Below are 544,347 nucleotides of genomic sequence, written 5' to 3'. Positions count from 1 at the left end.
TTATACCTATTAATTGCAGATAATAAAAGTTTCATGTCGTAATTAATGTTCTAAGCACGCACACACACACATACACACTATGGACTGTATAATATACTACTTATACTACTATTATACAATTAGTAATTACATTTGTTTACCAGGAAACACGGGATCGTCTATAGTAATATCACATACACTGATACACCGATTTGATTTCATAGAAATATTTTTACCGTAGATATCTTTTGTAGTTAATATTTTATTGATAACACCAATAGCCGATGTTCCAATGTCAACAAGTTGACAATTTGATTGACATTGAAAATACGAGGATGTGCTATACAGTATACATATTAATAATGTACCTATATGATTGTTGCAATAATTTTAATATAAATTCTATTATTTCTATTATTATTTTAAGTATTATCTATCTATCAACGTTGTGAATTTATATTGACGATGATTCTGACCGACTGAAAGTTCATAAATATACGCGTAAACTACAAAAACATAAACTTGTTTTGTGATGTGAGACTAACAGCTCGGACGTTCATATATTTAAAAAACAGTTAATATAATATTATAGGTTCGTTGTTAAATAATAATAAATACGTATGGTCAATGTCATTTATCATTATAATTGAACATTATTAATAGTGATTAATATAAATCACGTTAACGCATTTTTAACGTATCAACACATTTTAATAAAAATATTTAAAAATAAATAGTATTATTTAGAAAAATTATGTTTTTCTCAGTTGTCTATACAATTTTCACAATGTTTATTTAATACATAATAATAAAAGTAACATAGTTGTAAAGTTGCTAATGTATAATTTTCTAAAATCGGCTTGTGATGATTTCAATGTAACCATCGAATTTATTATAACTAAGTCTCGAATTTTAAAGTAAAATAAGCAACTAAAAATCATATAATTGTTTTAAAAAAGCAAAAAAAGTATATTTATTTTAAAAAAAGCACGACTAAAAATTAACACGAACTAGTTCTAGAAATAAATAAAAAATTTGAAAAATTAATTTAAATCGAAAAAATATAATTAATTACCATATATTTCTTTAGATTTGCAGTAGTGAAACTAAATTTGTTGTTCGACAGAATTTTAAAATTTAGCATAGAAAACGAACTCTCTACATCCACTGAAGTGATAGGTTCATACAAAAGGTTTCAAATTTGAAATTACAACACTAAATCTTAAATTTTAAAATTGTCGATATCGATGTTATTGGCATACTGGCCGTATAGAATATAGATACTGCAGGCTATAATAATATGTAGATCGACAATCTATACGTTTAATACATTTAATAATCAAGCAGATAACAAAAACAATAATAATCAAATACAAGCATTTAGTCCGCATTCTGGGTTTTTACGTTTCTCATTAATTCAATTTTTTATTATTACTTTAATAGTAGCATAACAAATATATAATAATTCTACGGTTATTTTAACTGAAAAAAAGAAATAAAAAGCATTTACATAATAAAAAAGTCAAAATAAATTGGTTTATTATTGGAATCAGAATGACGTGAAACGAATTTATGTATGAAATTTAGATTCCTGTTTCATATATAAAAAAAGAAGCATATGCTTTGAAAACCGAGCCTATAAGTTATCACTATTACTTATAAAATAGGTATTTAATAATTATTATAAAATTATAAAGTATATAAAAAATCAACAAAATAAATAAATTGTTGTTATTTAGTTAACTTACTTATAACATTGAATTTAAAAAGTCCTTACTAAAATATAACATGTTTACATACTCCATTTATGATTAAGTATATAAATACCTATATATTATGTAAAACATATAGTATAAAATCAAAAACCTTGATATACCTAGTTTTAAATGTGAAATGGAGAAAGAAAACAAATTTATAACAGTCCATTCCAATATCGGAAATTTAAATTAAATTTGTTTAATAAAAATGATCTATAGAAATAAAATATAAGACTGAATCATTTTTAGTTGTTCAAATGTACATTGATACATTTTTGCATTAGTTAGTTTTTGTCAGGGGATACCAGTCTATTTTTGGATTGTGGAATTATTTGTGCTAAATAAAATAAAATAAAAAATAGAGATTAATATATAAATAGACCATTTTTTATCATTTTAAACTATACGACAGGTATTAGGTACATTTATTTCTTAGGTTCAGATTAATAATAATGCTTTATTATACGGTAAATTTATTTTTAAACAGAATTAAATAAATAATAATACTATTAAGTTTAAAATGGTATTTCGAATGTCAACTTTATTATTTTTATTTATTTTTTGTAAGTTATTTATATTACTAGTCATAAAAGTAATTTATATTTTATAATTTTATTAGTAGATAATGCAATGCTATATTAAGCTAATTTATGATAAAAACATCGCATATTGATATTAATATTGTTTTAATACGTATTAACATATTAATTGATCTATAGTAAATAGATTCAAATTAATCTATGTTTGAAACTGCATTGTGAAAAAAATTATGCCCATCTATTTTCGATATTTTTTTATTGCTTTAAGTAAAACTAATTAGAACCCTTGTGTTTCATTTTCAAGCTTCTTAACGGGAAAAACTTTTTTCATTGAAAAAAGACTAACTTTTAAATGTTTATATAAATAGCATAAAATGTGTCTAAATATTTTAGTAATTTATTAGACTATAAGTAAAAAAAAATATTAATTTTAGTAATTGTGTAATGTTTCATGTTTTATGAAATTTTTTGGATTTGTTTGAGGAAAACTTTATATTTTACGTTTTAATAACCAATTTCGTCACAATTTAAACTAAGAAATACGATAACAAAATAAATATTCATAAAATATTAATGTTGCTTTACGCTAAATTTTTTTTTAATCATTGGAAAAACAAATTATGAAGAATCTTGCCTGAAATTTGCATGTTTTATTTATAAAAATTAATAATTTTTAGGACTGAAATAGTTTACGATTGTTGATGGCTGACAAAAAATTTAAAATTTAAACTTAAATATCTTATAAAAAAATACATTTTTTTTTATTTTTAAGTGCTGTTAAAACAACGTAACCTATTGCATTGCATTTCCAAATATTTTAACATATTAAAAAGTGTTTTAATAATGTATAGGTATGGTAAAAAATCTAAAATTTTTATCATCTATAATAATTCAAAAATATTCAGTATAATTTAAAAACTGTATTATTATGTCTAAAAAGTATAAACATAAAGTATTGGTGATGAGTTTTACGCGGATCTATAAATATTCATTTTTCAATTCTCTAGTTTCATAAATATGTCTGTTCTTCCACAATATTATTTTTATACTTCCATGATTATTTTAAAGAAGCACTAAAAAATTAGTAAAAAAAAAAAAAAAATACACTATTATCTACATAATCTCCCAACTAAAAAAAAATAAAAACAGATCCAATTTGTTACCAGAAAATTGAAGCCTTTATCAAGTACTACTGTAAAAATACACATCATTGCAAAATAGTTAATAACATAAATATCAAACTGCTTAAAATTGAATTAAACACAATATTTTTATTAAATACCTAATTAATAATTCTTTCTTTTTTCAATTTTACATTTATTAAAAGAGCAGATTTAGTGTTTTTACCATCTATTTAATTTAATTTAGTATATATAACAGAGGTCGTAGTTCGATAATAACAATTAAATATAATAATATAATAAAATAATAATTGCCAAGCATTTACTCTCTAAAATATTATGACATTTTGTAAAGTTTATTTACTTACTACTTATAATAATAATGCGAGGTTAAATGACTACTGATTTGAGTCAAACAAATGGTTTTATTATTTTAAAATAAACTTAATGAGAAATTAAATAAATTGTGTATTGTATTTTGTATAGTTATATACCATTATTAGTTTGAAAATATAAAGTGTCAGCAGTGTAAATTAATGGTTTATCATTTATTTTCATAAAATTAAGAGAGTGTTAACACTTAACACACCATATTACACTAATAATTGGTTGTGTTATAATGCACGTGGATCAAAACTCTAGCTGTATTTGAAACAAGTTACTTAAAAATGATTAATAACTTAATTTAATGCATATGAAATATTATACTTAATACTAGCAATTATAGTTGAAGTTTGGTATTTTTAAATAACTATTTTTTATAAATAGTTTGAGTATCAAATAATTAACTTATATCCACAGTACCCTATTTAAAAAATTAATAAAATTTTTGTGATTTTTAGTAGGTTTTAATAGATAAATTATGGATCCACAAGGATGTGCAATTTACAATTTAGAATGACAGCGTTATTTGTCATTAAAATGGAGAAAAAAACAATTGTATAGCAGTGACTAAAACCAGTTCCGGGGAGGTCAACGCGAACAAACGCGTGAGTATAAAAGGTATCGGAACACAGGGTTGCGGTATCACACTTTCGACGGTTTCAGTTTCAGAAGTAACTTCGGGAATTAAAATTTTCCTTAGTTTTTTCAAAACTTATACAAATAACCAAAAACATAATTATACTTTAACGATCTGATATCGATTTCCTTTGGAATTTTTTATTTTTTATTTTACAATCTAAATATTTCCAATTAAAAAAATGGCAAAATCGTTGCTGATCGTTTGTGCTTTGTTTTTGGCCGTCGTTGCTTCTGTAACCGCTGCACCCACACCGAAAAAACGTAAGTTCATATTTTTATACTTCATATTGTTTAAATTAGTCTTTTTTAGGTGTAGTTTAATTTTAAACAATTTGAACTATTTAAATGTTTAATATTATATGTTAAAATCTATAAAAACATTATTTGGTAAGAATTAAAATTAAAAAATTAGAAAACACTTATATTTTTTTAACACGAGATTAAAATGTCTATTTTCTTGAGTTGTCATTTCATACCTTGTAATTTAACTTCAAAGACAGATTTAAAATAAGCTATTTTAACCTAACAGCAGTATAGTTACGAATATATGTATTCGTCTTTGCAATAAAAAAATTATTAAAGATATTTAGTTGATCGTATTAGTTGTCTGCTAATCGGCTTTGAGATTTATTAATATATATTTTATTTATGTTAAATATTAATTGGTATAACCTTTTGAAACATACTCGTAAATATTATAAAACTTAAAAATTAAATATCTTATGAAGAATTGTGTTTATTACTTTTTAGGGTTAAAATTTTGTTCTATAATACTATTCAATTTATATTTTTCATAATCTTACTTTTTTTTTTTAACTACTGATTTTGATAGAAGTTCAAAATTTATATTTTACAATTAGAAACGCTTTATGATAATTTATTAACAGTATAGGTAGCAATATTTTATAAAATATTATTGTTTATTAAATTATTTGAACGCGGAATTTAATATTTAATATTTATTAATTAATTATTAATATTTTTATTTTCAATCTCATCCATTCGATATATTATGCATATTTGTATTGTGATTATCATATTAATTGTTTGTGTCAATAATAATAAGTTCTACTGAAGTCCATCATTAGTATATACATGGATAAGCAATTATTGATTATAGGTACATTTAGTACATTTATATGTATTTTAAAGGGAAGTAAGAAAATTATTTAACACGACCAGTCTTAATTATCACCTTCGGCACCACTACCAATATTAGTGATTTATCCCGGAAGGTATAAACATAAACATGGTATAAATGGTCAAGGTTAAAACAGTTTAAGTATTCTGTGCAAATTCTGTTAAATAACAGTCTTAGAATCGTTACAAGAAACGTTGATCTTTTTTTATTTTATTATTCATTTGTGCAGACGGAATTGGTTTAAAAAAAAAAATTGACCACTGATTAAATGTTTTGCACAATATCACTTAGGCATCAGAAAATATAATATATAATATAAATCGATTATAAATAAACCCCAAAGAACCATAAATTGGGCAATAAATACATATCAATACTTATTTATAATTTATCGATGTAAAAAGGTTTACTAAAGCAACTCGTTATCAAATATATAATAAGTAGAATGATATTCCATATCAAAATAGAACGTGATTTCAATTGTTTTTATTATTTTAATATAATTGTTTCTTTACAGAATTGTCTTTCAATTTATGCAAGAAAAGTGATCCAAACCTTGACAAATGTTTGAAGACCTCAATCCAATCAATCATTCCAGATTTGGCCGAAGGATACCCAAAACTGAGGATTCCGGCTATCGAACCGTTCGAGCTTCCGTCATTGGAAATCGACCAAGGCAAAGGCTCCAGCAAATCAGTCAGCATTGACTTGAAGCTTAAGGACGTCAAGATCATGGGTTTGACCAGCACAGTGATCGATTCCTTGAAAGTCGACGTTGACAATTACAAACTGAACGGCAAGATTGGTTTCACAAAGCCACTCGAGATCACTGGACAATACACGGTTAACGGCAAGGTGCTCGTTTTACCGATCACCGGAAACGGACCGTGTACCTTAGTCTTGCGTAAGTTTTGAACATATTATAATTATTAGTTACCTATACAATTTTCTAAATGTTACTTATTATACAATTTCGTGTACATTCCTATTTTTTAAAATTGTAATATTTTCTATAGACGATCCCGTATTGGAATTGAAAGAAGTTTCCGGAACTCCAAACCAGAAGAACGGTAAAACTTTCGTCCAAATCAAGAAATTCGAACTTAGATTGGTGAGTGTCAAGAAACTGAATGTCAAGTTGGAAAACCTTTTCAACGGAAACAAACAATTAGGTAAGTTAATCATATTTAAAAAGTTATATTATTTTGTGATTCACTCTAGTCGTTATTGAAACACATTATATAAAACCGATACATTTTTATTTCTTGAATTAACTAACTTGTTTGTTATTGATTTTAACAGGTGATAGCATGAACTCCATCCTTAACGAAAACTGGGAAGTTCTTCTCGAAGAATTGAAACCAGCTTTCGAAGAAGCAGTTGGTGCTATTGCACAAGACATTGTTAATAAAGCATTGCAAAAGACCGCGTACTCAGACATATTCCCTTTGTAGTTCGTTGGATTGTTGTATTTGTTTTAGTTTCCTAACCAAAAATGTTGTTATTTTTAATTTATTTCACGTCACAGTCAGGACGCGCTAGAGTAGCTCGACAAAAATGTCAAATGTGATCGACGCTAACGAGATGCTCACATATAGCGCCCACTTTCTGGGGACTTGTTATTATTATTTATAAAACTACGACTATATTATGCGCTTGTCTCAATAACAAATTGATGACTAGCAAATTATTTATTTGAAAAACCTAGTGTTTTATTAACTTATTGAATGTTATTTATATGAAAAATATAAATTAAATTATTAAATTATTATCTACTCAAGTAATTATTGCGTTGAATTTATTTCCTATAAGTATACTTGTATATTTCCGTCCTGAAAGTCACCTTTTTAATACCTAGTACTATACTGTACGATTTTGTCCAATGTTAAGGTCATCACTATTATCACAATATAATATCTTTAAATTGTTTATTATTATTTTATTTTATTACATGTTTACGAAAACATAATATACTAAAATAATCGTCCATCATAAAAATAAAGCTAAATAAAATTTCAAATATCTGTATAATATTTATATAACCATTTAATAATTTTATCTTATTTTTTTATATAAATTTTAAATTCTGTAATTGCTTAAAATCAACGTTAAAATGTTTTGTATTACTTAACAATTTTTAAAAGTAATTTAATTAATCTTGTCAAATATACCATTGACTGCTGTTGAAATAATAAACTTATATAAGTATCAATAATTCATTCTATCTCTTATATAGTAATCACCTAAGAACTTATATGACAAACTATTTAAATCAGTCACCAAAAATATGTCGAATATGTGGAGACTGGAGAATCTTACATCCATCAATAATATATTTATGAAATGTAGAGATATTATACAAGATCCTGGTATGCTTTATATAGTTAATAAACTACAAAAGTGATATTTATTTTATAATCAAAATTAATCATTTTTACAAATAATTTAAAATTTATTTTATATGAATAATAAATTATAAATAAAAATAATTAGAAAAAAATGGAAGTTAAAATACGTACACAAGTTAATGGTTTAACTACAGAAAGTTTATAATACTTAATCAAAACTATATATTATACTATTATAGTTTTATTTGTAATTGGATGATCGTTGGTGAGATCTAAGTTGGCTGTTAAGAAAATTAAATTAATGACTGAGCCATTTTTTTTAAAAAAAATGAAGAACAAATTTGATGCTCAATAATGAGGTTCAGATTTAAAAGCCTAAAACAGATATTGATTATTGGTTGATTGTTATGTTTATCATAATATTAAATATTTAATCGATTGAAAATGTATGCAGTATGCATAAACAGTATATATTAAAAGTGCTTGTTGTATTTATTTGATTATTCACATATGATATAAGTCATAAATACAATACTTATCTATGGAAATAAAAGTAGAATTTTGCGGTATTTTATTGACGTTCAACAAAAAATAAAATTAATTAGCAACTCATGATTGCTATATTGCTATATTAAATAATTATTTAGAGACCAATTTATTAAACATAAGAAAAAAGTAACTATTGTATACCTATCTAATTATGAAGTAATATTCAACAAATTTTAACTAAATTAATTTTAGATGTTATTGTTTTATTATTATAATAATAAATTTAGAAAAATAAATGAGACAAAAATATCAAATTTTGGTGGTACTGCGGTTGTAAATTCGTGGGCGAATATAAGTTCCTACATGGCGAGATCTATAGCATGTAAAAATATATATATATAATGATATATGAAAGTTCTTATATGACAGAAAAAATACAAATGATACTTACGAGTTTCTACACAGAAAATTAAAACACAAGAAATTACTTCTGTTTGTAGTACCTATACTAATTACTAGACCTCGGATTTTAAAGTATAATAACTAATAAGCAACTAAAAAGCACTTGATTGCTTTAAAAAAGCAAAAAGAAGCATATTTATTTTAAAAAAAATCAAAAAAAAAGCATGACCAAAAATTATCATGAACTAGTTATAAAAATAAATAAAAAAAATAAAAAAAAATTTGAAATATTAATTTATACTAAAAAAAGAATTAATTGCCATGCATTTCCAAATATTTACAGTAGTGAAACTGACTCTATTATCCGACAAAATATTTTTATACATAGAAAACAAACTCTCTACATTTGCTGAAGTAATCGGTGCATACTCCACACAAGAGGTTTCAAATTACAACACTAAATCTTAAATTTTGGAATGGTCGATATCGATGTTATAAGCACACTGTCCGTATAAGTACTGCAGACTATATGTAGATCGACAATCTAAAGGTATGTTTAATACAATTTATAATCAAGCCGATAACGAAAACAATAATGATCAAATATAAACATTTATTCCGCATTCTGGGTTTTTACATTTCTTAATGATTATTTTTTTTATTAAAATAGCATTATAAACATATAAAAAATTAAAAGCTAGCATAATTGTAAAAAGTAAAAAAGCAAAAATATATTTGTTTATTTAGAATCAGAATGTCATGAAACGAATTTATATATAAAAATTAGATTTCTATCTCATATATAAAAAAGAAGCATATGCTTTAAAATCCGAGCCGTACTAATTACTAAGAATTTATTTTAATATGATAATATGTATTATAATCTATAGATATTTATATTTATTATATTATGTTTTTATACTTACAAATGTTAAATAACTATATATGGTATATGATAATAAAATAATTATTTAAACGATTATTTTTATAATAATATTTTATAACCTAAAATATAGCAAAAAAATTATTAATAATATCCTTAAAAAAAAAAAAATAATAATAATAATAAACAAAATTTATCGATATGGTTAGTGTAGAAATTTACATATTATTATATAATTGTTTATAGCTATGTAGAAACTCAAATACGTATTTTTTTTACGTATAAGAACTCAAATATGTAATTTATAGAAATTATTGTATGCCATTTTTAACTGCTAATCTTGTGTTGGAACTTATTATTTACCAAAAAAAGGAGAATTTATAACTACGTGTTATTAGGCTTATTGGTATAAAATTGGCTGCAACTAAAAAGCTCAAAATGACCAAGGACAACATTTTATTTTAAAAAATTTGTCAAATTTATGCTAGGTAATGTATCTATCCTTCACGAGTTAATAAAAATTCACAACATCCATAAACAGGAAGTCTAATAAATAATGAGCAATAGCGTTTATGAATAGGTATATCTATCTATAATGGTAGTAATGTTAAAAAAAAATAATCGGTTTGTAAAGCTAATAATTTGGTTTTATGAATAAATGTTTTACTCATATAATTTACGACCAGTGTTAGGGAATAAAACTTAATAATTAGGTAACTAAGATTAAATAGTTATAAGTAATAGCTACATGTTCATCTAAAATTAAGAATTTATTAATTTCACAAAATATATGTTCTATATTATAATACATTATTTTACGTAAATAACAATTATTACATATTATTGTATTTTTCAGTTTTAAAGGCTGTACCTTTAATATTAAAATAAATACAATTTGACTTTGAAAAAAACTGGATAATGACTCATACTACAAGTTTGATCGCTTATGGTTATATTTTTGATTATCATAAAATATATTTTAAACTTTAATCTTATTAAATTAGCCAGTTTAATAGATATTGAACCAATATTAGATTTTTCAAAGAACGAATAATTTATTTATTATATTATGATGTTTATTTATTTATTTTTGTGTTTGAAACTATTTTTTCTAATTGAAATAATGCTCCAATTATAAAATTTGTGGGAAATTACTATAGTAGTCTATACTACCTATAATATATTAAATCTATTATGTACATTTAGATAACAATTTCTCATTACTTTTTAGAATAATTGGGGGGAAAACAAACATTTAATAAAATTATTGTTTCATCTAAATAAAAAAATTAACCGTGCTCATTCAGAATCGTTTTTCATAGTACCTATTAGTTTATAATAAATTATACTAATATTATAAAAAGTTCCTCATAAATTATTATTAGTGAATAGTGGAATTGAAAATAACATTGATACTTGATAGTAAATCTTTAGTACTTTTTTTTAGCGTTAAATATTAGAATCTTGACGAATTTCATTAAAATTCCAATTGTAAATTATTTTGTAATATTTTTACATTCATGCATACGATTTCAAAGTTTAATAGGTGCCATGTTTCTCATAACTAACTCATTCTGAAATCAATTCAATTTAAAATGCCGAGGAAGTATAAAAAACAAAGAATAACAATAATGTTGGTTATTTTTCTATAATTTTAAAATATTATTTGTGATGACTTGAAAATTTAACGTATATTAATATATATCATTATATTCAATAAATTAAACAATCTGATAAACCAAAATTTTATTTATACCGTACAACCCCAACCTTATTTCCTACTAATTGTAAAATAAATTGATAATCTATTAAATTAATTTAAAATTTAAATATAAATATCATAAAATATGTTTAGAAATAGCCAACAGGTCGTACATATTTAGTACTATTCGCTCAGATGTTTATTTTGTTTGTAACTATTTATTATTGTATTTAAATTATATAAGTACAATGTTGTAACGTAACGGTTAATTTGTAACGAACCCCAATGTAGAATTAGGTCGGATAAAAGAGATAGAACGATTTGTGTGCAATTTGTTTGTACATTTTTAGTATTAATTGCATGAGTGATTTATTTAATAACAAATATCCTTTAATTTAATTTAACTTTTATCACAATACAATGTAACAGCGACATGTGAGTTTTGGCTTGTAACCTATGGCGTCACGAACATTTTCTTTACAGGGGCAACCCACCCACCCATAAAAACCCTGCCGATATACCTATATATTAAATATTAAAAATAATACATTAGGTATATAATATTTATAACATTTATTTATATATAAAATATATATTTATACATTATAATGATAGTTAAATATAAAAATTATTGTTACGATTTAACAAAATTACCCACCCACCTAAAATTGTTCGGAGCAATTCCCAATTTACCCCAAAAAATAAGCTCATGACGCCACTGCTGGTAGCACCGTAAGGTGTCTGACAACTGACAAGTTCCAGTCGGAGTGTGGAATAGCGTTGCCGGACCAGAGTGCGTTATCTCTTTTTATAGTTTCAAGTTTGTCTAGGATGACCCTGCAGATAGAGGATGCTGCCTACACTATCCTGTGATATAACGGATGCCCTTTCATGGACATCTCATAGATACAATTTCATATTTTATAAATGATATAATAGTATTATATAATATAAGCTTGTATTTTGAATATTTAAATATATTCCTAGGCCTGTCCGGGTAAATATGTTTATTGTTTATGCTTAAATATTATTATTTAATATTATATTTACAATATATATATATATATATATATATATATATATATACATATATATTACATTTACACACACACATATATATACATGACTACATGTCTACATGAATGGATACTTACAGATCGTTAGAACTTGAACTTGACGAATTTTTTTTATATTTATTTAAATTTATCAATTTTAAACATTAAATATAATCTTTAAAAAAGAATATCCTTCTCTTGTTGACTGCGTAGAATAAATTACTTACTGTTTGTGATAAATTTTTAGTTTAAAAATCAAATTTTAATCTAGACCACTATAAAGAGAACAAATATTTGGATATGTTTATCTTTAAAATAACATACCATATCACTACTCGGAAGTTAAAATGGCACCATCGGCTGTAAATTATTTGTCGATTATCTTCTTCTAATCATATTAATCAGTAATCACACTTTCGTAATTATAAAGTAGCTTCTTTCTACTTCCTTAGACTTTTTATAGTGCATTAGTGCAGAAATATATTTAGTAGTTATAGTGCATTAAAAGTGGGTTATGCATGGTTTATTTTAATTATATTATATAATACGGTGGTTTGAATTTAATAAGATTCTGAATTTAAATATATATAAATAGCTCTTTAAAAAAACTAAGTGTTATTGACAGTTGATACTTGATGGTAAATAAAAATGAAATAACTGTTGATTTGTTATTCAGTGACCTACGTGTTAGGTATATGTAGTATTGGATATAGTAATTTAGATAAAATAAATAGACGTTTTTGTATGTCTTAATAATTTGCAGGGAGAGGACAATATAGAATGGTCTTGATGAGGCCAATGTACGTTTAAAATTCAGAAATTATGAGCTATCGTAATTATTATTAATTATATACATTTATTTATGTACATTGGAACCACAGTGTTGTTGTATAATTTGGTTTACGAGAATGATTAGATCTCGTAAATATTATTTTCAAGGTTAAACATTGTGAAAATAATGATTTAGAATTCTAAAATATCGTTTATAAAATCATATTGTCGTTGCTCATGTTAATTGGATAAGTGAATACTATAAAGGGAAAAAGGGATTATTTTTACATAGTGTTACTTTTAAAATACTAATTGTAGCTTGTAGGTAAATAATAGGAAAATAGTAAGATAACTACGTATACTTGTTGTGTGTGACAATTCAAGAGGAAAAATATTTGTTGTTATAAAAACGTTTTGAATTTAGTGTATGTATAATATTATACAAAACAAATTATATTTTTCTATTATACAAAAAGGTTTTAAAATCGTAGGTACTCAATGTTTTATTATTGATTTAATTCACAATAAATATAACCAACATGAGAAAAACATTTTTTCAAGTAAATGACAGTTATGAAATTATGTACTCCAAATATCACAAATTCAAAACAGATTAGTATGATAAATATATGGTAAGCTATTAAATAGAAAATAAATTAGACATAACTTACTATTTTACATACTATAATTCAGAATAAACTTAAGCTAATGCTTACTTCTAATTTTCATCGTCATATTTTTAAATAAATGATTTAAACACTGAAAAACGAGAAATAAAAGCCGGGGAAGTCATTTTGCTATTTGGTAAATTTTGAATGTACTTCGTCATTGAGTAGGTCACTGTAAAATGTATGTGTTTAATTTAATTTTAATAATAAATCATTGTATACGAAAAATTAAGTAAATACTCGTAATATAATGTATGTCACTATCACACCGATTATATTTTATTTATATTTATACTATACTAATATACTATAATATGGTAGGTAGAATTAATTTTTCCTTAAAGTATCACATTAATTAATAAATAATTGAATAAAAAAGAATATATAGGTACATACACTTAGATGAAAATATTAGTAAATATAAACAAATAATATATTATATAGGTTATATAAGTTACCTTTCAATGTATAAAAAAAATTGAGTTTGTATTTCGGTACTTTTAAATTGCTATTTGAACATTTTATGAGGAATTTTGTTTTACTTTTTTTAGCCACATGTATTAAGATATTAAAATTTAATTTTAATTGTTCACTATAAAATAATAATTTGTATTTATATATGTATTTCGGAGTTTCTGACTACCTAATGTAAAAATAACTTTTTCATTTCATTTTTTTTCAATTTATACAAAAAAAATTTATATAAATAAATTAAAAAGACCATCAGTTATGTCTATAATATGCGCTTATAAGTATTTAGTAAAATTATGTATATATTTAAATTTTTAAACTTTTACAGTTATTTATTATTCAATATATAAAATATAGTATTAATAATAAATTAATTTTGTCAAAAAAATTTTTGGGAATTTTGAGTTCTTTTGACTTATATTTACTCTTAAATAAGGTAACGTCAAATACCAAAACACATATGATTGTAAAATCAATACATTCACCGTTTCGCTTGATACAATTTATACATGTGATATGAATATAGTTGTATATATGCCTACGAATAATGAATACATGATATATATACCAACTATGTTTCATGAAAGAAGTCAAAAACTTATAGAATAAACTGTTCAAATATATACGGTTTTTATATTTGAATAAATTATCAAATAATATTATTATAATTTAAAATCAAAAAAAAATTAATACAACTTATTAATTATGTTACAGTGTAATAGTGGATATTAAGTTATATTGATAAGTTATATTTATATATTATATTATATTGATATTATAATATACGAAATTAATACTGTTGTATATTAACATAATAATAAAATAAAATAAAATTTATTTCGTGTGTAAAAATATTAAATTTTAAATTTGATAAGTAAGGATGAATTATAATTGCTATTCATAATTTTTAAATATAATATACAAATAACATAACATAACATTGGTCATTACACATAAGAAACAATTATATATAGGCGTCCATGGGTGTGTCTTTAACTAGTTCCGGGGAGGTCAACGTGAATTGCGAGTTGCGAGAGGTATAAAAGGTACTCGAACACAGGGTTGCGGTATCACACTTTCGACGGTTTCAGTACCAGAAGTAACTTCGGGAATAATTAAGATTTTTCTTAGTTTTTTCAAAACTTACAAATAACCCAAAACATAATTTGCACTATTTCGATCCGATATCGATTTCATTTGAAATATTTTTATTTTTTATTTTACAAGTTAAATATTTCCAATCTAAAAATGGCAAAATCGTTGCTGATCGTATGTGCTTTATTTTTGGCCGTCGTTGCTTCTGTAACCGCTGCACCCACACCGAAAAAACGTAAGTAATTTTTGTTTTTGTATACACTACAATATTTATGTAAGTAGTAATCAGGATGATTTCATGTAATTTTATTTGATAAATGATATTTTTCCAATACAATTCGCTGAAAATTAATATTAGAGTATTGCAAGATATTTAATAATATATACATTTTATTAAATTCGTATACTTTAAAAATACATCAACAGTTATTTTAAGCTTTAAAGTAACAATATAATAAAATATTAATTTTCTCATTTTAAAAATAAAAAGTTTATTTAGTTGTCTATATGATTCGCCTAGCTTTGTTTAAAACTTCTTAACAGATATATTTTTAATTGTTTGAGTTAAAACATTTTCTTTTTTCAAAATGATTATAAAAATCCTTAATAATAACAAAAATGTAATTTTTAAATTATCTTTTATTACATGTTGAATTAGAACAGTTTAATTCACGTTTAAAATGTTGTAAACTAGATAAAAAATCAACCAGATGTATTATAAACGTAAATACAAGCTATTATAGGCTATTAAAATTATATAAATTCATAAAGTTAGTTAGTATACCTTTACGATGAGTTAATGTTTTAATATATTATATAAATTGTATTATACATTATATAAAATGTAATACATTTTATAATTTTTGTTGTTTTCATAATATTCATATTTTATTTAATTATTTATTTACAGAATTATCTTTCAATTTATGCAAGAAAAGTGATCCAAACCTTGAAAAATGTTTGAAGACCTCCATCCAATCAGTCATTCCAGATTTGGCCGAAGGATACCCGAAACTCAGGATTCCGGCTATCGAACCGTTCGAGCTACCGTCTTTGGAAATCGAACACGGAAAAGGCTCTAGCAAAGCTGTAAGCATTGACTTGAAGTTAAAGGATGTCAAGATCATGGGTTTGACCAGCACAGTGATTGATTCCTTGAAAGTCGATGTGGACAACTACAAGATGAGCGGCAAGATAAGCTTCACTAAGCCTCTCGAGATCACTGGACAATACACGGTTAACGGCAAGGTGCTCGTTTTACCGATCACCGGCAACGGACCGTGTACCTTAGTCTTGCGTAAGTTTTAAACATATAATTACCTATTCAATTTTATAAATGGTACTTATTTTAAAATGTCATATATATTCCTGATTTTTAAAACTGTAATATTTTATATAGACGATCCCGTATTGGATGTTAAAGAAGTGTCGGGCACTCCATTTGAGAAGAATGGTAAGACCTTCGTTCAAATTAAGAAAGTCGATCTGAAGGTAGCGAGTGTCAAAAAACTGAATGTCAAGTTGGAGAACCTTTTCAACGGAAACAAACAATTAGGTGTGTTCTCTATTCAATAATTTTTGTTATATTATTGTATTTATAAAGTATGATTAGTACTATCATACATTTTTATTTTTATTTTCCATACTAAATTTTTTGTTTACGCAATAGGTGATAGCATGAACTCCATCCTGAACGAAAACTGGGAAGTTCTTCTTGATGAACTGAAACCTGCATTCGAAGAAGCTATTGGAGCTATCGCACAGGATATTATCAACAAGGTATTTCAGAAGACCGCATACTCAGACATATTCCTTTTGTAATCGGTTCGGTCTGTTCCTCTGATGGTTGATGTTTCCTAACAAAAAATTATGTTTTTTTAAATTTAATACTTGTTTCCGTCAGTAAGCGCTAGAGTAGCTCGACAAAAATGTCTTAAGTGATCGACGCTAACGAGATGCTCACAAAAGCGCCCACTTTCTGGGGACTTGTTATTATTTTTTATAAAACGATGACTGTTACTTGTACGTCTCAGTACCTAATTGATGACGTGCTATTATTTATTTGAAAAACCTAGTGTTTTTATTAAATTATTGAATATTATTTATATTAAACAAAATATATAAATTTATTAAATTATTATTCAAATTATCATTGAGTTATTTATTTCTGACAAAATATTATCCGTTCAAAGACCTAAAATGCTACCTTTATCCTATAGGTACTGTTTATAATAGATTACATAGTGGTGCAAGTTTAACGTTAACATCATGATAGTATAATATCTTTTAAATTACAAATTAATATTAAAACACTTATTATCAACTAAAATTAGGAATTTTATACAATGTGGGAACATTCGACACTGTTTCAATCTATTTTTTAAACACTGTGAATTTTATCCTGATAGCATTGCTGTCGGTTAAAAGTATTTTACATAGTTTATCCATTATCCATATACGTATAAGCAGGTCTATGTTTATATCCTTCAAAAATAAATAAATAAAGCAATTATTTTGATTTAAACATAATGAACGTAAATGTTTTTATAGGTATTATGTGCCTATTGATTTATTTCTCAAGTGTTTGAAACGTTTCATAAATTGATATAATATATTCTAGAACCTAAACATAAATTTATTATATATTAAATCTATACATATATCATTGATATAATATACTAACATAAGTTAATAGTTAAGTTTATTATCTTAATATTTAGCAAAGTTTTTTATAGCTATAGGAGATACAGCCATACAGGTGTAATTTATAAGCTACAACTTAAAAATTGATTTCAAACTAAATAGGTATTTAAATTTATATTGTAATTTATAAAACTCACAAGGTTGGGTTTTAGTCTTGACACATTTTCGTTGGTACTAAGTAGGTTGATTTAGAAATAAAGTTCATGAAATAATGTCATAACTCATGAGCAGTTAAACCTTAAATATAATATAGGTAATATATTCTATTCAGTCTAAGAATCCAAAATAAATTGGGCATTAAAATCATGGCCGTATATCTCTACAGAACTCTAGTCACTCTAAAATTATTCAAGTATTTATCTATAAAAGTATAACTTACTAGTACCTACATCAAGTGCAGTATATAAAGTATGTGAAAAATATTATATTATTATACATTATTATTTATTTGAGTATTTGATTAGTTACTAGAAAATAATTCAGTTAGTTAGGTACTCGATAAGTCAAAACAAAAACTATACTTTTGCAATCACAAAAATCAATACAATTAGGCATTGTAGAACCGAAGTATTAAAATAATATTAAATAATAAAATAATGTTTCGTTTGATTTGTTTTTATACTTACGAGTATAAAAAAATAAAAATTTATGATTAATGAATGTATTTTACTTATTGATCAAATAACAGATTCATATTCATTATAATTTATTATATAACATTTCAAATTTTCAATAAATTACTTTTAACATTTAGTATTTTTAATCGAAGGTGAACACCTTGTATTCATATTAAATCTTAAATCATAATAATATGTAACAAGGGCGCTAAGGGAGTAAACAGGTTTATTTTAATTCCATAGGGAATACGGATATCTTACAAACTAAAAACACAATTTAACATCACGAAAGCAAAATAATCGTTTTCTAGGCAATCAACTTTTTGGTGGATATATACATAGACGATGTGTGCGCGCATACAAATATTCAATTGGTATATAGTACAGTTTAGTTAATTTGACCAAGTAATGTTGTAGTAGTACCTATTTTAAATAAACGTATATAAGATTACTGTAATTAAAAATACAATTTAGAAATTAATTATATTATTGTGTCTACAAAATCGATAAGTTATTTATAATTATATCAATTATATTCAAGTGTATATTTGTTGTTAAATGATATAATATTTCTTTAATATTAAAAGCTATTATTTTAAAATTGATAAATAAATAAACTCATAATATATAATAGTTACGGCATTTATATTAACTAATACTAATACATAATATAGTAGATATAGCTCTCAATAATCTATATGACTATATAATAGATAATTTTGATTAATAGGTCATCTACTCATAATTTAACCATTGTGCATTATAATGTTGATAACTGTATATAAATAAGTAAGTATCTACGTGTTCTATATAGGTATGCCTAACATTATTTTATTAAGGCTATAAGATGTTTATTACTTTTACATATTATTTTTCTTATAGCTCTATTCGATCTTCAACTTTGGGAGAAGTTTCTGTTAAAAATTTGGGCTTATAGTTTGTATTTTTGGAAATAATACATTTGTATCTACTACTTGATAACATATTTATATTATACTATATACAATGGACGTCACTCATTTATTATAAAAATAAAGTGTAAACGAGAACGAAATTCATATTTTTAGAGAACTTGAAAATTTTACAGGCCGCTCAAATTAAATTAATTTTTAATTTTTTTAATCTAGTAAATTATACTTTTGTAGCATGTTATTTTTTATAACATTTGTTATAGTCCCTAGATTAGATTATTAGATTATTTCATAAAAATTTCTTTATTTAGGTTTATAAATATATAATTAATGATTAATTAATTATAGGGTACAATTTACATGTATAGTATACATACACAAAAAGACATATACCACTGTAAAATTTAATAACTAAAAGTCACATAATAATAATTTTGTTTTAAATATTTATTTAACAAAATATAACAACTCAACCGATAGGTATATGTGGCTATTGTAATATATACTACAATGATAAGTTGTAATTACATGCAACAGATAAAAACGATACTATTATCGCGAGATAATTACACAAAAGATATGAAAACTCATTGTATTAGGTACAAGTGGTACAACTAATATATTTGTGTAGATAACTTTCACATATATAGCGCCTACATTATATTTATCGTAAGAAATATCGTCAGGTACTTAGGTCTACTGAAATAAGTAGCCAAGTAGGTAAATAATATATAATAAAGGACAACGACACAACGTTTTATATTCCGTAGTTTTGGGAATGAAATAGGTACCACAAAAAAAAACATAAAATATATAAAATCAATATAATACCTATAAAGTAGGTATACGCGCACTAACCGTACTAAAAAATAGGTAGTTGCGTTATTCGAAACTTCTTTGTCACTTTAGTAATTGTAGGTAAACCGAAAGATTGTTTTCACGATTTTTTAGCAACAATTTATAACAGTATAGATATAATAATACGAATTATGATAAGTACCTATTGCTTTGAAATTTGGATATCACCATTATTAATATTCCTAGTATATAAACATAATACATATATTATAATCAATGACGTTATGGTATATTCATCATTATACAAAATACATTATATTGTGTCGTGGAATATCATAAACAAGACTGGGCAGACAGTTAACTATATATTATACGTAAAAACGAGTGACCTCTGCGACCTGCAGACGGGAAAGGGAAAAATACAAAAAAGCGTTATTATATCCTTAACCTATATATATCGTGAAATGATCACATAACACTTCTGTGAGAGTAATGAGTATACGACCTATACTTATAATCTTCAGTCGTTGCACCTAAGCTATGTCGTAGTTCACCACTTTTGATTGGTCAATTTTTTCCTTGTTATATTATTATATATTTTGTTTATTCACCTGTGTAATGATGGCCAATAATATATTAACGATACGATATAGTTAGCTAGTCGCAGTGTAGAAATATTTGAGCGAAGTGTGCTTATTAAACGAGTTGAGTGATTTAATTTGTCATGATTCATTATACTGAGAGTTCGGAGCAATTAAACCACAGTTAAAACATGATTTGTATTAGATACGACAGTAGCCAGTAGGCACAGAATATTATAATATTATGAAACTGTCATATTAAGTTGAATTTTGACGGACTGTGCTTTAACTTTTTTCTAATTTTCTAATGTATCTATGTATTATATACACGGGTGCATTGGACTTAAATATATTAAATTGTCAAAAAAATTGTGATCATATACCAAATGAAATAAAAAATAAAATTGTCGTAACGAGTCGTTTGACCAGAAAAATAATTAGTTGTATAATAATCAATAATTTTTTACGTTTATAGTTCATGGTAACGACCGCCGATAATGGCGCGTTTCACAATAACAATGATAACAAAATAAAATAATGATTAATAACATGGAAATATCATAATTCGTGACAAAATATTTCTGTTTTCTAAGTATAATGTATAAATTATAAGCCACAAACTATAATACATTATACTAGTTAATAGTTTGTACTTTACAGCTTATATATCACAATGAATAATAATATTGATAATATGTTTTTGGCTTATCGATTACATACGTCTTGACGTCACGAACGCAGTGCGCGTTTGTTCGTTATCAATATTTTATCAACAACTCGACAGAACGATTAAACATATGTTCATTGTTCAATGTTCAAGCTTTTCACTTTACTTACTGTGTTGTAACTCCGATCGGATTAGTTAGATTCTTTCTAGTTAATTATTATTTATTTCACTGGTGTTATGTGCAATTGCTAATAATTACTGTTTACCTTCGTAAAATGTGGAAAACAATACGTATCCTATCGAATTCTGTACGAATCGTTTTGTAGCTGAGATTTCGCTGTACAATAACTATATTGAATAACTGGAGCACTCCAAATTGTTGTTCGATTAGAGTTTAACGATCCGATTGCGTCTAGCTCTTAAATGTTGAAGTAACTGTACGACAGATTCCAATATTTGACATATTTTGTACTACAAAAATGAGTCGACAACCAGAAAACCATATCATGGTTAGTATTATTATATAAACTTGAATATTATCATTTCATACTGATATTTACTATCGTAAACTTTATGGAAATTATAAATGAAAATACTTAATCATTTGTCAACTAAGGTTACCAAATCCAAATTATCATTTTTTAATTTTTATTAACAAACTATATTTCCATGCCATAATATAGTTATTGAAAATGTACTTGTCATGTAAAGGCATCATAATGGTTAGTAGATAATTTGGTTTAGTAGTTTTATGCAATTACATTATCTATTCTATACTTTAATAAGCAGAAAATAAATAAGGAAAACACACTCTTGAGGTTTAAAGTCTGTGTCTTAAAAATTTATCTTATTACTGCCTAAGTACTTGAGACTTGTAAAAACTTATTGTTTAGAATATTTATTTTGAAAGGATAAGACTTAAACAATATTGGGGAATTGATAACTTTTCTACAATCATTTGATTAATGAACATTACAATAATATGTTACATGTTACATTTTTAATTATTATACTATTTAAATGATTTAAAGTATGTATCATGTAATATCATATACTAAACATCTACTTATGCCTATTTATTTTTTTGAATTTAAATTATGTAAGTTAGTGCAATTTTGATTTAATGTTAACTTTTAAGTTATTATTTTTGGATTAAAGCTTGATAATTACATCATCAAAATATACAAATTATAATCACAGAACATTAATTGTTTGATGCAAAATATCCATAAAACGACATGCTATAGAAATATTCTATTGAAAAAAGATATAACCTAGGATTCATGAATGGTTTATAGGTAATGGTAATCTTGTTTTAATTAATGGCAAAGTCCATGTTGAAAATTGTTTATTCTAAGAGTAGGCAAACAAAATATTTAGTATCCAGATTAATTTTTATATTTTTGTTTTTATGCATTTGTTTATTAAATCACATAATTATTGAATTATAAAAGTACATTAATTATTGTACAGTTATTGCTTTGCTAATTACTTTATCGTATTGATAATGAAACAAAACGTATAATATTGATTCTTTCAACCAAAAAAAAAAAAAAATGTTTATCTTAAGGCATATTACCTTTTAATGCGTCCATAAAACTCAGAATTGTACTTGAGAGCTTGAAGTATTAAATATTTAATGTGATTTATGTAGGATATTCCTCCTCCTGTATATACAAATGTGGCAAATAATACTCAAACAGGAGAATCAGAAAATGGAAATGTTGATACAATTCAGCAAAATCCAGTTCATGCACCGACATCACCACAGGTATTTAATTAAATTATATTAATATTAAATGAATAAAATATTTAATTATTATCATTTCTTAGCATTATGATGCACAGCCTCCAAGATTAGACTTTTCAGCTCCTCCGCCATATGAAGACTGTAACCCAGATTTTGTAAAGCTACCAACTTATGAAGAAGTGCAAATGGAAAAGCGATTAGAAGGAGAAACATCTCCAAGATTACCTGTTAGTTTCACTATTTATTTTGATTAAAAATAATATAATTAATATTTCCTCAATAACACAGTTAACATTTTTCAGGGAAGAGTTATTGGAGGACCTCCTAGCATCGGGCCATTGCCACAAGAAGTAATTATAAAATATTTTGATTTATTGTTAAAATACATTAAAAATGATAATTTTAAGTTTGAATTATCTATACTGTAATCAAAACATAGGTAAAAATAAATCAACTGTTTTACATTCTCTTTTTTACTTTCTAAGCGACATGCTACTTTTTTGGGGGGGATTGGTCCCATTTCTCATGTCAAGGTGTTAAAGATGGTTCTTGGTTAACTAGACAAGTCTAGTTACCCAATGGGAAAGAGGGGGGTGGTATTTACTGGCCGACATGCTTCAGAGTCCTGATGTCACCAAGTGCAAAAATGCCCTGTGGCTATCTTGGAGTCGAATCCGGGACCGCATGTGCCAGAACATTAGTTCAGATTCATTTGGCCATTGGTGACCCTGACTATCGAAACATTGGTACTTTTTCATTTAATTTTCTATCAAAAAATATGTATCTTGTTAGGTTTGGTTATATTTTATAATAGTAATTAATAGTTTAAGTAATACACTAATATTTATACCATTGATTTTAATTACTAGTATTTATAATCAATGTTAATACCTCTAAATCTAAAGCATATATTATTTACTTTAGTGAATAGTTATTTATTTTACACAATGCACATGGTTTTTATATTATTGTTTAAATTTTAACTCTTGATTATCAACTATGAGCTTATCATTTTGATATTTTGAAAACAACAGAATATTTTTGTTTTTATTCTGTCAGCGTTATTTTTCTGTCTGGACTATATAATTCCTGATAATTTTAATATTTTAGTAAAAAATGTGCATGGATATTCATTACTTAATTAATAAAATAATATCAGTAAAAGAATAATGTAATTTGTAAAAAGAGTTATTGTGAGTGAAACGACCCCTCATTTTATTTTCTGGACCACTACTTAAATTTGCCAATAGAGTAATGTCTTGTCCAGTCTGTTGCTGTACTATAAAATATTTAATTTGTTTTTCAGATACCTGCACAAACATTGACTGTTCTTACGATTGATGCTGCACCGAATCCATGTGAAATTGATACAAATTTATTAGGCACAGACTATATGTTTTTAACTGCTTTTTTGGGTAAAAATACATTTTTTTTTAACATATTAATTTTTTCATTAATTTTTGTTTTGTTTTTTATAGTGGCTTTGCTATTCAATTGGGTGGGTTTCTTGGTGTTAATGTGTTTATGTCAAACTGTAGCAGCTCGTTATGGAGCACTTGCTGGATTTGGATTATCATTAGCAAAATGGACAATGATAGTTAAACGAAATACTGAGATGTCTGATTTATCACCAGAAAGTCGTTCAAATACATGGCTTTGGTGGTTAGTTATGGCATTTGGATTTTTGATTTGTATTCGAGCTGTCATACAATATATGAATATTAAACGTGGTTGGAGGCTGCTTAGTGTTCCTGCACAAGAACGAGTGTTATATTTTTATTAAAATGTTTGATCTGATGGTAATGTAAAGCAAGTATGTGAAATATTTATTTTTGTTCATGTTTTATTTTATGTTTAAAGTCATAAGAATGTTATTAGAAAATTGTTAGAAAAAATAATAACTTATATAAATTCAAGTATTTAACCTTTGACAACACACCTAAACACCAATTTTATTGCAAAAATATAAAAATTTGGTGGGGATAAAAAATACTAAAATATATATAATTCACCAAATCTTATATATTATAAAACAACAAAATAATTTAGATTTTAATCATAAATTTATTAAAAATAAGTTTGAAGGGAAATCTAATTTATATTATAATAATATGATGAGAAGATGCTTGGCTTGGTTTAAATTTTTTAACCAATATTGTGGCTGTATTAATTTTTTTTCAAGACATGTGCGGTTGTCATTCATGAAATCATTAACAACAACAACTCAAGTAAAAACTATGCAAATGAGCATAATGGAAGTAGAAATTTACATGAGAAGTGAAAGACAATACAGTTTTAAAATGACAAAGAAACTAAAAATAGTTAAAAAAAGACCATTCAAATTTCAATGAGGCTAGTATGAGAAAACATTTTTTGGTGAGTTACGATAACAAAGTGGATATAAACCAGAAATCATTAAACATTCCGATTTATATATGTCACGAAATAACAAAATCAAAACAAGACATATTTTGGTTTTGCATACTCATTTATATCTTGAACATGAAGACATTTACTACAAGTCAATATTATTGATTAATGGATAAAACAAACAGTGGCATAACCAATATCTTAATAATACCATAGACATAATTTGGAAGGATTATGCTGGTGTAAGAATTGTAATAATAATCACATGGTACTATTTGAGGAGAAAAATGGTACTTTTTTTGTCCCTCCCAAAATCAAAAATAAGGTATGATGTTGCAAATAAAAGAAATCAATGGTTTATGAGTGTACTTATATTCTAATTCTATTTTATTTTATCGGTATAAGTTTTTCAATTTGCATTCCTATTTTTAAAATATTTAATTTTTGCACCTCCTAGTATGTTTGCCAAGTGTTACCTTATAAGTAAAATAAACTTTTATACCTCATGATATATTTAATAATTCATACATATTTATTATTTTTTAAATTATATTCCTAGTTTTTTTTTTTGGGGGGGGGGGGGGGTCAATATAGGTACTAAAATATTTATCACATTGAATTTATAGCTATAATAGATAATCTGTGATCTCAAATTCACTGGACATGTGACAATTTGTACCCTAAAATTATAAATATTATAAACTAAAAACAAGTTAACACAATTAAAAAGGTTCTGAAAGTGATATATCATCAGATCACCTCTCTCTCTCTCTCTCTGCATAGTTGCATCGCTGGCAAAAAAGTTAAGGAAAATTGACTGGTATACAAAAAATATATATTCTACAATAAAATATAATAATTGAAATATTAATGATGAAGGTATAAAAATGTACAAATGTTTAGATTTATTTTTATTAATGATATAAATTATAAAAAATTAAATATGGGGTAAATATTTTTTATCTGAAGTGTGTTATCATGGGTTAAAAAAACCAATCCTCATTGTAGGTATTTATGTATATTAAATAGTAGCTGTTCTGTATGCAAATGTATTTTTATCAAATTAAATATAGGCAGTTTAGATTATTTATCAGTTTTATTATTGAATAATTTAAAAATTAAATATGAATGTACAGACATTATTTTTGAATGGTTTTAGTGGTTGTCTTATTTATACTAGATATATCTTAATACAACTTTTATTTATGTACAATCAAATACTTATAATTAGGAAACATTTAAAATATTTTTAAATGTGATTAAATATGATAAAACCATTTTAAATTTGAGTGCAATTTTTATTTTTGAACTGATCTTTTGTAGTTTTTTTCAATTTGTAAATTAACTTTGATAAATGAAAAAGTATAATTTTTTCGTGAAATTTAATTTTATTCTTATTTAACACATTATGTATTGATCTTTCTTTTTGTTATAGTTTTTATTGCTTACGTGGTTGTTAAAAACTGAATTTGGAAAATAATAAATTCCATCCATTAATATCTGTGATTACTAGCATTTTCTTTATGTAATTAATTATTCTTATTTTTCTGTAAAATTAATTTTCTTTTTATTGTATTATTTGTAATTATATTTTGAAATGCGTACATTTTTTCAATTTATACTTTCTTTGAAGTTAAATTTTCTATTTAATATTTAATAATAAAAGTATAAAGTAATTAAAAAGGTATTTATCCAACTATTCTGTTGGTTATACATATTTAATGTATTTATACTTAATAAGTATTTTATGTAATATTACTATAAAATAATATTTAGATCTTGATTATATTCATTTAATTTAAAAAAAATAAAATATGTATATATAAATACATAAATTTCTTTATGTATTTAGTAATACATTTAAATATTTATAAAAAAAATGCTTTTAATTATTAATTATTTTAGATGTTTAAATGTATCTTGCTTAAGTTTGAAATAAATATACAGAATTCAATTATTTTGGCTTTTAATGAATACTAAATATTTATTTAAAATTTAACTTTATGTATTATAATACACAACATAATATGAGTAATAAATTAATAAAATGATATGTTTTCTTTAAACACACAATATTATATAAAGTTATTACTTATTAGTTTGATAAAAAAAATGATCTGAAATAAAATCATCGATGTATAAGGAGATAGTCTCAAAACCATAAAATATGTTATGAATTCAGTTTGACAATTTAAGTGATTTATATATATTATATTATTGTACGAAACATATTATATACACCTACTCTATTATATTTTATTTATTTTCATGATAATATTATATTATTTTTGTTTTTATTATTATTAAGATAATTGTTTATTCACTTTATTATAAAGTATTAGTGTAAATTCTTGTAATTGATAGTTATAATGACTAAGCTGTATGTACCTTCTAAATACATGTATTGTGTATGTATGTGTTAATATATATTTTTAATTTTCCCTTTTTAAATTATTGAAGTGTGATCAACTTTTTAAACACATTTTATTGTAAACACATTCATGGATTATTAAATGTATTTATGAACATCTACATCTATTATTGTATATCTTAATATTTATACTTGTATTATTCTCACATTCAATATACTATGGGAGATATTTGTCGCATTTCTAATAATAGTATTGAACACTATAATAATATAATATTATGGTATGTATTATTTTTTTGTTAAATGGTTTGTAAAATTTATTTTGTGTGTTAGTTTGTTTATCGTGTGTTAACAATTAAAGATTATAGAACATTGCTAAATATCCATACAATAGATTATTTATTTATTATGATATGTTTTACAAAGTTGCATATCATTGAATTATAATAATCATACACAAAGTATGTGTTTAAGATTTAAATCTTTTAATATCCTCTGCAAGTTTTTGTTTTAAAAATCAGGGAAATTGCTTTTTTGTATGATACATTTCATATGTAAAGTGCCATTGAATAGTTAATTGTTATGTAATATGGTAGCTTCAATTAACTATTGACAAAACAAATCATATATATATATATATAAATATATAAAGTATGTAATAATTATAATATTATTTCATTTATTTAAATCAGCATTGACTTAGACTTGATACCAATTACCAACAAACAGTAAAAGTAAAAAGGATTTGTCCCATATTTTATACGATGTTTGTGATTTATTAATTTATATTTTCAATATCTTAATTTGATAATTAACTTAAATGAAATTTTTATGTAAAACACATTTGATGTGTTTTACTGTGTCGTTTTTTACTTGAAATTTTTTTATATAGGTTCATAATGCTTTTATCTATAGACTATAAGTACACGATAGTGAATACTGATAGTTGATACATATAATATATAAACATACAATAATATTATGCTATTGTATACAAAAATTTAAATCGCTGGTAAGTAACTACTTACAAACTACAGTGATAATTTTCCATAAACTATTCTACAATAAACAAAAGACTTTATTTAAAACGATCACGTTACAAATAAAAACAAAACATAGGTAGGTATAGCGAGTCGTGAGGTAGGCACCTATCAAGATTGCGATTAGGTAGGTACCTACTTACAGTATAGTAAACTCTTTTAAATCTATGGTTCAATAAATATATTATGTTTTCAGATTTTATAATACTTAAAAAAATTTTCCGTTTGGAGGTAAGTCGTCAATTACACATTTATAGTTATATAGGTACTATATAACTATATAGTTAGCCATATAGCTGGTAATAAAATCTAAGTTTATCAGTAACCTACTCTTTGTTAAAAACCTAACTACCAATTACTTATACAATAAATATTTCATTGTTTCTAATCGATAAAAGATATAATATCGTATGTATATTGTATTGTTATATTCCCATGAAAAAGCAAAGAACTCATTAAAATGTACTTATAGGTATCTACCTTGAAATGTATATTAATCCTTTATGTAGATATTTGAATATACCAGTAATATATTTTATTAAAATTGATTATAGCATATAGAACAACTAGGTACCTGTATAAGAACTTAAATGGTTAAGATACATTTTTTTATTTTATACCTACAATCTGTATGTACCTAAATTCATTTGTCAATTCTACGCTTGTTCAGCGAATTGATTACAACTTAGGAATTCTAAATGTTTTTGATATTTATAAATCATAAAATAGATACTTTTGATACCTAGGTTGGTACTGATAAAATGTTTATACATTCAGTAAAAATAATTTTTTTTCAAGTCTTCCACTGTCATTTAGGTATATTTCGATTTTTGACCAAATTTACTTGTTGTACCTACCTAATTCTTCGTTTAAACTGTAAATATTCAATAAACGTTTTTTTTTTATATAAATAATAAAAGAAAATATAATTAATAATTGTATTTAAATGGATAACAATAATCTAAATAAATTCCTATTGAGTTTGCATGTATGTTTTACATAATAATTTTTTGTTTTAACAGCCTGTAAAAAGTTTTGTGTAAATTTTATATAAAATAATTATGGATAGAAAATGTACTAAGAATATTTGTTTTCTTCAATATTTTCTTGCAAGACTGTAGTTACATAATAATTAATCTAACTTAAAAAATTTAACTGTTTGCTATTACAAAATTATATTTTCCGTGTGAAATATATAATGTCTAGATAATATCAGGAAAATGCATGACGAAAAAACTGGGTAAAATAATCTCACGGATGAAGGGAAGTTGAGTATAGTAAGTTTTGTGGTTTTAAGTTTCGTTTCGCTAGAATCAATTAATAAATTTGTACTCTCATTTGAGAAAATAATGACAGTTCATAATAACATCGTATAATATTATAAACTCATAAAACTATAATATTTATTATGTTTTTGAACCAGGCAGGTACCTATGTTTTGAATGCTTAATAAAAAAAAAAAATTGAATTAATAATGGTTTGTTAAGTATCGTCTTTTGTGTGGACTAAGGAAAACATTTTTAAATAGCAATGCCAAACACGTTCGGTTTGTTGTATAATAAATAATTTTTTTAAGCAGTTATTTGTGTTTAAAATAAAATTTGAATATGAATTTTAAAATTAGTTTGAGTAAATAGGTATTCAAAAACAGTATGAAAAATGTATACTTAACTATTATTTGTTTTAGTAAAAAAATATGTAACTTATAATTTTAAGTTACTATAGTACATTATATACTAATTAGTAATTAATTGTAACTAATAAGGTAGATATTACTAATGTACTAACTTGTATTATGAATTACATCTATACTATAGCTACTATTAACATTGTCTTATATTTTAAAATAGTCACATTTTAAATTTCACAGAAATATTTATAAAGAATACAAATATATTTTTTGTTGGTGGTAAATTATAGATAATAATGTAATGAAACTATAAGAATAAAGAACGATTCGTTAAAATAAAATTAAACTTGTTTAATGTACTGAATACTGATATTGATATTACTGATATTAGTGAATGTAGGGACAACATTATTTTTACTTATTTCCATAGTGTTATTACCGTCCTAGGTTTTGAATCACATAAGTAAGTTATAAAAGAAAATATAAAATTTTTAATAGGTACTATTGTACTAAAATATTAAAGAACATAATTTGAAAATCATACGATTATAAACGTAATATTATAAATAATTAGGGCTCGGATTTTAAAGCATAATAAGCAACTAAAAAAGCATACGATTGTTTTAAAGAAGCAAAAAAAAGCATGACCAAAAATTATCATGAACTAGTTATAAAAATAAATAAAAAACTTTGAAAAATTATTTAAATTGAAAAAAGAATTAATTACCATGTATTTCCTAAGATTTGCAATAATAAAACTGACTTTATTGTCCGACAGAATATTTTTATGCATAGAAAAAGTACTCTCTACATCCACTGAATTGATAAGTGCTTTTTCATACAAAAGGTTTCAAATTACAACACTAAATCTTAAATTTTGAAATGATCGTAATCGATGTTATAGGTATACTGACCGTATAGGTACTACAGGCTATATGTAGATCGATAATCTATACGTTTAATGCATTTAATAATCAAGCCGATAACGAAAACAATAATAATCCAATATAACCATTAGTGCGCATTTTGGGTTTTTACATTTCTTATTAGTTATTTTTTTTATTACTATAACATAATAAACATAAAAAAAATCCACAGCTGGAATAATTGAAAAAAAGTATTTACATAAAAAAACAAAAAAAAAATTGGTTTATTTGGAATCAGAATGACGTGAAACGGAATTTATGTATAAAAAAGTAGGTCAGCGCATTTCGGTGGTGGATGTTTATCCATCGTCCTTTCGGTACTCGGACAGAATAGTGTAATTTTACTGTAGGTATTTGATTTGAATGCAATATGATTGCATTCAATAAAAAACGATTTTGAGCGGACGAGGGGATCTTTTTTATTTAATTTTATTCGTTTGTGATAAACAAAGCCGTAATTATTTTATACTACATAATCGTAAAGTTGACAGTTGTACATTTTTTTCTCCTTTAACCGCTTTTATTTCGAGTAGGTATCATTTCGAAAATAGAAAAATGACTTCTCTAAAGTACCAGCTCAAGAACATTATCTTTCAGAAAATATGATACACTTGTATTTTTGAGCAAGTTTAGGGGGAGAAAAAGTGTTTACAGAATAAAAAAGAAATAAACATCATTGTAAAACCAATACATTCCTCAGAATCTAAAATTAGTTTTCTATCTCATATATAAAAAAAGAAGCATATGCTTTAAAATATTATTAAAATATTATTCTTAATTATATTATATCTTTTTGAAAACTATAGTATATGTAACTAGTTTTTTTTTTTTTTTTTAATAAACTTTTAGAGACACTGTATAGGTAGAGAATATCGGGAAATTTGTATTCCCGTCTTCATAACTTAATTGAAAAAAATATATGGATTTTACACTTATGTATTTTGAAATACATATCATTTAATATATATATTATATATATAATTTGTTGAATCTTTCTAAACACTTTCATATAAAAATAAAAATATATTTTTTAAGGCTAATAATTTATATTTAAATATAAAATTATATCCACTTATCAAAATTGACGATCTGTATCAAATAAAACAATTATTTTTATTGTTCGACTTCTTTGTTCTAAGAAGTAAATTTAAATAGGTACAAAACTACCAGAAAATAAATAAAACTAGTTTTTAAAGTAAGTATGTTATTATTATATATATTTTTTTTTAAGGAAATTAGATATTTTTTTAAAATTACTTATTATTCGTTTAGTTATAAATTTAAAATTAGAAAAGTATTTAATATTAAACGTAAACATGGCATATTGCATATAGGTACCTACTTGTTCAAATAATAGATTCAATGATTTGAACATTTTTTTTTTTATGTATAAATATGGACTTAAAAATATATATTTATCATGTATATAGTTACCGTTAAATTATGTATTTATGTATAGTGCATAGTAGCATAGTAGGTATACATGTAATATACATAAACACTTACTCTATATTTTTTAATAAATAATAATTGTATAATGTCTAGCCGTGTCTACTGTCTTGGTAACTATAGGCTATAATACAATAGAAAATATTTAAATATTCATCATAATATTTTGTTATCATTGAACATAAATAATATAATGGATATAATAAATAACCATTCCATGTTTATTTACATAATAATCTTATAAAATATTAAAATTATATTGATAAACTTAAATAAATAGCGTTTGTAATATTAATAGCTACCTACCTATATCGCTTTTGATTCGATAACATATTATTATTATATTAGATAGTACGAGCATCTACCTATGAAATGATTATGTGTTAAAAAATGTCTGCTTTGTACCTGACTATAGTGGGGACCAAGTTTAAATTACATACACCTATTCTCTATTCGTCAATGAGTACCTATAAAAGGAATACCAATCTTAGCTGTCTCAATTGACGGTTGTACATTTTTACTCTCAACTATACTGAAAAATAATTGCAATATACAGAGATGGCAGCTTTAAATATTTTAACTACATGCATAACATTGTTTGTAGTCGCAACACTAGCTACCGTACAAGTAAGTAGTATAAATCATTACTTACTACTCCAATACAAACACTTTCAATATTTTAACCACTCGATACGAAAAACTAGCTTTGCACTCCATAGTTCATACCTAAACCAAAACTTTATTGAATATTGCACTCGATCCAATAATTCTATATAACATATAAATATTAATTTTCATCGATAATTGCATAAGATTACTTATCTACTTTAAATTTTCATTTTTATTTTGCTGAAAAATTGATATGGTTCAATGAAATAATGTATTTAAGTTGGTAGGAGTTGACTGTTAAAATACTTAATTCCTTATAATTTATTATTTAATAAATATTACTTATACGTGTGTTTAGGGTAATAGCATACCGATTAAAGTTGATGAAAATCAATGGATAGTTGATGCTCAAAATTCTATAAATGATTCTTTATCAAAGATAGAATCATATTATGGCGTAGAAAATGAAAAAATTAAGACGATTGCCAACGAAGCATTTGATACTTTTACAAAGTTTGTGGAAAATGACCTGTCTAAAATTATTGAACAGGTATATTGTATAAATTGAATTAAGTAAGGTAATCATTTTTATTTGTTTAATTGTTATAATATTATCATAAAAATAAATTAAATGTATTCAAATCCAAATAATATGCCAAATGCCAATAGTTAATAACTGAATTACATAAATTAAGGATTTATAATTTATGAAAGTCGGGAGATACCAAGAGATATATATTTTACAGCCACGGATTAAAATAAAATTATAATAAATTTATACATTCAATACCCATACCCATAACATTTTTAGCAATTGCTTACAATCATTTACCGAGTTAATATATTTTGACTATGTATAAAAATAAACAAAAGTATTATTTAGTACATATTTAAAAGAACGCAAATTTGCTACCTATAATTAAGCTTATAAGACAAAGACAAGATATACGAATGTGACATGTTTAATGTCATTGTCTGTTAGTTTTTAAAAGTTCGATGTTTATTCTATTTATTTCACAAAATATACCTACGAATTTCCTCCTACTTTTATAGTAAATAAAAAAATTAATATACCTTATAGTTTCCTCCTAAAAATGTCCATACTATGTAATTGTTTCCATATGAAATTAAGTGGTGATTTAATCATAAGCTTCACTACAATATAGATATACCACGTCAATAGATAAATTTATGTATACATAATATATTGTGTTAGGTACATTGTATTTATATAATAATGATAATTTTATTTAGTCTTATTCTTATCTTATAGGCATAAACTATACATAGATATTTTTAAATTTTATTGAAGTAAGTATAATTTAGGAACAACTTTATGTATAAAATATTGAGGTAATTGTCAATGTTAAACACTTTTTTTCAGTTATTTAGAATTAGATACAAATATACAATTATTAAATTACGCCATTCTAATACGTAGGTATTTACGTCATAAATATTCTAAGGTGTTATTTATGTTGTATTTTTTATGTAGGCAGATGATATAGAAATAAAGTCGGAAGAGATAAGGGTATTAAAAACTCAAATGACTAAATGGTTGGATGGTTTGGAAAGATTAAATAAAATGTCTGACGCCGTGACTGAGAAAACGCCCGATAAAGCAATAGGAAAATTTTACGTCACTATCGATTATATATCAAAAGAAGTTATTGGATTTGATAAAAATTTCAAATTTAGTTATGATTCAATTGAAATTAATAAAATTGTTAATGACCTCAAATCATTACTCAAAAAATCTGTTACCAAGTTGGTAGAATATGCAAGTTCCGTGAAGGTAATAATCTGATAGTATTTGGGGGTAACATTAAATATCTACCTGTATTATACTATTGTTTTATTTTATTTTCAGGATCAAGTTTCTGGAATTTCTAAAATGGAATAAAGCATGAAAATAAAATATGTATTTATTTATTATTCTCGTTCATGATAAAATTAATGTTCATTCATAGCACAATATAGAAATAATTTTTTAACACAATACGTATTATAATAATTTTATGATATTTATTTTGTCACTTACGTGCAGACTTTCCAAGTATATATTTTTATAGTTAAATATACAATTAAACCTACCTGCCTCTTGAGCTAGTTCTGTAAAGGCTTGTATGTTTTACAATATTTTATCAATATGGAATTAAAATTTTCGATTTTTGTTTATTTTTAATTTAAAATAGTTATCTTAATATAACTTAAATCTTCTTCTGGTCTTATAGTACTATAGTCTATAATTTATGTATTATTGTATTTTTGTTTTGTCAAACAGATAAAATATATTGAATATTCTATAGATTCTTTAATAAAGTAAAATTAATAATGGTTGAAAATGTTGCGCGACTAGTTATAAAATAACATTCATACCTGCATATTATATGCGTGTGTACTGATACTATTTAAAATAACTAATAAGTTTGTAGTTATTAAATATTTTAAGTGATTTAATACGAGTATCTATAAATAAAAATTCACAATATTTTAATTTTTGTTAATACTTCATGAATCAGGTGATTACAATATGAACCTGATGTGAAAATATTCATTAGGAATTATTACGTCCTTCAAAAATTAATGAAATAATATTCCCCTTATTATGTTATATTATTAATGATAATTATATAATTATATTGTGTTTAGTGTATTAAACGTGGGATTATCTAATTTCAATGTAATTATTTTATAATTATTTTATACTACACTGTTTAGGTGTATCATGAGTGTATATTATTTTACTTATAGGAATAATTAATATTTTAAAATAAAATTCATTGATACCTGATAAAAGAAGTGTATTACAAATAAAACGATTTAGTCTCGACTAAAAGCGCAATATCAATATTTTCAAAGCAGGAAATTTCGTTTTTTTGGTATGTAACATATTTTGTATATTTATCTAAAAAAATATTGGTTTATAATGATTATTCTGAACCTAATAAATACTCCATAATTAAATTTAAGTTAAATATCTCGATTTTATATCTTATAAGTTAACTCTAGTGTAGGTAAGTAGGTACCTACATAATATTGTGTGATTCGAGTGTATTTTTGATCCGAAATAAATTATATTAACTTCAATGAATATCACTTGACGTGAATTACTTTTCTCGTGATAATTTAATTCGAAAAAAAAATTATCCGTTCGAGAAAATGTAGTTTAAATCCATTATAATGTTTTGCCCGACCGAGTATTTGAATTGACGTCATAGCAGTTGTAGTCCCGATCACGCTGGAAGCAATCATCTCACTGAGAGAAATGAAAAAGGTTTATCCAATTTTCCGGTTGTTGGGGCTCGTGATGACACGCTGCAGCGCCACCGTATACCTACGTAATTATATGACTAATTCAAACTGGTTCGTAAAGCAGAAGAGAGGTGGGTGTCTAAGTGTCTTGCACGAATACCGTTATATATGTACGCGCGGTTCTGTAGGTATACTCATCTCAATGTCAGTGCGTAAGGTCGTTGATCTGGACGTGTAGAGGAGGTAGGTAGTCCGTTGTTCGTAACCTATACCCAGGAACGCGTATATTTTATATTATATTGTACGTACGATTAACCGATACTGAATAGTATCTTATTGGTATCGTCATCGTTAAATTAATTATTTCATTTCTGAAGTGACAATAACGCGACCGCGTGAGTCTATTGTGTTCACTTTGATTCGCGAATCACTCTAATGTTCCCGCGTTATTGATGTAGTGTAATATAATTATGAATATGTATATTATAATCATCGCATGAGCCGTCAATCGCCGTTGCATTTTTGTTGACATATTATCAAGTGAGTTATGGCTTGAAATCGCAAAAGAAACGTTTCATTGCATACAACGAAACTCTAACTGGAAAACATTTTGGTAGGTGATTTAAAATATCTATTGTACAAAGATATATTTTGTAATTACGTAGGTAGCTGATCATTTTAAGTATTGTGTTATGTCCGTAAAGGATAAATTTGTGTTTATAGTATTCAAAACATATTTTTGAGCCTACCCATATAAATTAACGAATTTTAAAACTAATAACGATAATGACGTCATGTATAAATGTAATTCAAGAAATTCAACCCGCTGTGTTCAGTAATAAAAATACATCGTAGGAAATCATAGGTAGGTATAATGAACAATCTCTACGTGCTATTATTAATCTGATCTACTTTATAACGTGAACCAATTTAACTGAAATATAGTTTTCGTAAAAAAAAACCTCACATTTTTGCCATCCTAGTTTTTATATCCTGCCCGTCCGACTTTGCACATTTGAAAATTAGGTTAGAGCGACATGTTTATTATAACATACGTCTACGTGCTCGTTGTCACGTCGGGCGCCGTTCCTTTCTTCTTCGCCACATCCGCCGTACATGGTATAAAATATAATACTGGCAATTGGTATCGGTTAGTTTCACCACCGATAGTGATAGTGACCTCAAACATCAACGGCTACCCATCTTGTGTCTTGTTTATGTTTTTAGATTAGTTGTTGTGATACTATGCGGTACTTATGAGTGGCGTGGAAGCTATACCCATCGGAGCGCTTGCAGGGGCCGCGTCGCAAGTGGCATGGTTCCTGCCCGTTTTGGTCGCGACTATTGCTTATTTCCATTACGAGGTAAATGATCCTGAGTCAAGGATTATAGACCAGCCCGGAAATTTATTACTCGACCAATATGATTTTATAATAGTCGGCGCCGGATCGGCAGGTGAAAATAATATTTTATATATTTTTTATAATATTATAATACCTATACGCTGTGTACTATCGTAATACTTCGTATTGCGGTATCGTGACGGTAACTTTTCAAAATTATATATTTATAATATGTATGTATAAAAAAAATGTTAATTACTCAGGTGCGGTGCTGGCGAATAGGTTGACCGAAGTTGAAGATTGGAGTGTATTATTAATAGAAGCTGGTGGAGATGAAACTGAAATATCCGATGTACCTTTGTTGGCTGCCTATTTGCAACTCACTCAGCTCGATTGGCAATATAAAGCCGAACCTCAGAATACAGCATGTTTGGGTGAGTAATAAATTAATATTTATGGATATTTGTAGACTGTTAAATTTATTCTGATCGTAATTTATCAATTTACCAAGGTTTTATTTTACTATGATATGGTATTATTTAAATGTTAGATAGTACATACTCTTTTGAAGAATAGTGATCTTAAAGTTTCATAAAAGTTTTTTTTATAGTCAACACGAATGTGTTAAGTTGGGTGTTTTTAAGTTTTCAATACATAAGGTTTTTAAAAATGAAATGCAATAATGTGCAGACAATTTTATTTTAAACTTTATGAAATAATTTACATTGGTTATTTAATTTTGATTATAAAAAAAATGGTCCTAAAACTTTTAGCTTTACATTCAAATTATTTCTGTATAGTTTGTAACTAAAAATATTAAAACAAATATGTAAACACTTTAATAAATAAGTAGTAGGTACATGGCCCATGCATGCGTATGTAATATGTATAATATAAAGGTTTTAGTAAAATTATTATAAAAACCATAATACGCGTAATAAATTGACGATATAATGTATACGTATTACAGCTATGAAAGACCAACGTTGCAATTGGCCTCGGGGCAAAGTCTTAGGTGGGTCCAGCGTGTTGAACTATATGATGTATGTGCGCGGAAATCATATGGACTACGACAACTGGCTGAAACAAGGCAATCCGGGTTGGGGGTACGACGACGTACTGTACTATTTTAAAAAGTCAGAAGACAACAGAAATCCGTATCTAGCACGCACCCCTTACCACTCGATGGGCGGTTATCTGACGGTGTCCGAAGCGCCGTACAAAACGCCTTTGGCCGACGCATTCGTGAGGGCCGGCCAAGAGATGGGCTACGACATCCGCGACATAAACGGCGAACAGCAGACTGGTTTCATGATACCTCAAGGGACCATCAGGAGGGGAGCCAGATGTAGTACGTCAAAGGCTTTCCTGAGACCGGCCAGGTTGCGGAAGAATCTCCACGTGTCCATCAACAGCCACGCGACGCGCGTGGCAATCGATCCTGAAACGAAAGTCGCGTACGGCGTCGAAATGATCAAAGGCAACGAGCGGCATTTCATCCGGGCCAACAAAGAGGTGTTGCTGTCGGCGGGTTCCATCAGTTCTGCACAGCTGCTCATGCTCTCGGGCGTAGGACCTAAGAACCATCTGACGGAAATGGGCATACCTGTACTAGCCGATTTGGACGTCGGCAAAAATCTTCAAGACCACGTCGGACTTGGCGGCCTCGCGTTTCTCATCAACAAAGAGGTGATATTATTATGCACAATGAACATCAATAAATATTAATATAATAACAAAAAAGTTATTTAATTTAATTTTATTCAACTGGTTAAGAATTAATGACATGGGTATAGGCACACCTGTAGTGCAGTGTCGTAACCGGCAGCACGTGTTCCGAAAAATCTATTTATTTATTTTTTTTTTTTTTTCATTAATTTATTATTATAATTTATATTTATGGTAAAATACGATTTATTAATTATCACGGTTATGAATACAATTTTCACGTCAGATACTGACATACTGCCTTAAAAAAATAAGAAATGAAATTCAGTTTAAGTCAATTTCTGATTATGCCATAGTAAAATTTTAGAAAAGGTTTCTTACAGTTTCTAGAATAATGGTAACTCATAACTACAGTGTTGATCATAATATATTATTAATTATGGTTGTTGCACTTACAACAGCAATGGATTCCATTTTTTTTATCTACAGTTAGATTACTCGATTTTTTTACTATGTAATAAATTAATTTTTATTGTTATTTTACTATCAAAAATGAATTTTTATTAATTAAACTTTTGTTGTTTTACGTTCCTAAATTAATTATGTAATGATAAAATTAGTGGCCCCCCCTTTAATACATTTTTAATTATAGTACTTTTGAATTGAACTAAAATAATATAGCCGCGTCCTCTTTGTTCATTGTACAGGTGTCGCTAACGCAAGAGAGAGTAGAAAACGTTCAAACAGTATTAAACTATGCTACAATGGGTGACGGGCCGTTGACGGTCATGGGCGGTGTCGAGGGATTGGCGTTCATCAACACAAAGTATGCTAATCATTCAGTCGACACACCAGACATCGAATTACACTTCGTGTCTGGTTCCACCAACTCTGATGGCGGTGTACAACTGTGGAAAGCACACGGGTTGAAAGAAGAGTTTTACAAATCTGTTTATGAACCGATTAACAACAAAGACGTATGGTCTGCCATACCTGTAAGTGAAATGTCTTGAATGAATACGAAAAACAAATATTATATCAGATTTTATTATCACGGAGTGTAGGTAGGACTGTAGGAGGATCGACAAATACATAAGAAATTAATTGTTTAAATATACCATAAACGTGCTTTTTGATACTAAAATATTTTAGATATCAATATTATAATATTTAATAGTATTCCAGTATTATTTATGAATTTGTTAAACAAAATCATTTTAGATTATTTCTTTATTATTAATTATTTCAAATAAAATGATTTCATAGACCTAACTGAAAAAATTATAATACTAGGTATGTTCATTAGTTTTATAACAGTTTTAAATCGAATGTTCTTCAATATACTATATCTTTATTCGTTTATTAGACGCAAACTAACCTATTAAATCACGGATACCTCCTCTTTCCGTCGGGCACGAGCCCTGCTACTTGATAAAATCGTATAATTAACGTTTTGTCCATATCTGTAGATGTTGCTAAGGCCCAAGAGTCGGGGTGAAATACTGTTACGAAGCACCGATCCGTCCATGTATCCTAGGATTCTACCCAACTATCTGACGGTTCAGGAGGACGTGGACACGCTGGTGGAGGGTGTTAAGTTCGTGGTGGCCATGTCCCAGACCACGCCGTTCCGCCGGTACGACAGCCGTCTGCATGACATACCGTTCCCTGGCTGTGCCACGATACCGCGGTATACGGACGCCTACTGGGAATGTATGGTTCGCCATTACACGGTGACCATATACCATCCAGTGGGTACCGCCAAGATGGGGCCCGAATGGGATAAGACCGCAGTGGTGGACCCGCGGCTCCGGGTTTACGGTATCCACGGGCTCCGGGTGGTGGATGCGTCCATCATGCCCACGCTGGTCAGTGCTAACACCAACGCTCCGGTCATAATGATTGCCGAGAAGGCCGCAGACATGATCAAAGAGAAATGGCTAGGCAGGAAACGGTGACAAGCGACGACTGAGAGACTGTGATTGCGACTTGAGCGTGAAAGTCTACTGCAATATTGTTTTTTTCCAGGTCTTATAATAATTTATTATTATCGCGATGGTTTCTTTCTTTCTTCTGTATTTTTTTTTCGTTATACTATTGGCGGTGTAGTTTAAAGACATTATTGTCATCCTGACCTGTGAAAAATACGTTATTTATTTATTTATTCTATATACCTATGTTATAATAATAGACATATGAATTTATGTAAAAAAATATTATTTTAACATTTTGACATTTCGAAATTATTTGTGTTCATGATATTATTTTTAAATTATATATAAATATAATTATAATGTCTGCAAATGTAGAATTGTTCTGAATACTGTATTATCTTTATTTATTTAAACACTATTGCGGATGTTTTTATTTATTTTTGACTCTGATTGAATAAAAAAACATTCTGAAATTGATTATACAGAGATGATATTTTATGTAATTTGTCATAACTCATAAACAATTTAGATACTTTATATTATTTATTAGGTGATTTGCCCTATTTATTTTTAAATAAGAAATTATGGTTTTAATTTAAAATCATCGAAAAGGATGCCTTATGGCTGATACAGTGTACTCTCGATTATTTGCAGAATAGGGTAGCTTGGTATCTATAACGGATAAGCAATTTTCGTGGATAATTCGCAAACTTAAAATTTAAACGAAAATGTTATAATTACATATATGTATTATAAAAAAAATAATTAAATCATACAATTTCAAATAATAGTTTTAGGAAAATTAAATGAAAGCATGTTTTATTTTTATTTAAAAATTCATATAATATTACGAAAATATTTAAAATTGTATAATTCATTTTATAATCTTTGTGTACATGTAACGTATGAAGACGATTCTGTGGAAAATTACGAATAATCCACCCATTGATAATCGAGAGTACACTGTATTAATTTTATTAAAATATCAAGTGCATGATATAATTGATGTAAAATAAACGATAATGCAAAGACATTTTATAAAATATTTTGAAGCAGTATTTAATACGAATATAATTATGAAGTTAAACACATATACTAGAGGTATGTGTTTTGATTTTATTGTCAGAATGTTATAATTATGTTATGTTTTATTTTCTAATTTCTGGAGTCTTCTAAGTTATTCAAATATTTATATGTTGACTCAGAAGTTGGAAATAAAAAAAAAAATTAAAAATTAAAATCTTATAAGTACGGCAACATCAGATTAAACAACGAAGATGGGATTGGTACTCGCTGACAGTTCTACTTACGGTTGTTGAGAAGACTGGTTCAAAATGACGGCGATAGATGGTATTGCTGTTATCGTTCGAATGCGTCAACAATAATATACAATACCTAATAAATAAATTATGATGGAAACAATTTTTTTTTAATCTTCGAGATCTTACTGTAACAATTTATTTAGTAGGTTCTTTAAAATTGTATTATTTTAGATTCTTAGCAGAGCGATGAATGAATTAGGTAGTTTTTTAAAAATGTGTTTCTATTGCTTTTCATTCTGTTATAGTGTTATGAATTTATGACAAATTGGAGAAAAAATTGCTTTTTGATGACAAATTGGATACAGCTGGTACTAGGGAAGGAGAGGGATAAAAATATATCCTAATACTATACAAAATAATAGAAAATATAATATCATCAGTTTTCAACGATGTCAATTTTGTTATTCCTTATTTTATTGTATTTAATTTAAAAATTTTTAACATTTATTTTGTAGGTGTTTAAATGGATTTTTCACTATTTATATATATTTACATTTTCTATACGATATGATATAATTTTCATACATTTTTAGCTATTTATAAATACTTGTCATCTTTTGAATTTTTTGATTTTAATCAACTTTAATCAATTTTTTATGTATTTTTTTGAACATTATTAAACAATTTTTGCTTGAAATTGACTTTTAGTTATTATAATGTAATTTAAAAAACATTAATTGTAGGAACTTGACAATTTTTTTATTACATTTATTATTATTTTTTATATACAATGAAATTTTTAAAACATTTATATTGATTTAACGCTATTTACAGCATTCTAAATAAGTAAGTCCCAAGTATTGACTTGTAAATTCATTACAATAAGTAAATGACATAATATTTATTATATAATATAAGCGATGTTTTCTACAAAAATTAGTTCAATATTACGTATTACTGAAATGTGAATTAATTAACATTATTATAATTATTATTTATTATTAATATTAGCTTAAATAAATTATAAAATATCTTTAGAAATAACATAGAGGATGGCAAATCGTTTTCTCTCAGAATTTTGTTTCGTATGTTTTATTCATATACCATTAAATTCAAACTTAACTCATCGATTACAGTGACCCAATACAATAATGATACAATATGAGATAAACTTACAATAAGGAAAACGACTTACACATTTTTATTAATATTAAATTTATTATTAACAGAAGAATTTATTTTAGGTTACTTGTATAGTTGTATAGTATTAATCTTGTTGTTACTTTTTAGTTTTTTAAATACTATAGGTTACTTTTATTATTCGAACGGTTCTTAATAGTAAGAAATTTATGTGTTGATATTAAATAATTAAGTACAATCGCATAGATATATACCTATAATAAGCATATATATATATATAAATAATATAAAAGACAATTTTTAGATAATCGAATTTATATATAATAGGCACATTAATATACTTATTAATTGTAATTTGTATAATATATTGTGATCAAAAAGAAAACGTTTGAAATCATAATTATTTAATAAGTGGTTCAAAATATTTATTATTTTCTAGGTGATAATGACCTATTTACGTAAAGTATATATGTTAACAAAGCATTTATTTTTTTTTTTTATGGTATCATTTACAGTTACATAATTATTTAAATTTTCAAATGTTGTTAAAATAATTTCTTAAAACTATATTATGTGTACCTTTAAAAATCAGGACAAATAAATTTTATAAAATGTTTGTATTTATTTGAATCATGCATGTACCTAGGTACTATGTTTAGGTACTGCTGGCTAAGCAATTTTTCTGACTGGAGAAGATAATGGATTTTTCTTAGTAATATTTTAGGTTGATATGTCAATTTAATTAGGTACCTTGAAAACAAATCGAAAAGACTTTCATTTAATTTAATTGAGATACAATCACAAACAAAGTTTTTATTGTAATTTACTTTTTAAATTGGTAAGGTATACAGTATAGTGCGAATGCAGTGGAATGAATAGCTAGAAGAATGCACACTAGACAAAAATATATTATGCAATAATAAATCGATAGTATAAAGTAAAAATACTTGATAATCATTTTTAATTTTTTTTTATGAATATGTAAACATAGGTACATGTAAATATACTAGTATGATTTATCACTTTTCTAATATTATAGTACCTACTACCTATAATTATTTTATATTATATAAAATTAACGATATTTTTATAATTTAATTATTAGATATTAAGTTTGAGATGATTTAATTTGAACGTGATTTGCTTTCAATAAAATATCACTCCGGTTCGAACTTATTAATTTATAATAAAAACCATAAGATGTTTAATAGGTACCTAGGTATATAATAAATTGAAATTGAATAAAAAAAAGTAAATAATGTGTAGATTTAAACACGAGCAAACACTTATCTTCTTTGTAAATTATCTGATATAATATAGATTCACATTTCACTACAATGTCATAAATCTTTATTTTCGGGAACAAATTTGATTTTAGCTGAAAACATGGTTTTCAATTGTAAACTATACAGGGCTTTAAATAATAGTTGATTTTATTAAATTATAGTATGTAATGTATAATAAAATACTGTATTTATAAATGATACGTTATACTTTATTTTATGCATTTCAGTTACCTATATAAATTGAGTGAATTTTTTTTATGTTTTTGTTTATACAGTATAACGGTTCGAATTGCATAAAGTGTTTATGTGTTTATTATATTCATAGTTTATATGGAAAATATTCGAATATAGCTTTGGTTATGATTACGCAATAAAATCACACAGGAATTTGTAGGAATTTTTTATTTTGTGTAATATTATTATTTATTTTTTTTTTATTCGTTTTTGTTTTATTACAATTTGTGCTATCACATTTTTAATAACATGTCAACGGTCAACGTGTCTAATATTATAGTATATAATATTATATGTGTTCGGCATAGGTATAGTCACTGTGATAAGTAATCTAATATTATAGGAACATATATTATTAAGTTATAAATGATAAATTGTTACCAATAAAACTTGACGCACGGTAATGGTTGATTTTATGCGACAAATAACATTTTATATGATTCGTGTTGTTGAACCTATTTATTTAATAATACACAGATAGATATATGGTTATTAAATTTGTTCTATTTGACCGTGCTCAGCGTACAACTGCAAAATATATCATCAAAGCATCAAAGTATCGATTTTAACGTCATTTTTTTCACGATCTGACGTATACTATATTCTATACCTACTCACGTAAATTAAAAGAGCATCATTTGAAAAAATGTCCATTATAAACTATAATAATGTTAAGTTTCTAAAAACTTTTAGCACATAATCAAATACAATTACGGTAGGTACTTTTACAGGATAGTCGGATCCAATATTGTAGTACAAACTCGGGATATCGACTTTCAAAATTAAAATAAATTTAGTTTTTATTTTCGGAGCTCATTAATTATAGCCTCGCGATGATTATTGCAGCCCGCATCAAACTATGCGTACAGACATAAAACAATGACAATCGCGTTAGGTATCGAAGTATTGAGTTCAAATCACGAGGGTCCTTTATGTAAAAATTTTGAATACGAGATATTAAAAAAAAAACACATCACATGTCATTTTATTATCGTTACACGAGTATTTCGTATAATATAATATCATATGAGTGGATATTGCGAAAAAAAAACAATGAACCGCCGCCGGATCGAGTTAAAAAAAAAAAAAATAACATTTCGTTGACAAGTGTACACATTATTATTATTATTGTCACATGACTTGAAACGACGCGAAGTAGACTTACGAAAAAAAAAAAAATAACAAAAATAATAAATGTGTATATTTTAATATCGCGTCTTTCCGGAAGGTATCTACTGAGTATTAAGCAATATTACATACTCGGCCGACGACGGTCATAATATGCGATAATGTCATTATCGCCTCGTCGGTCGTCTGTACATCGCCAGCCTAATCGCAAAATTTCGTTCGTCATCCGAATTTCGTGCGCGCTTACGTGTGCTTGACGTGCGCGGTGTGTGCCGCCGATTCCTGTGCCGGGGCACGCGCGAGGTCCGGCGTGTTTGCCGCCGGCAGTGTCCATTTACCGGTCGCCGCCGTCGCGCATGGAGCCCAACCCGTTCACGGCACGGCTGGCCGCCCGAATCGCCATGTCGTACGGGCCCAGCGTCAGCTACATAATGCTCCTCCGTGTGGCCATACTCTTCTTCCGGCCGGAAATCGAGGACATCCATCACCGGCTGACGGACCGCCGGATCGCCGAGATCAGGGACAAGTACGATTTCGTGGTGATTGGCGGCGGTTCCGCGGGTTCTGTCATGGCCAACCGTCTGTCCGAGAACTCCAACTGGACGGTAACGATAAAAAAAAATATTTACCTAACCACTCCTCCTCGTATAGTAGCAATAATGCTGTCGTGACCATCGAGTATTCGAGTGAGTACAACACTAAATATAAATTTAATTGACAATCACTGCAGATTTTGTGTGAAAATCCGTCATGTTAAGTGACCAAACGAAAACAATTTGAAAAATTAAATGATATATGAAATATTTTATTGTCAAAAACCGGTATAAAATTATAGTTTGAAACGGATCAATCTGTAAATTTAAAAATATTAAAAAAAATTGAATACAAAAAAACTGGATCACGTGATGAGAGTGGACAGAGAATAAAGACGTTTTATAAAGGAAAGTCCAACATAAATGTAAAGTTATTAGATAGTAATGATTTTAAAAAATTTACTGATACGGTGTTAGAAATTATACAATAATGGAGAATATCAAAATAGTGTAATAAATACTAAAATGTCCATGTTATAACCTGTCCTGTCATTTAGATTATAATTGTATGATAAAACTTGTAAACCGTCTTTTTCACATTTTTGGATTTTTATCAGTAATCATTACGATTTATAGCTTGAAGATACTGGCGAGGTGAAATTTTTTTTGCATATTTTTACAAAATTTGAAATGAATTGCTTATATTAAACCGAAAATTTAAAAAAAAAATATTTTCATGATTTTTACTACATATTATATAGAATATTTCGATAATTTTTAGTGTATAAAAATTTTAGCTCTACATATATCACATACGTAAGTTTATATTTACGACTAGATTACCTAGAACGAATAAAATATTTTTTAGTGATTCAATGGTCGAACGAAACACGTCATTCGAAAAATGGAACCCGAGTCGTTTTGTTCATACTATCCCTAGTGTTTGTTATGTAGTGTCAAATGTCTATGTGTATGGTGCGATTATTTAATGCTTTTTTCATATTGTTATTTTTTAAAGTATTTTCTTTGAGATAATAAAAATATTGTATAAAAATGTGTATTTCTAGCCTATCAAAAATGTTACCGTTACATACACGATTATATATTTTTTTTATATATATTACAATATTAAATTAAATATATTAATTTTTATCTAGCGATATGATTTTTTTTATTGTAAAACTGTAAAATTATAATAAGAATAAAAAGGTTAGGTTAGCAATATGTTGCACTTTAATGTTACTGCAGTTTTGACGTTCGATATTTGGTTGTTTTGAATTGTTTAAAAATTTGAAGTATAAACGTATGTTCTACAATTAATAACATTATAGTAGGGAAAATATTTTTATTCCATTTATTCTGTTCATTAATAGTCACATTATGTCATTTTGTATTTGTTGATAGAACAAATAATAACTAGTTATAATGAATTTATTCGATTCATACATTAACTTACTACCTATATTATATTATAGTAAGGTAATGTATGTATAATGTATATATAATATATAGTATATAATGCTATATTATATTATCATACTAAGTAATGATAACAATAAAATTAGTGATTTAAATGTATGAGGTAAGAAGTTTGATTTTACATTATCAGTCATTACAGTAATTTAATATGTATAAATAAAAGTTATACTAATCGATATAAGATAGTGAACATTTGTATATTAATTTTTATCTAATAAATATTTTTTTACATAAATATTATTTATTAAAAGTTTGATAATTATAAATTATAATTTTAAATGATATACCTATTTGGAAGAGGGAGTACTTGAAATTAAATAATCTAAGTTGTAAATTAATTAATTCTTTAAACGTTATTTTATTAAACAATAAAATATGTGATTTAAAATATTGTAGAGATTGAGTATCTTATTTTTATTTATTTTCAATAATATGTTGTCATAAATTTAAAGGATAAAATATTGTACTCTTGTAAAATAAATTTATTGCAATAATCAATAATTAACTAAATTAGACCTATATCTAAATTAAATTTATAAATTATATCACAGTTTTAATTTAATAGTGAAATCGAACTTTGTAATATATTTGAATTGACTTACTATAAAATGTATTATCATCATAACACCAACATAATAGTATATTATGTATAATTTGATTCAATAGTAGTTAAAATTATAAATCGCACAGATACTGTGGAATAGAAAAATTCTAAAATCGCAACTATTGTTGTTTATTTACCAACGCTTTAAATTATTACTAAAACAATAATCGTATTCAATTTGTAATTGATAAAAATGTAATTTAAAATACAATTAAACACTATCTATAGTTGTTAATATAGGTTTGCGATATATGAATCGATTGTAGGTAATGGGAAAAAATATGTATCTAGAAAGTAAATGAATAATATAACAATTAACAAATAATAACAATCGTTCTCGTTTTTTAGGTTCTATTAATAGAGGCCGGAATTGACGAACCGGCATTGTCAGACATACCGTTGCTGTATCCTTCCCTCCAGCGTACGTCTGTTGACTGGCAGTATAAAACAGAACCCAGTAATTCGTCATGCTTGGGCTTCAACGGGAATCAATCTAGCTGGCCTCGGGGCAAAGTCATCGGGGGCAGCAGTGTTCTTAACGCTATGTTCTATGTCAGGGGCAACCGGAAGGACTACGACGCATGGCAAGACGCTGGAAATGAGGGCTGGGGTTACGAGGATGTATTGCCATACTTCATGAAGTCCCAGGACATGAGAATACCTGAGCTCATGGATTCGGAGTATCACGGAACAGGAGGATACCTGAGCGTAGAGCACTTCCGTTCGCACTCGCCGATCGTGGACAGTTTTTTGGAGGCCGTCAAGGAAGTCGGTTACGACGAAGTCGATATTAATGGTCAAAGTCAGACAGGATTTACGCGATCTCAAGGTACTAATTATATAACTCATAAAATTCTGTAGGTTTAGTAGGTACTAGACGAAACGTTTGTCGTGTATTTCTGATATTTATTATTATCTACCTCGGTGTTTAAATTTCGCATTAAGGATATAAATTGACGGTTTATTGAATTGTGCGACAAATATGATTTTAGGAACTCTAAGAGACGGGTTGAGATGTAGTACGGCGAAAGCGTTTTTAAGACCAATCAAAGATCGTCCAAATCTTCATATCAGCTTACACACTCATGTTTTAAAAATTGAGATCGAAAACGGCCGTGCAACGGGTGTACTGATATCGAAACTGGGAGCAATACCGACGTTGGTGAGAGCCGAGAAAGAAGTGGTGCTTTCGGCGGGCGCAATAAATTCGCCCCACCTGTTGATGTTGTCCGGGATAGGACCTGCTGATAAAATACGTAAAGCCGGCGTCAAAATCACCAAACACATACCGGGCGTGGGGCAGAACCTGCAAGACCACATTGCGATGGGTGGAGTAACATATTTGTTCGATTCACCTGACGAATCCAACCCTCTTGGTCTGGGCATAGTGTTACCGAGGGTGTTGACACTTAACTCGTTCATTCAATTCTTTCGTGACAAAATGGGACCACTCTATAGGATACCGCTCGGCGAGGTCATGGGTTTTGTAAATACGCGGTGAGAGAGCTTTTGATTTCAGAATTAAAATAGATTAATTAATACATAAAACAAGCCATCATGGTTTTATAGGTTTTGTTTTGGTTTTGTCATTTTATCATATATGGTTTTACCGTTACAGTTACAACGATGATTTCGATTGGCCGGACGTTCAACTGTTTATGGCAACTGCTGGGGACAACGACGACGGGGGTCTATTGAACAAACGGGATGTGGGTATTTCTGACGAGTACTACGAGCAAGTTTTCGAACCCATACTATACCAAGACGCTTTTACGATAGCACCGTTGTTACTGAGGCCGTACAGTCGAGGTCACATAGAGATTACAAGTTCCAACCCTTATACTGCACCAAAAATCGTACCAAATTACTTCAGTGACCCACGGGACATCAAAACCATGGTGGAGGGTGCTAAAATTGGATATGCTATCAGCCAGACAGTGGCCATGAGCAAGATCAACACTACTATACACAACATCCCTACGCCAGGGTGTGAGGATTACGCTTTTTTGTCCGACGAATACTGGGAATGCCAGGCTCGTCATTACACTATGACTATTTACCACCCGGTTGGCACGTGCAAGATGGGTCCAGTGGAAGACGAGTATGCTGTAGTGGACGAACGGTTGAGGGTGAGGGGCATCAAGGGTTTGAGGGTGGTAGACGCTTCCATAATGCCTACGATTGTTAATGGCAACACCAACGCGCCAACGATTATGATCGCGGAAAAGGCATCTGACATGATCAAGCAAGATTGGGCTGGACACACTCAAATACTTAAGTCGCGACATGTCAAGAAGACATTTAGGAGGTGGTGGTAAGTCGTTGTTTAAACACTCCTAAATATCGAAATAATTTGATTGATGTATATATATATATATATATATAAATGAAATTAATTAAAGGACAAAATTATTATTGATATTTATATTGTTCGTAAACCTAATCACTAACCAGTAACCGTAGTGTACTTTGTCATATGGATGAAATTTGTTTTATTCAGTCATAATATTAATTGTTGCGAAAATACATTTTTACTAATTTTTCAAGTTTGATTAATTATTATCTTTAAGACGTATATCATACATTATAATTATAAGACGTAGGAAAACTGTAAATCAAATGTAATTTTTAATTGTTTACACTTTTAATAAAATATATCGTTATTTATTTTGGAACTGACAATTAAGTATGGATTATTTAAGTAAATAATTATTTTATATTTTAAATACTATAATATCTTATAAGTATTATTATGTAATGTTAATTGTTTGGTTTTAAGTGTGTTACATATTTGTTATTTATTTGTAATAATAATCGAAGTATTATAAATTTATTAAAAAAGTCAAATTATTATGGAGACTAAGTAAGGTAATATGTAAAGGTACTGAAAGTAATATTATGTTGTGTATAAAATATACGAGTGTATCATGTGCTATGGTATTATATTAATATGTAGGTACATTCTGCACGTATATGTTAATTATAAAGCGGTATCCAACAATGTACTAACGAGTGAACTTGACCAGTGGAACCACGATGATTTCAAATTAAATTTTTCGAGAAGACTCGTGATCACGGATTATGCATTTTTTAAAAGCCTATTTTTAATTTATATGCACAAAACTGGTTTTGGATAACTCGTTAGTTGTTCGACGAGGATATCCGAAAGTGAAAAAAAAATTCTCCTTAGTTTTTACTTTCTTATATACCCACTCTGCGGATTATAATGATTATAACACCACACTACTGGGCTTGAAACAATAGAGAAAGTTGATTGGCCACGGGACATCTAAGCGCCAAGTCGACATATTATATTTTCAATCGATATTCGTTAATGTTTTTCAAGAACAGAATATATCGAGTTCAGTGTAGTATACATCTCCGGAGCCTTCGGTTACGGATGAAATGACTGCGTCAGATAATAATTACACTCGGATCATCGTCGCAGCTCGACTCGTTTCACTACTATATACAGCATTGGCATCTAAATCACGACACACGTCCGGTGATCGCGACCGAGTGCTAAAATTCGAATCCGCGTTCGTGCGCGCGTTCTCTCGATTCGTCGACATTCAAATCGACGTCACGCGCACACGATATACGTCTGTGGCCGTTATAACAATATAACTGCTGGTCTTCTGCACTCGAAGTAACGAGCACCACATCACCGATCGTTATGACTTCTTCCGGCGGAAGTTGCGAGTGCTCGTGGTCCGATTCGTCGTTCCTGTCCGGCTCGTGCGGCAACACCGGTGGCCTGGCGTTTTTCATGTCGTTAGTGGACCTGGTGATCCGGTCACAGTGCTCGGTGACGGATCCATGCCGTCGGGCCACAGGTCGTCGGCCTTTCCCGGCCGGTCCGGTGTACCCGGAGGAACTCGATTTCGTGGTGGTTGGAGGCGGCGTGGCAGGTTCCGTGGTGGCGTCCCGGCTGAGCGAAGTGTCTGGCTGGACGGTGGGACTGCTGGAGGCCGGACCCGAAGAGCCGTCGGCCACGTCGGTGCCGGCGTTCGCTTCGGCCGCGATGGGCACCGAGCTCGACTGGCGGTACCTGACCGAGCCGCAGAGCAACGCGTGCCTGGCCACGGGCGGAATATGTGCGTGGCCGCGGGGTAAAATGTTGGGTGGCACCGGGGCTATGACGGGCATGATGTACTCGAGGGGCCACCGGCGCTTATACGACTCATGGCGCGATTCGGGGGTGGTGGGCTGGGGCTACGACGACGTGCTTCCGTACTTCAAGAAGTCCGAGAGGAACATGGACACCGATTTGGTGGAGCCCGAGTACCACGGATTCGACGGTCCTGTGGCCGTGCAGAGGTTCGCTCATCGTCCTGAGATGGCAGAGTCCATCGTGCAGGCCGGTGTCGAGTTGGGTTACAGAACTGGCGACCTTAACGGACACAATCAAACAGGTACGCGTACGATATTGTTGCTGTATACAGCATATTATTTAACAACAACTATGTGACTGTAAGGTGTGTTATATTATCGTCACAAATAATTTTGGAAGAATTTAGAGTTTTTTAATCACTGCGTTGCTGTGTATAGTGGTTCGGGAGGAGGGGTGTTCTTTATAGGTACTATTATTATAATTAGTAAAGTCCAAATAGTGTTTATGGTTATTATAGTTATTTTGTGTACGTGTTTGAAATGCAGTTCTTCGTCGTAGTCTAAATCATGTAAAACCTGATTTCCTCAAATACGATCTCATGGTTTTTATAAAGTTATGATTAATACCAAAGTATAAGGTTGGAATTAATACTCCGCATCCAACTGCTAATTGATTTTGTGTGTTGTCGTCAAATGATCAATTTTGTGGTATAATTATATAAATATTTTTGGAAATCGTACTTTAATATTCATACAAAACTAAAATAATATAGATTATATATAGAACATAATATTACTTATACATATTTTAGGAGAAAATATTTTGTTTACTAATATTTAAAACGTATAGCGCTACAAATAAAATAAACACTATATATTATATATTCTAATCTTTAGATTAAATATTATAATATTTAGAATAAAAGCAACTTATGAAAGTTTTATTAAAAGTAGTTTGTCGATTATTTATTATAGGTATACGAGTTATGCACTATGCGAATCAAAAATAACTGTACGTCAGGACAGGAAAACACGTGTAGGACGTAGGTATATAAAGTTTTGTGATTGTGGCCATAAACGATAGTATTAAATACCTAACGATATATTTAAAACTGGTTTAAGATTTTTGTTTTTGCTATTTTCATAGCATATGCATACTAAATTTAAATATTAATTTGATATGATCAATTGAAAATTTGGTGATACCAGTGTTTTTTAACCTAATGAAAAAAAAAAATAAAATAAGTTCATATTATGTAAATTTAAATTTTACAAAATTCTAATATTGATTAATACATTATGCTGCAGCATTGTATGTATTAGAAAAATCAACATATTTGAATCATACGAATGGATTTAAAATATAATTTCGTACTTAATTATTATTTCAATTATTGTAAATATACCTTATAAAAAAATTAAAAATAAATTTATAATACCTACCTATCTATTTCAAAATATAAATGTGCAGTCAATTTGATTTCGTAGCAATTGTAGCATATTATTCAAATTCAAAGTACGTACAAGAAAAAATAATGCAATTATTAATTTCCAAGCCTTACTATGAATCGATGTTTAATATGTGTCAAATGTCCTAAAGCGCCAATTTCACTTGTACCAAAAATTATAATAATGCCTGGATTTTGAATCTATTTCTTTTATTAGACTACATAAATATGTGAACGTGATTATTAGATTTTTTCAGTTGCAAATGGTGACATGAATGATGAATAAGAATTTGTTCTGATTTTTTGTTCTTGTTGTATAAGATAAATCATCATTAAGACTCATGTAGAAAGATGGTAGGAAGAAAGGTTCTAGCAATTTTATATTTGAAATATACTATGTTTAACAACATATTATGTAAAATCGATAATTTAATATTATCAACACATCAGTTATAGTTATGGTTAACTTTATGTTTTACTTATTTTACTATTTAATTATTTGAGTATGTTTTATAGTAGAAAAAAGAGGGTTGATATATTTTTTTGTGAATACTTAACCTCAAAACAAAAGCCACTTTCTAAAAAACATTGGGGGTTTTCCTCCTTTTAGTACGATGCCTGTTGGATGAACATAATTGATTTTCTTAATTTAACTCCTAACACTAATAATACTATAACTCGGCTATAACAAAATTATCTTAGTCTGTTAAAAACCAGAATAAAAAAAAAATATTATCTCCATTTATTATTTATTTAATGTTGATATTGTTGTAGTATTTTTTAAGTTGGTATAATATTTTTTTATGAGTTTATTAGAGTATTATTGCTAAAATTTAGATGGAAATCGTTTTTGTAAAATATGCTGTACAAACCAAACATGCATACCCAATAATTATCATTATATGTGGGTTAACGTGTAATCGGAACACAGCCTAACGATACACACACAAATCGGGAAATTACTGTAGTTATATGCATTTAGAGTCGAGGTTATATTATAAAAGAGGAACAACCGACCGGCCTGGAAATAAAAACACGTTTTTGATTAATTTTAATTAATTTACATTTGGTAATATTTTCACACAAATAATGGAATACAAAATAGTGGTTATAAAGTATAATATACGTAGCGACGAATGCGTATTAGAAGTAGATTTCACAAACGTACGTGTAGCTATAGTTTCGCAGAAAATAACGTAAAATAGGTGTTTGTCAAATAATACGTCTTTGTGCTTATATCCCGTTTATTATATTTTCCTTTCTTCCGGCAGGAATTAATATATTTATGTGTATTACGTTATCTGTATTTACTATACCTACTACTAATAGTTACTAATAGCTTTGACCATACATTTAGACGTTTAAGTAACACCTACGATACACATTCGTGTATATGATGTATTATTATAAACAGCTTATTGGTCGATTTCATAACAGTATTTCACACTGTAGCTATTTTCGATAAAAATATATTTGTTTGGCCGGCGGTGGTGCATTGAATAATAAGCGCGTTGTGTAGTTGAACATTGGGTTTATTTTTTTTTTATACATTTTAAAATAAATCCGACACGGTAATATTCACTCGCATTTCATATAGTCGTACTTATACAATACGGTATTGTGTGTAATGCGTATTGTGCTGGGAGAATGTAAAATTCCGTGATTCGTGATTATAAATCGTGTTATTGTATAATATACAACCCTATTTTGAAAAATCATTATGGTTAGATTGAACATTTTAAATACTGAGAATTTTTTTGGGAAAAAATGTTAACATTAATGTTAAATCATGTGGTATAATATTTAAGTATCTGACTATAAATACCTATATAAAAAAATCATATATTATAATAATTTTTTTCACAGGATTTTCCATAGCCCAGGTGATGGTGGATGAAGGTCTGCGGATGAGCACTTCGCGAGCATATTTGCGACCCGCTCACAACAGGCCTAACCTGTTCGTGAAGATCAACAGTCGTGTGACCGGATTGGTGTTGAATAAGCTGAACAACCGCGTGCAGGGTGTCAAGTACGTGGACCAGTACGGCGAGCACATGGTGCGCGCCCGAAAGGAAGTGATCCTGTCGGCGGGCGTCGTTGGTTCCGCTCACTTGCTCTTGGTGTCTGGCATTGGACCGGCCGAGGAACTGCTTCGGGCTGGTGTCACTGTTTTCCAGGATCTTCCGGTCGGTCGGAACCTGCAGCACCACGTGTCCGTCAGCATCGCGGCCACGGTAAACGCATCCGAAGAGGCCCATTACCTGACCATGGACGCGGTGTCCGAGTTCCTGGCCACGCGCACTGGCCCGCTGGCAAGCACGGGACTCACGCAGACTACAGGATTTTTAACTACCTCGTACTCGGTTGACGGGGTGAGTAGTATTTTCTTAGCTATTTGGTTAGGTGATTGTGTATGAGTGACAACTCGCGGTGATCGACTGTATCGACATTCGAACGGCGTGAACTATATGATGTAACTACAACAGAAAACTAATTCGACAATCGACACTATACAGTTATTGATGCAGTTAAGACAAGTGTCGCCAAATTATCAATATAATACAATATATACGTTTACGTTTGTTGTTCCGATAGGTACCCGACGCACAGGTGTACTTCGATGGTCTGGCGCCCAACTGTGACAAGATCCCGGTGGATCCGGACGGCCCGGCGTACCGGAAGTATGACGGTGCGAGGGCGTACGTGTGGGCCAGACCGACTTACCTGTTGACAAGGAGCAAAGGCTACATCGCGTTGAGGACTGGCAATCCGCTGGACGACCCGATCATTCAGCCTAATTACTTCCAGGACCCGCGGGACGTGCTGGCCATGGTGGACAGCATCCGGATAGTGTTGGCTTTGATGAGCACGCGAGCGCTGAGCAGATGGGACATGCAGCCTGACACTACGCCGTACCCTGAATGCGCGCAGCACGAGTATAATTCGAACGCGTATTGGGCGTGCGTGGTGGTCACCGACACGAAGCCCGAAAATCATCATTCGGGAACTTGCAAGATGGGACCTGCCGACGATCCCGAGACGGTGGTCGACCCCGAGCTCAGGGTACTCGGTGTGGCCAACCTGAGGGTGATGGACGCGTCCGTGTTCCCCACCGGACCCAACTGCAATCCAATAGCGCCGATAATGATGGTGGCCGAGAAGGGATCGGATATGATCAAGCAGACGTGGAGGGCATATGTGCACGAGAACAACGTGCCGCCGTACACAAAGTCAAGGACTTCACGATAATGATAATAATATAATTATTATATTGCCAAATTACATTTGCAATCGCCGTGAACTTGATCCATAATCTGGATCATAATATGTATTATATATACGTTATATAGGACCAAATTTCTATTATTTATTTTTTCCACGTTTTTTTGACGATATGTAGATAAACTCACATATTTTGAATGTATCTTTTTGAGTCAAAATGTATCGATTTGAATCGATGTAAATATAGTTCTAATGAGTATATTCAATAAGTAGGAGGTGTATACTATTAGAATTTATTAACGTGTTTAACTTATTTAGTGATAAAAACATAAAATTCATGATCAAAATCTTTGTTGTTATTTTTTACAGTCAGCGCTATACGCATAAAAAAGTTAATAGTTTTAATTTATTAAAAACTTATACTGTACTCTGGATTTTTTTTTTGAACTTTAATAACTTTAACTTTAAATTTAATAACACAAAATGAAATAAGAATCAATAGCATAATTTAGTATACTTGTACAAAAATTAATAATCTAACCGAAGTATATACTTTTTTGAATACCAAACAATTTATTAATAATTGTGAAAATATAATATTTAAAAATATGTAAAACACACACTTCATAATCATCAGATTCTAGAAATGAAGCATAACAGTTTTACTAAAAACTATAGAGAATATGTATATTATAGTAATGATATTTTATAATTTTTTGTTATTGTTTATATTAGTATTGATATAATACGTAAAAACATATTATTCTAAATTTGTTTAATGTCCCTTGAGTTTTGATTTATTACAATTATTATCAACTATTATTACTATAAAACCAATGTCAGTCGTTGTCTCATCTCTATACATTTTGTGTACAATATTGATATTATGTATTTTCGTCGTTTAAGTTCTTCAATTCATACATTTTTTTTATCAAAGCTAGATCCGGATGCAATGTTGGCTGTTGCACATTAAATAACTATTTTACAAATAATTATATTAAAAATACAACTATATTATTATAGTTTCTCGTGTACATTTTGAAGAGATTTGGTTGTTTCTCAACACGCGTGAGGTTCGGAGAAAACTGTATCACGTTGTGCGCATTCGCATAAATAATAAATAATGATTAAAAACGATTTGGGTCCAAGACGATCATCGAACCGAAACAAATGAGTTCAGTGTAATACGTCCTAGATTTTTGATTTTCAAATAAATTTCATCATATTAATAATAAAACGGTACCTATAGACTATGGGTATGCCATGATGAAACGTTAATTTTTGGTAATCATTCTAACATTGTATTTAAATTGTGATTTGTAAGTTTTGATTAACTTACAGTTTAATTTGTGATATCCAACGAAAACAAGTACGGCATATTACTTAATGTTCATTTAAAATTTTGTTTGAATAAACATACGAAGGTCATTTTTCTATAATTATATGATATAAGCACTAAGTAGTAGTTTATGCATGCGTGAAACGTTATTAAAACACTTTTACACTTAAAGTATTATGTATACGAAAGTAAAAATGTATAATAAAATGTTTACTGTATGATGCTTAGTCAAAACAAAAAAACAATAATAAAAGTACGCGTACATAATAATAATAATAAATATTTATTGACATAAAAATCTATCAAGTAAATAATTATTTATTTTGTAAGTGAATAATATGGAGTAGATTAGGTTAGGTTGATTAATTATAATCAAAGTATAATGAATTATAAATAAGAAGATTTTAGACTACTAACGATTTAAATGTTTGTAGGTATTTATTGTTAAATTTAAAAAGGTAAATGAATAATTAGTTGTTGATAATTACAGTGAACTTGGTAAGTGTTATTTGAATTTAGAATATTATTTAAAAAATTTAAGTATTTAATTTTGATTATAATTTTATGAGAAACATGTTTTTTAAATTTGAAATGGTTATAAAATAATTTATTAAGATTATATTCAAATGTTTAATACTAAGCAAGCACAAATTCAAATTATATTGAAATAATTTAAATAATTGTATTTTATTTAGCTATTTATTTAGTAAACTAGGTAGACATCGTAATTCAAATTAAAATGATACTTTGCTTGTAAATATTATATGTTATTAAAATGAAAAAACAGTGATGAAAATCTAAATAAACCATCGTCAGATGCTATATTATAAAAAATTAAAATCTCCACAACAAAAATAGTTGATAGTATTTTTTACAAGTTTTAAGAAATATGGTAAGAATTTCAAAAAATTTACTTGTTCAGTTGAATGTTGATCTATTTATTCGGTACTATCTATTCCTATTATTTGTTTTTAGTTTTTACTTTATAAAAATGAATTAGAATTTATAAGTATTAACTATGAAACATTAAGAAACATGTTTACCATATAAAAAAATACAATAAATTATTGTTATTTTAATTAATTTCTGGTTGGCTCATTTTGGAATTTAACACTAACAGTTAACAATATTAGTAAAATAACAAAATCCATATTAATGAACAATAAATCGGAGTTTTTTTCCATTATTCCTGCTTGATACCTTATAATTTTCTACTGTCGATGAAGAATCAAATTTTTATTATGCATATCTACCTATTATAATTGTTGGAATTTCAGAAATACGAAACAACTAAGATTATCATTGCAATTATTTTTATAAATGATACAAGCCCAAATAGATTTTTTTTTAAATATTTATAAAAGAGAATGTTTGGGCATATTGTATTTGAAGATGTATATTTATAATTTATATAAGCTATGAATAATAATATTATATTTAGATCGGTAATAGTAAGAAAGTAGGTACAAGTTGTTATTTTGGTCAACGTTCATACAGCGATTTCTGTTAAAATTTCTTCTGAAGGTCGCAAATTATAATATAGTATTAGACTTATTCTTCAAGGGATTTTTGTCTTTCTACCAAGGCTGTCTACCACCTACGTAACTTACTTGTCAGCAGTCTGAGTGTGGCTCACCACAATAACCGTTCGACTATATCGACACTTACTATCGATAATTACTGAAGCAAAACTCCTAGGTCAAGTCTGAGTTAAGTACAAATATTTGTTTTTATTGATCTAGATGAGTGTGGTTAGTAGACACACACACACACACACACACACACACACACATATATATAATTATAATATATATATATTATATAAGTATAATTCATTTATATAAGTAAAAGAAAATAATTTCTAAATATATATTTTTTATTGAAATCTTTTAATTTTATTGAATGGTGTATAAATGAGTTATTAGTTTAAAACAAAACTCAAACATTCAATTGAATTGTTTTTAAAACAGATCTTTATAAATTATTACTTGGTACTAGTACATATAATACAACTGACTAAAATTATTATAAAATAAATGTTTCTAATATTTTTGAAAACTGGTATTAATATTTTAATACTAATTAACATTTTAATATTTTAAACTTAATTTATTATAAAATGAAAAAACAAATTTAAAATGTATTGCTAAATATTTTTTGGTGAAATAGAAAATATTATTATGCAATATTGTTTTTTGTATTGCTATTTGTGATATTTACCAAATATTTTACAGACAATAGTTTGGTTTATTTTTTATCCATTTAGTAATACACTTTAAAAAAGAATGAAAAAAAAACCCAAAAATACCTCAATGACTCGTGACTGTTAAATATACAATATAATCTAAAGAATTGTAGTATAAAATAAATAAGGGCAAAATTAAATAAATATTATAAGAATTTTTATTATTTATACAATTCATACAATAAAAATTCATAAAATATTTAGGGAGAAATAAAAAGTATAATTATACATTTAAATATATCGTAAACAATATTTTAGCTTATTTTTACGCAAATACATACATAATATACATAATCATATTGTTATTAAGATGCCATAATTTGTATCAATAATCAACAAAACATATATATATATATATATATAATTGTATTTAATAAAATCTTAAAAATTTTGTTATCATAATGCTACAATAAATATATAATGTTTCACTGCCAACATTATTTTATGGTTTTTAATTTATATAATTATTTTTTAATTTATTCATTAGCTACTAGCATAAAACAAATTATATAGGTAGTTATAAATGTATTCTGTGAGTGTAAAAGTGTTGATACATCGTCATTATTAGTAGAATAAATTGTACTTATACTTGAATATTACAGTTAATAAACTATATATTTAATGTACATTAAACAAAATTTATCAAATTGTTTTCCAATATATTAATACTTTCAAATTAATGATAAGTATGATAAGAAACAATTATGCCTACTTAATATATTAATATTATAAGTTGTATCTATCGTAAAATATACATTAAATAATAAATTAAAAAAAATAAATTTTATTTACAAATTTAAATTTTAGAAACTCTGTATTTATATAAAACCAAAAAAATATATGTTTTTTTAAGTAAGAAATTGAGAGTTTTTAGTTTTATCTCTATAAATGATAGTTTAATGTTAGTTAAGTAATACTATAATGTACAATTTACTTTTGGTTCAATGTTAGAGCACGTAACTATGTGGCTATGAATCATAGCCTATGATATGAGCCAATTATTGTTTGTTGGTTTTATCGTGAATGTTTTTGACACTTGGAGGGAAAAAACATCACGCTTGGCTCAGCAATGCTAAAATGATCAATCTATATCGAGCGGATCATGAGGAATGTTTAATATTTGATTTTGTAGTTTTTTGTTTGTTACATTTTTAAAAAGAATTTATTTTGCTTAGTTTTCATAAGTGTAAAAATTAAATAATTCTAACTATCTAGTGAAACATAACAATACTATCGACAATAAAAATCTAATTATTAAGGTAATAATTAATTTAATCAAAACATTTATTTCAGTTAAGTTCAAAACAATTTAATGTTTAGGTCAAAATTACAAATAATATGCTTATAAAATGTATATTATTTAAATAGAACAATCATACTTAGGTAAATAATTTTTTTGAAAATAAACAAAAATTTTTAAAAAATTTTCTTTAGAATCATAGGTAGGTATTTGGAAATTTGAACACAAGTTTTTAGATTAGGAAAATTAGAGAGATTAAACACAATGTATGTCTTTAAACGGGAGTGATAATATATTGATTTTACGATATGTTATTTTAAATAAAATTTATTTTTTGTTTCTTATCACATTCAGGGAATAAAAAAATGCTTCAAATGTCATGATTGTTTTATGATAGGAAATTGGATCTATTATTTTCTATTTGGAAAGAAACAACTGGAAAAAATCAGTATTTTTTAAATAATTGGAAAAACCTAATACAAATAGTGGAAAATATTTACAGAAATAATATTTACAACCGTTTTTGACATTATTTATTTATAATATATAATATTATATTTAAATTTTTCATCAAATATTTTATGGACGTAGTGTAATTTTCAATATATTTTGACTTTTTATTAACTAACTGTTTATGTGTATCTGTTAGTTTTTTGATAAATGTTGATAAAAAATTTAATTTCCCTCGTTAAAAAAGTTATAAATTTAATAGACAAAAGTTTTTTTTTTAAATTTGCATGTATGCATGTATTATGAATTATGTTTGATATGTATTTGATATTACAACTTTGGTGAAATTGAATGCTAAAAGAGAAATAAAATTTTCACTAACGATTTCAGTTATTTTGTGGTTGAACAAAAAATTTTTATTGTGGTGACTAAACTGTTTCAATTTCATTTATTAATATTTTATATCCACAATGAAATTTTCAAAAAATGTCGTTTAATTTTAAACTATTTAAACCATGAACTTATTGGTATCGTTCTCTAATACGATACTATATTATATATTAATTAGTAATATAGATATACGTGTTTAGATACCTAACGATTAGAAGTTCAATCTATTGCTTTTTTAATGAAAAAATAAAATAAATATATTTATAATTATCTATATACAAATGTCATAAAATATCCTTTAGCTTTTAAAACTAAAAGCTAATATACTATTTTTTTTTTTTCAATAATCATTCATTATTGAATTTAAATATAACGCATTCATTACACTGTGTTTATTTTATTTGATATAAACTTTTCTTTAAAAATTTTGAAATTCTCTTATGAGATAGGTATATTTTAAAAAGCTTTATAAAATATTAATAACATTTTATTTTATAGACACTTTTACCTATTTATATTTGTTTATGGATTTTCATTATATATTAGGTATCTATATTTTTTAATTTTTCATATGTGCCAATGATTATTATAAATTTAGGGAATAAATTAAAAAAAATGATATACTTTAAATGATTAACTATTTATTGGTGTTTACTTGTACATAATCTTTTAAATTTAATGTAGGTTAATTAGGGCTAATGTGCTAATATATTCATGGAGATCAATTGAATGTAGGCCATAAATACTTACATGTTAAAACCGATAATCGTTGTAGAAAATAGTCAATGTTTACTATTGATTATATTCAAGTTGCAAATGTGAATAAAAAAATTTCCAAACATAACATTTTTTTAAATTTGATGATTATGTCTAATTAGTTTTTTAAAACTCATTTTCATAATATTTATTAAAATAACTATTATAAAATTATCAAATAACGAAATAATTATATGTTGTGTCTAATATATATAATAAAAAACTCAATTGTAAATATTTATTTGGAAAAAAATATATGCATCTATTATTTAAAAAGTAGGCTACGAAGAAATCAAACTGCTGTAAAATGTGCAATTGAACGTAAAAACGTTGCAGAAATACTGTTAAACGTTGTAATCTGTGTAAATTCTAAGTATTTATGTATAGATATAAATAATTGTGCAATGAGAATTATATGTAGAAATATAATTTGACACGGGTGGCCATTAGATGAATATTGGTCTAAAAGAATACGATCACAGTTCAATGGTTTTTGATGATACGTTGTTTAGAGTATAGACAATGAATTGTAATTGATTGACTTGATATAAAAATGTGTTAATGTAAAAACATTAATGGATAGGTATAAATATATATTATATATTGAAGTACTCTAATATTTTACAACAAATGAGATAGCCCATTTTAACCAGTCGTAATTCATAAACTTTTAAAATAAAGTAATATGTATCTGTGTAGAATGTACGAGTTATAAATATATTTAGGTACTTATACATGTTTATTAAATTTTAATTTTATTATTATTGTTTTAACTATTTTACATTTTCAACTAAGCATTAAATGTATTGGTTTTACAATGATCTTTTTTTTTTGTCGATCGTCTCTTTTCGAATCAATAATCACTATAAGCATTTATAGTTCAATTTTTGTTGGAATTAAACATAAAACTTAATTTTAGTTATTTTGTTAATAATTAAAAAATATTATTTGTGAGGACTTGAAACTTTTACGTATGTTATTATACTTTTATATACTGTAATGGAAATAAAAATCTATCTATCTATGTATACAGATGAAATGATGAATTTTTGTTTCTTTAACCTCTGTATACTAGAAATTACTAGACAATTTTTAATAAAAGTTAGATTCTTTAATACTAGGGTGGTGTTTATAGCTTATGTTTTGAACATTAATATAAAGGATAATAAATTGTGCTGTATAAAAATTATTAATGGAAAAAATAAAGATTTTAACGAAGTATAATTTTAGAAACAAAGCATATAATATTTTAAAATGTAATAAAAAAATTATGTGCAATTTATGAATTCCATGTATACTAAGTAATGGTTTGTAAACCCAATTAAATATTATGTAAATAATTAATAAAATAAAATAGTTGTAAAAATTTATTTCAAAATTGTACACGGGCGAAAATGAATAATTTAGCTAGTATATCATCAAACATACTTAGTAATATTGGTTGACAGATCGTCTTCAACCAGAATCGTTTTTCGCATGCAATTATTTATCATTGAGTTCAAATCTGTCTCATAAATTACCAGTGACTTACTCGACGGGGTACAATCAACACCTTTACTATACTGAAAAGGGATCACCTAATTCACTCCTTTTTGTTTTTGCTTTATGAGTAACTTGATTGCGCAATTCTATGTATAGTTAAACGCAACCAAAGTGTTAAAATATAATACCGAAATTAGTATACGTCTGTAGTATTTGTATTTGTTTCATACAGTGAATTCGTTGGAATCGTTTTCTCATCATTCATCCGTTATCGTTGACAGACTCGACAAAACTACTAAAACTATGACGAAGCATTATCCTACATCGTTTACACCCAAAGATTCCACAGAAATGTGCATGCAGGCCAAAAAGCCACTTTCGGCTTGCCATACAGAGAACTTCGTGTTTCTAAGGTTTCTTATGCATCTCTTTGGATACACCGTTGACGGACCACCGAAGCAGAATGATAAACATGTACTACTTGAATCCGCCACGACGGAAACACAGACCGAGTTGAATTTCTTGGATGGTTATCAACATCTGTTCGATGAAATGTTTATGTCCGTGTTCCAGAAAAAGAGGCGAAAAAGAGCCGTGAACGACCAGTATGATTTCGTGATTGTCGGTGCTGGGTCAGCGGGCTGCGTCGTTGCCAACAGGTTGTCGGAGATTGAAGACTGGAAGGTATCTTATTTTAAGTTATGCTATACATTAAGTTAACTAACCCACAATAGTTTTAAAACGCCGTCTATTTTATGCTTTAATTAAATCTTACTTTTTTCATTAATTTTGATACCAAAATATAATATTATGTAATATGTGCCTAATATATTGGTCTTATAGAACTTTACTGGAACAAAAAAGATAGTAATGCCCCTAAAATGTTTAATAAGACTGTAGAGTGTAGATGCTTCATAATTTTTCCTAAAAAGTGACCCATGGAGGCGTTTCCTTCTCGTTTATTGCCTATTATTATAATACAATTATAAAATACTTTTTTTTTTTTTAATTTTCAGAGTTGATATCTATTACAATAAACTTGTAAATCACTTTTATATTTGTTATCATAGGTGATTTTACTATCAGTTTAAAATTTAAATAAAACATTAAAAACAACAGGATACGATATGTTTCTTAATAATAATAGTAATAACTTAATTTTAGAAATATTTAATATACCTACCTATAAATAATAATATTATAGATTTCTATAACAAGTGTATATCACAATCAAAATTATACCATTAATTTATTTAATTTATAATATGTCATTCATTAATAATTAGTATAATTGTTTTTACATTTTGATAGGTATTACTTCTCGAAGCCGGTATTGAGGAACCAGAATTTTCTTCTGTGCCAGGTCTTGCACCTTTACAACTGGGAAGTAAGATCGATTGGAATTACACAACACAGCCTGATGAACATATATGTAGATCTAGACCAGGAGGTATGTGTGATTGGGCTAGGGGTAAAGTAATGGGTGGGTCAAGCACGATCAACTATATGATTTATACTCGAGGAAATATGGAAGATTATAATGAATGGGAACGTATGGGCAATGATGGTACGTACATTATTATTATCAGATAAATATATGTAGATGTACATTTCACATGTACAATTTCTCCGATTTGAAATTAATACATAACACTTTATCTTATTTTTTCTTTACTATTATTATTTACTATAAATATTAAATATGTGGTATCAGTTTAAATACATATTATAAACTTACATAAGTATATTATACATAGTCACATCATATACGTAGATAATATTATTGTAATAGTAGGTATTACGAAATATTGATTCTGATTAGTTATTATGTAGTTATGTTTTACCAAGTTGTATTTCCCATAGCGTATGGTAAATAATAGAATATAAATATTTAACTATTCTAAGACACCTATCTTAAGATAAATAGTTAAAAATCACTTTTTGATGGTAGTAATATCTGAAATTTAGAATATCATTTTTCAGTAAATCGTATTATTTTAAGTAAGGTGAATGATAATAATATGTTATTTATAAAGTGTAATTTATGTTTATATGTTTTTTACATAAGTATGACCTTTAAATTAATTATGATGGAATAAATCATCAGGGTATAATGGTAATTATTAATGATGATGCACAGTCACGTTACTACTTACTACCATTATGTTTATATATTTAGGTAAGAATAATTATAGACAATAGTAAATAGTATAATGTTTGCGTTCTTGATTTATATGGTTTATCGTAATTTTTTATAATTTTTATTTTGTGGTCTGTGTTTAACCGACCTGCATGAGAATAATAATAATAATAATAAATATATCATATTCATACAATTTTTTGATAGTTCAATATTATGTACGTATATTAAAATCCGTTAGGTCGACGTATCTCAGGACGTGACAAAAGAAAGTATCAACAAAATTACGTTATTCTTATGGGAATAAGATGTTTTGTGTAAATTTATTTTTTACCTGTATTGATGGCCTTAAATAGTTGGTTGCTTCTTTTAACTTTTTTTTCAAATGGCTATGTTATATGGTGGAAACTTAAATATTTTGAGGATTTATTTTTTCTCTTAGGTAAGTTATTGATAATATACAAATTATTTATAATTAGTAATTACTATTTAATATACAGACACTACATTATATAAATATAAAATTAATTTTTACTAACGACTGACCTTAGAAACTAGGTACTGGAACAATTTAAATAAAAGTTAGGTATATCAATAGATTTCGAGATTAAGAGTTTGTTATAAGCTTATTTTTTCATTCCCTATACTCTACAGGGTGGCTTAAACATTACTTTCATTTTTGTTTACGAAAATCGAATAATTTTACTGTTATGTTAGGGTTGTCATTGACTACAAATAATAAAAATAATATCAATAATAAGCAAATAAAAAATTTATTTGTGAGTCACCCTAAAGTTCTTTATATAGGTTGAAAAAAATGAAGCTGAAAATCTTTCTCAAGTCTCAAATAATCTATTATTAAAGCTTTTTTTAAACAAATGTTCTAGATGTTTTTGATTCATAGGGGTCAAAGAAAAATTTAAAAATTGAAACATTTATTTTTATATGTATGCAGATATTGTAGATATTATTAGAAATTACTAAAATAAATAATGTTAAAAAAATTATAAAGTTAATTTTAGTTGGTTAAAAAATACAAATCATTAGGAACATTAGAAAAAATAAAATATTTATGTTAATAATTATATTATTGGTGACAAATTTTCTTTGAGTGTAGTAAGAAATTAATTAATATGTTTTTAATTTTTTTTGTGACCTAACTTAACAAGCAATACATATTTTTAGGGTGGGGATATGATGAAGTTCTACACTATTTTAAAAAATCCGAGGATAATGAAGATCCAGAAGTTTATAAGAAAAACCCAAAGTTTCATGGTAAAGGTGGATATCTTACAGTGGAATGGTTTCCATATGTAGACCATACAGCAGTATCTTTAATTAAGGTATTAACACTTTAAATAATAGTTATAAGGTGGGAACTAGGTAATTGCTCTACTGTACAATAGGTTTCGAGTGTAAATTGTCATCGAGCCAGTTATTTCAATGTTTTAAATTTGAATTCAATTTTCTAATATATTTTATTATTAGGAATTTATTTTACTATTTAATATGGTAGATAGTTTGAATTGATGTTTGAACTTTGCATAAAACATTGCATTTATTAGGTATTTAATTATTATAATAGTATCTACATATGTATATTATAACATAATTGTTATTAATTTTTGAGTCAATATGGACTTTCCGTAAATCAGTGTGAATACCTAGTATAGCATTAGTAATATAAATAGGCAATATCATATAGTAAAATAAAATATTTTGAAAATATCACTGTGTATTAATTTAATACCTAATTAATAATTTACGTAAACATTTTAATGCTTCACAAATAAAATGTTTGAGTTAAAACAAAGTAACTATTTTTTTTTTTTAGTAACAATTTTCAAAATGTCAATAATATTAGCACAAAAAAAATCTAAAAAATCGAATTAAAATTGTTAAAGAATTATTAATAACTAAAAATCAGTCAAAATATTTTCTTGATTTGATATATAAAACATTTGGAGTACATTTTAAATATCTACGGTTATTCATTTTTAAATTACTACTAAAATTGAACATAATTGTAAAATCAATACATTAATTACTCCACTTAGAATCTAATTAGGTATATGTTTAATTTATTTTATTTTATTTTTATAGAATATATTATATATTTTTAAAAATTTATAATATCCATTAAATAACAAATTAAATAAATGATCAGTGATTATTTTAGGTGGTTGTTTATTTTGATTTTATTAAGTAATTAATTTTACAAGTAATATTATAAGAATAAAATATGACTTCAATGTTTAAATTAATTATTCTTTGTAATTTATATCATCGTTTTAGGCGTGGCAAGAGAAAGGTTTGCCTTATGTAGATGTAAATGCCGAAAATCAAATAGGTGTAACTCATCTACAATCGACGGCTAGGCACGGCGAACGAATGAGCACTAATAAAGCATTCATTAGACCAATAAGAAAAAAACGGAAAAACCTAACAGTTCTGACAGACGCACACGTCACTAGAGTATTGATCGAAAAGAAACGTGCTATTGGAGTGGAGTTCTTGTATAAGAATAAAATCAGAACGGTATTCGCAAAAAAAGAAGTGATTCTGAGTGCCGGTAGTCTAAATTCACCAAAAATATTAATGCTCTCCGGTATCGGGCCCAAAAGACACTTGGAGAAGATGAATATTAAAGTGGTGAAAAGCTTAGCTGTCGGAAAGAATCTACAAGATCACGTCACGTCTGACGGTATTGTAATACGTGTAAAAAAAACCGCCACTGACAAATCACTCAAAGAGAAAAAGGAAGACGCTGTATTATACAAAAAAAAAAGAAAAGGTCCTCTGGCGGCCACTGGCCCATTACAATGTGGCGTGTTTCTTCAGACCAAGTACGATGGTTATAGTAAACTATAATATAAAAATACTTTTTTATACCGTCGTTATACGGCGTACACGAATGCAACACATTATTCGTTTGTGGTTGACATAATATTTTATTGTATACATATATTATTTTTGATTTTTTTTTATAATCACTTTAAAGTAATCTATCTAAGTACTAACATAAATTTGACAAAATAATGTTTATAGATATGAAGTTTCACACGATCTACCAGACATAAATTATGCATTTGATAATGGTAACGAAAAAGATTGGATTCTTGACCCTGCAAATGCCACAAAATTCGGCATGTCTCCTGTTTCTTATTACGAAGCGATTAATGTAAGACCGATTTTATTGAAGCCAAAAAGTAGAGGATATATATTACTCAACCAAACTCATCCAATTTGGGGTCAACCACTGATTTATCCACGTTTCTTTACCAAAGGAAACGATCTTGAAGTACTTGTTGAAGGTAATATAAATATAAAACATCTATTATATATGTGGGTATAATATAAATTAAAATCCAAATACAACCATTAGAAATTTAAATATTGAACATTATTAAAAATTATTTACAAATACATTTTAAAAATAAAAGCATAAGTCATATGATAATATTATATAATTTAACACGTTCTTGTTAAGTACTCGTATTCATATGGTACAACAGTATCAAACAATAAACGAAAATTAAATATTTATTAATGATAATATAATAGTTAACGGGAATGTAAAAATTATATAAATCCACTTTATACTTTATAGTAATATAGGTCTATTAGATAAATGTCTTGACTGGTTAAGGCACTTAGGTTATATTGATTATTAATGACTTTCAGTATAGAATATGTTTTACACTCAGTCGTAATACTATTAAATTATTACTGGTTAGTAAAAATAGTTTCATGATATAATAATATATTAACTATGATATTTTTTATTTACACTATAAGATCTAGTTATTGTTTAATTAATAATATTAATATAATTCACATTCAATATTAATTGATAAATGATACAGTAATAGTTTCAATATATAATATTTATTGAGTAGTTTGAACTATGTTTCAAAATATACCCATTGCTAAAATTTATGACCATCTCGATTTATTTAATACACAAAGAGAGGTATGTCGATACCGATTTGTCGTGAATTAAGGTAAATTAAGATCAATATAATATATTATAGCGTCGTATTATATGTTTTAACTTTTTTTTTCTTGGCAAAGTCAAATTTTAAAATATTATTTTGATACAATAGAAATAAAACTAAGTTTGTCAAAAATTACATAAAAAAAAAATAACTTCACTATGAACTCATAACGAAGCACGCTACTCGATATTTTTTCATTCAAGAAAAATAAAATAATCATATTTAAGTTTTTGGGTTTATAATAATTAATTATTTATAATATATCATTGTTTATTAAAATATAATATAATATTAATTGTATCTGAAATAATAATGGTTGAAGTAACATAATAAGTAGGGCTCAGATTTTAAAGCATAATAAGCAACTAAAAAAACACACAATTATTTAAAAAAAGCATGGCCAAAGTACACATGAACTAGTTATAAAAATGAATAAAAAAATTTGATTTATTAATTTAAATTAAAAAAATAATTAACTACCGTGTATTCCCTTAGATGTTCAGTAATAGTGAAACTGACTATTGTCCGACAGATTATTTGCATACGTAGAAAACGAACTCTCTACATGCACTGAATTTATCAGTGCATACTTCTTACAAGAGGTTTCAAATTAAATCACTAAATCTTAAATTTTGAAATGGTTGATATTAATGTTATAGGTATATTGACCGTAAAAGTACTGAAGGCTATAATATGTAGATTAATAATCTTTACGTTTAATACATTTAATAAAGAAGCCGATAACGAAAACAATATGCAATAATCCAATATCCACATTCTGGGTTTTTACATTTTTTATTAATTATTTTTTTTTTATTAAAATAGCATAATAATCATATAAAAAATTCACAGGTGGAATGATTAAAAAAAAGTAATAAAAAAGCAAATAAAGCATTTACATAAAAAAAGCAAGAATAAATTGGTTTATTTGAAATCAGAATAACGTGAAATTTGTACAAAAATTAAATTTCTATCTCAAATACAAAAAAGAAGCATATGCTTTAAAATCCGAGCCCTAATAATAAGTAGGTAATGGTATACATTACTAAAAATCGGCTAGTCAGAAAATCAAAATATCTGTACCCAGCTCAAAAACATAAAAATATGATAATAAAAAATAAAAATTAAATTATTAATAATTGTTATCGTAATAAATTTTAAGCATTTATATTATTATGGATACCTTAAAATGTGTTAACCAAGATTAAAACAATATTTAATTCAAGTTAAGATTGCATCTCTTAATCTAGATTTCCAAAATATAAATTTTATACCTTTAACTATTTAACGATGTCATTGACGTAAATGTAAATTTTCAAATTTAACACTGTTATTTATTTACGTATATAGTACAATATTATCGTAGACGATGTTTAATCAAATCATTTGCAAAACCGAACATTCACCGAAATAATTACTCATTAATAATTACGTAACGTTTTAGGTCACGCGTTATAGTGTTTTTATACTATGTAATAGTAAATATTTCGGCAAGCAATGTTCATCCTCTTAAACGGTGATTCTTACTAACTTAATGACTGGTTTTCTAGCGCTAAAATCAGGTTAATAGTATCCAGTTGACTATTTTACAATGTACATATCCACACGTGAGTATGTGTGTAATATTATGATAAAGTTCTTTAATTTAAAAAAGGCATTGTCATCTCCCATCAAAACATTATGAATTATAATAAATTACCACAGTCTATAATGTTATTATATATTAACAAATAATTTCTCGTTACACAATATATTTCATCTAAGTAATGAGTAAAAGAGTAGAATGAAGAACGATTTTTCAAAAATAATTTTTATTGTAGTTAAAAACTAAGCGATAATATCATATTATACTGACACTTATAAAAAAAAAAAAATTTTAATTTTAATTTAAAATATTACTACATAGTAACGATGACTAAATCTCACATAAGGCGTGAATATTAGAGTTTTAAATTATTATAATATAATATACGGAAATGACTAAAATTAATATTATTTATGTTATTTTTAATATTATCGTTATAATTAAATAGTATTACTTGTATGATCTAGAAATTACTTTGCCAATAAAAAAAATTCATTTAAATAGTTAAATTATATCGATGTATGTTATAAAACATAGGATAACTATGGATAATATCCACCCTCTATTTTTTTTTTTTATATAAAACTTTATATTTTGGGCTTCAAAACACTTTCTCCATAACATGTATTTTAGATATTTTAAATATTAAATCTTGTATGATATTGCAGAGTACCTAAAACATTTTTGGTGACTGTTTTTTGATATATGATAGGTTATTTTTGGTTTTATATAACATACCTCTCGGAGAGAGAGTTGAAAGTTTGAGAGTTTCTTTGTTTTTAGATATATCATTATAAATTTTTTTTTTCTATTTTGATTAATTTAATGTTCGCACTTTCAACACCCTAGCACAATTTTTAAATTAAATGTAAGGTAAAATAAACGGTAAAAACTATTTGAATAATAAATTTCTACAAATAACTATTGAACACTTTTTTATATTTTTGTTTTACATATCTGTATTTTAACCGGATATTTTAATGGATTAATTTACCCATCGATAAAACTTAATTTTAAAATCGGAATTATCAAATATTACTTATATACCTATACATAATATATCATGAACAAAGAGTGAAATGTAGATAGGAATCAGGTTTTTTTTGTCACTAGCACACCTTGGTCTCTGATGTATAGGTATTTCAATAGTATCAAGACAATGACACAGTTACAATTTGTATAAAAATAAATATTATTAAATTCAACAAATAAAAATTCAGTAATATAAAATGTCCAAAATATTCTATCATAGTTCTCATTTGTAAAGTAGTAATATATTATATTATATCATACTATGCATGGCATTAGATAATATCATATCCATGAGAATAATTATAATTTAAGCGTTACAAAGGCTAGAGTTTTGCGCTATATAAAAACTAATAATAATAAAATATTTATATACCAATTGTGACTTATTACAGCATTATTTAATAAAAATGGTAAATTTTTTAAAGTTTTAATAGGAGATAAGATTTTATTAAGAAAGGCATTATAAGTATACCGCTTGAAGGTTTTATCAATATTTCCAATGGCCTAAAAATAATTTTACCAATGATATGTTAGGTTAGGTTAGGTTATAATATTTATATATCCTATATTTATATATCGTTTGGTTTATTATATTATTTTATAATATTATGTGTAGGTATGAAAATCGGAGCAAACCTGGTGAACACGGAGTCAATGCGTAAGGTAGGTGCCACACTAGTCGACGTACCGGCAAAAGCTTGCAAAAAATATAAGTTCGGCACGGACGAGTACTGGGCGTGTATAGCCACTGAATACACGGCTACTATATACCATCCGGTTGGCACGTGCAAGATGGGACCGGAACAAGACGAGGAAGCAGTTGTCGACCCGCAACTGCGCGTATATGGAGTAGAAGGTCTCAGGGTGGTAGACGCTTCCATCATGCCCACCATCGTCCGGGGAAACACGAACGCACCGACCATAATGATTGCAGAAAAGGCATCGGACATGATCAAGGATCAATGGCATCAGAATCACGACAATGAAGCTGTAATCGACGAATAACGATCATCAAAATGTGTGATATCTTATTATTATATTAAATTATATGGCATTATTGTCTCCGCGTCCAGTAATGGTGAAACGATGAAAGCAGGTTCAAAAAAATAGTCATTTTCTTTTTTTGATTACTTTTACATCCATGCATGTATTGTGTCCAGTTTACAAATATTTGTGAAATAGCAAATTTATGTTCGTCAGAATCAGTTATTTGTTATTACCTAGTTTAAAATATCGAAAAAATCTGATTTTTAACTTTGATAATAGGACTGATGGGTCATTCACTTTTTTTTTAAAACTAAACATTTTGATGAACAAAATTTTCTTATGCTACACGTTTTTAAGACGGAGACAACACATGCATGAGTATGGCGTCCTTTTAAGAGGATTTCACCCATTTAAAGGGTTTAATGTAGGAAGTGTTAATACAATTTTGAAAAAACTAAAATGTTATGTTTAATCTTAAATAATTATTTAGATACATACAGTGAAACTTCTATTTAACGAGTTTCATGGGGAACAAAAAAAAAATTCGTATTAAATATATAGGAATTTGTTAAATAGGAATAAAACATAATTTATTGCAATAATTATTACAATAGTAGCATAATAAACATATAATAATTTTACAGCTGAAATAACTGAAAAAAGCATTTATATAAAAAAAAAAAAACCGAAAAAACAAAAATAAATTGGTTTATTTGGAATTAGAATGATATGAAACGAATTTATGTACAACAATTAGATTTCTATCTCATGTATAAAAAAAGAAGCATATACTATAAAATCCGAGCTCTAGTAATAACTAATCAGTATCTAATCATTCCGCAAAACTTATCAATCAATAAGTGCAGTAAAACAAAAGAATATCAACAGGGTCTTTTGTTTGAAAAAAAATCATAAATAAGAGGACAAATAAAATAAAACAAAGTATAAAACCAATGTATCTATATTTTATATTGTTGTCATTTTTCTATAATTGTATAGTATATTATAAATATAATATATAGTTTTGGAATTTATGTTTTTCAGTGTAGTGGATTTGAACATAGCAATTTAAATTAAGTAATCCGTGTTCTTTATATCGTCATATTTTTATGTTTAAATTATTCTATTATACAGGCATAAAGCAAATTTATTACTGAATACAATTTAAAACAAACAATATAAAGTTTTCGTATAAGATTTATAGATAAAAAAAAATATGTATTTTATCAACATATCGTTGTACGTTGAATAATAGGGCATAGTCATTAGGTACACAAAACACGTAGTTTTTCTTTTTAATTTCGTCGTGACAGCAATAATGAGTATGGGCATTGCAATATACTATATATGATTCGCGATGAACCAGAAATCGCTTAATTCAATGTAAACTGTAAAACAACAGAAACAGGTCAAAGCGACATGCTTATATTTGTACTTTACCGATTAATTAGTTTTAAATTTAAAAAAAATTATATAAATAAAGTAGAAACATAGAAAAGTTTAAAGTCTTAGTAAATTGTACGAAAATAAGTATCAAGTATATGAGTGTTGGGTTGATTATGAAATGAAAAAAACAAATCACAATTATTGGTAAAATAATTTGGCTGTAATATTTTTTATAGTTAATGCACCTAGATTAGACTCAATTTACCAACCCCGCTAGATTAAACCATGATACGTAGGTATATTAATATCAACCTGATATTATAATTACATCCTGAAAATTTATAACATATCCTAAGTTATCAAAATTTAAAGAAATAAAATCAGGTATCTATACAAACTTTAGCTTTGGAACTAGTTTGCAGATTCGATAGACGTTCCTAATGTATCCAAATAAACAAATAACAGCATTTATTATGTTATACATTAGTAATGTAACATTACCTTAGTATAGCTATATTATATATTTTAAATCAATAAATTAAAATTAATTAATCGTCAATCTCATTCATCATTCATGTACTACTATTCATTCTTAAAATTGAATACCAATCCGTCATACTCAAGGTAAAATTATCTTTATTCGTCCTATATCTTCTAAAGTAGGTACTATCTAGTCATTTTAATATTCAACAAACGTATGTTTAAGATAATAAAATTATATTTTAATACCAATAAAAATCTTACACAATACAAGTTCTTTATTCATAGCCATTTCACATAGTTTTTTCCCCTAATTTAATTTTTCTATTATATATATATAATACATTTAATTAAATAGATAACGATGAGTACCTACTTTTAGAAGTGCATTTGATGTTTTACAATATATTTTCAATATATTATACTATATTTTATAAGGTATGCTAACATTATATGATTATGGTCACGAATCTGGGATAACAGTATATAAAAAATAAATTGAATGTTATGCAAAATATTAAAATGGCTAAAATTATAATTTTAATTTAGAAGGACGTTTTATCTATTACCTTCTCATTATTTGCACATCAATATAAATTGAACCTGAGAATTTGAAATTTTTTACTTTTACATTATACAATATTTTGTACTTATAAATCAGCTAAAACAGGATTCTCATAATAATTAGATATCTAAATATATTATACATTTTATATAATAATATGTGTACAAGTTATTAGATACCTATTTAATTATTCTAAATTTTAATCTTTCATCATCAATTTTTTTTCTATTCGTTTTAACGTATTCAGTAACCATAATACTATGATTATTTAAATTAATATTAACACATAGGTATAATATATATATATATCAATTTTAAGTTTATTATTTTGAAATTGAATTATATGCAAGGCTACCTCAGAAAACAATCATAAATTAGAGTAATTTGTTTTATTAGTACCTACATATTATATCTAAAATAGTAAATAGAGAATTAATTTGGTGATAATAATATGAAACTAGAAAGAAATAACTAATTTAATAATATAAATAAAATAAAATCTAAGCGTTTTAAAATAAGTGGAATACATTTTTAATAGTATTAAATGTATATTTTTTGCCAAATTAAATTATTTTACAAATGTTAATGTAACATATAATGTAGAAATATTACAAATGTAATGTACCTATTACTAAGGGAAGAACTTGATTATTTACATAGTTTTGTTTAATATGATATCGATAGTTGTGTAACATATTATGCATGATGCAAATATGTTATATTAATAAGTAATTTATAATAATATTCGTATAAATATTTACAATTAAAAAAAAAAAATGAATGCACAAGTAAGAACTATTGACTATAAAATATTATATTATAGTTATTCTTTGTATGTACTTAACTAATTTTGTAATATAGTTTTATATTTTACTATTTATATTTTAGTACAATAGTTAATAATTATTTTAATTAATGAAAATAACATTTGTTGCTCAATATATAGTACAATGAAAATTACTTATTATTTATATTAATATTCTATATTCTTTATTGTATCTATACTATTTTAAATTAAAATCAATAATTATCGACTAATAGGTAGTGTTAATGACTATTGTTAGTAAATCACTGGTTGTGTAGTAAAATAATAAAAGCACCAATGTAATATGTAAATTCTTAAATTATAAGCTCATTATTATAATAAGATTAATTAATTTGTTGATGAAAGTTTCTAAGTATGAAATATTTTTGAAAATTATTTATATATACAACAATAATTTAAAAAATATTTAGCTGAAACCATAGATATAATTGTTATTTATATTTATTCTGTTTAGTATATAAGTATTATGTATACATAGTACATACTATAAGTTATAGGTACCTATAAAAAAAATATATTTATAGTTTTTATTAATTGTGATAAATTCGCAGTATTTTTTTTCTATTAATCGATTAATATTGATCAAATGTATCTTTACCTACTACAGATCAATGAATTTTAAGTTTGGTGATAGTGGATTCATACTCTCATCGTGTCCATATTACGAGTAATGGGAGGTTTTGTTCATTTATTGGTTATGGTATTTAAATGATAGATTTTATTTTTCCTAAGAAGTTACATGTTTTGTTTTTTTAGCCTTGATTGCTTACATACTTTATAGGTAGGTACGTAACATTTAAGTATATAAAGAGTTTTTTCTGTATTTACCAAAATTTTAAAAATAATAATAACTCATAAACAGTTACAAATTATATCAATTTTCTATGCAAGTGATAATATAGTTATAAACAGACTTCACATCGGCCACACCCGTCTTACACATGGATACCTCATGGAAAAAGGAGAAAATCCTAGGTACATTTCTTGTGAAACCAAACTCACAGTCAATCATTTAATCATCGAATTCCTCCAATACATAGATGAACACAGAAACAAAGATATTTTTAAAAATTTACGTAATATGTATTATACAATTTGATTAGATAAAATAAACGGAAGATGATTAAACTCTTATCATTGTATATTTTAAACATGCTCTAGTAAGTTCAATCGATATGATTGAATACCTTAAAAAAGCTATCAAAAACATATTCTTCAACAATAAACTAGAATAACAATTTTGAATTTTTAAAATTATGTTATTGTAATTATTTTGTAATTTTTGTTTTTAGTTTTTTTTTATCTATTGTTATTAAATATAAGTATCTTATAATTTTTGTACCACTAAAATAAACCAAATTATTATAATCGAACTGGATGCTACCCACAAATCTAGTAAAATCAGTTTTTGAAATATTTTTAAAAATTCTTCATACTTCCTATAAATATAAAATTATTGGATTGAAGAATCAAATTAATAAATATTAAATTTTGTAAATAATATAAAATAAAAATAACACTTACTTCATAACTTGTTGGGGGTTTATTATAGTTGTTTTTAAATCATTGTAAACAATTAAATGATATTCATTTGTATATAATTTCTTGACCGTGTTATAAATGCAATCTGCAAGAAAACATCATCGATATTCTCTAAGAGATTTAAGATATAAAATAAATTTAACCACTGTAGAAATTATTTATAACGACATTCAGGACAAGTAAAAATTAATCATAATAACTAATTTTTACTATAACCAAAATGATAAAATAAAGTTTAGAAACTTGATTATATATTTATTTTATATGAACATAAATTTATATTTTATATTTCAATCACTAAATTATGACTTCAATAAACACATAAAAAAATAAAAAAGATTTGTATTATATTATTTTAAAACTCAACGTTCATTGTATTAAATACATTTTGCCTAAAATTTAATCAAAATTATACGCTTACCTATTCAAATTTAAAATATGTCTGAGCTGGCGTTCGTGTTTCCTGAAGTTGAAACTTGAAATGCATGATCGATAAGTTATTCCATATATCTTTCAAGTAGCGAATGATGCTATCATCTTGAAGTTACTGAAGAATAAATTATCATGATTGTGAAATTGAACAGGGCTTCGACTGTGTTGTTTGTCCAAAAATAAAAGCTACTTATGCACATTATAACTGATATGAGACATTGGTATAATACTAAAAATATAAAGATACTGTTGTAAACGGTGAAGTGATCTTTTACATTTTCGAGGTCAAAGTTCTGAAAGAACCGATGAGAAATTACCAGAAATTTGTTGAGAATTAATTTCTCTCTATTATCACTATTAACCATAATTGTTGACGATTAAGTACCTATATCTATTGCTTATCTACAAACATACCAACATCGAATAAATTGAATATTTTTTAATTTGATACATTTAATAACATAATAAACATACCTTTTCATAGAATTAAGTTATTATAATATGATGTTATATTGTGTAGATATAAACACAATTTTCAAAAATCGATTTATATTTTTCACTGTTGACTCGTTTTCGTAATGAAAATTATATTACAGTTTGTAAATTATATACTAATATTTAATTTTTATCATACAAACAACTCCTTATAAAAAGAACGAAATTGGATTAAGAAATTGAATTTTTCACCTTTACGATTGCGACTATAAGAACGTGAGACCTAATGTATGTACACCTTTTACTGAAATTTAAGAAAAAAATTATGTATAATTTATTGGTATGCAATAATAATGGTTTTTGAATAATTATTATTTTCATTATTTATTTAGTTTTGTAGGTATATCCGAATCGATGAATCAAATATATAAGTTGCAAGTACCTATGTAATTCTGATGCAACTAATAACTACTTAATACTATTTATTTGTTTATTATTTATCGATGAAAAACTATATTAACTATACTTTTATACATAGTTTACTAGAGAAATTTAACTTATTTTTTTGAAAAAAGTAGAATATAAAGTATATTTTTGAAGGATTTTTAACATACAATTATAAATAATTCAGTAAGCAACAATTGACATAGATATTTAAATTTTTTATTTATACTCAGTACCTAGACTTGCTGCAGTATTTTTCTTGGAATCTAAAGTATACTATGCAATTATTGAATTTATGTAGGTATACACGAAACACGAATAATAATTTATACTCTATTTATACAGTTACTTGGGACGAACTAATATTTCAAGGTACGTGACACAGAGGAATGTACAAAATATTTAGGTATTTACCTAGTATAATATGGATTATTATGAGTAATATACTATAATGGTCAAAAAAAAAAAATACTGTAAAATATAAAATAATATTGTCTATTATATAAATGATAGCTATAAACAAAAACTTTAAAATGAATAGGATGAAAATATTTTAAAGTTTAACTACCATTACCATTATGATATTAAAGAGTACATATTGTTATAATTTGTTTTTTTATTTTCTAAAAGAATGTAATGAAATGAATATATTTTTTATTTAAATTGAACCTATTTTTAGTATTAAATATTTTCAACATTTTTTTAAATGTTATATTTTTACTAAGCACGTTGAGATATATTATGAGGAATTTTATGGTAACAAATAATGAATAGTGATATTATATACCTATATAATTTTTATTATAGGTACAGAATTATTACCCATTACATTTATTTTTAACAAGTTTCGTAGCAGAAGAATATATTGAAAAAATAAATAATTTTTTCTACCCATACAAGTTGTCGATTATAATTTTGAATAGAGTTAAAATTAATGTATATAGGTAGCAGATACCATATAATATATTATATGAAGTAAACATAGTAGAATATTACAATTCTATCATGTTAATTATCTTGGTTTTTTCTAGAGTTAGTGTAGTTATAGTAATTCCAAAAAAATATTTTCTTATTCATCGTACTTTAAAATGGTTAATAAGAATTAGTCAAATAATATCAATACTAATCAGTTATCTTCTAAAAACCAAAATAACCTTAATGTAAAATTTTATTAATTAGATACAAAACAAAGCAGATTCATTGATCATTTGTATAAACTGCAGGAGTTCTAAATTTACTAAAGATAATTATTGACTCTAACACTATTGGTCACGCAATTATAGCAGTACCTACATACTTATAAGGATATTTTTTTTCAACATCTTTTGTTTTAAAAATAATAACTCGTTATTATTCTTATAACTATTTATGTTTTGTAACATATTATGTTTTATTATGATTTACTAAAAATTACATAATAAAATATATGGTAGACAATAGTGCGTAATAATAAATTAGGAAAATTGTGTATTTTAGACTAAGCTTAATAAAGTTTCAAAATTAAAATTAAAAACAGCGGTTGTATAAATTAAATATGTTATTCCATAATTTATTTTATTTAATATAATATGTTTCTTTAACTATATTTGGTTCTTAATAGAAATGAAAGTTATTATTAATATCTTATACTATCTTATACTCACTTGGTCCATAATCTATACATTCTTTCAAGGATTTAGGTTAACATATCTTTTGGAAATAATAAAGTGTAAGCACAGAATAAATTAATTGTATTGTGAATAAGTAGGTAGATTTAAATATTATGGCGTGTTGATCAATAAATAAATACAATTAAAAAAAATATTTACGTAACTTGATTACTTTTTTTCATTTAAGTTTACTGTGTATTCTAATGTTGTATTTTTGTCTAAGTCGGTTCTTATATGTGTCAAATTATATATTATACTTTATATCATAAAAAAGTGCAAATTAGTGTCTATTATTCAAAGTATATTTATAAATTTAATCAAAAGGTAATTTATTTTATGCAAATAAAAATCTATGAAATTTTCATTTTTTAGTTTTTACCAATAAGTCATAATCGAATTATAATATTCACATTATATATTATTAATTTATACTATGTATATAATGAGTAGGACTCGGAAGTTATAAGAGTTGCCAATTGTTCTTTATGCTCTCAATTTATAACAGATTAAGTTAGAAATCCATTGTATACAATAATGAGTTCATATTCAAAAATAAAAAATGCATTTTTTTGCATATTTTATCAGTTTTAAAAAAAAAAGTGCATATTTCTTAACTTTCATATATTTTTTATGCATATTTCTTAATTTCTATGGGATTTCTATACTTGTTAAATATTTTCAAAAAAATGTATATTTTCTTCTAATAAAATGATTAGCGGTGAACACACTGTCGGGATCTAGGAGGCTGGAACGAACGGTTTGACAATCAGTGCAATACCAGAATACTCCGACTATTGCTCATTATTAATGAGTATGATATTTTTAAAAATATAAGAAGTATTAACAAAAATACGCAAGTTTAAAAAAAATCTTAAATATTAAAATATGCAAGATAAATATTTAGTAACGATAGTATACGAAAAATGGACATATTTAATCTGTAATATAGGTGAAATAATGTTTGTAAAATTCAGAGATTGTAACCTGTTCTGTATAATTATTATGTATAAATGTAATACTTTATGCCTGTCATGTGTCAGTATATATCAACCCAGACTACTGTAACGTCCATTCAATTCTTGATTTCTTCCATAAGATCAAACCTACTAAAGAAAATATGAATCACTTACTAATTTTAAGATATAATCTGATGTACTGTAAATGAATAATTCATATTCTGTAACAAATGTAAACCATAAACATTGTAATATTTTTAATACTTTATAATTTTAATATTGTGTCACTGTCGTCCAATAACTTTTGACACCGTCAACTTTACTTTAATAATACAATAATAATAATAATCATGATACACTTAGTTATATACGTAGTCCTCTAAGATTATTAAAATTATCATTTATTTTAAATGTATATGTTTTATACTATAACTACAATGTAACTGCTACATATAACAACATTCTCAATGCTACATGCAGCTATATTATTAGCTATTATAACCTTTAATAATATAATATATAATCTGACTTACAATCATTTATTTCAAAATCTTTTTGACAGGCACGTACACAAAAAAAAATTTCAGGGGGGGATTTCATAAAAAATTTTACAATAATCAGTATTTATCGATGAATGATGATATAAATAAACTACACAACTATTAATTTTCTGGGGGGGGGGTTGAACCCCAAAAAACCCTCCTTGTATACATGGCTGCTTTTGGGCTTATAAAGTTATAACGGTTTGAATTAAGAAGTGATAGCTACACTAATACTTCATTAATTTATATTTTGCAGTGAAATTTCAGCTGAAATTTCAGCATTTATTGATTATACCTAATTATTAATATTTTAAGAAGTATAATAAGTATATAATATTATAAATATTCAAATTTAAACATATGTTTGAAAAGTATTGCAAAATATTGCGCATAATATCATGATGATATAACTCATATACATAATACTTGTATATATAATTATAAATTGTATAAGTAATAAATACTATTGATACAATAAATAAAATTTAATTTGGATGGTAGAGTATAGTTTTATTTTTCTTGAAAGTTTCTGGACACGTGAGAAAAATGAAAAAAATTTTGTAATTTCGATTTGATCGTTTAACCATTTTTATATTATACATCTGCATAAAAGTGACCAATTATAATGCTATGTGTATATTATTGCACTTTCTAATGTAATTCTATCAGTTTGGTTTTTAAATATTAATGATATAATATAATCATACCACTATAGAGTAAAGACAAATTTTTATAATAGTTACATGATCAAATACAATTATACGACATAACATAATAATATATAATATATCTAATAACGATGAATTTACGGTTAGAGAAGTATATTGTATTAACAATTTTAAACATATAGCGTACCTAACTATTTGAGTGATGGTCAATTATTGTAGAAAATGAATTCGTGGTTATTAAAATTGGGCATCTTCTCTGAAAGGTAAACAATAAATTATTTTTATTCGATCGTTTTTATGACGTTGAATTGTGGCATAGGTAATAAATAATAATAATTATATGATGTACGTAAGCGATGTCGATTAAAATTGCACCATCGATCGTCACGAAGGACCGGGAATTCGACGCTTACAGTGGTTTAGGTTTTTGAAACATCGTTGTAGCAGTGTAGTTCTCTATGTGTATTTTTTATATATGACATATATTAGGTGTAATCGTATATGGAATATTTGGAACGTGTCGTGCTCAGTCGTGTTATCGAAGAGAATTGACGTATTTCAGCCCTCGCCTCACAAAGACAAGTTAATTACTCATTGTTTTACAGTATTAAATATCGAACCATTATACCGTATTATGCATGAGGCCAGAGGCTTAATGATTTTTGTTTTTTGTTTATGTGTCGTTTCGATTATTCCTGTCGTATAATAGTATTTGTAAAATCATACGAACCATATTGTCTTGTAATATTTTGTCCAATGTTCACATTACATAATACCAGTATTGTTATCGCCCATTTGTATATAGGGTCTAGATTGGTTGTTTTGCAAGTAGAGTTAATGAAATGTCTGTTAGAAGCTTGGGCGTTGAGTTAGATTAAATGATAATTAAATAAAAAACAACTAAAATTTTTAAGAAAAACAATTTAATAAGCAATTTTATGAATGTGTTGTATTATTATAATTATTTAAGCGTATTAACTATTTCAATTTTCAATACTAGTATCAATTTAAATATAACAAACAAAAATCGATAAAATTAGAAATATAAATAGAAAATTGCTTTCTATAGTGAAATTTGCATATTAAGTGTAGTTTTTCTCCTTGATTGTTTTTAAAATATGCTTATTAAATAAATACGAGACGTATTGGCTATTATAAATTAAAAACGACAGAATTTTTATCAATATATATAAATAACACGTTGTTTAAAACTTGTATGTACACCGCAAATTATTTTGAGCATGTTTTTTCGGTATAGGAAAAAAATATTTTCATATAATTATAGGTCTAAAGCGTTTACATTTTGTTTTTAACGATTAGTTTTTTCAAAATATTTCTTCACCATTAGTTATTACAGCACACTTTGTGTAACCGAAATGTTCGAACCCATATTTTGAGTGCTGCATAACATGAAATATTCAATATCCATGTGATTAAATGACTAAAAATCTTGTTCCTCAATATCTTAACGCGCCCGCGGCAATTAACCCTCCTGCTGTACGCCCATAAAATCTATACCATCGCGGCCGCATTATCAAACAACGTCGAACGTATATCATGTGCCTAATTAATTTACAGACAATGTTTAGTATTTCGATTTGCCATCGATTCGTCGCGCTCAGTTAAAAAGATGCATTATAATAGTGTTAGTGCACTTTGTCACAGTCGTCTGTTTACAATTACAAACGGTCTTGTTGGATAACACACGAGCGCAAATTAATAACGCTATGGGTATAGTAATATTACGGGAATTGTGTAGAGGCACCGTCGAATCTATTGTCTGCGAAATGCAATTATTTGCAACACATCTACACACGATATTATTATAATTTAAGTAATAGCGACGATTTATTAAGATTATTAAGTACCTACCTATATAACATAATGTTCCATCTCAATTTGCAGTAATGACTAGTGTGATATACATAATACCTAATAATCACGGGAGTCCAATTAAGGTTTACTTTCGGTTTTTTTTTTCTTTCAATTCTGTAATAATATTATTATAATGTTATATTCTGCGATTAAACCCAAACACACATCTATTATGTAGTCGCACATAATAATAAATACATCATCGATGCGTAATGTGCGTACGCACCTATAACAATATTATGACGACGTGGTCGTTGGTCGCGCGCGGTGGTTACTTTCACTACACGTACTCGACCGGGGCCCCGGGAGTGGGGAGGGGGATCTACGGCGCTGCGACAGCCAAAGGGAAGAGGAAATGATCGCGGACGGACACCGCATCGCCACAGCCGACCCGATAAACGCACGTTCAAACGTCGGCGTGCGTCCACTCAAAAACGGTCAGCCGATTCTTGTGCCGCGGATCTGTAATTTGCGTACGTCTCAGATCTTCGTTTTTTAAAAAAATTTAAATTTTCGGTTTGTCCCGTTTTCGATCTCGGACGAATGTAGCGGTGAAGTGGACCGAAATCTGTATCGTTGGTTTTTAGCGGTTTTGCAAAATATTTTTTTCTCGTCCGGTTACTCTACTGCAGTGCGTTTCATCGGCCGGTATAAATAGTATAACATCGTCGTAACATAATAATAAACGGATCGTCGCAACATAATACGAAGTGCATGACAATATACCTATACATACTAGGTAGCTGTTGGCCACCACCGCAACAGGACGTCCGTAGCAGGTAAATCATCAATAAAACATATGTTATAATTTTTTATATGTACGTCTCAATTCATACATACACTTCACTCGTTACATATATATTATGTGTGTGTGCGTGAGATATATGTATATACGTGTATAGATATCGAGTGTTTCTATTGTACATCGGTACGCCTATGTGAATTTTATTTACGACCGATTGGACATCGTACGTGTACGTCGGCCCGTGTGAGAGATCTATCGATCGATTTATCATACCCATCTCGTGCGTTTCGAATGCGACGATTTGATTTACCACGCCGGGATGATGGTCGTTGAGAAAAATAATGTAACGTGCCGACCACCGGCACTGCCACCACCACCAAGTCCACATACGTAGGTATAGCCTATAGGCTATATAATATTATAACATAATAATATTGTGATACTGTATATATAATAACTATATACCTTCCGGTCGTGGTGTTACTATACACACTACGGGTTTAATGTAACGTTATGGGCGATATAAGATACATATAATATTATAGGTGTATAGTATTGAAATGTAAGAACGAAAGTGGAATATTAACGACCGCAACCGGTTTACATGGTGCTGCACGTGTTCGTGCGATATCACAGTAATTTCAAAAACTCAGGTTTTGGCGTCATCGGAATTACTGACTTCCGGTAACCATCGCAGTTTTCTTCTTTTTAGATAAGGCGTTTTCGATAGTTCTGCTAAAACGAGTATTAAAGTTGCGTAATCCTGGTGCATTGAATATAAAATATTTGCGAATACGCATTCGGTCGTCTCGCAATGACGGCGAAGTGCTGTGTTGGCACGTCATTATGTTTGATCCGGTAAAACAAGAATTATTATAAAATACATATTTTCGTTCCGATAACTAATTTTATTATTATCATTGTTTAAAACAATATCGCGTGTGTGTCACCGAGACAACGTAACGAGACGGCCGCAAAAACATCGTGGTGTAGCAATAGCTACAGTTATGTCGTCAGTTTGTACATATGTGTCTAAACGCTGTGCCCAGTAAAGACTAAATACCAAGTTGTATAAGGCTTTCACCAATAATAATCGGGTTATCATTAAATATTTGCCGTTCGTACGTAACTCCAGTCATGTCGTATCGTCACGTACGCCAATAAATTGAGTTTAATGGAGCCGATCATTTGAACTTGTGACCATGAAATGTATACAACATCACCGTAAAAACTTCAATTTTATACATCGCCCATCTAGTTCAAAATTATTCGAGAGCTTTTATCAAACGTATAAAACATGTTCAGCTGTTTTCACTTTTTCCAATATATATTCAATGTACACTTATTTAAGTACATTGTGCAATATTTTTACATTAGTAATTAATATACTTAATAATAGTAGAAAAAAAATACTTATCTTTCCACTAAAAAAAATTGTCAGGTAGGTAATTATTATACCTTGTGATAATGACGACGATAAATTAATGAGATTATTATGTCACATTTTTTTAGTTAATTGAAAAGTGTTATGTATGCTTTGTGCTTTGGGGAAATGAGAGAGTGGCCTTGGCCTTACTTAAGGAGAGGGGACGTTTATGTCATGAAATGACACCATTTTGTGTCCACGCTCATTGCAAAATAGTATAAAAATAAAATAGTCACGTGCATGTGGTTAATTATTTTTTTCGTTATTATTTAACAAAAAATAACGTTTTTTAAGTGTACTAAAAAATATTCCAGTTGTTTGTTGGACTTGTTTTCATATGTACTTACAATTAAAAATAATAGATTCCAGCATATAATTAATTGTTGTGAAATAAATCTGAATGACATAGAAAATAATTTATTACAAAAACTTAAATTTAAACAAAATAGTATTCGTGTTTTTTTATAGCACACAAGCTTTCTAACGAATAAATTAAAATATAATAGTTTACGTAAAATTATTATTGATAAAATAAAAAAATAGGTACTTAAATAAATATAACCGCCTATTTCGGTTTAGAATATATGATTACGCGTAGGTACACATCAAACAAAACACATTATAAATGACTGGTTATAGCTCATTATAATTACAAACTGATAGGTGGATACTGGATACCTATGGCAATATTGTAAACGGTTGTATAAGTTACACCATTATTAAACACGTCAAACATAAAGAAAACGCGATGATTTTCGTTGAATAAATACATCTGTCATTCATAAACAACGAGCACGCATGTAATATATTATTATATATTTAAAAAAAAATAAAATAAAAAAATTCCATTTGATAGTGCGTTGCCGATTGATTTCGTGACTGTCACTGTTCGTATCATTACATAGGTACATATATATAATATACATATGTATGTGTGTGTGAGTTCAAGCTCAATTGTAAAATATTATTAAATGTAGTAAATATTACTAAAAAGTAAAAACTGAAAGTATTGACCATGAACTCTAAATGAGCTACCACTTTAAGTAAATATTGTTACACAAATCGTGTCATTCAGTAAATTTCTCTTTCACTGGGTATAATATTATAATGCGTCTATATAAAAGTGTTAATAATTAATTACTTATTGTTACAGAGCTTTTCAATAGCCAATTTGATTTATCTTTGGGCGCAGTCATAACATCCAAATATTATGAAAATGTAGTCGTGTTTAGATAGTTATAATCGTTATTTATAATATTCACTTGCCGAGAGGTATGCTTCCGATAGTAGAATAATCAAAAAATCCGAATAATCAACCTGTTATTTTTTTTAATACTACCAAAACGTATTGTATAAAACCAGACTCCGCTTAAAATTATTCCGATCGCACCATGCACCGGAACTACACTATAGAATCTTCTTGTTGGATTCCTACATTCCAACACTTAAATTTTTTTTTATAATCTAGTCCCTCATATCGTTACATCAATGATGTAGAAATATTTCCTTGTATAATATGTATATGTGTATAATACATGACGTGTAGTAAAGAAAATACCGCATTTGCGTACCACTACTATAAGTGAATTTTCAATCCTGATTCTTTCGTCGACAACTGTAGTTCACATACATGTCACAACTAGACAAGGCTAAGAATATCACAATATGTTTAAATACCTCCAAGTTTTTACTGAATATATTGTTCGTACATGAAACGAATACATAATGTTTTAAATTTTATTGATATTGTGAGACGAAGAATACAAATTTAATTTTTAAAATTAGTTTTATAAAAATAAGAATAACGATAGTGACGCAATAAATATTTTGTTTTATAATTTCTACTCTTAAAAAATATAATATAGAAATTCTATTAAATTATTCTTTATTTCTGTTCACTTAAGTTATATAATTTAGCTTAAAACACAATTAATTTATTACAAATAACAAATATTTCATAATACAACAGGTTAAAAAAAATATAACAACTAAGTTTAAGACAAGCCACATAAATTGTTCACTCTGCTTTCCGAACCGGAACATAATTTACGCACTATAAAGTTAAATATAAAAAGAAGATTTAGATTAAATCTCACTTTAGTTTATTATGCAACCAAAAAGAAGAACATTTTCTGGGATCTAAAAACATTCTTATTTCTCTGTAGATATTTTTATTTAAATATACCAACTGAATTTTAAAAATGTTTTCCTGCAACTGAATAATTAATTATAAATCACAGAATTAATTTAATTAGCTTCATAATTAGTGTTCCGTTAGAATGTTTTTATGAAGTGATTATATTTAAGTATACTTTAATAATTATCTATTCAAAAATAAAGTCAATAAATGTAGTCATATGATGAATTAGGTAAATAAATTTAATATAATTTATTAGCAATTAAGTACATATAATCGTTAAAACGGTTACATTCCTCAATGAGAATATGAGTTTTAATTGTTAAAAATATAAAGCTAATTTTATTTTTCACCTAGTATCAGATATACCGCCCTACCCCAGTACTACGATATTAAAATAATAATGTATGATTGGAGGTGATTATTGTTCTCAAAGTATAAATGTAGGTACATTGTATATACCTAATCTATACAAGACTATTTTCAAGTAGTCTAGGATATACTTGTAAATTTTAGATAGACAGTATTATTTAAAATTTAAGATCCACATGATTTTTTGTTCGCAGGTTTATTTAATATATTGGTTACGGATAGAATGTGACGTCTAGTCTCAAAATGGTGCACGCAGGCACAGTGCTCATTAGTGCCATAAAGTTTGCAACCAAGGTGGCCGGAGGTGGAAAGCTACTATTTTTGCCTACTTTCTTGGCCGCTTTAGCCTACTACAATTATGACCTGTACGACCCGGAGAACCGTTTGGTGAACGAGAAAAACCTGAGAGCTGAATATGATTTCATAGTGGTGGGCGGTGGGTCGGCGGGCGCTGTGGTCGCCAACCGTCTGTCCGCGAACCCAGAATGGAACGTACTATTACTGGAAGCCGGAGGACACGAGTCCGAGATAACAGACGTACCAGCCATATCGTTGTACTTACATGGAAGCAAGTACGATTGGAAGTATAAGACGCAGCCGGATAGCTCGGCATGTCAGGCGATGAAGGGTAATCGGTGCTGTTGGACCCGTGGCAAGGTGATCGGCGGCTCCAGCGTGTTAAACACCATGTTGTACGTGCGGGGCAACAAACGAGATTACGACAACTGGGAGAGGATGGGAAACCCTGGTTGGGGGTTCGAGGACGTGCTTCCGTATTTTAAAAAATCGCAAGACCAACGGAATCCGTACTTGGCCAAAAACACGAGATACCACGCAACCGGGGGTTATCTTACCGTTCAAGACTCACCTTGGAATACACCTTTAGGTAAATACAAATTTCAGATTTGACATAGTAACTGTATATATATTTATATAAAATATACCATTGTTACGTGAGTGTTGAATCGTACACGCCAGTTACTTGATGAAAAAAGTTGGTATTCGTCTGGTAGGCAGGCAGATGAGTAGATGGCAATTTGTTATTTACGTGAACATTGAGAAATTCGAAAAGTAGGCGGGACTTTTCCTTCGTGATAATATTCCATACCACAATACTCGTCCTTGGGTATGATGCATCGCCTTATTCAACGAGACGCTTTTATTACCGAGTACAGAGTAAATATTATGTCACATTATTGTATCAGCAATATTGGGTACACGGCCAATGACAAATCTAATATAGTGCAATGACTCGTTTAAAGCATTAGTGATTAATTTTTGTATTGTGTTAACTACAATTAATTAATTAAACACGATAATTTATTAGAGCTAGTAAAATTAAGCTTGTTGGTATTAAGAAAAATAATGACATAATAAAGTAATAATCCAACAATGCAACACTATGCTAATTGTATAGTCTAGATTATACAACTAACTCTTTTTAAACAAAAAAACTAACTGTTAGAAATTATTATTTAATGATTATGTCGAAGTATAAAGTCTTCTGTAATAATAAATTAACTCAATGAGTTTCCTTTTTTCTATATCTAAAAATTATTCAGTTTTACATTTATTTTTATCGAAATCTTTGAAATTATGACTAAATCGCCTACGGTCTTTTCTACTTCAACATTATTTTTATTTTAATAATAAATTACACTATCACAATTTTACAAAATAGATAAAAATTATCTATATAAAATAAATACATTTTTAAAACATGCTATTAATAGAATTTAATTTAATTGATCGAAATATGTAAAATATAAGTTATAGTATATGTACATATAAAAATCTAATTATTAATAAGAATATAATATTTCATATGTAATACCGTTGTTGGCCAATGTATATAAAAAATTAAAAATACAGAAATTGAAATATAATCACCTGGAGTGATTTAATAAAATGACTTGCAGCTCAAACCCGTTTATTGTACCTAGTTGTCTGATACAATTATTATGTATTGGGTTCATTTTGAACGTCGTTTCTTATGGAGCCGCGAGACTATTATCTGCAATCCGAAAATGGCGTAAGTGACTTGCATGCACTTCTGCAGAATAACATGCGTGTTGCAATACAGACGAATTTTTATGAGTTAAAATGGTAGGGATTGAGGTTCCAGAATACTTATAAACGAGTTTTCTATGTTGGCTTTGGTGGAAAAGCTTAAACGTAGGTACTCGTATTATTTTTAATGTTTTAGGTTCCGTATAAATCTAATGTTAAATAGTTATCTATGCAGTTGAATAGAGTTGCCAATTATATCATTTTACTGTTACGATAATAATATCACTATGGAGTTTAACCGTTGGTTTTTGTATTTTGATGTAGGTATTGCTTTCTTGCAAGCCGGCGAAGAAATGGGTTACGAGATACGGGACACAAACAGCGAAATTCAGACTGGATACGGGTTGTATCAGTTCACGATGCGTCGGGGTTACAGGTGCAGTTCATCGAAGGCATTTTTGCAACCAATAAGGTTGCGAAGAAATCTTCACGTGGCTTTGTGGTCGCACGTAACGAAAGTGCTCATCGACCCGGACAGTAAACGAGCTTACGGCGTGGAGTTCGAACGGGACGGTCGAAGACGAGTTGCGCTGGCCAAAAGAGAGGTTATATTATCCGCGGGAGCCATCAACAGTCCTCAATTACTTATGCTCTCAGGTGAGAATTTACGGTTATATCATAACTATTATTATATTATAGTCTGCCAATTGGTAAACATAACGTTATATTATACTTTCGAAAATCTATTGAAATTTTAAGTGTAACTAAAACGCTAAATAAATAACTGACAATTTAGAGTATATTTAAAAAAATAAATATATCATATAGAGATATTTGACTATCTGTTATAAAATAAATTAAATCTAAAACATATTTTAATTTATTACAAACTATTACGTATACTTTTACTTAAGACACGCATTCGTAAAATAATATTTTCTACTTATTTTTATATTAAGAATAATGAATAAAAAGGAATACGGAATTCCGTTTATGATAATGTAATATAAAATACTATTGATTTTATATTCTAAATATAACTTATAACTTAAAAATAAATTATTGTATTAAACGCAAAATATAAATTTCATTTCATTTTTTATCATTATTAAAATTAAATCTTTTTATTCTTTTTTTTTAACCGAATCCTGACTTTACGCATATTTGAAGTTGCGCAACTTTGCGTGTGCGTCCGTGAGTGGTGTAAGATGCATATAATAATATTACACGATAATATGTGGTCGGTTTGTTTTCTGTGTCTACGTGAGGAGATACGCGCACGCAAGGGGATCCGCGTAGACTTTACCGTGCGGTGAAAGCAACCGTTTTGTAATCCGGCTTCTGATGACGATTTGCTCGCAGACCGTATAGGTACATACAATTAAAATGATTATGCCACTAGATTTTTTTTTACATTCCAGGCGTTGGACCGGAAGAACACCTAAGAAGTATCAATATACCAGTAATCCATCATTTACCTGGCGTTGGTGAAAACCTTATGGATCATGTGGCTGTTGGCGGTCTAGTCTTCCCCATTGACTATCCAGTTAGCTTGGTCATGAACCGTGTAGTCAATATACCGGCAGCCTTAAGGTAAAATTTAAATGTTTTTTGAATCTAGGAGGAAAGCGTTTGATCGTGGGACACTGACGTTGAGCACGCCGTCCCCCTAAAGTCTCGTTTTACCATTTTTGATTACTAATCTCATCACTTTAAAAAACTATTTTATAGTCTATACTTAATAGTGAAATAACGTTAAGTCGTGAATGATAGACACATCTAATTATGATGCAAGTAATAATTATTATTATATTATATAATATAAATATATTCGTAAGATAGAATGATAAAAATAGGCACCTATCTAATAAAAAACAGAGGTAATCGAAGTCGGGTGGGTGTCGGAATAATCGTTCACTAGCATCATTGCCTAATAAATGATTTATCGTAGGTATCTATAAAATTATGATTTTAGTTCTTACAAGTAAATCTGATATTGCAAAACTATTATAAACCGAAAACATTGCAATGTTTCTAAATTCAAAAAGTGTTAGAGCCTTATTATAATAAAATATTTTTAAATATTGAAACGAACAATATTATACAGTCACTTAACGTACAAAATATAAGTGTAGACAAATGATTAAAATCAACGAAATTACGTATAAAATTGATTAAAGACCCCTGGAATGCATTTGTTGCTTTCTCAAAGCTACTGTTTAGCTTATTTTCGTCTTTCCGTAATTACCTATAGAAAAATTTAAAAATAATCACCAAAGGTTTTACCTGTAATTTAACTAAATACTATAAACTGATTTTTTTAATCTATAATCCACGAGCCGGTCTGTGCGTATGTTGTCGCGTATATTAATATTTCAATAAATTCACTGGTGCGGATGCTGCAGGTATGCCGTGCTGGGCGAAGGACCACTGACGTCGTCCATCGGACTGGAGACGGTAGCATTTATTACAACCAAATACGGTAACCAGTCGGACGACTGGCCGGACATCGAATTCATGCTGACATCCACGTCGACCAACTCGGACGGCGGAACTGCTGCCCGGAAGGCTCACTGTCTGCGGGACGATTTCTACAACGAGCTGTTGGGAGACCTCAACAACAAGGACGTGTTCGGCGTGTTTCCGATGTTGTTGCGGCCCAAAAGCAGAGGACGAGTACTGCTCCGGAGCAACAACCCGCACCAGTACCCACTGATGTACCACAATTATTTCTCGCACCCAGACGATCTGCGGGTGCTGCGGGAGGGTGTCAAGGCGGCTGTGGCGGTGGGCGAGACGACCGCCATGAAACGATTCGGCGCCCGATTCCACGCCAAGCCGGTGCCCGGTTGCAAGACCCTCGAGCTATTCACCGACGAGTACTGGGAGTGTGTGATTCGTCAGTATACCATGACCATATACCACATGTCGGGTGAGTAATACCCGGTGTCCCGGTTACAGCTATACATTTTTGGTTCCGATCGGTAGTGCCATGAAATATTATATTTTTACGGCGATAAATGCAGTCCGGCGGCGGTGTGTTTTTTTTTCAAACGATATTATATTATGTACACGTAACATCGATTTATAAGTTGCAGTGTTACATAACTATACGAGCGATTATGCACAATGAATGAAGTTTATAAAGTCCTATAGATAAAATCATACATAATATTTAAAACGTATACGTACGACACATATTGATTGCATTTGACCATAATCCTATAAGGATAAATGATTAGAAAACGATTTTTATTAATTATAAATTATATTAAATATATATATATTTATATTTTTATTATATTATATTAATTATAAAATATATTTTAAATCATTATTATATTGTACTGGTTTTCAATCCATAGACCATAGTTATATCATATAAGTACTATATTAAACACCTAGCAAAGTCAATTAATTTATTTTGGTTTACATATTTTACGAAGGACGCATTATAGATATAATTCGTACTATATAAATTTTAATCGTCAGTTAACCTAGAGGTTTCCAAATTTTTTTAACACGTGTAATTCTAAAAATTTAATTGAAAACCTTATTAAAGACAAGTATTCAATTTTACCGAGACAGAGTCGTGTGGTGATTTAAAGCACATATATTGTGATGGGTTATGGTCCAGGAAATAATAATACTGAACCAGTGTCAATTATTAATAATAAAATAGATTGAATGATAGATTTGTTTACAAATACACATGCTATATCTTTCATTTATACATATAATATGTATATATATTTTTTTATTGTTGAAGATAATAATTATTGTTACGTACTTACGATAACTGTTTATATTTTAAGTAATTTACCAGCACCCTCAATTCAAGTACTCGATACTCTAGTTTGAAACTTTTGGATTAATCCTTATTTTTTTGCCTAACATTGAATTCATAGAGTTTAATTAATCTAAAATATCATAAAAAATATCATATTATATATTTTTGTTTTTAACATAATATATGCGTTTTCAGGCACATGTAAAATGGGACCACCTACCGATCCTTTTGCCGTAGTCGATCCCAAACTCAGAGTATATGGGATTCAGGGTTTGAGAGTGATTGACGCCAGCATTATGCCTCAGATCACAAATGGTAACATCAACGCCCCGACAATAATGATTGGTGAGAAAGGTTCCGACATGATAATCAATTATTGGAATGGTATTGACGCGAAAAGGAGAAGACGAAGGAGTGCCAATATTACCATTAGTTAGGACTAATTCGTCTCTTTTGAATTTTTAGCCTATTTAGGTTAAGTTCTCGATCATCTCAATACGTATGTCAAGTTGTATTGCTCAATTTTTATAAAAATGTATTATAGGTAGATAATTATAAGATCAAACGACTATTATGGTTATACTATTTTTATGGATATCTTCTTCTTTACACCTTTAAAGTTACAATTATGGTTTAAAACTTTTTAAAACATTTTGTAACTTAATGTTAAATAATTACTTGAAAAACTTATCAAAACTAATTGTATGTTATTATTCACTCTAGTCTAGTTATAAATATTAGTATTATTATTATTACTATATCTTATTATTTTACTACGTGTTCACCATAATTGTGAACCACTTTGATATTTCTGTTTGTATACTTGTGCATTGTGTTAATATGTATTGAATCATTTATACTTTTTTTTCTTTGTATATGTTGTATGTATAACTAGTAATATTTGTAATCTAACACTGTAAATCAAAATATTATGACCATGACTTTTGAGTAAATTACATTATAAGACCATTATAACATGTATCTACTTTTAATAGAAACGTGTATTTATATAATTATTCGAAATGTATTGGGTATTATGAATTACTTTGATTAAACTTACAAAGATCCGACATAATTTTTACGTTAAATTTGTATCACAAACACCTATTTATAACAAATTTTAAAATTTAGTATTATTTTGTTAAAATAATTCATAATACATGATATTCCATCGTTAACTTTATTTTTAAATATCATATTTGACTATGACAGTTGAATAATAAAATGCTGAAAAAACATTTAATTTAATTCCGAAACTTAAATTTTAATTTAAGAAATATTTATTCCACATTTAGTTGATAATACATGAGCTTACTTATGAAAACATAAAAACATATTATTATAGAACTTATTTTATACCTTTTAAGAATAATTTATAAGCATGCAATATACATGTTAAACAAAACATTTCATATAAAATGATAGTAAAACTACTATAATTACGGCTAAGATTTCGATACAAAAGCATATTTTTTTCATTGAATCTTTGGCTTATAAGTATAAAATGTGTTTTGAGTAATACTGATAATTTTAAAGTATTTTTTTTGCATTTTTTTGTATTTTTCAACAATTAACTTTAAATGTATTTTTAGTGCATTTTTAGACTATTTTAGTGCTTTTCATAATTTTTTAAGCATTTCCCTCATTTTTTTTTAATAAAATCAACGAACATTGTTAAGATTAGCAAGAAACTTTCGAAACTGCTGACGGTATAAGTAATAAACTATATAGCACGACAAGTTATTGTTATTAAAATTTTTATCTTAGCTCGGCTTTTCCGCTCAAATTATCGCCTACATTTATCTACAATTATTTATCATTCAATTAAACAAGTAACAACGTACAATTATAGGTACTATCAACAAAAAAAGTACAGTACTGTAGTATCATTTTTAAATTTTTTTTTTCTTCATTTTTACCTATAATAATTTATTTTAAATGTATTTTTTTAAAGGCAGTTTTTAAGATTTGTAGGGCATTAAAACCCCAGCCTTAATTATAATAGTTAAAAATTAATAATTAATACTGAATATCTCTAATGGTATCTACCAGTAACCAGTGACTAAAATGAATCAAATTATCAGTTCAGTTATAAATATAAATAAAAATAATATACTTAATACTTATGCTAAATAAAATTTAACTATTTATACTTTTTTAAATAACTAATAAATATTAAAACTTATATTTCTATTTTAGTTAGTATAAAAATAAACTTGTATTGGACCGTGGATGATTCTTTTTCAAGGCGTTACAAATAGGCAATTTGTATCCCTATTACTGTTTATTTCGTACTATTTTTAATTTCAAACTACTGTATCAAATTAATACTTTAATAATAAATTGCCATGGTATTATTAACTTAATTGTTTATTTTAACCATATCATTTTTTGACCAAAATAGTATAGTATAATACAATTATGATTTTTTAACTTCAGATTTGGTTTTACATCCTTGTAAACCTTATAAGGTTCATATGATAGAATTTTTATTCGAACTCATTATACGCCTTCGTTGGAAGTACACTACTAATTATATGTATAATAAAATATGTATGTATAAGTATATTATAGTATACACCTGGTACAAACGAATAATTTCGATATGCAGGTATATTTTTTTATATACATGGAGGGAGTGCCACTGCCTTTAAGGGAAAATTGTTAAAATTCAAATAAACAAAATTAGTTTCTATGTATTTTACTCAATATGTTTGAAAATCAAAGTATAATATGTTCGAATAATAAACAAAAACTATTACGCATATTCAAGTTAATAATAATATAAATCTGAATACTCTCATCGTTGTAACTGTCGTCCAGCCGAATGTCCGTACTCAGTAGCGATATTTCACAATAATAATAATGTGTAAAAAAAATTCAATTAAAATAAAATAATACACGTGTATTTAGTTATTAAGAGTTATATTCATTTTCAGCATTTAATATTCTAATAACTTTGAGAATTATAAATTGTTTGTATATTTGTGTACTGTCAACCATAAGTCTTACAGATAATTTACAATTTTACATATTATTATTGTTTAAAAAAATTTTTTCAGGCTAAATTATTGGTATTATATATTTTAGACTTAAATAGATTTTTTTGGATTTAATCTAGTGTAAATTAAGACCGTGGACTCAACTACCTATTCAAATATAATACGTAGATATATCTTTACTTTAAAACAAATAAGTATTACATGTATTGTTTTAAAACACATTATTGTAAAGTTCTCCGTAAAAGGCATAACTGATTTATGAATGTCTCAAGTGCTTTAAGTTTTTATTTTATTTTCATAGCCAGAGTGCATTATAAATATTCAACCATAATTTTTAAGAGATATAATTGACCATGACTATAATTGATTACGTACTAACGTACTACAAATGTACAATTATATACGTAACTTTTACAACGATTGAGTCAATGGCGAGGAAACCATTATTTTTTAATTTCGATAATAATATTAAGTATGAGTACTGTAATTTACTGTCAATAAGTGTAAGTCTGTACTGATGCGCGACTTAGTGCCATAATAGACAAATAGCAAACGTTTTTTTGATTTCAAAATTTTCAAAAAATAAGTAACTGAGTTATAGGTACTAATATGTATAATGTATATATATTATAAAAATTATTAGTACACTCACCCTAACTTAAAATATATACAAAATATTATAGGTACCTAAACAAAAAATAATAATAACCAAATATTTTTGGATCTAAGCTAGTTTACTCCCGATGCACCTATAGAGTAACTTAATTGAATTGTAACGCATTCGAACTATTTCAAAAATATAATTTTTTTCCTCGAAAAAGGTACTTATAGGTGATACTTTATTTCCGATTGCCTGTTAATTTCGAGACATTTTTGGGAAACTCCCATTAACTCAAAGTAATTAATTTAAAATACCAGTACATCACCAACAATATAGAGTGTGTACAAAAAAATAATACATTTTGTATCTATCAATAATTTTAAGTTACATAAACCTGAAATTACAATGATGTGACCACTAAAATACAGACAAAGTTATGTAAAAATGTTAAATCTGAGAATACGCTAATACATAATATTAATTATGTATTGAAACTTTTACAAATAAAACATCATTTACATTAACAAATTCGATTTCCGGAAATCATCTATATTACGAACATATTGACATTTAACATATTTTGAAAGTATGGCTTAGCTTCGACGACTCGGAGAAGATAAAAATCATGGTCAGAGATGCATTGGTAAATATTTTTTTGAGTATTAGATTAATTTTTAAAGACGTATCTAAATCTAAATTTTAAGTTAGGATAAACATCATAATATCTATATTCATTGCCCACCATTTATTGTGTACTTAAAATTAATTTTTTTTTTCGTATACGCATTTCGTTAAAAATATAGTAATGAGTAGGATACGGTATACGTATTTGCTATATAATCGCTTATACGCTCCAATACACCCTTGGACTCGTAAATACCAATAATAAATAATTAGTACGTATTTTTCGTTTAAGACGCATACGTTTTAATAAACACGTTGTTGATAAAATTTGCGAGAGGAGATTGCGATTACGTGCACAGTTTTCAAGGACCGTTATAAAGTGAAACCAAAAGTGTATTAAACTTGTATATGAGTATGTATAATAATATTATACGTAGGTATAATATGTATGTATACCTATATATATATATATATATATATATATACTCGTAGGTATACATACACGAAACCCGAACCCGCCGGGTCGTGACCACTTTCACGTAGGTATACGCGTATATTTATTTACTCGCGGCCGCCGGGAAGTGAAGTATAAAAAAAAAAAATTTGAACGCACAAATCTTACGGTAATACGCGACGGGAACGTTAATATCGTACGCGGCGGCGGTGGCGGTCTACGTTCAATTCCGCGCGTATAATATAATATAATGTATAATTTATATATATATAAAAATAAATATCACACCATTATAGAAATGCATTCCTGGTGGTGGGACTCGGGGCCCGGCGAAACTGCCGCAGTCGTCTAGTCTCGTCTCGGAAGAACTCTCACTCGTCCTCGAGCTCGTCGCGTCCCCATATAGTCGTCGCGCTATTATTATTGTTATTAGTAGTAGTAGTAGTAGTATTATCGTTATTATTTTATTATTTTTAGTTGGCGTTTACGGTTTTAGAAAGCAATAGTCGTAGTTGTCGTTGATGGTGGACTCCGAGCACCAGGAAAAGTGCAAGTACGGTCATCGGCTTTTGTACCTATCGTGGACCGGAAAATCGTCGTAAAGACATGAAGATCGCCCGAGTCGTTGGACAGTGTTCCCCGAACGGATATTGCCCACGACAAGACGGAACGACCAGGACCGCGTTACCGTTCCGATAACTCGCGAGTTTTATACTATATTTTATGTGAGATTAATATTAGTGTTTATATCGTTGTTCAGTGCGTAGATCACGTCGGTGCAGAAGATTAATAAACAAATTTATCAAAAAAAAAAAAAAAACCGAAAACAGCAGTAATGGCGTCGTTGATATCTGGTGCCATGAACAGCGCCGCTTTGACTGGAGCCGGAATGATACCCGTGTTCGTCATCGGTTTGGCGTACCTCCGATATTCAATGTATGATCCTGAATCGCGGGTGATAGATGTTCAAGAGGTAAATATCATAATTAATTTATAAACTTACGTTCTGACTCCGTGAATTTTTGATATTTTAAGTATTCGACGTTTATAAGATTTCGCATTCTCTAGATCTGTAGGTAGCGAAAACGTCTGCACGTGATTTTTTGTAATTAATATTGTATACCCTTCTCCACCCCAATTACTTAGGAAGTATTTCTATATCGGGCACAGGAATTGCATTGCCCTTTGAGCGTAACTAATATATTTTTGACCCACGTGTTCGATGTACGGGAGAATTTAACGATAGTTTATTTTCACTTGACCACTGATAAATTAAGTATTGAATTATAGGTTAAGTGGTTCGATTGAATCAGCTGTCACCTTCAATTTCACTGTCCTTTTTCTTTAAGGTAATTTGTCATAATGATCTGTATTTATTTCTTACTTTGGTCATTGTCTAGTTTTCACAATAATATACTAATTCGTGTAAATCCAAGACAAATTGACCGCAAATGGATAGGTCCTACGTCCAAAAATTAAATAATTTTTCACAATGATGGGCGATTTGAGGGCACCTCATTCAGATAATATACGATAACACGCTAGAATATTGACTACAATAGATTATACCTATAGTATCGCTGTTGTTGCTCGTTGTTTTCTCATACCTAGTTTTTCGGATTACAATATATTTTTTCTATTCTTATTGCACACAAAAATAATAATTTTTTTTTATTTAAGAGTCTTTATTTTGATATATGGGAATGAGGTTGACGTTACTATTATTGTTATCATCATCCTTTTTTACGATATCATAATAACATATTATACGGTTAACAATATGACTGAATCAGATTCCTTTCACTGCCGTTAACCCTTTCAATTTGCAGGTTACTTGTTTAATGTATTGTTTAACAATAGTATTTATGTGTTTGATAGCGATAGTATTTAATGTCTATCATTATCAATAACTGTATGATTACTGATTAATCAATACTCAATACGTTGAACGTTCACAAACTTCTCTTATACTATATTATAATACTTATCAATTGTTTATAATTACCTATTTAAAATTTTAATCCTGAAAGAAAATATTATGTCATTATTTTGATAACAATTAAAACCATTCAAATTCATTCATGAGTGATAATGTTTTCGGAACATTTTATTTTTGGTTAATATATCAATTACTACTTAATTAATTTTCTTTCAATAATCCCCATAATCAATCGTCTAGAAATAATTTTAAACTTGTTCCTACACTAAACACGAAAGTTGTTATTATTACATAATTATTACTTATTTTATTATGTATTTATGTAGGTACTATAGCTAATATAGCCAAGATTCTTTAATATTTTCCATTTTAATAAAAACCGCCAACCGGTTACCCATCATAACTTTATGTTACTTCAATATAAACCTTGGTTATATAAGAGGATATATTTTTATTTCAAAAAGTATACGAAAATAATAAACCATGAAATGTGATAAATAAAACAATGTATATAACAATAAAAAAAAAATTTTTTTACGAGAATCATTTCAGTAATTTAAAACGTAGATAGCTTCAAGCAACTTTTATTTTAATTTAACTATATATTGTAATTATTATTATTTGTTTATTATACATTTAATTAAGTTATTGTGATCTACAAAACTACATAGCTTATTACTATTGAATCTTACACGATAATAATATTAAATATAGTATTAAAAGCCAACAGGTGAATGAAGTTACCAACGGTATTTTGCTTATAAGGTACTCCAGTGTTAATATTATTATCTATTCTTTAAATTTAATTATGGTACAAACCTAATACTTTAGAAACTCTATTTACGAGTATATTTAATATTATTACAATAATATAAAAACACTCAACAATATTTTCGGTACCTGCTGCAGGGACATTATAGAGCCATATTATATATTTGAATATTCAGAATAATATTCATTGTGAATATATTATAGTTTATAACTATAAATATTCTTTATTGTAAAATCGACCTCAATTATACATTTAATTAATTTTTTTATTTTACTTTTATTAAATAAATGTTTTTAAATAAAAATAAATCTTCATAAATTAAACCAATAATAGTTTTCACCTCAATTATAAAATGAAAAATTTAATTTTAAATAAAAAAAAAAGTCATATATTACGGAAAATTATTTTCATTATATCATAAATAAATTAAATATACAAATATTTAATGAAAAAAAAATATTTATCTTTAAATCTATAATTAATGTGTTACTTTTTTTGTTATTTCTTGGACAATAAGTATTATTGGTAAATAAATAATATATTCTAATTTCTAGAGCTATATACTTATAACTTAATTTAAGTTATATAAATGTTAAGGTATAAGTTATTTGTTAAGAATCAATATATTTAACTAAAATTATAATATTGCATAATAAATATCAGGTTTTTAAGTCATTTAGTCTTTGTGCTCTTAAGAAGATAATATATTGATGTAAGCGTCATTTTATTCTGGATTTGGTGTTTTTTTCACTGATTTAGTTGTGAGTATTTTTTTTTTGGTTTTAGTTCGGTCATGGAAGTTTTTAATTGATTTTTCATGAATGATTAATGATTATGGGTAAGGTAATTCTGTCTTGTTGTGAAACTGTTTATTATAATATATAAACTAAGAGAATTATTTTTTCATTATATGATACTATATGTGTTATGAATTGTACAACTTTCAATATTTTTAAATAATAATCAAGTATTTTGTTAAAAATATATCTCATAACATTCCTTTTTATTTCACACTAGTTGTATGAAAGTGATAATATAATCGTTTAGGAAATTAAATGATTATGTTCAGAATATGATTACTAAATCAATGAATATTTATTTGTTTATTTGTATATAAATCATTGTATTTTATCAAACAAACGAAATAATGAATAAATTGATCAGTATAGTATTACTATAGGTTATATTAACTCTGTTTTAATATTTTAACTATTTAATTTCAATCTCAGTAACTATTTAGTCACCAACACAACACATTATTCTTAACATTGTTATAATTTATAATATTATAATATACTAAGTACCATTAGAAAATAGATATGGTCCATAGTCTAGTCATTGTTGTTGATATACCATTCATAAAATCGTTAATGAATATAATATTTGTACAAATTTACTAGTAACTTTCATTTTCATTCAAACCGTTCATTTTTTAAATATTTAATTAACACTTCAATATAAGTTGTTTTATTAAATCAACATTTTTAATTTAATGAAAATTATGAGATATTATGTAGTATGCTAATAATAAAATTGTTTAGTTTAAATATTTAAAAAAAAACATAGAATCTGTAACATAGAAAAACTAAAATTATTTACTGTTTAAAATTTAAGTGGAAAACCATAATATTATACTGATTTTATATGTGTTCACGCCATAAAGTTTTAAAGTTAACACATCAAATAAAATCGAAATTACATCATTATTCATTATAGTGACTACAATATCTTATAGCAATATACACTATATTATCAAACTGTATTATATGATAGGAATTGAATCAATATAACATTCAGGTAATAAAATACTGGTTATTGAGCTAAACACGTACTTGATGATGTATGTAAATCTTTTCACGACTCTGTAAGGCTTAATAAATTATGTTTATACTACCTACATAATATGTATTTCTCTGCATTAAGTATATTATGGCGCATAGGGTAATAAACTAATAACTAATAATACCGACGTACTGTAAACTAAAATATTGTTTACTTTCACACAAAGATCAGTTTATAATTTATAGTCTATTCGAATAGCTGTGTAATGTGTATAAGCAAATAAACTCGTAAAATACGACTATATGTGATGAGCGATACTCAGTGAAGACTATACCTTAATACGTTAAATAAAACAATTTCACATATTAATAATTTATATTATGTTAAATTACGATTAACAGCGCAATTAGCTTCTTGGTAGAAAAAAAAATAGTGAAATTAAAAATGTGAGAACGTTTTTTTAACCTAACAAACTCAAGTATTTAAATGTTTAATTGTTATAAATACAGTGCAGTATTATTATACACATAGGTACTTCTTATAATATGTGAGAAAACTGTATTTATATTATATTTAAATACTATTTTAATATCAAGATTTATAATGTTATAGTTTTTTAATCAGCTTATGAAAATGAGAATTATATTATTAAAAGTCTATCATTCAAATCTATTCAAATAAGTAATTTGTTCACGAATCTCATTTTTATGATAGAATATTTACATATAAATTAAATAACAGTAGGTATTATGTTATTAGTAAATAAATAGTTTGTATATGATAACACATGACTCTTTGAATAATAATGCTCTATTGGCAGATGTTATTGAAAATTCCATTATTTATTATTCATTATGATTATACATAATATTATAATACTGTTACGACAAATGTTGTATTGGCAAACATGTAATACAACAACATTATAAATTCATTTGTTTAAGTAACTATTTAGAAAGTTTAAACCTTATAAAAATTGTTTAAGGAATTTAGCATTATAATATTACATTTTAATAATTTAATTTCTAATTATTACAAGAAATCTAAAAATAATATTTTGTTAAATAATGAATAAATGCGTTCAAAAATCAATACAATATTGTTATTATCGTCATAATTTACTTTAAATATAAATAAAAATAATAAAAACGAACATTGTGTTTAAATGTTATGCAATCGATGTTTGAACGTCTTTAATATTATTTTCAAATATATACTTTCTTTGTAATTTGATTTTAGTTGTTTTTAATGTATGGTGTATTTCGATTGTACCAAGTGACTCTTCAAGTTTCAGATGCCCTTGTCTGTCAAACTTAAACTCTCTACGAATAGACTGCTATTGCAGCTATGTTGTATACACAAAAATACAATTCGCCCCCAGGTGGTATAGGTTAATAGTTAACGTTTTAAACGACGAGTGTAAAATCTAGGACATTCATTTTGTGATTATCCGGTTATTCGATCATTGTTCCGGTTACATTGATATTTAACTAAATGATTATCAATACGATTACTGACTGTAAAACATAACAATTGATAAACAAAAATAATACATAAGACAAAAGTACGTCATATAGTACATTATTACTATTTATTGATACTTCATACAACTCATACATATTGCAAAAATAACTCTGTATAAATTATCTTCATTTAAACTACTTTTAATACTAATTTATAATTACATTATAATGAAATTGCATTTTAAGTATCTGTGACATTTCAAAATGTGGATAGCTGTTCAAAAAAATGGTTTTAAACCACAATACAGCGATTGCTCAAAACGCGACACAAAACAATTTTCAATAAAGACCTCGATAGTGGTTACTGAATCATTGATGATATAGTGCATCCTATTTAAACGCTGATCGAGGCTATCGTAAAACTTATCGGGCGTGCTGACCAACGCTTATGGTTTATTTTGTGTAACAATAATAAGTCAGAAAAAAATGAACACTGAACAGTTGGTTCATTTTAACAGATTATATTGGATTTACAACTACCCTTAATATGAATACCAAAGGTGTTTTATACGTTAGTTAAACGTTAAACAATGTTTCATTGAGATAAATCAATTAATGAAAGCTTCAATGGTTTTATAATCCTTACCTAACTAATAAAAAAACAATAATTATGTGTGTGCAAAAAATCTGTACATTGAAAAAAACAGTAGGTTATAGTTCTCTCTGCTCAATTTATTAACTGATACGACGGCTTAAAAAATATAAATGTATTAATTATTGTCATAATTTATAATTCAAACAAAAACTTAAATGATACATTAAAATATGTTAATTAAAATTTTGATTTTAATCAAACTATTATGTTCCGTTACAGGTACTAGACGAATACGATTTCATAGTGGTTGGCGCGGGCTCAGCAGGGGCCGTAATAGCCAACAGGCTGTCGGAGATGCAGAACTGGACGGTGTTGTTGCTGGAGGCCGGCGGCGACGAGACGGAGATATCGGACGTGCCGTCGTTCGTCGGCTACCTGCAACTGTCCGACATGGACTGGCAATACAAGACGGCACCTCCGTCCAGCGACAACCCTTATTGCCTGGCCATGGTGCACGACCGGTGCAACTGGCCCCGAGGCAAAGTGCTTGGTGGCTCGAGCGTGCTCAACGCCATGGTGTACGTGCGGGGCAATCGAAGAGACTACGACCAGTGGGCTGCAGCCGGAAATCCGGGCTGGTCGTACAAGGACGTGTTGCCATACTTCATCAAGTCCGAAGACAACCGAAATCCGTACCTGGCCCGGACAAAGTACCACAGGCGTGGCGGCTACCTGACCGTGTCGGAGGCGCCGTGGAGGACACCTCTCGCCACCGCGTTCGTATCCGCCGGCGAGGAGTTAGGATACGCGAACCGTGACATCAACGGTGAGTTCCAGAACGGGTTCATGCTCACGCAGACCACCACTCGTCGAGGTAGCCGTTGCAGCACAGCCAAAGCGTTCCTCCGGCCGATCCGGCTGCGCCCCAACATTCACGTGTCGCTGCGCAGTCAGGTGACCCGCGTTCATTTTTCCAGCGGTATAAAGCCCCGGGCAACCGGCGTCACGTACTTGCGGGACGGCAAGCGGCGCACGGTTACCGCCCGGAAAGAGGTGATCCTGTCGGCGGGAGCCATCGGGTCGCCGCAGCTGCTCATGGTGTCGGGCGTCGGGCCGGCCGATCACTTGAATGAACTGGGCATCAAACCGCTCGCTGACCTGAAGGTGGGTCACAACCTACAGGACCATGTGGGTCTGGGTGGGTTGACGTTTCTCATCGACGACCCGATCACGTTCAAAAAGTCCAGGTTTACTACCGCGTCCGTGGCCTTAGATTACATAATGAACGAGCGCGGACCTCTGACGTCCAGCGGAGTCGAGGGCCTAGCCTTTGTCAACACTAAGTACGCGGACCCGTCGGGCGAGTTTCCGGACATACAATTCCATTTCGCCCCGAGTTCTGTCAATTCGGACGGTGATCAGATCCGGAAGATCACCGGGCTCCGGGACGCCGTGTACAACACGGTGTACAAGCCGCTGGTGAACGCCGAGACTTGGACGCTGTTGCCGCTGCTTTTACGTCCAAAGAGCTCCGGATGGGTGCGACTCAAGACCAAGAACCCACTGGCCCATCCGATCATCGAACCAAACTATTTCGCACACCGGGAAGATGTCCAGGTGCTGGTGGACGGTATCCGGATCGCGTTCAACGTGTCGAATACAGCTGCGTTCCGGAAATACAACTCCAGGCCGCTGTTGACGCCTATGCCGGGTTGCAAGAAGTTCGAACTGTTCAGTGACGAGTACTGGGAATGCGCTCTCCGGCACTTCACGTTCACCATTTACCATCCGGCCGGAACTTGCAAGATGGGCCCGGACACGGATCCGGACGCGGTGGTCGATCACCGGTTGCGCGTGCGCGGCATCGACGGGCTCCGGGTGGTTGACGCTTCCATTATGCCGAACATAATCAGTGGCAACCCCAATGCGCCGGTCATCATGATCGGCGAAAAAGGCGCGGACATGATCAAAGAAGATTGGTCGTAGTCTTTTCCTCGGATTCTTCCGATTTTGAATTGTGATTTCGATATATTTTATTACTATTATTATTATTTGTGTTGTTATTGTTATTGTTATTGTTGTTATTGATGTTGCTCAATCGTTTTTTTTTATTTATAATTTGTATTAAATATTTGGACTATCCGTTTGAATGGTTCAAATGTATGTTTATGTTATTTTGTATGCAAATACTTATTATATAATACATATACAATATACATAATTGTATCAAATAACCAGCGTTTAGAGAACAATTTCGTTACGTCAGAAGATTCTAACCGACAAATTAGTTCATTATAGTTTTTTTTTGTCACGTTCTATTTAACAAAAATGCACTATTACTGTGCATTATTATTGTATGGTAAAATGATTTACGAATAATATTTTGAAGATGATTTATATGCAGAAACCTTATACGGAAAAAAATATTTGCATTAAATAATTTCAAACTTTATAGTGAGATAATAATATACATATATATTTATTTATTATAAAATGTGAATTGTGGTAGAAAATGATTTTTTTCTGTAGAATATTATTATAAAATGTGTAATATAATAACTATAATACAATATGTAACTATCTGATTAATGTTATATAGTAATTTTAAAGTGTTAGAATTAATAGCAATAGTAATTTATTATGTAGAGGAGTATAAGAAGTTAAAGGACTAATGGAAATAATACTATTGAGTGCTTATAATAAACTATTTTTTGTATAAAATTGTGTAATATATTATTTTTATATTATATTGTAGTTAAACTTTATTAAGACTAAGTGTACATTTTAATTTGATTAACTTTAGAACAAAGATTTGTTTTTAATGGCTGTTAAATACTTAACCTGAAATTGTTTTACTTAATGTTTTATAAATAAGTGAAAATAATTTTGTTTTGAATAGTAATTTATTTTTGTATTTAATATCATGAAAAATAAATGCATTCCATACTCAGTTACAAATGTTTTAAGCATATTGAATAGGCAATTTATTTTATTATTATTTTTATTTTATTAAAAAAAAACTATTCACGGCTGCTATGGCTATTGAACGTGATATTACTTACACTGTAAAGGTATTAAAAATACAGAATAGTTAAATACATTTTGTGCGTGTGTGTTAGCTTACATTGAATAAGTGAGATAAAACAAAATAAAATACATATAAGATAAACAGTAATATATAAATATATAAATTAATTTTTGTAGTGTGATGATTTTTAAATACTCATTACAGTAGGTTTATGAGCTATATTATCGATAGAAATTCGCTGAGCTTTATGATATTAGTTGGTCTTGTAATGATTATATTTTAAGCGTTGTCGATTGTTAGAAATATTTTTGGAGATTGAACTGATTAATCGAACCTATTAATTTATGGTGGACTATGGTAATTTTCAGTAAAATATTCCTAGTCTATAGGTAGTAAATAATTTGTAAAAATATTTGATTTTCTTAGTTTAATACTTTAATATAATGCTGTATAATAATATATTATTTAAAAAAAATATATTTTTACTAGTATTTATATAAAATGTTTATAATTAATAAAATATAAATTTTCCTTTCAACAATTATAACCGAGTTGTTTCATAGTATATTATGTTATTATGTAAAAAAAACTATATGGTGAATACGAGATGAGATGAGATAGTAGATACCTATAAGTTATAAACTATAACTATTAACCGTGAATAAATATTTCAGAACAGCGGTGTATTAAAATTGTACATTAACTATCACATCCAGTGTGTTCGTAACTTATATTATTATAGCTTTAAAACAATAAACGAATCACATGTTTTATTGTACGCTAAGTGAATGAGTGAACCAATATAATAATATTGTACAATTAATTATTGATTTCTAAATGGATTGCGGACTGCGGTGTTTTTACAGAAATTGGACGAATATGAATTCATCGTTATTGATATGTTCGGTAGCGGTCAAAATCTTGTACTCGATCAATAAGAAGGTGTTGGTACTAAAGGACAAGTCGTAATGCAGCCGTCCATTTTATGGTTTATAGTCTAATGTTACTGTACCCACGACAAACTGTTAAACGTAAGAGCAAACACATTGTTTTTTTTTTCAAGTGCAAGAACAACTGGAACCCAGACTATGCGTGAAGTTCGTGGTGGTTTCTTGACCATGTCGGAGGACGTTTTTAATGGAAACCAATGGAAAGAACGAGTCATGATCACAGAAACCATCACGCGCTACTACACAGCACGCCAAAGGTTATGAGATATTCACGTGTCGCATCACAGCCTATGTTGACCTGAATACATTTTTTCCAGTCACTACAGCTTCTGATGGTATCTGGCATTGGACCTGCCGATCCCACTGACCGAGCCGGGTAACCAGGTTGAATGCTGGAGAATAATATGACCCATTACTAGTCGATGATCGGATGATCACTGAACTGTACTAGTTATGTGTGCTCATGTACTTCAGATTCAACATTATCTGCCGGAACGTTTGGCTTCGGACATATGAACCGACGACTGTCGAATGTTTCAAGTGTGTGGTATTGACAGACTTCCACCATTATCATCGAAGCTGTCATGGTGAGTGAGAAACTGAGGAATGTTCATCGTTTTAGTCATATGGTGCAACATGGATATGTCTGTCCGCTCGTGTTTTATTCTAATTCTTTAGATTTGGAAATGTGACGACCTGGTCTACAATAAGTTTTGTTATGTTTTTATTATTTTTAATTGTGTTAAATTTTAATATTTAATTATAAATCAAAAGGTACATAACAAAAACGATTCTGAGTGAAGAAGACCAAGTTCTATATTATTAATTATATTTCATGATTTATTTATACTGCTATTTGTCACTATAAATAATACTGTGAGTTTTTAGTTTTTTACTAAAAATATCGTTTTGATTATATTGTTAAATATTAAAATAAGTCACTATAAAGACTTACGCCATAGTACGGTGCAAATAATTGCGTTGTATAAATAGCTAGGTAATATCTACCTCAAAACTAATATAAAATATAAATGTTTTGAAAATGTCATCGTGTTTACAATATACTTAATACCTATTAAATATTATTTTAAATATTAAAACTACGGATATACGCAAGAGCATCAAATCACCACAAATTATATTTTTGATGAATTACATTATTAAAAAAAAACATGTTAACTCGTTATTGGAAGTATTATTTGTAATTTCTAAATTAAACTCGATATGAATTTATTCTTATAACCTTTTTATCGAACCGAAAAATATTCAGTTGTTTTATTGTAATAGCTAATTGTAAAAAATAATATAAATACTTACTTGAAAAAAATAGGTTTTTAAATTGTTGGAAATTTGTTACGGTACACAGACCCTGATGTATTTTCATCTGTCTATACAAATCATTAATTATTATAATGAATGTCGTGTGTTTAAAACCTGTATCGTTAAAAATTTAAATAATTGTATTATTGAGAACACAAGTGCCAAAACAAACGACGACCTTGCACATTCTAACAATACTCAAAAAGCGAATCCATGCACAATGCACATAATACAAAAAATATATAGTGCATCACGTATTATATAGAGAGGGCAATGAGTGCATTGTTGTTATGTGACTGACTACCAAACTATAATAATAAGTATACATAACACGTAAATGCAGTATTGCATTGTGCATTTTATAAATAACTCTCGTAGTCTTAATAATAATTTAATCGAATTATATACATACACGCATTTTGTAGTAATTCATACACCCTAATGTTTTGTACTCAAGTTTAAGTATTGTTACCGTCGTCGTTGTTGTTATTATATCCCTCCTTACTGTATATTAAAATTAGGAGGTTTTTACTTGCAGACCGACATGCGCGAGGTACATCGTCCGTCATCGACTTTCTAAAGAAAAAAGTAACTGCTACCGCCTTCGCCTTACTCACTTTGCACACCGCGTGGCGTCGACATTATGTTACACTTCAGCGACGAGCCGACAGTAAAATAATAATAAAAGGTGACAATAATAATAATTGTTCCATTACTACAAAAAGGTACTATAATAGTACATGCAAGGACACCCACAATGAGAGATTTTTAAAACTACCTGTTTTTAATAAGAAAAATATAAAAAATTAATTAAACTAAAATGTAAAGGAAAATTAATGAATACATATTAGGTTGAAAATTATTTAGCATCTACTCGACATATTTTTTTATGGTTGAATGACCGACATCACTATTCAGTATTCATAGGTATAATATATTATGTACAACCGTACTGATGGTATACCTATTAATCTTTTGTCTTCGGGATATCTCGATGCGATATTCCTAAGAGGCGCACTCATAAAATTAAGCGATGTAGGTACCTACTCGTAATATATGTGCTATAGTAATGTTCGCGCATAATCCGTGACGTAATAACTATCATAATAAATTATAATTACGAGCGAACCATCCAAGATTTGGTCATTAACGAGTTTGTAAATCAAAATTAAATCAATTTTAACTTTCTAACTCAGTAATTTACTCTTGGTTTTTATTTACTTATTTTTTTTTTATTATGTACAACTTGTACGAGTATAAATAACATTTACATTTTATAATTAATCTCTAGTGAGTTTAACTGTAAAGTTATCGTAATATTATTATTTTAAATATTTTGTGAGCATACTGATATACTTATATATATTTTTTTTAAGTTATAATTATTTAATACCTTTTTAAAAAATTCAAGTTATTTATTTGCATTAAAATACTAATACAAGTAACCATTTAAAATTAGATAAACAAGTTCAATCAGATATCTAATAAACTTTATCTATATATTACAACCAAAATATTTTATGTAGTCATATATACCTACCAAATTACAATTTAAAAAAAATATAACTCACTTTTAATAATTTTTAAATTTTTAATTATTTCTATTTACTAAGTTTTAAGATATTTCTCTTACTTTTGTATAGTAAGCCAATTATTATTTTAAAAGTACATAATACAGGGCACGAACATTGGCTTGTTTGATTACTCACATACCTACGTGACCGGGATCAGTATTGTGACGTATATCTACGTGGCCCACGCCCGACACCATATAATACATTTATGCGTAGTACAATATATTACGTTATATTACCAAATGAAACGGCCGCGTATCGTTAAATTATTATTCTCATTATGATATTATTTTGCCATCCGGTTTTAGAAAGTCGGAAAGTTCGTCACATGGCAGACGCTTTTGCAACGTTTACCACTGCTAAATACTAGTACATCATCACTTATGCGGTAATATGTCAAGTACCTACAGTGGTAAACTGGTAAATGGTCGATTATCTGGTCGATATTTGTCAGCCTTCGTGTGATATATTATAATTGATATGATAAATTGTAGTTTATGACAGTGTTCATTCGACTTAATAACACGACCGCGCCTCCGCATTGCTGAATGTCAATTCGTAAGAAAATTGCAACAACCTACCCGTCAAACTCGTGGAGGAGAGAGATTCATTTATGCTAACAAATATCAATCGCAATTCCCTCGATATAGTCGAACTTGTGATTTGCATGCAAACAATGAAGTAAATACCAGAAAAACGAAATCATCAAAACAATAAAACGGTTGTAATATACGTAAATTTAAAAATATATAGTGATAATAAATTGTATGTGCGTCATAAATTTCTTTAGTTTTTCCCAAAAATTATCTTTAAAGAATTTACTTGCTCAAAGTTGCCTTCGATATATTTATTTTGAACACGTAAATGAGAATAAATTATAAATAATTTAGCATTAAAACTCATAACTTACAACATATTTGTATGGAAATGACTATAGTTATTATTGTTGTTTATATAACCTATAAGAAACTTTAATTTTTTTTTTTTAATCAGACATGGTATTAAATTATTAAAATTTATAAAGAAAAAACTATTATCAAATCTTTCAGGCATTATTCCTAATTAAATAACGGTCTAAGATTTTATTACACCTATCTTTTGTAGCTGCGGCTGTGACTGATAAATCAGGTGAATACTTCATTATAGTAATTTACTATTATGGTTGATTATATTATTTCTTTTTAATTGGTTAAAACCTCGATAATTATTAATTTAAGTTTATCTCCAAATACAATATTTTAGAAGTAATGTTACAATAAGTTTGAATTATGTAAAAAAATCGCTATCTAATGCTTCTACTATTAAAAATTATTTAAAAAAGTAATGTCAGCTATACAATATAATATTAAATTAATTTGAACTTAAATATATCAAATAATAAAATTAAGTTACATTTAAAATTTATACGACTTAAAATACACGTTTGATAGTGTGTATATCTACGCTCGACCCCTTCGACTGGTTGGGTACGTTGTTAAATATTAATTCTACAATCATAATAGTTTTTTGTAAACTACTTATTTAATTCTATTCGATCAATGAATTCTCTAATTAGGTTTATTATGATATAATAATATGTGAATTAATTACAAAGTATCTAAAGACAATATTATGATTATACATAATAATAATTCACACAATGTCATGATCAATTATTGGGTTAACGAAAAAGAGTTAATGATAGTCAGATTAAACGGTTAGCGCCGTTGTGATTTAAGCAAATCAAAACAATAATAATACAATTAATATGTATATATTATATTTATATGACTGGCAGCGATATCAAACATGATCACAACAATTAAATTTTAGTGAATAACATTTTATTGTATGCGCTTAATAAGCACATATTATGTTGGACATTTTTAATTGGAGAATATGAGTTATGATCGTGACTGAAATTTCGTCATACTTGAGCCATAGTATACATAGGTACAATAGGTATACATAGGTACATAGGTACAAACTCGTGAACGTGGAAATCACGAAAACGTCAAACATATCATAAAATATTATACTAGTTTAAATAACTAGATCATTAAAATGCATCGTGCATCACGATATATTATAGTATATAATTATTATTATTTCTTTATTTAGGTATATTTAGATTTGTTAATATTTATGTATATAAAAATGAACGCCTATCTGTCCTTTATACATTCCTAAACCGTTCAACCGATCACGATTAAATTTGATAGCGAGATAGATTAGACTTTTGGGAAGAAGATAGGCTAATTTAAATATAGAGACGTCTAACCCCGGAAGGTGCTCAAATAGGGATTTTGAGATTTACGATGGAAATTTTTGTTTATAAGTTTATTGGTTTATAATAATAATAACTAGTTGTAATAAAAATTAGTGTGGAAGATAGTATTACTATTATTATTTAATAAGCATCGTTTTTTAACGTCTTTGATAGTTGTGTATTTTTATTTAATTGTTGTTCAGCTGTTATAAAATAAAAGATATTATTCATATAGAGTTGAAATTTATTAATTTTTTAATGGGCAACGAAATACACGAAGGATAGCTAGTATCTAGTAAAATTTTTAAACTTATTTGTTATTTATCTTTTGTGAATAAATAAATTAGTCCACTCAAAACTAAGCTGTCCATTCCATAAATAGGAATATAACAAATGTTCATCTTATTTTATTGTCAATATGTATTTTACGACGAATACCTATAATATTTAAATGAATGTAATACTTAATCTATTATTATTTATTACAAAATATAACTAAATTTCTCTAAAAATAATTTTAAATTACTATTTACTGTATAATATTATTGCAGAAAAAATAAATTTAAAAAACCGATGATTAATTTACTGAATTGCTAGTCATTGTTTTAAGACTAAAACTGACTACTTATGTGGTTATGTTTAAAAACGCCACTTGGTTAATATCATTATTAGATAAAACAATTAATGTGCAAATTATACGCACGATCTTTTTTACATGAACTATTTTTCAATTATTTCAATCACTGCATATTATAACTAGGTATCATGTGTGTATGACTTATGACAGTTAACTGACACCTATAAAAACAAAACAAAAATATTATAACTCAAGTTGTAATTAATTTCATCATATTATAATTAGAATCGGAGAAATTCATAACAGTAAAGAATGAATCATGAGTAGCACTGTAGCAGGTAACTGAATATCAAACTACAACATTCCATTTCGATCTTATAGTCTGTATAATTATATGAGCTATCAACTATTATTTGACTTGAATTTCGCTCGACTAGTCTACGTGACAGAAGTCACGAGAGCCATCGCTGGTCTACATCGGCTACTACATGCAGTATTCATATCGTGTTGTTGGGTATTTTTTTTATATAAAATCGTTGTATCTCATTAAACTATAACATAAATATTCATGCTTGTGCTCTTGTTAGACAATAAACTAATACTCTATTGATTTATTCTGTGATTTAGATGATGGATTACATAATATTATTATGATTAGTTTCACAAAAACGTCTGATGAACGTGATGATGTTTCCTATAATACGAGAACGGACGTTAAATCTTATACGTATTATAAAAATATACGAACTAATCAGTACTTGGGTTCGGTATCGTGAAATACAGGGCCTTGGGCTGCCCACCAATGTGCAACGTACGCTCATTTTTAGACTCAACTATGGTATAATAAGGATTAGGTAAATATCAATTATTACCACGTTTTCTCTTTAAATAATACTGCGGCGTTTCAATAAATATTTACCAAGAAATGACGTTACGTATTTAAAAATCATAATAGTGGTCCATCGTAGTTGCTTGTAGGCTTGTACATTTAAATAGATACCTTATAACTTTAGGTTTATTATAACTATAGTCTGAAGTCTGCTCATCTAGCCAGTTATATTTCTGTATTTGTAGTTTGTATTTTGTAAAACCGTATGTTTATTGTAATCAAGTTATGAAGTTTCTGTTCTTGTAATTTTGTCAACTGTATTAGATAAATCATATATTCAAAGGACTCAATCCCTTTAAATTTCTCTTAAATAAATAAATAAATAAATAAATAAATAAATAATAACTATAATACATCTGACATCGGTATCTACATCAATGACATTGACATTGTTTTAACTTTACACATTAATTAAAAAAATGAAATTGGAATATAATTTACCAGCCATTTACCAAAATCTTATCTAATATAAGTACCCACAAAAGATTAAATAATATAATAAGTAGGTATAAAAATAGTTATACTCCTGTACTATACAGATCTATAAAAAACTTTTTTAAAAAAAGGCCAGTGAAACATTTTTCTTCTTTATTATATCAAGTTATGGAGTATGCTAAAAATGGTTTATATGCAAGTATCTATATTAGTACATTTCACTGCCAAAGAACTTAATATTACATAAAGCAAATTCACAGTTTAGTCTACCAGGATTGGTGTCTTCTATAATAGTACTAAAATTAAAAGAACCTAAAATAAAAGGCTTAAGTGGCGTCTAAGTATGTCCCAACTGATAACCTTTAATTCTAGAATAATCTCGAATCTAACGATTTACCAAATGAAGACGATGACACACATCTAGCAGTAACACATAATGTACAATTTTTAAGATCATGATATTATGTAGAGATAGGTAATGCGTATTAATGTAGTATTCATAATTAGTAGTAAAATATACATAATATTATGAGTTATAATAGTCTGATATTTTAGTGTATTATGATTTATGATCAGGTAATGAATTTTCTAGAAATAATTGCATTAATTTGTATAAAATGTTCAATAGTAGGTATGTAACACAATAGCAAGGTGAGTATAATATTATGTGTCTTAAGATAAAACAAAATGGAAATTAAAAGTATAATTTTTATTTATTTACATGACTATGCGTAAATATTACCTATATTTTATTTTCTATCAATAGATGTATAGGTCATAATTTATGAATGATTATTTTAAAATAATTGTAGGAAAAATAAGAAAAATAGGAAATTATACCTACGCAAAAACAGATTTTGTCATATTATTTTTATTTAATTTTATAATTCAAAAATTATTAACTGTCTCATTATATATTTGTATTTTTCACTTCTCAGCAAATATTTTATATTAATTAAATTAATATTTTTTAGAAATAACATATTTTCCAAATAATTAAGCTCTTTTTTTTGTATTTATAGACTTTATATTTTATAATGTTAAGGTATTTTTTTAGATTTTTGTAAGTATGATAATTTAAAAACTAAAAATTTCTGACATTTTTTTTATAGAAATTTCAAATAATATTATTGAAAAATTATATTTAAAATAAAAAATATTGATTTTACATGTATAAGGCTAAATAAATGAGCATATAAAGTCTTTGGGTTTATTTTAACTTACAACAATTGATGTCACAACCAGAAAAATCACGTCAAGTACCTAGTTGAGAAGCAAGAAGCATATCAACATAAACAAATTTCGGGCAAAATTGATAGCCGGCGGAATCAATAAATAAAAAAGCTCGGCGGAATCGATAAAACCCCCCTTCACATTGTCACTAAAAACTTAATGTGGCTAAGATAACCATGAAATTATACTTCCTACGAAAAGATTAGATTAGGTTTATTATTTTATTTATTTGTATTTCGGTCATTATTTGCAGTGATCAGTAACCATATAAATATATAATAGGTATGATCTCCGCTGACCATACGGATTCCAAAATGAATGGTGCGGCAATTACAGCTAAGGTGCATGACTTAGATAGTATACCTACTAGCCGCATGACCACAAATATTTTGAAGGTGAACAATAATGGATCATCATTCTACAAGAGACTTAGATGACCGACTTTGAAGATGAACAATTTTTTTGTTAAGCTGACGTCATTATTGTCGTAATTAGATCGAAATACAACATTATTCTGAAATATGACTAAGCAATAAAATACACGGTTTTATGAAAAAAATATTACAAAATAATTATTGCTGTACTGTAATCGATGTGATTTTGATTAATCAAGTATTATGATTTACAATGGCTAAGTTAAGACGTAAAAAAAATAAGTGTTTTCAAATATTATCGCCGCGTTTATTAACTAAAAAACTGCCAGTTGAATGAGTACAATAAATCATTTTCAATCAGTGTTTAATATTTTATACTCATAAGTATAAACAAAAATACCCAATATGTATGATAAAAATTTATTTTTGTTTTATAATATTGTACTAGATTCATTGTCATCGTATTGTTTGTTGGAATTGTTGAAAAAGTCATTTCAACCTGTCTGTATCGATTTTAACTAACATAATATTAATTATAGTTTATTAAAATAAGTACCTACTTTAAAAAAAAAATTAAATATTACATGAAAAAATATTTGAAATTAGTTAATGTTTTTTACTTCTTGACACTTACAAATTTATAAAAAACAAAAGTACAAAACTAAAAAAATGGTAAATTTCAATTATCGATAAAATGCTTAAAAATAGTCAACATATTTTGAACACTATATACTTTAATTGATATATAGGAAATACTATTATAAATATTTTATGAAAATATTAAGTACTTGCGGTATTTATTTATTTTTTTTAAGTAAGGTAGGTACACTAAAAAAGCAAAATCGATTATAATAAATATTAGATTTGAGTAAAAATTTGTAAAACAGTTTAATTTTTCTCGATAATTTTAAATAGAACTGAGAATTTTTCATTTCAATCTCTGTAAATTACAAACTAAATTCAATTTACTATTTGAAACCTACCTTTTAAGTTGAAAATCGAAGTATTTTTTAAACTATTTTTCACGAATACGAAAAACACACACACACAAACACCATTGTAAGATCAATACATTTATCATTCTGCACAAAATCTAATATTTAAATAAAATAAGCCAAATATTAATTATACTCCGAACCTATTCACACTGTTCTGTGGTACATCGGTACAAAGTATAAACTTAAAAGCTAATATAATATTATTATCAAGCACGTCAATATTGTTATTTTGTATACAATACTAATATAAAAATTCTGTTTCTTGAACAAACGCCGTACAATCTGCAATTTAAACTACATATAAATAAAAAACATAGCAAGTATCACGCCTGAAAAATAAATAAATACAATAATAATTTATAAAAACATGATATTATAGACAAAATCGAAAAGTAAATTCATTCAAACGAATGAACTACATGTAATTATTAATGGTTTCACGCGTATTAAAATAATTAAAGTGATGTTATATAGTACTTTTAATGACAGCATGAAATAAAATTGTCTATATTACTCACTGCATCAATAGTGTGAGTGATTATAGGTATAAGATATATCAGAATTGTTTAATATGTTATAATATAGGTGGTAATAGATAGGTTTCTAATTTGATGATATCATAAAATAGTCATCATAGTATATAATTTCTATTTGAATAAATAATATAAATATATATCCGTATGCATATATCGGCTATTATAATATACTAATATATTATGTTAAAACAATTAACTATACGCAAGTGTTATAGTTTTATTATTTTGATAATACACTAATAGCAGTACATAATAATATAATAGTTGTCCATTAGAAATATATTTGTTATTTATGTTTTACTAGAAATTACAATAATTTTTCTGTTTATTATAGATACCTACCTACTTCAAAAATTATTAAAACTTACTATAGTAAATTTAGTTTTAACAATTTTTGTTACACTTTTGCATAATAAATCAAATTATATCTAAAATATAAATTTTAAAATTATACTTTAATTTTTTTTTTTATTATAATATACTTTTTGCTAATATATTATGAATACTTTAACTCTCTTAAGAAATATTTGATTTAAATTAACACTATATATATTATATATAATTATATACTATATTTTTTGTTAAAAACGAATTAGAATACTGTTAATAGGTATAGTGTTTATCTTAAAATGGTTTTCTAAATAATTGTCCTTGGTCTATTTAAAAATATTATATGAAAAATAATTTGTTATTGAAATATATTTTTTGGATGAATTAAAATAATAATCTAAACAAATAAAGTTATTACCGAGACAAAAATAAACCTTGAATTAATCAAATATTGAATACAAAATAATATTATGTTCCCGTTTTAAGTTATGTAAAATAACATAGGTACCGAATAGGCCTAATGTAATTACACGTATATTAAATTTATAATACATTTATATTTTAGATATATTGTTCAACAATAAAAAAAAGCATGCAATTACATCATCAAATTATAACAACATAGACGCCTACTATATAATACAATTATAGATTGTGAATGGGCAACAAGTGTTTTAATTATAAATTAAATGTAGGTGCAATCTATTGTATAGATTTTTAATGATCTGAGATTTTTCAAATTAGATTAATATAATTATTCTAAAAAACTTTGATAAATATATAATATTTAAATAAAATTATATTTGTTTTAAAATGAACATAGGTTCAGAGGGACAACCAAATATGTTTTTATTTGTTACTTGTAACATTAATTACATTAATTAATTTAATTACTCTCATAATTTATTTATTGTTCAATAACCATCAGATAATCAGTAGAAGTTTTTAAAATCAATAAATGTATTGACTAAATTGTCGAATACATATTTTAGATGATTGAATTATTATTATTATTTTAATATTTAAAATAATTACAACCAATGTAGATTATAGATACGTTTTATAAGAAAAAAATACTATATATTTTCAGGCTTTTATTCGATTTTTACATTGTTTTAATAATATAATATTAATCAAAAAGCGAATATTTTTTATACCAAAAAATTTAAAATACGATATGAATAGTGAAGACGAATCAGTTGTATATTTTTATTGAATATTTTGCATGAAATACGAGAATACGAAAAATTGTAAACGTTGATTAAAACAGAAAAAATGTATTGACTTTCCATTCATAATCCATAAGTTAAATAAGTTTGTTGGTTATTATAGTTTTTAAATAATTTTTTTTTAACAGTTCTATTTACTTTTATAAATTAGCATTTGTTCATATTTTATTTTAGTGAGCTTTGAGTCCTTTCGTTCAGAATACATACATTTAAATGATGGATTGGCAATAAATGTAATCAGGGTTCATACAAACTAGTCGCAGTTATAAACAGCAGATTAAGTAAGTTAGGTTTGACGTACATTTATGATGTGATATATTTTTTTATAGATTTAAATTTTGATAAGACAGCAAAAGACCACCAGACCCATACACAGATTCCAGCGTATTTACTATCTTACACTATGACAACTATAAAAACGTGACACGCATAAAAATTTACAATATAAGAAAATATGATAAAAATTACCTACAACGCATGATCACCTTTGTATTATAGGTACACGATCTTGTCAGTCGCAAGATACGTCTACAGCTGGATAATAGTGGTATATTCATATATTATTTTGTGACCTCCTACGGTTAATTTAGTTATCGATAATAATATTATAATTTATCTTATTTCGACTTGTAAAAATAAATACAATACACTATTTAAATTTCATATTTTTAGTTAACCCTGACGAGTTTTGATTATTAAACATTATAACGCACGAAGGCTAGGCAAAATTACAATATACATCATATTAATAACTTATGTGACTACGTGACACATACCGTGATATTCCTTTGGTCAGTGTACAAACTTTTATTACACAAAATATATAAAAATCAATCGCATAGTTATTCCAAAAGAAGTATTAGCAATAATATTTGTATTTAAATTTTAAATACTTATTTACTGTTCTCTCTGTGTAGTATATAATTGAAACTCATTGTTAAATTGATATTTTTATTTATTGCACGTCCTCTTATGTTAAATGTTAAGCACTAGTTTAAAATAAATATAATTTATAAGAAACGTATATTTAAACTTTAAAATATATAATCATAAAACCACTAAGTAAAAGTAATGTGTAATAAATCCGAAGTATAATGTAAGAAAATAATAATAATATTAACTTAAAAAGATAACTATTTTATTTGTGCCACGTTCCACATGATATATAATACTCTTTATAAATCGAATATATTTAAGTTATTTATTTACTTTATACTGTATCTAATAATAATACTAAATTTCACCATTAAATCATATAAAAATTAATAAGTTATACCTATTGCTTTCGTACAAGAACATAATATTTAATTTATTGTGGTGAAGATTAGGTGATTTTTTTTTTTATTCAGGAAATTAATTTTTATGACTTTTAAAAAATCTCCCGTAGATTACTGGAGGTTACTAGGTCTCCATACTAGAACTTAAGAAAATCTCCTTCAAAAATGCACTTTTCATTTGTATCCAAAACTTAACTGAAAATTTTTCCAAAATACTATTTTTTATTCTGAGAGTTAATTTTTCATGATCAATTAGTTTTTTCTTTACTTACAATTTCTATTATTTCTATTATTGTTGATTCAAATAATAAAAAAAAATTATAAAATCGTACTTATTAACTATTATGTGAACCTAGCAGGGTTCCTCCTAATTGTTTATTAGTGTAAATACAGTTTTATTCTTATTTTTAATGTTAGTGAATGAAATTGTTGTTTATCATCCCTTAAAAAAAAACGCTGTATGCACCACTGGCCTCACGTATCATTAGGACAATAATATTGAATATATAATCCTGTATATATCCTGTACTATTAAGTAATATTATAGTCATAGGTAATTTTTTATAATTTATTATTAATATATTATGTTATGGATATTGAACAATTAATCATTGGATAGGTTATAATATACTATAAAGTAAATAATGGTTGTACACCCGTGACGCGTTGAGCAAAAGACAAAAAAGTAAGCACACTGTCGGTACATATTAGTATTATATATTATAAGCGTGCAATACCGATTGCGATTTACTAATATATATAACCGAAACGTTAGGCTATAAAATATTATATCGGAAACAGACATTATTATTATTTATCAGCACGTATAAAGTAATATATTGGTGCACCGAACCGTGGCTACGGATTGCCAGAGTTCTAACGTTTTTGACACGGAAACGTTATCCGAGTGTAACAAAATTTAATAATTATAATAATAAAAATATAATATACAAACATTTTCTTCTAACCGCGATTTTCGATACCGACTGCGTGACGCTGCTACTGTTTATACATTTTATATGTACACGCAGACCAAGGACGCTACCGATCGTCGACATCGCGTTTATAATATATTGATAAATTGATATTAATATTATATTTTACTTAAACAGTTGTACTATCTATACCAATTGTAGACTACAATGTTTAAAATGTAATGAACCTTTGGCAAAGGCATAACTCTGACTAAAGTTATGGAATAGAAGATTACAGTAAATATTTTCTACCTGTCATTGGTCGTAACTAAAAATCTAATGTGAAATTCTTCCTATAACCCCCCTTGGCTCTTCAGCTTTTTAAATAATTCACCAATCGTATAGTATAACATTTATACATAAATGCAAGTATCTACTACAATACTATATTATAACAGTGTTCGGGGTTTTGTAAAATTATTACATTTATAAACGTATAATATAATATCAAATTCGAAATAACTATATTATAATGTGTATCTTATATGTATCTATTTTAATAAATAATTAATAAGTGCATAAGATAAAAATGGAAAAATAATACTGAAGTATAATCCTAAAAAAAAAATAAGAGAACTTCAGTATATAGTTCAGAACGATATTATTTATTTACACTATGAAATCTCAAGGGGAAAATTCTACTCTTGTGCTCATCCCCTACTTCCAAAAAGTATACCTGTGACTGAAAGGATAATAATAAAAATTACTTGTTGATTTACTGTTTTACAAGTGTTGTACTTAATTTAATTGTTTATTTTTCTACTTTTATAAAGATTGAAATATTTTGTATAGTTTTGGCAATTAAAATAATATCTACCTGTATTATAACATAAGCGTGTAATATTTTTGTCTATAATATATATAATATAATATTTATATTGACTATTATTAAATATATTGTATATTATTATTATTTTATTAATACTTATTAAGATTTTTTGACTTTTCATTTGTATGACTAGTGTATATTATAGTATAACGTAAATAATTTATTTCTCTCATTACAGCAATATCGAACGGGCTATATACATTTACGACCACGCTCGTGTGTGTATGTTACAATGTAGTATTATAATAGGCTATCTGTCATTATCTCATATAATATAAATGCATATTATGAATGTGTTTATGAAAGACCTCATACGGCGCGATTTTTGTCACGTCGGTACGTCACGTTTTGATGTGTTACAGAATCAAACGAATGTGTGGGTGGGGGATGCGTTGGATAACCGAATCTGGAATTTTAATTTGAATGATATTATTATTATTATTTTATCAAGAGCTTACAGCTATGTTTATTAGCTGCACGAATATGACCGATGGTTGTACTACGACTTACTATACACACGGAAAAAGGATTTAATTTCACGAAAAACGTGTTGTGAATTTAAACTTAAGATGTCGACAGTTATTATTTTCTCACGCAGTAACATCAATAAATAAATAAGTGAACATTGAATCATAACGACGATTTAAATAAATTTCAAATTTTACCATACATATTAATCAATTAATTATGCGTCCATAAGTTTTTTATGAAACGATAAATTTAACTAAAAAATTATACAATATAAGTGATTCCATTTAAGTAAGATTTGATCAAAAATTTTTAAAATACGAATATAAATAGCTGATGAAAAAAAACATATACCTATTACATATCATAAATTAATAGTGATTAAAATACGATTTGTTAATCTTAAAATAATAAATTCCTAATATTTATTTAGTTATTGAAATTATTTAATTTATATTTATATATATATATATATATATATTATATATATATTACATAGGTAATGTAGGTAATAGGTACCAATATAATTATTTTTCATAGATCATACAAACAATTTTTTCAATTTTCTTAAATTGTCAACTTAATAAAATATGTATATTTTAAATCTGGTTATAACTAGATTTATTTTAATAAAAAGTTTTATTACACCTGAGTGTTATTCCGGTTATAGTAACCGGAAACTTAGTAAAACGTTTATAACCTTTTAATGTCTTTAATAAAACATCAAAATATGTTTTATTTGACATATAATAGTTTTCCATTAAATTAAATTATTATCTAGTAAATGGTTATTTCATATAATAGCATAATGTTATTTAAAATATATTCTATCACCAATCATATTTTCAATATCTAACTCTGTATATAGTACAAATCTGTTATTATATACTATTTCATTAGTATTGACACTGATTCAATTCACTATTTTCCAACTAAAATACATTATTAATTACCATTATTATCTAACTCTATATAAATAGTCTACTAAATAGTGTAGACTAAAATAAACATTAAAAGTAATGTGTTCAATCAAATTAATTTTATTCAATAGTTTTTTTATATTTAATAGATTTGCTATAAAATAATATGCATAGAAAATTAAATATCATTTTATTATTACTATTATTATTATTATTATTATTATTAGCTCCATACATAATACATTGAAGATTAATAATTTAAAATCCAAAACGTATTTTAAAGTTACAAAAATATTAGAAATTGTAAAATTATTTAATTAAACTACTTTTATAATGGTGTGTATAATATTATTTCTGCGAATACATGTAATGAAAAAAATTTATCATGAAGTTTACAGTCATTAAACAGTGAACACACTGAACATCTTAATAAATTTTTAAGTATAAACATACACTATATTAAACCCAATGTCTAGTTTGATATTCAAATCATATTTGTCATTAAATATTCCATTGTGAAAACATACTTTCAAGATATCCAAGTACAGGAATAGTATTTAAAATATTTTACTGCTATTTTCAACTATTAAACAAGTATAAGATTAAATTGACTAAATGTTATTATTATGAATTATATGATCATATTTTTACACACTCGTGACTGAGTTTAACAAACGGTTTTCTTTAAATAAATGAAACGTTCGCATTTATTATATCTCTTATATCTAGAAAACGTACAACTACCTACGTTTATTCCACGAGACGGAAAAAAATGTATAACGAATAAACTATAAGTGATTACGTGACGTCTGATCTATTGCTAAAAATTAGCATTTCGTGTCCGGAAACTTAATTTAATTTTTTTGTTACTACTTTAAAATATTGTTTTGGTACATTTAAAGTACGGTCGATGCAATCGTTTATAAAAATGATCCAAAATACAATGAATTAATCTTAATTTTGAACGCCCACAATTATTCATTAGTGCTATAATTTCACTGTTATTATCGCAACTCAAAAAACGAAATAGCATACTACTTCAAATTAACTATTGTATAATAATTTTAATATTGTTCCTGTAGCCTTTAGTAGATACTAGGAAGTTACTCATAATAAATGGATATAATAATATATAACGCACGAATGTTATTCTTGTTGTATGATATAATATAAAAAGGCATTTAAAAAAATGTATTTCTATAGGTATAAAAATATACAGTACAAATTTAATATAATAACACAAAAATAATTACATATTATATAAATTGCTCTCAAGTTTTAAGCTTTCGATAACAATATATTTATTGTAATGCACTAGGTGTCTAAATATTGTACAAGAATATTGTTTTATCAAAAATGAAAACGTTAATTCATTTCCGTTATTATATTGTCAAGATATTATACTATTTATACCACCTACTCGGTCGAAAGATATGATAGGAATCGCGAAAGTGCCGATATATATTATAGTTGTATGTGACTACATACGATATGTTTGAAAGTTAAAGACAGATTTTTTTTACCTGTACATACAATCTTTTTGACTAATCGATTATTGTCCGAAAGCTAATTACAATACTATAGATTATTATTTTTTTTTTTACATTGCATAAAAAAAGAAACTGATATAAATTATAATTAAACACGAAATTTTAGATGATATAAAATATTAAGATTATAGTTTTTAAATAAATACAAATAATACAATAAAATGTACATGAAAGGCCAGTTAAGAAAATATATTTTATTTTATTATTAACTTATATGCATTATTGTTGTTGAATATTTTAATTTATGTTGTACATATACATTTTCCATAATATACCTTATTGATATTTCTAAAACAAACTTTATAGACTTATACACTGTAGTCTTTAAAAAAGTTTTATTTTTTATTCAAAAGACGTATCAAATAAGTGGATAAAACCATAATAAATTAAAATAAGTATTGAAATAGTTTTCAAATATTATATTTAGTATTCGTTTTTGAATACTTAAAAATTATTTGTACCTATACTTTTCAATTATTCAATTTTTTAAATTGCTTAAAATTATTATTCCTGCATTTTACAAATAACATTTTTTTCGCATAACGTTGATAAATTATAACGTATAACTCAAAATCAATTGTAATGTATCATATCATTTATCTTCAACAGCTTTTTTAAACAAAAAACAAAACATTGGCAATAATGAATAATATTAAAATGCCTAAAAATATTTAAAAGAGATATTTAGCTTATACTTAATAATTAAATCTAAATTAATTAATTTTATTAACCACTGATCAGTAAGTTTTTTCAAGTAAATTATAAACCTAAATTATAAATACATTTTTTTTTTCTGAAACAAGTAATTAATTTAAAAAATATTTGATCTACATTTTATTTTTGGTAACTAGAATATTATTTTAATGCAAAAAAGTATTTAAGTATCTAAATACTTATATATTATACTTCTATTTGAATAGTTAACAATACCAGTACTTTATCATAATATTGATAGGTAGTCTCACTAGCATGTCACTTTATGTAAGTCGCGTCCTAACTCCCATTACATAAACTATTAGAAGGTATACCTGATTACATAAACTCACATCGACGAGTAGGCAATACTTTTAATGGCTATAAATTTTAATTTATAGAACGTGACCTATACAATATTTTTAAAAGAGCATAACACACGACTAATCGTAACATTAGTATAGATACAATATAATTGATGTTTCTATATAAATAGAATATTTTGTTTATTTTAATTGTTGTGTATAGAATTACAGGTATACCTACATACTTAAACTCCTATTTTTAACAACAAATATTGTTTTATTAGATACATTTATTACAGATTATCATTATGTACTGAATTCTATCGAATATATCACAATTACCACCTTAAAATAATAGTTAACATGTTTCTGGTTGTAAAACATTACTTTAAAATCATATTTTTAAAAAATTGGAATTATTATTTAATTTTATAATTATTATTATTACATGGAAAAAATATTATTACAGCATAAACTTAACCTAGGTACTCAGTACCTATACTTTAAGTTCAAAGAATATAAAATGTTAATTATTTAATTTTTTTTACCTATTTTAGTACTAAAATAATTGATTTTATTTTTACTTAGCGATTTGTGTGATTAATAACTTTAATATTATATTGACTTTCACTCGTTTAACCTCAATAATCAAATCATTTCAGCTAATTTCAATTTACCCATTATGTCATTACATACGTTTATATCGAGTAAATTATGTGGGAAGAACATAATATACAAAATTGCAATAAATTATTTTAATAAAAAATAAATTGAAACATTATTAAATATATTTATGATATCATCTATAATAATAAACTTGAAGCTGCTTGCGATAAAACTAAGATATAACAACCATAAGCATGATTTCTTTATTTTGTTGTGTTTTTCTTTTCATTTGTTTTATGTTATTTGTGATCGTTGGGGAACGAGAGCTGCACAAGTTTTATATAATATTGCCTTTCTATCGGTTAGAAATTAAACAGATATGGTATTGTACGAATAGAAGTCAAATAAACCAAGACGAGTTGGTAATATACAGTTTCTACATCCTTACTGAAGCTCATTTAAAACAAATGACTATATAGATAGATACCTACATGAAAAAAATGTGCCCTTATTTTTTGTTTTAAGTTTTGTTATTGTAACATAGGTAAGTGTATATATAATAATATGTAATACTCAAGAGAAATTTATTTATGACACAAGGTAAACAACAAAATAGTCTTCCTACAACTATGCACATTAGAAGAATCTACTAACATACATTCGCCGACCGGTTGCAAATTGAAATGTGAACCATTGTAAGCAGGTTGGGCTTATAGTTACGAGCTTATAAGTATATATGATGTAATTTGGATAATAACATAATATTTCAAAAGTAATCGTTTTATTTATTCAAAATGTTATGTTAATGATAAATCAGACACAATACATACCTACATAAATATTATCCCACGCTTTATCTGAAGAAAACCCTTTATATCTTAGCAGAAAAAGGAGTCTAAAATTGAATAAAAATGTATTTAATTTATACCTTATTTGTTAGAAATATATGATTTTAATAAAGTGTTCATTATTTATTTATTGGTATAAAATATAAATTTCAGTACGTATAATAATTTTTAATCAGTAGCAAATTTAACTTCTGGAATGTATTTTCTTTCACAGTTATTTTTGTATATAAAAATAATAATAAAATAAAAAAGACATGGCATAGGTTAGGTTAAATACATTAAAGCATATAAAAATATTATGCATAATTTTATAATTAATAATTTAGTTTTTTTATGGATTTTGATAGATCGAATATAAAATAAATAATATTTTATAATACATTTAATAGCAGTAGACGTTGTATAGTGTATATAATAGATGTGCAATATTAATAAACAATCGTACATTCATACTGATGTAAGAAATATGACATTTATTGTGTCATTTATAAAAATAAACAGAATAAAAAAATTTCACACCGGATTGACACGACACTTGTGAAAATCGTCGCGATTTATATTTTCTATATCCGTATATAATAATATATTCTGTCATTTTCTCTCGGTTCACGTATGTCTGCATAATGTACAAATTGCTGCACCGTAGTGTTGGATTGGTTTCCGCTTGGTCCATTGGTATTATGACTAGTGAATAATTGAGCTCTCACTCAAAAAACTATTAGACAATGCTTTCATGTAAAAAAAAAAAACGTGTTTTTTTATAGTGGATTCCATAAACATTATGACTATTTTTTCTGTGATTTTGGTGTAGCTTAATTGCTGATTATCTTTTTTTACAACGCCGATTTAATTTTGAATATTATTTAGTGCCATATCATATCATATCATCATATTGTTTATGTAAAATAGGAAATAATTTTAATTCAGATAGATAATTAGTCTTGTGTCAATTAATAATGCCATTTATTCGGTTTCCGGTCCAATAACTATAGTTAAAATGTTTATTGTTTATATATTATATATATATATATATATATATATTAATAAACTGTTAACCAGACTATTGTTTTTTTTTTACTACCCATACTAATTCGGAAATACTACACCTATTGTTTAAATTATATTTTTATAGTTATTTTATAAACTATTATTCATATCAATTAAAATTTGAAACTAAAAAGATCCAACTTTTTATTAATAAATAAATTGTATAAAATAATTTGTATTAACTACATTTTATTATATATATATATATATATATATATATATAAAACAATTTTATTAAATATACTTTATCATAAAATAAAATTGTTTTATTATTTTTCAATAACCTAATATATTTTTTAATATTATAATTGTCTTTAAAAATGAATTTATTAGTCAACACTCGTTTATTAGGAAGATAATAAAGATCTATTTAGATTATATTATACGTAGTGTTTAGTACTTATTACAGGGAAAACTATAATTTGCATATAAATCGCATAATATCTAATGAACAATGGGAAAACAAAAGCGAAAATAAACTATTATATATAAATATTAAAATAGGTAATATTTTATTCTATGAGATTCTCATATAGTTTTCACTTAAAGTCTAGTGTATTGTTCACTATAGTATATATTTAGTACTGTGATTATATATTTTCTGGGTTTTAAACATAAGAATAAAAAATAATTATTTTAAGCCATGAGAAAACTAAAATATTTTACTCATCCTGTAGAATTATGATTTCCAAAAAATACATTAACACAAATATATTTTAAATGTAAATATTTTATAGTTACATAACACCCTTTCGTCTACCAACTAACTTATGAATTACTTTGTACGTACTTACGTATATTGTGTATGCATATCAAATAGTTTGTCTTATCTTCGATACACATTCAAGAGTAATTTGTATAGAAAAAATACTTAACTTATCAGTAACTAAGTGATTTTTTAAATAAAAAAAAAATCAATTTATGAAATTATCAGAAATTTAAAACAATATAATTATACATTTTTATATTTTATTGTATAATCTGTATGTTGATAGATTATAAAGGATAACGTCAATATCGAAAATATCCGCATGCATGGCATGTTGGTTAACACAATCATACACAACATATTATTTTAACGAATATTATCATAACTTAAACATCTTTTCAACCGCAAAATATTAACTGAATACCACAAATAAAAACATTTTAGAACCAAATTCACGTATACCATGGTGTATGTATGTGCACATATATGTAATGTACAGTTAAGTTTGAGATTACACATATAATAATACGAATTGTGATTTTAATAATATCTATTATAGTTTGTTATATTTTTATAACATTTTCATGGAAAAACATAAAAAATATATTGTATTTTATTTTATATCCAACTGTTAACAAACTACATTTAAATATATACCAGATATACCTACATAATATTATTTTAATTCCACACTATACAATTGTATTTCCTTAAGTGACCAAGTAAGTATTTAAGTTTGTCAACTAATTATTTCAGTATGTATGTGTAAAACATACAAAAATATACGTTTGTTTAGGCTGAGTTAACACAATTTTCAATAAAACATTTTACAAGACTATTAAATTTCCGGAAAAATTAAACAATTGTATTAGATAAATTATTTATCCTCGATCTCCTACCTATAATTATTAATTTTTAATCATGTTAGATATCTCAAGAGTCAATAAAAACGATATCTATAATATAGAATATATTAATATTAATACACATATATTTTTATATTAAATATTATCATGTATTCATATGTAAGGTTAAAGTTTGCTCAGCCATGTATCTAATATAGAGAAACTAATTACATTTTAAACTTTACTATCTATAATATTATGATCTATCATAGACATTATTATGATGATGCAATTTCATTGTTAATCTTAAATTAAAGCATTGTGTCTTTAATTATTATCAGCTCTCGTATTTCAGATCACGCATTGTAAAATATTAATTCTTAAAAGTCTTGAAATTATCTATATATTTGATACAACTTAGAATTAAAATGAAAACTATAGTTTTATCAATACAATTTTTATGATTAAAAAAAAAATTAATATTTTTTAATTAACAAATCATAATCGGTAAAAACATTTAGGCGTGTTGAAGTCGATGGATTAACAGCGGTTTTTGTTCATTTCCTACGCGTTACGAAGGAAGTTTACGAAGCAATTAATTAACGATTTAAGCGAAATCGAAATAATTATTCAAAATCATACTGACTGTAATATATAAATATATGTATGTACTATATATATATGTGTGTACACGCACAACGTGTATTACTTAAGTGAGCCAAATATATATAATATATATAGTTACCTAGTAGGTATAGGTAATCGAATGTATTGCACATATTAGGTGTACCTATCATATGCAGTACGTATGGCTAAAAATGTGAGTAAAGTGAAATCTTTTTTTCTTCAAATCGTTACCTACTAATAAAATATGACAATTTCGATATTACTTATTGCGTTTTTTTTTTTTTTTTTTTTAATGCGAGAAAGTATAAATTATTTAAGCTAAGTTAGTGCGTCTAAGGTGGAAATAATTTTACTGTTGGAAAAAGTTCAATTAATTGCAAATGCATCAACGACTGATAATGGATTTTGTACAAGGCGTTTAATACCTAACCCAATAAAGAGAAAACAATGAATAAGTAATCCTCCGCAATAATTAGTACTTCTTATACGAAATCGTTTTGATGGTACTGACGCGCGACGGAAACTCTAGTGATGGTTTTTTTGTAAACAGATCAATTATAATACATTATTTAGGTAAGTAAATATACGTTTGATCGGATAAAAACGTTTTTTTGTATTGTGCATAATAATATTATTATTGTTTTTGTCGTGTCATTATTGTTTGTTCTATTAATATTCATACAATGGTTCGCGGCGTACAGCCATTATAGTAAAACACTAAACGCGGCCGCGTGCATGTTATTTTAGCATTATATACATAACAATAGATGGTATAAACCGCGGACAAACCACCGTGTAACCGTTCCGAGCTTGAGGTCACGATTACGCAGGAGACGATGAGTGTGTTGTGTGTACATGTATGCGTATGATATTTTCACTTCGAGCCATCTTTGTATATTATATACGTGAATATTATGTTTATTGTATGTGCACAAAACTACATACTCTCATGCGGAAATTCGTCTTGGCGCTATTCACTTTTATAGTGTACATATAATATTATATTCACATAGGCGCCCGGGAGGGGGCAAGCTGGGACATTTGCACCCCTGGCTTTTCAAAAATATGTTTTTAATTGAACGTTTTAAGATAAATTACTATTTATTATAGAACAAAATCATAACATTGCCCCCTTTTAGAAAAAGTTCTGCAGGCGTCTATGTATATTCAGCGTTATGCAAAAAGGGCGTATTATCCCTTACACGCCTATGAGATTGAGATCGTTCATTTTTTATTTTTTTTTATTAATTTTATTTTGTTCAGACCGGTATTTTATATTTACAAATAATTATTACTAATTACTAATTTAATTTGTATTATTATTTTTTGTTTTTAATAAAATTAGTATAAAACCATTAATTTCGATAGTTATTACGATTTGAAATAAATTATTATAACTCAATAATTTTAATATTATTTAACAACGTGGTTGAAGATAAAATAATATCACAGTATTAGAAAAATATATAAAAAAGAAATAGTTTTATAACATAAATAATATAAATATTAAATAAAAAAAACAAATAATAATAATAATGGAAATATATATATAAATCTATTACATAATACTTGAGAAATTTATTAAGCTGCTTAATAAAATTAAATACTATTTTAATATGATATTAACGAATATATTTTTGATCGTAGTAATTAATAAGAGTATAATGATAGAGTAGGTATTGCCGTATTGGACAAAAATAAATTAAGGAGAGGTACGGTGTTTAGAGACAAGTTAATTTAGTACGGAAAAAGAAAGGTAATAAGAGGATTAATAAATAATAAGATTAGAGTTGAAATTTGATGTGAAAGAGTAGGTACCAAAAATATGCTTTCTGTAGGCGAATTAAGACTATTGATAGTGTTTGTGTTATTATTTGTTTTCAACAAATGTATTATAAATTTATAATTATGTATTAATACAGTCAATACATAGTGTATATGCACATTTTTAAAACACGGAAAGCATAAGTCAAAGATAGAAACAACAAGTTGTTTTTATTAATGTACATAATAAACGCAATTCGACAAATAACTATCAAGTCACCATCGTACGTCATTGACAGGAACCATATAAATACGGCCAGATCACTTACTACTTAGCAATATTCAAAAGGTAGTCATAGTAGTTCTAGACTGACTATTCACCCTTTGTGTAAGACAAATGTTCGTCGAGGACATTGTCACACCCACATTGCTGCTAGTATATTATTATTTAAAAGTATTAAATTATTATTCGTATTACACAATACAAGTGTTCGGTTTAATCAATTACCTCCAAATATCTCCCTTCTCTAAACCAATTCAATCTCACTGGAGATCTACTATGTCATAAAATAATTAATGTAGTATCGGTTGTATTTTAATGCACAGCGATCACTACAGGAATTCGTTGTCAGGTGTGGGGTCATCTAATGTAATTCATATGAAACAATTATTTTATTTGCACACAGTCGTAAGTTCACCAGAATCTTCGACTGACGCTGATTATCTTCTAAAAACGTTAAGTGCTTTACCCATATTTGTATGAGTTTTATCAATGTCATAATATGTTGGATTAATGGCGTCATATTTTGTACTCTAATTTTATTTCCCTTTATTTTTCATTGAAAAAAAAAATTAATAAAATATAACATATACAATTTATAATAGCACAGCGTTCTAGAAATCATTAAAAAAAATTTAAATATTGAATAGGAAAAGAGTTATTGTATTTGACAAATAGTCCAGTGACACTCTGTATAGTGTATACTACTGAAGATTGTTGACGAAAATTCGTCCTTTCCGGATAGTTCAAAAGATTGAGGAAAACAATTTAATTAAAATTGTTATACATAAAAATGTCCTCGCTGTAGGAAAGGTGTTGGTAGATTCGGTTGCTCACGCGTTCCACGCGGAAGACGACAAAACGTTTATTTATTTTCAATACAAAGTTTTGTTTTCCTTCCTATCACCCCTACTATCTTTCTCCCACACAGTTATTATTGACTTATCGTTGTCTTCGTCGTCCGGTCGTGTTCCGCTTTCTAGCATATATAATTCTGGTGTCTCATAGAGTCATGGGTATACTTTATATAATATATACATACATATTTTATTATATATTTCGTATAATAATTATAATATTATGTACATAGATAATATACCACTGAAACCCGCCGAAAATCATCGACTGCAGACGCAATCATCGTACACGCCTTAGTGCCTATACATATAATAATATTGTATAATGTATATATATATATATATAAATATATATATATATTAATATATAAGTACTACATAGCTATATGCTCATATTTTATGCTATTAAAATGTTTATATGGGTACCGGTGCGAGTACGCAAACCGACGGTCCTATCATCTGCAGACGTTTCCGGGCCGATGATGTCGATATTATATTTCTTCAGAAGTCTTGGTCGGGGACGCGGTTGTTGCGTCATCGCGACGACGATTTGCATTTCGGTTTTCGGCCTGATCGCTATCACGTAGACGCGAAACCAGTAATAACAACAAAAACATAGGTTAGTAAACGAAGACTGTGTACGCACCGAGACCGTCCGTTCTTCCGCAATGACGAGTGTGTCCTGTATAATAAACTGCGGCTTGCACGTGATGTAACAATAGTTCAACATACATAATATGGTGAGATTCACTACCTAAGCATGCTTATCCAATTTTTCCTACAATAATTAATTTATAAAAATTTTGATTTTTGGAATCTTTAAATAAACTTTAAGGCGATATTTTTAAATTCTTGAGATTTTTTGTTACTAATCAAAGCGTTTGTGGTTATATGAACTTCTGTTTTTCAAATGAAAACACTGCTCTTTTTATACAGTAAATTATTTAGCAGATAATAGGTATATACGTCTTAAAATGCTGATGTATTCTAAATGAAAATTCAAAATTTGAAAAGTCGTTTATCAGTTGTTAAAATATTGTATATACTAAGTATAAAACTAAAAAACCACTCTTTTCAACTTTGATTTTAACGCCTCAACATTTCCAGAAAAATTTTCTGCCAAATAATTTATAGAGGAAAATGTAGTTCTCACCTGGAAAACAAAAGTTTGTTCTCTCTCCACGTGACACTAATTAAATAATTTGAAAAATCTCAAGAATTTTAAAACACAGGTTTTGAGTTTATTTTTTAATCCCAAAGACCTAATTTTTAATTATGTACCTACTGCATTATTGGAGAAGTAGAAGGGGGTAAGCGTGCTTGTGAATCATTCTGTATATATAACTTAATACGAGTATAATATTGGTGCGCATATAATACACTCGGTGAATTGTACATAAACAGTATTATTATTATTAACATTATACGATAATCGGTTATTACGGCGCTTTTTAACGTGCTCTCGGGGCATCAACAATTATGGCAAAAACCGCTGATAGCAGGGGAAATGATAATAATAATTGTGACCCTAAATGTGCCGGCAGACACACGTGCGATTATGCACAATAATTTAATGCGTGTGTGTTATTATGTGAGTGTATAATATTATTATTGCAAGAGCGCCATAAACCGGTCCCAAGCGGGCCAAACTCGAGTTATGCAAGCTCGACTGGGTCATTTACAATCGGTAGCAATATTATGTATACATGTGCGTATATATTTATAATATATTATATGTAGTTAAATATTAATGCGTGAAAAAATATTGTTATTACACTAACTGTGAAGTATATAATGTAATATTATGTTAGGTTCTTCCTCATCGTATACCCTTTCATATAACTTCCACGACGCCAGCCATATTATTATCATCATGCGTATTTGCGCCACGCACGTGGTTTGTATGTGTATTGAGTACTTACTACCTTTAACTTTGCGTGATGATAATATATGGGAAATATATTTTTATTTTTACTATTGTTGTCTTTAAAAAAACATAGCTCCACAACATAAACACACGCGACGATTGTAAATATATACGTAATACCTATAGAATGCGTGCCGCGTGCTGGTAGTGTACATTCATGTCGCATTTGGATAAATACTAAAATACGTATACTTATAAATACTTATAATAATATGATGACTGATGATTAGTGGTGCATGTCTATTGCAAATCTAATATACCGTTAGAAATTGTTTATAATATCATCGTTTATACACATAACGTGAAGACATTTTTTTGTTTTTGAAAAACGTATAATATACTCCGTAGAAATATGCGAAAATTGCGCTTCACCTGTCGATATATGCGGAATCAATCCAATAACAAAGATAAACGAGAGAAACTAAGCGACCAACCGTTATGTTCACTAGAACTACACACGATTTTACGCATTTCTCTTAAATGTTTGGAATACTATATAATTTAAAAAAATATAATAAATTGAATTACAATTTAAAATATTCCTGTTGGTATATTGAATTGTTTCAAAAGTGTATTTAATAATAATTATATTATATTAAGTTAGTAATTAATAATTATCATCATAGCATCCATTCTATATAATTTAATTTCCAGACATTGTTCAAATACTTAAACATTGTGTTTGAGCCAGGAACTGGAACCTTCGTAATTTTTTTCGGATACAGTTCAGTTGTTAGATAAACAAAAATGTTTGTTCCAGTTTTTCAGAACAAACATTTTTACTTTAGAATTTTGACTATTTACAATAAAATATAAAGACATAATATTATTTATGTGTAGAAATAAATACAATAAATATAAATAAAACAATCAAATAATTAATATTCAAAAATGTTTTAAACATTCTTAAAAAAAAACCCATAAAAATACTATTGTGGAATAAAAATGAATTGATTAAGAAATATTAATATTTAATTAATAATTTTATTAATTATATAATAATTATTGAATGATGACTATAGATTATAACTTATTACGATAAAACTCCTTAAAACGTGTTATTGTCATTTATGGTACAATACAAATTATAATAGTATACTACCAAAATCAATATATCAAAAGATATTAAATCTTAGCTTTGCATCAAAATATTCATTGGGATTTGTCAATCTGGACAATACATATTTTTACCAATTTTAAATGAGAAACTTCACTTAATACAAATAGTTTGATTGCGACGACACAAATCTAACGATAAAACAGTCAACGACGGTGGTCGATGATGTACGTGGATCACATAACTACGAGTATCGCTGACTCAGGACTCTCACAGTATAATATCACGTAACAAAAAAATGACAAATTGTTCAAAAATGACAAAAACAAATTAATTTTATAAAATTAAATGTTGATTTTTGTCGATAATAAACTTATATTTATATATATAGTTCATTGTTTTTATAATAATAATATGACATTTATTTTGTTATTTGATTTTCAGCCACATACTAATGTGATAACAATTGACTACTATCCTATTTATATAAACCTATTAAGTTTGAGTACTGATTTTTATAGTTTTAAAGTTAAGATTCTAAAAGTGTTAAGCAAAATTACTTTTTTTGAGAAGTTTCCACTATTTATTATGCAATATGATACCTATACATAAATTGTCCCCAACGCTCAAGTAATGCATTTATGAAACCTGTAAAACTGTCCTACTCTCATTCAATTCATAGACAGTATAGATACCTAATTATATCAGTGTTCATCTATTGTACAATGATATCACACGGTGAATATAGGAAGTAGGAAGAGTTTAAAAACCATAATGATCAATGCTGTAGTATTTTTTTGTACCTATTTATTTCATAATATAACAATGATACAACTGGCTGCAATTTTAACACACTTTCAGTTTTCATTCTTTTATTAAAATGGGTTATACCTATCCCCAATGTACAAAAGAATGGTTTAATTTTTTTATTTACTCGTATAATTGAATGTTGCACATTTGATAGTTTTGATCAATACCGTAATAGTTTTTAAAACTTACGTATAATTCAGAAATAACCACATGTGTGTTTTGTTATTTTTTTATTGTTAATATTTGACGTTTAATTGAAAATAAAAAACATCTATTTTGTCATTTTATAGAACAAATTAAAAATTAATTTTGTTTGTACTTAATACTTACTGATGAACTGTTTATGTGGTATTGATATTATTTGAATAAATTAATGTTTGTTGGGAGATAAAAATACACAAAAAATAATCTTATTTTAAATATTTATAAATTATTGTTAGTAAGAGATATCAGAATAACAAAAATATGTTACAGGATATTCACGTAATTACGTAAATATTCTATGTGCTACTTCATTCAAACGCAAAGATTTTAGAGGAGACTGACATATGCTTATCCGAAATGAGCTAATTAATACCCTAAAAAAAAAATACTTTTATTTTAATTTTGAATGGAGTTAAGCCCTATCCCTAATTATCACATATACCGTCAGCACCACATGAACGGTTATTGAATTCCATCCTGTCATACTCACTATAGTCTATAACATATTATCTGGTGTGAAATTAGCTACTAATATTGTAAAGCCATAATGTATTGTGATTAAAACAAAGTAAATTAATAATTAATAATTAAATTATTTATACATTGAGAATTTTGTACTATAATATTTACAATATATCTTAAACGATTTTAAATGTAAGTGTATGCTATATATTATAATAATAATAAAATATTTGTTGAATATTATATAATATATATTTATGGTTTTATTGGTATTCATGTGAATTAAATGGTATTTATAATATTAATAATTATATTGTAAATCAATAAATATAAATCCATAATACTGTTGGTATATATTTGAAAAAAAAATCATTTGCGATATTTTTATGTTGTGAAGTCAACTTTGAATCTCCGGGCATTTTAATCTTCGTGGCTCAGAATATATGATACACCGGAAGTGACTTATACTGTTAGGTCTTCACCGCCAGATTAGTGATCATCAAGTTATGTCATCAAATGTTTAATATAACATAATTTATTATTAAATATCTGAAGTATAGTTTATTATTTTTAAATTTAGATTAATAAAATATGTAATAATAAGATATAACAGAATAAAGTGTAAAAAAAGCTTAAACTTTATTATCTAATTATCAAACGTAAATCATTTAATCATTTACGATTTGCATCTACACTGCAACATATTAATGCTGTTATGACTTTGTCTTTTAAGACATTCATTTCCCTATAAATAATATAATGAAGATTGAACAATTGTACAGCACATGATGCGTTCATTTCGACGCTCTAATAGTTTTATGATATAAGCAGGTATACGTTGTATATCTATGCATAATATGGACTATGGTTATGACTTGGATAATAATAACGTACGTTATAATATTATATATAACGTACGCCCGTCGTCCAAATGAAATCTTTTTTACTGTCTAATTTTCTCTTATAATATTATACGATTTAATTGAATATAACAAATTTATTAATATTTTATACATATTATAATAAATTTAAAATTGTTCAGGAAAAAAAACATACATAGATATTCTTATAGTAATAATAAAAATTATAGTTACATATGAATATTGTAAGTCGATTTAAAAAATATTATATAATGTAGTATGTATATTGAATTTTTTATTTCAACCAACAGTTGTTTGACAGCCTATTATTATAGAGACGGTTTAAGAAGTGTTTTAATGAATCGACAGAAAAATAAAAATATCTAAAATACCTAAAGATTAAAACGTATGTAATACGAGACACGACATTAAAAAAGTAATTGATTTTTACAAACCGTTGGTACATTCTAAATGGTTTACGGATATATACTAACATTGTCAGAATATCTACTTGAGAATAATAATTACATCGCTATATTATTATGATTGTTTCTTCATCCGTGATGTACGATAGAGCTCAATACCGTCGTATAACACATAAATAGACGAGTGTAATAGTGCAGTCTTAATCAGTTTTTATTTGAAGTTTGTAACCAATTACAAAAATTAAATGAACATACATTCTCACACCGATTGTACTAAAGTGGTGGTACGCTGAAAACGGCTACGTTCAAAACTATTATATATCTTAATTATTAAACCGTAATTATAATATAATAACTCATTCGTGTATATAATAATAATATGCTATCATAGTTATCTGATGGATAAGACGGAACCTCTAATATGCCTATAATTTAACGTAAAGTTGACAGACAAGCTCAATCATGAGATCATCGTCCGCTGTCCAAATCTTACTGAGGCCAGAAAGCAGTTCTATATACCTGAAATTCTGTACAAAGTAATTGAACCTTTTATAAATTTAATTAACTAAATGTATTGAATTATCTAATAAAAATAATCAAAATATGTTAATAATTTGATGTACGCTGATAAGTAATATAGTCATCTGTCAATCATATAGCTGATATATTCAAAAAAAAAAAAAATAAAATAATAAAAAATTATGATAATTTATCCATATTAATATTAAACCAAGATTTCGAAAGGTTCAAAAGAGAGAAAGAGTGTATATTAATAATACACTGGGTACAAGTTACCATACTAACATATAGTAAATAATATAATACACTATAATATAAAGTACATTTAATAATTCTATGTGAATATTATTACAACGTTGTGTGAAAAAAAGAAAATCTTATTTTTAAAAAATAAACGTAATAATATTGTAATGTATAATAACTGTTTAAGCAGGTTTTTGTGTGCTCGAAATTCACACAGGTGATACGTAAGTATAATTGGTATTATATACCATGTAAATATATTTAGTATACAATTAGTTCAAAGATTAAAATGTATGTAATTTGACAAACAATTTTATTTTATTATATCACCCTCCCTTTAAAGAATATATTATATAAAAATTAATTTATAATTACCAAGGTAGTATAAATTTGCAATAAGTGCATTTTACATAATATTAATATTTTATTAAATATAAAAAAAACCCAAGTAAATATAGTGTTAAAACACATTTTTTTTTCGATTTTATCGTTGAATAGAAATAATATCATATTATCATATATCAAATATTTAAATCTAATTATATTTTTATAAAATAAATAAACCTAAAATTTTAAAAAATTTAAATTTACACAACCCGAAAATTTAACACAATTTAATGGTTATCATTGCAAAATATGATGTATTATTTACTATCCATAATTAAAAATCGAGTGTATTTAACTTAATAAAATAAATGTTTTTTTTTCACTAAACATAATTTCCGAAAAAATTTTTTTCTAAATTATAGGTAGGTACGTTCTTTTTATTCTAGTTAAATTTAATCATTTTAAAATTTGTATCAACTTAATACAACTATTTTGTAAAATAATTGTAGTTTTTATTTTCAAGTCTTCTAAAATATGATTTAAAAAAATTAATAATCTCGAATTGTCAAAATCTTTACAACACAAAGTTGCTGCATACGACTTACAAATTTCGTATCATACAAGCGCGCATATAATTACATAGTGGGGCGCCTACATATATATTTTTGTGTAGTATACAGATAAATAATAGGCTTTCTCGGTGGACGAATGCCACGTGGTCGGATACATCTTGGGGGGGAGGTTACTTTATCACGACTATTTTATCATATTATGACGTCACAGCGACGTGGACGTTCGAATGAAATTATATACTGAAAATAAAACGCGAAAGATTCGAACGGTTTCTGCGTGGTTATAATATATACCATACGGATAATAATATGACATGTGTGTAAGTACTATCATTATTATCGTCACGATCGCCGCGGGGTTCGCAGTCGGGTTTGACACGCGACGACTGCAAGTATACGGCGGCGCCCCGACGACAACTAGCCCGGGGGGGATGTGATCTGGCAAACGCGAACTTGTGCGATAATATGTGCAGAGGCGATCAGGAGACTGCGATGAAAACAACAACAACAACAACAACAACGAGTTATAATATTTGTGTGTAACAAACGGAAGCTGTACGCGTAACAGCGTGTAATGCATCTAAGTAGATTTATTTTTTTAATTTCTGGACGGCCACGTGCTCAGAATTATATGTGTCTCTATACACACTCCATGACGTATTATATCATAACTGGTGCCTACATAACACCAGTGATGTGGATCGCAAATTTCACGTTCAAAAGTCCTTTGGTAATATTTACGACCAACACTAATTTATCTTTCTCCGTACACCAATATAACTGATTCTAGTAAAACGTTGTTATTTTTCGCTTTAATCGAAACGTTTTCCCTCAAAAGCTTTATAATAGTAATAAAGTATCTATTACTCCGAGTTATACACGTTATTCGCATTAAACGAGAGGTGCAATTATCATAATATATGACAGTGTTTTATTCGCCCACTCAACTCTGTGCGGGGCTCGGTTGAAACTGCTCTCGCTAAAAAATAATTACTGTATAAATAATATAATATATGGTTAATAGATATTGCATTCGATTAAATATTGCATCTAATCGATTCTAAAAAAAACTGACGGATACAATAACAATAAGGCTGCATGACAGACAATATTGCATAGTTATTATTCATTTTATGGCATGTCCTATGTTTGATTTGCACTTTGATTTATTTTCGTTTAAACATCGGTCATTTTAAATTAAATATTCGACGAAAATATCATCGACACCGAATGTGAGACGTATCGCTCAGTTGGTTTTTTTTCATAGTATCGACAAAATATCTTATTAATAGGTAAGCGGGAACTCGATTAAACGATGCGGTAATATACAATATAATATACAAAACCTATACTCGTATTGTAACCAAATCTGTAGTTCATATATATATATACATGTCGTAGCATCTCATCTATAAGACTCCGGTTCCTGATACTATGCTTATATAGGTATAAACACTACGTCGCATAAATACAAAGAGGTAAACGCGTTTTCTCACAACTTAGGTACACGAAACGCATAGGGCGTTGAACGTTTAACGTATTGACATTATGTAATGATGTTAACCGAGATAAAAGAAATATGAAATATTTAGCAACTACGTTGACGGGAGCGAGTTCAGGGGTTAAATGCGAACTCGTTTACCTTTTTGAAAATTCCAACGTTAATTTTAAAAATTTAACCTCATCCCCGGAAATCGGCTTGGCGATTTTCAAAAAACTGTCGCGTTTGCGTTTTAATCATAATATTATGATTATGATCGGTACCGCGCGTGGATTCTGCGCAACAGACCGCGTGCAACGACGTCGGCGGTGGTGTTGCTGGCGGACACCTGATGCAGCACCGGAGAAAGGGAAAGCGTTTGCGGTCTACTCTGCCGAGCGGCTACGGTCGTTTAGCGATGCACTTAAGTACGTTTGTCCGCCGCGCTTCGAGACGCACGTCAACGTCCGCCGCTACACGTTTCCGTACAACAACCGCGACGTCCGCGCAGTGTAATAGTCGTCGTTGTGCGCGCCGCCGCGGTTACCCGACCGCCGTTTTTTTAAATCTCGCAAATTTTTTCCATATTATACACCGTTTGATAAATTCGCCGTCGAGTTCAATATAGTGTTCCTGCAGTTCGATTCGCATCGTTTTCCAGTTCCGAGTGTCTACGTCCCTCGCAGTAGTCGGCGGACGACGATTAAAACACACGCTCCGTGATATTGCTATTCTCGCTCGGTGGGTAAATATTATCATTATGATTTATAACGAAATTTGTAACCTTTGACGGCTATTTGCTGTTGTACTAACTTCTCGTGTTTTTAGTAAGCTCTGATGATAATCGTCCAAATTATACACCATGTTAATACCGGTTAGGTTAGTCGTCGGCATGCAATCCCGAGGGACTGATATTATGTAGGAGATGCTGGGATAACATTTTTTTAAATTTATTATGGTCTAGATTTTGAATTTTTGTTTGAAAATTCGTTGTCATATATTCACTAGTGTTAACATTACTTAATGATTTTGTAATGTTATAATAATTAAAATGTTTTAAATTAATATTTTTACTTAAACGAACATATTAATATTATGAAGACTACTACGAAGACGGAAAACTTCAACAGGACTATGGAATATGGTTTATTTTAGCACTATATTACTTCTAGATATACTACATAGTGACTAGCACTGCTAAGAGCAGACATCTCAACCTCTATTTATACGTGAATATATAGATGGCGTGGAACTTATTTAAATCATCGATGTAAAAAAAGTTCTATAAGAATCCACCACAATAATATAGTGTCATATAATACAAAAATACATACATATATGCATAGATACTACAAATACATATATATTGTATAATATTGATGAGTTGAAACATTTTTTTTCCTTTTAGTTTTTGAAAATGCAAATGCTTAATCCCAACGTTACAGGCACCTATTCACCCAATAATATATTGGGTAGTGAACATATTATGGAATTTGCTACACTTAGAAGTAGGACGGTACTACTGACCTCTACCTTTTTTCTGTTTGCGAGATGATTTTTTTTTAATCAGCCGCAATTCTTACTGTCCCCTTCATTATCAATTGCGTGAGCTTGAATACATTCGGTATAAAAGATTACCATTATTAAATTATTATTGTTATTAAACGATAGTTCTTACATATCTATAACCGTATATAGGTAGGTACGGTACCTACATAGATATGATATAATGGTAACATTTTTATACACAATTATACAATTGTATTACGTATAACATTTTGCTCGTAAACCATAATAGAATAATTTAGATTACTATATTTATATTATTTTATTTCCATTTCACTTTATACCAACCATTATTTAATTCTATTACTATTATTATTTTTTACAAATTATCTTATTTTTCTTTCGCTTTGAAAAATTAACATTTTTAATTAAAGGTTTCTATTCACTTTAGCGTTATAGAATGTTTATAGGGCATTATGCAATATATTTCAGGAAAATGTATTACCACTTTATTTTTTTACCGGCAAAGTAAGCATTTGTTACATTTTTTTAAATTTATTAAAAGTTTTATTTTTTTATAATGCCTTCCATTTGTCTTGAAACTATAGCAAGACTTACATAATATTTGATAAAGAATTAAAAATGTATTCATACGATATAATTTATGTTTGTAAATTATAATTAGTAATCAATACACAAAATGTCTAATGAGTAAAATAAAATACATGTTTAGAATTTAATTGATTACCGTAAATTCTGCACGTAGATGTGAAAATTAGAACCACCTTGGATAAAAATAAAAACTGTTATAGGTAGTGTTACCTTTTAATTTCTATGTTTGTATAAGAACATAATATAATAATACATTTATTATTATTTTCGATGTTCGTTCACATATAAAAATCGTTAACTTCTTAACAATTATTCACTGAAAAGAAATGGGTTGGTCCTATAGCACATCACAATGCAATAAATAAAAAATTTCAAAATGTGTCTTCCATATAGAATGTATTTTCTAATAATATTTCTTCTGTAATCCAAATTTCACGAGTACATGTAAGTATAGAATAAAACATTTCATGAATTTTTTATTCAACTTAAATAAGTAGGTACCTATACATTTTAAATTAATTCATGACTGGTTTAGATTCTTTCACTGTTTTGATATAGGTACAATTCTGTCTTTTTCTATAATGATCTATGATGACGATTCATTATAATATATTATGTTATAATACAAAATCATAAAAATAAAAATAAATTTTTTTGTGAGGAATTTTGGGTTTCATTATGTTCAAAAAATAATAATAAATTATGGTACTCAAAAAACAAATATGAATAAATCTAGAGTAATCAAAAACTGATTAAAAATGTATATGGAGATAGTATTTTCAATACTTTTTTCAGTTTTTTCCTCGTTTTATTTTTGATCACAAAATATTCTTAAAAACCACAATTATTTATATGAAATTTTTAATGACGTGTTAAACTGCGACATAGATTAACAGTTTTGGAGAACTTTTAAGCTGTAAAATAAATCTTTTCTTCCCTCAAAATATGAATTATAAATAAAATAAAAAAATTCTAGTCTCCGTTTAATTGATAGCTTACTTAATCTTTGATTTAATAAGTTTTAAAATATATATACATATGTATTATATCTCATTTTATTTTAACTTATACTTAAAAGTAATTATTCAAGCAACATTTTAATTTTACTATAATTTTTTGTTTTAATAATTCAAATATTTAACTCTATGTTATGCAAAACAAATTATTCTTTTGATATGCATTCAAATCTTTTCATACAATAATTTGAGCAGTAGTATATTCGTATACTCCAAATACAATTGATTTTTAAAACAATTCGTTCGTTAAAACAGTGTACAAAAGATTCTTAATGAATAAAGACTAAAGTACAGTTTCTGAACTTTTTAGTTGTAAAACTTATTTTTTTTAATTACACCATAATTTAGAAAAATCTAGAAAGTTTTTTTTGTTATTTCTTTTGATTTTTTCATAAATATAGTACGGCCAACCTCTAACTTGTATCCAACAAATATCTGAAGAATTAAGAATGAAAAGAAGACTTTTAGTTACGAATTATTAAGAATTTGTTTAGGTTCTTGATTATGCGTTTATATTTAATAAGAATATACTATTGGAAGATACCGCTTCGCTTATTGCCTATTGTATTTTTTTTTTTTTTTTATGTAAACAGTTTCACTGGGCAACCAAGTACACAGAGAATACAAGTGTCTGAAGTGTCTATAGACTCTTGATTTCGTAATAATGAATTTGCCGCATCATTATTATGGCCAGTGTTTTTTTTTCCAATTTACATAATGCTTACAACTCGATACCTAAACATAATATCGAAATGTCACTCGTAGGAGGAACAAATCATATAATAAGTGAACTTAATGTTTTCACTGATATATTATTATAATTTATGCAAATCTAATGCATTATCGTCACAAACTCTCAACATGCCGCACTTCACACACTAAACTGCACTGTCCAGTTCAATTATAGATTTAGCAGCGCATAATAGTATTATATCGCTATTGTATTTACATATTTACGGCTATCATAAGACGGATTCTGTATTTCCGCGCGAACTATTCACGACCAATGAATCTCACTCACGATTCATTTGAAACAAAAATATATTACTATTACTATTAATATCATTATCATAGAGCATACTCTATGATCATTATATGTATATATTACACACACGGTATTTCGTGATGGTCGTGAACTTTAACACCGTGCCGACGACGAAGGAAGCGATGACGTGTGACTTTCGTAAAACAGGAAACTTACTCTCGATTGTAAACATACGATTTGAGAGAATAGCCAATAATAATAAATATAGTTATGTAATAATTGGACACACAACAAACGGTGGCCGGTGGGCAGACGATGAGACTGGTTACCTATACGCGAGTATATCGCCTGTAGGGGTCAGTCGGATTGCCGGTCAGGTGAAAGTGTATCCTTGGATTACATCATTATTATATTATATATTTTGTTTCCCCCTCGAAAAAACTTGCACGTGCATTAAATATATATAGATACATATATGTATATTGTAAAACCAGGTGACCTCGATAGAATCAAATTACAACGTTATCGTTCCAATTGTCATTCGTATGTGACGCAATTTCAAAAAATCGTATTAAGCACATTATACAGGTAGTAAACGGTCGACGACGACTACGACTAATAACCGAATAATGTGGCGTATTACGAAAACCGTCGAAACAATGTAGGTCTAATATCCGTGTGATTTTTGCAGGTGCCGAAGGGAGGTTTGGACATTATGTAAAGGCAAATCGCTGCAGAAAAACACGTACATTAGGTCAGTGTGGACAATGTGTATCGACGGACACGCCAGGGATTCGTTTACTGCTACTTTTACGACGACAACAATCCAAAATTTAGGTATTGCATTTTTATGCGACAGTAACAATTGTTTAAATGGTATAAATATTACAATAATACGACCGATTGGTAAAACAGTGAATATTATTGCATAATATTATATATTATGTTATAGGAAGTAGGTACTTCAAGTACATAGCAAACTGTTTGATTTGTGATCATATTTTATAAATCTTTGTTTTTTTTTCCTACAATTTTTAATAATAATATAAATAAAAAAGAATATATTATTTTTTTAAAAAACCATACTGATATTCTAAACAATTTTACAAAAGATGATATAACAATTTTATAAATGTATTTAAATGTTACTGTTACAACGTTTTTTCTCGAACAAAAGATAAAATATTAATGATAATAGTAAAATGTCAATATAGGTTTATTATAAACTATAATAATTGAGTGTTTTATTTTTACATTTTCATTCGTATAACGCATTTGATCTCAATTTTTGAAATATAAACAGTAAGTTATTTTAAACTTTGAAAAAAATAATTAGAACAGCTAAAACTAAAAGCACTTATACTTTTAATACCGGTGGTAACATGTCTGTCTATTTTAATTTGTTACTTAAAAATGTAAGGTCTAAATCGGAAAAACTTTACTTCGATTACGGTTTGACAATAACATTGAAATAATTGGTTATAGAACCCATATCTGCAAGTAATGGCACTACTGTGACCAAACGTAACGGATATGATATTCGCCTTAATTGCGGCCGGATCAGCTTTAAAGGCTGGCCTGACTATTGTTGGGACCAGCGTATGGATGATACCGGTCTTGATAGCCGCTATGGCCTACTACCGGTATGACATTTATGATCCCGAGTCACGACCGTTCAACCAGAAAACACTCAGGCTGGAATACGACTTCATCGTGATTGGCGGTGGATCAGCAGGAGCTGTCGTTGCCAGTAGGCTGTCGGAGGTATACTATACATTTAAATCACTATAACAATTTAGTTTTATTTCAAACATTAATTTGTGTTTGTGAATCCCACATTAATCATCAGATCGGACATTGGAGTGTATTACTATTAGAAGCCGGTCCAGATGAAAACGAATTGTCCGACGTCCCCTCTTTGGCGGCCTACCTTCAATTATCTCGTCTAGACTGGCAGTATAAGACCGAACCAACGGGTAAGTCTCAATGATCCATATAGTAATATAACAATATTTTCATTTAACAAATAATTTTCACGAATTCAATTTGATAAGATAAAAATATATACACTAAAGTAGGTGTAAAATAATTGAGTGTGTACTAATTATGTTACGATTAGGCAAAGATTGAAGAACTTATTTTACAACGACAAAAACTAACATATTTGGAATCGATAAGAGCATTTGTAAAATGTAAATACATGAAACTGATTTACATTTAATGTTTTGTTCAGTACTCTTCAGCAAGAACTATGATCTAATAGCAATATAATACAAGAATATTTTATTAAAATTAGCTTGTTAATCTGTTTTCTAGGGAAGGCATGTTTGGGCTTAAAAAATGGCCGATGCAACTGGCCCCGTGGTAAAGTATTGGGTGGGTCGAGCGTGCTGAATTATATGTTATATGTCAGAGGCAACCGGTATGATTATGATGGGTGGCGTGACTTGGGCAACGAAGGTTGGGGCTACAGTGAAATACTACAATACTTCACTAAATCGGAGGATAACCGTAATCCATACTTGGCCAGACCTGGATCGCCATATCACCGAGCGGGTGGTTTACTGACTGTGCAAGAGGCACCTTGGAAAAGCCCATTAGTGTTATCGTTTGTTGAAGCCGGCCAAGAAGTGACGGGTTTCCCGAACAGAGACATCAACGGCAAATATCAAACCGGGTTTATGGTGGCACAGGTAACTAATAAATAACATTACTTTTAAACACTTATTTACGGTACTTACAAAGTTAACAATATTAATTTAACCGTAAATATTTAAATTAAAATATTGACCATTTTGATTTTTCAACGACCAACACACATTTAGCAAATTTAAATAGGTATACTGAATAAAAATTGATAAAATCATAAAAGTACATTGACATTTTAAAAGCCTAAAAAAATATATTATAAAACTAAAAATAAATTAGCTTTCATATTTACTTAGATATCATTATTTTCTTTCCTATACAGGGAACGATCCGGAGAGGTACTCGGTGCAGCACCGCCAAAGCTTTTCTCAGGCCGGCTAGGCTCAGGCCCAATTTGCACGTAGCCATGCAAGCTCATGTGACTAAGATCATCATCAATCCAGCCACAAAGCGCGTGACAGGCGTACAAATGTTGCGGGATGGTCGGGTGCATTTAGTGCATGCAAAACGGGAAGTAATCTTATCGGCGGGTAGCATCGGCAGCCCGCAATTGCTGATGCTTTCCGGGATCGGACCCGGTGAACACTTGCAACGACTAGGCATTCCCGTGCTGCAGGACCTGCGGGTCGGTGACAACTTACAGGATCACGTAGGAATGTTCGGATTGACCTTCATCGTGGACAAGCCCGTGGCCATAGTACAAAATCGATTGAGGGTACGTAGCAAACTTCCTGTACTCACGCGTTTTTTATGAACTATTACTATTATAATATGTACACCTAGTAAAATTTCATTCACGATCCATGCTTAAAGGTCACCTATGATATTATCTAATCAGCATTATCTACAACCATGAGTTACTTGGATACAATATAGAATATTTGTAATAGAATAATTATCATATACTCTCAACGGTTTCGTTCGCTTTGATATCAACGTTAATTGCCGAGACTCGAGAGAAAAGTTTTTTTTCTTAATTTTTTTTAGTTATTTAACTTTTTATGTATTCGATTTAATCTCATTCTAAATCATTATTTTTATACATATATTATCGATTTACAAGCATGATGTTATATAATATACTTATTAGAATAATTGATATTATGTGTTCATGTGGTAACTAAAATCCTCTCGAATTATGCAAACTAAAAAAGTTTGCAATCTTAAAATTATCCATTATTTTTATTTAAAAAATAAATATAAATCTATACTATAATATTATTTTTTTGTTATTTTTCTAACTATTTTCCCAGTCTATGGACCAACCACCGTTATTTATTTTTTATTTTTTACCATTTAAAGTATATTTACAACCGGTTTAAAAAAAAATTCTGCAGTTTCTCAATATTATTATTATTTACTATTTTAATAACATACTTTGAACACAAAAATGTTGAATAATATTTTTAAATTGGAACCGAAGTATCTTTTTTTATTATCGATGTTATATAAGCATTACATCTTAAAGATCAAATTTTGTAATGTATTTTTCATTCATTAAAAATACAACAATATAATATTTATAATCAGTGCCAATAAATTAGGTATATTATATAAATGTTCATAAAAGAAAAAAAGAAAAAATGTATCCTATACCATAAAGAACATTAAATATAAAAAATTAATAATAAATATAAAAGAATAAAAAAGTTCTATTTAATTATTTCATATCGTATATTATTTTTTTATAATACCGACTTAATAAATTATATTTTTTTTAAGTATTGGTACTTAAACAATAACAAAAAATTAATACTAAATACAATGTTTAGCCAGTTCCTGTTACTATGGAATATTTAACTCGAGAGAATGGACCGATGACTACGCTCGGTGGAGTTGAAGGACTCGGATTCATCCCTACAATTTATGCTAACAATACAGAATACCCAGACATTCAATTTCATATGGCACCAGCTAGTATATCTTCAGACGACGGCATCAAAGTACGAAAAATCCTGGGCGTTCAAGATTACATATACGACAAAGTTTTTCGTCCAATAGCCAACAACGATGCATGGACCATTATGCCCCTTTTACTCAGACCAAGATCTCGAGGAAGTATTAGACTTAGATCTAGAGATCCGATGGCTTATCCTTATATAGATGCCAATTACTTTGACGACCCTCTAGACATAGCGACTCTGGTGGAGGGCGTCAAATTGGCAGTAAAAGTTAGTGTTTTACTTAATCTATCAAAAATAATATAATATGTATCATCCAATTCTTACTGGGTAACCGATAATTAATTTTTTATTTGATGATTTATTTTACACACAGATTGGTCAGGGAAAAGCTTTCAGACAGTATCGTTCGCGACTCCATCGGACGCCCATACCAGGATGTGCGCGGTTCGAGTTCGGTTCCGATCAATATTGGGAATGTTCCATTCGCCACTTTAGTATGACCATTTATCACCCAGTGGGCACTTGTAAGATGGGACCACCTAGTGATCCAACTGCAGTAGTAGACCAAAGACTTCGTGTGTATGGCATACAAGGTTTGCGGGTGGTAGATGCGTCGATAATGCCTACGATCGTCAGCGGTAATACGAACGCGCCGACAATAATGATTGCCGAAAAAGCATCTGATATGATCAAACAGGATTGGCTTTCCAATAATATTCGTTACCATGGTTGAAGAGACGCAGTTTGACTCGACAACATGCCACTATATAATATTTAAGTTGTGCCATTTTATACTTGCTATGTACTTACCATGTACAAATATTGTTTCAATATTATACTGTACACAAATTTTGTTACCATTTTTACTGTATATAAATATTAAAATGTTAAGTTTTTATATTAGACTATATTATTAATACTCGTCAAAAACTGGGTTAAGTTTTATAATAACTTGATAAAATAATACCTAAATTTGAATAGTACATCAAAATTTTCATAAAATACAATTAATAATTCATATATTTTTAAAACTTAGTTATAATGCATATTATAACATGAACAAGTAAATATTTCATTATTAAAAATAAATTCATCCAGAAATAAACAATAGATAATAAAACCATATAAATTTCCATGTCATTACCATTACATGTCTGATTCTTATAATTCTCTATTTGCATTTGTTTTTGTTTGATCGATTTCTTAATATTTTTAAACTCCCCATTGCTAAAATATCCAGTTGTATTCTATTGTATGTATAAACAAATCTAAGTCCAAAGAACAAGCATAGAATAGATATTTAGATATACTCAATGTGTTCTTTTTTTGTTGTAATGGTCATACAACAAAATAAATAATAATGAATTCGATTTATTATTGAACAATTTTGCAATTATAAAATCAAATCAATCAATTAAGTGTATCTTATACAATTGTCATTTGTTGCTTGCACAATAATTCTAATACTGAAATTGCGGCATTATTTCAATTTAAAATTAATTACAATTTAGTGAAAGTTATTTATACGAATATATAAACATTAATTTAGTACATTTTAAATAATTTTTACTAGCTATTTATGTTTTATTATTGCATCATTGTAATGAAATTGTATTTATTAATTATTATTTAAAAAAAATAAAAATTAATAAGTATCTATAAGTAACAACTATTATGACTGAATATTAATTAATTGTAAATTTAATTTTAATTTTTTTTCCATGATCTCCTATAAATATAATTGTAATATTAAATCTATATTCTATATTATAACATGAATTAGTATGTCTTATACATCACTGGCTACTCTACATATTATGTATGTCTCTGTTTTACTCTATATAGAATTATCCTTAATTGTATAATTGTATTGATCAAAAATACAACACAATCTGAATACATTTTATGGTATAAATATATATGAAGCTATTTACAAACGAATAATATCAATTTTGATATTTTTTTTTAATATAGTATTGTTATATTTTGATACTAATAACGACTCATAATTATATAGTTTAATTAAATGTACACAAAACAAATATAAACAAACAATAGTCGATTATTTTCTAATTACTTTTCCAAACTAATAAGGTTATTAGTATCAGTATTACAATTTTATTGAATGTTGATGTATTATTATACTATAATCAAGTATCAACAATATTGATCTGAATTCAAAATGTAATTTAAAAGTTAAGTTACTTGTTAGTTAGGTATTTCATAAATACCACGATGAAAATAAGTATTAACCGACAAACAGACAACCACTATTAATCCTAAACATTTTAAAGTATTTACATATTATATTTATTTATTATCATAAATAAGAAAAATCGATTAAATGCATTTTGATATTATTGATAAAAATAAATAAAATAATTTGTTAGTTACATCGTACAAATCTTTTCTATATAAAAAATAAATACAATTTTTAAAAAAAAAATTTGTAAAAATATGAACAAATTAAATAAAATGAAGTGTTTATATTATCATAAGCAATAAAAAGTAGTAGAAAATATTTTTACGGAATCGTTTTAAATTTGTGAAATTAAAAATGTATCAGTTATTTAATGGAATAAAAAATTAATTAATGTAAATTCATAATGTCAATGTTATACTTACCTATATTAGCTTATATTGATCATAGATCAATAAGTCATAAATCTTTAGACAAATCTATACTTATATCGTACATAATAAGAGCATCATGCACAATGACATTTTATGATATCATGGAAAATTTTTTGGTCTCTCAAACATATAAACGAACATAAAGTATTTATAATAATTTTTCATTGTTATTAAAATAATCAATAATAATTATTAAATATTTGACAGTTTAAATTTGGAAAATATGATCAAAAATATAGACAATAAATTACATTATGAATAACTGTATCGCAGTCAATTAATGTTTATGATAAAAAATAATATTGGTATAATTCTGATTCATGTAATACATAATATATATATATATATATATGTACGTTGCAACAATTACAAAAATGTTTAGTGTAACTGTTTGTCGCTATACCGACCATTATAAATTATATGTATTAAATTATATTACATACTAAAAAAGTTCGTTGAGTAACCACCTAATTTATTTGTTTTTAACAGTATAATATATTATTATATCAACTGTTCTATTCCTAGTAATATCTTAAATACAAAGTTCTCAACAATGAAACAAGCAACAGATTAAAATATAGCAACTTTTATTTATTTATTGTATAGGCATCTAATACTTATTTATTATGCCAATGTTGAATAAAAATTAAATTAAATTAATTATAATTAGGTGCCATAAAATTATCTTATATTATTTCTATTTTAAAATAATATATGCATAGTATTATGTTTAATTGATTTAGTCTAAGATTTCCTATTTTGCAAATAGTTAGTTGTTAAATTATTATAAATTCAAGGAATTGTTGAAAATGATTCATAATAACACTTGCTTTAGATCATACATTATACTTGTACTCAACTATCAAATTTATTTTTAGACAAATTTATTGACATTAAATAATGAAATAACGACCACATAATAATATATTATAACCTTTTTTATTTATCAAACACAGTAACTATTCGTGTGTTAAGTAATCTTTAATTTTTATACCTGAGTATAAAAATATAACTATATTATATATTTATTATAGCAGCTAATAGATACATTATTATATCAAATTTAATAGATATTATTTACTAATTTTTATTACAATGACTTAGTATTTTTAGTTAGATTTTACTTCATGAAAATATCAAAATTAATTAGTACATTACTTAATAGTTTAATAGTTAAAATTTAATTACCAGAGTAAGTTTATTGAGTAAAAAACACATAAATAAGCGTATACTTGTCTAAAATAATGCGTTAAAAAATTTTGAAATTTGTATTTAAACACATTAAAAATCTAAAACTATACACTAGTAATATGTACAATGTACATTGTACATAATAAAAAAATTTAGAAGTAATCGTTTTTAACTATCCTGCTATACAAATTACAATAGAAGTAACACTCGGGGAAAAAACACTCATCTAATTTATATTTTTTTCTCAAAACCTTCGGTATTAATATAAAAATTTAAAAATAAGACTAAACGCCATGCAAATAACTTTTAAAAAATATTATTGTTGTGTAAACTTCACATAGTAAACTAGTATATTTAATTAAGCTATCAATTATAACTAGTATTAATTAATAATTATTGCTAGTGTAAATTTAAATGAAGGCTAATAATCTAGCTGTTAAAGTCTTATTTTTATTCTCAGTAATTTAAAGGTTTTTTTTATAATAGTATTTCTAACAATAGTTATATTATAATTTATAGTCAATAACTTTGATACGTTTAATGTATGATAGGTAAAACAACTTAATCATCTAGCTGTTAAAGCCTTATTTTTATACTCAGTAATTTAAAAGGTTTTTTATAATAATGTTTCTAATTATAATATTAGGTATATTATAATTTATAGTCAATAACTTTAATTTATTTAACGTATGAAAAAACTTACTTAATTCTAAGTAATTTTCAGATATCATAATAAGTAAATAAAATTAAAAATTATTTCCTGTTTAAAAATCTCACATGCTGACATTATAATAATGTACCTTTACTGAAATGTGGAAACTTAAATAAATGTTTATAATTATAAGTACTTGATGATTGTTATTTATATAAAACAATAATATAAGTATAGAGTTTACATTAAATTGCATTTAAGTTAGAAATTGCAACTATTAACAGTACTACATCTATTTACCATTTTGTTTTTTAATTTACGCATATACATACTGAAAATATGATCTTAATAATTTCTATATTCAAGTAAGTATTTAATGGTCTGATAGTTGGATCGGGTGCTTAAAATAATTTTCACTTGTATTCTGTAATAATTCTAAAATCATCAAAATAATAAAACTATAGTTCGTACATGATATAACACTAATAGATATACAACAAACATATTTATTATACTCAGTTATAACTTTGTTTTAAATTTTAAACAGTCAAATAAATAATAAAACGTTAAATATAATTAAAAAATTGAATTGAATTAAAATATTGAAATTTATTTTGTGGGCATAAAAATAGATTCATATTAATATGTTTCTACTATATTTAAAAATATATATATTATACATATTAGTTTTAAAAATAAATGAACAGATTATATGAAATATGAATGTGTTCAGAATAAAAAAAAATCCAGTTTAAAAAATTTCCCCATTATTTTGAAAGAAAAAACAATTTTATGAGTAAGGTAAAAATCTGTGAGTCAAATAACTATTGACCAAAAAAATATACTGTAAGATCAGTGACCATTATTGTCTTCATTATGAAATCAGCATTAACATAAAAATTAGTCATTTTGAACGAAGGAGACTCAGACTCACCAAGTCACCTAATAATTAACTTTCTTTGACCAGTTTAAACAACAGTCATCGGTATTTCCTTTGATGAGCCATAGAGACAATATGTGCGAGGTCGACGAAGGAACAAAAAATGGAACGTGCATCTGCACTCGTAGACTAGTTAATACAATATTCCTATAGGGTCAAGGATGTGGAATAAAATATGTTTACATTTAATTATGAGCTGAATTTTAACTTTATCATTAACAAAACGTTATAAAAATAAAATGATTTGTTTTTCTTTGTTTGTCAATTTTAAGTGTATTGTTTTTATGATATTTTTTTCAAATTATGAAAACAATTTAAAGTTGTTATTTAGTTATGATATCAGATATATATATTGAATGAAAATTGACACTAGTTTTAAGTAATATTTTCGATAGGCGTAAGTAAGAAAATTACTGACAAATACTAAGTCTCAGTAAGCATGGTGTAAACCGTATACATACAGAATGTCAAATTGTTTTTTGAATGTATTTTTATTATTGTTTTTAAATAATATGTAATAACCATAATAATAATAATTTACTATTTTGACTTTTAAGCATCTAACAATTAAATAAGCAAAACCTTCGGCTCTTATGATTTAATTTATTGTATTAAATTCACAACATCTCACGTACCATAACTCAAGAACATCAGTTATTAGGAAGGTAAGGCATTTACTTACCACATAGTAACTGGTATATAAGAGAATTACCTATTGATTAACAAACAAAACGCAAATAGCAAAATCATGGACATTACACGAATTGCTCATTAATCAAATTCAATATGTTGAGATGTTATACTAGACAAATAGTAATAATCTGTATAAGTATTTTTAAGATCACATTAGTTTTAACAGCCATCGAAATAAATGTTAGATTAAACATGACACACTTAGGTGGATTTATAAAATGCGACAATAAAAATTGTAACAAAGCGTATATTTCAAAACTGAGCTGTATTCGTGGCCCAGTTACAATAAATTTGATGTACGGTATGCACAGACGCACAGTACATAATATATAGGTATGAGGTATACTCTCTATAAATTTCAGAAAACATTATTCTACTTGTTGTAAAAATTCGCATTAAATTGTCTTATTGTAGGTATAAAGTATATTATTACACATCATGCCACACGGTGCAGTAAATTTGTAAAGAAAATCATTGTGGAAAATTCCCCTGATCATCCCTCAGTAACGATATACGATTACTTTATTTAAATATATTACGCCATAATTGAGCTTAACGACGCAACCGCCGGACTCCGGTTTAATTTTACTATACTTCGACAGTACGATGGCCAAAAAAAAATAATCTATTAGTCAGATAATTACATAAATTGATTACATAATGATACATTCTTAGAACTGAACAATGTATTTATAGGTACCTATACGAGTTTGGAACGACTGTATTGGGGGCTAAAATCTAAAATGTTTATAACATAATATATAATATAAAACGTCACGACTCCTATTGATGAATAGAATAATCCATCAAAAGATTACTACGTAATATTCTGTTGGTAAATTGTCATGTCGCCGACTCACTTCATTATTCGCGGATAATTACTCTTATTATCAAACAGCAACCGCAAAGTAAAAAACTTCAACTACTACAAGAAAATATACACACGTTTTTAGAGGAAATAACCAAGGTAATATGGTTACCTAAAATTGTATAGTCTTTAAACCCATTAAAGAATATGTACACAAATGATGATTTTTATTGGTCAAAATTAGAATGATGTTTACACAGCATTATTCGTATACAACTTAGTTAAAACTTGATATATATAATATATTAGTATATGTCATAAAATTTATAAATATATAATTACCTACACATTGAGATTAAAACTAATAAGGTTAAAGGAACAAAACTAAATCGCAAGAAAAAATTAAATAAGTAACAATTTGAAAGTTAGTGTAAGAAGAATGAAGTATAATACCTTAGTTTTTGTTAAAATTATTTTAAGTGCCTATAATCAAAATACTTAAAAAATTTAAATAAATCGTAATGATACGTCTGTTCATTTTTCAACACATCGCACATACCACATTATATTTTAAATGATTTCCAGAAACTATTTTTGAGTTGTATATAACACTTTATAATAAAAAAAACATATGTTATACATATTTTTATATGTTTTGTTTCATCAAAGAGTAAAATTAAAGACACCCATACACTAATATATTATTGAATCGATACTATTATTATGAATTCATTATTATATATAATTGAAATGAAACTTATGACAATTATAATTCTCTCCACCTTAGCTATACACTTGCTATTATTATTATGAAGTATATGATTTATAAACATTACAATATGTGTGGGAACATAAAGCAGTTAAAACAATAATATGTTATCAGTTATCACATATTATCATTAACTTTAATAGTATGTATTTATTCAACATAGTACTTAGTCATATTACACCATTAATTGTGATAATCCATTAATACTACTTAATACTGTCTTCTATATACATGGCCATTGTTCACCGTTAAGTTAAAAAAAACGTACAACATGTACGAATTGTTTCATAAATTGCACAATCCCCATTTATATGCGTAGGTGACTACCAGCAAAAATATGTATCTAGGACATGTTAGTGCGTAGAATACATCATCTAAAGGTTTCTACATTTGATAAAACTAGCGATTATAATATGTTATAGTACCACTATAATATTATTATACCAAATTCTTTTATTTCATTATTGGAATATACAATATTACAATATATTTATAACTTGTAAAATATAATATAATAATAGTTAAAATAAGTAAATTTGAGGAGGAATGTCGGAGTAATCGCTACTGTAGAGTCAAAATCACCTAGTAATGGTACTAGGGGTGTGACCCCATTCTTCAGGTATTATAGTAGTTACACAATAAATATAAGATCACTGAATTGCATGTCTTACGTTAAAATAATTATTGGAAATCATACATTTAAAATATATAATAATATTAGTACTTACAAAAAAAAAATGTTCATTTGAAAAAGTTAAAATTTTCACTTTGATATGAATAATATACCTTAATTTTGAATTTCTTTTCTCAAAATATTATTTATTGTGTAAAATATACATTTTTTATTTGGTAAAGATTTGATATTTAATATAAATATATTATATATATCCGTGTGTGTGTGTGTGCTTATATCATGCAATTAACATTTAAAATTCAATATAAAATACATTTTTAGAGGAGAATACTGATACACTAAATCTAGAAAATCTATAGAAAAAACAAAGATAAGTACTATAAATACAAGAAAATAAATAATAATATTAAGAGCAAATGCTAAGATCAAGACAGTATCAATAAATCGAATTAATAAACTAATTTTAAAATATTTAAGTACTTATATTATATTTTCATGTAATTATTACATAGGTTATACGTAAGATTTATATCTAATGTATTATAATATTAGGTAGTAGGTACACGACTACGATGACATTAATTACTGAATCTAAATTTATTTTAAAATGAAACATAATAACTGCATGTACCTATAGGCCAACTTATCTGACCTCGAACAACATTAGAGTAACAATAATATAATAGAGACTATGTAGTATAATGGATATCTCATTGAAATTCAGAAGTGTGCATCAATTCAGAATGTCATTGAGGAATATAGTCAGCCGCACTGTGCCAAATGGATATGATATAGATACGTATATTGAGATTTGGAAAATGTCCAGAATAGTACGTACTAGAATATAATATTGTTCAACATGTAAAATATAACTGTTCTGCTTGTAGTAATAATTTGATTAAATTCACCTTGTCATTTTAACCGTCAACAGTTAAAGAGTACTAGGTATGTGATATACAATTAATTTTTTTTTTAATCCTCAAAAAAGTATACTAAAAACATTATACAGATATGCAATCTAATTATGTATTTTATGTTTTAAAGTAGTATCTATTTAGATTTTATTTATATTTTACCGCGAATATGCCAACTTCAGAGTATGTAATAAATTATTTTATTTTTCTAAACAAGTTTTTTACTTAGGATAGCTATTAATTTTTACTAATTTAACTTTTCTTATATGTGGTGAAATGAAAATATAACTTTGTTTGAAAATTTATTACATGTAATATTGATTTTTGTACCTACAAATGATTCTTAGAATTTATGAAACTGTTTTAAAGAGTTATAAAAATTATTTGTTTTTATTTCATTGTAGATCACATATTCGTATCTTTTAGGTCCTATTAACCATAAAGACTAATGTCATCGGTGATATTATAAAATATAAAATATAGACCTTTTTAATGTTTTCTGGTAAATATAGTGATTAAATTAATGATATTAAATCAATATAAATATTAAACTATTAAATTCTTAGTTAACATATAACAATTTGGAGCAACTTTAAATGAATCAGGCAATGATATCTGTGAAAATAAATTTTATAATTCATTAAGTAATTATACAGTTGACCCAAATACACTAAAAACAATAACTCGTTAAATACATTTAAAATTTATCAATAAGATGACTTGATAATACCAATTACTAAAATAGATGAGTTAGGTAAAAGTACAATAAATAGGTCAAATGACATTTAAATTTTAAATAAATTTAAAAAATATTAATAATAACAATAACAATAATAAATTGTACTAAATACATATTATATAGAATATAATAGGAGATGAAGTTATCACTAAAAATAATAAAAATAAAAGAGCTTGCATAAAATATTAATACAAATGAACTTATCAATTTGGATATAAATATACTTTTTAAATATACCCAGTAAGTAATTTTTGTACCGTGGATGAAAAGTTGAGCAATATAAATTCAAAACGATAACAGTATTTGCTGAATATATTAAAGCCAATTTCAAAAAAATATTTGTACGTACTTTGTAAGAAATAGGCTGACATACCATCTTCGCTCAGAATCGTATTTTGTACACAATGATAAATCATCGATAATAAATTTAACACATCCATTACAGTGACCCACTTGATACATAGGTACCTACATAGATATCAATATACAACATGCCCACCTTTTTAGTCGTCGACTATTAAAATAACAAGGTGAAACAATTACCTATTTAGCATTAGCGAATAGCGGTTAGACAATAAACATATTTATGAGTTCATAGTAAGTACCAAAAATACCTAATATGATTTATGTTATGTACTTGTATAATTCCATAAAAACTAATTGTTATTGTCAAACTAATTTCAGTGTCAAATAGTAATGTCAAATGAATTATAGGTAGGTATAAGATTAATTTCAAAAGTTTAGTCAACAGGTAATTATCATTTTCTTTAATCTCTAGTCATGTAGTAGGACGTAAGTAAAAAGTAACTGCCAGCTAGTTAATGCGATGATAGCCGATAAAATTATTTGTTTTTTTTATTAATTATTATATTTATATGTTATTGACGTTAATAATCAATTACATTTGTATATTATATAGAATTAACTCGTTATTATAGTATGTTCATAAATATAATCTGAATTACATATTTTATTTTATCATATTTGTGAGTTATTAGTATCGATATGAACAATATGTACTTACAAATTATTAGAAATACTGAATTGATTGACAGCATAAAAAAATATGTATCACCTATATTATTATATTACAGGGGCAGCCAAACGGTCGATCGCAGACGATTTAAAAGTTGATCATGTCAGAATTTATTTTTAGGCCACTTGTACGAAAATTTATAGTGGTGGTAACAAAATTGATTCATGGAAGATGATCCTCAAAGATAAAGTATATTTTTAGTAAATCGTGGTCAGAATAAGTTTAATCACCCCTATTACCTGTTATATTTTATACGTAACTGTTACTAATACAACTTCTCGTAGTTATATTATAATATATTAATTTTATTAATTACCCCGTCAAAATAATTTAAAAATAAATATATATGTTCACTAATCAAGTTAACAATTAAATTAGTTAAATTTATATTTAAAATTATAAATAAGTACCTACATAAAATGTGCTTGTAGTATTAATACACTCTTATGCCACACAGAAAACTCAATTTGATACATATGACTGACAATGATATATCAATGTTATATCTATGTAACAGCGATGAAAGGTCCGCCCAAAAAATAAATAATAAATAACAATGGGTCCTTAAAGAATAATACTATAGCATTTGTCAACCATATAAAGGTAGATGGTAGAAGAATACTGCTGTAAAGGAAGTTTTATGATTATTCTATTAGTGAATTTAGAATTTCAACGATCGTGTTCAAAGTTATTAGCTGTGAGCTTTTGAAACTTAACCATAGTAAATTAAAATGTCTAGAAAGATATTATTAAGTCGAATACTATCATAGAGCATTGGACGTATTATAACAAAATAAATAACCTATAAAATGTATGCATGAAATTAACCTACTGGTGCTTTAATGCATACCTAATGCATTTATGTGTGTTCTTTAATTTTTTTACGTCCAACCTTAAAAAAAAACCATAAGTAAAAATATAATCAATTGTTTTTATTTAATGACTATTCGCAACCTCTTACAAAATATTAATAACCTCTTGAAAAAATATTTACAAACTATAGATTAAAAGAGAAAACAATAAAATATACAAAAAACTTATATTGAAGGTCCTTAAATACACAATATTTTAATATTTTTATTATTTTTAACTTTACTTTTGCATCTAATTTTAAATATTAATATTAAAACTTTATAATAATTTTAAATAGGATAAACTTATTAAAAAAAAGTTTATAGTATAATATTATATTAATTCAAATCAATCAGGGAGGAGAAGTAAAATTCTAGTAGCTTACTTCTTAATGACTTAATATAAGTATGATACATTTTTTTATTAAAAAAAAGTATAATATTTTAATAAAATATTTCTCATAACACTAATTATATTAGTTAAAATTTCAAAACTTTATAAAAAATAAAATATTTGTTAAATTTTTGGAGGCCAATTATTTTTTATAATTCAAATGTCATAAATGTTATCTATTTTCAATTAGTTTTATAACCAAAAATCTCACATTTTATCAAACTAATAAATACCTACATGACTAATATTACTATTTATATATAACTATTATTTATGAATATAGTTAATTATGTTCATATAAAAATGTAAGTTCAGCAAACAATATTTTGAATTTTTTGGTTTTTGTAAGAATTAGCTAGACAATGCAAATTGGATTATAAGTTTTTTCTATTTTTTTTTTAAAATTATTTTTAAAAAAATACTCTGTAAGTTGAGATCGAATCATTTTTTCCACTTTATATTATATCACAAAAACATATTATTACCTATAAAATTAATACATTCATGACTGTTCAGAATTTAAAATTATTATTAACTAACTAAAAAAAGTAAAAATTATTGGTTTTATTATTTCATTAAAATAATATTATTATTTTCGTGTATTTTGATTGCTGTAGTAATACTACTAATACTTAAACTGAACGCTTCAATGAAATTTAATGCCAACAATATTTTTTTCAAAAACTGTAAATTTAAAATTTTTATATCAATACAACTATTAACGCAATGAACATTATTATGAACATGTAGTGTGTAAATATTTAAAACTGTACAACAAATGACAAAAGTAATTTTAAAATTAAGGGTCATCTATCTGATTATTCAATCTAATAATTCAGATGTTAACTTCATACACATAATATAATATAAGCTTTATCGATTTATTTGTATTTTTTTCTTGCTTTCATCAAAATTTTCTTATTTTCATAATAATAATAAAATCATGAATTAGACATTTATAGTTTACATCATTAATTTATTATACTCAATATCGTTAAATATATAATTTACTGCGATAAATTTTGTCCACAATAATATATTACAAAAATAAAATATTTATACGATTCTTGCCCTTTTAAGTCTTTATTATAACTGTTAATTAACACGATTTTATTTTTAATCAATTGTCTTTGTTTTAAATTATATTATGAAGCTCAAGGTTTTAGATATAAAAGTTATTTTTAATTTCTATAGTTATACATCTAGCTTGACTCATCGTCCCATACTCCCATCACAATGTGAATGCAATTTTCTCAAGGTGATATGATATAAATATTGGATTTCAATATATTTCCAATAATAATACTTTATTTCAAATAATAATTGATTAAACAATATCATTATATTTACTTTAGTTGGATACTTGGATCTTCCCTTAAGCTGTAGGCTGTTTTGAAGGTTAGAGTTCTAAGTTGTAAATAGAGATCGTCAGATCGAAGTTTATGACAAATATCTTAGATAAAACAGCATATTTATTTAATTCATTCCATTTTATCATCATAATATAACAATTATTAACAGTTCATTCAAAAAAGTAACAATAATTTCAAATAATAATGAAAACATGTTGTTCCATGTGAATAATCTATATTAATTTATTTTAAACCTGTTTAGTGTTCACCGAAAGATAATTAATGTTTAAACGAGTTATAAAAAATTTCAAAAAATATACTAGTATAATAATTGTATGATGACCACAGTTTTATAAACAATAATTATTACGTGATTAATAATATAAAAATTTTATAAATGTTTACCACAAAATACTTAGTATGTAAATGTTTGTGATTTGATAAATTGTATAAACACTTTAACTTCAAATAATCAAATATATGTAAAAAAAAAAAATTGTGACAATATATTTTTACTGTTATCAATTTACCATTAATTTGTCTGGAGGCAAAAAAAAATTTGTGTAACTAAAAAATATTCAATTTTTTTTGGTTTCCCTAACAACGTATTGTTTAAAACTAACGGAGTAACTTGTTCCAACTGTTCTGAGTACACATTCAAATATTTCCATATTGAATTTATATTGTAAACACAAATTTATTTTTCATACTTTTCCTTTCATAAGTCATTAATTACAATTACTTTTTTATATATTATAATTAAATGCATCTAAAATCAGTAATGTCTCCACGAAGTCGTAAACAAACTAAATAATGGTCTTCAAGATATATATATACTACATAATATACTGGGGTATAGAATTATCTATAAATAATCTTATATACAATTTCAAAACCATGAGTACAATTAACTTGAAACATTGTCTTTTATTAATATAAATACTGGTATATTATGATTAGTTTTTATAACTGATTTATTTTCCTATTGGTAATATGGTTTGATGAACTATTTTTTCTCAAAAACATCACAATATAGTATACTGTGAAATATTGTTGTAATTAACTTATTATTCAGTAATTAGGCACCTACTACATACAGCAGTTTTATTAAATTTCAAGGGTATATGGTAGACAACAAAATTATAGCAATATTCTATTCCTATTTTTATGTAAAAGAGCACGTGCAGAATTGTATTATTCCACGGAAATATTATACAGTATCAACTAATATTTTGTACAGTTTGGTGCATACAAGTATTTATAAGTTTTTATTTATTTCATTTATAAAAGACTTTACATACATTGTTATATTATATATTGTTATTAATTGTTATATTCTTATTATAGTATCAGGTTTTACCTATATTAATTACCAAAATCTACCAAATATGTTTGATCTATTAGAACATTAATATATATTTATAGATAGATTATTTTATGGTTTGAAATATGTTTAGCATATAATAGTTTTGTAAGATTTCCACACAAAACAATAGGTAAATGGTTACATATTATAATATGTAAATTACTACAAGAACATAAAGACGACCACAAGTCCATACACGATCAAATATAAACCTGCAATACCTATTATAGTTCATACAAAACGAAGATACAATTAAATGCATTACTTTTAACACTGTACTCGTATACCTATAACATAGGTAATGAAATATAATATCAACTATCTAAAGTCTAGAAATAAAATATTATAGTGTATAAGTATAATTTGTGCATTTGTATCAATGAGTAATAAAATTCATTCAATCAAAAATTGGACTAAAATGTTTATTCCATAAAATACAAAAACAAACAAATTTTAACCTTACTAACAACTATACACCCAGTTATTTATGTTATAAGTCCTACAAATTATAACAAAAGGTAATGGGAGTTTGTATTTCGTTATAGTTATGGATAGTTTTTTTTTCTAAGAAATCGCGTGTACTTACACATGGGTGATTTTTAACTGCTATTTTTTGTATTTTCTTTTAATATATGTGGTTAACACCATACATATTATCAACATTATCTATCTATGATTATAATCTATATATTGTATTTTATATGAACAGATTATTATCAGGGATTAGAACAGATTCCGAGAGAACCGGTTTGATTCCAGTGGTAGAATCTTAGTTAAATCAAGGAACCAGAACAAAAACAAAAATACATTAATTTGAATAGTTTTTTGTTCTTTATTCTTTAATATGTAAATATGTATTCAAGAGATTATGATTATTTTTTTAAGCAAAACACAATTGAAAACTGTCTTTATCAGCAGTGCCTTTTCGAAATACACGATTGGGAATACTTTGAGTTGTTAATTTACTTATACGTTAATGTCATCATATCGATTTGTTACTGCTTTAATTGTATTGTTTTCGATCGATGTCTTCATTTTCATGATGGTTGCGATTTCTTATTTAACACCGAAATTATTACTACTTACGTGTATAGAAGGATGCATATTATAAAATTACTATTCGTAAGTTTAATAGAAAACTTACAGTAATCTTTTTTCACTTAACACAATAATATGAAAAATTACGGCTGACTCTGTCGCTTGAAAAACCTTTTGTTTGAAACAGTTTTATGAACAAGATAGTATTTATTTTACATATCTACCGATAATTATTCTTAACCATGCTAAAAAAAATGTAAAACTTTCGTAATCGCATAGTATAGGTGTTTTTAATACAATTATTATGGATATTACTAATAACTATAAGTACCTAATACGAATTTAAATAGATATTGCTCAATAAACAAATCAATTAAATTACCAAGATTTTACTTACTCTAAATAAATAATTACAACTTAAAATGGAATAAGAAGTTCAAAAATCAACACTGTAAGTAGGACCCTCATTTTCACATTTTCACATTATGGCCAGTCAATTTCCATCGTCCATCCTGTCTATACAGCTATCACGTTGTTTTATTCAGTAACAACTTAAAGCTTAAAATAATTGATTTTTCTTCTTATTTCAACGTTATACGTTAACATACTACACCGGGTTAAGTACACCGTAAAACAGTTTTAATTCATTTCCTTTTCATATACCAAATTTACGTCTTGATTCTATTTTATCACCTGATCATCAACGCCAACATGGTAAGAAGTAATATTAATATGCGTTAAACATTTTAAGAGTAGTAGGATTGTCATTATTTAAAGATTGAATAGAATACATAGAACAAATAGTAATAATATATAGGCATTAATTATAAACTACAAACGAATAGGTTATAGAACGACGACACTCTCAGCCCCTTCATTTATGTTTATAAATACCTTACATTTTCCATCCAAAGTCAATATATTATTATTAGGTAAAGTTTCATCAATAGCAACGACCAAGCTTATTTTTGATTCATTACACTAATAACATTCATTTAGAATTATTAATGCTTAGATAAAACATTAATTGTTAGTTGTTTATAGTACTTCCTCATTTTAAAACTAGCATTAATTATTTCTGTATAAACGGCTTATAATTAATTATATCAGTAAATAAAATTGAAATTTTATCATTTACTTATATTGACGAAATATTATTTTGCTATTTTCTATAGATTTTTATCTACACTATTAACGAGTTGTGTCAATTATTGACATATTATTAATTATTATTCACAATACGTTATATAAAATGCATGAATATATTATACTAAACATATCATTTATTTGCCACATTAGATTAGCTATAATATTAACACTATAATACGATATTTACATGAATTAAAAATCTGTAAATAATTGTTTGAAAAAAAAAATTAAAATATAATAACATGATAAAACCATATCGCTATACATATTAACATCACCTCATCCAAAAAAACATTCGGCCCCGAATAAGGAAAAAGAATAATAGACTTCATCAAGGTAGCCAAACTCACGGCGAACATATATAATACAACGGACCAACGATACTACACTACCATAATTATGTTTATATTTAACAAAACATATTATAAAGGATTGTAAAATATTGTAGGCTAATGAATTTTGTATTAAAAACTATCATAAAAAAATAATAATTATTTAATTTGGTTTTGACATTTTAATATACATGGTATTATTTTTTGTAAATTTTTTAGATCAAAACGAAACTAACACACCATTTCCATTGACTACTAATTGAAAATTAATACTTCCACTTGTACAGATGATAAATAATAAATTAACTAAAAGTTAGAAGGAATTTTATGTATTTTATTATGTAGGTGATATAACCATTCTAGTTAATTTAAACAAATAGCTTAGGTGACCGTGGACCGAATTTAAACTATTTCTCTCGCTTTCAATATTATAATAAAATAATTTATTTAAATAAATAAAAAATAGTTTTAAGTATCATTTTTTAATAGATATATCAGTATTGTGTTGATCTTTGTATATTTTCCAATTTAATCAACATATTATAGTAATGTATTATCACGATTTTTATGTAATAAAAAACCAAACTATTCAAATATTTATATTATTATTTTTTCCCAAAAACATATATAAAAACTATGAAATATACTAAATAGAATAACAAATGAATGAACAAAAACTGCTACCTAGTCATTAGAGATTTAATACCAAATACTATTGCGATATCAAAAATCGTTTACCTATTTTTATCTTATTTATTACGACGTTTTCTATTACGATTTACGACAGATCATCGAACATATTTCCCACGGAATAATGATTATTGTCAAGTATTGTGAATAGATAAATATAAAATACTAAATATTTAACAAGATACGGAGTTATTGGTAAAATTTTTGAGAAAATGAATTTATTTCAAAATATAAAAAAATATTTATTATTAATGAATTTGTTTTATTTTATTGAGGGTGTTATGGAACGCGTGCCTAATTTTAATCTGAATTTCATAAGATTATATATTTACATACAAATCTGCGTCCTGTAATAAATTGTTATATAAAAATATAAAATTAAGTTATTTTTAAAAATGTTTGTATACAAAAAAAAAAACATATAAGAACGTGAATGTAAAACGCGTGTGCGAATTTAAAACAAATGTTCCAATATTCCGAAGACTGAACATTAAAGTGTTTGCACATAATTATTTAAAATATTTATATTATATAGGTATCAAACAATTATAATATATTAATTAAATATTATTTCCAAGGTTATATAAACAAATCAACAAATTACATAATAAAAATCATTGAACATATTTGTAGGCCTAGAAATAACAATTTTAATCAAAGAATTTAATATATGTTGGAATCAATAAATATTTTCATTAGAAAAACAATTTAGTTTGTTCTTGATAAATCAATTATTTTATTTATACTCCTTTTATAAAGAAGTTCTCTACCACAGGATTAAATAAGTATAATATGTATACAATAAGTACCAGATAATTCGCCAAATATGTCAACACTAATTATTTATGATTCCTTAAATGGGATAAAAATATAAGTATTTGAAAACACTATCTTTATTCTTTAATTTGATTTATTGATTAAAGAAATATGAGTGACCCATTAACGAATTTAATCAATTTCTAATTTTTTTTAATTTTCGAATGTACTTAAAGATAATGTTTTCAAATACTTTTATTTTTATTCTATTTAAGGAATGACCCGGTGATATAAATTTATTTTTTTCTTATACGCTTTGTATATGATGACTTTTTTGAAAATGTTGATGTACCTATATCAAATTTTAAAAGAGTAATTGTTTAGTTATTTAACTTTGTATACTAGGGAAATATATTTGGAAGATATTGAAGGTATAATGATTTGGTAATTAGCATTAAATTATTTAAATTTATAAACTTTTAAAAATTATCTAAACATAATAAATACTAGAAACAATTATTATTTGAATATTTACGTCTAAATATTCAATAGAAAATACAGATAATTTATGAAAGTTGGAAAAAGATTTATTGTGTAAAAATTATATTTCACCATTGATAAGTACCACACTACCCAATCACATAATATTATAAATAACAATACATTAATATCATAATATAATATGTACCTTAGGGAACCTAAATATTTGGGTCTATATATTTTAAAATCACAGCTTGTTTTGCCAAGATACCCGTTTAGATCAAAGCCATTTAAGTCGTTTTAAAATTAAGTTATCGATGGTTTTTAAATAATATAACATATCTTTATTTTTGTTAAAATTTTTGTAAAAAGTCATTACAAAATACAAATTATTATTTTTTTAAATGTCTACACATGCTTCTTAAAAACGCATACCTTGTATTTTCACCATAAAATCTATATAAAAGTAAACGTTTTTTTCTTTTTTTTTTCGTTTTTATATCTTTTTTTTCTTTTCTGTGTGTGTTTGTGGGTGTGTGTGTGTGTAGGGGGGGGGGGGGGGTTAGAAATTCAACGCTATTAATTTTATAGTTGTCAATGCGTATAATATTAGTAATATAAGTTATTATAATTTTACTAAAAAATAAAGATATAATATTATATTATTTAAAATCATTGTTGACTTAATTCTAAAATGACTAGAATGGCTTTGATTTAAACGGGAAAGAATAATTTTGGGAGAAATGGGTCTCACTTTTATTTAATGTGAGCTATGCAAGACGAGTGCATAGTAAAAAAGCATTGACCATCTAGAATATAGCTGTAATAATATTATATACAAATTAATAACGTGTCATAATTCGATTACAAAAATGTTTCCATAAGGAATAACTGAATTGTGGTGGAAGACAACTCAATGTCATAAGGCACGTCGCACATTGTGCGTAACATTCGCGAGTAGTACGCATCGAAGACCCATAGCTTATACCAAAAACAGTATTTTTTTGGGGTTCACACATTAATTATAAGAGATTTTAATTTATTTCGAATATAAAAATGTATTGTTTAAAATAAAGTATAATATCGTGAGTGTGTGTCTATGTATATCTATATATGTGTTCAAATTTTACGAGTGCGCAGTATCTACTCCAATACTGGTGAATACAATTTTGTATCTTAAGACTGTATTTATTTTTATAAGTTATTACTCTAAATAATTATGGTATCATTTATTTGAAACTCGTTCTTGATTGCCCTTTTTATAACATCAAACTTGTATAATATGCGCTATTTTAAGCGTCAAATTAGTATTAACTAGAATAATTTAAAAACATTAATAACAATGATAGTGCCTAATTTAAATTCGTTGTTTTTATTATTAGAAGAAATATATATTTAAACACAAGATGATTCATAAAAACGTAATTACGCGCATTTTTAAAAAATACTGACGTTTAAAGAAATATTATGTTTTTTCATAATTTGAAGTCATTACAAAAGTTTATTTTTGCTTTTTGTATTTTCATCATTATTACTTAATATCGTTTTTTAATTTTTACTATTTTAAATGATAGCATACATTTTTAATTTCATTATATACTAAAATAGAATATTTTTTTGAAAAATTTGACCTTACACAAAAATTTAATTTTGTATAAGATAGTTAACTAAATAAAACATATTATAAGTATTTAAAAATAAAAATAAAGGAAGAAGTGGGCTGATATTTTACGAGATAAGTACTTCTGTAGTCTGTGGTCTAGCTATATCCCTTCACTCTTCAATACTTTAAAAATTTTAAGTCACAACTAACTATTGACTATTTTTACATATCGAAAATCTTTAATACATATTTTGCTTTGGAATAATATAAAATTCTAATTATATGTTGTTATTTTTACCAAAAACGTCGCTTCATAATAACTTCAAGTTACGTAAAAAAATATTTCCAGAAACCTGAATACTTTTTGGAAATGAGTAAATCTAAACAATACGGTAGCTTAATATATTTTATAAAGATAAATTCTAATATTCTAATATTTAATTTTAATAACTAAATAATGTTTAATGTAACAATAAAACGTATATAATATAAGTAGAATATTGTACTTACATATTATTATTTATTATTACTGTTTATTGACAGAAAGATTTTTTTTTTAAATATACCTAAATTATTATTATTGAATCCTAAAAAACACTGAATAGAAAATAAATATTTAAAATATAGTTCGAACACGTTCTATATTATATTGAACAATTAATATATTGCTATAGCACTAAGATTTGGTATTACATAATTATAATGTACATTACATTTCTGAAATAAAAATTTTTCTGATTCTGATTTATGATTCACACTTTTTTTTTAATACATTTTTTTTTTTTTGCCATCAAAATTCCTATTACCTATGATAGTATTTATAATAATGACATTAAAAAATTAATAGGTACGCGTTATAGGAAAAACTTTAATTCACAATAAAATAATAATTTTATCAAAACATCATACAAACACCATACCACATTTTCAACATTTTTAAAATTAAAAAGCATAACAGTATTATGACGACATTACTCTTTGCCGATCTTGACCTAGATGACAACATTGGCACATTTTTACACTCCAGTTAATATTTCCAGGATTTGGTTATATAAAAATAATTATAAATAAACGTACGCAAACCAATACTGCCCTGCTACCAAGAATTGCAGTAACTCCAAAATTTTGAAAAGTGAGGTTATATAATATTCTTATTAATTGAACTATCCCGCGTCTTTTTTCACTAAGGTAAAATGCAGTAAAAATCACTATAAACTCCTTGAAAATCGATTATTATTTCAAAGATATTCTGGAATTCAGGTAAAATACTAAGCAAAAGTGCAGTAACGCCATATACTAAGAACAAAAGCAGTAAGTCCATGGATTTACTGCATAATTTCTTAGGAATCGGATTTCTAGAAGTTTTACATGCTCTTACTGCATATTGCCTTAGTAATATTGTGTGTTTAAATGGCTTCTTTGCCGTAACTCCATAAAATAACTTTTTGACATAACATAGGCTTCAGGATCTTTGAATTTAGATAATTCTAAGTTCTAACCATGGTTATACTTCATAATAATATTGTATTTGATTAGATAAGATTGATTACTCCTAATCTAACAAAAATCAATAGGAATGGATTTACTGCATTTTGTAAATTTAATGTGGGTTATTTCCTAAGTAAAAATGCAGTAACTCCTATAATATGTTTAAAAGTGGTAAAAAACATACAAAAAATGAATAAAGTACAAAAAAAATATATCAACAAATAACTTGAACATCTATTAAAAATGATTTATAGAAAAAATCATTAAAAAATAATAACTTCTGGGTCAAAAATTAAAAAAACCTTTAAACACGATTTCCCAACATTTCACTTTTTGGAGTTACTGCAATTCTTGGTAGCAGGGCAGAATACTAGTTATCAGTGTGATAATCAGATACTACTTTCCAGTAAATATACAAATAAAATTTAGATATTTGCACTAGTATTGAATTTTTTTTTCTTAACTATATAATTTGATTTTAAAGGTATTTTTTCGAAGATGATCGTATGTAGTAAATAATAATTTAATAATTCAGAGTTACCTAATATTTAATTATTATAATTAATATTAGATAACTCTTTGTTCTGATGAAAAAAGTACCTATACAGGTAATAGTGCTTTTCGATTAATTTTAATAACTTATTTATCAATTACTATACTAATAATGTTTTAAATATTCGATTATAATTTTCCCAAAAAATGTATATACTACATTATTGATGTCGAAATATTAAAACACGACGTTTAACAATAATTTTCAAAAGGTTGAAAAATATTTTAATATGAATTAAAGGAGTCATATAAATATATTACTTAATATAACCTAACTTTATATTACCTAACAGTAATCATATCAAAAATTATTATGTACCTGTACATTTCTAAAAAATAACATTAAAATTAATCTCAACTAAAAATGAAAATTAACACACAAAAATCAGTGATTCGAACCTAAATTTAATTATTATTGCATTATTTATAATTATTCTTCCACGAATAAAATTTATATAACTTACTTAACAACGATTGCACGATATTATTCAATAAATACTACGGTTTAGCTATTTTAGTAATCACGTGTTGAATCATATTGTTATCTGCAGTTGGTATTTGGCAGTAGTGCATTATAATATCGAAACTTATACTAACTGTACTATAATACCAAAGGGTATCTACCCGTTTATAATGTATAAATAAAATAAATAATATACTACTAAACTATAGTTTTATTAAGATTTTATATGATTTTTCAGTACTTATGTATTAGATGATATGTACTAGTACCTATGTACTTATATACACGACATGCATATTAAAAAAAGTGAAATATTGGTAGCTTTAAAATTAAAGGCTATAATTTATGAATAATTATAGCAATTGAAATGAGAATTTTAACGAGTTTTACTTCCTATACATGGTCAATACTTAGTATAAAACGTAAGGTAACATTTTTAGAAATTTGTAAATTTCTCTACAAATTTGATCAATTCACAAATATGTTAAATAAACTCAATAGTTTTTACTTTAAAATCTAAAATAATCTTACATGACACTTGTTTAGCTTTTTTAATAATTGGAAAAAATTATTTAAAAAAAAAAAAATGCTCGCTCTAAATTCGATTATAAAACTTTGACTCAGAATGTAAATTATTTTTATCAAAAATATTTTATTTTCATTACAATATGCATAATTTTATGATATTACCAGGCACTAAGCAGGATTCCAATCAATAATTCAATCTCATAATATTGCCTACATTTAATTCTATAATATCATTTTTAGGAATCTTAATTATTTTTTGGTTTTTTCTTTTTCTTTTTTTTTAACTCAAACATCAATCAACATAAATCCTCTTCAAAAATGTATCTTTAGAATAAAATATTTGAAAACCTCAACGTTATTATAGGACACAAATTTAATACACAATAGTAAATGTATTACATAAATTTAAATTGTATAATAGATTATGCCAACTATTAACTATATATATATATATATATATGAATAAGAAAAGTATTCTAATAAATAATATAATAGGTAGTTAAATTCGCTATATTTGTATCTACACCAGACAATTAAAATTTAATTATTCATATAATTGCATCAAATTTTCTTTTAAAGTAAAATGTAGTTTTGTTGTCAAAAATATGTTTAAATAATTCGATTGTTTGTGTACAATATTATACTGTTTTTTCTTGAAAAAGATATTATCTTTTATAGACAAATGCCCTTGCTTGAGGTTCAATGTACACAATGAATATTTCTTTGACAAGTTTATTGTCCTACCAATTTCGCTGATCTTGCTACAAACGCCTTGAATATCATAATACTATATTCATTCAATAGTTTTATAAACTCGAGTCATGTTTTTATAAGAATTTATAGCATGGGAAATTACCTAAATATAATTAAATAACTAATCTCCAGAAACTTTTAGCAGCATATATGGATACTTAAAACGAAATTGGAAAGTATAAATACAATCTGAAGGTCAATAATTGAAAGTTTGACGTGTATCACATGTATAATATACATCACAAGGCAGTCGACTTGCTAAATTTTTGTACATCATGAATTCACGACCATACTTATCATTTAGTCTATGACTGATAGTACATAGTAATGTGTTGTGAATTGTAATATTTAAACTTAGCAACATTAAAATAGTGATATGTGATACTAGGTATCTATAGATCAATTTTACAATTCAGGATGTTTGATTACCTTGAGCAATTATTAATTATAACAGTAAGTAATTGAAATTAAATTATATTATAGGTTTACACTGTAAAAACGCCATTTAAAATATGAACTTGATTTTTATCTCTTTTGTATAATTCCGTAAACGAATGTTGTATCAGTTACAATAATAGTAATTATAACTTTTCATAAAACATTCCTACCTAAAGGTAAATTGTTGAAATTTTCTCCCATATCATTATTTATAATTATAATATATATATATATTCCTATATATCTTTTTTGTTATCATAATTTATTATAAAGCCGTAATAATAGTATAATATTATAATTATCTTTAGCACGTTTTTTTTTCGTTATTGAATAACTAATATACTCATGTGATTATAAATAATAGTTAGATCTTGCATTATATTTGAATAGTATTGATTTCCTTCAACCAAACTATTTAGATATCGACTAACCAATAGTATATGAACTGATAAATTAATAAAAACATAGTAAACATTAATCAATGAGATCTAAAAAAAAATACATTTCAGTAAAAACTTAATTTTCTTTTTATATAAGATAATTCTCAGTAGTAGTAGCCATTAAGACTGCCTAAGTAATAATTTTGTCTTAGTAAATAAATATAATCTAAATTAGAATCTATTTCATATCAATAATTATTCTTAAATTAATTAAAAATTGAACATTTAGTTGTATTGTAAAGAATATACGACGGGGATTAAATTGTATTGTATACTATACAGTAACTTAGTTAACTGTGAGGGTTTTAGTACCTTTACAAGTAAAATTAATTAAATGTTTGTATGACATATACCTACTCATATTAGCTATAAAAATTAAATTACAAAATATAATTTAATGTGCGTGATAAATAGTAAATACTATAATAAGTCAAGACTTGTACAGATACTGCCTTAATGTCAAATAAAAATAAATTTATGAAGCTACAAAGCACGGTTAACAATAATTAATAACTATTTTACTGATACTGTGTAACTCAGAAAAAATAAAAGAACTAAATGGACAAACAAGTCTCAGTTACATAACAGAAACTCCATTAGGCACTTCAAAACATTTCTTATAGTAATATAAAAATTACTCTAAATAAATGTAAAGTATTTCGTATAACTAAAGTAAAAAACTAAACAAAATCGAAGAAGAACGGTATAGATGACAACACTAAAAATAAAACATGAAAAATAAATATTATTAATAATCATTGATTAAAGACTTAACATATATTATATAGATCAAATTAGGATCAACAATTAGTTTCTGATGGTTTAGGAATATACGCCGATATGTCAGTCACCTATATAATGCCGGAATTATTCTCTTAGTAATAGACACATAATGTCATGATACCTAATTAATTATAGTAGAGTGCAATAAATAATAAGCATGTTACAATCTTTGATGGAACTATACATGTCACTTAGGTGCCCAACTTTGATATTCAGTTTGGATCAAATCATCAACAAATTCTAAATTTAACTAAACTTATTGAGTAGAGTACCTATTCTAAAATACTAAATGTAATACAGTTTTAGGGACCTACTTAAATAACTACCAAATACCTATAATGCAAGTCATTTTAATAATACAGATATTATGAAAATAGTAGGTATATAACAATAATGGGCAATAATGGACATAACACTATAACAGCTATGATTATAATGAATAATTACATATTAATTAAAACTCTAATTAGAACTTGAGAGTATTAACTATAAAAAAGGACGGTCAAGTGTGGAGTGAATAATACTTTGTTGTATAGTAGGTCACTATAATGGATATTAGATGTATTAAATTTTAATCCAATAATGGTATCATGTATATGAAAAACGATTCCAAACGGAGATGATTTGTCAGCCTAGGATACACCTAATGTATGAAATGTATTATATTTTAAATTGGTTGGGGAAAAAGGTGGTTTATATTTCAAATTTTTAAGATTAATTATTTTTAACTATAATAAAAATCTAAAATTATTTGATAACTAATAAATCGTTATTTTACGAGTAAATTTGGGATTTCCGATTTCGTAAAAATGTATACTAAGGCTAAAATTTTTTTAATTGTTCAATGTTCAAATTATTTTATAATTATTGTAAGCCAAACTTATGGAAACTTGTATTAAATTTTCAACTCATTGCTACATGTACAAAATTATTTATAAATTTTTAACTACAAAATTATTTGTAGTATTCATGATTTTGTCAAATGTTGTCAATATTTTAAATGTTAAAGTCTACAAGTTTAGCATCTATAGAAATATTGTAGAAATATAATCTAGTTCATAGTTCGTATATTATAATGTATAATTCAAATGTTCTAACCACTCATTAATTATTAGTATCTACCAATAAAATAGTTAAGTACCTATAAATTTCACAATATTAATTAGAATCTATGAATCAAATTATTCCTACTATCATTCAATTTTAAGAGTTATGTAGTTGGACATCAGTTAACTTATAATTTTCTGTATTATACTCATAACACAGACTCCAACTATATGTGTTACGAAAAATGAATCGTTCTGGCTATTTTATATTGTTAAAACAATCATTAATTAACACGACGACTTTATGGTTCAGTCGCTTATTCTATTAATTTATTTTGATGTTAAACTATTTATATTTATATGTAAACAATAAACTATAAACTTTAGTACTCCAACACCGATAAGAGGTTTTCTCAGTAATTAAAACTTGAAATGACTCATAATAATTATTGTATGTAACTTATTAAAAGAAAAAAAAAATGTATAATTTCTCAGGTCAAATAAATTATTGTTATTAGGTATACATTATATAGATTGGTATTTATTTTTTATTGTATTATATTTTGCATGTATGTACCTATGTTACCACACTAAAATCATCACTATAGATAATATTTTAAATGTTGACAAATTGTCTAGTCCTGCAGTAGAATCATATACAAGTCCACATACGATCTTAAGAAATAACAGCTTATATCATTGTGAATTATTTATGATTTGTTATATAGTTTTATAACATTAATTTACATAAACAGTTTTTAGGATGCACAATACAGATTGACAACACACTAAAGTCAAACTATTAGGAATTTTACAGTTTCACAGGGTTAGTGTTGTCAGGCTAACACTAAGTAGGTTATATTTTTTTCACGATTGACACATTTAAAAGTAAGTTTACATTAATTGTTTCAGTATAATATACACACCAACACGATGAGCATGTTATGCACGTCAATACGGTATAATACTTTGGCTTTATTCGTGATAGATCAATTTCACAGATAATTTATTTTTTATTAATATTATTATAAAACAATAAATTTACAGTCAGTATACTATATGAGTACAAGCAAATAAAAATTATATTAGATTTTAGAAGTAAAATAAGTGTCCAGCGACTACTTAAAATCTCAAATCTTATTATTTAAGTTCTTTTTATACTAGGTAGTTTTAAAAATAAAAACAAGCACTGAAACTTGAACATAGTTAAGTTTTAAAATCCTAAATGCTTTTGAGCCGACATACCATACTCATCGTATCCTTCGCTCTTCTAATTGTGTAATAGTGTAATCTGCTTTTACGTTATTCGCGTACCTAGTTAAAATATCATTATGACACACTTATCGCATGCCTAAGTAGGCTACACGTTATATGCGAAGAAAAATTATGTGACAATGGTCTATATGTATTTATACGCCCTTGCATCACGAATCACGATCACATTTGAGAGTAAACATACACGTCTTGCAAATACAAAACATAAATCGTGACTAAAAATTACATATTATATAAAATTTAAAATATAAATGTTTCAAATTTAACATTTATACTTATCAACTAGATTTCCAGCCTTTATAGTCATTTTTGCAATGAGTTGATTAATTTACCGTTAAACTACGATTTTAGAATTGAACTTAAATATTTCGTGCTTAAACCATTAGAGCCTGTATATAAGTAAATAACGATATTTGTTAAAAATCATTTATAATTTAATTCCCTGCTTAATATAAAAGAAGTCGGGTATAAACAAGTATAAATTATTTCAATATTTTGTCTAAAATGTTTTTAAATAAAAAAAAAAAGATAATGATGTCACACTGCTGTATAATAGATTTCTAATATCGCACCCACTTTATAATAATTGAGAATATATCACTGTAATACCTATGTGGAAAATTTAAATTCGATGATAAATAATTATTAAATACATACAAAAAAAATTTAGAGTGGGAACGATATGTTAATCTACTGATATTTTATAATTTATTTTTTCATTACTATAACGTGTTATTTTAAACTAGTTTTTACCAAAACAAGCCGTATAATATTATATAACAATTTGTATAAAATTAGATCATATATAATTATTATTATTAAGTTATAAATTATAAGTCAATAACAATGTACCTTAGAGCAGAGTGAATAGGATCACGGTATAACTAGCGTAAAATGTATTAGTCTAATTATTTTGAAAATGTAATTGTATATGTATATAAAATAATAATATAGGTACGTGATTTCAAAATATGTCAACAAATAAATTTCAAATCTCTCCTAGTTATGTTTTTAAATCACAACAAAATAATCAAAATATGAATTTTTTTTTAGTTTTTTATTTTGACGTCCCAATAAGTACCTACCAGTAATATTGAATTTTCTAAAATATACTATACTCAAAATTATAATTTTGAACATTTGTATTGCTCAAAAGTCCAAATTGATATGATAGACTAAATAAAAAATATCACGATTTTGAGAAATGTAATGACTTTAAAATCAATATTTATTATGCTGGTCAGAATCTGAAAGTGTATAAGTGTTAAAAATATGATATTCATTAGATTATAATGATTATACTCAACATAATTTTAATTGATTTAATAAAATACCGTTTCAACCGTTTAAATATAAGTAGGTGACTTATTTATTTGAATTATTTTAGATGATAATTTTAATGAAGAATGTTTTAATTAAAGAATTATATGTGTTTTTATTTCCATTAAAAACTTTTTTTATAGACCAAAAACATAAAAAAATATTTACCAAAAAAGTGTATCAAACACTGATGATTTTTTAAAATTTACGAGAATATAACATTAATATAAATCAAATCTGAGTGATTTTTAATTCTTGAATAGTGTTTGGGGCTTGTTAAAAAATATTGGGCAATGAGTATGTTAAGGTCATTGTGTAGTATGAGGTTACTTACGAACCATGGGGCAAATATTTGGTTATTGTTCTAAGTAATGTTGATCAGAATAACTGCAAGGTTAATATTTTACTGATAACTAAATTACATCTCAAATTTCGATTCTATAGGTGGTCAATTATAGGAGAGATAATCATAAATATTTGTTTCGAATTACCAACCATTATAATTTACAATGAGTTAATTATATTATTAATGGTTAGACATAGGCAAGTACACATAATCAAAATGACCTAACCTAACCTAGGGAAGTGCTATTAATCATAGGTAATCAATAAAATTTACAAATTAAAAATGATTATATACCTAGCAGATTTTTTTAATAGTAAACACTCAATATTATAAAATATCAAAAAGTATTAACATTTTTGTAGATTTTTTTAAGTCATTATTGAAAACAATAGGTACTTCAAAGAAATAAATATATTTTATCGATATAATTGTTTAAACTTTTTGCCTACTCTTTGGAATAACAAATGACAGCACGTCAGCACACATTGTTAATAGATATCATACTTCCCTAAAAATTTTTGTGTATAAAAAACAAATCTCGAACGAATAGTTAATTGGCCATAAATTTATATGTACCTACCTATCTGCATATCACATTTTTAATTATACTACTAGATGGTTTTAATTATTTTTAATTTGCATATCTCAAACAGTCAAACCTCTACTCCAGAATAGATACAAAACATCTGAAAATATTTATTTTTAAATGTTATTTCGATCCGTTCGCACAATACACGAATCGACTGATAGGTATCTACTCTGATTCAACGGTATGAGAGATTATCAGCTATAATAGTCCTTTTTATATTCTTTTATAATGCAGTGGTTTCCAACCCATGGGCCACAAACAGCATGGTATTGGGCCGTGAACCATGTAATATTAAATATTATATATTACATGCATATAATAGGTGTGTTATTAGTGGGCCTCAAAGATTTTTTTACAAAATTGGTGTTCCGTACAACTAAAAAGATTGGGAACCACTGATATAATATTATATACCTATGTCTGTAAACTATAAAACCTACTGAAGTTCACACCAAACTCTATAAATTTATATTTATTATAAAAAATCTTTAAGACAAATACATATATAAAATATATAGGCAATACAATATAACGACGTTATAAAGATTACTAAATAAAATACTAATTATATATAGTATCTAATTAGTGAAATAATTATGTATCTTAATATAATAATATGTCAGAAAATTATAATTGGTGATTTTTTATGACCTCCAAACAATATCAAAAATGCAAAACATATATATAATATATAATATATCATTATAATACGTGTACCTACATTAGTATAATATTATAAAAAGTTACCTACTACCTATATTCTTAATTAACTATTTTACTTATTTTAATACATAATATGTACGTGCACATAATATAGGTACACTTATCTACTATAATTTATGTATTATAATTTGAAAATTTATATCTTACTGTTTTTGTGTTACAATCAATGTTAGTTAAATGATTTTGGAAATCCTTGAGGCTTGAATTTATTTTTGATTTCAAAAACAAGTATGATTCAAATTATATTCATTACATTTTAAATATCAAATGTTCATTGACATTTTTCAAATCATAAACATAATTTATTGAATTTTAAAAAATCTATCTAATTTTAATAAATTTCTTTAAAAGGATTTTTGTTTCTCTAAAATAATTCATCAATTTTCAATAAAGACTCATTATTATTTTTTTTATTTTTTGTATTATTTTTCTAACATTGTATGGAAATGTGAGAAATGAGTAATCAAATGACACATTTTACTTATACCTACCTAAGTACAATAAATGCATAATATTTATTTATAATCTATGCAAGTGCTGCAATAGAATTAAGGAAAATAACTTTGTATTAAGTAAAAAATATTAAATGATGACTAAGAAAATGGTAAAAATAAAAATGCTGTTTTGTAATTGATTTTAATGATGTAAAATAAATTGTTTCCGAAATCTTTAATACTTTTTGAGATTATGAATTATTTAAAGAAATAAAAAATCACCCTGTGAAAGTAACATAATGGTATAATTTCAACATGACGATGATGACGTCATTATAACTCATAGGGAACAAAATATCCCAATGCATCACAAATGAATGCCTCATTCGGGTCAATATTGAATTATTGATTTAATAGATTTAATTCAAACTTGACGACCTTATTTTAGCCATTTCATTATATTTCCTTATTTACAGTGGTATTTAAAACATACTTAATTAGTTGTTATAATTATATGGAGTGAAATTAAAAATTATTAACCATAGGTATAAAACAAGCGACGAAATCGTGTTTACTAAACTTTTATAAATTATATAATACTTATATCTGCTTAAGGCAAAATGTTCTCAAAGGCATAAAAAATGACAACCTAATACCTAATCACTAAGGCTCGGATTTTAAAGCACAATAAATAAATAACTTAAACTAGGCATTAAATTAAATAAAAAAAAAATTAAAAATCACTTTAAATTAAAAAAAGAATTACAGAAATAATGACTATGTTATAGCTAGATTTTCAATCTCGAAACTGACTTTATTATCAGACAAAATGTTTTTATCCATTAAAAACGAAAACTCTAGGTACATCCACTGAAGTGATCGGTGCTTACTTCATACAAGCTGTTTTGCTTAAATCAGACTCATAAAAGGTTTTGAATTTTAAAGCAAAATAAATCATAAATAAGCATTTAAGTATCAGAAAAAAAGCAAAAACAACATTTGCCAAATTTAAATCTAAAAAATAAATTTTAATTATATTAAAAACAAATTTATGGCCATATATTTGGTTAAGTTATTTTTACTAAAACTCATCTTATTAGGTGCTAATACATATTTATACATAAAAAATTACCGTATCTCATTAACTGAAGTAGGTAATTGGTGCATATTTCATATTATAATCTACTTATAACCTATTTAAATCATACTGTTGAATTTTATAGAATTTCATGAAAAATTTGTGACAATAAGAAAACACAAAATAAAGTTTACTTTATTGAAATCAGAACAATTCAAAACGTATTTATGTATAAGAATTATCTTTCTATCGCATTTCCTTAAAAATTAGAATTTTCTACAAATTCCGAGCCCTATTAATTAGTAATAAGTAATAACCATTGGACTCGTGTATAATGTTGTAGATGTGTATGGATTAAGAATTTACTGATTTTTGGTTTCTGCGAATGACACTCTGCAAACAGATACTCAATGTGGAAGCCAGCTGTCGTCTTTCTGCTGTTCGCAGCGCTTGTCAGTCAACTGGATAGTACAGTAACAGAATATCCACCACTTTTCGAAGACTTATATAATTACCTACTGCAAGGCTTCGACTATGTTAAACGTCAGACTCGAGACGAACGATACGAGTTGAAGGAATATGATTTCATCATTGTCGGCGCTGGTTCCGCCGGAGCAGTAGTGGCCAATCGACTGTCAGAAGTAAGCGAACATAATATTTTCACATGAATACGTGATATGATAGTATTAATCATCTCTTACATTTTATATACATAGGCAGTGTTGTGAAGTACCTATTTCAGCTATTTGGATAATAGTTTTTAAATTCAAATACATTTTTAACTTGAAGTATTGAATTAGGGTACCTACTTTTTAAAATAGATACTTTCAATAGGTACCTATGAAATATTTTCGTTGATATCTTAAATAATTTTTTTTTTTTTAGAAAAATTTAGTTAGAAAAATATGATTGCAAACTCCAATAATGGTTACATATATTTAGCGTAGGTGGAAAAAAACCAACATGACGGATGATGATTTTGAAAAGATGCACGGTACCTACCTACCAAAGTATAATACCTACCTAATCTTACTATCGAATACTTTTAGAAATATTTTGTTAACTTTCGAGCTATACCTATTTGTGTATTTGTTTTGTTGGTATAAGCCAGTAGTTTTCAACCTTTTTTGGTTTATGTCACCTTTAACTACTAGAATCAAAGTTCAAACATTGCATCACCCTAACATCAAAATAATAAACAATTTTAGCTGTATATTTAAAAATTATTCTATTAGGTATTAAAAAAAAAATACAGTACACAGAAAAAAACGTTCAAAACGTTGATATTAATATGAATATAATACTATAATAGTATAATTTTTTTCACAAAAACTTATTATTTTCCTTTTTTCGTTGATTTTTCATGTCACGCCTAAGCTGGATCCATGTCATCTCCGTTGAAAACTACTGGTATAAGCTCATATTAGATATTATAAATTCAAAAAAATGTTAATTTTTAAGTAAATAAACTAAAAATCAGATTTATGGTAGAAAAAATATAAGAGCTGGAACGTCATTGACCGACGTTCAATTAGCACGGCCCAAATTATTTGACCAAAAAATGTTGGCTAATATTTCCTAATCACGGCCGTCGGCACTCTACGCATTTAGATTTGTCGCAATACTTAGGTTAGGCTAATAATGAGCGACGAATACTTATATTGAATAAATTAACATAATAATATCGTGTTGCTATTGTTGAAGTTTTAGAAGAGACGGTTCGGTTTAGCGTCCTAACAAATAATAATGCGAATTAATTAACAAATGGTAAAATGGTACGCCTACTTGTTTCAGGTGTACGCATGGAATGTATTGTTGATCGAAGCCGGCGAAGAAGAACACTTCGTGATGGACATCCCTCTGCTAGCAAACATGTTACAGTTCACCCATGCTAATTGGAAATACAAAACAATGCCCTCCGATAATTACTGTTTAGGTAATACACTAGTATTTATGAATAAATAATGAGTACCTAACTTTTATTCAGTAGATTCATAGGTTACCCTTCACATCTTACGAAATACGAATTTATCAAATTATTAATGTTTATATAATAATATGTGTACGGGTAGGCTTACTCATTATTCATCAACAATATTATATATTCAATCAATTAATATAGATTGTCATAAAAAGCCTAGATACCTGCCTATATTTATTTTTTTTATATCCACAAACTACCCCAAATCAATTAATCATCAATAAAATCATGAACTGAAATAATACGATCCATAGGTGACACATACAAACATTTAATAAAATAAGATATTTTTTTTCTAAAAATGTCATATAAAGTTTTCTACACAAAACTAATGTCCATAAACACATGTGATTTAACCAAATTGTATAAAAACTGTTTTTGTGAAGAAATTAAGGTTCACTGAAGTATTAAATTCTTAATAAACTACATACTTTACGTACACATGTAAATGTTTGTTTTTTCTATTACAAACAAATAATATCAAATAATTTTCAATATTTCTTATACAACTTTTTATGATAGGTAATAAAAAAGGATAAAGTAGTATTATTGAAGATAAATAAATATTATTAGGTATTTAATAAAATCGATCAAAATGTATACAAATTATTTTTTTTAAATATTTTAGCTGTTTTACAACTAATTTTAAAATTGATTGTTTTTTAACTACAGTCTGTTTTAATAACAATATCTAATTGTAAATTAAAATAAATACAATTTATGAAAATAATTGTTTAAAAAATATGTACTATTACAATGAAATATTTTTTAAATTTCATAACTTTTTCTTAGGATATAGTTGTTAATATGCTGTAATATTTTTATTACTATAGTATAAATTTGGAAAACTTTATAAAAAATATGTTTTATTTGACTTGATAATACATTTAAAATTATACTAAGCCAGTGCTGTGTTAATGTAATGGGAAGGGTGAAATTGCTTCATAATAATACAATTTGATAGTAAATTACTTCATTTATACTTTAGGTAATCACGTAGCAGTCGTTACTGTGGCAAAATTTGTGTGATCACGGATGCGTAGTTGTAGAAAATCAGGGCTTTAATGTAAAAAAAAATATACATAATAAATAAATAAAATAAAAGGAAATTGGTAACAAATCACAGCCCCGTGCAACACATTTTAATCAACACGGCACTTAGCTGAGCAAAAAAAAAAAAAAAAACACAATAGTTAGAATTATTCAATAGGATTGTCTATCAATAATGTCTAACTTCAATGTTAATATAAATATACATTCACATACACATATTAAAAATATATAATAAACACATATATAGATAATTTAATTACATATTTTGAAAGTTGAAAAAGTAAAAAGTAAAAAGTTAAGTAAGTGCTAGAGAATAATAATAAATATTTTAAAATGTTAAGTGTACCCAATTAAGCAAAATTAAATTAAAATAAATATAATGGGTAACATATAATGACTAAATAATATGGTATTAGAAGCTTGATGAGCTTAAATAAGTTTTTGATCATATTACAATAAACTTAAGAATTTAATAATTTAGTAAAAATTGTAAACAACAATTCTATGTAAAAATTCTATTTAACACCGGGAATTTTATTTAAGACTTTAGTTAAATCAACACCAGTTAGAGCTTGAACAGCTGGAGGTAATTGTCCAACTAATCTGTTAACTTCTGCTGTTACATTACTATTTCCACTAAGTAAAACAATTTCTTCAGTTTTAGACAATGGAGCAACTATTTCAGCAGCAATTTTTGGTAATGCATCCATAATTAAAGACATAACAGCTGCTTCTTCATATTGTTTAAATACTTGTGCCTTTAACATCATTCCTTGAGCCTCAGCTCTACCAACAGCTTCTATTGCAGAAGCTTCAGCAAGCCCGATTTTCTTAATCCGTTCACCTTCAGCTGTTGCAACTTCTACTGTTTGAGTTCTAAAACAATTTAAAAATATTATACATTATACTTTTTTTTTTTAATTGACAAATATAATTTTTTTTACCTTTTTCCTTCAGCAATTGCTTGAACACGGTAACTCTCAGCTTCAGCAGGTAACCTAACAGTAGAATTCAGTTCTCTTTCTCTACGTTCAACTTCCTGTACTTCAATTTCAATCTGCTTCTTTCGTTCAACTACTTCAATTTGAATTTCTTCATTTCTGATTTTTTGCCTTATTTTGGCTGCTTGCAATTCATATGCTAATTGTGCCTCAGCTTTTGCTGTATTAACTTCCATATCATATTTGGCTTTTTGAAGCTTAAACATTCTTGAGTTATCTTCAATTTTTGTATCAGTTCCATATTTTACATCCATAGCCAACTTTTCACATTCAGCCTCTCTAATACCTGCATCACGATTGGCAAGTGCAACTCCAATATCTGCATCTCTTTTTACTGCAGCAGTTTGTGATTTTCCAAGTGAAGTTAAATATTGAACTTCATCAAAAACATCTTTAATTGTAAACGATAGTATCTCAATCCCCATTCGACCGACATCGGGTGCAGCAACTTCTCTTACAAGAGATGCAAATTGATCTCTATCTTTATACACTTCTTCGACTGTTAAAGTGCCCAATATAGCTCTTAAATGACCTTCTAGGGTTTGAAGAACAGTTTGCTTAATTTCATTAGTAGTTCGACCAAGGAATTGTTCAGATGCTGTTTGTAGGAGTTCATCAGCTTTCATTATTTTACACTGAGCTACCCCTGTTACAGTTAATGGAACTCCATGAACAGTTTCAACAGTATCACACATAGGATTTAAAGTCATAACCTAAAAATTAAAAATACATAACATTTAAATAAAAACAATTTATACTTGTATACCTATTTTTACAATTACCTCAAGAGATAGATATTGAACATCTGTGATAAGCCACCAAGCCCATGCCCAACCACCAACAACTGTTGTTCTCCTGGTTGATCCACAACACCCACCTAAAAATATAATGCAATGTTTTAGGTCATGAAAATGGGCAATGCAATTATCCAAGAGGTAAAGTAATGGGAGGTTCAAGCGTACTTAACTATATGATATATACAAGGGGCCACAAAAAAGATTATGATGGCTGGGCCAATGCAGGAAATGTTGGTAAGTAAAATTAAAAATTATCCAAAAAAAAGTTTATGAATAAAACATATTTTATTAAAAATGTTTTAGGGTGGAATGCAGATGAAGTACAAAAATATTTTCTTAAATCAGAAGATGCAAATAATATCACGCTTCGAGATTATGGTTTCCATAATGAGGGAGGATTCCTTTCAATATCAGAATCACCATACAAAAGTATGTTAGCCAAGTCATTTGTTCAATCCGGATATGAACATGGATATCCTGTAAGAGATTTAAATGGAAAAAGTCAAATAGGTTTTAATTTTCACCAATTGACAATGAAAAACGGATTAAGACATAGTACCAATGTAGCATTTCTTCATCCGATACGCAAACGAAAAAATTTATATATAAAAAAAAAAAGTCACGTAACTCGGATACTGTTTGATACAATTGGCCGTACAGCAATTGGAGTAGAATATCAGAAAGGAAACAAAAAATATAGAGTGTTTGCACGCAAAGAAGTTATTATTTCAGCTGGAGCAATAAATTCTCCACAACTACTTATGTTGTCAGGGATCGGACCAAAAGATCATTTAATATCTAAAGGTATTGATGTTTTACGCGATCTACAAGTAGGTCGTAATCTGATGGATCATGTAGCATTAGGTGGTTTAACATTTATTGTAAACGATACGAGTTCAATAAAAACGAGAAGGGTTTTGGAAAATGCCAACAATTTGCATAATTTCCTAAAATATCACACGGGGCCTATATCAATACCCGGAGGGACCGAAGCACTAGCTTTTTTTGATTTAAATCGTCCTAATGATGTTGATGGTCATCCCGATCTCGAATTATTATTTATAAATGGAGCGGTGAGCTCAGATGAAACACTTAAAAAATCATTTGGCATTAAGGATGACGTATATAATCGTGTTTTTAAAAATACAGAACAAAAAGAATCTTATATGATATTTCCGATGATTATGAGACCAAAAAGCAAAGGATGGCTAGAATTAAAAGACCGTAACCCATTTCGATACCCAGCAATTTACCCAAATTATTTTGCTGATGAAAGAGATCTGAATGTTATAGTGGCAGGTGTAAGAATAAGTGAGCAATTAACACAAATGAATGCCTTGAAACGTATTGATGCAAAATTATGGAAAGAGTCCATACCAGGTTGTGAACATTTACAATTTGACTCAGACGTTTATTGGAAGTGTGCAGCCAGACACCTAACATTTACCATATATCATTTGTCTGGAACATGTAAAATGGGACCAATAGGAGATCCTACAGCTGTGGTTGATCCAAGATTAAGAGTTCATGGGTTTAAAGGATTAAGAGTTATTGATGCCTCAATTATGCCTGAAATTATATCTGCGCATACTAATGCACCTACTATCATGATTGGTGAAAAAGGATCAGATCTAATAAAAGAAGATTGGGGTATTATCATTTAAGTTTGGATGTATAAACAAAATAGAAAAGCCATTGTCTGTGATAAAAAATAAAATAATTGTATTAATAATAATTTATTTTATAATGTGTATTAAATTTTTAATTTAATTGTAAATGTTTTAAGAGACACTTTGTATTATATAATATTTTTATATTTTTTGATACATGTTTTTATTTTTACAATAGAATTATCATAATATATATTTTTAGAAAATTTAAAAAGGCTGGTTGAGTTAATAAAGTAAACCTTCTAAAAAATTGAAAACATATATTTACCATTTCTGCGTTAAATAATGTATACTGTTACTATAAATACTCGTTTAAAAGTGAGTGGTGTACTTTTATCTTACTAAAAAATGTCGATGGTCTTTGATCTGTGATATAATAGAATCATTATATCGACTATCATTTATTTGAGAAATAAAGAGGATGTCACACTCGCATTTGTTGTGTCGTCTTACAAACATACAACATGGCAAATATTTGCTCAGTAAAACCAATTTTGTAGGTTTAGCTTAAATATTAGAGTGGAATGGCTTATTATCGAAAGTTAAAATAAAAACATTATCTGTATTCTCTAGTCAGTTTTTTACGGTAAGTATTTTATTTTTAAACGAGTTAAAAGTATGTAAAATATTAATATTTAAAAATTCACATAATTAAAAGGCATGGTATTTTCAAGTTAAAAATGGACAGCAATAACTGGGTAATTACATCAGGACAGGAAATGGAACGAGTGAATCTCTCTTATTAAAAATGGCACTATAAAAATAATGTGACATATTACTGCAGAAAATCAGAACAAACTATACTCGTGAAAACGTTCAAAAAGAGATTATTCGAACAAAAGATTGTAGGAATAGGAATCTATTGAATACGAAGAAGCCGTGGTTAAATGAAATTGACTCGGACTTTTAAAATTAAAATTAGGGTTTTGTTTGATATTATTTTATTATTAATCTTTTATAATTTATTATAATTTGATTTTAATGAATCACTCTATAAATATAATATAATATGTTTGTTTTATAGACCACACATAATTTTAATAAATATAAAAACAAATGGGTATGATGTTTAAGCGTGCAATAGTAGATTCGCCACTACACACACACATCAACAAAAACCAAAAACAAGTTAAATAATAGTATTTTCAGTTGGATAATACGTAAAAATTAAAAAAGAGCCTTAACGCTTTAAATAATAATAATAAATATAATTATTGAATTGCGTCGAATAATTAAGATAAGGATAATGTATCCCGAATTTTTTTTATAAAATATATACTAATCTTGGTGTATAAATTTATTTTTAAATAGTTAAATAAAATTTAGTAACACTTCAACATTAATACACTCAATTCAACATTCTATGCTATGGTAATTTAATACAAGAAATTGGACCGAGACTGAATAAAAATAAATGTATTAGCAACTAATGTAAAGCTGACAGTTGACACTGATATGTTGCGCGACTACTACTTCAGTCCAGTTAGAAATTTTTTTAATGCCATGTAACTACCTATTTTAATTACTAATAATTTAAAATTTAATAGGGTATACGTATTGCATATTAATATATTATGATTTCTAATAATACAGATCCCATAATCACTATACGGAATCAAGTTACAGTATCATTGGTAACACCTGCTTCCATACACGTATAATAGAAATTCAAACTTTTTTTTCACTTTTTTTTACAAATAGGTTTATTGCGCGCAAATTAGAATAGATAAATAAAATTGAGGAACAAAACACGACAATTTAAAATCAATATAGATACCTAGTAATAATGGATACAATAAGACTTATTTTTTCGTTGTATAAAATCATTAAATCTCGTATAAAATTTTAACTTCTTTAAAAATGCTAATTCAGTTAATCAATTGTAATAAAACTATATACCTAGGTACCAATAATGAAAATAATAATATATAGTTCTATAGTTTTAATTTCAGATCATATTTTTAATTTTTTATACGACTTTATACAAAATAATTTTATTTATATTTATTTTTCAAACAAATAAAATGAAACATATTTCAATTGTTTATTTATTTTATGTAATATAAAAAAACATAATAGTAAACGCATTTTTTTACACACAAATACATTTCTGTTTTTAAATATGTTTCTATATAATTTGTTATTTTATTATACATATATTTAAAATTCCAATTTCCAATGTTCAACATAAAATTATCTATAATGGATTCAAATAAAACATATGAAACCATTCGTTTACTTGGTCATTGTAATTTATAACTTTCAAAAATATTTTTTTTATTATTAATTATCATGTTCTACATATTATTTGTTTATATTAATAGTCCTAAAAAAAAAAAAAAAATTTTAAAATTCCTAAATTAAAAAATTATAACATTATTATTATTGTTATTATTTTATACACATAAAATTAACAATCAAAATAATGTACAAATTAAAATATATATATATTTAGATTATTAGTTTTACACTGTGATTTTGTCAACATATTTTAGAAGAGATAATGTATCGAGTTGTAATCTTCAATAATGAAGATTGTTTCTGGAGGAAATTTTAAGAGGATAAAAATTAGAAATTAGCAATACTTTTATAATGGAGGATCAATAAAATTCTGAGGGACAGTGGGAATGCATAAAAAAACATCAGTTTATTAAGTAAATAAACAATTTGCATTTTTGTAATTCTTAAACTAAAGATTATCAAAAACAAAATAATACCAAGTAAATAACAATAATTTAGATAAAATTTAATACAAGAAAATATCTTTGAAAACTATTGGTTAATAACTGGGAAAAGTTTTTAGTGTATCAATCATACATAAAAATAAACAATTTAAAAACATAATTTCTCTCAATTGGATGGGTTGGGTAATTGTTTAAAGGTGAAAGGAATTGTGAAAAGTTGAAAAAGTGAAATGGTTTGTACTATTTTCTCTAATTTTTTAATTATTCAAATTCAGTCAAATAATAATTTATGCGATACAAATTCAAAAAACAAGTTATTTAATAAAAGAAGTTTTTCACTTTTACATATTGATTAATATATATTGAAAAAAGCAATAAATCTATGGGTATACTTAATTTACTATTATTCAATCATAACTATAATCGGCATTTAAAAAAAATACATAATATTATAATAAAAACTCATTTATTCTGATTTGACAATAAAAAAATCAGTAGGTATTACAAGATAAAGAAATTTTCAAAAAATATAAATATTATTTTTAAGAATCAATTATAAAGTTGTTGAAATTTAATATAAGTAATAAAATAATTAAGTAATTTTATAATTTTATAATTTATTTTTGAAAATAATAAGTTTAAACATCTGAAAATTGGGAAGGTGAATAAAATTTCAAGTTTCAATAATATGAAAAAAATATGACCAATGCCAAATAACCTATATTTTAAGTTCATTAACCTAGCACATGTCTATTTTAAACCAGTAAATTATAAGGAATGATATAAAATAATATTACTTGATCATTTTTAGTAGGAGTAACAGTATATTTACAAACATTCAATAAAAAGTATATATAGTGGGGAGATTGACCTAAAATAACAGTATTGTTTGAAGGATTTGACACTGACATTCGTTGTTCTTCATGGCCAAGTACACTGACTCTTGGTTTATGATGAAAATTATTCTCATAATATTTTTATTTTTTATTTCATCGACATCTTCAATAATAGTGGAATTATTTCAGTCAATTTATGGACAATATCTACAGCAAGGAATACCCTTTAGGGAAAATACTTATTTAGGTAATAAACCAATATTACGTGAGTATGATTTTATTGTCATTGGAGCAGGTCCTGGAGGCAGTGTTGTTGCAAACCGTTTATCAGAACAGCCAAATTGGTCAGTATTATTATTAGAAGCAGGTCAAGATGAATCTGTATACACAGATATACCAGGAGCAATGAGATTATTAGAAGCAACAGACTATAATTGGGGTTATACTGCTGAACCTTCAAAAAATGGTTGTTTTGGTTTTAAAAATAATCGTTGTCCGTGGCCAAAAGGAAAAGGTATGGGAGGGTCATCAATAATAAATGCCATGTTTTACACAAGAGGAAAAAAAGAAGATTACGATACAATTGCAGCACTAGGAAATGATGGTTGGGCTTACAATGATGTATTACCTTATTTTTTGAAATCTGAAAACAGTTCTATACCAGAATATCAAAATTCACCTTTTCATTCACAAAAAGGAAATTTACACGTTGAACGAGTTAGATATCATTCTCCACTTGCTGATAAATTTATAGAAGCTGGCGGAGAATTAGGATTAAAAAAAAATATAGACTATACAATTGATCCGGAGAATGGAGTATCTCGCTTACAAACCACAACACTAAATGGACACAGAGTAAGTATATATACATATATGTATTAACACTATAAACTATGAATAAAAATAACAACAAATCATAATCCTGCTAACCTCACCAGTAAGGGAATTATATATTATGTTTTTTAAACTTACTAGTTCTGAATCAAAAACTAATCAGAAAGAAACAGAAGAGCTGAATCATTTTTTAAGAACATCACTCTAATAGTCTTATCATTAAACTCATCTATTAATTAAAATATGATCCTAACAATAGGTACATCACATATTTTTTTAATTCATTTTATTCATAAATGATGTAATAAAATAACAATAATTACAACTTATAAAACATTCCAAAATATTCTGGAAAAATTAAACATTTAATAACACTTTAAATACCATTGAAATATTCTCAAATATTAAAAAATAAACATTTTCCTGTAAACAATATATTGAACAAATGTGCACATTTTTACAAGTATCAAACATCATACCTATGTTCAGTAATGATATACAGTAGAACCTTGATAACTCGAATCGGTTAGGGGCGAAAAAAAATTTGAGTTATCAAAAACTCGACTTACAGAGAACTTTGATAACTCATCAATGGAAGGCAGTTCTTCGAATTATTAAAGATTCTACTTATAGAGGTTTGAGTTATTGAGTTTCCACTGCACATATAAAAACCTAAGTTTGAATCCTAGTTATTCCTACAAAATAAACATAGCATTGTTTTTTTTTTCAATTAATTAGTTGTAAAATTTAATTACAGTTTTTTAAACAAAGATTTTTGCCCTGGTAAAATTGTTTATTCTTATGTTGCATATATATTTATATAATTCTATACAAACATTTTGACCAGTATCAGATTATTTTACTATTTGTTATGTATTCATGTTTATTGTTCACATAAATTATTTATCTAGGTAGTAATTTTAATTAGGTAATAAACATTAATCTTTATCTTAGATTTAATAAAATATATATATATACATATCATTGCCTACATAAATAATAAAAAATAAACAATTCCGTTATAATTCATAATGGTTTTATACCAAGGCGGACTATAATCAATCTATCTTGTAATAATTTAAAATTTATTAATAATGTCATAAAGTTAATTATTAATATTTTGAGATAAAAATCAGAATGATATTAATTCCTATAAATAAATTATAAATTGTTTAATAGCATAAGTCAAAAACGTAATAATAATTTAAAGAAAAGTATTAAATATTGGTTATTTAGATTAAAGGTTCTGGAACTTAATTTTTCGTGTACTACTAATGTTTATTATTGATTGGTAACATACCAATAATAATTAAAAATAAAACCGTTAAAAATGTCAAAAAATAATAAGGCAATAAACAATTATTAATTATATTGTAGATTTTTAAATTATATACTTTTCGTGTTGGTATAATTTAATTTTCTAAATAACAATTAACAATAATGAATTAATGAACAACAACAATACAAGCGAGAATAAAAGTTTATATAAAATAATTTAATAATATTAGATTCACTAAAACCATCAATAATAAAATTAAAAATAAATTGTTTTTTCTTACTATATTATGGTTTTTACCATACCCAGTGGCAGACTATACCGGTGGAATATTGAGATTTTCCTAATGGGCTGTTTATGTAAATAATAATTAGGTATTATTGTGTACAGTTATAGAAAAAAATGTATTGAATAATGTTAGTTTTGAAGACATTACTGATATTTTTAAAAATAAAAATTTGTATTCATTTTATAATATGAATTATTTTTTTTGGTTATTATTAATTAATAATTTGAGAACAACATGTTCTAGAGAACTTCAAAATAAACAAGTATTTATACTCTAAATCAATCACTAAATATATCTAGAATGAAGGAAAAATGAAGCATACAATCAAATGACTTTATCTACCACAGTTTGAGATATTAGAACTTTTCATTTGAACTCTTATTAGAAATTCAAGATTATTTTCATTTAATTCAACAATTTATAACATGAACTTAATAGTTCCTATTTCTAAGACTTATAAATTATAAACTTATAAGATCAATATAGGTACAATTTTAACTCATAAAAAATATAAGCTCTTATGTATTTATTTGTTTTATATTAATTGTTTTCGGATAAATAATTAGTTTTTGTTGTATAGGTAAGTGCATCTAAAGCTTACATTCACCCAGCTAAAAATCGTCAAAATCTCCATGTGGCTATATTCAGCCAAGTAACAAGAATACTTATTGATCCAAACACTAAACAAACAATTGGAGTAGAATTTATTAAAAAAGGAAAACATAGAACAGTTTATGCTAAAAAAGAAGTTATTTTATCTGCTGGTGCAGTAAACTCTCCACAGTTGCTAATGTTATCAGGAGTTGGACCAAAAGATCACTTAAATAATCTTGGTATACCAGTAATCCAAGATTTACCAGTAGGACAAAATTTACAAGAACACTACGGCACAGTCGGTATATTCAAATTATTATTAATATAATATGCTAGTTTAATTCTTAAATTATTTTATAAATTGCCTATATGAAAATTAGGCAGATATCCTCATTATATTAATGACAAATATAAGATCCATATGCATTCAAACAGTCTTAAAAGAAAGTTGTTTATAATTAAAATGATAAATACCATTTTTTTGATAGCTTAGATATATTTATTAATAATTTAGCTTTTTTTTGAATAGTAAATTATAGCAGGCATAATATTTATTACTATAAATTTCAATAGTTAAAACATCATTAATATAGGTACCTAGATCTTTATTATTTATAATGAAATTACAAATATATTATAGTTTTTTTTAAGAGCCAATTACTAATAGTTAAACATTAATTATTTTTAAAACACTTAATATACTGAGTTGATATATTTAAATTAATATTTGAATTAATACATTTTCCCTAAAACTGCATTTAACTTAATCAAATCAATCTACTTAAAAATGTATTTATGATAACCATTGGCTATTGAAATGTGTATTAAGTTTTTGATATAGATGAAAAATTACTATATTAGTTAATTATCTATCTTAATAGGATAATATAAAAGTTGAATGATAAAAGCTCGGATAAAAGTATTTATGAGCCTGCATGAATTGACATTAATCTATTGATACTTATATAACTAATAAGTGTAATAAGTATGAAATTTGATATTTTGAGTAATTTAATATCTTGCAAAAATTTATAAAATAATTGATTGTGAACATATTGTACTCTCAATAATGAACAAACAAAAATAACGAAGAACCAATATGTTAAAACAAGTTTGAAATTAATCTAGTTTTTTCTATATAAAGGTATCAACATTTTATTTTAAAATATTTTATTGTTTATGGTTTTCAGCATTGGAATTCTTAGTAAATCAAACAGGTCCATCACTCAACAAGCAATCACTATCAAATATTTATTTATTTGAAGAATGGTTTAAATATGGCCGAGGACCACTCACAGCACCAAACGGAGTAGATGGTCTAGGTTATATAAGATCACCATCCGGTAAAGAGGTTGAATTAATATTTGCTCCTTTGTCGGAAAAACCAAACGCGTTCCTCATGGCTACTTTATTATTGCAACCAGATGCTCGTGGAAATGTAACATTGAAAAATAATAACTCATTGCATCCACCTATTATGTCTTACGGTTATTATGATAGTAATACTGATCTAGAAGACAATGTATATGCTCTTAAATATGCAGTAAAATTGGTAGAAGAAACACAAGCATTTAAAGATGTTTCAGCAAAATTGAACCCAGAACCATACCCAAAATGTAGCCACTTAGTATTTAGATCAGATGAATATTGGATATGTTTATCAAAACACTTGACAAATACTTATCATCACCAATGTGGTACATGCAGAATGGGCGATGTTGTCAACAATAATTTACAAGTAATTGGTATTCAAGGATTAAGAGTAGTAGACAGTTCAGTACTTCCGCATATTCCTAGTGCACATCTTTACGCTCCTACTTTAATGGTCGGAGAAAAAGCAGCAGACATGATTCGCAGTTATTGGTTAAACAGTCAATGATGAATTTAATAAACTATTTATTTATTTATTTATTTATTTATTTAATTAAACTACAAACAACATTATACTTAATACCAATGTAGATACAAATACATGCAAATGTCATTACTCACCAGAAACAATTAAAGCTTTGTTAGGTCCAACAGTGTGTATTTGTCCCATTTTTGTATATTATTTAAAAATGTTTTTATATTTCTTTACATGCAACCATAAATATAAGAATTTTATACATAAAAAAATAGAGTTACGAGTTTTTATTTTTTATCTCACAATCAACGTTTGTTCTTTAATTACTATTTGCTACTATTATAGTTGCACACAATAATCACAAATTGTTCAAAAATTTAAAGTATTTAAACACAATCATCAATTGTGTGTTGAAGAGTAAAAAAATAAATAAATAACTTATACGAGTAATTCGTATTATTGACACTAGACAATTTAAATAAGTAGTAAGTAGATAACAATATTAAATTGGTATGTTATTTTATTTATTCAAAACATTGTAGCCGACGCCGAACTATTCAGTGGTACTGCATATGAAATATAATAATACAATAGATTAGATGAAACATTTTTGAGATCTGAATTCATGGTAACACTGTAAATACCGATAAGTGGTACAAAAGATAAAACCACAGATATATAAAAATACTTTTAAAAATACCACTGATATATTTGTAAAAAATACTAAAATATTTTTATTATCTGTTTAATAAGATGAATAATAATAATATATAAGAAATTATTTACTCAATTACATACCTATACGATATTGAATATATTGTTCTACTTGGCAATATTACCTACAGATAGTAGCACTCTTATTGTATAAAACACATTACACATCATTAATTCAATTCATTATAATAAAAATAAAAGAAATCTTGACAAATTATTTATTTATTCAAACATTCGAACGGAAGTCCTATTGGCTATTACAATATTTATAAAATGTGTGAATATAGAAAATACAAACAAATTAATGTACCTACCTACTTACAGAAAGAAAACAATATTACAATACCATACAAATATAAAACTATTCAGAACCTAATTAAATGAATATAATGAGAAATTATAAAATATGCTATAGATAAATACAAATGGTACAATAAAGACGAAAGAAAAGTTATATTAAATCAAAAGCAAATGTGTTACCAGCTACCTCCAAAAGGTTAGCAGGGGGTCTTAAAATATATTTTTTATTCATAAATAGGTAGAGAGTAAAATGGTTTCGAATCTCTGGTATTAAGGCAATTTATTTTTAAATTAATTAATGATAACAATTCAGAACAATTAATAAAGCCTAATAATAATTTATTAAAAATCTAGATAATAAAAACATTCAACGTTCAATTGAGTGGTAAAAAATACAGAAGATTTAACATTTTATAAGAACTGCAGGAAAGTTAGGTTATGAGAGGTCAATTTTTTTTTTTAAATGATAAATGATATAAATATAAATATATATATATGATATATATTATAAATAAATATCTATAGTAAATTCTGTATAACTAATAAAAACTTATAAGCTTATCTTAAGTTCTGGTCTACAATAAATTGTCAATTTTCTTCCCGACTTAAAAAAAAAAATGTTTAGAAAAATAGAAAGTATATATAAGATTATGAGTGTGAGTTGTCATAAGTATTACTAAACGTATGAATATTAATAATTATGAAAGTAGAAATGGAGTTTTTTCTGTTACCTACTTTTAAAAAACTTGATAGGAAAAATATATCAAGCTAGAATTTTATAATTTTAATGAAAATAAACAAATTAAATTATTGTATTATTAAAAAAACAGTATCTACACTTCATATATGAGTAGGTATTAGATGACTTACACCACTGTACCTATCATTGATTATGTATAGAATAAACTGATACGTATGCTGGATAAGGTGAAGGGGTATACGTATTCTTTTCATAACTTGAATACATAATTCATTAAATTTTTTTGTTATTTTAGATTTTAATCATTTTTATTTTATTGAAAATCAATGACTAGGTACTTAAATAAAATAAGAATAAAAACTTTACATGGATACAAATTTAGGTTCACTATTTATTGTTAAAATTTGGTAAATCTATTTAGTAAATTGTCTAGAAAAATTCTATACTGTATAAATTAGTTTTTATTAAATCATAATAATATAACATGTAAATTAAAATGTAAGTTAATTGTTCGTCATTAAATTAATTAGGTACTAGTCTTTGTGGTTGTGTGTACGGCGGCATGACATAATATTATAATTAATTGTATCGATGGCGTGTGAATGGTATGATACTAAGAAAAATTCAATATTTTCACTGTTTCCGTCATTGGCATATGGCGACTGGCCATTGTTAAAAAAAAAAAATAAAAATCGATCAAAGAATCTTAGATATTTATGTTATATATAATTATATTATATAAGTATTAATAATTATAATAATAATTTGAATTTTCCAAAACATTTGGATTAACTTTAAGCTAAATATCATATTTATTCCACGATACACATCTATTCACATCGTCCAATAGTAAGGTGAAATTTACTTGAACGTTAACATTAATGATAAAATATAAATATACACCTACTAAAGTTTATTGTTTATCATAATGAATATTAATTAAATATTTATAATACTACAATGATTTCAGTAAAAATTAAATCAACCTATTAATAGTAAAATAAATTACATTACCTATTACTAATAGGTAGGTTAGTTAAATACTCGATTTATATGCATTTAAAATTTTAAAATATGTATGCAAACATGCACTAAAAAAGTCAAAATATGCAAGAAAAAGATGCAATACTGAAAACATGCAAAATAAAATTTCAATTTTTATCACATTTCATATTTGATTTTAATGTTGCAGTGATACCTAATTATTTATTAGTTTTATTAACATTTTCGTAAAAGATGTATAACATTACAAATATGTAATACAATAATGTAATTTATTAAATTATAATTTAATTTTTAATCATTGATACATTGTAAAAAATATTTTATCAAAATTAAATAGTAGATACATTGGTGATATACTGATATAAATAGGAAAAAAGTACGAAACATTTAATGTAGTGTGTTAATTTTAAAACAATAACCTAACCTATTTTTAACGTCCTAATATTCTTTGAGATGTAAAATAGGTATTTGATATTAATATTATATAAACGAACCTATAATTTGTTTGTTTTTTGCTCAACACCTTTTTGGATCGTCTAGTGTTTATTTGAACGGGTTTTTGTTAAAAATATACAAAAATATATGCAGAACATGCACTAACGTCAGAATATGCAAATATAGTGTAGTTATATACACTATACAATTTTGATATTTTATCAATCAAGTAATGATTTGTGGACACTCATTGACTGCATATACATGATGTTGAAAATAGCAACATGCATTTTATGCAAAATCCGGTCTTTACGGCTATTAGCAATACCAATTAATAACCTTATTATGAAATAAATACAATACAAATCATAATACAAATATATTTTGTAATAGGACTAACATAAACCGCCTTTAATCAGAATCATTCTGTATATACAATGATTTATCATTACAATTCAAATTTAACACACGCCTACAACCAGGGGCGGATCTAGTGGAGGGGGGATACTAGGGTGTTAAAGCACCCTTTTGACTTGTGTTGACCATTTTTTGTTTGATATGAAATCATTTTTAATTTAGATAGATAATAGATAATAAATAAATGGGTGCGTTCGTGTGACGATTATCACCATGACATAATATTAGGTATGTCATGGTTACCTATGTTATTATGTTTTAAAATAAGTAAGTAAATGATTTAATCTGAAATGAAGAAATAAATTGTTTTTCTTATATTGTGATTTGTATTATTTTTAAATATTAAATATCAGATGTTGGCACCATGACAATTGGCAAGTAAAGCAGAAATGTTCCAATTTAACCTGTTTGGTGAATGACGATAAATTCTAATAGAAATTGTAGCACACTAGCACCCCCCATAATAGAATTCTAGATCCGCCGCTACCTACAGCATTATATACAATTATATATATTTCTACTATACGTAGTGACTTATTTAATGAAGTATGGTACACATTGGTACACTCATGGCATCTATTGTACTATTGGAGATAAAGTAGAATAATTTGTTTTTATTCAGTAAAAAATCTTGAGAATTTAATTTTAATGTAATATTGGTTAATATTTTAGCAACTGGAAAATATATTGAAAATATAAAACCATTAGTTTAACAGCTTTGATTAATTTATTCGAATAGCCTACTTTACTTACTGGTTTTTGGTATATTAAAATATACAGCTAACTTCAATTTATAGTAGTAATACTAACCTACATTTATTGTGAAAAGAACCAAGGGTAACTTTTATACATATTTAAAAACATTAAATAAAAAGTATAAATAGTAGGGAGCTAAAGTAAATAAACATAATTTTTTGAGGTTCTGACACGAAGTTCCGATATCAGTTAATCATAGCCCATCTTAATAACCTAACCACTTATATGGTCACGTCATCATGAAAAATATTCTTATAATATTCACAATTTTAATTTTTTTTTCATCATTAACTCTTAGTCAGTTGTTTCACGACTCACCATATGCAGAGTATCAACAACAAGAAATTCCTTTCAGAGAAAACAGTTTTATAGGTAATAGACCTATATTGAGTGAGTATGATTTTATTGTCATTGGAGCAGGTCCAGGGGGCTGTGTTGTCGCAAACCGTTTATCTGAAGAGAAAAATTGGACAGTACTATTATTAGAAGCAGGACAAGATGAATCTATCTACACAGATATACCAGGGGCGGTACTATTTTTAGAAACAACAGAATATAATTGGGGTTATATTGCTGAACCTTCAAAAAATGGTTGTTTTGGTTTTAAAAATAATCGTTGTCCATGGCCAAAAGGAAAAGGCATGGGAGGATCATCAATTATAAATGCCATGATTTATACAAGAGGAAAAAGAGAAGATTACGATACAATTGCAGCACTAGGAAATGATGGTTGGGCTTACGATGATGCAGTGGCGCCGAGTACGTACTTTAGGTGGTGCATTTGAACCACCTAAAATTGTGGGTGGGTGGGTCTCGGTTGGGTACCTTTACCAAAATGGTTAATACTAATACTATTTAGTAAGTATAAAGTAGGTACTAGAGATTTAATCAGTTACCAATAACGTCTTAGAGTATAACCTGGATATTACATTAATACAATACTACACTATTACCATATTACTATTAGTCCGTGTAGCTCAGTTGCTGTATTCCTAAACGAATTTCTATGAAAGTAATAACAATGTAAAAACATCGTTGTAAAATCAATAAATTCATCACTCCGTTCAGAATCTAAGACCCAGTGGCGAGGTGAAGAGGTTTTTGAGAGGCCATGGCCTCTGAATTTTTTTGGGTGGGTAGTTTGGGTGTTGGATTATAAAATATATAATCTATAATAATTATTATTCAGGGGTTTTAAAATGACCAAACGTGTAGTGCTGTACATCAATCTATTATCAAAACATTTAAAACGGTTTAAATGTGCAGTAAAAACTAAAAATAATAAATAGATTAGGTTACTATGAAATATGATTTATGATTGTCGTCGACTAATAAACAACATAAATGCAGGATTACACTAATCAGTAATCACTATTTCCATACTGGTTTCTCTACTTGGGCGTTCTATAAATACATTTTAGGAATATCCGAATATCATACTTAATGCTACATTACCACCACCCGCCAATCAATGAGCCCGATAATAATTGTTTGTTATTAATCATTGTGTATAATATAATAATATTATATTATATTTAGTTCCATTTGACATTTCCATGATGCATTCTGATTTCTGATCGTAGTCTCGTGGAATAATTAGTAATAATACTGTTTCAGTCAATTTATTTTTCTGTGATTTGTAATTTTGTAGTTTTGTTTTTGTACTCAAAGTTTTTAATTGCTCAATTAAATACTAGTATTTTTATTATAAAATGTCAAATGAAATGTGTAGTTTATGTAAAAGAAAACGAGAAACCCTAAACACGACCAATTGGACTCGACATATTATGTCTTGTAAAAAAAAGAGACTTTCATCAAGTCCAAATATAATGTCATTTTTCAAACAGCCTTCTACGTTTACTGATATAGTCATTGGTAAGTTGCGAGGTAAGTTGTAACTATTGTAACTTTTAAGTGTGTGCTGTAGTGTTCAATTCAAAATTTATTTAATTTTAAATTTTGTTATAATTATTATTGATTATTGCCTGTTAGCTATTGGTTATTATATAAGTATATACTATATAATATAATACCTAATTAAAAGGTAATTTGTAAATAAATTTTTATAGTGAAACAAGAAACATTAAGCATAAATTCAAATTCCGTTGTACCACAAAATACAAGTTGCAATGAAGTCATTAAAAATATTGTATACCTACCTATTGTTTAATACTTAAACTATAATTATTATATCAACATAAACATTCAATTAGTTTCTTGTTTCTTGTATATGTTTTATGTAAAATTTTAATTTTACATGTTATGTATATTTAGGATTTAATGACAAAATTCAAACCGAGAACTCAGATGAGTTGGTAATTGAAAATAATGTATTGTCAAGTTCAAATAGTGCTGTACATGTACATGATGTACCTAAAACAGGAGGTATTGTAATATTTTTGTAAGTTATTTCATTATAATTTTTTTAAATTAATTGTTGTATATTTAGGATTTAATGACAAAATTCAAACCGAAAACTCAGATGAGTTGGTAATTGAAAATAATGTATTGTCAAGTTCAAATAGTGCTGTACATGTACATGATGTACCTAAAACAGGAGGTATTGTAATATTTTTGTAAGTTATTTCATTATAATTTTTTTAAATTAATTGTTGTATATTTAGGATTTAATGACAAAATTCAAACCGAGAACTCAGATGAGTTGGTAATTGAAAATAATGTATTGTCAAGTTCAAATAGTGCTGTACATGTACATAATGTACCTAAAACAGGAGGTATTGTAATATTTTCGTAAGTTATTTCATTATAAAAATTTTAAATTAATTGTTGTATATTTTTTTACAAATATTATTATAGTATTTTCAAATGAACCAAGCTCTAGTGCATTTATTGATGAGCCAGTAGAACAGAATATAGCTAAGTCTAGCTCTTTAAATGAAATTGGTAAATACAATTATTTATGTTAAATACTATTTACTATGTATTCATAAAAATATTTAAAATGTAATAAACTAATAAGTAACTAGTTTTTTGAAAAAGATAAAAAGTTATATAATTTAATTAAATATTTTTTAGTATTTTCAAATGAACCAAGCTCTAGTGCATTTATTGATGAGCCAATAGAACAGAATATAGCTAAGTCTAGCTCTTTAAATGAAATTGGTAGGTACAAATTTTTATATTAATATTATTTGAATTGCAACAAAATAATTTTGATTAATCAAATTTTAAATTATTACCTTGTTGTAGATCGGTCAAAAATGTTATCATTTGATCCAAAATTATTTACTTCTGTCAAGAATTTATCATTGGAAGAAAAAATGTCCTTAATTCGTAAACCTTTTCAGCCAGAGAAGCATGAACTTCCTGGTGGCAATTTTCCTCAAGAACACGGACATCGTTTTAACAGTGATCAATATTATAAATCTTTGCCAAATGGTGGTCGTCTTTGGAGAGATTGGTTAAGCTATTCTCTGAGTAGCAAACGATTTTATTGTTTACACTGTATTTTCTTTGGTAAAAATGCTCAAAAATCTTGGACCTATGATGGATTTCATGCATGGCAACGTCTTACAGATATAGGTGGACATGAAAAAACAGAAGTTCATATCAATGCTTCAATCGTTGTAAAAATGAAATATTCATCGATGGCTATTCTTCCACAAATGTATGCACATAAAAGAAATCAAATAGCAGAAAATCGTGAAATAATTCATATTTTAATTGATATAACTCTGTTTCTTGGACAACATTCCTTACCGTTTAGAGGTCATCGAGAAGGCTGGTCTGAGCAAATAAAAGGCAATTTTAAAGACTTAGTAAAACTTGTTTGTAAATTTTCTCCTAGCTTGGCTGTATATATAGAACGTCTTCAAATACAGGGAAGAAATCAAATAAGTTTTATTTCATGGCAGAGACAAAATCAATTAATAAGTTCTGTTTCAAAATGTATAAAAGAATCTATAAAAAAAGAGTTAGGTCATAACAATTTTTTTAGTGTTTCAATTGACACGACATTTGATAGCTCTAGAAGAGAACAGCTAGCATTTATAGTTCGTTATGTTTGTACAAATGAACATTCTCCAGTCATACGAGAACGGTTATTAGGGCTTAGAGAAACATCTATGACTACTGGTCGACAATTATTTTCCGTATTTCAAGAATTATGCATAGAAAATGATTTGAATTGGAAATTACTACTGGTTGGTCAATCTTATGACGGAGCCAGCAATATGCGTGGTGAATATGAAGGACTACAAGCTTTTATCAGAGAAATAAACCCATCAGCAATTTATACTTGGTGCTATGCACATAGACTTAGTTTGGTTGTTGTTCAAATGTCAAGTTGTTCAGCTAATGCAGTTGATACATTTGGGAATCTAGAGCAGTTGTACTCGTTGATTTCAACAAGTAAAAAGCGCGTAGCAATATATGAAAATATGCAAAAAGAAAAAAATCCTAAAGAGAGAGTGCATAGACTTAAAAGAGTAGAAACTACTCGTTGGATGTCATACTCATCAGCTTTGAATACAGTATTATTAACATACGACATAGTCATTAATACATTAGAACAGATCAAAATGATTGAAAATTCAGACTTTAAAGCAAGATCTAAAGCTACGGGCTTAATGGATTTTTTTTTGTCTGAAAGATTTATTTTGACAGCAATCTGTTATAAAAAATTATTTAATATTTTAGACCCAGTGACAAAAATTTTTCAAAGTCAAGATATTGATTTATTAGGTGCAGTAAATAGTCTTCGATCAGTTTCTAGCAGCCTTAAAATCTTAAGATCTGATGATGCATTTAACAATTTGTATAATGAAGCAATTACATATATGAACAAATCGGAATTTACATTTACTCCATTGCCCATGCAGCGCAGTAGAAAGAAAAAGTTATTATCTGGAGAAACAACTGAAGACCATACGTTTATTGACCCAAAATTACAGTTTAAAATTAAAACGTACTTAATCGCAATTGATTCAGCCATTTCTTGTATTGAAGACCGCTTCCATTCAAAGTCTCAAGAATTATTGAAAGATATTTCATTATTTTCTGTTTCTGTGTTGAAAAAAACAAAATCTGACCCTAACACATTACCAGATGATGCATTTAATAAATTTTGTGATCTGTACAACAAATTTATTAATCATAAAGATTTAAAAAAAGAATACATTCAATTTTCAAAATTATTTTCTCATTTTGAATCTGCTATGATAGGCTCTCAATATATTCATCCTAGTTCTAGAGCAAATGATGATGAAGAAAACTCTTCAGATTTTGTAGATAGTGATGATCAAGAAGTAGAAGAAAGTACTGTTGGTTTAAATAAAAAGAATAACCAAAATTTGGGAACACTTCTTCATGTATTTAAGGTTATTTTTTAATATTTATTTAAATTTTTAATTTATACCTAACAATTTTTGCTAGAAAAGAGCAAACAATAACTTATGTAATAGTAACACTAAATTATTGTAATTTATAGGTATGTCATAACTCATTAGTGAATAACTGTATTTATTTATATAATTGATTTCTAACCGATAAATAATAAATAAATATTATATTGTGTAGGTAAGTGCGTCCAAAGCCTTTATTCGTCCAGCCAGAAATCGTCAAAATCTTCATGTAGCTATAAACAGCCAAGTAACAAGAATAATTATTGATCCTAAAACTAAGAAAGCAATTGGAGTGGAGTTCATTAAAAAGGGAAAATATAGAACAGTTTATGCTAAAAAAGAAGTAATTTTATCTGCTGGACCCATCAATTCACCACAATTACTAATGTTGTCTGGTATTGGACCAAAAGAGCACTTAAAGAATCATGGTATACCAGTTATCCAGGATTTACCAGTTGGAAAAACTTTAATTGATCACTATGGCACATTGGGTATGTTAACCTAAAATTTAAAGAGTTAATAATTTTATAACTTATAGAGTTTGAGATTAAAATTTTTTTTTAAATACCTACTTGAAAACTTAATAGAATTTGATTCCACCTATATTTTTAACATTATATATCGATCTAATGCCATTAATTATTGAATGTCTATCTTAAGTAACAGATAAAATCAATAGGAAAATATTATTTGATTTTCTACAAAGTTTTTTACTTAAAAATTACCCTCAATATTTTGAATTTTAATTTTTTACCTTTCAAAATTAGTTTTGACAAAATGTTAATAATATTGAAAAAAAAAATGACACTCTACAATACAGTAGGCGTCGAGAGAATAACTGCAATTCATGTGTTAAATTTAAATTTAATGATTATTTATCATAAATCATTATATAATACGAAAATTATTCTAAATGGAGGTAGCCTGTCAACTTATATTAATACCCACATTTCATGATAAATTATTTTATAGTGCCACTAAAATAATTTATTGTAATATTAGTATTTCGGTAGGTTAATTAATTTTAAGTATTTAATTTAATTATTTTAATATTATACATTATCATATCATATTATGTACTGTTATTAACTTTTGAGTTAATAACAACTTACCGTAAAAAAATTTGAATAAGTTCTAGTATAATGGATAGATAAAAGGTATCTAATGACTTATCTTAAATTTTTCTAAAATATCTATAGGTATTCCTAATGTTTTAAGTCTGTGTAAATAATGTTTTGAAATTATAACATAATAATTTTTATTCATTTTTAAAACATATAGTTTCGTTCAAATTTGAATTCCAACGGTTAGACATAATGCAAAATGATTGGCATTGTATAATTTGTAGACTTATAGTATCAATATGAACAACTTACAAGTTACAAGATACATTGTACTAAATTTCATATTTGAGCTAAAAAATAACTTTTTGTGATTTTGACTAATTTTGTAAAAATTTAAAATTTAAATGCATATAAAAAAAATATTATGCTAAAATAATTTTAATATTATTATACAGATATTAAAGGTAATAAAAATGTATATTGTGTAGTTTTGTATTAAATTTGAACCAGTGAATAAAATCGTATTGTAATTTACAAAAAAAAAAAAAATAAACTGAAAATCTCAAATGTTTATAAATAATATAAAATAACTCAAAAAGATTCAAAATTTTTTGAAAATTAAATTAAGCGTAAGAAATTCAAACATTAATATTTGATGGACATTTAGAGTATTTATGGTTATTCCTAAAACCATATAGCAATTTCTTTCTTTTCCATAAGTTTTAAAATTGAATACAAGGTTACTTGTTTTCAATATTATTTTACTTATAACCAAAATAAAAAATGTACAGGAAAGTCACAATATTATTTTTTATGGCCATACCTACATATCCACTCATATAATAACTTAACGGTTTCTCATCAAAAAGATTTTTGTTGTAATTCGAAAACGAAATACATAGAGATATTTGTTATTGAATTAGGTATAAAAACAAATTACAAAATTGAGCGAAAATCCCCGTTATTCTCTAATTAATTTTTTTTTTTTTCCGGTTAGTTTGAAATATACAAGTAGTTTTTACTTTTAATCCTAAAATAAAACTAAATTCAATTTTATATCAGAAATCATCTTCAAAGTATAAAATTAAAGCATTTTTAATGTTATAAGTCATCAACAATAGACAAAAAAAAAACACATAGCATTGTAATTTTAATACATTTATCGATTTATTCAGAATTTAAAATTAATTAAAAAATGTAAGAAAATCGTTCACTAGTGAACTTCATGAAAATGCAGGCTATCAGAAATGCTTTAAGATACCCAACTGCTTAATACTAAATTATTTAAAAATGGTTTTTATTCAATCACCTTAGCTAATATATAGCTATATTATTTATATAATAAACATTTTTGTAATTTTTTTTATTTATTATAATGATTGAGCCAAAAACCATACTCTCTGTTTTAATATTCCAGATTATTTTTAGTTGTAGGTTCTAATTATTACATATTCATAAGTGGTTAGTGGGCATTTAATTAAAATTAATTAAAATTTAAAAATGTAATGAATAATATTATATTATAATTAATGATATATATTTTAAATACCATATATAGCTTTAAAATTTGAAATAAATCAAACTGGACCAGTACTGACGAAAGAGACATTATCAGACAAGCATTTATTTGAAGAATGGTACAAATATGGTCGAGGACCATTAACAGCACCAGCAGGAGCAGATGGCTTAGGTTTTGTAAGGGCACCATCTGGAAAAGAAATTGAATTGATATTTGGTCCCATATCAGATGAACCAAATGCGTTTTTAATCGCTACTCTGCTATTACAACCAGACGCTCGTGGAAGTGTAACTTTGAAAAGCAATAACCCATTAGATCCACCCCTTATGTCCTATGGTTATTATGATAACAATACTACTGATTTAGAAGACAATGTTTTTGCACTTAAATACGCAGTGAAATTAGTAGAAGAAACACAGGCTTTTAAAGATGTCGCAGGAAAACTAAGCCCAATACCGTATCCAAAATGTGAAAACCTACCATTTAAATCAGATGATTATTGGGCTTGTCTATCAAAACACCAGACAAATACCTGGCATCATCAATGTAGTACCTGCAGGATGGGGGATGTTGTCAATAACAAGTTACAAGTAATTGGAATTCAAGGTTTAAGAGTAGTGGACTCTTCAGTATTTCCGCATATTCCGCATGGACATACTTATGTTCCAACTTTAATGGTTGGTGAAAAGGGGGCAGATATGATTCGAAACTTTTGGTCAAAGTAATTTATTAGTATAAAGTATTTTTTTGCACTAAAAAATGATAATTATTTATTATGTTTAATATTATAATATTTTTTATTTATTCTTATATATATTGTATTCTAATTTTCGAACTAGCTAAATATTTAGGTGTTTGAAAAAGTTATATACCTAATACCTAGTTGTTTTTGAAAAAAAAATAAAATATATTTAGTAATATGTAAATAATAATTTCGTATTTTACACCAAAATTATTTTAAATAATAGTAGAGAAGTAACAAATAAGTAACCACTCTACTTTATTCTAGAAGTCAAGTTTATTTTAGGTGTTTTGTTATGATAGTCATTTTTTTTTACATTATTAGTACCTATTACGGTAGGATATATGATTTTTTTTTTGTCGAAAACATTGTCTTTATTATAATTATTCACATGTAATTATTTTCATTTCTATTATTGTTATATTACTGAATCAAAGTTAACTAATCGTAGAAATATACGCTACGTTTGTTTTTTCACGTTTTAAATAGTACAATGATATCATAAAACTAATTCAAATGTTTTGAAAAAGCCATTGTTTATATTATTATAAAATAATGTACCTAATGTATGTTAATGTTTAAAATATCCATACAAAAATATTTTTAAATTACAACATAATAATTAAAATTATTGATAAATTAACATCTTTACGCGCCACTTCTTAAAAAAAGTGTGTGTTAAAAAATGGGTCTAGCGAGTGAGTTGGTATAAATTCGATGTCACGAAAAACTGTAACGGAAGTTTAATGGTTGCCCATCAATAATTTATAACAATATAATATATTTTTAATACAATTTTATATTATATATCCAGAGAGTGCTACACAGCGGCAAAGAAATCGGCGAGCTCATATTAGATGTTAACACATCAATATTGAGAGTCAAATACAAACTCTGACACACACATTTTTTTTTTTTTTTTATTTTTTTTTGAATATTTAATTTTATTCAAATTTAAATTTTAAATAATTATAATTTATAAAAATAAAAATCATTCCTATGTATATTTAATATTAGAGTGCCTTGATATCAAGGCACTATCTATTTAATATTATATAGGTAATAGCCAATAGGTAAACCCAATTACAACCATGAGAAATCGTAATATATCTATTTGGCTCTGCATACTGTACGTATACCTACCGTACAACTTAAAACTTAACAATTAGATTATAGTGATATCAGTAATCATACCCATTTGTCCGTGCTCTTTTTTCCCTTCAACGTAGATTAATAGTACGTATGAAATATGAGTATATATAGGTATTGTCTTGCCATTCTTGGAAATTAAAAAACAACGTCCCAGAAATTTATGATTTTTGGTAAGCAGTGATCATTGACTTCAGTTTCCGAGGTATTGAACTATGAGTTGTTTATTGCAACAGTATTCTCTACGGAAGCAGATAATTGGCCGAATCAATTAACAGTTTTTGTTCGTTTATACTTTAATACTTTTTTTTTTTATACTTTTAATGAGTAATGACTAAAAATTATTATTTTTTTTATTTATTAATACCAACTAAACATTATTTTTTGGGCCTATAATTAATGCATGATATTTAATACAGAGCTTCAGCACATAGGTACCTAACTTATTTTATTGATTTATGAAATCGTTAATTTCTCAGTTAAAAAATATTTAAAATCTGTAGTAGTAATATTTTTAAGCGTTTAAAATTGGATTTTTTTACAAAATTTCTTAAAAAAAAATGTACAAACTATTTTATAGTTAGAAATTCATAAAAATATTTTTTTATATCTTAGATTTTAAAATTATTATTATTTGAATACAAATGTTTTCATTATAAGGTTTTCAGCCTAGGTATATATAAAAAAGAAATTATCAGCGAAGAACCAAATTATTTAGATCAGCATTTTCTTTAAATGATTTAATTTTCAAAATATTTCGTTTATTTTAAGTTTTATAGATATTTGGAATATTCGTTTTTGTTTAGTTTTTTTTTATAAATATCGGTAAAATTTTTTTGATTTTGTTTTATAGTATTATTTTTATAGCGATTCAAAAATTATAAGAATACATAGGCACAATTTTTTTTTATTAGCGTTTGAAGTTCAAATATTAACAACAGTTCGTTAAAATCATAAATATTTGTAAATTATTTTGTAATTAAAATTTATAAAAATTTTTGTATAATTAGCCAAGAGTTGAAAATTTAATACAAGATTTTCCATGAGTTTGGCTTTTAATAATATTATAAAAGAACTTATATTTTGGGATATTCAGGTCATTAAAACATAAACCACCTTTTTCACCACCCATTGGAAAATAAATCCCAGCCATACCTCCAAACAGAATCGTTTTTCGTACGATGATACCTATCATTGGATTCAAATTTAATACATATATTATAATAGTGATTTTCTATACAGCAGAGTATTACTCACTTAACCACTCTTTACTAGTGTATTTGATTAGTTTTATTTTAACGAAGAAGAATAAATATTGAAATCAATGCACACATACTACTGCCATGGTCAAATTTTCGTTAAATAAAATTACTTATACATAATTCTCACATAAAATACAGTGAAAATTATATAATGTTATATATTATATTAATATCGGGTAAATATCTAGAAAAAATGGTGAAATGATTTTTTATAATAATATTTTTACTAGCATGGGGGATCCTGTGGCATTTTTTTTTGTGAGGTTGTATTATACCTCTTACTTAAAAAAATGGCCTAAAATGTATTAAAAAAATTAAGGTCAATATCTCCTTTTTATTAGTAAATACTTTTAAAAACGAGTTTGTTATGTTCCCACAATTTCAGACACCACCGAAAAATTGAAAAAATAATCTAAAACATACTACTGTAAGACTTAAAAATTAAATGGTAAAATATATATTATTATGTAGGACATTTAGGCCGTTTAACTATAAAATGATAATAAAATAAAATAATAAAATATACAAAATCTTTGAAAACTGGTGTAATATAGATAGATAGTTAAGTCCGTACCGTAACTACCAATCCCGCTACATTGCTTAGTAAAGTAAGTAGCATATGTAACGCATATATGTTACGATATTGTTGTTCATCATTCATTAACAATGATTTACTATTTTGAAAAATTATTGATGATATCTAATTCTTTACCCGAAAGTGTAAGCTGATTTCAGGTTTGAAGAAAACAAGATCACCGTTGGCTGTACACAATTTTATTTCATAAAGTCACTATATTTTCACTTTGATAATTTTCTTCTGATATTAAAGCATAAAATCTACTATGTTATAACGAGTTAAGAATATATTTTTTTTCAAAACTATTGTATTGTAATACATAAAAGCATCAATATTAATCATTGTCTCGATATAAATAATTATTTAATAATTAATAATTAATTGTAAAATTATAATATTTTAGTATTGTGTAATTTTCCTCACCACCTTTAACTGCTAAACGACATACAACTACATCGTCCATGTCGTTTATGAGGTATTACATGAGGCGCGTTTTTTTTACTGTGGTGTCCCCATTAGGCCTAATCCACATCATAAGCGAAAACGAGCGAACGTCGATCGACTATAAATATTGATATTATAGATATTATCAAGATCAGTAACTACACTTTTTCAAGTATTAAATGCGGATCATTTGCCAAATATAAATAATTTATAAGTATTATAAACAAATAAATATCGAATTAAACGTTTAATAAAAAGTTGGTTAAAATAATTTTAGTTTAGTTTTGTCGTAGCACGACATTCGCTCATCACCAGCTTACTTAGTATTGAATTTGAATGCATGTTTTAGTTTAGTTTTTAATGAAATAAATGAGGTTGCAGGTACTGAGAAATTATTGGTCACATCGTATTATAAGTTCAGGAAGTAAAAAGTTGGTCAAAATTGTTTTGGATAATTATCGGATTTTGCATTCAAAATCGGGTAAGAAATGTTATAGGATATGAGTACCGGGTTTAATTATTTGTGGGTTTCACAACCGAATTTGGGTACAATTGTTTACGGGTTATAGGTATGGGATAAAAAAATTGATCAAATTATTTTTGGGTTGTGAATTTTGTGTTCAAACCCTAACAAAATTATTTGTGAGTTGGGTTCTGTGTTCAAAACCGGGAAAAATTGTCTGTGAGTTTCAAGTTTGAAACTGGGTACAATTGTTTATAATAGGCTAGTTGTATAAGATACAAAAGTGGGACAAATAGTTTACAGATTGTGGATTTTGCATTCAAAATCGGGTAAAAAATGTTATAGGATATGAGTACCGGGTTTAATTGTTTGTGGATTTCACAACCGAATTTGGGTACAATTGTTTACGGGTTATAGGTATGGGATAAAAAAATTGATCAAATTATTTTTGGGTTGTGAATTTTGTGTTCAAACCCTAACAAAATTATTTGTGAGTTGGGTTCTGCGTTCAAAACCGGGAAAAATTGTCTGTGAGTTTCAAGTTTGAAACTGGGTACAATTGTTTATAATAGGCTAGTTGTATAAGATACAAAAGTGGGACAAATAGTTTACAGATTGTGGATTTTGCATTCAAAATCGGGTAAAAAATGTTATAGGATATGAGTACCGGGTTTAATTGTTTGTGGATTTCACAACCGAATTTGGGTACAATTGTTTACGGGTTATAGGTATGGGATAAAAAAATTGATAAAATTATTTTTAGGTTATGAATTTTGTGTTCAAACCCTAACAAAATTATTTGTGAGTTGGGTTCTGCGTTCAAAACCGGGTAAAATTGTCTGTGAGTTTCAAGTTTGAAACTGGGTACAATTGTTTAAAATAGGCTAGTTGTATAAGATACAAAAGTGGGACAAATAGTTTACAGATTGTGGAGTTTGCGTTCAAAATCGGATAAAAATATGTTGTAGGATATGGGTACCGGATTTAATTGTTTGTGGGTTTCACATCCGAATTTGGGTACAATTATTTCCGTGTTATGGATATGGGATAGAAAAATTGATAAAATTATTTTTATAGGTTATGAATTTTGTGTTCAAACCCCCGCAAAATTATTTGTGAGTTGGGTTCTGCGTTCAAAACCGGGTAAAATTGCTTGTGAGTTTCATGTCTGAAACTGGGTACCTACAGTTTGCGAGTAGGTAGTGCAGATAAGTAGTCGTGTAAGTGGGTTTCAGGAATGGAATAGGCTGATTTTATTTGTGGATTACACGTTTTTCTTCCCTGAATAAATAATGTGACCAAACTAGAATATAGAAATTATAAATTTACGTATTGAGTTAGTATAATGAAAGCTACTTTAAGTGTTCGTAAAATATAAAAATTCAACACTTTTCTAATTCTAAAAATATACTTAATATATAAAAAATGTATACCATACGAGTACATAATAATAATAATAATATAGGTATATATACTTTATAATATATAAACATATAAAAAATATAACTATGTAGTATGTACTAAAAATATTATATAATAGGTATTATAAATATTTAGATTAGACAGACAGCTATTATTGGAGCTGAACTATTAAAATTACAACATGCTAGGTGTTTTTTAGTCTATAAATGTATACAACAATTGAAATAAATAAATATTAGGTACTCACAAAATGATGTTGAAGTGTACAACGGAACGCTAGCGGCTAGCTGATCAACTGATTCAATAGCTATCTAATATTTAAATTTAAAGAAACTCACACACAAGACAATAGACATAATATTATAAATAATAATTATTATTTTATAAATCCGTAAGTAATAATTGGGCACACCTAATGCCGTTTTGCACACATAATATGTACCTATAAAATAATAAAAATAATATACAAAAACTATAACTATATAAACTAATAATACAATATAATTATTTAACTAATTAATATAGAAACTTAAAAATAAAAATTCAATTTGAACTGTTTTGAGTTTGTAATCATAGGTATACAACTATAGAAAATATAAATTATATCGAAAAGTCGGTTAGAATGTGTATGTTGCCGGCCGGCGATAATTAATGTGTTAGATGGTGAAGACATCATGAGTATAGTAATACATACGGTTACTGCGTGGTATGACAATAAAATAAAATAATATAATATTTTAGGTATACTGTACGAATATTACGGAGATGATGCTCTATAAACAATTTTTTTTATAATCTACTAAATAACCGAAATCCTCTAGTTAGTGAGATACCATCTATATCATAATCACGGTTGATTCTATATCTATAAATTTATTAACTGTAAAGCATTAAAATACTTATTATATAGGTGCTATATACAACTACATACTAAAAATAATTTAAATAAGTCTATATCTCTATACTTACACATACATTTACAAAATACATAAAATTGTCTTACTTGGATGATATACCTAGTGTTCGGTGTATGTTGACCTGCAAGACTTACAAAAAATTATTTCTTACCAATTATCACGTGAACTCGCATGCAATATCTTGTTTTAAGTTAACGTTTAAGGGCCCGTATTACAATTGGTTAAACCAAGGTTAAACCGCCGAATTCGGCCGGTAAAATCAGTAACCTAGGTTTAAACTATGATTGTAAAACAGACACTAACAAGCTGTTGTTTAACACAATTGAAGTAGGTACATAATACACATATAAGAAATAACTATTTCGGATCCATGTTCTGAAGAACCGTCATCAGCCGTTAATTTAAAATTACATTCATTGTTGATGTGTGCATCTATTATTCTATATTTAGCTATCTAGTAAATACATAAAAAAAAACAGAAATTGAAGAAACATAAATAATATACTAATGAAAATAAAAACTAATGTATATTATGAACGAAATAATAACAATAAAAACAATAATTTAGAAATAAACAGTTTATTTGTTTAATTAATAATAAACATTATATTTTAGCCAACATATTTTATTACCATTTATTATTAGTTATACTACTATATTAGTATATTATTAGTCAATCGTAGTAGTATTATTATATCTTTTATGCATATTAATATTTACCTATAGTAAAGATGCATTCATTATATGAATACATAAAATATTAAAATATCTAAATCAAATATGTCATTGCGTATAATAAAATTCACACCAATATAATATACTTAAGTGTTTTAAATCCTTATAAATTGCATAAATAATGTTTTTGATTTTTAACAAAATAATTAATACAGTTGTTTGTTATAAGTCAATGTCAATATGTGTATGTTGCCGGCCGGCGATAATATTAATGTGTTTAGATGGTGAAAACGTTATGAGTGATAAATGATAATGCATAAGGATACGAGTGGTAAGAAAATAAAATAAAATAATAACAATATTAATTATAATAGGTAGGTACACTGTACGTCGTACGAATATTACGGAGAAAGGAGATGATGCTCTACAAACAATTTTTTTTCTAATCCACTAAACTAGGTACCTACCGAAATACTCTAATCACTGAGATCATCTACCATCTACCATAATCACGGTTGATTCTCTATTTATACATAAATACATTAATTAGAGAAATGTAAAACATTAAAAAACTTATTATAATATACTTCACTACACTACAACAAATGCTTAAAATAATTTAATAAGTCTATAATAATATCTATACTTACACATACATTTACAAAATACATACAATTGTCTTACTTGGATGAGGTACCTCTGTTTAAGTTCAGTGTGTTGATCAAGACTTACAAAAAAATCATTTCTTATACCATCACGTAAACTCGCAAGCAATATCTTGTTTTAAGTTACGTATAATAAGCTGTTATTTAACATTGAGATAGGTACATAATACACACAACTATTTCGGATCCGTGTTCTGAAAAACCGTCGTCCGTCGTTAATTTAAAATTACATTCATTGTTGATATGTGCATCTATGATTCTATATATAGGTAAAACAATGTAATGATATTTTGTGTTTAATATATAAAAAAAAAAACAAAAATTTAAGAAACATAAATATTATGATAATAAAACTAAAAGCTAATGTATATTATTCAAGTGCTATGAACGAAATAATAACGATAAAAACAGTAATTTAGAAATAAACATTATATTTTAGCCAACATATTTTATTACCATTTATCATTAATTATATTACTATATTAGTATAGTATAGTATTATACAACGCTACCTATCGGCAGCTTTTATAAATTACATTTTACCAACTGAAAATCTCTTTCTGTGTATTACAATATTATGAATGCTTGCAACTTATTATTTGAAAACAATTTTGTTTTATGGTACACCTGTAATTTAATAATAATATAAATAATATAATATTAAATTTATCCTTAAAACGTTGACGAAGATTTAATTCGATGAGGGCAATTATTATAAATTAATTGCGACAATTGACCACCCAATTTGAATATAGAATTAAAATTTCGAAATAATTTTTTTTGAGGATGCGTGTGATTGTTATTACTTGTAATTTGGAGCATTAAAAATACATAGATAAGCTAATAACCTAACCTAAGGTTTCAACTTGTTTTATTTCTATGTTTTATTTTTGGCTGGAAAGAGTATTTTATTGATACGCTTTTTTTTTTGGGGGGGGGGGGGAAGGGGAGTGGATCAAAAGTAAAAAATGTCCAGAACTTTTCCAAGTACTTATTAGGAAACACAAAATAATAAAAAAAATAGTAAAAATCTGAAATTTTTAAACAAAACCAGTTTTTGATAAAATCGATTTCCTTTTTGTATTATAAATTATAAATTAGAAACGAGTATAGGTAACTGTAGTTTTGTAGATACTTTAGAGTTTAGATACTTGAAAATGTCTACAAATGTTTGTATTGGCCTTTTCTGCTGAAAGTATAATTAAATATAAGGTATTTGTTATAATTATCTTAAATATGTTAATCTGAAACCAAAAATTAAAAAAAAATATTTTAAACTATTTAAACACAATATTTTTTTTTATTTCTTTAGATACCTACCTATTTAAAATTTAAATTTAGTTGAAATAAGATATTCAAATACAGAATTATAATTTTTATTATTTTGCTATAATTAAAAAGTATTATTTTTAGAGACTTAAAAGTTTTTTGTAAGTACCTATAGGTATTATATTTTTTATAGATTACAATTACATTTTCAAAACGTTTAGATTAATTTTAAGTTTAATTTAAATTGCATATATTTATTCCACGATACCTACACATCTATTCACATCGTCCTATAGTAACATGAAATTTACTTGAACGTTAATATTAATGATAAAATATAAATATATAGTATTTACAATAGTATACTATTAATTGTCTATCAAAATGATTATTATTTTGTAAATATTTGTAATATTTTCAATGATTTCAGTAAAAATTAAATCACGTTAGGTTAGTAAAATAAATAACATTATTAGCAGAATCAATTAATAACATTACCTATCGTGAAATAAATGAAATATAAATCATAAAATAAATATATTTTATAATAAGACTACGCAAAGACCGTCTTTGATCAGAATCATTTTGTACATGCAATGATTTATCATTAAATTCAAAATTAACACGTAACTATATAGTATATATTATACATTATAAATATTTATACTATTATACTATAGTGACTTTTATAACGAAGTACGCTCAACATCTAGTACATTATTGTAGATAAAGTAGAATATTATGTTTTTATTCAGTAAAAAATCTTGAAAATTTAATTTCTATATAATAATAATAATAATTTTAATTTTTGCAGCTGGAAATTATATTGAAAATATAAAACCATTAGGTAGTTTAACACCTTTGATTAATTTATTCAAATAGCCTACTTTACTTACTGGTTTTTGTATATTAAAATATATAGCTAACTTCAAGTTATAGTAGTAATACTAACCTACATTTATTGTGAAAAGAACCAAGGGTAACTTTTATATATATTTAAAAAACGTTAAATAAAAAGTATAAATAGTAGGGAGCTAAAGTAAATAAACATAATTGTTTGAGTTTCTGACACGAAGTTCCGACATCAGTTGATCATAGCCCATCTTAATAACCTAACCATTTCTATGGTCACTTCATCATGAAAAATATTCTTATAGTATTCACGATTTTAATTTTTTTTTCATCTTTAACTTTTAGTCAGTTGTTTCACTTACCATATGCACAGTATCAACAACAAGAAATTCCTTTCAGAGAAAACAGTTTTATAGGTAATAGACCTATATTGAGTGAGTATGATTTTATTGTCATTGGAGCAGGTCCAGGGGGCTGTGTTGTCGCAAACCGTTTATCTGAAGAGAAAAATTGGACAGTACTATTATTAGAAGCAGGACAAGATGAATCTATCTACACAGATATACCAGCAGCGGTACCATTTTTAGAAACAACAGACTATAATTGGGGTTATATTGCTCAACCTTCAAAAAATGGTTGTTTTGGTTTTAAAAATAATCGTTGTCCATGGCCAAAAGGAAAAGGCATGGGAGGATCATCAATTATAAATGCCATGATTTATACAAGAGGAAAAAGAGAAGATTACGATACAATTGCAGCACTAGGAAATGATGGTTGGGCTTACGATGATGTATTGCCTTATTTTTTAAAATCTGAAAACAATTCTATACCAGAATACCAAAATTCACCGTTCCATTCACAAAAAGGAAATCTACACGTTGAACGAGTAAGATACCATTCACCACGTGTTGACAAATTTATAGAAGCTGGAGGAGAATTAGGACTAAAAAAAAATATTGACTATACAATTGATCCGGAGCATGGAGTATCTCGCTTTCAACTTACAACACTATTTGGACACAGAGTAAGAATATTTATTATTTATAAAAAAAAATTAATATAGGTACAATAAGAGCATTAGTTGAGAATTAGATAGGTTGTATGAAAATTAATTAATTTAACAGTTCAATAAAACTTAATAGACTAATCCTGAACAATTAAATCATATTTAAAGGAATTACATTATTTTTTCCTTTAATATTTGTAATTATTTTATGTAATCCATTGTATAAATAATAAACATAGTAATGTTTTACATTAATTTATTAAAAACTAGATTAGGTTTTGATGAATTTTGTTTACTCTACAGATAAAACCTGTGAAAAATTACTTTAACACTCAAATCACCGACTTATTTTATATTTAGACATAATTAAAGATATTTTTTAATATAATTTTATTTCAGTTTTTCATTAATTTTATTTTATATTATTAATTTTTTTTAGAAATTTTAGCTACCATTTATCAATAATTTGAAATTGGTGAATAACTGTATTTATTTATATAATTGATTTCTAACCGATAAATAATAAATAAATATTTTATTGTGTAGGTAAGTGCGTCCAAAGCCTTTATTCGTCCAGCCAGAAATCGTCAAAATCTTCATGTGGCTATATACAGTCAAGTAACAAGAATAATTATTGATCCAAAAACTAAGAAAGCAATTGGAGTGGAGTTTATTAAAAAGGGAAAAACTAGAACAGTATATTCTAAAAAAGAAGTAATTTTATCTGCTGGACCCATAAATTCACCACAATTACTAATGTTGTCAGGTATTGGACCAAAAGAGCACTTAAAGCATCATGGTATACCAGTTATCCAAGATTTACCAGTTGGAAAAACTTTACTTGATCATTATGGCACATTGGGTATGTTAACTTTAATTTAAAGAGTTATTCTATAACTTATAGAGTTTGAGATTAAAATTTTTTTTATTAAATACCTACTTAAAATTTAATGAAATTTGATTCTAGCTATTTTTTTACTATAATATATTGATCTTATACCAATTGAACTGACTATCTTAGTGAACAGATAAAATCAATAGAAGAATATTATTTTATTTTCTATAAACGTTTTTACTTTAAAATTACCCTCAATATTTTGAATCGAAATTCTTTACCTTTCAAAAAGAGTTTTTAAAATTTTGATAATATTGCTCTAAAAAAAAGTGACTACCACTTTACGGTACAATAGTTGTTGAGTAGATAACTGTAACTGTTGTGTTAAATTTTTATTTAATGATGTATCATAAATCATTATATTATACGAGAATTATTCTAAACGGAGGTAGCCTGTCAGCCTATATTAATTAATACATTTCATGATAAATTATTGTAATATTAGTATTACAGTATATATATATCGCTAAAATTTTAAATTTAAATACAAGGTTATTTGTTTTCAGTAGTATTTTACTTGTAACGAAAATAAAAATTTACCGAAAGTCACAACGATTTTTATGGCCATATATAAAGTTTAAATTTGTACGTTATAATAGATATCCAATCGTATAATAATTTAACTGTTTTTCATCAAAGAAATTTTTGTTGTAATTCAAAAACGAAATACATAGAGTTATTTCTTATTTAATTACAAAAATAAAAATAAAATTGAGTAAGAATTCCCGTTTTTTTTTAGTTATTTTCTGTTTTTCCAGTTTGTTTGAAATATAAAAACAGTTTTTTACTTTTAATCCCGAAATGAAATTATATCCAATTTTCTATCAGAAATCATATTTAAAGCGTAGAATTAAATCATTTTTAATATTCTAAATGACCAACGTAAGACTGAAAAACACACACAGCATTGTAAAATCAATACATTCATCTTTCATCCGTTCAGAATTAAAAATTAATTTAAAAATATAAGAAAATCGTTTACTAGTGAACTTCATAAAAATTCAGACTATCAGCAATTTTATAAGATACTCAGCTATATAATACTAAATAACTTAAAAATGGTTGATATCCAATCACCTAAGCTAATATAATATTATTTGCATAATTTATCGACTACATTAGCTATATAATAAACATTGTCGTAAGCTTTTTATTTATTATGATTTCAATGATTGAGTTAAAAACTATACTTTCTGCTTTAATATTCTAGATTCTTTTTAGTTGTACTAATTATTACATGGTCATTACTCATTACTCATTAGTGGACACTTAACTAAAATTATTTTAAGTTAAAAAATGTAATGAATAATACCTATTATATTATATAATATAAATATTTTTTAATATCATATATAGCTATAAAATTTGAAATAAATCAAACTGGACCAGTACTGACGAAAGAAACATTATCAGACAAGCATTTATTTGAAGAATGGTACAAATATGGTCGAGGACCATTAACAGCACCAGCAGGAGCGGATGGCTTAGGTTATATAAGGACACCAACTGGCAAAGGGATTGAATTGATATTTATTCCCATATCAGATGAACCAAATGCGTTTTTAATCGCTACTCTGATGTTACAACCAGACGCTCGTGGAAGTGTAACTTTGAAAAGCAAAAACCCATTAGATCCACCCCTTATGTCCTACGGTTATTATGATAACAATACTACTGATTTAGAAGACAATGTTTTTGCACTTAAATACGCAGTGAAATTAGTAGAAGAAACACAGACTTTTAAAGGTATAGCAGGAAAACTAAGCCCAAAACCGTACCCAAAATGTGAAAACCTACCATTTAAATCAGACGATTATTGGGCTTGTCTATCAAAACACCAGACAAATACCTGGCATCATCAATGTAGTACCTGCAGGATGGGGGATGTTGTCAATAACAAGTTACAAGTGATCGGAATTCAAGGTTTAAGAGTAGTGGACTCTTCAGTATTTCCGCATATTCCGCATGGACATACTTATGCTCCAACTTTAATGGTTGGTGAAAAAGGAGCTGATATGATTCGAAACTTTTGGTCAAAATAATTTATTAATTATTTGTATAAAGTATTTATTTGAACTCAAAACAATAATTATTTATTTTATATTCTTTATTTATTCTCATGTATATTTGAAAAGTAATAATAGTGTTTTATGAAAAAAATATAATACAATTTAGTAATATGTAAATAATTGTAATCTAGTTCTGTATTTTACACAGAAATCAATTTAAATAAAAGAGGAGAAGTTATTTAAGTAAGTAACCACTCTACGTTTTCCTAGAAGTCGAGATTACTTCGTCATTGGTCACTATAATATTAAATTTGAATTCAATAATAAATTATTATAAATGAAAAATGATTCTGAGTATTTTTTTATTTTTTTCTTACATTAATACTTAATAGTATTACGGTAGAATATATGATTTTTTTTGTCGGAAATATTGCATTCATTATATTATTCATATTAAATTATTATTTATCTTTATTTATTTTTTTTTTATTAACTCTGTTTTTATTAACTATTGAGTCAAAATCAACTAATCGTAGAAATAAACATTACGTTTGTTCCTTTGTAGTTTAAATAAGCAGTGATATCATAAAACTAATTCAAATTTTTTGAAAAAACAACTGTGTATATTATAAATAAAGTGCTTAATGTACGTTTATATTTCAAATATCGATAAAAAATATTTTTGAATTACCTACATCATAATAACTAAAATTATTGTTTTTAGTTTAAATATCTAAGTTTTTTCAAAATAAAACTTCAAATAATTAGGTATATAAAAAAAATCATTCCTTTATGTATTTAACAGACATTGGCGTATTACATGAACTATAAAAAAATGGTATTAACGCCAATAATGGATAAATTAAATGTTTTCTACATTAATGCATTCTTATTACAATTTGTTACTTGGGAAAACATTAACTCTAAGAAACATTGAAACAATAATACCCACCAGTGCTATTTATAGTGATTTGTTTTTGAGTTACAACCATATAAAAAATCGAATTTTTCAAAAACTGTTGTAAAATTCTTACTTTTGACCTTTATAATTTGCACAAAGAATATTTACTTTGTCATCGGAAACCACCCCGAAGTTTGAATTTGAAGTATTATTATAATAAATTATGCTGTACAAAAACGTCATTATAAAATCAATACGTTCACACTTCGTTCAGAATCTAAAACTAATGGTTGTATACCAAGCTTACTAGAATAAAAAAAATTATTAAAAAATATAATTTTAAAGTAAACTTCTTTTTAGTTTATGTTTTAATGATAAGTTATAACTTAAAAAATGAATGTAATAATAGCGACTAAATGGTTTCAAAAATATTTTTATTTTTAGAATTATAATATAGAAAGAAACAGTTAATAAAGCGTTTTGAATCCATGGTTAGCATAAAAACCGGTCCTATGAAATAAATATGTCTGAGTTGTTTTCCATTCCACTTACATTTATTTTTTTATTCAAAAAAAAAAAAAACGTTACTTTCAACAACATAAGAACTAAGAATATTATAATTGTATTATATTTGAAGTATAATTTACAATTAATCTTATACTTATTTGTATGTTTTTGTTAATATATTTTTATGTAATGAGTTTTAAAGTTGTCAAACTTATTTTTAAATATATACAAAAAACAAAAGTAAAAAAAAAAATTTTTTTGTCATATTAATAAACATAAAACTAATATCAAATTTTAGCGATTACTGATTTTTTAAATAGGTACATAAATATTATATTAAGTCTAATAGCCTACATCAAGAAGTTAAAACACCTACTTGTAGTTTTACATCAATTTATTTTGTGGTCATACTTAGTAGGAGAAATACTATGTATTTTTTAAAACATATAAAACAACATTTGGTAGGTAAGCATATATAAAGGAAAGTTTGACCTACAGAAAACAGTATTCCTTAAGGTTTCAATACTGTCATCGTGCGTATATAATATAGGTATGGTGTTGATCAAGTATTCAAGTAAATTTATTCAACACTCTTCTGTACTTATTTAGTCATGGAAATAATTTTTAAAATATTCGTATATTTTCTACTATTTACGACATCAATATTTGCACAATTATTCCAGTCAATTTATTCGCCGTTTCAGCAACAAGGAATTCCTTTCAGGGAAAACAATCTTTTAGGTAATCGGCTTATATTACGTGAGTATGATTTCATTGTCATTGGAGCTGGTACTGGAGGCTGTGTAGTCGCAAATCGTCTATCCGAAAATCCAAATTGGTTAGTATTAGTACTAGAAGCAGGAAAGGACGAAACTCTGTACACAGATATACCAGCAGTAGCATCATTTTTAGAATCATCGGAGTACAGTTGGGGATACACTGCGGAGCCGGTTAAAAACGGTTGTTTTGGATTTAAAAATAACCGTTGTCCGTGGCCTAAAGGAAAAGGCATGGGTGGATCATCAATAATTAACGATATGTATTACCAGAGAGGGAAAAAAGAAGATTATGATATAATTGAGAAATTTGGAAATGATGGTTGGGCTTACAATGATGTATTGCCTTATTTTTTAAAATCTGAAAACAATTCTATACCAGAATATCAAAACTCACAGTTTCATTCACAAAAAGGAAATCTACATGTGGAACGAGTTAGATATCATTCACCACTTGTTGATAAATTTATAGAAGCTGGCGGAGAATTAGGATTAAAAAGAAATATTGATTATACCATTGACCCAGAGTACGGATCATCTCGTTTACAAGCCACAACAATAAATGGACGCAGAGTAAATATATTTATAATTTTCAATGCATACCTATATCTACATAATTTAATATATATGTAAACATAAATGCCTATTATATTTTGATCCGATCGTTTGAACATAGACACTTAATTTATTTATTTAACCATTCACTGTCCTCACTATTTATAAATACATTTTCAATTTAAATATAGTAAATATTATTATATTTGGAAATGTGGGTAAATATTTTTCATAAATTATAAAAATGAGACATTTTAAATATTTTAAAATTATCTTATGATTTAACGTAGTAGATATTTGTTATTTCAAAATCTTCTTTGACGAATAAAGAATTTATCTTTATGTGCATTTTAAAGTGACAAAACCACTTTCATTAAGGCTATTTACACCACATTTATTTATTAATCATCATTTGCTAAATAAAAGTTTTGTTTTATAGGTAAGCGCATCGAAAGCCTTTATCCGACCAGTCAAAGATCGTCAAAACCTTCATGTGGCAATATTTAGCCAAGTAACAAAAATACTTATCGATCCAAAAACTAAATTAGCATTTGGAGTAGAATTTATAAAAAAAGAAAAAAAAAGAACTGTATATGCTAAAAAAGAAATTATTTTGTCTGCTGGCCCAATAAATTCACCACAATTGCTAATGTTATCAGGAATTGGACCAAAAGACCACTTAAAAAATCATAAAATACCAGTAATTCAAGATTTACAGGTGGGACAACATTTACAAGATCACTATGGAACAGTTGGTATATTTACTTTTAAAAATTAAAAACCAATTTATTAAAGTTTTAGTTTATACCATTTTATTTTCATTCTTCATTAAAACATAAATAATTTTTTTTTTTTGTTTTGTCAACTTTAAATTGCGTACCTATTTAATTCGTTATTTTAAAAAATTAAATTAAAACTATTTATTAAAAAATTATACATCATATTTGTATTTTGTCCAGTATCTTTATTTTTATTATTACCCTAACCTAGATAAACTTAAAAAAGTAAAATTTAAATTATGAGAGTTATTTAGAAATCTATTGCTGGTACTTACATAATTTTATTTTAAAAATTTAAAAATTATACATTTACTAACTTACTGTCTATAGTTACTTAGGTCCCTATACATTTTGTAATATAAATTATATTATGTTTTAGCTTTGGAGTTCATAATTAATCAAACAAGCCCAGTAATCAACCAACAAACCACATCAGATCCGCATTTATTTGAAGAATGGTTTAAGTATGGTCAAGGACCACTTACAGTACCAAGAGGAGTGGATGGCTTAGCTTATATAAGGGCACCATCGGGTAGAGGACTCGAATTAATTTTTGGTCCTCTATCTGATAAACCAAATGTGTTTATCATGGCCACTGTGCTGTTACAACCAGATGCTCGTGGAAGTGTAACTTTGAAAAACAATAATCCACTGGATCCACCTATTATGTCTTATGGTTATTATGACAGCAACACTGATTTAGAAGACAATATATATGCTCTTAAGTATTTAGTCAAGATGGTAGAAGAAACACAGGCGTTTAAAGATGTCACAGCTAAACTGAATCCTGTACCGTATCCGAAATGTAATAGTTTACCATTCCGATCTGATGATTATTGGGCTTGTTTATCAAAACATTTGACACACACTTATCATCACCAATGTGGTACATGCCGTATGGGAGACGTTGTCAATAGTAAATTACAAGTATTAGGTGTGCGAGGACTAAGAGTAGTGGATTCATCAATATTTCCACAAATTCCCCATGCGCATCTTTATGCTCCAACATTAATGGTTGGTGAAAAGGGAGCAGATATGATTCGAAATTATTGGTCAAAGTAATTTTTTGAGCAGTATTTTATTAATCCTAAAATATAATAACTGATATACATATAAAAGTTTAGTTTCTTCTATAATGTATACTTTTAAACATATGGTTTTATTGATTTTATAGGTATTTTAAATTTTTATCCACTTTAAAAATACCTATAAAATCAATAAAACCATATGTTTAAAAGTATCAATGTTACTGAAAATGTAATTCTATGCTATTGTTTTTTTAATATTGTAAATATATTGAACATAGTACATTCATTAAGTATAGAGAATATAATTTACTACATTTTGTAAAAAATGAAAGGCTGTTCATACAATGTCCGGTTAAATGTCGATTGTCTATTCGGTAGAATTCTATTGGTTAACTCATAATAAATTCTGCCAGTTAGCGTTATCAGACACTAACCAAACATATTAAAAACAGCCCTAAGTTACATATAAAAAGTTTCTATACATGTAAATTGTACAATATTGATATTTTTTAGGTGTACTTATAACCTACTGATAAATAATACCTATACCTAATCCAAAATTAAATCATTTAATATTAAATAAAATATAAAAAAATATTAATATTTATTAATATTAAATAGTATTGATTTTTTATAATTCAGTATGTTCTTTTATGAATTTTAAAAATAATATTCTTTGAAATTAAATAATTAAATAATTACTAATTACTATTTAAAATTTAAACTTTTGATTCTCAACCACTGTGTTATTAACAATATTACTTTATTTATATTATTTATTATTAATGATGTAAATTTGTATTTTTAAATGTTTTTAATAAAATGGTAACATGTAAATTTAATAATTTTCTTAAATTTATTTTTGTTTATTATTATTATTATTATTTTATCAAAAATCCATTAATTGATTGCTTTAAGTGTATTATTTATTTAGATTTAAGTTAACAGTCAATGTTATAAAATAAATGTCGAGAATCAATAAATTAATAACAGTAATGTTATATATTTAATGTGGCTTATTAATTTTAAATAATTAAGTCTTATCCATATTTTGAATTGATTCAATTTAACTAAAATGTTTAGGATAAAATTATAAATGATATTATGATAAAATTAGTCAATGTAATAATAGAATAAAAAATATTTTATAATGGTTTTTAGTTGGTAGTTAAATATTATTTTTTAAAGTAAAACAACATGCATGACAATACAGATAAAATACAAAACTATATTATAAAAAATCAAAATTAAACAATAATTAATGAATATTTTCAATATTATTTTACACTCTTGGCATCTGTGTCATCGTCTAAATGTTGATAGAGTTTTGCAAATAAATTACCATTTCTCTTTTGGATAGATTTTGATCTACCGGCAAACTGAGGTCGTGACGAAGGGTTAAGTCTACGATTGTCTTGATCCTGAACTATCTGCAAATACATAACACTGTTTGGATCAGCATCAATGGTTTTTTGTGCTATATTATGTTTTATTCCTGTCTGTTGAGTTAATGGTGGGGACATAGGGGAATCGGTAGTTGCTCGTATTACACTTGGTCTTTCAGCCAAAGATTTTTTGAAACGCATTAAAGTTTTCTCAATGATCTTTTCTTCATCAAGTTTACCACGACATTCAAATAAACATTGTAATACTTTGCAGTGATTCTCAGTGTATAAGTTTGATTTTAAGAATGTCTCTAACTCTGCCCACATAGACTTGTATTGATCATCTTTTTTCATCATTTTTCGTGGATTTGATAGACTAGGTGTAAGGAGGTGTTCATTCTTAGATTCAGCTGCTATCAAAGCATAAATACATTGTTTGCAACTCATTACTTCATGATCATTTAAGTTATCTTTAACCATTAATGATAACATTGGTTCAGTATATTGTCTTATATTATATATTATAGTCGACGACGTAATAAGGGGCCAATATGCAGTTTGTTTTTTCAATTTTTCTTTTGCATCATCAATATTGTTTTTATCATCTGTTTGTTTTCTTTTTGATGGTTGTAGTAAATTTAATCTCATGAAATTACCAAAATCAGATATTCTGTACTGAGTTACTTTCCCTCCTGGGCCTTCACTAATGGCCGGTGGATCTTCAAGTACTGTTCGGCCAGATGATACTGTATGTATGTATATTTCACCATTGTACGATTTTAGAACATGTGACATGCTCTTTCCACCACCTTGCTTAATCATCTCGAGTAAAACTGACCGACCATTCAGTAAAAATGTTATCAAACATGCACTTGGTCTACTATTTATATCAACTGGAGTGATTCTATGTAGTGTTGTACAACTGTGAATATCTGGTAAGTTGTTATTAGCCCTAGGCGTACACCATTTTAATTTAATTGTTTCGTAGTCCGCTCCTTCTTTTTTAGCTACCACTGCTTTAGCATCAGCTACATTTGCATTTAAAATAGTTGTATGTGCAGTAGCTGCATGATATATTTCTACATCATAATTTGCTGATGAACTGGCATTTTGTTCTTCCTTCATGGGAATACCAGTAACTGTTGTACTAGCTAAATTATAGTGTTTTAATAAAAGATTTGATATCTTAATACCAATTTTTGATGCAGGAATTGAATGAACTTCCAAATCTAACATTGGTGATATAGTATGAGATGGACGATCAGTGACTTCACATGTAATAGAATCTGGGTATGTGTTAATTATTACTAAGTGACAATGATGAATAGACATTGAACTAGGTTGAGATGCATATTTATTGCATTTGATCATTTCATTATGAAACATGGACATGAGATTATCTATTGATGGATTATCCCTGGCTGATGTGATAATAATTGTTCTGCACCTGAAATGAGATAAAATAACATTTAATAAAAACATGAGTATAACTTGATTATTATTACTAATTACAATAATTATTCTTAAAAACTTTTTAACAATTTAAAAAACAAATGAAAATGTTCAGCAATTTATTAAAACACCGTTAAGCAATATTCTAATCCACGAATGACTGAAGTTAAATATACCCAAAATCATATTAAAAACTAAAAAAAAAATTAAAGATGGTTTTAATCAATCTAAATACTAATTCCTCTGTATTTATGAACAAGACATAATATTATGTTTTCTAATATTTCACGAATTACCTATTTATTTATTTATTCGTTTATTTATAAAACAGGCTATGCACTTTTTAAATTAGTGAGAGGTATTTCATATATTGAAAACATTTTGACTTAGGTATGAAATTATAATAATGCATTAATGAAAAATAAAATAATAATAAACAGACAATTGTTCTTAGCCTAACTTAACACTTTTCTAGTATTTGAAAATAGTAATTTTTTTTTTAAGAAACTTAACTATTTGAAATGTACTCTACTCTTTCCAACAACTAAAACAGTTTGCTGATATGAGCATTAGAAATTAATTAAGTAAATAAAAGAAAATTTAATAACTCAATTGAGTGTGTTATACGAAATATACCTATGTGCAGAGTTCTATATAATATGTACTTGCTGTCATATGTAGAATTATAATAAAATCAAATTACTTGTTTTGAACTTCGATATTATTTTTCTTAGCTCCCTGATCCATTTGTGCCGTAGTACATTCAATCATTGCTTCGGCTGCAGTACGAAATCCATATACAACACTGTAGTCTCGATTAGGATTCGGTACAAGTTTTGCAGGGGGTCCTAAACACGACAAATGATGCAGCATATAGTTAACATTTTGTTGACTAGATGACCAATTATTCAAATTGCGAGATTGCATGTCGCTACTAATAACACGTATAAGTTTCCCTTCTGGAAACAAATCCCAGACAATGCGACAATACTCGAGTACAGCTTCAATGCTACACGTCCACATTGATTTGAATATGGGTGCAGGTGGTACTCCACCGGATGGCCTTTTGGTGAAGTCCATTTTGATATGTGAGTTACTAGCCAATCCAAAGTATGGAGTGTGGTCCACCACAAATGTGGTTTTATGATTAGCTGGAAATAGTTGATCCATTAAGCTCATATTAATGCACTAAAAATATTATTTTACAAGATAATTAAACGTTTAATTAATTTTTCTAAACTAGAAATCATTTAAGAAACATCACTAAATGATTAATATACATGTTAGGCACTAAACGGGTAGTAAGTACTTTTGTAGTTTTAAGTTTGTTTCCAACTGTTTATGAGAATATGAGAAAAAATTGGGTATTCGTTGTATTCCATTAATTTGTTTATTAGTATTAGTTATCAGTTTATCACGAATCATGCCGGGATAACCACTATGATTATAACCGTATCTATTCTATGGAAATACTATGTTATCATTTGTTTACATAACAATATGTCAATGTATTCTTATTATCTATTGGGTATGCGCAATTTGATTCCACGACGTTTGATCCCCTCCATTTGGTCCCCAGTAATTATCAAATTTAAATGTACAAATATTATTGTTATTTTCCTAATTTTTATACCTACTTTTAAATTTTTAATAAAAGACATTACCATTTCATGAATAGTTATTATTAGCTTAAATTTATAAAAATTATGTTTTATCAACAATATAATATCTGTTGTTAACAATAAAAAAAACTAACTTATTACTACCACGACTTAAAGATACTTAAAGATATATCTTATATCTTATATAAGTACTTATATACTAAGATCCCTATATCTTAAATCGTGGTCCGTGATTACTATATTGGCTACACACTGAGCGGTTTGGCCCCAAACTGTCGTGGTTGGCGGAAAACCGCTTACAATTAAACACGGATTGATCAAATGGCATATTCATACGGCCGAAGCATTGTTGTTTGTATGCACGGACAGGAAAAACGACTATTAAATCATAACATTTATAACAACAATTGCAATACCTTTGAAAATAGCCGATAGATAATGCTGCGAGTTTTTAACGTGTTCCAATATTCCAATATGTAAATATAAGCAAACGAAATTTACTTTTCCAATGCCTACCTATCTATACCTAGTACAAAATAAATGTCTCCTCCTATACCGAAGTCGAAGTACATACCTACATACAATATTTATTTAAATTTAACTATAAAGGTAGTGTTTAATAATAAGGTTTGCCCTAATTTTAATCAACTACGACAGATTTCGTGTCTGTTATTAACATCAGTAATACCTAGGTGGCTAGGTAACTAATTAAGTAGGTAGGTAATAACGAATGTACGTAAAAATTAAACTTGTTAAATTTATAGTAAAAAAGAATACATTTTTTTTTTTTATCAAAATATTTTATTTTATTATAATCTTAATATAATATTTTAGTATTTATTATTTTATTTTTTAATGACAAAAAACATGGATGGCACAATATGGGCAATATGGCACACAATTTGGAAGAAAAAAAAACAATATTTAATTCATGTATGTAATGAGATTGTAGTGATGCTGTTAGATACAATGATTGGATTTTCGTGAACTGATTTCTCTTCAAAATATTCAGAGATAAAAGTGTTGGGAAAAGAAGGTTGATTTACAATGTAAATATTGAATAATGGTCTATACTCTATACGACGAGGGTATATCGGAAGGTTGGCCAGGTTTTGGTATACCTTTGACTATTACCATTGAGAACTTCTACCCGCTCAGAATCTCACATAATATTAATTATTCATATGGTGCACCTAATACGTCATTACGTATACCTACACAATTCACCATATTTATATTTTATATTTATTCTTTTTGACGTATTATAGGTTTTTAAGAATTATTAATGGAATAAAATACAGCTTCTACTCATTCTTGTATTTATTAAAAAATTAAAATAATAATAATTAAATTAAATTAAATTAAACTGTTCCAATGATACCAATATAATTATCTGTTAATTTATTTTTAGTGTTTAATTTTAAATAGAATTTATTTAAGTATCTGAAAAACAAATATATGAGTATAATACTTATATGCCTTATATAGAAAGTAACGAAAATAAATTAATAATTAAATAGAGATACTCTTTGCATTTAAATATAAATTCCTAAAGAGTCAAATACGAGTGAAGTGTGAACTAAAATGTTTTCAAAAGGTTCAAAGGATTTTTTTTATATAAAAAAAACCTAACCTGTATAGATTTCCAGTAATCACTCGAGTAATAATTATTATGTTTTGCTGAAAATCAATTAATTTAATAATTAATTATTATACTAGTGTCTAGTAATTCTTGAAATTCTCGTAAATGGCTTTATATTATTGTTCCTATTTAATTTTAAATATATTTATAAATATTTAATTATTTATTTATATTATCATTTATAGTTTATGATTTTTATATCATTTAATTAATTCTGTATTTTATGATAGAAATAAATTATTAATTAATGACAAACATTTGATTTTTATATTATAATAATATATAGTACAACGTTTGTATGTGTTATTTTGTAAGTTTTATAAAATTAACTATTAAGTAAATATTTTCGCCTAGGTATTCATCTCAAAGCTTATATTTTAAATTATTTTATACCAACAATTTTGTTGTAGGTTTTTATAGTCTTAGTTTCAACAACTGATAATTTATGGTTTTTGAATTTTGAGTTGATGCAAAAAATCAGCAATTATAAATTTACTTTAAATTCTAGCATAAACTTTAATACTTTTTTAGAAGTAGGTTCCTACTTAATAGTTTATATATACAACGGTAAAAGTGATTCAAAATTTGTATTTTAGTTGTTAAGTTCTTATGGGTGACTTTTTGACTCAAGATATCAAGCTTAAAAAACTTAACTTTAATTATGATTATTCTACTAAAAAAACCTTCTTCTATACTCTGCCATTTAAATATTTGTGTATTTGGTTACAAAAAAGTAGTTAAATGAATTCATTTTACAAAGATATGTTTTTTTGTCTGCAGACAGAAATATGTGTACACGATAAGTAGTTGATCAAATGTTTCAATTTTCAATGTGAAAGGTGTTTTTTGATAAATTAAATTAAATGTTGTTTGAACTTACAAAGAGGACAAAATATCTATTACATATTTTTATAATCAGAAAAAACAAACAAAACATTAAGGTTTTCGACTAAATTAATTTCTTTATTTTGTGCAATTAAAAAACAAACAACCGCGAAACTTGAAATTTTCACTAAATATTTAGGTAGGTATATTATTATTTTTTATTAATGGTGAAATTTTCAAAATATTTTGATGGTTTTTGAGCAAAATAGGCAAATAGGCAAATGCTCGATTTATTTTTAGTTTTAAAACTTAAATTTTTACATAAAATAAATAAAAATAAAAAAATGTATGACTGAAAAATGATTGAACATTTAATAAAAGGTTCTTAATAACTAAATCATTTACCAATTAAAAAATATCGAACATTAATTGTGACATTATTAGTTTTAATTAAAATAATAATTTTGAATTTTAACAAAATTCGTTAAAACCTTTCGTAAAATACATAAGTATTATTTTGTAGTTAGAGTAAAAGAAAAAATATTCTATTTATATTAATTATTTTAAAATTTAATACAAGGTTCTTTTTAAGTTTTTCAACCTTTATCGCCAAAAAAATTTCTACCAGAAAATCAAATTAATATTTTATGATCGTTTAATTTAAAATGTTTACAACGGATATTAACTTGAACAACTTATCCCAAACGATTTAGTATACAAAATCCAGGCTTATGCATTTTGGAAAATTTAATACAAAATCCCACTTCATTTTTTCTTATAACTATAAAAATATCAAAAATGCATAAGCCTGGATTTTTTATATGTATTTGAAGTTAAATTTTTTACGAAATTCGTCAAAATCACAAAAACTTGTTAACCATTTTGCAGTTAAAAATTGATAAAAACTTTTCGTTTTATATTTAAGTTTTGAAAATTTAATATGAGATTCTTAACAGGTAGTTTATACTAATATTGAAACCGCAAAATGTAATATATATATATATGTAAACGATTTTTTTTATTGACATTTTAAGTTCAATGTTAATTATTTTATTATAATTTAAAAATTATTCGTGCTATACTTAAAACTTTTACTTATATACTGTACAGCATTATTTATTATGAATTTTATTACATAATTTTTGATTTAAAATATTATATATTTATATTTTATACTATGTACCTATATCTATTTTTAATGTTCTACGATAAGTATTTATAAAAAGATGGTTATATTAAATTTTAAATTACTTATATCAACAAATTGGTATAATATGGTATAAATATGTATTATATTTTAATAATTAAATACTAATAGCATATTTTAGGAAAAAATTTTATTGACACCTTAATAGGTACTAAAATTATTAAAATAAATGATTAATAGTTATTTATATAAATTAAATAATATATTTAATGATATAGGTTGACAGTTGCAGACCCACCAGTCAAACCGGAACCAATTGCTTTTAAAATTAAATTTTTTTTAATTTATACTAATCGCGCCCAAAACGTTTTAAGTTGATAGATCATTTGCGCTTTTTTTAATTCAGACCGATTAGATATAAATATCAGCTACTTATTGGTAATTTAAGATTAGATATCATAATAAATAGAATAAGGAAAATGTATTATTAAAATTGTTTTTGCCTATTACTCTAATTTATACTTGTGTACTCAAAAATGCATGTAAAAACTAATAATAATAACATGTCATAAAATTCTCGATACTATTATAAAAAATATAACCAGTAATCAATTGATCAATAAATAAATTTTTAATTAGATTAAACAACAATATTTTCATACCTGAAGGTAAAACAATTTGAATTTAGTCACAATTGATAAAAAAAAAGCTTCTATAGCGTAGCTAGGTAATAAATTCATATATTGACCGTAAAAGTAAGTGGTGCAATTTATTTGTTCATGCCCAACATTTTCCGTTAAAATTGTATTGTTTTTCTTATACAGTGATAATATCATTTAATCATTGAATTTAATTACCTATTATAAAAATCTTATAACATTGGTTCACTTGTAACATAATATACACAATACTAATGTAATCCACTTGGGTACCATCTTTTTTCATAATAATTTTATTTATAAATCACTTTGTCAAGTTTTATGATTTTCGCTCTAATATTATTGAATGTTTAATTTAGTTCAATATAGAATAATTCAATTTCAGAATAGAAAAGTTCTATTAAGTATAGAAAGATACATGATTTTTGCGACGTTATGCAATATCCCCTCCTCCATCATTATAAAAGACAAATTTTGACAATAAAAATGAATTTTGTACATAATATATAATTAAGTCATTATATGGGAATAAAATACAACAGAGAGGTATAAAAAAATGTATCATCAATTATAAATGATCAGATAATAACTATATTGCCCTTAAAACACTGTAGGAACATAATATGCTTATCATAACTTCGTCGTTATATAATCGGTACATGATAACCAAATCATGGTGATTGCAAACCGTCATTATTTTGTAATCAAGGCTGGATTCATGGGCGCCCATAAGTAATATTTTAGGGGAGGGGGGTCAAAATAAAAAAATTCTAAAATTTAAGGTAATAAAGATAATAATAATATTATAGTAATATTGATTGAGCTACAAGTTTTAAATATTTTTTGTCCAGAGGGGGCAAGTGCCCTATCTTGCCCCTCCCAATGGGCGCCCATGGCTGGATTCAGATATATTTTGCTCTGGTTTAGTTTTATATTTCGTTTTTAAAATTAGGAATACGCATTACAATAAACATAATTTTATAATCCCAGATAATAATTATAAGTAACATTAAAATTATAATAACTTTTTTAAAACTTCTATTAAATGTTGGATCCATTTTTGAATAAATTAGTTAAATCTTTAGGATCAACCAACAAAATATGATAAATTAAATTAAATTTATCAAACACATATGAGTTTTATAATTTAATATAAAAATATATGCTGTATGTATAGGCTATATTAATAAGTATATTATGTGTCTATTATCTTAATCAATATTATAATGGTTAAATACTCAAATTAATACAGCACAAGCATTTATTTAATTACAATAAAACAAACCGTTATCAACGTTATTATAAAACATATCAAAAAATGTTTTTTTTTAACATTACAATTAAAATCACAAAAAAATTCACAATAACTTACTGTGATGGTTGTAATAAACTAATAAGCAAATTAATATATTACATGATTTTACAAATATTCTTGGTAAATTTGAATTAAATAAATATACAAATATTTCTATTATAACATTTAAAAAAATAACTTACAATTAATAATCTCAAATAATTTTTAAAAATTGAATGTATTATGAGCATTTAAAATTAATTATAATATTTATAATACTTTAAACATAATATAGCTATAGTTCACTATTACACGGCTACAGTTTTTATAAAATACTTTTAAATATTGAATATATAATTTATTACAAATAAGTTATTGGGTAGGGTAATTTTTGTTTATTTAGGTATTTTTATTATGAATAAATTTGCCTCCATCCAGAAAATAAAACTCCACTACTAGGTATTAAACATCAGCTGCCACTTATTTCTCTCGTATTTTCGGTATAAAATGATTTAAGTAAATTATAGACTAATTAATTAACATTTAAAAGATAAAAAATAAATGTATTATTATTAAGTAAAATATATTAATAATATAAAGTAATAAACACAATGAATTTATTTAGTATGTTAAAATGTAAATTAAATATATCGTGCAAGTTACCAAAATTCTTATATATATGTTTTAGTATTTTGGTAAACGGATGGCGACCTTTTAGTTTACTTTGCCACATATTAACTCTTTTCTAAATATGAATCAAAGAAGTTTCGCTTAGTCTCTCTTCGTTTCTAGTTGCCTCATTTAGAAGTTTAGTACTTTCCTCCATCCTCTCTACATTCTGTTTGTGAGCTCCACTTATAAGTTATAATTATAGGGTCTACAAAGTTATATTTGTGTTTTACTGTCAAGTGATTAAAACGACCGGTTTATGTTGAGTGAATACTGTTGTTATAGGGTTGCACGGCATCAGTTATCGTTGATCCAACTCGTATACGTTCACAAATATTATTGATAACAATATTAATGACGTGTTTTCTTATCGATCAAGTATACATATGACAAAATGTTAGTTTAATGCCTTTAACATCATATTATATTATGTTATTATTGCTAAAATAAGTGAAGGCTGTGAGTGTGACATTTACTTAACGTGTGTGCACTATGCAGGCCGCTAGGTCGCAGGGTCTCTTTTTAAGCGGTCATCCTATAAACTAGTAATATTAATATTTGAATGATACTATTAAAATTAAATTCAAATATTTGTTTAACATTTTTTATTTATATTAAAGTTCTTAAACTACAATTTTATTGACTTGGATACTGTTATAATAAAGGTATATTGCAGTACACCAGGTACACCAGGTGTAATTAACCTTTTTTAACTTATGGGCTACCTACATTCGAAATTAATTTTTATACTGCGGTGTATATATACTGGTTTGTTTTGATAAAATACAATAGCTGATATATTATTATATCATATAATATGATAACATTAATAATATTAATCGAATTTGTAACTTTTATTCTGTGTGCTTAAAGTACTGAATATTCTACATAGTTGCTAGTTTGTTTTTCATCATTCAAAACTTCAGGTTTGAATTTCTTATTTGCAAAAAAATAATAAATTAAATTTTAATCAATAAAATATCTAATAATAAAACGCGCAATATTGACATTGGATTCCGTGATACTGATTGAGATTGTTTAAAGAAAAACAAGCCTGAAATGCACATTAATTTATTTCTATTAATCATTCTAAAATTTAATATATATATTATCTACTTTTAAATTCTGAACGGAGTGATGAATATATTGATTTTATACAATGATATGTGTTTTGTTTTGTTTTTTTTTGTCTGTATACAGCATTACTAGTCGAAATGATGCTTAAATTTCAAACTTTGAGGGTAGTTTCCGATGGCAAAGTGAATACCCTTGGTGCGTTATATAGGTCAAAAGTAAACATTTCCAACAGTTTTCAAAAAAATCAAGAAAAACAAAAAATAGTGACGGAAAAACGGGAATTTTTACGCAAAACCAGTTTTTGACCAAATCGATTTTTTTAAAAGGTTGTACCTAACTCAAAAACTAATCACTGTAAATACTTGAAATTTTCACCACGTGTTTGTATTATCGATATCAATACATGGCTAAATTTTCAAAATATTTTGACTTTTTTTGAGCTATTTATAGATAACTGAAATTATAGATTTTTCTGAAAAATTTTCTTTGAAGTGTCGATAAAAAAAATTTGGATTGCCAAAAAAACTTGAAAATTTAATACAAGGTTCCTTATGTGTTGTTTTTATTGTAGTTAAAAAAAATCAAAATTTTTATAAGCGTTTATAGTTCAAATTTTTACGAAAAATGTCAAAATCGCGAAAATTCGCAAGTCATTTGTAGTTGAAAAAACATAAAATTTTTTGTGTTTTGTATCTAAGGTTAAAAAATTCAACACTAAGTTTTCAATAAGTTTTCCTTCAAGTAGCTATAGGGAAAACTCGAAGCATCATTACAGGAAAAATTTTAAATACGTTTGAATTTTAAATTTTTACGAAATAGCGTAATGATAACGATTTATCCTCAAACGATTTTAAATATTTGTTATTCTTTAAAAAGTATAAGCCGTAGATAATTGAAAATTTTACCAGTTATTTAGATTCGAATTTTCTTTACATGATTTAATTTTCAAAATATTTCGCTTATTTCAATGGTATTTATAGACATTAATTGAATTATTTGTTTTGGTTTAGTTTTTTTTTATAAATATCGATAAAAATTTTTTGGTTCAGTCAAAATACTTGAAAATCGAATACAAAGTTCCTCATACGTTATAGTCTTATCGTGGTTTAAAAATTATAAGAATTTAGAATATATATGCACAATTTTATTTTTATTAGCTTTTAAAGTTAAAATATAGACAAAAATTCGTCAAAATCATGAATATTTGCAAATTACTTTGTAGGTTTAATTCATACAAATGTTTGGATAAGTAGCTAAGAGTTGAAAATTTAATACAAGATTTTCTATAAGTTTAGCTTACAATAATTAAAAAGAACTTAAATTTTGGTGTATTCAGGCCATTAAAACATAAACCACCTTTTTTTACCAACCATTAGAAATTATATCTTAGGTTGACAAATCATCTTCGTTCAGAATATATTTTTATTTACAATGATACCTATCATTAGATTCAAATTTAACACTCCTATAATTATATAATAGTGATCCACTCGGCAATTATAATGTACAGCAAAGCGGGGTACCCACTTACCCGTTTTTTTTTTCATTAAAATTAAAAATGTAAGATATAATATATTGTAATTATAATTTGTATTTATTTTTATAGAAATTTCTAATTTTATAAAATGGTCCCGAGTGGGTTAAAATACTTTCGCAGGCCGGATTAAGCTCGCAGGCCGTGAATTGGGCACGTTTGTTATATACTTAAAAAATAATTGTAGGTATGCACTTTAAAAAAAAAATTATATAGTCTGTACTGTCTGTACTGTCTGTAGGGACAAGTTCCCCCGCTGTTTTCTTTAATCTGGCCCTATACAGATATAATTAACAATGCAATAATATTTCTGAAAATAAATTTGAATTGGTCAATATTTATGAAGTTTATTTGAGATAATGACTTTCCCACTTTTTTAAATAATAATGTTTATCCTCTTCTGAATTCGATTTAATATTTCATAAAAATATATTTGGGATAAAAATAAATGTAAAAAAAGTGTGGAAATATAGTTCTACATTAATTTGTCTATAAGTTACGGGTTAGGATATAGTTGTATACGTATACAACCATACGGTTGGTTTCAATGGTCCTTGTTATAATCATATTATACCGTTTAAAATAATTTTCATTAATAATAAAAAAAAAAAAAAACAGTTTTTTAAAAAGTATAAACTATAGGTACTTAATACTTATATTTATAAATTATAATAATCTATAATCCGTGATTAGTAAAATGGCAAATGCAAAATATAGGGCTACAGAAAGTGCTCTTCCTTGAAATCTCCCCTTCCCCTATATACAACATTAATTACTTAATATAATAAATAATAATTACACAGAATGATTTTTTAACATATTTAATTCATTTTTTGGCATAAACTATGAATTTTACATGTAGCGTTAATAATACATTATTTTTTAAATTTATGAATGTATTTAAACACTTTTTGACATACGGCGACGATGTGAATACTATTTTTAGGTTTTATTTAGAAATTATTCATATAATATATGCCAAATGTTCTCAAGCCATTTAACATAAACCTCAAGAGAGGTACGTTAAATGTCAAGTTTTGATACCTACGCGACGAAGATAGTGGTACGCGACTGGTCTGCAATTTATTAATACGCGTAATGCGTTCAATAATTAATGTGTTCCGTGAAGAATACTTTTTGTGAAATTCCGCAGGTGCACACTACATTATGTGTACAAGCTCCGTCGTTTCTGAATAAAGGCCGCCGTGGAGCAAGTCGCCTAAATACGAAGAATTGCTAAAGTATTATAATTATTCGAATGCTACATGTAACCATGGAATTCCCTGCGAATAAACGAGTGATTTGATAAAAGGCAAGTGCTCACGATTTTCGGAAGGCAACTCTTCGGGTTTTCACTTTTCTGCGTTGCGCCGGTCTCTGGTGGGGGCATGGGGGGGGGGCGTCCGACGCGGTCGTGTCGCACGTGCAGTTACGCGGTGCGCCGCCGGCCGTTCAACAAGTAGAAAACTAACGCGCAATCCCTCGGCCGCTGCGTCGCGCAGGGTGCACGGAATACCTCCTCGACGAGGGCTCAACACACCGCGATACCGTCGACGGCAGTCGTAGTAGTACGCGCGCCGCGATGTGTATACCGCGGTTGTCGTGCACGTCGTGTCACCGGTCGGTACCACCGGAACCGGCGATGAAACAATATTAATATTGCGATTGTCGTTTTTAAGTGCAGTTTTGCCGATCGTTTAACACACCACAAATATAGAATAATATTATACGTGTATATTACTAGCGCGGGGTGTGTATTTTAGTCGATAATAATTTATTATTATTCGTATTATATTAGGTATATACGTTATATTCGATTTATTGCATTTACCGACCGACCGATACTATAGTATTAAACGCGTCACTCGATCGCGTGTATAGAATAATCAGTCTCGTAAATATCAAATTGTTTTTTTTTCGGTGTTTTTGTTGTTGTTTTTATTCCAATGGCAGCTACCGAATGGATCACGGCGATCGACAAAAGGTTAGTTACTTATCTACCTTATATAATAATATGTACATGGTGTAAGATGATTATGACTCGTATAAGTGTACAAAAACTATATTACCCATGACGTGTACCCGATTTTTTAGTCATTTTATTGGTTTGATTGAAATATTAAATGAACACAATATTCGACACATTTTTATAATTTTTATAATTTAAATTTATATTTTTGGTTTGCTCTTTTATCTATAAGTATCGATGTCGTAAATAAGTAAAATTAAGGTGGTTTCAATTTAATATCGTTATATAATATAGTATAGTAGAACTTGTAAGTTATGAGTACATCTCTCCTTTAAGCAGAATGTCGGGAGAAATTTATTAATAGAATAATTCGATAGAATAATCATAAAATGTGTATGAAAATAACACAAATTATTAATTATTATTTTTATTATAATAGGTAAGAACCTAGATTTAAAATAATAAATATATTTTGAAAATTAAAAATATCAAAGGAAGGTACTTCCTTGTATAATACCTATGTCTTTATTACTAGGTGTATTTTTCAATATAAGATCATAGAATTAATTTAAATAAATAGCCTTCAATAAAGAGAATTGGTGGATTCAATGTAACCAATTTGGGTATCATCTACTAATCTTAATTTTGCTCTTTGGTGTATAAAAATATATATTTTAATATTTAACTGTTTTTCAAAATTGTTAAGATTTTATTATGAGTATTATTATTAATAGCCAATAGTATTTAGTAACATTATCAGAATTAATAATATCGGAACATTTTTCAAACATTCAAATTCGTAGTAACAACTGGTTATCTGATTATATATAGTTATAATTTATATCCAATTAATACTAGATGTCTATTGTCTAGATACGTCTTATTAACTTAATTTAAAATATTAAGAACAACTTTGTTCGGGTTTATACATCATCTACAGAATGAATTATAACCCAACTTTCTTAATATAAATATTTATTGAGATTTGTAAATTATATTAAAATAATGTTTTAATAGTGTTTTATTTTAAACATTTATCAAAGCTTTTTAAAATAATTTTAGTGATGTTTTATTAACGCATTGTATGTTATTATAGGCTTGATTAATGATTATACATGTAATTTACTTATAATATCAAATAATTTATTTAATCCCTATCATCGCTAACCAGTTTTATGCTTTCAAATCGATATATATATATATATTATATTTATTGTTCAATATACCAGTTAAAAGATTATCACTCATTATAATAATGTTTTTAAGTCCTGGATTTAAGAGAATTAATACTATGATATTAACTAAATTTCAAAACGTCTAACAAAAGAGTTTTTCTTGTATTTGTACATATGGAATCTATTGTTACTTATATATAATGGATATAAAACCGTGTTATTATACGACCCAAGTTATAATGGGGATCCTTCAACTTGATGAAAATTGATTTATTTTTGTTTATTTATTTGATTTATAACTGAGTATAGGGCTATTATACGAAGTGGTCAGTTCAAAGTTTGACATATTTTTATCTATAAGATTACATATTGATATTGTAGCCCCGTTTATAACTAAAACACGCAACATGAGTCCGAGAAAAATCAAGTGGGTTGATTTTCCTCGAGTCAAGTTTGTATGTAGGTAGATACAACTTAATAATTATAATAATAAACAAAATTTTATTTTGATGTTCATTACATAGCTATAACTTTCAAGTTTCAACTGATAAATACCACTTTACTTTCGAACTTTATAACAATTTTAAAGATTTAATCCATACTTTCTTTTATAATTATTATACTATATTTATTATTTACTCGTATCAAGAATGTAGCTATATTTTAATGTATAAATGTATAATTAAGTATACAATAGCTGGGAGTGGGGATAATGTTACATTGAAATTATTGAATAAACAATCTTTGTAATTTGTATTTATAAAATAGTAAGTCTTATGAGTTAAACAATTTATTTGTATTCTGTATAAGTGTAGAACAGTATAAAAACCTTATAAATAGGCTTTATATCATTATATTTATTTTTGTAAACTTTTATTTCAAAATCTTATTTCCATAACTATTTTTTGTAGTTATTCAATATAAAAGAGTTTATAATATAATATAGTGTTTTAATGTCCTAGCAATGTTGTTATTTGAAAATAAATTTACAATACATTTTATTGACTAGTTTAATATTTATTTTTGTTTAACTATTTTCAATGAAGTTTATATAACATAAATGTTTAAACGTAAGAAAAAAACCATTGTTGAAATTATAAACATAGGTGTATGTATTTTTTATTTTAATATTTATCAAAACATTTTAATTATATTGTAACAAAATATAATTTACAAATAATAAACCATATAATAATAATATGATATGTGAATTTTATGTTGCACAGTATAATATTATAAAGTACTTAATATATTTTATTGTTTGTAGATCGTTTGTATCTTGTACAGTTACTATCAAAGTGTATACATTAATAAGTGGGTTACTAAATATTTTTGACAAATTAATCAATTGATCTATTTATATGTTCTGTCATTTTTTTTGATTTACTGTAGTTTGCTTACATTTTTCATCAATAACATTTCTTTCAAGTACTCTTTTGTTCTGTATTGCTAGTTATTGTATTAGATTCTGAACGAAGTGATGAATGTATTGATTTTACAATGATGTGTGTTTTTTTTTTTTTTTTTTTTTTTTTTTTTTTTTTTTTGTGTCTGTCACCACGTTTTGGAGCAGTAAAAGTGCTCCGATTTTAAAAAGTGGACCCTGTTTCGGATAGGAAAGTGAATGTAGTTTGTACTTTGGGGGGTCAAAAGTAAAAAATTTCCAATAGTTTTCAAAAGCGCCAGGAAAAACCAAAAAAAAATGACGGAAAAACGGCAATTTTTACGCAAAACCAGTTTTCGACCAAATCGATTTTTTTTATGGTTGTAATTCAAAAACTAATCACTGAAAATACTTGAAATTTTCACCAAATGTTAATGTCAGTGGTATCCGTATATAGTTAAATTTTCAAAAAATTTTGACTTTTTTTGAGTTATTTATAGACCACTGAAATTTTCGATTTTTTTGAGAAATTTTTTTTAAAGTGTCGATAAAAAATTTTTGGATGACCAAAAAGTTTTGAAAATTTAATACAAGGTTCCTTATGAGTTGTTTTTAATGTAGTTAAAAAAAATTAAAAATCGTTAGTCACAATTTTTTTTTATAAGCGTTTATAGTTCAAATTTTTACGAAATCTGTCGAAAACGCGAAAATTTGCAAGTAATTTTGAAGTTGAAAAATCATAAAATTTTTTTCTTTTATAACTAAGTTTTGAAAATCTGGTACAAGGTTCTCCATAAATTTTTCTACAAATATCTGTAAAAAAAACTCTACCGGATTCAGACAAAAAGTTTTTATGAGTGTTTGAAATTTAAATTTTTACAAAACCGCGTTAAATAACGGTTTAGCCTCAAACGATTTTTGATATTTGTTATATTCAAAAAGTATAAGTCGTAGATACTTGAAAATTTTACCAGTTATTTAGATTGGCATTTTATTTACTTGATTTAATTTTCAAAATATTTTGAGTTTTTTTGAGCTATTTATAGACAACTGAAATTTTCAATTTTTCTGAAAAATTTTTTTTGAAGGGTCGATAAAATTTTTTTGGCCCTATCAAAATACTTGAAAATTTTATACAAAGTTCCTCATATATGATTCTTATAGTGATTAAAAAATTATAAGAATACATAGGCACAATTTTTTTTTATTAGCATTTGAAGTTCAAATTTTGACGAAAATTTGTCAAAATTATGAATATTTGCAAATTATTTGAAGTTGAAAAATCATAAAATTTTTTGTGTTTATAACTAAGGATTAAAAATACAACACTAAGTTTTCCATAAGTTTACCTTCAAGTATCTATAGAGAAAACTCGAAGCATCATTATAGGAAAAATTTTAAGTGCGTTTGAATTTTAAATTTTAACGAAATAGCGTAACGATAACGATTTATCCTCAAACGATTTTAAATATTGTTAATATTCAAAAAGTATAAGTCGTAGATACTTGAAAATTTTACCAGTTATTAAGATTCTCGTTTTTTTTACGTGATATAATTTTCAAAGTATTTTGACTTTTTTTGAGCTATTTATAGACAACTGATATTTTCAATTTTTCTGAAAATTGTTTTTTTATGTGTCGATAAAATCTTTTTGGCCCTATCAAAATACTTGAAAATTTAATGCAAAGTTCCTCATAAGTTATTATTATAGTGATTAAAAAATTATAAGAATACATAGGCACAATTTTTTTTTATTAGCATTTGAAGTTCAAATATTTACAAAAATTCGTCAAAAGCATGAATATTGCAAATTATTTGAAGTTGAAAAATCATAAAATTTTTTGTGTTTATAACTAAGGATTAAAAATACAACACTAAGTTTTCCATAAGTTTTCATTCAAGTAGCTATAGAGAAAACTCGAAGCATCATTATAGGAAAAATTTTAAGTGCGTTTGAATTTTAATTTTAACGAAATCGCGTAACGATAACGATTTATCCTCAAACGATTTTAAATATTGTTAATATTCAAAAAGTATAAGTCGTAGATACTTGAAAATTTTACCAGTTATTAAGATTCTCGTTTTTTTTACGTGATATAATTTTCAAAGTATTTTGACTTTTTTTGAGCTATTTATAGACAACTGATATTTTCAATTTTTCTGAAAATTGTTTTTTTATGTGTCGATAAAATCTTTTTGGCCCTATCAAAATACTTGAAAATTTAATGCAAAGTTCCTCATAAGTTATTATTATAGTGATTAAAAAATTATAAGAATACATAGGCACAATTTTTTTTTATTAGCATTTGAAGTTCAAATATTTACAAAAATTCGTCAAAAGCATGAATATTTGCAAATTATTTGAAGTTGAAAAATCATAAAATTTTTTGTGTTTATAACTAAGGATTAAAAATACAACACTAAGTTTTCCATAAGTTTTCATTCAAGTAGCTATAGAGAAAACTCGAAGCATCATTATAGGAAAAATTTTAAGTGCGTTTGAATTTTAATTTTAACGAAATCGCGTAACGATAACGATTTATCCTCAAACGATTTTAAATATTTGTTAATATTCAAAAAGTATAAGTCGTAGATACTTGAAAATTTTACCAGTTATTAAGATTCTCGTTTTTTTTACGTGATATAATTTTCAAAGTATTTTGACTTTTTTTGAGCTATTTATAGACAACTGATATTTTCAATTTTTCTGAAAATTGTTTTTTTATGTGTCGATAAAATCTTTTTGGCCCTATCAAAATACTTGAAAATTTAATGCAAAGTTCCTCATAAGTTATTATTATAGTGATTAAAAAATTATAAGAATACATAGGCACAATTTTTTTTTATTAGCATTTGAAGTTCAAATTTTGACGAAAATTCGTCAAATTTATGAATACTTTCAAATTATTTTGTAGGTATAATTCATAAAAATGTTTGTATTTATATCTAACGTTAAAAAATTCAACACTAAGTTTTCCATAAGTTTTGCTTCAAAAAGCTATACAGAAAATTTTAAGAGTCATTATAGGAAAAATGTTTTGAGCGTTTGAGTTTTAAATTTTTATGAAATCGGAATATTTGTTTCAAAATAGAATATATGACAATATTTAATTATAATATATTATAGACTGACAAATCATCTCCGTTCAGAATCGTTTTTCGTATACAATGATACTTATCATTGCATTCAAATTTAATCTACCCTAGTCCGAGGTCCACCCCACCCCCTAATGTACAGCAGAGCGGTACCCACTTGCCGACTTTTTTTTGTCTGTTTCTCAGTCTGTTTCATTTGATTTCTTATCTAGTTAATGTTAAGCATTTTTCACTTTTTCAATTCTTAGAATATTATTAGAACTACAGTAATCTTTTTTCTTTTTTCATCCGTGTTTGTTCTAACAAAACGTGAGTTTTTCAAATTACAGGGATTTTACATATTGTATCTTCGCCTAAGATTTGTTCAAGTATTTTTTTTTATTGTTGTTTTCTCAAATACAATTAAAAATACAATTTTTAGTAGGTAGAGCTAACAATTTATTGGTTTGTTAGGATAGTATTTTATGAATGTTAATTTATATGTTTTTATATAAAATAAAAATACTTAGGTAACTTAATAAATTACAAAACTATATATTAGATTTACTGATTTATGGTAAAATTCGAGTTTTTGAATTGTAAAGGTTAAAAAACCTGTTTATTAAAGATTTTTCCTAATAATTTTCATGGAGTACCTATCGCTAAAAGTAATTTAATTTAAAAATAAAAGTTAAAAAAAAATGTAGACGTTTGAATTATTGAAGTTATTGTATTTATTTATAAACTTCCCTTAAACGATAGAATTTAAAAAAAATTAAAAATTAAAAATTTGCATGTACAAATATAATTTTAAAAACATTAAACTCATTAGAAGTCGGTAAGGTGTATTGGAAACAACTTAAAAATATAACATATCATATAGGTATTGCATAAGTGTATATGTGTGTATGTATGGCGTGTTGTATTTACTCTTTGTAAAGATTATGAAGGTATTTATAAAGTACGAAAAATTTAAAAAAAATATTAGGTATATTACTTTATTCTTAATTTTTAACAATCTAGTGGTTAAAATTTTGCTCGATAAAAAATAGTTGTGATTTACAAAACTAATAAATAAAATATTTAAAAATGTATGGTTTATACTAATTTAGTGTTCATTGTATATTTTTGGTAAGGTGTGGTATTAAAAATTAATCTTAACCATATTATGCAGAAAAATTATTATTAGCATTATTAATCGATATATTAAAAAGTGTATTAAAATATCCTGAAAGTATTAATTAATAAATTGTTTATCCAAGCATATCAATTTTTAAATTTTAATGAGTACGTTTTTAATTCAATCATGAGAAAACTTTGTTTAGGTACAGATATTATACTTATTAAAATTAACTAAAATTTATTATTTTTAAAAATGAGAAATTTATATTTTTAATTTTAATTACATCAAATTAATTGATTTAACTTATCTAGTAATATATTTTGTGTATTAAAAAAGAAAAAAAAGTACTTAATTTAGTAATTTTTTTTTTTAATTGATGTGTATGTTTAATTTTATAAGACAATTCGTTAAATTGTATCTATAATAATATATTTTGTAGCTGGAAAATTTGTTGTTTTTAAATTTTATTCTGTATAGTTAAACCTTTGTCATAATTTAAAATCGGAACAAAAGAATCTCATTATTTATGAAGAGTTAGAATATATTTTTTGTTTCCTATGGTTGTTTAAAAATTCTCTTAAGTTTCATTTGTCTTTTTTTTAAGAAATATTGAGATAAATTATACATATTTACAAATCTATTGGATATAGGTACTTATATATATAATGTTGTATTTTTAATGTAATACTTTTTAATTTTATATTTTATTGCACCTACATTAATTTTCAAGTACGATTTTTCACTCTTCGGAAAAGTAAATTCTAAATTAATTTAGTATAATAATAATATATATTTGTAATTCTATCTAAAATTATATACTTAATAAAAATAAAATATAAATTGTATTATTATTAGATATTTAACTTTATATCAAGTATTATTAATATTAATAACTTTAAATGTTGCATATTATGTTATTTTTTGTTATTTATTTTGATACACGTATTATGTCTTATGTTTAAATAGACAGTCTGGTTAACCAAATCTACCTACTTTTGTATTAAAAATTATTGGACTGCATATAAAGTAGAAAATGTACAAATGTATAAGTCATAAAACGATTTAAGTCTTATTATTGCACGATTAAATATAGAAATTCAATACGTAAATGTCTAAATAATTTTTATGATTATTTCAAATAGTTAAGCTTTAGAACATCTGTCACTTAGTAGCTTAGCTCCCTATTAAGTAATTTGTTTTTAGTTTTAAATTGTCTAGTAATGACATTATAGAATCTATATTATTCGAAAATGTTTTGTTAGAATTCATAAGCATAAAGTATCCAACTAATCTTCGTTTAGCGAAGGAGTTTTAATAACTTTGAAAAACTACAAATAAAAGAGCGCTCGTTAACCAACTAGTTTTAAAATAAATAATATATTTAAGCAAGTTTTAAACAGTCAAGTAATTGAATACTATATAGTTTAAATATTACCTGATAAAGAAGCGTAAAAATACTCGTATGCACATTATCATTTTTGATATGCATTACTATAAAGCTTAAATATTTTTTATTATTGAACCGTAGGAACATTAAATAGTAGTTTTTTTACTCTGTTATTTCTTTGTGAATTTATTTAAATGTTTTTATTAAAAAAAATGTTTTACGTTTATATCAATACTATATTATTGCATGGTGTTTTCAATGTTAAAATTCATAAATTCATAATTCATAATTAATAGATTTATAAGTTCCTATATTATATGAACCAGGTCATGATTTTTTAAATTTTAATCCAACTTAAACGAATCATAGTAATATATTGTATTTTAAAATTGTATGTTAAGTGAACGTAAAGATAACCAACATTTTTACTAGGTAGTTAGTGTATCATGTACAATAAATTGTTGGGAGTACAAATGTACAATATATATCCGGTAACAGTTTCATAAACACCAAATGGGAAATACTCATAATACTTTAAACTCATACTATTTTAAACATTTTTTTGTTATAAATTACCCATACGGTTTTAACTCTTATCTATTAATAGAGTTAAACAATTAAAATGTCTTGGAATAATATTGACAGAGCATAATGAAATACCTAAAGTTGCGGCTAGAATACAGACAGGTAATAATAAATGTTATTATGTTATTATTATTAGCAATGATATTAAGTTTGCCATAATTTTTTAAAGAACTAAAAAAACAATTAATATACCATGATTCGTATGCTAATTCTATATGGAGTGGAAATATGGCCTATAAAAAAACTAGACGAAAAAAAATGTTTAATATTGGAAAGAAAAATCTTTGGTCCAGTTAAGGAAAATATCAGTAAAAAATGAAAAAGGAGAAAAAAAATTAAGAGATTGAGTTATTATTTCAAAGTATACAAACATAACTGATGCGATAAGAAAGCGAAGACTAGTGGACAGGGTATGCCTGATGAAGTTAAAATGAATCAATAAAAGCAAATGGTGTAACAAAATCCGTGTGAGAAAAGACCTCTTAAAAGACCCAAAACGATGTGAATACTTAGTAAAAAAGGATATGGAATCACTAGGTGGAAACACGAATTAGAAAGAAATAGAAGAATAGAAAGAAAGAACTATGGATAGAGAAGAATGGAGGTTTGATGGGTATTAAATGAGATGGTACCCAAAGACTTTTTAACCAAAAAAAAAAAAAATTATAGATTTATGCCAGCTCTGATATCTTAATATTGTGATTTGAATAGTTAATAATTTTAGTTTTAAATTAGGTACTTACTACTTACGTATAAGAAGTGATACTGACCATGCAGTATTAGCTAGGTACATCGAATCATAACTTATACGCATTTAATGAGGGTTAAGGTGTTAACATCCGTACACTAAATTTAGTGTCTACCAGGTTAATAAATGTCTTCCGTTAAACAACCTGATATGTAGCTATTATTATACTCGTAATTGGGCGTATCCATTTCCGCTAAAAAACTGACATGCGATTATCTTTGTAATGTGTTTCCGGGTAAAAAAAACCACTTGACACAAAATCGATTCTTCACGAATTGATAAAAACTATTTTTGATTTTTAAAATTACAAAAATATTAGAAATATAAGAACCACAAAATTATATTTTATTTTGTAATGAACTGAAGATGTATTCCGATGGGTATAATATATATATTGTATAATTCAATATTCTTATTGTGATTATATACATTCATATTTATCTTTTATATTATTTTAGATTTGAGTACATCATAGGTAAAATATTATCTACAGATATTAAGGAAAACATTAAACATACATTTTAGAACGTAATATATTAGAGATTAAAATATCTATGACTATTTTTGGAAATTAAAGGCTCGTAATAATATTTAAATGAGTATGTGACGTTCACAAAATCATTTTCACAGATGTTAAAAATTACAATTATATAGTTAATACAATGAAACTACGAAATAAATACGAATAAATATAATAAATATATAAATAAAAATAATGGCACTTAATTATTATTACTATAAGAAATTCTTAATTATTCAGCTACCTAACCAGGCAATCTAATTTAAAATTAACCATATTATGCAATAAAACAATCAAAAATTGGTACACTAATATAGTAGATTTTTATATAATACTGAAAAATTGTTACAAATAGATACCTATTCAAATATTTAAAGTTTTTCTTCTATTCAATACTTGTATATTTAATTTTATACTAGTTGACTTTATGCTAAACAAATTAATTATTAGTGATAGTTATTAAATTATAAGTTAAACTCCGATAACTTATTTATTGTTAACAATATGCACACATGTGTTTTTTTTATATCTTATAAATACTTGTATAGAAAAAGTCTACATACTTCTATATCGAATTTTATGACTTGGTCCTTTATTATCCAGGGATTGTTGGCATGGCAAACCGTGAACAGATCAATATTGTAGTACTTGTTTTACTCATAACGACCAACACACCTGTGGGTAAATACGAGCCTGACTAATATTTATATATATTTTCATTTTTAAAAAACTTTATTAATTGAATTTACATAAAATACAGAGTGATTATTTTAATAGCGAATACTTGAAAACAAAATTTTCCAAAGAAATATTTTTAAATACTTGTCAGTATTTATGCCTAACTGTAATTTTTAAAAATTAATTTATGGTGATATTGTGACAAGTTCATACAATTTATAAAAATATTTTTATGTTTTATATTCATACATTTAATGTTTAGATAAGCTAAGTTGTAATGTATCACATATTTCATAGGGTACATTTACCACTTAATTGCTTATACAGTTTAGTACGTATAATTAATTATGAAAAAAATTCTGTATCAGTTAGATATCATACTTATATTATTTTGTTATATTATTATTTACATTTTTTTTTGAAAAAGAAATACTTTGAATATTTTTATTAAATTAAATAATAATGAGTACCTAGGTACATACTTTAAATTTACTTTTATATTTAAAAATAAATTTAGTTTCTACTAATATTTAAATTAGTGAGCAAGGTATGAGTATAATATAATATAACAAATTTAAAATATTCATATATAGCTTAAAAATTAAAATATTGAAAAAAATCAACGTTACGACATTGACAGTGTTCTTAACTTTAACTTTGATAGTATGTAAATTCACTCTTAAATTAAAGCTAACAATACGTAATGTGTTCTACTAAACGTAAATTTGTTATGTTGCGTTTATGTAAGACGGAGATAACACATGTGCAGGGTGTGGTGCTCTTTTAAATAAAATATCTTATGAATTTAAAGGTACTCATTATTAATATATAAAATATTGTTTGATGATGCGTTGAAATAAATAAATGTGGAATATTATATAATATAGATATAATATGTACATTGAGAGAAATATCTAAAAATTATATAGGTAGGTACATACACATACACACACATAAACACATGCATACATACATATAATATATATATTATATATTAATAATGTTAAAATTATATATCTATTACTATTTTGTATAACAAGAAGATAGATATAGGTGTACTAATAGTTTCATGTGTAGTAATAATATATAAAAATAATTTGAGGAAGTAGAACATGTTGAATATACCTACTATTAATGTTAACTTATTCATTAAAAAAGATTAAAGACCAAAAATAAACACTCATTTAAAATAAAACATGTTATTCATTTAATTTTATTTGAAATTATTCCTTATGAAATTATCTAATGCCAATAGTTTAAAATTATGTGATATTTTATCAATTTTTTTTTAAATTTTATTTACAAAATCAATAATATGTAATTAAATATTACAATACGCATGTAGGTGGGTATACATTATGACTTGGACACACATGAAAAATGCGTTTACTCAATGGTGAAACTTTATAAGTATATTTGACTAACCTTGATGATAATTTTGAATAATTGAGAATCAAGAAAATCTTAAGTCTGTACTCATGTCCTCATCAGCCTGTGAGAAAGATTACAAAAAATAGTTTCGGAGCTGAGAGCATATATCTATGTAATTTAATAATTTGTAATTCGAGAACAGAATCGCTTACATAGGATTTTGGCATATGTTATGTTATGTTATTATGGTTTGTTTAATATACTCATAATATTTTATTTATTTATTACCTAGTTAAATGATTTAAAAACCTAGGTCTAATAATGACGATTTAGTTAAGGGTAAATTACTGTTTAGAGATCCAAATCATTAAATTATATCTATATTATTTAAAATTTAAAATTGTTATAATTATATTATAATATAGATAATAGATATATTGTATCTTTTTAATATATTTTTACATACTTCTATTTTATTGGCAAATATCGAGGTAAATACAGTATTCATATTATGAGAAATTAATGATTTTAAATACCTACCTACATTATTTACAAGAATTTTTAATGAGACTACATTTTAAACTAACTTTTGAGTTCATCAACAAATCAGTAATTATATGTGTATTGTACTAAAATCATATTATAAAAAGTATTTATTATTTAATAATTAAATATGAAACATTTATATAAAAATATATGTAAGCGTGTATCGCATAATATTCGCATGACAAATTTACAAAATCAACATTGGTTATACTGTATCATAAAGTATTTATTTCATTTTTATATACTATCCATACATTTTAAACAAATTATAAATAATAAAACAAAATTGTATAAGTAGTTATGTAGTTATATGGTACTGTTTGTATATCAATAACCAGTAGGTATAGCGTTATTCAGAGTATAAATAAAACGATATGAAATGTGCAAGGTTTCTAGTTTGAGATTAGGTTAAAAAAAACAGATTTATATATATTTTTATAAAGTTTGAATTCTGAATTAAAAAACAAAAAAACATTAAGTTCATTTTAAAAACCTTATAATATTCTACAAGTAGGTGTTGTGAATAGTATACGATAGTTTTAACTTATATTAAACAATTGAATAATATGTAATTAAATAATAGTGTCAATGGTAAATCGATAATTAACACAATTTTAATACATAATAATATTCTAATTAACTATACAGAGTGTATTACAATGATTTGATGACTGACACATTCAAATGTAATTTTAATGTAAGATTGTCATATCTCTATGACGTACCATGTGTATTATTACGTTTCTGTCAATTTGAAAAATTAAATTATTGTGATTACATTTCAATATCAACCAATGTAATAATAAAACGTCATAAAATAAATACTAGTACTATTATAGTATTATATAATTTTCAACAATATTTTATGGATAAAGTTTGAATTTAACCATATTCATAATGCATAGTACATTGATCTTATATTACGAGTATATTATGTCATTATGTGTAATATACTAATATATATAATAATACTTATCAAATTTGACACGGTTCGGAGTGCTGACAACTTTTTTTTTCATCCATATTCATTGTAAAAAAATTATTTTATTTAATAACAGAAGTATATGATAAAGTAATAATAAATCAATACATTTATATTAAAAAATTTATATTTAAAACGAATTATTTATCAAAAAATAACATTATTATTTTATAATTCCACTCAGAGATGAACAATCTGATAGTTCAACATACTATAAGCTTTATCGTTAAAAATATGCTCTGTTTTATAATTATTATTATTAAATATTATTGATTTATTTTTATCGGGCTAAATATTTGTTTTCTTAGTTGTTTAGTAATTCTTAGTCATATTTTGCTTCCTATACAGTGGAAGTGTTGAATATACTCATTATCGTGTTATGAGTTTAATTCTGGGATCCGGCTTCGAGGAAGTTATGGTTCAATAATTCCTGCTGATGTAATTGGCTCCCTGATAGTAGTTGTTATTTGTTACGATGGATATAATATCTAAACGAGCGGCCAAGGCCAAAAAAATCCTAGGCTTCTAAACCTAAATTATTGTTTAAATATATGTACTAAGTTGCATAAAAATGCGCCTGTATGAACTACTGCATGTTTTGTGAACGGTTATTATAATAGCTCTATATTGACTATATATTATGTATAATAATTATATACATTTTACTTTAATCATCGATATTTACTGTATTTTTACTATATAATATAAACATTAAACATATTATTAATTTATAATTAATGTATAAAATGTTGTATATACTTATATTACAAACAGATTTTTGAGTTTGAAGTACCTATATACATTTATAAGTTTTTAATGCACTTAAATCGAAGTATTGTTAAACATATTATTATTATTTTGTGCAAATTAATTTTTTTTTTTAATTACCATTTTTGATCCGCGGACCATGGTTAAATATTTCATGTAATAATAATTACCTTTATAAATTAGTCGCATAAAATAGTTGTAAAGGCACCTACATAAAATTTAAACGTAAGATATACATTACCTTTAATAATCGTAATAATGATAATAATATTATTCTACGTAGTTGCGGGTTATATCTAAACATAATTATAAAAAAAAATAAATTATGTTTATTTCAATGAATCTAACAAACCCAAAAGTCCTGGGGTTGGTATTTGTTAAGTTTAATGTTTATCTGTTATAAGTTTATAACACATAATACTTTTTCTGTAATTACTTAAATCTTTTTGAACCTATTTTGAGATAAAATATATGACATGTTGTCATAATGTCACTCGCTATAAAATGTATAATGTAGGTACTGAAGAAATATTTAAAAATTGGTTCATTGACATTATTTAATTACCTATATGTATAATATATATAGATAAATCATAATACTTAGTAAAAAGACTATTTTTTGGTTTCAATCAATATAATTACTTCATATATGTTTTAATTTATAATTAATACAATATTCTAATATACATATCTAGATACACAGTATAAAGCGTCATAGGTATATAGGTTTTTTGATAAATAAATTATCATTTTATCTCGAAATGTCAAATTAATCTTATATAGTGTTTAAATAAAAACAGGCTACAAGAAATGTAACTTAGAAATGAATGAATTTTCTGGTGTTTTAAATATTTTTTTTTATGGTACTTAGTAGAAAAAAATAATAGATAGGTTATAAACAAATGTGTTAAGATCTGATATGAATAAAAATAAATATTGATTATAGAATAGGCTTGAGATGAAATTATTATTGGTTTTAGATTAATAATTGTAAAATCAAGACGATAAACATAATCATCAAGTACTGGAGCACAATGTGTATTACATGCTGAAAAAATTTCATAAATAATTTGAAAATACAACTATGTTAATATCAATATGTTAGTATATATTTTACTATCCAATTTAGGTGATAAATTAGTAGCGTTTGATAGCCACTATGAGTAAAAGTATAAATTATTTTCTAGAAGTGGTTAGTAGTCGTTAGCATAACACCTTGCTGAATAAAAAAGGGTGGTCAAGTGGGTAACGCTCTGATGTATAGTAGGTGCTGAGTGTATTTCAGATATAGAGTAGGTCAATTTTGAATTATTTACTGTATATGATAAACGATTCTGAACAGAGATGATTTTTCAGACAAGGATATATTTTTTACCGAGTGGTGAAAAAGATAGTTTATATCTTAATGACATGAATATCCTAATATTAAACCATATACAGAAATTGCCAATTTTCATAGATACATTTAAATGTATTGCTTTAGCGCCACCAACCTAATCTGTATCTGCATATATTTCACTCGTAATACTACAAACGTATTATTCTTTAACATTACATACTATTGGTTTGAGGTTACATAAATGCTGATAATAGTAACTAGATTAGTCTTTCTTGTTTAAAATATGATGATATTTTATTACATATTTCGTTTTATTATCTTTATGTAATATATATTTTTACTATACTATTGCAAATTGCAATACCTATTTTTATTTTTATAAAAATAGTACACCCTATTTTTGTAGTTTGAAATTAAACAGTGATATGAAGTATTGTAGTGTTCTTGCTACTTCTTTTTGGACCACTTTTCTATCATTATATTGAGAAAAATTGCCTTTAGTTTTTTTATTTACTAAATTTTCATTACGTTTAAGATTATTAGTTAATTTATGATTATTTTAAAACCTAGAAAATATATTTATCAAATATAAAACATTTAACAAATATTCTATTTTATCTAGGATATTTAATTTACAAATGGATTGATCTAAGGCTTGTTTTTTTATTTATTATCTTTATTCTTGTTTGTACTTGATTCCAGAAAAAAACTTACACAAATGCTCTTCTAAAGGCAATCAGTTGAAATGTATTATATCTAATGCAAATGTAATTATGTATACATATTTACATTTATAAACTTTTAAAATTAGTATTATACACTTAAGATTTAAAACTTCACATTTTATTTCAGGCTTTAATAAAAAATAGACTTTAAACCTGAATTGTCCTCTTTGACGAAATGTCGAAATGGCTATTTAAATTTTAATATGTACTCGAGTATATTATGAAAAATATTTATTCAATAATTAATACACATTTACATATATATTATACAAATATTCATTAATAAGAAATACAAAGGATTTCAACATATTGAGAGGCTCTCTACTCAATTACTCACATGATATTCCCTAACTGAGTCAACTCGTGAATCTCCCTAACTTTATGGTTATTAAGGGCTAACATACTTGGGTTTCCGAGAAGTGTATGCGACGTGAAAATATCCTGACAAAAGTTTTCCCGAAAATTATGAGTCTGGCTTGTAAAGGCTTGTTGGATCTTATCACACAAATTAAGTACCAACGGGAAATAAAAAGTTTGATGTTTTAGCCAGAGTTAGAGCGCTTTGTGGCCGATCGAAAACGAAAAATTTACTAGAAAATAAAGCAAAACTGTTTAATTCAAACTCACATATATGTGTGTCAATAAATAAATTTTAATTTATATAGGCACATCAATATAAACACAAATACATTTTACTTTACTTTTTTTTTAATACATCCATATATTTATATATTGCACAATATAATATATGTATGTATAATATGTCTATTGTATAATAAACTATATACTATATACTTCTATAGTCTATGTGGTATATTATATATATGTAATATGTATACACACACTATAGAAAATAACGAGTTGAAAAAAAAAATTAAAAATGTAATAATTAATATTAGCCTTATTATGTTATGTGATAGTGGCGTATAATGATATGCGTCAAATGCATTTACAATTCATTTTTCATTAATTCCAATTAATAAATGTTATAAAATAATTACATTGTACTAACACGTATAAAACCCAGTATTTATTTCTAACTATACGATATCTTTCTTCGTGTTGAGATACGGAAAATAAATTAATTTATTAACTAGGTAGATATTTTCTGAAAGTGTTCAACTGGTTATTTGTATTTCATAACCACAGCTTCAACAAAACGAATATTTAACAATGCTGAAAAGATAATAATTCAATTTGAATAAAGTAATTCACATTTCACAAGTATATAATGTTAGTTTTCGTAGTAAATATTATTAATTATATTCATCTTAAATATCCATCAAGGCAAGTACTTCTAAATAACAATTGCAAATTGAATTTGATTAGATTTATAACTCATAATATGTATACATTTAAACTCATAACCACTTATAGTAGGTATTATGGTATAGGTACCTATTGAATAAATAAGTTCAATTAAATTACTTGACATTTTATGTTTAAAATATCCACAAAATCAAATTATTTAATTTAATTATTTATAATTAACAAATAGTTTTTAATAAATAAATATCATTATTACTATAAACTGTTATAAAATATATCAATCTTTCATGTTTTTAAGTAAGCATCGAAAAATATTTTTGTACTTTATATTTTATACGATTTCATTAATACAAAATACAAGTGGAAAGATATTTAATTTTATATAATACTGTTTGTATATGATATATCACATTCCTGGTATTTTATCAACCCGAAGAATCGTTAAATGAAAATTCAAGTAAATCTTGAGACTTTTGAGTGTCCAGAAATAAAATAAAATTGTGTTGATTAATTTATAATCAAAATAATAGTTATTAGTATAATTGGCTTAAAAATGTTATTCATTAATTTAAAAATATTAAATGTTATGTAATTAAATTCCCCATTCACCTATTTTATATCGTAGTTCATAAAACAGTAAATTTATTATTTTGTCGAAATCCAATATTTTTCAAGTTATTCTAATTTTTATAACATAAAATAATTTGTATTTATTTATATTATTTTCAATAATTACAATTTTATTTTAATGATATTTTATATAATATTCCTATCCGTAAATTTCGATGTTTTAGATTCTGAACGGATCAGTAAATGTATTGGTTTTATAACGAAGTGCGTTTTTTTATTATTATTATTATTTTTATCTTAATACACTTATTATATTCTTGGTTATTAAAATTATAACAGATCTATTGTAGTAACTTATTAAATGATGGGGTACTCTTGAAGTCTATATATAATATACAAGCGGAACAACATCCCCAGGTTTTTATATTAATCATATACAAACAATTATAATTGCTTATTATTGTATACTTATATCAACTTATCTATGATCAAAGTCTAAAAATACTGTAATTACATTTAGTGTAGTGCATAGTGTGTCGGTGTTTTTTTAATAGAAAACTTCAAGTCTCATTGAAAATTATTCTCGCGCTGTACTCAGTTGCTTTTAATCTAACGATAAACACTTACACGCTTTATTGAACACTGTAAAGCTTATAAAAAAAATTGTTAAGACTCCTTGGAATTGGAATTTTCATTAAAAATAATTTAAAATACATTATTATGGTTTATTATTTTACAAAATATATCAGATTAGAGAAAACTCTAGAAAATAAATTCAATTATGATTGAAAACTTGCTCATTTTCCTTGAAATAAGGTTTTACATCTTAATGTAAATATTATTCGTGATTATATAAAATGTGATATAAATATATAACATTCATTCACGATGTATTAGAGTTTTCTATGTGTTGATAAAAGGTCTGAAAATTTCGTTTGAACATTAAAACTGCTTGTTAAGTGTAGGTATGTGGAAGTATTAAAAGTTAACCTAACCATATCTTTATTAAAGCTATGGATCCATATTATTTACTACCAATTATAAACTTTGAACAAAAGTTTAACTATAGAGTTTATGCATTTCAAATAATATTCACAAAACATTAATTAAAAAAATTAAAAATTATTATTAGGTTTTAATTACCTAGTGCTTAATCATAAACTATTCTGACACATAGGTAACTATAAAATTATCAAAAGTTTTAAGATTAATTGATTGGTGATTCTGAGATATCCTTAAATTTAAAATAGTTATACAATAGTTAAGTTAGTACTTGTAACATAATTTAATTACACCAGTACTTTAAAATGCATTAGAATGGATTTGATGTTTTTGCTTTTTAAAAAGGTACTTGTAGTCCCTATAATAATGGTTTTATCATAGTTTACAATATTTAACATATAATCCATGATTATTTATGGTAAATTGTTTTTATTACTACCAAATTCCAAACAATCACACAACAGCTCATCAACGTTTATACGTCATATTTTTTAAAAACAACTTTTATATTGTTAACATGGCTTTTATTTTAAGTCAATTTAATTTTTATTTGATGTCTTTATCATATTACCATACCGTTATTTAGATAAAAATATCGAAAAATAAACGGTATACATGTTTTTGTAACTAGGAAAAATATTCGGTAGCAAACAAAAGAATATAAAAAAAAAAAATACAGGTAATCGGGCCAATTACAGGTTTTAGAATAAAAAATATCAACCATTTTAACGTATGTAAGCGTAATTTTGTTAGGTAGTTTCAGTAAAATAAACTCTTACTTATAAAGTATCGGATGATTTTTTAAAATAAAAATTCGTAAATGACATCTGTTTTAAAATTTTTAAGAACACATTTATTAAATGTATCGTTAATGCAGAAATTAGTGTATTTATAAGAATTAGAATCATGTCTGTTCTCTTACGACTTTTTAAATAAACCATAAAACTATTTCAATAAATTGGATTGAATTTTGAATACAAATGTATTCAAAATCGGGGTTTAGTATTCGTAACAATAAAAAATGTTAAAATATATGGTTATACAGTTATTTATGGTTCAAAAAATATAATTTATTGAACATACTACATAAATATATAAATATTAAAAAAAAAAGTTAAACGTTCTATTAGGATCACAAACAAAACAATAAAACATCAGAGCTTATAATTTATGGCCTACTAAAGTGAAAAAATGTTATTAAATGAATTCAAGATTTTATTTTTCTTAGAAACTGATTCCCACAAAAAACAAATTTATATTTAAGACCTGGTATACCTATTATTATTGAAGTCTATCAATGAAAGTTTGAAGTATTTTATATTCAGCTATTTATTTATAAACAATATGGGCAAATATGAAAATATCATTAAATACACGTCAACGTAGCCGAATTTGTAAAATCATTTTTCATATCCAAATAATGTGTGTTCTATTTCCCCATATAAATATGTAATTGTTAATCTTAATTAGTCTTGAACCTTGTTTAAAATTTATATTCAGTTTTTTCTATAGATTTTTCACTCTAGACTCCATATTATTAGATAAAATTGTTTTCATGGATTGCATTATAGAAATACAGCTTCTCTGGGTGCATTAGTTTTCTACGAGAATGAGTATAGTACGCTTCTTACGTGCTTCGAATAACTCTCGTGTTATATCTACTAGTATAATATAGTATACATACTACACATGGTTAAAATGAAAACGATAATGATAAAAATACTTACTTATATGTTATGTGTAATGAAAAATATATAAAGCAATTTTAAGACGTATTTTTTTTTTATTACTTACGTACCTATATAGTTAGAAATCCGGTGCAAGCTAGTGATATATTACAAAACAATATTATTTACTTTTTTGTGATATTTATTTATGATATGTAATTGGGAAATATTCCATAATACTATATGTTATCAGATATTATGATTTATAGAATAATAAGAGGATACATTTATTTTGTACAAATATCTATAACAATAGAAGTATTCTTATTTTGGTTTTATTTTAATATTTGATGAAGTTTGATATACGAGTTAGAAAAATTATTAGATTCTGATAAGTTATAATAAAAGTTATATAAGTCATATTTATAAACTAAAAAAAATAAAAAACTATTTATTTTAAATAATATTCCTATCAGTCATACAATTCATTGAAATATATTGTCAGTACCTTCTCAATTATTGTTTTTTATTCAGTATAAGTACTTGCGTATTGTTATAAATTATTTTCATTATATTGTAATAATTTATATAATCCGATGCAACCTAACCTATCCTATAATTATAATTTGGAAATTTGATGTATTTAAATACCTATCACCATATTATTATTACAATGTGTTTTTAAACAGTGTTGAGAAAATAATTTAATTTTAGTACTATAATAGATGTCATCATAGTTACTTTCATGGAGATTAGAATAGTCTTCATGGTTAAATTCATTCTACAGATTAGGTAATTTATAAGTTTTAGTAGCTATAAACGAATATTTTATGTTTATTTGTTGTATATATATATATAAAGAAACACCTTAAATTTTCTCCATATGTTTGTATTGTTACTTTTATTGGGTATACGATAAAATTCAAAACATTTTAGCTCTTTTTGAGTATAATAGGCATGAGACTTTTTTCAATTTTTTTTTATAAATGTCAATTAAAAATTATTTGCCGAGTAGAAACATCTGAAAATTGAATACAAGATTCCAAAAAATATTTTTATAACATTATAAAGATATTAAAAAAACATAAACACACATTTTTGTATAAATGAACGTACTAAAAATAATGCATTTGAAATTTTGAATAGTAGGTAATAGGTATACTTTTTTTTTGTTATTCTTGTATTTTTTAAATTTATTATTTATATTAAAGAGATAAAAGAAATAAGAGCTTTTTGATATTTTTTATTTAATTTAATAATAACTACGATTTTATCTATATATTTTTACATATTTTATTCATATTTATACGAAACTGAATTTAAACTATGATTACGAGAAGAGAAGTACAATTTGATTACTTTTTTTTATTGATAAGAGTAGACTGAATGAGAAATGTAATTTTCTGATTGTAGACTAAGATAACTTTAAAAATGTGTAATATTTCGTAGCCCCAAGGAAGGATATAAATAGAATTTGCTGATTTGACGATTGAATATTTTTGGCAATCAATCTTTCTAAAGATATTTTATTTTTATCTTGCTTTAATGTGGGTAAGTAAATACTTTTTAATGATTTTTTAGTAATCGTTAACATTTAAAGTTTTTTAAAACAATGTTTTTATAATTATTCATGTATATAATTTATTGTGTATTATTAATATTTTTATCTAAAGGAAAAATAATAAAGATTTCTTTTAATATGTTGAGTGAGAATAAATAAACTTTTGGTTATACAGGGATTGATCTATCCTTTGAAATAGGGACGTTCCTACTTCAAAAGCTTTGTATTTATATTATTTCCTTTTTAGATTTGTAATTGGACACGGATAGTAAATCTCAGAATTGAAAAATTCTCAGTTGTTTTTAAAATCAAATAACAAAAACTTTATAAAAATAAATTTGTTAAATTGTTAGTAAACTCTTTAAAATGTTGTGTTTATTATACTTTTAAAAAGTAAAGGTTATTTCTTTGTTCTGTTTCTTAGAAGATTTTAGGTTTCTGATACTCCTTTAGTTTTAACCTCACTTTTACTAACTTATGTTTTGATATTTTAAGATCTTACGTAAATTAACTTAATTTTATTATTATATTAACTCGAAGATTTCTCCTACTCTAATATTTAACTTCTATAATTGTTGAATTAATTTTAATCAATATTGAATAAAACTAATGAAATTAAAATTAATTTAACATGTAGCATACTATTATTTTACTATTTGATAAATAACATGTACCAAGCTAAAAAAATGTAAAATATTTTTTTGTTATTGAATATGCATACAATTTATCTAACTTAAAATTTTTTTAAGATGATTACAATTTGTTAGTCAAGCACAATTTTTTTTTAATTTTCAGTTTTTCAATTGATAAAGAAATAATAAAAAAATTTCGCAATATCGTTTTTATACTTCTATAATTATACTATGTGCAGTTGAGTATGATCTATACATAACATGCTACAAAAATATTTTCTATTTGTAAAATTGTTTAACATTTTTTAAAAATATTACAATGAATAACAGATAACCTAATCTAATTTAATAACTTATACCTGCTATTAAATTAAATATTTTTGTTTGAAATCCAGTCGTCATTGTTTCTAAAATTGAATACCTACGGTACGTACAAATATACTAGTTAACTCTGTTCTGTATTGTAGATGTATATGTCCGCTTTTCACCGGAGTCATGCATTTTTCACCGTTACCATTGACAACGACCCGACGAGGTCCCCATTAAAATAGCCCAACATGTTGTACGAGTGTACGACCCACAATAGCCGCAACATCTGCACACTGTATACTCATCTTGACTTGTAGAAACACCTTTTTGTATACTCCCCTTCAATCCTGATACACGTTTAAGCTCAAACTCAATTTGGGGTCTGTAGGATTTAATGAGCCGTAAATCTGGAAGGCATGTTATCGACATCAAATCCTCTTCATCCGTTTAGCCATGATAAAACTTTATGATTTAGTCGTTGAGAATTTCTGAAGCATTATCACGAGACCGCACTGTCAAGTCACACATTTTAAACCATAATCTGTTATAATGTCAAATCTAAAAATAAAATAATGGCTTACAATTGAGATGGGACTTTGAATAAAGTTTAATAATTCAAGTCTCATTTGTAGAAATGCCAAAAATAGTTTTAAAATTCCTTGAACACTTAAAGAATTATTAAATAATTAATATGAAATACACAAAAATTTAAAGAATTTAATTTTAATTAATATACTAGCTATATTACTACGAGTATAGGACTGACCTGTGAAAAATGAATAATTATAAAATTCGGCACTAGGTGTATTTTAAATTTAGTATTCCTCAATTTCACACATATGTCGATATCCAATCTCGCTTTGTGAATAAATCTGACTAAGGTAAGCATAATTCGCTTGCGGTGGATTGAATACTACGCTTATTAGTATACTTTGGTTTTAAGTGTCATAATTTTATGTGGTAATTGGTGTAGGTATACTTTTACTCACGAAAATGAATTATTTACTTGTCTTGTTATTATTGTTAGATATATATATATATATATATATATATATATATATATAATAATAATAATAATATATAGTATATAGTTAATCTACAAAAATATATAAAAAAGTTTGTTCAATGCCATCAATTATATGTTGTTCTAGCTATTCTTTAAAACTTTTTCAGTATCTCAAAGAATAATATCTGAAATTATCTACAAACTCGGTTGAGCTTACAAACTATAATCACACATATATATTATTGCCTTATACATAATATATGTTATATAGACAATTATAAGTAGCTAATACTCAATAATATTACGCCATTTTAATGAATATATTTCAAAAAGAAAATGTATAACAATTTGAGATGATGTGTGCATGTATGTGTATTTGATTCGTGGGGTTATCATTATGAAAAATCAATAAAATTGTAAATTAAATTTTTTTTTTTTTGAAAACTGTAATAATATGATATATTTTTCTTTGTCCGTTCATTTATTGCATTGTACAATTTTAGACCGGTTAGGAAAAGGGTGTTTGATAATAAGTTTTTGTATTAAACACGATTTTGTTTAACAACAATAGAAGTAATAGAAGCATAGGTACTAAAAATTAATGATGCAATTTAAACTTGTATGATTTATAAAGGCTTTTATTATAAAATAACCATACTATGTTAATGATATTGGATAAATAACTTAATATCTTTTACTTACACAGTTTTAAATTCTAAACAGAGTGAGAGTGTTACGATGATGTGTTAATATATTACTGTCGTTATTGATTTTGTGGAGTTTAGGAGCAGGTAATTTAATTTAGTCTTTAACACCTAGGGTGGTTTCCTGTAAACAATTTGATGTAGTTTATACTCAGGAGTCAAAAATAGGAAATTCCCAGTAGTTACGTAATATAAATGACATTGCAATTTGTGCGCGAATTGTCGTGCTATCTCCTGATGTGATCCCAACCCGAATCGGTCATCGTGAACCAAGACACACACGCATATTTACTTTTGCAGTTACTGCAAAACTTCCATTCGTTAATCATATGCCTACGATGTCGTTGTACGAAATAACTTGCACGCTGTTATATCCGTAAAAACTTTATGCGGTACGTGTAATCGTCTAAATACATTATTGTACCCGTAAAGACTTTGCGTGGCAAGTTTGACTTTTGTATGTATGTATGTATGTATGTATTTATCTATGTGTGTATGTGTGTGTGTATAATATATAGGTATGTGTTGTAAATTGTAATGTGTTGTTGATAACATCGGGTCATGAATTCGTGCGTCACTGTCAATAAATCAATGATTTATTTTCCAGGTTACCATCATTCATGTAAATCAGCACACTTAATAAGTCAATACAATAAAAATACGTATATAGTTCTAAATTTACTGTAATAAATTTTTAATTAAAAATTTTAAGTAGGTATTGTGTCATATTTATACAACTTTTTTGATTCAAAATTTTTATGGTGTACTTTATAACTTATCTGCTACTTTTATATAAACATATGAAGTATTTTAAACCCACATTAACAATTTCTGTGTCCTAACGCTTGGGTATAATCACAGAGATTAGTACAATACACTAGAACTTTTCTTAATAGTTATTGATACTCAATGAAGACGTACTATGATGACATGATGTTTTAGTCGGTTTTATATTTTGAGCGGGGAGATAAGAATGTATTGATTTTACAATGTAACTTATACATATTCTTGTACACGTTAATTTTTTTTTTAAATTTAAAATAAATATTTAAGTATTAACTAAAATGATAAGTAAATTTTAACGTGGTAAGAAAAGAAAGGTTCAAATAAATAGCTTGTAGAAGTTACCAGTTTAATAATAGTACGTTAGAATACACGATTTATAATTAAAACTTTATTGATTTTTAACTTGAATACTTTTCTGATACGAATGTTAATCTAATTTATATTTTTGAGAGGTAAAAGTTAAAAGTTTCTAAGTACTTAAAAAAAAATTATAACAAAATTAGGAGAAAACTGCAGGAATTTTCACTCAAAATTAGTTTTCGATGAACTCAATTTTTTATATTATTAATAATATAAAAATTATTCAAATAAATTTAAAGCTATTTTAACAAATAGGTACTTAATAATATAAGGTAATAGACAGTTTTTGGTCAGAATTTATATTTTTTTTTCTGAACTAAAACTATTTTTCATTGAATTTAAATTTAAGAAATCCATCACACTGAATGATAAGGTATACTGGACACTTATTGTATTGCACATACACCTATTTTTTTTCTCTTTTTAAATTTTTTTTTCATGTATTAAAACATAATATAAATAAATAAATAATTTACTTTTGAGTCAATCATTTAAATATATTAGGTAGCTATCATTAATTATATGGTATTTTTGTTGTAATTACAATATAATTCAATGAGCGATCAAAAAAAGAAAAAAGCATAAGGCATTTCCAATATTTCATTAAATATTTCCATATTATATTATTGTGTTTGGTTACAACAAATCAACATATATATTATTTATGTATTATTTTTTGTTTCTAATAATTAAATATAAACCATTTAGTATTTTAGATAGTTCCGGTCATCTAAACTTTTTAACATTTGGAGTAAAGATAAATATAAATAATATCAAATAGATTGAACATTTAATTGTTTTGATGACTTACTTTATATTTATATTTTGAGAAATTTTAAAAATATGATAGTATAGGTAACTATTATATAAAAGAAATTATAAATACAGCCTTGCCAAGTTGTTCAATGATATTTGAGTCTCTTAGATATTAACGGCAACTTTTTCTTATCTCACTTGACATTCTATACTCATTATTAGGAAATCTAAAGTTCAAATATAAAATACCACGGGAAACTAGGTACGTGTTATAAGACCCTAGATTTTCAAATTTATGTTCAAATTTCTTTAGAAAAACAAAAATCACAATAATGTACTTAGTTCTATCATTTTATGTATTGTCTTCTGAAACATAATTTTTTTAGTTTTAAAAGTAAATGTAGTATATTCTTATATTATAATGATTAGAGAATGGTGAATTAATGAACTAATTTAAACTAATTAAAATTATTTTTCCATATTATACATAACAACTCTAATACATCACTTTACCAGAATCAATATTTTTAAATATAAATAATTTATAATTTAAAATTACGACAAATCTAATTGTCTAATATGTATGTTACAAATATATTCGAGCAACTAAGTGAACGTATGTAATTAAATTAAAATAACGTTGAAAAAACAATCATTATCATTATTATTATTATAATTTAAGAGCCATTATTTACAGATGATCAAGAAATTAATATGTGAAAAATTAACTATTTATGAAGTTGAATTAATTGATTCCACTTAAATTCCACTTATTAAATTAAAATATCATACTATTTAACTTTCAAAGTTATGAAAGACAGCATTAAAGAATTAATTTTAAATCGCGGTTTGGTTTTCATATCCTACCATGACAAAATGACATTAGTGTTGAAAGGTACTTCAATGATTTTATTAAATCGTAAGGAACTAAAATATCTTTCAACAGTCATAATATTGTTTTGTTTTAAAATATTATTGAATATAGTTGTTCTTAAAACAATTCAAAAATAAACTATCACAATTTTAATATAGGTACGTTTGTCCTACTTATTAATGATTTTTATAGTTTATTTTTATTACTTGGAGTAATATCTTTTTCTATAAATACTTAGTAGTAATACGTTAAATTGGACTATTGTTTTTCAAAAAACGCATTTATATATTATATCGTATATTTTATTATTTTTGTTAACTCATATAAAAAAATTATAAATATTAAAAATTAGTACGAGGATATCTTATGATTATATTAATTTTTCAAATTGACGATTAAATGCATTTATTAATATAAAACAATCAAAAAACTTTTGCATATTCGATAAAAAAAATATTCAAAATTTAAACTTTTGATACGCGAGTATAAAATAAAAATTAAGTCAAATATATTTTATAAATTATGAAATTTTACAAATTATTTTTTAGTTAAAAATGCATTATATTTTAAATTTCAGCAGATCTTGAAATGCAATACAAGGTTCCTTATTAGTATGTTTTAATAGCAAATTAGTAGTATTAAAAAAAATATTTAACGTTTTTTTTGTTTTGTTTTTTGGACATTAATAATTGAAGTTCATATTATTCTATTTACAGATACATCGGTATTAATGTATAGATAATAGTCAACCAATTAATTAACAATAAATAAATATATATACATTAATTTTGAAAAATTAGTTTAAATTACAATATCACTATATTAATATGTATAATAAAATAATGAAATAGGTGTTCTTTAGAATAGTGACTGATTTACTATTTTCCCTCGTACGCTTTCTTCGTTTCCAATGATTTATCGTGGAATTTAAATTTAACACATCCGTTACAATCACCTACTCGAGGTACTCTCAAAACAGACTCGTATACAATATATTACCTTTCTAGGTTTTTTTTGCTGTTTTTACTTACTTTTATTTTATATAGTGTACCATATATTTGTGTACGAAAAATCTTCTCCAAATTTTGTATTTATTTCTAAATCGTCTATCATTGTTATAAATTACATATTAATCATTATATTATGCAGAAATCATTATTATAATTTACAAAAACATTTTCTTATGGTTCAAGTAATTTAAATTGATGAAGGCTATTTATAATCATTATCTAATATTTAAAGTTATAAGCATTTAGACATCGATTAATTTATTATTATGTAATAATCGTATTGTTTAAGTGTGGAACAAATATAAGTCATTAAAGTTTATTATCTATTTTGAATTAATATGATTTTATAAAGAGATGTACGTACTTAATAACAACGGTTATTTATTTCATTTAAAGTCAAAAATGTTTTTTATATTATAGATTCTTAAAACTCTACTATCACGTCTTATACTGTCATTTTCTATATAAAATATAATTTTTCAAAATACCTATGTACTCTGATTTTAAATTATTTATACAACGAACATGTAGAATACAATGTAAATATTTTAAATTACATTATATGTTATAAACGCTGATATAACCGTATTTTTTATTCAGAATTGTTGTACAATAACATTGTATAACATTAAAAATATTTATTTGCATTGACTTATTTAATCATTATACTTAATTGCATTGAAAATTTTAGAAAAACAATCTGCTTTGGAGTATGCAATTGAAGATGTATATTTAAATAGCAGAAACTTAATAATTTATGACGATTTAAGTTGTAAAACTTATAACTGTTATGTTGTAATGTGACTTCAAAGTGTAATTATGTAAAATATACATATTTTAAAGAACGCATATATTTACGGAGAAAACTAGTACTGGTTAGTGGTAAAAAAATCGCCTCGGCACAGGAAGTGTATAGTAGTGTGTCGAGGTGATGGGTGGTAATAGGTATTACGGTTTCATTACAACGTGGTCCAATGGATTATGTACGAGTAGCTTAGGGCTTTTATCGATTGATATTATGACGTTGTATTGTTCCTAGAGGGCATTTGCCGATGTAAATACGTGCAGGGTGAGAGTAGTCGTTCTACACACAGGTGTGTACTCGCGTATGTCGTTGTATTATAGTTGTTTTAACGGTTTGCGTGCGTGATCATGACTGTGAAACAAACAGACGAATCCTACGTTCAATACAAATTCGAGAGATGCGTGTGTCAACTCCACACGTCCCTGTAGTCATATACATCTAGAAATACTGGGAAGGAGATGAGATTTATAAATGAAACAGTGACCGTGAAGGCCAGTGAAAAAACGATGTAAAATACGTATACGTATTTGTATATCTATGATAGTCGAATAAATATATAAATTAAATACTCGTAGTTTTAAAAAATCGATAAATCATAAAACCATATAAAATATTGTAACTAATGAATGAGAAATATATATCGGAATATTTTAAATAGTTTTAAGCATTTTTTATCTTCATATTTCATCAAGTTGATGTACTTTCATTTGCACGTAAAAAATAATCTAGACAAATATAAAACTATATCTTTTCCCTAAACATTTTCTTCTAATAAAACCATACCTAGCCAATTAGCTTATCGTTCATTATAAATTGGTTTTGAAGCCTATTTTTCTATTATAAATATATCTACCTAAAGATTATTTATTTTGGACCGCTTGCGATCTACATGGTATAATACATTCCCCTATTATATGTATAATATATATGTTTCGGATCAGATATAACCGTTATTGACTTTAAAGTTGACTGAAGACAAGGTCATATTATTTGAGTCCACAAAAATTCAATTACGTACTGCTGCATCGGACTTACAAAATCATTCTGATCTAAATGACTGGTTGGAATATATAATGGAATTTCAAAGTAAATCAACAAGTTTCCTTATATTAAATCAACTCTTACAGAAAGCAGTTTTCTAATTTTTATCTAGATCTACATAGTCCAACTACTCCAACTTATAGATGGTTTCAGAAAATTATTCAAAAAGTATTATCACAAACCTCGAAATTATTTCTTAAATTATTATTTTTTACACACAATGAAATTTTAAAAATATCTAGGTTAATTTTCAACTATTTTAATAATCATTATCATAATTTTTGTCGTTAATCATTTTTTAATTTAGTTAAAATGTACGACTTCAATAATATATTACAAGATTTTTTTTATAAGCGTTTGGTTTTCAATATTCATTATTCACATCAAAATTATAAAAATTTGAAAATTATTTTGTAGGTTGTTAAAAGTTCATATATTTTTTTAAAAAAAATTAAATTTTAACAATTTAACTGTGCTTGATATTTATTATACAGGCATACATTAAAATGAGTTACCTGGTTTATGATATTGTTATTACACGGTTATACCTAACAATAGGTACAAAGGTACATGTTTTTAATGCTTAGAAATATATTTTTTTTCCAGATCATCTTTATCCTTTATTTTTAAATTTTAAATACTCGAGGGTTTTAATCATATAGTATCACAATCATGCTATTTACTTTTCGTTAAATAATTCATATCATTAATGATATACATATTCTGTTTGATACTCGCAAAAATAAACATTTTTTTTTTTTTTTAGAAAATAAAGAAAAACAGAATATATGAGATGGATTATTTAATTTATTGTTTTAAACAGATTCTAGTTACATAGTGTACTTACTTCTTAGTATGGTTTGTTTGGTATAACATTACCGCGTGGCAGTTCTTAATTATAGTTGTTTTCTCTTAAATGACTAATGAGATAGCTACATAAATAATACCGCGACCACAGGTAATGGATATGCATACAAATGCATGTAAAATATATTTGTAAGGGTTATTTATATACACGATAATATGGTAATAAATAAATTTGTTACATCAGATAGGTACTTAATTAAAACAACGCATTATGTTTTGCATAGTTATTAAATTTATATAAATTGTTTATAAAATAAATATAAAGTATACTTTTATAGAATTATAGCTACATATTACATAAACTTTTATAAAGGAAGTATAACATAAGTTATATTATATAAATCATTATCTCAATCGCATGATGTGAATCGTCAACGTCTTCAATTTCCTCTATTAATTGTTTATCTATTAATTTCTCAATATATTTCATTTATTACTATTTTTTTTTCTCTTAGTTATTAATTTAATGCCATGTATAGTATGGGGGTTTTTTATTATTACATTATGCACTTCATAATAAACTTGTTTTAATAATGTGGTTTTGCGTGAAGTGAATAATAAATAAATAAATATATAAATAATATTTTTTCACGTTATTTTTAGCACAAAAATGTGCAATGAAAGAGTTCTCTTCTTTTACCTTTTAATTAATTTCTTATGCTATTATAAAACGTAATTTACCAACATATCATAATATGTAATTATATATTTTATGAACTACGATATTTTTGTATACTTAAATGAAGTTAAGGAACTGTAAAGGTAAAAATAAAATAGAAAGAATAATAATTAAATAAAAATAAAAATGCATAATTTTAGTACATTTAACCACCTTGGCACTCAATAACGAGGTAAACTATTAAAAATGTATGTGTATTTATATAAATATTTAAAATGTGTAAACCTATTATATTTTATTATAATGTTAAAATAATGTGTGATCAACAATGTATTTTATAGCACTAGACAATCACTCCATTCAATGTTTAGAATAAACCATAGGATTATTATTATTTAAAGCTAGACGTTGGTATGAAATTATTATAAAAATAGAAGTATAGGATATAATGAATATATGAATATAAAAATGGGTTCATGGCTAGTTCGTGAGGCATGAACATGACATCATAAATTTGTTTTTCTCGGCTTTATTCAAATGCCGTACTCAACATTTTCGATCGGTAAGGTAGGCATGGTATACACTAAAGGAAATTCGCTTGGTCATACTTCGTCTGTACATTAAATAATTACCTTTTTTTTTATGGTAGAAAATCGCCAGAATAGGAGAGGTACTTCACCCTTGCGGGTCGTCCGTCTCTCTTATCTGACATCATTTATTGTTCGTAATATATATATATAATAATAATAACTAAACAGTCACATAAATTCAATTACAATCTCTGAGGCACCTACTTCTCAGTAATTTTTTGCCTTCGGTTTACATAAAGTTAGCTCAACTAATTACTACACTGTTTGTCTCTTTCGTTGTCTCTCTTCTTCTTCCTTGATACTTAATATTTCATGTACATATTCATTGACTGTTTTCCATTTTTCACAGCTTTGTAGCATGTGAACCATAATACTTTCTGGCTCCAATTCACTGCCCAATTTATCGTCTAATGTCTTTCTTAGTCTCCACTATCTATCGCAACAAAACTGAGAGTGCTCAACGTCGTATATTTGGCAATTGCGATACAGGCACTTTGGGTTATCCAATCTGTTAAATCTATGAAGATATGCTGGGAAACATCCAAGTCCCGTAAGCATATGTGTCATATGAAAATTTACACTTCCGAACTGCCTTGATGCCCAAGCTTAAATATTCCTAATTAGCTACCACGTCCATCGCCTTGAAGTTCCCGCGTCCTATTTCTCTTGCCACTTCTTTAATAGTTCTTTTCTGGCCATCTTTTTGAGTTCATTAAAGTCCCCATCTCTTCTGTTGAGATAGTTTTGTTTCCGCTTACAGGCTAATAGATCAATTGGTGGAACGCTCGCAACAGCAAGAATTGCCTGTGTGGACACCGTTCTATAGGTGCATGACACTCGGAGTGCAATTCTTCGTTGCGGCTTTTCAATAATGTTTAGTTTGGTGTGGCATTCTAACGCCGTTGACCATATTTATGCTGCGTATAATAACTGGTTCATAACCACTGACATCAGTATTTGTCGTTTCTTTTGAGTAGGACCATTCATATTTGGCATTAATCTTGAAAGTGCTGCAACTGTAGCAATTACCTTGTTGCTTGTGGTTACTAGATGTCTTTTGTAGCCTATAGCTTTTCACTCATCGTCATTCCTAAATATTTTGTTACCGTTTTAATCTTCAGTTCTATGCTTAGAGTAATTATTAAATAATTACCTATATACATATTGTATAAGTAAAAATCGATTTGGTCGAAAACGGGTTTTGAGTAAAAATTCCCGTTTTTCCTTAATTGTTTTTTGGTTTTTTCCGGTGCATTTCAAAAAATGACATCCTCAATGCATCAACTAGATTCACTTTCTAACCGGAAAAGTTACTGAAGTTGAAAATCCAAGCATTATTTTGACACGTTCTCGTGTACCCAGACACATAAAAAAAAAAAAAAATAAAATAAAAAAATAAAAACACACAACATTGTAAAATAAATACATTCATCGCTCCGCTCAGAATCTAATGATTATAGATGGAAATATGATAATCAATAATGTAGCATCATAAATACCACGTTGACTATGCAGAGTCTTTTAAATGTTAGCTTCATCTATATAGTATATGCAGAAAAAATGTCTTATACCTTGGAGATTATAAAAAAGAATTCATGCACAAAGTTGCCATCTCTTGCTGTGACTAACTATGCACTTTGAGAAGTATTGATAATACTATCGTCCCATCAAAATTAGAGGGCCAAAAAAAAAAAAAAAACTCTAAAACGAACTATATTATTTAAAAATTCTGAAAAAAATTTAAAATTAAATTTAAGTTTAAAAAAAAATAATAATAATTTAATAATAATCATATATAACTTAATTTTAATTGTTTTAATTTTTATTATTTAAAATCTCAATATTGATACCAAGCAATAGTAAAATGTTACAAAACGAAAATTCTGAAAAAAAGCTTAAGAGGCAATAAATCCTCGGATGCTGTCAATTTAAATATCTTGATTTTATAAGCACAAATTCTAAAATTAAAGTTATTTTTAACAATCTATGGTAACAGCTAACGGTTATATGAATTAAACATAATATGGCTTCTTCCACCGAAAATCTCGAAAAAATATAGAAACTTCCAACAACTAAATACAAATTGATCACACAATAATTGCCCACCAATACCTTATATAGTTGAAGCACTCACTATGTGTAATGTGCCTCAGTTGCGGTAACCTCTACGATAAATATATGATAACCGAATGTTTTATTTACGAGAAACAGAAGTATCCACTATTTTGTCAAAATTTCATAAACCGAACTACACAATACTACTAATTATTTTTCTTATCAATTCAAAATTCATCAAATTATTATAGCACTGTAAAAAATAAGTATAATATTTTTATATCAACAAATTCTATAGATAACAAATTTAAATTGTATGTAAATACAATTATAAACATTATTATATGACAGTCAATAGCTTTAGTAACCAAACAAAAAATACAATTATAATAATAATTAAAAATAAATAGTGTTTATAATATTTTTTGTATTATACATAGCTTAAGTTTAATTGAATAAATCTGAACGTTAATGTATAAATGTTAAAATAAATGTATTATAATTTAAACATCTTGATCTAAAAATAATAATAATAATAATAATAAAAAAATGAATTAGTCAATGAAATAAATTATATTATATCTAATTTAATATATTACAAGATACGAGGTCAAACATAAATATTAATATAACTTAACAAAATAATATAAGATTTAGTCGATTTACCTTATTTGACCTCATCATATAGTTATCTCAACATATATTTGATACCTATAAATATAATTCTATTGGAACTGATTGTTTTCGCGAAGATACTAATTCATTTGTTTGTGTTCAATTGAGAAATTTTAATTGGGTTTTATTATGAGTAGTTAATAATTAAAATATACATTATACACAGTACTTATATACAGACTACGAGTCACTGTCGTCATCTTTTTTATTGTTTTAGAATTTTAGATTCTGAGCGTAGCAAAGTTCGAATATTATTTCACAATGAAGTAACAAAAGTATATTTTGATTTCCAACTTCTATATTAGTCTTCACCAAAGATTATAGAATTCAATACAAGGTTTCATTTTAGTATTTCTTATCAGAACTTTAGGAAAAAGTTGAACTTCATTCCACAAATATTTTTTATGTTGAAATGTTGACGGACATAGTATGTTATTCACGTGTAAAATATCTAACAATTTCTAATCAAATAATCTTAACTTTTTGTTTTAATTCAAAACTTATTATTCATGCTTATTTGAAATATTCTACTTTTATTTAAATTAAAAATATTTAGACCCAATACTCCACAAAAAATTAGCTATCTATAGCTATGCTTATACTTATGCAGATACCACATTGGTATCGGTATGAAATTAATTATTATCAGAACACGTCTTCATATTATAATTTAATACCTCCAGTTTCATCGAAATAACTGATAATTGTTTTTCTACTATACGTATATAATAATATATTATTAGGTATATAGGTATAGGTACTAGGTATCTGTACGAAAACAAAATAATCAATGAAAGCTAATCGACTGAAATGTATCACATTACATTACACGTTATTAGGTTAAAAGTGTTAAAACCATATTTTTCTTGTCTGTTGACTACTAAAGATTATTAATGTACTTATTGAACTTTTGAAAATGATAAAAGCGCAATTAAATTATATGTTTAATTAATATTGTCATAATATTGTTTTTAGTCATGTTTACGTTTACCTAAAACTTACATTATTTTTCATACATATTATTACCAATTAATTTAATATAGGTATAGGTTCCTACAAAGTATCTAGGCATCAAGTACAATTTATAGGTACTAGTATGCCATTCGGTACCTAATTATAATAATATAGATAATAGTATTATTTTATCAATTTAATTTATCCAAATTCTATTTGTATCTTATTCTATTGTTTTAAATGTACTTTTAATGTAATATATTAAAATTTGTTACAATTTTTTAGCACATAGGTAGATCTATTTATAAATTTATAGTGCTCAATTTATTCTATTATTTTTTCGATCATCTAATCAATGTCAAGGTGGCCGAGCGGTCTAAGGCGCTGCGTTCAGGTCGCAGTCCACTCTGTGGGCGTGGGTTCAAATCCCACCCTTGACAATTTTTTTTTTAAAAACCAATTTGTTTTTTGCAAAGAAAATGTTTCTTTACACTATTTAAAGAAATAAGGAAAATACCTATTATATTTACCTGGTAAAAATAACAAAATAGAAAACGCATTTTCAAAATATATAATCGATTCTAAGCCATTCGTTTTTATACCTATTTCCATGTTAGTTTTAACATTTTTTATAATTATATTGATATGATTAATTAATTTACTTAAATGAAAGTTGATAAAATGTACGTTTTTATACTAATAATTAAATATTAATAAATGCTCTTTAAAATCTATATGGATGTGTTTTACACTATATGTTTTGCATATTTTACAATACCTATTATGGTACATTATATAATATGCAATATGCTTATTAATTCTATTTTCCATGTAGGTTTGTATTATTATATTATAATTGAGATGACATTCTATGACCATAATGTCATTGATGTGATTTCAACAGTTTAATTAATTATTGTTATGCGGATAACATGTCTTAGATAGGTAGTTAGATATGAGATATGATAATTATTATGCTAAACAGTCAGTTTAAATAAATGCCTACGTTATGTTTATTATTTTATATGCATAACCTAACCATATCCTAATCGTTGTGTGAAATTAAGAAAAAACATATCTTAATTATTCGACAACCATTCGTCATCATGCTCAAAATAATAACAAAATAAAATTGAGTGTTTAACTGAAAACGGTGAAAACTATTAATTTCTTCGTAGTGCTCACACATTATTTAGTATACTTGAATAATTTAATAATAATAACATAACATCAATAGTTATGCGGTGGTTATGAACTTAAGTATGAATGTCTTGTGTTTGATAATAGTATTGCGTTTTTTTTTCATTTCATATTTTGTGTGTTTCAGGCCGTCCGACAGGAGCGTCAAAGACGTGGAGGCCATTACGTCACGACTCAGACGTGTGGATACGTTAAACCGTCTGCCCAACAACGTATTGCAACAGTTGGCATTTGTAGGCTACTACGAGGACCTGGAACGTGGCGTTATGCGTAAGTCATGTCCAAACACAGGCTTATATTTGTTGTAATGCCATAAATATAATAATAAAATAGCTGATATACTAACTTGCGAGAGGATGAAGCCGACCGTCCTTTTTCGGGTCAAGTGCTTTTGCCTTTTGGCTATGTTAGGTTTTTTTAAAAAAAAAATGTCACGTGCAGTTGATTATAATACATATAACATATGTACAAAATATAATGCAATATACTTTTTTTTTATTCATATACAATATACCATATATACCTATACCCATGTATTTGTATGCTGTTGTATTTTATAATTAAAATTATATTGAGTATAGCCGAATGTTTAACCGATTAGTTTGTAATATTATAGATTAAATGTAAAAACTACGTATTAAAATAAATGTTTAAGTATTTAAAATAAAACCTCACAATTAGGATATTGATAAGTCATAAAACATAATATTTTGGTATAACCTATGTATTATTTTGCACTAGGTAACAATATAAAAATGCAAAGTATGTACAATTTTATCTACCCTAATTATCATATACCTACACTTGAACACTTGTAAAATATTTTACTTATAAACGACTTAAATAAATTTGAAATTATAACAAAATTATTATATACTTATATATCGTATATTATAACTTTATTAATAAAAACCCAACATTAAATGTCATAAATTTTATGTTTCACGTTTTATTTAAACGCAATATGGCTGTTGGCTCGAGTTTGTGGACCACAAAATATATATAATTTCACTATCCCACAACGGTTTTGTAGTATGTACGCGTTTAAGTTTAAATATTCAAACAATCTACCGCAACAAGGAATGCGGCTCAGGTGCGAACCGTGTATGCATTTTTCAAAATCATTTGTTTCATTACATATATATCTGTGTTTTACGTATCTGCATAGATATATTTTGGATGACCGCAAACGATGCGGCTAAGGTGTTGTTGTCTATATACGTACGATTTATCGAATAGGTTAATTATCGAAAATATTTCAAATTTATGTAACTAACTATTTAAAGTGAGGTATCTTTATAAATATATTGAAATAGTGTTCAAATTCTTTGTGATAAAGATTCCCCTAGAATATACTATATCTTTCAAAGATTAACGTGTGCCAATGTGCCATGTATGTTATTATATGAATTATTAAATAAATTATATAATCAGTTGCTATAATCATAATAATAAAAATTTTAAGAAAAAAAAATATTCAAGTATAGGGTGTATAATATATATTATGTCGAGTGTATATTGTCATTGAGTATAGGTTACTGTAATATATGTGTTGATTTTGAATTCATGATACATTATTTTATTGAAAAACGATACTATGAGGAGACTTATTATAGGTCTGTTTGCTTATGATTTGAATACTTGAATTTTAACTTTTCTAACGATATTATATAAATTTGTATTGATATTAGTAATTCAATTTATTTTTCGAAAATAATATAATACGTTGAACTAACTTTTTTACAAAAATAAATTGTGTACATCATATAATATTTATTAGGTATATTATTAATTAATATAACATTATATAAGATTATTATCTTAAGTAATAATTAAATTACTACATTATTATTAACTATTATTTTTGTACCAGATTTTAACGTAAAAGTTAATACCTACGTACAACCGAATACTGACGGTTTAAATTGGTTTGTGGTATAACTTAAGATTAATATAAATATTTTAAAAATGTCCCTGTATTTTTTTTTTTTTTTTTGTTTTTTTTTTTTCGGTTTTAGTGTATTCAAGATGTTGAGTATATAGTATCGAATATATCATATTTGTTACCAGAAACCATCTTCGAAGTGATAAACTGAATTATTTTTACTTTTTTTAAAATTATATGGATTATGGGTGATGACAGATACAAAAAAAACACTCTTGATTGGGAAATCAGTTACCTACATTCATTACTCTGCTCCAAACCTAAATAAGTTTTTATGATAACAATATATTCTAAAATAAATAAATAAAATTAAATCGTTGCTGATACCACCCTTCTCTAAGGCGTTAGTTATTTTTATACACTTGAATTTACTTATGGCTGTATCTATCAATTTAAAACGTCAAAGTAGTATTAAAATCAATGAAAAATTAACTATTAAAACAAATATCAATAGTAAGTTGATTAATTTAGGTCAAGAAAGTGAAGCCTAACGTATTAAAAATTTTATTAATACATTTTAAACAAAACTTTCTCAGTTCTATCTTCTACCTTCAGAATCGCCACTGACCATTGTTCACAAACATAAACATAATATAGGTATTTATGATATGTCAAATTATTATAGCTGATAATTTATAATTATTCTTGTATACGCACCGGTCTAAGAATATTATGCAATTCAATGTTATATCTAACCAGAAACGCAGTATTACCAGGATTTTAAAAAAACAAAAACGTGTATTGCTATAAATAGGGATGATTTGTATATTTTAGATGAATTTGAATCATATAATAACTGCTAATGGCTGTTTTGAAGTTTCGATTATGACTCCTACATCGAAGCGTGCTGTATAATATTCCTTATTTCTTCTATTTAAATATATTTATATTATTCGAACAAAATCGAAATAGATTCTCAAGATACGTTTATTTTAGTTTACTTCCTGAGGGCGTATGTCTAAAGGTTGTACCTGGATAACTGAGAAAGCACTGAAGTTGTTTGTTTATAAATTCCCATTACACACAGTTAAAAGGTTTTATATCTATTTTGTACCCCAAAGATAGATATTATAAAATATGTTTTTGTAAAAAACCGAAGTGTTTACATTTATTTTAAATAGAAAATACTCTTTAGTATTATAATGGTACTATTCATAACTAGGGTAATAAATATTGTAAGTTTCATTTTAAATTCAGAGCGGAGCGATGTATGAATTAATTTTAAAATAATTTATGTTATTTTTGACTTGATCAGATTTTCAATTTTAATATATTTTAGATAGTAAAGAAAACCTAATTAGTACTTTGAGGGTTAAAAATAAGGAAAATCGATTTTTTATTTTGTTCTAATTTAAAACAAACTGTTATTTAACATTTTCAAAATATTTTATCTTTTATAAAGCTATTTTAAACTTGTGAATAATAATAATAAAAAAAATGATTCGTATAAATACAGGTATACATATAGTTTTTTCTGTATCGATTTTAAATGTGTAGTGTAAGATAATATCTTATAAATACATTAAACAAAATGTATAATTAGTAAAGTTTGTTTAAAGAGTTGGAAACCCGGGGAAACACTAAAATGCACTCAACTAATTTACTCAAAGTACATCTTTAGTGAAAATACAAATATTAGTGTTATATGTATTGGACATTGCAAAAAAAAAAAAAATATAAATAAACAGTCGTGTGTTTATATATCATAAATATTAAATATGCATAGGTACATAAGTAAATGTAGTTCGTATAAAAGACAATTTAATCAACGAATTTTATCATAGATTATGGATGCAACGAAGAACGTATTGTTTTTGAATTATGTTTTATACTACATTATTTTTGGAGAACTTTCTATTTAAAAAAAATAAATAAAATTATACATATTATTATATTTATACATATTATTATATTTATACATATATTTATTTTACTTGCTAACATATCTGTTTTAAGATAAAATATACACGGCTATAAACTTTTATTTTATTATAACTTCTAATAAAAATTATCTTTCAAAGTTTCAATTAAATGCATTTTGGTTAATATAAATATGCAATGTGGTTTGAATAATTATCGTGAATATTAGTTTGCAACTTTATTATACAGGACGTGATGTCACTCAGTGTAACACACTAATACAGCTATATACCACGGACATACTGTTTTACCTTTATATGAAACTTACTAGTGAATTAAATATGTTTAACAATTTCATACAAGATTATTAAAGAAATTGAATGATTAAATTAAATTTTAAATACTATTAAAATATAAAAAATAAACCATTTTCTATTATTTTATTTTGGTTTTCTGTTATATTAATTTCATTTAAATAGATTAGAAAAAAGTGAACTGAAAACGAGCATTTCAAAATGCTATAAAATGTTTTAAGTAAAGAGATAATTGAATTTCTATAGTCGAGAAAACACCATGGAACATTTTATAATAATTAATGTTTCAGTATAAATTCAAATTAATTTGAATATTTATATGATACTTGAGCTAAAATAAGCATACCTACATTAAATCGTTTTAAATAATCATAAAATCGTATTATCATATTACTATTATTCGAAATAATATAATAAACTATTTAATACTTTATAACTTTAAATTCAACTTTTAATTGTTGAAAAATATTTATAATATAGAAATTAAATGTTTTTTTTATATAAATAATGTACATGGATATATTAAGTACATTTATAATATACCAAGTTAATTTTAAAACTATATACACGTTAACCTTCAGTAAATTATTATATATTCGTAACTTGTATTTTTTGAAAGAAGAATTCACTCTTGGTAATACTTCTCGTATCATAGCTTTGAGTATATTATTTAGGTTTATAGGAATACAATTTTTATTTATTTTATCAGAGGAATCAAGAAATATACAGTTCATTAAATATAACTATTTTATAAAATTTCGTTAACTATATAATAATAAATACTTATTTCATATTAAAATGAAAATATTTATATGGGTCATATTAAATGAACAAGAAAAATGGTTTTCGTTTGTTAGCTATAAAATAAATAGCTATTAAGACTAAAGTTTGATGTGAAAAATCAAACTAAGTAGTAAGTATTACATTTTTTTTCCTTAAACAAATTGTTATTATTTTCGCATACTTATTTTATTCTAATAAGTTATAATCGAATGCAACCCTTTATATTTTACTTGTAAAACAACAATATATGATATTAAAATTAACTTCCCTATTCATTGTTCCATTAAATCAATAAGTATATTCTTGTTACACAAATATACAGCTCTAGAGATAACCAAAATCAAGTATGTATTGTGTAGAATGAATTGTGAATGGTCTTAAAATTAGAAGTGCATTGTGTCTTGTAAAATAAAGGTAATGGAAGATTTTGAGCGAATTTAATGTGACTTCTGGGGTATTAAATTGTGTAAGTACAAATGGGCCATTGTGTTTTTTTAGTTTTAATATAATTATAAATATTTTATTACACTACTATTATGTATTGCATATAATATGCATAATATATAGTAGTTTAATATACGTAACAAATTGGGACTATTTCAAATGGTCGACATGGAATTTTTATTTGAATATCATACTAACTCTCCAATATTATGTGATATGTGTATAAACTGAATTATAAAATGAATGACACAAACAAAACGTAGATAAATTACCTCCAAAAAGTTTCATAAATAATCGTTTTATTTTTTAATATTTTTGTAGATATGATGACATTTTTTAGTTATTATTACACTAAATTTTTATTGTGTTCTTAGAATACATGGCATATAATTTTTGAACGAATATAAGTATTTTGTATTCACATAGATCTAAGATGTCAATATTGACTCAATGTATTAAGATTATATGTACCTACCATATATTTATATCAAAGCATAAACAATAATTATAATTCCACAAATATCTAGAAACTTATATAACTATTTAATATATAGTATATAGTATTTAAAATCTTTATCATAAATCATCATACACAATTTTATTCATTTAAAATGTAAAAGTCGTTTAATGTAATGTTTGATTATTATTTATTATTAATCGTTTTAATATTATTAAATAGTTACATGCTATGTTGTTAGATAATATGAAAACTTAAGATAAATCAAAGTAGTTGTATATATTTTGAATTTATGATAAATAATATGTATTTTACACTGTTTTCTTCATACATAAATCAAAAAAAATATTACTTACGTATAGGTAGATATTTTTTTTTTAAAAACGAATATAAAATCACAATATGACGTACGAGTAAAATTAAATTAATTAATTAAAAATTATTAATAAAATATTAAAATGAATAGAGGAAATATTACCTCACATAATACAAAAACCTATGTTTTTGTTTTATAAAATAATAATAGGTATACAAATAGTTACAATGTGCATAAATAAAAAATAGATTGAATTCATGATTTATATTTAATGTATATTGGTAGTTGGTACTTATTTTGATATTATTTGTCATTTAGTATTTGCATCTATGTTCAATTTTATTAAGAATATTTATTAAAATATGTTTTTTAGTTTTTAAGAATTTAAAAAGTATACCTATTAAATTGAAAGTTGCGTGATCAGTTTTAAAATTATAATGTATTGTTGTTTAGAATTATTATTTTATTTTATGGATAATTGGCATAATGCATAATAAATATTAGTGTAAACTGTAAATAATTAAATAGATTTTCTATACAATTATCTAAATATTATTTCAATTTGTTTGACTGGTTTCAATTTTCATTCCATTGTACAACAATAGTTCTATAAATTAGCATTTATATAAAATAATCAGCAGTATGTATTATGTACATACATATTGAATAATTGAACCATGTATTATTTTAGCGTTTTGGCTTGTGACACCAACTAATATATGTATTTGTTCAACTTACAAACAATACAAATAAATAACGCGTGCCTGTTTAATATACATAGAATTAATATACATTGAATTAAGAAAAAACGTATAGGTTATTGTTTTCTAAGTATATTATTTTTTTTTAATAAAGTCCAAAGAATGTAATAGGATATAATGATAAACGTTATTATAATGTTTGATGTTTAATATTTTGATTTTTTTATACGAGTAGTTAGTAAAATATATAATATTATACAGTACCTATATACTTTTAAAATATATTATAACACTATTCATTGTTTTTCGGGTCAAAAACGTGATTAGGATATTTTCGAGTACCATTTGTGCTTTTTAGGGTTGTAACGACCCTTCATGACTGTTAGGATACTCAGGCGTGATCTGGAGAGCATTGTTGGAGAATAGGTACCGGTCGCAAAAGTTATTACAGTCCAACGATTTTGTTTGTCTGTAAAAGTAAAAGTTTATATGGTCCAACAAGTTGGTTTTATAGCCTATACCTTTAAAGAATACTATATATTTACGTTACCTAAAAGATGTTTTACTATGTTCATAATATATTATGTTACGTACCTAAATGGAAAATTGGTAACTGTTAGAAATTGCCGGTCAATGTTTACAAATGCCCTTTACAGTTGGTTAAAACCAAAATTGTCTTAAATTATTCACACACTGTGTACAATGTTTGTTTATCTTTGGAGAAAATAGATAAATTATTTGGTTTCACCAAGTTTATAATAATGCTTATAATATACAAACCAGATATATCATATATTATCGAATGAATTGTGTAATAGTTCTATTTCTTATAGCAAACTGATAAATCTATTACAAGTGACAGAGATGTACTATCAATAATTAACTTAACTCGTATAGTACATCGTTGGTAATTGTGTTTTATTATTGGTTATATATATATATATTTTTTTTTTTGAGTTAAATAGACTTTAAGTGTGTAAATTGAAATTACTTTTAATATTAAAAATTTTACATTGAAAATTACTCTCGAAATTAGGGGTCGTCAGTAAGATCAAAACATGGTGTAGATAATTTTCTAAGTACCTATTTGGTTACAAAGTAATAAGAGGTAAAAATTGAGTGAAGTGTTAAAATATGAACAGATGATGAAAAATAGACCACAATATGAATTATGGAAATTATGTGACTCAGTGTTACGAGGGAAATTAATGTTCCAAATTCCAATAAATAAATTAGAATTCCTATTTTTTTAATATATTTTTTAATTATGCATCAATATATGTTTATATTTCCCAAGACCACTTGTGCATCATACTTTATTAAATACCTACGTCACTTTTTATTTTTTAAACATCATGATTCGCTAATAGAACATATTACTTAACGCCATTTAAATAGTTTAATTTTTAGAAGCAAGTGGTAGTGAAATTTGTAGTATGATTACGCATTTCAATTAATTGCTTAGGAAATGTTCAATTGCTTGACTACTTTATATTCTACGTCAATTTAATCTAAAAACAATACACTGCAGCATGACCAGTTCCTAATTTAAGGCCCCGTATTCGTCCAATAAACACTGTTTACACGCGGATAATATTTATTAGTCATGCGTAAATATTTGTGAACAAATAGTATCTCGAGGCGTGTATAGAGATAAACTATGGTTCCGTTTAAGATAACAAATTTTTATTCTGGTAAATCATAAATGTTTTGCACTAGTTAATTTGTGTTTTGTGATTTAAGACGCGAATTATCTACTGATACATCGGTTTAATTCCATTGCTATTTAATGAGTAAGTAAATTAATTAATTAATGAAAGTGTCTTATCGTTTTAATATGCCTAAGGATATATAATCTTATTACAACTTTGAATACGTATTTGTGACTTTAGACTTATTATTTTCAACAACAATAATCACGTTTTTAATGTAATCACTAATAAGTAATACTGAAGTTTCAAGTTATTTTTCGTTAAACTCTTAACTAAATACTACAAATTTAAATAAAATTACATTTTATTATAATATACTGTTTTGTTATGCAATGTTAAATTATTTTTAACTATTTTTGCTTGTATTAACTATAAGGTTATTTATTTATACTAAATCAATTTATAAATTTTGATTTTTTTAACCAGATATTTATTAGCTTGTTAAAGATTTTCAATTTACTATTTAATTATATTGCTAAATAATAATATGAGGCTCAAGACTTTGTAGTTTAAACCCAAACAATTTATTCGAGGTATGGATGTTTAATGTACTAGGGTGCTCAAAACAAAATAAAAAAAACTTGGAGAAATGTTTGGTTGTTAATAATCATTATTATCAATCGTAATGTACGTAAAGTTTAGTTAAAACCGAAAAAAAAAATTAAATAGTAAATCAAACTTGTATTGACGCGACCACACGTGATGTGGTTATAGATTTATGAATCAGGTGCATGAGACATGATACCTGATAGCTAGATACCATAAGAAGTCGCATTTCTCCGATATTAACAAAATAATTTGCCTTCTCCAAAATTTTGATAATATTTTCACATTTTTTATTGTATTTAATTATTAATACCCCTACAAGAAAATTTTTAATTTTTATTTTAACTTATATAAAATAAAAAAAAATTCAGATTTCGGGTTTTGGATTTCGGATTAATTGGAATGTCTTATTAATTAAACCTAAATAAATTCGTAATTAAAGCTTTAAATTTGGGTGAGAATACTTACAGTATACTACCATGTATTATATACATGAGTTATATACGTATTAAAATATCGTTTTTGCGCACTATGTCAAAATATAATGTCGTTAGGTACGAAGGTTTCTTCCCAAGAGCTATGACGACGACGACGATCTCGATGTCATCACTATATATACCCACTTATGGTACCGGTATAGCCTAATTGAACCCGTGGGGACGTCCCACACCTGCCACCAGGTGGAAAGTGTGTGTGCGTGTGTGCGTTATGGTTAGGGATGTTCACTCGAGTACGCGGTAGAGAGGTAAACTGTTCTATGTATTATTATTATTATTATATACACGCAGGCCGATGAGTTATGGCGATCCGTTGACCGTGACCATGGTAGTAGTAACTATAGTATAGTAGTCATATGTGTGTGTGTTTGTGTGTGAAAATATTGGATTAAGTCCGACTATCTTGTCTAAAGCCATCAATCACGTGGTTGCCTCATGTTGGTTCTGCTTACGCGTCAAACTTTTTTTACAAACGAGAAGCGGTTAAACGATAGGTACCACAAGTGCGTCCCGTAGACATCTTCTATTTGTTATATAAACATTTTTGCGTAAGTATATGTATACATATATACAACGCTAGTCGTGCATCGTCGGTGGTAACATGTAGGGTAATACATTGTGTGATCCATCAAGCATGCTTAGCACATTTTTTTTAAATAATACGTTTAAATATTGATTTTTGGAGTTTTTAAGTGTACCTATATTTTAAAATACTTAAGTTTTTCTAAGTCATTTATAAGATGTGTCCGGTAGTGAAACGAATTTTTTGTTTTAAAATGAGCAAACCACTTATTTTTACTGTAAAAAGCATACAATAGGTATGCATTGAACTGATATTCGCTCAGAATCATTTTTTGAGTGTAGTGATTTATCATTTCTTATGAATTAAAAAAAAAAAAGTATATCAAATGGCTTGCAGAATCAATTGCAAAGAAAGACGATTTTTCAACAATTGCCTTGTATATCCTTTTAATGTGTAGTATTTTTTTTTTTTTTTTTGATCCTGATCAAAGCGACTCGGGAAAACTTTTATTCGGTTTCTCTTCACTTTGTTGGGTATACCACTATAGCAAAAAAGCACACGTACAGATTTTTTTCATACTAAAAATTGAACATATTATAATGGTTATAATGCTAAAAAAGCATGTCTTTATACTCTTAGTGCGGTTTTTGACAAAAATAAAAATATATTACAAAATCACCATTAAAAGTTCTACAGTACAATTTTGATTGTTTGATTTAAATTTTGAAATTATATGGAATAACCGAGGTCTGTTCATAATTGATATTACAAAATAAAAAAAAATGAATCGTTATGTTCAATTATTAGTATTAATTATTATATACTGATTCACCAGTGCATACACATCTACTAGATTAATAGTTTTAAAAGTTCCGATTAGAAAACAAATCAATTCAAGAAAAAAAATTGTATAATCGTTTTCCTATAATATGTGCACGATTATTGTTAAGTAAGGTAACCACGTTAGCCTAATCACCCTTTATGTGTGTATACGATGTATGAGTATATAACGTGTAAGTATGTGTATTTATATTAAAATCTGCTATTGTATTCAAACAATGCAATAGGCAGACATTTTGAAAAAGAGTATAAAATATAGTAATGGGAAGTGCCTTAATTTATCTTCATTCAATTTTTTTCTTAAGATTCAATGAACATAAGGGAAATCAAAAAGAAAAGATTATAATAGAATTGAATGATAATAAAATATAGTCTTTTATTTATAGAGTTAATTCGAAGTTAAAAAGTATCGTACTATAAATGAGTACTATGAAAGAAAATTAAGTAAATAATATATTAAAATTTCTTTATACATTTTATATATTTTTTATGTTTAGTACTGAAGAAAGAGAATCAGTTTTACTTACTAAATTATAACATTAACGGTTTGTTTAATTTGTTGAATTTTTAAATGCATTGTACTGCTAATACCATTTTGTTATTTCACTCATAAGCTCGCACTGATTACTATTATAAGAAAATATTAGTTAAAGCATATTGAGTTAGAGTAAACAATAAAATGCATAATATAACAGAATACATTATTTATATCTATATATTAAATGAATTAAAAATGTTAAATTAACATTACAAATGAATCATGTTTTAAATGCATTTATTTATGATCTTCAGAGAATTATTCTATAATAAAATATAAATATATATATGCATATTAAATTCTTTTTTTTTTTTATTTTTTTTTTTTACATATAATATACCATAGGTATTGTATGACTATATTATACATAAATACGATTAGTTGCAGTTTAATAGATTTTATCACTCTGATCATATTTTTGTTGAATAATTTAGTAGGTATATAAAATACGTAAACGTATATGCGTTTATGTTTTAGTAATATTGTAGTGCTATATTTTTTTTCCCCCGGTGAAGCCTTCCATCAAAGGTATATATATATATATAAATATATTGTGATATAAATCCTCAACAGAATATGATATTTCAATTTAGTGATTTTGGTGCATAAATTATATATTATAATATATTATATATACAGTGAACACATAATAGTGAATAGCTTTGAATACCAAGGTGGTTGTCCTTTATATTGGATTGATATGCATGTGACTGCAAATCGAAGATTAAAGGACCGGATGTGATATAATACTTTTTTATATGCCATAATCCAACGTTCGGCAGTACTCTTTCGTACGTTCTATATTTAATAATTATAATTTATAATATATGAATAGAAAAATAAAATATTTTTATTTGACGTAATAAGTTATAACTGTATATACATTATTATACTCATAATATAAAATGATTCATACCTGTTTCCGGTCCGGCCAATAAATTGTTTAACAATTAAAATATTTAAAATTGTTGTGATTTTTGTTTTTAGAACTACCTATAATAAATGGAAAACACCATTTTGTACCTAAATATTTTTAAAATTAAATAAATATTACTAGAATATTATTAAAAGTATTTAAGTAGTTATTTTATCTATGTTCTAAGTTTGTGAAAAAAAATATTTTATTTAATACCTAGTATTTTATTACAAAATAATAATAAATAATATTTATTCATTATTCTTTAAGTTAATAAAAACACGCCAAGATGCTCATTTTCTGTGTATTGTATTTTTTTTGATATGTATTATATACGATTAAAATACTGATATCTCCACTGTCTTCGTTTATCAAATTGGGCTAATAAAATAGTAGGACATAAAAAGTTAATATTTTAAATATCAAACTTTATAGAAGAATTAAAAAGAACCTTTTTTTCTCGATCAATAATAGTTAATAATCAATTGATTATTTCAATTAGGACGTTCTAAAAGTATATTATGGCTATTGTAATATATTGTTTTTAGTTTGCCATAGACTCAAGCAATAACAACATTTTGTCTTTAGTCATTTTTTTCTGAACGTCAAACATATTAAACCTACTTGTATTTCAGTGATCTGTTCTTTATGTATATTTCTTCTAATGCTGAAACTATTATAAGTACTAAATTACCTATATTACTATATATAAATTTTAAAATGTTAAATACTATACTTATTGTACATCAATACTCTAGGTAATAATATGCTATTATAAATTTGATCTAAAGATAATTCATAAAACTAGTTTTAAAACAAAATAACACTATGTACCTAACATTTAAGCCTAATTTTTATCATAAACTCATAAATAACTGCATTCTAACGTGAAAGTTGAAATTTACAGCATTATTTAAAAAAATAAGAGTCATCTAAAAATTAATTTTATAATAATTATAATTCTCAAAGATAAGATACAATTCTTAGTATAAGAGCATTTATTATTCAATGATATCAAAATAGTATTAAGTATAGCATCCATATTTACCATAATATATTATTTTATATTATTATGTTATGCTCTCGTATCGTAGTGCACAAAGTACAAACAATAACATATTCCAATTGTTCATATTTTGCTATGTGTTCTTAAGTTATCGTAAATCGTATACTAAATATAACTCGCTATTCAGAGCATATTAAAGTTATTTATAATTTATTATGATTTTAATTGAAGGCGCACCACTGAAGTTATGCAATAGCAGATGACATTATTAATTAACTGGTGGGCGTATATAGCTTATTGAATTGTATTTGTATCGTAATTAACATTTTCAAAAGGGTAACGAGTGCGGTTTCGTATCAAAATCACATTAAATGCGCAACGTTTTACTTAATAATTTCATTTTGTGTATTATATCATAGGACCATTATATGATTGTAACGTAATAGCATTAAAATAAATCTTAAGCCATATAATATGGGATCATTTACTGTATTAGACTATATAACAATTATATAGTAATTTCGATCGGTAAAACCACGACGAACATTCTTGACTAAACTAGTAATGTAGATAATTTTCTTGTTAGTATCAAAAGTTTAGCTATTTGAAATTAATTAAGTTACAAGACATTTATTAGAAACAGTCAAATACATATAAATACATAATAAATAAAAAAAAATATATGTACGCATAAAAATATCTGTATTTCCACAATATTCAATTTTGAAGATATTATTAGCACATTTAAGTAACCATTTTTGGCTAAAAAGTAACTATTAGATATACTATTTTATTGTATATGATTTAAAGCTATGTATTTGTATTGACGAACATTATATTTGCACAATAAATGTATATTATTTAAACGGTTTCGATTTTTTTTTTTAATTTTTATCACACTGTGATATACGCACTCAAATTGCTATTTCGATAAATTTATACAATCGTTTAGTTTTGGAAGATCTAATTAAATTCAATTAATTAAAGATTGCAATCAATTAATTGGTTTTAAACTCACGAGTATTTTACTATATACTCATACTCTACACTACGAATATTTATATTGAGCTTTTTCCGTTGTACCCATAATGGTTTTTTAATTATAAAAGTTTTGTAGTTAAAAATTAAATTACATTAAGACATTTAAAATTTTAATGCACTCGCTGTTTTTTATTTAAAAATATAAAATAAATTGTTTTTACGTTTTATATGAGGTTTTATTTAAAAGTGTATTGATGACAGTGTATATAAATGTCATAACATGCATTGCAAAAATAACTTAATGAATTACTAAGGAAAAGATTGCTGTATATGTATTTAGTTACTTTAAAATTAAATTTTTACTTTAATATTAATATTTATTTTTATAGATTAACATATTATTTTTTTCAAAAATGCATTTTAATATTTTAAATAAATATCATTATAACTGCTATGTGGAATCAATAATTTATAAGTTTGGAATATAATATTATGGTGAAACAAAACAAGTAGATTTTAAATAAATAAAAATAAATAATATTTCTTGGAATAATTTAAAAAATATATATTGTATATTATATTTTTCTTACCAACACAAATATAATGCGTTTCTAAATATAAATATATGATAAATAGATGATTTAAAAATTCGATAATTATTGATCTACAATTTTTGGTTTTTTTACTTTTTATATTTCTCCAGATGTATATTTTTATTTTCTGTATTTGGTGATGACCACATGGTAAATCACAGTAGATTCAATTGGTTTTATAGTCCTCTGGGAGATCAATGTGTATTATTTCAGTTCACAGAAATATGGCTGCCAATAAAAGATTGGGGCATGAAAGAAAATTACGATTAGGTCAGACGTACGAAAACCGATGCCTCCTAATACACAACGATTTCTTTTTCTTCCGGATGATCTCCTTCATAGTTCAGATTGTCCATATTCCCAATGGGTTTATTTTATTTGTCTGAAGATGCGTCATACGTTTAGGATTTTTGTCATCATATCCACTATGAATCAAAGTTTATTACAGGGGAATTATATGTAATAATCCACCTTTGTGGTCAAAAATACAATCAAAATTTCAAGTTAAACATTTACTATTCATTTACCTAGATTTAAAGAGGAACGAACAATGATTTTACACTAAAGAAAAATACGTTAAATTGTAATATGATTAAATACTATTAATAACATATATTTATATAATCCAGTAGTAATTAAATCTTAAAGATCATTAGTAATGTATTAATTAAATTTATTAACTTCAGCTATTTAATTAACTATTGTTTTAGAAACGAGAATTAAATTAAAATTATGTTTTTATTTCTATCAATTTAAGTAAAAAATTGTATTTTAATTATTGAAAATAAAATTTAATTTTTATAAATAAATAAATACATTATGTGTATTAAGTATATTATACTCAGTGATGGATATGGCTCATAATTATTATGTGTAGGACCTACACACTGTAGGTACTTAAAAAAAAAAGAGGTATCGTTTTCTTGATTATTATTATTATATTGATTATCTACTTATATTCTAATACTCAATATAATTTTATTTTTGAGATTTTATATTATTTGCATGGGTAGTGTATTAATCCTGTTAATAGTTTAAATTTAACGGCATGGCGCTAAAATATAAACCACTTGCAATTTTAAATCATTTAAACCAGTAATTTAAGTTTACAAACCTTATAAATTAAAGATATATAAACACGTAAGACAATTTTTCTCCCCCCCCCCCAAAAAAAAAAAAAAAAAAAATAAATACCTGTAATATTATAACATAGAATGCATCTATTTAAAACTGCAATATCTATCTAGTTTAATATTATAAAATATATTTATCATCGCATCTGTGTACCTTTATTGCCTACATGTTACGCCGTGTAACAATTTTTGTGAATAAATAATAAATATCGTGACTGTTTTCAAGAATCGTAATAATATGCTTCCTAGTATGCTGAAATGTAATAGATCACTCGATAAATCGATAGCTGTTGATTTACACACAAAAAATGTGAAAGTTTTTAATAAAATGAACAATAACAATAATTCCTATTATTACTAATTTATTTATACTGTTGATTATATTATTGCAATTCACCATGAATAATGGTAGGTATCGCTTTAGTTACTAGGTAGGTATTTATTATATTATTTTTGTAATATTTTTAAATTTAATATTTTGTATTAAAAATTATTTCAAATTATATTTATTAAATTATGGTAAATTATGGACGTATCTATAACTACATAATATAACGCTATTGTTTTTGTAGTTATACTCTTCTGCGAGCAATGATTTTATTTTTTTACATGTGAATTATTGTATTCTTATAATCTTTAGTTGGTTTAAAAGCAGTTGCTATATTTTTTTCTATATAAATAATGTCTAGTAAGACAAAATAGTTGATCAATATCTAATTTTATCATGTATATATAGCAATAATATATTCTTAATTGCTAATTAAACTGTAATAATTATTGATTTGTTGTAATTTAAATTCAAAATGGTGATTTTATCAACATACACTAAACATAATTGATAATTATTATTTAATATAGTATTTCCAGATTTTCAATGCATTGATGAATGTCAATAAACATAAGTTTCAGTCATCTCAAAACACATCGGTTATTGTGTTCATAAAGCCATAATATATGTAGTATATATACATAATATAATAATAGTAATAAAAAATTGTTATACTTGATGAATAAAACGTTATTAGTGTCGTAATTAATGAGTATAATAGTAAAATTTGACATAACAAAGTGGAAAAATTCACTTACGTATATTTTACATAAACTGTTTTATTATTACTTGTTAACTATTATCATTATATGTAATATGTATAGGTGTAAAAACGAAAAGATATCATGCAATATTAAATATTGATAATACATTCTAATCATTCTTTGAATATAATTTTTGTCCGTTGAAATGAACTATGCTTTCTATAAAAGCTACCTCTGTTTTGATGCTGTCATAGATAATAATTTCACCTAGTTTTATAATATTTTTTTTTTTGATAAACCCTAGAATTTTTATCCAAAATTACCGAGATGTAAGCGTTTAGTAAATATCGCTTATGCTGAATATACATTAAAATGTCTTTATATTCGCTGAAACAGCTGAAAAATTGTAATAAACTACCGTATGAATTTTGGTACTATAAATCAAATTTTTTCCTTGGCCAAAGCTTCGAAACGTAAAAAAAAATGCGTTCAACATCAAATTGATTATGATGAATATATTATGTTTTATAATAGTTGATATATATAACCATAATAAAAATTGTAATTAATTAAAACACTTTGACACTACAGATTATGGAATATTTAAATGTAAATTTTTATTAATATTCTTCTTTATTATTTTTAAATATTATTGTTTAATATTTTATGTAATGTATTTCATAGTTGAGTATAATGACTATTAGTATAATTATAGGTACATAATTTTATGAAAATCTAATAATAAATTTACATTAACGTGCTTTTGAATGTGTGTTTATTTTAATAGCGAATACATAATGTATGGTCAAAATATAATTGATTTAGGTGATTTAGGTTTTTGTATAATATTATATTTTGAATTATATTATTATTTGAATATTCGTTGACCGTTTTGACTACTGTTCAAACAACTGATAACGGTTTATGTAGGATGGTGAACTGTTTCTACATACCCAAAAACGATCAATTAAAAAATAAAACATTTTTTTTTTTTTTATGTTGATTATTTGTAAAACATCAGTTGGACCTAATAATATATGTAGAAACACTATTATTTCAGTATTGTATAAAAATGAAAGGGGTTATATTATTAATTTTAGTGGTTTTTGGTGACAGAATCTGTCACATTATTATTATTATTTACCAGACATAAATAAAATGTAAAAAAAATTGAATATGTTTTTTCAGTGAATTATGTCAGTGATCATTTTAGTCAATCGGTTAAAGTCAAAATATCTATAATTCACTGATTAATCCATTGAATAAATTTAATGTTACCGATAAATATACATAATTCTACGCACTTAATAAATTTAATAATAACAAGCCTATAATAACAGCTCCTGTGTATTCTGTAATTAACCGGTGATCCATAGTATTCGAATTATAAAATGCAATTTTACAACGTTGCATCTGTATTAGACAGGAATAATTAATCCTGCTGAAACCCCCTCACCTTTTAAAGGATTTTAATAATAATATTATAGTGTATGAAAACTATGCTTGATAAATGTTATATTTATACTTCAAACAATTAACAAACATTTAGGAGTTATATTAGTCGACACATTATGATTTTGTTTTTATAATTAAATTATATTTTTTAACATTATAATATAATTGTGTATTATTATATCCATGATAAAAAAAAAAAAACTCTTTTTAAACTTTCCGTTATTTTTAACCCGATTGAATCAATTAACACCACAAAACATTCTTTGTTGAAGATGTGATTGGAAATACTGCTACGTTTTATTGTACACTATATTTATTATTATCATAATATTATAGGTACATATTTATCAGTATGATTATTTTTTTTATGCATTTTAAAATAATTTTATTCGAACAACGTTAATAGCTTGTTTAATGAATTAAGTTATTATTTTTTAACTAGAAATTTAAAATATATATTATGTTATATTTTATTGTTATGTATTATATAAATGAAAAAAAATTGATATTTATGTCTTCAATACTTTGAAAACTAAATTTTAAAATTATTTATCGACTAATATTATATTAACTTCGTAGAAACTCAATTTTTAATATAAATTGGATAGTTGGGATTTTTAATTTTGGAAAACTGAAGATTTAAAGCAATTTATTGATCAAGTAAAAATAAAATATTCATAACAAAATAAAATAAATACATTTATCGTTATTATACGTAATATATGTAATTAATAATCACCCTAATTTATAAACTACGATTAACTAAGATATATTGCATATTATTATGCAATTTTAGTATAATTAATTGTAGTTATTAATAAAATATTTGTTTTTTTAATATCAATAATATTATTTGTTTGCTTTAACATTATAAAATATTTTCAAACTAGTAGCTAAATTAGATAAGTTTAATAAATTTATTTTTAAATGTTAATAATTATATTTATCTGGTATGTACATTTTATATTTTCATACTTAATTATTTCATAATTTGTATTAGTAATTAGTACCTACATTAAAAGTTTTGAAATTTTTAATATGTATTGAAAAAAAAAACACTCAAACTACGAATATTTATTTTATTTATTTATAATTAAAAAAAAAAAAATTGAAATCCATCAATTATTAAAAATACAATATTGTTGTGAAACATTTACAATTTTTTTTTTTTTCAATATTTATTAATGGTATATGTATCACTTATTTTGAGCGTAGGAGCCATTCGTTAATCAGAAATATACAGTCATTTACATAGTCGGTGGAGCTCAACATTATTTGCCCATGGAAATGCTGTCAAACAAAAGATGCCCTCTTCTCTTTATCTACTCTCCCCTCACGTGTAAATTATGTATATGCTTAAGAGATGGAGAGGGTTGATGCTTCAGTAGGTATAAACGCATGGATGATAAACTGGAAACACTGCAGCGCAATATGTACGCATATCTTGTACAATCTGACTTTTCTCTTGCTTCCGGAATAATAATAAGCGCGTGCTAGCAAAGTATTGCCATGTACACTTTTGTTGTTTGCAATTGAAAAAAAAAAAGCGTGATACATATCATACTGAAGTACTGTCTACACATTTCGTATACTTACAGCATTGTGTTGATGTTTAAATCCTTCGAAACGTTTGTAAGGAATATGTTTACACCTAATAAGCATATTTTGCGGTACCAGATTTTTTTTTCTTGATTATAGTACATTGATGTCCAACCTGTTGACCGCGAAGTCATTCCATGTTTCTCCATACAAATTTATAAAATTAATATCAACTCGCTATCGTGCACTACCCAAAAGTGTATGATGATCAAACTAAATAATTATAATTTGTATAATATTTTTGTCAAACAATTCCCTATGTATAATCTATAATTTTAGTCCTTATAGCTAATAAAATAAGAAAAACGAGTTTAGTATAGTTTTCTGGTATAGAACATTGTGTTTATTCATATTTTTTTTTTATATTTGGTAACGACGCACCCGAAGATAATTAACTTAAGTGTCCCACCTAAGCGAAATGGTTATGCATTACTGAATCTAGATCATATAATTTTAGAATATCAGGTCTTAGAATAATAACGTCTTAGATAATTATGCTTTTGAATACATATCTAAGTTAATATACTAGAACAGTTCATAATAACAATAATAGAAATATACAATACACACAAATTAATAAATTTTTTCGTAAATTAAAAATACATTTTTATAAAAAATGTTTTAGTATAAATCATGTATTTTTTTTATCGGCTATAAAAGTAATAAATACTATGGTTGACAAATTTTATAATTATATATTTTGTTTTATGTACAATTACTACTAAGAAAACATTTTTTTCTTTTTTGGTAAATATTATGTATATTAATTATATTAAGTTAAAAACTCTTTGATTATGAGATGGAAAAAGCACACTAGTTAAACTCCGTTGTCAGATGATAATGAATTAATAATAATGTATAGCGTTTTCTATTTTTTTCAACTTAAAATTAAATTTCTCTTTTATGGTTTTTCAGAAATCACCATTATATCTTCGTGTTTCCGATTTTCAGTCAAATTGTGTTAATAAATGTTAATTATGTTTTTAACGAATTAAATTAACATACTAATTAAATGTTAACTTATATTTTACACTAATAATAAAATAAATATTATAACTTATAATACCTAGAATATCATCAAGTGTATACTACACATACACACGAATGATACATATTTTATGAGGTGGGTCCATTAAAATAAAATAAGTATATTTATCTTTAAAAAATCAAAATTAGTTATACAACTCCTACTTGGAAACCGATACAAATATTATTATATTATATTTTTATAACTTGATAAATATTTAATTAATTTTTCAACATTATTTTTTGAGGTTGTTGCATTAATTTAGATATATATATTATATGGGTAATGTAAGTATATATTGATATTTTGTCCATTTTTTAATAGCATTATATATAAATTAATAAAATAAATATATTTTTATCGGTCTGACAACATGTTGGTATTTTAAACTAACAGTTTAATGAAAACACGTGTTTGGAATGTTATACAGTTTAATATTATACAAGAACGATGAGCATGTTAGCAAATAAACTAAATTTATTCAAATGGGTTCATTACAAACTATGAATTTATTGCAATTCTCATTATAAACAGGACGGAAATGATGAGTCATGGAGTTTTGGTAGTGGATAATAACTTTAGGAATTATGCATATTATATATGCCGTTAACACTCAGTCTACAGTAATCGCTTATGATAACAACATTGTAGTTGTCGTAATCCTTTCAGTTACCAAAAGTTAATTTGTTTATGAATTCGGATGCATTAGTATTTAAAATAAACATATGATATTAGAGTTTTTCTTTAATTTTCCTTTAAAAGCATTTTATGTTATATTTTAGATTCTGAGCGGATCTATGAATGTTTTGGGTTTATAGTGACATGTGTTTTTTAATTTTCTTTTTCTGAAGATAGTTTTTACAGTAGAAGAATTATTTTATCATCAGTTTCAAGAGTGGTTTCTAGTAAAAAAAAATAGATTTAGTAAAGTTGGGTAAAAGTTTCAAAACGGTAAAATGGCAATAATTACAAAAAAACTAGTTGTTGTCGAAAAAAAAAAATGTCATTATTTTATTTTTCACAATTTTTCACATAAGATTTGAATGATAAAATTTTTTAGTTAATACTGGTAAATTTTAAAAATAAATATTTACTTTCGTACTTATGAGCTATTTATAGACATTTAAAATTTTGAATATTATTTTGGTTATTTTTTTTAATGTTAATGATAAAATGGTTTGGATACATTTAAATATTAATAATACCTCTTATTATATTATTATGGGATTTATTATTGGTAAAGATTAGTTTAACCGACCGTATTATTAATAGGAAAATGAAACATTTTTAGTAGTATGAACTATAAATATATATTAAAATACCATTAGTCAATTAGATAAGGTTGATAGACTACAGGTTTTATTTTTTTAACCTGAAATCGTTTTTTGTATACTCCATCATTAAATACGAATTAAACACATCCAATACGCAGAGCTGGATTAAGAACATTATCAATCCTAATGAAGCAAACAACCCACTTTAATTAAAAAAAACATTAACATAATAATTTCAATTTATGAAATATTAACATTAATTTTAATAAAAACATTTATTTATAAATGAATACATTTTGTAATATCTATTTTTTTTTATTTTTTTTTTTTAATAGTTAGTTTAAAATTTGTCATTTTTTAAAAGTTTCTGTCTGGGGCAGATGCTTCTTTTACATCTAGGTCAATTCGGGCTGCCATTACAGTGACTGACTCAATAATGAGGTGTACTCGATAACTCGATACCTACTAGCATAAAACTGAGTGACTTCCATGTTTTTTTTATTACTTAGTTTAACACGAAGAATTGTCTGAGTTAATATAGCTTCTCTTTACGAATATTTTTCTAATATATGAAAACAAATAAGTAAATCTTTTATTCTCTTTTTTTTCTTTTCATTTTTCTGACTTGTTAGAAGAATAGATATTTGAAGAATAACTAAGTTAAATCTATATTGAAAGGTCTGAAAAATAGACAGATAAGTTCAAAACTGAAATTATATACTGACTGTTGGAAGTTTAACTCGATAAATTTGAAAATACATAAAATCGATAAATGTGATTTGATCATTTTGTTCAAAGCGATACTTAAAGGTTGGTTTAACATCAGAAACACAAGGTTTGGCTTAAGTTTTTCTCTTTTGGTTCTACTAATCAGTTAATTTTATATTCCAAGTACCTATCCTATATACACGTTGGAGCAGATAACACTGTATTATCGTTATACATTTTAACCACATTATTTATTAGAATTATTATGTATGTCTGTCTGTATGCATGTATAATGAACGTGCATTGTAATTAAGTATAATAAGTATGAAATTTATGTGATTCACTTTGTGTAAAGTTTTGTTTGTTATGAAATTAAAGTTTTGATAAATCTATTAAAAAATAATCTTATAAAGTATTGTGATATTATATTTATACGACCGTGGTCTAAATTAAATATTCAGACAACGTGTGAAGTGTTTTGTGGACGCATTTCAGAGTTCAATTTATTGTCGAAAACTCGACGAAATAAACATGACGTCCTTTATGCACATAACTCATTAATGAATTCTGTTATATGTATGAAAAAAAAAATGTAAATACAAATAAACCTACATATTAACCTAACACAGGTACACACACGAGCGTTTGTATATTTTTTCAATTTTTATTGTGTAGTCTATGCCGTATTTAAAATATTTTCATGGAACCTTGCCATTAATTTTTTTTTTGTACAAAATTCGCATTTTTATGACGTTAATATTGTTGGTCCTATTAATTTGTATTATTTGAACATCGGCCCACTCCTCTCCAATTAAAAAATACTACCTACAACCAAGTTCACCGCATTGCGTGCTCACCAAAATGTATACTATTGAGCATCAGGGTAAATAATTAGTATTTACAAGACATTCAAGATGATTCAAGTAGTATATACACTCCGACAGGTCATTGACGCAACTCTAGTATACAGTAACCCATGTGTTACAATATGTTAGCACCACGCCGTAATAAAATATGTAAGCGTTATTCGCTCAAAGGCAATTCCTAAAACCCGTGTTGGGATTTTTTTTTCAACTTTTGCTATTATTATTATCATATAACTACATGTTATTATCATTACAATAATTATTTGGTAGATTTTATTTACATACGTATAATATAACATAAGAGATGCATTGACCTAAATTGAAGCGGTTTTAGGGTGAATTCTGCAATTTTTTCGGAAAACACGCCACTGTCTGTTTTATCAGCTATTTGATATGATCATGTTAGATGGTGGTCAGCTCGGCAAGTTAACGAACGAATTAACTCGACTAGATAATGGTACCCAGCACTGAAATCAAAACCTAGGTTCCTATATAATAATATAATACATAGTGTCCTCTATTATTTCGTTTGACGCATATGCCATATATACCTATGGAGTATTAACTATATTATATAATTTAAACTAATGGCTGACAATCTCGTGCCTAATGAGTCACTTGCGTAATTAAGCTTGTGCAGCGTGCAAACCTTATCGTTTCCATCAATCCTAACGTTTGCAAATTCGTTAAAATATACCAACTTCGAAATTTGTGTCTGGCGTAAGAGATAGTTCTCGATCGTTAAACTGCAATCAAATACTTAATTATATGGTAGTTCTTTACGTGTTAACATTATAAATTTTATTAATACCTGTTAACGTGTATCTAAACAATATAACTAATGTCTTTGTGTTTGAGGATTTTAAGCGATTAAATCTTCTTTATGCACCACACGGTGGTCAGTGTTATCGTATAGGTATGCATATATTTCACTAATACTATACTTCAATAATATTACTTGCAAAAATTAATATCGTTGACAATATGTTTTAAATGTATATTTATTTATTTTTGTTATAGAAGTATTCTTTTAGATTCTGAGTGATACTTTGTATTTTTCGTAAGTATTAACTGCTGTGTGTATGTATATTTTTAATGGTTTTAACTTAAATGATGGTTTATGATAGAAAATTTTGATATTTTTAGTATTTTGGAATTTATATGATCAAAAGTTTCTGTTAAATACTTGAACAATCAAGAAAACTAAAAACTAAAAAAAAAACTCGAAAAACGGAAAATATCTGTAATAATAATAAAATAAGTGTAGAAAAATTAATTACTACCTAAGTAATAATAATATAAATTATAAAATATTCTTAGAGATAGAGATACCATTTTTTTTCGGAATCGTTATCAGATGCAACGATTATTCGATGAATTTAAATTTAACTTATCTATTACTGTGATTTAATCAATGGCGAATTTCATTAAAACCTAGTCAAAACCTAATACAGGTGCATAAAAACAATTTCTCCGATTTTTAATTGTATTTAAAAGTAATTTTAAAATGTTATAATACATTAATATGTACATTATTATAAATGTAAATATAGAAATAAAAAAAAACAGCTAGGGCTCTACTCTTAGCTAATTACATATTTGTATACAACTATTAATAGTTAGGGTAGTTGCGTTTCGCTTTTTGTAAAAATCCTGTTTACAATTTAAAACTTATCAAGAAGCAAATAATTAGATTAATTTCTCCGTAAATCTCAATATAAGTTTAATTTCTTTTTCTGTAAATTATCAATAAATTTAACTTCGTGTTTTTCTTCATTCTGAATTACTTATTATGTTGTATATAATGTATAAAGTTTTTTTGAAAATTGTTTAAAATTCACAATTCTTGGTGTAATATACTAAAACTACGCCTCTTGACAATAATAACAATAATAATAATAAATAACAAGTTCTCAACAATCGTGGTTATTTGTATATAATTTAGGACACTACACAATACACTACTTACATTTTTGGTGATATATAGAAAGGAATATTTAAAGCAAAACTTTTAAATTTACCTTCAATGCTACAAAAACGTAACTTCGATTTTTCTAAAACCTAACATATTATGCAAGTAATGTAAATTCAAAGTTTTGTTTGGATGTGTAAAGTTTTTTTTTTTAATTTGTATGAATCTTATTTGCTATAGTTTAGTATAAAATAGAAAGATTAAGAAAGTATAAATATTTTTTTAAAAAAAAAAGAAAAAAATAGCGTTTAAAGTAGTGAATTGGCAATTAAAGTAGTGCTATTCACATTATAGTAGACAATTGTTGAGAAATTCTTGCTAAACAACGAAAATCATTTGAACTCTAATTAGAACGCTTAGTACCTATCGCACTAAATAAAAAAAAGTAGTATTCTTCTATAGCTTCGTTACAAATAGCATTCTACTTTAAACCACTGGGAATTGATTTTCTCTAACCATTTTGTTTATAAACCATTTGTTCATATTCTTGAAAAATGACTTTTTTGTTTTGTTTGTTCGATTGATGGGTTATGATTTTTATTTTTTATAAACTCCGTTACGGTGAGTTACCTTTTGTCCTTTTGCACATTTGAACTTTTGTCAAATCTGTCTGCATGGAAGTATAGATTTGTCTCATATATTAAAAGAAAATGTTATATTTGCTTTATTCGCAATAGTATGGTAGTAGTTTTTTTTCTTATGCGCGAATGATTTTTCGTAATTTTTATGCTTGGTTTTTTTTTTTATGACAATATTGTTTGAAAATTGGTTGTGTTGCAATATCAATTTTGTTTTTGTACTATACATTTTATTATTCATATAAATTTAGTATAATAGTTTTTTTATCTGTGTTTGAACCTATAAAGTCTTGGGTTTTTATTGAAAAAAAATAACTAAAACCAAATTATTAAATGTGAGAATATAATAAACATTTACCTGTGCAAAATCGTATAATATTTTAAAATAAATCAGGAAATGTTTTTTTTTTTTTTTAAACATAATTACTATTACTATTTTGATTAGTACTGGTATATTACAAAAATTGAAAGGACAGGACTATTCAAATATTGTTTTCTAGTAAACATAGTTTTTTATATATTTGAAATGTATTTATCAATTTATTACTTTTAGGTATAAATATACTAGAACAGTAGTATATTATCTTTATTATTTAACTAATAATGTGTCTCTGAAATGAATATTTTATAATTATATGACTATTACATTTATTTCATGAGTGAACTAAACAAGCGAGTTATGTGAAATAAATTATTTCACCTTCAAGTTCCAAGTTCAGTAATCAATTTACATACATTAATTTAACCAAAGGTTGGATTCCCCTAAGAGCACTTTAATCTTACCATCACTTAAAACATGTTCTAATTCTAGTGTTTTACTTTTTAGTTTTAATAAAATATAGATGTTATTTTTTTAGCTTAATCAGTATTATATACAATAAACACAAAAAGTTTTATATTTATAATTTAGATCTTGAATAAGCTCCATTGTAAGACATCATTAGTTTTCAAAACTTTTTTAAAATCCATTTTACAGTACTTAAACTGATAAAATTAAATACAATTTTCACCAAAAATTCAACAATGGGTTTTAAACCATGAACATTGCTCAACTTTTTTATATTATTCAATTATATTTATATATTTTTTAAATATATTTTTATTACAGCCATGGTTTAATCTTGTTAATTATTTAATAAGATAATAACAACATAAATAAATTGGAATGTATGGCTGTTTCTCATACTTGAATATCAAAGAATATTATTATGAAAGTATATTTTATTTTTAAATTAAATTTTATATGTTTTACCGATGCGGAACTCTTTAATAATAATAATCGTTTATCGCTATAGTTGCTTTTAAACCGTACATTTGAAATTAAATTACATCAAGGGAATTCGAGTTTTTTTAATCATCACTAAAATATTATTTGCTTTCGTTCATTTTTAGTTTGTGCTCTTAAGACAAATATTTAAACAACGAAAATAAATTAAAAAGAAATCTGGTAAACCCTGAGTTAGACTTCGTGTGGTAAAAAGTGAATAGCGTGCATGGTGTAAGACTAAATTGTATTACTTAGAGTGGTTGAGTGGTTAGGCTATAATAATATTATTTATTAATTCAAAAAAATCATGTCTTTATATTTTATTTTTAAGTGCGTATACATTAAACGCAAAACAAATAATATATATCACAAATAAATAACTCAACTATCTTTTTAAAAACTTTTTGTTAAAAAAAAAATTAAAAATTACTAGGAACAAATAAATCCATATCGGTTATTACTTATTATAGGTTTTGTAAAATAAAATACTCTGTTATCGTTCAAATATTTGTTAGTTCATAGTTGAGGTTTTAGTTATATTATTACGTTATCGTTAATAAAAGGGATTATACAATAGAACATTCTGTTTTAGAATTAATTTTGTGATAATATATTTAACGCACGAGAACAATTGTTTTGAGCTATCATATTGAAATAACCAAATTGAATTAGTTCCAGTTGAAGTTGTCAATCGATTTAAGTATACTTATACCGAATCTGTAGATAGCCAATAGAATGGCCAAATTAAATTTTATATTTTGTTTTCGTTGTGTGTACGAACAGAATGGTTTTAATATAAATACCTTAATAACATATTGTAAGATATTTATTTAATTGATGTCCGCAGCCTTTGGGTAATTAATTAAAGGTACATTGGTCATTATAACCCATAATTATTATTCATTAAATATCAGTTGTTATTTCGCTTAATATTTATTTCAGGTATAAATTACCTGTTTTTATGATCATTTTTGAAGTTTAAAACAGAGAAAATATATTAAACTGTTTATGTGAAATTTTCGATATTAGATATTGGAACTAAGATAATCTAATTCGGGATTCCATACAACTCCAGTTTGTAATAGCACATTATTTTATAAAATACACGCTTGTGTAAAATATAAGGAATAGTTAAAACAATACTATCATTACTATTATTAACGTTTCTTTTGTTTCTAAGGATTTTAAATCAATTACTTTATTTTACTATTATAAAAAAAAAAAAACGAATTTATGATTATGATCATTTTCATATACTCGTGTATAAATTAAATCGTGTATAGATACTAAAACAATAATATATTTATATTTCGTGTACATTTTGTTCAGTGTTCGTTTACTTCTCCACATATTAATGTTAAACTAATAAAATTGCATTACAATTTACAGCTACATGTTTTTGCGTTTGGTTTTCTTATGGTTAACTCATACAGTATTTTTATATTTCTTTAATTCATGTTTTAGCATAATTTTACTTTTGGATTTGTAATACAGTTCATATATTCAAATAATTAATATAAAAACAAACTTCTAACCATAACACTGTAGGTGTACCGTAAAATGACATTTCCCTCAGGATTTAATAAACTGTACCTATCATAATTTTTGTTATACTCAGTCCTTAAAGGTCTAACAATGCATTTCATGACATAAAAAAATAATGCATTTTAATATTACTACTGAATAAACAATTCTAAAAAGGAATGTTTCACTTAATAAAATCGTTTGTTTTATTTTTATTTTTAATTTTATGTTCTACAAATGTATTTCAAAGTTAAACCATATATTTGTTAGGTTATATTATGTTTGTTATTTGTTATGCAATATGTACACGTTGTACAAAACTCAATATTTTGTCGTTGAATTAAATAATTCTGTTTTGTAGTAAATAAAAAAAATATACATTTTCAGTCGAAAATATGCGTAAGTGACCAATCGTACTTATTTTTTATTTTTAGCTTTTTTTGAAATTGTTAGTCTTTGATGAATAAATAAACAAGGACCAGGATACTAGACAGGTAATGTATCGTTATCCGACTTCGTTCTTTTGGGAGTACATACTTATATTTCTTTTCTTATTTTGCTTAATCTTTATAGATGGTAGGACATTTGTTGTACTTTCCTCTTTGTCTTTTTTATTTTAATTTCCCATTTATTTATGTATAGAAATTGATCCTGGTTAAATCAACTTGGTATATAGATTGGCTTAACATGTCAAATGCGGAGAGAATATCAAATAAATATATATATTTTAAATCCTTCGCCGCAGATAAATCCGTTGTCATTATAGTATTACCTTTTCCACTTATTTTTGTAGCATAAAATATTGCAGATAATATAAAGTTGCATATAGTACTAAAGAGATTGTGATTTAAAAAAATAAAAATGTGAACTTTATTTCAGTATAACCTGAATTAAACTCTATAAATTTAAGTGATTAATAATTATTTGTAAAGAACATTTAATTAGCACATAGCTCATTTATTTATGTCCAAAAATGTACTAAAAATTGGTGTTTGATAAATGTTGATATTTTAGTTTATTGAACTCTATTTATCATGTTATTCATCTATCTATTTTAATTCACTATTTAATATCGATTGATTTAATTGATATCATAATGAAGTGTACTATTAATAATATATACTAATAAAGCTAATTGTTTTTATTATTTATTTACTATAACATTGTAATTTATAATTATTCATATTCTACATGCATTATTGTAACTTAAATTCCACATAACTACCAAGCTCCGTCTTATATTTTTCACAAACTGTTTTTATATGATAATTTGTTACAATATTTTATACACATTACCTAACTGAATAGGTAATTTATTTAAGTGGTTGCTCCCATTTTTTTCAACCCCAAAAAGAGTTCCTACCTTTTGTAATGACCTAACAATTTTTCTCGATAACTTGATGTATAGTCATGCGTATGAAAAATGCAGTAAAGAAACAAGACATGTCTAGGACTAATTATTTAATGTATCTTAATGTACCTTTTTTCATTCCATTTACACAATAATAGTTATGTATCGATTATATCGGTGTCTTAATTTTACCCTACGTAACTGACTGTGGTAATACAGTATAGTGAACAATATCTTAAATTTAGACCGCAGGCTTGCTTTATTGATATAATAGTTGTAAACGCTAAATAGTTTATTATATAATATGTTCAGTCGATATATATTATTTATTTGAATGGTGTAAGTTTTAAGTAAAAACATTTATACACCTAATTTATACATAAAAACAATATAAGATTTTCTTAAAAAACTCAATGAATACAATTTATAAGTATTATATAATAAGTAGTTTCGTGTTATTGTTTAATACTAATACAATAAATAAATGTGTACAGAATAAGATATATGTTATTATTATTCCGTTTAGTTACAAACGATAAACTTATTTAAGTAAACTAGTACACTGTCAAATAACACGTGTAAAGTTTCCTTTTGTTTTTGATGTGAAGATATTTACTACCTAGTATATTACACTATCGTTCTTTGTAAACTAAATATCACGAAATAGTGCATATATTTACTCTAATTTTGATTGAATATTAATTTTATTGAGCTTTAAAATGCTATAATTACATTTAAAAAAAATTTAACATATTAATCTATTTAAGTCTGTAAATCGTTTTAGTTGAGTTTTTATAGAGATCAAAATGTTCTAGATATCATTTTATAATTAAATTATATAAAGTTTTCGATCATTATATAGTTATGTGTTTGTTGTTAATTATTACTTTTTAAATATTCATCTTTGTAGTAGGTTTAGTTCGTTTACGTACGTCAAAACCAATACATCTCTAAAGACAAATGTTGATGTTTAAAAAAAAATAACTCGACCAATAACCGTAAAGATATTAAATATAAATTAATTATGTTTGGTGTTGTTAGATCCACTGGTGTTCATTTAAAAAAAGCTTTATTAAAACAGATACTATCTATTATATTTAAAACTGAAAACTAAAGTAATCGACGTTATTATAATTTAAATAAATAATTAATTAAAAAAGATAAATTGCAATGTATTAATATTTTGTTGATTTATTAAACATTTTTACCAGCATAGTAAAGTATAATAAGAAAACAAAATATGTAATTTATTATTATTAAAAACTAGAAGTACAAAAATAAAAAAAAAATAATATTTCTTATAGTCTATAGATTTAGGTACGTAAAACAAATATATGTTAATTTTTTTTTTTTTAATTGTAAGTTAATTTATATTAATAAAGATATTTTTTTTTAAATATATACATTAAATATATATATATTAAATATACAAATTTTGTATAACTATGAATGCGATTTTTATTATGATAGTATAATACAATATAGTAAATTCTTTTTGTATTTTAAATATTTAAAGAAATGTATATTTCATATTTTAATCATTAAAAAATGTTGTTCAGTTATATGAAAATACACCTTGAAAATTATTTACATATATTTTATTGATTCATATTTAGCAGAATTGTATTTCTTCTGTACGTATATGAGAACAGTGGCTGAATTCTGCTTAAACAAATATTCAACATGACAATAACAAATTTGAAAAAAATAAAATTTTTAATTAAAATATTCATTATTTAAACTCTGCTATTATCATGCAATTGTGAAAACGTTTGTTGTTAACGGCATTTAGTCAATGATGATTGATAAACAGTGTCCATTAAACAGAAGCGCGTGTTGTAAAATACAAAATATTTATGATTGTATACAATAAAATATAACTATAGGTAATTGAAAACAATCAAGAAAAAAAATGTAATAGGGAATGATGCGACGAGGCCAGAGAAAACTGTATTTTAATTTGCATAAGTATTGTGACAGACAATCGTCAACTTTTGTGTGTATTATTTATATATATATATATATATATAAATAAAATATAAGACATCGCAACGGTTAGGCACAAACTTCAAGGGAAACATTTTACATGGTTTACACCATAAATAATAAACTTCATCTTGCTGTGAAATAAAACCAACCTTGGTATTTAATATTATAAAGACTTATAATTTATATTATATTTATCGTGTTGTCGTTATAAATTATTTTAAATGTTACCTAATTGATTAAATCGTTCAATAATATGTAATCATGAAAAGCGAGAAAATATCATCTATGAAACATCCCCCTTAGAAAATCTGGTTAAGCTATAAATCAGGTAAAATGTCTGCGTTTAAAGTATGATAATAATAATTATTATATTTTTATAATAAAACTAATTAGTATCATTATTTTATAAACTAATTTACTAGGGTAAGTGAAATTATTAATATAATTATTATCGCAGGAATATTATCAGTTATTTTGTTTTATTAAATTTACATTAAATACTCTTAACATTAATGCTTACTGAATTCTGTCTTCTTCAAAATTGAACATACTTTATTATGTTATTAATATATGTGTATCGTGTATGTTACATACCTACACATTATTTTTGTCATTGTTGTATTATTATAGTTTGAATAAAAAATAATCGTTTTTATATAAATTTGTAATAAAGTTACAACACATATTTATATTAAGGTTATTATTTATTTTTTATTGTCATATTAATCACAAAAAATAACAGCAATACATGTAGTTATTTTGAGTACATTAGCCATTTAAATGCTAAATATTTTTTTTCTTGATATTGTTAAACTCTTGTATTACAGAAAATTTGTATTTTTTCCAATATGAATACACTTGTTTGACTTTTGAACTCATTCAAAGGGTGTATGTCAAAGTTAAAACTTAAGAAAAATCAATATTATTATTTCACATAATTACATAAATAACGTTTCTAAATAAACATATTAAATCATTTTTTTCCATAAACAAGCTTGAAATGGAAATATTTAACTTTGATTAATCAGATAAGATAACTTGGGATGAATAAATAACATTTTATATATTTATATCTAAAAACAATAACATAGCAATTTACCATACAATAATTAGGTGTAAAACCTCTCCTGTATCTACGATTTTTCCTGCTTTCTACTGTACAGCATTTTTAAGAGTCTTGATCAAAAACTAAAAATAAATAAATAAATAAGGTAATTCAGTATTAATATGTTACCTCATAATATATAGTAATTTGAGGGTTTTTTAAGTTTAAAATAATAAATTTATTTTTATTTATGTTATTAAGATGTAGTTAAAACAACTTAATTATTTTTTTTCTTTTATTTAACATTTAAATTTAAAAAAATAAGTTTACTTAAAAATAAATATATATTTATTTATGATACCTATTCATGTGTAGTATAATGAACGGGCCATGCTTGTAAAGACATACTGGAAGTATATTGTGTAGAGGTTGTATACTATTCAATTTCCTAAATAGTTTTAAAGTTACTGTTTACCTCTACAATACCATTAAACTTTGGGCAAAATATATGGAACTTGTCAATATAAACATAAGAAACTGGCTTCTATACAGTAGTTCTATTTTATATAAATTATACTAAACCATAAATGTATTATTATATAATTAAATTCTTCAACCAAAATAGTATAATTTAATTTAACCTATAATTATATTGCAAATATTTATTTTAAGTTATCGATATAATTTAAAGTTATTTGTAACTAATTTACAACTAAGTAATTAAATAACAATCAATTTGGGTTTTCCAATAATTTTTATGAATTGAAATTAGTTTATATCTCAAAGTATACTAATTTTATATAATATGTTTTAAATGCCTTAGTGTGGTATTTTTAGTATTTGTTATTTTATAAAGTATGTTTCTAGAAAAATAAAATTATTTTTCGTAAATTAATATATTACAATCATGTATTTTAGACCAGAAATTCAGTTTAATTTTCCAATACGAGTAAAATATTAACAGTAAACGAATTATGATAGACCGGTCCATGATAGTAAACAGTAATAATTATGATGGTTAAATTTAATTTTAGTAAACTAAGCTCTTGATATAAAATTAAATTCGGTTAATCGTGAACCGTCTCGAGTAAATACAATTTGTCAGAGTTATATTCCATGAATTTGTATCAGCAAGACTTAGATATATGATCCGAGGGTTTAGATGTTAGATCGCAGCATTAAATTTTGTTATTCAGTATAAAGACTTAATTATAGACTGGATGATACGTAGGTCATGCAGTGTGATATGTGGTAAAATCCAAAAATGTGATTTTTATTTTACGTGCAGTTTTTAATTCTGCTTCTATTTTAATTTTAATACCAAGTAAATTAAATTTAAGTTATGAAATTCCGAGTTTTTATCCAATACCTAACCTAACATTCAAAGACAGAATATATTTTATAAAATACATATAATATCTTCTTTTTTTTTTTGATTTGATTTGTCATTTATAAAGTTTTTTTTACAAATTACAATAATAATAAATTATGATTAAAATATTTTTTTAAATTAAATTTATTTTATACGGTTTAATATTAACATTGATAGTAGTTACAAAATTTTGAAACAACCAATATTCATAAGTTATCAAACCTCGCAATAGATATTTTTTTTATGGTACCTCTGCTAAATATTGTCATATAAAATATATTTGGTAGTTGATAAATAATTTTTTTGAACAATTAATACAATTTCTTATAATGATTCAAACTAATCGTTATGCAAAAATAAAAAAACGTCAACACAATAAACCTAGGTAGTTAAACAATGGTTTTTGTATTCAATATAAATAGGAAGTTCAAATACTGCATAGCTTATATTGTTTATTATTTTTTTGTATGGAATGCTGAAATGGGTATACAATGTAATTACTTTTAAAAACATGTATGTTTTGTAGCATATTATGTACCTACAAATAAATTAAACTGTAGGAAACAGATAAAAATTAATCTATCTAGACATAAATTAATAAGAGATACGAGTAAGAAAATATAGTCAACTGAATAGTACAATGATCTTTAACTTAACTTACTTTCTTCGAGATATATTTACTTTGTTCTACTGTCCTGTACTTCATCCGATCTATCAAATGTTAGTATATTTTCTTAAACTGAACGTTATTTTTTAATACGATTTACGACTAAGCATATCGCAAAATTCATGAAAATGTCTACTCCTAAAGCAAAGAACCAGCATAATATTAACATTGAGTTGAGTTACAAACAACATTTAGCTATTTGTCATTGTAGCAATGAATTCATTTACATCTTAAAAATTATGTCAATCGGTAAACATAATGTTCAAAACCAAAAACTTAATTACCTGTCTAAAAGTAACAAAAATAAAATAAAAAAGTAATAATGTTGGTCAAAATATAACAAGACCTGTGTCTATTTTTGCATTTTAGTAAAATTAAAAAATCCTTAGTAAATAATATTATTTAATTTCTAATATAAATAATAAATACTTATTTATGGATATTAGAATTATATAAACATATTTTTATTCGACAAAACCCTGATGTCCTAATCCCAAGTGAAAATATTAATAATTTATGTATTTTAGTTTAATTAAAATTTTTTTCGGAAAACCGTCAATCGTTTTTAATCATTTTAATTTTTGTTTTTAATTTATGCGCATAGCCATAAAACAACGGCAAAATTAATTACGTTAATGACCGAAAACAAATGTATTCATTACCGCTGTCCTGCATAATATAATTCTCGATTGTAGTTGAATATAGGTGTTAAAAACACTATATAAATTGTATTCTATTAATATATTATAATGTATTTACGATTTTTAATTTTTGAAGGTGTTACGTCTTATATTTTTACATATAGCGAAAATACATTGTCTATTATAAATTTATAACCGCATCATTTTTATATATTCTTATATAGATATAGGCCGTGCTGTGGGGGGCCTGGGGAGCATGTGTTCCGGGCGCATGGTTTAAACTGTTTAAAGGGGGCATAAAAAAAAATTTTTTAGAATATTAGGGGGCTAATATTTATAATTTTGTGTCGGGCGCTAAATCTTAACGGCGTGGATCTGCTGATAGATAAATGGCACTTTATTTTTTTTTTTTGATTTTTCATCAAGTTACGACAATTAAGTAGTAACGTATAACCTGAATTTTACAAAAAGGACTTTAAGTCGGTGGTTAGATTATCCAGGCTGTTTATTAATCGCATATTATCTTATACGTAAAATGAATGTATTACTACAATCATAACATTCAAAACATTACGTTCGTCGTTACCATTTTTTTATTCATATTTTATACTTTAATTTTACTTGTAATATGTGCCTGTTCAAAAAATCTTATCACCTGTAGAATTAAACAAATATTTGTTAATTATTATAGCAATAATAAAATATTAAAAATAAGTTTTTTTTTTGTAATTTTATGAATATGAAAAAATGTATTTTAATTGTATTTGTTACCATCAATCCTCTTCCACCTCCCAATAATAAGCCATACATGAATTTTAAGCAATAATTATAGTCAGACGCATTTTACAGCTTAATACATATAGTGAAACTTCCATGTAATGAACTTTTACTTAACGAACTATTTTTGAGAACCATGACTTTAATTGTTAATAATATTATGCTTTAATTCTATTTAATGAATTCCTCTATAATACGATTTTTTTTTTATTCCTTATTTATCAAATAGAAGTTTCACGGTATATGTGTAATTAATCTATAAAATATCTACCCTCAAACAACTTATAGGAATATCTCTGTAGGTTAGGTCTGCCGTCATAAGCCACTAAGCAGTAACTCCAAAAATTGTAGTTTTCAGGAAACTAGGAAAGGATAAAACAGTTTTCGACACTAAATTAGTCCGTAGGGTAAAAATAATCATTTTTTAAACATTAAAGTGATAGTATGTTATTGTATTTTTTATGAGAAAACTATTGAACATAAAAAAAAAGTTGTTTGATAATTTTTTACGGGTTTAAATGAACTTACTGCATATTGTCTTATATTAGTCAGAAGAAAAAAAAGCTGTAAGTACACTTTTATTTAGAGTTACTGCCTAATGCTCTCTGATCATGGGCATCATGACCTGTTTAAATTGTATGTTGAAATGATTTATCCTTATAGGTACTCAATATAGGTTTTTCTTAGAAACCATTTTTTTCGATCTGTTATTTATTCTTAAGATTTATTTACACAAATTAATAACTTAAACATAGAAAAATGTAGCACTTTGAAAATATAATGACGTATTATTAAGGTTAAATTGGGTTTTTTTTTTTAATTAATAATATAATATTATAACTTATCAAGTTATCTTTAATTAGACCTGTTACATATTAGTTTAAGTATTAATTCCATTTTCGGATTAATATAAATATTAAACCAGAAATTCAAAGTTTATTGGACATACTGCTTTGTGAATACAATAGTAACTAGGGGAAAAAGCAGTAACTCCATATCACTTACTGCTTTTTGTTTTAGTATATGGATATACTGTTTATTTGGTTTTATTTTAATAAATTCATGTACATACTGCCTTTTCTGTTATTTTCTTATCAATTTTTATGAATTTCTAATGAAAAAAAACATAAATTTTTATTACGGAAATCAATAGAGAATTAAAATATCTATCGATAGACACCAAAAACTCGATTTTACAAAAATGAAGTTACTGCATAGTGTCTTATGACGGTAGAGGTTATCCCTGTATATTATATAATAATGTATTGCATAGCAGTGATGTCTGTTTACGACGGTTAAGTATAATCTGTGTTGTTGCGTGTAAGAATTTAAAATTTCATAGAATTTATTATCTTTATATAATGTTATAAATGTTGTTGTTTAAATTAAACTTGATAGATAATTTGATAACTTTGAACATATACATATTTTTTTAAAGATTTTGTGACATTGAATATGAGAAAATAAAAATATAGATAAAACTGTACAACTTCTATTATAAAATTGTACCTAAAACTATTATATATTATACTTAATATATTATATATAATTATATTTTACAATTTATTAAATTGTTTATAAAAATATATTATGTAAATACAATTGAAAAAAAATCATCCTAATCAACATATTCCTGCCTATTTACTTTATTAAAATATATTGTACTTTTAACTACTGTAGAGACAATGTCCATTATTTTGTACTATTACAAAAGATTTTATATGTGTATATAGCATATCTTAATATTTCAAATTATCAACCACAGTCGCGTGTGCAGACTTTTCAGGCAAAAAGTTACCACAACAATGACAAGGCATTACTGCACGACAGCGCTATGACTACACATTACCATTTGTGATTAATTACAAATATATACGGATTTCGTATTCCCCTCGCACTCATAACTGTGACTTGCGTATAGTAGTTATATCAAGGATCACTATAAATCCTGTATTAAAAAAAAAAATTTAAATGTTTCCTTATATGGATTCTACCGCCGAGAGTTTTTTTTTATTATTGTCTCTCTCCCCTCTAACTGTCTCCCACTATTGCAGTCATAGAGATCTGTCGATGAAAAATATTCGAGTATTATATATTATAACGTTTTGCGTAAGTACGACCATCGGACGGTATTTAATAATGTATACGCATCAACCGCACTTGTAAATCGATTATAACTTTCAATGGCTGTACAAGAACATATATATTATATACTATATACAGGGTGTCCCGTGAGGATTTACCCATTGCGATATCTCCTGAAATAATGGACATATCATAATTCTGATTTTTTAATAAGACTCACAGGAATAAGAACTACAAATATTTTATGTTTTAATTTATTTTAATGTTTTGGTAAAAAAGTTAAAAAATATATTTTTTTATTTAATTATTTTCAAAAAAATCGAAGATAGCCATTTTGTAGAGTTAATTTTTCTGAAAATATTGACGTTTCAACATTTTGATTTCATTCATTTCCTGATTTTTAATATTTTTTCTAGTTTCTAGAAAAACAGTGAATTATTTAATACCATAGTGGTAACAAATACAGATAACGAGATATCGCAATGGGTAAATCCTCACGGGACACCCTGTATAGCCGGTTTCGAATATTTATTATACCATATAATGTACTAACAGAACATTTTCCACAATACAAAAAATAAATAAGACGTTGAGCCAGTGAAGTTTTTAAATTACTACGAATTCCGACGACTATTTGTCATTCGAGAATATTACTGAGTTTTGGAAGTTGGTTTTTTATATTATATATATATATATATTTTTATGTGTGTGAGTGAGTATGTGTATACATTTATCTTATTTTCATATATATCAGTGGCGGATTTAGTGGTGAAGCAAGTGAGGTTGTGCTCAATTAAAATTTGAAGTGAATAATAAATTCATGGTTTTTTTTGGAAAAAAGTTAAAGTTTTGTAAATATAATTTAAACGCTCAATATTTGTTCATAAATAATAACTAATATACAAAATCATTACGTTATTACGTCATTAATAATATATAATATGTATACTGTTCTACGTTTGCAGTTAACAGTATCGTCTCAGATTTCCTGTCAAATGTCGCCGATCATTGTGTTTGTAGATATAAACTATATACATACGTGCGCGCGCGCGTACACACAAATACACTATAGTAAAATGCATTGGTTTGTATTTTCTTGACAGTTATCCAAAGGAAACGTTTTTCATCGTCTATGATACTAAAATAACTGAGAATTACAAACAAGAAATGAATCAAAGTAACAAAATAATTACATTTTTAATTCTTGTTATTGACAAATTATCCATTAGCTATAGTGATAAAATTGGTTTGAATGAAAATCATGTTCTACTATCTGTGTTTATGATATATTTGAATAATAACCGTCTTCAATTTTGCCTATGTATAGATAGTTTATTGACTATCACATGTCTGCTGATGTATATAATTAAATATTGCATTATAATTTAATTTCTTAAGCTACCTCAAGAATATCGTAACTAAAAAGTTGTGTTTGAGTAGACTTCATATTAGAAATTTTATTTATTGTGAAAATGTTGTTACTTGATTTAATTTATTTATAACTAACACTTATATTTCATACATTTATAGACACTATATTATGACATGTGAAATTTATATTTATTTTCAGCTGTTGTATTCGTATTATTAATAAACATTTTTGTCTACCTCAATTCACGTTGATATGGTAGTTATGAAAAATGGACGACCGCTGTAGTCAACAACTTCATGAATTCCGCACGTAATATTACGTCTTATTTTAGCATTCCACATTTTTCTATATCCTTTATGAGGACCCTATTTGGTATAATCTTTTTTTTCTCATATTTCATTATTTTTATATTTTATATTTAGATTTCATAAGTTTTAAAACAAAAAAAATTGCCACCTCGCATTTGGTTACGCTGAAAACAAGTATCGTAGATAATGGAAAATAAAACGAAATTCGTATAATTAAAAAATAATGTGTGTTACAAATATTATTTATACATATTTACAAAAAAATATAAAAGTGTTGAATGTCATTATTTCATAAGTTTAAAAATAAAATAAAATTTATTTTGTATTTATATACATACCTAATGCCTATTAATTAGCTATTAAATATGTTCTATATAAATGAATGTATATATTTATTTTTTTATAAATATTATATTGTATTCGATCCTTATTTTTAATTTTTAATACTACTATATAATATGATATTTTCATTCTCAATAAATTTAATTTTTTTTATGATTTTATCTAGAGATAAAATTCTCATTTTTTCATTTTGAAAATATTTAAACTTATTGCACTGCATTTCAGCAGATATTATATATTTATATATTATAATATTAATATTAGTAATATTAGTAACACAATAGATAAAACACATATTTTCCAAATGCAATTTAAATAAATTATTATAAACTAATATAATATAGTATTGCTTATCACCTTAATAATCAAACCCGAAGAGGATAGTGAATAATGAATAGCGTGCATAGTTTCATAATAATAATATTCAGTTTTAATTTTTTTTTTTTTACTTATGCAACTTCAACCATCACTTTAATCAAATAATTTTCTACTAGAAACCATTCTCCTCAAATTTTTAAATTAAAATATATATACTGTTCTAAAAGATAACGAGGGACAATTAATAAAAATACCATTTATCATTGTGAAAAGAATATAATAATTACAGTTACAGCTTATACATTATACATTCATAATTCTATCTAGGAATTGGAGTTAAATTAGTTCTATGTTTTGAAGTAGAGAGCGTATTTATACTTCACACTATAATAAAAATAATTGCATTAAATGTCAAATGCGATAAAATTTGTTATACTTACACATTTAACAAAGCATGAATCAAAACCAGTATTAACCAAAAAAAAAAAAAAAAAAAATTAACTTTTTAAAACCAATTTATTTCTAAATCTTTATAAAAAATGTTTGTTTTCTATACTTTCTTTTTATTTTTACGAAATTTGAGTCTTATAATAATTATAACCTAATTTTAAGTGACTAAACCTAACCTAACCTTATATCCGTAAGTTAAGTTTCAAAAAAAAAAAAAAAAAATAATAAAAAACAAAAGATATTTAAACATTTGTTTGTTACTTTGTACTGAATAACTATTATTTAGTTTAATAAATCTATATTATATATTAATTTGAAAAAAAATGACCAATATAAAAATTAAAAATTAAAATAATTTAACTATAAATTATTATTAATTTAATATACCTGTTTATTTTATTCGGAAAATGTATGTATGAACAAGTTTATGTTTAATAGCTTGAAATTTAATAAAAAGTTTCTTACAAGTTGTTTTTATAGTAATTGGCAAAAATCTTAACTTTTATTTGGTGACGAAAGATTCATCGTGGCCCCGCCAAAACCAATTAAACGTAAATAACACACAAATCTTTGGTTTACTTATTGTTTAACTTTTTTTCCGGAACATTCTTATATTTCAAGTAAATAACTGTGACGCGAATGCACAAAGGATTTACGGTTCGTCGAGCGATCGATATATAATAAAAGTATACAGAATTTACAGACAAAACAGAAATAGTAGTAATATTTTATACGTATAACAGATAAAAAAAAATGTTATTTAATATAAAGCAAGTTGAAACAAAATAAATATAATTTGTCAAAACGGAACAAAAGCTTTTTCAGGCGTACATTTATGTAGGTATATTATATTGTGCATGATATAATATTATAAATGTTCGAAACCCCGAACGACGATTATAAAGAGTTTTAAATTTGGTTGGAAGGCTTTAAGATGAGACGCATTATACAGCTTACTATCACGACAGTTGTATTAGTGTACCCACTCTCGGATAACCGATTTCATAATCCAGTTCGGACAGTACACAGTTCAGAGCTCGTGTGAAATATTAGAGGCACGACTTGTGCAATTGACCTATTTAAACGCAATGTTTTTGAAAAATCGATTGGATTATAAAACAATAAATAGTTTAAAATAATATTCAGTAGCGTGCTGAGCATTTTTCAAACCTGAGGCAAACTACCATAATTTAACCACCCATGTACTCACAGCTTTTAATCGACATTTTTATTTTAACTTAATAGTATAAATATTATTATTAATAACTTTTTATCGCATTAAATCCATTAGCATTTCATCTACCAACCCACCAATTTTGGTATTGACCCCCCCTCCCTAAAAAAACTGATTTCTCAAAAAAGGCTAATTTGATACTGAACTGATAATATCATTCTCGTACATGGTTAATTCTGATAAAACTTTAGATAAAAATTTGAATTTTTTTTTTTTTTCATAATAATCAATTAATGTAACAATTATTACTTGTTGGTGTATTAATAATTAAGTCTACTACTCTATAATCAATGTTTTGATTTAATAATATTATTTTTTGATAAAATAATCCGTTATTAACATAAAACTGTTTTTCGGCGCTGTATATATGGAAATTCCAATAGATTTTCATGTGATAACTTTTGAACGTGATAGATATCACTGTTATCAAAAAACAAAAAATATAAAATATTATACATTTTAATAACGAATCCATTATCCATGTCATATAAGTGCTATATACTCAGCTTATAGATTGTTATAAATTTCGTTACGATGTTAAAATTAACTACGCGTAATACATTAATAAACAATTTAAAGTAAAGTATGATTTTATTCATTAAGAATATTCATTATTTTAGATTCTGAACGAAGTGATGAATGTATTGATTTTACAATGATGTGTGTTTTTTTTTTTTTTTTTGTGTCTGTGTACAGCATAACTAGTCGAAATAATGCTCCAATTTCAAACTATGGGGGTGGTTTCCGATGTAAAAGTGAATATCCTTGGTGAATTATAGAGGTAAAAAGTTAGGTAACATTTTCCAACAGTTTTCAAAAAAATCGAGAAAAACAAAAAAAAAAATGACGGAAAAACGGCAATTTTTACGCAAAACCAGTTTTCGACCAAATCGATTTTTTTATGGTTGTAATTCAAAAACTAATTACTGAAAATACTTGAAATTTTCACCAAATGTTAATGTCAGTAGTATCTGTATATAGTTAAATTTTCAAAAAATGTTGACTTTTTTTGAGTTATTTATAGACCACTGAAATTTTCGATTTTTTTGAGAAATTTTTTTTAAAGTGTCGATAAAAAATTATTGGATGACCAAAAAGTTTTGAAAATTTAATAATAGGTTCCTTATGAGTTGTTTTTATTGTAGCTAAAAAAAATTAAAAATCGTTAATCACAATTTTTTTTTATAAGAGTTTATAATTCAAATTTATACGAAATCTGTGGAAAACGCGAAAATTTGCAAGTAATTTTGAAGTTAAAAAAATCATAAAATTTTTTTCTTTTATAACTAAGTTTTGAAAATTTGATACAAGGTTCTCCATACATTTTTCTTCAAATATCTGTAAAAAAAACTCTACCGGATTCAGACAAAAAATTTTTATGAGTGTTTGAAATTTAAATTTTTACAAAACCGCATTAAATAACGGTTTAGCCTCAAACGATTTTTGATATTTGTTATAATTCAAAAAGTATAAGTCGTAGATACTTGAAAATTTTACCAGTTATTTAGATTGGCATTTTATTTACTTGATTTAATTTTCAAAATATTTTGAGTTTTTTTGAGCTATTTATAGACAACTGAAATTTTCAATTTTTCTGAAAAATTTTTTTTGAAGGGTCGATAAAATTTTTTTGGCCGTATCAAAATACTTGAAAATTTTATACAAAGTTCCTCATATGTTATTCTTATAGTGATTAAAAAATTATAAGAATACATAGTCACAAATTTTTTTTATTAGCATTTAAAGTACAAATTTTGACGAAAATTCGTCAAAATTATGAATATTTGCAAATTATTTTGTAGGTATAATTCATAAAAATGTTTGCATAGGTAGCTAAGAGTAGAACATTTAATACAAGATTTTTCATAAGTTTAGCTTACAATAGTTATAAAAGAACTTAAATTTTGGTGTATTCAGGCCATAAACATAAATCACATTTTTCACCAACCACTGGAAATTATATCCTAGGCTGACAAATCATCTTCGTTTAGAATCGTTTTTCGTATACAATGATACCTATCATTGCATTCAAATTTAACCTACCCTAGTCCGAGGTCAATCCCACCCCCTAATGTACAGCAGAACGGTACCCACTTGCCCGCTTTTTTTTTTTTTGTTATTAATTTTATTGAGAAAAAAATGGACGATAATGATAAATGTTACGTATATTATTTATAGTTTAATTTATATTTTCAAACAAATATAATATATTATAACTTATAATTCATAAGTATAGATTATGTTATTTTATAAGCACTATGCATAAAATTATATTGTGAGTTTATCGATAGTCGTATAATATTATATTTTGTCGAAGTTTATTGTTTATTATAATATTTAAATACGAAAACATAGGTATGCATTTTAAACTTTAGTGTTTTGAGTTTCCGTTTAAGTTTTAAGATGGTTAGGATTGAAACTTATGAATATCATATAAAATCTATTCACATAATATGCGGATTAGACTAGGTTAGGTTAGGTATAGCTAGATAGAACAGTTTGATCAAAAAGTTTTATAATGATTTTTTTCCTGTTATTTTCGGTTTATGATTTTTCACAGTTACGATGCATTTATTATTACTATTGCTAAAGTTTTTTAGTCCAAAAAATAAAAATAAATAAATAAATAAATAAAATCACATACTTAATTATGTGTGCATATTAATGATTTACATAAATTTAATATCATAAATCTTAGAATATCATCTATCTTTTAAATTTAGACTTGGACAGACATTTAACTCTATGTGTATATTTTAAGAATAAGGATAAAATACTAAATTATAGACTTTATTTTTTTTAAAGTCCACTCATCCATTCAAACTTTTTAAATTTAAAAACCATACATTTAAAAAACTGGTTTGATAAAATTTTAAGTATTTGCTTTTCATAAGATTATGATTACATTTTTTTTCCTATGTTAATACTGTATGTAAATATATAATTATACAAATAAATTTTACATAATATATAAATACTGTGGTAATAAACTGATATTCGATATTTTAAAAATATTGTTTCATAATTGATCGCCTTTACAGCTTTAAAAATGTAAGTTTTAATACTACAGAGTACAGGTGTATTATTATAATGTGATTTTTATTACAAATATTGCTGTAGATTAAATAATTTAATTAATTTTACTATCACTACAGCCGATACTTTATAAAACTTCGAGGGTTTCATTTAATTTGTTCCAAAAGGTTAGGTATATCCTTTCGCTATATTGAATCAGAGAGTGTTATTCTAACTGAATAACACTATTAACTGTAGCATATGTTTGGTAAAGATAAATTATTCATCAAAGGATGCATAAAGTAAAAGCGGTCATATTTTGACATAAAGAAACTCTAAGTGAGAAATCAATAAATGTATCTAATATAAATTTTCAAATGAGTTGAATACGGCGAGAAGAGTCACATAATGGATGTTACTGATTCAGTTAAATTATGAGTAATAAATGAAGTAGAGATGACTCTTAACAGTTAACTGATAGGATATTTTTCATTTCTTTAAACATTCGTCATTATCGAGTGTTATAGAGATATTTAGATTTGGTTTAATTGTATTATTGAGTTTATGAATCAATCGTGAAGTTTTTAAAATGGTATAAATATTCTTTTGAATTGTATGAAAAGCTTATTAACTATATTCCGCACATTTGCTTTATCTATTCGCATTGTCATAGATCAGAATAAATATTTATTGATCAATATTGATACGTTTATCATATCTGAGCAGAACGTATATAATTTATATTTTAAGGATGATTTGAAAGGGTTCTATATGTAAAATAGTATAGCACTGTAATATTATTACTAGATCGTGAGATTGTCATGTCATATACTGAGTTGGTTTGAAATTTATGATATATTTATTTACACGAATAGTGTTCCGTATAACTAGTATAGTATAGTGCCTTAATTATACAACATATTTTGATTCCAGTTTAAATTAATTCGATTTGGGTAATTTTAAGCCAGATGACATGGTATTTGACGTATTTTAATGTGAAATAATAGTGTGGTAATGTCAGGAAACCTATATGCCAGATTTTAATTGCAAACCTATAAGGCGCATTCTACTCTACCTCAAATGTATTATTATTCTGTGAATATAATGCTGTATATATTCGGGCTTTAAACTGCATTAATACAAAACCTATAATATTATACGAGAGATATAATACAAACAGACCATAATATAATATATTATTACACCATGCATTGTTTTGTTCGGCCTAATGAGTTTGGTCGAATATGTCGAGCTTCAAGTATTATTTTATATCAAACAATGCCTTTATTAATCTAACACTGTGGTTTAACATGCTACGTTTCGTAGGTAAGTGCCAAATTGAACTTTAGGAAACAGTATTATGTTAGATATGTTACGGGATCGTTTTTATGATTTTTCAACGAATAGATGAATTTTATTAGGATAAATGTTTACGTAGCATTATTTCAGAATTTCGAATTCTATGATTAAAATAACATTAACAGTTTATAAATGTGTTTGAAAACGAAATAAATTCGAAATATTGATCATGGGCCAAGTATGTGAAATTGTTTTCATATAGTTCGAAAACGTTTCGCAATGGTTCCTCAAAAAAAAAAAATCATATATTTCAAATGTTCATTGCTCTGGAAATATACGATTTTCACAAAGCACATCGCATTTTGTAATATATAAACATAATGCAGTTACAGAAAATAAAGCTTAAAATACGTTAAAAATTTTCCGTCATTGTGTTCGCAATGTGTGGTCAGGGGATTAGTGGTAGAAAATATTTATTTTTTCATCTCAAGAATTATGCACACTTATTGTCACAGTACTACTTATCCACTTAACATGTATAGTGTAACTACGACATATTATTATTAAATCTTGGTAACATATGTCATGTAACTTATCCATGGCAATGTAAACACTATATTACGCCGTAAAACTGTTTTTGACGCAAAATGAAAATTTTTTAGTGCGTATAAACGGAGACCACGAAATAGCTTTTATCAGCATGCACATATGTACGTAATGTACACATACTATTATTATACATTGCCAGTATAATATATCGATACAGTGGTAAACAAAAATAAGCCACCCAACGAGCACACGAGCGTAATACTGTGCAGGCCGTTAGGTTAAGATCCGTTACAAAACGGTCGGCGTGCCTCATTTCGTCCAATGGTGCCGACGGTGATTCTTTCAAAAAGGCCGGAAGGGAGGCCATAATTTACGACCCCCATTCTTTTTTTCCTGTCTATCCTGTTTGTTCCTACTCAAGCTCCCGGCTGCGAGGGTGTTTGTTACGTCACGAACTTAAAGAATAAGAAGGCTTTGCATTTTTTTTCTATTCCATCACCGCCCCTCCTATACCATCTGGGTTTTCTTTCCACTATTGCCGCTACCGACAAGTGATTTACGTTCACACGAACGGATATTGTGTGTTATATTATATTATGCGGGACGGTTATATTTTGTAGCAAAACAGACAAATTCTACATAGAAAATCAAGAAATATTTAATCAATTTTATATTAATTAAACCAATCAAATAAAAATGAATAATCATAAAAATTAATAACTTATTCATTCCTTTTAGTTTCTAATATACATATTATGGTCTGATTCACAAAATAAATTACTTAGGTACCTATTGTTTACAATAATATACTATACAGTAAATAAACTATTACAAAAATAACAATCGTCAATTAAACTTCATTCACTGTGAAGATTGTGTAAACACCACATTATTCTGTATACAACTGTTTTAACGCTTACGCCGCTAATCGTAATATTGTAAGATTATATCAACAATTTAATACGATTGATAGTATACGATGTATATCATTGTAAATAATTTAAATTTTATCCTTCAATGATCTAAAAATTCGGTTTAATGAAAAAAAATAAAGACTGCTGTTTTATCAGCTTCAATAATACTACACTGATAATTATTTCGTATTTATTGTACCCGATAATTATATTATATATTATAAACATATATTTATTTGTATACATATATAGTTTATTAAATATATCCTGCTTGGAACTGTTATTTTTGTGATTAATTTATTTATAAATTACCAACAAAATAAAATAATCTTTTATTATTTTATAAATGTTTCACATATCGATTTCAATAGCTGCACATAGTTGTGAAAGTATAGTATAACATAACTTAGAGTGTAGGTTTCGTATACATAATAGTGGTGTTAAATAACGTTACACGCGTATGCTGTATGCATATTATGTTGATAGTGATTTAGGCTTTAGAAATTTTCTGAGATTTAATTTTTTTAATTGGTTCTTTAAATATATTTATAGAATAAACGTTACTAGACTTTTGGAAAAATTAGGGAGATTTTTTACTCGAAAAAACAATAGAAAAATGAATACTGATTAACTAAAATAATAAAAAATATATTATGTCTGAGATCTTAAATGGTAAATTCAATTTTATAGTTTTCAAATATCTTCACCTACGTTTATTGTAGCCATGTTCTAATACTCCGTAAGGTACTTAGAAAGAATGTTCTGCTGTACAATTTGTTGCCTAAAGGAACATATAATATGTCATAACATTACATAAATATGTCCCGAAAACAGCTTAACTTGTGAAAAATGTAGGTACAGTTAAAATTGAACAAATTGATAAAATCACTATCTTTCCAATTTTGTGTATTAACTTTCCGCTTCAGCTTGTCGATTATAAGTTTTATAAAAATCATAAACATTTTTTTCAAAACTTTACAGTCAATACTTAAGAAAACAAATTTGAAATTATAGGGAAGTGGCAGTGCTATGTCTTGTACATTCTTAGGAACTTCCATGCATCCAGAAAACTAATAATTTTCATTAAGGAAGTTCAACTTTATCATCTAATTTAATAATAACATAAATAACTGTAATAATACAATGTGATTTGGTCTAATAAACACGCAATCAATGCATAAATAAATTAAAAAAATTTTATATAAATATATTATTATGTACCTCTATGTTCTATACATTAAAATAGCGACTGATGTTTATTTATTTATTTATAATTATTTTTTTTTACTCCGTCGATTTAATCTGTTTGTTTTTAATTAAATATATTTTGAAATTATGAACTATACAAATTCGTCGTTTTTCAACTAATCACGATCAACTTGAAAACCAACAATGTATTATAAAATGGGATTTACACTTGAATCATTTTTTAGGTGTTGAGTAGTGGGTGTATTCAAATTCAAAGACATAAATTTATAAAGTTATCTATAAATAAACGTACATTTTTGAATATTTACAGTGACTATATTTTATTAAAGAAATATAAATTAAATGTGAATAATCATTTTTTTAACACAAGCGTTATGTTAAAAAAATCCTAGGAACGATAGAACAAACATCTTAAGTATTGTTTGTAAAAAACGTCGTCGAAGTTATTGCACTTAATTTTTTGTTTATTCCTATCTGTTAATGAATATTATATTATTTTGAAAAAGTAATTGTTGCACTCAAAGTAAGATGCAATTTTATTATTTAAAAATATTATTGGAAATTTATATTCTTAGTACATTATCAATGAACCAACATCATATAAAATACTTATATGTAGCAATAAAAACAGTAGAAAAATATTTATATGTTGTTTTAAGAAATTCAAAACATTAATACATTACATTTTGACAAAAGTTAATTCATAGTGCACTTAAGTTATACAATATCTAAAATAAATATAAAAAATATATTATATAATAGTTATTAATACTAATATATTTATTTAATTATGACAAATTCCCATAACTATGATAATTAAATAATTAATAAGTATTCTGCAAAGATACGCATAGAGGAATGATATGAAATACAAGACAAACAAATTATAATTAATTAGTCTTTGGAAAATGAAACATTTTTTATAAATATTTGTTTGTTTTAATTTCGCCTTATGAAATATATTTTAATATGATGTTAAGAGTCAAGCTAAATATAATTTATTTTCATTGTACTTGAAAATTTTAGGTCATATATACGCATAAAGAACATTTTTAAATTAGCATATTTACACAACGACAATTTTTTTGTTATTTACATTCTTTATATATATTCATTCTACAATCATTTGATTAATATTCGCTAGTAATCAGTGAGTTATCCTTGAAATATACAGCAAGTAAAAAAAAAATATATCACCACTCAGCCCATATAACCACTAACCTAACCATTCACACACTTATACCAATAATAATCTGAAACGACATCTCACACTGTTATAGCCATACTACTGCCAATCGATTGTCTTAAATAACCACTATTATCTATAATCTATAGCTAATAATTTGGATAAATGTTTTCAAATGATAATTCAATAAATTTATAATTACATAGTACTCTAAAAGTATTAGTATTGATGAAAGCGTATGAACCGACAATAGACTACTATTTGATAATATCATTGTATAAAGATTAGATCCAGTTAGATTAAAATACTATGCGTGAACTGCATTATTATTCATCACTACACTACTAATACCTAATGATATTATACAACTCTAGGTTGGTTTATGTTTGAATTACAATTTATTTTTATCACAGTGAGCTAGGGGACTGAGTGGCTGAGCGTTCTAAGGCGTCGGTTGCAATGTGCACCGTCGCCGGTTCGAACCTCGGTCACGGGCGTCACTTCTCTTCGGGAAAGTCACGGTGTCCGGAGAGAGAAACCGCCATCCTCCATCTCAGGAATGGCAGATACCTACGGGTGCCCAAATAGAAATACTGGCAATTTAGGCGTCCGAACTGGGCCTTCGGGCCTACTTTCGGACTACATTAGCCATACGAAAAAAAAACAGCTACTCCATAATGAAGTACATTTCAACTTACATATTAATTAATCATATTTTAATAAATTGCAAACAATATAAATATTATATTATGTTAATATACAGATAATTTATAATTAAGCATAGTACTTATATAATCTTATATTGACAATTTCAAAAAGACTAACTGTTGTATGTTTTTTGAACTCACGTTTTGTTTTGTTAGATAAGTTTTCTTGTAATGATGTTCTATAAATACGTATAATTTAAACTTTTCTCTAAGTTTTAAGCACCGAAATAATCTAGGTCAATGGAATTTTAAGAGATAAACGAAAGAGTTATATTCATTTCAAAAGATAACTGTATAAACTGTATAATTTGACAACGAGGCATTTACAAACTTGGTAACTATACCTACTTGAATAAATACTAGTATCGTTATAAAGCTGTTATATTTACGTATGATATTGTATACCTCTATCGTTTAGTTATATGTCATACTATCATAAATATAAAGTGGCGATGAATTTATAACACACATTTTGTATACATACATTTTTGTTCAAATTCACATTGATCTGTGTTTTTTTCTACCATAAATAATTTTTATTCAGATACTGCTAACAATTATTTTTCAAAGAAACAAATTTTTATTTTATAAAAACAACGTAAAACATATTTTATATAGCTTTATTTAAAATTGGATGTTGATCATACTTTAGATTACTTTATCGTAGAGTTGAATAATATCCTATAATTTCTTTGTTTTTATATCTTTAGGTTGTTATGTTTTGTTTTATATCTTGTAATTTATAGCATTTAGAAAGAAATAAAATAAATCGTCTGTCTAAATGTTAAGCTTCCAGATGGTAAGGTGCAATTCATAGTATTTCGAAGCTTTAAAAACTAAAGTGGCGATAATATGAAGCATTATACGAGGTCTATTATTGAAAACAATAGTCTGTGTGATCTTAATGTCCTAGGGCTTTACAATATCTCGTCTTTTGAGTGTTTGGCACTCGTTAGCTAAGTTAAAATGAGCCAGTGACGCTCGTTACACTCTTAAAAAAAAAAAAACCACTTAGAAGGTTTCTAATGCGGAGAATTTCACGTTCGGTGAAATGAGGTAAAACCACAAAAGACTCAGACAATTCTATAGTATAATATAATACATTACCTGTATTCTTCACTATTCTGAGATTTTTTATATAATATTACCTATATATAATATTTATACATAGTATTAAAAAATATTTTGTTACATATTATATAAAATTGTATATAGTTTTTTATTTAAATATATAATTCGAGTATAATTATTAATTATTCTATATATTTTAAGCCTCGTTATTAGATAGTATATTACACTTATTTTTTTTATATAAATATAATTATTATTTAACATTTCTTATCAAGTAGCTGGTTTGGTTAGTATTATATTGTATTTGTGAATATAAGACAACGCGAAAACGTATAATTATGCATTTTATTTTTATTTCATTATTCTTATTTTTTTCAAAAAATTAAAACACTTTATTTAAAATCGGTTAAGAAAAGTGTAAACATATATAATCTATTCTATATTTATGCAATTTATTTATATTTTTATTGTAATATAATCAAGCTATCGTATTAATTATTATATTATCGAGTGATCTTATTAAATTTTATAATATAATATTATTTATAAACATGAATTATATGTGAATAATGATTTTGTCATGTAACAAAGCATTTCGGATAATAAAAACCAATTCGTTGTACTGAAAATAATTAATTTTTCTAAGTTTAATTTTAATTCATTTAATATCCATTTTATAGCCGGATAAACCTACACTCCAATGTATTAAAATTGCCTATACATCACGCCGGCCATTAAAATAATAATATTATCATCCAACTCCCGATAGGTAGTGCTTTCTTAGTTCATTAAGAAAAATAAGAAATCGCATCAGCGTGATATATCCATAATTTTTTTATTTAGTTCGTATTATTTTTTTATTATACGTCATTAGTTCACTACGTGGTGATTCTATTTATTTTAGTTATGCTTTAATATTTCAAACGTAATTTCTAGATTATAATATAGGTAATATTGTACATATAGCTCATTGAGGTTTTTTTTATCGCTCTACCATTGTCAATCTTCCTTAAAATTGACTCAATGTTTATATAGTATAGTAAGATTATAGGTTGTAAATAACATATCAATAGACGTCATTAAAAAAAAAAAAATTGTACTATTGTAAAAAATTATATTAATAATAAAAATTTAAGCTGAATTATGAAAAAATGTATGTAGCGAATCTTATGCATTAAATGATGGTAAATAATCCTAATTTCAGGGTGTCAGTGTATCATTAACGGGCCATTATTTATTCTTTAGATATCTTTGTAATGTTCCAACAATGTGAGATGAGAATTTTAATGCAAATGTCTTCGGTTACTCTGCGGCGGAGTCAATCATTTTGAGAGCTGGTGTCTTATGCAGTCGTAGTGTTATAAGCTTATACGTGCGAGTAATATGGGTAACTGGGTTTTATTGAACGTGATATCTGGTTAAAAAACGCGGAATGTAAATTGGGCTATCACAACGAAATCTTACTACATTGTTCGGTTTAAAAAAAGTAAAAAATATATATTTACGATAAACCCGAACCAAAAATATTAATAACTCAATATATTATAACTATTTGCTCGGTGACAACATTTTTACACTCGATAATTTTTTTTTTTTTTTTTAATTTTATGATGCTAATTTTTTAGTTTCATAATGTCAAGATGATTATTGTTTTACATATTATGATAAAATATTTTCAATTTAAAAATAAATTATAAATGCTTTCTAAACAAAAAACTTACAAACCATAAATTAATTCTTAGACTTAGACTTATATATTCAGTGGACCATTTTAGAAGTATGTTTCTGATTAAATGAAATATTTAATAACCCTTCAAATAAAAATATGCATAAAAAAATCATTCATAATTATTATATAATCATAATAATTATGCAATATGAAATATTATAAACTTTTTCTTTTAAATTTGTTACATAATTTTAAATTTTTACTTTGAGTTCACAATATTAATATTAAAAATAATCAAAACTTTTTTTGCGTTTCAATTATAGTTAACATATTTGTATAATATTATTAATGTATTTAGGTACCTATAACTTTACTGCTATTGATTATTTTTTTTTTCACAAGCACCAAATCATAAATTAAACTAATACTTACACTGGCTTCATAAAATAAGGTTAATTAAAAATACACTTAAGATGGCCACTTACTCTCTTGTATAATTATCTGAATTTATACCTACCTTTGATAGCATTTAATGATTTTTTTCCACCAATTTTGTGTTCAGTAAGATCTACATTTTTTAATTCAAAGGCAATTTGTTGTGATGTTAGATCTAATTCAAGTAGTATAAAATTACTACGTGGTGGGTACTCGTGTTTAATTTTAGTGATCAAATATCTTTGAACCCAACTCAAGTTTTCCCGTAAGATACGATACATTTTTACTGTGATGAACTGTCTCGCAACTAATTGTCTTGTAATTATTTTTTAGCGTGAAATGGTGTGACATCCAATTTTCGATGGCAACTTTTAAGTATATAATTTATAAAGGTAAAAACGATGATATTTCATTATATTCAAAAAACCAAATTTTTCTTAAAATTATAAAGAGTTGTCTTGATGGGCCATATATTTTTTTGCTGTTAATATAGTTAAGTGTCGAAAATCTCTACAGGAATCAAAAATTTACTTTCCACTTATAATTTCATATTCATTTGATATTCTTAATCTTCTTGACAATGGATCTTATAAATGCTGATGAAAGAAAACATAATTGTTGAGTGACCGATATTTTAGTTGTTCATTTCTCAGAATCAAAAAAGTGCGTTTGTGAGATTTTATTCAGGGATAATTAAGTTTGTTGTTTGTATGTAAATTTGTGTTCTTTGTATTAATATGAAAACTATTGTTTTCAGTGTTCATATTGTTAGAATGTTTTTATATTATAATTAATAACTTTCTACAGCTTTATAAATCATAGTCAACCGAGTATTTTATAACCCGATTATATATGTTAATTTAAAAATACGTTGATTACGATTTTAATTTAAATGAATCAATATTTTTTTTTTCATAAATAAAATATAATATGATATAATATAATATAATTTGAATATTCAAAAAATCATTTCGCGTTTCCAAACAATTCAATAACATTATATACTTGGTGCTCACAAATTTTATAGCTAATAAATCTATTTTAAATAAATAAATAGATAAATATTAATTTATCATTTAAATACATTATACAACGCAAAATTATGATAAAATACATTATCGAATTTATCGTAATACTGTTTTATTATTTATGGTGTTATATTTATTTGTATTACCTTAATTTAAATTCCCGTGTGAATTATACTCACGAAATCTTTACTCGAAAAACCTTTAAAATAATATTTTCTTAACACGTTACAGATAAAAACAAATGGTGTAACTTGCAACTAATAAAATATAACGTTCAACCTATGTAGGATGTTTTTTTTAATAAAAAAAATTGTACATTCTAAATTCTCTTGTAGGTGTACAATGCTATAGATATAAAAATGTGTAATGTGTCTTTAAAGTGTTATTATTATGGTAAAAATAAAATTGAACCTAAAACCATTTCCTTGGATAAATCGGGGGTATAAGCTATTACAATATTGGTTTCGAGCAGATAGAAGAAATTATTGATTTTACGATGGTATTTTTTTTTGTGCCTTATTGGTTTTGAAGTAGTAAATGCGTTCCAAATATTTCAAACGGCACACATGCAAGTGATTGAAAATTGGATGCAGTAAATGTACTCGGCGAAGGGTGTCAAAATTTCAAAATACTCTTTGCGTCTGAATTATTTAATACAATATCCTCCTTTTAAAAATAAATAAACAATCTATACAAACACAATTATTACTAAATAGAATGTCTACACAATATTATATTCCAAATAATAAATCCAATTGCTGGTAACCTAAGAGAGAAAAAATCAAAATGAATACTCAATGTACAATACTGAGATGTACCATTAAAAAACTGTAAAACTATGGGAGAAAAATTGTTTTTAAATTTAAATAAACATACGTATGATTTGGATAAAAATATAATACTATTATAATATTATATCCCTTTAATAAAAACAGTTATTACTCATTATAAACACTAATAAATATAATGAAGCATAGAGGATAGTTTTTAGATTTCAAATGTCAACAGTTCATGGATGCTGTCACGCTGACCTCTATTCTATGTGTAAAACACTCTCAGTTAGGTTAAGTGCATCTGGGCGTGTTGTTATATACTATATTATATACGTACGGCAATTACTATCGCAGTTTGTATATATGTATATAATGTATACGGCATTTGCGATTTCAAAGGATTTATACGTCCTTTCCTCGGTTTTCACTTAATATGTATATAGAATATGTACTCAAAAGTATGTATTTAAAATATTCTCTTCTTATATTATACAGGGAATTATACTACCTATTTATATAGTATATTTTATATTATTTATAAACAGGGTGATTATTTAAGTCAGAAATGTATCATCCTAGTCAATTTTGGTTTAATTGTAAAATTTTGAAGTGGTCTATTTTTATATCTAAGGTTGAAATACTTATAGACGATAAGATGCAAGAATTAACAAGAATTATTCTTTTAGCATAATGTATATTGTTTATTATATTTCAATTATTTAATGTTTAAAAAAGCTTTCACAATAACCATCCCAATGAATGATACGATATTAAGTTATTAATTTTCACAATTGAATTAAATTTATATTTCTGTATTGGTATTTATGTTTTAATATCATATTTTATACTTAGGAAATATCTATTATTTACTCAATAATAATGTTAAATTAATAAATGTATTAATAAGATTATGAATGTGATAGGTACCAAACCCACTTTATATTGCTTTTTATCGATTAGAAAAATTGACAAATAACCAATAAATAACACTGTTGAATCCATTTAGAATAGTTAACCCAAAAAGTTGTAATAATTTTTGTTCTATATGTACCTACCTATTATTAAAAATTAACAGTGTTTTTTTATCTTATATTTTTTTTATTTTACCGTTTCAGTGTACAGACAAGGCGAAATTGGGTCAAGTTGGTATGCCGTATTAGGTGGAAGTTTAGAAGCAAGACTTACGCACACCACTCAAACTTCGTCAACTAATACTGACAAGGTTAGTGAAGAACAAAAATGGTTATTTTAGTTGTTTAATAAAAAATGTGTTGTGATAGCTTAAAATTTGTCGAGGAATTGTAATATTTATATACATAAACAAACATTCGTGGACGCTATAAACGACTTAGTTGATAATATAATATAATATTATTATACTCGTATTCACATAATTTTTTCCTGGTAATTAATATAATTTTCAAATAGCTATCGAAAAATGATATACATTTATTTATTTACGGCAAATTATATATTATGATATGGATGAGTTTGATTTCTCTCAAGAAACTGTGAACATGAAAATTCCAAATTTATTATTAGCGAATTAGATGAAAAGTCTGGTTTAATATATTATTAAGTATTATTAAGTATATAAATCATTAGTTATGCAATTATATTTAAGTGATAAATAAAATATGAATGAGTTTAAAAGAATGAAAATTTTTTTTTGGTATTTTAAGGGTTCGTACTATGGTTTGGTATCGGATTTTAAAATTTGTGTTCTGTTATATGATATTTTTACTTACCAATAAAATGTAGGGGTTTAATAATTTTTCATCTAATTTTATTGATACTCTAAGGAACTTCGAGTCTTTATTATGTATCCCTTAATGAATTCATTTGGTTCTGACCACTTATCCTTTTTTTTATTTCTTGCCTATCATTATTAGTTTAGTTATAAATCCAATAATAATTTGTCATAGATGTTAAAATTGTCTATTATTTATTTAGCCCTTTAGTTTTAAAAATGTTCTGGTTTGACTAACTCAATTGTTGTATTAAGGGATTTGTAAATCTACGTGACCATACAGTATGTAAATTTAATTGTTAGCATAATATATCTATTTATTATATTCGAGATGAGTTTTAGGTTTCATACTTCAAGTATTGCTCTTCCAAATTTGTTTTAAGGTCTCTCTACAGTCAGTTACATTCCAAACATTCATGAATAGGTATTATTCTCATCTCTGTGATTTTCCTAAATATATAATAGGGAGTCACATAAATTTTGGATGCACATGTCTTGTAGTACGTCACTTTTGTTATTTGAAAATCCTTCGATATTGTCTTGAAAGTTAGTACTGACTAAGATCGTTTTTGTTTGATTAGCGTACTTAACATATTAGGCAGCTGTTGACTTTGATAAACTTTGGATCCGTCCGGAGTTGATGTCATTGATAGATATAATATATATATATTGTATAATAATCCCTCACATAACTATAAAAAAATGAATACATATTGTTATATTAATAACATCTTATTATTATATATTATAAAACAATCGTGAACACAGACAATAATAATGTACGTTTCTTGCCTATATCATGCAAAATTAAATCGATGTTAAAGTTTAAAAATTATAAATTTAAATATACATTGAATTGTTCATTACAAAAAAATAAAGTAGAAATTTTAATATTAATTTTCAAATTAATACAATTTGAGTTGGAAAAAAAAATATTTAGTGTAATAAAACTTCATCTGTGGTTAAGCAATTAATCCTTATACATGATCATTTTAGATAAGATGTAGGTATTTGTGGCATTTATTAAATATTATTTCAAAATTATGACTGTACTATTATATGATGGATCAACTTACAAGGGACACACTTAATTTCAAAAAACAAACATTACCCTCAATCGTCAGTTTTTATACTAATTTTTCCGTGTTGGTATATTTCTAGATTTTTATCATAATATTTCCGTCTGAAAACTAAATAATGGTTAATCGTATTTCCTGCTAATAAGGACTTAAAGCTGAGTGTTTTATGTAACAATCGCACGAAATACTATATAATTATTATGTCTCTCCCGAAAATAAATACTTTAGACGATAAAAACGAAAATGCCTCGCCCTTATTTCAGGTATAATAGACTAATATTTACTATCAGAGATTAGGTGACAGTTTATGGTAAAGTAAATCCCTCAATAAAACTTATACACAATACATAAACTGGAAAATGTACACTACTCGCATTTATTATATCTTTTTTGTGGGTAATTTTCTTTCAGGGAAAGCTCTATACCCAAATAAGGTATAGACTACTTTAGGAAAAATAAACTAAAATATATAAGTATTCATGATATTATTGTAAATTTAATAAGTACTCACCACATATATACAATAAAGCATTTTAATTTAAATTATTTTTTTTTAAAGCATAAGAATCGATAAAATAAATTGAAATATGACATTTTTTTTAATACGTTCTCGAAGATAATTTCATAATATCATGTTAAATAAGAAAACAATTATAATTTTAAATTTTAACAAGTCTTTCAAATGTCAAAAAAATATCAGAACGTACGACCTAAAATATTTTGACTACCTGGAATAACTAAATGCATTTGTTTATTCTTTATTCAGCAGTCATGATGTCACAAAAATATACATTTTAAGTTTTAACACAATTTCACAATGTAAAACGTTTAAAAAAATGAGAAAACTATAATAATGGATTTCCTGTACATTTTTATTTTGTTTCATAACTTTAAGAATCGCTGCTATTGAATTATGTATCATATAATGGAAAATATTATATGTGAATAAACTATGTCTTACCATATTTGTTTTCATACATTGTTACATTGAAATATATATTATACTAATAATGACTTTTTTTAATTTTATAACATAAATTAACTTTGTGAACTAGCTATCACCTATTATATTATCCCGAAACATTAAAATGACAATATAAATATTTTAACTTTAAATTTTGTAAAATCAAAAAATTATATAAGTCGTAATAATTACCTACATTATTAACTAACTGATGATAATTACTTAAGATAATATATTAAATTATAATAAATAGAAAAACATATTGACAGGTATGAATTCGATATAGATAAATTGTGTTTATATAACATATGAGTATAAATTTATATATTTCATTCGTAGGACGTTCAATTTTATCGCAGATCTAATCTCGGATGCATGACTACACATAGATACAAAATCGTATAGCTATATATATTGTAAACACTATTTATTTAACTACTGCAGTAGGTACTTGCGAGTCATGTCATCGTAACATAAGCCTCATATGCAATTTGACCCGGTGTCAAATATCTCGTATTTATTCTGGATGTATTTTGAGCCTTAGTATTTCCTATTGACCTCCACACTGGTTCATTATTTTACTAAAGAAATCGTCGTTTATTATTCTAAAACTTCATTATACAACTAGCTTTCGTGTATATTATGGCGATCTAATATAAAAAAAAAAAAAATGACATTAACCGATCACCACGATCGGAGTCCAGCCACGTATGAATCATCAATTTTAGTCTATACGACCGTAAGGCCGTAATATGTCAATATCGTACCCGCTAACTTAAAATATTTGTAATAGTGGTCATGTAGTCATGATATGAAATTTTAATCGTCCCTATACCACAATACAGTGAAAACCGTCTAATGCAGAATTGCATGGGACCAACCGATAATTTTGCTTTGATCAGTTTTTCGTTTTATTCAACAAAATGGGATAGTTTCGGATTATCAATTTGTATCAATTTTTAATATTAAAAAATTAGTAAATAGCATAGATGAGTGTTCTTTGTCTAGTATCTAATATTAGAATACGTCATCACTAATAACACTTCGATGATCTATAAAAAATTGAATAAAAAATTTAAAATTTAAAAAATTTGTAGTTTATAATTCGTAATATTAGGTATGATATGAAATGAAAAATAAATAATGTTACAATTTTCTAACATATGACTTAAATTAGTTTATTATCAGGGTATGGTGGCTTCTAAAATATTTGGTTTACTTTTAATAATATGTTATTATATTGTCACTGCAAAAATATTTATTACAAAGTTTGTCCAATGCGAGTGGGAGTGTATATGCTATTAAAAGTTTCCAAGCAGGAACCAATCCATTCGCATTATTTCATCGAATATGACTTACATCTGTTCTGTTTACAATATTTCGTATACTTTTGTTAAATTTGCAATAAAACACTACGAAAAAATATTTAAAATACAATAATACAATAATAATATAATAAAGAAGCTACATTAAACATAGAAATAGGTAGTTTTTAATTTACCACGTATTTTTTTAATGTTTAATTTAATTCAATTTTTACTGACCCAATTATTATTATTATAAACAATGAAAATTAATGTTTCAAGATTATTTTTAAGTATTCATCAAGTACAGGAATTACGTTTTTAAAAAAGAAAATGTTGTACAACAGCTTGTGTAAAGCAGTTGAATTTAATGTACAATTAACATTATTTTCCTTATTTTAACTAATTATTAATTATTTAACTATACTATTTTTACAAAAATTAATTTACCGTTATACAATTTATGAATTTTAAATGAACATCTAAATAATTAAGGTTCTACTTTTTAATCTTAATAGTTTTTAGTAAAAATTAATTGAATTTTGTTAATTTTGTTATTACTTATTACTTTTAAAATTAGGTATAATCAAACTAAAAAATAATATTTCACTTAGAAACTATAATTTAAAAATTATAATGTTCATTTTATATTAAAAAAAAAGATACAGATCCACAGAACTCAATCTGACACATTTCAAAACTTCTAATTAACATTTAATTACAATTTAAATTCTAAATTAAAATAGTGATTGCGTAATACAAATTATTGAAATCTGTAAATTACCAATATTGATGGAATTAAATTCATTTTGTATTATTTACTGAAATATATTTTAGATTGATATGCAAAAGTAAACTATTCATCAAATTAAAATTATAATTGTTCCATTACTACGCTTGGCTCATCTAAATTCTAAACTTAATTAATTACAAAATATAGTAGGTATTATGATATATTATTATATTTATATTAAATAATAGGTATTGATTATAACGATTAATAAGCTGTTATTATTTTGTTTAAAAATTAAAACGTTTCTCAAATGTACCCATTTTCGTATACTAGAACTTAATATAAATAAAATATATTGCTATTTAAAAATTCAATTCCGATTGGTTGCTGCACTTAATCTAATAAAGAGGAACAAATAAATAACGTAACTTTATTGTAAATGTAAATGTGAAAACATTTCAATTTTACTACCAAAAAATAAATCGTTCTAAATCAAGCATAACCCTTTTTATTATCCAATAATATTAACATAATATGAAAGAGTTCATAGAATTATATTTAGTGTAATATTTTTTTTCAATAATTATTATTATAGAACCTGTACCTATTTTTTCATACTTTTAGAAGAAATGCATTTTAAAGTAATAGCTGATATTCTTTTTCACTTCAAATTTTTTATCCTTGGACCATAAGTTTTTGAATATTTTATTGATGAAAAGGATCGTGACAGCTAGTGCAGCGTACTCGGAGAATTATACTCATTATACTTATACTTATACTTATACTGAGGCTGGGAAACTTACACATTTTGTAGTTTGATAAAGAGTTTGGGGGCCCATCTATCAAATATAGAAGCTTTATGATAATTTAATTTACCGTTTATCATCTCAATAAACGTGTGTGTATGTTAGAAACTGTGGTCGTGAGTGGTGTATGATTGTTCACAACAAAACGGATAACTGTGAAACAGGACACAGACATTTTCATGGCATTTATCTTTATACTAACAGGTCAACGTTAGTGTTCTGTTTAGTCAACATAACAGTCTGGCGCGATTGTTTTTGCCAATACAACATATATATGAAATTACTGTAAATAAAACCTTTCATGGCTTAAATTAATAAAATAAATTTATATAATAATAAATTTTCTGAATTTTAATGTAAAAAAAATTTTTCATATTTTTTTTTATCCTATAAGTGAAATAAAATAAAACTAACCTGACAATTATAACAAATATTATGTCTGTATTAACTATGATATAGTTATCAAAATGTACATATAAATGTTTAATGCAAATCATAACATGTAGATTTATAGGTACAGATACCTAGTAAAATTTTAAATTAAGAATTAAAAATTGAATCGATTTAAGATCAATATTCTTATGATATCAAGCACAAGGCATTTTTTTAAAAATTTTATTTTTTTATTATTTTTATCACACAACATTTTTATAAATTCCTTTATATTGAATTTCATAATAATTGTGTATTTTTATTAATATTATAAAAACAATTTTGTATAAATTTGACTTATTGTTCTGTTACAAAATGTGATTGTTAATACTCATTAATTTTCAAACCGGAGTAATATCCTATTTGCATGATGGGGAGGAGACAAAATAGCGTTTTAATTTATAGTGTTTTTGTATCTGATTTATATACGGAAATAATTTCAATAATGACTTTATCGATATTAAAATTAAAAATATGCATTTCAAGAATAAACACTGATGATGGTTGATAATGTCAATACGTCAGTAAAGTATATCTATTTCGAATAAAAATTATAATTTGTTGAGCATGAAATTCAGTGTAGGAAAGATAATTATTTAAAAGTTGTCAACTAAAATCCAATGTGAACTAAGCTTAACATCGGTGAATATAACTATGTAGTATTGTAAATATATGTTATTACCTACGATATTTTTTTATTGGATATTTCTTTAGTGATTTTTCATTATTTATCATATATTTTAATATTTTGCATGATGTTCATTCATTAAAACCCTTATATAAAATATATGTATAATAATATATATAATGGTAATTAATTATTTTGTGACCAAAATAGTTGGTTGTTGGTTATTCTCATATTACAAACAACTATTACGTAAAAAAAAAATAAACATTTTACCTAGTTTTTTGTTTAATATCGATTCCATACATTGGAAAATGTTGTATTTATAACTTTTTGTAACTCAAGATATTTTAGTAGAATTAGTAGATCATGGGATCAAAATTTCAATTTAAAATTATTAAATTAAGTTAATATTTTTTAATGTTTTGGCACTGGAATTTTATCATTCTGGGAATTATTCAAAAAAATTAAGTTTGTTTAATGATAAATAATTTATTTTTTTGTACTTCATAATTATATACACAATAATCTTTTCAATTATTATTTATTATGAAGACTGGTATCCATGTCGAAATGTAAATATTAGTCAGTAAATAAGGTAAATATGAATCATCGTTCCAATATTATATCATTTTATTTTTATTGTTGAATTGAGTTGCTCTCTCACACTTCCATAAACTTAGTTTTTGTGATGGGCATAGAATAATCAAAAAATAAATGTTATTTTATGGCACAATCACTTTAAATGCCGAAGTAAGTATATTATGCGGATGTCAAAATACACCAGTTTTCAATTATAGACTAAGCGTTATTTTTCTTATCTTTCGTTTCAACTTGATATTTAATCTGAAATCATTAAAAAAAATATAAAAATATATTGAGGTTTTATGTAGCTGTTTATAGACAACTGAAATTTTTGGATTTTTCTGAGTATTTATTTTTTTGAAATGTCGATAATCTAAAAGCTAAAAGGTTTACATTTTAAAATATGAAAATAATTCAAACCTAATCTAACCGCTATACGTTTAAATTATTAACGTTTAATGGTGATATAATATTAAATAATTAAGTAATTTTCAAACATTTAAGAAATAGAGTTTTTTTCTTTGATGTACTTTATATCTTCGTTTGATTCTCATTACAAATTTTAAGATTAAACTATTGAAAGCTAATTATAACATATAATTTTGTTTTTATTTATATATAAGTAAATTATTTATTTATATTCAATTTAAAATTTTAACACCAAAATGAGATATGCTATTTCAGATAAAATAATTACTTATTAATAAATATTAATAATTACCATGCATATTTTCGATATTCCTGTGTATTCCTGAGGATTTTTAAGGATTCCGTATAAATGTAACTTTTCTGGCAATTTCCCGACTCAATACAATTATCTTAGTTCAAGTAATATAAATTATCAAAGAAAAAACGTCTTATTAAAGTAGTTTTTATTATATTTATAGTTGGCTTTAAGCAATTTATTTCTAAAATAATATTGAAGTGATACAATATTTGTAATTTTATTGTGTTATTTTTTTTCACTTACTACAACATAATACTTCTTGCTTATGTGAACGATAGAATTTTTTATTTTATCTAAATCAAATATTCATTTTTTTTTCTGTTATTTTAATTAAGAAACTTGTTCGTTTGATAATAATTTTTAATTTGTTTTTTTTTTGTAATTTGTAATCAATTTTTTGGGTTGACAAATGAGTGCATACAATTATTTTTCTATTAAACTGCTTGGCTGATATTTCAATATACTAATATTAATATAAGCCATAGGTCAAAATATTGTTGTAAGCTCTTGGGAGATTAATATGCATTTAAATAGAACGAGAATGGTAAAATTACTATAGTCCAAAGCTCTGAAAATGGCAAAATAACTTCCGCTATGGGGCGCCAAAATCATAATAATATGTATATACCGTTGAATAAATTTAAATTGAAAACATTGGATTATTTCACGTTGAAATATGAATGATTTTATTAATGGACGGGGTTTTAACTATCTAACCAAATTAATTATGATGTATATACAGTAATTTAAAAAGCTGGTTACGATTTGTTATTAAAAATTGCATTTTGACTGAAATCATAAAAATATATAGGTACATATATTATACGAGTATATGTGCATATGACGTTGAGCAAAAACGGCTATGATTAATCAATTATTGAAGATTATAAAATATAAGAATTTGATCCATCATTTAAAATTAGGTTAGGTTAAAATTTAAAAATTTCAATAAAATACATAATACATAAATTGAAAATGCCAATAATGTGGGTATTTTAAATATTTCTTCATCACTATTTTATCAATACACACGTACATATACGTACATGCAAGATGTCTGACAGAATGTCGAGACTTTGCCAAACACTCACAAATGCTTTTCAGTCATGGTTAACAATACTTTACACAGTATATTATACTGACAAACACAATTTCAGTGCACTCAAGTCAACAATTTTGACGTAATTTAATAATTTAATTTTAAAAGCAAACTTTGTCATTCCATATGCGGTTGCGTGGTACGCATGTGTAAAATAAATTATAATATAAATAATATTTATATATGAGACCATGAATACGCATGTTGTACTAAACATTTTTTAATTACTGCTTTAACATTTTATTATTATACATACCTATTAATGTTTGTTTTTATAGAAAATATAGAGACTGCATCTATTTAACTGAATTGTTTTCACATTGTTGCATTAAACAACTTGTTCTGGTTCTAAGTTTTTTACATTTTATGCTCAGTAAATAAAAATTAATTCCTAACCGTTTTAATATGCTTTTACTTTCTTTTACTATTTCTTCTTATTTATTTATTTATTTTTTTTAAATAGAAACATACTATAGGTATAATATATTAAATATATTATTTTAATTCAAACTATGATTTAATGTTGTATAAACTAAAAAATGTGTTTACAATAAACAAAAATATCCTAAAAATTGCATTTCAACGCAATATGACTATAAAATTATCAACATGTTTTATACTAGAAAGTAATAAGGAAATTACAATTTAACTTTTATATTAAATAAATTAATAATAATAGTACAAACACAAAATAGTAAAATTAATAATAACAGCGTACCTATACCTCCTTGAAATAAATACAATCGAGATTTATTTATCTTTAACTAAGTAGTTTAGTAATTTATAGGTTGTTTATTTTTTGTATGAATAAAACTTAACTAAAAGTCTAAAAACTATCCAAGCAAACATTATAATACCCAACAATATATCTTAATATATTATTGTTTATTTATACTAAAATCTTGAACAAAGTATTATTATTTGTATCAAAAATTAATAAAATCACGTTGATACTATATGATTTGGAGAGGTATGAGATAACTAAATACAGAGTTTATAAAAAATGGATAAGTTAAAATCATGAATGCATAGATGGTAATAACTAGTATTGAATATTTTGTCATTGATCACCCACCAAGATCAGATTATAGTAAAATATTTAAATAAAGTTTCAGTCTCGTTGAACATTGTGTAGTGTGCATAAATTAAAATATCGTATGTATACCAACGTATGATCGATCTATTTTTGTATTATAAGCTTTAATATGTTATATTTTATCACAAAGAACACTAGTGAGTCAAACCACTCAAACCATTGAAGTACAATGAATAATTTATGTGATATGGCACGTGTATTGATGATTTTTTAAAAAAAGTAAAGTTAGTCATTCATACATAAAACCATTATTATTTTTATTTATATTGGCAAGGAGACGTAACAATGAATGTATTACTTAAGAAAACTGCCTAGAAAACTTAGCGATAAAAAGTCTCAAAATAATTAATATTTCATATAAAAAAATAACGTAAGTAATAAATAACAGTCATTGAAAGTAAAATGTTAACAAAGTTCACTAACTTTTCTTAATGAATAATAAACAAGAATTAATTTTCACAGCGTTTGATTTATATTTAACAAAAAAAAAAAAATGTATTTTATACGATATACCTATTTATTTGTACTTTAATAATACTAAATATATACCACACAATCCAACAAATACTTCGACACTACCAACTTGAATTCTCACGAACCAAATATAACCTTATTTTCTTTTTATCTGTTAAAATTAATTTACTGTTTACATAAAGTAAAAACCAAAGCATGTTTCTGGTATAAGAGCTTTTATAACTTTTATTAAAAAAAACTGAAACTTTTATTCAAAAGAATATATTTTTTTATATTATCAACTGCAGAAGCACAGACAGATACGATTATGTAAATTAAAATTACAATTCATTCATTGTGATATTTTAAACCCTTGATATAGGAGTGTAACCGAATTTCTTGCAAAATATTATGATTGTACCATTCAATATTAATGGAAACGTTAATGCAATCTTTTAATCTCGCTGAAAAAATATTACATACATAATATATTTAACGTTGTAGAAAATTCTACGTGGAACTACGTAAACGACAACGGAAAAAACTTTGGAAAAGTTATTTTTTAAAGTTTGTATTAAAACAGCTATATTAATGTGTTGTATCTTGTATGATAATTTAATTTTGGAAATTAATCATTAACAGTATTAAGTGGGTACTCTGGAAGGAGACATAGAAAATTTTAGCTTCAATAAAAATATTAAAAGCTATTTTCCCAAAAATAAATTATAATGAAAGATATAAAATGCCTTTTTTAATGTTGGAAGTATTTAAAATTAATTTAAACCACTAAAATGTAATCAAATCTCTGCATATGGAAATCATCTACATACATCACCATATTATGATGTACCTAATTAATGTGAAACGACCGAGAAAATTTAACTTGCCAGATAAGTGTACTAAATTAGAAATTTAGTCACCAACATTGAGAATATGAGATGATATAATATAATAATGTTATTATTTTATGGAACTTAATTTTAGATTCAGAATGGAGTAAGAAAGTATTGATAAATGATTCTACAATGATGTTTTTTTTTTTTTAATTTGGTATATTATATTTTATATATTAAACTTAACGTAAGAGTACCTATATAAAAACAAATATTTAATTACTTTCAATAAAGTTTCTTTTTTATTTAATGTTTCATTATTAATACTATTTTACAGTTGATTTTATAACATTTATACAATTATGCAAATATTTTAGTTTTATAAGTACTTATATAATAAGACTTAAACCAGTTATACCATTATAGTTTTACGATAAAATATGATTGTTATATTAAAATGTATTATACCTAGTTATAACTTTATAAGTTATAATAATATACATTAATTCCACACTCGTAAGTAATAATTCTATAGACAGATACGGCATCAAGCCGTCATCCGTGAAATAGTATACCATTTTATTACAGATATTGCGGTTAAACCGATGCCGTGTTATTATTTTGTGAACATAATATACACAAAAATAATTCAGTGCCAGTAAATTCGCATGTTATATTTTTTTTTGAATCTTTCGTTATAGATTTTTATAAACACCCATTTTACGTGCCAAAATGACAAAATTTCGGTGGAGAACGGAAAGAATTCAAAATATTCTGTTGATTATGCAGTATTGCGTTAAGCATACAGCACACAACTACGACGTGTCGAGTTTTATTTCAAACGTTTTTTTTATTTTTTTTTTTTTTATCAAATTACATTACAACCATATATAGGCTTTTAAACTTAGTCAAAATTTCACTTTCACAGTGTTTTTAATAAATATCGGTTTTTAAGAATTTGGTATTTTACAGTTTAACAAAAACAGTACATTAGAAATAATGGTTTTCATTTAAGTTAACGAATGGTATATCTATGAATTTACCAATCTTTGTGATTTTTAACTCAAAAATGACGACCATATGATTTTTCAATACTTATTATGTAGGTCAAATTGAAATTTTTGTCGAAATAATTATGATTTGTTTAATTTAGTTTTTATTTTGATTAACAAACTTATACTACTGGCATAGTTGGAACTAAAATATGACTAAATAAATAGTAAAAAAAAATAATCTAATAAATAATAAAAACCATAGTAAAAAAAATGAAAAATAAATAAATAAATAAATAAAAAATGAAATTTAATATTGAATGTTCCATGAATGATAAAGTTGAGAAATGTAATTCGGACAATTGTCAATTCTAAAACAAATCGATTTTACTTTTCTCATCTAAACTTTAAAATTGCAATATTATGTACCCTCGGGCTTTAATTTTTGTTTTACAAAATACCCATGTACTTTTAGGATCTCAAAATTATATTAATATAATTATTTATAAAAATACATCTGACAGAAAATGTATATTATTTTATTTCTGAGAATTATCAAAATAAATTGTATTGTATTAAATGTAATCAATACAGAAAAAAATTATTATACTATGTGATAAAATGTATATAACTCTATTCATCTATTGATCTAAGAACGGTTTTTTGAACATGATATTCTTAAATGATATATTAACATACTATTAAAATATGTAAATGTATCTATTATACATGAAAAAGGAAGAGCCCTAGTAGTACTCTATAATTATTATACTATACCTTTGTACATTATAAGGGATTATAGTGAATTTAAAAAAGTAGCTTTTCGTAAATATATGTAAGTAGATAATAACTGATAATTATTTCAGGGAAAATAATATAATTTCTATTATGAATATTTTCTATTTCAAAAGCTCGTATAAACAATTTATCATAAAAAAAAACTATGGTTTTCATCAAATATAAGTATATGCAAGTTGAATACCACTATAAAAATCTGACATACGTTTGAATTCGGAAAACGAACAATTTATATTTATTTATTTTTTGAGTTTCCTAAACATTTATTATTTATGAATAAATTTTCAAACAATTATTTTGAGAAAATATCTTTTTGTAAAAAAAAGAACTTGTTTTAAGTATAAAAGTATAATGCTCGTACTAAAGTGAATATTAAAAAAATATACATTTTTTCTTATCTTTTTTCCTGCAATCCATACATTTAAAACTAAGGCTTAGTTAGGTTCCTATTATTTGATTGTTTTAGAACAAAATACTATTACACTTGAGTTCAAATCAATAGCGAAAAATAAATCTACTAATTTTTTTTTTTTTTTACTTTTACATCTGTCTTTTTTGATTGTAAATTATTATTTATACGGTAAAAAAATAAAATAATAATAAAATAAAAACTAACCAGTGAAGGAAATTATGGTTCAGATTATTTCAATGTAAAAGTGATTTATTTGACCGTCGTGTTTAATTATTTTCACAACCTCCCATGGGGAGTCGCAAAATAAATATGTCTGATAATAATTCAATAGCTTTTAGGGGGGTCTTTGCCATAAATATGTATATTATGTTCAATATTAAACTAAGGTTTCCATGTGCTCTTTTGTATATTTTTATTGAGTTTGAATTGTTATTAATCTATTTTGATAAATTTTCGTGATCGTAAACAATAAAGTTTTCATCGTGATAGCAACTATACATACACACCTGTGTAACATCACTATCAATTTTGAAAATAATTGGGGACAAAAATACAATTTGAATTAAATCTGAAATCAATTTATAATATTGATTTTGATTAATTGAAATAATAAGTAAAAAAAAAAATATTTTTCAGATTGATAAAATTATATAATACGATCGTTTCAATTTTGTATTTGAACACAATTAAATAATAATAATAAATATTAATAATTATAAAAATTTAAAACTTGACTACTAAGTTAATACTTTTCAACAAAAATACACAAATTAAAAAAATAAAATTGTTAAAGAGTTAAGCTTCAAGGAAAATTTAAGTGAAAATTATAGTTGTTTAAAATTGTTAGGTTGAAATAAATATTAATAATACGAATGGTGTTAACTGTTAATAGATTTATTAAAAAAGTTAAATAAATAAAGTTAAATATGGAGTATACAAGTAAATCATAACTAGTAAAAAATAAATAATTAAATTAAGTCTTTATTACTATAATGATTAAAAATATTTCATATCTTGTTTGTCGATTCTTTAAAAATATAGATTTTAAATATAAAATTGAACATAAGATAAGACTACTAAGGTCTTACAATAATTTTTTTATTTTATATAAAAATAAACATTTTACTGCTCATCACTAACTGAAAAATAGAATAAAATTCTGATTTATGATTTATATATTGAATTGGATAACATATATATTTATAATTTTCATAGCCATTTTTCTGTTTTCATGAGTTTAAACTGAACTAAATATCGTGGCTTATTTAATAATATTTACCATGTAAAAGGACCGTTACAATGAATATAATATTAAAATTACCTATGAGTTTTTAATTTTTACTAGTGATTCTGAATTTTTCTCACAACTGTTTTTCTTTTTATTTTTAGATCAGAATTACCAATAAATATATAAACTAAGCTATTAAATATGTGCATAGTTAAGATAATTGTGTACTTTAAAACAAAGTAGGTATATACGTATTTAAATTAATAACGTTGTGTTTCAAATTTTCACAGTATTTTTTTTTTTTTTTTTTAATGTATACCAAGATTTATGTTAATCGTCTTTATTTAATTCTACATTATAAATTGATGGATGCATAATATACATTATTATACCTGTATAGTGTATAGTACATAGATGCGTTCAGCGTTGCTTTTAGAATATTTAAAATTTTATTAATTTAATACAAAATGTATGGTTATTTTTTCAAATGAAACCAAATACTAATATAATAAGCACCTATAAATTTTAAAGATTATAATTATAGTTTTTATTAGTTTGAATTTTACAACATAATTACACAACCAAAATTAGGTAAAATGTTCAAACGCTTCATGGAAATTACACATATTTCATTGAAATGTAATTTATAACATAATTATAATGATACGGCATGTTGAATAAACAATTTAATTAATACATGCACATTACTGACAAGGCTTGGTGATTATTTTTTTTTTCTATCTTAAAATGCTGTTATGATATTTGTTGAATCTTTATAAAAAATAAAATACTATTTTTTATAAATAAGACTTGACCAATTTTTGCACATCATATAATAATAATTAATAACTTAAAATCGATAAAAACATTAAAAAAAATATTATGATGTGTTGTTTAGATCTTAAACTTTAAAATATACTTTTATTTGAAATATTTGATATTTATCATAAACACCTAATTTTTTGCATAAAAAGCACGAGTAATTTGATACTTTTAAAAATATTGTCTATAAGACTGTCAAAACAAACTAAACTTATATGCGTTGTTGCTGCTTAGAATAATGTATCTACTAGCTAAGACGTCATAACAGATATAAAAAATACATCAAAAATATGCATATTATTATAATAAAATACTAACTGATGCCAAAATTATACGAACAACAAGCGATATTCCCGTTTACTTTATTTTAATCAATAAGTTAGACATTAGATAAGCATAACCAATTTATGTACATACATACATACATATACATATTATTTCTTGTTTGTATTCAGGTCATTTGAACGTAGGTAGGTATGTATACAATTCATCAGAATGACAAACAGACAGATTAATCGTTAATATTGTTAATTGTATGAAAGGTGTGTTAATATTTTAGATTATAATACGAGGACACCGAAATGATGTACACTGTTCGTCTGTTATCTGTATTCGGAATTTGACAAAAGCTTAGAAGTTACTATTATATTATATACTGTTTAACTTATTAAAGATCGAATATAGATTGAAGATAGTTATTAATCATTAATCAATAATTACAATAATTCTATTTAGTTGAGTTCAAAATTAATTTTGTAAGCGTATTTCTATAGCCGTTTATGAAAAACTTAATATATAATTTATATATTATATAAATCTTAACGAATAAAAATGTATTTTGAAAAACATAATATAATAGTGATCTAAAAATAAAACATACTTGCATGATGTATACTATAGAATTTTGAAAAGAAGATCACAATATTCTTGTGTATTTTCGTCTGGAAATTTATCTCTATTCTCAACAGTTTAATATGATGTTTCTTAACGCATCTAAACGTGCTATAAATTATAATTTTTTTTATATTTATAATAATTTAAAATGTTATTAAATTGTACAAATAATACAATTTTTAATAAATAATGAAAAATTACAGAAAACAGAAGACAAACTTATTGTATTCCAAAAATATTTAGATTTCTCATAATACATTATTATTAGACAAAGACTTTCTTACTTTGATTACCTAAAAAAATCGTAAAAATGAAAAAAAATAATCATCATAGGCACAAAAAACAATAATACAATTTTAGGTGACACGTATTTCGTTCAAATTATTTATTTTTTTTTTTTTTTATTATTCAATATATAATTATAATTTATTATATTCAATAAGTGGATGTCTAAAAAAACTTTTAATACGAATACAAATAATAAAACAACTTTTTTTAAAAATGTAAATAAGTAGGTATTTTAAAATCTAATATTTAAGAAAAATTAACTATAATGTACAAAAATTACAAAAATTACCCATACTATAAATAATGTCGTGAAATATGAAAAATTGTCAAGAAAATGCATTTATACTATAATTTCAAAAAATTCAAAATAAAATAATTATGCTTCTCCATATAGTATTTTCTTAACTACTGAAACCATGAAACAAATTTGTATCTTGCTTTTTAATTAGCATTGTATAAGACACTGAGCTGTATATAACTCAGTGGTATAAGAATATAGAAGAAGAATTTAGGTCATTCAAGTCTTATATTTAATAATATCTAAATGGTTAGTTCTACAATTAATCAGAGTTATGTGGATAGTATATTTTAATCAATATAATAATACAAACTATTTTTTTTTCAGTTGTAGGTATTATTCAACTAAATATATTATTTAGTTTATAAACACTTATTAATAATTAATAACTACACATTTAAAAATGTACATCCTACATACAACATTTTTATTAAAAACCTAACTTAATGTATTTAAAATAACTGAATTAGTTTTTATTCATGATTATACTTATAAATTAATTATAATTACTATGTGTTTTTTTAAAGTATACATTTTATTCGATAATAAATACAGATAATTATTTATATAAAGCTAAAACTTCTATAAATATGTGCTTAGTAAAACTCTAAAATGTAAGTTTATGTGTATAATAAATATACTAATTTTTAGTATGATGTAACATACTATATATTGGCTTAAAATCATTTTTGTGAACTGTATTTTAATTTTCCGTTATTTAATATATTTTGTTGAGAATAATTCATTTATAAAATGCTTTTTAAATTTAAGTTCACACACATAATCAGATATTTCAAATATATAGTATATACAGATGTTTACACCAACGGTTGATAAATAAACTGATTGTGTTTGACATATTAAAACTATCCTATCTTGATTTAAATATTATTCCACCATTTACATTTATATACAATAGCAAGTCTATAAGAAATGGGCACTACGATTGAAATGTATTCATTTTACCGAGGGAGAATTATTATGCTTGTGTGAACATTTCAAACAGTAGTGTCGTTAACATTCAGCCTCTTATTTGAGCTTAAAAGTGCATAGTATAAGATTAGTGTTAACGTCTTGTTATATTTATTTATTTATTAGAAATCAAAATGTCTATTATGTTCACTAAAATTATTGTATATTGAGATTAACTACGTTAAATTAACACATTCATAAAATTTATTTGAGTTATAATAAATAAAAATATCTAAATAACATATAAGATTTTATACAGTCCAGTCAAATCTACAAAAGGAGTTTGTATGTGGTCACCTGAAAAATCCAACGTAAATCTCACAGAAAAAAATATGTATGAACAATACTTTAAATAGCTACTGAAGCTACTCAAGTCTGCTATTTTCAAAGCAATATAATTCGAACTTACTAGAGAAATATCTTTTAATCCTTAGAAACTCTCTAAGGATATTAACCAGTCTACAAAATCACTCCAATCGCAGAGACATATACATTACAGTAAATAATTCAATGAATAGGTACCCACATGTAATAAAATAATCTATCTTTTATAGGTCCCCAGCTACAATAATATACACGAGATTGAAAAAACACTGCAGACAAGGGTATAAAAAAAAATGGTAAAAACATTTACAGAAAAGATAAAAATTCAAACATAATAATATGCTGACATGAAAAATATCTACTTACCTAGTACAATAGTTCAAATGCTACATATATATATATAAACAATAAAATCAAGAAATAAGTGTACCTGATTAAAATAATTATGTATAAATGATCTATAAATAAAAAAAATAAAAAATAAGGTTGTTTAAAAAGCCGATAACTTGCAAACAAAGCTAATACATAAATACTTTATGGTTAAAATGAACCTTCAACAGGTGACCTGAACAACCTCCATAACTTAACTTAAAATATAAAAAGTTCAATATATCAGCAATATGAGACACATAATTGTAAATAATAATTTATATTAACTTGACAATATATTACATTAAACGAGATAGTTTAATCATACTTCAAACTACCATTATGGTTTTCAATACTTTTAAATATTTTATATAAATTAGCTATTTTCTATAAAAAAAATTTTATTTCAATCAACAGATAGAAAACAATATCTATTAATCTTATGAACCTAGTGACTTACATGTTTTTACTTATTTTATAATTCCACCCATAAATTCATATATTGACGTCATGCATTTTAAATGTTTTTTTATTTAATAATAATGTTACATGTTTGTTTAAAACATATTTTTTTTCTTTTAATTTAAAATTTAAACCTTACTGAAGATAAATAATTTTTCATTAGAAATAAGTATGCTTCATATTATTTTAAACCTTACAAAAAAAAAATGGTGGCAATATTAATAATTAATTATTAAAATATTAATTAATAAATTTAATATTGCAAAAAAAATAATTTTATCAATTAAATATGCAATGAGAGAGGTAAACTGTAGGTGTGCATTTTTCAATTTGAAATAAGTAAAGTATTTTATTTGCTTAATCGTACTGAATGGATAAATTACACTTTAGTTAGAGAAAATTACATTAAAGTGTAACATGACAATAAACATATTGCGATCCTAATGATGTGAAATGATTTGTTTGGTTTTAATTCATTTATGAATTTTAGATTTTGGTTTTTCTTTAAAACTCGTAGTTTTTTTTATCTATATACATTATACAATGCATTTGGTTTTTATTCACTAAAAATAATACATTATTCATTTATTTTATTCTAAAGATTTTATGATTTTCCTAAAGAGTTGATTAAATTAGGTGGATTTACTAGGTAGATAATCACTCGTAAATTCATTTGTTGCTACTAAACACCATCAAAGTAATAGGACCAGTAAGGTTACTCTTATTGAACATTTGCCCATGAATAAAGTTGAAGATGGGGTCCTACTTTTATTGTTACATGATGGATATTTTGCGATCTGGCTAATGAAATTGCTTTAGGTGTAATCGAAATAATTGGTATCAATAATTTCTAGTGTGCTGAAGACTAGTGGCTACCAAGTACAGTTATGTCCGAGTTTAACCGAAAGAGTGAGTTTAAAACCTCAATTACAATAAATTGAACTTGTCACTGCAAGCTCACTTAACCATAACTTTTTATCGTTTAAATTTGAGTTTGAATTGAACACTTTTTTTATTATGCATACATATATGACAATAACGGCCATTGAGGATTCTAGGTAGGACTGGGATTTTGATACAAAGGCATCTTTTTTTTCTGATGTTTTGAAACGTTGCTCCGTTAGTATAAAATGTATTTTGGGTGATGCTGATTATTTTAAAGTAATCTTTTTTTTTGCATTTTTTGACGATTTTCTTAGTTTTTAGAGCATTTTTCACAATTTCGTTTAGAAAATGAACGAAAATTGTTACGATTAATAAGTGACTTTCTGAAAACTGCTAACGGTATGAATAATAAATTATGCAGCACGACAAATTATCGTCGATAAAAATTTTATCACCGGTAGGCCTCGATAAATATTACTGAATTATAGGAACCAATTAGTACGTCCAGAAGTAAACAAGTAACAAATACCGTAGTTACAATACAATAAAAATAAAATATAAACATTTTTTTTCCAATTTCTAAGCCATAATAAATTTATTTAAAAGCATTTTTATAGTGCATTTTTAGAGTTTTTTTAGGGCATTGAAATCCCAGCCCTAGTTATAGGAAATTGAGTGTGATAAAAAAATCAAAATAGTAAATAAATTATTATTTTATATTTTATTTCTTAAAAATTGAAAATTATACATTGTAATTTAATACTAGTGTTATACAATTGATATAAATATTAATACATTTTCTCTGATGATTTATAATCAATAACAAACGTGGATAATAAATTATATTAGTAAAATGTAACGATATATTATATTATATGTTTCTTTTTTTATGTTATTACAAAATATATTATGTTAAATATTCAAAAATTCAAAAAAATATATTGTATATATTTGTTGATGTTAAATATAATATTAAAAAATCGTAATGAGAATGTATAATAACAATCATATAGATACATCCTTAATTTATTACTGTATTGTTGATAACTTGTAGTATCATAACAGAAAAAAACCAAAAATATTATTTGCTAAAAAATTACGGTTTTACATTTTCAATCATTCAATATTTTATTTTTAAGTAAAATTATAAAATTATTGAAATTTATTATGATTAGTAACAACATAACATTATTACGAATTAAAAAATATAAAAGATTATATTGCAATTATAAATATTATCAGTTGGTGGTGTACATGTGAATGTTTTTTTATCGTGAAATATAAGAAAAACGGTACAATATAACATTTAAACAATTTCGTGTTATTTTTCAACATAAAAGATATCAAAATGAAAAGCACTTTTAAATTAATTTCGCTCAGCCCATATGTTATACTACACTATGAATAACTATATATGTACACACAGTTTCAATAACGAGCAGAAAATAACGTTTTGTCACTGCAGCGATTCCGTAAAACACATGTTTTACATCATGGCAATATTGTCTTCAGGCGTACTTTACTATTACGTTCCTAATTGCTTTACGTTTATACATATTATGGAAAGACGCCATCGTATTATAATATTATTGTATTTTCTACTTTTATCCCGGTATAATGTGATTTAGAACTTTTTATAATGTGATACTATATATATATCATACCTTTCGGCGATTTACGTTTTTTACGTAATATATAAATGATGTAAAATAATTATACGTCAATTTATATTGTATAATGATGTAAACATTTCCTATTATTATTATTAATAATAATAGTATTGATATACTAAAATTTGTTTACCGTGAAATTGGTTGTGACTCACTCAAATCCATTGATTGTTTTCGAAAAGACCATTTTTACTTGTTATAACTTATATTTGTTTTTCATTTTTAGATCTATAAAAAATGTTCATATGGGTTCAAACTGTTTTTGAAATATTTTCCAATCATTTGTGACCAAATCCTTGTATTTCATAAATTGTATTGTTTCACGAAGGTATGCATTGGATTTATACAACGTCCACCACAATATAAAAAAAATAAAAAATATTTGTATATAGTCAATCAAACGACGAAAAAATCATTCAGAAAATTAAATAAAGTTATGTATATAAACATATTCACAATAATATAACTAACTTTAAATAAACATTAATTCATCGGGTATTTGATAAAATCATAAAAATATTAAACTATGCCTATTGAAATGTAAAATTTTAATTACCTACATGCCGTTATTGTTGAACGTCAGTATTGATAACGTAAATGCGTTGTTCTAAAATATTATATTGTGATAAAACAATAATTTATGTATAATTCAAACATATTAACAAAGTTCAAAATCAAAGTTTGATCGATTACACAAAATGGTTGTTTTGTCTATTAAATACATCAAGTCATCTATTTTGGGTCATTATTGTTAGATATTCAATATCAATCAACCGTAAAAAATTTCCTTTATCTAACTAAAAACATAATTTATTATGAAATTAGCCCGTGGATAGTATCCAAAAACAATTTCGTTTACATCGCACTTAGATGAACGGCATAAAAATAGAACGATAACAATATTATAATATTCTCCGAATATGTTTTTACCGTAGTAAAATAATGATTACTATGTTTTGTTTTTTTTTTAAATAATTAAATTAATTTTGAATTTTAAATTATGACAAAATGTATATATTTTTGAAAATATTATTTTCTGACTTATTTAAGTATATCAAAACTTGTCAGAATTTTTTTATTATTATTATGACTACCGTTCAAAGTTTAAATTGGTGAAATATAATATATTCAAAAAAGTATATTATTATTATATGAACCAATTTATTTACTTCTTTCCTATTTTTTATAAAATTCTAAATTTTATAAACAAAGAATGAACAATTTAATTTAAGATTACTTTCACGGATAAAAATTGCTCACTATTTAATTTATTTTTATAATAATATTTATTTTTTTCCATATGCATTTTTAGTCATAAATAAACTATTCAAATATTGTAAATATATACCTAACTCCACGTCTATGCTTTAAGTATTTAATGTTTAAAATTTTTTTTAAATACGATGACCATTTATTACATCATTTAAGTGTTTAATAAATATCCAACATTACTGCATTGTTTCATTGTGAGTAGTAAAATTTATATTTTTGTTATCTTAATATTTTGTCATCTCTTTTTTCTTTATTTTTGCAACAAACTAACTATTATTTGTGTATAAAATAAAGTAATATTTTAACTCATTAAAAATTGTACACAGCCCTACTAACTGTAACAATTTTTTTTACATTTCAATTAGATATATATTTTAATGAAAAATTACCAAATTAGAAATAAAGTCCTTACTATATCTTACTATATAGTTTTTATGTCTTAAAAAACATAATATATAACATACATATTGATAATTAAAAAAAATTAAAATAAATATACCTGTTTAAAACGACATTAAATTCAAGTAAATATTATATTAAGTATTTTTCTTTCAATAAATGTAACTACAATTGTATTAAACATACATTTTAAAATTGTGATGAAACGAGTATACCGAGTAATATTATTAAAAAAATGTTATGTTTCCGTTTACCAACTTCAATAGATTTATAATTCTATCTTCGAAAGAAAAACAAATTCATATTAAGCTTTAAATAGTGTGAATTTACTGATAATAAAATTCTAAGTCATGAACATTATCTTTCTTTACGCGTTTAGTTTTTTACGATGTTTTAATTTTTAAGCTATTTATAAGTATTTTTAAACTGAAATATAATTTAATTTACAATATTACTTATTATAACTAACTTACTTAAAAATTAAAATGTTCTAAAAACCAACTCACAAACACAAAAATATTTATATCTTTAAGTCAATCCGTACATTACATTAATAGTATAATATTAAAGTTAACAACTCTCAATTATTTTTTCTGAGCAACAATTTTTTATTTTATACATTTATAAGGTGCAAAAACACGTGAAATTTCCTCTCAAATATGTCTTATATATATTATAAATATAAATTGTAACATTTTAATATTTTAGGTCATACATTTATGTATTAGTATACTAATATACTTAAAGCTGAAAAGTAAAATCGAGACCCAATTTATTTGAAGAAATATGAAAAGAAAAAGAAAACCATGACTTCTTATTTTTATAATAAATTGTTCTGCGATGTGCTCTAAAAGAAATATGTTAAGCTATTTGTGTATTTAAAATTATTTATTTGTTTATCAACTTTTTTTTTTTATCGTTTATCGTAAAGTTTCATGTTAAAGACAAGGTGACGAGTTGTTGATAATTTATTGTTTTATAAGTTTCATTGAATAAATAAGTATTACGGAAATTATGGGAATATCTACTTTTGTCAAAAAACTATAAAATTGTTTATAGAATTAATAAAGTTATTTACTGTGGACTCGATTTTGGTAGTCTTTTATTTTTATCCGATAACGATATTATTAGATTGTAATATTTGAATATATATTTTGTAATAACCATTTTAAATAGACCAAACTAGATGTGTGCATTTTTATGATTTTATAGTTTTCGATCGGAAATATTTTATTGGTTTTAATATATATAATTATCTTCATATTTAGTTTAATTTTTAAGCTATTATATAGCATCATTTTTTTTTAAGCTGTATTATAGATCATGGAAAATTAAACATATTACCTACTATTTGATGAAATGTTAAGAAATTTTTTCGCTCATGAGATGAATATATATTACAACTCAATTATAACAAGTATAATTCTATCACAACGGTTATAGATTAATTTTCTTAAGCCATGATAATTGAAACAAGTAATTATTTTAATAGTATTTTAATTTTAATAAATAAACTGGAACAATATGTTGTCAAATCAGTTCGTTGTCAAATGATACGTTCCGTAATTATTAGTAAAACGTACATCTTATTTTAAATCAATATTTACTCATGGTTATGAAAAATGTTTAACTCGAAAACAATGACAATTACACTACTCATAATTTGTCTCTGTTTTACATAAATACATTACGTTGCTGAATTCATTTATTCCAACTGAAAAAATTTTAAATTAAATTAATTTTATTATAATTTATTATAATACAACGTGATCCATTTAGAGGTTTTTTACCGTCCAACTGAACACGAGAAAAAAAAAATCGCCCTTATTTATAGTAACACTAGGATAGGTAAACATGTTTTCATTCAATACTAATCGGCCATAATTTTACTAACTGATTATTTACGAGTATATTCCCTCTATTGTGTTACATGAAACGACCTTTTTAATTAAATGACCCGCAAAAGAAGGAAGCAGCTGTAACTAAATTAATATATATATATATATATATGCGTGTATGTGTGTTTTTATAGATCAGTATAAAAACGGTCACACAATGGCACTTATGACTCATTGCGGTAGCAAATATATTATTATAATATGACTGTATGCGATCAGTCTTACGTATTTTATACTAATACTTTGGATGTTATTATTTATTAGTTTATCACCCGCGAATTCACTCACAACTACCAAAGTTTCTCAAACTTATATGCTTAGGCCTATAATACTCGTTGGTCATAGTATTCTCTGATGAGTGAAATTGCTTTCTGTGTTATCAAAATGGCTAACAAAATTTCTGGTGTGCAATTGACTGTTATCATTGGTATTTTATACTTCACGTTATTATTTTTTTTTTATAATATAGCATTATTATATTATGGCTATAATACAGGATTATTCATTGATTCACACAGCATTCTCATCCCTTTTCCTTTCTTTAATAGTGTCGTTGTTCAAAATCTGATTTTTGGAATTTTGAAATGTTGGTTTTTTTTTTAATACCGTATTAAATGAAAACCAATTAAACAACTATAAAAACATTCATTTGTAGTAATCAATACGATTTGCCGTACGCATTTCAGTTTTAATTTTAAGTTTTGTTTGTGACATTATAAACTTACATTTTGAAATAATGTACCTACAAGAATGTTTTTTTTTTCTTAAAAGCTGCTGGATTGTTTTCAATAAAATGTATATCAATAGATTGTATGCTAAGCATAAAAGGATTGTAATTTTGTATTTTAACCTTTGTAAAAATTAAATATATTTTTGTTTAAAAATAAGGTGACTGTTGGTTACAGACAATAAAATGGTTATTAATATTGGATATAACATCTGTATTGTATTATACTTTATCACTTAGGTTATTAACTAGTCTATATTATTATTATTTTATTAAACTATCTGTTACAAATAAGTTGAACAGTAAATGAATTTGATGGTAGATGTGATGGAGGGAATAAAATAAAATTACAAGAATGTCCGAGTGAAATGCCTTTCTGTTGAAGGAAATTTTACATGATTTTAGTAATTATTACTTAAAGAGACGAAAAGAACGTGGACGACAGCAAATATAGTTATGGGTACTATTTTGTTAGAAGGTCATGGGCTTTATTTTTATAGTTACCAATTATATTAATATTTGATAGAGTCCTTTAATAAGAGGATTTCTGTTATTTTTTACATTGAGCTTAAATCGTTTTAGCTACTTCATGAACTGCAAATAAAACAAGATCATTGTTTAAGGAGTGGTTTGATATATATTATAGCAGCGTGTTTTGGTGATAGCTCGGAGAATTTTAGATTGAAATTGTTGGATTCAATTTATGTTTGAGATTTTTGCAAAACCTCATAGTTGAACACCATAGGTCCAGATTAGTTTAGTGAAAAGTTTATAGACTATTAGCTTAGTTGGTAGTTTAATGTGATTGAAGGTTGAGAGAGGAAGCAGGAGATGGAAGCGTTCGTTCAGAATTAAAAGTTTGTTGCGTAAATTACTCGACCAGGTAAGACTGTAACTATTCTATAATATAAACGTAATATCGAGAGGTATCAGCTATTATAATATATACTTAAGTATCAAAGTTCATGGTTAAGGTTTATGTACTAAAATAATACTTGGCTGGTTTTGAAAAAAAAAATAGTGAATACTTCTACTAAAGCCTAAAGAAAACTAGAAATAATAGATGAAATTATTAAATAATACATTTAACCAGTTGTCTTAAGGTGGCTAAATCAATAATAATCATAACTACATATTCATTTATTTTTTTATTGACAGTGATTCACATAAGAAAAATAAGTTACTTATTACTATCCACTACAAATTAATTTTCTATATCAGTTTCATTTATCTCCTTGATATAACAGATAATACAGCTAGGTAGTTAATTATATAAGTACATATACTTAATATACTTATTATTCATATTATAGATATTATAATTGTATGTATTTTCTACTTTTTTATATCTATAAAAAGAAACGTTACTTTAATGTGCTTGTGTGTGTGTGTGTGTGTGAAGTCTTTAATATTCATGGTTTTGAAATTTGGTGCATAAGTAATTCTATACTAACAAAATATAAACTTTATGAAGTAAGATACATATCTTAATGTATTATTAAAATGTTATAATATGTTTTGATTTAAGTCACTGTTAGGCCAATAGCCAATGGCAGTTATTTGTTCACTAAAAAAAAATATATATTTTTTTCAAGTATAAAATAGTTGATGATATGATAATTGAATAAAATTGACAATATTATAATATACAAATATAATATTTTATAAAAAAAAAAAATGAAAATTATATTTAATATTAACAACAACCGCAGCGTGGTGGACTCGGCCCCAGACGTCATCACTAATATTCGGCATTGAAGTGGAAAGTTACGTTGGCAGACCATCGCAATAGCTCACTTATCTGATTGTGGTCACTACTAGATTCATGTGGTTAAGTGTTACAGTCAATGACATGAATGTACGTTAATATTTTATAATGTTGGTATAATAGGTATTATTTGTTGTAACAATATACTGAAATAATATAATGAGACAAATATACGCAGTTATTTATGGATATTATATTTCAATATTAACTGATTTTTTCTGCGATGACAGTATTTTTATAGTTTTTGTGTATAGAATACATTTTTATTTAAGTGAAAATAATAATAATAAAAAAATAAAATGTGTCAAGAAAACTGGTCGATTGTATTACGTAGTTATAATATATACCTAGTGTATAAAGTTAATATGTTGTTATTAAACTATTAAAGATTGTTAAAGATTTTAATTATTTCACATTTATTGATGAGAAAAATATAGTCTATCTATTTTACAACGATTCTCATATATTTGTTTATACTAAATTGTATTCCAGACATACAATAATTTCCCTGTAACTATAATTGAAATTTACGACTGCATATTGTTCCGTAAAACAGATAGACATAAGCTACCGGAATAATATTTTTTTATTAACAAGTTTATTATTAGTGTAGACTATGTATTTGTATTGTATCTAAAGATTCCGAGGAACTCGCAGTACATTTATTATTATTAAATGCCGTATATATATGAATAGTTCGTGGAATTTCACAGACAAAATCGGACAATATAAACTTGTGAGTGACTGCTTGCCATTATATTTTACTAGAAAATACATTCGAAGTTAAGTTTTGATATTTAAGAGCTGAAATTATCTACGTTAACGGAATATCTCCTGAAACACGTAAAACCATAGTTATGACCATTTAATATCACTTGTTGTTTGTTTAATATTCAGTACGGCAACTTCAAGCATTTGGCGTGTAAGAGGTTTGAAAAAAGTTTTCACGTTATTTAAACACGAAAGACAATAGGTTATAGTAATTCAAAGGAGATTGTACTATTCTAGAAATCTCTCTATGTTATGTAGATTATTGTTCAAAGTGAGTAGACGAAATGAGTAACAAATAAACGCCATTCTTAGTTGAAATTAAATTCCTACCGTAAAATAACAACGTATATGTATAATATATATACACAACACCAGGACTACAAAGCCAATTTGATTGAAAATTATCATTTCATCGTATAATTATTTATTTAATACTGTAATTGTTGCAGACAAAGAGATAAACAATTGTTGTTAAAATAAATTATTAACTTATAAATGTATACAAAACGTATGTAAAATTTAATTATATATTGTGGTTATTTTATATTTATCTGTATTATAATTATATCTATTTATACCTATTTATTATTTTAAATTATGACATGAAATATTACCAATACAATTTTTTTTGTTCAATCTTACATTAAGTAGATTGAAAATATGAATTAAAACATATATTATATTCACTAGGTTTATATTTTTTTAAGCTATAAAAAATTATTTTTATCGATTATAAACATTTAAAAGTGTGAGCTGTCTGATTTGTGCTAAACTTATATTTGTCACTCATTTGTCATTGCAATCTCTTTATCACAACATCGTAATTATATATTTTCAAGGTTCTTCTATGTAATTGTATATAAATTTAATCATCTACTTATTTTGTTACAATAATGAGATGAGATTAAAGCACCTGAATATAATAATAATAGTATAACAATATTTTAACCCAATTGAAAGGCAAAGTACGTAGGTTGTGAATTCATTCTAATTTTGAAACGGACCTGAGCCATGCAATGGATAAACAGGAAATTATTTGCTGTTTTCTACTAACCTAGTAGAATTTCAAAATTTCCTTAATCAATATGGTGGAATATTCTAAATTACATTCCTATTTTGATTTCATATAATACAGTGTACTGTAATAATAATAAGTCACTTAGAATAGATAACAGTATATAACTTATAATGAATATATTTTCGAGAAATATTAGAATATTTTTTTATTTTTTTTTTTTAAAACAAAATATTCAATAATTTGTTATTTCTCAAACAATTGCAAATATAGTTATTTAATGTTTAAAAAAAAAAAAACGACGTAAATAATACACTTTATATAGATACCTATCCTTATTATTATGAATTATGATCAATAATGTTTACATAAAATAAGTGCTTATAATACGTATAAGTAACTTAGAATTAATTAATCCTTTCGTGTAACATTTTATTTGCATATGTTTTTATTTTTAGTTCACAATTTACTTAAATATACATATTATGGATACGTTTATTCAGAAATCTGTAAATTTTTAACCATATCGTAAACATAATTTAGTAAATAAATAAATTATGATGCGTTACTCCATTGAGATTATTTGCCTTTGGCTATATTAAATTAATATCGGCTGCATAGCTAATTTCAAAACGGTATGTGAAATAATTTACGAGTAATTCTCACTAAAAACTACTTAAAATTATTTTCCCCATAATTTGGTAATCATTGTGGTTTTAGATACTGTTGACTACTGATGCACTATTAATTTATTAAATTATTATACACGTTATATCCAAGTTATTCATTCGGTTTTCGATGAATCAATAGAATAATAAATTATTACTTCATATTGGCAAATATTTCAATTTTAATTTTAAAATGAATATTAACTATAATAATTGGAGTCATACCAGCAGATGCATTAAGGAAATTTACAAATTTTACTGAAAGACAGTAAATAATTGTCTACTTATTTGCTACATGGCAAGTATCTAAATTATTTTAAAATATATGCTACCTAATAAAATATATTACTTAAACAAAATATATTTTATTTTAATGTTTCAGTAGTTTATTTTTCAAAAACATTTAAAATAAATGTACCGTAAAATAATGTTTCAATATATCTTGAATTGTTTATTGTTTACTTATTTTATCAATATTTACTTTAAAGCATTATGAAATTTAAAAAATACATATTTATTCTTTAATACTTAATGAAAAATGTTCGGTTTCAAAACAGTAAAAATTCCAAAATTGTATGCTTTAGAAAACAATTTTGATTTTCAATAAGTACTAATGATGTATGAGATTTTTAAATTATGTTTATAAGAAAATAAAATATTTCTCCTAAAACATAAAAGTAAACAGCTAAAATGAGTGTCTTATAATGAAAAAATATGTTTATACTTTTATAAACTTCACTTTTTAAACTACACTCTTTATAAAAATGTATTTTATTATAATAAGTCTAAGTTTTATATTTATAATATGTACAGTAAGGTTGCTAATCCAAAAGACGCGGTAATCCGAATGGGACTGAGAATTAAAGCATCGCTCATAAATGACATCTTTAAGATTGAAAGATTGATTAATATATGCATATATGCATATCATACTAATAAATAAATAATTATTGAAAAAAACTTATCTTAACGATGTCGTTTTTAACTTCTCTAACTGTAGGTTATCTGTCTTGTCACATCATCTGATTAAAATTTCATGGAAAACCTTAGTCCACACCTGGTTGCTGTGAACGATACCTCTTAAGTTCAAAAGTACAGCATTTCTCCAATTTTAGTCAAGTTGACTCCACACACAGACTTCACTGAGGATGGAATTCAATAGAGGAAGGCTAGTATCTGGGGATTGCAATGAATTAATCAGGAAATTCTAGTTGATAATGAAATCATGCATGTCGTTAACAAAAACGATGTCGATGAGGTAGAAGAAAAATAATTTTTTCCCTCTTAAAAATATCTACTTCAAAAGCATTAAATACGACCATCCATTAAATTGAACTTAACGTTAAAAACTGCAAACAACTAATGTTTCTTTTTAGATATTTGTGGAATGAGATATATAAATCAATAATCTTAAATATTGTATTATATTTTTTAAATTTTTATATGCTCGATACAACGTTTGGCTTAAGGTTTATTTAAAACACTTTAAATACAAAACATCTTACTCTTAGTATAATAAACACTAAAACATAAAATAAACGTAAGACGTTTACGAGCATACTAAACTATAAACATAAAAAAAATAATAAATATTTTTACCTTATTTATTTATTGATACCAATAGTTTATATATTCAACAATGCTATAAACCACACGTGAATAAAAACTATAACGATTCCGTCATAAGTTATAACCATATTTTTAGTTTTTCTGTTTGTTTATGTATGAAATATACACATCTAAATCTTTTTTGAATCCTTTCATTCAAAATAATTTTTATGACAAACTCGTGTATTATATAAAATAAATACTGAACAAAAACAAAAATGCAATACTCAATTGTAGGGTGATAGGTAATATAATAGTTATTTTTATTATTAGGTCACTGTGTCAACTACCTATATAATAATAATTGTGTTTCAGTTTTTTTTTTTTTTTTTAAAAGAATAAAATTTAAAAACTATGTATCATAATAATAAGTAATGACTTTCAATAAATAAAACACAATTTTTATCAATTTAAATAGTATTCTTTTATTGATATTATAATTAAGTATAACCCAGTATAATAATATGTATAATTAATAATTATATAACCTATAATATAATCTATATTAATAAAAAAAAGTAACGTTTGTGGATGTATATAGGTAAGTGATCCACTGCCAAGTTTATTACTCATGTGGTTCTTAAATTCTATACTCGAGAATATGCACCAGCAGTCTAATTTATAAAATTTTGTATTTTAAATAGGGTCTTTCACAGGAATTTATTGGCTTATACATTTTTTTTTATACGGTTGCTATTGATAACAAATAAAAAAATATACTTACTATAATTGAATACAATTTTTAGACCTGTATTTTATAATTAGTCTAAACTATTCAAATAATTGTGTTAAAAATATGTGTAAATTATTGTAATAACAGAGTAAATTCACTGTCGTTATTTCATTATTATTTCATTATTTGTCACAGTCAACGTTTTGTAGGATTAGCTAAATTCATAAATACTATATAAAACTAAGGCCTAAGATGGTCTATAACTAATCCACAGTTTTTAATTGACTTTTATATAATTTTTAGTAATGGATTGAGTAATATCTGTAGTTTTATAACCTACATTTTATCTACTTTTTACTTTTCAACGCACATACATTTTTAATTGACTCATGAAAAACAATAATTTATTATTTAAAGCTACCATAGGTTATATAAAAAAAATAGTTATTACGATCGAATATATTTCAAACCTGTATTTTATACCGGGTCTAAATATTCTAGTATTTTTGATTTGTACAGTTTATATTAAACAAAGTTTAAAAAGATGTAAACCTACAGGCATTTAGTTTTTCACGGTCAACACCATGCAATATTAGTTAATATGCTATGAGATAAATTATTTCTAAGGATGTAAATTATTTTAAAGAAAATAAATATTACCTTTAAAATAATTTTTATTTTAGAACAATAAAATATTATTTTTTTGAATTTGTAGAATATTATTCTTATTTGTTATTTACAATTCTATACTTATAATAAAGATCGATTATTTTGCACCAATAACTACCATTTATGATTTAAATTTGTAAATAAAATATGTATTAAATTTCAAAAACTGAATAATATAAAACCATTGCTTGTTATTATTAGACATTCACTTTAATCAACGCGTACTAGAATCGTGTTTGTATTTACAAGTTTATTGTGTGGTTACATTTCACACAATGCATGTAAAATATTTTCAAAAGAAAATCAGATACGATTTCTTGTCAAGAATTATTATTGTGATCGGATTTATACATCACCAAATAAATGTTTGCAGTGTTAACGTAAAAAAAACATTACTGTTCATTATATTTTTAAATCTATTATTATGTTTTTCTATCGAGTCGTAAAAACAACCCCACGCCCTATAAGTTATTAATTATTGATTTATACGTGTTTTGCCATGTATGTATAATAGCAGTTACTCCTATTTCATCAATGATCTTAACCTCAGTAAAAAAAAAGTTATCCTGTTTAAAAAAAAATATAAATATTTATTTTTTTTAATTTAACGAGACATTGCATTGTATATTATTATATAAATAACTTTTTCAGCACGTTAAGGCGCCTTCTGATAAAAATTATTATACTCATATCAAAATATTCGTTGACGTACCTACCTACACTTTTTATCCTACCCATATTATATATTATAGGCAATATGTCTCACTATTCACTTGACTATTACGCAGGTTATTTATAAAGTACCCATGTATACGAACGTTTGTGTTTGTTTTGCACCCTTTCGATCCCTCTACGCTTTCGGGACGCTAAAAAAAGGCATTTCATCATTTTGTTTTTTCTCTCCGCGATTTTTTTACGATACGACGCCTCCGCACACGCGATCGTCATTCTTATAACTACGATACGCGTGTTGGCGTGTTATAGTGGTTTTGTTTTTTTTTTTGGTTTTGATACCTATATCCAAGCTTATAACATTATAATAATACACAGACAACCCAGGTTAAGTCCTCTAACCTGGAGAGGCTAGGGTGAAATACGTGTTTGGTCACGGACTACTATAAATAAAAAAAAATAAATAAATAAATACAGCAAACCGTTACATTATTAGAAAAGATTACTATATTATAGCATTGGCGTAAACTATTAAAACTGTATAATGTTTGTAAACGACAATATAGAGAATATTATTATCTCGTAATTGAATTAGCTGTGATAAATGTAGGTACCAAGATAAAATACAATACGTATACGTGTATTTATGCTATATAACAAGCTTTAAAGTGTATTGGTAATAAAATAAATTGATCAGAAGCTCTATGCATTTACATTTTAGACGAATGAAGTTGATAGATATAAGTTAACTAACATTCTGTGCCAGTCACAAAATCTTATGCTTTGTCATTCATCTCAGTCACCTAAAAATTAAACGGTTGTAATTGGTGGCGTACTCAAAATTTGTTTACAGAGGGGGTTACCATATATATATATATATATATAATGTAATTATATAATATAACCTGTATTAAATTTAATAATATTCCATAAAATAATAATCATACACGTTTTACTTATGAAGATATGGGTTGTAAACCCCTACCCCCCTCCACTGATGGTACATTATTGTTTATAGCTTCATTATTGTCAATTATTCTTGATCAACTATTTGTTATTAAAATTAAATGTACTAAAATCTTGAAAAAAAAAATATTTATAATATACAACTATACAATATAACAATATATATAACTTGGAGTGATTTAGAAGCAGCTTTTTTTATTTTTTATTTTTTAAGTAAATCAAGTAGATACCACTCTGCCTTTTATTAGGTATCGATAGGTTACTATAATGGACCTATTTAAATTCAATGAAACATCTTTGCAATTCTATATAAAAAACGATGAACATGTGAAGATGGTCAGTCAACCTATATTACTAAGTATATTTCGTGATATATATTTTTAATATAGCTATTAAAGTTATTTATTTTATTTTTATATTACTGTAAGTCGATAAAATATTTTTCAAAAATATTGTATTTATTTCATTATTAGAATTTAATTATTTAATTAATTTATATTTATTTGCAATAACTTATGTATACCTTAAAATGTATTAACATATTTTTGAAAATATCATAAGATACTAAAAAATGCGTATTATAAACAAATAATAATATAATAAATTTTAAAATTTAAAATTTTCACAAATAATGTTTCTAAATTATAACGAAAAAAAATGAACATCCTAATTTATTATTTAACTAAGTAAGTTTGTTCAAATTCAAACTTAGAATATCTTTAAAAAATAATTGTCATAATATCTTTATCAAATTTTAAAAACTTAATTATCTATACAATAAATTACAAGTTTATAAATACAAAACTGTTAAATTTTATTTTGTGATTTTCTAAAATTCTATCTTAATATAGGTATATATAAAAAAAAATGTTAACATATTATAATGCAAATAATAATATTATAAATACTTTTTTAAAAATTATTGAAGAAAAAATAATAATTTTATGGGTGAATATGTAGTAAAAATTTGAATTTCGAATATATAAAAAAGTTTATTTGGTTTTCCGGTAGAATTTTTTTTACATGTAAAAGTTGAAAAGCTTACTAAAAATTTTAAAAAAAATGTTCAAATCATAGGTACCTATAATACGAACATTTTTTATGAATTTATAAATTTAGCATAATAATTTATATATTTTTGATATTTTGACGAATTTTATCAAAATTATAAAATAACTTATAACTTGAACGCTTGTAAAATAATAGAGATTATAGATTTTTGTATTTTTAACTGAAAAATGAAAAAAATGTATGAAGGATTTTGTGTTAATTTTTAATCATTTTTACTCAGTATTTTTTTAAAAAAAAATAGGAAAAAAATTACAATGAAAATTTATCACTACTATAAATTATTCAAAATATTTTGAATATTTTATCGTAAACAAAAAACAACATTGACATTTGGTGAAAATTTCAAGTAGGAGCCTATCTACGGTTATTTGTTTTTGAGTTACAGCAAAAAACAAAATCGATTTGGTTGAAAATTCGATTTGCGTTTTTCCTTAATTTTTTTTTTTTTTTGTTTTTCTTATTATAAATATTTGCTACCAGAAACCACCACCATTTTTAAAAATCGAAGAATTTTCACTAACCCAAATATTGTTTACTGAAAAAAAATAAACATCATTGTAAAATCAATATATTCAGTGCTTTGCTCAGAATCTAAAAGTGATTACGAATCCATATACTTTAAATGGATTAAATTGACGTTTTGTATATAAAAGTTAGATGCTATTTTTTTTTTATAAATCATGAAATTGATTTAGCTGATAAAATCTATGAAATAGGTATACGAATATTATTTATAATTGATGATGAAGCTTACAATAATAATGAATGGGTATATTATAATATTTTGATATTTTACTCGGAACTATAAACATTTACCGCACTACAATCCTCATTCGAAAAATATGATAAATTCAATAATACTTATCCGTGTTGAATTATTCAAAAATGAGTTTTTGAACTAAAATAGAGTAGAATTAAACTGTCGTTGAGTTTTGAAACGATTTTCAAATCATATACCAACATGTATACTCTGTAAAAACTAAAAAAATACCTATATCATTGACTAGATGTTTTTGTTTTCCTAAGGTTAATGTTAATAATTTTTAATCTTCTATAAAATCTCTATTGTATCTACAAACATAAATATATCTATATTCCAACATAGAAATTGAATATAAATGGTGTTTTTTATGTTATTTTGTATAATGTATATAAGTACATCTTGTTATATTATATACAATTATATTTTTATTTTTTTCATAAGAATTGAAGATAAAAACTGTATTTATATAAATGCCATAAAAATGGAACTATAGTTATTCTATAATAATATAGAGTGCTGTTAAGCTACTGTCCCCATAATATTTTTTCAAATTCTATAATGTCACGTTCGAATTAAAAATACGTAATAATTTGCCCCATTAATCTGAGCCAGAATGAAAGTAACAAGTTCCAAACATTGAAAAGCTCTGAACTTTTAGATTGTGAACAATGAAAGGAATGTAATGGTTTTATAATAATATTCTTTTTTATTTTTATGATATTTTATTGCGAACTCATTTTCCGCAGAAAAAGTAATCAATAAATTATATACCTACGTCAACCTTTATAGTATCGAGAATCTTAAATAAATTCTATATTATATTTTTAACATTTTATTTTTCGATTTTCTTAAATATTGTACTAAGGTAAAAAAAATATTACCAATAACCATATTCATGGTAATATTTAGAAATTTTCAGACCGTATTGGTATTAAAAAAAAAAAAACTAACAATTTGGATGACGAAATACAATTAATATTAGAAAAATAATCAATTTAAATTTATTGAATTATAAAAAGAAAAAAACAATCAACATTCAAAAAAATCAGACACCTATCCAGATCAGTTATCTGAGGTAATAGTCTACTATTTATTCCCTCATATCTAAATACATCCATAACCGCTTCGATAACTTACGAAGAAATGTCAAAAAATTACAGTTCATCGTTTTCAAATAAAAAATTAACCATTTCATTATTTGATTGATGTTCACAGTTTTAAAAATAAAATAAATGTATGGTGGACACGTTTGTATATGTAAACCTTTAAACCGTTAAACCGTTAATTTTATAATTTAATAGGTACTCGAATCTGTTAATATAATTTCAGCTAAAATATAATGAATATTAATATAAATGTAAAATATACATATTATAACTCATAATATTGAACATCAAAACAAGTATAGATAACGATACGATAACACAATAACAAACTTAGAACATTTTAAATTAGTTTATATATTTTATCATTGTAATGCATCGGAAAAATCTTACGTTCGAAAGATAAAATCATATTTTAAGAGTTTTGCAAATTAATTATTGTCATGAACACACTACCAAATCACGTGTCATATTACTTTTCAGTTATTTCGAACAATATGTCAACCGATACCTATTTAATTCGCTTTATGGCTGAATTCGGGTATTACGCCTGTCATAACTATGTGTGGTATATAATATATATGAGGAAAAATTTTAAAATTATATATGAGATTGTTAGTAGACTGAATAATTTAATTAAATTGTTTTCAATTTGTCACATCAGATATCATTACAGTTATATTTTATATAACAACGATAATATCATAAAATATTATAATTCTAATTCATATTGTCCAAAATGAACACACTTAAACAAAATTTAATTTAATATGAAAGGGAGTTTTAAAATTATACACATTATTTAAAAGAAAAAAAAATGTGTTAGCAGAATCGTTCTCAGTTTGCGAAATGTTGTCACTTTTGAATCTAATTATGTGGCTGAAACTTCAGTTCATCAGCTTCATTGTCACGTTCAACACGTCATGTCACGCATTGGTCACCCCAATCAATGAAAACTCCAATTAGTTTCACTCGCTATTATACCACTGTATACAACGTCATCTCAACAACACAGCTGTTCTATTGTATTATATTATATAATGTCTGTAGATTTATTATTTATAATTATAATACGTTTCGCAGACGTATACGAATAAAGCAATACGTATGCGAATTATTGAGCACCTATATAAATTGTATGAAAATTCTCATTTCAGTAACTAATTTAAAACTTGTCGAGTTCCTACCTCATAAATCTGTTCACAGAGTTACGTTTTTATTTTTAAAGTTATATTACAGAAAACCGCGGCCATAATGCTTAGAACGCAATTTAACTAATTTAACGCGTGAATAACGATTTTGTGAGTTTTTCGTTTTTGTAATTATAAACTTTATTTGGGTGGTTGGTTTTAGTTTTATATTTGCTAATATTATTATTGTAAAACATAATTGCATAAACATAAATATGTTTTAGTTAAACCACAGTTGTTAAAGTATCTACACATAATAATATTCCTGAACTAAAATCAGCAAAAAAAAAAAATTATAATATATTCATTTTATAGGATTATTATTATAACCTTAAGTGATGTATGATTAATAATAATATTATCATTATTATACATTGTATTTAAACAAACGTTTTATGTTTAAATTATCTTTTGCTGTTTTGACGGCGTTGTACTTACTTACTGATTTAGCTAATCTCACAGCGTTTATTTCAATTTGCTTCTCAATCGCATACATTAATTTTATAATATTAAAAATATTATAAACGAAAATCCGTTTCTACGCAATTTATCATATTTAATTAATAAAACAATTAGAGTTACACATAATATTATAAAATATATTATACTTTTTGAAATTTTGAAATTTTGAAATAACAGTGGAGGCGATGGTTTGAAATCAATCACAAGTTTAGTTTTGTGGTCACTAGATATACTAATAAAATTACTCACTAATTACTCTTTTTTTAAACTTCAATAAGTTGACTATTAAAAATTGAAGATACATTGTTGACCACAATAATAGTTGACTCTTGTAATAACAATTCGAAAAACAATAAAATAAAGAATAAAAATAAATAAAATAATAGGTATTATAAATAAACATATTATTTACCTGTATTACCTGTATATTAAAGTACTGATAAATAAAGAAGGTTAAATAACCTTTATATATCATATGCAATTATTAAATTTCAGTTTTAAAAATTATAAATATTATTAAAATCTTTTTCTTTTTTTTTTTGTGGTTAGAAATATATTTTAATTTTATAATGCATGTAAAAAATACTAATTATTAATATCATAAAACGAATGTAATTAACAATCTAGAAAAACTACTGTTGTATAAATCGTATATATATATTATAGATATATACTATATAGTGATATTTATCACTAAGACTCATATTAAAGTTTTTGGTTTTGATGATCAATTCTTAGCCAAATATTTAGATTAGGTTATGATCTGTATTTTTATTTTTGAAAAACCACTAGGTTTTGAATCAAAAATTATATAACTTTTTTACTAGCACGATTTATTTTATAAATATATTTAACTGGATAATATTACAATTTCAATTTGACAACGAAAAAAATGTAACCAACAAAATGATTTTTAAAAAATCATGATTATATCATATTTAAATAAAACAGTATCAGCTTTTCTTAGGGCTACATAACTCAAACATTAAAAATCTTGCTTTAGAGACCATACAAAATATATAATTATACATAACATTAAATTTTAATTCAAAATTTATACTTAAATTAAAATGTTTGCACTTAAATTAAGCCCATTTTTATATAACTTTTTATTAATTTTATAGAAATATCACAAACTTATAGGTTTACACAAATTACTGACTGAATCACTTTTATATTATAAATTAAATTTTAATTCGATGAGTCTGTAATTAAAAAAAATAATTTATGGTATTATATTTTTATTTTTTATTAATCATTTGTTTTATTTCAAATTAAAATATCTAAATTGTCAATATATATATATATATATATATATATATATATATATATATATATATATTTAAAAAAAGATGAATCTAGTTAAAATAAAAGTTCTTTAAAATAATATAAAGTTTAAAGGCTAATCATTTCAAAATATTGGATAAAAATAATATTTTTATAAAACTATATTTTTGTAGTTTTATTTAGTGTGTTAATAATTAAAGCCTAGTTCTACGTTGATTACATATAAAAATATAAAAGTATGTATATTGTATTAGTACAATATAGTTAACATTATAATGAATATTGAAAAAAATGTAAAATCAATTTTTAACGAATTTTCTAAAAGTTTGCATTTGCAGTTATTGCATTTCTACATTTTATAAAAGTATATAGATACTATATTTCAATGTGATCGATAGTACATTAATTTTATATGAAGTCACAAAAAGTTAGGATTGTATTATTCAAAACTCAAAAAGTTTCGGTCCGGGCAATATTTATAGCAAGCACAGGGGTGCATTGAAATTGAAAAGGGTTCAATTCCGTGTAATAATTTATTATTTCGACGAAAATCGGTTTCAACACGTATAATTGCTAATATAGTAATAACTACGATTCAAATATTTTAAATAACTAAATGACATGTAGTGTAATTTTCTCAATAAAAATATGTATTATGTGTAAATAAATTAATATTATTATTTTTTCTTTAAATATAAAATTCAAAAATATGAAATTCATTTTTATAAGTTAATTTAATTGCAAAATTGATTTGTTTCGATGATGACCACTGCCATTTTATAAAGATAAAAATACTCAAACATAGAAATAATGAAAAAAATGCCTTTAAACAAAGAGATATTAAGATGTACAACAGTGAAAAATAAATTAATCGAATCTCGTTTCTAAAGATGTTTGAATGAATTTCAATTAAAAAAATATATATATTAATAATAATACCTTGTAAATAAGATTAATAAATTATTGTAACAAATTGGATTACATTTTTAAATTTTACAAAGTTATACAATTTTAATTAATATTCATAATTAATATTCAGAGTTATGTTCAAAAATTATTTTAATTTGTGCTTACCTGTGTAATTTATGATTTTTTTAAATTAAATAAAGATAAGGTTATCTACTTGCAGGTATACATTTAGAAAAAATATGGCTCTAATACTCAAAAGAATAAGTTTACTTAGTATCATTTTTTTATATTGTGATTTTAAATATGATTTTAATTTATTAAATTTTAGTTTTGTTTTTATGTAAGAATAATTATAAGTTAAATTAAGTGGATATAAATATAGAATTCATTTCGTGATTTTTATTTTTTAAATTGTTTAACTAATAAAAAATGATTTTCATAATATTATTTTTAATACCTAAACATATAAATAAACATCTTATTAAAATATTTGAAATATATTGATTTTAGATTTTTTTTAATCGGTTTAAAATAATACACAGACAATAATACTATCAAAATATAATAATATACTCTCAATATTACAATGCTACTAATAATAAACTATCAAAGAAACTCATAAAGTTAATTTATCAAGATTTATTTAAATATTTTGAATAAACTTGGTCTTATATTTGTTTTCATTTCAATCAATTAATTATAAAATATAATATAGTAGGTACTGAAATATGAAATTCATTGAAATACTAAAATTTGTATATTTTTCCGAATTAAAAAAAAAATAATAATAATTAAGGCTACAACTCATTTTTATTATATGTAACCTACTATATAATATTTAATAATTAATAAATCAACTCATAAAACTGTTGTATCTATGTGTACAGTAAAATATTACATTAATTTTCACTGGGTACATTAAGTAATGAATAATATCGTTCCGTGTTTCTTCCAGGCCGTTGTCACTCTGGACGTTGGTGCGACTTTCGGCGAATCAATAGTCCATGACTTGCCCAGAGACATGACAGTATGCACAAAAACTACATGTGAGCTGCTTAGGATACACCAGAATGACTTCAAAAAGATTTGGGACGTAAGTGACACATTCAAAATAATAACAACTTATCACCCATATTTTTATTTGTGTAACACGGCGCATCGTATAGGCAATTGTGGTACTGCGTTGCTGTTTTTTAATTATATTGTATCATAATATTAAGCATTTCGACGGATTCGTTGTTTTTTTTTTTTTTTTTTTACTATACATTTTTTACATTATAATAAAATAATATTTTGATCCATAATTTATTATTTATTTTTAAAGTAACAGAAAAAAAAAACTGTTCAGTGAGAAAAAATTGGATCACAGAGAATATATTTTATAACAATTTATTGCGTTTAATAATACATTATTACAGTATTAATTAATGTTTGAGAATTGTATATTTTATAATGATCAATAAAGAGATAGATTATTGATAAACTTATTATTCCCGTTAAAAATGCTTTAATTTTGCACTTGAAAATTGAAATTATTGTCGAACGAAAAAACAATGACTGTGGGTTAGTAAACGATTGTTTTCTATGTAGATAATTATACTACTAATTTAAAATATACGGTGAACTTATTAATAAAACATAATGCAATGTGGTTATTTCAACACGTTGTTTAATAATACATAACTGTAAACAAAATATTTTTATTATTATAATATTTTTATATTCCAAACAAAACAAAAAACAATAGTAAAGGGATTAAATAAATCTGTTGTTTTGGGTTATATAAATATATAATAACCTAGCCCGTAGAAAATACCATAAATATTATTTATTTTTTATTCTTCAACACCATCGTTTATTTTTCACCGCGTATTGTAATTTTACTAGTCGACGGCTGAGAAACACTCCATGAATATAAATGTACTTTTTAAAAGTAATACATATAATCATATATATATATATATTTCTATGATCTCCCTGCGTCTTTAAATAACATGCATATTATATTATTATAGTATACAACAGTGATAAAAATAATAAATAGGTAGTATAAGAAAAAAAACACAGTTTGTAGAAAAATATCATTCACTTTGACAACAAAAACTGCCATTGCAACGCATTGTAGGAACGCCGACTCACCCAGCGGTGCCTATTACGAACTTTGCGCACGTCGTCAATCATCCTTTGCTATTAGTTGTTCGTTGGCGGTCTATATCCTGAGGTACCTGAAACATCGCATTAATTTAGACGTTTTTAAAAATCTTACTCGGCAAAATTCATGATATGCATTCATTTTTAAACATTAACTTGGATATTATTCCATATACGCCTAAGAAGATTTTTGACTTAAATTTTGTAAATAATTTATTGCCAACTTTATCTCAAAATTCAATATTTCTTACATAAATTGTATCTCGTGAATAACATTTGCAATAACGTCCAACGCACGCATGTACTCCGGCTCTCTTTACAAACAATTTGTTCAAGTTTAAGTCTTTACAAATAAATGTATAATAATTTTATATTCAAATTAAAAATATGATTCAACTATGAAAAGTATTTGTATATTTATCTACCATAAAGTATTAATAAACATAATAGTTTATCAGTATACCTATATTCTAATTAGGAAATCATTTTGAAATGTGAATAATATGATTAACTGACACACGAATGGTATACACACACCATTGTTACAGTTTTAAGATTTTATATGCTGTACAAATTATGTGCTTGCTATTGACTGAAAAAATAAGACTATTTCATCGTAGAATAAAACATCATCAGACTCACAAAGAAATGTTTTAGAGTTGTAGATAAAATATGTATTAAACTTAAATTCTGTTAGAACTCCTACATTATAACCACTAATAATAATTGACTTAACAGCATCTCACCGTAAAACGTATTTAACACAAAAGATAAATCGTAATTCAATATGCCATATAAACCAAATTAATCTTTAATCGTATATTTTAATTTAAGTTAATTCTAAATTGTTTTCACTCTTACTCGTCACAACTAGTAACTATACATATAATTTCGTAATATGAGTGTAGGTAAATATATTATAATTTATATATAATATCAGACATTAACAGTTAATTTTCCATGTGATAATACGCGTAGCATTTTAATATTGTATATGTAAATTTATTTATTCTTATATAATAATGTATATTTATAATGGAGAAATTATAAGGATGGATTTAATCAAAGTTTGTTTACTCATTTATGTATTTTCAATTAAAAATAAATTATAATTATATACACTCACCTTTTATTAGTAATTTATACAAAAATTATTTTGTTTAAGAACTTTAAAAGTATCCAATATTTTATTTGGTTTTAAATATCAAAATATTTTCCACGAAGACTAAAGATTTGGATACTAAGCTCATACGTATATATATTTCGTAATATATTGCATACTTTTTTCTCTACTAGTCTGCAGCATAACGGTTGCTCGCAACGCTATACTTTAACCTGTCTAACATTATGATGTTATATTGGTTTTTTTTCAATAAATATGAGTTAATTTAAAATATGAAATATTATATATTTTTTAGATTTAAAAATAACCAGTTCGTACATAATAATTTATATACACATTGAATATTGTTTTATATTATAAAAAATAATATAATATAGGTAATAATATATTTTATGTATAATTTTAAGTTATTACAAAAATATATAAGTTGTTTGTTTTAAATTTACTAAAATAGAAAAATGATGGGTCTTTCTGTCTAATAAATGCAAGTTAATTATCGTATGCCCACACTATGAAGACATGATAAATAATAAAAACAATACAAACGCTAAATTTTTTTAGTACCTAAAAATGTATACTAAATCATATCTATAGAAAAAAAAAACAAGAAAATATTATAATTTTAGACGAATTAATGCATGCGATAATCATGTACATTGTACACATCTGAGTACACATTTGTACAATATTTTACGGAACGTTTATCACATACAATTTTAACTGGTTATCTTTAGTCTTACACACATATTCATGCATATTTAGATCTTTTTTTTTAGTTTTAACATAATTGTATTAACATCAATAAGCCAAATAGACTGTCAATCAATAACAGTCAATAGCATAAAGCTATGGTGTCAATACCCAGACCCTAGTATGTACTAAAATTTAGTAAAAAATTAAGTCACAAAAAGAAATATTGTGGTTACATTTTATTACTGAATACGTCAATTAATTCATGTAAAAGTTTCGAACTAAAGTTCAAAACTGAAGGTTTTAGCCATGACAGAGTTGAATTAGGTGTTTTAAATTTTATATGTGATTTTTGTAAAATATTTTTTTTAATTTAAATTTAAATGCCTATATTGTTTATATAAGTTTTTAGGCTATGTTAATAAATGAATAATTTCTCTAAATAGTATAGTATATATGCATAGTCGGAAGCTCGTGTCTGTGAGAAAGTAAACACATTGAAACACCATGCTTATACACCTACATAAATTCATTCATCCCTTTTTTTTAATTATTATAAAAATACATTTTACATGCATAAAAAAACAATTTTAAAGGTGTTAATGCTTTTATATTATATTAAAACGTTTTCCGATTGTAATTTACAATAATCTACAAAAATCTATAATATTTTTAACAATATTATAAAATATCGTAAGAAATCAAAAATTTTCAAAAGTCTTCAACTAACCGAAAATGTTTAAATGTCACGTACATCAACACTTGTAGTATACTCATTACTCCTTAATCTATGTTACTACTTCTAATAATATTAGTACTATATATATTTTGTATAATTACGTTATCTTACTAATATCTTCCCCATCTGATATTATAGTCGTTAGTAACCCGCATCTATTAAACAATATAAAAGTTTTCTTTTGGACGAAAAATAATTAATATACATATTAATAATAACGCTAAAAATAATTCAGCTGTTTAATAGCAAAGGTGAAAATAAAACATTATTTTAAAGAGATTTTGTTTTGGGCAAAAAAATGTTTTTGTTCTTACTTAAAACATATTTCAATTTATAACTTGATAATTAATAAAATATTAATATTAGTATTGATTATGACTAATTAATATGAATCAAAAACATTGATTTTCATTCTACAAAGATAAAAATTAGTTGTATTTTGGTTTTTATTTTTAAAATGTATTTATTTAATTTTTTTTTTTTATCGTAAAATCAGTTTTTCTATAATTCATATCTACAAATTAAACAATATTATGTATTACCTAGCTTAGTCATTTAATCTTTTGAGGATTTTCTATTTTCAATTACCTACGCATTTTTAATAAAAGCGAATTCATTATTTTTATTAGTTTCGATGTTGAATCTAATAGGATCATCCGGTTCTATTCATCCTCATAGTCTGTTAAATCATGAATCAATTCATTCCCATAACTTACTTTTATAAAAAAATATTATAATGAAAATATTATGATCGTAAGTGTAGTTTAAGTTCATTTTTTTCTCAAGTATTGCCATTGCCATTTTAATTAAATTTATCATATATTATATCTGTAGATTAAAGTACATCTGAATAACCAAATTGTAGTTTTATAGAACCAATAATATCGTAAAAATTAATTTAAGCAATATGACGCAAGTTGTATTTTTTTTATTTTTTTTTTAATCTGTCAAAATTAGTAACATTGTAACATTAAAAAGTTGCAACCGCTATTTTAAATTCTGTATTCACTTTTCTGTAGCTATTTATATGTTTTTACCACGATTTTCTATGCATAGTAAGTTATTCAAAAGCTATGCCAATAAAAAATTAATTTATAAGTTGATGGCAATTATATTATAATACAAGAAACGCTTTTATTGAAAATAAGTTTAATAGGTACATATAGTAGGAATAGAAACTAACATTTCATTTTCACTCAGATTCTTTTTTCGTATTCATTGATTTATGTTTGTATTTAGATTTATTTATTTAATTTATCGAATTCAAAAATTACTTTTATACTCATATGATCAATACCGAAGTACACTTCAAACTTTGTACATCAGAGTAACTTCTCTGTTACCGATGAACAAACATTGCCTTTTATGTTACGGTGACCGAGAATCCACGAATATGAAACGCTGTTTCCGGATAATTGAGCTTTAGCCTTTAAGTGGGCGTTCTGTATTTTCCTAACAATTTCGATAGGGTAGTAAATATTATGGAGACTGGTAAGCGTAGATAAATAATCGCTATGTATAGTTGTATAACGTATAGTTATGATTGATATCTGAAATCATTTATTCGATGATTTTGTGAATACTTAGGACCAAAGAAGTTTTGTCAAAAAGTCTCCATTGGATTTTGTTATCTTCGTGAATGATCATTAACTATCTAGATATAGCCTTCTGTAAGAGATGTGATTATGTGAGTTGTGTTTGGAATTTGTATGAGGGAAGATTTTCTCTAAATAGATTATTAAATGTATTAGAACATGTTGATTTCTTGGAGAGTGTATTCTAGTTGAGATTTATGATCATTGTGAAAAACCAGTGACTGTATAAATGGGTTTCGGCGAGGATTATATTTTCGAGACGATAGTTTGTGTATATATTATTATACGTGTATTTTGGGTGAAGTGTGATTTCTTAGAAAATCTTGACATTCCGGCTGATAATTTGGATGTTTGTTCTTCCCATCGTGCTGCTATAGACGGAATTCCCACTATTGTCATGATGCTTTGATCGGGCTGGTACGGAAGGCGCTGATAGACAGTCGAATTCTCGTATTTTGGATTGGTTATAATATTATTATATCGAACGGTTTAACAGTTGAAAATATTTTTCTGTTGTATGTTTATACAGACCAATGTTATAATATACCTATTATGATAATAGTAATATATTTTCACGATGATAAAACAGTTAAGTATAATAAAGATAATGCATACGTCATACGCGCTATTATCTTCTGCAGAAGAGTAATAAGTCCAGTGACAGTTTATATTCTGTTGTGTCAAAAACAGCTTGAAAATGGTGAATGTTAGCCGAACGTGTGAAGAATGAAAGTGAATATTTTAGTTGATTTATTATTGTATATACCTAACGTATTGAAAAATATAGACCGAACGAAAATCGATTTAAAAATGCATAAACGAATGACATTCTATATATTATTTTTTTTAACGTTAACAATTTCACATCATGGATCCAAAACAGATATAAGAAAGATATTTTTTTGATACTACCTTTATACTCGAAGAAATCTTTAAATGACAGCCAATTTATTATGGACATTGGTTTTTATTTTAACGAGACATTTGAGTATTATTTAATTCGAATAATAATATAAAACCATAGTAAAGACTGAAAATTCAAGGTTTATTTTATATTGTTCAACTATATACAATTTTAATATAATGTTCAAATACCCAGCTTTAATACCCGTGACATTTTAAAAACAATAGTCGTACAAAAATTAAAATAAATAAATGCAATAAAATTGATAGATTGAGACTTTTTATTTTATTTTTTATATATATATATTCACCTATATTTTAAAAATGATTTTTTCTACAATTGCAATCTTATATTTATATCTGACAATACAAAAATGGATAATAAGTTCATGTAATAAAAATAAAAACGAATTATCTGTATAAGAGCAGACCAATATATTTTATAAATATACGTTGAAAATCCAACCAAATGCTAAGCAATATAGGTATAAACCAAAAAAAAAAAAATAGTTTTTTAGGATTATGGAAAACTGAAAATATGAAGATATATATATATATATATATATTATATACAATGCGTCACGATTTAAACATACGAATTCTAACTTGATATATTGATTTTACCACTATCATTTTCAAAATGGTGAATTTTACTCAATTTATAATCCTACTATATTTTGCATTTTATTTGTAAGTCGTATATATAAGTACGTATTTGCAACATATCTATACAATATAAACAAATTATCAAACACACCAATCATTCAAAGTAATAACACAAAAATATCTTAAATGTATTTTATTTTATAGTAATTTCGTCGTTCTTTTCGTTGTCATTTTGTAACTTAATAATGTTACAATAACATAACGTATAATATACGTGTAATCATAGTTATATTGACCGACAGTCTGGTGTCTATTATATTATATTATTGAAGATTTCGGTGTATTTGCCTGACCTAAGCAATTTCACAACAATGCGATATTTATTTATATTAGAATAAAAATAATTATTCAATTATAAGTTATAACTTTTAACTAGTACTCAAACAAATTTTTTTTTGTTTTTTTTTTATTATTATTATTCATAGTATTATATTATTATAAGTACTTCGATAAAAAAATAAATATTTTTATTTGAAATTTTTATAATCATTTAACTCACATTTTTCAAAGCTATAAGAAACTGAATCATACACCATTAATGCTATTATAAATAGTTTAAATGGATATTCGGATATTTTGTTTGGTTTGTTTTAACTTATAAACATAACATTATTATAACATCATTAAAAGTTGTAATCGACTTTTATATGCAAATTAAAATGTTATAATAATACGATTTATAAGTTTTCATATTAAAGTTGTTTACAATTATTTTTATATGCGTTAATCTAATTTTAAAAAAAAAAAAAAAATAAAACAATTTTCAACAACTTAATATTATATAAACACCTAAGTTAAACGTACATTTTACAATAATTATAATTTAATTAAACACTGCACTGTGATACATGTAAATTATCACACAATTGTTCAAATGAATACGATGAAATATATTGTGTTCTTCCATTTTTTATTTTATAAAGATACTTTTATATATATTAATTAATTATTTGTTTATATTGAATTAGTTGCTGGTTGATGGAAATATTATTTCATTGATTTAGTAGGTGTTTAATTTATAAAATATTTATTTATTTTTTTTTTTTTTGTTTGTTTGTATTGTTAATTAAAATAAATCAATATTAAATTTAAAACGTAAGGCCCTAAAAACAGAATACTATTCAATTTTTATTAACCAAAATAATGAAATAATTTTTGTGAAATCACTTAAAAAATATAATTATAATAGCTAGATTTCAATATAAATAGCAAGCGGTAAATTATTTTAAAATCACATATATTAAATTTTCTATATTTAGTACTTTGAAGTAGATACTTTCAGATCAATATCACAAGTAACATCGATAATGAAAGTATTAACAATAGACATTTCTATTATTTTGACAATTATTATTACTGAAAAAAGGTCTCTTTAGTTATAAATGTCTATAAAATTATTTACAAAAACCAACTGACATTTTGAAATAATTCTAACCAAAGTAAATCCAATTATTATAAAATAGAATTGATTTATGAAACTTTAAAATTTCTTTAAAATGGTATAAAAAAAAACTTCCTGGACAATTAATAGGTACTAATATTATTCAAAAATAACTTGAAACGTTAAATAAATATAAATATAATAAATTATAAAAATGATCATAGTTTTAAATAATTTTCTTCTTATGACTGAATAAAGAAATTAATTAAATATCACTGTTTCATAATTACTTTAAAAACAGTAGGTATACCTATATTGTACATAAATATACATAGAGTATAATATGTTCTTGAAAAAATGTGTTTTATCTTAAAATTTATTTAATTTAACAATTATATATTGCATATATTTATTAATACGCATTACCTAATCATAATTAAGAAATAATTAAGTGTAAATAATGGTAAGTAAAAATTACCTATATATAGGCACTTAACTTACACTTTGTTTACTAATTACCATTAAATTATAAATGCTTCAATATCTTATAAGATTTAATTGAATTAAAAAAAAAAAAAAAACAATTTTTTTATTGTACAATTGTTCAATCCAAAATCATCATCGTTTGAACTTGACGACCAATAACCACATCAATTATACAATTAAAACAATAGTAAACCATTCGGTTAATAAAGTTAAAAGTTAATTTTGTAGTCCCGATGAATCTACGTTTTATGTTAAACGTTTAAGGGATGCATCTCAATAAACAATTATATTTTACGTTGCAGACATTACAGCCCACGATGGCAAATATTCGACAAAACTAATAATAAATGCATGGATATTATGAGACAGTGAAGTGCTTGTTAAAAGCTATCACAATGCACAAGTGCATATATTTAACAAAATTATGAATCGTATGAGTGGTATAAAATAGTTCTTTTAGTTAGGTTAGGTCTAAAATTTGAGATTATTTTCGATATTTCAACGGTAAACTTTGAAAGTGATTTTGCGGTAGTTTTGTGTCCTAATATATATTAGGACTTACGTCAAAAATCATATGTACGTGCTTGAACTTAACAACAATAATTCTAAATGGATAATAAAAGAGTTCAATGTATAGGTATTATGATTTATGATTATGTTGGCATATACCCAATTACCTTTGTTTTTGTTTTTTTTTTTAATACATTTTAGATTATTAAGAAATATAATAATATTATACAGATTCATTTATCGTTCACAGTAGATTTAATGAAAAAAATTATTATTATAAATATTTATGACTAATTTAGCTGTGGAATAAAATATGTATTATATTATTAAAAAAGAAAAATATTGAATGAATAATACATCATATTATATTGTTCACTGTTTAGTTATCAGTCATTTTGTACAATTGTAAACCAAAAATGTTATACTTACGCATTTTGTTTAATATTTTACATCGATATACTTATTACAATGGTTTTTACTATTTTAAACCATTGTAATCAGCCAATCAGTTATAGAACAAGTATTTAAATTTTAAAACTAGTTTAATATTGTTTTAAATATGAATGATAATTCTAAATAAAATATGTAATTTATTTAAATTTTTTATTTTCACACTAAATCTTTTTAAATATCAATATTTTATTAAATAAATAAAATCATAAATTTATTTTTATAAAATTATTTTTCTACTGATGGAATATTATATTACCCATACGATTATTAGCTGTTAATGTAATGACATCGTTTTGGAAAACGTAAAATGTTGTCCTGATATTAGTTTATTTCAGATAATACTATGCACTTACCGATTTTGTTTCCCTTTACTCTATTTTTAACCCTAATATAATATCTTTAGATTTGAGAACCACTATTTTTTTTTAATCCGTCATTATGTGAGCACTTCGATTGCGAAATTCTATAATGCGCAACGCGTATATATACGAACTTCATTATATATTGGCTGTCGCTCGGCCGCGGGTAATGGCGCATATGTCCGTAAGTACACCGCACTCGGGTCTTTTATGCACGTCCTATATCAGTGTAGTAGAAAACCGATGTGAAAACAAACGCATGAGCACAGCTCACACGCGTACATAATATATTATGGTCGTCCGACCGGAACTTAATGCCAATTTATTACAAGGAGAGAGACCCGTACGTCGCCGGATAGTACACCTACTTCGCCATCAGGAAAACCGGAAACGACGACATGGACGGGAGCTATAGTGGTTGTGGGTGTCCGTGAACAAATTATGGAAGTGGCTGCGGCAGGCGCGTAAACAATAAATTACTATATACATTTAACGGTACAAAATACAACGGCTCGGCGACACAATCGCATCGCGGCTAATTACTGCGAAACGCCCGTTACTCATATAATAATAATAATAATAATAATAATAATACACACATACCCGTCACTGTTGGTTAATTACCGTGTCCGAGTACGACGGCACTTCGAAGACAAACCCCCACAAACCAGCGCGTGCTGGTGAAGTGCTTTTACCACGTGACGAATTCCGCAATTATTATTACCCGAGTGCTCGCAGATACTGGCAAATTGCATTAAAAACTCTATCTACTTGTTTCCAGAAACTATTACAATATTTTTATCTGCACGTAATGCATTCTTAAACGGAATGATTCGCCAACCATGAACTGACTTCGCTGTGTGCTTTAATGATGATTCGCCCGTTCAGATCCGGATTTTTAGAATTTTTAAGTATACTTAAAGATCGTATTATCAAATATTCAGATTTCAGAGTAACTATGTCATTTAAAATAGTAAGGACTGAGGACCTCATATAGTATTTATTTATTTAACGGTCGAGTTACACCGTTTTACTACTTTTTCTTATGTTATTATTTATTAGACAAAGGATTTTAAAAAGGATAACGTCATTGTCTCTAAATATTATTCTTCTCTTAAAAATTTGGTAGTAATGACTTATATGTATTTAAGCTGTAGCCTTCAATAGTCCCCTAGATGTTCAACTTTGATGTCATATGATAGAATTATTTATATAGGTTGAGGGATAGTGTAAACAAAAACGTGTATCGCATCTCTTAAAGAGTATCCTGTCGATACATTATTTTTCAAATGAGTACCTTCTTTTATAACCGTAGATTGTTAAGTAGATAATTTCTTCATAGAAGTATGGTTTTGAGCGAGATAAAGTTGAAGAATGTGATTATTTTTATTGTATTTGTTGGTTCTAGTTTCAGGATTGAATGAGTTCAAACTTTGAAAGACATGAAACACCAATTATTATAAGTCACTGATGTATTTTTTTCGTACCTACCAAAATCGTATGTGTCACATTCTGTAGCTTTTATTATATTAAACTTCTTTATTGTAGTCGTTAAATTTTGTAAAATCGCACTGTGTAGGTGTATCTATATTGTGATATGGTATTTCGCCTTTCCAAAATTATCGCGCACCACAATGTCAGCTACAATATAATATATTGTATATAGCTATATAAACTATCAGAGTGAAAAACTTCGCATACATAGTTCTTATCGTTGAATCGCGATGACGTCAGATAATTATCTTATGAGTGTTTTTGATATAATGCAATAATAATGCTGCTCATCAACAATATTTTAAGCGCTATTAATTTATATCCATGATTAGTTTAGAAATTATACCTTGATATTTTATCAACATGCATTAAATTTAATAATAATTAATCATTTTGTTCGTTTTATTTCTAACAGGACAAAATACACTGTATAGCACATACAGCTTACTGGATTAATTGTGTGGGTAGTTCACTCACTATAATGGCAATAAAGTATCAATATATAAATTTGTGATATGTATTCTAACTAAAAGCATTTAAATTTTGTTAATAGTACTGTTATAAGCTCAAGGTATAATTTTGATACATTAAATACAGAATAAAAGCAACGTGAGATTGTGTCAATGAAAACTTGAACGTACGTCTGTTTATATGCTATTTAACTTTCTAAATTTAAAATGCGAATGTTTATAGTTTAAATTTATCGACAAATACTATATATTATTTTATTAACACTTAGCATCGTTTTTAATGGTGGCATTCCTCTTTCAAATGTATGTTTTCTACCCATAGTTATATAAAAAAAAAAAAATGAAAAATAATAAATGATAAAAAATATGATCCATTATACTAACTTATTGTTTATTGTTTTTATTACTTTCACCCTTATTTTTTTACCCCTTATCCGAAAAAAAGTGGCCTAAGGCATTTTTATTTTAGAGAATTCTTCTAAAATGACCATTATTTCTTTTTAAATGAAAATAAAATCTTTAAAGAACTATTTTCAACACTGCATTTATTACATTCTTAAACAAAAAAAAATGTGTAGTGAGATATTAATTATTTTATAAAATAAGACAACGGAATAAAATCCATATTTTTTACAACCAAGCAAAAATAATAATAAATGTATTTATATTAGTTGTTAATAAACTCAATTTTGGCTTACAAATACTCTAATAAAATATTGTATTGAATAAACCACATAAATTGATCAACGTTATATTATATTTATATTCATCGCAGACATATAAAACAATGTTTTTTTTTGTTGTTTTTCACTAAGTACTATATACATAATTTGTCATTGTCGTTCCAACAAATTTGCTAATATTAAGCAACTTTTTAATAAGTTTTATCATGTTCAATATTATAATAGTGTCATATTGATGATAAATATTAGTGAAAAAAGTTACTTATAATCGGCAAGGCTATAAAATAAATATTTAAGTACGCGTACTATGTTTGAGTAACAGATTGTAATTTTATTTATCTTCTAAAAATGTTAATGTTCTAAATTTTTCATGAGAAATAAATTATGTTAGGCTACGTTATTTCAATTATAAACAACACATATATATTAATAAATTATAATAATAACTTACACAAATTTAAGTCAACAATATCAATTTAAATTAATTTATTTAGGAATTTTATTGAAAATAAAGTTCAAGTATATTATTATTTTTTACTATCTATAGTATTATTGTTATTGATATACTTAATTATTTGACTTTTAAGTATTACTTTATTTAAATATAATAAAATATATTCTATAACATACACCTTATTGTGTATATTTGTTATTTAGTTTATGGAATATAACATATTGTGTGTTTAGTGAAAACAACATACACATAGTTATACTAACCTAACCTAGTTATAAATTAGTGTTAAACATTTTTAATTTATATACATATAGTAAAAACTATTTTAAGATTTTGTTAATGTTATATTCCAAAATTTTCACAATACAAATAGCTGATCGAATTAAATTCATGTTAACATTGTAAACAATAATAATTAACTCTGTTTGAAAGTCAGTAAATATTACTATATGTATATAATTATGGTTATGATGATGATAATAATAATAATAATAATAATAATAGTAATCATAGTAATAGTAACAATAATAATAATGTACTCTCAAAAGCAATATCCCTAAGAAGAGCTTGAATTATTCATAAAACATGTGCGAGGGTGAAGATAGTTCTTAAACTTTTCTCGAGTTATGTGGTAGACGAAATAAATAAATAAATCGAATATTCGAGTGAAAAATGACTTTGACCGCCCCGGGCGGATACATATTATAAAATACTATTATATACCTACGGAACGAAAGTTGAAAGTTATACGACGACAAGATAACGATACCACAACAGCTATAATAATGTCTTATCGTAGTATCTTATATTCTTTTTCTTCGTTTACTCTTTTAGATTCTGAACGGAGTGAAGAATGTATTGATTTTACAATGATGTATGTTTTAGATTCTGAACGGAGTGAAGAATGTATTGATTTTACAATGATGTATGTTTTTTTTTTTGTTTTTTTTTTTTTTTTTTGTTTTTTTTTTTTTTTTTTTGTGTCTGTGTACAGCATAACTAGTCGAAATAATGCTCCAATTTCAAACAATGGGGGTGGTTTCCGATGTAAAAGTGAATATCCTTGGTGCATTATAGAGGTAAAAAGTTAACATTTTCCAACAGTTTTCAAAAAAATCGAGAAAAACAAAAAAAAAATGACGGAAAAACGGCAATTTTTACGCAAAACCAGTTTTCGACCAAATCGATTTTTTTTTATGGTTGTAATTCAAAAACTAATCACTGAAAATACTTGAAATTTTCACCAAATGTTAATGTCAGTGGTATCTGTATATAGTTAAATTTTCAAAAAATTTTGACTTTTTTTGAGTTATTTATAGACCACTGAAATTTTCGATTTTTTTGAGAAATTTTTTTTAAAGTGTCGATAAAAAATTTTTGGATGACCAAAAAGTTTTGAAAATTTAATACAAGGTTCCTTATGAGTTGTTTTTATTGTAGCTAAAAAAAATTAAAAATCGTTAGTCACAATTTTTTTTTATAAGAGTTTATAGTTCAAATTTTTACGAAATCTGTCGAAAACGCGAAAATTTGCAAGTAATTTTGAAGTTGAAAAATCATAAAATTTTTTTCTTTTATAACTAAGTTTTGAAAATTTGGTACAAGGTTCTCCATACATTTTTCTTCAAATATCTGTAAAAAAAACTCTACCGGATTCAGACAAAAAATTTTTATGAGTGTTTGAAATTTAAATTTTTACAAAACCGCGTTAAATAACGGTTTAGCCTCAAACGATTTTTGATATTTGTTATAATTCAAAAAGTATAAGTCGTAGATACTTGAAAATTTTACCAGTTATTTAGATTGGCATTTTATTTACTTGATTTAATTTTCAAAATATTTTGAGTTTTTTTGAGCTATTTATAGACAACTGAAATTTTCAATTTTTCTGAAAAATTTTTTTTGAAGGGTCGATAAAATTTTTTTGGCCCTATCAAAATACTTGAAAATTTTATACAAAGTTCCTCATATATTATTCTTATAGTGATTAAAAAATTATAAGAATACATAGGCACAATTTTTTTTTATTAGCATTTGAAGTTCAAATTTTGACGAAAATTCGTCAAAATTATGAATATTTGCAAATTATTTGAAGTTGAAAAATCATAAAATTTTTTGTGTTTATAACTAAGGATTAAAAATACAACACTAAGTTTTCCATAAGTTTACCTTCAAGTATCTATAGAGAAAACTCGAAGCATCATTATAGGAAAAATTTTAAGTGCGTTTGAATTTTAAATTTTAACGAAATAGCGTAACGATAACGATTTATCCTCAAACGATTTTAAATATTTGTTATTATTCAAAAAGTATAAGTCGTAGATACTTGAAAATTTTACCAGTTATTAAGATTCGCGTTTTCTTTACGTGATTTAATTTTCAAAATATTTTGACTTTTTTTGAGCTACTTATAGACAACTGAAATTTTCAATTTTTCTGAAAATTGTTTTTTTATGTGTCGATAAAATCTTTTTGGCCCTATCAAAATACTTGAAAATTTAATACAAAAATCCTCATAAGTTATTATTATAGTGATTAAAAAATTATAAGAATACATAGGCACAATTTTTTTTTATTAGCATTTGAAGTTCAAATTTTGACGAAAATTCGTCAAAATCATGAATATTTGCAAATTATTTTGTAGTTCAAAATTCATAAAATTGTTTGTATAGGTAGCTAAGAGTAGAAAATTTAATACAAGATTTTCCATAAGTTTTGCTTCAAAAAGCTATAGAGAAAATTTTAAGAGTCATTATAGGAAAAATGTTTTGAGCGTTTGAGTTTTAAATTTTTATGAAATCGGAATATTTGTTTCAAAATAGAATATATGACAATATTTAATTATAATATATTATAGACTGACAAATCATCTCCGTTCAGAATCGTTTTTCGTATACAATGATACTTATCATTGCATTCAAATTTAATCTACCCTAGTCCGAGGTCTACCCCACCCCCTAATGTACAGCAGAGCGGTACCCACTTGCCGACTTTTTTTTCTTTTACCCTCATCTTTTGATCGCTCTATTCCAATCGATCACTCGAATAATGATAGCTATCCTTTTCAGGATATTCTGACAAATCTTCTATGTTTGCGACGCCCGTCGATTTGTACCGTATTCGTCCTATTATGTTTCGATAACGATTTAACTTCACGCGCACCATGTTAATGACCAAATGTCCAGATACAACACACAGTGTAAGGAACTAGATGTGCGACATCTGTCTGTCACTCCTAACATTTCGTACTTGGACAGTCGATATGACAGGGACTGTTTTATAGTGTTCTTCTTTTAGTTTTGAAAGTTCTTTTTTTACGATTTATTTGTTTTAAAGCCCAAGACTTATACCGACCAAGTAGCTTATTGTGGATACCGAAAACCAAAAAATCAAAAACCATTTGTTTCCGACATAAGTTCGTGAAAACTTGAAGCTTGAGCCTTGTCGAGTGATTGAGACTTACTTAAATATATTTAGTCTAAAAAATATAGTTATAACATTAGTATGATTATTTTTAGTGTAGGACACTTGTGAACACAATGAATATAAAAGCGTGCTACGCACTTTTAATACTTTTTTTTATCATCACTTTCAAAATTTATGTATATTATATAATTATAAAAAAATAAAATTAAAAACAACATAACGTATCGAAGTGGCGTCCATCGGCATTGCATCATCTAGCTATAAGAATTAATAAAATAGTTAAATGATTTTTTTCCTTCTTTTATATTTGGATGGTTTTAAAATTAATTTAATTTTATTTGAATGTATTATGAAAATGAAATATTTAATCAAAAGTAAACTTTTATAATTAATTATTGTACTCGTTCGTGTTTACCAATTTAAATATAAAAATAAAATATTATTCACTGACTAATGAGTTAGAACTGATACGTTTAACAAACAAAATCAATAAATAAAATGATAAATATCATTAAATACATAATTTATCATACTATAATAATACCTGTCTTTTTTTGAAAAACATGTAAATTTATAGTTTTCATTGGCTCATTTCTATATTGTGCAAAAAAAAACTGAAAATGTATAAATATGTTTCAATACGTAATATGATTTATTTTATTGAACGCATTTAACTTTTTATTTTAACAAAATATAATTAACAGTACAACATACAACAGGGAAAACAAAGAATTGTTATTAGTATTTAAATTATTAAAATGCAGTCACAATAAAAACCGATTTACTAGTAATATATTGTTTTACAACATTGTTAAGTTTTTTTCATAACTTATGGTTTATAATCCATCACAATTAAGCAAATTGAATATAACTTTATTGAATTCTGAAAAATAATTATTAAGAAAAATACAAATGAGTTGAATTTTTTAATACAAGAATGCTTATTTCTCAAATATATTTGTATCACTGTTTCTTATTTTTTTTTCCATAATTACTGTCAACTATTACTTATTATAAACTATAAAAGGAGTTTACTATCGATCACACTATAACAGTATTTTATTATGTATTTTACATTTAATTTCGTGTTATTAAGTGAATATAATGTATAAGCAAATAATTGAATCATTATTATGAACATGATCAAAGCATATAATAATATTTACCACCAATCGATCAGTTTATGTAAAATAAAAATAAAAAATACAACAAAGGAGAAAATATTTCATGGTATACCGAGTACTCATTATTTTCAACAATTTTTAATATACCACTAAAGAACTCATCGTTTAACAATATAATTTTTTTTTTTTTTTTGTCATATTTATTTAATTTTGTACAATCTGCATTTACAACAAGTATAATAGATAAAACAAAATAATATCATCATAGCTTTATTATTTTGTAAGCTTATCATATTGGATTAAAAATAATAATTATATATATATTAACTAAAAAAAATCTTAAATAAATTTTAAAGTAAGTATATTGCTTAAAATTTAAATTGACATTAGAAAATGAAAAACGTATAAATTACAACAAAAAGTTTAAGATAGTTATCATAGGATAAATTTATGTCATCCTTATCCTAATAATTATCTTAAACTTATTGTTGTAATTTGTAATTTTTTAATTTATGAATGTTAATTTAAGCAATATAGTATAGCATTTATTTAAGTTTGTGATTCTAGTTATACAATTTAACCTGTTCTGAAGTAGAATTAGAAAAAATGATTAAATTTAAAAATATGGATAACTTTTATTATTATGAACTCGCTGGAAGACAATAATCGATATGCAATAACGTTAAATGACTGAATGCTATCCTATAAATATTATATATTCATAAATAACTGGAATAATTCTACATTTATTGGTGATGACTGATGAATAAGTGCAAAAGCAATCAAAAAAAGTAGAATTCCCATACGCAATGTTTTATCAATGTCAAATTTAGTTACCTATGAGTCAATATCTATTTAAATATTAAAATAACATGGGTACCTAATTATTCTTAAATATGATTTAAATGTGATTTACATTTTTAAGACATATGATGGAATAATCGAATTTTGTACGAAACAATATTTTATTAGATGATGAGGTTTTAAGAATTATATCTAAAACAATTTTAATAACAATATAATATAATACATATTATATTTAACATTAATAACTCTAACTAATTAATATTGTATTATTTATTCTGCCTGACAATACAAAAGTGAATAAAATATAATATACAAATATAAAAAATAGTTCTAGTTATAAATTTTAGATATTATGTTGATAAAATAAAAATATTATAATATCTATAATTGCTAGCAAAAATATAAGCTAATCTAACTTGCAAACAACAACATTTTTTTTAACTGATTTTTACTACAATACATTATACTTTATTTGATATTAAGATTTTAGACCATACAATGATCTAACGATTCTCAGACCTTGTTAGATATATTTTATAATAAATACTGTATGACTATTCACTCTGATCGGAAATAACAACATTTGAAGGATGTAATAACAAGACCATGGCTGATTTATGGACCTCAGACAAAGGAAAAAAGAACTAGTGCAGCCAAATTTAAAAAAACACTCAGCACTGCATATTCAGATGTTACAGATTAGTTGAATTAATTTGTATTAATTAATTAAAAACACTATTTTCAATTGAAATTGATTAAAACAATCATTTCAATTTCACTAATCGAAGGACGAAAAGTAGGCCATACAATTTAGTAAACATACTTTTTTATTTTTTAAAGTAATTTTGTAAGTAGGTAGTTTATGGTCGCTAGTTAGATGGAAAGTCAGTGAATTATTGTATATAGAAGCACTGGAAGTATAAGGTTCAAAATAAAATTGCTGACAGTTAGCATTTAAAAATTGTAATTTCTAAAGTTCAGAAAATATATTTATAATATTTATTACTGTAACGAGATTAATTTTTTATTAAAATTTATTTGTCCCAACTTTTTGATTTATACATACATACAAATTATACCGAGCAAAGTTATAAATTATTGTTATAGTTATTGATTAATATATTTTATTTTGTAATGTTTTAAAATAAACTAAGTTTAATTTTATGATATTTTAAAAAATGTCACAGATAAATTTAAATAATAAATAATTAACGTGATTAATTAATAATCGTTTTACAAAACCTGAAATGTTACAAACCAGATACTAGTTCAATTATTTTATTTTCTATATTAATATTATATCATATTTTTCTTTTTTTAATAATGGAGTATACAAGAGAGATTTAAAAATTACTTTTGGACTTTATTAACGATACATTCAAAAGTTTTTTACTACTGAAAAAAAAATAATAACAATTTATTATTATTAGTCCTTTTGTAGTTTTAACTTTTAAACCATTAATAATACTAAGTATCATAATATGTGATAAATGAATTCAAAATGTTTTTGAATATTTATTTATGTTAAAAACATTTTTATTATTTTTAGAAAAACACTTTTCTAATAAAAGTTTTTATGATTTCTGAAAATCGCATCTTACGTATTTTATACATCATGTTAAAATAAAATATATATTTATACATATTTTTTTTTTCTAAACTTCATTTGTAAAATACTAACATAATTATTAAAAAAAATACATTACTTAAATAGATGACGTACAAAAATTATTACAAGTTTTCATGAGCACCATTTTTAAATTGGTTTAAGTACTTAAACTTAATAATTAATTTTTATTGAAATTTCGAAACTTATAGAACAGTTATTTATATTTTCTAATAATTATTATATGTGAAAGGTATATACACGTTGTTAATTCACCTATTGGTATCTATACATTTTACAAAAAAGATATATATATTATTATAATATAATTTTTAATAATATGATAAACTTATTACACGATATACGTTCCTATTAAGCGCTACCGATCCTTTTTAATACTACATGTAACCGTAACTATAAAACAATTAATAGCAACTAAGCTCGTACTTTGTTTAAGATTTAGAAAAAATCATCGAACTATCATTGACTTCTTTTTAATCCTCTGGATTGCTGAACTGTGTGAATCGGTTAAGTTAGTGATTAAAAAATATATGGCTTACGAGATTTATTTATCACAAATTATTTTCAGTTAAATGATAATCAGTATTTATATAAACACTTGTAATAATTTTGTTTTTTTCGCGCTGGGGATATTACGGAATCAATAATATACAAGCATATATATTTTTTACGCAGGTTGAATTTTATACTCTATATTTATTAGTTATGACTATATAAACTAAAAAAATATTCGATACACACAATACATAATTAATAATGTTATAATATCAATTAATCATTAAAACTTTTAGTAGATAATAGAGATTATCAGGTTTAATGTAGTATATACATATAGTATTATAACATTGTAAAAAGTTGTTGTTTATATATATTATACCAAATAGGTAGTTTAAAAATTACTATTAAATCATCGTTATTTTACATATTTTAACCAAGTTCGATCTTAATTTTTACGATAATAATCGACTATGAAGTACTTTAATTCCATGTTTTACAAACTTAATACAAATAAAAAAAACAATCTTAATAATTATAAATGTATTTTCTGTACATTTATGTATAATATTTTTTATATCAGAAGAAAACTATATATTATTTTCAGGTGTTATTAAATAATGTAAAAACAAGTAACTTTTCAAAAACATTTATGTAGCCTTGTAGATGATATTACTCGATAGATATCGGTATATGCAATTAACAAATTTAATTAATTAACAATTTCTATATTATAAGAGAGCACATTTATTACGTGTACATAATACATAATATATGATATTGTAATTAAAGTACCTAGAATAACATTTACGGTTTTTTTTTTTGTTTTTGATCGTGTAAAATACAAAATTTCTCATAATATTAATGCATCTACCTCCTAATTTTATTATATACCTACATCGCGTTTTCGTTTAACCATCGTATTATTAACCACTCACTAATTTTAATAACATATCTCCAACCCTAAATTATTATTCCCTACCCACCGATATAACTAAAATATTAATCTGCCATAGTTAAATTAACAAATACATACGATATAATATATTGCACAATTTAATTAATTTGAATTGTTTATAATATAGTTTGAGACTGAGATAGATTTTTTATTTTTTATTAAAGACATCTAACCTAACTTAACCCTTAACCTTTGTGTAGCTTTGTAAACAACTTTTTACAGTCTTAGTTGTTAGGTTTTGGTGACGTGTTATTTTGAACTTAATAAATTTAGCTTTCCTTCTGAATTTGATGAAATTAATTTTGTGTCATATGGAAATAAAACAGACTGAGTGAAAAAGAATGGAAAGCTACTAAGTGAAAAGAGTAATTTATATCTATATTATAAATTGGTTAATAACTTTTAAAAATAAAATATTATTTCGAACTATTTATGAATTTAATTTAATTAATATCAATATTAAGATTAATAGAAAATTTATTCATCACAAAATTGAATTGTTTAACTTTTATAATTTTATTTTTGGCGAGAGTAAATGGTAAACATTTATTAACACCTTTAATTCATTTAAATAAATATAATAAATGTTCATTTTGTATAAAAATTTATTTTCAAATTGTTAAAGTTTATTTAGAAGACCTTATACGAAAACCACTACGATGTAAGTCATCCTGTATAAAATAATATTATTATGATTATTTGATTGAGTTGATTTGTTTTATGTTTACATTTTTGGGGATGGGTCGAGATTTTAATTTATTTCTGTCAGTTAATTATACTATTCTATTGTACTAACAATAACTGGCAGCAATAACAAATCAACAACTGTAGGTTTACATACCTAATGATCTATTATTATGGCATAAAAGCCAAAATAGCCAGCTAGTGCGTATTTACACAACACGTACATATTCTCGCCGGAAATTCGGCCAAAGCACAACGTGTCACTAAGTCACGTCTGTTATCATTAAATTATCTTATGATGGAAGTTACGGAAATCGGTTTGAGTGAAACGGAGGTAGCCTTTGCACACGTACAAAATATATAGAATTCCGTTTTCATATTTTAAATGTATACGTTATAATAATATACATTATATACAATTTCCGTGTCAATGCTCCGCTAATTTACCGATGTTAACCACCTGACGTGGTTAAAATTACAAATGGCGTATAACCAACTAGAAACTCGTCACGTGGTTTATTCTTTTGATGTCAATCGTTCATCAGGATTCATAAACAACCGAAGTTATATCACGTAGGCACATTATATCAAACAGATTCATGAGTAAACTTCTTACAATAAATATCGAACTCCTAATTCAACTTATTTATAACCAGGGAAATGGTCGGTCGATATCGGTGCAATAAAATATTAAAATAAATTATAAAACTGAGGTCACTTTGTCAAAACACTTTTAAAGTATTTAATTACTTTTTTGAATTTAAAATAGGTACAGTTATTAAAAATAATTAAAATCCTTATTTGGTGGCTTTATATTTAAAGGGAAAAACTCTAAAATAGTTTCCCTTAAAATACACATTTTCTGAATTTTTTAGATTTGACTATTTATTTTATTTTCACTCAATTTAAAAATATTTTTATACCAAAGTACTAAATATATTTTGAAATGTACCTACTTATATTTAAATTTAAATATAAATATTTTGTATTAACCTACTTGAAATACACCTCAAAAATATTTTTAACAATGTTATTAAACCACATAAGTCATTTTAGTTTAAGTATATAGTAATTGGATGTTTTAAATTTCTATGATCAGTATATATTTTTAATTAAATAAATATCTTTGATGAAATATCATTTATAATTTAAATTAAAATTGGAACTTAAAAAAAAGTTGTATCAATATATAAACAATATTTTTTAACTATCGTAAGAAAAACATACAACTCATATTACACGTTAAATATTTTTTTTCTTTCTATTAATTGATAAAGATTAAACAGTTAGAAAATTTAAAATAAAATAAAAATAAATAATACAAAAAGAACTAATTAAAAAACAATAGCATGATGTATAGGAAATGTTAAAATAAATATTTAGTGAAACAAAAAACAAAATCGATTTTGTCAAAAACTAGTGATGCGTAAATATTACCAATTTTCGGTTGTTGTTAGTAACTTTTTAGTTTTTTTGAATTAATTAATAAACTACTATTAATTTCTTACTTTAGAACACAATCCGAGAACACAACTCCTCTCCCATCAAGTCATAACTCAACCATATTTTAATCAAAATCTTCCCTCAAAGTTTAATATTAATAGAAGTTTTTTCTGTTCCAAAACATGAGAACTACACAAAACAATATCAAATATTTATTTTTTAAAAAGAGCGCAAAAGGGAGTTATCGATTTATTGTTCAATATAATATATTGTATATACTTCTTTAACTAAAAAGAGATCACTGAAATGTATGTGTTGAATTTCAATTTAATGATAATCATTGTATTCGAAAAATAATTTTGAGTGTGACAATCTTTCAACTTAAATTACTAACTATATTTTATGATACATTTGTAGAGCGATTAAAGCAATTTATTTTACTATTAGTAATACAATAAGTTAAACTAAGTTTTGGTCCATACTATTGCATTTTAAAATGTCATTATGTGTATAAAGTAAAATATTGTATAGTAAAAGTTTTAAGTACCCAAGAATAATATTTTTAAATTATAACAAATAACTAAGATAATTTATCTCCATTTAAATATTTAATTTAGTCAAAATATGATTTAAAATATATGAAATAAAGTGTTCATAAAAAACTAATATTACATGTTTTTCTTAGATTTTTTGGATACGGTATAAACTGCTTTTGAAAAACCTTGTGATAAATTTTTAATTCTTAGCTTACTATTACACATTTTATTAATTAACTACTAAATTATTTATAGTTTTATAATTTTTAAGAGTTTTGTTAAAATTCTAACTTGAAATATTTATAAAAAATATTGCAACTACGTATTTTTGTTATTTTGAATTCTGAAATAAAAATCTTACAAAAATGTTCTTTTAAAATTAAATTTTCAAGCTTTATGACTGAACAAAAATTTGATTATTATAATAAGTACATTAAAAAAAAAAAAACTAAAAAAATAATGGAAAATTAAAAATGTTTTCAAATGGCTCAAAAAGAGATGTACCCATTAATTGTATTCTATCTACTTCAAACCTTCAATAATACTTTGAAAAAATTAGGAATCGAATTTTCCGAATTAAGAACTATATATATTTTTTATAAAAAATGTACGAATTTTCAATTTGAAAGAAAATAGTCTATTCAATCCCAACATTTTTTACTTACCAGCCGTTATGCCAGTCTTGCTCATAATAGAATTTTGTCTATCTTTGCACTTTTGAAAATATCAATATATTATGCCAAGCATTAAGACTGATTTGGTAAATTAAGTTATAAATGATTCCAAATAAGTTTCAAAATATTAGTATAAGTTTGAGATAGACAGGATAAAGTGGGAAGCTAACTTCATGCACGTCAAAAAGAGTCAAAATAGGAAAATTGTATCATGCATAGAAATTAATATATAATCGTTATATGAAAATTTTCCAACTAAGAGTATTCGTTGCTAGTTTAATTTACATTAATAAAGCAATATCGATTTTATTCAATAGTAAATTTGCCTAAAATTCAAGTTTTTCCTTAGTTTTTTTTCATTCTTGGTTATTTTAAAAAGTCCTGGGAACTTTTTTAAATTTGAACGTCCAAAATCCTCTAAGTACCAACTAGATCAATTTGTATACCAGAAACCTCCCACAAAGCTTATAACCCAAGAATTTTTACTACCTCAAATTAAAAAATCAATATATTCATCGCTTTTATCATAAAATAAAACACAAAGCATTGTAAATTCCGTTAATTACAAAGTTAACTAGAAAATTGAATGAATTTTGTATAACTGTTGTTAAATACCTACTTATTGTAAATATTGTATAATTAATTTATTATTCAGCTACATGCATTTTTAAAATACCTATTTATTTTTACATTTAGTATGCACTTTGATTGTAATTTCGAGGATTTTAAAATAATAATAATAATAAAAAAAAAAGTCATATTATTTAATAATCATATTATGGTATAATGTAACTTAAAGTAACAGCTTTATCTCTCCGTCAAGTTTCTTCATAAATTCGACCGATTTTTTATTATTCCAAAGTTACTACCACTACAAAGACTATACGTTGTGTATAATATTTAAATAAGTAATATGTTCCTTTATTATATAGTTATTGATGGTGTTATGCGTAATGATTAAAAAAATAGAACCGTTATAATAATACGTAAAAGTAAAACTATATAATATAATATTTTAATGGGTACGTAAACGAGAGAAAACTATATTTTAAAATACTATATAGCAGGTATTATGGGATCTGATGGTCTTTTCTTTTATGGTGTTTCCTCGCTACTTTTAATAATAATATTTTGACGAGATTGGGTGGATCATAAAAATATAATGTATAATAAATTTATAGTCATTCATTCCAGTTAAAATGCGTTACGACTTATTGCTTTGTTTCATTTCCTCGTAAAACGAATTTACTATCTGCAGAGTATTTACTTTGAAAATACCTAAAAAATAATTTTCGTCTAGTTTGTGATTTCAATCACGGCAGTTGAACTTATAATAATTATGATCTCAAAGAAAATTAGTATTAAATATAGCAAAGTTCAAAAAATTCTTTGTATATGTATATTATTTTATTTATTTCCATCCTTAGCAATTCTACTAAATACAGTGAATTTCTTGATAGTTCATGTTTTTAAATACATTAATTTTTTAAAAATATTGTTCCGTGTTATATTTCAGAGTCTTTTCAAACAAATTTTTCTCCTATTTTTCATCAATATAATATTAAACGTTTTATGAGAACACAAACGTTTTATTTCATAGAATAGAGTGTTTATTTAATTATCTGTAACTTATAATTTATTGGAATCATAGATGGTCTACGTATATGTATTGTAAATGATTTACATAGATGTTGCACGAAATGTTGGTCCATTCATCTTAGCTTTAAATATTTATAAATAATGAACTATTTACTCTAATATTTATACATATTAAAGTACTCAGAAAAAATGTCGGAGAATATGAAATTTAAAAATATTTTCTGCAGTTCAAAAATCCAAAATATTGAAAATTATAACGATAAAATAAAGATTGAAATTAAATTTATTTTCAAAAATGTTGTTTTGAAATAACTTCAAATCATGAAAAAATAAATTTTACCAAAAACGATAGGTAATGCTTTTAGAAAAACCTAGTGTCTAACTTAAAAAATAATTCTCTGGATAAGTTTTTAATTGGTATATGTTGCATTGTAATGATCAGTTTACAAATTAAAGTAAATACGTAAAATTTATATTGTCTATTTTGTTATAAAAATTATATATACATACATAATATATTTCTCATATAACTGTTATTGTATTCCATTATTTCTGGTTTAAATGGTATTAATTTTAGAGGAAAACGTTAACATCAATGTAAACAATACAACCAAACTATTAAGAATCAAAAGAAAGGTAAAGCGATTTTTTTTTTTTTTAAGAGCGAGAGCGGTTTTTTTCTGATGTTGTTGCTTTAGTCTGTCGTGTTTTAAAATATCCTATTATTTATTTTTACGAAGTCAAAGAGAAAAAACGCTATGCTAAAAAAAAACAAATAAATAAATAAAAGATTCGGGGCATTAGCGTTAAGGAGAAAAGTATAAAGTAGGTACTAACCTGAGATAACAAAACCTTTTAGTTCCTTCGTTTCTTCGTGTACGCGTTTCTGTTTCCTATTTTCTGTGTTCGTCGTCTTCATATCTCATCCCTTTTTATCACATAAAAATGTGAACAAGAGCTGAATTTATTTACAGGCGTTAAACACCGACTCTTACCTCATAGACGTCGTAAAAATTTCAATGGTGGTGTTGATGATGATGGTAATGACGATGCAGCAACGAGCATACATTCCTCTCATCGGATGTCTTTATTTAGTTGATTAATATATTGAATAGGTTTAAGATCGTAAAAATGTGTGCACATATGATCACTATTTACAAATGCATGCTAGTGTATTATATCCAGTGTATTTCACCAATTCCGATTACATTGAAAGCTTTTCATTTGGAGCTTAATTCATACTCATTCTTATATACGTTTTATCAAATCTTATATTAATAACATAATATATTATAAGCTTATAAGCTTTTATCATGAACAGGGGATGATTTTTTTTTTTAATTTTATAAAATATTAAATTTGAATTTAAAATAGAAATCAAAAATTGTATTTTATTATTTTTCATTTTTGTTCAAATAAAAAAGGAAATTATGAGTTATTTATTAAGTATTTTTATCAACAATCACATCAAATATGCCAACTTTAATTTTTAAATACATGTGTACCCTCCAAAAAAAAATAAAAAATCATAGTTTATGTTATATATATATATATAACTAAAATTGTATAATGTACTCATTAATAATCAGTAAATAAATGTACGGTTTGTAAAACAATGTTATATAAATGTTATTATTATTTTTATAAGAAATAAGTCTTCAACATCATAGATGATAGGTGATTAGCCTAACGTAATTTAAATATAAATAATAAATTAATTGAAAACGAATAACAAATTATAATGCGACTTAGAAACTAAGGAAAAACGATTTTTTTACTGTTAAACTTTGTTTATGACATGAATTTTAGTTAGAAATTTAATTATTTTAGTAGAAATATTTTCGTTGAGAGCTTCTTCCATATTCGGTTGTTTCTTTTGTCCCGGTACTTCGTGCAAACTTGGATGATATGATGGACTGAAAGGTCTGCGTGACATTCATCACAAATGGGTGGAAGAATTTTGCTGATGAGAAATAAATGGATTGCAAAGGAGTGTCCGATCCTACATCTTGTGATAGCGATTTCCTGTCGTATGTTGAGATAGTTAGGGGAGATCCATTTTTTGTATCTTTCTTAATTGTTTTAAGTTTATTGTCATTCAACCATCCAATAAACGTTATTATTCTGTGTTTTAATCTATCTTTAAAATAACACCATACCCACATATGTTTTCTTCGTCTAACATACGTACAACATACATCATTTTGTAATCGAAAAATTAATATACATGATTCATTTTTTAAGTATTCAAAAACCTGAACTAATGTCCAAATATTACAAAAAAATATACATATATCTATTTTAATTTCATGTAATTTACTTTGTTATATTTAATTAAAACAATTTTTTAATTTCTTTAAAATTTTGTTGAATGTCTATTTTTCACCTTAAACATGTGACGTATGATCACAAAATTAAATTTTTTTTTTATCTAAACATTGAAATATTTTAATTAAATTTAAAACTTTTAAAATATTTTTACAAAACCAATTTATTATTAAATTATATTATTTTAATGATAAATATTTTGATTTATATTATCAATAATATAATTATTAGTTTTACAGTACTCATTTGTAATTAACAAATTTTCTTGATGATAATTGATCAATATTTTTGAACAGATTGTGAACAAATTTTAAATATTTTTTTTATAAGGTCATCAAACACACATTTTTAATTTAATATTTCAGGAGCCAAAATTGAAGGACATTATTTGGAGATACCCTCTTCCTTAAATTTTATCATTTTAAGTACAACATCAACAAAAACAGTTAATGAAGGTGTAGCACTAATTTAAATATATTGGACTAGTATTAGTCTGATTACTTATTGTTTTTAGGGTAGGATCTCGTTTTGTATAGCATTATACAGAACTGTCTTACTTGTTAATATTGTAAAATGTAAATTTGTAATATATTGTATTCGAACAATATCTTTGATACAGAAATGAAATTATGTTTGAATATTTTAATTTAATTTTTTAAATTTATATTATATGTACTTTTTTAAGGATTATGAAAAACATACATTGCTATAGTATCTTAATGAATTGTAAAATTTATTTGATTTCAGAAACACTCAAATTTGATGAAAGACTTAATCGCTACCAATAAACTAAGAAACGGTAAGATTTGATTTTATTATATTGTTTTAATATTTGTATACCCAATCGATGATTTAAAACACTTATTTTACCAAAATTAAACTATTTTTAATGAATAATTATTGTTTTCAAAGAATAAATATAATTTTTGTAATATAAATTGTAAGATAATATGGTTATTTGAAATGTATTTTAACAGTTAAACAATAGTAAATTGAACACATCAAAAATTTAGTTTTTACTTACGAAGATTTTGACGTAACCTTTTACTTTCTCTTCCCTATATTTTTGATTTAACAAATATAGAACTGTTATGTGAATTTAAAAAATAAGCTTGAATTTTCATAGGGATAACATACATTATATTTATTTTGTAAAAAAAATTAATATTTTAAAATAACAAAATGTCAGTTATTACATTTATCATATTTTAGCTTAGTAACTCTCTACAGTTGCAAAATGTATTTTATTAGAATATATGAATCATGTATTCGATGGTCCACTGTGATTATTATAACACAATTCAATTATCTATATTTTAAATATTAAAATTGATACAGTTATTATCATCATTTTTACAGTTGGATATTGTAAAATATTTTATATTAAAAAATAAATTAACTATTGTTATTATATAAGCTCTATGTATTAGAATGTTATAAATTATAATTATAATAATCTTATCTTGAAATACCCAAACGCAGGTCGGTAATAATGAACAATGCGTTGAATGTAAAACTGCATCCATTGACAAAATATTTTAATTAAAGGTTATAATAATATAAATTAAGATTCAAAGATTTTTGTATTATAAATTTCTAAAGCATATTACGTGATAGATCATTAGTTTAAATTCGAAATAAATATGCATAAATGATAAATGTATTTGCCAACTCCGCTTCAATCATTTATTTTGAAATTTCAAATTAATTTAATTATTAAAGTTTTATACTCATGTGAAAGTTAACTATTATTTACAAAATATTTGTTGTTATTTAAAAAAATATAATTGTGTGTCATGAATAAGGTTAAGATGATCAGTCAAAATGTATTACAAAACTAATTAAATGTTTTCAAAACTCAATAGTACGCAATAACCTTAATTTTATATTTATACGTTTTATTTGGAATTTAAGGAAATTGTAATAAAAATATTAAAAAAAAAAAAATGAATTATGATCACCCTTCCACTGGATAAATATGAGCACAGCTTATAAACCTATCACAATAAATTATGTTGGTGATGTCTGCATCGCAATATTAAGCTTACAACATAATAAAGTTAAAAGATCATATGAAAACAAAAAACATAGCTTTAATCGAATATGCGTTTAATTCATTTTATGTGTTCTGAGAACAATAAACTATAGCAGATGGTTCCAAATACATTTAAATGTATACTTCACACGTATATTTTCATATAATATACATAACATTATAGTATTATACATGATGATTCTTTTATCGCTATGCGTTTTCCCAGAAAACAACTGCATTTAACGTGGCATAAAATGTATATTTTTTACATAATTAAAAAAATGTATATAATTGTAAGTCATTACAACACACATCAAAATGTTTAAAAAATGTATGATTTATTTTAAAAACCTTACATATTTTCCGAGTAAATTACTTTATGGTGATAAAATAATCGTCCTGTATATATAATCATACGGGTGGTTGGGACTATGTAAGAGTGACTGTTGTGTGTAGAATTTACGTATTTATTATGAACGATGTGCTTAGTGGCACGACCAATGTAACGACGTACCTATACGTTCGTAACCATAAATTATTAACAATCATGGGATCGGATCCCTTTATATTACGAGTTCTCGCTGTGTCCAAACCACAACAACACTACCGTTCACGTCGGATTGAGCTTGACGAATTTCCCGTTCGTATAATCACATGCCGTTAGCTCAAGCCAAATCGGTTAATCCTATTGTTACCACGGCCTTTAATAAAAAAAATAAAACAATGTCATGGCACCCTGGCTACGACGTATATACCTATATATATATATGAATGGGGTGACACGCATTTTTTTTATCTGTGATAAAAACTACCTTTAGAAAAACAAAAAAATAAGAGGCGAAGTTCGTAGTACGCTATATGTTTCGACTTAAGCTTTTAATTATATAGCCGCGGAAGAATTTGATTGCCGTCTATACTCCAGCGGTACTGACGATGGCGGAAGGGAAAAAAATCGTTTTAAATCCATTTTCCGTACAACACTGAAAGAACAACAAAGCCGACAAGATAAGATAGTATTTTTAATTAAAAATTAAAGACGGTGGTAAATAATTGTTAAAATTTGAGATATATGAGCTGCCTAGTGTTATTTATTACACTTATTTTATATATATATATATATATATAATATATATATATATCGGCTTACAATATTGAATACGTTGTAGTGTTGTAAAATATTATAAATATCTAAGTAGGCACATATTTATATTTATTTTTACGTGTGATATCCGTGGATGCATTACAAACGACTATCATCAACATATAAATGAACTCTAGGAACATTTCATAATAATTACAAGTTTAAATTTATATTTTACCACACTTGGCGTTTAGTAGATACCTAATTAATTATGAAACATCCGAAGTTAGAACGGCGCCACAGAATTATTTCTTCGTAAAAATAATTTTCAAATAAGTGAGAATGATAATATTTAATAATAACCAATACCTAATAAATTATGATTATAAGTTTATCATCTCAGCACTTCAATAAAAACGTATATCGAACTTTTTTAATAAGACTTGAAATCTAATTTTTTTGTTCATCATGATGCTTTGTAAAGTTTATATTTTTATAATCATTTTTCTTGTCATTATTTATTTATTATTATTTGCAAACTTTTTGATAATTTAAAATTTTATATTTTTTTCTACAGGTATGGCCACTGGAAATCTAACCAAGTGTCAATCTCCTCCACCTGTAATGAATCAGACTCGCAGAACGGTTACCCCTGATAATCCTGATCCGGCTGAAGTCATTACGGAGGTAAACATAAAAACATACTTAATTTGTCCATTAATAAAGTATAGACATTTATTACTACTATAATAAATGCACCAATAATTTTTGATTTGCAATGTAGAAAAATTTAATTTGTTTAAAGTAGGCAATTAAAATTTTTAATTAAAGGGGTTTTACTATGCATAATTTGTTTTGTAATCGAGTATACGCTTATATTTATCTTAATATTATTATGTTAATTTCATTATGGTTATTTTAACGGATAACAGTCTTAAACATTATGTTTTATTACATATTTAAAAAAATATATATGTTTTAATACACTCTATAAGAGCTTTCGAATAACGACCAATTAGTGTACACAGCAGAAGTTTTGAAACTATTTTAGCTCACGCCTCCCCAAACATTGAATGTTGGTGACTAGCAGGCTGCAACCACCCATACCAGTAATATAAATAAAAATATTGTTTATATTTTATGCTTTTTATGATTTTATTAACATCGTTGTGAGTAACAGTAGCGCGATAATGAATAAATTATTATTATAAACATAAAACACGCAAATAATTATATTAATACAATGTTTTTTTGCTATATTCAGACAATACAGACAATACAATACATATATTATATATTTACCTATTTCTATTTCTTGCAGTCACTTTATTAACATGTTGAAGATCATCTGAGAATTTAAACTGAATTTACAATGTACTCATATACGTACTACTCACTCTAAAAATGTACTAGACTACTCGTAAACCGATATCGAGACATAATAACGTCGTATTAATTTATAATTTTTCGATTATATGATAGGTAACTAAAATTCCGATTGGTCCTCACTTAAATTAATAATATATTTTTTTTCTAATTTTGTCTTAATGATATTTAATGACATGTGGATAAAAAAAAAAACTAATATGAATATTGAGTGAAAACCGAAACTATTAAATCGTAACCACTTAAGTCTACCAGCATATCCTATTGAATTTGTTTCTGGATTATAATGAGTGACTTTGTCCAATCAATACTGTTGTGATAAATATTTTCAATGAGAATTTGAAACGTCTTAGCAAGAGTTGATGGAACCAGTGAATAACATCTATTGGTGACTAAAATGCTTACACTACTTACTCGGGGAATGGACGTTGCGTTTGTCGAACGGAAAAAGCAATGAGGCTGGCAGTTTTATTAATATTATACGTGTACAATAATACTCGCTTCGTAGCGTTGCATATCACCCAAATCGTTTTCCTTAAACTTCCTGATTGCGTCAACAAAACTTATCGCATTTAACCCATTCAAAATGGTATACAGCGTATAATATTTCATTTTTCGTCGACCGTAGTGTTTAAAGGGACGTTGAAAATATGACGGCGCGCGGTTGACGCTGAATAAACGGTTTTATCTTATGATTGACCGACGGAGAATATTGTAGTTACATAGTAACGAATAAGCTGGGACACAGATACATATCGTATGAAATGTCGTATTTACCGTATTTTGATTGTCCGTCGTATAATCGTGATAACATTCACAAACCATGGTCTACCAAGTAGTTTCCGGTTGGCTTGAGCTCAATTTTTCGACACGACACGGCAGATGACAGACGTAAACCTAGCTTAACGTAAAACTGTATATTATGTATGGACAAAGAAAATCGCCACAGTAGTGGTATAAACTCGATTAACTACGAGAAAGTTTGGTAGCGATAAATGTTGGAAACTTTTTATAACGGAGAAATTCAGGTTGTCTGTTTGCAAAACGATAGTGTGATCGCTGTCGAACATCATAAACGATATATCGCATAAATTGCTCTGTTTTGTTTCAATAACCAAAACTGTGGTCGATTTTGTTTATACTCTTGCCGTCATAATCAGTAGATTACTATCACCTTGGGACTAATAGATTAAGGAATAACTCTTTATGTCTTGTGCAACGGTTAGCTAATATATATTCCACAGCTATTGCTTAAAAATTTCAATTTTAGAAACATTTCAATCATTGGCGTTTGTGTTGTAAGACGTTTACTGCTATGGAATTTTTCCTCTGTATTATTACGGTATAGATATTATACTAAACGAGTAACTGCAATATTTTTTGCTTGAAGATCCTGGATCCTGGATCCACTGTTCGATCCTCGATCAAATCGTCTTCGCGTCATTATTCACGATTCCGATATGAATATTTGCGAGCTTCGTCCGTTTACTACTGATTTTATGAACCAAGGGCACCATGTATGAAGTTAAAGCAAAGATGTACACTATGATATTACTCTTATGGTTATCAAAATAGCACTATTTTATAAATTTAAAGTATTTTAATGAATTATAATCTATTGATGACTTTTATCAATACTTGTTATAATGTACCTATCTGGAACAAATAGTGCGTAATACCTTATTGATTTTTATACGTATATCAATTAACCATATTATAAAATAGATTTCAATGAAATATGTATAATCAAAGCGTACAAAGAATTTGTGAATTTCATAAAATCACTCAATATAATATATACTTAGGTATTTAAAAACTAGAAACCTTAAAACCTGTAGTAACTATAATTTAGCATAATATTTAGTTACTATTAAAAGACCACATTAATATATCTGCAATATACTAATGCCAAGTTACATGAATAATCATTAAACATTTAATTAATTAATAAGCTAATGGTGGCTTAAACATGATTTAGTACCCCATGATTCGTCCATTAAATTAATCAATTTTTTTATGTAACCCAGCACGCGGCATTAATATTATAGATATTATAGTAACAGCGTACCTATATAGCTTAGTTTGGCATACGTCAATTTTACCAGTAAATCAGTGCATTATTGTTATTGTTGACACCTGCCACTACAGGTTAACATGTATAATATACTGTAATATAATGTTGTACTTAATGAAATGCTACTCAATTTAAATATAATAGACATAGTGAATGGTACACTCAAACACTATATAATGTAGTACTTATTTAATTTATAGGCTAGATAAAAGCTATTCAAATTCATATACTTATTCATAATTTTCACACTTTAGTAGTATTGTTTTATCGCTCTTTCCTTGAATATGTCCATCTTCGACAACAAAAATGTATTTTATGATCAAATAAAAATACAAATTTAATTGTGAAAAATAAATTGAAATTTGTTATAGGTCAAACTCTGATTTTATAATAAACATATATAGATACTATAGAAGTATATTTTGACGACTGTGTATAATGCATTTTATGTGATAAATATGTTATAAACATGACTTATTTACACATATACCTATAATTATATACTAAAAATAAATGAATAAACTTATTTAATGATTTGAATTTATAATATAATTTTTTAATTTATTTTGTTTATTTTTAAATTAAAAATAAAATAATAAATTACTTTAAGATAAAATAGACGTAGTTATTAATATTTTTAATTTAAACATTTTGTCCTTATAATTTCAAAAAAAAATATTTTATACATTAAACAAAATTTACTTAAACATTTCATTCACTATTATTTTTTCCATTTAACCAGACATTATATTATACATAATACATTTATTTTACTACTGTTTCAAAAATAAAATAACAATAATAATATAACAAAGTACACCCAATTATTTTTGTAAGCATGTAGTAGTTTATTGTATTAACAATGGTTATACATTTATAATTACTTTTTACTACTTCGGGGTTAAAAAACATAATTACAAACATAAGAATTTATAATATGAATAAGGTAATGTTATATATACTGAAAAAATATTTTAAATTAAAAATGTATTATATAAAAAATGTGTTAGTATAAATACTAGAAGGTAGAAGGTACCTACTTTAATAATATATCATGATGTTTTCCATATTATAATATAATCACGATACACCGATGTACATGTTGGAGTTCATTAAAATCGTTTTTTTTTTTTTTAAAAAAAATCTTTTTGCTTATGCACAATCCGTGTACAAGTGTCGAGTACACACCAATATCAAACCAAAAAGTGTTGGTCACCACGGAATCTAGCTGATATTAATAAACACATTGTTTTTGTTTCTCGTATAAATTAATTCCCAGAAATATAAATTTTTTATAATATTTTTATTAATATTTTTTATTGTACCTACTGTATATACAAAACATTATAATAATAGTACCTAAGCATTTTACAACGGCATACACATGCTATAATTATTATTTTTATTACTCTAACGGGTAGCTGCATATTTAAAATAATTAATGAGATCTGTACATTATTTTCAATTTATCATCTCCGTCGTCGTCATCATAATATATCACGTTTGTACATTTTACAGAAGGTATAATAGCTCATTATAATAATTTAGTAGATATGTAAATATTTTTTTGGTAAACATTTTATATCTATAAAAAAAATATTATAATGCCTCTGAAATATTCGAGAGAAATTGTATAGTTCAAATACCTAAACGTTCAACGACTAAACTATTATAATATTATTATGGTTTAGTTTAGAATGTTTATATATATTAGCATATATGTATTTGCATTTTTATTAACAATACTAATTCAATATAATATTTAAAAACTTGGCATAATGATACATAGATAAATAACATACTATATTATTACCATGACGTCAAAATACTTTTTTTCTGATCACTGCACATTAAATGAATTTAAACTACTTTTTTTCGAGCGAAATTCTTACTAAAAACCAAACATCCACCGTATGACTACACCCTCATTTCGACAATTCTCGATACTTTTAACTAGCTTTGAATGTTATTCTAACCATGCATTCATTTCACCACTTCTCAAAATAACACCCTCAACTCTCAAATGTATTAGACTCTGTATTTTCGTCCATGTTTTTTCCAACTTCATGAGAAACTATTTTTAAATTTTCATACCAATCGATCTCACCATTTTAAAATCAAACTTTCCGCATAATGTTACGTCGTCTTAACTCGATACGCTCTATATTTCTATATTATTATTAAATTATTTATTATTACAACTTACAGTGACTTACAAATCGTTAAATTACGATAAAGATCATACTATTCAATAGCTAAGTGTAATTTTATAAAAATTATTATAGAACGACTATTTTTCTTTTTTATATAGTGCTACAATAATAACTATTAAAATAAAGTAATACAACTATAAATATCTTATAGTAATACACGTTCATCAGATTCTATCATATTTTAATGTAGAAACAAGAGAATGTCTTGTGTTATTTTTTAAAGTATGTTCAATTCAAGAAAATAATTAACTGGTGATAATAATATATTATATAATAATACATAGAGTTTATGAACGTGAGTGAATGATAACCCAGCTATTTAAAATTTAAATATTAAATCTGATCTAAAGATCAATCTTCTTATGATTACATTTCGTCATCCTTTTTCAACTACAAATTTTAAAATTAAATATTGACAATCCAATTTCAGCACAGTATGTAATTTTATATATTTGATATAATAGAAAAACTAAACTATTCTATATAATATTATACATGAGTTTGTTTAATATGATACTTATTTTATGCATGTATGAAATATATAATCAATTAATACAAATAAGTGCAGGTTCAAAGGATCAGTTTTGAACTGATGGACTGTAATGGACACTTAATTGCATTAACCCCGTATACAACTTGCACATAACTATTTGATGATAACTAAGTTATTATTAAAATGACATACACCTATTCGCACACATATAATATGATGTTACACAAGTTATAAATAGCGAAATTTTTTAATTATTTTATGCACCGTATTTCTGTGAAAACCCCGTTGAATTTCCTATTTTGTTCATGTGAATACCGAGTGAATATTCAGGTTATAATAAAATTGATTGAAGTATACAATAATGCATTAAATACAGATTATAATAAATTATGTTCTAGTCGATATTTTGAATTAATGCAATGTTTTAGGAAAAATGCAACCCACTGTTATAATAAATTATAGTACAATAATTTTTAATTTAATAGTGATAAAAAAAAAAAAAAAAAAACATGAAATATACTTAGTGAAGTAAGTTAAATTATTTTATTTTAAGGGTTATTTATAATAACACAGTGCATTATTTTTCCGGCAAGAGCATCTATTTGTATTGCATGATATTTTTCATATTTAACATTTAACTGAACTATTAGGTATATATTATAGTATTATAATACGTACATTATTATTATTTTTTTTGTCTATAACTTTGCGAATATTATATTTTGAGTGTCTAATGATCCACGATCTATTTTTTATCAAATAAAATAATTAAAATGGTTGTTAGGTACCATAAATGATTTTAGTTCTTAAAATACCAAACTGCTGTTAGTCTGTATGCAATGAGCCTGAAAACAGCAGGCTGTTTGGAAAAATGATAAGTAGTTTGCAAACTGGCTACCCCATTGCAAAGAGCTTAGTCTTTTCGCAATAAAACTACTTTTCCATATGGCCTACAACATATTATATATATAATATATATGTCAGGTATACTGTTACAACCTTGTAGTCATACTTAAACATTATATAATAGAATATAAAATGTGTCTAGTAAAAATATGTTTTAAGTGTACTCATCAACATTTGAGTAAGTCCCAATAATAAATTTGCTAAAATCAAATTCAATGATAAAACTGCATATGAAAAATGATTCTGAGAAAAGATAGTTTCTTAACTTAAAACATTATTATATTTTACTTATAGTTATGTGGTATGTTGAATTAATTTTTCAATATGTATTGTTATAATTTCAATATTTTTAAATAGTTAAAATAATATTTTTTCTGAAATCTTTCATGAAATTTTCAAGTTTTTTGATTATTAAACAAAAATTAAAATATTGAAAAATGATTATAAGTAGCTTAAAACGTGTCTGCATTTTTTTAAAAGCTCATTGAGTATAAAAAATAATAATTTAAATAAGAGTGAAATATTTTAAGTTTCTATGTTTGATATTGGTTTATATTTTATAATGACAAATTATAAAAACCGTAGATGATAAATCGTTATATTTATACGTTGAAATATCTGATGTCATCAAAACAGTATTTTCAATCGATCATAAAAATTACTGTGACATTCTACAAAACTTTTTTTTTCAATTTAGCAGTAAATAATTTTTTAACATATCTTGTAATAAATGTTAAAACATTAAGTGAAATAATTAAAATGATTAAGAATTTTATACTATGAAATTATTTGCAAATGTTTGCGAATTTGACGACTTTTGTAAAAATCTGTATTTTTGGTATTTTTTATCATGTGTGAAAAAATGTATAAAGAAGTAGTGTGGAATCAACGATTGCATTATACATTAATCAAAAATTAAATTATATAAGTAGCACAAAAAGATCAAAATTGTTTTGAGAATAATGTCATTTCTAGTAAATCAATCATAAAGTCATATTCAATGAAAATTTAAAGTCTCTACGATTATTTATATTTGAATAACAAACACAAAATAACAAAATCGATTTTTCAAAAATTGGTTTTGTGTATAAATGTCCGTTTGTTTTATCCATGCATTTTTTTGTTTGTTTTAACTAGTTAGGTATTTTGAAAAGTATTTGAGAGTTTTCCCTTTTAACCTCCCAAAAGTACTAACTAGATCCATTATTTTACCAGAAACTGGTCTCCAATGATTGAATTATTTTATCCTCTATATGAACGTTTACACACATCATTGTTAAATCAATATTATTATTCGATTCTTCACTAAGGGTCTAAAATCGACATCATAATAATTAACAACACTATTCACCTGAATGAATAATTCCGTTCATAAATTTTATTAGAAATTTCATAGAACTGTATGTGTACGAACGATTTATCATTAGTTGATTGGTTATTATTAAATGTTTTGGAGTCGATTTTAATATTACGCCTTTCACCCGGCAAAAAATTGCTTAACTACTACTGTTAATGGTTATTATTAAGCATACTCGATAATACGATAGTATGCGTTAATGATTGATAGAACTATTTCAGTTATTTAATGTACATAAAGTAGAAGGTCACAGTCACACATATTATAATATGAACCCATTTTCAGCAGCTGTTTTAATGTGGTTGTGCAAAACCGTTATTAACTTTATTGCAATAAAAAAAATAAGAATGAAACTATTCGCCATAAATATTTTTTAATGTACGCGCAATACTATTTGAATTATTAAAATTACAATTTTCAAAAATAAAACCCTTTTTTGCCTTATCATATTATAATACTGTTCGGTATTCGGTGCCAGTGGATAGTTATAATTACTCCATTTTTTTGTGCTTGTAAAAATAACATGAATACTAAATACATCAAAAGTAAATGTAAAAATGAATTTAGTATACCTACGTGAATGCAGGTTTTTTTGTTTGATTTGCGATCGCAATTAACAGTATATTGGCAAGTATTGTCCTATGAATATTGAAAAAATAAATTAATGTTCTTATTCATTGAACTTATGATTTTATATCATTGATACTTGATAGAGATAGATTAAACAATTAAATCCATAAAAGAAAAGAAAATATATTTAAAAAAAAATTATGTGAGCCAAGATAATTTAGGTTGTATTTTTTATTACTAAAAAAAAAAAACTGCAGATACTTAACATATATAATATTAACGTTTAAGAAATTAAGTATACTGTACAGTGTACAGGTTGTACTTTTATTCAGGAAGCATTAAATACTTCCGTCGAACAAAATTATTGTACCTGTAAAATATTACCGTATCAAAACATATTAAATAGTTTTTGCGGGTGAACTTAGAAAAATAGTTGTTCTAAAATCGTTGTAGGTACTTCACGCATTTAATTATTTTAAAAATACGTTTTCACTAAACGCATCGCCGATAAAAATATAAAATACGTGCCAGTGTACTATTAGTTTTTACCTATAATTTTTCTCGCAAGGCCGGAAGGCGCTGCGCACAGTATAATTTGTTCAATGGTATTTTAAATATTGACTGTTACTACAACCACAATTATTTTTCCACCGGATCGATTAATCACATAATTCCGTGAAAAATCCTTTAAGTGACTGTATTGCATAATAGTACGTCACGTCATGATATTACGACGATATTGTTGTTTGTACCTATACTCTAAGAAAATTTTAGAAAATAAAACAGTATTGTAATATTATTTGGTATAGTGTATTATTATGTACCTCCGATTACGCAATGTCAACGAGATTAGATTTCTCACGAGTTCACAACGACGTGTCACGGCGGCGTAAAACAAATACGTCGGTCATAACTCAAATTAACTATAGAACACTGTAGTATTTACATTTTACAGTATATCTACAGTGCGATTCACCAACTACGCTTAACCCCAATTTATTTATTCTGATTTTTGGATTTCTTACTTTAACTTAAAGACTATATTTTAAAATACTTCTATTTATTCTAATTGAACACTGTTTTTATTTTTCAAATTGTTATATTATGTAACATTAATTATTGGTACCTATAGTAATGCCATGCTAATACATTAATAACAAATTAATTGTCTTTCATAGTTATAATTTTTTAAAACATCATAGTATTTGTGTCTTCTAAATCTATCCTTATGGACAATAAATAATTATCCTTTATCTTGTTGTTTAATAACTTGGTTATTTTACACTTGAAATTTGATGTGTACATTTACATTTTAAAAATAAACACATTTTATTTTCAATTTTTCAGTATACAACCCCACCATAGGATTCTTTAAATTCTAAAAAAAAATCAAAATATTTGCAAATATAGTTCTTATTTATTTGTATACTTTAGACTTAAAAAAAACTGCATTTGACCTAGTACTATAGGTATATAAAGAAAAGAACAGGGGTGAATATACTCGATGAATCACTCTGTATATATAATTACTACACAGTTATATCTTTATCAAATACTCGCACTCGATCGCTTGATGCAGACGGCACAACGGGTTATATTCGTATAATTGTATATAGATGCACTTACTCATGCACTCTGAATTTCGTAATGTATCATAATCGTTGCGTTTGCGCAGAACCCTAGTATGCCAATGGCCAGAGCCGGTTGGGTAGTACGCACGCTATTGCTCAGTGATCAAAACACCGTGCTCAGGGACCGGAAGACCGGTGGTGGCCGATCCGTGGTCCGGAGATGCGCTTCCGGCAGCGAGCTGATCGACTGGCTGATGAACCTAGTATCCACCGATCACGATTCGTTCAGCAGACACGACGTCATTGGCATGTGGCAAGCTCTGCTTGAGGAAGGAGTTATATCGCACGGTGAGATAAAAACAATGCTATGTCATCGTAATAACAGTTTGCTTTGTTACTATTATTATAATTGATATCATTTATTCGATTCATTTGTTTATTAAATAAAAATAATAAATAATAAACAGTAAATAGTTATAATAATAATAATAAATAATTGTTGAAACTATTTTTAAAATTATATCAATTCACTTAAAAATTGTATTCAAAAATATTGTGTAAATTCCAGCAATGTTTTTTGTGCTTGTACGTATAGTATAATATAATGTTCAAATATCCTAAATAAAAATACCAGGCAAAATATAATATGTTGAAGTAAAAAAAAAAAAATAATTATTCACAATTAAAGTTTTATTAGAGTTATCTGCCTTATTGCAATAATTGAACAATAAAACTAGTTTTAACATTTGTAATTCTTATTCTTATTTATGACTATTTTTCTTAGTATTTAATGTTGGGAATTAACGAGTTAAAAAGTAAAAGTTGTTAGCAATTAAAAACTTTTTTGTATTTAATTTATATCAACTTAACTTTTAACTTTATTGATTTTTATTGATGTTAACTTAATAAATAACGAGTTAACAACTTTCAATCAAATCTAAATAACGCATTTACTTATTAAAAAATATATATTAAAATAAAAATATTATTGATGATAAGCATAAATAAAGAATATGAATCTTAAATTGTTCTTCTTCTTATCATTAGTCAGAATTGTTAAATAAAAATAAACTATAATTGATACTGTATAAACATTAAACATTAATTTTAAACCACCTCTTGGCTATTTAAATATCAATAAAAATTTTATCATAACATTAAAGTCAGTAACAGTAACAGTATGTTTAGTTAACATAATATAACTCAACTTAACTGAGTTTCAGTTAATTACCCTAGTTAAAATATATCATTAAATTTCCAAGTTTTGATGTATACGTTTTCATAACTTATAAACACATTTTTAACATGTTAATATAGATAAGACACATATAACATTAAAAAAAAATCATCTTTTTAATAATATACAGTAAAAATAGCTGGTTCTCATTTAATAAAATGAATTATAATCACCTCGTGACATTCTGAGTATATTCTCAATATAAATAGTATGTAAACAAAGTATTTTAAAATATAGTTAAATTTAATAAATAAATTATTATTAATAGAACTAATAGAGGTAAAAACTAAAAATACTTGGTGAATCACCCAATCTAATGACGATAAAAATAAATCAGGAAGTTAATTAATTATTACAAGTAATTAAAAAAAAAAAAAAAACATTTAACTTTTACTATTTTTTTAATAACTGTCAAAACACCAGAAAATTACATTTAAGAAAACTAGATGACCATGTATAAAACTTCGAGTACTCTATAGTATATATAACATGATTTTATTATCAACATATTGTAATAATATCGATCAATAGTTAAAATTTATATCACTCCATTTTGTTCATACAGCTACCGGGGAACATCCGTTTAAGGATAAGTGTCTATTTTACAATTTTTGGCAAGACAGAGAAGGTGCTCTAAACACACCTACCATACAAGACGTGGCCGAGGCTGAAGAACACTTAGAAGAAGCATTGCAAGAACTTATCCATAGGGGACCAGATGCGCATTTGCGTCTGATCCTCCGATCACCGTGAGTTACAGTGACAGTTATATAATATATCATATTATAATACGTATATGATGATTATAATATCTCATATTTTCGGTGTTTTTGTTCGATAGGAGTTCGGAAAGGACGCCCGAGGACTTAGAGCTGATATTTGAGGAGTTAAGCGTGCAGAAGGCTCTCGTTCATCTGCCAAATTCGGTGAAACGGGAACTGGCATCTGTTGTGGTGTTTGAAGCACATCCTAGAGCCGGCCATATACGTAAGTGAATTACGCTCAACTACGTAAAGTACAATGATAGATTTTATTAAGGAGAAAAAATGGGGTGGGAATTTGATAGTGATTTATTCCACAAAATACACGATGGTCATTAAATAAATCAAAATAGAATGAATGTTATTCTAAAATATTATGTACGCATTTATTTATATGTTACAAAAAATATTGAAAATAATAGTTAACATTTTCTTAAAAACCATTCAAAAATATAAAAAAATATCGAAAATATGCAAAATAAAACTAATTATTTAAATTATCTATCTATATTTTAAAACGTTTTTGTATATACTATTAAGTGATATTGTACCTATTACATCCAATAAAGGTATTGGATTTGAATTTCTGAATTTTCAAAACAGCTTAAACTATACTAAAATAATATAATAATAATAATTATACTTATATTAAATTATATTAGCAATTATAAGTCGTAGTCGAATGACTTTAATTAAGACTCACCTAATAAATTTTACCATTATAAATTCATATTAATTTAATATTCAATATTAACAAATTTCTACCTATAATGTAAAGAGGACACCCGTTTGCACCATAGCTCATAGGTACAGTGTTTTATTAACATAATAATACTATTATGATTATTCCGAATGCTTCCGGGCGATTATTATTATAATACCGTTCAACTGGAAATACGGTGTGGTCATGATTTCTCCTTCGATTATTCACGAATAATGTAACTCGGAAACCTAGTAAACCGTAAACACGTCGAACACAGCATATAGCTAACACATAATAAACAGCGACTATGCTGTTCGTTCGATGTCAAACATCCAGTGATACAACATCTGTCGGCCACGATCGTAACACCTCGATGGTCTTGTGTATTCTGTCGTAGTGTTTCGACAAGGAGACGAAGGCAAAGCGTGGTACGTGATCATGCAGGGTGCGGTCAGCGTGGAAACGTACTCCAAAGGCGTTGTAGAATCGTTGTACGAAGGTGAAGACTTTGGCGGTTTGGCTTTAATACATAACGTTCCAAGGTATTTTTAGATCATGTGATTTATATTATTGTATCAATCCCAAAAATATTGTTGTATATTAATGTCGATTTTTTTATAATCTAGATCAGCGACCATAACCGTCAAAGAAGACAATACACATCTGCTGCGTGTAGACAAAGACAGCTATAATAAAATCGTAAGGGACATCGAAGCGAATACAGTCAGACTGAAAGAACTCGGTAGTGACGTGTTGGTACTAGAAAAATCTCCACGATTACACAAGTACGACGTTATGATATAAATTATAACATTTATAATTAGTCTTTTATTACGTACAATCGAATATCATAACTTACTAAAGGTTATATTTATTAACTTAGATACATGATTATTGCTGGAACTCCACAAAAAATTTTAGAACATCTACTAGAGCACAGACTAAGTAGCACAAATGTCGCAAGCTCCAGGAACGACCCATGTCTAGACGATTTTTTATTAACGCACATAGTATTTATGCCCACTAGGACATTAGTATCGGAACTCAATAAATAATATCCTTTTATGATTGAAAAAAATATATATAGTTATTAAATTATTTATTATAATATAATGTTAATTATTTGTAATTATTTCCTTAACGTATATGTTTACTTATCATATGGAAAATCCAGCGCAAGACAGAGAGTATACTATCAATTGTAAAAGAAAAGTAGTACAATTTGTATACAGATGGGTAGTAACCATAAGGCATCCGGTGTTTGACGATGTCATCTCGATGTCATTTCTCGAGGTATTTTAAATTTTATGGAGTTAATTGTTATTTGCATATTAATCGACAAAATATTCTTATATTTTCATCAGGAACTGGCCAGTGACGTAGAAGCTGATTGTCAACTGTTAGGTGGCAAAAGTCAAGCTTTGCAAGAGGAAGCTAGCCTAATGCATCATATTATGTCTCGATTGAGAAGGTATCAGGATGAACGATCAGAAATTTCGGGCTTAAAATGGAAGTTACCACCTGGTGGTCAACCCATTTGCCTGTTTTCAGCAATAAGCAATCCGTCAAAAAATAATAGACCAATCATCCGACCAAACGATGACAGTAAGTACATAATATTATAAATTCATGTTATTATTGTTTAAAGTAAACATCAAAACTCATTTATGATTATTATTATTATTGTTTTTCTAGTTATGTACCTATGTGCTTTTAAATTCTATATTATGTATATTTCAGTTATATTCCGAGTGTATTGTGCCGATCATACATTTTGTACGTTACGACTGCCTGTCAATGCCACGGCAGAAACTATCAAAGTGGGAGCCTACGAAAAATGCAGCCTTCGACATCCCGTACAAGATCTAAGGATAGTAGAAGTAAAATCAAACGGGGAAAGGGTACCGTTCAGGGACAGCGAACACTCGATACCCACCACTGTGGCACTAAACAGTTGCATATTTCTAACACCAAAAGATCACATGGATGCATTGGTAATTTAAATAAATTTTTCAGGTTGTCATTTATAGATATTTTCTTACTAAATTCTAGATCAAAGAAATTAAAAATCTTGTTCACTTAAGTTAATCTAAATAATAATGTATATTATACGCAGATTAATATAAAAAATGTAAGTGATGACTGAATGAAAATATGTGTGTTTTTCATAAAATAATGATAATAATCTTTATTATGTAAGTAGTTTTAATACTAGGATAAAATATAATTTAATAATTTAAAAAAATAAAATATAGTAATATTATAATAAAAATATCCATAAAGTTAATGGAAATATATTGCCGACTTTAAATACGAAATATGAAAGAAATCTTAAAAACAACTCATGATATGAATTAATATTTGAAAATGAAAATAGTACTTATATATACATAGTTATAAAGATAATCAGTATCTAAGCAAAATAATAATTTTTTCTAGGTTTAGTGATTAATGTTAGGTTAGGGTAGGTTATTTTAAAATAAAGACGTCGAATTCATCCTAGACAATATAATTTAAATCGTTTTTTTTTTTTTTTAAGCATAGTAGTTTATTTATGAAAAACTGTATTAATAAACCTAACCTAACCACAAATAAAAATAAAAATTGTAATAATACTATACAAGTATTAAACTAGTGTTAATATCTAATATGTATATTGTACGTCTTATATAAATGAAATTTGAAATCAAAACATACCTAGATAAATAGTTTGTTCGATGTAAGATTGGTTTAAATAATTCAATATTTAAGTAATATTTTTGTCTCTCCTCAATTTATAAAAAAAAATTGATTACATTTACAGTTACAATAGTAAAATATTTAAATTGTATACAAATCTTTGGATTTGGCAATTCTGATTATTTTTAAAATATAGTAATTAAAAATCAATCTTACCTTGCTTAATTAATCATTAATAACTTATTATAATAGGGATATATCTTTTACATAGTAATCACAATCTCACACATAACATCATAAAAAAATGACACTAATATGAATAATATAATATGACTTTAGACATGTGTGCCAGAACAAGAAAAATCCGAAGGGGCGGAGATATCGAGTGATTTTGATTCACTGAGTACCAAGGAACTGGCGTATCACATGACACTTTTCGATTGGGAATTGTTTTGGAACGTTCATGAGGTACAAAACAATATTTTAATTTATTTTACAAAAAAAAAAAGTTAATTTAAAATAAATTATTTAATTGTTTTATTTAGTATGAATTGATATACTTAACGTTTGGCAGACATCGATTCCAACAAATCACATCAAATTTAGATATATTTCTCAGGCGGTTCAACGAAATTCAATATTGGGTTATCACCGAGATATGTATGTCACAAAATATATCAAAAAGAACGAATATATTGAAGAAAATGATAAAATTGGCAACGTAGTAAGTGATGTACATTTACTATTGTAATATATTTCCAAGTAAACAAGAAAATCGAAATGTATTAATTTTAACGGTAAAAATTTTACTGTAGTTCAAAAGTTTCACAAAGGTAATTAGTACCGGGTATTAATAAAAAAAAATATGTACTAATAATATTCTCAAAATAATTTAAGTAGAACAATACACCAGCGCAATCTATTGCTTAAATATAAAACTTTTTGAATGAAAGCATAATAATATCTATATATTTAATTTAAATACTAAAAATATGACTTAATCTAAGTGTTACTACATGTCGTTTTATTTATTCTAAATTATTAACAAAGTTAAATCTTAGAAAATTAGTGAATTTAATTTAATTAAGTAGTCAGTTTATAAAACACGATTGATATTGTAAAGCTACTATTTGACTTTCAAACAATTACAGGGGTCAAGTGTAGACTTGCAAATTTTCAAACATGTATTTAAATTACATATAGTTTTTTACTTAATTATCTCAAATATATAAGTTACAATTATTAATTTAATATTTTAAAGGTATAGCATACACAATACTTTTGTAAATTATTTTTATTGTAGATGCAATAAATATGGTACTTAAAACAACAAAAAATAAAAGCTATACAATATTTTCGTAAAAGTCTTTGATAGTCAAAAAGGTTAGGTTTTAGGACACAATCTTCGTTTGAGACATTTGGATAGGTTTTTGATAATGGACTGTAATATTTTGTATTAATAAGTTATTGTTTTATATACATATATAATACTCGTTTAATCTTAAATGATACATTTAAAGACTAGCAATTTGGTGTTAATGTTATTGTGAATATAATTATTAATAAATATTTTGAGTAGGCGTACATGAGAATTTATATTGAGTAGTTTAAATTTGATATACTATACACAAATTAGTCTAAGATTTAGAGTTAATCCCAAATATTTAATTGTTTATAAGATTCAAATTTGATTAATATACTTGGAGACAGGAAGTAAATACATAAGCCTATAATGATGAATACGAATAAATTTAGACTAATAAATATTCTCCATTTTGTGTATCAGTTTTCTAAAAAAAAAAAAAGTGATTTTTAAAGTATTAAAAGAAAATAATTGGATTAAGATTTATAGAATTATCAGCAACTAGCGTGTATGGCATGGTGGGTTTATCAGACGCATAGATAGAATTTCACCTTCAAGAACATCCTCACTTTATAGACTTAAAATTAATAAACTATATATTCTTACCCCCTCTGAAGTCCCAAACACTCAAAAAATATTATTATTATCCATAGTTAATCACTAAATTCACGTAAATAAGGGGTTTATCAACCATGGTTGCCACTACAGGAGGTGCAGGAGGATGTGAGAATCTCACGGGCTGCTGTTAAATAATTATAAAAAAGAATAATTTAATTATATTTTTCCTCTAAAAAGTAATCAATATTAGTAATTATATTACTATTGTAATATAAATTAATAACTATTAAATTATATAATTTAATTATATTTTTCCTCTAAAAAGTAATCAATATTAGTAATTATATTACTATTGTATTAGTAATCAATATAAGTATTCAATATTACGTTTCAATAGGAAAGTAAATATCAAGTTTATTATTATTATTATATTATATAAATTGTTAGTTATAAAACTAAATTATTTATAAATACTAAATGTATCACCTTTCACACTACCGAAATATCGAATAAGGTACATTTATGAGACTAAAATTAAGTCATGTTATCATTTCATCTTATTTTATATTATATTTTCTTATCTGACTTTACCTGGTAAACTTTATAGATAATTTCTGGTAAAAATTAAAGAATTGGATAGCTATAAAATATATTAAAATGTTTTTTTTATTAAATTATTTTAAATGTTATGTAATTCCTAACCAAGTATACATTTTAGGTAATTGAATTGCAAGTACTATTATGTATTCCGTAATAATTTTGATGTTGAATAATATAAAAATAAAATGAGCTTTTCAATATATGAACCATTTAATATTTACTTGTACTTTTACAAAAATTTGAAACTTATATAACATAATAATTAATTATGGTTTTTCAGCTGCAAAGAATACTATAATTTTAACGCATTCTTCGCAATCCTTATGGGACTAAGTGACGTGGCCGTTAGTCGGTTGTCAACTACTTGGGACAAGTTACCGTCTAAGTCACGAAAACAGTTCACTGAATATGAGACGCTCATTGACCCAAGCCGGAACCACAGAGCGTACCGAATCACTGTGGGCAAATTGCCCTCTCCCATGATACCGTTTATGCCCCTGCTCATCAAAGGTAAGAGTATATCTACCGTTGCAAACCTATGAACTTTAACAGTACTAAAACGCTTTAGAACAATAAACACTAAACACTATAATAGTAAAGTAGTGTACTTGGCCTATTTATCACGTTTGTTTATCCTAACTCTTAATACATATAATAAAATTATGAGAGCGTACAAAACATGTTATATTTTTAGTTTTATTATTCATATTATTAAAAATGTTTATTGTTTACGTAATGTGTTTTAAAAACTTATTTTATTTACTGAAATCGTTATCTACTCACATACTTTAGCTGCAATAATAAAATAAAGCCACCAAACGTTTCGAATGTAATAAACCATAAAATAGCGGTACTTACTTATTACAACGACACTATAATTATATAATAGATTAAATATGTTATATGCTTTTCTAGACATGAAATTCACCCATGACGGCAACAAAACGCACGTGGACGGTTTGGTCAACTTTGAAAAAATGCATATGCTGGCCCAAACTATGAGGACGCTCCGGTATTGCCGAGCCAGACATTTGGGTGAGAAGGGTTTTATATGATTTTTTTTGTAGTGTTCTATCAATGATGTCATTCTTGAGATGCATTATTAGCATGGTCATTACTGAAAAAAAATTCTTTTATTTTTAGGGTGGGGGGGCACAATTATGACCATTTTTTTTTTTATTACCAAAATAAAAAAAAATAAGATTTATGTATCAATAATCAGAGATAATCAATTAATAAAATTCATCTTTATGAATATTATTGCTGATAAATTTCTCAGTTTAGAAAATTATTTAAATAGTTATGTAAAGTTAAATACAGTGAAACAAATGGTTATAAGGGGATTGCAAACGGACAATTTCTCAGGAGTTCTATGTAGGCAATAATTTAAGTGCGTGCGTGCAAGCTTAGAAGTGTGTACGTAGTAAATGTGTTAGTGACACCGTCTCGTGAAAAACAACTCTTTTATACAGTATATATATTATAATAAATATAATATACTGAATGAAACATTTAACCTACCTATGACAGTCATACTTCAAAAACTATTAACGTTTTGGAAAGTATTTTTGTTACATTATGTTAAGTCATTTTTCTAAAAAATATATATTTTTTTAATAACAATTAATATGCATTTTATTTCTTATTTCAAAGCTAAATATTTTTAAAAGTACTTTCTATGTATAACAATTATATTTTACGAGTAGTTTACGAGTTATAAGTATTTAATGTTTAGATGCACGGAGTGGAGTACTGGAATGGTACCGTGGTACCTTGCAATAAAATATTATTTCATCATTCCGATCATTTAAACTTTAAAATATTTAATATAGCTAATAAACTTCTTGTTAAAATTGTATTTTTATGTAGATCAAAATACTTCAAATAATAATTGGCTTTAGACTATTAAATCAAAAATGTAGATAAGCTATAGTCCAAAAGAGTAAAGATGTAGTTTTTGAACTATAATTATTATTTCGTAATAGGCAATAGCTTATAAATATTTAAATTATACATTTTCAAAAACAGTAAGTTAGTGTTTTACGTAAAGAATCACAAAGTATATATTATGCGTATATTGTATTGTACCGCTATAATACCGCTAAACCACACTTCATTCATCGAATTACGTTTTTCAGTGTTGGAACCACCGGTGTCGAAAAACGAAACCGACGTCAAGTCGTATGTGAGCTGTTTAAGGTGTGTGAACAACGAACGGACGTTGATGAGCATGTCCCAGAAACTAGAACCCAGGAGAACTTAGACGCTCATCTACAACGGTATCATAGCATATAATAAATACTTAAAACGATTCAACGATACCTTAAGAGTTGTATCATAATATTATAATATTGTACAGAGGACTCTTCTCCGAGTGAATACTGTATACATAATATAATAAAATATATATTACATATATATTACTACATGTACACACATGCATATAAATGATGAGTATTAAGTATTTTATTCGTGTATACGCTGTAGTACATATATCATAATATTGGCGTATATAATATATATATAAATATTATTTTTTTGTTTTAAATCATATAAATTTTGTTTTTTTTTTTTTTTTAATTTTTATTTCGTGTAAATTATATTATGTATACAGGGTGATTTGCCAAGGACGTCCACCACCTTATTTCAATAATACATTTATTAAAAATCTGTTTTTTTAATTTTTAAATACACTCGAAGGCCATATTTTCGAATACTTGTTGTAAAAATGTAGTAAAAAATAATATTCTATATCTATAACCCAATCACTGAATCTCTCGTCAACTTATTTTGTAAACATAAAAAAAACACTAATTGTGAACACTTGGACTATATACACAGACCATTATCCTTTATACCTACTTAAAGTTTCATAACTCGAAAACCAATTATTAGCTAGGTACCTACATTAAAATTTAAAAAAAAATAATACCTGACTAACAATTTACAGGGGAAAATAAGAGTTAACTTATTAAAAAAAATTGTTGGTATCGCCGAAAGATTATTAATTGATACAAAAAAACCTCAATTATTCGAAAATATGTCTACAGTTGAGTTAAAAAATTTCTAAAATCCGATTTTAAATTACATCATTATTTAAGAAAAAATGATAGGCGTCCTCTTTATCACTCTATATAATATGATGAGTACAATTATTGTTATTATTATTGATGCACGAATCTCCACTCAAATAGCAATATTATTATTATTATTTATTATAACATAAGTGTCTTTTTTTCTTGTTTTCCTTTTTTACCCGAATATTAGACGTGTTAATACAGGGTAGAAAGATACGTCACAGTATTTTTTTGTTTTTTCTTAAATGTATTTCTTCATTATTTCTCAACGTTACGTTTAATTTAAATGTATATTATAAAATAATATAAGACAATCAGAGAACGATGATAATCATTCACGGATGAAATTAATTAACAATAAATGATACGAGATGGTTATTATTAGGTTATTATTAGAGAGCCTCTATTATAGGCTCTCTAGTTATTATTATTTATTTATTATTATTATTATTATTATTATAGGTACTATGTACATTTTATTTGAAAAATTCCAATCAGTAAATCTCTTTGATTATAATTGTTACAAATAACTACGATAATAATTTAATAAATTATGCATCACGGAAACACCATAGGTTCTTAGAGCTTGATAAACATAGAAATAATGTATTATTTTAGATTTACGAATAGAGTGTGACAACATTCAGTACGAATTACTACCGTGTCAAGAGTTCTTTACTGTTTGCTAAATAATAACAACAATTATAATTTTTGTAAAAAAAAAAAATTAAAAACGACATTATATTATTTCATAATATAGATAATATAGTATCATTACTATACCTAATGCGTTATTATTATGTCTAATAAATTGTTAGTTTTTATTTTTATTGGCACGCTGTTAAGCTGATTATTTTCACACTCTATGCATCGACTTTATGTACACTTATTCTTATCATTAAGATCTAGTCTATTTTAAATTGTATGTAGTATACTTTTTTTGACTACAGATATTTTTTGTGATAATAATATTATGGGTCCATTTTTCCAACTTACAAATATCTTCCGATCGTATTGTTTGTTTGTTCGATCATTATTATGTGTATCTCAAACGGCGTTTGTATTCTAATAGTTGTTATAGTGATTAATAATATATTGTATGTAATTATATTATATAAGATAAACTCGAAGACATTGTATTGTTTACAAATCTAAAAGCAAGATTGTCTATTACTACTATAGCTACATAGATATACAGTAGTATCATAATTCATAATTCATAGTTGGAAACGATATTACCGAGAATTTGTTTTTATAGATATTTATGTTCGATTTTTTCTATTGGTACATCTTGCTAATATTTTGTATTATTGATTACACTTTGACACTGTATAAAATGCATCCTTGTAACGTTCTTCTTTCTATCCAAATTGATTTGTGGAACTTTTATTGATACAGCTACATTGTTTACATTGTTAGGCTTACCATCACTTTATTGTCTTCGAAATTTCGCATTATATTATAGTATGTATTGGTACAATATATTACTATAATATGTAATTTTTATATTATTATAAATATTTTTTTTTTAGTCATTGTGTTATTTAAACTTAAAATTTGTTCCATATTTCATTATAATTTATACATAATTTGTGTTACATTTTAAACGTTAAATATATGTGTTCTAAAGCAAATACAAAACGATTAAAAAAAAAATTAATGTAGTTGTTTTTATTTAATAATAAATCTATGATATAACATACAAATATGATAATTTTGAATATTTTTGATATTATTATTACTTGAACATATCGAATCATTTTCAAAATGAAAGCAAGAACTGCCCAAGAAAATAAGTTATGTTACATGGAAAATCTTGTCACCTTGTATTGTTACGATTTACCATGTAGTGATAATAAAACAAATGTCAGTCATGACCTTCAATTAAATAGTATAATTTATATCCTACTTTGTGCAAAAATTAGTTTATAATATATTATCTATAAAGAACTCGTTAAAAAAAAAAACAATGTTATAGTTTTAGTAGTTTTTAATTACAAACACAATAACACTTAAAAAAAAAAAAATAACACATTACATTATTCATGAAAACATTGAAAAACATTTTTGTCAAGTAGAATACATTAGTAAAATAAAAAATATTATATGATATTTTATTATTATCACTTTGTAGTTAGGTTATGTGTGTTTTAAACGTATATAATACATTATATTTGAAACTGTTTACTGATAAAATTTAAAAATAAACACGAAAACTTTGTAAGCAAAATATATTTTATAATCACATATTTAAATATTCAAACCACAGAGTAATAATAAAACCATAAATTTTTATTTTTATGTAGCAATTTTTACACACGATTATAAGATTTTGGACTATTTATCAGAAAACTACCTGTATCATGAATAGTTCAACATTTAAATCCATAGTAATTTTAAATTCATAATAAATGTTAAAGCAAGTCGATAATAATATTTTATCTACCTTTTAAGATCAAAGTCGAACAGGTAAATTTTATTTTAAAATTTAAATACCTGTTATAATTCGTGATTAATTAGGCACATAGACATACTAGGATTTGTCGTCACGTCATTGACTACAGTTTTATACGTTATACTAAGACATAACGTATATTTTTACTAAGGTAGGATAATAAAAAAATTAAATAGAGTTAATTAAGTTAATTGATGGTTAAATATACAATATATTTAATACAGAAGTTATAAAGTTAATAAGACATATAGAAAACAATTATTTAATTAAAAAAAATTAATTACTTTTTTAAGTAATAATTAAACATTTTGTTGAAAATATAATCTTAATAATATACACTTCTTTCTATTCTAGCGGGCTAGTTTTAATGATTGATGCGATTGTTACACAGTTGTGTTAACTTAATTTTAAATTTAATATTAATAACTAACGATACTACTTTATTAAAACATATATTATAAGTATAAGAAAATAAGAAAAGGTGGAAAAAAATAAGAAATTTTAACTATGAATAACAATGGCAACTTTTTATTGATCCAATAGAGATAATAAACGTATCTAGTATAAAAACATAAATATATTTTTAATTTAAAAATAAATTTAAAAAACTGAATTAAACCTATAGAACATATTGTGAACTATTTTTTAATGTCTATACTACAGGTTATTTTTATATTTTAGTAATTTATAATTCACTTAGTTTTAAAAAAATATTATAAATAAACTATAATATGCGTGAATGTATAATAATAATAAAAATACATGCATATTCTGTAGTAACTTAACCGTATTGTGTACAAGCAATAACAGTAATGTGTTATAAAAAGACTTTTTGTATGTTTACCTATCTGTCCGATGTATGTAGGTATTGTAGGTATATATTATAGGTATATTACACGAGTTTTCAAAAACTTCCAAAAGTGAAGTATGTCAAAAACACGTTATTATTTTATTGTCATTTATCATCGTATAATACAAAAAATGAATGAAAATTCCAAATGTTTACTCGTTAAATTGCTATAGAAATTATATACGATATTCGAACAGCAGATGTCGCGCCACGTGTAAACTTCTAGTTAAAACCCGTACCGGCTCGTCCTAACATAATAGTTTATGTTCTGTTTGTGATAATATTATAGTACGATAATTCTTAGATAAATATTATATTATACTGGATGCGCCCCACCCCCCCCTCGGTTTTCTAATGGCCCGTTCAAATTTAATTTTTTTTGAATATTTTCGTAAATAAAATATACGGCAGGTACTTATATAAGCCTATATAATACCTATATAGCAATTTTAATTTTTGTTTAATAAAATTCAAAATAAAATTGTTTAGGGTAGAAATCTAACATTTTTACAAAAATTGATTTTTGTGGTGCTAAAGATGACCACAGCTAAAATCATTTAAATATATGAATAATTTGCGACCCAAAACTGACATAGCGTGCAAGACTACGTTTTCATATTTTATTTTATAAAGGAAAAACGAGGCGTGTGGGATAACTAATGATATGTGCTAGAATACAATAATAGTATGTTCTGCTTAGTGTTGCCCACAGTCAGACACTCGAACAGGTAGGACGGGTATGCACGACGACGTCAAATGCGGAGAGACACCGTATGCCCGTTAATATTACATAACGTCATTATCATGGCAGCAGCTGTTGACGCCATACATCGATACGATGTCGCTGTCAGAAGCAAGTGTGAAATGTCAATTAAAATAATGTCATTATAATACATATTTATGTATTTTGACGTCCGTGACAGCGGTTATAAAACTAGATTTAATCACGACTCGTTGCAGCTATCCGTTATTAACAGTGTACCATATCATATCATTTCCGTTATAACATGACGTCGTCGATGCAGTATCGACTCGTATATTATTATAAAAAATGAAGTAATCATTTACTGGAAACAGTGCTGAAAGTCGGATGTACACATTTATATGATACGTTTGTTTATAATTTTATTATTTTTACGTGATAATATGATGTTATTGGTTTACTGCTACTGATGCTTTAACTATAGTAATTATATAAAATAATATTTTTTTAAATATTTTCATACAAGACACGCATTCATTTACTGAGTAATTTGATTTATAAACTTAGATACAACATTATAATTTTCCAAAGTGTTCTAGTGATTTTTTTATGTGTACTTGTATTTTTAATTTTTCCATCATTTTACCGTTATTTTTTAAAATATAATCGTGAAATGTACGATGTACCTATAATATTATATTATTTTATTGCATTACGACATAATTGCATGATTAAACGGCGTAATGAGTAGGCAATTTAGGTACACTACTATAGTGCTTTCTTTTTTCCTGGTATCTAACATATAATATGTATTATCATTATAAAATAATAATTTTATAATATTTTGTTTTAATGCATTTCGATAATATTAAAATATATCTTAATTTAATGAAACGAAGTAGATGATCATTAAATAAGATTCCATGACTATTTCAATAATAATTATTGCCAAATTCTCTACTCAATCATCGATCACTAAATAGTTTTTCAAAAAATTCTATCCTTAGCATATTAAACGACCATATTATTCATCATGCTTGAATCATTTCTTTGTAATTTAGATTAATGCCTAGTAATCTTGATAAATTTTAAGGTCCAAAAAAATAATATTAAAATTTAATTTCTTATACTACGTTCATCTTCAATCAAGGATAAATTAACAACGATTTCTCTACAAAAAAATTCATTATTGAACTTAAAAAAAAAAACAAAACAAAATCAAAAACAAAAATATCCTGGGGAAAAAATAAGTTGACAAGAAACTACGAGGGAGAAGTCTAGTATTATACGAAGAGGGTTTGTTTCTTGCATGACAACCACTACCTCGCGTTCCCCGTGACACAAAAGCTCTCTTAGATAAATTTGGTTGGGACATGATTTTACATCCACCCTTTCCCCACCCGATTACCATCTGTTCTTAAGTTTAAAGACACATTTGAGAGAAAAAAAAATTTAAACGGATAAAAATTTGAAAACAGAATTCACCCAATACCTACAAAAAGAGATGGCGACAAGCCTTTATGTGAAAATATAACTCATATAAAATGTGTATAAACTCATTTATAACAATTTTTTAAATATAAAGTACATATAATAAATATACATTCAATCATAATTATTTTGGAGACCATTTGGGACATTCTTCATATTACACTTTTATACATAAATTTGGAATTATAAAAAACTTCGATATTTCTGTATACATTAAAAATATACATAATATTACAATTAAGAATGTTTAATACATTAGGTAATTAATATAAATACTGCATTGTATTGTACGATAATATAAGCATTAGGGCTAAACAAATGGTAGTCGACTTATAATATTTACTTCAGTGTGGTCTGATTCCCTCTGCACCGTGATAAATTATTCAAAATTATTAAATAAAATTTAAAACTTATCCATAAAAATATAAAATCAACAGTTTATCATTGGAATAGTTTTTCAATTATTAAAGAACTTGGACAATTTTATTGAAAATTTAAGTCAAACTTAAATATTGTCTTGATTATTAAATTGTTTTTATTTTTCTTTACACAAGAGGTTAATATGAGTTTAGAATAAAAGTTTATTCAACTAAGTTTCTTGATAAAATAGAAATTTTATAAAATTAACATGATACATATAATGTATTAATTGCGTATATACATCGTAATAGGGAATTAATCTTGAAAATTGACACAAAATTTGTAGTTTAGTATAAACTAAAATTTTCCATTTCAATCTCAAGTCATCCGGCTGAAATGTATCATATTTAACACATCACTACATAATAATATGTTATATTATAATATTTCCACGTATTAAATAGTATTATAATATACATAACTTACCGGTTTTCACTCGTTTACACTTTTATTATATACATTTATTCTTCAACTCGTAAACATTATTATTGCCGACGGACGTAGACCAAACGGCTTACGATTTTTGATTTACTATATCGCGTGGTGCAGACCTATAGTAAACGCCAATGCGGTTTTACGTGTGCGGTGTAGTGCGCTCGCGCGTGTTACAGCGGTCGTCGTCGCGACCAAAGACGACAGAATAAGAGGAATATACCCACACACATATATAAATATTAAGATAATAATGTTATAGCTGGACGATAATAATTATTATTCCGAACGTGTTTTTTCACGTCCTGTGTCACACACACACACACACAATCTATACATACACGTATATAAGTACTTATACTTGATATTATAATAATATAATACATATATAGTATTGTCGTACTGTATATATCGACGACGTGGTGTGATAACATATTCAGAAAAACGTCACTTTCCACTTCTATTTTTTTTTTCACTGCAGAGGCGGAGACACACATACTTATAATAATATATACGTCTAACAATCGCACACAATTTATCCGAGAATGGATGTATGTGTGTAAATGCAGGAACGTTTACCGTAAACTATTATTCGCCGTGTATCGAGATAAGGCGTATTAATATTTTAATCGTCAGCAAATAATTATTGCCGGTGAGTATAATTTTAGCCACGAAAATAACTCGTAATATTTATCACAAATAGAAATAGAAATCACACTTGAATAAGAAATAAATCTTTAAAAAAATAAAATATATTTGTCGTTTTTTTTTTTCGAGATTTAATGTATATTATAATAGTTTTATTGTACGAGTATATTGTATAATCGCCGTTTGAATTATTTAGAAATAAATAATAAATAAAATATACAAATATAAATAAGTAGGAGCGTTATTGTAGTGTGTTAAAATTTTTACGTTATAAACACTTGACACGTATCCTACCTGCACCATAAATAATAAATAACATTATCGTTACTACGACGGGTTTTTGTGGTGCTATACGAGAAAAGTATATTCGGATCGATTTATAAGTAGGTAGGTTTTCGACTGAAACATATTTTATACGATTATAATGTCAATGTTGCAATAAGACACTGACACTTCATATCAGAAAGAATGTCGTCGAATCGCTATGCAAAGATGTACCTACCTATTCAAAAAAAAAAAAAAGAAAGAAGAATAAATAGTGGTAGATATACTTCGACTACTATTGCACTAATGGCTGTCTAGACATTTAGTATATGCAAGTATAAATAATGTATGCATAAAATTATATGCGTCTCGTATATTATACTAATTGAAATGTAAATATTATAAAGAAAGCGGTGCACTGTGGTTTCTTATTTGCGAATCCATCCGGAAACGCTTCCTATTTCCTTAGACAGATGGCCAACAGATCGTTTATAATTGCGTCACACGTATCCAATACTTAATGGTAACTATCTACCTATCAATAACACACTGCTATATAATTATTATACTGTTTGCTTTCATTTACAATTTTATTACCTATTTATTTTATCCTAATAGGGTATAAAAATAATGTTCTACAAAAGCTTGTAAAAAACGAGTAAGCCGAAACCATATAAAAAAATTAAAAAATCCCATTATGTTATTATTGTGAAACATTATTATATCTATAGGTATGTATCAAATACTAGCAAGTCATAGATATATGAACTGCCACTGCCGATAGTTTGACAGGAAGATTATATGTATGAAATATATGCGAGCGAGACGTCGCTATAATATTAATATTATTATAATAGGAAAGTCGGACACTTGTTAAATAGTCTCTTGATAACTATGATTATTATTGTTATTGTTCCCGATAAGTCCAGTCTGATCGATAAATATGTGTATGTGTGTATTTTATAGACCCCCAGATACTCCGAAAGCCATATTGATTATAATAATGATATGGTGTACTCGGTTAGCGCGCGATAATCTATGATTATAATATGATACGTAATGGACAATTTGACCATCGGCTATTATTATAGGTATAAATAAACACACACACACACACACACACACAAATACACAGGGAAATCGAACGTCAAGTCTTTAAACGTATAGTAGTCCTGGGGTGACTTAATGTGCCGTGGAACGCGATTTCGTCGGTGGATGTATAGTAAATGCGATCAAACACTATTATTATACTATATTTAATTCAAACGATTATAAAAATTATTGTTTTCAACTTTTACCTCTATAAATGATCAGTATAGTTTTAAAATTTGGACGACGCCTAATAGCTAGAAACTAATTGTCTATGACATAGGCACTATTATACACACTATATTATATTTTATGGTATTTAATATCTACTAATTTGATCACTATAATCTGTAAGTCTATAGTAAATATGTCTTTATTGTTATTATTTATTATATCACGAAACAAAATATGTTGAAAAATAAAATAATATGTGAAAGGCATAAGTGTGTGAGTACTTAATATTTTAGAGGACGTTGCACAAAAAGTATAATATTTACATACACACATATATATATATAATATATCAAACAATAAAAAATATTGTGACCGTAAAACCTTTTCACGCGGTATAGAAGATAAAACCATTCCGGCTATAGTCGTATAGTTAAGACACCAAAAGACACCAAATGTATACCCAATATAAAAGGTAATATTTGCTGTATCATAACATTTTTACTATGTTATGGTTTTAAAATCTGTTATTTTTATTATTCAAATTTCAAAATCATTTTTTTGTGAAATAATAATAAAAACACACGATGAGATAAATATTTCTATTTGTATATAAAATAATTGGTGTCTTATGTGTTTTTCTTAGTTTTTTAGAAATAAAATAAATATTTTTAGCTATTTAATATATGAATAATACATTTAAAAGTTTTCTATTCCAACAGTTCTAGTTTTTAAAATTTTATGAAATAATTAAGTTTTTATCATATTATTTTTAAATTCTATTTTCTTTTTCTTTTTCTTAAAATAATCATTTTGAAATAAAATTATCATTCAGTTTGAAATAATAAACCATAATTAAAATAGTGCGTTTAAAGAAAAATTAATAAATTCATATTAAAAAGTATATCGTTAAGTTTTGTACACATAAAACGTTTTATGTTAAGTTAAATCCAAAGAATAAAACAGGATAGGATTTATCAATTGAAATATTTTTCACTATTGAAAAGTTTTAAATGTTTTAAAAAAATATATGGAAAAGCAAACTTTATAGACTATAATATAAGTATACAACAACTTAATCATCATTTGTTTAAGAGAACAACAGATGTTTTATCAATTTAAAATTTTTAACTATTGGATTTCATTGCTTTTTTTATACCTATCGTGTAATAAATTATACGATTCTATAAATAGGTAGACATGTGTGAATATAATTTAGAAAACAATAAATAGTGAACGATAAAAATCAAAAAAAAATATTCAAATTTAAATGTAACAACCAACTGTATAGAATAAAAAATCTAGTTGTTAATAATAAAATCAATGTCCAACCGATCAATAATTCAAAAAACTGCTCAGTGTACAGCAATATAAATTATAATTTAATACTCTACAACACTTTTTAAAACGATACTATCGAACTATTTTTCGAGTGAATATATCAGGTACCTATAAGTGTATAAGTCAGATCTGTATATTATATAAGACCATAACATTAAACCATATAATAAAGTTTGACTTAAATGGAAATAAAAATATTAATTACATTTGCAAAACTTTAATTTTACTGCAATTTATGTGTGTACCACGTACACGTTTCTAAGCTATTAAAATAGTGCTTATAATATACACTATAAAGGTATTTATGTTCTTAAGATTTATAGACGACAGGAATTTATAATACATAGCATACACTTATAATATGGTCGTGTTTAATTAAAAATGTTTAGATATTACTTTAAATGGTACGTTCAAATGTTTTGAAAATTATTTTGATAAAACAAAATACATTTGAAGAGTGCACGTCGCATACATATTATTTAAATGCTTATTGTTGTACTGGCATGTATAAATTATCGATGACTCAAATTTCCTTTCGAATTATTTAAACTTTTAAGTATATAGGTACGAGTACTGTACATCAATATGTTGATATGTCATATTTTGTTTAAAGTCGCAATTTGAAAGTACAATTTTCTTCGAAATTCTCATCTTTCAATGGTTTATAAATTTATAATACGATTATTCATATATATATATATTCTCATCTATCTGTTACAAAATATATTATACATAGGTAATGTAGCCACCTGTCGTATCCTATATACAACTCCAAATGTCTTGCGGCTGTTTATTGTTACTTTTATAAATGGGTGTAATTTTTTTTTTTTTTTTTAACTAAACTACAAAAACGTTTATGGTATTATAGGTAGGTTACCTATACGTTATGCTGCGTTTAGGTAAACTAATTTTATAACGTAGGTGAACGAGTTTTTTCTATTTAAAATATCACGTCGGCGTGTATTTTAAATGAAAGTACTTTTTATCACAAGCGTACAATATAATAATAAGCGTAAAATATAGTGTGTACGTGTATACTTGAGATTATAATGTGACAGTGTGTTTATTTGTTTAGATTTATTTTGAGTGAAGGAGCTGGGTAGACATAATGAACAGCAATAATGATAATAATAATATGTCGGTCATAAATAATGATGTGTGGAATATTTTAATTCAGAATATATAATATTATAATGTATACCTATAATTTTAATTCGACGATTTCTTAAAAAAAAGAATATACGTGGTTGAGTTATATAATACAAACTCTATATTATTATAATTTATAATAATACGCCAAATGACATAATATCTGTTGCGTCCTCTTTAAAGGTGATTTTAAAATGGTCGTATATCCATAAGATGAACTTTCCGTATTTTTTTTTTTTTTTTAATTTAATAGCTACAGATATTTCAGTTGATACATTCTAACCTATTATGTAAATTTAACTTTGCATACAACGTTTTTATGGTAAACATTTTAATAATTTGAACATAGAGAACTTTTCTCGCAATTTATTCTTTTCTATACTACACTTGTCAGTTGTCTGACTACTTATCGAATCGTATAATTTATTATATGGTATTAAAAAAAAGACTATGATATCCAATAGTTGGTAGTTTAAAATTTAAATAAGTCGTTAAACTTAGGTTTACCGCATAGTAATAAATGTATGTATAATAATATACGCATATGAAATTAAATTAAAATTGTTTTTTTTATTTTTAATTGATATTTAATATATTTTAATGAGTTCGATATCGCTTGTATCAGACATATAATTATGCACGTGAAAACTTCGTGCTGTATATATATATGCTTAGGTTAAACACCAGTTAAAACCAGAGTGGAAAATTAATGTTCAAACACAAAACAACAACATATAGACATAAGGTGACTAAACATGTTGTAATGATATTATGGTATATATAAGCTAGGTAACACATATGTATCTATTATTACAATACTTAACGAATCCGATTTAAAACATAAAAGACTCTAAAGTCGACTACACCTATCCACAACAATAATTTTACACACGTCATATATATATTTATTATAATTTATAATTTATAGCATATTAATAATAATGATGACATGTTTTTAACCCGAACAGTTAATTATACGGCTGGGGAACAATATAAATACGCATTAAATTATTATGCGAACTGCAAAATATAATGAATGGTAGACTGGCTGCTCATTATTTATACACATGCATATAATGTTTTAATAAACGAATCGTCTTTAATTGTGGTTTGTATTTATAATAATTTAAATTATAAGTGAATGAAGGAGTATATTTGTGGTACCAGTGGTGTTAGTACGGGGGTGTCCATTGGTCATAGTTTCCCGCTCTCACAGTAATGAAGTGTATTATAATATTTTTTTATATATCATTTAAAATCGGTCAACTAAGTTTTTTATAAAATGTGTCGTATAATATTTTATCTTATGAAAATATGTGTCAAGTACGTTAGGGTAATTCATTAAGAAAGGTACTTGACTATTCTAAGAAATTAATTTTTTAAATATATTATCAATAAAATTAAAAAATATAAAAAACGAATTCTGCTAAGTTTACCCGGGAGAATCAAACAATAAAAAAAAATATTTTTCATTGTCATTTTATTTTAATATTAAGCCAAATAATCTATCGTTTATAAATGAAAATGGCGTATTGCACGGGAAAATGTACGCAAACATTATACACGATCATAAAGAATATATTGATCTGGTGGAGCTTTTTTTTTCTTTTTTTTTTTCAGAAACTATTAATGACAATCTTAATCAAAAGTCATTCATTCGTTAAGATGTTTTTCTTTTATTTATTATTTACAAATCAGTAAGTATTAATGTCGAAAAAATAAAAAACGCTTAAAACTCAAATGAATGGCATCCTCTTGATATTATATTTGCAATTAAATTTCTTCGTCAATTGTAATATAAAATAATATAGCAGAGTATAGCTAACAATGTAATAGACATCAAACAATAAAATATATTTGTTTTATTCTAAAAATTTAGTTTTTTAATAATTAATTAATATTTATATTTTAAATTTGATTTACGATTGTTCACTCATGTTTTTGGTTTATATCGTTCATACTAAAAACGAATTTACATTCCATATATTTTTACCAGAAAATGTTGATTACTAATATCATAATATATGATATAATATTATCGCATATTTATAAAAGTATATTGTTTGATCGTTTAATTCAAAAAACCGAAAAATACATACATGTGCACTTATTTTGGAAACCAATCGTATCTTGCAAAATTGACATCAATATGGATTTTTCTAATCTTCTTTTTTTTTCATTGGTCGTCCAATAATATATATTATAATACATATTTATCATTGAAAATATACATTTACGTTACGTCATGCGCGGGCGGTAATTTTTAAAGGAGAGCTGTGCGAGTTGAAAACCTTCTGTTGCAGAGAGTTATAATAATAACAATAATAATAATATATTATACTTACTCCTGTTACTGCTGCTAGCTGTTAACAAGACCACAGCGGCGGTCTTATCAATTCGGAAATCTCGTCACGAGACAATCAAAACGAAAATAACGGGAATTATAATAAGAAAACGTTATACATAATATAATATTCTTACGCATACATGAATGCATATATGTATACATTACCGTGCGCGTAGGTACACACAATATTGTTATTACTATCACTTGTACGTATTACACATAGTTCGGACAAATCCAATTATTTATATTTTATTAATTATATATTATATTATTATAATACCCTTTCTATATACGGTGCGCATACGTATCATATACGTACTACAGGTGTATTATATTATAATATAATATTATGTAGTATACCTATATCGCGGTATATGATGTAGTTTTATAGGCGGTATATATACCGCTGCAACACGCGGTTACAATTATATACATTGTTGTAATAGTATCTCGGCAGTCGGTTATTACACTTATAAATAATATACTCGTATAGTATTATACTTTTGCGTTTGGCGACACGTGATATTGATATTGCACGATCGCGGATATAACACAATTATTGTGTACTTACCTACATTTTGAATTTATATCACTCACAAAGGTAAATAAATTATTATTATATTATCGTTATCATTACGTGCGAACCGATTGACAAGTTCGTGAGTGATAATATTTTTTAATTTTTTTTCTTACAGTATTTTAATTTGTAACCTTATACGGCTTAAACTGCAGCGTATAACAATAATAATGTTTGAGAATCGCAGTCTAATTTTAGTCGTATTACTCGTATTCACGCGTGAACACCATTTAGGCGCCAAAGTGATCGTTTTATATATATAAAAAAAAAAGATAACTTCCGAATTGCACTGCTGCCCTGGTTATTTTTAATAAGAACAATTTTATTTTCGTAATGTCGACGTATCCAATTTCAACTGAAATACGATAGACTATTGAAAATTAGTGCTTTACGTGAATTATTTAGTTGAAATTTCCATGATAATATATCACTCCCTCTCCCCCCTCTCTCCTCCACAGCACTACCACAGAAAATAAAGCCCAAACAATTTCACTAAAAGTTCATCTATGTCACATATAATTAGTTAATCATCACAACAATACATTAATTATTGGTGTATTATAATTTGTAGATCACGATTCATTCGACGAAATAAACGAATTGTACGCATTTATATGTATTATGCACGGTTTAAAATCGATTTAGGGCACCGCTTCGACTAATTTCGTCCTTGAGAGGTGTTAGTAAAAATACACAATTACACAAATAATATTAGTGAAATACAAACAATACGATGACATATGTGAAAAACAGCGATATCATTTAAGACAATTAAATATATTAAATCGTTACCGTCGTTTTCGAGGGCGCTCCTTAACGTCTTTTTTTTAAACGATTAAATAATATATTAACTTCAATGTCACTAATGGTTTTGATTACTATTAATCAACCCTTTTCTTGTCTATACTTACTCTTAGTATATAAGCCTATTATATATTTGTTGTATAGATTATTTATTTTGAATTCATAACATTAATTATAATATAGATGTATTATTCTTATGTAACTATGTATAATTGCAATGTAATTTATACGAGTATATACGATAGTATAATAGGTATGATGATTTTGTGTAATACCATTTATACTATAACAAAAACCTTTAAATCCATATATTGTCGCTAAAATTATCATCTACTGTTTTTTTAACATATATATGATGATTTCGTCGATTGAAATGTTTAAAAAGACCTTAATTTTAAATTAATAATAAAAATTCAAATTGAAAATAATGACTATGCTTTTTTTATTTAAACCCTGTGATATATGACTAATTTACAATATTATTTTGATAAAATTATATACTCTACTAGTGTGTCTAACGTATCTGCTATATTTATCATCTTTGATGTTGATTATCAATGTTATTCTTATTTTATCATGTTTTCATCGACTTTTGAATTTTCTACGACATCGTCGACAACCTTATAAAGTATTATCATTGATTATAAATAGTTTTTATAATCAATGGTATTATGTATATGCGCATGTCACATAATATATATTATATAAATCAGATGGACTTAGCACGAGCATCTACATACGTTTTCGACCCGATTAGGTAAAAAAAAATAAGTATGATGATTTTACTCTGCAGATCCAAACTAACGTCGTGGTCGTTGTCGTTGTCGTCTCCACCGAACCGTGTAGGAAATCTGATAGTGGTATGCCAATATATCATCGGTCCGATTAATGACAAGGAGACAAACATATAAAAATTTTATAATCTACACGCAGATACACTTAAATGCAGTGCACAAGTACACAAATCTGGGTCAAGATTGCCACAGGCTTGCGGGGTGTGGACGTTCTGAATAAAGCTATCTTTTCAAAATCGATAATATGTATTATTAGTTAATACACCAAACCAGTTAGAAACATGGATTCTAATAGTTTTTTTATTCGTAAAAATATTTTTTATCAACAATTGTATAGCGATATTTATTATTTACTCAGTTATCCATTTAACTGAATACCCTAATTTTTCTAATCATTTTTTTTTTTTTTTTTGAACAAAATATTTTTACATAATTCGATAAGTTTGAAGTGGATTGTATATATATATATATACTAAGTTAAAAATATATCTAATTAAGTGTATTAAATGTAAATTTGTGAAGTAGTAAACCTATAGCTTTTGTAGTGTGCCTGCAGGTTACCTCATTCCGCTCGTCTAAATCATAAAAATGTAATATTCAAAAAATGCACATTATTATTTTTAAAAAAATGTACAGAACATTTGACCTAGATAATAAGGCCCATAGTTAAATGGATCATTCCGTACATCTAATGACCTCCATGTTTACTTACACTACAGTAAACTATTACAGATGTGGTGATGACATGCCTACTATATACGTATATTATAATATATACACAATAATATAATTTATTATATACGTGTTGTATTACCTAACACTGAAATCGCTTAAAATCATTGGAACCTAATGATTTTTACACAGCAATAAATATTTTACAATAACAGAGTTTATCACCAGTGCATGGTTGCACGCTCATACTATATATTGTACAAGAGCTGTAACTATTTATTTTATAGACAGTAAACTGTTTGAACCCCTATCGGTTTAAATATACTTCAAATAAAACCTATAAACTTCGACCACCGTAAATGTATAATGAATCATTCGATAAAGTACGTACATACGAATATATATAAATTACGTTAACGTGAATTTATTGAAACCGAATTGTTGGCTGGTATTTGTATAATGTGAAGTTTAAAAATTATACGAAAAAAACAATGAATATGGGAGGAGCTGTCCGATACGAATGATTGAATGATGTTTTGTATATGAGTATAATATATTATACATTCAACAAATTATTATTCTACATGATTGTTTTTTAGTTATTTATTTATTTTCTTCGACTATTTTAAGACTTATTAACTCTCTATGAAAATTGACATCGCAAACTTACTGACAAAAAAAAATATTTGTTCAACAATAAATAACGTGAAAACAAAAATCCTACGTACAGAATATTATATCAAATGTATCTTAGAGGGACGCCCAATAATGCTTTAACGATTACAAAACCAATCACGCGTTCTGACGGATCATGATTGAATTATCGTCATGTGACTTAAGTGTTTTGAAGTTAATGTTTTAAGGACTACACTAAAAAGCGAATATCGTGAGTAAAGTATTAATGATTACATCGCCCAAATTTTTTTTTGTACAAAATGTGTGGCATATTTAATGAAAACGATTATAGTAGTATTATATTTTGTTACACCTGTGTGATTATATTAAAACTGTCTGTTATTATAACATTTATACCTAACATTTTGAAAGAAATCCCTAACCTACAAAAACATTCTGTCAGTTTAAAAACTATCTAATCTTTGTAAACTAGTATGTATTAATTATTTTTTCATTCAAAATAAATATCATAAATATTATATTTTAAAAATATAGTCTCTATTAATATTTAAAATGAAAAATAAAAAGAATATAAATATGTGCAAACATACAATTATTACATTACATTATATTATATGTACCTACCTACTTATTGAACCTACTACATTGTATTGTGTATAATTCATGAGCTTGTACATAACTCATCGATATTGTTCACGTATTAGTGTATTTTAACATTATTATGTCGCTCAGAGTAATAGAAACGACGAGCGCAACTATGTACAACTTTTTTACTACTTATTTGTCGTACATGCAGTACATGCACATTCCACACATACATAAATATTTAATTTAAATACATTTTAAAAGAAGATTATTGTATTTAATGTATACACAATCCTTGAATTACGATCTATTCGAATATAATATTATACGCATGTTATCAGTGTCAATTAGTTTCGTAAGTAACGTAGCAATGGTAATTTAGTTAGTTATTACTATAATTAAATAACGTAATTTGTATTGAAATGACTTTTTAAAAGACATTTAAAATATTACATAAAACATAAATCATATTAGTTATTTTTAGTATTTTTTTAGCGACACTAGTACGATCCAGGTAGTAGCTCACACCTTTTTTGGAGTGATGCTATCGCGTCATGAACTCATTATTTTTCGTGTTTAGCAAGAGTGACACTACAATTTTCCATTATAAATAGAACAAGTTTTGCTACTTTGAATTCTACGTCTTACAAGTAGATATTAACTTTCTAACTCATAAGATATTTCTATTTTATCGTAAATTAAAATAAATGAGTTTTGTTCTACATTAAAAAAAAAAAAAAAAATACACATCCTAATAAATACTAAAATTGCATCACAACCATCATATTGCATTTATTGTATTCAAAAAATAAATTTAAATCGTTTTTTTTTTAGGGAATGGCAGATTGAAAATTTTACTTTAAGATTCACCTTTCTATCCAATATATATATTATAAACATTAATCATGAAATTAAAAAAATAGAATATTACGGCTTTCTATGAACCAATTTATTTAATTATGTTTTCATTGTGTATAGTTATAACTAACTATATATTAACTATAATTAAAAGTTTATATTGAATTTTCAAAACTATATTGATAGAATTTCATTTAAAAGTACTTAAAATTTATATACAATAATCAAAATAAAAAAGTTAAAAAATTTTTTATGTAACGAGACCTGTTTTTTCGTTATATTAATATACTTTACTAACTATCGTAACAACTGTATGTTATTCTTATTATACATCATAAAATTTGTTGTATGTTTAACTATTTTATTTAATGAAAATTCAAGACTTTAATATAACAAAAACTTGCAAAATTAGGTGCTATACCTATAGTTATATTAACATTAATAAGATATATGTACAGAAAAAAAAAATAAAAGATTTAACAATACCAAAGGAACAAAACTGGACAGACACACAATATGAAAGAATATATCGATACTCGATACGACAACAAAGTCTGTTTACTTAACCTGCAGTGCGGTGGTAAGCAGAATCATTCCAGCACGTACCTTATTGATTCAGGACAGGGGGTGTTGATTTTATTTGCTTCTGCTGCAGGAGCTAAAGAACAACATCCTACAGACCGTTCTGTAATATTATTTTCGAACAGTTGTCGGTCGAAAAGAAAGACCTACGGCTAGCACAAGTTGCACATAAGGATCCAATTTATCGATATCCCTTAATCCTTTCTCAACTTCCTGCTCGTTGACCACTCCATTACCGATGATCATAAACACGTCGACAAAATCCTCTGCGAATGTCGGAGTTTCTGACGGCAATGTCACGTTTGTACATCATACATGCAAATTTGACCATTTACTATACAATTTGTAATATTTCTCTGACCACATTATGCCATGTTTGCTGCTTCCTTTTTAATTTCGGTGTTGATGATTGTACCTAATTTTTAGCTGCATAAAGGATGTTAACTTGTCATTAACTCCACTTCTGGAAAATTCAGTTGCATCCTTTAAAAGAGGTATATATACATGAATTATATTCCACTAAGTATAAGTTGAAGAAGAAATTATTTTTTTCGTTTTAAGGAGTTTTCCCTTCACTGAGATTTAATTATAAAGGATCCTGGCATCGAAAGTTTCTATACTGGTTCTGTACTTACATACGTTATAAGAATAATAAAATTATAATCATTAATCAGGTATATCCAAACTATTATTAATTACGGAAATCAAATTTAATACACAGTAACAGCTGTGATCAAAAGCCTATGCCTCTATAAGGTCAAAGATAAATAATAATGAAACGCAGTATGACTAATATATAGATAGGTATAATCAATATCGGATATAGCAGGGTGCATCGGGGCCTCAAGGTAAAAGTTGTTTTATAGGTCTCGAGCTCATATCCTAGATTTTTGATAACTTAGTAATTAAAAAAAAATAAATTATTAAAAATATTGAATAATGATCAAGAAGTAAATAATTTTAAGAAATTATCGGCACCCGTTTATTCATTATATCTTTGTTCATATTTTTTTTTATCTAGAATAGGTCTTCAATTTAAATAGTTGCATCCTAGCTATTTTAGACTTAGATCTAACACTAGATCTTATCTGATAGTAACATCTTGGTAATTGACAATTTGTACCTACTATTCTCGGAACTGTAGGAACACAATGCTTTTTAAGTGCATTTTAACTTATAAGTAAATAGCGACATACCTATAGTAAAAAGAGATATATATTATATACCTATGTCCAATATACGTACCAGTCACCAGTAATTTTTAATATTTTTTCCATAGAGATAACAAATTAAAGCCAAAATTAAGCCATCACATTCCAATACAATTTCATTAATAATATTGTATTATTAACCAGAATACATCGAAAGCTGTATTTTATAATTTGTAAATTTATTTATGATAGGTATCATTAATTATATTTATACACTTTTATTGACTGTACAAATTACTTTATTTTTATTAATCTTATAATGCTTTCGCCTTGCTCCGGTAAAGTACTAAATACAAATCACAGACTGTATGGTTGTATGAACTTCTATAATATTATTACCTACCTATTATTATTTATTACCTATTTCCATATAGATAGCTTCCAATCAGTTAATTAAGTTACTTATAATAATTTACTCAGGCTTGGCATCCATTCCCTACAAAAGCTTTTAAGATATAGCGTTCGCTACACATATATAACCTACGAGCTGGGCGATACTGATACCTAACAATATATTATACGTGATTTTTTTTTAAAAATATTATTATTTTAATTTTTAACGCCTTTTCATAAATGTATTCCAGCTTGTAAACTGTTTACTATGACGTGTTTAGGTGTATTCATATGTTTTTTCTCTTCGATCTTTATACTTGCAGTCGTCTGTTGGACCATCATATAAGAATCAAAACTATTTGGCATACCACGTCAAAATAATGAATATAAACCATTTTAAATATAACACATCTGCGTTCGGGTCGTTCGGAAGATTAAATGCGAACATTTGCGTGAAAGTTTTCACGATAAAAAAGAACACATCAAACATATATTATATTATAGCTTTATAACAGCTTATATTTTTTTTGTTTTATTTTTTTACATAATCGAACAAAAAAAATCAAACAAAAAAATGCCGTACACGTATGCAATTACTACCTATTTATGATTACATTGTATTGAAATCATCGTAATAATTTACATATGAAAATTGCACTAGATCAGCCCTGATAATCCGAGAAAATTTTGTTTTTCTCAATTACAATGTTTTAATTAATAATATATATATATATATATAAAAAAAAAATAACTAAACAAATTTCAACAGTCCACAAATATTAATTGTATCAAAAAATATTTATACACTATATTAATTTTTTTTCTGTATAATTCATTAGTCACAAAATAAATTTAAATTGGTAAAAAATATTTAATACGATTTATAATTTTCAAAATAAAAACATAAACCAATTTATATTGAATTGGAATTATATAATTCAACTGTTGTACATAAAAAAAATATACATATATAGGTATAAATATAATACAAAACAAATAGGCACTAAGGCACTGTGTAAACTGTACATTGTGTAAACGATTTGAATATTTTTAGAGAACACATTATATTATTATATACTCGGGTATAATCGGATAATATTGAGCATTAAAGTAGAACAATTTATGTAAGGTATTTATTTTAAAACTCAATACTGATTTTCACAACGGTTAACAAAAGTTAATGTTAATTAGCAAGTTCTTAAATTGTTTTAAATTTTTCAAGATATCACCTGAGAAAAACGCTCTATATATTGTGTTCACTTGTTAATCAATATTACCTACTTACGTTATAACTTTAAACCAAATACGACCAATCCGCACTATAATATTAATTTCAAGAAACTTAAAAAGAAAATAATAATAATCAACAGAGAACTATGTAATATTTCATAAAATATACAATATCAATTTTAAACTAAACTAACTACGTACAAATAATATTATAATAAAGACATTAGACGCGTAATAGAATATTTAAGTAAAACAATAGTAAAAATTTTAACAAAAGCTAAAAAAAAAATAGTAATAGTAATAATAATAAAAATTACCATCAGCTGTCAAATCGTATGCGATAAATTATTAAATGTATTAAATTAGTACATACTACCTACGCGTAAAAATACTGATAAATCCAATGCGAGAAAAACAAGTCAGAAAAACGGCTAAATCAATGACTTTTGGAATTTACCATGATTTTAATAATGCATTTTTTGTTTCAACTCGACAGACATGAACACGATTTTTTCCTAAACACATCGTCTTATATTATAAGTTATAACACATAATAATATTATGATTTAATGGACAATATGATAATATTTGTTTTGAAAAGCGAACGTCGAATCGCAGGGACACTGTAGGCGAATGTATATATTATATAATTTAAACGCTTGACGGTAATACTACCGCTCACGCAGGGCTTCAATATATTATATAGTATCCATTTTCAAACATTTTGAACACCCTGTGCGTGTAAAGTGGACGGACTTGGCCACGCCGTCGACACGAACGGTGTTGCTCATCTGTTCAACACTGAGCGGACGACGAACTATTGTTGCCGGGGACGGGGCTGTGCCGCCCAGCACCGTGTGTTTGGGCCCCGTGACAGTGGGCGCAGTGCATGCACACCGCGCAGTTTCCCAATTTCTGAGCGAGCACGGCCCGGAACTTGAGCGCCGGTCCCAGTTTCATGTTCATGGTTCCGGTCAGGTGGTCCTCGCTAAGCAGTGGCAACGCTGTCCCGTCGATCGACTGCTCCCGGAAACACTGGAAAACACAAGCAAAATATACGTAAGTCAAATATACAACGATACCGGTAGGTGGTTTTTATGATTATTGTATTTCTATACTTATATTATAATCGTAAATGATTATAAGATTGCAGTTATTAGAATTCGATATCGACATTTGTTTTATATGAACAACTACTTGTTTAACATCAAATAGGTTTGACATTTCATTAATAAGTTTTTTTTTTTTGATTTTTATTACAGCCTACAGGAGAGTACACTCGAAAATATTTATATTTGATTCCGACGACCTAGATTCGACTAATTACATAGGTACTTCCAATCAAAAAAAAAAAAAAAGATAAAATTCAACACCTTTGTAAGTACTTATAAGAATTGTCAGTGAAACTTGTAAGATTTGGGTATGATGTAATAGTGATATAAATTTTTTACGTCATCGATCTTAAAATCAAGTTTTACAATAATTACAATTATAGCTTTCACCATTCGACCGTTTGTGCATTGAAATACTTCAAAACAAGTTAATGTCGTATGTTACATTATAGAACAAATAAAGATGACCCATACATAATTATACATAAATACAAGTTATGTTATAACAAGTATGCCTTCTCTCGTCGAAATGGATGCCGATTCTTGATATCTCAACGCCTCCAAGTGTTGGTATACGTATATTGTATATATCTATGTACAAATATAATATATAATATTTCTATATACTATGTACGACCTAACGCCTCCGATCATTGGCACATCGTCTGCCACCACTGGTCTTTTACACCCAGTGCAAGGACGAAGTGACGCTAAGACGCGATATTAATAAAATATATTTTATTATTATTATTATTACGCAGAGCACGATCTCATTGAAACGATCAGATTTTTATCAACGGTGTACTTATGTATACGTATATAGACACAAGCGCAGCATTGTATAATATGATAATTTTATACTTCAATTGGAATTACAATATGTATTTAGACTTAAGAGCGGTATACTGAATGCCGCCCCGAACATTTTGTTCATTTTAAACGCACGATAGCTGTATATTCCATATAAGTAGCTGCATCCGAATTCCGTCATGGTATACCTTTATAAATACCAATTCTGTCCCAGAATAATAATAAGTATATTATAATAATAAAACATATACCTATACAAGTATCGATCATATAATTTAAAATCTTTCACATCCGAAATTTTTCTTTTGTACATTTTTTTTTTTTTTTTTTTTTTTTTAATGGCACTATGTATATCTTCAATTTTATAAAGATTTAGGGTAGCATAATAAAATATTGCATTTAATTTTGAATACAATTGTACAATTATTATTGTTTGAGGTACTGAAATAGTACTGTGCACTGTGCAGTGAAAAATTAGCTGACACAATATAAGGTACGTTCAATGTTCATAGGTAAAATACGTAATTAGTAATTCTTCCATTTTATAATACCTTTACGATTTGCAATCAAGAATAATTTTTTATATTTCTTGTATTCGACGATCGTTTTTTTTACGTATTTGTAACTTTCGACAGTTAACAGGAAACGGGTCATACGACTGGTGACATGCTTCTACATATTATTATTATATCATGGTACAAATAACGTGTAAATATTTCACGTAACGATATAATGGCATGTTACATAATACCGAGACTAGTGTGACACTGATGTCCGCCGAATCAAAAAAAGCAAATACTAAAATGAACTTTAACCGCAGTCAATTGCAATTCGATAGACGTATATGCGCATTGTACACGTATAAAAAATTAACCATGATTTGCACACAATACGATTTTTGTTATGTAGCATTTACCATCGATATACAGTCGTCAATGGACCGAAAAAGCTTTTTTTTCATTTTGTTACAATTAAACGTGCTCCGCATAAAATGAGAAAACAATATTTCATTGAAAAACGAGAAAAAAACGAATCATACGCACAGTACCTCTGAACGTAACTCACATCATGTTTACAGAGTGATTCGCCGAGCATGGTCATTTTATTTTTTCATTTCGATAATGTAGTAATTCTAAATCTGATTTTTGGAAGTTTCAAGTATATTAATATATTTAAAAACAACGTTTTCAAATTCTAAAGATTTTAATTTTTAAGTATAAATCTCATCAAGAGGAATAAGATTATTTTGTTTAAAACAATTGTACCAAGTAAAACCCTATTATCACTCATACTAGTGGCGTATTTACGATAGTGTGTTTAATTTATCAACCCGGCCTTATGTGCGGTTAGCACATATAATTCGCATTTTTGATGAACCTACCAAAGTGCATAAAAGTCAGATTTGACGATTTCGATATCAATAAGAACGACAATTTCATGTTTTGTTTTTTTTTTTTGGACTTAACTTTGGATGATTTGTTTAAAATAATGGTCCTGCAGCGTGGTAAACCGAGTAAAAGCGTGGCTTAAATCTACATACGAATTGTGAGTTCTCCGTAACAATGGCATATTTTACTCCCATCACAATGCAAGAACAATTTCAAAAAACGTGGTTTATTTACGAAAACAGAAAATAGGCATATTTAATAATTATATAGGTAGCTTGTATACGGATTTGTCGTCGTATACCTATAAATGAGTTGTAATCATAAATAAACGAAAAAATTTAAATTCGTAGCCACTGACGACGACGTGAGCCGTACGACGATAATATTTTTACTATATTAAAAAATACTATTATGGTATTATTTATGTTCTGCTCGTTTCGTATATACTACCTATGTAATATACGCAACATAATACGAGCGGACAACAATATTATAAGATTATAATACACAACTCTTTACTGACTACATATTAGTATGCCAGTGCACACACACACAAGTCACAACTATATGTCTATATACTACCACTACCATAGTTCTACTACACTACTGTTGTACCGAACGCGGCTTCCTCGTTGGTTATAATACGTACGTGCGACGGCCACACGTCTCTCACGGTGAAACCATCACGTCTGACCTTTAACACTGACCTCACGAGATCAAGGACTGCCGTGGCCGGACGGGTGTGCGTTATACATATCGTGTGTGCGTGCGCATGTATGTGTGAGTGCGTGTATTCTCTCCTCAAAAGTTCGACGTGCAGCGGCGGCGGAGGCAAAAGGTAGAGGTCACATTCTTCGTTCCGCTCGCGGGGCCCCGAGCTACGGTCGATCGTCGTCGTCGTAGTCGTCGCCGTTGTCGTCTCTGCCGCCGCCTTTAAGACCGATCAAAACCAGATCGGATCAACCGGTTCGTAAATGTAGTGTGTGTGAATATATATTATATATATATATATATATATTATACTGACGAAACTCAAAACTAGTCTATACCATATATACCTATTAAGCGCGTATTAAATATATTATATAGCAGCGGCGGCGATTAGATCCACAGCCGTCAGCTGGTTCCTACCGTTGTCCGATCACTTCTTTTTTTTTTTTTTTTTACAACGTTTTTTTACCGTCAAAATCCGTATTCGACCACATGAAACGAAAAATAAACCATCTCTGAGAAAAAACTGGTCCGGTCGCCTTTTAGATATTTTACGTAGCATATACGTACCTACATGTTTTTCTCACATTGTTGTGTAGGCATATATAGTTTGAAAGCAAACTATTTTTTACATTTTCTATTCTTTTTATTTCTTATATTCTTTCTTTTAGTATATTGTCACGTTTTGTCGTAAACATCGTTGTCAATATTGTGATTATTTATTTAGAAAGATAAAAACGATTTCGATTTGGGTCGGTTAACACGTTGAAAATAATATGACTAATGAGTAATGACTATACGCGTATTTGCATTAAAAGATATACTTACATAGTATAACATAATATACCTATAGTTACGTATAGATGATAATTACAATTCTATTACTGGGTGCTTATTTTACCATTAAGCATTCGATATCCTTATTATTCCAAAAATCATCAACGGTTTCGGAAATATAATTATTTCATAATTTTAAGTCATTAACAAACAACATTTCTTTTTATAGAGAGAGAGAAAGACAGAGAGAGGGGGAAAAAAGAATATTGATAGGTATATAAAATCATATTTTGAATAAGTAGTTAATTAGTTTTAACTTTAAGTAGCTAATATGCAATAATGTAACACAGCAGAGGTACTGATAGCCCTGATAATTTTATATAATTCCACCATTTTAGTTTTAAGTATGTATACTTACATGATTAATTATAGTTACTTGTTCAAAATTAAATGCATCATATATGCATACAAATTATCAGAAAAATATTTTCATTCGAAATATATAATAGAAGATGCATTTTTTTTTTTAATTATGCCTATAAAAATGAGAATACTTTTGAGATAATTTTTTAACAGTTTTAGTGTTAACTTTTAAAAAATATCACATTATATAATTACGTGCTAAAATACATACAAAATGTACTTTTCAAATTCACTTCGATTTATAACCATGTCAATTATTGTTTTACAATTTTTAACTATCTACTTGAGTATAATATTCATAATACAAAGTTCAGTTAATATAGGCAATATATTAAGACACTAAGTACGATATCATGATTTGTATGTAATTGATATTTTTCATGAATTCAAAAGATGCTTTATTTTCTTAGCAGGATCTTCCGGGTTAAGTGTTCGTAAAAAAATATATATAATATATATAAATTATAATATGTAATAACTAATAATATCAAACTCGATTATAATTCAAGATTTAAAGCTCATAACTTGAATATTTGATAGAAGGATAATAATAAGACTACGTAATTTTTCAGGGAAAGTATATAAAAAATATACTTACCACAACAATGGTGATAATAATAATAATATAATAACGTGGGTTAGTCACTTCTGTGAAACAGTGGCGGTGAATGTTTTAATGACGACGATATTACGGTATATTAGAGGAGGAGTTCGTTAGCAGCAAAAAATAAAAATGAAACAATAGGACTGTAAATTATTGTCACTGATTCGGAGGAAGCATCAGCAATAAAATGCACTCGGGTTGATTGTGATTTTTTTTTTCCAAATACGATTTCTGTCTGATAGAATAATATTATACTAACGACGACAGTAAAACCTATAACGGCTGGCCACTGTGCTAATGATGTTCAATGGGTACATATATAATATATATAAACGCAGTGGCCACAAATTGTCAAGTCGGAAACGGTAAACCCGAAAAAAACGTAGGTCGGTAAACGGTTTTAATTGTGCATAATATTTTCTTTTAATAATAAAGAGTATAAGTGTAAATTGTTTCCGAATAAAACCATTGTATTATAATATATAGACGCGTCATGGTGCTTAAAATGAAAATAAAGCTATAAAAAAAAAATTCAACTTTACTGTTGTAAATATATTTTCAGTTTTTATATCATTGAGACATCAACAAATTATAATATTACTTGTTGGAAAAACAAAAATCTTAAACATAATCTATTTTGCATTTTTAAGTTAAAAAAAAAAATAAAATTATAGTTTAACTATTTGTATATACAATGTAGATAGTCATTTGTATAGGATGAGTTTTTGTTTAAATTGTTATCGAAAATCGTCCTATCAATATATTATTATATAGATATATTGCTATATATGTTTGCGGGAGTCCATTTATCGTTTGTACTCCTATTTTTTAAAAAACATTTAAATCAAAAACAGATTTTTTGAATTCAAGTTGGTCTACACCCTTTCAACTAAACATCCTCGATATAGAGTTCAACTCTGCGGCGGCGGAGTTCAAAAGCCACGCTCGATTGCCTTGTTCGACCATTCCCTCGACTACTGTTTTTTTTTTTTTTATCATTCAGTGCAGTGGTTGTCGGTTCAATTGTATTGTGCGCGAAATGTAAAAAAGAAAAAAACGAAACAATCTAAATGGATATAAAAAATTAACGTTTTTCACGGTCCGGCGTGTATTATTATTAGTGTACGCACGACCGCCTGTCGCCGTCGTCGTCGGTCGTGGTCACTGGTCAGCGGGCTGAATTTTTTTTAACGATTGTAACTTTGTAGGTATTTGCCCCATCCCTCTCCATAACTTCTAAAAACTGATTTATTTCTGCTCTCATTTCATCGTAGCATAATTAAATATCATACATTATATATTATAAGTTGCAGGAAATGCATTGTGTAAATGTTACGCATAACATTAGTAGTTTTTATTTTATAATAACGATAGAAAAATTAACTTGATTTTCGTTTAAAACAAAAAATCGTTTATCTCGGTTCGAATGTCCTGTCACTGATCTTCTTACAACAGTACGGTATAAACAAAAGAACGCCTAATATGAGTGTTTTAAAATTGGACTCGACGACTGAGAATCATATACCAAAATAATGTATAGTCGTATACATATATGAGTATTTAAATATACGTATAAACGAATGCAGCAGTATATACCTGTTCTATACCTAGGTATCGGTATAACGCTAGTGTATAATATATTATAATATTAGATACCTGCTGGCTACTTGGCGATGTGTGTGTGTGTGTGTATACCGCATGTATAACGTACACCGTGACCCCTGAACGACCCGGTGCATATCTGTCTGAAATAAAAAATAAACCTCCTCCGGACCGGCGTAATAATAATTATCGCCGACTCCCAGCACCACATCGAGACGGGACCGCACCTATACTGAGCGAGCGTTTCAGAGTGTGTGTGAGTGAGAAAGATACAGAGAGAGAGATAGACCTACACTGCATTGCAGCAGCAGCAACAGCAGCAACAACAACGTATATAGTGATAGGCCACAACGATATTAAAATATTATTATTATCATATACGCATCGGCGGTGGAGGAGATCGCGTGGCTGCCTCCGGGGGTCGTCGGGCACGCGCGGACCGTGTAATTTTCGGTGCAGCGATCACGGGGCGCCGCCACCTCCCCCTCAGCTGTGTAAGGTGGAGTAGCGTGTGCGGGAAACACGCGGAGTAGAACGCGATACGCGGCGCTGCTCGCATTGTCTTTCGGGAAACGCGCCCCGGGCAGCCGCGATGTATATATTATTATTACCGTAAATACGCGTCGTATTGTTCTCGTATGTGCGTGAGTTTTGCGGTAAAAAAAAGTAAACTTATTATAATAATTATTATTATCGTACGGCGTGGTCATCGGTTTTCGGCGCCCCCGGCGAAGTATTTTAAACGGCGAAAAATCGGACAAATCGCCCGATATTTTCACCGCGGCCGGTAAAGAATAGGTATTTTAGGTGCACTTTATGCACTTTGTATAATAATGCGTCTGACCGGTTTCGGATAACCCGATAAATACGTACGAAATGAATAAATATAAAGACCGTGATGGTATTTTCCAAGACATCCGTGTGCCAAATTACGCATACTTTTACGAGTATAACTGTCGTAAATTTATTCGAATATGCCATCTGGTTTTTAAGTCATCGGCGGCCGCAGTGGCAATAGGTCGGCTACGCCGGAATTTTCTATAGTAATAAATCTTTATGGAATAATAATAATTGGTAGTTTACGCGCCGCTGAGTTAAGCCCACCCGTCATGATTTACAAAGTTTTATCGAAAAAATTCTCGATTTATTATTATATTAATAACCTATGAAAAAGTATAATCGTCACTAGTTAAAATATTCGATTAGACTTGCATCCCAAATGAAGAAGTATCAAAAAATGAGAATAAATAAATTAAATAAGTTTCAGAAATTAATTTTATCATGCGTAATATTTCTAGTCGTTAAAAATATAATGTGATAATGTAAGGTCATCAGTTAGATTTCATTCTATGTGATATTCTCTTATATATAATCATATTGTGATTATTATTATTATGATCAGGCTAGAATGATTGCAGCAAAATATTTAACAGAAAATTATAATCTCTAGTGTTACTATACATTCTCGAAGTTTACAAAGGAGGATCAATTATGAACAATTATCCAGTTAGTTTGTTTAAAAGACATACATCACTTCGATCGATCACGCCCATTTGTTTTTTAACTAATATTTTTTTAAGCATGCAATTTGTACGATTTCATAAGACCATTTATGAATTATGTACTTAATTATGAGGCTCAGTCAAAATTATAAAAACATTACTCGCACCTATATGGGCGGTACTGCAAGCTGGTAATATCACTCCCGAGTTGAATCTTGAGCTCCGAATTATGATTTTTGAGAATATTGAAATAAAAGTGCATAGTCGTTTATTGGTCGTAAATGTATAAATAATCGTATGAAAACATATATAATTATATGTTTAAACATTGAATGTCAGTTTAACAATTTTCAAAAATGTGTGACGTACCCGGTCTTGTTAAAAAGTTAATTTCATCTTCGATTTATTGAAACCCTTAATGCGTATAATCTGTCGATTATATAATATAAGATCAATCAGGTGTAAAGTTCGCGTCAGTGATGGTATATGACAGTGAGGGTGAAATACCATTATTGCGATCGCGTTAGGGTGGATAAATTAGATAAAGTTCGGAGGCTGTTATTTCAAGTACCTACAACAGTTGCACTAAGTATAAAGATGGCCGCTGACGGTTAACTAAGGAGAGGTGAACGGTTCACAAAATTGTAACCAGAACCCTTAGCTTTGGATCATTTGTACAATAACTTATATTTCTATACGAAATGCGTAGGTATATCTATATTTAATTCGTGTACTATATATATATCACAAGTTGATTGACAATAATAAGTTTTATTTCATGTCTACGGAACTTTTGGTCATGGATTGATTTCATGTTCTTATGTCATTTACTAAAAGGAAAGTCGACCCTTTTTATTTTAACCCACGCTGAAGTGTTATTCGACTTTGTGTAGTAAAGGGATCCACAATCATAATAAATTAAAATCACGAAATAATAATTTTTGATTTTGATTTTCTACGTATAAATTAAAGCTATAATTATTTAAATATGAGGAATGCAACTGTAGCAAATATTGATAAATATTATATTGTGTTATAGATTTAAAATATCTACATTATATAATGTATCATTAAAATATCGGCAGCCATTCATTTGAATTACATTTTGAAAAAGAAAAAATTTCTTTACTGAAATTAGACACTATTCTATATTTTTGTATATAAGACAAGCTCGAGGGTGGTAAAACGATAAATGCTTTAGTATATTATGAGCTTAATATATAATTAAGTTGTACTTTAATTTGATTATATTATGATATTTAAGTGTAGTCAATAGAATATATTAATCGCAAGTTACATAACTCACGAGTATCACTATGAGTCGGTATTAAATACTTTATACCAGATCGAAACGTATTGGACATTCAAGTCGTATAAATGTTTTATAGAATCGCTTATTTTTATAATCTAAACATTTTTTTCTCATAATTTCATTCTTTTCTAATCGTCATTTAATTACGCACATGTTTACTATTATTAACTTATATAGTCACACTAAGGTGTACTACGTATTTGATAAAATTTATTGCATCAACAATAACTGATAATCATAATAATAATGTAACTACTATAAAATAAACATTTTAATAATTCAAAACTAAAATTTAAATCACATAAAGTATACAGAGTATATTATGTAACAATATAAATTAAGTGTTCCATTTTTTGTACTTTATTTCCTATATTCATTGGGTATTTTGTCATTTGATTTTTTTGTAAGCAAGGGTTATTATACTATGCATAAGTCTGTGAGTTGCTACAGGCGTAATTTTGAACTCATCTCGGCTTCGGAAGAAAATGATTTTGTAAGACCGAATTTCAAAACGTGTATATTCTGCCGTTAACAAACTGTTAGTTGCGTTAAAATGGACAACTTTTACATGCTTAATGACAAAAATATATCCAAGATAAACATTTTACACCGCCGGTCGATCGTTTCCCCAGAGAAATAGACAAGCCGACCGACAAGCTCCTATATACATTTTATTGTATAAATAATATTGTATAAAAAACAGTGAACGGATTACAACGGGGTGGAGAGTTCAAGGTTTTCGTATGCACAGTTTTTCACGGTAGGCAACCTTCACGCGAATAGTATAATATTGTTTGTATCTCTTTGTGTGTCAGTCATCTGCTGGACACTCATTGTTCGTCCGCGTTTCCGAAGACGATAGTTTTTTTCACATGTTTTATTTTTTTTTTCAAAACCGCAGCGAACCATGACGAATTCCCATTGGGTTTTGTTCTGCATTTGGTCAGACGTTAAGTTGGTTTCGGTTACATTCACATACTCACACATACACACATAGTACGCCAGTGCGGGTGCGCACACACGTGTATTAAATATTATAATATGTCGATTGAATATTATTATTCGTTATTCGCACAATAATTATATTATGTAGCCCGTATCGGAATTTCATTGCATATAGTCTATAACATCTCAAATTCCACATAAAAAAAAATAAATAAATAAATAACAAAACAAAGTACGTATACGATATAAAAACCTACATCCTTGTCCCGCGGGGGTTACGATTAAATGCGCCGAGGTCAAATCCGAAAACGAAAAAAATAATGTAAAGGCGTGGGCATCATCCCGGTGGGCGTCCGATATACATATTATATTATCTTTACGGTTGTTTTTTTTTTCTTCTGATGACCCGGCTGACCCGAGATCTGGTTCTGCCGACCTCCGGGCACCCATTCCGAACTGCCGCGCCGTCGTCGGCCGGCCCACGGTGTTGTTGCGGTACACTTATCCTCCTCTTAACCAGCTCGTAATCATATACATATATCGTAGTTGTACAATAATATTATGTACACGCGATCGTGTACAAGTACCGCGTATAGCGTGATCGACAAACTGAACGAATAATATTATAATACGCGCTGTATAAAAAATGTCATTGCCAAACGATAGTATTATAATAATAATAACGTGTACCTGTTGTACGGCTGTACGTCGTTTAAACAGCTGTATATGATTATACTAAATAATAATGTTATTGTAATACACGTAGAAGAACAATATTGTTCAAAAATACGATCGCATAATATCCGCACGTTCTTATCAATGTAATACGTTAACGCTTTTTTTATGAACGTTATCTACTGTACAAATATCGAAAACGACACCGATACGACGACGCATACAATTAAAACATTAGATAAACGACGTCGACCGGTGTATAGCGCGAACGCTCGTTTCATCTCGTGGGTGAGTAATAATATATATACTTACTCGAAAAGTGTGAGTCGTAAAACCGTATACATATTGTTTGTTATATATTTATGTAGAGAGGACGTGCCTGTGGAGGTATCTTCTTTTGTATTTTCGTCACCGGATAAGCCGGTTAGTTAGTCGAAATCAAATATTAAACTTTCCGGAAAATGATGTCACCGAGTAAACAATACACTATATTATTATTATTATTGACGATGCTCATATAATAATAGAGGTGTGAACGTGCAATATATAACGTATGTTATTACAGACGACAGTGCAATATAATATGTGCATTGTGTACATTAGTAAATGCTGTGTAGAAATGTAGAATAATATAATATTATAAGTTTCGTGTATATATAATATATGTACTCGTATACGGTCAAAGTAGTGTCCACCGTCGACAGACGTCACGAAAAGAAATAACAAAAATAATAATAATAATAATAATAATAATGAAAAGGCGCAGCGCTCATTATGGTAAAACACCGATGACTTGTGACCCGTAAACGACCTTGCCCGTCGTCGACATGGTAGGCGGTTAATAGCAACCCGTATGTGTATTTGTGCGTGTATTGCTTGCCCTCTCCTCTCCACAGTGCTCGTTCGAGGACGGCGAATACAAATAATGATAAATGAAAATAGCTATTTAATAATAATAAAAAAACAGGTGTGTGCAAGTGTGTACATCTGTTGATCTAGTATTTTTTTATCATTATTATTATTATTAATATTTTATGGTCTATATATGCGACGAATAGAAAACCGGAGAAGCGTTGAAGAAGTCTCCGAGGCTTTGACGGAGGGAATTCGATCTGGATTTATACGGTCGGTCAGAGAGTCGGTACTAATAATAATATCGTTTTGAGGACGATCGTCGCGGTGCGGCGCAGCGCTCGGTTTGGCCACGTCGCAGAAAAGTTGCCGCTCGAGACCGCTTTCGGACGACCGTGCTCGCCGTCGTCACTGTGTATAGTAATAATAATAATATTATGACATAAATATCATTATGTCTGTGGACGACCCAAAACGCGTTTAACATATGAGACGCAATGAGACGGCTCGCGCTACGGCGTACGCATTATTATTTATTAATATGTGCGATTAAGCCAGAGAAATCACACACGTCACGGTTCAACGAAGAGTGCGATACGGTACAGACGATTTTTGCGTGCAGAAAAAATAAATAAATATCGAGTTTGCGCTGTGTGATTTGTGTGAAGGCTGAGCGAAACTGTGGGCTGGGTGAGCGACGAGGAGATATTTTCAAGTAATTCAATTTGAAGAAAAACATTTTTTACAAAGAACGAGTAAGACTGGTTCGTACAGACCAGCATGTGTCGATGTCAATGAAAAAAAAAACGTTTTTTTCGTATGCGACGTATATACGTCATATTAAAATATATTATATTATATACATCATGTATATACGATATACGTATAATGCTTATAAAAAATTAATATCTTTTCAAGTTATCACTATAAACGATATTTTCGTTGGTAAATTTATGTAGATTTTTGTTGAACAAAGTGACACTTTAAGTGTTGACCAACGGCGTTGATCCAACGCCCTATAAAGTATGTATTTTTGCATATAACTATTAAACTCACAAAACTTTAATACTTATAATATTATGCCTAAAATAACAACTGATTCGAAATTCGAAGTATCATTCATCGAAATCATAAAAAATATTTTCTGCTTAAAAGTATTAAGTTAAAATGTATATTATATTTTAAAAAAGTAAATAATAAAGATAAGAAACTTAGAAAACAAATATTTTTCTTTCAAAATTATGTGACATATAATTTTAAAACTAAAAATCATTTTTAAAACACATATTGGAGCATATTTTTTAATTTTTCTATACACATACATATGCATTATGTAGATGATTTCATGGAAGAATATGAATAATCCACCCACGAATAATTAAGAGTACACTGTAAATAAAAGAGATATTTTGAAACTATATTATATAGGTACTGTTCATCGAAAATATATTGTTCTGTATCTACATTTAACGAAGCGGTCAATATCAACATTATAATATATATTATACATATATATATATAAATAAATATAATATGTATGTTATACCAATGTATTACTTTTTATACCAGTTTTAATATTCAACGTATGACTGTCATGGTGTTCGGTTTAAAATGTCCACTGACGATTACAAAAAAAAAAAAAATACGAGACCGTTCGAGAAGCTATTAAAATATCCGACAGCTTCTTCGCTCCACGCTTTCCTAACGAGTCGTTAACCTAATTAACTTAGAAATTACATTACATTACGATGCGAAGAAAATATTTACTTTACCTACTATAAATATATTATAATACATTATTATACACACTAATCAACATTTTTACCTAAGCTCTGAACACTCGTATTTATTTAATTATACATATATCATACTAAATAAGAAATACTGTTTAATTTTTCTTTTATAGTTTTGAGCTGACTAAGCGTATGAACATTAAACATTTATTATAATACGTTTATAGTTAAGTATAAATTCAAAACAGACAATACCATGTAATTATAGACTGAATAATGAACCACAATGTGGAACAGGTAAACATAATCTAACATTGTGGGTAAAAAAGAAAATAGATCGATTCGTGTAATGCAAACGACAAAAATATTTTATGTTGAGTCCACTATTTTCCGACATATATCATCATCAAGTGTACTATAGTACTGACATGATTAAATACTCTTTGTTTTTGAATGTAAGTAAATATTTTATTTACCTACACTTGTTTTCAACATTTGAATTAATAAAATAAAATATGTCAAAATATGTATGCACTAACTGCTTAGCTATTGTCTATTATTATCAAATGTTATTAATATTCTGATGTCTTTGTCGAATGCGTGAAATCACGATTCTTATATAAAAAAAACTATACAGGCATCACGCCGTTAACAATAAACGTATAAAATAATATAATATTTGGCTAAACGCACATAAAAGTACAAAATGGTCGACCTTAACACAGAATTGGATCGTGCCAAAACGTCTGGCTAAGTTTTCAGCCGCCGCCGTTCAAGACTAAAATTAATGTTTTAGGCTATTGCCAAATACCGGCTGACCAGAAGCAGTGCAATGGCACAGGTGATGCGTGAATCATCGTCTGACGAACTGCCATATAGCGACAACTCACCACCACTATCACTACTAATCACGAAAAGTAAACGATTGATATGGTAAGAGGAATCATTAGAAATAGTCAATAGAGGGCGTTCATATAATTAATTGTTAGATCTATTTTTGAAAGAGCGATTTCCAAAAGTAAAAGTGATATTGTACAGCTAACCTTTTCCTTTATTCAGTTTCTTATCGATATCAATTTAGCCCGCTCAGTTCTTTCCCTGACGAAACCGTTTAACGAAAGAGCTAACCGTTTTTACGTATTTTAATTTTAATTTTACTTAAAAATTCATACGAATTACCTAAATTAAACCACTAAAAAGTTGCAAATATGAATCTTCCCATTGAAATATGATATTATTATTACTCATGCTAATTCCGAAATTAACGTATCACCCATTGAAGAAAGTAATGGTGAAAATAGATGAAATATTGAAACAGTTTTAAAACGAAACGTTTTATGAAAGACGAAAAGGATCACGTGCAACGTATAACAAGCGTGTATTATAATTTATAACAATAATATATTATAGCTCATCGGTTGACCCAGTACCCATTGCCTGGATGAGACCATAATGGTATTTATTATAATATAGACGTCCGGATGATAATATTATTAAATTACCACCCGTGGTGAGACTCTGGGACTCACGGCTCACGCATTGGTTTTTTTACACATGTAAAATTGAAAAATCACTTTTTCACCGGACGGCTCGACGGCGGCATCCATCGAGATATACAAACCGCGTGGTTACCGTGGTACATAATATATGCGTAGCACTATATTAATTCATATACATATTATATACCATATACAGCAAACTCGATCGTTTTCTACGACTCAGGCGGACACTATTACGACAATATATGTATTATATATACATATGATGATCACCGGTCGTGACCTGGTGTGTGTATTATATATATATAATGATATGTACACATAATTCGCGCAGTGCTCGGTATGTGTGTGAGTATATCATATATATATATATATATATTATATATACATAATATGTAGACCACATTCGACATTCGTGTCCAAAGTCTCTCTCTTTCTCTCTCTCTCGTATAATATTGTGCACTATATATAGGTTCAGATTTCGCTCGACTTTAAGCCGCTCCCGTCACGCCATGTTCCGTCGACGACGAGGACTTATCCCCCCTCCATCCCAAGGGGTACAGATGACTAGAAGACCACCGCCGCACCAGCCACCGTCCATTAGTGCGTTCTAATCACTGGAAATATCTATGCGCGAGAAAATTGTCGGCGTAACGATTTAATTGAAACGTTTATATTATAGGGGGCGGTGGACGGCACGCGAGACCACCCGGTTACTGTTACTTATACATTACATATTTATATATTGTAGTAATCCTCGGTGCATATCCACATTATATTATTCATTATAATACTGCGCACCGTGTGCATACTTATATGCACTTTCCCAGCACAAGTAGTAATTTTAATTAGAACTCAAACTATTTGTTGCATTAACATTTTTTTCGGGTTACTAGATCTATTTCTAGATTAACTATAGGTATTCATTTAATAACTTTACAAATAAAATGAAATGTAAAAATTTATCATTGCATGTTCACTAATTTTATATAATATTAAAAATGTATATTTTGATAATTAATAGTATTTAAACATTTTAGTATTATATAATACTATAGGTACGTATATATTATACGTATATACGTAAACTAATTTTTATGTGATGATTTAATATTTTACCTTGTATAAAATGTACCAAAATTTAAAACAAATTTATTAAAATTCCAATGTAAAAATAAGCGAATATTAGAATTGGCAAATAAATAATAAGATTATATTCTTTTTTTTTTGTTTATGAAACACATGACTGTATACATGTTCAGTATATTTGTATAGTGCCTTAAAGTTTGAGCCCTAATTATAATATTAATATTATTATGTAGGTACCAGGTTATTCACTTAAGACTCACCCCATTTTTTGTGGTTTTAAATTATACCTAAGAATCATATTTTTAACTATTTAGAACTCTTCTACCACTTAAGGAGTGTTTTATAGTGATATAAACTTTTTTTCAAATGAGAATCAACCTATTTTACTGTGAATTGTAAAAAAAAAATTTTTTTTGAAACTATATCTAAATCAAAATTCTAACGAATAGTTTCTGAGGTACTTAAATATATTAAATGATGATAACAGTCCCTAAGTATTTATTATACTATCAATAATTTTAAATTTATACAAATAATAAATTATTACTAGATTAATATTAATTACTATGATTTTCAAATCATCTTAGCTAGTAGTCACCATATAATTTAAACTTATATTATATTATATAGACCTATTATTCTTAATACACAACGTTAAACAATAAGTTCGGAGTTTAATTTACATTTTATACACATAAACAATTTCATAAATGTCATCTCAATAGGTAATAATTTATACAAAAAAAGGTGAATCTCAGTTGAAAGAAAGAAGTTGGGATCATAATACGATACTTAAAAAGCAGAATAAAAATCTTAAGAATTGAAAAGATGGTAAACTACTTTAAAAACTCCAAAAATCATAATTTGAATAAATTATTTATTAAAAAAAATTTATATTTGGGCGTGCATACAAGGTGAATCACTCAATACACGACGTTTGCTGCAGATGATATTGTATACACCCGGTGTGGCAACTAGCGAGTGAGGGCAACGGTGTTTTAGTATTGAATAAAAATAAATAAATCTGTTATAACTATTATAAATTATAATAATATACATAGATGACGACGAGATCGTGTCGTATCGCCGACAAACTATATTATATTTTACTTATATAGTTATACATACATATGATATTTTTACCCGCATAATTTAATATGTGTGCGTGTCCTGCAGTGTATATTGTATACACATATTTGTATATAGAATATATAATGTTATAGGTCGCGGTGTGAGTCTGCTTTGTATAAATTATAAACACGAGCACCGCCCACGAAAACGTTTACGGTCTGTTTTTATTTCGTTTGTTTGTAGAAACTCCTCTCGCGGGATGCAAAACAATTATAATTTATAATAATATACTATGTGTATAGATAGTGGCGTTATCGAAACACAATGCCAGATACCAAATATTTATTTAATAACAACCAGTCGAAACAATTGCGTTAAAAAGAATATCGTGGATTATATTTAAATTTTACAAAACATTTTTAAAACATTTTTAAAGTGAAATTAATTTGAAGTCATGATTGTCTTCAAACTCTTCTCATATCTCAAAATTGTGTGTACACGATAACAGATGTTTGCTTATTCAATGAAATTATTTAACTATACAAAATTGTTAGAAAAAACCCCGTGCGGTATAGCACAAACCTAACCGAACTGGTTATTTTTTTATTATTATAAAAATATTAATTTATGAATATTTTTAAAATATAGTTTTTAATTTAGCTCATAGAATTTGAATGGAAAATATTAACAACACAATTTCGAGAGAAGGATTATTTATACAGATACAATTTGTTTTTTGTCACAAGCTCACAAATTTAATATTAACTATTATTCGTTTTAATGTATAATGGTATAGTATAACATATACTTTTCATATGAATAAAAATATAATATATTCATAATACGCATTTGAATACTTAATCTCAAATGTATTCAAAATTGTACTTGAATATTTTTCTAAACGGCTTACACCTTTTAACATTTATATATATATAATAAAATATGCGATATAACTAAATAATATTCATATCTATATTATAGTTTAATATACTATATATAGTAGTCCCGGGGTGTTGAAATTACATTTTAAACTGTTCGCCAGACGACCGCACTATTATCGAAAGAAATAACTAGCGGTATGCGATATAATGATATATATAAATAATAATAATATAATCGGTAGTAGGCCGTCATCGGTGACCGCCCGTCGGCCGGTCGGCTTGGAAGGACTTGCCGATGATAATATTTAAAGCGCACCTGTGTCTGATTGAGCCGTGTGTATGGGTAATAATAATATTAAACTCGCGCGATCGAGCCATAATAACATAAAATATAATAATATGATGACCGTTTGAAGTGTTTACAACCGTTAGCGATTAGTAATTGGCAATTAATAATTTTGCACCTGGCCAATCGTAATATGGGATATTGGATTTATGACGCCCGGCAATTATCGTCGATCACGAACCTGGTCTCCCCGGTGTATAAGGCGCATATGAATGGGACACGATGATGAGCGAGCACGGCACACGCGCATTATAATATATATCTACTGCAACTCAAAAATAGCCGACGGAGGCTAATATACATCCATGCTGGTATACCTGGTTATACGTCATGATTTCCGAACGCATAATTTATAACGCGACTCAATGTAATATATTATTATTACCATTACGTTAACTCTCGTCTAAATAGCTCCACCGCGATCCGTCGATATATTATAGTCGTGTCGACAGACTGATACTAACATTTACCGCAGAACGCGATATATTTATAATATCAATATTTAAGTATACCTATATGCAAAGAAAATTTGCACTTAATTAGATCCAGTTTTTATTTCTATTTTAATCTAAAAATAGTGGAAAAGATTTTTTTGCACCGAAATGCTTATAGAATTGGTCATTATTGTATAGGTTATCTCCGACAAAATAAAATATAAGTAACTAACGATGATAACGCAAATTCTAAATACAAATTTACGTATTTGAGTAAAATTTACGTTGTCCCATTTAGTGTTTCGAACAAAAAAAAAAACAATTGAAATTCTTAAATTATACATGGAGATGGTTGTTGTAACGCATTTTCCTGGTAAATATGAATAAAGAATGTACCTATAAATACCATACATTGTGTATTGTACCCAGTGCATCAATTAAACTTACTGTGTATAAGTACAATATTATCACACTATATCTTGGTATAAATATGTTCGGACATTTAAAGTAGCATAAATAGATTGTAAATAAAGTTTAAGAAACTACGTATCAATATTTCATTTTGTAAGTAAAAAGTAGGTACTAAATAATACATTTCAGTCATAAATAATATGATAATGAGTTTTATTACATTCGACGTCGGTTCATTAAATTTTTTATTAGTTTCCTCGTGTAGGTATATTTGTGCCTGGGGTAGGTCATATTTACTACCTATTGAAAGTGTGTTTTAAAATACCATAGTTTTTATAAACGTTTAACACCGATATACTTATTATATATAAGATTTTATATTATCTTGTACAAAATAAATTCTTATGAATATTTTCATTTTGACTATAAATAGTAAGTACGACCGAATGATTTTTTTTATAATCTGGTATACATATGAACATATATATATATATATAATATTTATACCTTTAAATCACAACCAATAGCATTTTCTAGTAAAGAAAAACAATAATCTAATATAATAGAGAAATTATTCAATCATTTATTTAAATAAGAATACTACATATTATATTCAAATAACATATATTAAATGTCATAGGTTAGGTAACAAAATGCCATAAACTTATAAATATTACTTGTTGTATTGGAATTAAATTAGTTTAATAAAATACTTTAAGATAATTTGTACCGAAGTGTACGCATAATATACAAACATAATGTTTAAGTTTTAATTATAAAAAATAATTTGTTTACCTATCGCTTGACGCCTTGACTTCATTATCCACACCCCCATGCAATTACACTATAGCCTATGGGTACATATTACATATTAATATACTATATAAATATAAACATTACGGATATAAGGAAAATATCCTTGTCAAATACGAGTAATTTCTTTTACCTGCTTATTATTTAAAGATATCATTATCACTATAAAAATTTGTATATAATAAATCAGAATTGCACGTACACAAAGATTTTTGCTCACATTCAAATAAAAAGTAAAATATTTGAAATTATGAATGAAAACTATAACGACCGTTAAATCTGAAAAATACATAACTATAAAAAAAATTACACATTACCTATAATTATTCTACTATTATATTTTATATGTTATTTTCCTAAAATCTAAATTTTCTAAAAAAATAAACTCGAGAATAATAAATACGCTCTAATGTTAGTCATCTATTTAAAGTTATATTATACAAACGCCAACTTCATTTTCTTTGTAAAGTTAAATGCTAGTGATCCGTAACTGATGTGTTAGTTACAAAATGCTTAATGAATACAATAATAATGTGTACTATATATTATTGTAATCGCTCATCGGTTAGTTGCACAAGTTTCAATTGTATAGTGTTTAGGTGATTTGAAATGGATGGACACAACGAACAATAATATAAAACTCGGTCGTGGTGTTCTTCTTAAACTCATTCCAAAACGAAAATGCGTTTATTGAAAAGAATTGTAATTATATTGTAACGGTAATTCTGATAACAATAACTCACTGTTCGTGCAGGCCCAAAATCTCCTGTATGCAATTATTTAAGTATAATATGACCTTTAGACAAAATAATAAAAGAAAACTCGCAAGATATACCTAATGAGCGAACACACATCGCAAAATACAATCATAATACCATCATTAATATTCGATATACGACGTTAGGATTTCACTGCGTCCGTATCGAAAGTACAGTGAGATTACCTAAATTACATTATATTTTATGATTTTATACGGAGTGTCGAGTGGATGTATTGAAGCATATTGTTAAAGGTTTTATCAATTCTGGAGTGAATCGAGAAGAGTTGTCGTGATAAACAGATAATAATACTGTTTTGGCCCGGATCCGTAGATTCACCAAACACTAGTAAATAAATACCGTCTGTTTGCACAATTTCAAAAATACACTATACATCATACATGTAGATACACTCTATGGTGGATGCGTGTGCTGTCGTGTGTAAACATTTTCGCCATTTGTATTATAAGACTCGTTAGAAGTGAAATGCTCAATGATCAGTGTCTTGCACGGCTATATATTATAATTTATAGATAATCTATGGGTCAGAAATATGCGTTATTGCCATTTTTTTTCCGTGACTTAGACGTACAACAAAAAAAACGCATACGAGTGCTCCGCTGTGCAGGATCATTAAGATTTGGTTTAAAATATCTAAACTTAATCGAAATAAGAACGTGCAGACATGTTCGACGTTCAATTCTTATTTTATTATTACACGCATTGCTATAATAATATACACACAGATATACTGTATATATGAATTATTGTTATTCACCATACACCAAATTGGTCTTTCTACATATCAAAAATCTTGCGAAACAGGATTTAGTGATTGATGGAGTTTAAATAATGGAAAAAATAATGGAACGAAAACGTATATATTATACTATTGAACTTTTTACGGATTTCTACGTTAGATCGAGTGCAGCACCATGCTATATTATATAAGACATAGATACTCGACAAACATTACTAATGAGAAAAATTGAATCTATACAATCACAAATCAGTTGAAATATTGATAGATTCTATAAGTTCAAAATCCAGATGCATTTGAATATTTGAATATTTATTTGGAAAGCGAAGAAAAGAAATGTGATTTGACACAAATTTGTATCATGTTGTCGAAATTTAACATTTATAAATTTTAACTGTATTTATTTCGGCGACAGCAGGAGTCATTAGCTTAATATATATATAAAAAAAAAATTAGGCTTATACATTTTTTTTAATACTTATATATTATATTGCATTTTATTGATTTGATATTATAAATAGTTTATACTTATTAATTGAGTATTTTTTAAACTTTTTAAGTATATATTATTTTTCAGTTTCTTTCAGTAAGTTCTAAGCCCAAAACTTAAATTACATTTAAAAATATCAGTATCAAAACTTTATTCTCAACGTCCGATTGTCTTAGTATAAACAAACTCTATTCGGAATCTATACGCAGTATGCCAGTATATAAGTAATAATAAATATAGGGAGTACAACGATTAAGTGCGGAAAAACGTCGCTATAAATCAAACATCACATCGCCAAGAGCGTTACACGTATGAAAACGTTGTCGCGTCCTTGTGTCTGAGGGGATGGAGGAAAAAGAAAGATTTTTATTTTTAAAAAAAACTAGTTAATTTCCTCTCTCTATAATATAATATATACATAAATCGACTTATATATAAAATTTATATATATATATATAAGTTGACCTCGCGTTAGTTTTGCGTGTGACCTTTCACTTGTCGTCCACGAGATGTGTATATGTGTATACGACAAAATATGTGTGTGTGTATCTAGAGCAAACGGCGGACCTATCGGGGCACGAAAATCGACCGGCTGTTGTTTCGCAACGTTTACCTCTTAAGATATAAAAATAAAAAAATCGGTCGTGACGGTTTCATAAAGAGGAGAAAACAAAAAGTAAAGCTATGTATACGCCTATAATGTGGATCACGGTAGTTAAATCTTCATTTGCGATATGTCATGTCTTCAGACCACCTGCTGATGTTACTGTTGCAGCGTTGATGGTTTTAGTGGTACATCGTGCTCTGTAACGCCTTTACGAAATTTTAATGTTGCACAACCATTGAATCTTTGGACAAGTCACGGCGCCCATATTAATAATATAATAATAACAACACCGGAGCTTACTATTAGATATCTTCTTTGCAATCCATGGTCACATATACATAAATTACATTCACTGTCCATAGTGTTACAAGTCACTTGAGTATAGCACAATACTGTTGATGATTTCGCCCACGTGCAATTTTTATGTGATCGAACTATATAACATCTGTAGTTTTTCCATACACAAATTATCTAATTATCTATTACGGGTTTCTGCCCTTTTACCGGCGTTTTAAGATAAATGTTTTCGAACCCATTTGGTGTTGGTTGAAATTAATCATATTTTATCAATTTACTTAAATTTTGTTGTTTATAAATTATAATGCTTATTATAATATTAACGATTATACAGAAATTTAGGTTTTATTACTACCTACCTTACACAATTAAAATATAAAGTACCTATTAATATCACTTTTACTATAATTATTGAACTCATTTTAACTCATATATGAATTAGCTAATTTTTTATCATCGCTAGTTGATAAATACGTGTACCCATAAATTTTCTATATTAAAATAAAAACATACCATGCGATGGTTTAATTTAATATGCCTATATCATACGGCTGGCTTATAAATTTAATTTGACCATAAATTTTATTTTTAACTGCATTTTATTGGTGTCCATATAACATTACATTGATAGTAAAATGCACAATTATTGCATGAATAGTTTATACGTCTTAAAATTTTAAATAAACCTATCGCAAGTACTAAATATTACTTAAACTAAAACTATTACCACTATACTTATACATAACTACTACAAATTTATATTATTATATTATTATAACATTACTAACCTGCGAGTACTCAGCGCACAAGTCAATGGTTCCGACAAAATCACACACGTCATCCACGGTCCACGAAGATACAGTTGACTTATCGGCCGCATTGGGGCAGGTGTGTTTATCGGCATTGGCGGAGATAGTTGCTGACGGAGCGGAACAAGCCGAAGCGCAAGGTAACGCCCGGCTGGGAGCGCCCTGATGGCACGGTGACTGTTTCGACTGTGCCTTTGACGGTTTCGGCGACACGCTGCCCAGCCGCTTATTGTTGCCACCAACACCATTGCAAGTCAGCGCGACCTTTTCCCGGGACTTTTGCAGCGCCAGACCAAATGCCGGTATGTTGAGGAACGTTTCGGCAAACGATCCGGCCGCAGCTGCGGCGCTCTCCCATTGGCCTGCTGCAGACGGATGACCTTTGCGTGGTTTTTTGCACGGGCTCGAAGACGACGAAAGGTCGAGTGGGTTCTGTTCGGACGTCGAGGCCGCTGCCGCCGAGCCGACGTTGAGAGGGTGCAGTGGGTTGGACGACGACGAAGAGGTAGAGCAAGGACGTTTGGTGCCGCCGCCGGTCTTTCCGCTCATGAAGGCGTCGAACTGCGAAGACCGGACCATGGACAGTAGCGCCTGCGTGGACGACATGTCCATCATGGGTGGGAACATTGGCACGTTGGTTCCAGGTATGGTGGGTGTCGCGAACGGGAATCCCGGGTTCAGTAGACTTCCGTCGCAGCCGTTGTCTTTGGTCGACGAGGCCGCGGCAGCTGCCGCTGCTGCAGCGGCCGTCGCAGCTGACAGTATACCCAAGTTTAAACCGTTCCGCGAAGGCATGTACCTACATTGAACGAGGGACAGACAAAATTTACATTTAAAACCTCGTCATTAAAACAATATGTATTATAGATAATTATAACCTAATCTAAAAAAGGTGCCTCCTATGTATAATATATTTGATAAAAAACGGTATAAATATGTATAAATTTTCAATCATCAAATTAATCGATTAATAAGATGATTACAGTTAAGATTATTTTGTGCAAAAACCATTAAATTAAATTATTGAAACCAGTATGAATCATAAAAAGTAAAATTGAGGATGTTTAAAGACGAAAAATCAATATTTGATAAATAAATTCTTACAATAGGATGAGAAAACATTTTTCAATTTAGATTTATAAAAATAAACGGTTAAAAGATTAATATAGATAAGTGAAAATGTCTCTTCCACAAGATTGAACCATATTGAAATTATGTCAGGGCAATAAATCATGCCGCAACCGTAGACTAGCTTGACGCTGTTGTACTGTTGTACTTATGTAGATCAACCAATTTATTAAAATAATATCGAAAACATACCACATCATATAATATTATATAGATTCTATGCATATTAATTAAAAAGCTGGATTAATAAAATAAATGTGAAAACATTAATAGAGGTTATTATTATAATTCTGTGACGTTTTAAGAACGATGTATTCACTACAACTATGCAGGTTATTATAATATTCTAGAGAATGATCTAGAGATTTGCGGATATACTGACGAGGAAAATCCTATATGAGTCGTTGACCTAAATAACAATATTATTTAAATCGTATCACTATAGAAGAAAATAGACAAACGACCGGCGTGAAATGTTGTGTTCCAACATTCTCATTCTCTCAAAACTACGATAAAATACATATATAACACATATGTTCTATTAAAATAAGCTCATTTTATTATACTCGCGGTGCCTAATTAGATATGCATTTTGTATTGTAGGGATCTATGACATCTGGTGCATGGGACTGATAAAAAAAAGCAGCATCTCTAACTGTAAACACAGTCTTTTGCACGTTCATTTTCGATTTTCTACTTTAAAATTTATTTTTATAATTCTCACTATGTTTATGATACACTAAAATGGTATATTATTATTGAGAATCCTTGAAAATATTATTGATACTAAAAATGTAAAAAATGTAATAGATATTAAAATATTTTAAAAACCTATTTTCTTGTCCTTCTTTTCAGAGAAATCATTTCATCATAATCATCATTCATCGTAATAATTGATTTGTCGTGCACATAATTTGTTATGTAAAGTTAAGTAATAATACTTAATACCTAATAAGTACTTAGTAGGTACGAGTGTATAAAACGATATTTAACTGACCTGTAACTTAATAATGAATAGATAATGCTATTATTTTTTTCTCTTATAGTTTATTCTAAAACTCCCTTATAAAACGATTCTCATTTCCTCAACCAGTGGATCTAACAGCACTGCGCGTGTTTGCCAGAGTATTATTTTTAATACGATTATCGTTTATACTGTCTCGGTGATTGCTGCTAAGTACCTATATAATAATATTATGGATGCAGTGAGCTCATACACTATTTGGCGCGCGCACATACAATGATTACAAGGCGCTGTGAGTCGGGTCGTGTACGCAATAATAATAATAATAATAATATGGTCCTGTTAACCGTCCCAACGATGAAAAAGCGCTTAGCTTATTTCGTGAGAATTGCCACCGCGCGTTATTGTCGGTCGGTTTTTAAAATGAACGCGTTTTTTTTACTGAAAGAAAGCGTATGCGAGAGACGGTATGATAGTAATTATTCCGTCAATAATAGTTGCTGTGTACAGGCAGATCGTGACAGTAATTTTGATTATTTCACTTTATGCTTTTAATGAAAGTCTGCCAAATCAACACACTCTTACTATTACTATTATCATTATTTTTGCACCTCTCCTACGGCCACGTGACAACTATTTTGGGACTACAATAAAAATAATAAACGTCTAATTAATGACTCAGTATCACGCGTATACCTATAAACTTTTTATGTGTCTATACGCCATACGATAATTGGGAAGAGAGGAGGTTCACACGGAAATTTGGATTTTTTAGAGATGTCCGAGCAAAACTATAAATGGATAGTGTCAGAAACTCAGAAATGACGTCGTTAAAACACAACTCACCTACTATATAATACTATACTAACCACCTCAACTATAGAACGTATATATGTGTTGTGTATTATATATTATTGCAGCCTATAATATACGTGTTTTACACAAGACCCCGAGCTGATTTCCAATAATCGTTATATTTATCCGTACTTTTATAATATTGCAAAAATGTACACTGTATAATTAGGATTTTAAATAAAAATAATAATATTATAATAATCAAACACGATATTAACGTTATGTTTTGGGTTTAGATCGTGTACAGCTCTTTAGAAATATATAGTGTACATATTATGTTAATTGAATTCCTCCGAACAGGTAAATGTACGCATATTATACGATAAAAAACGAAAACGATCTCGTAAAAACTTCACACGATAATATCTTCTGTAATATGATAACGAGTAGTGATATTATTTCGCATTAATTAGTCAATCGCACATTACGCAATTTCTACTAGATCTAATATGTATATATATGTATATGCGCGATATGTAAAAGAAAACAATGAGATCGTAATAAATATAAACGTGGGCTGCAATGTAGGAAAAAATATTACGGACCTTATAAATCGTGTTAAAAGGAAAAATTGTGCAAAATAATAACATGCTTATCCTATATGTTCATCAAACAGTTGTTTGATCGTAAATATTAATTTAATTACCCTGAAGCTCGTGACGTTTTTTTGCTATCATTACGACTTGTTCTACAGGTTAATATAGTTGGACGGTTGTTCCTCGGAGTGAATATCGTCTATTATTTTTAATGTCCGATTGTTTGACTTCGTCGTTTCTATATTGTACCATGTAATTACTATATTATGTCGGTTAAGTGTTTTGTTTTTCTATTACAGTAGTCAAATAATTATTAGAAAACAACAACATCTAATACTGCAAGGTCTTTAATACATATATACGTATATGAATTTCGATCCGAAATAAATCAATCGTTTCGACGTGTCGCTACTGTAGATGCTAAATAGTTGCTACCGATGACTATTATCGACTCGAAACGTCATTATATATCGTTATTGGATCTCGCGAAAAATAATATTATACGATTAATAAAAACCCCGAAAATCTGCTTATACAGACAGTGGAGACGCATATATTTGTACAGCCATGCCGATATAAATGTTTTTTGAAATATTTATATAGATAGGTGTATTTTGATATGAATTCGCAACGATCCAATAGAAAAAACCATAATAAATATATAATATATTATCGTAATACAAGTATACGTAAAATACCACTCACTCGCTGGGATTGGCATTCTGGTACTTGGCGGCCAGACTTCGTATGAGGTCACTACAGTTTCGGTTGGGCGCAGGACTCGACACACGGTCGGCCGTGGCCGAAACGCTGGGCGGCGTGCCGGGGTAGCACGACGAAGACGGCGTGCCACTACGCGACGATGCAGAGTCGCCGCCCGCCGCAACCACTGGGCTCAGGCGTTCCGTTTTCACGTCGGCCGCGGTCGCCACTCTGTTGTTGTTGGCGCTGGTCGTGTTGTTGTTATTCACTGGGTGCTCGATCTGCATACCGACCCCCGAACGTCGGCTCTTCGGCAAACCAAACAAGTCGATGTCTCTTTTGATGTCCACTGCGGGAAACAAATGAAATCGGAAACGTTATTAAAACCGATAAGATATTTTTTTTTATTGTGCTTCGATTTTAATGACTTCTTTACCATACATTTTTAATAAGTTTTGGATAAGTTATCAGTGATTATATAAGAATAAAACAATTCAGACTGTCATTATCGTTATTCGCGATGCCGTCAATTTCAATTATTGTATTAAATCTCTATAATGTACCTATAATTAATTATTATTTAAGGCATTTTGTGAGTTTCTTAGGCATTTTCTTATAGGTTGTTTAAGTCATATTTATATATATCTGAACAGTACTAATAATTATAATATAAACGTTTGTGTCATAACTATAATATTTATGATTCGTGTGCGATTTATACACTCACACGTCCACGCATACTGAACCGCACAAAGATTTATAATATTATCGTTGTACAAGTATTATGCGATTGTGTGGAAAACTAGTTTAAATTATTAAATAGCTATAGTACCACGATTAATCACGGTTATTAACAGTAGATAACCATGGGTTAAGTTAGGTTAGATTCAACCTATCCAAGGTTCATTGATGGCACAGCATCTTGTGACAACTTGCATAAATGCATAAATTAACTCGCTGAATACTTCTGTATCATTCTTTATAATTTGTTTTTCCTTTAAATAATATTATAATGTAATAATATTATGGCATCAAATTAATTTGTATCATCAACATTTTAAATTTAAGAGGAGATAATTTATAACAAAAATATGTGCTGATATCACTAATGAAATTGACATATGACTGCAAGCTACTTTTGTTTTAACTTTCTGCGGTAACGCAAATGTTACTTCTATTATTTCAAGTAAGTAAGTCGTTTTAAAAAAATTAAAATCATCCATTATAGATTCCAATAAAACTTTTTATACTGTTTTAGGATGTATAAATTATTTTTAAAACACGCTCTATATCTTTAAAGCTAAAATAATACGTTTATCAAAATGTATTTTATATAATATACCATTCATCTGAAAATCAATGAACGATGCCTAAAACTACTTTTTTTAACCAGATTATAACTTTTATTTTTAATATATATAAATTGAATAACTGAAGCTACAACAATGCACAATAATACCTACTTTGCATTGTATTTTAATTTTATAAATTATTCTGAAAACTATTATAACAGACTGAATGAATATTTTACCAATGTATGACTTGGATCGAACAAATTGATTTACATGTATACAGCATCTAAACAGTACACACATTATAAAGAAAATTATAATTTTTTGTTAAAGTAACATAATATGTAAGTAATAACATTAAATTCTAATTTTGATTCCAGAAAACTATTAAACTCGAAAATACGCTCCTAAGACTCGTTCCGTTGACATTTTTTATAACTCTACACAAGTACACAACTATATTAATTGTATACCCTTTCGTAGATGACGATGACTTGAAACAGTTGATTGAAAATCGAATCGTATAACTGACGATGTGGAAAATAATACCATTGACGGCAAAGCTTTCTTCAGACTGGCCGACGATAAGAAATGTCGCGGTTACCCACTCGCGGGTAATCATAATATTAATATACAATGGCACAATGCGGTGGACCACAATCCTCAAAATATGTATACGTCCATATTATACAAGTGTGTGTTACTTTTGAGTGAATATAACAAAGATATTATCTATAAATCAGTTTTACAGAAAACGATGGCCGTTGACCGTTTTCTCATTGTTCGATACTCATAATAATTAATTTATGAACAACCAACGAATTATGTTTATGTGTAAGTATTATGTATACGCCATACAGTATACCCGTGTTAATAACTGCGATATTTTCTATCGCCTTGGTAGTATATTTTCTTATGTAGTACGTACATAATACATATCCATAGCTGACAGTCAAAGTTGAAAAAAATTTGATAAATCGTGCAGCAGTTGTGTTCAATAAATAGATCACATAAAAGTGTAATAATTTTATGTGCTCATTTTATTTGAATTACATAATCAGTATTTTCGTTACTTCACATACAAATTTTTTTTTATTCCTTTTTCAATAAATTTATTGTTAAAATGATGTTAGCACTCGACTGGTTTTCTCTATCCGATCCACGCGTACATGACAAGTCATTGTGTATCAGAACAAATCTTGTATTATCGACTTTAATATTAAAACAAATTTACTTATTTTAGATCTTAATGTTAAGAAAATAATCTGTGTATTTACGTTAGCTTTTTCACTGTATTTCAATATTTTTGTAGTATAATACGAGCATCTTTAAATTGTAATATTTAACATACCTACTCATAGCTTATACAACAATTAAAATATAAAACCAACGTAGTAGGTAACATGAATAATATTTTTAACTTTATGTTTAATAATAGGTATATGTATATTCACTCTAATTATTTATTTGCATTAGCTAACAACGCAAGATTGGTTTTGCAGAATATAACTTAACTATGTCACGCGTGGATTAGGGAGAAACAGAAGTGCTTTAGTATCCTTTGAAAAAAAGAAGAAAATAATTAATTTTTATAAGAGGTATACTGAGGGGATTATACTGGATGCAATAACAGTGTATTAAATCCAATTTTCAAAAGGCTTTTAATAGAAACAATAAATAATAATTGATAAGCAGTAACCCACAGATCCCAAATTTTCGAAATTAAAAACAAACTAAATACTGATGGATATTTGTATACGAATATTAAGGACATCTTTATAAAACATTATAATAAACGCGTTAGTTTGATTTGAAGGAATAATAACGATACAAACACTACAGGGATCTTACATCTTAAGCTCTGAATTCAATCGTGTAGTAATACTGAATCTGGGATTGGGAGGTCCAACTTCACATAATAGTTATACATATTATACATACGACAATAATAACGCAATAGATTTTAATTTTAAATAAAGTGTTTGTATAATTTTTTTTCGATCAAAAATCTACGCACGCTACGTGAAAAGAACGTAGTCGTTGTTAATACTTAATACACCTAACATAATAATATATTATATTATATTTTCAACAATGAAAATAGAGTAGCGACGATAGCACCAACTGTAAGTATATATTAATATTTAATATGGACACGCACGTCAAATAACATTTTTCTGCGCGGAGAGGTCTCATTCCATCGTATTGTTATTATTATAATCTTAGACGATTCGTTACACGTGATTATTATCCCACATATTATTATATACGCAGAAGGCGCATACCACAACCGTCTGTATACTTTTTTATGTTTTTTTGGCACCCGTTGACCGTATATAAGCACATATATTATATATATACAAACATATAACTATTAACTATATAAGTAATTCAGGCGCGTGCGTGCGTGAAAAAATAACGCCGCAAAATAATCCACCCACGCCGCTTTATTTTTCCACGCTTATTTCGCAGCTCATGGCCAATTGGACACCGGCCATTATTATATATTTTAGTATTATTTGCCCTCACCGCTTTTCAGAGTTCTGTCGTCGTAGGCCTACACAAATAATGGTACATATTATTATTATCGTTAGAATCTAGATACGTATATATTATTATTATTATTAAAACACGAGAAGCGTGCGGATCCAACAAATTCGTCGCAAGTAGTAAAAACCGGAAAGTTTCACGTTATAATATGTACTAAACTACCAACACTGAACACACTATTCATTATAAAAGCTATAAAAAAAATCTAATATTACTATAACACGAGCTTGTTGATTCTTTATATATATAATATATGGAATATATTAAGTTATATTTTTTCGTTTTACTGCGGTGACGTGATGCGACAAATCAACAACATAACATTTTTAAAAACAATTGAAAATAACAACAAATAATAATATAATGACATAATATTAGTGTAATACGTTCCATCAAGTACCAACTGCAGAATAATACAATAAAATACTATATAAGGTATATGTCTAGGTACTTGCAATCACGTCCGATATGTTATTTTATCCCTGTAGTATTTCAATTTTATAGACTATAAGTAAAACATTAACATAGGTACATGACCAACTAGCCAAATCATGATTTCCGCTATCGTTTCATATTCGAGTACCATTCGCGATTATAATATACCACAAAGATTTATAAATTATTATATTATTATAAGTATTAATCATCGGCTATTGACTTTATCACGGCAAAATATGTTGTTACATAACAACTACATTTTATTTCTTCAAGTAATTACTTGAAAACTACTTGAAACTTAGACGCCGTCGATAATACTGGACATCAATAATATTATCATAACTATACATAATATGGTCTTTGATTTCATTAACAATAGATCAAAGACGCCCTAACGTGCGTGTATAAGTAGAAGAGACGCGTTTTATATCCGGAAATAACACGACCAACATGGAACTCGATTTATCTGCACTTATGTTTATCCGCCCAAGTTATAAAATAAACAGTAGCCGCGTAACGCGTATTATGATGATGTTATTATTATAAAGATCCAGACAATTTCACCGATTGTCATATTATTCTACTGTGGGTAGATAATAATGTTATATGCTTACAGCAATATAGAGATTGAAATATAATATTACAATATGGACTATACGATATGAATAAGTGTACAATCAATTCAATGCATAATAATTCTATATAATGTATATGCTGCAACTCCACAATATTATAATATCACACTCATATCTACTGCAACCCACAATCTATAATCTTATAATGTAGGTATGTAGGTATAATACATATTTTTTCAAAATGGAAATGTTATATTGTACACCATTTACAGCCGTACATAATAATACAACACAATACGAGGATGCCAAGCACGCGATACCTTCCATCTCCATCTATGTGATGATAAATATAACAAAATTCAAATTTTAACGTCTGATTTAATCTAAAAATGTTCACCTATTTCCAAATTTGAAGAGCAGAATACCTACTTATGTAACAATATCATAAGTACTATTTTATTTAAATATTGTAAAACGAAAAAGTTAAAGCATTTACCTATTGTTATATTTTCTTGTATTAGGTACTTATAAAATTATAGTTAGGTATTAAACTATTGTTATTACCTTCTTAACATTTGGTAGGTAAATTTTGAATATGAACTTAGTTCAATAGCATTTTTGTTTTGTCACTACCGACGTATCACGTGTAGCCGTAGACTACATTTTGTATTTATATAAAACACGTTACACAGCCATATATATTTATTGTACGTGATCAAAAATCGTATTTATTATAAAAATAATAATAATAGTTTAATATCTTTCTTAAAATACTCTTATTTTATATAAATATAATAATTTATAATCGACCCATACGCAACAGGTAGGTACCAAGTACGGCATTAAAAAAAAATATTCGTTTTTGTTACACTACAGCACACATAATATTACATAGCAATTGTCATTAATTTTAACGAATAGCTGCCGGATAGTTTCTATATAATTTTGTGCCTGGGAAATTAGCGTCACGAAAAAGACGTGTTGACTGCCACATAAATATCCTACGTGATTACGCTGCGCTTGAACTATGACACGCTAATAAGCGCAATCAATTATTGAACGGACCGCGGTCGACAATGTCAGGAGCGGGGAACGTGTATATATCGTTGCGGCTCGAGAGCTCAAAGAACACACACACTATATTATAATGTGTTCCAAGGAGAACGTTCTAGTATCTAGAGTCTCGGAAGAAAAAGAATACCGCCTTCTATACTTACTGCGAGCGCGTGCATAAAATGTATTTAATAAATAACTAACGGTAAAGACTTGACGAGAAGTTTTTTTCACAGGCGGCCAGGCGGGTCACCAATAGTCGAAATACCGAAATATTAGTTTTATTAATTATTATTCTATTATTGTTTTATTCCAAAAAATGAGACTAACGTCAAATAATATTTTATCGAAACCACATAATATGTATAGCATACATTAACTTATAGTTATCAAACTAGTAAATTAAATGCATTTAATGTATATAACATATTTGAAAATACATAATAATATAATATGTAATATGTATAGTGAGAATTTAGGTTACATAATACATACGACTATATGAGTTATAAACTTATCGCTCTATAAATATTAATAGCATGATACAAATATCACTTTTGGCGTGTTTGTTTTTAGTTTTATTAGTACGAAACAATCGCAAAAATTTGTGTGAATTATTACTATTATTATTATGATTATATGTATATAATTACACCAAACATGTTTGTATGAAATAGTTAGTATTGAATGTTTAAGTATTATATTACTGTTTTAACTTTCTAAATATTGAATTTCCAGAAATCTAACTTTTAAAATGAAAATTGCATATAAATTTATTCTCCTAAGAATTTATATTAATTATAATTACTGGCTTCTATACACTTATATTTATACAACAAATTATAGATCAAACGTTTATTAGTCATCTAATAATAGCAGACGTACAATAATTACAACTACTCAGACTACTCTAGCATAATATAATTAAATAAGGTAATGATTTGGATAAAAAAAAAAAAAGAACGATAATAAATTATTAACCGATAAAATATAAACTAACACAGTTGAGTACTTGTTAAATACGAGTATGTTTACAATTTCAAAAAACAAAAAAATAAATATTAAATAGGTAACAAAAATATTGAGTTAAAACCTCATTAGCAAAACTACGGATAATTCGCAAAGCGGATAATCGAGAGCACACTGTACTTTATTCTACAAAAAAACGTATGTCACGATATAACTGCATATAATTATTTCATATGTAATTATTATATTATATATTTTTTTTAAATAAATTAATAAACAACGTTTGACAATTACTGTAGAAACTGAATATCCTTCAAATAAACACCTCAAATTAATGAAAAGAATAGAAACGCCAGTTATCTGTATTTTGTTGAGTTATCATTTAATAGTTTTGTGTAGTTACATAACAATAAATATGTTGTTCTGTCTTGCCTCATAGGACAGCGCATGTCAAACTATAAAAAGAAGGGGAATTGACACCAAACAGATAGATTGTTCTTGGAAGCGCAAATCCCTTTAATTACATCACCCACAGTACTTAGGTCAGCTAGACGATATCATCCTTTCGTCGGCTCGTGCTCGCTATCTTTAATAACAACCAATCGGTATTCAAATACTAAATAAGCATCTAAATATTTTATAATGAAAGCTTTAATCAGTGAAATTTTATTTTATTTGTATTACCTATATACGTATCACAACATAAATATAAGAGTTTTACATATTATTTAAAAAAATAGTTTAATCATTTCTTAAATAAATGACTTAATAAGAACCCCCGGAACAACTAGAACAGCAAAAAACAAACTATGCCTCCGCTCGCAAAGCTCTATAGCGATCTATGAGAGTAATCTATGGGCTTCGCGATTTGTCCATTAACACAAATTTACATCTGAATTAAATAAAAATTAAATAATATTTAGTTTATAGTTTTTACTTTATTAATAATATTAATAAATTTTTATACTTTGTTTCGTAACCAAAAATGATATTCAAAAATTGATTTTAATTCATAACGTATATTTTTATGTATATAGATGATTGTATACTAAAAAAAAACAAATTAAAATCCAATTCACTCATACTTCATTGTTTATAAGTTATATATATTTAATGAGAATTCCTAATTTTTTTTTACAGCTTCGTTAAAGCAACGGACAAAAAAGTATGAAAATCACTGATCTAAAAGAAGGTAATTACGTAATATTATTATCCGATCACATTCTCCAGCATTTTTAAAATAGAGTAATTTAAAAATATTATAACTTGTACCTATTCTTTTTGTAAATAATTTTTACGTCATTACATTATTATAGTTATATGTAATCTCTAACCAAGAAATGCAAATACATCTATTTTTTATAGATACACAAAGCATAAAAATATATCATAAAAACTATTAACTCCACTTTGCAAATATATGTCCTATATAGGACATAGGTAAATCTACCTAACATTTTTGTATATAGATATAAGTTACACCATTCTATTTACTATTATAATTTTAAGTAAAATATTATTTATATTATTTTGAGTAATTGAATGTTTGATAGTTTTTTACTTGGAAAAACCTGTAGGTAATTTATTAATTAAATATAAAATATTTTCATATAAACAACCTTGCCCTAACCTAACTGTTATTATGATTTAAAGAATTCATTAACCATAAAAAGTAAACTTTTCGTTGCATACACATTAGTTAATTGTGTACAAGAAATTCATATACATGCTATTTTCTAGAGCTTTGAAAATACAAAAATAAATCGACAAATAATATTGAAATATCAAACATTAATACACGAATGAAAATTAAATGAGTTCCACGATAACATAATATAATAATTATAACAACGTTCCGGGTCAGAAAAAGTGTTAAATGTCACACGACCTTCATTCAGCCTCTAAAGTCTAAGAAACATAATATTATATCGTGTTAGGTTACATAACAACATTTATTTATTATTATTTTTGTTAAAATTGACTATTCGACCTCAATGGTCAGCTCGTATCCGTTGACCCCTGGTCAACAATGTGTGCACTAATATGTATAATATGTACGTACTTCGCCCAACCATATTATATTATATTATATTATATTATACCATTGTTTTGGCCCGGCCCCAAACACCTGTGTCCGGAATATAATATCGTCATAATGAAGCAAGAAAAGGTTAGGCTAGAAAAAAATTAATTAAAATTGTAGAAAAAATGCGTATGTAGGTCTCCACACATATACGTACAATATGAATTAGTCACACCTACATATGTATGATCGCGTAATTGGAGATCGTGGCAATAAATCAATAATATATATATATTACCTACAATAAACAAGTACTTCGACTGTATACCAAATGTGGTTCGCATCCAAATAGCTACCACGTTAAGTGGAATGCGATAGTTCGTCATTCACCATGTACACGCTGAAGAGGTTATAGGCGCAGAATGAGAAAAAAACGTTCTGATTTCAAACTCTTATTTTCAAATAGTTTCACGTCTGTTGTCAATAAACCTCTACTAATACACTTTCACAAAATTACCATTACTCTGCGATTAAATAATAAAATATATCATAATTTTTGAAAATTATCAATTAAGAAATACCTATCATTAAAAATTTGACATTTTATTTCTCTAAAATAATAAATTATCGTTTCTAATATATTTCATAAATTTATACGAGGTTTATACCACCTAATATCCGATTTTCAATTGAATATCTTGCATTTTGGTTTTCATCTAATAATTTCATAGAAATATTTATTTAAAATTTCTTAATATAGGTATTCTACTTCTTTTTTTCAACTATTATTAAAGGACTACCACGTACATTGAATTATTATTTTATGACCCTGTAGCTCACAATATAAATGTTAAATACATTACACATAAAATTACGTTCATAAACTAAATAATATAAATAAACATTTTTTTACATCTGTTTTTAATTTTTTTTTTTTTTTTTTTTTTTTTTTTAGTATATAGAATAGCTGTTTATATTTTATTTTATTACTAAATGATGTTTACGTTAAAATTTGAGTATTAATATTAAAATCTAAATATTTAATACGTTTATATTATATCTATTGTACATCATAATAATGAATCTTAAATTTGCCTACCTAATTTTAAAAATAAATAATTACTAACACTAATATAAAACGTGTATATACTTACATCTATTTTTTAATTATTAATAGCTAAAATACTTCGATTACTTTGAATAATTGAATAAATAATAATTAAATTCATAAAATAGTAATCGAGCATTATCTAATTATCATAAATCAAACATTTTTATTATTATTATTCTTTCATTATTTGACGATGACTTGTATTTATTATATTTTTTGTTATGCTTTAAATATAAAAACTACTTGATTACTCCAATGTTACATATTTTATTAATTTTCAGATTTGGAAGAACTTAAAATTATCTAGGCTATCAAGGAATACATCAAATTGTATTTTTAGACTACAGATAAAATATTTTATAAGCCTTTATAATATTTCAGTCTAATTTTTTTATATTGTAAATGTGTAAATTCATAACATTTGAAGAAGTTAAATCTTTTAAGATAATCTGAACTCAATCATGTTAATTAAGCGATGAGCTTATTTTAATAAAAAATGCTGTTATATGAATATATGATATTTCATTATAATATTTCAACAATTACATCCAGGCAATAGGTGTAATTGCGTATTATTGTTAGAAAAAAATATTCTACATGAAAAACAAAGTTAATGTAAAAAAAATTACTATAAATACAAATTTTACAAATAGAAAAGGAGATCTTACGATTATTTTATTAAATTTAATAAATGTAGTGTAATTTAATATGATGACATCGTACAATAAAAACTTTTATATTATACAATAAACTAAAGCATTATCTTCATTGTTAAAATTTACTTTAAATATGAGTATTAATAATTATTAAATAATAATTCACGTACTAAAAATGATCCAACCCAATAGTTGATGTTTTAATATAAAATTGTAAATCACATTAAGGTATCAAACCCTAACGTATCTAATATGTTTTTAAAAGTTCTTGGACAAAATTTTTGAATCAATTGTTCTTGGTGAACAATTCTTATAGAGAGATTTCATAACTATTACAACAACTTTATTAAAAATATCTTTCAAATTTGTTTCATACAACATTAAGATCCTAATTAGACAACATTCGATCATTATATTATTCAATTATTACATTAATCTATATGCTATTCGACCAAATAGAATCTTATTTACACTTCATGATTAACGAGGTAAAGTTAATTTTTCTACTGTAATATTATTATTTGAAAATATATTGCTTTAATTTTGTTACGCTTTTATAATATTAATACCTAAAATATATGGATAAGGCATACATAACGATTGTATTTAGTACATATTTCCAAAACAAAAGAGAGAAATGTACAAACATAGAATTATACAATTATCATTATTTTGATATACTACTAAATTTATGTTGTAAGTGTTAACATTTAACATTATGGATCAATATACAAATTTAAATGGTATACCAATTTATTTGTTAGCAACAAATTTTTTCATTTCAAAATTCAAAAATTTAACAATATAATAAATATTTTTTTTTCATTAGTAGTACCTATATACATAATTCATAGTTTTCAACGTGGGCCAATAAAAATAACTATTAGTTACTAGTATCCAACCAAAATAATAATCGATTATCGATATTCCGCTCTTAGCTAGAATCTTCGTTATTACGGCATATTTATTTATAATAGTGATAATTGTTCATCCAGTACGTAATTAAAAACGACAGTAGCTAACTCGATAAAAAAAAAATGCCATCAGATGAAATATTTATTGCCGTTTATCAGTGGACCAGTTCAGGCACTAGTGTGTCAAGCTGTGTGTGAGTACATTCATGAGTACCTATATGTATAATATATTATGTGTAATCCAGTTTCACCTGTGCTTAAAACAATCCCTACTCTTTCCATCTTCTTTTTTCCTCTACATCATTATATCCATAAGTATTTCTTTTTTTCCATTACAAATCCCCGCTGTGTGCCGGCGCTCTGATTTGCTGACGGGTTTTTTCTTGTAGACCTGTAGTAATGTTGCACTATAATAATGATAGGGTTTCACAAATAGCTTATCTCAGATGACCAACGATATGATTTTATTTTTTTATTTTAACGTAGTTGACCTCTAGCATAAAATTTAAATCGATTTCTCAATTTTTTTTTTTTATTAATTTAAAGAAATGTCCTATTATAGAAAACATCCCAAAAACCGCGTTTCTTATAATAAATATATGAAATCTAGACATTGCCCTCTTCTTAGAAATACAACACTACTTTCACTGAAATAAATTAATGTCCGTATTCAAATTTATTTTACTCGTTCCGCTCGTTTACCCATTCAAAGTTTATAAAAAGAGCAACGGCTGTTTTTTTTTAAACTGCTGATTTATTAGCGGACATTACTTTTTTTAGTACACACATAAGTGTGTATTTATTTTTGACCGTGAACATCTCATTAGATTCCCTCGGGGTTAGGTAGAGATCAAATCATCATACTAAACACAACTAATTAAAGACATTCCGAAGAAATACAGAGTGGTACATAAATTGTCATTTATCATGAGTGATATTAAGGTTGTGATGGTATACACACACAGATAAATGAAAATGTACTTACTTAAATTTTATTTACAGTATGAAAAAAAACGAACTTCGGCTAAAACGAGTTCACAAAATGTGTACACGAACATAATTAGAGACGTACCTACCGATTGGCGGTTACCTTGACTGCAATGAATATGCGGTATTATACGGTTCACGTGACTGTGAAATATTACAACACAGGAACTAATAATATGTAATACTATTATCATTCGAATATATTTTAAATACACATCTCCACAGTAATCGAAAAAAAAACCACCCAATTAATTTCGGCTTTAATAATACATCATTATTAAACCATTTAAACTTATAGGTGACACTAGATCCAAAATGCCCATATGTTACTCATTGACAAGCAATGCCATTCTTAGGTTGATATATCATTGTTTTCAGAAAAGGTCAGACATGAATTAGATTTTGTCACCGATCACGAATCATTATTATTCTACGACACTTCATATTCAACACATTATTGTGTAACAAATTATCTGTTAGAAAATGTTGTCATCGAATACAGACGAATAGTTTTAACCAATGACATACAAAGAATAAAGATATGGATTGAATATAGAGAGAATACTTAAGACAACAATGTTAGAATATTCGGAGGTCTATAAATATTTACCGTCAAAAATATCATACATACACTTACAATTAGTAAAAAATATGCCATTGATTCATCAAATAATACGATACGTTTACTTTTAAATCACACAAATATGTTTTTGTTCATTATTATTATTAATAATAAAAATATAAAATATGTTGTATTCTAACTTAAATGAAAACAAATATACGTAATAAAAAAAGTATACAATTAATATATTATGCATAAGTATAACATACTATTACACAGTTACATATTATGTATTACTTTCTAGATATAGTGCCTACTATTTATAGTTATTTACTTATTGTTATAGTTTATTTATAACAGATAATTGTATATTATATTTATAATAAAGTAATAAAATAGTAAATTGAAAAGAATAAATATATAATATACCCATGTATTAAATTTTTGAATGGCACATCAATCTTATAAATTCATTCGTGTAAACCTCACATTTTTAGGTATGTAGCTTTTTAAAGTCCAATTTAATTTCTTAAACATTTATCATGGTTTATAATATGTATTAATTACTCTAATTCAGAGTTCTGCGTCACATGTAAGGGATATATCGATAAGAACCGGGTCGACTGGGTCATGTGTCACACGGGTGATGGTCTTAAAAGTCTTCGGGTCAAGGATTGCAGAGTGCTCGTGCGTTCGACTATTCGATATAATATATTTTTTCCTATTATTTCATACACACTCCCGGAGACCATAAAGGTCAACATTAAATTATGCAATTCTCTATCGAGGAAACTATTTAAAACAATTTAGTTATCTGTTCACGACCTACTGCCTCTGAGAATTCATAAACCCCAACACGGATATAAGTCATTGTAGTATATTTTGTTTTAGAAACGCAAATACAAAATTATTATATTATAATAAATACAACCTAATTAAAAGAATATTAACACTTAACACGTAGGTATATATAATGTATATAACAACAACAAATATTTTTTTAAATATGTCAATATTATCCGAGTAGAATTTATTTAATATTAATGAAATAGTAATTATTAATCAAATAAATTATTCTTAAGCAGACCCCTCTCCGCACTCAACACCATGGTTCATATCACAATCAGTTAATCGTAATTTTTCCTTTTTTTGGAAAATTACCGTCGATATCAGACCATTGTTTAACGGACACACACATAAATAATAATGTCTAGCTACATTATAGTGTACTCTCCTCGTGTAAAACGATAACCGAATGCACTGGTCAAATAGAAAACATACACATGATATCTAGTTAATGGGATTGAAAGGCCATTGAACTTATGACCCTATCCTATTCATAATAGAACAACCGGGACTTTAGATAACAAATGTCGGTTTTTGAAACGCTCGAGTGCTTTATCAAAGTTTAATTATCCCAAATGAAAAAACCTAATGTAAAATTTAGATTTATATCGTTTACTATAGCTTACAGACTTTCAATGTTTAATTGTCAATTCAATTATACTTTAATTACTGCAACAATCATAATTATTTTTACGATTAACTTCTATATAGGTAAGCGATTTGTTTGTGGCTTTTATTATAAACTTACAACTTAAATTTAAAACACAGCTGTAAAATATTTAATTTTCACCAAGTAAATTTTCCCAGTAGTTAGGTCACACTTTTTGTCAATTAAAGATACTCCATTAAGTGCAGCATAATATTAGTACACAACTGATATTATTGCGAAAACTAAATATGGACAATATTAAACTCGAATACAGCGTTTAATTGAGATTTATAATATTTTAATTATATCACCTTGGCTTTATGACAAACATGCTGTGTATAAAGACAAAACACTAAAGCAAATCAACAAGAACTATTAACGGAAAACGACACGAAGATCATATTATTATTATTAAATTATATATTATTACCTGAATAACACCATGGAGGCCAAACGACTGGGCTGGATGCGTCCAAATCCCGCATCATGTTATCACCGGCATGATAGTCCTCGGTACACTTGATAAAAACGAGAACAAGAACTTTTTTAAAAAAATACAAACTTTTTATATGTTATTTTGAAAACAAAAACGCGCGTTATCTTCTTTAGACGTAGTGAACGTGTTAAGTAATCACTGAATAGAGAGAGAAAAACACCAGAAATATAATTCGAGCAAATCACGATACTAATTATTATCTTATTATGATCAAGATAAACGTCGTTAAAGCGATTATTCCGTTTCAACTTCAACGCACGAAGAGACGATAAGTAATATAATATTATGATAATGATGTTACGAATCGTTGTAATAGCAGTGTAAAAACAATCGTTTTCAGACGATATGAGAAAAGGAAAATTAAAAAATGTTCAACGATGTTTCGTTATATTATTGTTGTGAAAAAAAAAAATCGGAAAAAAAACGACGGAAAAACACAAGCGCGACGAACACACGTATAAGACGGCAGACTGCGCGCGCGTCGTGTCGCGGACGAACTGGAGCGCGGCAAGGACGTTTGACCGTTGACGACGCGCGCCGCGGCAGACACGAGAGCAGAAGCGGCGGCAGTAGCGACACACACACACACACACACAACAAACAAGACGTATATACGGCCGGCGGCGGCACCTGTATGAGAGCAAACAAGTGCGCTTGCGCATCGGCGGCGGCAGCGGTCATCAGGTGGTAATAATCGTCGTCGTCGCGGTCGTCGCTGCCGCCGTATCGCGCAAGTGTCCCTCTCCGCCATGGCCCACCGCCACCCGGTTACCACCAGACAGCCACAGTTCACCAGGTACCGGTTACCGTGCACGGTAACAACAAATGTACGTAATATATATATATATATATATATATCTACCTATATTATTATTAGTATTATTACTAATGTTTATACTTGCCAAGTCGTATTGTAGGCAAATAATTATTATACGACACACCATTCATAAAATACACGATTTCGTTTTTATTTTAGGCACCTACACATAATAATGATAGGTAACTATTTTATAGCATTATAGTATTATATTATTATGGTTAGCGGGAAACACGCCCTAATGCTGTGGCGCGAGTTATCATACAAGCATTCGTTTTTTTTTCCACTCGAGTGCCAGATAAAACAATATAATCGAATTATCGCGCTCTCGAGTACCTCCTATAAACACGTACTACACCTATATATAACATGGCATTATACAGTTTATTCGTTTTAATTTGGTACCTATATCAAATTCTATATGCAATATGCATAATAATAGATCACATAGTTATTAGTTTTTTTAATTTAAGTGTTTTTTCCTAACGTTTCATTGAAATACATTTTAAGAGATTACTTTTTTATAATGTCATACAATGGTCGCAGTGTAACTCACCAAACATTCTCACCCACATGTTTTTTCTTTTAATAATGAATTTATTCGATTCAGATTTTAGGAATTTTTAATATACTTAATTACATATGGACATTATTAAAATAGATATTAAAATCTAAAGGTAATTTGTGATCCTGACTAAAAATATTTTTCAAACACGCAAAATAATTGTATTATTGGATCTAGTATTCATTATAATCAGACTATTTTTAAAAATTATGTGATATTGAAAAATAAATATTAATTACTTTAATTTTATCAAATCTCCAATATATTTCAAACTAATTATCATGAATCTATTATCCAGAGTATACATTAAGTTAAATAAATAACTAAAAATCTACTTGTTCAAATTTTGATTGAGATAAATAAAAATTTTTACATATGAAAAGAAAAGTTCTCAAATGAAAAAAAAAGAAGTTCTTTTCATTACATGCACTCCAAAATAATATAAAATAATCAATTTTTATTCCTTAATTTAAATACTTAAATATTTTAAAAATCAGAATTTAAAAAAAAAGAAATAGAGTTTCTATGCTTGGTGAATCAGCCTATGTATAAGAATATGCATTCTATATAATCCAAATATTATATATATACAACTATAAAGATATTCTATAAAGATAAAAATTAAAAACTTAACAAAAATATTGAATCTACCTATAACATGGTTAATTTCCTTTTATAATCTGTACAAAATGTATTTTCGTCGTAACTATGTTATAATTATTGTTTATTTTATTTAAATAAATTGCAGTATTATATTCAATAGACATATTTTTTAAAAAAAATTATGAAGTTACTAAAATTAAAATAGGTTAAAAAATTATAATAGGTTCTTAAACATACTAGTTATTACATACACACATTATATATTATTATCTTGTTGTTCATTATGTGTACAAATGTACAATATGTAGATATACTCAATAACTAACAGGATGAATCCAGAGTGGCAAGGCAAGTACTCAAGGTTTCCCCAGAGCTCATAGCACTCACTTACATAATTCAAAATTTTTTTAAAGAGATATTTAATTTAATATTTTAATTATAAAGGTAATTAAATACATTCAAAATAAAACCATTAAAAACAATGAAATTTATATTTATGAATTTTGTAGTTGATAGCGCATTGATTTACAAAAAGAAAAAAACATTAAACGAGTACATAATATGTATGTATAATGTATATGAGTATGTGCGATTAGAAATTACTATAAATACCTAATAATATTTTCCAAATTATTTTTATTGGAACATGACAATTTTTAATAAATAAATTATAATAGTATACAAGATAAGATAAATTTCAAACTATGGTATTACTTTTATTTATTATTATTATCTCTCTTTTTTATATTATATTACACCATCTCTAAATAACAATTTAATAATAAACCTAAGTTCTAGATTTGAAAAGTGTACAAGATAAATATTTGTATGACATAAATTCAAATGAATACCTACCCCTCCTCTCAGTTCATCGCTCTGGATCTGTGACTGGTACCTACAACTGCTTGTTACGGTTAAATAGATAAGCACATACAAACGACACACTGCAATTATATACGAGTACTTGTGTATATGTATAATGTAAGCAATTATTTGAATACATATATGGCTATGGTATAAAATATTATAACATAGAACATATAAACTGTAAATAAAATGAAGAAATATGTCATAAATGTATTAAATCAATTTAATCAATATTCGTTTTCTGTAACTTACCGATGTCTATGTGTATAGATATGAAAATTATCTAAAAATATTTTCAATGGTTTAAAATAAGTATGTCAGCTTTATTTTTTAAAACCATAAAAAATCCATTTTATTAACTATATTTTAAGATTTATTTATAATATCTAACCTGCTATCAACACATCAGCATTACACAATTAGCACAATAGTAAAAATCCACTAAACAATATTCACTGATAAACGTTTAATAAATAATTTTCGAGTAAAACTATTTATTACATTTGATTACTTATTAAAAACAATAGCTTTTTACATTGTAGAAGAAGGTAATACATAGCTACTATTTTGTGTAAGCAATACGTATTATTAATGTTTTTTTTCACTCTTGTAATAGAAGAAGACAACACGTTAGACTCGATTTCAAATTATATTTTTATAAAAGAAATACGATATAACAGTTGTCCCCTCCTCCCGAAACAAAGTTTCTATTGCGATATTCCATACAAAAAATATACTTATAAGGTACCTCACCTAAAAACCATTGTTTTTTCATCCTTTTCAAATCGAATATTAGTAACGGTATACGATTGTATGGAATGTCAATGCTCATTATTATTATAAAACGGACCACAATAATAATAAGTGAGTGTTTTCTTTGATAGTCACGCTACCAATATCCTTGTGACCCATAGCAATATATAGGTTTCAGTAAACGCTACCTAATGTCCACTACATGGTGGTAGGTATATAGTATATACTTATACTATGTATAGACTTTCTCGGTTTTAGTTATACAGGTATGCTGCATATATTACACATCCGCTACAATAATATTATAATTTTACAAATCGCACTTGTCCAGTTAATAAATAAATTGGACAAATACATAATATAAATACTGATCGCAATCTGAAACGATCTTATAAAATGTCCAAACGATATATCCTTTAGTTATTGATATAGTGTTTTGTTAGAATATATTAAAAAGTATATAATTTGTGGTAATAAGTATAGTATAACTGGCCCAGTTTATATGTTATTAATGTTAGCTAGATAGCTACTTTACATTCGTCGTAATAAATGATGTTTGTATCAGTTACTTTACTTTTATATAATAACCTATATACATATTATAGTTTACTATACACCTACCTATATTACACATATATCCTATTTAAACAAGTATTTTACTGTATAATTACACATTTACTGTAATTGTACTTATTTATATGTAATTTATAGTGAAATGTAAACTTGAATAGACTAAACTCTTGAGTTCACAATAATAACAATTTACACGTAGTCTATTTTCGATATTATTAAATGGATTTATAATTCATTAATCAAGATCTGATTTCCATATTTTTTACTGCAATACTTAATAGAGTAATCGATAAATCAATATAAATATTTTGTTAAACTATTAACAAACCATTTAAAATTTAAAAAAAAGTACAAAATGATATTTATGTTCATGTATACGTTAATCAGTACCAATTGTAACAGAACAATGACTACCTAATTAGTAATTGATATAACCACTACTAGTTGACCATTTGTAAATTCTTCATTGAATTATAATTTTTTATACTATATGCTAATACTGTGATTTTGATTTATTGAAACTTCTGTGATGATTTGATAACAATATTACTTACACTATTTATTTTATCTAGTTGAAAACTCAATGACTCATATAATAGTTCTGACGACCTTATTTGCATTACCTGGAGTTGCAATATATTATTGCTTCACGTTTTGACAAAGTACATATTATAACAATCGTCAATCTTACTATGGTCAGTTTCTAAAATATTAAAATATGGTGTGGTGACCCATGGACCATGATTATTACGACACACACACAATACATTTATACATTTTCCACACATTACAGGAATATTATACATTTATAAATTCTATATTATGTATTTATATTTTCTTAATTTATTTAATTTTAATAATTATCGTTAATGGTTTTATTTTTTATTATCAACCTATAATATAATGAACGATAGCTGCGATAGATATCGCATTGTGTTAAGTTAGGTCCTTTTATACATAATATTATCCATTTATAATGAAATTCTATGCTACCTCTATTGGCATAAACTTTAAAACTTAGGTACACAACTATATGAAAAAAAAATTGAAATAAGTAGTTCAACTTATTTACCTAAATTAGCTGTACGAATTGGCTACTTCAAATATCTTAATAATATTTATGAATAATTATAGAACAAACATAAAAAAAAATTTTTATTATAATATGTGTACTATGGACTTATAAAATAATATTTTGGTATATGAGTTTATTTATTATTTTATCACAAGTAAATATACTAATATAAAAATATAAAATTGTATTCGTATTTTTCTCTATGTTGGACTTTTGAATAGTTTAATTAACACGCTTATATATATTATATAGTACCTATATATATACAGGTACGGTTTGTGTAATATTATCATTTTTGGTATTAAAAGAGAAATGAATTGATTTCAATGTGTATAATGTTAGCAAGTAAAGGATAAATATTGATAACCAATCAGTACAGTCTTGAGTATTTCACTCAAAACTAGATATTTTGAAAAGTACATTAGTCAGTATACTAAAAATGTTAAAATACTACTTTGAGAAATTTCTGAAAATATTTCTTATAGACTACCTATTATACTACATAATATAAATCGAAATTTCAGAAGAATAACAATTATAAATATCTTGACAATGCCGTATAAGAATCTATTTCGTCACTTCCTTATCTGTTATTAATTTCAAATTCAAATACGTTCAATAAATAGTGCAGTGGGATATACTAAATATTAATTAGTAAAGTGAACTATAGTTAAACTAACTATATAGCTATATTACCTATAACCTATAATGGTCAAATGTGATGTTTTTTTTCTGACTCAATAATATTAAAAACATAAATGTTTATATGTAAAAAAACCTATTGTAAAAAATAAGTTAGCTTATTATGTTTAAATTTAAATATATAAATACATATATATATATTGGTACAATGCACCTATTCATAAATGTATTAATTAATAATTACTTTAAGAATATGTTTATAAATTAATAATCTGTTATAGTTACAACAATCATAATATCAATGTCACAGATGAAATATGGTATTAATTAGTTTTATATGTTAAGATAATATAATTAAATTACGATTATATATTATACATAACTTATTTTAAGGAATATCGATTACCTATTGCAAATATTTATGTATTTTTTTTGTTTTTTACAATCATTAGCGTAACTCGGATATTTAATATTCAATTAATTTAATTTAACTTTAAAAATACTAAAATGAAAAAAATCGTTTTAACATATAAAAAATAAAATATAAATATCATAATATGTATTTTTAGAGTTAATAACGATAATATATACAGTATACACATATATTGTGCAGGTGATTGACCTACAATTATCGATGAGAATTAAGATGTAAAGAGCAAAAACTATTGTAAACAAATATATAGGTACATTTAAGATTCGTTTTTATTCTTATTTAATTAATTTTGTAATAAAGTGTTTAGTGTAGACGTAACAAGGATAGGTAATCCAAAATAAAACTATTCAAGGTTCGTAATTCTAATAAATTATTAAATTTGTTTACTAAATAATCTAGTTTTAATCCAAATCAATCGAATTTCGACTAAATCATGAGCAATAATTATTACTCTCTTAAATGTTAAAATCTATTAGATGAATGACCAAAATAATTTGTCATCATTACGAAAAGGAGCAATAGAAATGATGTTAAATATTCTAATAAATTCAAAATTAAAACAGCTTTAATAATATTCTATAAAACTACATACCTATACATCTTGATTTATTTAAATTACTTTTTTTTTGTTTGTTTTTAATAATTTTCCCAAGTACATACACAGTCCATACAAATTAATGTACAATAATCATATAAGATAAAATGCTAAAAATAACATAAATTACTTGAATAAGAAGCCACCCATTAGTGACACTTAATTAATTTAAATATATTTAATGATAATAAATTTACCATAGTTCATGAAATGGTTTTTACTACATTGGGACAGTGGAATAAGGATGAAATGTCTTGTGGTCAACCACCTATATTTTATACGAGTATATACAATCCGAAATGGCTAAAAAGCAAGATTTCAACTTCAACTACGTAAGCTGTATGATCCAAGGACAATTATATTAATAAATCAATAACAAAAGTTGAAAGATTTATATGGCGGTTGTCACTATGACACTATCAAATATCAAACAATAGAATAAAACTCTACAGTTATTATAAGACATAGATATTATCATACAAACCAATCAAATCACATTGATAATCGTAAGTACATTCGGGTTAGTCAACATTGTATTGCTAAATAAAGTCAAAAAATTATTATTATAATATAATATATAATAACCTTTTTACCTTTTAATCCTTAATGCGTATTATTACATTTATATTAATAGAATATTTTTTTTTTCAGAAACAAGAATACTGGGCACCACAGAGACTTTCGTATGGGGGCGCAGGTTAATTCAGTATTTAAAAATATTGATATATTATTATTTATTAAAGTATGCATATATATATTTTTTTTGTGTAGTTTTTATAACATAGCAAAACAAGGAAAAATAAAAATTTAAAAATTTAGAAACTAATGATAATAATGTTTGAAAAACCTAGAGAATCTTTAAATACTTACACTTATCCGTTTGGTTTATTTAATATGTGAACACAAAATAAAAATATAGGTACAATGCAATAACTCTGGACATTTTTAAAACCAAGATATAATATTAAATTTTTTCATTTTTGGGACAATCAGCCAATTATTACAATAATAACATAAATAATAAACGCATAGTTTAACAAACGATATCATATTTTTAGATAACTATCAGATGAAACACGTGAGCGTCAGATACCATATTGATTTTAGTTATTGAAGTTTTTAATTTTATCATGATCCTTTATAATATTTTTAAAATTACTAAAAATCTCTAAATAATAACTCTTTACGTTTTGGTAAGTACTTCGTTAGTATAACTTAATTGAAAACAAATACTAGATCTCTAAATACAATAACTATTTAGACAAACTTATCATATAAATACACTATTCATATACCTATTACATTCATAAGACGGAATCGTGCGTGATCGCGTTTCATTGCTTGTATAATCAAGTTTTTATTTTAATTTAATTGATTCGATACACGATAGATATACCGCAGGCACAATGGTTATTTTTCGACCCTAACATAATATATCAAGTGAGTGGCACACTACTGATTAAGTTTTCGCATCATTCGCACCGACAGCAGGTTGTCAAGTATAACTGACATTTTTAAAACGTGCTTCGTGTGTGTAACCGGAAAAGGTTCACAGGTCAAATGATTTAAAAGTTACGTTATTATATAGCTTCTTTTTTATACTAACTTTTTTCCTCTCTCTTACTCTCATTCCTCATGTCTTCTAACACTCCCTCTCTCAAACACAATATTGCTCCCTCTCTCTCAATCCTTCTCTCTTTAAATCATTGTAAGCATTCGTAAATTACCATGTTATAGTTATTTGCGCGCAAAAGAAGGTCATGCTGAACAAATAACTTTTCCGATGGCACATTATAGAACACACACAATTTCCAGGTGTAGCGTAATGATAGTGCAAAAAGAAATTATTTGTGAAAAAAACTGTTTACCTATTGGTCGCGCACAATGGCACCGTGAAAATGGTTCATTTATATTAGGATTACAATATTATTAAGGGGGGAAACGTGGAACAAATTTCATTGCACGTTTTATGATTTTTAATTTAATGAGATAGGTACTACGCAGTATCAACAAATTGTTTTTATTGAATATAATAATATTAACAGTAGATAATAAAAAGTAATCGATAGTAATTCCAGCAGATCAGTGAAACGTAATAAATTATAACTGAAGACATCTAAACCGATGGTGGAAATATTTTATTATAAAACTCAATAATATTATTAACAGTTTGGCCAGTATTATATACGTAATAATGTAATATTAATACAAAAATGTCACCATATTATTGTATTACTTATTACTATAATGCACCAGCAATGGCACTACTTATGTTTTAAATACTTTTTACGCCATTATTTTTAGCTTATTATCTCCATCAAGTGTATTTTACTAAGCAGTCAACAATAATTTAATTGTATATCTTTATTTTATCACACACCTCATTCTTCACAGCTTAAACCTTTACTAAAATATAAATAGTATGTTATATCTAATCATTTTTAGTAAAGGTATAATATACTATTAAATTGATTCAAAATAACCTAACCTAACCTGCCTTAAATTATCTATAGTCATGAAAGTAAGCATCAAACTGTCCAATATTACTGCTATATATAAAAAAAACATTGATCATACTTCTAATTAATATCTTAATCTGAATCTTCAAAACTTTAGTTTATTCATTGATAAAATTACTTTCGGAATACTTTTGAAATTACTGCAATAACATTATTTTATTTAACTTAATTCTTGACATCTATGGTATGTTATTTTTGTCTTAACGTAGTTTTTCTAGTAAAAAAAAGTGTCTGATAATAAATTTTAAGAAAAAATTAGATCTAGTTGGTTTATTAAGAAAGTTCAAATTGAAAATTCTCAGTACTTTTTAAAATAATTAAAAAAAAAATACAAAAATGTATTAAATTATTTCGATATTATTATCGAAATAATTATTTGGCAACTTTGGCTACCAAAAAGTTAGACCATGTTTGCTCAAAAACAATTTAATCGTATACCTACATTAATAATTTATCATTTAATTAAAATGTACATCTACGTGTCTTTTCAATGATAAAAAGACACTCGACTCTTACTGTACAGTATGGTGGTTACCAGATACTTTTCTGTTTTTTTTTTTTTGTTTTATTATTCCTTGATTATTTTATAAAGCACTGAGAAAATTTACACTTTTAATCTACAAAGTACAAACTATATTACATTTTCTAACAAAAACCTTTTTAGAAGTTGATGATTGGAGTATTTTTTTCTACTAGAAAAGGTGTTTTTAAAAACTAAAATAAAAAACATGCATCATTGCAAAATCAATAGGTACATTCTTCGTTCTTCTCAAAATTTTAAAAAAAAAACTATATTAAAACGCATTGCTAATACTATGTACAATGCGTGTCTTTGTAGAATCTAAATTTGTACTATTTCTTTTTATCAACATAGAAAACTTGTTCTAGTATAAACTCCAAACTTTTACTACCTAAATTAAAAATAGTTGTTACATTTTCTCTATTTTATAGCCTATTTATTAAATATAATAATTAATTGTTCAGCTTAATAATAATAGTTAAGTAAATTATATAAAACTAACTGCAAAATCAAACCTGTAAATTAAATCCTAAATTCTATTTTAAAAATTAGGTTTAAGAAACTTTGAAATGTTTAAAATATAAATACAACTTAAAGTAGTTATTTATTTTCACCTTTCACAAATAAAATTTTTTTTTCCTAATTATTATATTTGATACATCCCATTATAAAGCTTAATATAAAATAAGCACTTAATAAAACATTTTTCGTTTTCAAAATACTTATATATTAAAAATAATAATAATTTTCAACTAATAAAAAAAATAAAATAACAAATACTTTGTACTCGTGAACCATTATTATTAATAGTTCTATAATCACTATGTATTTATATACATAATACATAATAAATTCTACGTTACGTAAATATTCATCGATAATGTATCTAAAATACCTTTACTTATACAGTTATACACATAAATATATATTAAATATATTTTACTTAGTGAGTAATAATGTAAATAGAATGATTATTGTAACAAAGTGAGTAAAAAAACGAATACAATTTATTTCAAGACTACTCGTACATTTTTTATTATATCAGATAGTGATCTCGGTTCATAATATTATATTATTTGAAGGTAATAATATGATTATTATTTATTAAAAATATATGTTGGTACAATGGTAAGTTTATCATTCAAATTATCTTAAACTCGTTACTTTTATTCCCAAAAACTTGACACATTATTTATAAGTACCTACCCTATTATGCCTAGTTTAGTAAAAATTGAATAATAAAAGTTAAACACTAATTATACAATTTATTTATAATAATAACTTATCGGTATGTAGGTATAATTAATAAATACCCACTTATACACATATACTATCTATAAGAATTGACGGTATTTAATCTTTAAAGACACCTTAAAAAAGGTATACCAATAAATTCGCATTTAAAATTCAAAATTCAAATTGTAGTTCATTATGCAGGCGTAACATGAACTGAGTGCATCGACGTCATTATTACGGTGATACGTCATTCCATACGGCATTTACATTTTATAAACACGAGTAGAAAGAACCTATATCATTTTAACATACTTCATAATTACGTCGTTGTATAAGTGCTGTTCATTAACCAGCACAAATTTCATTACCAATAGTGAAGGGATTGCGATTGCTCTATTTATCGAACACGACATACCTAATGAGCCGAAAATTATAAACTTTCGATGCATATACACATATACAGAATAGACAGCGTTTATCTTATAAAATATTGTTATATAATTATCACAATGTCGGTCATCAGAAGTCTTTGGTACAGTATAGGTACAGTTTATTACTGTATCGATGTATTATTCATTTCATTATAATATTATGCTTATACGCACCTATCGACTGTACTATGTATTATAACAGCGACATAGTTCAGCGTGTAGTCGAGATCTACAGTTTATAATAGGTACTCGTCAGCGATATTATTATATACCAAGTACACAATATTATAATATAAAACATGTACAGCCATTAATTAATGGATACAGTTACAAGCGACCACGCCCACGCTTATGTATATTAATTAAAATAATGAAAAGGAAAAATATAAAAAGAAAATTATCTAATGAAATTTGTAAATAAGACGTCCGTGCAGATGTTCCCTGGCTAATTGCAGAATAAATAATTATTCTTACACCGGGATCTCGATTTTTCAAACTGCCTGATTACTGTATACATATGATTATCATACCTACATCCATACCTACCTCCTACATAAATTATTATACAAAAAACGGTCTGGTACAAAAATAACAATTAAAAGAGCCAACACCGGTCAGAGGAGCGATTAAGGCTTCCGCCATAAACATTAAACACACGCACGAAGGTGTACATATAACGTGGTCTTATATTATTATGTTTATATGCATGTTACCTACATAATATTTACATGTAGGTACGTTATTAACGTAGTACCTATATACTGTTATATATTCGTATCTAACACATATTAAAAAAATAAACAAGTGGAGCGCTATATAAGCTCGCAAACTCATAAAAATCACCGAACCGTTTACTTGTAGAAAAAATAACAATGAAAAATATATATAGCCATGGTAGTTTTTTGTGACATTCTACGGTTTTCTTAAATCTCATTAAATCGTATAACGTATATATACTGATGCTATATGGATATAAAAACTAATTAGTAATTAGTAATTATTATCTTGATGATCTAGAGCCCATGACGAAATTATGGTTCGAAACATGCTGTACTTACAACGAACATGGGATGACTAAAAAAAATAAAAGTTATCCTTGTTAATATTGTACATGTAGAGAAATTATGAAAACTAATTTGAAATATTAATATTATATTCAATACCATCACGGATAATTATTGTTGATAATGAGCAAATATATTATTTACTATATAAAGTGGCGTAAAAGACAATAATATGAAGACTTTACAACAAAACCAAAATAGCATGTTATGAATAATCTTAAACAAATAATTAATAAGGCTTCCATACAAAAAAGTTGCAATACTATTTACGATTAAAAAAACTCGTCTCATCTCAAAGTAACCAAATATAGAATTTTACCGTTATTAGAAATCATAAAGCTTATGATATTCCTATAAAGTATACTAAAAAATCTTTTGGCCAATCTTTTATTGACTTTTATCTAGTTCCAACGTCTTTTAACCAAATGCCTATTATCTCAAAGAAAAATATTCACTCCAAAATATTTAATATAAGAAATGGTGTATAACTAACTATTTCCAGAATTATAATCAATAATATATATTAATATTTGTGTATTGATAATGAAACAAGTTGAATATTAAGTTGTATCTTTTGTAATTAACTATGTATTTTATATTCTATGTTTGTTTGATATATACTTATTTTCACTATAATTTTTTTTTCTTTTAACTGTCCATACTATAAATCCTTTATTTCTGTTAATTTATTTTTTTCATATTTCATAAACAAACTTATTTAAAAGATAACTCTCCACTCTAATACATAAGCTACGTCTTCAAAGAGTAGATATTATTGTACTTATATATTATATACGTAGTACATAAATAAATAATTTAAAAAAATAAATATAATTAACGTTTCAAAGTAAAATAAACACAGAAACCGTAATCACGAGAAATCATGAGATTCGGAGAACACCTGAATAAAGCGCACATTATAACTGTACCTACCAACGAACTATATTATTAATTTTTGAATTTATAAATAATTATATCAGCATTTTACTGCAATTTATACTTCAATGAACGACATACAAGCGTATATATTCCATTATCATTTAGACCTATATTTGGCTTGTAATTTCAAAAAGGTACATACAAAATATAATTTATTAAATATTACTATTTATTACACGACCTTTGTATTTGAATTACAAATTACTACTCATACTTATAATAAACAAATATACAAACAAACCCCAAGTACTAACAACAAACCCCTTGACCGTAGCGGTCATAAGGGTCACTCGCTACAAGCTCCAAATACTAGTGGTTTGTTACGAGCATAAGTATACTTGAAATATATGACAAGTACAACGAAAGTTTTCAATTTTACAAGTACTAGCGGTTGGTTGCGAGTACTTATTTTGGTTATATATCCATTGTAACCTTTGTACTTATTACTTTTAGCTGGGTTCGTCCATCGTCCACCATTACAAATTTAAATTCGTTAACCATTAATCTAACCATAACTAATCGAAAATATTTAATACTGTATCCAAGACTAATCGGAATAATCATTAAATACAGAAAAACACCGTATAATTAAATAGTTAGCAAAAAAAACACCTTATCTAAATTTCAAATTTGAAACATTTTAAGTATATTTTTGCTACGAAATCAATTTAAAATAGGAACCTATGTGGTAACAAATATTATTATATTATTATATGTATAGTAGTTACACGCAACGAAGAAGTGATTTTATACCAATTGGTTTTTACGTATACGTATATAAGTACGAGTATATATAATATAATGATGGCGACGAGCACCACTTCTACACTCAGGACACGAATTCATCACATCCAATCCGCGTGATGGTACAATTCCTTTCACAAATACCCGTAACTGCTAAGCGTGTGATAAGAACTACCATGTTATTTATATATATATATGTATGTATGTACTATATATATAATCTCGAGTTATCTGTGCAAATAAAACAGAAGAAAACGAAATAAAAAAGAGCTTTTACCACCGATCGTGTGAATCAGCTCAGAACGTACACACGCTCACACACTCGCAATGTCGCGCGCACACGCACACGCGTATCATAGAAATATCGTGTAAGTACATGCGAACAGTATCTCATACTATTTCGTGATGAACTCTTTTTTTTCTGAGGGGAAACATTGTTGCAGACTCATCACGGGCACAATAGAGACTACGTTTTTCGAACGCACACGCGGCGGCGGCGACGGCGGCAGCGACAAGGAAGACGGCGGACACACACAGCACACATCCAACTATATAGCTATGGGTGTTGACCCTTAACACCGGTAGAAGATGGGTGGGGGGTTAGTCTCCTCCGTCTAAGTCGAAGAACATGTGCAGTCATGGTCTGGTGTACACACACACACACGTAAGCGAGATATGACCAACACAATATTATTACAGATATACTGCAACACGAAGGACGAGGGTAAGCGGCGCGCGTGGAAGGAGCTCGTGTCGTTTTTTACTATATGTGTATAATATAATATATATTTTTTAATGATTTCGTATGACAACAACATTTATTCGGATATATAATAATGACGACAGTGATGATTGTGCGACGGGCATCAAGCTGTTACTGCTGCGGCGGCGTTCGGTCACGATTTTTACACACACATATATAGTATCATTAAATATATTAATATATTATACAATATATATGGTGTAAAAAGTAATGTAAAGACTGCAGTAATATACGTCCGATAATACGCACTATCGCTACTATATTATAATAAACGCGCGCACATTGATATTATAATATATAGGCAGGTACACTGTAAGAATTTTAATTGACTCGTGTCCGTGCCGCGACGTGACGTGTCTCGTCGTCGCGTTGGATAATTTTTTTTTCGGTTGATTTTATTATGCCTATACGTGTTTGAAACGTTTACGACTGACGCTACAACGCAGTCGACAGTTTACAGACGTTATTTATCGTATCGGTAAACTTTAGTCTATATTCTATAATAAGTGTATATCACTTGTAATGCTCGTATTAAATACTTGTACAATTTTTGTACCCATAATTTATTTACTTCATCAATTTCACTATATAAACACAAAAAAAGTCATAATCGTAAAAACTAAATGACGAACAGTTATTTATCAAAAAATACAATGTGAACGTAGCTAGATTATTATGATTAACTTAATTATATGAGTTTAAAAATACAAATGCGAAGCGTTAAATATTGAACGTATGTATAATTTGTACAGTATTACACGTCATATACATTCTGTACAATCTATACCGATCATTCGTTTTATAATCTGAGTGGAGTTATATTACAGTTAATGTGCTTTTTATGATTATATCAAAACTCTAGAAACATTTATAAAATAATCAGGTGTAAGTTAGATTAATATGAAATCAAAAAAGTTGTTACAAATGTGTATTACTATTGATACTAGTATATCAAACCTCATGAAAAAATAATAAACACGGAGAAAGGAAAACAATAAACAATTAGTAAAAGTAGTTTTCGTTCATACAGAGAAAGACCAAATAAAGAAATATTATGTACAGACAATTTGAGTAAACCGGCATACAAACAAAAGAAATTAAATGTTAAGTAAGAGCTAGGAGAACTTACTGTTGTAGATTATTTATGAGAACGAAATTAGGAGGCTGCAAACGAAGGCACAGATTCACACAATTTAAGGCTACAATAGAAAGAAATACACACTTACAATCATAGAAATAAATTTAAGAAAATATTCATTGAATGTTCATTTATATATGATAATAAATTAGAATACTATGCTAAATACATCAATAGGTACATCTTCTACAGCATTGTATACCATGTTTGAAACATACTATATTGGCCCATTCAACATAATGATTTTGTAATGTCATTATAATACTATAATAATAGAAGAAACCAGTGGTTGAAAAATTACCTACGCTATTTATAGCAACTAACCACTCTATATATATATATATATATTATAATATTATGTATTGTAGTAGTGTTATTATTATTATTTTTTATCGAATAATGCAAGTAACGTACTGTTTCGGTAGTAGCATTAGTCACTTGACAAGAGTGACAATAATTTTTCATAACGCAAATGTCTCTACATACCGCTATTACTTACTTTGTATTAATTTGTATGAACAGGTTTTTTTTCTATGTAATCTTCAACTTTCTGTCCAAAACTAATATTTAACTTAAGTTTTACAATTATTTTATATCGATTAACATATTATATGATATCAATAATAATAATCTTGGTCATATTTTTATCAAAATTTAAAAATAATTCTATTCAGGATAAGTACGATTCAGGAAAAATTATATTCAAAACATATTCCATTTAGTAAAATTACTAGTATAGTAGTATCTATATGTACGACTTTTGTTTTCCTTGATTAAAAGCTTTATTTAGAATTTATTAATGAACAATAAGTAAATTTGTAGCAATATAAAGGCTTGATGTGCATGCGAGTAAGAAAAAAGTTCAACAAAACCACCTGTTACTGTATAATTTAATTAATTTTATAACATTTTATGAATAAAAAAATGTATAAACTACTTAATTACATTATAAATATAATATTAAATATTAACTGTTATATTATAATATAGTGTATTTTATTGTCGAATAGTTAATGAAAAATATTTAAGTACACGCAGTCACAAATTTAAAAAATAAAAATTAACAAAGTTAATAATGAATTAAGTATTCTGACTTAATACGTGCTTTAAAGAGTGTACTATTTAATTTATAACTGCAATTACTATTATCTTCACATTTTCTCCCGTCGGTATTTAATCTGAATAAGTCATCCATTTAAAAATTATGCTTAAAGTCGGATCAAGTCGACCGCGTTACGCGGCACTTGGCTATTCTCTTCATATTATTATCAGTCGTGTTAACTAGTTTAGCATCACGAATTTTATTGTACAACATAATACAACGGTTTAGCAATTTTGAGAACTTAACCGGTGAAAAGAGTAGAGCGTGCGTGCGGTAGCAATTACTGTTGCAGATAAATCACACACTCCACTATTTAAAAAATATACTTACACGTTACAATAAATATAGCGCCTATAAAACTATCACACTATTTTATCAACACTACAAGTCAATCAAAAGTATAAACGCTTGTATTCTTTTTTTTAAATTTGTATGGAGACACAAGGCCCAACCTCTACAATGAACAAACAACAATGCATCCGAAATGATGACATACCGACCACAGAACGTTGTAATATATTATATTATTATTATACACACATACCTATATAGGCGTATTGTGTTTATGTGTTTAGTGTACAGACGAGTTTTGCGTAATAATCATAATTCATTTTCCTAACACGTTCTCATTTAATTTATGTCGGGAAGAAACAGAGATAAACTTGCATGACTCGTTGAATTTAAAAAACTCCAACTGATGCGATCTTGCCCAAAAACGCTGCGGTTGACCCGTACAGGTTTTACGAAATTTCACATGACAATAATTTTATTGGTTGTAAACTAGAGCACGACCGCGACGTGTGTACATTCGTCATTTTATTCATTTCACTTAAGATACCTACGTTGAAATAATAATTTGAACGACTATGCAATATTATAGTATAATATTATAACTGAACTATACTACAATATTATATTATATGTAATACAAATGCAAACAATATTTTGTTAAATACTGATTATTTTTATCTATAGGCTAATATTATGATAAAAAAACGTATGCGAAATGATAAAAAAAAGTGAATCATGTGTCGAAACATCTTTGTTTCTTTTTTATTCTATATATTGTCCATATGACCTTATATAATTGCTTGTTAATGCGTAAACAACAAAATATTATTTACGGATAAATAATTGTAGTAGGTATCTACAAGTTGTTTACTTTTAAATGAAAAAAAATTTATATATTTTTTTATAATTTTTTATTTTTATTTATTGATTCGAGAAAATAATAGATTTTAATATAATATGTATGCTTTTTAAAGTATTTTATGTAGTATATAACTTTAGTAGTACTATTTATAGAGGCTAGCATTAAAATAGTAACTATATTGCTTTTTTTTTTAACGAAAGTTCTTTGGATTACTGATTGACTGAATAATTATAATTTTGAATTAACTTAAACGAGTACATTTGGTGATTCTGGTATATAATAATAAATAATTATGTCATAATAATATGACAACAATATTGTTATTATGAAATATCGAGAACGACGCTTGATGAAAATTAATAATATTCGAGTGTTACTGTTCGGTTGGTAGGCAGGCGACTTATCTCATATAGTGATTACATAGTGTGAGAAAAAAAATTGTAAGCATGTGGTAAATAAACAAATGAAAACAGTTACGTTAAGTGCTGTCTGGCACAACTCGACTGTTCGCTGACAATGCGAGTAAATAATTATTATTACGTACATCATAATTATATATTGATGCTGTGCACCTTCATAAGCGCGATACGTCTGTAAATAATTAAAACATCAAATCATTCGCCACGTTATAATAATGAAATGAGGTCGTGTTATCGGACTTTAGTATCTGCCGCCTTTCAAACATTATTGTGCGAGTGCACGAAGACCAATAATTAAATAATAGCCGAACTGACAACGTCGTCGACTACGTCGATAAAATTACGTATTATTATTATTAGATAACATAATCATCCCGCAAATTATAAACCATCGTGGCAATAATATAAAATTCGCATTTGGAAAATGGTATGCGAGTATGGGTGATACACGCAGTCGTTTCTACACATCATGTTACTATACATATAATATTGTAAATTATTATAAATGGTTAGACGATTCGATCACATGTGTAGTACGAAAATAATTTACAAATACACGATATTATTGTAGTATTTAATTATAATAATATCGTGTTAAGATTCACAGTCAAAGTACACGAAACGGTAATGTTATAATAATATTCAATTATTAATTATTATATATTTGTTTTGTTGTTGGACGATTTCCTGTCAACCAAAATGATCTATACACGAAATAGACACCAAGTTGTAAAAAAAAGAAAAAAAAACTTTCTCTACGACATGAAATATGAACATATATTTTTTTATGTACCTATATTATATATATATATATATATATACCTGTTACCTATATGTTTCTTGACTCTATACAAGTGTAACGCGTCTGCTGTCGTACAAGCAACCGATCGCTGCTCTGAAAGAGAAACCGAAATTCATAAATCGCACAAAAGGTCTTGCAACCCAAAGTGTACGTGCAAACGAGCGTGCTTGCAATACATTATATAACTACTTAATACCATTACATTCCTTACCACTGTAGTTAGGATTAACACGTTTTCGTGCATTTTACATTAAGATAGGCAATAAACTCAGATACGTGGATATAAACTTATTTGTTTTAACCATTCAGCGAGTTTAAACTGTTTATGCTTAAATAAACGGTAAAAATAAGCGTACTTAAATCAAAATAAATGCATATTTATAATATTTAAAATACACATATTTAAAGTTACCTACTTACTATAATTGGATGGATTAAAATCTTAGTCATGACGCAAAATATGTAAAATAATGATAAAACTTAAATAATTTATAAATTAGTGACAGTTTTGCCATGTAATCGATTATGTTTACAAATTTTTAAAAACATTTTTTTTTTACTCGTAAAGTCATGAATAAACCAAATTCAACACAAATCCTAATTATTTTGAACCACAAACAAACTGATAAAATGATAAGTTATAATAATTAAGTAATACACTGATACCTGACTATACCATCACTAGATTATTTATATTAAAGACATACCTTGTACCTTCATTATGCAAATATTGACATATTATAGAACATATAACCATTTGTACCTATAATGTATTTTAATTAATAACAACATAAACATTTTAATAATATACAAAATGGGTTCAACCAAAAAACTATTATTAATTATATTATATTATACCGAACATATACTGTATATAAGTGATAAATATTACGTAACGTATTTACAATTTTTAATAAAGAAAAAAATGATGATTATTCATTGAATTATGAAATTTTTTCGCATTTTACAGTTACTGTTTTTTTTTTTTTTTTGTTATTTAGGTAAAGTTTATAATTTATAACTAATAATAACTTTATAACGAATTTTGGTATTAATTTTCAGTAGTCTTTACACTCAAGAGAAAGAAATTCTCTATCAGATATACCCTTATATTTTTATTGAAAAAATACAAAAATATGCAATACAAACAAGTATTGCTCATCGCCTATATGGAATACAGCATTAAGTGTTTTAATTACAATATTAGTAACTATCACTATTGTAGATGTAAACATTTAAGTTAAATAAAACTATGCACATACCATGCAATTATTCGCAAATAATTTAAAAATTTGTTATAAATTAAAAAAAATTAATTTTCATGTGTCAAACCAATAGGTAAATATATAATAATAATCAAAGTTTACATGTTTTATTCAATTAGTGGCTAGATCGATTATCATAACCGGTTTTTATATAGTTATGCAAAAAACTTAATGCACACGTCCTATGAGTACTGACATGTACTAATTTTAAAATGATTAGCTGGAAAATTCTCATAACCAACACTATCTCATTAAAAAAAAAATAACTTTATTTTTAGTTCCCGCGTAAAATTAATGATTTTAGATAGATCACGAGTAACTTATAATAATATAATTAGATATCACATATAATATATAAGAATTGAAATATTATTTAGTAAATTTAATTCATTTTTAATTATAGAATTTTATTTATTAAGTATTTTATTTTATATATGTATCATAATAACTACGTATACATATTACATTTAAAGTTGCGTTTAATTTGGATTAAATTAAATATATGATGTATTTCATTAAAATATATTATATTCTTATTTATATTTCGTATTCAATGGAAATTATTGAAATTAAACAGCAATCATTGGACTATAAATTGAAGTAGCGATAAATAATGAATATATCTTTAAACTAATAATCGTTTAACTAAATTCATAAACTTTGAAATATATTATTATTAACAACTATAGCAAATAACAAATACCAAAAAAAAAAACAATGAACCAAATCTATTGATCATAATACCAATGACTAGCATGATCTGTATTGTCAGCCTTAAGACTTTCAACTTTCAACCTTCAACTTGATGAAATACAATAAACTGTTTCTTTTAACCAAAAAATAATACTATACATTTATAACCTACTCATACTTTTGATTTTTTTTTTTTTTTAAATAACACACAATAAGCATACAGGTATAGTGTACAATATATATAAAGTGTATTGTGTAGTTTACAGACATATATAACCTAACCTATATGTACATATACTGAACTATTATTTATAACAACATCGTGACTGATCGATATTAGAAAAAATATGTACGCTTGCATCTAGTATTTAATCGATTTTAAACGGAACGAAATGTCTAGGTTATTAATTTTAAAAGATAATATTATTTTATTTATTAATTCCTGTTTAAGCTTTATAAGAATAGCGCAATAATTTCAATCAGTTTCCCAATGAATTATGTATTTTATGGATTTTAATTTAAAAATATAATTCTTAATACACATGGCATTTATATGATTCTACATTATTAATACCTAATGAATATTTATAAATTATAAGCGATTTTACAATTCGTCTTCTCACACTATCCGTACTTAATTTTATAACTTAACAGTAATGTAAGATATTATAATAAGTATTTCAAAGTATAAAAATTATTAATAGAGACTGATTTGCTAATTTTCATGGAAAAATATAAATTTTATTTTTAAAGAAAACTCACTAACGAGTAAAACTAGAATTTGTTTATATTGGTTTATAATATTCAAAAATCAAAGGACAACATAATAGCTATTGAAAATATTAATGAATTTTAATTATACATATTTATACAAGGTACTTATATTTTATACCATAATCAATAAATATATTGAAATTTGATAGGAATGTTTAAAAAATGTATAAGTCATAACATCAATTGTATTTAATATTAAACGAAATAATTTAAATTCAATATTAATATGTTATATAACAACTTTAGTTTCTAAAAAGAATACTTACAGGAAATCGCACTTCATTAGGACCCAACTGACCTTTATTCTGGACTTTGACATTTGTTCAAGGATGACATTTGAACTTTATAATTTCCATACTATAGACACTAATATATTATAATATAAATAATAACGAATTGCACAATACTGTTGTAGTGTCATCAGTTCTATACCTATAGTTTAATAACAAAATTGGGTAAACATTTAATTTAATAACTTGGTAATAAATTATAATATTGTTTTAAAATTGATCAGCGGTGTATTAAATTATTGATTATTATTCCGGATATTAGACGATATAAAATATATGAACGATTATAATTATCAACATAGTTTTTTAAAAATATTCATGAGTAAATGTTTATGACGTTTTTCTTTTGTTTATGCTTTTGCCATTATCAGTCTTTAAAACTACTTTTATAAAATAAAAATTAAGAAATGTTATTAATATAATGTATCGTGCTTAATATTAATATATTTGTAGTATTTCTACTTAAATTGTACATGTATATATTACAAATTATTATTATTACCACCCCATTAGAGAAATATGCGCATTAAAAATACTTCTATATACTAAGTCATACGATATAATAACTTTTAAACCAATATTTAAAAGTGTAGGTATCTAAATAGAAAGACCCTTACATTTCAATACATTAAATAAAAATAATAATATTCATACCTTTATGTTGGTTAATAGTAAATACTGTTGATAAAAGAAAGTAGATTATAGGTAATTATAATTACTTTAACTTTAATGGAAATATTATTTTTATTTTCATAAAAAATGCACTAACAAGTAAGACTAGAGTGTATTTATATCGATTTATTATATACAATAGATAGGTATAGCTTTAGAGAATATTAATGAATTACAGAACCTTTCTACTTTTAATATTATGTAGGTATATTTTACTCATATTAAACATTATTTTAACTTACATGTGTATCAAGAAAATACCTAATGTATTAAATAAACAGTATAGTATATTATACTACTATAATACTAAGTCGTACTGCTTTACCGTAATTAATTAAAAATATTTTCAACATTGACTTTTGTTTGAAATCATGTTATACTGTTACCTACCTATGCCTAATATTATTAAAAATACGTCATACCTGCATGACTACGTGTGTTATTTCTTTCTCTATCTATCTACATTTTATTTTTAATTCAGTTAAGTGTGTATACAGTATACACCTAAATAATAATAATTCATCTTTTTTTTAAATAAAAAATATGAAAAAAAAAATTCTTCGAAGAAAATTTATATTTTTCTCTATAGAGTCGATAGTATATAAATTTGCATCAATACTAACAATAAACTGTAAAAAAATTATATATGTAGTTTTGTTATATTACTCGTATGGAATGTGTTTGACAGAAAAGTTTTGGAAACGTAGGTATTTTATAAGTTGCATTTTTATTAAAACACAGTTCAAGACTCCAGTCGTCTTAATATGACTGACTAATGTTAACATGTTATAAATGTCTGTACCTATCACCGAATTTTAAAGTAGAAACTAATAATTATAATAATGTGATTAAAATGGTAATATTTTTAAAATAAAATTAAACAATAAATATTATTTGATATACTTTTTTATAATTTGTTAGAATAATGTATTTATAATACCTTGTATAATAAAGTTAACTTTTCAACTGAAACTTGGTAATGAAATACGATAAATTGTAGTAAGTAATATATACATAACACATTAACACCTTATTACTTCAGCAGTTTCCAAACTGTGGCTGCAGTCTGAGATGCTGAATGGGCACCACTGCACCACACCATAGCGTAAACTGGTAGGAGAGCTTGACCCCTCAGGGGGTTGACGAGTAAGGGAAAACATTCCCTAGCTATCAAAAATAATTTTATACAACAAACTATTTATCTAAATATTAAAAATTGTATTTTACGGGCTTTTTGGCCAAATATGTTTATATTCTGTCTCGCAGACGCCACTTAAATGCAGACAACATAATATACGCACGACTTCCTGGAATTTACTATGTCCAGTATTGTTAACTTCCTATTCTTGGCTGATAGCTTTTTTCGAAATAGAAAAATGTAATATTAACAAGAACTAGTACGAGTATATTATATCATGCATATCCGTATCCCTTGTAGTAACACTCAATAACCACAACAGGGCACCATGGTTAAATTCGGTCTAAAAGGAGAGCACTGCCTACTAGAAGTTTGGGAACCGCTGCCTTACATTACTAAATAATTCGTACCGAAATATATTATTAACAAATTATGGTGGAAAACTAGATTTTAAATTAACCGTAATACAATTATTTGACTTCTTTCACCATGTTGTTCAATTTGTTCTACGCATGAAGAATACATGGAGAAAAAAATGTACTACCTACTTAACAATTTTGCCCTTTTATTTCGATCACAAATACCTAATAATTCCAAATAAATACGTATCGCATATTTTTCCATTCAGTACCAATTTTAACGTCAATCATCGTATTACATTGTTGTGGCAAACACTCGACGTATCCTGCAGGGTGTCATCTCGTGTAATTCGCTTCCCATGACGAGTTCTATTGTGGGCGTTCCGTCGTCAACCTATTGCCTATTATAACTATGTTTATTATTAAGAGCATGGAATATTATATTTTATTATTATGATTTTTATTTTTATTTTATTTTTTTTTTTTTGTAGTCCAACAGTTACAATGGCCTCGAGTTTATTATTTCTCTTTTCTTTCACAAACTCTTTAGCTGGCAGAAGAAAACCAATGACCTGCGACGGCCACGGATAATATTATATTTTTGTCTCCCAACACAACACATCATGGTCGATTATTTTTCACCTATCTACACCACAGATATCCCCCACCCCCCGCCCTTGGTCCATATTTTGGCCCCAATACGTGACCGCCAGCTATGTGGTTAAATATATATATATATATATGTATGTATATATTTATACACTTCTTTTGAGGTTTTTGAATGACAGTGGTAGCAGCAGTATAACATGCGTAACAATGAAATCACAGTATATTATACAGAGATACTGTATGTGAATGTATGTACCTATGTGAAATCAATAACGACGAAAACAAAAAATTAATTGGCGACTATTTCGACCGTAACCATTTCAAAGACAATATTTATCCACCAATAGGATAACAGAACGATTTTTTTGTAATATAAATAATTTAAACAAAATATCATACCATTAATTATTACACATGCGTATATACGTGTGTGCATTTATGTATAATGTACGTATATATAATATATTATAATTAGTTATTTATATAATTATTAATTATAATTTATACAAGACTTTTTTTTATTTATATAAATTAAAAATGTTAAAATTGATAGATCCAAATTTTTTAAATAATTTTTAGAGTAATGTAGAAATAAATCATTTTTAATAAGTAAATGCAATTATTAGAATTGTTAACCATAAATACGAGTAGTTTTAATATAGATTAACCAAATAATAACATTTTAAAATAAAAAATACTTTTTATTCTTGAATATAATATACACATTATCATTTATCATATTCATAAACATAAATTTTCCTAATTGTAGTTTAACACATTTAAAATCTACAATTCATCATAATATTTTAGTTGAAAAATGTGACATAAAATAGAATAGTTTTTCAAATACTCGAGGCAAAATGTGATCTTCGTGTAGGTATGAAAAAAGCGTTCTACGAGTTTAAATTGTTATTTTTCAAGTTTAAAGATACAATTATTTAATGATCGATCATGTTAAATTATTTCGAATAACTACCCTATAAATTAATACCTACTTAATATTAAAATACTATATAGTATATACTATACATATAGTATACACACATGTTTTAATTAAAATTTTTAAACATAAAACATTTTCAAACTTAAATTATTAAAATACATACATCATACAAAATAAAAAATATAAAAAATAATATTCATTTATATTTTAAAACAAAATTAAACTGTGTACTTTATATTATACGTTTTCTTTGTTTTTAAGTTTTTTTTTAAATGACCAAAAACTATTACGGGTAATTTTTATACCATATAAACGTTAACTGTACCTTTTCAAATACCTATTTTAATATGAATGTAAATAAATTGTTTTCACACATTATATTAATGAACAGGTTTATTATACCATTAACAGGTTGAGTTAATTTTCACTTTTGATTTGCAATATTTTTATTTTTTGCAATTTATTACTGTTACTACGTATAAGTACTTAATAGAGATCATTATACTTTATTTTATTATTTAATGTTAAAAAATAATACTATAATAATAAAGATAGTTATAAATAGTTTAAGTATTTCAGAAAAACTTAAATGATTTACTCCATTAAATATAATTACGTTACGATATCTTATATTATTATATAACTTATATGAATTCGCTCAAAGATTAAAACTGTTTTATTATGAATCAGAAATATATACCTATGTTTTGCTAACATAGATTTACACACGTAAAAATATTATCCCTCCTTTTCAACCACGTTCCTCCATCATCATTCAAGATAATTCAATAAACATTTACAACGACCAAACCAATAATATGTTTATAATGCACACACATAAAATTAAATTAAAATAAGTTAAAAGTATTATAACGATTTAATATTTAAAGTATAAATTATAGTAATTTAGAAAATAAAATATTTACTTAAATAGCTGTAATCCGAATGAATAAAGAAATACTTATGATATTTAATTTTTTATTATTTATAAAATAAATAAGTCGATATTTTTGTTTACTTACTAAATACGTATTTCCCAATTTTCATATATTTCTTTATAATAGTGTCGTTTTGATCCTTAAAATTTGTATACAATTATTTATTAATGTCATACAAAAAAACTATATTTTACCTACACATTTTTAAATGGTATCCCTAAATACGAATTTCCCTCTTTTAATAAATATTTAAGTAAATCATTAAAATGTTTATTTTTAAAATATTCAACGTAAGCCATTATGACATTTTTTTCCTTCCAATAAAACTTGTATTTTTATAACTGTTAATTTTAGTTAGATTGAATTTTCATTATTATTTTTACTTGATTTTTTTGTAAAACTATAATGATTTAGTATATATATAATATTATATATGTGAGTGAAACATGAAGAATTACTAGAATTGTTAATATCAAGTTCTATGAAAACTTCCAACGCGTTTGTTGTTCTGAAAAAAAAATATATTCTACACCAACATTTATGAAAAATTATTAGTAATGTTACATTCATCTGACTGTGCTCAATCGGGTTGTTAAAAATATGATTATGCTTAATCGGGTTCCGTCAACCCAATCATTTATTTTGGTTTTTTTGAAGTAGAAGAGTGTTAAACTATTTTCTACAAAATATAATTCCTAAAGTACCTAATAAATAATAGTAATATAATTTATAAATTAATTTACAAATTAAAAATAGATATTATAGGTGTTTTATAAATAAAAAGTGAATTATGAAGTTAAAATGGATAATAAATAATATCATGTTCACTAAACGTCTACTTAAATTTTAATTTAAAAAAATCTAAATAACAAAAAAAACTGTCAGTAGATGTACCTAACCTATGTCAATATTATTATCATTTATTTTTAAACGATGCAGCACGCTTATAACTTATTATAATAAATAAAAAATAAAAATTGAACACCTAATCCGGATCGGTCACGCCTTTTAACACGCCTAAATATATACTTTCACCCGAACCATGTTTATAAGCGAGCAATAGTAACAAATAATATAGTTTTTTTTTTATATAACACAAGTTAATACTAATTTATATCCTACAATTATTGTCGCGACAACAACAATGTACTTCTTAAGTCACGACTCACGACATTGTTTTAAAAAAGAAACATCTAAAATTATATTCATAATACCTAGGTAGGTATATAAAAATACCTCCTATGATTTTGATTAAATTTATAAAACCAGATAAATTATCAATAATATTTGTAAGTTATAAATGATAATTACTTGGTTTCATTTAAATTTTAAAAGTAAATACTTATAAGAAATACTTTTATTTTAATATAATATACCTATATAAGACATTAAGGCTTATAATATATAGGTACTATCTGTACATATAGTTTAAATAAAATAAGAAAATTTACCGATATACATAACGAGCTTTGTATATTATATATATTTTTTGTTATTCAAACATAAACAATTATATTTTATATTCAATATTTTTTTAATACTTAAATTTATTATAATAATATTGTAATAAAAACATTTTTAAAATACTTAACACCGATATTTATTTTGTACATCAATATAGTTCAAATAACGCAATAATTTGTAATATGTACTCATAAAGCCTTATATTAGTATAATAGCATAATATTTTCACAATAATCGATAATCTTTTCATTATTTAAAAGTAATACAAATATGATTAAAAAATAAAACACTTAAAATTTAATCTCATAATAATATAGGTACCTATGTTACATTTTTAAAAAATTTCATTAAGGATATCTACATATAATATCAAAAAAAAAGTTATTGATAAAAGGTAGGTATTTTAATTAATAACTGTAAATGATACAACAAAAAAATAAACATAAAAAACCTTGTGGTTTTTTTACTTTTTTTAAATAGTAGAAATAATTACAATCTTACTAGTTCTCAAATTCAAACTTTAAAATTGTCAAATAATAAATAAAGAAATATGTTATCTAATTTAAGTTTCCAAGAGCGTAATATAAAAAGCGTAATATATTTAATATTACTTATGTTATTTTCGTATACGTATTAAAATGTGTTACAATGGTTTTATAATTATAAGCATTATAGTATTAACTCAAATCATCCCAAAGAAAAATATCTATCTCCAAACAAATAATATAATGGTTATAGCCCAGGTTTAAGGAATTTCAAATATTATCAACCTACTTTATTACTTTAAATGTAATATTAAGTAATTAGTTGTTATAATATACTTATAAATTACTTTATAATATTTTAATATACTTATAAAAAAGTTAAATTTTTATAAAATTATGTAATATACATAAATACCAGGGGATAAATTAGTAGGTATCCTAAGCTTACATTCATTATTTTCTAATGTGAAAAAAAATACCAACATGAAATAAAATCAGTTATGTGGTCCGAAAACCATCCATACAGAAGCAAGATATTTTTCATCCACCGTGAAAGAATGCTACTTTGTCAAGGAAGAAAATAACTGCTGACTAACCGAAATTAAACAACGAATATACAAAACCGTGCGTGGAAAACAGATAACATGCACTGATGACTATTTCCCAGGAGAAAAAGAAAAATGTCCGTCCTGTAACTTTTTTTATATAAAATGGTTAAAACTATTCAAAATATTTTATCCTAATAGGTTATACATTATGATTAAGTTAAAACGCTTAGAACAAAGGTAAGATATTATCGATCGATCAGTTTTTTAATTAATTAATATGTTTAACTTTTCTTAATTAAACTACTGACAAATAGTTTTCAATGAAATGTATTTATATTACCCTTGTTTTAAAAGTGATGTTGATCAAGAAAACATTACTAACAAACAGTTGTAATCAAAATTAAATTTTTCAATAAATTTGATAAAATATTATTAATTATAATTTCATCTGACATTCTGACATGTCATATCTGTTTTACATAATTTTAACGAAATAACTTAAACTAGGCAGACGGTTATGGATAATTATTAAAACTATCGCTGAATGACGTGATAAACGTATATAAATAATTTAGTTTATGCACCAATTGTTATATACAATATTTACCTACTTTACATTTCAAAAGAAATATCTGATACAGGTATATTTGTATAAACACACTATATAAAATATACCAACATTATACATCTAATAAATGAATCTTATAACCATAGTATATTGAAGTAGGTACCTATAGTTAGTATATATTCACAGTATAGATGAAGGATTACAAAGATAAAGGTGGGTATTATGTTAAAATGATTTCTTAAAGAATGCATTTGTGTGAAGATGCAAGTCCACGCCCTTGACGATGACCAATAGTCATATTGTGTGTGGTGGTAGGGGGCTCGCTGTAATGAGCACGTGAGCCCGACACATTCGTCCTCGCATGAACGTGCCCCCGCGATTTACATATAACTGGTGACATTTTAACCTCAGCCAAGAGCATAATAATAAAACGCAACCATTTATGGAAACCTGGCAAACAGCATATAGGCTCTTGTGCGTTCTATGCTTCTTTGCCGGCCCGTTAATAAGCCGCAGGTCAGCTCTGGGGCCTGGGGGTCTTTTGTTTTCAATGCTATCCGATTGTGTATTGGCTACTTGTATTACTCATGTATATGTATTCACAATAATAATAAAACCAACCGTTTTCAGCACTAAATGCATTTGAAAAGAATAGTTCTTTACTGGCAAAGCAATAACCTTAGGAATTTTGGAATCGGTGCGGCTTGTTTTATATAATATTGCAACCAATTGAAAGAAAAATATTTTTAAATTTCATTCAAAATAATACTAAAACGTTGTCTATACATTACAATAATTAGACAAAGCATTCAAAACTATAGGTTTTATGATAGAATATAAATTATAAAACTATTTTATTTAAATATATGACGTTATCGTCAGAATAAAGACGTTAAATATAAAAAATAAAACTAAACATAATACACATTAGAATATTTTACAATTTTCGAACACTACATACCATTGACACTATAGCCACAGGTGTTAAAACGATTACCATAACAAATCCAAAGTTCTGATTTATGGTTCTAAATGAAATCGTCACCAATTGTATATACAAATACCTACAAAACATATTAAGAAAGAAAACTCCGCGATATCTTCTCCGAGTAAAAAATATGAATGAATAGTGCAAGGCACCACTACTGTGCTCCCAGAGATTCACAACAATAATAAATTATATTTGTTGAATGGAAAAGGTACATTATGTATCTCCCTTTGAAAATATTTTCATTTGTATGTTTGACGGTGATGTTGCTTTCCTGCTTCTTTTTCCCTAACCTAATGACCGTCGATTATGGCTATTGTGTGATTTATTACTATTATTCTTCACCTGAGTATTGTGTGACCTTTTCAGTTACAATCGTTAAGCCTGTCAAGAATACCAACTCGCTAATGCAGAGCAACCAATATAAAATAAAAATTATTTATTTATTTGTTCTTAAATTACTATTATAACCTAAATGATGTGTGTGTATATAATTAATTCTAAAAATCTATTGAATTTTTCTCTTTTCAATAAAAATCTCGTATATTATGAAATGTACCGTTTATACTCAGTTTTTTGTTTTGAAATAATAATAGTAAATAATAGGTACTGATAATAATATTTATCGACGATTAAGTTTTCGTAATTACGAAAAATAATATATATAAAATTAACAAAAATCTAATCCTTTAAAACTTTATAACTTTATCAAAAAATATGTTCCTTTTTTTAATAATTATTTTATAAAGATTATTGGTCATTAATGAAAGCGATTTTCTAAATTTAAAAAAATAATATTATTTTTTAATGTGCATACCTCGTTCGATTACAAATAGTTAAAGGATTTTCTCACTTTGAATTTTTTATGAACCGAGGAAAATAATAAATTATAATAAAAAAACATGTAATTAGTGCAAAATCCCATGGTTTTTTTTTGTTTTCATTAGTAATTGTATCTTTATTAAAAGAGACTCATCCTTACAACAAATATTATAATATGAATACAGTATCGATATCAAAAATCTATTAGTTATTTTTATGCTGTACACACAAATTTCTTTTTATAAGTTTATTTGAAATCTACACTATAATACGCAATTACCAAATTTGTTAAATAATTTATTTGTTCATTTTGTTTACGCTCTTAACGGAATTATGAATTTGTTGGCTTTACAATGATTTATGTTTTTATATTGGGTTTAAATATATTGTATTTTTATAAGCCTATAATTTTAAATTATTTGTAATAAATAGGTACTTCAACTTATCGACAAATGACTAACTAATCGTATGTAAGGTAAAATAATTTCTGGTATAAGTATTTATACAAAATGTAATGTTATATTTACTTTAGAACTTAATATTTATATTGGTTATTATCTCAAAAAAAAAAAAAATTAATGAACTATTATTATTATTATATTATATATATATATATATATATTTAAAGGAAAGTATGATGTTTGTTAAATATAAAGAGCGTACTATATTGTGTTATACAATAAATTATATTGTAAGTAAATAAGTACACTTATATAATATTTTATTAAACATTTTAGCTATCTATAACTTTTATATTTTAGGAAACCAATATATTAACATAGGTAATCCCTAGCTAAAATAAAGATTATACATATCTGTCAATTCAATAAATATACTTTTAGAAAATATATTTATCTAAGTATTTAACATGAAATAGAATCTAGAATGTGCATTTTTGGCCCGTTTATTAAAGTTTGAAATCTGATTTTAAATATTAATAAACAAGTTCAACCAAATGCCCTAATATTTTCACATCAGATGTTTTTAATCTTCCGCCGTTATTTAGAAATGAAATAAAAAGTTAACTGATCGAGTTAAACATAATAATTATGGAATCTACGTTATCTTGCAGCTCTATCACAATAATTTGACCTTTTACGCCAAAATTTTGCTTCAAACATTATTGATAAAACCGTCGCACGGAACAAAAATGTAAAACACTAATTAACATATTTTAAATGTAAAAATTAACACGAACCGATTTACAAGTAGAACAATGTAAAATTCGTGAACCCGAATCACTCATGATTTTCGTTTATAATGATTACCGACCAACATTTTAATGCCATTTACATATTTTAACAGCAACATTATTAACAAACGAGTTGGAAATTTGATAATTGTGTACTTGTCGGTTTTTGTAATATTACTATTGTGTTTGACGCAGCACCTCACAACAAACGCCAATAGGCAACATATAATACACATGAGTAATGTTTTGGCCATCACACGAAATTGCCGTCATTAGAACCTCTTTGGCCATCATGGCGCTATGTCTTATCTCGTTTTGTTGTTGTTTGGAAAACATTGATTACAGGTGAAAAAAGAAGTAGGAAATTATTAATGTTTCACAGTTATTTTTCAGTTTTCAATTTGATATTGTCTGTTATTTAATCTTACGGTTGTATAATATTGTGCACTAATTGCTGTTTTCACTTGATCGATTTTTTTTTTCATTTGCCATCATAGTTCGAAGTATCATGTTGAAAACAGTACGTATATTTTGACGTTTAGAAAGTCATTTGCAAATGTTTTTATTTATTTCTATAAAGCATGTATTAATAAAATAAATGTATTCAATTACGATTTTATTTAAATTTATTTTCAGGCATCATAAATTTTCATCTTTATTGTCAGCATACAATGTATATCGATCAAACTGTTAAAGAGTTATGAGTCAATTGTTATAAGATTTATTTTTCAAATGTTGAAAGTCATACAAATGGGCATTCAAGCTTTCATGGTGTTAGCCTCGAAGGTGTGGGCCTGCATATGTTTCCTAATAAA

At 26.0% G+C, this 544,347-nt stretch overlaps 21 protein-coding genes, 4 long non-coding RNA genes and 1 other non-coding gene across 36 annotated transcripts in view; 21 read left to right on the top strand and 5 right to left on the bottom strand.

Annotated features, from left to right (window-relative positions):
- The first annotated feature begins 4,409 nt into the window (after window positions 1-4,409).
- Window positions 4,410-17,593, top strand: LOC114131653 (protein takeout-like). 3 transcript variants are annotated; one of them, XM_050205046.1, is made up of 4 exons: window positions 4,410-4,680; window positions 16,355-16,741; window positions 16,844-16,999; window positions 17,114-17,593. In XM_050205046.1, exons 1-4 carry the CDS (start codon window positions 4,599-4,601, stop codon window positions 17,263-17,265), a joined length of 777 nt encoding a protein of 258 aa, XP_050061003.1. In that variant the 5' UTR covers window positions 4,410-4,598; the 3' UTR covers window positions 17,266-17,593. The 3 variants fall into 3 exon arrangements, with proteins under 3 accessions (XP_050061003.1, XP_027853029.1, XP_027852026.1); XM_027997228.2 differs by lacking the exons at window positions 16,355-16,741; window positions 16,844-16,999; window positions 17,114-17,593 and adding exons at window positions 6,078-6,464; window positions 6,577-6,732; window positions 6,863-7,344 and having other exon boundaries at window positions 4,411-4,680; XM_027996225.2 differs by lacking the exon at window positions 4,410-4,680 and adding an exon at window positions 15,406-15,679.
- Window positions 17,594-21,853: 4,260 nt separating this feature from the next.
- On the top strand, window positions 21,854-25,390 carry LOC114132037 (NEDD4 family-interacting protein 1). Its single transcript, XM_027997413.2, has 6 exons — window positions 21,854-22,230; window positions 23,376-23,492; window positions 23,555-23,698; window positions 23,774-23,821; window positions 24,778-24,886; window positions 24,950-25,390. Exons 1-6 carry the CDS (start codon window positions 22,201-22,203, stop codon window positions 25,252-25,254), a joined length of 753 nt encoding a protein of 250 aa, XP_027853214.2. The 5' UTR covers window positions 21,854-22,200; the 3' UTR covers window positions 25,255-25,390.
- Window positions 25,391-33,717: 8,327 nt separating this feature from the next.
- On the top strand, window positions 33,718-35,865 carry LOC114127180 (uncharacterized). Its single transcript, XM_027991388.2, has 4 exons — window positions 33,718-33,884; window positions 34,225-34,416; window positions 35,362-35,661; window positions 35,737-35,865. Exons 1-4 carry the CDS (start codon window positions 33,816-33,818, stop codon window positions 35,767-35,769), a joined length of 594 nt encoding a protein of 197 aa, XP_027847189.1. The 5' UTR covers window positions 33,718-33,815; the 3' UTR covers window positions 35,770-35,865.
- Window positions 35,866-36,949: 1,084 nt separating this feature from the next.
- On the top strand, window positions 36,950-42,453 carry LOC114127004 (glucose dehydrogenase [FAD, quinone]-like). Of its 2 annotated transcripts, none has more exons than XM_027991194.2 (6): window positions 36,950-37,661; window positions 38,349-38,576; window positions 38,728-38,898; window positions 39,435-40,153; window positions 40,840-41,127; window positions 41,602-42,453. In XM_027991194.2, exons 2-6 carry the CDS (start codon window positions 38,378-38,380, stop codon window positions 42,088-42,090), a joined length of 1,866 nt encoding a protein of 621 aa, XP_027846995.1. In that variant the 5' UTR covers window positions 36,950-37,661; window positions 38,349-38,377; the 3' UTR covers window positions 42,091-42,453. The 2 variants fall into 2 exon arrangements, with proteins under 2 accessions (XP_027846995.1, XP_027846919.1); XM_027991118.2 differs by having other exon boundaries at window positions 36,951-37,734.
- A 4,788-nt stretch (window positions 42,454-47,241) lies between these two features.
- LOC114132894 (glucose dehydrogenase [FAD, quinone]-like) lies at window positions 47,242-52,427 on the top strand. Its single transcript, XM_027998499.2, has 4 exons — window positions 47,242-47,721; window positions 50,081-50,561; window positions 50,725-51,229; window positions 51,351-52,427. The coding sequence occupies exons 1-4, from the start codon at window positions 47,473-47,475 to the stop codon at window positions 52,048-52,050; spliced, it is 1,935 nt and encodes a 644-aa protein (XP_027854300.2). The 5' UTR covers window positions 47,242-47,472; the 3' UTR covers window positions 52,051-52,427.
- Window positions 52,428-52,850: 423 nt separating this feature from the next.
- LOC114131940 (glucose dehydrogenase [FAD, quinone]-like) lies at window positions 52,851-59,535 on the top strand. Its single transcript, XM_027997295.2, has 3 exons — window positions 52,851-54,147; window positions 57,160-57,665; window positions 57,889-59,535. Exons 1-3 carry the CDS (start codon window positions 53,409-53,411, stop codon window positions 58,540-58,542), a joined length of 1,899 nt encoding a protein of 632 aa, XP_027853096.1. The 5' UTR covers window positions 52,851-53,408; the 3' UTR covers window positions 58,543-59,535.
- A 3,503-nt stretch (window positions 59,536-63,038) lies between these two features.
- LOC114132864 (glucose dehydrogenase [FAD, quinone]-like) lies at window positions 63,039-80,558 on the top strand. 2 transcript variants are annotated; one of them, XM_027998466.2, is made up of 8 exons: window positions 63,039-63,358; window positions 66,650-66,891; window positions 66,991-67,101; window positions 67,729-67,984; window positions 69,743-69,900; window positions 70,853-71,403; window positions 71,606-71,871; window positions 75,789-80,558. In XM_027998466.2, exons 2-8 carry the CDS (start codon window positions 66,721-66,723, stop codon window positions 76,175-76,177), a joined length of 1,902 nt encoding a protein of 633 aa, XP_027854267.2. In that variant the 5' UTR covers window positions 63,039-63,358; window positions 66,650-66,720; the 3' UTR covers window positions 76,178-80,558. The 2 variants fall into 2 exon arrangements, with proteins under 2 accessions (XP_027854267.2, XP_027854257.2); XM_027998456.2 differs by having other exon boundaries at window positions 66,650-67,101; window positions 75,789-79,964.
- On the bottom strand, window positions 76,007-81,727 carry LOC126551517 (uncharacterized). 2 transcript variants are annotated; one of them, XR_007605447.1, is made up of 3 exons: window positions 81,380-81,727; window positions 80,941-81,043; window positions 76,007-76,160 (listed from the first exon to the last, which is right to left on the bottom strand). It is a non-coding gene; the product is annotated as an uncharacterized LOC126551517 (long non-coding RNA). The 2 variants fall into 2 exon arrangements; XR_007605448.1 differs by lacking the exon at window positions 76,007-76,160 and adding an exon at window positions 77,415-77,547.
- A 6,606-nt stretch (window positions 81,728-88,333) lies between these two features.
- Window positions 88,334-99,514, top strand: LOC114128817 (glucose dehydrogenase [FAD, quinone]). The gene is made up of 6 exons (XM_027993437.2): window positions 88,334-88,738; window positions 92,834-93,525; window positions 94,974-95,306; window positions 96,071-96,242; window positions 97,055-97,581; window positions 98,635-99,514. Exons 2-6 carry the CDS (start codon window positions 92,883-92,885, stop codon window positions 98,874-98,876), a joined length of 1,917 nt encoding a protein of 638 aa, XP_027849238.1. The 5' UTR covers window positions 88,334-88,738; window positions 92,834-92,882; the 3' UTR covers window positions 98,877-99,514.
- Window positions 99,515-103,314: 3,800 nt separating this feature from the next.
- LOC114132055 (glucose dehydrogenase [FAD, quinone]) lies at window positions 103,315-111,840 on the top strand. Its single transcript, XM_027997435.2, has 2 exons — window positions 103,315-104,093; window positions 109,951-111,840. Exons 1-2 carry the CDS (start codon window positions 103,956-103,958, stop codon window positions 111,655-111,657), a joined length of 1,845 nt encoding a protein of 614 aa, XP_027853236.1. The 5' UTR covers window positions 103,315-103,955; the 3' UTR covers window positions 111,658-111,840.
- A 37,458-nt stretch (window positions 111,841-149,298) lies between these two features.
- Window positions 149,299-158,447, top strand: LOC114131958 (glucose dehydrogenase [FAD, quinone]-like). 2 transcript variants are annotated; one of them, XM_027997316.2, is made up of 8 exons: window positions 149,299-149,618; window positions 153,688-153,833; window positions 154,482-154,760; window positions 154,846-154,972; window positions 155,313-155,689; window positions 155,968-156,360; window positions 157,418-157,816; window positions 157,923-158,447. In XM_027997316.2, exons 3-8 carry the CDS (start codon window positions 154,530-154,532, stop codon window positions 158,280-158,282), a joined length of 1,887 nt encoding a protein of 628 aa, XP_027853117.1. In that variant the 5' UTR covers window positions 149,299-149,618; window positions 153,688-153,833; window positions 154,482-154,529; the 3' UTR covers window positions 158,283-158,447. The 2 variants fall into 2 exon arrangements, with proteins under 2 accessions (XP_027853117.1, XP_027853125.1); XM_027997324.2 differs by having other exon boundaries at window positions 149,299-149,622.
- Window positions 158,448-177,916: 19,469 nt separating this feature from the next.
- LOC114131973 (glucose dehydrogenase [FAD, quinone]-like) lies at window positions 177,917-197,642 on the top strand. Of its 2 annotated transcripts, none has more exons than XM_027997336.2 (5): window positions 177,917-178,124; window positions 191,170-191,467; window positions 192,621-192,762; window positions 195,764-195,892; window positions 195,962-197,639. In XM_027997336.2, exons 2-5 carry the CDS (start codon window positions 191,237-191,239, stop codon window positions 197,320-197,322), a joined length of 1,863 nt encoding a protein of 620 aa, XP_027853137.1. In that variant the 5' UTR covers window positions 177,917-178,124; window positions 191,170-191,236; the 3' UTR covers window positions 197,323-197,639. The 2 variants fall into 2 exon arrangements, with proteins under 2 accessions (XP_027853137.1, XP_027853146.1); XM_027997345.2 differs by lacking the exon at window positions 177,917-178,124 and adding an exon at window positions 182,663-182,807 and having other exon boundaries at window positions 195,962-197,642.
- LOC114132000 (flotillin-2) lies at window positions 193,657-206,169 on the bottom strand. Its single transcript, XM_027997363.2, has 4 exons — window positions 205,834-206,169; window positions 195,644-195,738; window positions 194,805-195,574; window positions 193,657-194,736 (listed from the first exon to the last, which is right to left on the bottom strand). Exons 1-4 carry the CDS (start codon window positions 205,880-205,882, stop codon window positions 194,376-194,378), a joined length of 1,275 nt encoding a protein of 424 aa, XP_027853164.1. The 5' UTR covers window positions 205,883-206,169; the 3' UTR covers window positions 193,657-194,375.
- On the top strand, window positions 200,910-205,963 carry LOC114131989 (glucose dehydrogenase [FAD, quinone]-like). The gene is made up of 3 exons (XM_027997356.2): window positions 200,910-201,703; window positions 203,828-204,143; window positions 205,032-205,963. Exons 1-3 carry the CDS (start codon window positions 200,936-200,938, stop codon window positions 205,718-205,720), a joined length of 1,773 nt encoding a protein of 590 aa, XP_027853157.1. The 5' UTR covers window positions 200,910-200,935; the 3' UTR covers window positions 205,721-205,963.
- A 3,991-nt stretch (window positions 206,170-210,160) lies between the features above and the next one.
- Window positions 210,161-210,799, top strand: LOC126555855 (glucose dehydrogenase [FAD, quinone]-like). The gene has a single exon (XM_050210770.1). The coding sequence runs from the start codon at window positions 210,254-210,256 to the stop codon at window positions 210,797-210,799; it is 546 nt and encodes a 181-aa protein (XP_050066727.1). The 5' UTR covers window positions 210,161-210,253.
- A 1,427-nt stretch (window positions 210,800-212,226) lies between these two features.
- On the top strand, window positions 212,227-213,136 carry LOC126548922 (uncharacterized). Its single transcript, XR_007603038.1, has 4 exons — window positions 212,227-212,399; window positions 212,464-212,574; window positions 212,639-212,918; window positions 213,051-213,136. It is a non-coding gene; the product is annotated as an uncharacterized LOC126548922 (long non-coding RNA).
- Window positions 213,137-213,220: 84 nt separating this feature from the next.
- LOC114132365 (uncharacterized) lies at window positions 213,221-219,623 on the top strand. The gene is made up of 3 exons (XM_050197006.1): window positions 213,221-215,353; window positions 215,553-215,868; window positions 218,000-219,623. Exons 1-3 carry the CDS (start codon window positions 213,236-213,238, stop codon window positions 218,683-218,685), a joined length of 3,120 nt encoding a protein of 1,039 aa, XP_050052963.1. The 5' UTR covers window positions 213,221-213,235; the 3' UTR covers window positions 218,686-219,623.
- Window positions 219,624-228,585: 8,962 nt separating this feature from the next.
- Window positions 228,586-232,652, top strand: LOC114132608 (glucose dehydrogenase [FAD, quinone]-like). The gene is made up of 3 exons (XM_027998125.2): window positions 228,586-229,421; window positions 229,950-230,265; window positions 231,655-232,652. Exons 1-3 carry the CDS (start codon window positions 228,684-228,686, stop codon window positions 232,338-232,340), a joined length of 1,740 nt encoding a protein of 579 aa, XP_027853926.2. The 5' UTR covers window positions 228,586-228,683; the 3' UTR covers window positions 232,341-232,652.
- Window positions 232,653-234,086: 1,434 nt separating this feature from the next.
- Window positions 234,087-237,381, top strand: LOC114132909 (glucose dehydrogenase [FAD, quinone]-like). Its single transcript, XM_027998519.2, has 3 exons — window positions 234,087-235,064; window positions 235,486-235,801; window positions 236,205-237,381. Exons 1-3 carry the CDS (start codon window positions 234,327-234,329, stop codon window positions 236,885-236,887), a joined length of 1,737 nt encoding a protein of 578 aa, XP_027854320.1. The 5' UTR covers window positions 234,087-234,326; the 3' UTR covers window positions 236,888-237,381.
- A 595-nt stretch (window positions 237,382-237,976) lies between these two features.
- Window positions 237,977-241,091, bottom strand: LOC114132235 (integrator complex subunit 13). Its single transcript, XM_027997641.2, has 2 exons — window positions 240,394-241,091; window positions 237,977-239,685 (listed from the first exon to the last, which is right to left on the bottom strand). The coding sequence occupies exons 1-2, from the start codon at window positions 240,867-240,869 to the stop codon at window positions 238,131-238,133; spliced, it is 2,031 nt and encodes a 676-aa protein (XP_027853442.2). The 5' UTR covers window positions 240,870-241,091; the 3' UTR covers window positions 237,977-238,130.
- Window positions 241,092-251,603: 10,512 nt separating this feature from the next.
- On the top strand, window positions 251,604-459,925 carry LOC114131920 (rap guanine nucleotide exchange factor 4). 4 transcript variants are annotated; one of them, XM_050198449.1, is made up of 21 exons: window positions 251,604-252,143; window positions 289,974-290,116; window positions 348,175-348,281; window positions 390,806-390,943; window positions 420,456-420,507; window positions 423,402-423,511; window positions 433,499-433,742; window positions 435,197-435,380; window positions 435,473-435,618; window positions 436,493-436,637; window positions 436,722-436,880; window positions 436,979-437,149; window positions 437,250-437,388; window positions 437,460-437,700; window positions 437,836-438,089; window positions 439,114-439,242; window positions 439,320-439,498; window positions 441,576-441,805; window positions 442,211-442,330; window positions 443,434-443,574; window positions 459,907-459,925. In XM_050198449.1, exons 1-20 carry the CDS (start codon window positions 252,106-252,108, stop codon window positions 443,556-443,558), a joined length of 3,054 nt encoding a protein of 1,017 aa, XP_050054406.1. In that variant the 5' UTR covers window positions 251,604-252,105; the 3' UTR covers window positions 443,559-443,574; window positions 459,907-459,925. The 4 variants fall into 4 exon arrangements, with proteins under 4 accessions (XP_050054406.1, XP_050054405.1, XP_027853069.2 ...); XM_050198448.1 differs by lacking the exon at window positions 459,907-459,925 and adding an exon at window positions 444,835-446,005; XM_027997268.2 differs by lacking the exon at window positions 459,907-459,925 and having other exon boundaries at window positions 443,434-446,008.
- Trnal-cag (transfer RNA leucine (anticodon CAG)) lies at window positions 289,004-289,086 on the top strand. Its single transcript has one exon. It is a non-coding gene; the product is annotated as a tRNA-Leu (tRNA).
- LOC126549389 (uncharacterized) lies at window positions 391,500-401,217 on the bottom strand. The gene is made up of 2 exons (XR_007603511.1): window positions 400,901-401,217; window positions 391,500-392,075 (listed from the first exon to the last, which is right to left on the bottom strand). It is a non-coding gene; the product is annotated as an uncharacterized LOC126549389 (long non-coding RNA).
- Window positions 459,926-465,273: 5,348 nt separating the features above from the next.
- Window positions 465,274-510,512, bottom strand: LOC114132615 (polyhomeotic-proximal chromatin protein-like). The gene is made up of 4 exons (XM_027998158.2): window positions 509,966-510,512; window positions 494,914-495,259; window positions 490,705-491,524; window positions 465,274-467,049 (listed from the first exon to the last, which is right to left on the bottom strand). The coding sequence occupies exons 1-4, from the start codon at window positions 510,021-510,023 to the stop codon at window positions 466,810-466,812; spliced, it is 1,464 nt and encodes a 487-aa protein (XP_027853959.1). The 5' UTR covers window positions 510,024-510,512; the 3' UTR covers window positions 465,274-466,809.
- Window positions 510,513-510,744: 232 nt separating this feature from the next.
- Window positions 510,745-517,692, top strand: LOC126549390 (uncharacterized). The gene is made up of 3 exons (XR_007603512.1): window positions 510,745-510,858; window positions 517,157-517,460; window positions 517,606-517,692. It is a non-coding gene; the product is annotated as an uncharacterized LOC126549390 (long non-coding RNA).
- Window positions 517,693-543,863: 26,171 nt separating this feature from the next.
- LOC114132761 (CTD nuclear envelope phosphatase 1 homolog) overlaps window positions 543,864-544,347 on the top strand; it is a 2,058-nt gene continuing 1,574 nt past the window's right edge. The window contains exons 1-2 of the mRNA XM_027998324.2: window positions 543,864-544,052; window positions 544,169-544,347. The exon at window positions 544,169-544,347 is cut by the window's right edge and continues 16 nt beyond it. Of these exons, the coding sequence (XP_027854125.1) occupies window positions 544,265-544,347 (83 nt within the window). The 5' untranslated portion in view covers window positions 543,864-544,052; window positions 544,169-544,264. The remainder of the gene's footprint in view (window positions 544,053-544,168) is intronic.

The sequence above is a fragment of the Aphis gossypii genome, chromosome 1, assembly GCF_020184175.1.
Source record: "Aphis gossypii isolate Hap1 chromosome 1, ASM2018417v2, whole genome shotgun sequence".
Taxonomy (NCBI): Eukaryota; Metazoa; Arthropoda; class Insecta; order Hemiptera; family Aphididae; genus Aphis; species Aphis gossypii.
This window is presented reverse-complemented; position numbering and strand designations above follow the sequence as displayed.

Coding starts and splice junctions, on each gene's coding strand:
- LOC114132894 (XM_027998499.2), top strand. CDS start 47,473: ATGGAGCCCAACCCGTTCACGGCACGGCTGGCCGCCCGAATCGCCATG. Junction 47,722..50,080: donor CCGAGAACTCCAACTGGACG/GTAACGATAAAA, acceptor CTCGTTTTTTAG/GTTCTATTAATAGAGGCCGG. Junction 51,230..51,350: donor ATGGGTTTTGTAAATACGCG/GTGAGAGAGCTT, acceptor TTACCGTTACAG/TTACAACGATGATTTCGATT.
- LOC114131653 (XM_050205046.1), top strand. CDS start 4,599: ATGGCAAAATCGTTGCTGATCGTTTGTGCTTTGTTTTTGGCCGTCGTT. Junction 4,681..16,354: donor TGCACCCACACCGAAAAAAC/GTAAGTTCATAT, acceptor ATTTATTTACAG/AATTATCTTTCAATTTATGC. Junction 16,742..16,843: donor ACCGTGTACCTTAGTCTTGC/GTAAGTTTTAAA, acceptor TATTTTATATAG/ACGATCCCGTATTGGATGTT.
- LOC126555855 (XM_050210770.1), top strand. CDS start 210,254: ATGAAAAATATTCTTATAATATTCACAATTTTAATTTTTTTTTCATCA.
- LOC114132608 (XM_027998125.2), top strand. CDS start 228,684: ATGAAAAATATTCTTATAGTATTCACGATTTTAATTTTTTTTTCATCT. Junction 229,422..229,949: donor CAACACTATTTGGACACAGA/GTAAGAATATTT, acceptor TTTATTGTGTAG/GTAAGTGCGTCCAAAGCCTT. Junction 230,266..231,654: donor TGATCATTATGGCACATTGG/GTATGTTAACTT, acceptor TATCATATATAG/CTATAAAATTTGAAATAAAT.
- LOC114132615 (XM_027998158.2), bottom strand. CDS start 510,023: ATGATGCGGGATTTGGACGCATCCAGCCCAGTCGTTTGGCCTCCATGG. Junction 495,260..509,965: donor GCCTCCATGGTGTTATTCAG/GTAATAATATAT, acceptor TGTTTCCCGCAG/TGGACATCAAAAGAGACATC. Junction 467,050..490,704: donor TGTGCGCTGAGTACTCGCAG/GTTAGTAATGTT, acceptor TGTGTTTTCCAG/TGTTTCCGGGAGCAGTCGAT.
- LOC114128817 (XM_027993437.2), top strand. CDS start 92,883: ATGGTGCACGCAGGCACAGTGCTCATTAGTGCCATAAAGTTTGCAACC. Junction 93,526..94,973: donor ACCTTGGAATACACCTTTAG/GTAAATACAAAT, acceptor ATTTTGATGTAG/GTATTGCTTTCTTGCAAGCC. Junction 97,582..98,634: donor GACCATATACCACATGTCGG/GTGAGTAATACC, acceptor ATGCGTTTTCAG/GCACATGTAAAATGGGACCA.
- LOC114127004 (XM_027991194.2), top strand. CDS start 38,378: ATGAGTGGCGTGGAAGCTATACCCATCGGAGCGCTTGCAGGGGCCGCG. Junction 40,154..40,839: donor CGTTTCTCATCAACAAAGAG/GTGATATTATTA, acceptor TTCATTGTACAG/GTGTCGCTAACGCAAGAGAG. Junction 41,128..41,601: donor ACGTATGGTCTGCCATACCT/GTAAGTGAAATG, acceptor CCATATCTGTAG/ATGTTGCTAAGGCCCAAGAG.
- LOC114127180 (XM_027991388.2), top strand. CDS start 33,816: ATGGCAGCTTTAAATATTTTAACTACATGCATAACATTGTTTGTAGTC. Junction 33,885..34,224: donor CAACACTAGCTACCGTACAA/GTAAGTAGTATA, acceptor ACGTGTGTTTAG/GGTAATAGCATACCGATTAA. Junction 34,417..35,361: donor TGTCTAAAATTATTGAACAG/GTATATTGTATA, acceptor TTTTTTATGTAG/GCAGATGATATAGAAATAAA.
- LOC114131940 (XM_027997295.2), top strand. CDS start 53,409: ATGACTTCTTCCGGCGGAAGTTGCGAGTGCTCGTGGTCCGATTCGTCG. Junction 54,148..57,159: donor TAACGGACACAATCAAACAG/GTACGCGTACGA, acceptor TTTTTTTCACAG/GATTTTCCATAGCCCAGGTG. Junction 57,666..57,888: donor CCTCGTACTCGGTTGACGGG/GTGAGTAGTATT, acceptor TTGTTCCGATAG/GTACCCGACGCACAGGTGTA.
- LOC114131973 (XM_027997345.2), top strand. CDS start 191,237: ATGTGGAAGCCAGCTGTCGTCTTTCTGCTGTTCGCAGCGCTTGTCAGT. Junction 192,763..195,763: donor CTCCGATAATTACTGTTTAG/GTAATACACTAG, acceptor GCAATGTTTTAG/GTCATGAAAATGGGCAATGC. Junction 195,893..195,961: donor GGCCAATGCAGGAAATGTTG/GTAAGTAAAATT, acceptor AAAATGTTTTAG/GGTGGAATGCAGATGAAGTA.
- LOC114132365 (XM_050197006.1), top strand. CDS start 213,236: ATGTTATCATTTGATCCAAAATTATTTACTTCTGTCAAGAATTTATCA. Junction 215,354..215,552: donor CACTTCTTCATGTATTTAAG/GTTATTTTTTAA, acceptor TATATTGTGTAG/GTAAGTGCGTCCAAAGCCTT. Junction 215,869..217,999: donor TGATCACTATGGCACATTGG/GTATGTTAACCT, acceptor TACCATATATAG/CTTTAAAATTTGAAATAAAT.
- LOC114132055 (XM_027997435.2), top strand. CDS start 103,956: ATGGCGTCGTTGATATCTGGTGCCATGAACAGCGCCGCTTTGACTGGA. Junction 104,094..109,950: donor GGGTGATAGATGTTCAAGAG/GTAAATATCATA, acceptor GTTCCGTTACAG/GTACTAGACGAATACGATTT.
- LOC114131958 (XM_027997316.2), top strand. CDS start 154,530: ATGATATTCGCCTTAATTGCGGCCGGATCAGCTTTAAAGGCTGGCCTG. Junction 155,690..155,967: donor CCGGGTTTATGGTGGCACAG/GTAACTAATAAA, acceptor TTTCCTATACAG/GGAACGATCCGGAGAGGTAC. Junction 156,361..157,417: donor TAGTACAAAATCGATTGAGG/GTACGTAGCAAA, acceptor TACAATGTTTAG/CCAGTTCCTGTTACTATGGA.
- LOC114132864 (XM_027998456.2), top strand. CDS start 66,721: ATGACGAAGCATTATCCTACATCGTTTACACCCAAAGATTCCACAGAA. Junction 69,901..70,852: donor CAGCAGTATCTTTAATTAAG/GTATTAACACTT, acceptor TCATCGTTTTAG/GCGTGGCAAGAGAAAGGTTT. Junction 71,404..71,605: donor GGCGTGTTTCTTCAGACCAA/GTACGATGGTTA, acceptor TAATGTTTATAG/ATATGAAGTTTCACACGATC.
- LOC114131989 (XM_027997356.2), top strand. CDS start 200,936: ATGGCCAAGTACACTGACTCTTGGTTTATGATGAAAATTATTCTCATA. Junction 201,704..203,827: donor CAACACTAAATGGACACAGA/GTAAGTATATAT, acceptor TTTGTTGTATAG/GTAAGTGCATCTAAAGCTTA. Junction 204,144..205,031: donor AGAACACTACGGCACAGTCG/GTATATTCAAAT, acceptor TATGGTTTTCAG/CATTGGAATTCTTAGTAAAT.
- LOC114132037 (XM_027997413.2), top strand. CDS start 22,201: ATGAGTCGACAACCAGAAAACCATATCATG. Junction 22,231..23,375: donor AACCAGAAAACCATATCATG/GTTAGTATTATT, acceptor TGATTTATGTAG/GATATTCCTCCTCCTGTATA. Junction 23,822..24,777: donor TCGGGCCATTGCCACAAGAA/GTAATTATAAAA, acceptor TTTGTTTTTCAG/ATACCTGCACAAACATTGAC.
- LOC114132909 (XM_027998519.2), top strand. CDS start 234,327: ATGGAAATAATTTTTAAAATATTCGTATATTTTCTACTATTTACGACA. Junction 235,065..235,485: donor CAACAATAAATGGACGCAGA/GTAAATATATTT, acceptor TTTGTTTTATAG/GTAAGCGCATCGAAAGCCTT. Junction 235,802..236,204: donor AGATCACTATGGAACAGTTG/GTATATTTACTT, acceptor ATTATGTTTTAG/CTTTGGAGTTCATAATTAAT.
- LOC114131920 (XM_050198449.1), top strand. CDS start 252,106: ATGGCAGCTACCGAATGGATCACGGCGATCGACAAAAG. Junction 436,881..436,978: donor AAATCTCCACGATTACACAA/GTACGACGTTAT, acceptor TTATTAACTTAG/ATACATGATTATTGCTGGAA. Junction 441,806..442,210: donor TATGCCCCTGCTCATCAAAG/GTAAGAGTATAT, acceptor ATGCTTTTCTAG/ACATGAAATTCACCCATGAC.
- LOC114132235 (XM_027997641.2), bottom strand. CDS start 240,869: ATGAGCTTAATGGATCAACTATTTCCAGCTAATCATAAAACCACATTT. Junction 239,686..240,393: donor AATATCGAAGTTCAAAACAA/GTAATTTGATTT, acceptor ATCTCATTTCAG/GTGCAGAACAATTATTATCA.
- LOC114132000 (XM_027997363.2), bottom strand. CDS start 205,882: ATGGGACAAATACACACTGTTGGACCTAACAAAGCTTTAATTGTTTCT. Junction 195,739..205,833: donor CAAAGCTTTAATTGTTTCTG/GTGAGTAATGAC, acceptor TTATATTTTTAG/GTGGGTGTTGTGGATCAACC. Junction 195,575..195,643: donor TTCAATATCTATCTCTTGAG/GTAATTGTAAAA, acceptor TTTAATTTTTAG/GTTATGACTTTAAATCCTAT.